This window comes from Hyaena hyaena, unplaced genomic scaffold, assembly GCF_003009895.1.
Source record: "Hyaena hyaena isolate Hyena2069 unplaced genomic scaffold, ASM300989v1 scaffold_78, whole genome shotgun sequence".
Classification (NCBI taxonomy): domain Eukaryota; kingdom Metazoa; phylum Chordata; class Mammalia; order Carnivora; family Hyaenidae; genus Hyaena; species Hyaena hyaena.
Window position 1 is genome coordinate 1,481,605 of NW_024080710.1, and position 455,056 is coordinate 1,936,660.

Consider the following 455,056-nt stretch of genomic DNA (forward strand, 5'->3'; position numbering starts at 1 on the left):
ATGAGGCTTACCAGCTCACCAGAAGCCCGCTCACCACTGGCTCCCTGGGTCCTTCCAGCAGCCTGGCTGCGGCGTGAGGCTGCTCCCTCCAGTCTGGCTGCCTTGATGGTCAGCCCAACTGCAGGGACCTGCTCTATTGGAGGGTCTCCCATTCAGAAATGCCCTATGGGGACCGGGGACCCTGGGAAACGCCTGGGATCTGGAGAGACCACAAAGGCTTGCATCCACTGGTCTAGGCTGCAGGGGCGGATGGTCCCTCTGGGAGAGGCCCCATGGCTCAGCACCAGGGGGCACCACCATCTCTCTCTCCATGCCTTCCCCACTCCTCCTCTGCCCTTAGTGGGAAAGAGATGGGGACCCTGCTCTTCTCCTTTTGCAGGGACCCACTCCCAAGCAGGACCCATCTTTCCCCCCCAAAGACCTTTGTCCCTCTCCTGGACCGAGACACAAAGAACACAGCTAACGTATACTGTTCTTGCTCTAGAGCTCATGGACTAACACATCAGTTGAGCTCCAAGTTTAGAAACCTGGCGAAGGGGCGGTATTGGCTCAAAGCGACCTGGGCTGAGTGGCCCTGGCACCACCCTCTCACTGTATGACTGAGTCAGCCCCTTCACTTCCCTGCTTCTACTTCCTTATTTATAATATAATAGCAGTGATAGCTGACATTCACAGGGCCAGGGGCCAGGGGTCATGCATTAACTGGAACTGCTTCAATCTTAAACACCCCATGACGGATGTGGCTATTTTCCCATTGTATAGATGGAGGAAACTGAGGCACATGGGGATGAAGGTGCTGTCCCAGGGTCCTTACAGTGCCACGATTCAGGAACGTGGTGCAAAGTACCTAGCCTAGGCTGTGGCTGAGGACACCCTGAGTGGTCCTTGGTTTTAACAGAGTCCACACACACTGAACTTGTCTGTGTGGACCCTCTTGAGTTTTCCAAGATTTTCCAGCTCATTCCTGACATCCCTCATACCCAGTTCAGCTCAGAACGAGAGGGCTTTTTCTCCCTCAGCTGCTCCTTGGGCTCACAAAGTTTCCTGTGGAGAGACGGTAGGGGTCCGCTGGTCAGCAGGTCCCACTGCACTTTTTGTTTCCCCCCTCACCCAAACAGCCCCCAAATCCAAACAGCCTTCCCCCTCGCAATGACCATCTGTGATGCAAAGACATCGTGAATCCCACTACGGCCGTGCTTTCTCGGTATCAGCGATCCCCTCTCAGAACCTCAGTTTTCCCATCTGTGAAATGGGGGTGGCGACTGTTAGCCGCCCACAGGTCGCTAGGCGAACCGATTGCGGGGTGCCCCCCCCACCTTGCCCTGCGCGGCACGCGGCACCCAGCAGCCCCGGGGCCGGCGCGGGCGGGCCACGGGAGGGGCGGGCCAGGCCGGGGCCGGGGCCGGGGCCGGAGGGCGGGCGCGGCACGGGGCGGGCTGGCGGCGGGGCCGGGCGGGCGGCGGCGCTGCTCGGGCGTCACAGCGCCGGGCGGCGGCGGGGAGATGCGGCTCCTGGCGCTGGCCGCGGCCGTGTTGCTGGCGCGGGCTCCGGCCCCGGGTAAGCGCGGTGGGGGCGGGCGCGCGCCGGTGGGGCGAGGGCAGCCCGCGCGGGGGAGCCCGGGGCTCGGGGCCCGGCCGGGCGGGGAGGCCCTGCCGCCTCCGGGCCGCCCCCTCCCCGTCCGCGCCCGCGGGCCGGGGCTCCGCGGGTCCCCGTGGCCGCGCCAGTTTGGCGGAGCGCAGGGCCGCCTCGCCGGGCCCCCGCGGCCGCGGTGCCGGGCCCCCTTCCCGCGTCCGCCGGGGCCGGGGCTCCGCGGACACTCGGAACAGCCCCTGCGCCCGAGCGGGGCCAGGCCTTAGAGGGCAAGATCAGAGCAGGGACGCGCCGGCCCTAGTAGCTGTTGCTGTTTCCTTTCTTTCTTTCTCCACGAGTCAGGACCAACAACTGTTGGCACGTTAGTCTGGCAGCAAGTTCCCTCTGCTGCGCGGAGAGTTGCTGAGACCCCGCGCGAGGGGCTGGATGTGCCCTGGCAACCCGGGACTGGTCCGTGGGCGGTTCTCGAGACCAGGCCTGCTGAGACGGGGTGCCCGCGCCTGGAAGAAGCGGGACCCCCTCCCAGGGCGCCCTGCTTTAGCGCGGACTCTGCCTGCTGGCTTTCCCTTGGGATTGCTGTCCTCACTTCTGAGTTGCTGAAAAAGCTTCTCTCTTTATTCTCCGAGCCCTGCAGCCCTGCCTCAGAGCTGCAAATGCTGTGTGGCTAGAATAATAGTTAATAATGGCTCTTACATTTCCTGGGTGCTATTGGGTGCCAGGTGTAGTGCTACACATTAGCTCATGTAATCACAGCAGCACTTCAAAGTAATTACGACAAGAGCAAAAGTTATATATCCAGGTGCTTTGCAAACATTAACTCTGTTTGTAACCTCTGGGGGAAGTGCCGTTATTGTCCCCATTTTATAGATGAGAAAACTGAGGCACAGGCCCACCAATCGACTTGCCTTATGTTCCTAAGGCTTGTAAGTTGTGGAGCAGGGATTTGAACCCAGGGAGCCTGACTCTAGACTGTGCCCATACCATTGAAGCTGTGTTTTGTAAATAAGGAAGCTGACGCTCCGAGTTAAGTGATTTTCCAAAGGTGACCCAGCTACCAAGTGGCTGAGCTGGCATTTGAGCCAGTGTAGATCAGAGGCTGAAAAGAAGAGACTTGGATTCCCGTGGGAAGAAATTCACCCCTTGTTCCCTGGCTACTAGTGCAGCCGGGTTTCTGTTGAATCTGAAATCGGTGCAGTGGAAATGCTCTTGTGATACTTGTCACCACCTTGGCTGATGGTGACTGGAGGTTTGACTGGGGTGTTTGGGCCAAGCAGGTTCTGGTGGCCTGCGTGGAGTAGCCAGCAGCCAACGGGATGCAAGGGGCCACAGGGGTCCTCATCGCCCCAGGCTCCCTGACCAACTTCCTAGTCACAGATGCTATCAAGGAGGGCGCCCTCAGAGAGCAACTTTTGGGGGGTCAAGGACATTCTCGTGCTTTCAGGAGACTGAGAGCTGCAATTCAGGATCCTTTAGAGTCTGCCCTGGCTGTGCCCAAGGCCATGCCAGAGATAATCAGACGGCCCTGCTTCAGGGCAGCACTCACCGAGTGCCACTCACTCTGCTGAGTGTTTCACCCATGACTCCTCGCCACGCCACGGTTCTCCCCCCCCCCCGCCCCCACCGGGAGGGCCTGGCAGAGCCACTTTATACATAGGTCTAGACTCTTAACCACTGCATTTTTCTGCCTCTTGTTTCAGGGGCAGTGTGGGACCTTAGCGGTTACCTGGTTCCACCCCTCATTTTATAGGAAAGGAAATCAAAGGGTAAAATATTTACTAAAAGCCGAACTGTGGTCCAGAGTGGTGGTTGAGAGCTGCTTTTGAAGCCAGATGGCTTGTGCTCAAATTCCAGCTCTGCCACATTCTGTGTGAGCTTAAGCTACGGGCTTAACGTCTCTGTGCATCAGCCCTCTTCTCAGTAAACTGAGGATAAACAGTTCCAGGATGGGTGCCTGGGTGGCTCAGGGGGTTAAGCGTCTGACTTTGGCTCAGGTCATGATCTCACGGTTGGTGAGTCTGAGCTCTGCATCAGGCTCTGTGCTGTTAAGCACGGAGCCTGCTTCGGATCCTCTGTCTCCCACTCTCTCCGCCTCTTCCCTGCTCGCATGCACACAGCCTCTCTGTCTCTCTCACTCTTACTCTCTCTCTCAAAAATAAATAAACATTAAAAAAACCCAATTGACTAAATACATCTAACGGGCTTAGAATAGTACTTGGTATAGAGTTCACGGCCAGCCATTGTTAGCCTCCGTCATTGGTCAATGTCACGTTTTTGTCCTGGATGAGAGCTATTTTCAGGTGATGGCTTCATGTGAATGTAGCACCCCACAGGCTGCTAGGTCTGGCGGCATCTGTGATCAGTGCTTGATAAACACAGGTTCCTAGTGCCATGAGTTTTTAAGGAATACAATTGTATTTCTTTCAGAGATTTATTTGAAATTCAGATGATCTTTTTGATAAAAATGAGATTTTTGCTGCTGATTGGTACCCATGATTTGCATTCTTTATAGACATAGAAACTTTTGGCTGAGTGGGGTCGGGGAAGAAAGAGACCCTGGGGAGGTGACGATGAGCTGAAGGCTGAGTTGGAGTTAATAAAGTTCAGGGCAGCAGCGAGGAATTCTCTGAGTGGGTGGGAGCAGTTTCTTCGGGACAGAGAGGGAGCATGGGGCACAGAGCCACGCTAGCACATCCCCAGTGGCCATGGCCACCTCCGTGTCCCAAGCAAGGTGGGTGCTTTGCTTCTGTTGGAAGTCCTACCTACAATCCCTTGCAGCTGGAAGTTGCCCTCCTCCCCCTCATGATGAGTGCTGGAGGGAGGGGCAGGGGCTCTCTCCTAGATGAATACGTTGTATACCGTTTGGTACAAAGATGTCCTTTTAGGGGCGCCTGGGTGGCTTAGTCGGTTAAGCGTCCGACTTTTGCTTAGGTCATGATCCCGTGGTTTGTGGGTTCGAGCCCCGCGTCGGGCTCTGTGCTGACTGCCAGCTCGGAGCCTGGAGCCTGTTTCAGTCTGTGACTCCCTCTCTCTCTGACCCTCCCCTGCTCACGCTGTCTCTCTCTCTCTCTCCTAGAAATAAATAAAACATTAAAAAAAAAATTAAAAAAAAAAAAAGATGTCCTTTTAAGCTACTTTTAGAGCTGTGTTAGTCCTTCTCATGACATTATGCAAAGGGAAACGAGAGGGTTAGACCCCGTAAATCCTAGTCACAGGAATTTAACGTTCGCTTATAATCAGAATCAGCCACATAATTTGCAGGATGAAGTGCAAAATGAAACTGTGGGGTCCCTTATTCAAAAATCTCAAGAGAGTGGCAGTAGAGATTCAGCCAAGTGGGGCATCCCTTCAAATATAGGGCCCTGTATGATGCGGATCATATACTCAAGAAGCCCACCCTGCTCGCAGATCGGCATGTATGGACTTTCTGCAGCCCTCACCTGCCCAGCTCTCAGAGCATACTAACTGATACTGGTATTTTAAAGGTGTTTTCTCATTGGAGCCCACACTTCCCTCGTGAGGTATCATCTTTCACTTTTTCAGATGAGGAAACGGAGGCTCTGAGGGTCTCACACCCAATAGCACCAGGTTTCTAGCCTGGCTGTGTTCAGGGCCAGCCCCAGGCTCTCTGCCCAGCCCTGCCAAGTCACTGGGAAGGTCCGGGCCATGAGCCTCCCCGTGCCCAGCCCACGTGGGGCACCAGGGATCCCAAGTAGGGAGGCATGTGCTAGTGGAAAGAATAGGGATCCCTGTGGCCAGAATCAGTTTCTTCCCTGCCTAGGTTGTCATGTTCCTCCTTTAAGAACTGGCTTTGGGGGACGCTTATTGGGGTGGAAAGTACCCTCCTGAGGTCTACCAGCAGGCACAGGTGAACACTGTTCTTTCTATTTCTAGCCTGCACCAGGTTCCTCCTGCCTCAGGGTCTTTGGACAGGTGGAACCCTCTCTCTTCCAGGGAGATCACTCTTTGCTGGTCTCCTGAATTTTATGTCATTCACTCCAACTCAACCTTTAGCTCGCGGTCACCTCCCCAGAGTCTCCTTCTTCCCTGACCCCGTAGATGAGATCAGGATCTTGCCCTGATTTTTCTAAAGCTTTGCACCTTTTCTCTGTAGCATGTGACACTATTTGCAGGTAAATACCCCTGTGTCTTCTCCCCTCGATGACTGGCTACCTTGCCCACTGGACTCTCAGCTCCATGAGGTTAGGAAGGCTGTGTTCTTTGTGCAGAGCCTGGGATGCGGCTGTTGGTCAGCAAGTATTAGTTGAGCGATTAAATGAACAAAGCACAGGCTGGGACATAAGCTGGAGAAAGTGTAGAGGTGCCCTGGGCAGAGGGTTGAGCAGCCCACCTCCCATCTCAATTCCCTGCAATGTAGGGTCACAAAGCAAGACATTCCACTCTTCTCGACTCTTAAATACAGAGAATAAGCTGAAGGTTGCTGACGGGGTGTTGGGTGGGGGGTAGGTGGGCTAAATGGGTGATTCAGGAGGGCATTTGCTGGGATGAGCACTGGGTGTTGAATACAAGTGATGAGTCACTAAATTCTACTCCTGAAGTCATTATTAAACTATATGTGAACTAACTTGGATTTAAATAAAAATTGATTAATTAAAATAAAAGTTAAAAAAAAAGAAGCTCAGCTCTTCTCCGGGCTAGAATGACTTTTTGACAATTCTCCCTCCTAGGCCAGGAGAGGAGAGTCTCTGCCCTGCCCGGGGCTGCTCCCTTGCATTACTGGGGTAAGAGGGTGATATGCACCCTCCCCTGTCTGGTAGCTGGCTTGGCCTCTGTTTACTTGGCTCGCCCGTCTGCCCTGCGGGGAGAGTACCCCCTGCCATCCAGACCGAGGCCCAGAGGGGAAAGCCTGGACTCTCCTGGGCACTGCCTTCTGGTCAGCCTGACTCCATGCGTGGGTGTTGCCCTCGATTCCCACTGTCCTGACCCCCATTGCTGTTCTCTCCGCTGAGCCAGAGGGGGCCTGACCACTGTGGTGAGTGGATGTTGTGTGATGCTTTCTGTCCCACTATTAGCAACTAAATATCCAACGCAGCTGACGTCTGTTGGGCACTGGGGCCTCTACCTGCATTTTGCCCATCCCTCCCCATGCCTGATCGTGAGCTGTGTTCGCTGGGTCTAACCCAGCCATTTCCAGTGCCAAGGAGAGGGCGTTGCTGCGGACACCTGGCTTTCAGAGAAGGCTTATCACAGGCCGGGAAACCTCTGAGAGCCCACGTCCTCTAGCAAAGCTTTAAGACCCTGAGGAGCCCTTGGGCCCGAGTTTCAGTCACCTACCAACCATACCCTTGAGTTGAATGTGGGTGTAAATATCTGGGTTGGTGGCACACGTAGGGCCAAAATGAGCCTTCCTGTAAATGAGGTTATATTGGTTTGCTAGGGCCGTTAAACAAGTGCCACAGACTGGGGCGGGGGTGGGGGTGGGGGCTTCAACCACAAACATTTATTTCTCACGGTCCTGGAGGCCCGAAGTCTGAGATCAGGGTGTCACACGTTTGGTTTCTTCTGAGGCTCCCTGTTTGGCTTGTAGATGGCCGTCTTCTCCCTGCATCCTCACGCGGTCTGCCTTCTGTGCATGCACATATCAGTGCCCAAAGTTCATCTTCTAAAAGGACACGGCGTGTGTTGGATTAAAGTCCTCCCTAATAGCTCATTTAACTTAATCACCTCTTTACAGGCCCTATCTCCACATACAGTCAAGTCCTGAGGAGAGAGGATTCAGGCTTTAACGTTACGAATTCAGGGGGACCGTTCAGCTCACGAGAGTCTCTGCAGTTTGGTGGGAGAAACGTGCTTGGACCATTTGTAAGAGAATATAGGGAGAGGCTCACTGGTAAAGAGAAAGCAGGGGCCGATTTAGGCAGATGGTTGAGTCCATCGGCTTTGATGGGAGCTGCGGACTCCCAGCCAGAGCCACATGAGTGGAAGGGTTACTCGTTTGCTCCAGGATGGAAGCTGGCCTCCCATGGGACTGAACACTTGGCACGTTCTCCTGGTTTCAGTCACTATAAATAATCCCTCCTTCACACGGCGTTAATAGGAGGAGACTGGGGTGTGGGGTCTGGGCTCTCTCATCCACCCATATTGTTTCAATTTCCTGCCTTCCCCAGCTCTTCTTGACTCCAGTGGGGGGCCTTTGGGGACGGGTAGAGCTGGGCTTCAATTCTGGAAGCCAGCTGCTGCCTCTCCACCGCTCTCTGCCTGTGGCGAATCCCGGGGCAGAGGTTGGAGTGGGTCAGCCTGGAGTCCTGGCTGGGTGGCTGCTTACTGGGGAGCCCTTGCCATGGGGCTTCATGGGGACTCAAGACAGAGCCTTAGCAGTCAGGAGGGATTTGGGCTAATTTAATATGGTGCACGGGCAAGGTGCAGGGGAGACGGCGGTGGGGGGGCAGATCCTCCTTTTTTGTCTTCCACGAGTGATTTCTGTCACGGTGAGACTGTGACTAAAGAAAGTGTACCTGCCTCGGCTGCTGATCCTCTTCATTCCCAAAGTGTCTCCCTGGGCTGGCTTTGTCCTTTGCTGCCGTAGATGTAGAAGTCCTCATTCTTTTCCACAAGGAGAGTCCAACCTGGCACCAACCTTTTCCTTGGGAATTTATGTCCACCTGTTTCTTAAGGGAGCGAAAGGTGGTCACGATGTGGTTAAAACCAGACGATGGCCCCCAGATGTGTCTATGTCTTAATTCCTGGAACCCACGAATGTTACCTTATGTGACGAAAGGTACTATGTGGATGTGATTAAGTTGGGGATCCTGGACTGTCCTGGTGGGCGTTGGCATCTAAGAGATGAGACAGAAAATGAAAGAAAATTGACCCTCCAGTCCTATCTTGGAAGGTATTCAGTTTATGAACTTGATAGCAGAAGCCACATGGGAGGATTAGCTTATTGTCTGGAGTTCTACAGTGAAGAGTATTTTCTTTCTTTCTTTTTTTAAAAATAGTTTATTGTCAAGTTGGTTTCCATATAACACCCAGTGCTCATCCCCACATGTGCCCTCCTCCATGCCCATCACCCTCCTTCCCCTCTCCTCCCACCCCCATCAGCCCTCGGTTTGTTCTTGGCATTCAAGAGTCTCTTGTGGCTTGCCTCCCTCCCTCTCCCCCACTATTTTTCCCCTCTTCTCCCCCATGGTCCTCCGTTAAGTTCCTCCTAATCCTCCTATACGTGCAAACATATGGTATCTGTCCTTCTCTGCCTGACTTATTTCGCTCAGCATAACACCCTCAGGGTCCATCCATGTTGCTACACACGGCCAGATTTCATTCTTTCTCATTGCCATGTAGTATTCCATCGTACAGATAAACCACATCTTCTTGATCCATTCTTCGGTTGATGGACACTTAGGCTCTTTCCATGTTTTGGCTATTGTGGAGAGTGCTGCTATGAACATTGGGGTACATGTGCTCCTATGCATCAGCATTCCTGTATCCCTTGGGTAAATTCCTAGCAGTGCTATTGCTGGGTCATAGGGGAGTTCTATTGTTAATTTTTTGAGGAACCTCCACACTGTTTTCCAGAGGAGCCATACCTGTTAACATCCCCACCAACAGTGTAGGAGGGTGCCCATTTCTCCACATCCTTGCCAGCATCTAGAATCCTCTGATTTGCTCATTTTAGCCACTCTGACTGGCGTGAGGTGGTATCTCAGTGTGGTTTTGATTTGTATTTCCCTGATGAGGAGGGATGCTGAGCATCGTTTCATGCATCTGTTGGCCATCTGGATGTCCTCTTTGGAGAAGTGTCTGTTCATGTCTTCTGCCTATTTCTCAGTGACGAGTATTTTCTATGTGAGAACTTCCCACCCCAACAGACACAGGGCCTCACCTTGCTGTCTCACAGCCTCCTCACCGTGGAGGGGCTCGAGTCATTCTTGATCTCTTTTTCATCCTTCCTCCTTGCATACCTGCAGCACTGGCCAGGGTTCAAAGCTTCTGGTGATCCTCACATCAGTGCCCAAGCCCCTATGACCAGAGGTGACATTTGGGGCTGAAAGCTATGGCTTGAGATGACCCCAGGGACACCTGCTTGTGCCAGGGGGTGGGTAGGGAATGGCGCCTGATGCTGTTGGGCCCTTGGAAGGGCAGGCTAAGTACAAGGGGACTTGGTGTGAAGACAGCCTTGCTTGGATGAAAGAAGGCTCTGGGCGTCCTGTGCGAAACGTCCTTTCTGGGCTCTGCCTGCCAGATGACGACTCCATCTGTGAGCCCCAGGGCAGGACGGCTGTGCTGCAGGGCCCCCGTAGTCACCATTCAGTGCGTCTCCTGGGGGAAGCCCTCTCTGAGCTGTGCTGGTCTGGGTGGGGGGTGGGTGGCTCCCTCAAAGGTGGACATGGAGTAGAATGGCAGCCAGGGAGGGGCAGCCCTTGGGTGGATCTAAGAAAACAAAGGACAAGAAGTGGTAGACCAGGTCTGGAATTTTGGAGCATCTTCTGGGTTGTTGCGGGGGGAGGGGCATTCTCCCAGCTCTCCCTGTTCCTGGGTTTGTTCGTTCTTTATTCCTGCACTGCAGCTCTGAGGCTGTGGATTCTAAGGCCACAAAAGACTTAGAACAAGAACCTGAGAAACTTCTGTTGTTCCAGCCCTTTGGCGCTAGTTTAACGCCCACCTGACCAGTACTGACGCTCTGCCTTGGTTACAGCTGAAATAGCTGAGACAGGGCAGGGGGCTTGACAAGGCAGCTCTTGGACCCTGGCACTGCCAGGTCAGGCAGGTGGGGATGAAACTGATCAAAGTGGACCCTGGGAGGCAGGCTGGTTGATGGGATGTGGCTGGACATTTTTAAGAGATTCCCCAAACCCAAGTCTTTTTTTTTTTTTTAACTTTTTAAGAAAGTTAATTAATTGGGGCCCCTGGGTGGCTCAGTTGGTTAAGTGTCCGACTTTGGCTCAGGCCATGATCTTACGGCTCATGAGTTCAAGCCCCATGTAGGGCTCTGTGCTGACAGCTCAGAGCCTGGAACCTGCTTCAGATTCTGTGTCTCCCTCTCTCTCTACCCCTTCCCTGCTAATGCTCTCTCTCTCTCAAAAAATAAACTAAAAAAAGTTTTAAAAGTTAATTAGTTAATTTATTTAGAGAGAGGGAAAGAGAGAAAACATGTGGGAGAGGCCGGGAAAGAAGGAGACAGAGAGTCCCAAGCAGGTTTCACACTGTCCATGCGGACCTCGATGCAGGGCTCAAACCCACGAACCATGAGATCATGATCTGAGCTGAAGTTGGATGCTTAGCCCACTGAGCCACCCAGGTGGCCCAATTTTTTGAATTTTAAATGTCAACAATCAATTAAAATATTTTTTAAACTGTATCTGGGCCAGGTGGTCAGTAGCACCTCATGTGGATGGGATTGTCTCAGGGGTGAGGACATTGGAGCCCGCAGAGATCCCCTGTCCCCACCATGCTCCCGAAGAAGTCCTCACATCCACCACAAAGGCACAGAGTGAGCATGACGGGGATCAGGGTGGCATGCCTTCCTGGCCATGCAGATGGCTCCCGGAGAAAAGTGTGTCCTTCTGGGAAAAGGCAGGGGCCGTGTTCATTTTCTTCTTTTTTTCTTCTCTGCAGAGGTGTGTGAGGCCCTCAATGTCACCGTATCCCCGGGACCTGTGGTTGACTACCTGGAGGGGGAAAATGCCACTCTTCTCTGCCACGTCTCCCAGAAGAGACGGAAGGACAGCTTGTTGGCCGTGCGCTGGTTCTTTGCAGGCCCCAACTCCCAGGAGGCCTTGATGGTTAAGATGACGAAGCTCGGGGTGGTGCAGTACTACGGGAATTATAGCCGCAGTGCCTTCCGGCAGAGGCTGTGCCTCCTCGAGGAGAGACGTGGCGCACTCTACACACTCTCTGTTTTGACCCTTCGGCCAGCGGATCAAGGGCATTACGTATGCAAAGTCCAGGAGATCAGCAAGCACAGGAATAAGTGGACTGCCTGGTCCAATGGCTCCTCAACGATGGAGATGAGAGGTAAGGGCATGTCTACTCTGTGGGGGAGAGATAGGGGTATAGATCAGGGGTCCTCCCACCACTCAGCGAGATAGGGGCCACCAGATGACTCTGTTGGGCTAATACACCTTCATGGCCTCTGTGGGCCACGGCCGTGTGAACCAGGCTGTGGGGATGAGCATAGATCTTTCCTTAGACACTGTGGCTAACATGGAAGTAAGGAGAGAAGGGAGCAAGGGCCTGGCCTCATGCTGCCCAACCTAACCCCGAGCAAAACCCTCATGGCTGAAAGGTTGAACTGGCTGTGTGTGTGCTACGCCCCTAGCTCAGGTCTGTGCAGACTTGCTTGCTTTGGTTAGAGGGTGCTGGGCATCTGTGGGAGGAGGCGTGCATTGGGAGGTCCTGTTGTCGCTGTCCAGGCCTCAGATCAGGGCAGGTTGGTGGCTCTGATCTGCTGCCCCGAGGAACTGATCCAAGCCACAGGCAACATCGCACTGAGAAATCCATCCAAAAGCAGGCAAAGGACCAAAGGTAGCCCTCCCTTCTTGCAGAGAGATAGGAAGCACGGGTTGTGTCCAGGAACATCTAGACTCCCAAGCACCATATTTGAGGGTTATTTTTTCAAACCACAAACGTTCCACAGTTTTAATAAGACTCACTGTTGTGTGCTGAATATTGCATTTTTGATTGCTTTGAACTTGAGTTTGGTCTGGTACATGATAAAGAGGATCACAAAGTAAAGCTGATGGTCCCAAGTGTGAGAAGGAATCTAATTTTATTATATACACATAATGTAATGTTAAAGGCAATAGTGATGCTGTTTTGATAAGCTTTTATAAAGGGATACAACTCAGTTGTAAAAAGGTTTTTTTTTTTTTTTGATGGAAGGAGAAAGAGTATTTTTAATATCCTATATGAATAAGGGGCATGTTAAAATAGATAATTTATGTAGATAGCGTTTACTACAACTTTATTTGCCTTTGGAGTTTGCTCATTATAATGTTCTTAAGCACAGAATGATGTATGATCTGAAATGTTCACTTTTTTCTCCCTAAGCATATTCATTCGAGAAAACAAATGACTATTAGCATAAATATATCTTTTGGCACAGAAAACAGAAAAATATCAGATAACCAAAGGCTGAGGAGGGAGTCCACTTGGCTCTGAAACGTGAAGTCTCACACACATCCTTTTTATTTTTATGTCACGGTATATTCTGGAATTGTACGCTACATATCTTGGCAGTAACGACTCTGCGCCAATTAGAATGGATGTAAAGATTTCCTGTATTCAAGTGTGATCATCTAGTTCATTATTTAATGTGAATCTACTTTCAGTGAGTGAAGCTGGGTTTCTTCTAGAGTGTTTGTGTAGGTGATTGCTCCCCAAACCTGAGGTAGTTCTTAAGGTTTCACTGAAAATACAAACCTTTCCCCACTTCTTCTTCTCCCCCACCTCCCACTGTCTGCCCTCCCTTCCCTTCCTCCCCTTCCTGCTCTCTCTCAGAACCTTCTTTCTCTTCTTCCTCTCCTTCCCTTTCCATCTCCTGTTCTTCCCCTCTTCCCTCTCCTTCCCTTCCCTTACTCTTTTCTTCCTTCTCTTTCCACTGTCTCTCTGTCTCATGCTCACCACCCCCCCACCCCACACACACCCTCTGATGGCTCATCTGGAAGTGGTTTTAATCTCACAGCAGAGCTGGGCCTCCCTTGCTATGTCTGCTCTGCCTCAGAGCCTCCCGCTCCTCACGTTGTCTCAGTCTCTGAGCAGGGCTGTGGTTTCCTGACAGGAAGATTAGAAACCTTAGGAAGTGATGACCATACCTTCTAGAATATTCCCCATAGGCTTCAAGGGGATCAGGAGGATTAAGGAAAGGTAACTCCAAATAAATGACCTGAAAGCAGACTGGCTTGTTTGGGTTGGAACATGTCTGCCCCAGGCTGGAGGCGAGTGTGCGGAAGTTTGGCTCTCTGTCCTCCCTGGGCAAGGCGGGGGACGGGCCCGTGGCTCCAGTCTCCTGGGGTGCCTTTCCCCAGGCCCTTTCCATTGCTCATTTCCAGGGGCCTTGTTTTCTTAAATCTTCACCTCATGTTAATAATTGTTATATGGAAAACCAGAACAAAACAAACACAATGAAAATTTCTGTGGGCACATATTTTGTGTTATAAAACTGAATAAGAATTCTCAGAAGTGTTTTGGAGTGAGTGCCTTTCCTCTACTGGGCCCCATATCCTTTCTTTTCCAATATACTCGCTTTGCTTTCCTCCTTCCCATAGGCTTCTCAAGCCATTCCCAGGAGAAGGGAAGTTTTCTTGGGAATGTTTTCAACACTACCCCTCCCCACTGCCCTTCCTTGACCATGGACTATTGCATCTCCTTCTTGCATACTCTTTTTTAAAAAATGCTTATTTATTTTTGAGAGAGAGAGAGAGAGACAGAGACAGAGCCTGAATGGGGGAGGGGCAGGGAGCGAGGGAGACACAGAATCCAAAGCAGGCTTCAGGCTCTGAGCTGTCAGCACAAAGCCCGGTGCGGGGCTCAAACTCACAGACTGTGATATCATGACCTGAGCCAAAGTCAGACGCTTAACGGACTGAGCCACCCAAGTGCCCCTTGCAAACTCTTAATGTGAGAATAAAATTGCTTGTCTTACACTGTAAACTCCCAGAAAGAAAAGTTGATGCGTAGTGTCTTCTCATCTCACTGTTGCAAAAGGAGGTTGATTCATGCTGTATATTGAGGGGATGGCTTCTGGTCAGAGCAAGCGTCACAGGGTTTTACCCTGATTTCCACACGTTGGTTGTTTTCTATTGCAATAATAATATAGTTCAATTAGAGAACTACTAAACATGAAGAACATGAAGAATTACTGAAAGCGTTTAAAGAAGATAAAAATGACTTATAATATCTGAACCCAGGCATAACTTAACATTTCAGCGTAAATCCTTACAGTCATTTTTACGCAAATAAAAATTAAAACCGAATTCCACTCATACTGTAAGTACTCCTTTCTGACAGGCTTTTCTCATGTTACTGGGGTGTGCACATTCTCCCATGTTGTTAATTATGTTTCCATCACATAATTTTAATGGCAGGATAGTTTTCCATGATATGGATGCACTACAGTTTATTTTTTCAGTTACTGTTATTGGACAGTTAAGTGGTTCAAAATTACTGTCTGTAAATCTCCACAAATGTCCTTGCCCTTAGAATAAAGTCTTGGAAGCACTCTACACATTCAATGCAATTCCAATCAAAATTGCACCAGCATACTTCTCAAAACTAGAACAAACTATCCAAAAATTTGTATGGAACCACAAAAGACCCCGAATAGCCAAAGTAATACTGAAAAATAAAACCAAAATGGGAGGTATCACCATCCCAGACTTTAGCCTCTACTACAAAGCTGTCATCATCAAGACAGTATGGTATTGGCACAAAAACAGACACATAGACCAATGGAACAGAATTGAGAACTCAGAAGTGGACCCAAAAGTATACAGCCAACTGATCTTTGACAAAGCAGGAAAGAATATCCAATGGAAAAAAGACAGCCTTTTTAACAGATGGTGTTGGGAGAACTGGACAGCAACATGCAGAAGAATGAAACTAGATCATTTTCTCACACCATGCACAAAAATCAACTCAAAATGGATAAAGGACCTGAACGTGAGACAGGAAACTATCAACACCCTAGAGGAGAAAGCAGGAAACAACCTCCTTGACCTCCACCGCAGCAACTTCTTACTTGACACATCCCCAAAAGCAAGGGAATCAAGAGCAAAAATAAACTGTTGGGACCTCATCAAGATTAAAAGCTTCTGCACAGCCAAGGAAACAACCCAGAAAATTAATAGGCAACCAACGGAATGGGAAAAGATAGTTGCAAATGACATATCAGATAAAGGGTTAATATCCAGAATCTATAAGGAACTCACCAAACTACACGCCCGAAAAACAAACAACCCAGTGAAGAAATGGGCAGAAGACATGAACAGACACTTCTCCAAAGAGGACATCCAGATGGCCAACAGACACATGAAACGATGCTCAGCATCCCTCCTCATCAGGGAAATACAAATCAAAACCACACTGAGATACCACCTCACGCCAGTCAGAGTGGCTAAAATGAGCAAATCAGAGAACTCTAGATGCTGGCGAGGATGTGGAGAAACGGGCACCCTCCTACACTGTTGGTGGGAATGTAAACTGGTACAGCCCCTCTGGAAAACAGTGTGGAGGTTCCTCAGGAAACTAACAATAGAACTCCCTTATGACCCAGCAATAGCACTGCTAGGAATTTACCCAAGGGATACAGAAATGCTGAGGCATAGGAGCACATGTACCCCAATGTTCATAGCAGCACTCTCCACAATAGCTAAAACATGGAAAGAGCCTAAGTGTCCATCAACAGATGAATGGATCAAGAAGATGTGGTTTATCTATACCATGGAATACTACATGGCAATGAGAAACAATGAAATCTGGCCATGTGTAGCAACATGGATGGACCTTGAGGGTGTTATGCTGAGCGAAATAAGTCAGGCAGAGAAGGACAAATATCATATGTTTGCACGTATAGGAGGATTAGGAGGAACTTGACGGAGGAACAAGGGGGAGAAGAAGGGCGGAAATGGTGGGGGAAAGGGAGAGAGGCAAACCATGAGAGACTCTTGAATGCTGACAAAAACTGAGGACTGATGGATGTGGGGGGGAGGGGGGATGGGCATGGAGGAAGACACTTGTGGGGATGAGCACTGAGTGTTATGTGGAAACTAATTTGACAATAAACTATTTGTAAAAGAAAAAAAAAAGAATAAAGTCTTGGAAATAAGATTGCTGGGTCCAAAGGTATGCTCAATTTAACGATTGGTATAACTTAAATTATTGATACGATTTAAGGAGGTGAATTGACCTCTAGAGTAGTTAATGAATCTATATACCCACCAGCAGTGAACATGCCTTTTTCCCATGGATTGGGCTATGTAATATAGACTTTTCAGAGATGATGATGATGATGATAATGACTTTGAGTGCTTGGTATACAGTTGACCCTTAATAAGTACTTGATGAATTAATGAAATGCATTTTGATAGCCTTTCTTGCCATGGATGACTTTGAAGAAGGCATGACTTGATAATGTCATCTTCTCTGGAGAAGTCACCTCTCTGTCCCTTGGCCTATTCCAATCATACATGATATTCGAGGCCTTTGTCCATCCTTCCTCTTTCATCAGGACTTCTTTGCGTATGCTAGCACACAGAGATCTATCTTATACCATCATATCCCCAGTTTCACTGCCATCCCGGAAGTCATCATTGGCAATTGTGTGGTTTACATCTTTCAAGTCCCTCTTCTGTGGGCATTCAGTGCACATCGACACACATGTTTTCTAACAACACTATACTTCATGCTTTACAAGCATTGTTTATGACAGTATTCATACTTCCTTGTAACTGGTATTACGTAGCCAGACAACACCAAACTGCATGCCATCATTTCCCTAGTGCTGAAGTCTTAAGAAAGTTGCAATTTTTCATTAACACACCAAATGCTTCAGTGAACATCCTTCTACACATTTTCAAGTGCTTCTGTTGGTTAGATTTCTGAAAAGAGAGTTGCTGGGCCTAAGGCTACGCATATTTAAATCTTTAATAGACAATGCCTGTATGCTCTCCAAAAAGATTTTGGAAATTTATATTCTCTCATTGCACAATAGTCTATTTCTCTGAAGCCCCATTACCAATGGATATTATTAATCTTTTTCATTATTTATCACTATAAAGGGAAAAATAATATTTCATTGTTGTTTTAATTTTGATTATTATATTCAATACAACTTAATTTCAATTATTGTATTCAATTATTAGTGAGGTAGTGAGGTTGAACATCTCATTATATGTTTATTGACTGTTTAAAAAGATTTCTTTGGTCAACTACCTGTCTATAACCTTTACCTGTTTTTTGGTTGCTGTCTTTTTCATACATATATATATATTTTTTTTCCTATGTGTTATTTGATCTTAACTGTGTTTATGGGTTTTTATTCCATATGGATATTTTACATTTTCAGTTATTTATGTCATTAGATTTGCCATTTTTTCCCTTTAGATATTCCTTTTTTCAGTCATATATTTTTTAAGTGTTTATTTATTTTCAAGAGAGAGAGACAGAGCATGAGCAAGGGAGGGGCAGAGAGAGAGGGAGACACAGAATCTGAAGTAGGTTCCAGGCTCTGAGCTGTCAGCACAGAGCCCGACACAGAGCTCAAACTCACAAACCGTGAGATATGACCTGAGCCAAACTTGACACTGAACCGTTCCAGTCATATTTTTTATTGAGATGTAATTTATTCAATAAATTGCACATGGTACCTTGGTTTCCTATATTATCTAGGAAGGTATTTCCCACTTCAAGCTTATAAATGTTTTCTATACTTTTCTTTAATATTTTTAAAGGATTAAAAGAAAATTTTACTCCTTTATCTCTTTGGAATCCATTTTTGTATATGGTGTGGAATAGTTAACTTACTTTTTGTTTCAAAATGGCTATCTTGTTGTTCCCTACGTTATCTATTGAACAGATAAAATTTCCCTGTTTCGAAAAGTTACATTTTCATGAGTTAAATTCCTACATTTAAATGTAAACTCTATACCTCACCAAATACAGCATGATTTTAATTATTAGAGAATAGGGCAAGTCTGATTAGTTAAAAAAAATTTTTTTAATGTTTTATTTATTTCTGAGAGAGAGAGACAGCGTGAGCAGGGGAGGATCAGAGAGAGAGGGAGACACAGAATCTGAAACAGGTTCCAGGCTCTGAGCTGTCAGCACAGAGCCCCATGTGGGGCTCGAACCCACGAACCGTGAGATCATGACCTGAGCCGAAGTCAGACGCCTAACCAACTGGGCCACCCAGCTGCCCCTGATTAGTTTTAAAATAAATGTCTTGCCCAGTCTCATTTTGTTTTTTCTTCAGCTGCTCTTCCTTAGTTTTGTAGAAATTATGTTGGGGTTTGATTTTATTGGGATTTAACTGACTTTATAAATTACTTTGGGTGGGTATGTACATCTTATATGTCTTTATGATTTTAAATGTTCCTATCCAGACACTGCTGTGTTCTTTCAGACATGCAGGCTGATTTATTTATAATCAATATAAGTAAAGATGTCTTAATGTGAGTCTTGAAAATTTTTTTCATGTTTATTTCTCGGTATTGCCTGCTTGTAAGTGGGATCTGTCCCTTCTCCCCACATGCACACACATGCACCTCTTTTAAGTTGGATAATGCTGATTTATAGAAAGGTTGTTGACTTGTATTTGGCAACATAATAAGTTATCTTATTTTCTCAGATAGAGACTTTTTCAGTTACTTCTCAAGGATGTCTGCAAGTTGATATCTCTTTATTTTTGGTGACCTTACTGCATTGGCCCGTAGGGAGTCCTCTACCTGTACTCTTCTTGTTGACGGTGCTGGGAGTTTTAATTTTACCATTGGGCTTTTTTCTTGACCATATTTTCCCATCTAGCCCACATGGCCACTGCTAGTGACTGTCAGTTGCTCTACTAAAAAAACAGCATTGAGGTATCTGTGACTATTTTTCACCATCCCTACTAGAAAGCCTTTCAGAAAAGCCATTGGGATTTGCCTGACAATGTGTCTTAGTAATTTACCTTTTCCTTTTTAAATTTCTTAAAACCCTTTTAAAATTCCATTCTAAAGAAATGACCTATCAGGCCATGAAGACCTGGAGGAACCTTAAATGCATGTTACACAGTGAATGAAGGCAGTCTGAAAAGCTGCATACTGTATGATTCTGACCATACGACATTCCAGAAAAGGCAAAAATACGGAGATAGTAAAAAGATTAATGGTTGCCAGGGGTTGGGAGGGAGGGATGAATAGGTACAGCACAGGGGATTTTTATAGCAATGAAAACATTCTGTATGGTACTATAATGGTGGATACCTGTCATTAATTTGTCCAAACCCATAGAACATACCGTACCAAGGGTGAACCGTAAGGTAAACAATAGACTCTGGGTGGTTATTATGTGTCATTATAGGGTCATCTGTTGTAACAAATGTATTCCTCTGGTGGGGAGAGGGCATTGACAGTGGAGGAGACTGTGTATGCGTAGGGGTTGGGGGTGTCTGGAAAATCTCTGTACCTTCCCCTCAATTTTGCTCTGAACCTAAAACCAGTCTAAAAACTCTTAATAATAATAATTAATAATAATAATAATTAATCCATTCTAGAAGCTTGTCAGAGATAGCCTAAAGTTTTAAAACCTACTTTCCTACTTTTTTTTTTTTAAATCAAGGTGTTACTGACTTCAGGGTTCTCTGACTCCCAGGAAGAAGCAGATGCGAGGCCAAGGATGGCATAGATAGCGTTTGCTGCAAGCTCATGCATGGGCACGAGGCAGACAGCCTTAGAAAGAGGGATACCAGGATGCTCCCCGAACAGTGGCAGGGAAAGAGTTTAGAGTGGCTGAGGCAGGAGAGGAGCCATGTCTAAGCATGTAAAGGTGGGGAAATGTGCAGGTGCAGTGGACAGAACATGCTCCTTCACACACAGTAAGTTTTATTTGCCTGTTCTGTCTCTATTCTTGGGTGTGATTTTTAGCATTATAAAGACGGGAAAAGGTGAGAGGTCAGGGCTGTGGGCCGCACTGGCTCTGACTAGTCTGGTCTGGTCTTTGCAGGAGCAAACTGGTTGTAAGTTGCCACTCATTTCAAGTTCGTGGCTTCTGGCTTCCTGATTCAGTGTAGCACCTGCAAGGTGGGCTAGAGAAATGGATTATCAGAGGGTGCTGAGGTTTCCTGCAAGTTCGTGTTCTGTAAAACAGGTGGTGGCTCAGAAAGGAAAGCTACCAATGGGCAAGCAGATACTCAAAGAGCCTTCATTTTGAAATAGGGAAATTGCAAGGAGATTAGGGCCTAGGGCAACTTCATCCCAACATATGCTCTTCCAGACAGGGGCCTCAGAATCCTTGTCTCCAAGGCACTTGGCATGCCTCTAGCATTGGGTATCTTTCCTATACTCCAGGACATCTCACTTTTCTTTAACTGGAGTTCTTTCTTACCTGTGAATGGTCACCACTTAAGAAAGGTCAGATGTTCTCTCTGAGGAGGAAAGGGACAGACATGTGATCAGCGGGCCTTCGGTTGAAGAGGTTATTACTGGGAAAGCCCACTTGCTAAGTTGTTGAATAAATGTAGTTCATGGATATTAATGCAGTACCACAACTAAATTTTCATGAACTTCGATTAACATCTAGCATCTTTAAACATTTTTTTAAAATGTTTTTTTTATTTTTGAGAAAGAGATAGAGACAGACAAAGCGCGAGGGGGAGAGGGGGAGAGAGAGAGGGAGACACAGATTCTGAAGCAGGTTCCGGGCTCTGAGCTGTGAGCACAGAGCCCTACATGGAGCTTGAACTCAGGAAATGTGAGACCATGACCTGAGCCGAAGCCAGACGCTGAACCGACTGAGCCACCCATGTGCCCCAAAGTCTAGCATCTTTAAATTGTTTATATATATGATAGTGGAGTCAAGTGTTATCATCTGTCAGTCCATATCACTGATGCTTTGATCTGATCTTTTGAAGGGGAGAAAAAGGGATGGAGTTAGAAGCGGTGTTCAGGGAATTCTGTGTGAGCCTATTACATCCATGCTGCATCCCTAAGGTGGTGGCTCCTTACAAAGTCCAGCTCATTATCCATATGCTTATAAAACGCTCTATAAATGTCATACAAAATTAAAAAAAAAAACGAAAAAAAAAAAACCAAGACCAAACCAAATAACCAACTTTACCCAATATCTGAATTGTAATTTACTTTACTTTGCTCTATACATTTTGTTTCCCCAAATTTGGAGTAAGTCCTTGAGCATGTATATGTTGTAAAAAAATAAGTAACAAGTTATTGGGAAAAAAATCTGCACTAACATATGAATTTTTCTTGGCTTTCTTTTTTCCTGAAGACATCTCTGTAAGTTGGCTAAAAAAATGTAAGTTGTATTAATTTGAGGCAAAGCATAATTTGCCATTTTATGTTTTAACTACGCATATTATTTTATTTATTTATTTTTAAAAATTTTAATGTTTACTTACCTTTGAAGGAGAGAGAGAGACAGAGCATGAGCCGGGTAGGAGTAGAGAGAGAGGGAGGTGCAGGATCTGAAGCAGGCTCTAGGCTCTGAGCTGTCAGCACAGAGCCCGACGCGGGACTCAAACTCACAGGCTGTGAGATCATGACCTGAGCCAAAGTCAGATGTTTAACCGACTGAGCCACTTAGACGCCCCATAACTATACATTTTATTAAAATGTGATGGAAAATGGGGATTTTGAAGAGTAGGGAAGTCATACATTGGAGATATCTGCGAAGCACATATGTATGAGACTGTGGGAGGGGCTTCTGACTGCGGGGATGTGGGTGCTGTGTGGTACGACACGATACGATAAATAATGAAAATGGAGGCACAACACTATATGACATTGAAAAGCATGATAAAATTGAAAATGTGTGACCCTCTGGATGACAGTGGAATCACGCTCAGCTTGTCTTAGAGAAACTGTCATAGCAGATGAACTTGTCAATGTTATTTTTATTACACGGAGGTAGAAGGAAAGGTAAAGAATGTTGTGCAGATTACTCAATTGCTTGGGCTGTATGAGCATTTTGCCAAGCAAGAAGCCCTGCCTGCAAAGAAAATGGATCAAAACGTACTAAGTGACACATGTCATTGGGACCCTCTGGAGAAGTTTCCAGTAGAAACCAAGAGGGTCAACGTTAGGTTTGATTTCATTTCATTGTTTAATCAGTGACATTGAAGAAGGAGCACACATCACCCTAATGAACTTTAGAGAAAACACAAAATTGCGAAATGTTTTTTAATGTCAGCGAAGAGTAAAAACATAACAAAAATGAATCCAGAGAGGTAAGAAATACAGGCAGGAAATAACAGAATGAGATTCAATTTGGAAAATGGCAGAGCAACACATTTGGGGAAAAAGTATCGCAGGCGCTGTTGGATCATCAACGGGAGGCTAAGAGGCTGTTGTGAAGGGACCTTGGTGACAGTGGCAGTGAATTAGGCATGTGTCTGCAATGTGATAGGGCAGCACGAACAGCCGGTGTTATTTCCGTCCACGTACAAATTGGGCTGGTGTCCCCAGGAAGGAAGGAGGTTGTGTCGTGTGTACCGCACTGGTGAGACTAATGGGGACTACAGTGGTCTGTTTTGGGAACCTCATTTCCAGAAAGATCGATTCAAACTAGAGAAGAGGGGCAAACCTGATAAGGAAATGAGTGGCAGCCTCCAGAGATGTGATCAGTTCAGCCGAGGAAGCTTTGCTGGGCTTAGTGAACAAATTGCATCAGAAAATAACACGTTGAGTACAGTGTTCAGCCTGCGGGGGGCACTGATTTAGCCCTTCTCTCGGTGGGCATTTTACTGAGCACCTGCTCTGTACCAGGATCTTACTGTGCTGGACCCTTGGGTAAACATGGGAGGATCTGTCTGTAGGGGTGGCAGATATGATGTTACGGTGTGTGTACAATGATCAAGGTGTGCACAGGGTATTATTTCAACACCTAGCAGAGCCTCTAAGGATGAGGAATAAGGCAGTGCCATTTCTGCAGGGCAGGAACTAGAAGGAAGTGGCATCTCAGTATGTGCGTCAGGACGGCTGGAGTCTGAGCTGGGGTAGGGGTGATAACCTTGGTTAAGGGAGGCAGGCAGGGCTGAGGGTGGAGGGGCTTGTACTGAATACTAAGGAATTTACACTTGATTCTGTAGACTATTCTCAACCTTGCCTAATGATAAGAATCACCAGAGCCATTATTAACATGCAGATTCCCAAGCATCTGCCCAGGGGATTCCAGTCTATTAGGTCTGGGTTGGAATCTGGAGATTTAACAGGAAGCCTAGGTTTTTTTTTTGTTTGTTTTGTTTTTTTTTATCATCAGGCAGCTTGGGGGGATCTCTGCTTTAAGCCTTGGAAAACCCATGAAGCATTTAAGTCTCCAGACAGATCCCTGTGTTGGCTGCTCAGGGCATGGGTTTGGGGGGAACAGACTAGAGGTTGAGGAGGCAGCACTTTGTCGTCACCCAGGCTTAAAATGATGGAGGACTACATTCGGCAGTAGGGATAGAGGGGCATGAAGATGTCAGACGAGAAGTCTCTAGTTATCACCAGGGTATGGGCAAGAGCTGGCGGATGGCCCCCAGAGGCCTAACCCAGTAGAATAAGCAGAATGGTGCCCGCAGCTAGTCCACAGAGGACATTCAGAATGGAGAGCGAGATGCCTGGACCCACCCTGCACTCATCCCTCGTGGGGACACAGGTATGTGGAGCTGAAGCTCCTGTCTCATCCAGCAAGTGAGAACTGATATCCTAGTCAGGAAGCTGTAACCTTGGGGCTACATGAGCATCCCAAAAGGCAGGGGTGGGGGGTGGAGCTCTAGAAAACACCAACATTTAGGGCAAACAGAAGGAGCTAGCTCGGCATGGTGTTGGTCTGGGGTCTTCCAGGCCAGTGCGTTGCCTGCATGGAAAAGGCAAAATGTTCTGAGTAGAAAGGCAGCATCACAGGATGAAGGAACAGCAGCTCTTTGCCCGGAGCCCAGAAGGTCGGTCTGTGGGAAATCCAGAGGAGCCAGTGTCCTAGGTGGGGACCAGTGCCTTCACCTTGGTCCCCAGGGGCCCAGCGAGCCTTGTATCTTCTGCTCCAATGACAGTCATCTCTAGATAGCATCTTCTCACTCATTCATCACGAGCAGGTGAGATGCAGATGTGGGCCTCACTGCACGTGAGATACGATGAGGCAAATAGCAGCGAAAGGTCCTGCCGGACCCCAGGAGCAGCAGGGAGATGGAGTCCCAAGGGCCCTGTACCCAGCACTGTGGAGATATAAAAAGGTTGCAGGTGACAGAACCAGGAAATCAAGATGGAAATACAAGAGTATGAGCAGAGGTTTGGGGGCACCTCCCAGTAGGAGATGGAGAGGCTCAGTGAGGTGTCTCTCTCTAAGGGAGTGACTTATTTATGCTTGGGGTGTTCAGAGTTTTCTGACTAGATACACTAGGGCAAGGATTTTCCACCCTTCTTGATTCTCCATGCCCTTAGGTCAAAAGAAATAGCTAATAATTTTGCTTTTTAAGGCGTTGGGTCCACCAATTTAATATAAGTATTTCTGTCCTAAAAACAGAGAGCATAATACATACTAGAGACTGAGACAAACTATTCTTTTTAGTGGAAATTCCAAAATCACTTTTGAAATGAGGTGAAGATTAGATATTTTAGGGGGCCAAAATTAACACAGAGTAATGTGTGGCTAGTTGTGATAATTTTTTTTTTCTTTTTGCAAATAATGATATTTTCTGAAGAAGTTTGCCTTACTCTGTCCCTTTAGACAGGAGTACCTGACTCTATGTTTGTTCTCCACGCTGAGGGTTGACTGGCCACTCGCTGTGCATCAGGCATACAGTCCATGTATGAAGTCTAATGCCTTCCCATTACTGGAATGTTAGGGTCCCTATAGCCCCTCCACATGCCTTTTACTCCCTCTACCCTGTGTCCTGGGTTCCTGCACTTGTGTTTCATCCCCTGCTCTATTTAGTCATCCTTTGACCTCCCTAGGCTGCCTCTGCTTCCCACACTTTGGGAGTCTCCCTGCCATTGTGCCTTCTCCATCCAGCTTGATGTCCCCATGGTCCCCAGACTTGCCCTCCCTGCACGCTGATCTGGTATGCTCCCCCCACCCAGGGTGTGTCGATCCTGTAGAGTTCAGCCATGAGGATGGCCCTGGGCAGGGGTGAGAGGCTGGACTAGCGCCTAAGCCTGGATTTTTTTCAGGTGCCTACAGAGGAATTTCCAAGATGAACCCCAAGGTCTGTCTGTGAGGCTTCCTGTCAAGGGCAGGAAGGGCATACCTGGGTGCCACATGCCCTTAACGGCTGGTGAGCTTTGAGACAGGCCAGTTTGCGGGGATCAGCATGCAAAGACCCTTCCCGCCGGTGAGCATGAATCCCCCACGTTTGAAAAGAGTCATGTGGTCAATTCATTTTAGGCTTCTTCTCTTAAGGGATGGTAGCTTTGATTCCCCTGGCTTCATAAAAAGTTATCCTCGATGGCTTGTTTGCCCAGCTCTGCCACCGACAGACTCAGAAGCACACTGGTCTTCTGGGCCGAAATGAATCTGCATGCTTTCAAATGGAGGCATCTTCATTAACAGCGAAAATGCTAATAATAGAAGCAATTTGCAAAGGCTGTCTCCTGCAGTTTAATCAGTATTCAGTCTGACCCCCAAAAAATGTATTTTAATAAGCCAAATTGCTATTTGCCTTAAGATGATATGAATAAGCTTTACATGTGGGGAATGAGCTAAGCAAATGGGAAACTCTGTTACCCTAAATGTATTTGGGGGCAAAGATGAAATTGTGATTTCTTATCTGTTTAACCCCAAATGTTAGATGGAATTTAATGATTGGATCTGAAAGTACAACCACAGGCAACCAGTATTTCAAGTTTCAGTGGAAGAAATTAAATAATTCCTTTTTCTCCGGAGACATGGAACAGATAATTAGGAATGAGATTTACTAAACACTTAGTGCTACTGCTTAATTAAGCAAGCACACATCATGATGTTGAAAGTGTCAACAGGTCCAGATACTCAAAGGGAACAAACTGACAACGGGAGTGTAACTTAAACTACACTTGAAACAGTTCTTCCGTGTGCCTACCTTCCCTCCCAGCTGCCATGGTCTTGGAAGAATTTAAGAGAGTGAGGACTTGAACAAACCTCTCTCAAGCCCCCATGTATGAGCCTGTTACCACTGTGCCTTCCTTAAAGAGAGGGACGAGTGGAGAGGTTTGACCCCCACCCTTTCAGGGCCCCAGCCTCACAATCTGGAGGAAGAAACATGTCAACAGGAGCACAGATCTGATCGATATTATGGAGAGAGCTAATAAAAAGGGAGTGTGAATGGGCCGTACACGAAGGTGACAGTGGCATGAGAGTAAGGGTGAGAGAGGGTACATTCTTGGGGGAAATGAGAAGGTCACCTAGAAGATGCAGGATTCCACTGGGCCACAGGGCGAGGAGAGTTATGATCGCGATGGGCCATGCCATGTCGAGAGACAAAACAGGCTAAGCAAAGCTAGACAAGGGAGAGAGGAATAGATAACTCGAGGAAATTGGATGCGTGTTTGTGGTTGGTGAGGGCCAGAGGTGGGCAGTGGTAAGAGCCAAGTTTAGCATGGTAGACCTGGCCAGGGACCTTGACTCCAGGGACCCTGCCAGATTCTTCTTCAATGTACCCTCACACCTAACACGGCGCATGGTACACAGAAGGGCTCAGGGCTGATTTTTTTTTTTTTTTTTTTTTAATGAAAGAATGAATGAGTGGCCCAAGCTCTTTGGTAAACTGGAGTGGAAGGTGGTAGTAAAATATATAGACCTGTCCTGGAGTCGTATCTGGACCGAGGGCTACTTACCAAGCCCTGAGTGTCATTATTTCCTAACCGCTATTTGGGGATATATACACGGCCTTTGTATTCTGTAGCTGATTTCATCTCAGAAGGCGACCTTCTTTTCCAACTGCTTTGTCATAATAGGAAGTCTATTTAATATGGGGATTTTTTTGTTTGTTTGCTCTTTTGCTTTGTTTGCTTTGTTTTTTGGAATTTTACAGAAGATGCAAAAGAAGGGTGGCTTGAAATAGACTCTTCCGTTTCTCATTAACTGCTCTCTGTAGGTCACTCAGAGGTCTTATTCACATACATGGCTTTGTCTGAGCCCCAAGAGAGACTGCCTTTGGCCCAAATCTTAGAGACTCAAGGGGGAAGTGAAGCAATCTGCCAACTTCCAAGGACAGAGACAGAGAGAGTCTCTGTGTCTCTCTGGGGTTACAGGCCTTCCCTGAGAACGCTGATCCAGTTATAAATAGTGGTGACACAGCTACATTTTAACAGTTTTTTCCTTGGGAAACCATCTCATCATTGAATAAGAAGGGATAGTGAACTGAGTATATTCATTGTTGAATTTACAGCAAAAGTATTGACCCATCTTTATTTTCTTTAAGGATCTTTTCTTGTGAGTACTTCATATCGCCAACCTCTTCTGGTCCTCTTAGATTTTTCTCTCCTATTGGTGTGTGCAAGATGTTGCCTAAGGAAACTGAGGCAGGGTGGTGTCTGCTGTCTGGATTCCTACCCCCTACCTGCCACTCCCCACCCCCTGGGTGCAAATCAGTGAGGTCTACATGCCCTGGACCAAAACTTTAAATGGCTGCCCCTCTCAACTCCAGTGAACTAAAGAATCATCTTCTGCTTAAGGTCTTGGGTCTTCCTGACTCCATTCTATAACAAACTAAGGACTCAGAGGCCATAGAATGAATCACGGCAGGCCCAAAGGATGTAGCTCTGAGGCCAGAACTTTGCAGAGAAGTCAGGCTTGGTGGCCTGTTGCTTCTGGATGCAGGGAGGTGGCTGGGTGGGGCAGGTCCCTCCCTGGCCTGTCTTCCCAGGCTTCCAGAATGTGACAATGTCATGGTCCCAGCACCAAGTTCCTTTTAGAGGAGGTCTTGACCCACCACGGGGTCATGCTTATTCCATTCATTTGTTCATTCAAAGAGACCGTGACTTATAATGGGCCAAGAAGGGTTCTAGGATGTGAGGAAGACAGATGTAGTCCCAGTCGCCGTGCCGCTTTCCCATCAGCTAGGGGTGGCAGATAATGACCAAGATGAAGGAGAACACACTCTGCAGGGAAGGAGGGTGTGAAACATGACATGATCATTGGAGGAAGGTCTCTCTGACTCAGATTCTCTCCAGTTTCCAAGTTTGAGTCAGCCACCTGGGGAGACCTATCTATCGTTAGAACACCCTGTGCCTTAGGAAGTACCTTTCTTGAAAACTGTTCTTTTGCCCTGAGACATGCTATTTAAAGGGGCCTGTTTGGAGTTTTTGTAAACAACATTCATGCGACAGGCTTACTCCTTAGTTTCTGCAGTTATTTTTGTTTTCCCTGGATTAAACCAAAGAGGCATTGTTTTGGTTTTCAAGCTCTGGACCCTGCCCTGGACTAGACGAGAAATTGAGGCCCAGGGTCTGTCTCCTCATGACTCGAATCCCCTCTCTTACACCTCCTTGGATTCTGTCCCTGCCTCTCTACTACGAGTGTGTGAGGCAGGCTTCTCTGAGTGGAGTCCTGGGGCCTCCAGACTCAGGATTTTCCGAAAGATGTGCTCCCTCATCATGCACATTCAAGCCCTCCCTGGATTTCTCAAGTTGGAAGCTCAGGGGCGATGGCTGAGAATGTTCATTTTAGCAGGAGCCCCAGTTAATTCTACTGCACACTGAAAGTTTTAGAAATCTTGGTCTTCAGGCCCTAAATGAGGGTAACAGCCTCTGTGATTGAAACCTGTGTAACCAGGGAGAATGCTTTAGCCCAGCCCGGCCAGTAGTGGAAGTAGAAAGGCAGAGGTGTGTCTCCCGGGCTCAGGCTGGGCTTTCCTGTGTCCTTGCTTTTGCTCCCTGAAGCCGCCTCAGGTACCTGGCTGGGCCAGGGCCCTCTCTACACTCCTCTCCATCAGCACCTCCATTCTGGAAGGCTCTCTGTATCAGAAGTATGCTGTGAACCTTCCTTTGGATGTAACCCAAGGTTGCAATTTAAGCTCCTTAATTGTAGGATCCTTTGTTAAAGGAGCTGGACACACAAATGAGCAGATGAGAAAGCATTTTGGAAGAAAGGGAGCCTTTCCAGGGCCCTTAGAATCATCAGCCGCCTGTTCTACAGACAACAGGGTCGGGCTTTAATGCAGGTCCAGATAAGGATGCCAATATTATCGGTAAACAGGAGACCAGGGAGGAGGGTGGGAGGCACCCCGGCCTGAAGGCCATTGTCACAGGGTCTTGGCATAAACTCAGGGGACACAGTCTGCCACAGCCTGTGAAACACACCTTCCCCAGGGGAGTTGGCAGGACATTCTGTCCAAGTCAGGAATCAAGGCTCTCGGTTTTCACACCTTTTTGAGTGATGGTTTCCCCACGGGTCTCATCGCAGGGGGCTTGACTGAGATTCTTTCTTCCCAGCCTGCTTTTTCCAGACACAAGGCTGATATGATCAGTCCGTCTCAGTGCCTCTGCGCCACATTCTTCTGGACTGTTTGATGCTGTAGCCACTTCCAACCAGTTCTTCCCAGAGGGGCCGAGATATAGTGAATCTCACAACTTGCTCCTTTTTAGATTTCATCTGATTCTAATGTTTTGGATGGAGGCCCCCAGCCAGCCTGCGGCTCTTTCATCGGGGCCACCACCTCACCCGAAAATCAGACAGGCTGTTCCCACTGGGCACCAGGGTCCCAACGAAATGACAAAGCAGTCAGTAGGTCAGTTGACGACTTTGCTTTGAGTCCTCTTTACTCCTTTTCTCCGCTATGAGCCCAAACCGATGGATAAATGGGCCTTGGAGTCAGACAGAAATCGAAATGCCCACTTTCTTCTAGATAAAGCTGTACTGAGAAAAGCGGCTTGGTGCTGAGGCTTCATTATTTGGACTTCCTCTTGTTTTCCTGATCAGTTGCGCTACCTTCCTTGGCACCCTCTCCCAGGCCCAGCAGGGGGGCCCCAGGACCCACACCTCATGGGTGGAAGTGATCGTGCAGGTAGGATTGAAGAGGAGAGTGCACAGGAGTGGCCACAGGCGGGGCTCCTCAGGAAGCAGGGTTCGTGTCACTCCCAGCAGGTGGGGTAATGAGAACTTCCCAAGGGGGCATACACTGTCCATCCCTTCATTAGCAATTTGCTAAAAGCCCAGTCTTGGAGCATGTGACAGGATAGAGGCTACCTCGAGCAGGGGCTTGACCATGTTCCTCTCACCTAGAGCAAGGCAGTGTGTCAGAAGCTCCCCAGGATCAGGGGCTCCTGCCAACCCCCCTTGCCTAGGGAGTAGGAGGTGAGTGGATGTGGGAGTGGAGGGAGGGTTAGGGAGGGTTACTGCAGTAACACGCTCCCTTTAGGGAAGGGACAGAAGTATATTCCTCCTCCCAACCTTGGAAGCCCAGCACAGAGCCTAAGGCCCCCCTCTCACCCCATCGTGACCCTAAAAGACAACCCAGTGGTTAAAAGGCTGACTGAGTGCATGTGAATTCCTCATCTTTGCGGGATTAGGCTGGAAACTCCCCCAATCATAAGTAGTTGTCGGAAGGTAAGGACTTTGAGCTCTGCTGAGCTGATGCTTAGGAAGAACCAGCACTTTGAGTATAAAAAGCTCCATATTGCTGTCTCCCCAGTTGTCTTCCCAGCTGGATCACCAGGTAAGGCAAACGCAGTTGAAAGTGATAGATTCGCTGAGTCTTTTTTAAAAGGCTGCAGCCTTCTGATAGCTCAATTCCTCGGAAACCATTACAAGTGCTCTATGATCAAGAATTTGCATTTCTGAAAAGTCTTCGATCAACACGAATCATCTGTGGCTGGAAAATTTGCCACTCTTTCCTTGGTCAAGCAAAACGCTTCCTTGAAGTATTTTATCCACTTCCGTATCGACCCTGCAGTGGCCTCTTCCACTCAGCATGTCCAGGGCGGCCGTTACACATTTCTGACCCGCGTGTGTAGCTGTGTCACGAAGGAGGTGCGCCAGTAGCCGGCCGATCCATCACTTGTCCATTACAAAGCCCTTCTGTCTGCCTGGCCTTGTCCCACAGTATGTTTCCTTACAGCATATCAACTCAGACACATGGCTTGACCATGTATCAAATTCGCTTTGAGATAGCATGGGATTAGCGGCTGAAACCAGATAGTTAATGGCAAAAGCTCAGGAAATTTTCTGAAGTTCCAGAAGAGTCCATGTGAAGGTTTTTCTTTTCTTTTCTTTTCCTTTTTTCTTTTCTTTTTTTCTTTTCTTTTCTTTTTTTTAACGTGTAAGCTTAGTTCTTTTATTTATTTCTTTATTCAATTTTTTTTTGTGGTGAGGGTGCAGAGGGGGAGGGAGAGAGAATCCCAAGCAGGCTACATGCCCAGTGCAGAGCCCAACCGTAAGATCAAGACTGAGCCACCCAGGCGCCCCAAGATTTTTCTTTCTCATAGGAACAGATAAAGTTATGACCAGAGTTGCTGATCATCATAGGCAAACAAAGTTGCCACATCTTCCCATAAAACAGTTGCACTGGGGGAAAATGAGGAACATCTATTAATTCCTTGCTTAGAGCCCTGACAGCTCAGAATCTGTTTGTTGGCTCTTTGAACGCATGTCTCTGTAAGCTGGTTAGGGAGACCTTGTTATCTTTTATCCCAAATAAGGCAAAGCAATTCTTATCGACTACATCAAGGGCGCACAGTTTCTGAAAAGAAAAAAAAAAAAAAAAGTGAATCAATGGTGATCCGAAGGCACCTGCTTTTGCTAGCAGGGTGGCAGCCCTTTTGAGCTGTAGACATTTGACAACAAGGACGCTGTAGACATTTGACAACAAGGACAAGTTCCCTTTCTTGTGGACCATTTGGACGATTGAAGATTCACACACTGAAACAAAGGGCTGATGGCAAAGGACCATGCTGACTTAGGTGCAGGAATTGGAACAGTGAATAAAATAATAAAACAGACAAAAATCCCCTTTCTTATGGAGCTAGTATCATTGTAGATAAATATGGATCCCTAGGTCTCAGGCACACTTCACATATTTTAACCCATTTGACTCTCACACCTCCCTTACGAGTGGGCACTTACCATCCCTCTTTGTGAAACTAAGGCACTGGGAAATCAAGCAGCTTGCCCAAATTTACACAACCAGCAAATGGCAACTCATTGTTTTCAACCTGGTGTGTATCAGTGCATCTCAAACTTTATTTATTTATTTTTGATGTTTTTTAATGTTTTTATTTATTTCTGAGAGAGAGGCGGTGTGAGCAGGGGAGGGTCAGAGAGAGAGGGAGCTACAGAACGTGAAGCAGGCTCCAGGTTCTGAGCTAGCTGTCAGCACAGAGACTGACGTGGGGCTTGAGCCCACAAACTGTGAGATCATGACCTGAGCTGACATCGGATGCTTAACCGACTGAGGCACCCAGGTGCCCCAGTGCATCTCAAACTTTAAAGTGCATATGATTGACCCAGGGTATCTGGTTTAAAAGCAGATTCTGATCCAGTAGGTCTGGACTGGGTACCTTGTGATTCTGCACTTCTGACAAGCCCCCAGGTGACACTGTACTGCTGGTCCATTGATCACATTTGGAGTGGTAAGGCCCTGGATGATGCTGGGCACCCTCGATCTCCTGAAAACTCAGCTCCTTGGAGATCATCTGTTTTTCCTTTCAGTGTTGCCTTTATATGCTGATCCCAGCCTGGGCTCAATTAGTTGAAGCTTTGAAAGCCCATTTAAGCTAATTCAGAAGAGAAGTAAGGATAGCTTAAGGCGATGGAGCTCATAGAATGCGAGAATAGCAACCATAGTCTATCAGCCCTCTTGAGACCTAGTGTTCCAGCAAGATCATGTCCTCAGCCCTGTGACCCTCTTCACCTCCACTTTCCTCTTGTGGGTTCTGCCCTCTGCTCCATTCCATGTGCCTGTTTATCCAACATGGCTGACCACAGGCTCTTTCAGCCCCAGCACCCTCAACAACCATATATACTATATTTCTTAGCTTAACTTCTTAGGGAAAGAATCTGACTGATCGCTCTGGCAGTCAGCCGTGGGTGGGGAAATAAAGCAGGAATGACGATGAACAAATTATGGGACTTACCCAGTATCGTGTGCAAGACCAGATGTACGCTAAGAGTTCATTGCTTGAGGGGCAGTCAGAAAGAAATGGATTTTCCATTTATTTACTAGGCACTTATCTGCTGCCAGGCAGTCTACCAAATGATGGGGATAGAGAGGTAGGAGATACAGTTTCTGGTTTTAAGGAATTTAGGTTCTAATGGGAGAGTTCTTCAGTTGTGGCAGACTTGGCTTATAGCAGACCAAAGCCTGCCTTCCGAGAAAAATTCGAAAGCTGAAAAATAATTTGCATTTCAGCCATCCTAATTACATGTTTAATTTAATAAATACATTTGTATTACATAATTATATACGCACATGCATGTTTCAGCTATCCTAATGTTCTCTGAAGGCCTGCCTAGATAAATAGAGCATAGAGAAGAGTAGTTAGTGATCCCAAATGTTGGAAACACTTAACTTAACATACTTAATGGTATGTTAACTTAACATACTTAACTTAAACATACTTAAGCACTAGTTCAGAGAAGCTATGCAGAAAGTATCCATCAGGATGCTTAGGAAGCAAACAGTTTTTCCAGTTTAACAAGTGAAAGGGCCATGGTAAGTACTCTGTAGGCTTCTCACTGAGGATCCCTCAAGTTAGGGCAAACCAGAGATAGTCCAGACCATATAAAACCTGAAAACAGAAAAAACTGCCCCAGACTGTAGGCAGTTAAAGTCCTGATTGGATTAGATGTTCATTCTGTTATTCTAACTTGTTACCAGCAAAATTTAAAAAGAAATAGTTTTTAAGATTTTATTTTTTAAGTAATCTCTATACCCAATGCGGGGCTCAAACCTATAATCCTGAGATCAAGAGTCACACACTCTACTAACAGAGCCAGCCAGGCACCCCAGAAAATAATATTTTACCTTACATCTCCATGCTTTTCCATATACAATATCTGACATTCAGTGAAAAAATTATCAGACATAGTAAGGGACAGGATCAAAAGCAAAAATAGATAACAGAAACAAGTCTATGGGTGATGCAGATATAAAGGTATCAGGTATGTGCCTTGACATAATATGATTAATATGGTTCAGAAATTAGGTGGCAAGCTGGAGAAATTCATCTGAGAGCTGGGATGTATAAAAATGAATTAAATTAATTAAATATAGGGGCGCCTGGGTGGCTTAGTCAGTTAAGCGTCCGACTTTTGCTTAGGTCATGATCTCACGGTTCGTGGGTTCGAGCCCCGCGTCGGGCTCTGTGCTGACTGCCAGCTCAGAGCCTGGAGCCTGTTTCAGTCTGTGACTCCCTCTCTCTCTGACCCTCCCCTGCTCACGCTGTCTCTCTCTATCTCTCCTAGAAATAATAAAAAAAAAACCATTTAAATTAATTAAATATAAAAAGTAATTAATAAGGGTGCCTGAGTGGTTCAGTTGGTTAAGGGTCTGACTCTTGACTTTGGCTCAGATCATGATCTCATGATCATGAGCTAGTGCTCGGTGCTGGGCATGGAGCCTGCTTAAGATTCTCTTTCTTCCTCTTCCTCTGCCCCTTTCCCGTTTGCACTCGCTCACGTGCACGCGCGCTTTCTCTCTCCCTCAAAAAAAATTAACATATGGGTTTAACAGCAGGTTATACACAGATGAAGGGGATTGGTGATTTTCAAAATGATCTATAGGAAATGCCCAGTACAAGACCTAGAGAAGTGAAAAGTTAGAAAATTCAGATTGAAATATATGACAACATAATGCAAAAGTTATTGGGAGGGGTAATAAATAGAGGTAAAGTTTCAGATGATCTCTGCCATATACCTTATCTTTCATACGGATTCAGTCTCCATTCCAAACTCCTCTTTCTGTTCAAGTCCTAGATGCTCTTCTCTAATATTTTTCAATGTTCCAGCCACTGACCACATGAGGCTTATTTAAATTGAAATTTAATTCCTGAGTGGCTCAGTCGCTTAAGCATCCAGTCTTGATCTCAGCTCAGGTCATGATCTCACAGTTCGTGGGCTGGAGCTCCATGTCAGGCTCTGCGCTGACAGTGCTGTTTGGAACCTGCTTGGGATTCTCTTTTTCCCTCTCTCTCTGCCCCTCCCCAGCTTGGCGCACTTTCTTTCAAAATAAATAAACTTAAAAACATTTTTAAAATTTAAATTTAAATAAAATTAAAAATTCAATTCTTCAGGTCCACACAGACTAGCCATGTGTCACATTCTCAGTAACCACAGGTGGCCAGTGGCTACTACATGTACAGAATGGACGTAAAACATTTCCAATGTCCCAGAAAGTTCTATCAGACAGTAATTTCATTCCTTGACTTTTTTTTTTTTTTTTTGGTCAGGTTAACTTTTATATTTTTACCTGTAATTGTATTACTATTATGCATGGAACCTTCCCATAGTTCCAGCCTCTTTAGTGTGATGCTTAAGGTTTTATACTGTGTAGCTCAGTTCTGTTTCCCTGACTGTTGAAAGCAGGCGCAGCAAGTTCAGTGATCACCCACTGACTAAAAGTGTACAAAGTAATTTAGAAATGGTATTTATCTTCCAGGGTCGCTAGAGGGAATTAAGTTAAATATGATAACATGCAGCTACAAGAGCAACAAGATGCTTGGCACATGGTAGGCAGTCAGTAAATGAGACATCGGTCAGTCACTGAACACCATTCCACAACTCTACAGGGGAAACATAATCCCTGAACGGGGCAGACAAAGTGTGTGTGTGACTGTCTCTCATGGAATGGAGCTCAGAGCACAGACCCTGAGTCATCAGATGACTTCAGGCTCCTCTATCTAGTGGTACACCCAGGCAAGTGCACTATGATTTATTTTTATTTTTTATTTTTAAAAATAATCTTTTAATATAATTTCTTGTCAAACTGGCTTACATACAACACCCAGTGCTCATCCCAGCAAGTGTACTATACTTTAGAAAGATGTCCGCTAGGCGCACCTGGGTGGCTCAGTCAATTAAGCACCCAGCTTCAGCTCAGGTCATGATCTCATGGTTTGTGGGTTCGAGCCCCGTGTTGGGCTCTGTGCTGCTGGCTCAGAGCCTGGAACCTGCTTAGGATTATGTGTCTCCCTCTCTCTCTGCCTCTTCCCCACTCCTGCTGTCTCTCTCTCATAAATAAACATTAAAAAAAAAAAAGAGAAAGATGTCTACTAAAATCGTTTTGGTTCTTGGAATTCCCACTGGGAAATTCTTTATTTTGCTAGTATGTGGGGCAAGTGGACTTCTACCATACCAAGTCCCAACTTTGCCATTTATTGGCTTTTAAACAATGATAACCTAATTTCCCCCCACTGGTGGCTCCACTGTTATTGAGTCATTGCACCTCTCCTTAATGTGTGAGTTGTGATAATTAAATGTGGTTTTGCAAATGGAAGAATTACTTCATAAATGTAAGTGCCATACATACCATATGGCCTATTTTGGGTTACAATGTGGGCCGGGGCCATATGCTAATGTACTTCATGCTATGCCACTTCTTTTTTGTCTTACAGTGATTTCCCTCAAACCTTCTGAAGATTCATCCTTTGAGAAAAAGAAAGAGACCTGGGCATTTTTTGAAGGTAGACCTGGAACATTTCTTTATTATAAGATGCCCCTTGATTTTAGGTAATAGGAAAGGAATAGAATGGGAAGAAAGTGTAACCACACTCGGGGGGCAGGGAGGTTACCACTTGGGGTACACCAAATTGAACACAGCCCATGGAAATATTGAAAGCAAAGGACATTTTATTACTTGTGGCAAGTAAGGAGACAGGGAGATAGCTCTCAAAGCACAATCTTTCTGTGGGGTTAGTACAGGAAGCTTTTATTCAGTGCATTAGAGGGCGGAGCAGGGAGCTTCTATAGGCGATTTTGGTTCAATTGTGCATGCCTACCATGTCAACTTGCTAGAGCATACATCATATGTTCAAAAACTGGCGGAAAACTCCACCCATAAGTGGAGAGATTAGTACAAAGAGCTAAAGGTAACCTCAGGTCAGCGAGCGGGGCTTCTGTGCAGGTCCTCAGCTCCAGTCTGGCTCTGACTGGCTCACGTTAGGGGATGTCATTAAGGACACATCTAGGAAGGGGCTCTCAGCTGAAAACATCTAGTTGGGCACCTCCTTGGCTGGAATTGTTTGTTCTGCGAAACAAAACTCACTCCTTCCCTGCTTTTGGCTCTTCCCCTCCTCCCTTCTGCTGAGTAACTTCCTGTTGCACTTTAGCTAACAAAGGGGCCCTAACTTAGTTGTGCTGTGACATCAAGTTGTTTTCTTATCCTAAATTTACTAAAGAGTAGAGTGGGAATGCCTGGAGGTATTAGCCCGTGAGTTTTGAAAGAGTAGAGGTGAAAACTCCAGTCTGTATAATTTGGGGTTATTTGTTTTGTTTTTGCTCCAGAATTCCTACTGCTAGGTGATTTTAGGGAGGGCTCTTCAAGTAATGTAAAAATGAAATGGACACCTACTGTGACAGAGTTTGACCTCGGGTTTCATACATGGTTGGGGATTCTGGAAAGTCTGAGAACCGTAAGCAAGTGATTTTCAACCCATGTTAGAACCCGCTGGGGAGCCTGAAAAGCACTGATGCCTGAACCGCCATCTCTAGAGATTCTGTTTGAGCTGGAACTTGTTAAAAGCTCTCCAGGTGATCCCAGCGTCCCAGACCAGCAGCATCAGCATCAGCATCACCGGGGAGCCTGATACAAATGTGCACTGTGGGGCTTTACTCTCGCTTACAGGATCGGAAACATTAGGGGTGGTGCCCAGGGATCGAGGTTTTCACAAGTCGTCTGGGTGACTCCGATGCTCTCAGGTTTGAGCCTGGGAGCGGTGTTTCCTAGCAGGAGGTGGTTTTGCCCCTCCAGGGCCTATTTGCCAATGCCGGGATACATTTTTGGTTGCCACAACTAGCATTTTGGTGCCACTGGCATCTGTTGGGGAGAGAACAGGGAGGCTGCTAAACACAGTAACAAGGCATAGGTCAGCTCCCCAAAACAAGGAATTATCTGGCCCCAAATGTCAAGAATGCTGAGGCTGAGAAACCTTGTCTTACTTGGGGTTAGGAAGCTTCACAGAAATTATCATCACAAAACAGGTGGGGATTATGGCCAAAAGCAGCGGAAGCAGGTACTTGGTGAGTTTTTAGGCAGAGCCTTTGGTCAGTGAAAAATTGGTTAATGTCAGAAGGTGATCAGGAAATGGTGAGAGATGACTATTTTGTGAAGGCATGGCATTTACTGATGATAAATCACCTTGTCAAGCAGACCTAGGGACATGTGTGTGCCTTGGGGGCCTCCCATCTCCTTTAGTTAACTAACAGATGTGATGGAAGGAGATCTTGCCCAATGAGTGGGCAGACACTAGGATCTAAACCCACCTCTTCCAATAGCCAGTTAAGCACTTGCTCTCTTAGAAAAATGTAATCGTAATAGTGATTATTATTTGCAAACCAGAAGGTGTCACCCAGGTAGGCCATTAAAATTGAAATATTTTCTTTCTCAGATCCTGTGATCTCCAACAGTGATTCTCTGTATTCCCTGCCTTTTCTTAGGCAGGCTTTGTAGCTGTGTTTTTATTTAATGACCCTCTCCTAGCAAAACAATCCCCAACTCTCTCCCTCGGCCTTTCATTCAGGGAATGCCCATTTGTTAGCAAAGAGATGAAAGCGACTTACTCCACACAGAGCAAAGCCATAGAGAAAACAACTGTTTTACCCCATGTCCCTGGGAACTGCCCCATGACCCGGGCCCTGGGCCCTACGATGAGGGAGAAGTCTGGAGACACCCAGGGCATCCCTAGGGTAGGTCACTGGCAGATGTGACAATGGGAGCCCTGTTTGTCATCAGATACATAAAGATCTCCTGGGGAGGGGGTGTTAGTAACCCCGATTCTGGGCTCCCCACCGAGAATCCCATTATTGCACTTAGGAAATGAGCAAAACATTTGTACTTTATTGGGGCCCAGGGTGTTTCCCTAGTACAAGTGGTCTGAGAACCATATTTAGGGAATACCCGTGGCACATAAAACAAAACGATAGATTTGGAAAGGTTACAGCATTTGGTCCCAACATGCCTTGCAGCATAATCAGTGCATCTAAAATACTTTGTGTAACTAGTATTTTATAATTCACATGTAGCTCTAGAAATCAGGGTCACTCTCAACCTAACTCGACACAAAATCTGGAACCCGACGTGGGCTTACTTGTCAACCCAGAGAATTAGGTCCCTTCAGAAAAGCGGAATTGGAATCCTCACTATGAAGAGTGCCTCTGACCAGCTGTTTCCAGTGTTCTTTGCCTGTGATTCCGGCAGCAGCGGCTTTGCATTTTGCTTTTTTAACCCCGCCACAGCACTGGCGAGGTCAGGGGTGTGCATGAAACTCCCTGGCGCCTGATCCCAGGCCTTTGCCCTTTTGTTCTGGATGGAAGAGCTGCTGCAGAGAGTGCGGACGGACGTCCATCCTCCAGGGGCCTTGGCTCAGCTGGCCGCGTGCCCGCAGCACAGAACCAGTATTGTGAGGCCTCTTGGTGAGATGCTGGAGTGAGTTAAAAATCCCTCAGGGCCATTGCTCAGGTGTTTCTCGCCAAGCAAGATGATATTACAAACTGGATTAAAAATAGTAGGAGCATCCAGTTTGCTGCATAGACTTGAGATCCTGGCATTCGCATTTTGCTGGGGAGAGTGGAGGACTGACATCGCCTTTCTGGAGTCAGCGGTCCGGCAAGAGGTGGTCCCTTCGCTGTGCTGAGGAATGCTGGGGTCACCGGGCTCCAAGCAGCGCTGAACACCCCTGCAGGCCTCAGGGTTGCCTGGCAACAGGTGCAGCCTGCCTTTCACTGGGGCCTCTCTGCCTAGCCTGGCCTGTGGTGGCTTGGTTTTCTGGGAGGGCAGGAGCCGGCACAAGCATGCTGTGCACCCCGTCTCGGCCTCCCTGCCGCGAGAGCGTCACTCCAGCCTGCCGGCTCCGCCATCTGCTTCAGGGAGGCCTGGACCGGGGATGGCGGGGACACATTTTCTGCATGGTGGTTTGCAGGGGCGTCTAAAAGTGACATCGATGCCTTTGGGAAGCCCAGCGGCAAAAGACAAAATTGCAGACGGATGTGACGAAACTAACACGGTGTTTAGATTTATTCTGAGTGGGCAGGTAATCTGTGGTGTTTTAAAAGCTAAGCCCAGATTTGGTTAGGTGCAGATGTTCTGTTGAATTTGGATCTGAACGCTTGGATTCAGCCCCCAGATAAGCGTTGTTTGGCCCAGTCGGAGTTTTAAAACCTTTGGGCCAACGTTTATAATTAGAGGAGTATATACATAAAAGTCGAGGGAAAGTCATAAGATACAGCAGCACTGGCCGGGCATTCCAGCCCCAGGATGGCTGCTTGAAGCATTGGTACTGCTGCCTCCATCGGGCAGGGCACAGCTTTGCTCTGGCTCATCCAGGCAGAAAGGTGATGCTGGATCCAGGTATTTTGTGACCCCTTCTTAAATGGCTTGGGGTCTTACCTTTGTTTGTAGAGAAAATCATGGGGAAATGGTTTCAGTGTTTTGAGCAGATAAAACAGGGTGATTATCTTTTTGCAGCAAAAGGAATATGCTTGGAACAGAGGGGATAAATGAGAACTTTGGAGTACTGGTGGCTGCCTGATCCAGGGAAAGGCAGGTGTTCTTTTTGAGCTTTCCTTCTCCTGCAAGGTGACACTTTTTAAGGTCCCTGTAGCTTCAAGAACACAACAGAGAGCAGGCACGATGGATCCTCGACCCGTGGGGACCCACACACAGGTGGCTGATGCATGATCGCCAGTGTCTGCAGCCCGGAGGGCCCGTGTGGGTGGCAGTGTAGCCGAGCCTTCCGGACTGGCCAGATGTTTTATGATTCTGCAGCTACGGCTGCCTGCAAAGAGCCCCCTTCAAGCCACGGAGTGGAGGTTGTGATCTGAAACCAGAGCGTGGACATCTTGGAGCCCCTCGCCTCCTGCCGGGGGACAGATCAGACCACAGATGTCTACGATATGCTTCTGGGGACGCTTGGGGCAGATTCTCCCCACGACCTTGAACCTGTTTGATTCCTGCAGTTTCAACACCAGGGAAAGAGTTGCAAGAAAGCGGGAGCTCATGGAGGACGCTGTTCTGCTTCAGTGGTGCAGAAACTTCAGGAAGACAGGTGGTCTCTCCAGCCAAGAATGAGACTGAGGCCCCATTGCACTCGCCTCTGTGGTCCAGGGGTCTACATCTTTGGAAATGCCCTTAAGGCAGATGCTCTGTCCACCTGCCCAGTGTCTGCATGCCTGGCAATGGGGACACATCATTGGCTACCCTCTCGTGCCAGAAATGGCTACGCAGCAGAATCCCCGAGGAGCTTACTCAACTGCATGTAAATCCAGGACTGGCCATATGTTCTCTTTGTTCTGGCCCATCCTGTGGCCTGTCGTGAATCCTGATCTGTGACCTCTGCTCCAGCTCATTGTTTAAAGGGAGACCCAAGCCCCTAATTCCCACCATTCACCGAGGTCTCTACCATTTGAACCCACAAAGCCCACACATCTGAGACACAGGTGTCTACAGAAAGACAGTTTTGACTCTAGTTGTAGGAGCGGGTTTCCTCTGTTTCTGGCCCAAACTCCTCACAAACCATTGAACTCGTCGATGCCTGTGATCTGGCTCAGGCTCTACCATCCTGCTGAATTGGCGTTCCCCCAAGACTTTTCCAGTAGCTTCCTTCTAGAAAAACCCAGTGGATGTTTTCTAGCAGCACTTGACGCTATTAAAGAATCTTTCTTACAACATCTCCCCTCTTGGCCTCTAGAACCCCCACGCCTATCATCCTCTGCTTCCGTGCTGGTCCTACCATGCTTTCTACTTACTGTACTTCTGGTCCAGGCTCCTAAGTTGCCATGAACAGAATCCTACTCAAGCGAGTTTGGACAAAAGTGATGACTGAGCCCAAGACCACAGGAGAAGCTCCCGGACTCTGAGAGAGACCACACGAGACCTCTTGGGGTGTGGGCCAGGAAGGACAGAGCCGAAAGGGACCTGAGATGCCTGATTCCATCCCATTCTCCTTCCTCCTCTCTCCAGCTCACTGTGGAGGCCAGCTCCCCGCCGCCCCTCAGCTGGGGCGCTTACCTAACTACTTCTCTAGGTCCCAGGGGCTTTACAGAAGTGCATTCCTGTTGACTCAGCAATTCCACTTCTAGGAACTTAATCTTAAAAACCCAATATGAGAGGTGCATTAGGGTTTTGGTTTGTGAATGCCCATCACAGTCACTTGTGAAAGGCAATAGTTAGAAACACTTTGAGTAGCCAATGATAAGGTAATGTTAAGCCACTTACATTGATATGATAACTTTCTTTTACTCTCTCTCTCTACATTTTTATTCTTTCTATATATTTTTGCATTTCCTATGTTATTTTGTTTATTTATTTTTAATGTTTATTTATTTTGAGAGAGAGAGACAGAGAGACAGAGAGAGAGGAAGACACAAAGAGAGAGAGAGAAAGACCACAAGTTGGGGAGGGGCAGAGAGAGAGAGAGGGAGAGAGAGAATCCCAAGCAGGCTCTGCACTGTCAGCACAGAGCCTGACATGGGGCTCAATCTCACAATCCATGAGATTATGACCTGAGCCAAAACTAAATCAGGCGCTTAAGTGACTGAGCCACCCAGGTGCCCCTTCTGTGTTATTTTAAATAGGACTCAGCACAGGGCTCCAGTTCTCTTTGAAGCTCCTTGGGACCTCCTCAAGTTGGCTGAGTTCTTTGTGTGTTTTGAGTACTGAGCACACACTCTTTTTGCTGCAAATACCATGCAGCTCTCTGGTTTCCTGATGAGGCTTGTAAATCTCCATTGTTCTATTTCTTATTCTTATGAGAGTGCTGAAAGTGGCTCATAATAAATGTCTATTAGCTAAAGAAACTTAGGTCAGCAGAGAAATATTTTTGCTAAGTTCAAACATCTGTAGCTTTTTGCTACATTGAAGGTTAAAGTAATGCTTTCAGATTCCCTTTCACTTTCTATTTTTAAAATTTTTTTTAGTTAATTTATTTTGAGAGAGTTAGAAAAAGAGACAGAGAGAGAGAGACATCACAAGTGTGGGAGGGGCTGAGAGATGGGGGAAAGAGAATCCCAAGCAGGCTATGCACTGTTAGCACAGAGCCTGATGTGGGGCTTGAACCCACAACCATGAGACCATGACCTGAACCAAAGTCAAGAGTCGGATGCTTAACCAACTGAACTACCCAGGTACTCCCCACCCCCACCTTTTACTTTCTGAGCAGTTGGCATTTTCTCAATCAGATTGGTATTAAAGTTGATCACTGAAGTTTATGAAATGGTTATACGTTGTTATGGGCTCAATATTGGTGTTCCCCCAAATTCATGTGTTGAAATCCTAGCCCCTAATACGATGGTATTAGGAGGTGGGGGCCTGTGGGAAGTGATTACATCATGAGAGTGGAGCCCTCATGAATGGGATTAGTGCCCTTATAGGAAGAGACCCTGGAAGAGCCTGCTTGCTCTCTCTTTGTTCTCTGCCATGTGAGAATATTAAGAGGAAACATCTCCAAACTTACCAGATACCTATTCTGCCAGTGCTTTGCTTTTTTGAGAAGTAAATGTTTATTGTTTAAGTCACTCAGTCTATTGTATTTTGTTATAGCAGCCCAGATTGGCTGAGACCTATATGATCATGGTTTTACTTTAAAAAATTATCTTGAGGTAATTGCAGGTTAACATGTATATCTAAGAAGTAATAGAGAGCCCTTGTATCAGTTTGTACTCTTAGCCCAATTTCTCCCGATTGTAACATCTTGCAAAACTACAGTACAATATGGCGACCAGGATATTGACATTGATACAGTCAAGGTACAGAACACTCCCATCTCTGCAAGGGTTCCTTATAGCCAAACTCATCACCTCCCATCGACTTTATAGCCTCCCATCAACTACTCCCTCCTTAACCTCTAATAATCACTAATCTGTTCTCCATTTCTATAACTTTGTCATTTCGAGAACATTGTATAAATAAAATCATACCGTATGTAACATTTGGGATTTCCCCCCCCTCACTCAGCATAATTCTTTGGAGGTTTGAGATAGCTACATGTGTCAATAGTTTGTTACTTTGTATCACTGAGTAATAGCTCATGGTGTGGATGGACCACAGTTTGTTGAACCATTCACCAGCTGAGGGACATCTGGAAAGTTTCTAGTTTTGCCAGTTTCCAGTTTGGGGCTATTGTAAATAAAGCTGCTATAAACATACATGTGCAGGTTCTTGTGTGAACTTAAGTTTTCATTTCTCTGGAAAAAATGTCCCAGAGCACAGTTGCTGAGTTGAAGGGTATTTGTAGATGTGTCTTTTAAGAAACTGCCAAACTATTTTCCAGAGTGGCTGTACCATTTTCCGTTCTCACCAGCAATACTGTTGAGTGACCCAGTTTATTCAGATTCTTGCTAGCATTTGGTATTGTCACTTTTTTTTATTTTCGTCGTTCTGATAGATGGGTGAGATAGCTCACTGTGGTTTAAATTTGCATTTCTCTAATGGCTGAGGAAGTTGAACATCTTCTCATGAACTTGCTTGCCACCAGATATTCTCTTTGGTGAAATGTCTCCATACATTTCTGCTCATTTTCTAGTAGGATTGTTTGTTTACTTTTTATTATTGTGTTCTGAGAGTTCTTTACCATCTACATACTAGTCCTCTGTTGAGTATATAGTTTGCAAATATTTCCTCCCAGTCCTCTGTAGCTTGCCTTTCCATCCTCTGCATACGGGTGTTTACAGAACAAAAGTTTTAAATTTTGATGAAACCGAATTGATCATATTTTCCTTATATAGATTGTGTTTTCAATGTCAAGTCTAAAAATTCTCTGCTTAGTCCTAGATCCCAAAGATTTTTCTCCTCTGGGCAAACCATGAGAGACTCTTGAATGCTGACAAAAACTGAGGACTGATGGATGTGGGGGGAGGAGGGATGGGCATGGAGGAGGGGCACTTGTGGGGATGAGCACTGAGTGTTATGTGGAAACTAATTTGACAATAAACTATTTGTAAAAAAAAAAAGTAAGCATAAACAAACAAAAAAAAAAAAGAAAAAAAAAGATTTTTCTCCTCTGTGTTCTTCCTCAAAGTTTTCTAGTTCTCACTTTCTGTTTAGGCTTGTGGTACATTTTGAGTTGGGTTTTGGTAATGTATGAAGTTTATCTCACATGGTACATCTCCTTTGACGTTGCGTATCCTGACAATGATCCGCTGTGTCCTTGCCCTCAGATGTCTACATCTACGCTGTGCTTGTGTGCTGCGTGGGGATTCTCAGTGTCCTACTCTTCACCCTGACCATCATCTGGCAGTCTGTGTTTAGCAAGAGGAAATCTAGAGGTAAGCAGATAGATAAGGTCATGTCTGGAACGGGAGCACAAGCAAACCACAGACAGGCGGAAGACGCGGGGCAAAGTATAACCTTGTTTGAAAAATGTACCGTGAGTCAGGGATTATTTACCTGTGACTGGTGAGTACAGAGAGTGAAGAGATGTGTCTCCCTGAGTCTCTGCTAAGATCAACTTTTAAATTGACCACATTTAAATTCCTCTTTTTCTCAATTCCCTTCCTTGCACAGTTGCTGAGGGGGTGGCCCTTACCCCTCTCATTCTCCCAGAAGGGGCTATCGAGTCAGATGAACCTGGATTTGATTCTGGCTTTGCCACAGAAGACTGATTTTTAGAGGTATTCCTGAAGTCCCCTGACCTTCAGTGTCCTCAGCTATGAAATGAAGTGGGGTGGACACTGCCTTCCTCGGTTAGCACCTTGTTGTGAGTGTTCATTATTTATCCCAAAAGACAGTACTGGCACTGTGCCTGGCAGGCAGGTGGCATTAGGAAGGCTCTTTCCAGCCCAAGAGTTCACTTTCTTCCATCCCCTTTCCTGTTGGCATGCCCGTTGCACCGAATCTGTCCTCAACCTCTTCTTGCTTTGCATTTTCTCTCTTAATAATTATAGTTCTTGGAATTCTGATTTCTCTCTTTTTATGAAGGCTGCCTGTGTTCCCGCTTCAGTCCCCACCTCTCACCAAGCCTCAATGTCGCATTTCCACCAGAGCCTGTACATTTCCTCTGACACACCCTCCCTGCTGCACCCCCTTCCGGCTTCCCAAAACAGGTGCGGACATTGTAGCTCCCAGAGATGATGTGGGGGACTGCTGGGCTCTGGAATTAGGCTGGCTCTGGTTCAGATGGCTACTCTTCACTTACCAGCTGATGACTTACTTGCTCTGCCTCACCTCTCCCATCTAAGTAATGGGAATGCAGCAGGGTGCCAGGCTGTTAGGATTATTGTGAGGATTAAGTTCGACAACAACCACAACAAAAACTTCAACACACATTCTGACTCTTGTAAGTGTCCTGTGTGTATGATGCCTTGCACATGAGCGCAAGGTTACAAAGCTGGGAAGTGTCAGATTTGGTGGCCACGGTCTAAGGGGACACTCAAGCAGGGATACTGAGCTGTGCTTCTAGAGGTCCTCTCTGCTGAGGCCAAGGTGCAGGCAGAACTAAGGGGACCAGGGAGGGAGGAAGGGAAGGGACACATCCAGGGAGCAGCCCACAGGAAGCTGATGGTAGCACAGAGTTAGGAGACAAGGGGAGAGCAGTCCAGAACTTTCTAGAGCTGCAGCTGTGGGAGAGTGTCACCAACAGAAGCTGCAGAAGAGGGACCCAGGCAATGCCAAACCAGGAGGCAGCAGGGAGGGAGCCAGGAATGTAGGTTCCTCAGCCTTTCCCTCTCCCTCTTCCTCTAGACGTCCCCCCACCATTGCTGCTTTGCTTTGGTCTCACCGACCAGAAGCCAGAGGGCAGGGCCCAGAGGTCAGCTCCTCCCCCCCCCCCCCCCACCCGGACAGAGATCTGGAGAGGTGCACAGAGATATTTAGCACACTTGGCACTAGAGAGAGAGCAAGGCCTGTGGCCACCTCTCTCTCTTCCACAGCCTGTGCCATTCCCGCTGTGCTCCATTGTGGTCTCTGTGCAGAGCCTGAGAGCCACCTTTGTCCTTGGCATCCGCCTGCCTTGTCGACAGCCCCTGGGCTTTCCCCCTGTTCCGAGCCCTTGGCCACGTTCAAGGGCTCGCTGCACGAGTTGCATGCATACAGATGCGCTCGCCTCCCTTCCAGACAGTGGTGGGCGCGGGCCATTCATCTGATCCTTCCTCCCTGGAATTTGACTGTGACAGCTGCTCAACAAATGGGGAACACATGTGACTGTCTCCCAGCTGCTTTGCCCCCACCTGTTGGGGTTTGGAAGCCCCCCTGGGCAGTCTCCAAGCCTGTTTCGCTCCAAGGACACCTCTGCCGGGTTCAGGAGCATGACAGCGAAGTGTGCCTTGAGCTGCGGGTATGTTAGGCCTTAGGCAGAATCAGGGAAACAGAGCACGGGAGTTGACTCAGGAGACATCCTTCCCCTCCAGGGCCAACAAGGCAGGCTGAGACAAATACTCTGGGCCTCGCTCAGAGCCGCTGGGGACCCAGATCCCAACTGCCCTTGTCCCCCCTGAAGCAGGCACGGACAGCCTTGTGTGTGCCTGTGCACAGTGTCTGAAAACCCCACTGAGCTGCTGAGAGCTTTGCCTGGGCATCTGCTGCGGCCAGACCGTTGCTCACAGGCTCCTCCACGTTTCTTGTGTCATCCTCACCGTCTGTCTGGAATGACCGTCCCTATTGCTCCCATCTGAGAGAGAACACAGCTGAGGAGCCCGATGAAGTCCTGACAGCTCAGGTCCAGCCTGATCCCGAGGCTTCCACACTTCTGTTCAAGAAAACCTTTGCCATCTGGGGGCCAACCTTGCCAAGGAATTTTCCTTCAGCCTTCCATGGCGGTTGTTGCTAAGGTCCTTTCTAAACAGCAACATAGCTCCCGCAGCAACTCGGGAGCTTGGCTTTGTTCCAGCAGGCCGGCCTTCCTTCTGGAGCCCTGGCAGGCAGCTCGTGCCTCGTGTAGCCCTAGGAGCCAGGCACCTCCCCGCCACACTGAAGACACAGGACCATGGTGAGCCCAGTGTTACCCCTCACCTGGACTCTAGAGCCTTAGAACAGCACTGCCCAAACCTTAAGGAGCAGACTGTTCCCTGGGAAACCTGCATAAATGAAGCTTCTGATTCAGTACCTCTAATGAGATCCCGGATGGGGTCGTGGCTGCTGGCCTGAGGCTACACTTTGAGTAGTGAGGCCTTAGAGCCAGTTCCTCTTAACTCTGTCCTACTCTGTCCCTCTCTTCTATAACAAGTGTTTCAAAGGGATCTCATTACTCTCTGGAAATGAAATTCATAGATGAGATATGGTTGCTGTACCCACAAAAATAAAGTCGAGCTCAGACTCCCTTGTTATATAGACATGGCCTGGGTCTTCTATGCAACCGTGTGTGTGTTGGGCCTTCTGTGTCCTGGCCACGTGGAGGAAAGCTAAGCTCTCATGCCTGGATGAGAAGCACATGATGTCCAGGTTTGGAGGCTGCTCACATACACGTTGAAAAGCAGAAGTGAGCCCAGCACCTGCTCTCCCGCTCCTTCAGCAAGATCGGTCTGAAAAGAGGGTATCAGAGTAGCTGTCCCCATTCCTGATGAGATCCCTGAAATAAATAGAGCCCATCTTGGAAGCCGGGGGTGTGGGGTGGTGGCAGAGGGCCAGTGTCCTTCTCTCTCAGCCTTCTTGCTGCCCTGCCTTCCACCCCCTTCTACCCCAGCCTCTCACTGCTTCATTTTCCTGGGGTGCCCCCTATTCACATGAGCTGGACTTAACTGCCAGCTTAACTTACTTGCTTTCCACTTCCCTCCCAAGCTGTGCATCTTCGTCCTGGCTCTTCATTAGTGCAGCTCTGACTCTCCCTGGAAAGCACCAATCCAGATGGCCCAGGACCAGGATCTGAAGCAAGCTTTGCAGTGATAGCAGAGGTCCCGATGCAGGGCTCAAAGTTATAAACTGTGAGATTATGACCTGAGCTGAAGTCAGATGCTTAACTGACTCAACCACCCAGGTGCCCCTTAAAAGGATGGTTTTGAAGGGTCTCTAGAACCAGATGGGAGGGGGATGAACCTCGTTGTCTCTGCTCTTTGTGATATCTCTGTCTAGCTTGTACTTGAAACACTGGGACCCTAGCACGGGAGCAGAGCCTCCTGGAGCTTGCCAGATTCCCATGCTCCCCTGCTGCAAGCTTGTTTTCCACTGCTTCCCCACGGCGATGGGATGGAAGAGCCTGCGACCTCTCCTTCCAGAGCTACAGGGAAGAGCGAGGTGTGAGTGCATCCCAGCCATAGCCATGCTCAGTTTGGGAAGGAGCCTCAAAGCACAAAGTGGGGTGGCTGTGGGTGAGCAAAGAGGTGACCCTGGGGCCTGGGGGAAGTTGAAGGGCTCCCCTGCCTGGCATCACAGACACTTGGACAACCCCTGCCATTAGCTCCCCTCTCCAAACACTTCTGAGACACAGACTTGGGCTTCAGAGCGTGGGGGGATGCTCAGCTGGCTGTCTTAGGCCCACTGATGCCTTGGGAAAGAGGGCCCATCCTCCCCATGTGGGTGCTCATAAGCCTCCCCCGGGAGCCTAGTGCAGAGAGCATGGGACCCAGAGCCTGGATTCAAGCTGCTTTACTTACAGACTGGGCCTTCTCAGGCCCCAAGTAAATGTCCTGAGTCCCCAACTGTCCTCACTCTAAAATGGGGATAAGAGTTTCTCTTACTCTTGGGGCGCCTGGGTAGCTCAGTCAGTTAAGCGTCCGACTTCAGCTCAGGTCATGATCTCACGGTTTGTGGGTTCGAGCCCCGCATCGGGCTCTGTGCTGACAACTAACTCAGAACCTAGAGCCTGCTTCAGATTCTGTGTCTCCCTCTCCCTCTGACCCTCCCCTGCTCATGCTGTCTCTCTCTCTCTCTCAAAAAGAAATAAAATATTAAAAAAAAAAAAAAAAAAAAGAGTTTCTCTTACTCTTGAGGCTGCTGGGGATGCTTTTCCCAGTGCGGTGTGGCCGCCAGTCCTCGGCCTGGACAGTTCCAGGGAGCACCTTCTCCTGGGTGCAGCTACCCTTTCTAAACCACATCCTCTGTCCTAATCATGGTGACCATGGGACGAGCCATCCTGGGGGCCAGGGCAAGCAGAGCCCCTCTGCGCACTGTCCCACAGAGAAATACAATGCAGGCCACATACGTACTTGGACATTTTTTTTAGTCCTCCCAGGAAAAGTAAATAGGTGAAAAACTACATATATTTTTTACTTTATATTTCTATGTATATTTATTTATATATATTATATATATTTTAATTTAACCTAATATATCTAAAATAGCATTTCAACAAGTATCAATATAAAGATTTTGACTGAGATGTTTTACGCTCCATTCTGCATGCTAAGGCTGAAATGCAGCATGATTTCCCACTTCAGCACATCTCCTTTTGGACCAGACACATTCTGAGTGCTAGATGGATATCTGGGACCATGACTACCATATAGGATGAGGCTTTGCTGGGGTCACTTCACGCATAGACTCCTTGTCCTTAAATGCTTATGTTACAGCCTCTCCTTCTGGGGTGGCCCTTGCTATGTACTCAGCACTGATTATGTTATATATATCTGAAGGTGCCTCTGGGAAAGGCCTATTACTCAGATGTCCCTAAGTTTCCCTTTTCAGGTCCAGGACTGCTTTTGGCCTCCTGGGCAGTCCCGCTTCATTAATGGGCTGTCAGCCCTGTATTTACTGGTCTGAGACCTCATCAGCATCAGTTGCCAAGTGGGGGCTGAGATGCATTGTCCATGCCTGGCACGGGCCATCTTCACTGGGCTCCTTGCCTTTCTGAGTCAGTTCCCTCCCCATGGCCAACTATTATGGTCCCTTTGGGCTGTCTGCTTGCTCCTTGGCCTCCTGAACCCCAGGCTGCTCACCTCAGTGCCCCTGGACTGGACTTCCCAAAATAGAAGTCAGTGTGTGGACTCCCTAGGGATCCAGCTCAGCTCTGCCCTGCTCCAGAGGTGCCATGGCGGGTCAGCCATTTATGCCGAGACTCACTTTCTGAGGCACTCTAATACCAGCTGCCCAGTTTCTCTGATGTGGAGTGGTCAGGAGAGGACTCGAGTCAGGCTGCCCAGTTTGCCCCTTCCGAGATGTGTTAGCCTGCTTGGGCTGCCGTAACAAAGCTTACAGGTGGCTGTCTTCTCCCAGGTCTTCACGTGTGTGGTCTTTCCTCTGTTGCTCTCTGTTTCCTAACTTCTTCTTAAAAGGACATCATCAGTCATGTTGGATTAGGGCTTACCCCACCTAATCACCTCTTTAAAGGCCCTGTCTCCAAATGCTGTCACATTCTAAGGTGCTGGGTTTTAGGGCTTCAACATAGGAGGGACGCAGATCAGCCCATAATCCTAGCTGTGTGACCTTGAGCAGATCATTAACCTTTCTGTGCCTCAGTGCCCTTCAGCATAAAATAGGTGTACTGACAAAGTTATTGTGAAGATTAAAGCTGAAGTCAGATGGTTAACCAACTGAGCCACCCAGGCACCCCCCAAAACTGTGACTTCTAAACGTTTTCATCATAAATGTAAATTAGTTGTAAAAGAGAAAATTTCCAGGGCATCACAGAGAGTGTCGTCTTCAAATGAAATGGTTAAATATCTTTCACAACTAAATGTCACACATTTAATAACTCCCTCTATTGATGTAAAAAGACATTGTGAACATGCTTTAGAAACTGTTAGAGGGGCACCTGAGTGACTCAGTTGGCTAAGTGTCCAACTCTTGGTTTCAACTCAGGTCATGATCTCACAGTTTCGTGAGTTCAAGCCCTGCACCGGGCTCTGCATTAGCAACACAGAGCCAGCTTGGGATTCTCCCTCTTTCTCTGCCACTATCCCACTCATGCTTTTCTGTCCCTCTCAAAATAAATAAATAAGCTTAAACAAATAAACTGTTAGAAATTGTATATTGTTCCTTTTTCGCCTTGAACTTCTGTCTCACTCTGTTTCCCCCACAAAATTTTATTCCTTTTATTACAGTTGTTTTTATTTATAATTCCCTATAAGAATAATGTGTATAAAATTTAAATTAAGAATTTTAAAATTATCTTATCCCATAAGTTTCTAGGTATTAATTTTTTCTATATTGAGTTATCAATATTGCATAATTAATTTGGATTTGGAAAATGAGTATAAAGTTAATCAAAACTCCATAAAGATATGATCAATTTTGATAATAATCATAAGAAGAACATTTCATTGAAAATGTATTTTTATTGAAATAGAGTTTTATTTTACTTCATATACCCTTGTATGAATTTGCTCAGTAATAGAATTCCTGCTTTTTCCATAGATGTTCGCCCTGAAATACATTCAGTATAAAAAGAGACAGGAATGGGTGAAGTTTTCTTTTACTGCTCAGTACTTTGAAAGGTTTTGGAGATACATGTCAAAAGTCATATAGCGATCTATCATTGAAAATGATTTTTAATACTCTACCAGCTGACACCTGGATTAGGTTATTATTTAATCCTTGTTGAAAGCAAAATATTGGAAACCTCTCTGCTGGTGAAAGGTTTAGCTGCCCAGCCATTAGTCATTCACTTTCTCCACACTGGCACCAAGATTTCAAGTCATTTCTTGTTTGGTGGCTCTGATTTACCCTGAGGACAGATCTCCATAGTGCACCTCAGGATGGGTGAGAGTTGTGCGTTCAGTTTTGTGCAGAGAAAGGATGACGTGATGAGGAGGGAGGGAAAGGAATACAACCAGAGCTCAGGCGTGTTTCAGGAGAATGAATTCTGAGGAAAGAATACCATGCTAGGTGAGGATCTAGAAATTGATTTCCTTAAAACTGCCCCTCCTAGGAGTGTCCGGTGGTGCACAGACCCCAGACTAATGGTCCCTGATCTATTTAATATGTCTAGAGTAATTCCAGGAATATATGAATTGTTCAGTAAATACTAACTATGGTTGTATTATTGCTGCATCTGGAAATTATCCAACGCAGAGTAAGTGCTCAGTAAACAGAATGCAGAAGGACTTTGTGTACTAATGAGGGGTTGGAACAGGTAAACCTAAAAAGCCCTCTCTAAGGCTAAGATTCAGTCATGCTGGCCTGGAACCTGCCCTGGTCATCTGCAGGACAGATCACTCCAAAGTGCCGTAGCTTAGAGCAGCAATGATTTCATTTGCTCACAATTCCATAGGTCAGCAGTTTTGTCTGGGCTTAGGTGAGGAGTTCTTCTGGTCTTAGGTAGAGTTGCTCTTGACGCTGTGGGCTGCTGGTGGATGAGCTGGGGCCTGGCTGCTTTGGGGCGTCCGTTGGGATGACTTGTGTCTGTTCCATGTGGTCTCATCTTTTAGTAGGCCAGCCAGGCTCCTATCTGTAGTAGCAGAAGAGTTCCCTACAATGAGAGAGAGCAAGTGAACAGACCTCAGGGCACAAGGGCCTTTTATGCCTTTGCTTGTGACATATTGTTTATTGTTTCATTGGCCAAAGCATATCTTGTGGACAAGTCCAGGGTCACAGGGGTGTAGTTAGATGCAGGGAGGTGGGACTCATGGGAGCCATTGGTGTAATGATCCACCACCCAACTCAAGGGCCTACAGCTTTAGTTCTGTTTGAGATGAACTCATTTGTGAGCATAGATTGGACACTTAATTAGGATAACTGCTTAAGTATTCTCATATTTCCTCTGCAGCTAAAATTTGTTTTTTCTCAATGAGACCTACTGTGGAGGATGCCTTACTCTAAGACTGTTTTCCCAAGGCCCCTCGCTTAGTCCTGGAAGAGCACTGATCAGAGAATGAAAACCCATTTTACAGAGAGGAGCAACCTAAGTGGAAACAGGTTGCCCCTAAAGGCTTTCTCATGACTAAGGTAGGGCTTTGAAGTTGGGTGACTCTGTTACTCTAGGACCTTTCAGGTTAGAACCCACCTTAATCTAGCTTGACCAAAAAAAAAAAAAAAAAAAAGAACATTTTGAGTTAACAAGCTAGGAGGTCTGGGGTGTATGGCTTCATGCCTGGCTCAATCCAGGAGTGGAACGATATCAAGTCTCTGCTATGTCCACACTATAGTCCTGCTGTACTCATCCAAACAAAAGTATGAAAGCCCCGAAAGGTAGCTTGTATCAACATCTGGGCACCTAGATTTCCTGGTGATTCCCAGAGCATATATATCTAAAGTAACATTTATTTACCATCTTCTATTTTTATTTTTATTTTTTTTTACAGTGAGACATTATTTGGTGAAATGTCCTCAGAACAGGTAGGAATATTTTCCTTCTTTTTTCAAATGAAACTCTTGATATTTTACTTTCTATTGATATTAGCAAGAAATTGGTTAAATTTGTATTTTTACTGAGGGGGTCTGCATGTTTGTCTGCAGATTGGCCTATGAATGTGTGTCCTTCATGCACTTGCATGTTTCTAGATTCTGTGCTCTGGCTACCACCCCTGGAGGGTCTGAGAAAATATGGCTCAGGCTGGAGGTGGTTTGGCACCTGCTTCTGAGGGACCAAGTCCCCTATTTAGGAAGCAGCTAGCAGCTGGACTCAGCCACTTTGATGTTTTCTGACCACAAATGCTCTCATTTCACTTCCATCAATGGCAGCTTGCCCCATGCCCCACTGCAGAATGTGGCCATTAGTCATAGATGTGCTAAGATGCTAGCTTTCTAGCTGGTGGAACACATCTCACAGAAAACATAATGGTTAGAGTAGATGTTGCAAACTCGTAGCATTTAGGAATTTGAGACTTCTGGTCTGAACACAATGGCATAGGTCAATTTCTCCCAGCTCCTCCCTGCTAAGCACAACCACAAACCCTGAAAATAATATTGGAGACAACCAAAGGAGGACTCTGAAAGGTGGTAAGAAGAAAATTATGAGAGCCAAAGACAAAGAAAACAATCTTAAAAAGAATCAGAGACAAACCATGCATTACCTACAGGGGAACACAGATTTGAATGACAATGCATCTTTCATCTGATTCTAGGGAAAGCAGAAAGAAGTGGCATGTTTTCTTTTCTTTTTTTTTTTTGTCTTTTAAAAGTTTATTTATTTTGAGAGGAAGAAGAAGAGACAGAGGAGAGGGAGAGAATCTCAAGCAAGTGCAGAGCCCAACATGGGGCTCAGACTCACAAATCATGAGATCATGACCTGAGCCAAAATCAAGAATCAGATGCTTAACCAACTGGGCCACCTAGGTGCCCTGAAGTGGCACATTTTCAAATATTGAAAGAGAACTGTCAACTACAAATTCTATATCCAGCAAAACTATCCTTTGGGAATAAAGGGAAAATAAAGACATTCTCAAATGAAGGGAAACTGAAAGAAGTTGTCACTGTTAGGCCTCCTTTGAAAGAATGGCCAGGGGTACCTGGGTGGCTCAGCCAGCTGAATGTCACACTCTTGATTTCAGCTCAGGTTGTGATCTCATGGTTAATGAGATTGAGCCTTGTGTTGGGCTCTTTGCTAACAGTGGAGAGCCTGCTTCGGATTCTCTCTCTCTCTCTCTCTCTCTCCCCCTCTCTCTTGTCTTTCCTCCCAGCTGCATGGGTGCTCTTTCTCTCTCTCTCAAAATAAATAAGTAAACTTAAAAAAAAAGAATGGCTAAAATAAATTCTTGAAATAGAAGAAAAAATCTTGGTACATTAGGAAGAAGGAACAGTAGAAATATGGGTACATAAGTAGGCTATTCTTTAAATTTTTTTTAAAGATTATCTAAGAATAATATTTTATAATTGAAACAAAAATTATCAAAGTATCTGATACTCAAGAAGAGCATTATGATATTTGAAAGTGGGGAACAGAAAGTTACATAAATAGAAGTGAAGTTTTTACACTTCACTGAATGTGATAGGAATTTGTTAACAGTAGACTGTGATAAGTCACATATGTATATTATAATGTTCAAAGCAAAAAGTCACCATGAAAAAAATACATTCAAAAGCAGTATAGAAAAATAAAGTTAGAATGCTAAAATATTTTCAAGTAACATAAAGAGACAGAAGAATGAGAACCATAAGAAATAAACAGAAAGTGGATAATAAGATCTCAGACTTAATTGCTAACATACTGTTTGTCTCAATGTGAATAGTTTAAATATAACAATCAAATGATAAAGGTTGACAGAGTAGATTTAAAAAAATACAACCCACGTATAAGAAACTCACTTGAAACACAGTGACTTATGTAGGTTGAAATGAAAGGATGGAAAGATTTATACCATATAAGCAAAACCAAAACAAATTAGAAGTAAATATTACATATTTACTAATACATAATAAAATAGACTTCAGAGCAAAGAAACTTACTAGAGACAAAGAAGGACATCAGATAATGATAAGAGGATCAATCCACCAGGAAGACAGAGGTCCTAAATGTATATACACCAAACAGCAGAACCACAAAGTACATAAAGCAAAAACTGAAAAAGCTGAAATTAAAAATGGATAAATCCACAAGCATCACTGATAGCTTCTTTACCCCCTCTCAGCAATCCATAGACCTAGACAGAAATTAGCAAAGGTATTGAAGACCTAAGCACCACAATCCATTGACAGGACAAAATTGATGCATGTCTAACATCCTGACCACCAATGGCAGAAAGCATGTATTTTCAGCCCCCCACAAAACATTCTCCATAAGATATGGTCTATCTTAGACCAAATCTTGGGCTTTAAAACAAACCTTGACAAACTTAAAGCAATGGAAATCAGACAAACATGTGGAAACTAAATAACACACTTTAAGAAATAATCCATGGAGCAAAGAGGAAATCTCAAAGAAAATTGAAAAAGATACAGAGAACTGACCCCAACTGAGAATAAGCATAACAAAACATGTGGGATGCATCTAAAGCAGTGCTGATGGGGAGATATATGGCATTAAAAGCTTACATTAGAAATTAGGCAAGCCCTCAAATCAACAATCTGAGCTCTCACCTGAGGAAATCAGGAAAAGAGCAAAATAAACTCACACCTGACAGATGGAACAAAATGATAAAGATCAAAGCAGAAACTGATGAAATCAAAAACAGAAAAGATGGGGAGATATATGGCATTAAAAGCTTACATTAGAAATTAGGCAAGCCCTCAAATCAACAATCTGAGCTCTCACCTGAGGAAATCAGGAAAAGAGCAAAATAAACTCACACCTGACAGATGGAACAAAATGATAAAGATCAAAGCAGAAACTGATGAAATCAAAAACAGCAAAAAAAAAAAAAAAAAAAAAAAAAGAGAGGGAGAGAGAAATCAACAAATGGAAAATCTGATTTCTTAGGAGACTGTTGGGAGAAAATGGATAAAGCATACCCAGGATCTCTCTGCTTTATCTCTTATGACATGTGTGGATCTGCAATCATCTTCATAAAAACTTGAGTTAAATACGAATTTGGTTGCCTCTGGGAGATCCTGTTTACAGTCCTAACAGTCTTGAAATCTGACTTCCTGGTGTTACTGCTGCTGAGTTTAGGATCCAGAGAATCGCTGTTACTAATACCAGGATGCAAACTTATTTTATTGAGAGTTTACTGGCTACCAGGTAATGGTCTAAGAGTTTGAGAAGCAACAGTGAAGAAAAGAGGCAGGAATCTTTGCTTTGTGGAACCTCCCAGGCAGTGAGTGTGCACGCACGTGTCCCAAGGAGAGATGTTTGACTCTGGTCATGTGAGGAGCTCAGCAAATCATCTCCCCAAAAAGCAACTATAAAATTGAATAAGATGGACAAAAATTCCTATTCTAGCACTCTGGAAAGACCGAAGGTATATACTAAACGGCTTGTGCTTTTGGTCACAGTTGGGACAAGTGTGTTTCTAGCTGAGGCAACGTGCGTGTGCAGTGGAGAATGGAGAACACCCAGAAGAAGGGAAAAATACCGTGCAAATAGTAACAACAAGAGAGATGATAGCTAAATTAGTAGCAGATGAGATATAATTTAAGGCAAGAAATATTACTGGAGACCAAGAAGGAAATTTCAAATGATGAAGGAACAACACATCGGGAAGAAACAACAATTATAAATGTATAGGGGCCTAACAACAGACCTCAACATGCAGGAAGAAAACCAGAAAATTGAAAGTTGAAATTGATGATTCTAGAATAAGAGCTGGAGATTTGAAGATCCACTTTCAATGATTGACAGAATACCTAGGCAGATAATCAAGGGCACAGAAGATCAAGCGATTTGAACTGACACACAGAATAGGAATACTCTACCCAATGACCACCTACCACACCTTTCAAGTGCACTGGGAGCGTCTTCCAGGACAGACCAGATGCTAGGCCATAAAACAGATCTGTATAAACTTAAAAATTTTATGTCTGTAAGAAATCATACAAAGTTTGTTCTCTAAGCAAAATAATTAAATATAAATTAATGACAGAAATCTGGGAGATTCCCAAATGTTTTGAAATTTAAAACAACACGCTTCTAAATAATACAAAGAAGAAATTATAAGAGAAATTAGAAAATATTTTGAACTAAAAAGAAATGAAAAAAAAAAACACATGAAAACGTACAAGATATGCTGCTAAAGCGATGCTTAGAGAAAGAGTTATGGCTTTAAATGCCTGTATTAGACAAGAAGAAAGATCTCAAATCAATAACCTAAGCTTTCAACATAAGTAACTAGAAAAAGAAGAGCAAGTGAAATCCACAGTAAGCAGAAGAAAGGATATAATAAAGATTAGAGCAGAAATCAATGACATGGAAAATACACACACACATACGCACGCGCGCGCACACATACACGCACACACAGAAAAATCAATAAAACCAAAAGTTGGTTCTTTGAAAAGATCAATAGAATTGACAAGTGTTAAGTTAGACTCCACCTGAAAATAAAAAAGAAAAAGCCAATTACTGAATCAGGAAGATAAAAGGGAATCGCTACAGACTCAATAAAAGTTAACAGGATTATAAGAAAATATTATGAACACATTTATTCTAACAAATAAGACAACATAGATGAAATGAAAAAGCTCCAAGAAAGACACAAATTATCAAAAAATTGATTTAAAAAGAAAGCTATAATCTGAATAAGCCTATCATAAATCAAGAAATTGAATTGTTAGCTAAAATCTTTCCAACGAAGAAAAGCCCAGGCCCACGTTGCTTTACTGGTGAAATATATCAAGAATTAAAGGAAAAAATAATACTAATCCTTCACAAATTATTTCAAACAGTTCAAGAAAGCAGTCTTTTCAACAAATAATGCTCGGATAAAATATATAAAGAACTCTTACAACTCAATAATAAGATGACAAATAACACAAAAATGGGCCCCCCCCCAAAAAAAAGATTTGAACAGATATTTCCCTGAAGACGATATATAAATGGCTAACAAATTCATGAAATTATATTCCATTTCATTGGTCATTAAGCAGTACAAACAAAACCAGAATGTGATGCCACTGTATACACCCACTACAACGGCTATAAAAAGACAATGATGTCAAGTGTTGGTGAGGATGTGGAGAAACTGGAACTCTGTTCATTGCAGGTGGAAATGTGAAGTGGTATAACTGCTTTGAAAATCAATTTGGTAGTTTCTTAAAACATTCAGCGTAAACTTACCATATGACCCAGAGATTGAACTCCTAGGAATCTGCCCAAGAGAAATGAAAGCATTTATCCACACGAAGACATACATGCAGTTGTTCACAGCTGCTTTGTTCATAGTAACCAGAAGCTGGAAACAATCTAAATATAGCAATCAACTGGTGAATGGATAAACAACATGTAGTAATGCATTCAATGAAGTACAGTGTGGTAATAAAAAGGAACAAACCACTGATACATTCTTCACATGGATGAATCTCAGAAACATTATGTAAAGTAAACCAGATGCAAAAAAATACATATTGTATGATACCATTTATCTGAAATGCCCAGAAAAGGAGAAATTGATAGGAACAGAAAAGAGTTGCTTAGGGCTGAGGGTGGTAGTAAGAATTAACTATAAATGAACAAGAGGGAAATTGGGGGGGGGGTGGTAATAGAAATGTTCCAAGACTATTGTAGTGATGGTTGCACCACTTTATAAATCCACCAAAAAATTATTGAGTCATACCCTTGAGATCAATGACTTTTGTGGTGAGTAAATTACACCTTGATAAAGGTATTTGTTTCTTTTTAAAAGATCGTACCTGCACAGAGTCCTAAGGACCGGCATTTCAGAGGTGGGGGGAGGTTACAGCTGGGGAGTGCAGAGGCTGAGGGACCAGCCTGCGGTGCTTCTCAGGATTTGCTTGCTGTGGTCTACTGTGTCCCTTGCATCATTAGCAAGTAGTGCCATTAGAGCCCCTCTCTTCCCCTCCCAAGTCTTACCCTTCGGTAATAGAGCTAAGACATACCCCTACTCTGAGCTGGTGCCAAGGCTAGAAGTACAGAAAAGGTGTCACCCCAGCCTGGTGGGCATTAGAGTTTGGTCTCCCCCAGCCATGGGATACCTACTAGAGGTCAGTGATGACCACAGTGTCGCACTCAGAGGCTGCCCCTCTACGAGCTGGTGCTGTCAGTGAACCTGTGAGTGCCTGAGTCAAGATCTCTCCATGGACATGTGTCCTGTTGGGCCAGTTCACAGATCTACCTCTGGAAAGCTTGCCTTTACTCCACTGCACCCCAGGACCGTGCATGGGTACCTTGCCGACTTGTATTCATATTGCTGATTAGAACCTCAGGCTGATTTGACTCCCTACAGTCCAGATTCCTTACTAGTGAACTGGTCAGTCCTTACCTTTCAACTGAATTGTGCTCTGCCTCTGCAGCCCACACAGAGGCTCCTTCTGTCCCCCTGTCATGCCCGGGCCTCCCAGACCCCAGCTCCATCTGTGCTATGGCATAGGACGCTGGGCCCCTGGAGCCTCAAGCTATTACCAGGATAAATGTCCTTCTCTGTCCTCTGACCACTTCCTCCTAAGGGAGAATGGGCAGAGGGCACAGGACCAGGGCAGGATGCCAGGAATGGAAACCCTCAGGCCGGGGAGGGACTCTCAGGAAGAGGCCACATGAAGCTGCGGTCACCAAGAGGAGGGTCCGCCAAGTGACCGGGACAGACCTGGAGACTCTAGGGGATTCCATGACTTGTTGCAAGAAGTTCATACTGAAGGAAAGTGAGTCTCATTCTGAACGTGTGTCATCCCCAAAGTCGGAAGTTGCTATCTCCCGGGAGGGGGGTGGCCCTGACTTTGGGGTGGGGAGATTGTTTCTTTCCCATGGCTAAGAGCTCTCCTGGAGCAGAAAGCTGAGCCCAGAGCATCTCAGCATTCGGCAAGATTTTTCAGCTACATAAAAGCAGTTCAAGGAGTAAGCATGAAACTGCTCCAAAAGGTCCCACAAAGTCAGATTTGAAATGAAAGGCCACCAATTGCATAGAGATATGGCGTGTCCCCACACCATGACACCTCGTCCATGGATTCAGATGCCTTCTTTCCTGTAAGTCAAGCTCCAGGAAAGTTGCCAAGAGGATGGACGTGGGCATCAGAAAGGCAATTCCCAGCCAGTAGATTTCCTGATCTGTTGCTTGACCCCTTCTTATGGGTTTGAGATAAGAAAGCATGTGCAAATAGGAGAAATTGAAGTGCACATGAGGTTCCCTGTGCCAACAGCAGTTACGACTGAAGTAATCCAAGGTTTCTTCATGTTTCCTGGTGCATGTGCTTTCTCATGGATACACAGGGGCACAGACTCTTTATATGCTGGATAAATTACAGGCATAGCATTACTGTGGTTTGTGAGCTTTGTTTAAAGCACTTTTGAGTTTTTTTCTGAACAGAGATTTTTTTTTTAAAAACATACCCTTACAGTCGAAGTATGGGATTTAATTAATAATTGATTTGTTCAGAATCTTAGTGTGAAGCATATAGGAGGATTAGGAGGAACTTAACTGAGGAACAAGGGGGAGAAGAAGGGGGGAAATGGTGGGGGAAAGGGAGAGAGGCAAACCATGAGAGACTCTTGAATGCTGACAAAAACTGAGGACTGATGGATGTGGGGGGGAGGGGGGATGGGCATGGAGGAGGGCACTTGTGGGGATGAGCACTGGGTGTTATATGGAAACCAATTTGACAATAAACTATTTGTAAAAAAAAAAAAGACACACACACACACACACACACACACAAAGAATCTTAGTGTGAAGGCAGAGATTATTTCAAAGGGAATCTAAAGATACTGGCTCTGAACTGAAATATGTAACTACTTGCTTCATTATCATAATATTGAATAGTGGTAGTATTCTAGAATTTTCGTTTTTCTGTGAAAGATTATCTGCTGTGATATTTAAAGATTCTGAGGCCAGGCTGCCTCGATTCAAGTCTGGGCTTTGCCACTGATTGCGGTGTGCCTTTGGCCAGAGTTACCACCTCTCTGATGAAGTAGGGGCAAAGATAGCACATAGCATTGTTGGCAGGAGTCAATGAGTTAGAATGAGTAAAGTGCTTCCGATGGTCCTGGTAAATGGCAAGCTCTATGGAAATGGTTCTGTTATTATTTGGTCACACTTACGAGTGATTTTTCGGTATCAGATTTCTTGTAAGGCCTGTAGGGCAAGGATAAAAAAGCACGTAGCCCATGCCCTACAGGTCTGTGTCAAATGGGAGACCTAGAGAAGCAAAACCGTGGCAGCGCCCATGTAGTGCCCACCGAGCTGTCCCAGGCACCCAGATGAGGCACTCCTAACCTTGTCTCAGGGCTTGTGGGTGGGAGGGAAAGCTTCCTGGAGGTGAAATTTAGGCCAAATATTGAAGGAGGAGTAAGTGTTTCGGAAAAGGGTTGGGGGAGAGCAGCACACGGAAGTAGGGAGGGAGAGGTACAGTGGGTGAAAGGCTGGGGTCACTTGGTCCATGAGGGTGAGGAGCCCTGCAGAGGCAGGGCAAGCCAGCAGGGCGGAGAGGCTGGAACAGGTGGCAAGGCCCGATGCCAGGGGATGGTCACAGGGGTAAGCACGGACACATGCCATGTTCTTCATTTCCTCACCCAGGAGTGGGTGGTGTGATCGTCCCATTCTACAGATGAAAACTGATATAAAAAGAGTGTGGATGATGGTGAGGTCTTTGCCAGGCAGAGGTGGAGCTGTGAGGATGCGAGCACAGGCCACCTGGGTCCAGAACTAACACATTGTCCCAGACACGCTAGGAAAGTCAGACATGATTGTGAGTGCTTCGGTGCTGGCATTCACACAGATGAACAAGGAGGAGATGCTAGACAGAGTCAGGGCAATGGAAGCACAAGTGGGAAGGGTCTAGCCACATATGGCTGCGGCTGCCCTACATCCCCCTGACTTTGGAAAGTCAACGTGCTCTGGGTAGAGGCATCGGTTTGCAGGTGCTCCAACCATTGTTGCTCTTTGGTTGGGTTTTAGCCCACATGCATGCTGAATGCCTCCGCTGTGGCCACGTTCACCTGAGCAAGCAAACTGGCGAGGGCAGGGTTAGCAGATGTGGCCATGTGGCTCCTGGGCCCCGTCCCGCATCCCTGACATCCTTGCTGTGCCTCTTGTCCTCACCCCACCCAGCTCTCAGGCTCCGTGTCCCTCCCTAGTCCCCAGGCAGAGGAAGGCAGGAAGAGGACCGGCCTGTGAGATGGAGCCTCATTGTTATTCCTGGCATCGTGTAAAAAAAAAATCCCACTCAGGGGCTCCTAAGTGGCTCAGTCAATTGAGTGACAGACTTTGGCTCAGGTCATGATCTCACGGTGTGTGAGTTCAAGCCCCACATTGGGGTCACTGCTGTCAGCTCAGAGCCCACTTTGGATCCTCTGTCCCCCTCTCTATCTGCCCCTCCCCTTCTCATGCTCTCTCTTTCAAAACTGAATAAATATTAAAAAAGAAAACCATTCCACCTGGATTTGGCATTAGCTGGAGCCATGACACCCAGCAGCTTGGTGGCCTTAGGCCACTCGAGAGTTTTTCACCCTCTACAAAATGGGTGCAGATTTGCTTTTGTCCTTATTGCTCAGGGTCATTGTGAGGATTTAGTAAGATAGCAGTGTCTGTGGGCTAATTTCACATAATTACTCACGGTGTGCCTATGTCCCTCCTCTTGTGAACACTTTACAGGATTTATTTCTAATCCTCATAAAACCCTGAAGGGCACAAATTAGTCTCCCCAGACTAAGAATAGGAATAAAACTGCCAACTATTAGATAAATAGCTACCCCTCTGTACTATTTACGAACCTTCTGATTCCAGGTGACAGGAAGCTAGCACAGACGGTGTTACCCAGGAAGGGACCTGGCTCATCTAACTATGGGTGCTGCAGTGGGTGGGCCTCGGGGCAGCTCTGTCTAGAAGACATAGGGTTGTTGGGGTGATGACATCCATTCCTAGCCTGTCTCTGGGCAGTGCTGACCCCCCTTGGGAGGAGAGAGGTGGAAGCAGGTGCATTCCCGCCTGGCCTAATGAAGGAGTCGTCTCACTTCCTGACCAGCAAACACAACAGCACCTTGGTGGTAGGGGACCAGCCTGAACCAAGCATGGTGGCCAGAAGATGGGTGGGGCCAATCCCATGCAAACACGTACCCTCAACGGTACGGGCAATAGATGCAGGGCACATAACCCCAGTGACCTCTCTGCCATTTTTCTTACGACCCAAGATGAGAACACTGCATGGAACCACTACATAGTAATGAGGTATGATCTTACCAGTACATATTCAGAGATCCTAAATTCACAAACAAAACCAGTGGCCTGGGAAAGCCTCTGCCCAGGCTTCACAAAGCTGGCAGGGACTGCAAAGGAAGAGCTTGAACAATGGGGGGCCCCAGCAGAACCTCTCAGGTTGTGTAAGCCATTTATGATAAGAGGCCCTGAAGGCTGTAGACGGGGAGACGCTTTGGCAACTCCCTCACAAAGGAGCAGCTTTATTCTGATGCTGCTCGGAACGTGCGTGCAAAAACTCCATAGGATGGAAGCAAGCAGAGAAGAACGCACCGTGACCGCCAACATCTGCCGCTCTTTTCTCCGTGCACCGGTTCTGGCTCAGGCTGCAGAGAACTCTGTCATGTCTGGCTCCCTCTTTAAGGACTCTGAGGGAGATTCCATAATAATGATGATGATAATACTGGTAAGACAATAGTAGGTGAAACCCATTAAACACTCATTGCGTATTACATATGGTTCTATGTTCTTGGCGGGTATTACTCATTTATAAAAAAAGAGTCATTTCAAGGGAGTCACCGTGGGTGGGTGGGACCTTTTGTCCATCTTGAGAGTGGAATTCTGCAGCTTTGAAGCAGCTCCTGGCATGTGGTATCCATTAACCTTGAGTAGTCCAGTAGTAGGGGAAGCCCACAGAGCATGCTCCAAAACCTAGAGAGAGATGTTGGGAAATGTGCCCTATTTACATGAGTCATTGGGCCTTTCTCCATAGCAGCCAACCTGGGGGTGGGGGCTATAACTGTACTCCCCCCCCCAAGCTTATTGAGATATAATTGAATGTAACTGATAATGACAGTGAGTGGCCACCATAGTTGTTGAGATCAGCGTTCCTCTAAGATTCCACACTTGATGTCGTAGGGCACAGTGTTACGGGGTGATAAGTGTTCTGCATAAAATCTTGGAAAAGAGGGCACAGAGCTGCTTGGCAAGGAGCTCATGATCCTCTGGGGACCCTTATCAGGCATCGTTGTTGTCAAACAGAGATATGTGGGCAAGAGGAAAGGAAGCACGTGGATATTTCTGAAGATAAAACAGGCAACTAAAGCAATGACTGTCAAGGACAGTATGGAGAAGAAGGGCTCGGGAGGTGGGGCGGGGTGGGGAGAATGGCTCCAGGAAGCAGGCTTGGGGGGATGTGGGCACGACCAGGGCCAGCACACCTTCGTCAGCCCCACTCATGGAGGGCTTTCTGGGCTGGGTTCTTTTGATTGACAGACAACACTTGGCATCACAGTTTAGACTCAGCAAATCCCCCTGCAGCATATGACAGACAGCTGTGTGCCCAGGGATGAGGGCGCCTGTTCGTTCAACAGGAAACAAGATTACACAGACCTCAAAGAAGCATTTTGATTCATAGTTTCTATTTTGAGGCACAAAGATTGCCCGGGACCAAAGGAAACACCGGCATCTGGGGGCATGAGGGTTGGATGTATGAAAGCCCCTCAGAGTGAATGGTTAGCTGTACCTCTAGTATTATCCCAGAGAGAGGTGGGTGTTAAGTTGGTCACTGATGGATGGGTGTGAACCCATATGCCACAAGCACTGTGGGTCAATATGAGGGTACTTTGATCTCACATTTAGTTATGGAAGCAAGATGTGGCTGGGTTTTAGTTATAATTATGTACTTTGATGGGATCAGTTCAGTTTGTGCTGTTTTATTGTGTTTCCCCCCCAACTCCCAAACACTCTTAGCTATAAAGTAAAGACACCGGATTTCCACATGGCTAGCCTACCCCTCCATTTTGACAGCTGACATCACTTATTCCAGACAATTCCAGATATAGGAATTGTGCTCCCCTCCTCCTCTGTCTAATCTTGGGCCAGGATGGCCCTTGGTCTTAGGCACCAGCCGAAGCTCTTGCCTTCAAGTACCCAGCACTCAAGTTGGCCCCTCTTGCTCCCACCTAGGCAGGGCTTTAGCAGCTGTAACAGTCCCAAATTTAGTACAGACTTAGATGCAGTGCAATGCTGATATCGCTTTTCAGTACCTTCTCTTTAGGGAGCTGGTTTAAGCCCAGAGCAGCCATTGTGGATCTGGCTTGATTTACCCTCTTCCTGTCCTAGTTTTCTTATTCTCTGTTGTCTGGGCTGGGCTCAGAATCCTTGCTTCAGGGCCAAGGAGGCAGGCCGCCCTGGATCAGATCCCACATCTCCTGCCTAGACCTCTCCGAGGCTTCATTTTCCCCTCTGGGAGGGTCGGAGACTATGGCTGTCATGCCCATTTCCCAGTGCTTTGCAGAGGGTAAAGCACTCTTTACCCCTGAGTCTGCTCAGGCGTAGAGACTCCCTCTCCTCCTTACCTACCTGCTGTGTGCTTTGCTGATTCTTAGACAACACAGCTGTATCTGTGGCAACAGGAGGGTGTGCTGTACTATCTTGGGCAGTAAGATTTTTTTGGCCAAAGTTTAAATTGAAGTTGGTAGACCTCAGGGTCAAGACATGGGTCCTGGAGATACCCACATGGTAACATTGTTCTCCCTGGGTAACACTGTGAAGCGTCCCCCATTGCACCCACACACCAGAGATTCGGGTCAGTGCTACTGAGCCCCTTCATGCCCTATCTATGTTAGGCAGTGCCAGCCAGTCTGACCCTAATAATAACCCCATGAGTTTGATTGCAAGCGTACATCTCCGCATTTTACCGATTGGGGGATGAGGCCCAGGAAGTGAGTGACTTGCCCGGGGTCACCTCTCTTGTCAGAGTGGAACCTGGCAGGCCATCGGCCCCTTGTCCAGTGCCCATTCACTGGATCCGGCCATCATGTGCCACAGAAGAGAGGTGCCCAACTTTTGTGGGAGGGAGACACCTATAAGAGGTGTCTGGGCCAGAACCTTGTACCTGTTAAAATACCTCCCACGTGTGCCAGCCACTCAACCCTTATGGGAATCAGAAAGACAGCCCTGTGTACCACAAATAGTGCTGCTTTCCAGTCACACAGCTCACTCATTTAGCTGGAGTTTCTGGCCTGTTTTCTCTCTGTTTTGGTTTGACTGGTTCCAGCAATGCTCATTCCCTTGTGTCTGGGACAAAACACAGTCCTGTTCTTACCTAAGATAGAGAATAACTTTCTTGTCAGGGAATCATAAAGTGGACTTTCTTTGTTGAAAATTTCTACCAGGCTTGCTGGCTCATTGGGGGAACATAACATTTTGCGAGAGAAATCATCTGTCATGTCACTGGGGTGACTCACTGTATATGAATTCTCATCGTTGAAGTATGAATTAGGGCTAAATTTAGTTCAGTGCAGTTTTGCTGTTTAGAAGGAAAACGATGATGACAAAGTAGATCTTTTTTAGCTTACTGAAAGCCCTGGGTCTGGTAGCATACATTTATATATATCGTGTCCCCAAACTTTCACTTTATATTAAAGAGTTAAAGAACTAAGTCCAAGAAAAAAGAAGAGGAAGGAGGAAATATTTGATTCTGTGGGGTGTGAGGTACACCAGGCGAGGATGATCCAAGCTCAGAGGCGATAGACAGAAAAAAAAATACTGAATGATTCAGCAAAAAGAAACGGATCACTGTGCATTAATAAGAAGCCAAAATTCAAAGGGAATTGGGGAAAATGTTTGCAATAAATATGTCCGACTGATGTGAAGGGTGCATGCAAATCTTTAAGAAAACTCGAGACCCTAATAAATAATAGCAGATGTCCACACATCATTTACAAGAGGAAACATGATGAGACAAACACTGGAAATGTTCATCCTCACTGTCAGAGAAATGCAAGGAAAAGCAAGATCACATTTTTATTCATTAAGTAATTTTTCAAAAAACACCTGATAAACTGACTCTTAAAGAGGATGAAAACAGAAATATCCACATCCATTGACAGAGTGGCTATGAAGTAGTGCTAACTTGTTGGAAATCATTTTGACAGTGGGAATTAAATACCCTTTAAAATGGTTCTCTCAGCATTCAAGAGTCTCTCATGGTTTGCCTCTCTCCCCCTCCCCCACTATTTTGAATGCTGAGAACAAACTGAGGACTGATGGGTGTTGGGGGAGAAGGGGGAGATGGGCATGGAGGAAGGCACTTGTGGGGATGAGCACTGGGTGTTATATGGAAACCAACTTGACAATAAACTACTTGTAAAAAAAAAAAAAAACACAGTTCCAAAAATTATCTTAAATTTCACATTCATATTTTTTTTTATTATTTATTTTTAGGAAAGAGAGAGAGAGACAGCATGAGCAGGGGAGGGTCAGAGAGAGAGGGAGTCACAGACTCTGAAATAGGCTCCAGGCTCTGAGCTGGCAGTCAGCACAGAGCCCGACGCGGGGCTCGAACCCACGAATCGTGAGATCATGACCTAAGCGAAAGTCGGACGCTTAACCGAGTAAGCCACCCAGGCGCCCCTTAAATTTCACATTCAAAGGGGAAACATTTACTAAAAAGCATCAAAGACAGATTTTTAGATACAATTAGTGTAATGTAGATAAATAAATATTAAAACATTAAGAAAATAAAATGTTTCTCCTCTGTGAACAAGTAGTTCCAGCTCTAAGAATCTAACCTAAAACAAAAGTCTAAGAGTAGAAAACCATTATGCAGATATATTTATAACAATATTACGCATGTATCAAGTATTACTTAGATGTCAGGGAAATGGTTGAGTACTGTGGCCTACTTATCTTCTGAATGGAATAGTATCAGGATATAACAATACAGAAAATATAGGTTAGGTAAAAAGAAGGGTGCAAACTTATAAAATAATATTACAGAAAACCGCAATGCATAAAGGCCAAGAAAGAGTTGAAACTTGTGTCCACACAAAAACCTGGACATGGATGTTTATGGGAGCTTTATTCATAATAGCCCAAATTTGGAATCAACCAACATACCCTAAGGTAGGGGAATGGGTAAGTAAGATGTGGTACATCTAGACAATGGAATATCATTCAGGGCTAAAAAGGAATGAGCTATCAAGCCAGGAAAAGACATGGAGGAGACTTAAATGCATATTACTATGTGAAAGAAGCCAATCTGAAAAGCCTGCATAGTATATGATTCCCCTCTATGACATTCTGGAGGAGACAAAACTATGGAGATGGTAAATAGATCAGTGGTTGCCAGGGGTTGGGTGGGGGGCAGGAGGAATGAATAGGTGGAACACAGAGGGTTTTGTGGCAGTACCACTATTTTTTATGATACTACAGTGGTGGATATCTTATTATGTATTTGTCCAAACCCACGGAACTCGCACAGAGTGAGCCCTAATGTAATTTATGGACTTTGGGTGCTAATGATATTTTGACGTAGGTTCATCACTTATAACAAATGTCCCACCACCGTGAGGGGTGTTGATGGGGGAGGGTGCATATGTGTGGGGAGGGAAGGGGGGACATTTGAAAAATCTCTTACCCTTTGCTCCATTTTGCTGTGAACCTAAAAACTCTCTCTAAAAAAAATAAAGCCCATTAAAAAATTAAACAAGAAACAGGAAAAAGACTGGAAGTATTTAAGAAGGTTGTGTTTTGGTTAGGATAGATGTATTTATTTTCTTTTTTTCCCTCCATGCCTGTAATTACCATTTGAAAACATGAACATGCATTAATTTATAATGGAAAGAAAAAAATAAACACTTCAAGAGCTTAAAGCTATGAGATGAAGCTGTACATGTGGTTGTGTATTTAAGCAATTCTGAGAGTTTTTGATGCCTTGTTTCCTCTTAGTGGTCAGCGTTTTGTAAACGCACATTCCTTTGGGATATTTGTGAGTTTACACAGTTGACCCTGTGCTCTAAACCCATGGCCAGTTAGGGGTTCAGTTCCCAGTAAAAATAAGCCATCTTTGGGGAAACTCAGTGTGATCTGTATTCTTGGAATTTTCCCCACAATGTGAGTCAATCTTGGCTCATTTAAATTTTTTTTAATGTTTATTTATTTTTGAGAGAGAGAGAGAGACAGAGCATGAGTGGGGGAAGGGCAGAGAAAGAGAGGGAGATATAGAATCTGAAACAGGCTCCAGGCTCTGAGCTGTCAGCACAGAGCCCGATGCGGGGCTCAAACTCCAGAATGGCGAGATCTTGACCTAGGCCGAAGTCGGATGCTTAACCAACTGAGCCACCCAGATGACCCCAATCTTTGTTCATCTTTAAAACCCTAGGACAATGTTAGAATACCCTACCTTCTTTTATTAAATATATAGAGATATTTGTTTGTGTTTAACTTATTGTTTTGCAGTGATTATGCAGTAACATGGTCTCATAATTAAAGTTGAAAAGTTAAATAATTGACTAAAAATATATATAGCAATAATTCTTCCTGCCCGGACTCCTGTCTACTTATTTCTTCAGCAACCCCATTATAAGTAACCACTATTTTAAAATTCTTGTGAATAGTACCAGAGTTTCTTTATGCACATGTATGCATATGCTAACATATGTTTTTATTTATTTTTATTTTTCCCTACTTTTATACAAAAGGGGCATGTGTTACACATTGTCCAACACCCAGCTTTTCCACTTAATGATGTATCTTTTCTCATCATGCATAAATAGCTTCTTACTCCTCTTTGCGGAAACAGAGACCCCCTCCCCCCGCCCCTGTGTGGACTGGTGGATTCATCGTCATTTCCTTAACCAGTCCCCTGCTGATGGGCACTTGGGTTCTTATTGCTATTAACAACAGCACTGTAAGGATGAATCTTATACATACATTTCTTACACGTGCAAGGATATCCACAGAATAAATTCCCAGAAGTGAAATCGCTGGGTCAGAGTATAAGCCTCTGTAATTCTGATTGCCAAATTATTCTGATTGCCAAGTTATTCTCCTCTGGGAAGGGTTTACACTCATAGCAGCCATACATCTGAGTGTCCGATTGTCTACATTCTTGGCAAGATAGTGCTTTGCCTCCAATGTGATTATTGCCATTCTGATATGTGGAGAAAGGAAGTTCCAGTATGTTTTAATTTGGATTTTTTTTGTGAGGCAGTTTTAGCATGTTTTCATAGGTAAGAGCCTTTCCTCTTGCGTGCTGTTTACTGCCTTCTTCATTTTGATTATTAGGCAGTTGGTCATAGACTTAAGGCTTTCTCGAAAGTCTTTATGTATCAGGGAGATAGTCTGTCTTGGTAACTGCACCTGCCTAGATGGAACATGCGCCTCAGGATAAGAGATTCTAAAAGGGGCCTCCCTATGAGTTGCTGGAGCCAATACGATACACTTGAAATAAGAGTGATATCCATTCAATAAAGTGTGTAGACTCCATCCCACATGTAGGATCAAGATTTCACATCAGGCCAGTCTTTGTATCTTTTGTCACTTAGAGCCTTTGTCTTACCTGTAATAATAAGGCTTATTTATCAGTGCCGTCATTCTGGGTTATCGTGGGTAACACATCCAGGAATCTGATATTATAGTGATTACAACCTATAGCTGATAACTGAAGACACCTGCAGTCCTCCTCAGGGTGAAGCCACTTACCCTCTACTGATGGTAAAGGTACAGCAGAGAAGAATGTGTGACCCATTATGGGGGACCCTGGAGACTTCCAGAAGAAAGCATGAGCCATCATGTGAGTCCTTAGAGACTTCCAGAAGAAAGTGTGAACAATCACGGGGGAACCCTGGAGACTTCCAGGTGCAGCTCCCAATCTCTTTTCTTCGTTGCACAGGAGGGGCTCTGTTTTTGGATTCTGAACCACAAAAATATGTGCAAAGAATCTTGGTTTTACGGAAGCTCCAGCAGAAGTTTCTAATGGTATCTTAATACCCTACTATGGATGTGGCCAAGCCAGACTGTGTAACTCATGAAACCAGTGTAAACTATCAATCTGTACATCCATAAGTGTGTAGACAAGCTGGCCCTGGATCTCTCCAGGGATCTGTGAACTTTAAAAAGCACATTATAAACCACTAACTAGCTCATCTCAACATCCTTATCTTAGCTGCAGGTCAGCCCCAGACCTCCAGACATCCCTGGAGAATAACATAGAGTGATCCCAATCCAGACATAAGATAACCTTACCTTAGATAAGTACTCAGGAAGCACACAGAAACTATTGCTTCCTTTCCCTTTCCCTGGAACAAATCTGATTTTGCCTTCACCAAGACTCTTCTCTTCTATAGCTCAGGGGAGACTGTTACCAGCGTGACCAGCTTGGCCCCATTGCAACCCAAGAAAGGCAAGAGGCGGAAGGAGAAGGCTGACGTGCCTCCTGCAGTCCCTGCCAAAGGTAGGAAGCAAGCACCTGCGTGGGAGCCAGCACGACTGATCCAGGTTGGGTCTGGGGTTAGAAGTGGGATCGGGGCAGGGGGAAGAGACAGATGGAAGACATGACATCCAACGATTACATGGCTTGGAGAACCCCACCTAGATCCTGGTCATAACTGAGCCTCATTACTGAGGTGGGGCTCGGGGTGGTGCACTGGCCCAGCATGCTTTAGTGGGGAGATGGGGGGGGGTCAACATGCACAGACTGATTCCACAGTATATTCCACCCATACTGAAATATATTTCAACTATTAACATGCCCTGCATATAACAAGGTGGGACAAGGGGGTGTCAGCATCTTGGTTCATTCAAGGGAAAGAAGCCTCTGATTTTTCTAAAGGTGTAAACCAAGTAGTTTATTTTGGATTGGCCCTGGGGATAAAACGAGAGTTAGCCTTTGATTCCAATTATAATGTAGAGCAACGTGGGTGAGAAAGATGGGTGTCTCTGGAGGCAAGAACTGCTCATATATTAGGAGAACTAAGACCATGTACAGATAGCTCCTAAAATAACCATGGCCAATTTGGGAGACGTTCATACCTCAAATAATTTGAAATGTAGTTGGAAGTATTAGGACTTTCCAGGTGAACAATTTAAATAACAAGACAAGATACATTTTATCCCTCAGGTGGGGTTTCACAGGCTGTCCCTCAGGGACCTTTGAGGTCATGTGGTGAATGACACTGGTGCTCGGGCTGAACACACGTTGGGTGTACAGAAAGGCTGGAAGGCCTGGGCATTGTGGGAGGCAAGCCAAGTGTAGATCCGGGGGGGAAGGGGGGCAGAGAACCCTGCCGTAACATCTCATTCAATCAGAATAGATAGTACTCTACTTTGCCAAAGATAAAAGCGAGACTCAGAGAGCTAAGTGATGGAGTCTGGCTTGGAGGTGAGGTCTGTCTGACTTTCAAGGTCAAGTTCAAGTTCCGAATCATTGAAATGCTCATTACATGACATTGTGGGGAAGAGCCTTGGTTTTCTCCTCTGTTAAGTGGGGACCATAAGACCCTCCCTGATGATCTCTCAGGGCTGCTGTGAGGGTCAAGGTCACTGCTTTCACTATTAGTGTGTAGTTAGAATGAAGCCCCTGGGAAGTTCCCAGGCTCAGCCTTTACCAAACACACTTGGTTCTCGTCTGCACCCCTTACCTCTTTGTAGCTGGCAGTGTTTTATGCAGAGCTGTTTCGTTGACCTTGATGATGGGAAGGGATGACATGGTTTAAGACTAGGGGAGAATTGCTCTCCATTGAGGGGCACCCAGTGGTACCTAGATCAGAAACTGGAGTTCTTCCATAGGGGCAGGAAGGGGTCCGTGAGTCTCCCCAGAGTATGTCTTTGTGGCTCATGATATGTGGACATTAAGAGTCCAGGGAGAATTACAAGCTAAACTCTTGACATGTTTCCTCAGCCCCCATAGCCGCCACGTTCCATAAACCGAAGCTGCTGAAACCACAAAGGAAAGTCGCCCTGGTGAGTGACCCTATTCTGTTTGTTGCTGTCCCCTCAAGCCTTAAATACACCGCAGAGCCCAAGTTGTAGCTTTACTGACTCCAACCATGCTGATAGCTCTCGGTGCTTTGATCCCCAAGCAAGGACATTCTCTCTGCTTGGGTCAGCTTTTGGGACATCTTCTCCTGACATCTTGTTCCCAGAGTGGCTTTCTAAAAATCAAAACAGAACACATATTTTGTTATAAATGCTACTTTGCAAAAAGAAAGAAAAAAAAGTCACACTCAGGAAGGTATAAAATGGAATATGGGCCTGCTTGCATACATTTCCCTGATAACCACTCTGGAGAGACTGCTGAAGAACCTTCCAGAAAATATGTCATAGCCTTTTATTTTGAAATAAGTTTAGGATCACAGAAGGGTTGGGAAAAAACGGAGAGTGCCCATCTGCCCTTCACCCAGCTTCTCCTAATGTTAGCATCTCACATAGCCATGGTGAATTTTTCAAAAGTAAGATTACCATCAGCACATTGCCATTAGCCACACCCCAGACTTTGAAAGGATTTCAGCAGTTTTTCCACTTATGTTCTTTTTCTGTTCCAGGACCCAGTCCAAGTTATCACATTGCATTTAGTTGTCATGTGTCCTGAGTTTCCTCCAATCTGTGACATTCCCCAGTCATTCTTTTTCTTTCATGGCCTTGATGCTTTTAAAGAGTATTAACCAGTTATTTTTTTTACAATGTCCTTTGATTTGCCTTTCTTTGAGGTTTTCTGGTGAGTAGAGATGACATGAGGTTCTGGATTATGGAGTAGAATGCAGAGGTGATCTTTCCTTCTCAGTGCATCTTTTCAGGGATGCATGATGTCGATCTGTCTTATTAAAGGTGACATTAATTGCGATCACTTGGTTAGGGTGGCCTGTGCCAGGTTTCTCTGTACAAAGTTACAGAGTTATTTTTCACTTTCCATACTTTATTTGTGAGGCTCCAGTCATTAAGTCTGGTTCACATCCAAGGGAAGGAGACGAGCTCCCTGTCCTGAGGAAGGAGTATCAAAGAATTTGTGGATCTGTGTGAACTAACACAGTAATTAATAAATATTTCAGGGGAGATAACGTGAAGTCTAAGTCAACATCATGTTTCTCCTTGAACTTTTACCCACACTTCTAGCATTCATTGATGGATTTTGCTTGTAGCAGTTATTAGTATGGTGTGCTAATAGTGATTTTCTATTTTCCTTAATCCCTCTACATTTACTACTTGAAATTCTTCTGTAAAGAAGAGCTGGACACCTTCTCTTATTTATTTGTTCACTGATTTATATCAGTACGTGTGCATGAACATGAACAATTTTAAGCTTCTAATTATATTGTTTTTACTTTGTTTCCAGTATTGCTTAGCGGTTGTATATTTGTATGAGAGACAGAGAGAAAGACAGAGGGGGAGATAAATTGGCAACCCTATTCTAAAATGTGGCCAAGATAATCTTGAAGGAAAAGAAAACAGTGGAGGATTTATACGTCAATTCCCAAGATTTATCTTAAAGCCACAATAATTAATAAGCTATAGTATTAGCACAAAGATAGATAAATTGATACAAAGGAATAGAATAAAGAGCCCCAAACAGATCTAGTTATGTACTGTCACTTGATTTATGACAAAAGAGGCATTGCGGGGCAGTACAGGGATTACTTTCCAATATAAGGTGATGGGTCTGTTGGATGTCATATGAAAAACAATCCCTAACCCCTACTTTACAAAAATTAGATAAGGATCATACACTTGTCTAATTGCATGTCTAATCTGTCATGCATACATCTAACAAAGGTTCTTTTCTAGAATATCTGAACACCTATAAATCAATAGGATGTAAAAAGACAAGACTACAAAAAAATCAGAAGTCTGAAATATGCATTTCACAACAGGAGATACACAAATAATCAGTAAGCTCATGAAAAATATTTAATCTCAAAGTTCACACCTATGAGGATGGCTAAAATGAAATACTTCTTTCTTTTTTTGCCTGTTTTTCTCTGACCCATTGGGAATTTAGGAATGTATGAAGTTTTATATGTTTGTCAGATCCTTTTTTATTTTACTTTATGTTTCATATTTCAAAAATCATTAATTGCCAGTTTCATTAAATTTCACCACTGCATTCTTTTTTTTAAAATTTATTTATTTAAATTCAAAGTGGGTTGGGGCACCTGGGTGGTTCAGTCCGTTAAATGTCCAACTTCGTCTCAGGTCATGATCTCACAGTTCGTGAGTTTGATCCCCGCATCGGGTTCCGTGCTGACAGCTCAGAGCCTGGAGCCTGCTTCACATTCTATGTCTCCCTCTTTCTCTGCCCCTCCCCCACTTGTAATCTGTCTCTCTTTCTGTCTCAAAAAAAATAAACTTAAAAAAAATTTAAAAATCAAGTTAGTTAGCATACTGTGTAGTATTGGTTTCAGGAATAGAACCCAGGGATTCCTCATTTACATATAACACCCAGTGCTCATCCCAACAAGTGCCCTCTTTAATGCCCATCACCCATTTAGCCCTTCTCCCTACTCCCCTCCCCTCCAGCAACCCTCAGTTTATTCTCTGTATTTAAGAGTCTCTTATGGTTTGCCCCTCTCTCTGCTTCTATCTTATTTTTCTTTCCCTTCCCGTATGTTCATCTGTTTTGTTTCTTAAATTAGACATATGAATGAAGTCATATGATATTTGTCTTTCTCTGACAGACTTACCTCATTTAGCATAATATACTCTAGTTCCATCCACGTTGCTGCAAATGGCAAGATTTCAGTCTTTTTCATTGCCTAGTAATATTCCACTGTGTATCTATCTCTATATCTATCGATATCTATATATCACATCTTCTTTATCCATTCATCACTATACTCTAAACAATTATTTGAACCAAACATTTACTAGTTTTGTTATTATTCTTTCTTGAAGCTAATGTCTTTCCCCCTAATATCTTTATTTGCCTTTACATTTGAGCAGCTTTTCTGTGAATGGAATTCTAGTTTCAGAACAGTTTCCACTCTGTTCTGGGAAATATGCTAAGGGCTTTATGTGCATTTCTATTTACTTCCCATATTGATCAGTATAAATGCCAAATTCCTTACTGTGGTCTCTAATGCCCTATACCGTGCAAGCCATATATGTAGTTTAACTTTTTTAGTAGCCACATTGAAGAAGTAAAAGGAAATAAGTGAAACCAATTTTAATAATATGGTTTATTTAACCCAATATAACAAAAATAGTATCATTTAAGCATATAATATATACAAAAATTATTAATGAAATATTTTACATGCTTTTTATTCTGCAAAGACTTCAAAATCCAGTGTATATTTTATGCCTACTGCACATCTCATTTCAGAACCACATTTTAAGTGCTTGGAAGCCACATTGGACTAGTGGCTACCATATTGGAAAACACCTGAATATGATCTAGCCTACACTACTTCTTTGACAACATTTTGGCCACTGACCCCCTTCCTTGTTCCTTTCTGGCCACACCAGCCTCCTTGCTAGTCCTTAGACATACCAAGAATGCTCTGGAAGGACCTTTGCACCAGTTCTTCACTCTGCCTGGAACATTCTCCCCAGGATATGGTTGTGGCTTATCTACTCACCCCCTCAGGTCTCTCTATTCAGCTGTCACCTTGATGAAGAAACCTTCTTGAAATCCTATATAAAACTCTGCTCACCCTCTGATGGCACTCCCTGATGAGAGGTGCCTTGATGTGCTTTATATTTATCTATTAGTTGCCTCTCTCTTCTACCAGAATGTATGGCCCATGAAGGCAGGGAGCCTGTCTGCTGTGGTCACTGCTGTATCCTCCATACCCAGAGCAGTGTCTAGCATGATAGGGATTTGTTATTGACTCCGCACGCCAGCTCAGTAGAGTTGGTTTTGTCATTCTGCTTTTACAGATGGGTGCCTTGAGATGCAAAGTCAGCAAAGTGCAAGACGGAGCCCAGGGTCATGCAGACCTGAATCTGGTCCTTCTGAATGCAAAACGTAAAGTTTTAACCAGTTCATATGGATTCTTGCCTCAAAGTGGAGCCTGGGTCTGGTTGCTTCTGACATAGTCTTCTGGCCCAGCCTGTCCCTGTGCTTGCTGCTTTGTGCCCAAGTTTCCTGCTATACTACTGGAGAGGCTGGTTCACTGTTTTCCAAAGAAAGACTTCTTTTGCTTGCAGTGCACTGTGGCCTCTGATGGGCTTTTCATTCAGTGTGATTCCATCTGGTTCATATCGTGAAAAATTCCTCACCAGCTCTTCTCTCTTGCCTACTCCTGTCTTGCCCCCAAATGTAGCAGCCAAGTCTTTGCTAATTTTAATAGATCTCTGGTCATTTAGTGGGCTTTTGGAAACTGAGTTGAGCAGAAAAGCTAAACCTATCAACACCCCCTCACTCTTCAAGTGTGCATATTGCTGCACATGTGTGTACCTGTGTATCCTTTTCAGATTTTCTCTACATTCAGATATTTATCAACAACCTCAAGAAAGGATGTGCATTGTACATGTTCCCGCCTTACGTTCTCTCTGAGATGTTCAGGAGCTATTGGTTCTAATCCAGAATCTTACCCCTGGTAATAACAGAAACAGCTATTTACTGATGCTCTGTGGATATATCCTAGAGAGACAGCCAAAATAGTACCTTTTCTTTCTCTTTCTTTCTTTCTTTCTTTCTTTCTTTCTTTCTTTCTTTCTTTCTTTCTTCTTTCTTTCGAAAGAGAGAGAGAGAGAGAGTAAGCAGGGGAGAGGCAGAAAGAGTGGGGGACAGTAGGCTCCAGGCTCTGAGCTGTCAGCACAGAGCCCAATGCAGGGCTCGAACTCATGAACCATGTGATCATGACCTGAGCCAAAGTCGGACACTCAGCTGACTGAGCCACCCAGGTGCCCCCCAAAAAGTGCTTTTTGCATGTTGCCATAGTTAACTTTCCTAATAAGTTCTTCACTCCCGATCCCCAGTTTTGCATGTTAGGGCACACACTCCGTTTAAGAAAAGTGAGTTCCCACGCCTCACAGGCGTGTTGATCCTTCTGTGAAGACAGCCCCACTGCCCCGGTAGATGACCCCTTGGCTGTGTTGTTGGTCTTAAATGGACAACTATCTCTAGTCCACAGCCTGGGGGTCGCACCTCTCATTTATCCATTGAACAAAAATCAGTTGTACATTTATGGGGTACAAAATGCTGCATTAAGCACTTGAGGGGCCAGTTATAAGCAGAGCAGAATCAACAGTATTTTCAAAAATAACTCTGGTCTTAGTCACAAGTTTTTGTTGTGACTAAGAGTTTTGTTTGTTTGAGTTTTGTTTGTGTGTTTGTTTGAGCTGGTGTGCTCCTCCCGACGCAGATTCAACATAGGACATTCTTAATCTTCACAGAAAGTTAATCGGGGCAGTTATGTGATTTATATGCATCTAATTATATGCATCACAGGGATTCTTTGTTTTATGGTAGTATCTCCAATAACATTTCTTAAGTACCAGATTATCTGTTAATTGCTTACAAGACGAAAAGACTTAACATTTTCTACACCAAATTTTCCAGAAACGAGTCAGTTTGGACACCAGTTCATACCTAGAGCAATATATGATAAAGAAAAGAGCTGACTTTGAATGGGACTCTGGCTGACCAGCAGTTTAGAGTCACAAATATCAGGCCTAGCGTCTGCAAGTTTGTTACTATTCAGCTTTATTCTCCCAGGAGGGCAGCATTGACCTTAGTCTCAATTTGGTCGATATTTAGCTCTCAGATCAATAAGTCTTGATGGTAGCTGAGACTAAAGTCAATAGATACTTGTTGACTCACGCGGGCCTTGGTGGATAGTTTAGAAAATAACTTGGAGACATCTTTTCTCCTGGGCCTGGCACAAGTTTAGGTGTTCAGTTCTGTCCCAATTCCGTTTTGCTATCATCACCATGAACCAGTGCTTCCTGGAGTGGTTATAGGCCACAGAGCTGCAGCTGCCCTCTCTCCGGAGTGATGTTAGCACATGGTCACCTCAAGAAGTCAAGCTGCCCACTGACCCTGGCACCTCTTTAACAAGAGGGAAGAATGTTTATTGAGTACCTGCTATGTGCCAGTTCCTCTGCTGGGGGCTTATAGATTCCGTCTTACTCATCTTTTTTTTTTTTAATTAAGTTTATTTATTTTTGAGAGAGAGAGAGAGAGAATAAGCAAGGGAGGGGTAGAGAGAAAAGGGGACAGAGGATCTCAAGCGAGCTCTGCACTGACAGCACACGTCTCAAACTCGTGAACCTCAAGATCATGACCTGAGCCGAAGTCGGACGCTTAACTGACTAAGCCACCCAGGCACCCCTCCATATCACTCATCTTAACTGTAAATCTTAACTGCCAGCTCCTGATGGGCCCTCTGGACTCCAGCAGGCAAAAATCACAGACGCGTTTCCTTGTGTTTTCACCCTCAAAGCATAAAAGTGGGGGCCTTTTTGTATGTTTCTGAGACAGCACGGCATTTTGTGGGAAGTACATATGCCAGAGACTGGGAGTGGCTGGGAGGTTTCAAAAATAATAGGATTCAAGAGGAAAAAAGAGAGGAACAAGGCATTTTAGACATTTTGTAATCAAGATGCACAGGCTGACCCTCCTCTTTTTTCACAAACAAGCAGGACACAGCCCGCTTTCCAAGTTATCTTATCACATAACGAACGAGGCCACACACCGTCACCAAGGGTCTCTGACTGGCAGTGTGATCGTTCTGTCTAATAACCATAAACACTGACAGGGAGTCATTGTTTCTACACCAGTGCTTCTTCTTCTTTTTGGGGCCAAGGGAGGACTTTAGCAAAACGTAAAATGTGTCGTTTCCCCATGGCAGAGCCCCCAGAACTTGTGGGGCTAATGCAGAAACTTCCAGGAAAAGCTGTCATTGCTTCCTTGTTTCTGAAGAAACAGAGAAAAATCAGATGTGCTTTGGATTGATTTTCACTGTATTGGGTCAGTTATTGATTTGGAGGTCAAGTGGAGGAAGAGGAAACAGTTTCTGTGATTGTGGAGGCAAGACCTCAGTGCTTAAAGAATGGCAACAGGAAATATGGATTTGAGAGGAGGGTAATCAGGACCCCAAAACTAACCGAAAGAGAAGAGAATACAGTCCTTCGGATTCAATGAACATTTTAAAAAAGTTTATTTATTTATTTTGAGTGTGAGTGGGGGAGGGCCAGAGAGAGAGAGGGAGAGAGAATCTCACGCAGGCTCCGCACTGTCAGCACAGAGCCCAATGCAAGGCTCAAACCCATGAAGCTGTGAGATGGTGACCTGAGCCCAAACCAAAAGTCAGACCTACTGAGCCACCCAGGTGTCCCTGGGCTCAGTGAACTTTTGTACACTCCTGCCTCTGAGTTAACACCCTCATCACCTCTGTAATTAAGGCACTTGTACGTAGTACCCAGTAGCCAGAAGGCTCAGGCTACCTCTTTTCTCTAAGGAGAAAATGATCTCTTGCAAGCAAAAGATCCGAGACACAGAACACAGATAAATCAGGAACATGATGGGCTTAATTACCCCAGATTTCCCAGTGGGCCTGTTCCATCCTGTCTGTCCCGCTCGGATCCATCCTCCACGTGGCCACCTAGAGATTGTTCCCAAACACAACTCCAACTGTGTCCTTTCCCTGCCAAAAATACTCTCTTGGCTCCCCCTTGCTTCCTGCATGAAGCACAGCTTCCTGTGAGCGACGACGTAAGGACAGACTGGGCTGTCCCCCGCTGCAGGTGGCTCTGCCCGGCACCTGCTGCCCCACCTCGTCCTCCTGCAGAGCCGCCACTCCCCTCAGAGAGGTGGCTCCCCAAAGACCTTCTTTTGGAGTCCTCCTGCCCCTGGAGCCTCACTTACCCGCAAATCTAGTAGTCTGGGCACCTGTTATGCCTCCGGAGTCAGTGCTCCCCCATCACCAACTCACAAGACACTTTTCAGGGAAGTTGTTATTTCTGACCCCTCAAGGCATCCCCGTCCTTGTTCCTGGAGGTGAACGTGGATCATCCGCCACCACGCCAGCTGACTGCTCTCCTTCCTGGCTGCTGCCCGTCCCCACACGGGGAGGCCGCTTCCCCTCCTCCACCTGTCCGGGGTGTTGGCTGTCTCTGGGATGCTCTTCTCCTTGAACAGATTACCAGGGAGAGGCGACACTGTCCCAGTTGAACCACCGGGCAGCCCATCTGTTCTCTCACGTGCATCTTCAAGTCAGGTCCAGATTGCTTCCTCTGACTGTTCATGATGCCTTTGTCCTGGAGGCTCCGCATGCACCCCCAGTTCATCGCGGCCACACGGACCCATCATGTCCCCCAGCCCTGCTCCACCTGGGATATCCCGGCCTCAGGGAATGGCTGTCCCATCCAAAATCTAGGTACCTTCTCCCTCACCCCTATGTCCACTGGTGCCCGAAGCCCGTCTGTTACTTCTCAGGATGCCGGGGCTCCTTCCTTTCCTCCCACTGGCCGCGCAACTGCCTCTCAGGCCACCACCTCCCCATCCACCTGACTTCCGGGCCTGTGTTTGGGGCCTCCACAGCACCTTACTTGTATTTTAGCACTTCCCACAGCACATCGAAGTTATATTTACCCGCCTGATCAGACTTTCCTCTCCACTAGAACCATGTGGTTCCTTTATACAACGTGACTTTTACATTTCTTATACTACAATGGCTGTACATTGTAGATACCTTAGATTGTGTAGACAGTGGGGACTGTTTTCTTTTAGTTGTGCTAAAGTACACATCACATAAAACATACCATCTTAGCCATTTTTAAGTGTACAGTTCAGTAGTGTTAAGTACATTCACATTGCTGTGCAAACGATCTCCACAAATCTTTTCATCTTGCAAAACTCTGTATTTATTAAACAACACCCCTCCCTCCCCTCTTCCATCAAACGCCTCCTCCCCCATTTTCTGTCTTTATAAATTTGATTACATGAGGTACTTCGTGCAAGAGGTATGTATCTTGTTGTGACTGGCTTATTTCACTTAGCATAACATTGTCAAGGACCATCCATGTTGCAACAGGTGTCAGAATTTCTTTTTTTTTTTTAAGCCGAATAATATGTGCTTGGATGTAGATGCCACATTCTGCTTATTCATTCATCTGTCCATAGACACTAGAGTGGCTTCACACGTTAGCTATTGTGAATGATGCCACTGTGAACATGGTTATACAAATATCTTTTTGAGTTCTTGATTTTAGTTCTTGTGGACATATATCTAGAACAGGAATTGCTGTCATGTGGTGATTCTATTTTTAAGGTTTTAAAGAATTGCCATACTGTTTGCCACAGCAGCTGTACCATTTCACGTTCCCACCAACAGTGCACAGGGATGCAAGGATTCAGTTTCTCTACATCTTTGCCAACACTGTTCTTTTCTGGTTTTCTGTTTTGTTTTTTTGGCTAGTAACCATCTTAACGGGTGTGAGATGGTATCTCGTGGTGGTTTTAATTTGCAATTCCCTAACAATTAGTGATGTTGGACATCTTTTCATGTTCTTGTTGACCATTTGTGTATCTTCTTTGGAGAAGTATCTATTCAAGTCTTTTCCCCATATTTAAAAATCAGGTTGTTTGTTTTGTTGTTGAGTTGTAGGAGCTCTTTATATATTCTGGATATTACCTTCTTTTTTTTTTTTTAAATGTTTTATTTATTTCTAGGAGAGAGAGAGACAGCGTGAGCAGGGGAGGGTCAGAGAGAGAGGGAGTCACAGACTGAAACAGGCTCCAAGCTCTAAGCTGGCAGTCAGCACAGAGCCCGACGCGGGGCTCGAACCCACAAACCGCGAGATCATGACCTAAGCGAAAGTCGGACGCTTAACCGACTAAGCCACCCAGGCGCCCCTGGATATTACCTTCTAGTCAGTTAAATAATTTGAAAATATTTTCACCCATCCTGTAGGTTGCCTTTTCCCTCTGTTGATTGTGTTCTTGGTGCACAGAGGTTTTAAATGTTTGTTAAAACTAGTTTTAAAATCATCACGGACTTGTTCTCCTCATCACTGGGTCCCCAGTAGAGGTGCTGGAGCTTACAGAGTGTGTGTGGGGTGAATGAATGATTGAGGACAAAGATCTGTGATCGGAGGTCTGAGTCTTCACTGCTCAAAGTGCAGTCCGTGGGTCATCAGCTTGGCTGTCACCTAGGAGCTTGTTGGAAGATAGAAGCTCAGACCCCACCATCGACCCTAGTGAATTAGAATCCACAATTCAACAAGACTCCAGATGAATCTGAAGAGTGTGAAAGTTTGAGTGTGGCTCTGAATGGCTTATCAAACTCAGTAGGCAGCTGTGGTTGGGTCACTGCTGAAGGGATAGAGTCTTTCACATCGGGAGAGGACTGTTATTTCATTGTAGTGAAGGGTTCAGCCTAGTTGGGAGAATGGTGTTTTGTTTTGTTTTTTGATCAACAAAGAAAATTAAACATGAGAATCAGCATCTAAAGGGTATGGTGACTTTCCTTCATTCCTGAGGACCTTTCCTAGATGGCTTATCCCTGTGTCAGCTGGGGTTTACTCTGTCCTGTGATGTCCTAACACCCCTCACAGGTAGAGAGCTCTGACATGTAAAGAGTGTGTGACCAAGACCAACTCACCTGTGGTTCTCTCTAGTTTAGTCTACAGTAAACAGAACACCTGGGTGGCTCCATCAGTTGAGTGTCCGACTTCAGCTCAGGTTATGATCTCACAGCTTCTGGGTTCGAGCCTTGCATCAGGCCCCGTGCTGACAGCTCAGAGCCTGCAGCCTGCTTTGGATTCTGTGTCTCCCTCTTTCTCTGTACCACCTTCCCCCTGCTGCCCCGCCTCACTTGTACTCTGTTACTCTCTCAAAAATAAGTAAACATTAAAAAATGTCTTAAAAATGTGTTAATGTTTATTTCTTTTGAGAGAGAGAGAGAGAGAGACAGAGCGTGAGCCGGGAAGAGGGGCAGAGTGAGGGAGACACAGAATCCAAAGTGGCTCTGGGCTCTGAGCTGTCAGTAAAGAGCACAACTTGGGACTTGAACTCACGAACTGTGAGATCATGATCTGAGCTGAAGTTGGACACCTAACCGACTGAGCCACCCAGGCGCCCCTAAAAAATTGTTTTTAAAGCCTACAGTAAACCTGCCTCCTCTCATGGAACCTGAAAGATCAGAGCACTCAGAATGGATAGAAACGATGTGGTTCATTCTGTCATAGTTAGTAACCGGCCTTCTATTGAGTGGTCAGCCCAGGACCCACATGCCTTATCTTTTTCAGTGTCTTCCCGGTCTCAGGAAAAGAGCCCCTTTTCTTGGCCCCATTTCACTACTGAGAATATACTGCCAAGACCAGAAAGAGTTTATCTCTGATCAGTTGCAGAAAAGGGCTTTGAGGCACGTTAGACACCAGTGATAGAATTCTGAGAGGATTTTAATAATAACCCAAATCCCAGCAAAATTATTTCCAGAGGACATGCATTTCAGGTTTCTTGAAGGATGTTTATAATAAGCTGGAGAATTTCTCTTGTTGTCGTTAATGTGCTAGAACTGGTTTCAGTTAAATTTTACATGAAAAGGATATATTAACCTGCATAAAATATGTTCATAATCTCAATTTAAAATTAAAAAGAAGAAAAAGCCCCCGCAACCACATGTACAATATATTGCCCCAAGTAAAAGCCTTGGGAAAAAAACAAAAACTTTGCTTGTACCACGCTAGTACCATTTTTACAGAGATAAAAATTCTATGCTCCCCTCGGTACACATGCACATCCCATTATTGTCACAGGGAGTTATGTATGTTGACTGCAGGGAAGAATCGATGCTGAGCTTCGGAAGGGATGAGAGTAGGGAAAACAGAAGTCATTTGATTTCATGGACTTCCTCCACTCCGGAGAGAGCAGACGGCTGAGACTTTCATAAGCAGGATGCGATCATCAGGGAAGGGAGATACACCCCCTTTCCCCCAAGTGGAGGTGGAACTGTATCAGTCTTGTATTAGGGACTCATCTCTGTCACAGACCTGTCATCTCCCGGCATGCCACCAGGTTAATGCCGAGGCCCTTTGCTGCCTGGCGCTGCCCACAGACAGCTACCAGGCTGGATGCTTCTCAGCTGTGTCGGAGGCCAATGGCGATTGCTTGAGGCTCTGACGTTATTCACGATGGGCCAAGCGGAGCTCTTACTCCCCAGGAGTCATTCAAGGCTGGTAGCACCTTAAGCACTCATCAGGAACCCCCTTTGGGGAGACAGTGGGAATCCTACTCCAGAAGTGCTTACCGAAGGAGGTTGCTTCCTCCCATTCTAGACGGATAACGTGACTTTGTGCTTTGAGGAGGAAAGGGACTTGCGAATTGACCACCTCAGGACTGTTTCCCCTTGGTGCTACATCCTTGATTCATTCACATCATTTGGCAGTCGTCTATCGTATGTGTTCCTCGAGCATTCGTTGAGTGCCAGCAGGCAGTGTGCAAGGTGCTGTGGGGACAGGGGCATGAGCCTTGGAGTGTCCTGACGGGGTGAACAGGTGGCAGAGGGCTAAGCTGGGCCGGCGGATGGCCTCGGCTGGAGGCAGGCCCAGAGGTCCTGAAGGTGCAGCCCCGTGAGTGACCCAGCTGGGTTGCACACGCCCACCCTGCCCCTGGGTGTCCTCCTCCTGAGAGAAGGTCCCTCCCTGTGTGTCTGCAGTGACTGTCTCTGGAGAGTGGTGGCTCGGTTCCCCACTCAGCTCAGCCGATTGGCTGCTTTTATTGGGCACTTCCTTGCTGGGATCATTGCACTGCTGGGAAATTTTTTTTTAACGTTTTCACTCTATTTTATTTTTGTAATCTGACGGAACAATATCATTTGTGCTCACATTTGATTTTTTTTTTATAAAAAAGCCAATTTCACTTAAAACCTCAGTTTTGAATGTTGAACATTTCAGAATTGTTTTTAAAGGCTTTTTCAATCTCAAATAGAGAATACTGGAAATGAAGTGCCATTTTGGGGAAGGAAGGAAGGAAGGAAGGAAGGAAGGAAGGAAGGAAGGAAGGAAGGAAGGAAGGAAGGAAGGAAGGAAAAAAAATCATCACTGCATCTGTGACATCAAGCTAGGTATTCAAAACATCCCGAAGAAAAACCTTGATGTGAAATTCTGAGCTCATGGCAAACCAATGGTACATTTAAGGGCTCTTATGCCCCTAGCCAGATTTAGAGCTAATTTATTATTATAGCTTCCAAAGCTGAATGTATAAATTCCAACAAGCACATGTGATGTCCAGAAGGCAATAAGACACAGACTCCGGAATTTATGATAAGAACACTCCTAGAAAGATGAAGACTGCCAACTACCAAATCAATCACGCGTGCCCACTGCCCGCATTACATACGAATGCGACAAGTGAATTGGCATGCTAGCTGCTAGTCTGTGTTGGGTCTTAATGTTTGGCTTGTGCCCCATATGCCGTGTCCATGACGCAATGCTGGTGGTGATGATGGTGATGTGGTGAAGACGATGCTGGCGATGGTGAAGAAGGTGGTCTTGAGGGCGAGGACACATATACTCACTTCCATGGCACTTCCCCCATGCACGCAGCGTCCCAGTGCCTGTCCATAGGAACACAGGGACAACCCTGGCCTAAGCACAGCTGTTGCCTCCGTCTCACAGATGAGGCAGGAGCCACAGGAAGGTAAGTACCCGCACAGGCGCCCCCACCAGGAAGTGGCAGCTAGGGGTCTGATCTGGCCCTCAGCCTTGGGTCCCTGTTCTTCCCCGCTGGGCTCTGGGCTCTGCTGCCTGTGATCAAAAGCACTTAGTAGAGTCTTAGTCCACCAGCTCTGGGAGTGTTTTCTGTCTTGACCTCACTGGATGGGTTTTTATATGATGAACGGTGCAGATGGTGATTCTAAGTGGGGTGCAGGAGGGGGCTGGCAATTCAGAATATCTATTTGTTAAAATAGAAAGTGGAATTCCTTCCACAGGCTCTTCTTTCTCTGCAGTTGCCTCTGTTAGGAATCTAACTTGTGTTCTTTTTTTTTTTTCCTTAATACATCTTTAAATTTTTTTTTATTTTTTATTATTTTTTAAATGTTTATTTATTTTTGAGAGAGAGAGAGAGAGAGACAGAGTGTGACTGGGGAAGAGGCAGAGAAAGAGAAGGAGACACAGAATCTGAAGCAGGCTCTAGGCTCTGAGCTATCAGTACAGAGCCCGACATGGGCCTCAAACTTGGGAACGGCAAGATCATGACCTACGCTGAAGTCAGACACTTAACCAACTGAGCCACTCCAGGTGCCCCAATACATATATTTTTTTAATGCTTATTTATTTTTGAGGGGGGGAGGGGCAGAGAGGAAGACAGAGGATCCAAAGTGGGCTCTGCACTGTCAGCACAGAGCCCTATGCAGGGCTTGAACCCACCAACTGTGAGGTCATGACCTGAGCTGAAGTTAGACACTTAACCAAGTGAGCCAATTAGGCATCCCCTAGCTTCTATTCTTTAAACAGTTTCTTGTGTATATACAAACTTATCTCCATATATCTATATATATTCCCAAAATGTATACACAGTCAGCCCACAGTTGGTGTAGGTCACGGCCATGGATTATGACAAATACACTTCTGTGTGCCAAGTTCCCTAAATATGAGAATGATCTTAAACAAAATGTTCATATATTGGATTGTTTTCTCATTAACAATATATCAGGCTTATATTTCTAGATCAGCATGTATAGATCCATCCCATTCTTTTAATAACTACAAAGTGTCACAGTATCATAGTTTCTTTTATCTATTATCTGTCTATCTGTCAATCTATCTGATATCATCATATGTCTATATTTTAACCTGTGAAGTTTAAAGCCATATATGACTTATATGATTCTAAGAAGTAGGACCCAGATATCCTACTTCTTGGTAGAATGTCCTCATGGATAGGCTGAAAGAAAAGTAAGTCCCATGATTCTGCTCATGATTTCCAAGAGCATCCCCTCCCTGCATTCCTAAGGCCAAGGATATTTTCAGTGCAGTGTCAGACTGGTTTTCTTTCACCGTGTCTTAAACTCATTCAGTCATTCATTCAAAAATGTGCATTGAGTATCTCCTATGTGCCAGATAGTACCTGAGTCTTCCTAGTCGGGATCTTCCTAGAAGCTACAGTCAGTGACGTGCTCCAGCCGACTCCTACCCACGAGAGAGAACAGATCTCTTTGGCATCGTGAAATTTACACATTGTAAATCAGCAAAGGCTACAAACCAGAACGTTTTTCTTGGAGAGCCGGTTACTTACAATTTCCCAGCACATGACTGGATGCAGCAGTGAATGTGACAAAGTCACTGCCTTTGCAGAGCTGAGAGGTGTGGCTAGAGGCTGGCTCTGGCACCAGCTCCCCCACTGGGGAGGCCATTTCTGTGCCTTTGCTTCTACATGTGTAAAAGGTGTGTAAAATGAGGATGATGATAAGAGTACTTTCTGCACAGGACTGTGGGCATACTAAGTAGTAGGCACTATGATTCATATTAGTGGGAGAAGGCAGAAGATAACCAAGTGAACGTACTTTATAAGTTCAAGGAATGATACGTGCTCTGCTGAGCAATAGAGCAGAGAGGAGCCAGGGAGAGACTGTGTTTGATGGGGAGGGCCCCCCTTGGAGCAAAGGCCCAATAAAGTGAGGGATCAATCCCCACTGCTATTTGGGGAAAGAACATTCCGGGCAGAGAGCACAGCGCAGGCAAAGGCCCTGAGGTGAGTCCCGAACAAGGAGCACTGTGCAGGTGTGTCTGACAGTATGGCTGGAGCCTTGGTCAGTACGGGGCATGTGTGGTGTGAACTGGGTCAGAGGAGTCCCAGGGCAAGGTCAGGAAGGACTGGTGTCCCGATAGGGATTCTATATTTTATCCTAAGTGTGATAAAAAACCACCGGAGGATTCTGTGCAGAGCAGTGATGGCATGGTTTAACTTCTCCTTTTTGAAGAATTAACTTTAGGGGTGCCTGGGTGGCTTGGTCCGTTAAGCCTCTGACTCTTAATTTTGGCTCAGGTCATGATATCACAGTTTCCAGAGTCTGAGCCCTGAGTCGAGTTCTGTGTACTGATCGTGCAGAGCCTGCTTGGGATCCTTTCTCTCTGCCCTTCCCGCACTCATGTCCTCTGTCTCTCTCAAAATAAGTAAACTTTATTTTAAAAAGTTAAAAAAAAGAAAGATTAATCTTACCACTATGAAAAAAAAATGTATCACTAGATTTATTCAGCACTGGGCTGAGGCCCAATGACATCCATCAGAATCTGGGTGCGATGTTTTCCAAATGATCTCTGAATGTCTTCTAATCTCTGCCTCTAAGTATTTCAAAGGGACCAGTTATCAAAACAACACTTGTCTACTCTGTAATAAAAATCATACTACTAATAACTTAGCTGTGTAGCATTTACTGTTTACCTACAAGGTAATTTTCTAAGGACAATACATGTATTAATGCATTCAAAATAATCCTGTGGGATTGGTACTATTATGAGTTTCACGTTACAAATAAGGAAATGGAGGCACAGAGAAGCTAAGAAACTGGCCTGAGGTTCCACAGCTAGTAAATGACAGTCTTTCTGTATCTGAGAATCCATTTTCTTAAGTACCACCAGACAGACCGTTGAACAGTTTGATGAGTCAGAGTGTTAAAGATTGGAGTTTAGGGGCGCCTGGGTGGCTCAGTCATTAAACATCCCACTTCAGCTCAGGTCGTGATCCATGGTCCGTGAGTTGGAGCCTCACATTGGGTTCTGTGCTGACAGCTTGGAGCTTGGAGCCTGCTCTCTCTCTCTCTGTCCTTCCCTGGTGGTGCTCTCTCTTTCTTAAAATGAAAAATAAACATTAAAAAACTAAAAGATCACAAGTGATTATAAGATTGAGTGTTCAAATTGGAAGATTCTCAGAACAGACTCCAACATAAGGAAATTACCAAGCCCTGTTTTTTTCTAAACAGAAATATGCTTTTGAATAATAGTGCCAGGAAAAGTACTTTTGGAAGGAAGCTGGGAAAACATACATCTCTGGTCCATGGGGAAGAAAACATGAGTGACTCTATTAGATCACGAGCTCTCACTGCCATCACCGTGCCACTATGAAAAGTTTCATGTGTCAGGACCTTCCCCAAGAGATTTATCTATAATCACATTTTAGCTTCCAAACATACATTGGTGACATCCAGAGACCTCCATCTGTCTGATGACTTGTAAAGCCTCGGGCTTTTCTGTGCCTGGCTTTAGCAGGTCCTATGGCTGGTCACCTCTGTGTGTCCTCAGAGCACTTAGCCAGGGGCATGTGACTTTCCATCATGTCAAATTCATTCTGGGAATGTGCTTTGCCAAACATCCTTTGAATTCTCCAGAGTCGAGAGCGTGATGCAAATGTGCTCTGCTCAAGTGTTCCAAGTGACCTCATCCAACCCACGGTGCCAAAAACCTGGATACAACTTTGAAATCTTAATCTCCATCCAAAACTTCTCTCCTGAGTTCCAGATCCTTTCCAAACCTTCCAAAGCCGCAGAGAACACTGGCTTATTGGCTATCAGCTAACTGAATAATCACGTGAAAGCCAGGCACGGGGTAGGAATTCAGGCAGATATAAACCCAAGGCTTATAGATGTCTGAAGCAACAGAAGTGGGCACTGGGTGCCTCAGAGCATACCTGTGTCCCCCTGTGTGCAGACCAAGGGTCCCAGTGTCTAGACGCTAGCTCAGATTGTCAAGAAGTGCCTATGTCAGCAGTCATAGGTGCATGCTGGATTCGGGGGGTGCAGCTGTATTCTAGCCCTCACCTCTGGGTGGGGATTCTGGTGTCAGTTATGCTGTTGAAGTCAGAGGTCCCAGTGGGCCAATGGTCTCAGCTCCAAGGAGATGGTGCCCAGAATGAGAAAGAATGAAATCTGGCCATGTGTAGCAACATGGATGGACCTTGAGGGTGTTATGCTGAGCGAAATAAGTCAGGCAGAGAAGGACAAATATCATATGTTTGCACGTATAGGAGGATTAGGAGGAACTTGATGGAGGAACAAGGGGGAGAAGGGTGGAAATGGTGGGGGAAAAGGAGAGAGGCAAACCATGAGAGACTCTTGAATGCTGACAAAAACTGAGGACTGATGGATGTGGGGGGGAGGGGGGATGGGCATGGAGGAGGGCACTTTGGGGATGAGCACTGAGTGTTATGTGGAACCTAATTTGACAATAAACTATTTGTAAAAAAAAAAATAAAAAATCCAAAAAAAATAAAAAAATAAAAAAAAGGAGATGGTGCCCAGACCTGGCCTGCAGCACCTTCTCCAGTTCCAGCCTATCACTGCTTAGCTTCCTATTTCTGCCTGTGCAATGGATATCTCTAATCAAGAGTCTGTTGCCACCTCCCACACAGCCTGTTTAAAGCAGAGTGTGCCAGTCGCAGAGTTGTGGAACTCAAAATTAAGTCAAGTTCATATCCAAGCCATGTCAATTCTAACAGATGACACCATAGTTTTTTTCCCGAGTTTGGGCCTATGGGTGCCCTTTGAGGGCCCTCCATCCAACAGAGCCTCGCTGATCGCACAGCCTCCATCTCTTTGGTGGCCATCGTCCTATGTGCATGGGCGTTGGGAGGGGAGAATTTGTTTTACTAGGTACTCCTCTATTGAATAAAAAATGAGCACTTATCTTGAAGGGGGAAGAGGAAGTCTGCCCTCGATAATATGTAATTCTCTCTTGGGTAAATAGATTCCTGATAGCGCAGCCGGTAAAGCTGCAATCACATTTTTTAACTCTAAGGTGACGTTAGCATAAACATCCCCATGTCCTAGTTATTGATCTTTTGCTTGGATAATGGTATTACCCAATTGAACTTCTGACACTGGAGAACTTGCAGCGGCTGCAATTGTATTTTTCTTTTATTCCTGCAGTTTAATTCAACGTGTGCTTCCAACTGTGATCTCTATGAAAAAATGTTGTTTTGCAGGAGTTGGCGTAGAATGTTGAATCAATCTCTGTCTCTCTCCTCTTTCCTCTCTCTGTCTCTCTCTCTCCTTTCTCCTGGTAGTAATATTAACTTTTAGCTTGAATCCTGGAAACACAAGTACCAAATGAAATACTCAGAAACTTCCAAATAAGAGCTTAAAGTGTGGCGTGTCCCCAAGAGGTGCACAACTTCTGAATTCTCGGGGGTTGCCTTTTTCAGTGTTAGCCATGGCAAGTAAATCCTTCCCCAGAGACCTACTTTCCATAATCAACACTAACACTGGGGGAAAGAAGAGCTTATATTAGAGGTGAGAGTTCTCTGCCTAAGGGCGGTCATCTGCTGGTCAGTGCCTCACCACTGGCAGAATAGAAAGATGGGCCATGGCATTTCACTGCAAACTGATTTTGTTACAGTCAGAGTCTAGAAGCTTCTGTCACTGCATGAGGAAACTGGTCCGGGTGGTAATGCTTTCTTAATTCTTCCAAGGTGAAGTGGTACTATGTGGGAATTTAATTTGGTTCAGGGGCTCTCAGTGAGCATGTGAGTTCAACTCTAGGATCTGGGAGGTCCCTTAAGAACAGTGAGAAGGTCACACAGCTGACATTTGAACTAAGGTCCAAATTACCCCCGTACCCATGCTCTGCATTCAGCTGCCAGATGATGGCCTCAGGGCCACTCTTCCTTGCCTCCTCTCAAGGAATATGTCCACCAACTGAGAGTTAGAAGAATTTTTTTTTTAATTTTTTAATGTTTTTTAATTTATTTTTAGGAGAGAGAGAGAGAGAGAGAGAGAGACGGCGTGAGCAGGGGTGGGCCAGAGAGAGAGGGAGCCACAGACCGAAACAGGCTCCAGGCTCTGAGCTGGCAGCCAGCACAGAGCCCGACGCAGGGCTCAAACCCACGAACCGCGAGATCATGACCTAAGCGAAAGTCGGGCGCCCAACCGACTAAGCCAACCAGGCGCCCCTAGAAGAATTTTTAAAAAATTCCATTCTAGCCTTTCTTTAATGCATCGACATGTATCTGTATCTGATCCTCCATCCCCTTTCGCTCATCAAAGCCCCTTCCAGACTAAGGAATGGATTCTTCCTGGCTGGGAAGAAATGTATCAAAAGTGGGAATACAGGTACATAAAACAAAGAGGTTTAGAACAGACAAGATCCAAAGCAGTTGAACACAAATGCCAGGCCCTCATTGGAGAAATAGAGAAGCTGACCAGGATTCTCTGCAGGCTGAGAGGAAAAAGAAAGTAAAAGCAAACAGATGCATTTACTTCTCACATATTTGGAAAGTCCTAGGGCCTTTTCTTTTTCTTTTTTTAAATAAAGCAGTTGTTTAAATTTTTTTACTGTTTTTTATTTATTTCTGAGAGACAGACAACGTGAGCAGGGGAGGGTCAGAGAGAGAAGGAGACATAGAATCTGAAGCAGGCTCCAGGCTCTGAGCTAGCTGTCAGCACAGAGCCCGACGCAGGGCTCAAACCCAAGAACCATGAGATCATGACCTGAGCCGAAGTCCGACGCTTAACCGACTGAGCCACACAAGCGCCCCTTAAATAAAAAAAATTGTTTAATGTTTTCATTTATTTTTGAGAGAGAGACAGTGAGCAAGCTGGGAAGGAGACATAGAATCTGAAGCAGGCTCCAGGCTCTGAGCTGTCAGCACAGAGCCCGAGGGCCTCAGACTCGTGAACCATGAGATCATGACCTGAACCAAGGTCGGATACCCATCCAACTGAGCCACCCAGGCGCCCCTCTAGGGCCTTTTCCAAAGGACTCTGTCAGCACTGCCTAGCAGTGGGTCTGCTTCCCACCCTTCCTGTTTCTTCTAGCTCCTGCTTTCCAGTGAATACAGCAACAGCAGACCGAAGTATCTGAGGCCTGGAAATCCTGTCTCCAGGAGTCTCGTTTGTGTCTCAGTACAACCTCAAGCATTTGCGAGAGTGTTTCTGAACTCCTGGTTCAAGATCATTGAAGCTTGTATTCTTTTTTTTTTTTTAATGTTTTATTTATTTCTGAGAGAGAGAGAGAGAGACAGCTTGAGCAGGGGAGGGTCAGAGAGAGAGGGGGACACAGAATCTGGAACAGGCTCCAGGCTCTGAGCTAGCTGTCAGCACAGAGCCCGATGCAGGGTTTGAACTCACGAACCATGAGATCATGACCTGAGCCGAAGTTGGACGCTTAACTGACTGAGCCACCCAGGTGCCCCTGAAGCTTGTACTCTTGAGCGCTTATGCACTTCTGTTCTTCCTTCGCCCCCAAGAGTGGGAATGGGGTCTTGAAGAGGGTCATTTTGAGGGCCAGCACCTGGCAGGGAACAGACAGAGGTGCTTCTGGATTCATCTTCAGATCTCACTTGCTGTGCTCCTATTTTTCAACTGCCACAGAGGGTAGAAGTGAATGCTTAGCTTACACCCAGGTCACAGTCAAATTGTTCAGATCACAAACATCACCGGAAATACAGGTGGAGCCCTGCAGTAGGTTCCTACCCCTGGCTCTACGCCATGGCATCACCCGCTTTAGCCATTACATTCTGCTCCTGGCTCCTGGTTTTACCACCACGTCTATAGTTTCACCAATAGTTAATTATTCCAATAATTTTCTCAAAGCTAGTTCTCAATGCACTGAAACCTTTGGCTACAGCATCAGTGCAAGAAAAAAAAAAAAAGGTAGCTTGATAAGAACTGGTGAGGAGTCTACATTTACCCCCTTTCATTGGCCGTTAGGAATTTATTTCCAGTTAAACAAGCTGGGAAATGTAATTAAGCACATGGTTGATGGTGACAGCCAAGTGTGGCATGCCAGAAACACAATAGGTTCTTTAAAGGTGCCAAGGACCAGTATTATGCATCTTCTGTTGGGAACTGTATACATTCACAATTCGGAGCCTCCTGTGTGCTGCCTCATATCTTCAATCAAATTATTATATCCCAGAAATATGCATAAGGGAAATGATTCTACACATTTTATGGTGGGTTGTTGCTAGTAGCAGTAATTGAAGTACCTTTCCACTTATGAAAGTACTAATTTTATTTGTTTTTATTGCTTTTCTAGATGCAATTATTTATTTAGTGTGCTATGGCTTTATTGAATTATGTTTACTATAGGAACATCATAAAAATGTATGAAAACAACACATCAGCCCAGCCAGCCTGGTGACCTGTATTGAGAAAGCTAGTGTTATTTTTCATATCCAAACGTAATGGAATAACTTAAGAATAAACAGATATCTACACTAGAAAACAATGCAATTTCAAGGTAATGTAATAAAACACCTGGACAATATGATTTCATAAATCCTGGTTCTAAAATTTACATGAGTTGGGTTTTACGTGCTTATTTGAGGACACATGGCATTTCTAAATGGAATCATTATAATGTGAAATGTAATTAAACTGTAAGGCAAGATGTAAACAGGATTTTTGTTGGCTTGTAATATATGGACAAGTAAGAAGCAATGTGAAGACTTTCTATGTCAAAAGACAGGCAGGAGGCTCTCATCCCTATAAATGTCCTTAACTTCGAAATTGAAGAACGACCAATGTGTGAAGGTTGCTGGGTAGTCGCCCCTGATGAATAGGTACTGGCTGTAGTTTAGATACTCTCTTGCTCTCTTCCTCCCTGTCTCAATAGTGCTTCATTTCAAAAGGAAAGATGATTTTTGCTTTAGGCATTCTTTTTTTAATATATATTATATGTCATATTCTTTTTTAAATGTTTGTTTGTTTGTTTAATAGTTTATTGTCACGTTGGTTTCCATATAACACCCAGTGCTCATCCCCACAAGTGCCCTCCCCCATGCCCATCACCCCCCTTCCCCTCTCCCCAACCCCCATCAGCCCTCAGTTTGTTCTCGGCATTCAAGAGTCTCTCACAGTTTGCCTCCCTCCCTCTCCCCAACTATTTTTCCCCTTCTTCTCCCCCACGGTCCTCCGTTAAGTTCCTCCTAATCCTCCTGTATATGCAAACATACGGTATCTGTCCTTCTCTGCCTGACTTATTTCGCTCAGCATAACGCCCTCAAGTTCCATCCGTGTTGCTACATGTGGCCAGATTTCATTCTTTCTCATTGACTTTAGGCATTCTTTTTAAGAAGCTTAAGTTGAATGTGCATGGTTTATTTGTCCTGAATTTTGGCGAGATAATCTAAGGTGTAAGCACAAAGAATAAAAAATTGAAAGAAAACCGGAACACAACCAAAGCCAAGAAACAAAAACCAAAAGCAGGTTGCTTAAAGGAAAGTCATGTGCCTTTCATGGCTCAAAATTAGTGACTGACTTTTATTTTTCTGATTTTGAATTAAAATTAATGAACGTTGCTTAAATACATGTGCCTACTAGAAAATTTAAGAGGTATCCACAAATGTATACACTGAATTGTGGTCTCCTCTCAACCACCCAGTTTACTTTACCAGAGGGAATCGTAGATACCAGGTGCTTGATTTTTCAAGCAGGTTCCAAGGTTTTTCTAAGCATATAAAATAAATACACACATATTTACACAAATGATGGTAAAACAGACACGTATGGTTCCATCATTCTTTTTAAAGACTGCACCATATACTCCACTGTATGAATACACCGGCCTCCCACTGATATCCATTTAAGTGTTTCCAGATTTTGCTTGTACCAGCAAACACCTCCGCTAACAATATACAAGAAGACCTGTTTCTTCTGTTTCTTTTGACAACCTTTCTTTAATGTTTGTTAATTTGAAAGACAAACCTTGATGTGTGATTTTATTTTTTTTTAAGTTTTATTTATTTATTTTGAGAGACAGAATGAGTGCGTGTGAGTGGAGGAGAGGCATAAAGAGAGGAGAGAGAGAGAATCCCAAGCAGGCTCTGCACTGACAGCCCGCCCGACTGGATCTCACGAACCGTGCCGAAAAAGAGTCAGATGTTTAACTGGTTGGGCCACCCAGGCGTTCCTTGGTGTCCGATTTTTAAATTGCAGTTCTCTTATTGCTAGAGGTCGAATCTCATTTGTACATGTGAAAGACTTCATATTTTCTTTCCTGTGAACTATCTGGTCCTGTCTGTTGTTCTTTGTTTAATTTTCTAATGGATTATTGCCTGGCATCTTTGCTGAATTATAAAGCCCTTTGGTATGAGTTGCGAATATTTTCTCTACTTTTTCAATTGTCCTTTGACATTTTTTTAGAGAATTCTTTGCCTGTGTGGCATGAAGATGTACATATCTTTTTTGTATGGCTCCTGGATTTTTCTGTAAAATACCTTCCATACATAGAGGTTATTAAAATAAATTTCCTCAGACTTTCTTCTAGCACTTTTATGAGTTTCTTTTCCACATTAAAAATGTGTAATTTATCTGGAATTTGTCTGGTATAAAGAATGATGTAGGCATTTGGTTTCTTTTTCAAGTGGCTACCCACGTATCCTAACACTATTTATCAAAAAATAATATTTTATTTTATTATTCTGGATTAATTTCTGGACTTCTCATGAGTTTCATTGATAGAATGAATTCCTTTGCCAACACCACAGTATTGTAATTATTATAGCCATAGATTTTAATATCACTCAAGTTGGATTACTGATTCCAATTACCAATAACCAAATTACAAATTTCTGAATAAATTTGATGTGTAACACTGTGTAAGTTACACATACACATGTACAAGGCTACTTTGATGCCTTTATATATTGTAATATGATGGCCAAGTAGTGATTGTTTACCACATTACATAACTATAGTACAATATTATTGTCTACGTATATTATCCTGTGCATTAGATCTCAGTGACTTATTTACTACTTGTTACAAGTTTTTACCCTTAAGCACTGTCGCTCCTGTCTGACTCCTCTTAGTCCCTTGGTAACCACCATTTTACTCTGTTTCTACAGGTTTAATTTTTTTAGATTCCACATATATAAATAATATACAGTACTTGTCTTTCTCTTTCTGACTTACTTAGCATATGTGCTTAAGGTCCATCCATGTTGTCACAAATGGGAAAATGTCTTCCTTTTTCATGGCTGAATACTGTCCCATTGTATATACGCAACACATCTTTTTTATCCATTTATTCATTGATGGGCATTTGGGTGGTTTCCATAGCTTGGTTTTGTGAATCATGCTGCAATAAAATTAGATGTATATGGGGCTTCTGGGTGGCTCAGTCGATTAAGCGTCTGACTCTGGATTTCAGCTCAGGTCTCACATGATCTCATGATCTCATGGTTTGTGAGTTCTAGCTCCAAGTCAGGCTCCATGCTGACAGTGTGGAACCTGCTTGGGATTCTCTCTTTCTCTGTCTTTCTGCCCCTTCTGAGTTCTTGTGTGCACACGTTCTCTCTCTCTCTCAAAATAAATAAATTTTGAAAAAAGATGGGATTGCATATTTCTTATTGAAGTCCTGTTTTCATTTCCCTTGGGTATATACCAGAAGTGGAATTGCTAAATTATATGGTAGATCTATTTTTAATTTTTTGAGAAGCCTCCACATTGTTTTCCATAGTGATTTGATCAATTTACGTTCTTCTCAACAATTTTTAAGGGTTTCCTTTTTACCACATCGTCACCATCTCCCATGGTCTTTTGTCTTATTGATGATAACCATTCTAACAAGTATGAGGTGATATCTCATATGCACTTCCCTGATAATGAGTCATGTTGAGCATCTTTTCATGTGTCTGTTGACCTTTTATGATGTCCTCTTTGGAGAAATGTCTAGTTACTTCTTTTGCCATTTTTTTAAAACTGGATTTTGTTTTGTCTTGTTATTGAGTTGATGGAATTCTTTATACATTTTGCATATTACTTGGATATTTCAACCCCTATCCGTTATATAATTTGCAAAAACTTCTCTCATTCTGTAGGTTCTCTTCATTTTGTTAATGGTTTCTTTTGCTCTGTGGGGGCTTTTGAGTTTGATGTAGTCCCATTTGTTAATTTTTTCTTTTGTTGTTTGTGCTTTTGGAGTTATTTCTAAAAGATTAATGCCAAGATCAATACCAATGAGCGTCTTCCAAATGCTCATCTTCTTCTAGGACTTTCATGGTATCAGATCTTTATGCTTAAGTCTTTGATCCATTTCAAGTTAATTTTTGTGAGTGATGTGTGACAGTGGTCCAATTTCATTATTTTGCATGTGTTTCTCCAGTTTTCCCAGCACCATTTGTTGAAGAGACTATCCTTTCACTATCATGTGTTCTTGGCTTCCTTGTCAAATATTATGACAAGGAGCATATATTGAGCATATATGCTGGAGTTTTTCACTTGGGTGATGTACCTACATTTGTGCCACTGTCATACTGTTTTGTTTTGTTTTGTTTTTAATTTCTAGGAGAGAGAGAGAGAGACAGCATGAGCAGGGGAGGGTCAGAGAGAGAGGGAGATACAGACTCTGAAATAGGCTCCAGACTCTGAGCTGGCAGTCAGCACAGAGCCCGATGCGGGGCTCGAACCCACGAACCGCGAGATCACGACCTAAGTGAAAGTCGGACGCTTAACCGACTAAGCCACCCAAGCGCCCCTCTGTCATACTGTTTTTTTACTATGGCTTTCTAGTATAGTTTGAAATCTGGAAGCAGAATATCACTGGCTTTGTTCTTTTTTCTCAGGATTGCTTTAGCTATTTGGGTTTTTTGGGGGTTCCACACAAATTTTAAGATTGTTTTATTTCTGTGAAAACTGTGTTTGGTATTTTGATGGGGATTAAGTTGAATCTGTAGATGGCTTTGAGTAGTATGGCCGTCATAACAACATTAATTGTTCTGACCCACAAATATGGGATATCTTTCTGTTGCTTGTGTTTTCTTCAATTTCTTTCAGCAAAGCTCTGTAGTTTTTGTTATACAAATCTTTCACTTCCTTGGTTAAATTTATTTCTAAGTATTTTTTTATGTTATTATAAATGGGTTCATTTTCTTATTTCTTTTTTGAATGCTTCATCATTAATGTAAAGAAATGAAGCGTATTTATATATGCTGGTTTTGTATCTTACCATTTTAGTGAAATAGGGTTTTTGTTTTAACTAATTCTTTGGGATTTTCTCTATATAGGAATCATATCATCAGCAAATAATGACAGTTTTATGTCTTTCTTTCTCATTTGAATGCCTTTTATTGCTTCATCTTGCTTAAATTGCTTTGGAAAGTAAACAATACTGGACTTCCAGTATTATTTTGAATATGAGTGGTGAGAGTGGGCATCCTTGTCTTGTTCTTGATCTTAGGAAAAATGCTTTCAGTTCCTCTTCATTAAGTATAATGTTAGCTGAGTTTATCATATATGGCCTTTATTATGTTGAGGTATGTTTCTTCTATATCTAGTCTGTTAATGGTTTTTATCATACAACGATATTGTATTTTGGCAAATGCTTTTTCTGCATCTATTGAGATGGTCATGTGATTCTTATTTTTCATTTTATTGATATGATGAATTACATCTATTGGTTTGTGTATGTTGAAGCATCTTTGCATACCAGGGATAAATCCCACTTGGTCATGGTGTTTCATCCTTTTGATATGTTCTTGAATTTGATTTTCTAACGTTGTCTTGAGAATTTTTACATCTATATTCATCAGGGATATTGATCTATAGTTTTCTTTTCTTGTGGTAGCCCTGTCTGGCTTTTGTCATCCAAGTGATGATGGCCTCATAGAATGAGCTTGTAAGTATTCCCTCCTACCTGAAACTTTGGAAGAGTTTAAAGAGGATTGGTATTAATTATTCTTTACATGTTTTGTAGAATTTTCCAGTAAAGCGGGCCTTGAAGATTTTTGTGTTGGGAGTTTTTATTATTATTATTATTATTACTGATTATTAATTATTGATCTGTTTAGCTTTTCTATTTCTCCCTGATTCAGTCTTCTTAGGTTGTATATTTCTAGAATGTATACATCTCTTCTCAGTTATGTAATTTGTTGGCATATCATTGTTCAACATAGTCTCTTACAATTCTCTGTATTTTTGTAATATCTGTTCTAATGTCTTCTCTTTCATTTCTAAATTTTTTTAAGTCTTCCCTATTTTTTTAGTTAGTCTAGCTACAGCTTTGTCAATTTTGTTTATCTTTTCAAAGAAGTAGGTCTTAGTTTCACTGATCCTTTCTATTATTTTTTTTCTGGTTTCTATTTCATTTATTTCCAACTTGATCCTTACTTTTTCCTTCTTTCTGTTAATTTTGGGCTCCATTTGTTTTCTTTCTGTAGCTTCCCGTGGTGTAAAATTAGGTTGTTTGAAATCTTTCTAATTTCTTAATACATTATTATTGTTATAAGCTTTCAGAACTGATTTTGATATATCCAACGATATTTGATGTTATGTTTTCATTTTCATTTGTTTTGAGATAATTTTTATTACTCTTTTGATTTCTTCTTTGATCTAATGGTTGTTTATAAGTGTGTTGTTTAGTTTCCACATATTTTTAGATTTTCTCACTTTCCTCTTGTTGATTTCTAGTTTATACCATGTGGTCAGAGAAGATAGCTGTTATGATTTCAGTCTTCTTAAATTTGCTAAGATTAGTTTTTTGGCCTGACATATGATCTATCCTGGAGAATGTTCCATGTGCCCTTGAGAAATTGTGTATTCTGCTGCTGTTGAGTGGAATGTTCTGTATATGTCTGTTAAGTCCTTTTCTTCTAAAGTGTGTTTCAATTTAAATGCTTCCTTGTTGATTTTCTGTCTGAATGATCTATCCATTGCTGATAGTGGGGTATTGAAGTTCCCTACAATTATTGTATTGTTGTCTACTTCTCCTTTAAGATCCTTTATTAATTACTTAATTATTTTTATTCGTTAATTAATCTGTAATATACATACATGCTTAAGTAATATTAATTACTTAATATAATTAATACATACTTAATTTTATTGCTTAGATTTTGGGAACTTTTTTTTTAAGTGGTTTCCATATAACACCCAGTGGAACATATTTATTTGCAATCATTATATCTGCTTGATGGATTGACCCTTTCATCATTATATAATGACCTTTGTCTCTGATTATCCTTTTTGGCTTTAAGTCTATTTGTCTGATATAAGTATGGCTGTACTTAATTTTTTATTTTTGCCTGCTTGAAATATCTTCCATTCTTTCACTTTGAGCCTATTTGTGTCTATAGAGCTGAAATGAGTCTTCTATAAGCAGCATATAATTGGGTCTTATTTTTTTTAATCTGTCCAGACACTTTGTGCCTTGTGATTGGTGAGTTTAATCCATTTACATTTATGGTGATTATTGATATGCAAGTTTACTACATTTTATCTTTTGCCTTCTGATTATTTTGTCTCTCTAATGTTTCCTTTTTCCTTCTGATTCTGTCTACCTTTGTAAGTAGCTAGTTTTTCATGGTCATTGGCACAGTCTGCCCCTCTCCCCCCTTTTTGACGTTTTGTGTCTATGCTCTAGATATTTGCTTTGTAGTTACCATGGGGTTTACACAAAACATTTCATAGATAAAATAGTCCTTTTTCTGCTGGTAGCAATTTATCTTCATTTGCCTATAAAAGTTTCATCCTTTTATTCTTCCCCTTCTATATTTTTGATGTCACAAATTATCTCTTTTTATACTGTGATTTTGTTACCAAGTTGTTACCATTATTTTTAATGCTCTTTTCCTTTAAACTTTATGCTATAGTTAAGAGTTTAATATATTATTTTAAAGAAGAGTTACCATATTCTAATTGTTTATCCACTTAATCATAGTTTTGTGCACTTTCTTTTTTTAAATTTCAGCTTGAGGACCACCTTTCAACATTTCTTGTAAGGCAGGTCTAGTGGTGGTGAACTCTCTCAGCTTTTGTTTATCTGAGAAAGCCTTTATTTCTCCTTCATTTTTGAAGGATAATTTGCCAGATATTCTTGGTTGACAGTTTTCTGTCAATCTATATCTTCCTATATATGTTATTCCTCTCTCTCCTGGGATGAAGTTTCTGCTGAGAAATCTGCTGATACCCTAACAGGAGTACTTTTTTAGGTTACTATCTTTTTCCTCCCTTGGCTGCCTTTAAAATTCTTTATTGTTGACTTTTGACAGTTTTACTATAATGTGGCTTGGAGAGAGTATTTTTGCATTGAGATAATAAGGTGTTCTATTAACTTTGTGGACTTGTATACCCAGTTCTTTCTTCAGGACTAGAACGTTCTTGGCTATTATTTCTTTAAGTAGGCTCTCTTCCCTTCCCCTCCCTCCTCCTTTTGGGATACCTATAATGTTGGCTTTTCTTTTTTAAATTTTTTTTTGAATTCTTATTTTGAGAGAGAGAGAGAACAAGTGGAGGAGGGGCACAGAGGATCTGAAGTGGGCTCTGTGCTGATAGCAGAGAACTCAATGCAGGGCTTGAACTCATGACCCGTGAGACCATGACCCAAACCGAAGTCAGATGCTTAACTGAGTGAGCCACCCAGACACCCCTCATGTTGGCTTTTCTAATGGACTAAGATCATTCACATAGAGTTTCCTCACTATTTAAAAATGTCAGCTCTCTCTCCTCTTCCACCTGAATCATTTCTATATTTCTGTCCTTGAGCTTACTAATTCACTCTTCCTTTTTATCTGCTTTGTTTCCAATATGTTCTAATGCATCTTTCCTTTCATTTATTCAGTCCTTCAGCTCCAGAATTCTGTTTCATTCTGTCTTGGAATTTCACTCTCTTTGGTAAAGTATGCCTTCTGTTCATTAGTTTGATTACTGAAATCACTGTATTGTCCTCCTGAGTTTTCTTGTGGCTTTTGAACTTCTTTACAAGTATTTTGAATGATCAGTTAGATTACAGTATTCCATGTCTTTGGGTTTGGTTGCTGGAAAATTGTCATTTTATTTTTCTGATACCATATTACTGTGATTTTTTAGATATCACTGTGATCTTTTACATAGTACTATGATTTTTCATGGTATTTGATGAGAAGTGGTTCCGCCACTGCATTTGAAGTAGCGAACACCTTGTTTCATGCAGGTGAGGTTTTGTTAACTGATTCTAACAGTTCAACAGGTTGGTAGTTAGAAGCCTTCCTTTTGTTTTCCAGAAGGTGGCGCTATAGCACAAGTTTTTGCCTTCTGTTAAGGATGCTGACTGGCTGCTAAGGTTGGGAGCACTATGAGCTTTAGAAAAAAGCATAGGTAGGGGGGCAGAGCAGGAGTGAAGAGGGAAGATGTACATAGTGCTTTGGGCTTTGGGTGGGCCCACTGCTACGTAGGGGGATCCTGATGTGGTGTTGGTTGGCCCTCTTGTCTTCTGGAGCAGACAGCAGGACACACATTCCTTCAGTTCCTTTTCCTGTCCCCAGTCACTGTGGTCTCTCCTCGGAGAGAGCAACTGGTCTCTGCAGCTGTAATGCACAGGGCCAGGCAGGCCCCCACTCACTGCCTTCACCCTCTACCTCCTGTGACGGAAAGGTGGTGCTGGCTGGTTGCTGGCCTGCCCATACCTTCTCTGCCACCACTGCTAATGCCACTGCTGGCTCCACCACCACCCCCCTCCCTCTGCAGCCTCCTCTACAGTCCGGTCCACCCGCTTTTGAGTGCACAGATGGACAGATCTCTTGGGTGTCCTTCGGTATGTTGTGCAGAGGAACTTTCCTTCTCAGTTATGGATGTCCAATTAGTTGTAAACTGAAAGGGAAAGAAAAAAGGAATGATTCACACTGCCATGATCCTGACATGGCTCGCTCCATAATAATCCACCAATTACTCTTTGTTTTAATAATGTTCCTTAATCATGGCAAGAAAATATATACGGATGACTCCTTTATTCAAAAGTTGTTTTTCACAAAAATTTTTCTTTTTAATTTTATTAAATGCCTTTTCAGCATCTATAGTGATAATCGTGTGTGTGTGTGTGTGTGTGTGTGTGTATTGCATCTATTGCCATAGTGGAATATATTGATAGATTTTTCTAATATTGAACCATCTTTGCATTCCTGGAACATTGGTTATCTATTTTTTAATCTGCTTCCTCATTCTGAGTAAATCTGATTTAAAATTTACATTAATAAATTAGTTTGTTTTCAAATACATGAAGAGACATCTGGGTGACTCCGTATGTTGAATGTCCAACTCTTGATTTCATCTCAGGTCATGATCCAAGGGTTGTAGAATCAAGCCACATGTCAAGCTCTGCACTGAGCACGGGGACTGCTTGAGATTCTATCTCTCTCTCTCTCTCTCCCTCTGCCTCTCTCCCCCACTCTGTCTCTCTAAAATAAAAATGAAATTTAAAAAATTAAAATACATGAAGTTTTTCTTCTTCTTTTAATGCTCTGGATCAATTTAATTACACTGGAATTATTTTTTCCTGAAAGGAATTCCTTTTAGAAAGTCTCCTATAAAACTGCCTGGGCCTGGTGTTTTTAAGAAAGAACTCTTTGACAATATTTTCTTTCTTCCTTTTTCCCCTCCCTCCTTATTTCTTTCCTTTCCTTTCCTTCTATTTTTGATGATAATTACTACATCCATATTTTCTGGGATTAATATTTATAATTTATATTTTTGGAACATTACCCACTTTATCCTGTATTTCATAATTTGGCGCAATGAGTTGAGCAAAGTAGGATTTTTTAACTAAAACTTTCTTTTATTTACATCATAACCTCTTCCTCATTTCCTATTTTATTCACTTGTGCTTTTTATCTTTTAATTATTTTTCAGTTTATTTGTTTTATTGGAGTTTTCCAAGCACAGGCTTTTGGGTATTTTTATAATACTACTGTTTTTCTGCTTCTTTGTTTTCCTTTGAGGGGAGGAGGGGCAGAAGGGGATGGAGAGAGAAAATCTTAAGCAGGCTCCACACCCAGCATGGAGCTCAATGTGGGCCTTGATCCCACAAACCTGGGATCATGACCTGAGCTGAAATCAAGAGTCAGATACTTAACTGACTGAGCCATCCAGGAGCCCCTGTTTTTCTGCTTTCTGATTCATAGAGTCTGGTTTTAATTTTATTGGTCTGTCTTTTTTTTTTTCCATTTATTTTGTTCTTTTCTAACTTCTTCAATTGAATGTTTGATTCATTTAATTCATAATACTAATATAAATATTTAAGACTATGATTTATCTATGAGTACTTCATTCTTTGGGCTCTGGTAAGTAATATTTTCTTTTTTCATTAATATCAAGATAGTCCAAAACTTTTGCTTTATACAAGTTAAGTCATTCAAGAAAAATGTCCATTCTAATTTTGTTATTAATTTCTAGAATTCTTTGTTTCTGTATCTGTCTTTATTTTTTCTTTTGGTCAGAAACTGTTAGTTACATTATTTTTACTTTTCAGAATTAAAGTTTACTTTGTGACCTAATGTTTAATCATTTTTTTGTTGGTGTTCTATGGTGACTTAAGAATAAATCAGAGTGAGGGGCACCTGGGTGGCTCAGTCGGTTGAGCCTGAAACTCTTGGTTTCCACCCAGCTCACGATCTCCAGGTTCATGAGTTGGAGCCCCATGTTGGGCTGTATGCTGCTAGTGTGGAGCCTACTTGGGATTCTGTCTATCTCCCTCCCTCTCTTTCTGCCCCTCTCACACTCTTTCTCTACCTTTCTCATGTTCTCGCTCTCTCTCTTCTCTCAAAATAAATAAATAAATTTTAAAAATATATTTTAAAAAGTATTAATCATAGTGGCCCTTTAAAAATTTTTTATATAGTTTATTTTAGAGACAGAGAGAGACAGAGCATGAGCAGGGGAGGAGCAGAGAGAGTCGGAGACACAGAATCTGAAACAGGTTCCCGGCTCTGAGCTGCCAGCACAGAACCCGATGTGGGGCTCAAACCCACGAACCGCAAGATCATGACCTGAGCCAAAGTCAGACGCTTAACCGACTGAGCCACCCAGGCGCCCCCATAGTGGCTCTTTACATGGCATAATGTCCTTTACAAGACGATGAGATCTATATTGTTATGTGGTTTACTTTTTATATATCTTTGGAAAATTTTTGTCCATGTGTTCCCCTCTGGGTCCCCAGCACACGATGAAAATGCACACCCGATGAATGAATATATGATGCGGGACTCCCTGTGACCAGCTGGAATTGTTTTGTGTTTTGTCTTCCAGCCAAAGATTGCTGAGGAGAACCTGACCTACGCCGAGCTGGAGCTGGTCAAACCCCACCGGGCCGCCAAAGGCCTCCCCACCAGCACTGTCTATGCCCAGATCCTCTTTGAGGAGAACAAGTTGTAACTTGGTGGCCTCTTCCGTGGTCCTATTTAATGCCTGCCATCCCAGTTATTTATGATACTTTGGAAACAAAGTCCTTATTTTTGTATTTTCCCTCATGCCTTCTGCGTGGTGGCGAGCCCCTTTCCAACAGCGTTCCGGGTGCCTTTGAGGAGAAGTATGAGGCACAGGTACGAGGCTCCTCTCCACAAAAGATTAGGGGCCAGAGACCTCGGATGAGTCTCCCCGGACAAGATATTCTGGGTCTGAGCCCTGAGAAGTGTGGACTCTGATTCTGAGAGTACCCAAGGAGATTTTTCTGCTGAGCCACAGTCCTTCATATTTTCTTCTTCTTTCTTTGGGTTTTAATCTTTGAAAAAAAAATCTTATTTTAATCTTCTGTTCTTCCTGTATTTGTGATATCAAGCTCATAGCATATAGCTAGAAGAAATACCATTATAGGCCAACATGTGTGAGATGGCAGATATGTACTAAATGGTTTTCAAAAAGTCAGAGAATGTTTCTAGGGCACCTAGAGCAGAGTGGACTGCTCATTGCAAATGGTCACTCAAGATAGCATCTCTTGTTTTAAATAGGTGCACTTGACCCTGGTGATTTAAGGGTGGCAGAGTGTGGGGCACTTTGATGTCTAAGCTAACAGTCAACTGTCTGTAAATACCCCAGTGCCCATCTCCCCGCCTGTGATCACCCAAGGCTGTAGGACAAGTAGAAGGCACCATTCTAAAGGACTCCCACCCCTTCATCACGGTGCACCTACATTGGCATAGAAACTTACCTCCTCCAAGAAGTTCTGCTCTTTTCCCAAGAAGGGATTTATCCATCCATTGACACACTGGAGGAAATGAGCCATTCGGAGCTGTGTCGAGGTTCCCAGCTCTCACTGAATGTCCTCTCATGTGTGAGCAAAGTTTTGTGCCTGGTTTCCCTCGAGGAGGAGACTAGGAAGTGCAAGCCGAGTCGGGAAAATGTGTTTTAAAGACCCTCCTGTCGCAACGCGCCTCGTCTACTCAGCCTCGCATGTGATTTCTGATGTGTCTGGGCTGGGGTCAGGCAGGGATGCAGGGCATATGCATCTGTGTGGAAGTTGCTCTGCGGGACTGGTACAACATCAAGGGACTCACTGGAGACGGAGACATTCTAGAAGAGAGTGTGTCTAGAAGAAATGGTTCTCATGTGGATGCACTCTGGGTGGCTATTCACTGCACACTGCAGAAATTGTTTGGCTTTGTAATGGATGGTGTATATATGGTAAATTATATATTCTACACATAACCTTGAGCGTGAGTTGTGCCCTTCTGTATAGTTATGTGAACTTAGTCAAGGTTCTTGTTCCCTAATTATCTCAGACTCATGTTTATATTCAGGTAACTTAACCTCTCATAGAATTCTTGTAATGGGATGATGAAAACTAGAAGATTCTGTATACTATAAAGTTGCTTCACACTGCATTGTGTTAACATTCATGTGACAACCAGTACGTATTTTCAAGATGAAAATTTCTTTACAGTTTAGGGCTTTCGCCACAATAGCTTCAAAAATAAGTGTTTGTCCATGAACTTAGCTCCACAGTAACACTCTCAGAGACCCATGATAGCTTATGAGTACCTCTTGTGGTTTATTGGAAAGGGTCCAAATTGAAAGCAGGTAGATCTTCTTGAAGCAGAAATAGCCTGACTCTACAAAGTGGAAGTCAGTCTCTCTGCTCTACACCTTGCGTCTTGTTCCCTTCCTGCCTGCCAGATTTCAAAGATAGTGAATAAACCATACAGGAAGAATTACCACTTGGAAGAATTGGCTGGAACTTTCAGAGCGTTCTTTAGGAGAGGAAACTATGTGGTTGGCACACAGTTCATGTCCTAGTTATCCTGAGCAGTATATCCTATTTTATAGCATGGCAATATTCCAACAGAATGTGGTTCTATGACGTTTTGAGGTAGAGGGTGATTTCTTCATTTGCACAAGGAAGCATATGGGCTAGTGGGTCCCAGGGATACCAGGTGGGGATGGAGAGTTGGGTGTGTGAAGAGGAGATTGTGGGGAGAGGCAAGCGGGGAGAGGGGCCCAGGCTACTGCAGAACTGAGCTGAACTTCAGTCACCCTCAAGCCCATCTTCTTAAATTCAGTGACAGCTGAGGGCCATCACGTGTGGAAAGAAACGCATTCCACTAAGAAGAGCTGGAACTGCAAGTTACTGTAACAAGTCATTGCTATAGATTCAACTCAAGACGTTCTCTCCGAAATTCTGCTCATAGCTGCACGAATCCACACTATGCTGTGTGACTGGGGGGCCAGCTGGACATCGAGTATAAAAGCCTGCGAGACCATCACCTCCTACTGAAAATGCTTCCCAAGGGAATCTTGGAAGCTACTGTCAACATCCAAGCAGAGCTCATCCTGCCATTATGTCCAGAAGCAGAACATCCAAGTTCTGCTCACAGCTAGAAGCAATGGATGATCTGTCCCCAGTGCTTATTTGCAGTGATAAATCTTGAAGTTATTGTCATAGAAATCTTTTAAAAAATGGGTGAATTATTCTCTATCAAAGAAACCACTAACCATGCCTTAACATTTATTTCTAAAGATAAGCAAGGGGAAACATTTCATTCCACTAGAAATTAGGGAAAGTTCATCTTGTTTTTACAATCAGGAATCTATTGAAACAACTACATATAAGCAGTTTTCAAAAGGGACAATTGCTTGTACGTGAAGCCAAGTAAGAACCCATTGGTCAGTAGACACTTCCAGGTTTGGTGGTGAATTTTGACCTAGGTCAGGCATGGCACGGAACCATGGCAGGAAGGAAGGCAGTGAAAAAGGTCATCTCCAAGCCCTGAACTAAAGCAGCGGTGTTGGGGAGAAAGGGTTGGGATTTTTTTGTGATCATGTCTTCATTGAAGCATTGTGATCCCGTTAGTTCACAGGGCAAGTCAGAAAAAGCCAGACCTCCCCCTCCTGATATTTGCTGAAGTGAAAATGACATTGGGGCACTTGGTAGTTTTTAGTGCATAGTCATCTGGGCCATCCCACACATCAATGAACCCAAAGACTCACTTGGGATAAGACCACTAAGCCAGTTGATGCTTTTAGGGACTATTCATGCCCTTGTTCATCACTCAGCCTCTGATATGCATGACTGCAACAAGGGTGGGCCAAGAAATGGGTTCATGCTCCAGGCCACACACACACACACACACAAAATGGTCCAAAGCACGCATGCGGCCTCGTCTGGGCTAGTCCGAATCCTTGGGAGAAATCAGTCATTTTTTCCTTGGGGAACGAAGCTGGGATGCTACATATCAGATCTGTCTCCAGCCATGTCTCTGGCAAGTAGAGAAGCCTTGAAAAATGAAGGATACTCTGAGAAGCAGGGAGGAAAATGGCTTGGAAGTACAGCATCCAAGTTCCCAGACCCCAAAGTCCTTAGACTTTTCTCTTTCCTTCAGACCTTTTTGATTCAATTAACTGCCCCATTTTCCTTCCATCGAAATCCTTGTTTTGTTCAAGCTCATCATGTTGCAAAGGAGAGATTTCAGACTGACAACGGCATGCATCAAAGCTCCTTCCCAGCTCAGGAAGCAAAAGAGGTGCACTGAGTGTCACTACCCAAGGACTCCACTTACATCACGTCCCATGATGTACTTGTAGCCATGAGCCCTTGCTGTGCTCTGCACCTTCTCACTGAGTAGGGCCTCTCAGGGCCCTGAAGACACACTTCATGATAGAGAGGGACTCTCAGGCTTCAAGACTGATATTGTCCTGACAGAGGGACCCTCAGGTTTGGATTAGGGACACCAGCAGGCTTGGAGTAGTACTAAGCATCACTGGGGACAGTAGGGGAAGGGCACAGGGGTAGAGATTCAAATGAGCCTATCACACGGGTACTGGAGGGAGCCTTTCTGTGTTTAGGGTGACTTCCATGATGTCTTTCAGTATCCATGTATTTCCTGGGGAGAGGGAGGGAGTTCTGTGTCATGTTTAGCCCATTATAAGGTGAGACAGCCACATGGTGGGGATGTTGACTCCCCATCCCATCCCACCCCCACTCCACCCTGGACAGAAGCTATTCACTCACTGGGATGGAACACAAAGAAGAAATTCACAGTTTGGAAGAAGGGCCTGCCTTCAGCGTGGACAGGTTGAGTGGGAGCTACAGTGGAGCGTCCAAATGGGTAGGATAGACTAGTGCTCCCTAATCTTTAACACATCACCAATCCTGTTAAACTGTGGGTCCTGATTCAGGAAGTCTGGGTGGGGCCTGGGAGTTAATGTTTCTGATAGGCTCCCAGGGAATGCCCATGCTTCTAGATCCGGACCACAGTTTGAGTTGCATGGATGTAAACCATTGGGGAATATGGATCTGGACCCCTAGGGGCTGTCTTCAGAGTGTAGGTCACAGTTGAGCCCTGACAGTGTGCAAATTCGCAAGGGAGAGGCAGCCCCATGCAGAGGGAAGGTGATGCAGCCTGAGGGTGGGGAGCTCCCAGCTGACATCTCTAGGAGCAGGTGAGGAGCTTGAAGGAGGCCAGAGAAGAGGAAGCAATCAGAGGCATGGCAGGGGCTGGACAAAGCCATGTCTGAGAGTTTCTCGAAGGAGGAAGGGCTCAGCAGTGTGAATTCTTCAGGGGTCAAAGAGAATAGAGGTTGAGCCTTTGTTTATTCTGAATTCATTGTACATTTCACGTTTTAATTTATTTTATTTTATTTTGGAGAGAGAAAAAGAGAGAAGAGTGCAAGCAGAAGAGGGGCAGAGAGGGAGAGAGGGAGACACAGAATCAGAAGCAGGCTCCAGGCTCCAAGCTATCAGCACAGAGCCTGATACGGGGCTTGAACCCACAAAATGTGAGATCATGACCTGAGCCAAAGTCAGATGCTTAACCAACTGAGCCACCCAGGTGCCCCTGTACATTTCACATTGTAAAAAATGATTTGTTTTGCTGAGGAAAACAATTCCCCAGGTGCACAAGGCTAACAGGCTTTGGTGCTGAGCCACGTGTGCTCTGCTAAGCATATTCTCTCTGAAGCCATCAGCTTCTTTCTGTAGGGTGGCAATTTGGGGGAAGACCCTTAATTAATGCATAGGGTGGGGTGCGGGGGTGGCCACTGTAGTTTTTGGCTCCTTCTGTTGTCATTGATAAAAGATGACTTGGTGTCTACTTTCTAATAAACACAGCTTGATTAGCTTCATGCCAATTCACTGTCTGATTGTTGAGTATTAATGTACTGCACCCTATAGTTTTAAATAGAATTAGAGATGTTTACAGCTTTGGTTAAATGCACCTTGTTCTTCCACATTAAACTTTATTACAAGTGTTCTCCATCAGCAAACAGGAGAAAAACTCATTAGTAGCTGGTCTGTGTGGGGCCGTGGCTGATGCAGATGGATCCAGCACTTGGTTTTCCTTTATTACAGCTTCCTAGCTGGCAGTTGGATGTGATTGCTCCCTATATATGAGGATGATAGGACCTCAGACTCCTAGGTCTATGGGGGGATCCAAGGGAATCCAGGAACAGCTAGGAATTTTTACGCAAAACTTTTGTGTTGCTTGTGTGAGGGCCTGATGCCCTCTTCAGTTTTTCTGAAGGAGTCGATGCTCCATATAAGATGGGATTCTTTTTTTTCCAGAGAGAGAATGAGGAGGGGAGAGAGAAGGCAGAGTGAGAGAGAGAATCTCAAGCAGGCTCCACGTTCAATGTGGTGCCCGATGCGGGCCTCGATCCCATGACCCCAGGATCATGACCTGGACCAAAATCAAGAGTCAGATGCTTAACCAACTGAGCCACCCAGGCACCCCAAGTTGGGACCTTCACAGACTCTATGCCAGGGTCCTAGCAGCAAGGTCCCCTGGGAGCATCATGATGACGTCTGTCATTTTACAACTGGGGAAAGTAAGGACTGGGAAGAGACCTTCTATTTGGTGGCAAAGCCAGTTTGGCACCCAGCTTTTGCTTCCCAGCCTGTTGATCACCCCCCAAAAAACCCCAACCCTAACCCCTCAACTCCACCATCAAGCTCTGGCCCCAGGCAGCCTACCGTTCCCACTGCCGGTCCCCAGCTTCTCAGGGCCTCCAGGTCCGAGTGCCCTGTGACTGCACCCAGTTCCCCCTCACAGTCAGTCTGCATTCTTCAAAATGTGTTATTCCTGCTCATTCTTCCACTTCTCCTGGATTCCATTTCCTGGTTCTCTGGGAGCTCCTTCTCTAGGTCTCCCCTCTGTTTGGGTTTTTCAGCTTCTGCCTCCGTCTCCGAAGCCACACGCATGCTCAAGCTGGACGGGCCAGCCCTCAAGCCCTCCTCTCTTGCATCCTCTTCCACATCCAGGAGTCCCCCTCTCTGCACTGCCTCCCTCCCCCTCCACCGAACTCAGCTCTGCTCAGAGCCTTCCGGGATCATGGCTGAGCATGTGTTCTATTGCAGAGAATATCTTATTTTTCTCTGCACCATTTGACACAGGTGCCCTTGCACTTTTTGAAACCGAATCCCTGACGCCTATGACACCACTCACCTAGTTGTACTTCTTGGGTCTTATGTAATCTACATAGTGGCCTTTCCCCGCCTCAGCTCTTCCGTGATGGCACCTGTCCTCAGCTTTTTTTCTTCGCGTCCACACCGATGTCTCTGACCACTCTCTAGCTACAGCTGCGGACTCGACATCCAGAGCTCCAATTGGACCCTTCTCCTAAGCTTCATGTCTACCTACTAGCCACTCCCTCCTCACCGCCCCCCCACCCCCGGGCAGTGCTTACGTCTCTTAGAAGCCAGTGTCCACTACTGACCACACCAAAAACACCGCATGCCTCTCAACACCTAACCATGCAGCTTCAGAACACCACCATCCACCTTATAACTACGACTGGAATCCTGGTGTCCTTGGAGATGGAGGCCATTAGCAGCAGCAGCAGAATTGTCGCTGACTTTTACTGAAAGATACCAGGGGCCAGGCACCCTACTGGGCACATTTTCTGTATTATCTCATTAACCCAATACTCTTCCACCCCAATCTGCAGATGAAGAAGCAGAGGTTCAGAGAGCTCAGCTAGCTGGCTCAAGCTGACAGAGCTGGCGTCATATTATCTCCTGTGTGCCTCCCTCACGTCGCCAGCACCTACCTCTCCTCCCTATTCACAGGACTCCTGCTTTCCATCGGCTCTGGGCACCTCCCTCATGGGCCACCACATTCACACCGGACCTTCTTCCTGCCGTCTAACCCATTATGCAAAACGCTGCCCGAGCCATGCTTCTAAAGTGCCGACTGACTGAGTCACTCCCTGCCTCAAATCCTGCTCGAAACCACAGTCAGGATGAAGCTCTGCCTCCTAGAACAGTGGAGGCTCCTCGTGACCCCGTCAGCCTGCCTTGCTGGTTTCTTACTGCTGCCTGCCCCCGGCCCTTACACCATTTGCTCGGCCTATGTGGGGTGTCAGGGCTGCAAGAGAGGGCGGCCCTGGATGGGGGAGGGCCTGCACCAGCAGTTCTCAGAACGTGGGGATCTAAGACCGTGCCTGTGGCACTGACCAAAGCCTTAGGGGCAGCCACGCAACCTTAGCTCCCACAGCATCTAATGCAAGAGCCCCAAGCCTAGGAAGCCCAAGTAGGGTCGTTGTGCTCCCTGAGTGTCCCAGACACAGTGGCTGGCTGTGATGGCACAGCAGTGGCTCCGGAGCAACCTGCATCGAAGGCAGTAGAGCAGGGAAACCTCTGGCTCTCAAGAGGTGTGTGGGGTTTTGTCTACACTGGCACAGTAAGCAGGACTGACTCTGGAGACTACCACAGGTAAGCTTCTCTGGGCATTCTGTGATGTCAATGGAGGGGCAACCAAAGAAAGACTGGGCACACTCCTGGTCTGAGAGAGTGCCACTCAAGTCACGTGTCACTGTGCAGTGACAGATCTTATCCTGGGCCCTAGCTGGCAACACAGGGTTCATAGTCACCAGAAGACAGAGACTCAGCTTCTAAGAACATCCCCCCCTTTAAAAAAAATATATTTATTTATTTTTGAGACAGAGAGAGACAGAGTGTGAGTAAGGGAGGGGCAGAGAGAGAAACACACACACAGACTCTGAAACAGGCTCCAGGCTCTGAACTGTCGGCACAGAGCCCGGCGCAGGGCTTGAACCCGCGAACTGTGAGATCATGCCCTGAGCCAAAGTCGGAGGCTTAACCGACTGAGCCACCCAAGCACCCCTAGGAACATAACCTCTTTAAAGAATGTTGTGACTCACAGAGACCTTAAGGTTGTCTTAAACTCCCTAACACCCCCTTTTCAAATTATTGAAACAAATTATTGAAACAAATTATTATTTTACAAATAAGATCATGACTTAAAGCTCACAAAACCTCGTTAGTGGTCATCAGGACCAAAACACAGGACTCCTCTTCTTCCCATAACTCCTCTTGTCCTACCTCGTGTGCGTTCCCTCCCTGCTCTGTCCCCAAAGGTCAGTAGTGTCTCAGCCTCGTCAAGGGGATTGGCATGGGGAGCACCTGCTGGAAGGTGAAGCTAATGGCTTCCAGCCGAAACGAGCAAGGTCAGTGTTGAAGTGGGGCAGAATCATCAAATATGACAAAATTAGCACCCCCAGGGGAATTCCAGAGGTCAACACTCAGTTCCACAAGTGTGTACTGAGCACCAAACATTTGACAGGTGTTACAAAGAAGCACAGCCAATGGGCAAATTAGCCTTATGGTGGTTACTGTTGGCAAGGTACTTCCTGTGCACCAGGCATGGTTTTCTGGTGCTATGGGCTTCATAGCAGTCCTAAAATGTGGAGGTGGCATGATGACTGTACTATGGCTGGGAGAAGTGAGGTTCAGAGCATCTAAGTAACTTGCCCAAGGCTACATCGTAAGTTGCAGAGCTGGATTAAAAGTCAAGGTTGCTTGGGGCATCTGGGTGGCTGAGTTGGTTAAACATGCAGCTTCTTGATTTCATCGCAGGTCATGAACTCATGGTTCATGAGTTCGAGCCCTACATCAGGCTCCACACTAACAGTATGGAGCTCTCTCTGCCTCTCTCTCTGCCCCTCCACCACTTGTGCTCTCTTGGTCTCTCTCTCTCTCTCTCAAAATAAACATTTAAAAAAGAAAGTCAAGGTTTCTCAGTGTTAATTCAGTGCCCTTTCTATCGTGGTTTGGCACAAGAACAAGAAAGGAAATAATCCCAGAGTGCCTGGCAACCGGAAGGAGGAAGGAGTCCATCCAAACAGAGCCCTGGTGGAGGGCAAGTATCTACCAGGAGGTGGAGGGCAGGGGGCTCCCTGGATTATAGATATCCCTTTGCATATGGAGCTCCCGGTGGGAAGGTGCATGTCCAGAAAGCAGGAGGCACCGGGCTCCTGTCGGCCTCGCCTGGGGGACTGCAGTGGAAAGGAGCCAGGGCTGCCTGGGAAGTGAGATGGGTCACGGGCTTTTCACATGGGATTGCCCAGAGCGGGCAAGTTGAGAGGGGTGCTGGGCACTCTGCTTTCCCTCACAACCGATAGTGCAGATCAGCTTAGGCGATCGTGAGGCAACTGAAGCCATGAGAAAATTAGGAGAAAAGCTGCCACAGAGAGATAACTTTGTATGACCGAGGCATGGCAGAAAAAGCAGAAAGAGAATACTGCACAGGAAAGTTCTTAAAGTCCCTAAAACTCTGGAATTCTGCCCACTCCCATCTCCAGTGGAGGGAGCCTGGTGGCCTGGTTACTTCTGGCTTTGGTTTGCTCTCTAATTTTGACAGATCTGGGATTTACCCACGTAACTGTCCACCTGCTTATTCCAGATAACATGAGTAAAGAGGAGACCTTTGCTAATTCACAAACTCCTGTGTATGGCCAGCTTCACCATGAGTGGGAGGAAGGGAATCATGAGGGTCCATTCAGGGTTTGGGACTTCTGGGAGTTAACAGACTGGGACACGGTGGGGACGTGCCATTTTCCTGCCCTCCCCCAGCTCCTCCACAGGCAGGTCTGCTCCTCCCACGTCCCTCCTCCTTGGCCAGCACTGGACAGCAGCCCCGCTGCTCTGGGTCGGCAGCGCCTCCTGGTGGCCGTCACTGAGAACTTGCGGACCTCCGTTGATCCCACCTGCCTTAGCTGGGACCTCTCCACCTGTCTTCACGGGCTGCTCCTTCTGCCTCTCCCCTACATTCCCACACACACTGTTCCTACTCCAGCCTTGACCAAATCCCGCTCTTGCTCTTATTGTATTCACTCCCTTTCCGGCCCTCCGTATGCCTTTGTTACCTTTGCAAAGAAAGTGGTTATTTGGGATGTACCATAAGCAGACTACGAACCAAGCGTGTGTGTGTCCAGCCCGTCTCTCTGGCTCAGGGGTCAGAGCCCAGACCAGAGCCTACAAATGGAGTTCTGTGTCTGGCATTGTTTCTCTTCACACACACTTTGTTTACTTTTGCTGGTGTCCTGGCTTTTCTCACTCAGTAGCATGAGCACAGGATTTAGTTAGACAATCTGGTCCAAATCCTGGGTCTGCTTTTTCATTGCTGTGTGTCTTTAAGAAGCTATTTGAGCTCTCCAGCTTTCAGTGTCCTCATGTGGAAAAAAGGGCCAATAACATTTACTTATTTAATGTTTATTTATTTTGGAGGGGGAGTGCAGACAGAGAGGGGGACGAAGTGGGCTCTGCACTGACAGCAGAGAGCTGAGGAGGGGCTCAAACTCACGAACCCAACCCAAGAACCACAAGATCATAACCTGAGCCAAAGTCAGACGCTTAACTGACTGAGCCACCCAGGCGCCCCAGGGCCAATAACATTTAAAAGAGGTACCTTCCAGGGGCGCCTGGGTGGTTCAGTCAGTTAAGCGTCTGACATTGGCTCAGGTCATGATCTCGTGGTTCGTATGTTTGAGCTCCGCATCGGCTCTGTGCTGACAGCTCAGGGTCTGGAGCCTGGCTGGGATTCTGTGTCTCCCTCTCTCTCTCTGTGCTCCTCCCCAACTCGCACTCTGTCTCCCCCAGTCTCTGAAAAATAAATAAGCAAACAAGTAAATAAAGAGTTACCTTCCAGTAAGGAACAAGTTGGCCCCTGGGAGAGGGGAGCTCCCAGCCCGGCTGCAGCCCAGGGAGGAGCTGTCCCACAGGCCCAGGACTGGAGTGAGAGCAGGGAGTTCTAGCCCCCAGTGCTGGCTCCCCCACCAGCATGTTCTCACTTGGACTGAGGAGGAAAATACCTGCTGGTATTTATTTGACCCACAGGAACATGCGGAGTGCCAGGCCTGGGGGCAGAGCCACCTCCTCCCCTTGCTCTCAGGACCGTCCACGAGGCACCAGCAGCTCGTCCCCTGCTCCTGGCTACGCTTGCCTAGGACACCCTCTTCCTCCAACTGCTCTCTGTCGGGGAACAGAGCCATGAAATGATGCCTTTTTCTCCCCAGGGCACAGTGAGTCCAGCCGAGGGCAGGCCCCTGTCTGCTTTGTCACCACACTGTTCCCACAGCCTGTCACAGAGCTTAGTACCCACCTGCTTCTCAATACCTAGAAAGTGGACAAAGGGTGGGAAAGGACAGCGAAGGTGTTGTGAAAACTAAAAACCACAACGCGCGTAGAGGGAATTCTTTTTTCCTATAGATCTCATTCCTCCCTGAGGCATCCACGTCCTGTGCCCCAAACCACATTATCCAGAGCTTCCACAACTCAGCAAAAGACACTGCTATATTTATCCTGCTGGCAGCCCCCTCTGCCAGTTTCCATCAAAGACCAGCCTGAAATAACATGCTTGTCTGGGGGGGGTGCTGAGGCCGCGGTGGCTGACAGCACTCTGGCTATGGTCAGGCCTGGGGGAGGTGGCGCTTGACGGGAATCTTGGCGAGTCTACCATCTCAGGGTGAGGGGGACCCCAAGGTTTCTCTTCTGTGGGACTAGAAGGAGGTGGGATATTTTCTCAGGGAAGCACTGGGCTGTGACGGACCAGGAGGCTGGGTCAGGGCTGGCCCCACAGCCTGAGATCTATCTGGAGCCACCGCGATCAGAAGACCAGAGCTGAGGGCTTGGGTCTGGAGGAAAAGTCCTTGACTTCCTAGGCAGATGACTGGCTTCGGTCTCCAGATGTCAGGCTCTTGTGTAGAGGCTTGAGTCATATTTTGTTTCCCCAGATGAAATCCCAAGTCTGGAGAAGGTAGTGAGAAAAGCCAGGGTTTGTAAGTTGCTTACACTTTACAAAGAATGTTCTGGATGTAATGTATTTCTCCCCCAAATTCAACACCTATTGGTCTAGTACTGTCTCTGATGAAGGACCAGAGTTGATCTCATTTCCAGCCACTCCAGCCCTTCCCTGCTCTTAACAAAAGCAGGGGTGTCAGCCGCTACCTCCCTACACCTTGGCCTGGCTCACGCTCTCATGTTCCTTGTCTGCAAGCGGTTGCCTTTCATACCCCGGTGACACTGGCCACCGTCCACCCTGCTGCTTCTGCATTCCGCCAGGCTCGCTTCTCCTCTGAGTAACTCAGTGACTTTACAGCTCACGCGCAGACATCATGCAGCAGAGACAAATAGAATGTTTACCCACCGATGAGCCCAAGAGAGACCAACGTAAAATGGATGACTCGCCTCCTGTCCCTTGAGATTTCCCAGATGCCGCCATGTGTCATCTGCCATAGTGATGATCCCACCAGCATGCATTTCTTTCCTTTTTATTTTTATTTGTTTTATTGTAATAAAATATACATAACAGTAAATTGATCACCTTAACCCTTTTTCTTGCTGTTTTTATTGAAATTCAAGTTAAATAATATACGTTAACCAACCCCCTCCAAAGGGTACATCTTAACTGTTTTTGTTTTAGTTCTTTTACACTTTTAAATCTTTATTTATTTTTTGAGAGAGAGACAGAGAGACAGAGAGACAGAGAGAGAGAGACAGAGCACCACTGGAAGAGGGTCAGAGAGAGAGGGAGACAGAGAATCCGAAGCAAGCTCCAGGCTCTGAGCTGTCAGCACAGAGCCTGACGCGGGGCTTGAACTCATGGACCGTGAGATCATGACCTGAGCTGAAGTTGGATGCTTAACCAACTGAGCCACCCAGGCTACCCCTACATCTGAATGGTTTTTAAGTGTACAGTTCAGGGGCATTAGTGTACTCACAACACCGTGCAACAGCCCACCATCCATCTCCAGAACTTTTTCACCCTCCTAAAGTGAAACTGCTCTCATAGAACAATAACGCCCCAGTACCCCCGCTCCTGAGTCTCTGGCCATCGCCATTCTACTGTCTCTATTCAACCATTCTAGGTACCTCACATAAGTGGAATCATTCAGTATGTGTTTCTGTTGTGACTGGCTTATGTCACTTACCATAATGTCCTCAAGATTTCCCCATGTGGTGGCCCGTGTCAGAACCTCCTGCCTTTATAAGGCCGAATACTGTTGCATTGCATATTTATACCAGGTTTTAATTATCCACTGACCGTTGTTGGGCACTTGAGTTGTTTCCACTCTTGGCCCCTGTGAAGAGCGTTGCTGTGAATGTGGTGTCTGAGTTCCCACTTTCAGAGAGCATGCTTTTTCCGAAGCTTTTCACTACTGCCCAGCACAGGCCGGATCGCCCAATGCGGCTGACCTGATGCCACATATCCCCTCCCTGCAGCGGTGGGTCGCCTACTGTTGAGATGAAGATGCCTTTGGAAGTCAAGATTCCCTTTGAGGGACATTTAGAAATTGTGATATATTAAATCAATAATAACCAGGGATATAATTTAGTACTAAATTAGGTATCTCCATTTATTGACCTTAACAATCAGGGGTGGGGGTGGTGAGTGGCTCGAATGAGAATTGGAGGAAAGCTGCCATGTTTCGTTTTTATGGTGGAACATTCTAGTAGTCATGTTTGCAGAGGGTAGTTTGAGATGTGTACCTGATTTGGGTCCTCTCAGGAACACCATGAGACTGATGAGGCCTTGTGAGGGTGGCCAGGCCCCATTAGGCCTCCCGTGTGCTGGTACTCAGCTCTCCCGTAAGCCAGCACCCTGGCTCAGCAGAGCCTCCCTCCCAGGAGCCGCTGGTTGGAGTCTGTCTGGCTGAGTAGCCCAGCTGAGGCCACTCTTGTTTCTGCTCTTCAAGAGAAGCCCTCAAGGAACGAGGCTTACAGGCTGGGGGACGGTCAGGATGTGGTGGAGAGAGAAGCTTGAGCTGTCTGAACTCCAGGCAGTGGGGTTAGGCACTATGTGACAATAGTCCCATTTTCTAGTCTTCCCGCATTCCCTGCCTGCCACTTTCTTGCTGTTTCCAGCTCTCAACCTCTTGGAGGATCAGTCTTCTCGTCTTTGAAATGGAGACATTTCTTCCAGGGAGAGTCACAAGGCGCAAAGCAGCCAGGATAGTAGAGAGCCGGCGGGCTCCCAGAGCGTGCCGAGTGCTCAGTGAACGGCGGCCAGTGCTCACCGCCCTTCAGGCCCCCAGATGCACCCTGCTCCATCACTGCAGATGCCTCAGCATCTCACCCACAGTGCTCTGACAGCGCCGTGTCCTCGGAGACCGTGTGAGGGTGGGACAGAACTACACAGGAAGAAGGTGTGCGGGCCCCCGCGCACGGCACGTGGAGTCCACAGTGATGGAGCCTTTCCTCCACTTTCCTCCTGCTCTGCGTGTCCCAACGGCCGCTGTGGGCTCTGGCGGGGGCTGCGGCTGGGAGTCCCCCAGCGGGCCTCTGCTCAAGCGACACTAATTGTGCCAGGGAGAACGGCTCACTAGAGTGGAAAATAGTCCTCATATATCTAGCTGAAGACGATAATGACCTTTTAAATAACAGAAGCAATTTTATTTCAATACCTCAATTACTCTGAACTCTGAAATGTCAGAGTGCTCGGCACTTTCAAAATAGCTTAATATAGACATTTATAGCACTTAGACACAGCTAGTTTCTTATCTAACCTAATTATGTGTTGTACAGGAAATGGCGATGCTCACCATCTGTGTTATTTTTCACAGCGATCCCCACGCACGGCCCTGGGCTCTGCCTGGAGCCTAGTAGCCGGATTCTCCCCGGCACAGGATGCACTGTTCTGGGAGCAGACGTGAGCGGGTCCCTGCTGGGGGCCGGGGACTAGGAGCCTGTCCTCAGCCAAGTGGGGAGAGGAGGTTGAGGAGGACTTCCCAGTTTGGGTAAGGCCCACAGCATTGCGCTCAGTCTCCAGAGACAGTTCCCATGGATATGAGATGCCAGGGCCACTGGAATGGGAAGGAATGGTCACTGAGAGCTGGTGGGCGTGAGCACTCTCCCTCTTTGAGCGAAGCCAGGAAGTACCTTCCTGAGACGTGGGTGGTATGAGGCCAAGATCACCTGGCCAGACGTGGCCAGACTGGTACCTTCGGTTGCCGTTTTTTTGGAAGCTACCCTCCCTTCTCCGGGCATTCCTACTCTTCCCCGTCCCTGCTCCTCTCCATCACTCTGCCCCAAATCAAAGTCCCCGCCCTGTGGTTTCTCAGAGGAGCATGCTCCTGCTTCAGGGACTTGCACATGCGCATCCCTGTGCTGGAATGTTCTGCCCCGACACCTACCTGGCTCACTTCCTTACTTGCTTCAGCTCTCGGGTGTCACCTGGCTGGGGCAGCCATCCCTGGGTGCCCTGTCACGTCTCTCCTGCCCTCTTCCTGCCCGTTTCCATCTGTTTCTTTCTCTCTCCTTGGAGGGGCACCTTACTCACTAGGTATTTTCCTTGCACATCTATTTATCTCCCCGAGTAGAGTGCAAGCTCCTTGCAGGCGGGGGTTGGGGGGGGGGGTTGTTTATCAGTCATTGCTGCATTTCCAGGGGCTCCGCTGGCACTGGACATACAGTGATCACTGGGTGAAGGGTGTTCAGAGTTCAATGAATGAGTGAGTGGGTGGGAGGCCAGGAGAACAGAAGGTCCAGGGAGGGAATGGGCAGCCGACAGCTCTGGGCTGGTTGACAAGCAGGCTCGGAAAGGCCAGTTTCGCCACTTGGCAGCTGTGCCAGGAACCTGGTGGACGGAATGCGTGCCCTGCCCAGTACGCGTGTTAACCCTCCAGCAGGACTGGGTCTGATCACTGACCTTTTACAGATTTTGGAAACGAGGCTCAGAGAGGTTGTGTAAGGTTCCTCGAGTTCTTCAGCAGAGCATGGGCAGAGCCGGGATATGAGCCACAGTCTGTCCTTCAAAGCCACGTCTTAGCCAGGGTTTGTTGCTCCTTGTTGGCAGCTGCACCGGGACTGCCATCTTGGGAAGGTCTGGCTGTGTTCGCCTGATCTCCAGGCGTCCTGCCCCGCTGCCCAGGCCCTGTTCCCCTTACATTGCTGGCTCTTTCTCTTCGCCTCTCACTCCCCTTTGTACCTCTGCTTTCCATCTCCAGTCCTCACTGTCTTAGTCCCAAGCCCAATGTCTGCTGGTCCCCAGGCCGTGGGGGCCATGGCACAACCAGACAAGTAGTCCTTCTCCTGGAGCTCAGCCCCAACCTCCCAGCCACAGGGCCAGTCTCCACGGTGACGGTTTATTAGGGCCCAGCAGACCCTGGGAACACGCACTTGTAGAACTTTTGGTTCATCATTTACTCACTCATCTATTTGCTCATTCATCACACCTTCCTGGAGTACCCACATGGGACCAGCCCCTCGAGGCAGTACCGACAGATGTAGATACACAGCACATGGATCTCTGATCTTCGGGACCTCACAGATACTTAGTGGGTTGACCAGGAAAGGTGAAATTTCAGTCCAGAGTGATGGGCCGCGATGGAGGCAGCAGGGGGAAGGCGGGCCACGGAAGGGTCGAGCTGTGGGCTGGTTGGTGCTTCAGTTCAGGCGCTCCTCTCCCCGGAAACCTCTTCTCCTGCAACCCAGGTGGGAAAAATGGCCTTCCTTGGGGTCATTATGGGAAGAGAAGACCCAGATTCATATGCTTCCCCCTCCCACCCAGAAGGTGCTGCTCACCCAGAGCCAGGACACTGCTGGGCAGGCTGCGAGGTGGCCGCTCTAGGTCCCTTTCCCAGCATGGTGTCCCTGTCCCCTGCAGCAGGCCCTGGGCTTGGCACTGGTGCTCCGAGAGGAAGCAGTCACTGTGTCCTATATTGGGGATAGACAACCCAGGTGGAGGCAGACAGGACGGAAGTGCCCACCCCTCCCTGTGCCAGGTGCTGCCCAGGTGGCCTGTGGAGCACAGGTGAGAGAAAGAGAGAGAGAGCCACGACGTGCCCTGGAAGGAAGATCAGGGGAGGGACATGGTGGGCCCTGTCTTAGAGCCAAGGAAAGGACACTGCAGGAGGCCCAGAGAGGCTCAGTGCCTCAGAAATGGGGAGACGATGCCTCTGCCAACCTGGAGCTGGTTTTGCTGCCCCCAGTCTTTGCTGCCTTATGCCAAAAGCCTCTTCATGTTCTTCTTGGAAATGGCCGTGGGTACTTACCCAAGAGCAAGATCAGCAAGCTACAGCCCTGTTTTATTTTTTTTTAATTTTATTATTATTTTTTAAATATTTTTATTTATTTCTAGGAGAGAGAGAGAGACAGCGAGAACAGGGGAGGGTCAGAGAGAGAGATACAGATTCCGAAATAGGCTCCAGGCTCCGAGCTGGCAGTCAGCACAGAGCCCGACGTGGGGCTCGAACCCACGAACCGCGAGGTCATGACCTAAGTGAAAGTCGGACGCTTAACCGACTAAGCCACCCAGGCGCCCCAACTACAGCCCTGTTTTACTATAGCCTGCAGGCTAAGAGTGATTTTTACATTTTGTACATTTTTTAAGTTTATTTATCTATGTTTAGAGAGCAAGGGAGACAGCCTGAGCGGAAGAGGGGCAGACAGAGAGGGAGAGAGAGAATCCCAAACAGGCTCCGCACTGTGAGCACAGAACCCAGCTTGGGGCTTGATCTCAGGAACTGCAAGATCACGACCCAAGTTGAAATCAGGAATCAGACACTCAACCGGCTGAGCCACCCAGGCGTCCCTTTACATTTTTCGATGTTTGAAATAAATCAAAATAATAATAATACTTTGTGGTGTGAAAATTATAAAAAATTCAAATGTCAGTATCCATAAATAAAATTGTATTAGAGCAGGTACACTCATTCCTTTATGTACTTAGGAATTGTCTATAGCTGCTTTCATCCTGTAAAGGAAGAAAGAGTTTATCTTTCTAGAGACCGCCCAACTGTTTTTCCAAAGTGGTTGTGCCATTTTACACTCCCCTTGCCTCAGAGGGGTGGTAGGTCTTCTACATCCTTGCCAACATTTGGTATGGTCAGTCTTTTTAGTGTTAGTCATTTTTATAACATTGTCTCTCATCTGGTTGTAATTTGCATATGCCTAATAATAACAATACTGGCATCTTTTCATGAGCATACTTACTAGCCAGGTATTTTCTTTGCAGTGTCTGTTCAAATCTGTATTTTTTTTACTGGGTTATTTATTTCCCTTTTATTGAATTCTGGGAGTTTTAAAATGGAATCTGGATACAAGTCCTGGGTCAGATATGTGGTTTACAAGTATTTTCTCTTACTCTGTGGCTTGTCTTTTATTTTGTTAACAGTATCTTTCAAAGAACAGAAGATCTTGCATCAGACAAAGTCTGGTCTACCTACTGTTTCCTTAGTGGATTATACTTTTGGTGTTGTATCTAAGAGACCCAGGGCCAGGAGGTGGTTGTAGGGGTATATGGTCAGGAGTTCTTTTTTACATGTAGTTTTTATGTAATTAGAAAAAATAGAGACTGTACGTTACACCTGTGACTTCACAGGCATTAATGCTTAGATGAGGTTCAAGTTCACAAAACGAATGCCATTAAAGACAGCACGAAGGTAATTGTAGTTGATCTAGGTGGTGTAGAGAAATCACGAACGTGGCACAGGAATGAGGAAAATTCTGGAAGTGTAGGGATGAGGGGATAATGCCCCAGAGAGGAGAGAGAAGAAAAGGAAAGTCATTTCTCTCCTATCAGGCCCTGCGTGAGAAACCACATTAACAATCCTAATCACAATAATAAGCATTTCCTGAGCTTCCGCTCGGCAGTAAGAGTTTTACACACATTACCTCATTTAATCTTTAGTCTTAATCCGTACCTCATTTAATCTGTAATTGTCAGTCCGATTTTACAGAACAACAGGAAGGAAGGGCAACCGGGGCTGAGGGACACAGAGCCCGAGAGTCACGTGGGGTCGTAAAGTGCGATCTCACAGCCTCTTCTCCCAGGGGTGGGGCTGCCCTGTGCAGGGGCCTCCTGTGACCTGTGATCCAAGTAGCAAGGATGAACTTAGAGGTCCCAGAGGGCTGCTTTTTGAGGCAGTGAGTTCCTTGTTGCAGGAGGTATCCAAGCTGGTCTCTTCTAACACAAAATGCCCAAATTATTATTTTTTTTTTAAATTCTTCCCAAAGCATTTACTCACACTCTTCGTCCTCTGTGTTTTGTCATGAGGTGCAGCCGGGCAGCTCTTCTGGAAAACCCAGGCACTGGAGAGAAGGCAGGGCACTGAGGCTCCAGAGCCTCGAGGCAGGCTGCTTAGGCTTCTAATTGCCCATGCCCCACCCACCCCTTGAAGGAACACAAGGGCCGTGTGGTATATCAGAGAGGGTGCTCTCGTCTGGAGGCCTGACCAGGTTCTGCCACTGACCTGCTACAAGACCTTAGTTAAGCCCCTTCCTTTCTGGGGCCCTGGTTTCCCCACCTGTAAAACAGCAGAATTAGAGGGGCTGTATGCCCACTGATGTCATAGGGGTTTGGTTTCAGGCATCCGTGTCCAGACTCAGCCTCCCTCCATCAGCCTCCAGCCTGGCTTAGAACAGACACTCAGTGGTCCCTTGGGCTATGCTAGTGAATGAACGAATGAATGAACGAATGAACAATTGCGTGGGTGGAGAGTTAACGTACACCACCTGCCGTCAGTGAGAATTCAGCAGTGCCTACTTCCTGAGTGAAGACGCGCAGCTTCCCAGAGTGCCCTGCACAGCCCTGGGGCACAGGCGACCTGGAGTCCTTGCAGGGCGGTGTGTTGAAGGTGATCATTTTTGACAAACGGCAATAGCGGGTCTTGGACAAGTGGTGTCTGTATCCACCGGTTGGGAGACAGACAGAGATCTCAGCCTGGGGCCACACAGTGTTCTCTGATCTTTCAGGGATTTGAGGGAAGAAGAAAATTTGGAGAATCCTCCCATTTACTAAGCAGACTATGAGGGTGCTACGGGCAGCAGCCCTTAAGAGTGGAATGGACACAATACACTCATGTGTGAGCAATTACACACACACACACACACACACACACACACACACACACACACACCCTGGATCTGCACATGTGATATGTACCCAGAACTTACTAAAGCAAAACTGATTTTGGCTTAGAGAGATTTGATTTTATGCTAAAGAAATTTCATCAGAATTTTCATATGAAGAGTCTATTCCTCCCCAACTGTGCCCTGCTCGGCTGCATGCTAATGTGCTCAAATCCAATCTCTGAGTTCTCTGCAGGCTCTGTGACTGGGTTCTCAGGACTCGGCTCCTGGCTGCTGGCTGAGCCTAGGGGAAGCAGTTGCTGTCCCAAGTGGCTTCCTGGGGCCTGGGCTTCTCTCCCTGGAGCCCAGAGCACAAAAGAACAAAATCAAAGGGTCAGTGTCAGGCAGGAGACTGTGGCCATTAAGAACGAGGGCCAGAGAGACCCACGGAGCCCTGGAAACTTGGTCGGTGGCACAAAGAACCCCTTGCAGCCCCCTACCAGTTTCCAGCAATTCACAGAAGCAATTCACCCAACTTGCACTGAGTACATACGGGGGTGTCGGGGTCTTGAGCAGGCCACCATCCTTCCCTGTCCCTAGGAGGTCCAGGGAGCAGGGCACTGGGACTTAACAAATACAAGACATCCAGTTAAATTTAAACTTCTGATAAACAATGAATACTTTTTAGTGTAAGGATGTCCCAGGTGAGCCCAGGTCTGTCCCGATAGAGAGGTGGGCACGGCTCGAGACTTGTTGGCACCACAGTGTGTAAATCTATCTCCCGGAGGGTTGATTCAAATGCACACCCTGATCTTGCACTTTCGCAGGCTGAACTGGAAAGCCTGTGTTCCTCTCTGCAACTGGAGGGATATCCGTTGCACTGGGTTCTCTTCCCTGGCATCTCAGCAAGCATTACTGTGATTAATGGGTGGGAAAGCAGCATTTATTTGGAATGGTGAACAGAGCTGAGACCTTCCCAGGATGGGAGACCCGGGTTATTGCAGTGATGGGCCTGGGGGTGGGGCTGGGGGCTGGTCTCACGGTTATTAAACAGTTGTCATGGGGAGGAGCTTAACTGTGCAAGAGCTAGGCATGCCTACTCTCTCTAGCTGAGCCAGTGAAAGTGAGTGGAACACGGGGGTCCCTGTCCCCAGAAGCCAGAGAAGCCTCTCACTACCTGCCTTGAGACCTCCGTCTTTTCCTGCTTGTTTTTTCTAGCTCCAGCCTGGGATGCCCTGTGCCTTCGACAGGGCTGTCTCCTCTTCCTACAATGTCCTGTTCTGCATCTAGACAAGGCAAAGTCCAATCTGCCCTTCAAAGTTTTGCTCCAAGACCTAGATCTACTTCAGCCAGTGTTATGGGCTGACTTGTGTCTCACCAAAACTCATAGGTTGAAGTCCTGATCCCCAATACCTCCAAATGTGACCATTTGGGGAGATAACATCTTTAGAGAGGTGTAAGTAAGTCAAAATGAGGTCATTAGGGATGGACCCTAATCCAACATGGCTGGTATCTTCATGAGAAGGCATTAGGACACAGAAACACCCACACAGAGATCCATGTGAGGACACAGGGAGAGACAGAGCCATCTACAAGCCATGGAGAGAGGCCTCAGAAGAAACCAACCTGGCTGCCACCTTCACCTTGAACTTCCAGACTCCAGAACTAAAAAGTCTTTGTGTTTAAGCTCCCCAGCCTGTGGTACTTTGTTCTGGAAGCCTGAGCAGAATACTACAGCCACAGTATCACCTAGGTCCTCCCTAGGGCATGGGGTGTCTCTCTCTTAGCCCTCCACCTCAAGTCCCATTTGTTTGCACAGACATCCTAGCCCCAAGACCCCAGTAATAAGACCTGACCTCCCCCCCTTTTCCTAGTGATACGGGCAAGCTAAAGGCAGCGTCCAGGAAATATTTGTCAAGCGAATGCGCCCAAGACAGCCTTTGGGCCAGCAGACCTTTCAGCCCTAGGTAAATGCTATGAATGGTGTTTGAAACATAACAGCAGGCCCAGCCTTGATATTTATGACCCTGCTTTTTGGCCTTCCTGGGGAGTGGTGCTCTCTGCTCTTCAATTTATGGCCCTTCAGTGCAGCCCCAGACTGACGAGGGGATTGCAAATGGGCTGTCTGCTAATAGCGCATGCAGACGATGCTGGAGGTGGGGTGATCCTTGGCCCTGGGGTCAGACACAGGCCCTTCTCACTCAGGGAGGGGTGCAGTGGACCTGAGAAGCACCTCGTCCTCCATCTTGACCTTTGCAAATACCTCAAAGTTTACAGACAGCTCACTGTTTCCTAACCATCCCTCACTCACTATCTGACAGAGCTGCGTACCCCCTGTACATCCTTAAGATTTATCTTTAAATTGACTCACTGCCCCTGGGGGCCAGGTGACCCAGGTCGTAAGACAACAAGTCCATTTTCTTGCCATCCCCAGGCCTGAGCAACACTGAATGGGGACACTCATCAGGGCCTCTGCAGAGCTTACAGGAATGTGGAAAGCATTGTGTTTCCTGGAGGGGAAAATCTCAGGGAGGGAGGTTGCTAAGGAGCTTTGCTACCCCAAATCCTGTGCACCCACCTGGACTTGATTGCACTGAGGAGGCAGGTGAATTGCCTTTCAAGGAGCTCTGAAAGACTGGATGGGGGTGTGGGTGGAGAGAAGGAATAGGGTGATGACTTCAGTGCCCGACAACAGGACAGAGAATGACCCATGCCTTGGAAGGCACTGGAATTCCTCGGAGGGGCTCAGCTAACTACCCCACCTGCCATCTTCTCAGATAGAGAGCAGAAGTCACACAGCAGCCTGAATTTTCCCAGGAGGAGCTCCAGCTCCAAATCAACATGTGGACTGGGGTCCTTGACCTTCATGTAAGGTCAGGCCCTAGGAAAAGCTCTGCTCTGGGGTGCAGAGAGAGGGCAGGCACAGCTCGGCAGGGTGCCTCTCACTCCCCCCCAGGCTGACTCCCTATGGCTGCCGGGGGGCTCCTGTTCCCGTCCTCTGGCTCAGCCATGTTAGCTGGGCCTCCTGAGCAGAGCCCCCCGCTCCCCATGAACCCTTGTCTGGCAGGCAAGCCTGCAGAGAACTCAGATTCTAGGGAGGGAGATGGGGGTTGAGGGGGTGGCCTGTGAAACACTCCGAGTGGGGGGCTGTGCTTCCCTGAGGCCTTCCTGCCTTTCTAGGTGTAGAATAAACACCTGAGTAGAAAAGGGTGGTGATTTTATACTCCCGAGCCCTCTTGCCTTTGGAAAATACTTGTTTTAATAAAATAAAGACAATCCATTGTTTCCCCTTAGTTTCCAGGAAGCGACCCAATTCTTTTTTTTTTTTTTAATGTAATAAGCCCTTTGAAAAGGTGAATCTTGTGAGTTCGTGGGCAGCTTGTGAGCGAGTCACCATTTCCAGATCGCTGCTCCCAGGCTCCCAGGTGCTCTTCTTTTTATAGAGTGTGTCCTTGGGTGAATCCAAGGCCAAAGTCTCACAGGCCATGGAGTGGCTCGGGGTGTGCTGCTCTGATGGCCAGTGGCCCGTTCCTCAGGGGAGAGTCCTCTGTGCCCTGGGCACTGCTTCAACCTGCAAAGGCCGGGTGCTGTTGCTGCCGCTCAGGGGACATGCTGCTCGCTCCGCCTGACCCCCACGGTCTCTTCCTTCCTACCCTTCTGCAGACCAGCAGAATATTCTCCCCTTCTCATCGCCGACCAGGAGTTTGGTCTGGTTTCTTGGGAAGAGAAGGAATAGACAGGAGTGTTAGAGTCAAGCCTGTGGGTCCCACTTCTCCCAGCCGGCACTCAGGAAGCTGAAACACGGGGGGTTCAGTCCAGGACCCCTGGGGCCTGCACCTGACCTCCACTTGAAGTGAGCATGGGGGCTGGGAGAAGTAGAGAATGTTTTGACCCAGAAGAGGGGGAACTTTTGAACTCTGAGGGTTGTGACCCTCCTCGTGAGTATGGGGGTTCTCCCCAAGATACACAGGCTCCAAACAGCAGGGTGAAGCCCTGACTTTTCTCTCCAGTATCTCCAGGGGTGCCTGTGGTCCTGTGAAGAGGCACTCAGACCTCCCCCCCGCCAAATGAATGGCAAGTTTTCCAGCAGAGTTAGGGCTCTGGACTCTCAGTCCCCTTTCGCCGTGTCCTACAGTAGCCCACTTCATTTCAGAAGCCTGGCTTCTAGAACACTGTGTGGTTCCCACTGCCAAAGACCCTGAACCACCAGCTCCAGGGCAGTGAGGGAGGAAGGGAAGCACCTCTCTAAGGTCCATGGCCTCCAGAGCCTACACTTGCTCATGTGTGGAATGGTAAGTGGAAAGTACCACTTACCTCCACTGGGTAATTACGAAGAATAAAATACCATCTCTCACGTGTAGTGTCTGACCCTTGGTATTCTACATTGGCTTAGAGCTCTCAAAAGGCATTTTTTGTGTAATGTAGGATAACCATCACACCAAATGTTATCATCGGTAGTGAGCCTCAGGAAAAAAGTGCCTCTACAGCATGAAGTTACAAAGCTATACCCTTTTACATTTCTTTATGAATTCGTGGGTATTTGAAAGAGACAGAGAGCAAGAACATGTGTGTGTTAAAAGTTTTCCTAGGGTCCTACATGGGCTCCTCATTTGCCTTTTGTGCGTGGTGAGCCCTCCCTGGTGCCTTACAGGAGTGAGATGACCTTCCAGGGCCAGGCCACCTGAGCCCGGAGCCGTGGGGACTTTCCAAGGGGGTGACCACAAAGCCCTCTGCTGGAGGCCTGAAGAAGCCAGGCCTTGGTTACCTGGACACGGCCAGAGCTGTCACCGCAGGGCTGGTCTTGCTGGGTTTCCCTGTCAAAGCAAGGCTGACATCCAGCTCTCGACACAGGGCAAGGTTCTTCTCCCACCCGTGACCTGTGGGGATCATGCAAGAGGATCGTTAGGAAACCCTAGTGGCTTCCCGCGTGTGCACATGGATGTCCATGGGCAGAGCCACAAACACAAACACACATATTTATATTTGCGGTCAGCAACTTGTTAAATTGAGGGGAAAATATATTTAATCTTGGCCTGTGCTGTTGCAAAAAGGGCCGTCCCAATTTAATTTGCAGGCTGTGATAGTTACATGTGCTGACGTGCTGCGGTATCCATTGTGTTCCAAATTGGATTTGTGTATTATTGCTTTCTAAATTGCATGCCTAGTTCAGCAAAATTGTTCATCAGTGTTTACTGGCTTTATGCTTAATAAGATGCCCCACAATACCTTGCTGCCAGGATGTAACGCAGCCCATAATTGCCTAGTAAAAATAAATTACATAAAGTCGGCATTATCAACTTATCTAAATCCTCTCACGCCACAACCAATAATTAAATGCTGAGAACGTTTTTTCAAAAAAATATAACTCAATGATTGTTACTTCACTCATTTTAATGACTGCATTTGGGGCAGACAGTAATTCCTTCAACATGGAGGGTGAGATGGAGAGATCTCAGCTGGGTACATCCCTGCGAAGTCACTCAGAGTCGGGGCAGGAGTGACACAGCTGTCCCAGCTGTCCCAGGGTGGCCCCCAGGGTGGCCTCTTGTGTGCTCGGACAGGCCTGTGCACCGGGGAATGCGTGCACATTTGGTGTTTGTGCAAAAGGCCAAAGTACAAGCCTTCCCTGAGCTCTTTCTGTGTTCCAGGTCAGGTCTAAGTGTACGGGGTAGTTCCCAAAATAAATTGTGCTCAACTGAGTTGGTCCTTGTTTCAATGACAAATAAATGAATTCCAGGCAGAAATTAGATTACATCTGTACATAAATGCGGCATCCTCAATATCTTCAAAAATCCCCTTTCTTGCCCCTTAAGACACCGGAGGGACGCAACAATAGGCACACCAACAGGACACAGGTGCAAATATCCACGTGTCATGCCCAATTCTGTCACTTTCCAGCAAAACAGTTTTGAGCAATATTAGGAGAACAGCGAGACCTCCACAGGCTTAGGTTTGTAAGCTTGCAAATGGATTTCCTGTTTCTACACCGTGGTCCAGCTTGATTTTCATGAATATGTCTGTGCCCTCGTGTCATTTCACCTGAATCCTCCCTTAAACTGTAATCACCACCCTGGCACTTAATTCTATTTGGCGGTGGTGACCTCAGGCAGGTCAGGACAAATGGCAGGGGAAGGATGTGGACCTGGGTCTGATGGGGCTGCTACCAGCCTGAAACTGTCTTGTGGGCTCCCTAATGTCATCAGCCAGTATATTAGGGGAGAAGGCTCTTCCAAGCCTACAAAAATGATAAGAACAATCTGCATTTTGTTGAGTAGATTCTTGTCTGTGTCTGTTATTTTTCATGTTAGGTACTTCCTGTACACATCAGGATGTACAGGAAATACCTCCATCTGACAGGGCAGGGGAACTGAGGGAGAGAAGTTGCTGGGCACAGAGCTAGATCTAGAGCCCTGTCTCTTGGTTTTCATGTCACTTCCCCTTTCTTTGGAACCCATTCCCAATGGGTACAATCTCAGCACAAATGTTGACCCTGAACAGAAACCCATGAATCCATCGGCACTTCCAGAACCAGTGGAATGTCTTTGAGGTGCCCTTCGTTCATCTGTCTTTCCATCCATCAAGATTCTTGTTCAGACATCCATTTATCAACCTTTTCCTCAAGGGACCTCCATAGCTTCAGAAATGGGCAGTGGAGCCCAGGACTGAACTGGTATGCTTTCAATGCAGATGTGCCACAGAATTGTTCATAATCAGGCTGGAGAATATGAATTCTGTGCTAGCTCTCTTCCAGCTGGGTGGCAATAGGGGAAGAAGTTTGGCCCCTGCTCTCCACAGAAGTGTTGCGAATTTCTTAGAATGCACAAGCCCCACACATCTTTCTTTTTATACTGAGATGGGCTGATTCCTTGTAGTCTCAAAAGACCCTCAAGGTACTAGGCACAATGGAGTGAATGTGGTTGTAGATCCTTCTGAGGTCACTGCTCTGGGTCTGCCCAGATTATTGATAAGCGTTCCCAGATGGCATTATTTTGTTTTTTTTTTTTTTTCGTTTTTTTTTTACAAATAGTTTATTGTCAAATTAGTTTCCACATAACACTCAGTGCTCATCCCCAAAGTGCCCTCCTCCATGCCCCTCCCCCCCCCCCCCCCACATCCATCAGTCCTCAGTTTTTGTCAGCATTCAAGAGTCTCTCATGGTTTGCCTCTCTCCCTTTCCCCCACCATTTCCCCCCTTCTTCTCCCCCTTGGTCCTCCGTCAAGTTCCTCCTAATCCTCCTATACGTGCAAACATATGATATTTGTCCTTCTCTGCCTGACTTATTTCGCTCAGCATAACACCCTCAAGGTCCATCCATGTTGCTACACATGGCCAGATTTCATTCTTTCTCATCCAGATGGCATTATTTTGAAGGAAGGGATTCTCAGTGTAGAGCCTGGGACCCAGAGAAGGCTGATCAGATGTCTGTGCACATTTGTGTAAAGAAAGATCAACGATTAAATGATTTAGGAGGGGGGTGTGGAGTATATTCTAGAAAGGAACTAACTGAAGATGGTTACTCTTTTAAGAAAGCAGCCCTTAGCTCTCTAAAAAATTATCACCCATGATTGATCATGGGTCTTGGGATTTGAGTAAACCAGAAGAACTCATGATGAAGGAGAATTCACACTTCACATGTTTCCTTTCAATCATGGGAGGCACCAAGAAAGAGGTCTCAGCTCTGGGCCAAAATCTTCCATGAAGATAGAGCTGAGAAAGAAGGTTGGTTGCATCGGAGGAGGTGATGGTTGGGGGCAACTGGGACAGCTGTGATGGAAGAGATGGAGGTGATGGCTTTGATGGTGACCTTTGCGCCTGTGATCAGGGGTGGTGCTACTGTTGCATGGCAGTATCTGTGGTAGAGGTTCGGGCAGTCTAAAGTTAGCCTGAGGTTGCCTGTGTCTGCTCTAGGGGCCGAAGTGAGAATGATGGTAACTATATGCTTCTGGGTAACTCTGGGAAAGTTCCTAAGCCTCTCTGTGCTTCAATTTCCTAATCCTTCATATGGGTGTCAGAGTAAGATCTATCTCACAGGGCTGTTGTGACAAATAAGAGAATACACGGCAAGTGTGCACGATGGAAACTGCTCACGGTCAGCCCTCTTCCTCCAACCTCTGCAGTGATGGCCATGGTGGTGGTCCCAGAGGCCATGGTGGCAGAATAGAGAACAGGTTTTCTTTCTTCAGTCCCATCTGCCACAACCCAAAGAGGGCTCCAGAACAGTCGTTCTTTTACTTTGGTACACACTACACTCACCTGGGAACCTGTCAGACATGAAGATTCTAACAACCCCCAATCTCTTGGTGCGGTTTAAGGTAAACACAAGACCCACATCAACATTTTTAATAAGGCTCCTGGGCAATGCTGATGCAGAGGACCTCCAGACCCCCTCTGAGGAATGTGCCATGGGGAGCCGGGTGGATTGAGCCCGGTCCAACAGGTCAGGCTGGGGCACTATGGAACCACTTCCTCTCTCCACGCATACGGCAAGGCCCCTGGCTGGCCCCTCCTTGCCCCCATCTGCAGCCTGGCTGTCCAGGCAAGTAGGCATTTGGACCCATGCCCTGGGCTGGGAAGTTTGGCATTGGAGAGCCATCTGGGCAGATGGAGAACATCAAATGAAGCTCTGTAAGGTTCTGAAGTTTAGAAGCCCCTGAAAACTACCACCACCACCGTCCATGTGTCTGAGGAGCATCCCAGAGCTCACTGGTCCCTGAGTGATGGGGCCAGGACGCGACAGACTTCTCCATGCTGCCTCACGTTCTGCCTTGCAGCTTGCAGAAAACTGTGCTCTGTCCCCCCAACTGGCAACATCCAAAGAGACTCAGTGGCTTCCCTGGACTCCATAGGTCTGAATGGAGCTACAGGAGGGGAGAGAGGAGCAAAGACAGCAAGGCAAGGGCCCCACACCCTCAATAGGGCAGGTACCTCTTGGGCTTGGAGGTTGAGCTGAGGGATCTTCTGGTGCTACCAGTCCGGGAACAGATGTCTTCATGTCTTCAGTCTTCCAAATCTGTCCAGGAAAGAGAAAAGGCTGATGGCTGGGGAAACGATCCTGTCTGTGGCCTCAGGCCATTCCCATTCCCTCACATCCAAAGTGCCCTGAGGGAAGGGATGGGAATAAGGTCCCCCTTCACTTCCAATGCTAATGTATTCTTGGAGACAAAAAAATTACTTAGGCTTCAGTAGAGCACAGTTGAAGCTTATGTGAGTTCACTCTGCACTCCTGAGACCATAGTGCCCCTGTCTTCAACCTCTCATCTGCAGGGATGAGATTCAGCAGCTAGTTTATTGTCATTTTACTTAGCTAATGCCCTCTCAGCCCCTGCCACCATCCCTGGAGGCCTCCCTCACCACTTAGCAGCTAGGCCTCCCTATCCTCTGTGTCTGGCTCATGGTCCCAAGCCCTTCTGTTAATGTCCTCATGCTGACTGCATATGGCTTCTCACATGCTGAGTCCAGACATCCTGTTGACAAAAGGTAAGGATAAGCCTCCCCTTAATGCTTTTTTTGAGCTCCACCCTGGGCCTAACCCAGTGCTGGGCCATTCCAGGAGCTCAGTTATCATGCTGGATGAATGAGTGCATGAAAGACTCTCACTCATGACTTGGGGGCCCACAAAGGAAATGCATCCACTGCTCTACCAGCCTGGGCTCCTCTGAATGACCCATAGTGTGAGTCACCCCAGGCGTCCCTGACCTACTTATGTTCTGGCTAGCACAGGATGCCCTGCTCTCTGCAGAGCACATGTATCCCTCCTGGCCCACATAGGGGGCTTCTCAAGGGACCCCCCTCAACCTTGTCTCTCCTATCCACACACACCAACCCCTCAGCCTGCTTGGCCTCTCCGTATGCTGTGACTTTTCCTCATCCTTGGGACTCAGCTGTACTGCCACCTCCTCTTATGTCTCTCTGTTAGAAATAAATCCATATTCCCTTTGGACCCTCACCACATATGTATTGGCAAATATGTCCATGATTATTCTGAGACTTGGGGCATGGACATCCATGCAAAACAAGGCCAAGTTTTAGCCACGATGGCACTCAACAAGCTTTCATAAATGTTTGAAGAATTCAATGGACATTTGCTTGAATACGTTATGGCATTCAGCTGACATTCCCTTAAACTGTGGAATTCAGTTGACAGTTTCTTAAGTGGGCCTCTAAATTATTCCTTATCTTTACTCATTCCTTCATCCTTCCTGTCAGTCTCAGAAAGATTACCTTGTTCTTCCCATGCTAATCCTCACACTTCAGTGCTTCTGTTCCCTTCTCTTCCTGGTTTCTTGATGCTTTCCCTCTCCATGGCCTTTCTCAGAGGATCCATAACACTCTTTGATTATCCTGGTCATAGCATGCATTGCATGCATATATTTTCTGTCTGTATTCTCATCTAGGATAGGATCATCTTGATGATAAAGGCCTATTATCACTAATTTCTGTGTTCCCTGTGGCTTGTGTGATCAGTTTGGTACAGAGCCAGAGTTAGGATGGACAGATGAGAAAATATTTGAGTGGATAGATGGATTCATGGATAAATTGATAGGTATATGGAAGGATAGATCATTGTATAAAAGGAAAGGAACAAAAGAAGAAAGGAAGGAGAAAGGGAGGAAGAGAGCAAGGGAGGGGGAAGGAAGGAAGGAATGGTAGAGAGATAAATAGTTGGGTAGGAAGGTAGATGTATTATTGGATGGATGGATGGATGAATAGATGGGTGAATAGATAAGTACATGGAAGGATAGATGGATGAAAGGATGAATGTATGGATGAATAGGTATAGAGATAAATAGTTGGATGGATTAGTGGGTGGACAGATGGGTGGATAGATGGATGGGCAAGTGTGTGAATGGATGGTCCAAATATTCATTTCAGCACTGGGTTATGCTGTTACACATTTGACCATTCATTTTTGACACTTGTAATGATAAATGTCTATTTCATTACATGAGTATATGTGTGTATACAATTATATATATATAATTTTATCTATCTATCTATCTATCTATCTATCTATCTATCTATCTATCTACCTTTTGCCTGGAGAGAGCCTTGCCTTTGCCCTCACTTGCTATGAAGACCTGGTCTGGCATGCCACTTAGTCTCAAATGCAGCCTATAGATTTGGACTCTTGGAGGAAGTGAGAACAAAGAACACCTTCTTGTACTCTGCCTTCACTGTGCCCAAGACACACTTACCCGAACCATGCCGTCTTGACTCCCAGTGATGATGACATGGTTTGTGTCCCATGCTGGCCCTTCCATCATGCAGCAGCAGGTTATGGCTCCTTCAGGGCCCCAGGCCGTGGTGATGCTGGCCAGTGGCTGTCCATTGACATTCCACAGAGACAAGTGGGCTCCCGCACAGGAGACAATAGTGCCCTGCAGCAGTGAAAGCTGGCTTCACCCCATGCTGAGGTTGCTGCCTGCCCATCTGCCATTTGTTCAGCCAGAGTTGGTACACCCAAGCACCCTTAACCTGCTATCTTCTGAAGACTAACCAAGGTACTCCAAGACCTAAGACACCTCCTTCTTGCTAGATGGCTCATAGGTCTTCTGTGTTTGCACACAGCTACAAATTCCTGGCTATTTGCATACTGCAATCACGTGTTTGGATGTTGCTTTCCCTGACAAACTGACTGACTCCCACTTTGGGTTCCTCCCACAGCCTGGAGACCACCCCTGGATCTGGACATGGGGCCTATACTTGGTGGGCCAACCCTGTCCCCATGAAGAAGATTTGGATATCACCTGGTAGAGGGCAGAGTACAGAGGTTTGAATGATTGCATATGGCTCAGAAAATTGGATGATGTCTCTCTGAAGGGAATTTCTGAGGAGAAATGTCTCTATTGAATCTCCTGAAATGTTTATGTCTAGAGTTTTCTTCTCCAGTCATTGTCAATTTTATGGCCAATGGTATAATGATCACTGTCATTGAAGACTCATAAAACCAGCTGGAGCGATGCCTTTGAGCCTTGTCCTAACCCCAGAAAGGATGTAGGGAACTCAGTGCCCCTCCATAGCCCTATGGGCTCCATCATATCCCTTCCTGAATTGTTTGGTAGAGTCTGCTTGAGGTCAAGGACCATTTCTGATACATCTCTGCCAAGCACCCAACACTGAGCACAGAAGGCACTTAGTAAATTCAATTGACTCCAGGACCAGTTGAATTCAACAAGTTATTGGTCATGGTATGTCTCCTCTGAGGTCTGAGGACATTATTCTTTATAATGTTATCTCAGATCAGGGCCTGGTTCCTTTCCCAAAACATTCACCAATTTATTCATTCATTCACCATCCATCCATCCATCCATCCATCCACCCATCCACTCTCCATCTGCCCATTGACCTATCTGCCCACTAATTTACCCAAATATCCATCCACCCACATACCTATTCATGCATCCATGCATCCATCTTCTATCTGTCCGTGTAAGATTCATCCTAGATTCAAGCCTACCTGGAACATCATGTTTGGCTAAAGTTGGGACCAGGAGTCTTCTTCACGATCTCCCCCTCCTTCTATTATCCCCTTGTCTGCCCACTCTATCCATGCTCTGGACTCCTGGGGTTTTCTGAAGAAGATGCAGAGCCTTTGAATCCTCAGGGAACCCCCAGCTCTATGATGAGGATTCCAGCCTGGGAGAAACTTCACACTGAGATTTAGATATATATTTCTCTAACTCTTTCTGTTCTCTGTCTCTGTCTCTGTCTGTTTCTGTTACACATACACACACACACACACACACACACACACACACACACATCTGACAGGCTTATCTTTAGTAGCAGCTTGGAGGGACAAGCAGAAGCACTTCCTGCCATGGTGACCAGAAGCACCTGATGAGTTAACACTGACGTGCAGTCAATGAACTGAATTAGTCCATTAAGCCCAGAAGATCTCTTACCAAACCAACTTCCTGCCCCAATTCCCTCATGCCTGTGCCAGAACAGACACCTCCCACCACTCTCACCACCCTGAGGGAGAAAAAGAAAAAAAAAAAAAAAAGTCTAGACCCAGATGCTACACATGTTGATGGCTCCACTCTGCCTGAGCAAAGAATACTCCATACATTTGGGACAATGTTTCTCAACATTCTTGGGAGCTCAGCCTCTCTTTGCTCTTGGGTTTTCTCTTGGGACACCGCACCATGCCACCAGACAGGCTCATAGACATTGAGAAAGCGGGGGCTCACCGAGACGTCACTGATGGCAAGAGCAGAGATACCCTCCCGGTGGGCAGGCAGGCGGGCCACATGAGTGAGGTGGTCTAGGTCCCACAGGATGCAAGTACAGTCTTGGGAGCCACTCACCAGGAGGCTGAAGGTGACTGATGCTGCCAGGCATGTGACAGCCTGTGTGTGTCCATACAAGGCCTGGGGACAAGAAGCAGACCCGCAGATTATGGGAGGGACCCTCAATCTAGGTACCTGGGGAGATATCTTGCCCTCCTATTCACTGCTAGGCTCCTGGTGAGGAAACAGAGATTGAGGGCGATTCCATGATTCCAAAGTTAGTGGTGTGTGTGTGTGTGTGTGTGTGTGCGCGCACGCACGCATGTGTTTGCGTGTGTGTGTGTATGTACATGAGTCTATGCCAGCCTCTCAGTTCCATCCATTTCTGGGAGTTGAGTCTCAGCTAGGCTGGATTTTAATCTTTTAATTAATTAAGTTATTTAATTTAATTAAATTAATTAAGTCTTTTAATCTTAACTGCCACAGACCAGTAGCGCCCTCATGCTGCGTGCTCACCTACACTTGCCTTGTGTGTTGAGGCAGCATGTACAACTAGTCACAAGCAAGGACACTGACTTCCAAAGTGTGGTGTCCCGACCAGGTGCATAAGCATCAGCTAGGAATTTATTAGAAAAGCAAATTCTTGGGCCCTATCCAAGATGTACTGAGGCAGAAACCCTGGGGGTGGGGCCATGGTGAAAACTATGGGTCTTCACAAGGTCTCCGGGAAAATTTCATGCACAAGTTTGAGCATTACCCCAAGGGAACCTCAGAAACAAACATGCCTCTGCCAACTAAAATGGAAGGGAGGCAGGGGAGGGGGGCTGTCAGGTCATAGTTAAAAAAAGATGCAACTTTTCAAGTCTGATGGATCTAGGTTCATAGTCTGTCTGGCCACGTGGCAGCAGGTGACTCAGGGCCTTGGTCTCGGCCCTCAGGTTGGCCTGTGCTGGGTCTGACCTGGTTCACAGATGGCTATGTGTCCAGATATGGCCAGAGGCCTTGCTCCCCAGGGACACGTGCCACAGGGCCTGAGGTGGCCTGGTGTTCCCAGGTCCACTGCCACTGGCAACAGTGTGGTTTCCATCACAATGGTTCCAGAAGCTGCCTGACCTGAAAGCTGCCGCATCCACACGTGCGGCCGCCACCTGGAATGAGCTGGAGAAGCACAGAGGTGGTGCTCTGAAGTGCGATTACCCTGGCTTACCTAGTGGGAAACCTCCATCCTCAGGACGGACGACTGCTCACTCATTTGGGCCAATGAGGCCGAGCATCATTTTTCAAAGCTGTCACTTTGCCTGGTCACAGCCAGGAAAAGTTCTGCCAGGATTTCTGTTTGTTTTCAATAGATCCTAATGTGGCACCGAGCAGATGGTGCTGGCAAGGTTCTGGACGTGACCCACAGGAGATGATTAGGGTCATCTCAGGAAACCGGAAGCTGTCTACATGAAGAGAGAAGTAGAGGATCTGACAGGAGCTCTGCTGACTGAGTTCTGACCGCACGGGGACATGGTGACTCCAAAGAGTGCAAGCTGGGGGACCCTGGGGTAAAGGCTGGGGATTCAGAGAGAGAAGCTCTGAGCCCATGTGCCCCCATGTGCTGCTCATTAGTGGAGCTAAGTCTGCTGCTTTCCGACGGGAGGCACTGGAGAGTTAGGGGACCAGCCCGTGTGCAGGCTGCCCACACACGTAAGGCTCATTGCCTCCCACCACGACACACAGCCATCCTCATCTGGAGGGGCCGGGGAAATCAGCGAAGGAGGACAGCAGATGTCAGTGTGTTGTCTACTGGCTCTTTTGTTTTCTCAGAATACAGTGGTCCCTCTAACCCACGGGGGACACGTTCCAAGACTCTCAGTAGGTGGGTGCTTGAAAGTGTGGGTAGTACTGAACCCTGCGTGTCCTGTGTTTTTTTCCTGTACGTACATATGTATGAAAAAATTTAATTTATAAATTAGGCACAGTAACAGATTAAAGGCAATAACTAACTATAAAATATAACAGTTATAACAGTATACTGTAATAAAAGTTATGTGAGTGTGGCATCTCTCTCTCAAGATGTCTTATCGGACTCTACTTGCCCTTCCTGTAATGACATGGGGTGAATGCCATAGGCACTGTGACGTGGCATTAGGCTACTACTGACCTTCTGATAATGAGTCAGAAGGAGGGCTGTCTGGTTTCAGGCCATGATTGGCCACAGGTGAGTGAGAACACAGAAAGTGAAGCTGGGAATAAGGGAGTGCCATCACAGTACCTCTCTACGTGGCCAATTAAAATAACTTCGCTATGTCATCATGCCTAAATAAAGTAGCAAAAGATAAAGAAAATAAAATAATAAAATAAAGTAGAATAAAACAAAACAAAACAAAAACCTCTGGAAATAATTGCTCAGGTTGGACACTTGTGGTGAGATGGGTACTCTTCATTAATTGTGGTGGCACCGTAAGGCTATGGAGCCACTATCGAAAGCACTATGTCCCTGTTTGGTAATTCTACTTCTTGAAATTTATTTTAAGGGAGCAATTAATCAGAAGCAAACAGCAATCTATATAAGTTGTTTCCTGCAGCACTATTTAAAATAGTTAAAATTTGGAAGTAATGTAATTGTCTAGTTTGAGGAGAAGTGGTTTATTAAACTGTGGTGCACTGACATAACAAAACAATTGAAATGTAATTTTATGGAAATGGAATAATATGGAACAATTGAAATGTAAATTACAGAGACTGTGGAAAAACAGAAACAATTTGATAGGCTGGGTGAAAATAGAATAAACATATCTACACAATGATCAGAATGATATAAATATGTATATCTGGGGATGGCAATATACAACAACAGAAACTTTTACAGAAATTACAGAGAATTATTCAACTTTGAAGTGAATTTGAAAGTTGTCTTTAATGTTGTAATATCTTTAAAAATTGAAACACTTAAAAAAACTAATGTATGACACTATTTAATGATGTCTTTGCCAACAAGTCAAGGACAACCCCCCCCCCCCCCCGCAGTGAGCAGCTGGTGGTCTGGGGGACGCCCAAGGCCGTGCCAGCCACTATAGGTAAATTTTGCTCAGGAAATAAGTGCGTGTGGGATTCCCCATACCTTTTCCCCTTGATTTATAACTAGGAGAGGATGATGAATTACATTTTTAAGCTGTCAATACAGCAGCTTTTCTACAGCACATCTTCACTGCTAAAAGGGACCTGAGAGCCGTAGTGGGAGTCGCCTCCCCGACTCCCCAAGGCCAGCCTGCAGTCAGGCTGGATCTAGGGCGTCCCTAGAGTGGCGCCTGGGGCTGGGGAGCACTCCGCAGAGTAATGCCCGGTCTCTTCACACGGGTCAGGAGTAAGAGCCCAGCCCCCTGGCCGCAGTCCGTGGAGAGGAGAAGGAAACCCAGAAAGTCCTGAGAAGGGGAAAAGGCAGGGTGCTCCGAGGCTGGCTTTGAGAGTCTGGTGAAGGCAGCCTGCACTTGGCCGGCATAGCTCCCACAGCAGGTGCCACTGCCCCACAGGATTAATCGGTCCCCTCAGCACCGACCCATTCCTTCCATTCCTTCCTTCACCTCGCGTCTACTGAGTCCCTACTGTGCACCACGCATGTGCTGCAGGGGGTGGGGAGTGGGGATGGGGGGAGGGCTTGAAAAGCATCCAGAGAAACCGAGGAGCAGTTTCAGTGAAACATGTTCAGTTTAGGAAATCGGATCCATGATGAGTTTTGTATGATTAATTTTGATTCTGTCATCTTGGGCCTATATGGCTAACTACAAATACAGACCTAACAATAGTTGCATTTTAGAGGTGGAAGTGTACCCTAGTGGTATTCTGGGCGGGTTCAAGGGTGCACAGGCAGGAAGCATGGGTTTAGACTTAGATGGACCCAGATTAAAATGCAAACTTGCTCTCTCTGAGCTTCAGTTTCCTTGTGTGAAAGTGGGGAGAACAGTGCCGGATTTGCCAGATTAAAACGAACGTACGGAGTCTTAATCAAACAGTGAGTACGCTCTGCTCGTTAGGAGAGCAGCGGTGATTCCTGAGGCAGGACCGGACTGAGCCCCCTGTCCCCGCCTGCTTTTGCTTTCCTCCTGCACAGCCACTGCTGTTCCGAAATAGCCTTTCAATTTCTGGCTCCACAACGAGTCACTTAACTTCCTCACAGCTGGTTTTCTCACCGGTAAAGCAAGGATAATAACAGAACCTAGTTTCCAGTGTTGTCGAGAAGGTAAAATGAGGCTATATGCATAAAAGTCACATGGCACATGCTCCGAAATGGTCTCTAGTGCGAAGAAACTGGTTTCACTGGCTCTGATGGGTAGGTGGCATCTCTCACTGAGGCATGTGTCCTGTGGAGGCATCTGCCCCGTGGGCTTGTCAAAACCACCGTGGGCATGAAACTGTGGCCTTCTAATGGCAAAGAGCCACGTGCTGCCACCAGTGCCTCGCTGTGTTCTCTGCTCCTGAGGGGGGCAGGGCGTTTGGTGCTTGGGGAATTGGACGACACTAGGGCACCACATCTGCCCCAGGCACCATCCCCACCTGAGGTGCCATCCCCACCTGAGCACCATCCTCACCTGAGGTGCCATCCCCACCTGAGCACCATCCCCACCTGAGGCGCCATCCCCACCTGAGGCGTCATCCCCACCTGAGGTGCCATCCCCACCTAAGCACCATCCTCACCTGAGGCACCATCCCCACCTGAGATACTGTACCTGCTTGAGATGCAGACCTCTCGGGCGGCCTTTGGCTATGCTGAGCTCCCACACACATACCACCGCACTCGTGCCAGAGGTGATGATTGTTGTGGGGGCTGGGCACACAGTACACAGGCAGCGGCCCCAGGCAGCCAGGTTCTCGAACGTCATTAGGATCTATGGGAGACAAGTGGGATGAGCAGTGGTGCCCCGGCCAGCACAGGGCTGGGAGCCAGGACAGGGTGATAGAGGGACAAGGGCAAGTCTGGATGCTGCTGGCCTGCTCATGTGCCATGGGAACTGGGGGACATGTCACTTGTTCAGGAGGCTGGCGCTGGTGACATAATCCAGGTGGTCCAAGCCTGTCCCGTATGAGCTCATGCTCTAGTGAGTGGGGAGACACAAGTGAGGGGAAGTTATGGGGACATGGTGAAAATCTGTCTGCCTCATGAAAGAGTAGGGAAGGCTGAGGGCGATGAGAGAGAGCTTGGTGGCCAGGGAGTTCATGCCATGTGATTGGTGGGTGGGATGTAGGGTGGGAGGGAAGTCAGGCTAGGAAAGGAGGCTGAAGGTGGCCAGGGCCACAGCAAGATGTGACGTGACTCTGTGGCCTGAGTCAAGGGTAGAGGAAAAGTAACCAGATGGCTTGCTTTTGGCACTGGCTCAATGCTCAGTGAGTGTCCTTGGAGTCTGAACCGTGAGTGTTCAGAGGAACCCAAAGACTTCCCACCCAGACTGAGAGTCTGAGTGGCCTCCATGCAGCCACATGACCAGCTGGTGGCAGACTGCTGTGAAATAACAGTGTGCACTGTAAACTTGCGAGCTCCACTCCTTAGAATATGGGTTGGAGGTTTGGCCCACAAGGGCCCTTAGCCTGGCTGCACGAGCCCCCTCCCTCCCAGGCAGGGGGCACGGCTATAGGGAGGAAGTGGGGCAGCTGTGCCTGCTTTGGGCTTGCCCATCTGACTGCCTCTGCCTCAGCGGTGCCCGCCCTGCACCCTGCCTGCCCGCACCCCACACGCACTCGCCTTGTCAGAGCCATAGTTCCCCAAGCAGCAGCTGAAGTCATCGAAGCCCCAGCTGAAGGTCCTGTTCCAGAGCGGAGGCAGGAGCATCTTGTTCTTCTCCACGGCCAGGATGGTCTTCTCAGTAGGGACGATGTGGCCAATGGCTCCTTTGGGGGATTCGGAGCCTAGAGAGAAAAGGTACATATCTACCCCCCAGTTAGTATGGTGGAATTTACATGCCAAAGGGCAACACCCCCCTTTCTCTGTGCTCAGAGAGGAGCCCTGGGCAGGTGACCCAGACTTGGCAAAGCACAAGCCTAGACATCAGGCACTTGCTCGTCAAGGCACCTCACTCCGGAGCCTTACTCCGCAGGCCGTGTTAGACCTTAGCCCCAAGCTGGGTGCCCTGGCCCTGGCTTTGGCATATACATTAAGCTTGCACATGGCCACAGGTCTTCAGTGTCTCTGACGGGCTGATGTCAGGGGAGGAGTGGCTGAGGCTGTCTGTGCAGATGGCACCAAGCCACTTCCTGCCCCTCCCAGACACCTTACCTGATAGGGCTGGGTATGCCAAAGACACTGTTCTTGGATTTGAAGGGGGAAAAAAGGACATACCAAGCCCCCCACCCCACCAAACCTGATGTTATACTCCTTATACAATTCCAGAACATTGCCCTTTGTAGTGGGGTTTCCCCAAAGCAGTACATGCCCCGGGTGGCCCGGACATCAGACTGCACACACAGTTTCCCTAAGGAAGCAGCAGGGCTGGAACTCACACTGGGCTGTGTTCCCCAGGACAGTGGCTCCTGGCTAGCGGCTGCAGGCCCACCTGGGGGCTCAGGAGCAACAGTGACTGTGGGTACCAAGGAGCAGAGGCTGCAACCCTCCCTCCCCTCGGGAAATCTGGCTTTGGAGGTGAGGAGGGGTGTGTGTGTGCGTGGGCATGTATGTGTGTGCACAGGAAAGAGAGAGAAAGTTAAAGAAAGAGACAGAGAGGTGTGCGCGCACACACATATATGAAAGAAAGAGAGGAATGTGTGTCTTAGATAGACGGGCAGACAGGTGAGTCTGTCAGGATCTAACAGAGGTGGTTCCGGACAGTTCCAGAACACAGACCTCCCTAGATTCCTGCTGTGACTAGAGACACAGCCATCCAAAGTCAGACCCCAAGACACTGAAGGGTCTGTGCCCCCGAGTCGCCAAAGGAACACCAGTCACTAAAGGGACATCTGTGGGACAGGGTGCTGAACAGAGCTGACCAGGTGGTTACCTTTGACTGTGACCTGGGAGGGCCTCAGTGACTGCAGATTGTAGAAAAAAGGCTGTGGGTGGCTGGGGAGGCTCGCAGGTATGACGGCGTCCTTTCCAGGTAAAGGCTTCCCTGCAGAGGTCCTGGCTGGGTGCGGTTTTGTAAAGAGCTGGAGAGGCAGGGGGACAGATGCACACCACAAAAGTCATTAGGGACAGATGGCTGAAGGAGGAGTCCTCCCCAGTCAAGTCACAGCCGCACCTCTGTTCTGAGTGCTGTCTGAGAAGGGCTGGCTTCTGACTGACATAAACATAAACAGAACTAGCTGGTTCAACCCTGAGATGTTGCAGTTCAAATGAAGGGCTTTGGCTCAGGGAGGGACTGCTGCTTTCTCCAGGTCATGGTGCGGGACTAGCAGAAATAGCTTTCCTGGCTGCCCAATTGTCATCTTCTCCACACTGCTTGGGAAAAGGATGACCTCACCGAGGAGCCTCTGATCCCTGGCAGAGCTGCCTCTCAAATCATGGGGTCAGAGTGACCCTCTTCTCTCTCTCTAGATCACATGTCTCTCTTCATTTGCTTGAGCTATTTCTCATATTTTCCCCCTTCCCTTACAAACTCTGCAGGCACATCTATCTGGGCATCAAGACAGAATCCTTTAATAGCATCCATTCAAACATTCCAAAGAGCACAGGCAAACCCCATTAGTGGCCTTTCTTATTTTCACTTTTCTTAGATCTCTGCTGTCAAAGTGTCCCCAATGCCAAACTTTTTGCACAACCAGGCAAAATATGAAGCCCAAGGCCATGGTGCTTGGCAGAATCTCGCTGCTGCCACAGAGGGCGGCTGAGGTCAACTGCAGCCTTTCGCCCTCCCCTTCCCAACGAGGCTGTTTTTTCCAGCCATCAGGCCCGTTTTTCTGCTCCCTGATGGAAACATCCACTGGGTACCATGATGGAGGTGGGACAGTGGGCCTCAGGTGGGCACACGAGCAGGGGTGAGGTTCAGCAAACAGCTGGGGAGGGGTCTTACAGCAGCCTAGGCTCAGTTACAACCTTCAGTCAAATACTGGACTACCTGGTAAAGCTGGGTGGGTGATCAATACCAACGGACATCAGAACAATGATTTCTAAATGCGCATTAAATAAAGAATGTCCTTTCTTGAGCCTAAGTGTCCATCAACAGATGAATGGATCAAGAAGATGTGGTTTATCTATACCATGGAATACTACATGGCAATGAGAAACAATGAAATCTGGCCATGTGTAGCAACATGGATGGACCTTGAGGGTGTTATGCTGAGCGAAATAAGTCAGGCAGAGAAGGACAAATATCATATGTTTGCACGTATAGGAGGATTAGGAGGAACTTGACGGAGGAACAAGGGGGAGAAGAAGGGTGGAAATGGTGGGGGAAAGGGAGAGAGGCAAACCATGAGAGACTCTTGAATGCTGACAAAAACTGAGGACTGATGGATGTGGGGGGGAGGGGAGGATGGGCATGGAGGAGGGCACTTTGGGGATGAGCACTGAGTGTTATGTAGAAACTAATTTGACAATAAACTATTTGTAAAAAAAAAAAAAAAAAAAAAAAAGAATGTCCTTTCTTGCACAGCAGAATGACTAAAGCATTGCAGGCCCAGTGCCTGTAACAACTTCAGCAGGCACAGGGCCTCCATGGCACAGTGCATAGTCCTCAAGTCTTTTGATCTTGTCTTTAGGTTGAGAATGAGAATTTTCATTCTGATGATTACTTAGAAATATCTTTTTAAAAACCTCATATGATACATCACTAAGTAAAATCAGAATCTAAGCTTGTGTGTACTCCGTGATCGCACTGATGGGAAAATATATTTGCTTAGGGACAAAAACTGTGAGAATATAACCCAGGACACAATTGGATGGTGGTAGCTACTACTTCGAATTATGTAATTGCTTTATCTGTATTATTGGGCTACCTAAGCTTCTTTCTTGAAATTTCCCCCTTCCTACAAAGCCTTCCCCGGATGAACCCACATTTGGATGTGCTGTTCATTCTCCAAGTCACCCTTAGCACTTCTCATATCCCCCTCACCTGGGAGCTGAGCAAACTTGGAGCATGTCACGGAAGACCAGCTAGAAAAGATGTTACTAGTTTTGCACCATTGAGATGAGACCGTGCAAGCCTCATGATTACATATGGGGAAGGCTGTTGCCCAAGATGGCCCTGGAATTGGCTAGGCTTATGCACTCACTTCACTGATTTTCCAGGCTGAGACCCCAGCCCATGGGGTCATGCTAATAGCCCAGATGGCTGTACTTAGGAATAAAACTTCTCCGCACTGAACTGAAGTTTGAGGGTCAACAGGGCCAGGATCAGTTAAATAAGTGCTTCTCTTGCACACCATTCACCAGGATGTCACCATGAACATGAATAGCCTCACATTGCTACATGATATCCCAATGGGGCATGGAGCCAGTGGAGCAAAAGGACCATGTAAGACCCCTGCAATTTCACCAGAGGCCCAGAATTTAGATCTCTGTCTCACTGCTGGAAATATGGTTTTGGGGTCAGCCAGATGGTGCTAGAACTTTTCCTCTAGACTATAGCTTCTATAATAGCCTCTAGGCTATTTATTTAGCCTCACGGAGTCTCAGCTTCCTGATCTGTAAAAGAATAACTCCTATACCCAGAGCTTATGAGGGGATTCAATGAAGGAATCACTAATGTGATTTGTTGTCTAATGTCTAACCCTTGTTGAGTGCCCATTATATTTCAGGTATTTTCGAGCACTTGATGTCTTAACTCATTGGCTCTTCACAACAACTCTGTAGCTAGACACATATAGAAAACTAAATCCTGTGGATTTATTGTAGTGTCTGTTACACATATCACAGGTGAATGGAGTCCTCACTGTATCATTAAGGACGTCATCACCTTCATCAACACCAGCTGGTGATAGAGGGCTAAGCCCCAATATTGAGGAGTGTAGGAAGACCATTTCCCCTCTCCAGCCCTCTCTCTTGTTCCTATCCAGGAGAAAATGTCCTCACTCACACTCCCAAGCTCACAGTGCATACGCTCTTTTAAGAAAGCAAGATTAAGTACATGGATACTGTACCTGTTTGGGTACCTGCCCAAAGTTGCTGACAAACCCCAGGATGGTGCTCCTGATCAAGGGGTCACTGGTGCTGCTGAGGTCCATTCTGTCACCATAGAAGTAGGGGTGGAAGGTATTAACAGCTTCTACCGCAGCTGACCCCTGCTGCTTGTACCCAAAAATGAGGTCTATCCAGTGGTGGAGGTTGGCACTGACAAAGTCACTTTCCAGAGCCTGGAACCAAAAGCCAAAGAACATGAAGAATACAGGTCTCTCTCGGACTTGTGAGCCCTCTGCACAGATCAGGAGGGCACGTATGCATCAGATGCTGGCTCTGCACAGGAAACATGTGATATCTCCCAGTGTTTGAATAGCACTAAGTGGGCAGACACACAGGCCACCCAAGGACCCCCCCAATTCCTGGCTCCAGCTAGCAGGGAAACAGATATGACTGTTCCAATCATCTAGCTCATTCACTCCATGATCTAACCATGAGGTGCAGAATACCTATGCCTTGCATTGATATCTAAATGGAAGAGACCAGACTCAAAATAAGTCTTGGGGTCCTATTGATCTCAATATAAGAAAAAGGGAGAGATGATTCTGACCAGAGATGTCAGGATGTCGAGACTGAGTGTAGCAGGTAGGCAAGCATGCTCCAGGGCACGTGGGCCCCCAGTACTGTCACGGATGTTCCTTCACATCTCTGTTCCTCAGTTTCTTCACCTTCTTCATCTATAGAATGGGGACAAGAATTGTACCTCCTCTGTGGAATTCTGTGAGGTTTGGTTCATGTCTGTGGCTGGTGTCTGGAGAGCTCCATGTAATGTTGGCCACAGTGATGACACTGAGCACCTGCAAGGTGCCAGGCACTGGCTTGGGGTTTGGTGTGTATGGTCTCTTTCCACCTTTCATTGGTAGATATCATTACCCCACTTCGGGGCAAGCTCAGGCGTGGTTTTAGAACCTACTGTCTCCATCCCCAGCTCCCAGGCCTTAGCACCCCACTGGGGATATCCAACATCACTGAGCACATCTCACTGCACCCAAGTACCTAGAAATTATTGATGTATTAGGTGTGAGTCCCTTTATCAATCATCTTTGGAAAGAAAAGGGTTGAATCTACCTTTGAGGTATAGCTCAGTCCCCAGGAATGTGAGCTTCCCTGACTGGGGCACTTCTGTCCAGTCCAAAGTATGCAATGGGCCAGAGCATTTCATCCACACACCCAAAGGGTAAGTCTATGATGACCTGAGGAACATTCTGTTCATGTGCAGCCTTGCCGTCTCCAAGGAAGGAGAACAGAAGAGTTTCTAGACTCAGCCATGAAGACTCACTCTGAGCTTAAATCCTCTAAATGGGACCAAAACCTCAGCCCACTCAGGAACACAGCTCCCGTTGAAAGTCAGCAATATCTGCCTTCAACTAAAGGTGCCATCGAACAGGAAACACAAAGAAGTTTAGGGGAGCCCAAGCGTGCTCCATCCTTCATGGATACAGCCCAGATGAATGATGCCAGCTCAGATTAGAGTACCCAGGCTGCCAATATTCCTCAACCATTAGCACACATGAGCAAGAGGAAATGTGGGCCAGTGTTTAGATTTCCCAGTTCACCTGAAAGATGGCACCTTTTTCTGCTAAGCAGAGCCCAACTTCAGGGCTGGGTCCCCAGACCCAAAGGCATTCATTTGGGATTGTCTAAGCCCTTCATTGATCCACTGGGTGGGCATGGGCCTGTGGAAGTCAGGCCAGCTGTGTCACATTAGTTTTCTGAGGTATATGGCCAAAGTGGCTTCAAGAAGGCTACAGGCCAGGACATCTGGACATTTTTCCTAGCACTATCACCAACACATAGTCCATATCTTTAAGTTCTTCTAGAGCATCTTTTCCACCTCCTTCTTTAGATGAAGCCTGGCTCTCCCCAAGCCTCCAGTGGTGGCTACTTGCTGAGTTACATGCCATGTGACTTGGGGCCCGGAGGTGGTGTTGGGGTCCTCCTTGATCCACACGGCCACATGCGGTCCATCGTTCCTCTACGTTTTTGCTAAAAGAACAACAATCTGCTCCTCTGTGGTTTATGAAATTGAACTCTACCCCCCTTCCTCATCCTCACTGCTGTCATCCACCAACTCTTTTTCTGACTCATCAAACATGGTGACTCCTGGGCATGCCTTCTCTTATTCTCTAAGATCTGCCATTGTCCTCACTGATTTTAATGTTTCACATCTCAGTTCCTTAAGTGCCACTTCTCCAATGACTTTGCCTCCCCACCTAAAGTTACCTACTCCTGCAGACACATCTTAACTCATGTTAGTATCCATAAGTGCTCCATCTTCAGAATCTCTCATTCAAGCATCCCTGTTGGTGAAAACCACATCCTCCCCTTGCTGATTATTTAACTACTCCCTAAGATTATTCTACTTTGTCAAAACTTCTAGTCCCCTCACCCTTTTACTTCTTTGCAATCTGTCAACACTCTCTTGTCTTCAGCCCTACCTTGATGCGACAGAGATTTAGTGGTTTACCATTTCAATAACTTTCTGCTCAATACATCTTGTTGTGCTATTGAATTGTGTGTACTGTCTTTTCACAGCGCTCTGGAACAACTCAAATATTTTCTGTCTTTGTACTTACACCAGAGTATCATCACACAAGAGGGCATACTGATTATCCTATAATCTTTGGTCACCAATTTCACCTATGGCCACTGAGCATTGCCAGAAAACCTAGGAATGTTTCTCTAGTCAACTCATGCTTAATCGCTCAAGATGACTAGTTCACATTTCCTGCTCTCTCCTTAACTCTGACACTCTTCCACTGTCTACTTTCAGCCACTGGCCATACCTCCTACTTTACAGAGAAAAACAGAGCCACTGGTTGGAAACTCCCACATCTTTGTGAAAACATATATAAACTAATTTTCATCTGCAACCCCTGACTGCCTTCCCTCCTACTCAGGAATCTGACCCACCTTTTATCTAAAGCTAACCCTCTACCTGTGGTTTAGATTCCAAATACTCCCACTTTCTCAAGAATGCATTATTCCTTTCCTTGTATACCCAACCTCTTTTCCCCACTACCTTTTAAATTTGCTTATTAAAATAAAAAAGGAAAACCTAATATTTCCTCAACTTCTCATCTACTCCAGGTACTATTCTCTGTCTTTATTCTCTCCTTCACAACCAGGATTTTTGTTACCCATCCTTATCATTTCTGTTTCCTTATTATCACTCACTTCCTCTATTTCTTCACATGGACTTGAGTTACTGTCTTTTATTTTAGAATGAAGAACTCTCTTTAGTATTTCTTGTAGGGAAGGTCTACTAGTGATAAATTCTTTTAGTTTTTTTTTTTTTTTATCTGTGAATGTCTTAATTGCTTCATTTTTGAAGAATAGTTTTGCTGGCTATAAAATTCTTGGCTGAGTCTTTCAGCACTTTGAATATTTCATACCACTGCCTTCTTGCCTCTATGGTTTCTGGTGAAATATTAACTATTAATCTTATTAAAGATATCTTGTAAATGAGGAGTTGCTTTTTTGCTTTCAAGACTCTTCCTTTGACTTTCCTTTTTGACAGTTTGATTATGATGTGTCTAAGTCCAGATCTCTTTGAGTTTATCCTACTTGGAGTTTATTGAGTGTCTTGGATGTATAAATTAACACTTTAAATCAAAATTAGGATGTTTTTGAACATTATTTCTTCAAATATTCTTTGTGCCCCTTTGTCTCCTCTCTTTCTGGTACCTCCAGTTGTGTATGTTGGTATGTTTGCTGGTGTTCTACAGATGCCTAGGCTTTGTTCATTTTTCTTCACTCATCTCCTCCTATTCCCCAGACTGGATAATCTCAATTGACCTATCTTCCATGTTTGTTGATTCTTTATTCTACCTGCTATTGATCCTTAGTGAATTTGTCATTTCAGTTACTGTACTTTTCATCTCCACAATTTCTATTCAGTTCCTTTGCACAATTTCTATGTCTTTATTTATAATTTCATTATTGTCATATTTTCCTTTAGGTCTTTAAACATGGTTTTATTTAATTTTTTGAACATATTTACAGTAGTTGATTTAATATCTTTGTCTAATAAGTCCAAAGTTTAGGCTTCCTTAGGGACAGTTTCTGTTGACTGTTTTTTTCCCCCTCTGTATGAGCCATACTTTCTTTTTCTTTGTAGGTCTCATAATTTTTGTGGAAAACTGGACATTTTAGATAATATGATGTGTCAACTCTGGGAGTCAGATTTTCTCCAGGGTTTATTGCTGTCATTACTATTTGTTGTTGCTTATTTGTTTAGTGACTTTTCTGAACTAGTTCTATAAAGTCTGTATTTTTATTGTTGTTGTTGTTGTTGTAGTATATGGCCACTAAAATCTCTGCTCTGTTAGTTTAATTGTCATCTTATTTGGATAAAGCTTTCTTAAATGCCTAGAACCAGTAAGTTTCCCAGTCTTTGCCCAGGGAGGGGCTCTGTGTACAAGCTAGATCATGGCATCAGTTTTAGCGAGGCAGTGGCTGCCTGGTAAAAACTGCCTTTACCTCTCACATTCTGCTTGCATGGGGCCTCAATTTCAGCCAGAGGCGAAGCCTAGCCCCTTAGAAGCATGAACATAGCCTTATGCATGAAAACATCCCTATAGATGTGTGTGTTCTTCTAGGTCCCAGGAATACTTTGAAGTTTCTTCAAGGCCTCCTATAAATACCCCATTCCCTAGTTTTTCCACTTAAGCCTGTTGTTTGCCCAATTATATCCACTGCTTCTGGAAGCAACAGTGTTAAACAATTGTCTCTGGTTTCTTTTTTTTCACAAATGCCACTCAAGTAAAGGCCTTTGCACTATGCAGGCTCTGAGGTCAAATAAAGACAGACTTGCAGGTGGGGTTTTTCAGGAAACCACTAACGGGTCATATAATGATGGTTCTCTGGGTATGGGGTTTTGAAGGAGCTCCAACGCCATTCTTTCCCCTCCAATGGACTCCTAGGCTGTTGTCTTCCACTGTTATTGTGGGTATTGGCTTTCAAGGCTACTATGGAGCTGAAGAGGAGAAATGAGAATAGTGTAAATTAAAACATCCAATGCTTGCTATTCTTACAAAAATTCAGCCATTTTTTTTTCTTCAAAGAAACACTCTCTTGATCTTTCTAAGCTTCCGATTAATTTCAAGGGTTCTGAAAAGTTTGTTGTGATAGTTTTTGCCATGACTCTTCTTGCTTTTATGGCGTAAAAGATTTTCAGAGATTCCTACTCTGATGTTTTCAATGACATTGATTGTTAACATCCTAACCCACTCCAGTCTAATCATTACTCCACTAAAAGAGGTCTCCCTTTGTTGTTACCATCCAGTTCCCCTAGGTCGCACCGCTAATCTGTATCTGATGGCATTTAATGTCTATCCCTTTGTAGCACTTGGTGAAATTATAATTTCCCTCTTATTCGTGTGGTTATTTAATCAAGCTGCTTCCCCACTAGACTATTGGCATCTGCAGTCAGGCCGGCAGAGTGAACCTGCTCACTCCCTCCAAGCCAATAACTTTTCCGAGAACATCTTAGCAGAGGGCTGCTGCCACCTAAAGGTCAAGTTCATCTCCATCTCTGGTCCAACTACTCAAGACCAATGGCTCATGGGAGAAATGAGCACCATTACTAAATTTTCAGAGGCAAGGATAAACCAGAGAAGGATTTTCTTCTTGCCAAGGGAGAAGGGAAGAGGAAAAGGTATGGCTTTGTTGTTACCAGTCAGGCCCACCTCAGAATGCTTGTTCTCTTTAGGGATAATTTACATACAATAAATTTCACCCGTTTTAAACAGACCGTTCAATGTGTTCTCACAAATGCATGCAATTATGTAACCACCACCATAACCAAGATATGGCACATTTACATCAATTCAAAATGTTCTCCTGTACTCCTTTTCCATCATTCCCTACTCCAGAGACCAGAACACAAGCTTTTTCCTGGGCTCTCTAGACATAAGAGCCCCAGAAGTGCTTGTCATTAGCCCTCTGCTTGCACAGAAAGCCTCCGTGGAGACGGAGAAGATACTGTGGTCTTCATTCAGGATTCTAGGGGTTCCGGTGTGACCCCGGTCAACTCACCTGTCTGTGCAGGCTGATGAATTTCCGAGGGTCCCCATCAGCCCAGGGTGGGAGTTGAACGTCCCCCAGTGCTGTCCCATCCTGCATGCAGCCTGAGGGGGGTGAGAAACAATAGGCCTTTGGGTTAATGGGAGCCCAGACTGGACTAGGAACCAGGGGATATAAACACTGTGCTATCCAGGACTGCTGGTTCCTTGTAGATCAATCCTGCACAGGCCTTACAGCTTCTTGCTTCTTCCGTCTGGTGTGTCCCCACCCTTATCTGCCTGGAATATTCCTGCTTGGTCTCCAAGCCTTCAACCCTCCACAAGACTCTCTTTGCTTCCCAGGCAGGTTTGTACTCAATTCACAAGTCCCATAAAATGACAGTAATGTCAATGTGTGTATGTCTTCCTCTCTGCTACTCTCTACCTTTTCATCTGGGCGCTTTTTATCCAGTGCTAAAACAGTAAGGAGATCATAACGATAACAGTAAAAGCTATCGTATTTTGAGCACCTAACTCCATGCCAGAGCACTATGCTAGATGCTTGGCACACATCATCTTATTGAATCTTCATTTAACTTTATAATTTATGCATTTTCTCTCCATTTTTAAAGTGAGGACAGCAAGGTTTTTAGAGGCAGCTTCCCCAGGTATTAGAAAGAGGAGTCTGGATCCGAGCCCGAGTCTCTCTCCTACCCATTAGCTGCACAACCTTGAACGTGTTGCTTAACCTCTTTGGGATTCACTTTTCCTACCTGTTACCAAACTCCCCCCCCCCCCCAACTCCACCCAAGGCTGGTAGAGAAATGCACACAATGTGTTTAGAAAAACTCCAGGCATACAATGGTCGCCCAGTAAACATTAGTTATGGTCTTGCTTAAACCCTCCAGAGCCTTCATGGTGCAATGAGAATAAAACCTTTCCCTCCTCTCTCTGGTCTACAGGTTTGTGCCCGACGCAGCTCTTCTTACCATCCAGTCCCAGCTTGCCCGTCTAACTTGGGAGGTCCTTCCTAGGGACCAAAATGACACAGGGCACTCTGAATCACTCTTGAACCATTCTTCTACCTTGTTTCCTCATAAAAATTCTCTGCATCACACAGTATTTCGCTTACTTATTTGTCTCTGTTTTCTATCCTTTTCCTCCATCTCTGTATAGAATGTAAACACTTTCAGGACAATCTGTCCCAGGAGGCCCAACTAAATCCCCAATGCCTAAAAATTTCCTACATACAGTAGGTGCTCAATAGCCCCTTGATCCTGACTTCCTTGAGGTTACCTGGTCGTTGGCATGTGTGTCATTTCTGCAGCTAAGCTCCTCTCCCTTTCTGCAGAGAGCCCCACCTTCCTTTCGAGGGCAGGAGTGGTGCTGTCCCTCGGGCACCATTCTCACCCCAGGCTGGCTTCATCCCTGACTTACTCCTTTCATGGGCACCACCACATCTTGTGGGAAATGCCCTTCATGTCCGTCGGGGTCTCATCCCTGATGCAGGTGAGACATCTGAGAATCTGAACACTGCTCAGGCCACCGAATTCCATGGGGTCAAACTTGCTGGGCGTGGGCTTGGGCCTGGGCACGTTTTAAATGCCCCAAAGGTATTCTGCCCCAAACCACAGCAGGAGAGGCGAGTACCCGGGGCAGTAGCTGAATCTCGCCCATGCCCCCACTGCATCCGCACCTGGCCTGGTTCAAGGTGCATGCCCCTGTGTGCTGTTTGGAGGAAGAAGGAGGGCCTGAGGAAGGGGGGCTCTGGAGCACAGGTGTGTGCTGGTGACAGTTCACAAGTGCCCTCCACAGGGTGAGTGATCCCATCTTTTTTCTTCTGTGGGGAGAGTTGCTCACACCCTGCCCCAGGCTCTGACCACACATCTTCTTCCGCAAGTCACCCTTACATCTGCAGTGGAGATCTGCCGAGGTATACACACAGTCACCAGAGGACCTGCTCGCTGGGGCTTCCTGAAATTTTTGCTGCTCTTCTAAACCAGTAAGTAAGAAGGCATAGTTCATCCTGGGGTGAGGCCTGATGCACAAGAAAGGGAATGAGCCACCAGCATCCCCATACAGCCAGCATGCCATCTAGTGAGCAATTTGTCCCAGGAGGCCCAGCTTCTCTGGGTCCAACTCATGGAGTCCAGGGTAACCCATTTGTGGGCCGTGGAGGAAAGTGGGGCCACAGAAGGATGGGGGTTTGCCCAAGGTCATGTAGCAGGGCAGTGCCAGACCTGGATGTTAGCAGAGCTTCTCACTGCAGACTGAGACCTGAGGACCCCCCACAGGAAGGGTCACGAGTAGGGCCATAGCTCAGAGCAGCCTGGGGCCCAGCATCCTTCCTGGGTTCCCACCTTGCCTTTGAGTGCTGCCATGGAGGGGAGACCTCACAACAACCACTCTGGTCTGGTGAAGGGGCTGCTCATTTAGTTGCATTGATGCAGTTAGTCATTACTAGTGAGCTCCAGGGGAGTCATCCCTGCACTGCCCAGTCCACCATGGCCACACATTGGCCTCCACTCACCGAACTCCACGGCATTGCAGTTGACTAGGAACTCAGGGAGGTAGAAGAACTCCGGAGTCAGTTCCCTGACGTCACTCATGTTCTCTCTGGAGGCCGAATCCCATGCGTTCTTTACGCTGTGGAACATTCTGTCTGCTACATCAAAGCTTCCGCCCTGTGAGGAAAAGGGACCAATGTGATCACTTGTGTGCAGTGAGAACTCAGATTGTGTGGGCACTGCCTGTGTGTGCCTCCCTCGTCTGTTCTGCCACTGAGGCACAGGTTCTACCATTAAAGCTTTCTTTCCATTCACTACACATTTGTTTGCCAATCCATGCATGTGTGCCATGGGCTCTTCATGCATCTATTCACTCAGCCATTCTCTGGACCCTTGCACAGCAGGCTTCCCCAGAACCAGGCTCAGATCAGAGACAGGAAAACCGCGGTCATTCATCTGCCCATTCCCCACATTTGCAAAGGAACCACTCTGAATCAGGCACAGATGGGATACAAAGAACCCACTATAGCACAGAAAGTGGGCCAGCCATTCCCTGTGGGAATTCCAAGTTTCCTGGAGGAGTTGAGCCCTGGTGAGTTTGCAAGCCTGGTGATAGAGAAGAGGCAAGGCCAAGGCCAGGAGCAGAAGCAGAAGGAAGCAGCCTAGCTCAGGGACCTGCTGACATCTAACAGAGAAACCTGACAAGAGGGAACAGGTCTGAGGATGATGAGCTGGGAGGCACACCAGCCCCCCGAGACAGGAGGCCGCTCCATGAAGACAAGATGTCTGTAGGCTCTCCATGGCCATCCTGGTTCCAAGGCCCATGTCCATGGGTGGCCTGATGAACCCCAGGCTTGGAAGCTACGATTGGACCAGTTAAGACTTAAAGCAAATTCTTTCGTTGGATCCTCTGCTCTTCTCATCTGAATCATCAAATCTCTTTAGTTGATGCTACCCTTATTTGCCAGGTGGCCTTGGGGGTTGGGAAGAGGAATAAAGGTCTAGGCTTTGGGTCTCCTTAAGTTTAGGGTCACCCCCAAAACACCTCCCTGAGATCAGATAGTTCACTTGTCCCCATCAAGGCGGGGCCTTTGTTCAGTCAGAACTCATCCTCCTTCTGCCAACTTCTGCAGAGTTCTTGTGGCCCAAGAACAAACGGGTAGAACCCAGAAGGACAGCAGCCTCCTTGCCCCCATCAGCTCCCTTCACTTCTCAGAGGCTGAAGCCTCCAGTCAGCATTTACCTAGGGAAGCTTTTGGGTGAGCAACTTCAGCAGTGGGTGAAGGGTAAAGATGGGCCAAAGCTTTCTCTTGGCCAGTCTACTCTATGTCAGGCCCCTTATACAAACAGAGAGGATGGCTCTTAATCCTCATTGCAGGTGTATCAGGAAGGAATTGTATTTCCATTTAGCAGACCAGAAAACTGAAACTCCTGAAGGTTTACTGGTTTTCCCAAGGCTATCAAAGCAATGAATGGCGGAACCGGGTCAAACTCATGGATGCCATGCCAAAGGATATACTTTCTTTGCCATTGTGCCAGTTTATTGGGGGAATCCCTGGGTCTTGGGCAACTATAATGTACGATGTGTGGGGCAAGGGGTCTCAGCTCTTTCTGCAAAGGGAGGATCTGCCACATGCCTGAGGTGGACCACATTTGGGCATCTTGGTGATCTGGTGGGTTTTCCAAGTCAAAAACTCACACCCGGTGAGATCCATAGGTCATTCGCTGCAAATGGACAGGGACACCGAGAAAGCCAGTTGCCCCTGGACTTGCAATCCAACACATTACCTGAGCAGCATAAGGACATGGCTTTTCTCCAAGGTCGCGTTGCTCTTGGTTGAAATTAGGGGGTGGTGCCTGCCATCGGATTCAAATTGAAATGGAAACAAAATAGGGGGAGAGTTTTTAAATAAATCTGCACCTAACAAGTCACTCATTGAAACATATTAAGAGCTTTGTGTATTTAATCTGCAGCTCAAGCCTTACATCTGCAGCAGATTGATGCCTTCTCTTCCCCCTGTATTCCTTTTGCAGCTTTTATGAGTGCTGATGGTAATCTCCTGAGAAACAATATGATTTGGTAATAAAAAGATTACCTGTATTAAATAAAAATAATATATACATAGGAAATATTGTTAGTGCTACAAATCTGGTTAAAGATATTACCACAAAGAAAAATGTTATTTTTTTCACAGCTGTCTAATGCATTTTAGCAAAAGTAATATCTTTAAAACTTAAGCCTGTATTATTTATAAAGGAAGCAATAACTGATTTTCCTATTTCCTATATTAATAAATGCATTTGCATACATTTGTTTCAAAATTAATGGGTTTTTTCACCTCTGCAATACAAAAGAAATGCCAAATTCCCTAGAAGAAAAGTAGAGCTGCTTTGTTTCTTGTACTGTAACCCAGTCTGTGGGTTGATACAAACTCTGGTGGCTTTCAGCAATGAGTCCCAGCCAGGACGAGATTTTCAGGAAAGGAAGGAAAGAGCAACGGAAGAGAAGGTAGAAAAAAGGAAGGGAGAGAAGGAGCGAGGCAGAGAGTCACAATGAAGTTCTACAGGTTGTTGCCATCAGGAAAGTCCAAAACAAAATAAAATAAAACCCCAACAAAATGAAGTCTAGAGATTGGATGGAAACAAAAGGCTCAGAGAGAATTACTGAGCCAAGATTTGCTCCTAAATTGATTCTGCAGATATTCTTGAATATCAAGAACAATGAGTCCTATGTGTATCCAACATACTGGGAAAAACAAGAATAAGATTATTATTATCAATGAAGGAACAACCTTGAATGTTGGCAGAAGACTTCTCCCATGTGACTTTAAAGCTAGAAGCAAGTCAGCCAAGGCTGGAGGTTTCTGAGGCAAAAGGTACAGGCTCTGGGTTTTATGTCCAACTGATATCACTCCTTCGTGAAGACACCAGAAAGATATTCTGAATATTTAAAGGGCTCAGAAACAATATCCTAGGTATCTTTCCTCAATTAAAATATGTTAAGAGGTACAAAATTTTGCTAAGGGAGGAATCAAAATCAAAACCAAAATAATGGGGAGAGAAAAGGCCAATAAAGACTTCTGCTGGAAGTGGACAAGAGATAAATGAGAAGTCCGTGATCATGATGCATCTATGAAAACTGGAAACAGTCTTGAAAGGAGTGTTCCTTTTGTGCCAGACCATGATGTCTATGCGCACCTGTCTCCCACGGTAAGCATTTCAATAGCGATATTCTTAAGCTCTTCCGTGTGGACAGGGGAACTATGTTGAAAAAGAACCATTCAATTCTTGACCAACAGCCACAGGAAGTTCAGCAATTGCATGTGCTCAAGGACACTCACACGTGGATAGTTGTACAATATATGATAGGAAGTCTATTTTTCCTTCCCCAAACCAACCCACTGCTACATCCTAGTGATGGGACTGGGCTTATGAGCAGGCTGACAACCTATTCTCATGACAGACGTTCTCTCCAGTAATTTAAAAGTGTCCCATGTAAACAAATCACTTATAAGATGCTGTGTGTACATCAGTTGATCGAAACTACTGTCCTCTGTCAGTCAGAGAAGCCGTGTGCAGCGAGAGGAGAGAGCACCCTAGCTCTGGAACCCAGCGGACTTGCCTGGAATTTCAGTATTACTTATACTATGAACACCAATGAGTTATTTTATTATTTTATTTTATTTATTTTATTTATTTTATTATCTTACGGGAAAGAGGCAGAGGGAGAGAGAGAGAATCCCAAGTAAGCTCCATGTCCCACGTGGAGCCCAACATGGGGATTGATCCCATGACCCTGGGATCATGATCTGAGACAAAATTAAAGGTCGGACACAACTGACTGAGCTACCCAGGCACCCCACACTAGTGAGCTTCTTAAAGTCTAACTGTCTTCCACACTTTTCCTTTCAGTCTTGGGTGACTGTTGTGGGTGTGAAGATATGTATGTGTGAGCACAGGAGTGTGAGTGTGCATACGTGTGTGTGAGGTACCTCCCACAGGGCCAGGCACACAGGAAGAGATGCCCACAGAGGCCCGCCCTTCTGCCTATTTCCCTTCTCAGTCTAGGAACAGAGGAGCAATCCTGGGCTTGGGCCCTGATCTCAGTGTGCATGGGGAAGGTAACCAGGGGCTCAAAAGAAGAAAAAGAAAAAGAATGTAAAAGTTATTGGAAGCAGAAGGTGGGATATGGGGGAAGGTGAGGAGGGGCGGGGTTCTGGGGCAGGAGCAGGAGGGAAAGAGTGAGTATATCATCAGGGCAATTTGAAGACACACCACCTCCAAAGAAACGCAGCGGTGAATGTGTGCAGTTGAGAGAGAGCCGGGCTTGGCCTTCTGCAGGCCTCTTCAGAAAAATGCCAGGCTTGGGGCACCTGGGTGGCCCTGTTGATTGAGTGTTCAACTCAGGTCATGCTCAGGTCAGGCTCGGGTCATGGTCTCACAGTTCATGAGTTTGAGCCCCATGTCAGGCTCTGTGCTGACAATGTGGAGCCTGCTTCAGATCCTATCTCCCTATTTCTCTGCCCCTCCCCCACATGTGCTCTCCCTCTTTCTCTCTCAAAAATAAATAAATAAACTTAAGAAAAAAAGAAAGATGCCAGTCTCTAACACCCCACTTGTTGAGCTGAGCTCTTGGTCCAGTGGTGAATTTGGGAAGCCTGTGTATCAGCTGGGCTGCCTCGTCAGCCTTGCTTTGGACTGAGAGTGGGCTGATCCCAGAGCAGCCATTAACTTTCCTTCCTGTAGAATGTGGCTCTTAAAAAAAAAAAAAAAAAAAAGAATGTGGCTCTTTACTCAATAAACAAAACCCACAAAGGTATTTTGAAAAACCTGCTGCCGAAGGTGGACCTATGCGGAGCACTTAGAAACAGTCAAACAGTAGCCTCCCCGCTCCCCTAGATCCACCGAGTCATGAGCACCTACCAGTCAGAGGTTATTTTAAAGGAGGACAGACAGAGGCTCAGTTATTCAACACTACCATTTAGAAAGTTCTAGAGCCAGGACTTTGCCCCATGTCTGCCTGTCTCTATTACATGTGTCTTTTCTGCTGCTCCTCGTTAGGTCAGTATAATGATAATTATACCTTCGTTTTGGACACAAGTGCACCCAGACCTGCAGCCCGGCACCCATGGAGTTCCCAGGTGAAGCGCCCGGGCTGTGCTCTGTTCTCTCTGCAGTTAGCATACGTCTTCCACAAACACCAGCCATCTCGCCTCAGGTGGTTCAGAAAACCCTTCCCCACCGCTGGTAACAGCTGCCTTCGCACGGGCTGCGACTTAATTAACACAGCACTTTATTTCAGTTTCTTATTAAATGTAACAGCAGCAGCAGCAACGGGCCACCGCACCCTCGTTGGGGCGCGGCTGCCTGGCTCTGCCCCTGCCCGGATAGTCTCATCTTGGTCCCAGGAGAAGCCAGCGCTCTCGCCAGGGCGCAAACGGGGGCCCGGGCGATGGCCCCAGTGGCGGTGGTGTGGCCTTTCGCTTGCTTGACTGTTGGAGGCTCACAGGCACGGGCTCCAGGCTGGCAAGTTGCCTGAGAACAACAGCCTCTCGGGAGCCAAGCCCCCTGCTCTGGCAGACGGTGGGTGTCATACTTGCAAGGGAGTGGAGACAGCAGCACACAACCGGCTTGTGTCTCCTCACACTACAACCGACTGGTGGCACCTGCCCTGGTTGTGATGCCCATATGCCCTATTTCCTGGATTGTAAACGTCTGTCATTGGAATCCGGCTTCGAGGCAGAAAACGAAACACAGCAACAGCGAGAAATGCATCAGTTCCAAGATCAGCCCCAAATTAATAAAATGTAAACATGAAGGGAACAAATCATACCTCACCCTCAGGGATCAGAAAACACTGCAAGGCAATTCTAGGCTATGTGTGAGAGCCCCTCCGTCTGCCCACCTCCTGCTCAGGGAGCAGGACATGGTGCCCAAGGAACGCTGCATCTGCCCCTAAATAGTGCACCAGACTGCACTGGGCGCAGTGCACGGACACACAGCTCTGCACACCAGAGGCATATCGTCCGCCAAGCCATCAAGCGAGCAGGCAAGTCACTCTGGCTTATTCAGGCTACTAGGCAAGAGGCAGAATTGGCCTAATGCAGAGGGGGGAAGCATGCACTTTCTCATGCTGACTTTTGTATGTACGTCTAGCTCTGGAAGCTGCTGACATTCCCAGTTTCCCACTCTCCAGATAAATACACTAAGAAGGGATAAATAAACTAAGAATCGCACCTGGATTCTGCACCTTCTCCATCTTTCTTATTCTTCCCTAGTCCACGGTCCATGCTGCAGATGAAGGTCTAGGCTATTGAGAATATGGTCATGCTCCTTTACTTGTCACTACACAGGAGTGAAGCAGAGGTCTCTTGAGAAGAAATAAGCCTGCCCCTTTGAGACAGTGTGGGTCAGAGAAAAGAGCTTGACTTCACGAAGATGCCAGAACATTCCTAAGGAGGTCTGTGAAGGCCCCAAGATTCCCAAAGGAGACCCAGGGACATTCTCCCACCTCCCCTGGATGTATGTAGCCTTTTACTTTTTTCCTTGGGAGCTAAAATTGATCTTTTATTCTAAGGAAAAAGAAGAAGAGGGATTTTTCTTATGACCCACTAGAAGAGTCAGTTAAAAATAGCACACATGGAGAACCTAAATTATTTCAACTCAGATGGGCCAACATGACACAGACAGATTTGAACCAGGAAAAACCGGGATTCACATCGAACTTCAACACGAGAGTCAAAGGGCTAAAACTAATGTGACTACATGTGTGCATATAAAATTGGTTCTGATTATCTTGTACTGGTTTAGACCATCCAAACCGGTTTGATATGGTCACCAATGGACCAAACCAGCTTTAAAAAGTCAAACTAGTTGTGACTAACTTCAAAGTGTTCTTAATCCAGTATTGTCGTGGGTTCACAGCACACCTGCTTCGCCTGGCTTATGCCGTCTCAGAATGTTTCTATGTGGTCCAGACCATCTTGAGTTAGCTAAGCCCAGAGGGGACCAGCTTGAACAAGTTCAGGCTTGCTCGCACTAGATGTGGCTGACTGCAGGGAGAAGGAAAGTAACAATGATTGATCACCTACGTAGTGTCAAGCCCTGAGCTAGGGGCTTTACCCACATTTCCTTATTCAGTCTCAACAGTCCAGGGAGCTATGCATAATTGACCCTCATTTCCAGGGGTAAAATAACTTGCAGAAGATTCTGTATCTGTTAAGTAGGAGAGCTGGGGTATAAATCTTACAGCTGACACCTTTTCTATTTCACTGTGCCCCTTCTCCATGTGAAAGGACCCTTAGTAACAGGTAGGGACCGGGCTTTAGTGCATTAGACTGAGGGACAAAAGAAAGCTTTTAAAGCATCCAGAACTGCCTGGAGGGAATGCTGTAAGGGAATGCATCACCATCATCATCGACAGTGATCATCGTTTCTTGTGGATTAATGAGCAACATCTGGATGGGATTCCTGGCATGAGCTATAGCTCTGGGACCATTTGTTCTCCAAACCAAACTTACTTAAAATGCTTGTTGCCTGAGAAAGACTCAGGGGAAGCACACTTATTATTTTTGAGTGAATTTCCAGGGAGAGAAGGTTATACAATGTCTAGACGATCCATGTCTTTAAGGAGAGAGGAGACCTGCGCCAAGAAACAAGACAGGATTTTGCTCCTTATTGGGGAAATCACCTTGACCTTGCCTAACCCGTTCCTGCCCAGGGCTTAGGAGTTGAATTTAGTGCTGACCCAAGGTGGCCTTTGGTCTCATCTGACCACAAGAGGAACCTTGTTGGTGAGGTCAGACCAAAAACCACAATTCCTGGAATACTCACACTTTCTCTTTGATGAACTTCGCTATCGGAGTAAGTCTGTGCATATTCAGCGGCCTGTTGCCCACCACCGCTTGTGCCTTCCTCTCCATAGGACACTTGCAAGGCCCGGAGAGGGTCAGGCTCTACACTTGCACTGTGTGCTGCATTCACTTTGGAGTTGACGGAGCCAGCTGGCTGCAACTGGGCTACCCAGTGGCTCTCCCCAGTCAAAAACTGTGCCCCCGGGACACCTGGGAAGCAGGATCCCAGTGGTAAGGGCAGAAGGGAAAGGGAGAAAATAAGCCTCTCAGCTACCCGCAAAGGGACTCTGTCCCAGAAGTCTCATGTGCCTTGGACAGCACCACCCACCAAGAGCCTGACTTGCTCACTTCATGCTCTATAGGGCCACAAGGTAAAACACAAGGAGGCCCAGATATACATTTAAATTGCAGATAAACAAAAAAATAATTTTTTAGTATAAGTCACTTTATCTGAAATTTGAATTTACCTGGGCATCCTGTATTTTTAATTGTGAAATCTGGCAACCCTAAGCTGGCATGATGAATGGTCTATTAGTTTCTGGGTGGGTAAGTTAGTTAGTTTCTCTCCAGTTCAGCTACTCATTATTCAAATGCTTTGTCCTTTTAAGCCTTTCAACTTGTATTTAGCATAGCCGTCTGCATTCTGATGTCACAAGTGATATTCTTTCCACTCTTCCTCCTTTGTGTTTATTTTTTTAAGTTTTCTAAGTTTTGACCACCTACCTCAAGCTTGCTGCTCTTCCTTTTCCATTAAAACTTACTTGTGTTAAGTATTTTTCCCCATATCTCTCATTGCTTATTTTCAGAGCCTTTTTGCAAGACTATTGGGCAGACATTGCAGGTGTCATTGACAATGAGCAGCCTGACTCAGTTGGACTGCTCAGAATCTTGGAGCCAGCATCAAGTGGGAATCACTTGGTGAAGACTGGATTTCTAGTAGGGAGATCCCAGTTTCACCCAAGCCTAGCTCTTAGTCTGTGAGATATAGGTGTGTGTGTGTGTGTGTGTGTGTGTGTCTGTGTGTGTGTGTGTGTATTGTGTAAGGGAGTAAAATAACTCACCTGTAGAGAGCAGAAGGCCTGGGTATAGGGTGGCATCCGGACCAGGTAGGAGGCGACAATGATAGCCGAGGAATAGTGAGTGTAGTAGTGGCACTGGACGGTCATGTCTCCTGCAATGAAAGGACATGCCTGGGGTGGATGTGTCCCCTGTACTGGGGCAGACTGGAGATACACAGGCCCTACAGTGCTCAGGCGTGAGCAGTGAGCCCCAACCCTGCTCAAGGGAGCACCTTCAGGCCAGTGGAGACTTGGTTCTGCTCACAGATGCCATTATAATTTGGCCAGGAGCCACCCGTGGTGAAAAGAATATTCAAGACCCTCAGCTGCATCCCCAAGTCCTCAGTGCTCTACTCTCAAGAATGTGGGCAGAGCCAGACTCTGGGAAGGTTGTACTCAGGATTCATGGGGAGACAGTGCTTTGGTCTTCCGACTTAAGGGGTATATAGAAAGCCTACAATCCCCCCAGTATAACCAGCAATGGCCTGAACCAGCTCCCTACAGTGACAGCCAGCCATCTTGCTGCCAGCCCCAGGCCAGGCCTGAAGCCCTCCCTTGTGCCATGCAGGATTTCTCTAAGTCACAGTTATCTGGGAGGTGATTGCAGGAACTTGTACTAGGTCCCAAATCCAACGGACAGCTCAAATGCACACCCGGAAGACGGGAGAGAATGGGGCCAAAGCCAGTGGGATCTGATGCTCTCCTGGCCCGTCTCTGTGGAGATGACCCAGAAATGCCTGGCAGCCAGACAAACAGTGCTGGGGGCTTGAGTGGGACCCCGTGATTGAGCCTTAGCCTCAGGAGGAAAGAAGCAGGGCAAGGAGGGCTTTCCCAACCCTCCATATCTTCCCATCTGCCCCCAGCAAGTCTGAGAGCCAGCCCCATGCAGAGAGGGGGTGCCGGGCAGGCCTCCTCCGGCAGTGCAGGATGCAGCAAGAGCCTCCCTCTCCTGCTGAAAGCCTTAAAAAGCAAGGTCACTGGGCCATAAGCCTTTCCAAAGTATGCCACCTTCTGGGTCCCAAGGGAATTTTTCATGGTTCCTGGATGGCTGCTTCTTATTTTAAGCTATACATTTATTGCAAAGTGTTTGAGAAAACCAATGTAGCTAGCAAGAAATGCATGATAGAAAAATTTCTTTTTAAAATATACCCAGGGCGGGGTGGGGGGGGGGGGCTCAGTCAGTTAAGTGTCTGACTCTTGATTTCAGCTTATGTCATAATTTCATGGTTCGTGAGTTCAAACCCTGCATCAGGCTCTGTGCCCATTTGGGATTCTCTCTCTCTTTGCTGTGCACTGGCTCTCACTCTCTCTCTCTCTCTCAAAAGAAATAAACTTAAAAAAAATTTAAAAATGCATTCATTAAAGTTTAAGAAGAGAATAGATCTAAAGAAAAAAATTAAGGCAATAGGAGTTCAAGTCACATGTGAATGTGGCAAAAATTGTAAAGGTGCTGTGCAGATGAACAAAGTTTGGGAACTAGGTTCTAGAGCCAGACAAACACAGTCTCTGCCATTGAGAAGCTGTGATCTTGAACTCGTTGCCTGAACTCTCTGAGTTTCAATTCCCTTCTCTTTGAAAGGGGCCATTGTATTTCTGCATGTAGGCGGACAGGTCCCTGGACTATAGAAAGCGCTGAATGAATGTTATCTCCCTCTTCCTCAGCCAGCCCCTGGGTAAGAAAGTATCAGCTCTCAGCACAGTAGTTCTCAGTCCTGGCTGCACCTCACCAGAACTTCTAGAGCTGGGGCCTGGACATCAGTATTTTTAACATCCCCACCCCCACCAAATTCTTGGGTCCCCCTCAAGCCCCCACCCCCACGCCCAGTATTTTTAACATCTCTCAAAGCCCAGGTGACTCTTCCACGTGGCTAGGGTGCAGGCCAGCAGACTCAAGCTGTCCTCTAACATACTTGTTTCCAGGCTAGGTGACAGCCTGCAGAGTCACCAAGGATCATTTCAAAGCGTTCAGATGAACAACACTACCGAATAAAGTCAAGCTGGGATCTACCCACCTTCAGTTTTCTCAACTTCTTTAAACCTCTGGATAAATTTCAGCTTCCTTTCCTTGGTCTGAGCCCCCATGGGCTTTGAGAGATCGCGGAAAGTCTTGGGATTCGTCAAGTTCAATGTCTGGAAGGCAGATGTGTGGCTGGAGTTAACTCCCATCAGACCCTCTTGTGACCCAGAGAGACTTCAGGAGGCACGCTCTTTAGTTTTATGGTTCTCTTTATTGGTTTACTGTCGTTTGGTCTGACCCCCCTCTGGTGATTAGCAGGCGTGCTGGGGTTTTACGGCCCCAGAGCCAGTGATCCACAAAGACTTAATAGGGGAGAGATGGAAAATAAGAGGAGGGGAAGATTGAGTTCACACTGAACCTGTTCCAAGTTGACCCAAAACAGGACATCGCCACCAGTTACTGAAAAGAGACTTTCAAAAGAATCCCTGTTGTCTGTGAGGCCCTTGGCTCCAGCCCTCACAGAAGAGCAGGACGCTTCAGTAGTTCACAGTCCTTCCTTAGAATCAAACCAATTCTCTAGGAAGTTAGAAGTCCCCTGTTTGGGGAGGAGATGTGAGGAACGGCCTCATTCTTCTAGAGGCCCATCCCTTCTGGGAGAGCATGTAATGTCGCCCCTTCCCCTGCCCAGGGGAATATAATACACAGCAGTGGAGACCTGAAGTTTTTAGGGCCAGGTGTCCTTGGAGAGGTTTGCTTTCAGCAGAGATGTTCTACACGTAAGGAGAGGAGCTATGCATTCCCCAGGATTTGCACGTCTTATACAGAGTGTTTCTTTAAACCTCTTTTCCTTTTCACTAGCAGTGAATCGCCGCAGTCATCCTGGGGAGGCAGGGCCAGTCCCCACCTCACACCTGCAGAGCCGGGGTGGGGTGCAGGATGAAGCAGACACTTCTCAGACCCCAGTGACAGATAGATGGCACACATGGAGACCCATGCCCAGCAACTGCTGATTTTTCCAGGACAGGATGGGGTTTCATAGCCACTAGATTTCTGGATTCTCCAAATGATGCTGGAAATCCAGATTTTTAGGAGAAACCTCCCAATTTTTAAATATGGGTAAGTAATCAAAATTTGGGGCTAAACAAAAGGAGCTGGTAAACCACCACTTTGCATTATGTGAATTAAAGCTGGGATTTGCATGTTTCATTTTTGAAATACCTCAGCCCCAGATGTATCATTAGGGAAATCAAAGGCCACATACGGCTAGTGAGAAGTTTTGTGTTAAGTGTCTTAAGTTGGGATGGAAGGTCATAAAAGACTGAGACCCTCTCTCCCAAAGCCTGGGTATCAGCCATCCATACAGCCCTAGGCAGGACTGGCTAGGGCTGGTCTGAACCAGGACCCAGCCACCTTCCGTGCTTTAGACACATAGCCTAACAGCCCTCTTGAAGGCCAGAGCCCAGGTGGTTGGGACAGTGCTTCATCGCCGGGTCGTTCCCAGCAATATCACCTTGGCCCAGCTGTGCGAGCTGTCCTCCTCCCCTCCCCTACCTGCCAAGGCCCAGGGACACAGGCCCAAGCAGAAATGATCTGCTCTTGCTGTCAGCCTCACCTGTCCCTATGTGCCTCAGTCCAGATCCTGGGTGAAATCTACATACCAATATCTCAGTTGGTATCAATCTGAGCTGACATCAGGCTACCAGGGAGTAGTTTCTTTCTTTGGGTCTCTCTCTGTCTCTCCCCTTTTCCCTACCCATTCCCCCCACCCCCATCCACATGTTGATTCAAGGGATAAATTCCATGGCCTACTGCACTTGAAGGACTAGTGTTGGTCCATGGCAGTATCTCAGCAGATAGGTATAAGTTGCCTTGATAGGAGTGAGTAAGCCAGGAAGCCTTATGGGACAAATGTTAGCAACTGTCCTCATCATGTTGATCATCCCATATGTAATGTCACTTTCCCACAGGTGAGGCTGGATGGGGACCCAAGCAACCAGATTCCAAAGGCCTCTTCTAGGGTGAGGGGCTGAGCACAGAGCAGCCCTCAGGGCCTGGTGGACTGAACCTTGCAGCAGAAGCTCTGTGTGCTGATTTAGTGTGCTCTGGTCTTCAGGGTCAGAAAGCCTCAGGACATTTGAATAGCATCCATGTGAATACTGTACCTGTGAGGTGTAGTCGGCCAGGATCCAGGGAAACACAGGATACTGCATATAGTCATTGTAGGTCCTTCCAGCCACGGTATTGAGGTGCATGAGATACTCAAAATTGCTGATGTCCCTTTTCTACCAGAAGAGACAAAGAGGAGATAAACCAAACACAATTGGCATCTTCCTAAGGGCCATGAGAGGTCAGTCCCTCAGCAGCCCTGGTCTGTGTGGGTGACAGCAGGCAGCACACACGTCCAATGCTTCCCGTGCACCTTCTGCACAAGCCAGGCTGAATCACAGAGACCGTGCTAATTACAGAGTGAACTGAAGCAAATATATTCAGGAAACAAAGTCAGCCAGAAAAAAAAAATATAGCTCAGCAGGCCCTAGCCCAGGATAAAGCCTTCTTTTCAGTTAACTGTTGGGTGTGAAACTCAAAAGTTGATTAAAATAAGAGCACAGATGCTGTGGTAAACTTACCACTGACCTTTATATGATTTTAAAAAATAAGGTGAGATGACCTTGTCATCACAGAGAAAGAAGCTCTCACCAAGAGGCTGAACCATCTGTCTTCCTCTGGGAGTTTAGGGACTTTTTTTCCTGTCCCTATCTATTGGGATAACACTCGTTTTTAGGGCCTTAAAATGTACAGGCAAGGTAGAACCAGGAACTGTATTTGGGAAAAGTTTACCAAGGCCAATGGGTAAATGAACAGTCCACATCCTATATGGGACCTGCATGCTATGATCTCCCTTGGGCCTCTCGTTGGAAAAGGGTTTGGGACAGTAGTGACAAGCTTTCATTTCTTGTTCCCATGTGATCTCCAGGACTGGCCTTCTGGAGGCCCCTGCATTTCATCGAGAACCACAGGCCAAATGTCAGTTCATTCAAGCTGGGGGTCATGTGTGTCTTCTCACAACAAGAGGCGGATGTTTGTGCTCCTCTAGATGCTGTCCATTTACACATATGTGTATATCTGCATGGACAGAGCATGTGTGTGCATGTGTGCGCATGGGACATGTGCGTGCGCGTGCGCGCGCGCACACACACACACACACACACACACACACTACTCAGCTCTGACTCCAAGCCTCAAGTATCACTTTCGATCACTGAGATCGTTTTAGGGAATATTTGGGACATTTTGATAAATTAAAAAATAAGATCCCTCCTGATTCATCCACATGCCTTGTCTCTCACGTACTGGGGTCTGAGCTATTTTCTGATTTGCATGCCCGGGAGGTTTTTCCTGGCCTACCATCCCCTAAGGGGGTCACTATACCTGCCACCTCTGCAGCATGGTCCTGTCCAAGCCGGGGTACCTCCTGTGGGACAGAAAACAATAGTGGTGACCAAATATCTCAAGGCATGGGTGAGGGGAGAGGTGGCAATTTCTGGGAATCTCTGGGACCAGGGCATCCAGGAAAGCCAGGGCACATAGCAGCTCTCCTGGCAGGGTAACAAGATGATTACCCACACTCCTCTTGCCCCCACACCACCCGACTGAAGGTTAGGCTCTTCCTGTTACTTTTGTTCTGCTGTGATGCTGGAATATTCTACTGCTTTAGTGTGACCCATGGAAAAGTTGTAGGGCCATTGCAGAAGCAGGCTCAGAGGCCTCACCACCCCACCCTGCATTTCCCGTTGGCACAGTCAGCCTTCTTTACCCATGCAAATACAGTATGTGTGATTATTATATACTGACATACGACTACAACATATACATATAGTTTTAGAAATGCAAATAATAGGGGCACCTTGGTGGCTTGGTGTTGATCTCAGCCTAGGTCATGATCTCAGTTCGTGGGATCAACCCCTGCATCAGGCTTTTTCCTGACAGTGTGGAGCCTGCTTGGGATTCTCTCTCTCCCTCTCTCTCTCTGCCTCTCCTCCTCCCCCTTCAAAGTAAATAAAATTTAAAAAATTAAAATAATATATGAAAGGCCACAAAATGTAAGAGTCTCTTCACTCCTGGTCCCACTCAAGAAGTAGCCACAGTTAACAGTTTCCAGAATAGTTTTATCCCATCATACCTGTCTATATGCTTACATCGTTTTTTAAGTTTATTTATTTATTTATTTTGAGAGAGAGAGACAGAGAGAGACAAGGGAGGGGCAGAGAGAGAAAGAGAGGACCTCAAACAGGCTTCATGTTGTCAGTGCAGAGCCCTGTGCAGGGCTCAAACTCACGGAATGTGAGCTCATGACCTGAGCCAAAACCAAGAGTCGGGTGTTTAAACAACTAAGCACCCAGATGCGCCCATTGTATTAAAAAAAATTTTTTTAGTGCTTATTTTTGAGAGCGAGAGAGACAGAGGGTGAGCTGGGGAGGAGCAGAGAAAGGGAGGGAGACCCAGAGACTGAAGCAGGCTCCAGGCTCTGAGCTGTCAGTACAGAGCCCAACGTGGGGCTTGAACTCACAAACTGTGAGATCATGATCTGAGCCAAAGTTGGATGCTTAACTGACTGAACCACCCAAGTGCCCCTCATTTTTTTTTAAATTGATGACACATGGGATAATCTTATCTGGGCTTTGTCACTGGCTTCCCAGCACTGTGCAGTCAGCTCCCATTGCTCTGTGGCATTCATTTCTACAGCATCAGGATGCCGTTGTACAGATGGATAGGAACTGGTTGAGCCTGCCCGGTGGTGGCCTTTGTCCTCACAAATGACCGCTCTGTGACCACCTTTGGACATAAATCTCTGGATGCTTTGTAAGCGTACCCAAGAGAGAAATGTTTGGCAGCCGTACTGCTGTGATAAAAAGTATGAGCATTTTTTAAAGTTTGCTACATATTGCCAAATAGTCCTCTTAAAAGGCCGGACTGATTTATGTTTCTACAAATACAATTAAGAATACAAATCGAACCAAAGAAATACCATTTTGACCAATGTAGTGGGAAAGAGTCTAGGAAAGCAACAGGACGCCAGGTCTGGGAAGGGCGGGAGGGAGGGGGTTTCACCACATGAAACACCCCTTCTGCTCAGCAAGGGTTTGTGGAGCCCGGTCCCTTGGCCTCTGTGGTTAAGCTTGGTTCCTTTTCCCCCTCTGATTTCCTCCCCGCTGTGTCTCCTTTAGACTTTCCCTCTACGCTCAAGACCTTGTTCATGATGTTCCCCCAAAGCAAACCAAATCATGTCTCCTCTCTCTGGCCATTCTCTTTTCCTTCGTCCTGTTGAGGTGCCCGCAGACACCGCCCCACATGCATGGTCTGTTCCAGCCCCGTGCACTGCACCAGGATCCTTCAGGCTTCTGTCTGGACGAGGCCTGGCTGCCCACGTGCCCCTCCATCTTCCCCACCATGCACCGCAGTCATCATATTCTGTCTCAGGTTTCCCGTCCCTTTTCATCCAATTCTTTCCTTGGTAGGCTTTTAATAAACAGAAAGCAGCTCCTAGGCTGGGCTTCACCTCTCCTCTCCCACCCCCCGTAGAGAAATCATCTATTTTGTCCATTTTATCCCTGCAAACAGTGAACAGAAGCAAAACATGGTCAGATTTGTGGCTGTAGGTTGCCAAGGTTCAGGCAAAGATTTGGTTTTCTTGCTCAGTCTGTGAGCCTGCCACCCATCCTAGTTCTGGAAGACGGGGTGCCTCGAAGGCTACAAACATGGGCAGAGCCCAGGCTGGAGACAGTGAGGCTCACCACCTTGAAGAGGACAGGTGCTGAGCCTTCCTGAGGCGGGGGAGCTACAGGGATGTGGAGTTAGTACGGCAAAGCTTGCTCGTCTTGCTACTTTATTTGGTAAGTTTGACAAGGGAGGAATGGGAATAAGGGAACAAATGGTAGTTATTATAATTCAGGAAGTAAGAGACAGCCTCTGTCACTTTCCATTTCAGAAAGCGTTCTAGAATTTTACCGGTGGCCTTTTGTGACATTGCCACCAGGTGGAATGGTGTGCAGAAGACAAAGGCATGTCAGCACCCCATTTCTCATTTCATCGGCTATGAGCTCCAAGGAAGATCCATCATTTCATTACCATCAGTGAAGGACGCCATTACCGGCGGTGCCAAGACACCTAACCAAAGGTGAGTTATAGTTTGTAACTTGTTTTATGTACCTGTCTTTTATTTTTCCACTTCTGTTTTATGATTTCTTTTAACTTGAGAATTTGTGTATACTCCTACAGTGATTTTTTCTTTTTTAAAAACATTTATATATATATATATATTTTAATTTGAGTATAGTTGACACACGATGTTATGTAGTTTCAGGGGTGAATCACGACAGAGTGATTCAACATCTCTACACATTACACTATGCTCACCACACGTGTGGCTGCCGTACGACCCCATACAACACCAACACAATACCATCGACTGTGTTTCCTAGGCTGTGCCTTTTTCTCGTGACTTATTCTTTCCATAAATGGAAGCCAATATCTCCCACCCCCTTCACCCACAGACCTAATAATACCAATAATTGTCAAACGCATTACAGATTGCAAAGGTGTTTTACCCCTTGTCTAATTTCCACAAAGACCCAATGTAGTAGCCACTATTTCCATTTACAGATGAAGAATGGATGTGTGCAGTGAGGGAGTAGTGTGCAGACTAAGGGAGCTCATGATAGCTTGCTGGAGCCACCCCAAGCCGGCACATAGCAGGTACCCATGAATACCTGACGCATTGCTGGAACCAGACCTTGACCCAGGGCCCTGACTTGGAAGACAAGCTCTTTCCTCTGAAGGGGAAAAGAAAACAAAAATAACCAAAAAGCAAGAACAACAAAAGCCTTAGTTCTGGCTGACTTAGAAGGCATTTATCTGACAAATCAGTAATTTGTGGGCATTTGAAATTAAAAATATAAGCATTAGCAAGGTTGCCAAGTTATTATTGCATACTCATGGCAAAAACATGAAGCTGTACATGTATTAAAAGTGGAAGGATATCCAACATGAAGTTACCTCGAGATGCTGAAATTGAGTAGGTTTATTTTCATAAGGTTTTACGTATCTGCATTTTAAAATGTATTTGTCTTTTCTGTATTTTCCTCCTTAAAATATTGATTTTGGGGCACCTGGGTGGCTCATTTGGTTAAGAGTCCAACTTCAGCTCAGGTCATGATCTCACGGTACATGGGTTCCAGCCCCACATTGGGCTCTGTGCTGACAACTAAGAGCCTGGAGCCTGCTTCAAGATTCTGTCTCCTTCTATCTCTGCCCCTCCCCCACTCATGCTCTGTCTTTCAAAAATAAATAAATGTTAAAAAAATTTAAATATTGACTTTGTTGTTGCTTATCTGTGTTTTATGATTTTCATATTATTTGTTTTCTAATTTAAATGATGTACTTTTATGAATAGTCTAACTGGAAATACACTGAAGTAGTAGAACTTCAGGTAATTTTTAATTTTCTACTTATCTGCATTTGATAATTATTTAAAATCCATTTATTATCTAAATTAAATGATCTCTTTTCTTTTGGCTTTTCAGTAAACAAAACAGTGGTATCCATCTAAAGTTTTTGTGGTTAACTATATCTTTATTTTAATTTAAACTATTTGATTTTGCTTTTTTGTACTTTTCAAACTGTGTAGTGCTTGGATTAATTTTGCATTTCAAATGTTTTATTTGCTAATTGTTTTATTTATTTTCTAACTTTATTTGAGTAGCACAGTTTAGAGAATGTTTATTTCTTTATTTCTATGTATGCGTTTTCAAATTTTCCTACAATGTTATTATTTGCATCATAGTTTTCGTATTTAAACTTGTTACTGATTTTCTCAATTTCTGTGAATGTAATTTAAAGGAAAAAAAACTGAACAAAAAGATTATAAATGTACAAATCCTTATTCACAACAGCGCCAAGCTGGAAACAACAGGAAAAAACAATATCCACTAAATTCAGTATTTACACATTCAGTTGGAAGGTAGACTTTGGCAATTACACATCAGCATTTGATGCAATACTAATTAAGGAAAAAGTGACTATAAGATTGCATGGTTTTTCTGAGCATGGTCATTCTAACTAAACAGTGTACAGAGGGCACAGAGAGAAAACTGCAAGAAATAATTGAATTCAAATAAACAGGGAAAAGGTAGCTCTCTCACAAATCAAAGAGCTGAAAAGCTATTTGGACAAGCAACAGGGAAGTCAAATGATATTTCATGGGACTCACTCAATGCTTTATATAAAAGTAAGATTATTTGTCCCTTAAAAGAGGCAAACATGGCTTTTTGTTCCCTGTTAGCAATGTCCACTTCCGGCCAGGGCCATGGACAGGCTGCTCTGCCTGGTAACTAAGTGCCTCAAGGCCCATGCACTGCTGGAAGCGCGGGGGGGGGGGGGGGGGGGGGAGGGGGGGGAGGCCAGGAGGAAAAAAGCCCCAGGCAGGAAGCCAGGGGAGCCCAGGCCAGGATCCCTCCCATAGGCAGCTGGCTAAGCCTGTGCTTCCTGCCCTGGAGTTTGGGGGTGTCCGGTTTCAGCTATTGTGTTCTCACCTTGCAGGCTGGAGTCAAGATTATGCTAATTAACTCCAGGTCCCAGGTCTCCTGTTGCCTGGTGACAAAGTTTCAAAGTTTCACAGTTGAGGAGGAGGAACTGGCGTGAACAGGGTAAGTTTTTCTCTGGTGGTGGCCCTGCAATGATCGACTTACTTGAACTTTGCCAAACAACCACAGCTTCAAACTGCTTTTTGCTCTCCTCCTTTGAGTAAGCAACTTTGGAAATGCTGGTTCTCCCAGTAGGTATGCTTTATTTACAAACCCTAGACGCGAGCTAATTCATTATTTAGGAGAGGAGGAAGCTGGCCCTGAGCCCCAGGCAGGAAGGGGCAGCTAGCCGGGGACCTCTCTGGGGTCCCAGCCAGGCTTTCTTGGGTGCCTGGGGCCAAGGCTCATCGTGGTTAGGTCGGTGTGTGAGTCTGTGGGGCTTTGGGGTCATGCTTGGGTCTCTTGCCAATGTTTTGAGTCTGGAGCATTTTGCTGCTCCCACAAGCAGGGGAGACTAGCGTTTGAACTGCTTCTAAATCCAACCAATGACTGACCCCTCAAAGAAACTGCAGTGGGGGTACTCTTCTCTCAGGAGGCTGGAGCCTGATTACTGCTGACTGTGGTGGCTCTGGGGGCAAAATCCATCTTTTGAGAAGTCTGGAGGCAAACCCTTGGCACACGTTATCCTGAACATTGGGATCCATTAACAAGTAAAGTCCTAGGTGGGGCTGGGTCTTGCAAGGAGAAACTCGTCAAGGAACACACTAGAACACATGCCTTATGTCCCTATTTCCATGACAAGCTAAATAAGAGAAGGTAGGTGATCCTACTCCCAGTCTTTGTGACTTTGGACAGGCTACTTGGCCTCTCTGAGCCTCAGTCACCCCATATGTCCCATGGAGATGAAGATCAGTACATCAGGTGGTTATGAGAATTCCTTAGAATATCTGTAAAATAGAACTCCCCTATGACCCAGCAATAGCACTGCTAGGAATTTACCCAAGGGATATAGGAGTGCTGATGCATAGGAGCACATGTACCCCAATGTTCATAGCAACACTCTCAACAATAGCCAAAACATGGAAAGAGCCTAAGTGTCCATCAGTGGACGAATGGATCAAGAAGGTGTGGTTTATCTATACGATGGAATACTACATGGCAATGAGAAAGAATGAAATCTGGCCATGTGTCGCAACATGGATGGACCTTGAGGGTGTTATGCTGAGCAAAGTAAGTCAGGCAGAGAAGGACAATTACCATATGTTTGCACATATAGGAGGATTAGGAGGAACTTAATGGAGGACCGTGGGGAAGAAGAAGGTGAGAAATAGTGGGGGAGAGGGAGAGAGGCAAACCATGAGAGACTCTTGAATGCTGAGAACAAACTGAGGACTGATGGGAGTGGGGGGATGATGGGCATGGAGGAGGGCACTTGTGGGGATGAGCACTGGGTGTTATATGGAAACTAACTTGACAATAAACTATTTGTAAAAAAAAACAAAGAATATCTGTAAAATGTCTGGCCCATAGTAGGTGGTCAGTATAATCCATACACACAGTCTGAAAGCAGAAACTTCAAATATGTTAAAAACTATGCAGTCTTATTACTTTGCAAAGGGTCTGGCACGTAGTAAGTTATCAATACGTTTATGAACTGGATGTGATGTTATGTGAACCAAGTACTGAACACTGGCTCCTATGGGATGAAATGGGGAGTCAGAAAGGTTAGGAAATCTGTACAAAGTCACATATCTAGGGAGAGGCAGAACTGTGACTAGTTTCCAAGCCAGGGTGGCTCATATGCCTTCTGGGCTTGAGCCTCAGCCTGGAGAGGAGAAAGGAGGTACTGAGACAGTCACCCCCCACTCTGCAGAGCACCTGAGCTGCCACAGTTGCCTACAGACCGATTTTTGGGACTAGTGCCTGGTAGCTCTAATTTCCTCTTGGGGATTCCAGGGTCTCCTACTGTTGCTGATGAGAGGTGGGTGTGACTTCATGCTGCTCCATCCACCCATCATCTGGGCAATGGGAAAGTCAAACTAGGTGATGTTTCTTGGTCCCTGGCATCCCTAGAACACAGGGTGTGCATTGAAACAGGCCACCCCCCAAATAGGCATGATGGGGTCCGCTGCCACATCATCCACCACCAGCTTTCTATCCACTGCCAATTCGATTCATTGCCACCCTCCAATTTCTTACCAGTCTACATCATAGATCTCATCTCAGTCCCCAGAGCTGGGTCTGGTAACACCTCCTCCCTGATATTCTCTTCCTGATCCTTGGCATTCCCTTTGACATCTACCAGCTTTGGGTGCAGAGCATTATGTGCAGAGCTTCTACACCAATTGAATTGATCTCTGGTCTTTCAGTCTCTGTTTTGTTTTTATTGATTGATTTGCTTTCTCCAAAGATAATAGTTTCATGAGAAACACAGCAATGTCTATCTTGTTCACTGCATATCTTCCAACCTGACCTTGATCTATAGCATGACTCAAACACAAGTGTTGAATGAATGAATGAATGAATGAATGAATGGGCAAGTGAGTGGCTTGGACTGTAGCAAACTCTAGAGGTTAAAAGAGGACAAAGGTATAATTGTATCTTCTAATTATGACTACATTTTTTCTTTTATTATTAATATTATCATTAATAATTTGTGTTTAAAAGGTTGCAAAGACTTTTGTCCTTGGGAATTCACAAGGATCATTCTCACAAGTCTTACATCTGGTATTGTTGACCAGTGGGGAGTGTCCTGGGGCTACTCAGTGGAGAAAAGCAATCACTATGGTGCTTTTTGGTGGATCTACCACCATTATTTACCATCATAAAGGCACTGAGCACTTGCTACACACTGGTCACTCAATGTACACTCATCCTCGCATTTATTTTTCATAACAACCTACAACTTTCTGACCCATTTTGCTGACCAGTAAACTGAACTCATGACTAAAACCAGGCTGGCAGTAAAGATGGGGTGGAGTCCAGTTCTAACGGCTTCAAAGCCTCTGTGTTCCTTGCTGCCCGAGTGCCTGCCTCCTATTAAGCACTTATATTAAGTACAACAGGAAGGGAACAGACAAAATGGCTCACACGTGGGCACTACCTCTGTCTGGAAAATGCCGAAGAGCTGCCGCAACCTAAACCAAGTGCTGCTGGCTGTCTTTATGGCCATCCTTCCCACCACTTCCAGCAAGTTCCATCTATCTGCCTAAAGTCAGAAAAGAGGTGATGGTGCTGAATGCTTCGGTAATAATTTCAAGCAAGCCCAATAGACACTCAAGGAGGAGTGGGAAATCTGAATTCAGGAAATATTTCTGCAGAAAAAACTAATATTAGAAGTCACAGCATTTTTGAGAGACAGGTGCCTTACATGCAAGCACTGAGCCCCAAACCACCGTTTTGAACCCTTTAATCTCAGCATCCCTTTAAAAGTTAGACCCTGATTCTTCCAGTGGCCTCCCCATCTGGATGGAGAAAAGTTAGCCACTGTTTAGATAAATATCCTCCCCTGCATGGCACCACAGTTTGGGCCACCAACACATAAAAGGCCACGTGGTTTTTATATCACACTCATCTGGGCTTGATCAGGGTTTTGGGTGGAGAGCTTGCTGGCTCTGAGGGACCATCTCTGGAGGGAACAAGAATGGCTCCTTCCCCCTCTCTCTCCTCCACCACCACTGTCAGCATGGCCAAGCATGGGGCTGCCTCAAAACTGGTCTGTCTGCCTCCCACTTAAGTCGTAAGTCTGCAGGTGGTCGGGCGCTTTTCGTTGCCCCCCACCTCCATCTGCAACTGCTGCCAGGCAAATCGGGGCTCTCAACTCACAAGAGACACCATCACCATCCATCACCAAGGTTCCCATTCGCTAGGCACCTGTACAAGCCGACCTTTTCCTCCTGTGCAATCCTCACACTGCCCCACTTTACCCGAGGAAACGGAGGCTTAGAGAAGGACTGTGGCTTATCTTACACAGAAGGAGGAAGTAGGAGTTCAGGATGTGAGCCAGGCTGGTCCACTTCCAAAACCGTGGCCCTCTGCATGTGTGGTCCCTTCTTGTCTTTGTCCAGGGAATATTTTCTCAGATTTTCCCCTTTGACTCAAATATGTCCAATATTTAAAAATCTTTCTTGCGAGCGTGCACACACATACACACACCTCTTTTAAACAGGGTGATATGAGTGGTTTTACTGAATTCTTGAGATTGGAAAGGAAATGTGTGTGTGTGTGTGTGTGTTTGTAACTTTCTTTCTTAATTAGAAGTAGATTTTGTACCTATTGCAGAGAATTTGGAAACTACATAGGTGTTTAAGGAAAAAAGTAAAAATAACCTGATACCATACTATTCAGAAGGGCATTCTTGCTCATATTTGGATGTTCTTCCATTTTTTTCTGTAGGTGTGCGTGCATGCTCATGAGAGCACTAGCATCATATGTGCACATAACGTGTTCTTCATAACATTATATCTCAAAAGATTTCCTTTTAGCATTTCTGGAAAATGACGTTATTGTTTTGTTTTAGTTACTGTTGAATATTAGCTTCATTCTGTGACTGCGCAGCAATTATTTAATCAGTTGCCCATTGTTAGATATGTGGATTGTGTCCATTTTTTTTAAATTATCTTAAGTGGCACTGCCATAAACATATTTATACAGAACGTTTGTTCTTATTTCTTGAAGAGAAATGCTTAGAAGGGACATCTGTGCTTCCTAGCTAGCCGGGGGCTGGGGGGTGGTGTCCCTCCCAGGATGGTCAGCCCCGTGCCATCAGACCTCCTACCTGATTCCTGCTCTACCTTTACACTTGTTCCTTCCTACGTTTAAAAGCTTTTCTTTCCCTTTGGCTTAACCCAATTAAAACTTCATTTGTTGTACTGTGAACCCGCTTTCCAGCCTCCCTGCACACTTAATCTCACAGCCAAAAAGTTGATCACGCCACTGTTTACAGCCAGTTGCAAAGCCTTCTTGTCCTCAAGGGCGCCCCACCCAGGGCTGGGTACACACTCGGTGACTAATAAATATTTGGTGTGAGAGTGATATCCTTTCCCCCCATAGACCTCTCCCTTAAAACATAGTCTGCATGTTCTAGAAGTCCTTTCAAAGTAGGTGGAAAAACAGTGGGTCAAGAGGATTACCTAGCAGTTGTTACAGGCTATGCAATCTGGACGAAGCTGACCCCTGTCTGAGGTCAAGGGAACTGAGATGACCTTGTGAAGCACCTAGAATTCATTCATTCAACCAATGCTGACTGAGGGCCTCCTGCAAGCCAAGGAACTGGAAGTTCAGAGTCTGGTGGAGGAGGACAGTAAGGGACAGACAATAAAAATAAGCATAACAAGTAAGTCTACTATAAAATATATTTAGGTGTTAAGTGTTACGGAAGAAAGTACAGCAGGGGTCCCTGGGTGGCTCAGTTGGTTGCATCCCACTCTGGCTCAGGTCACAATCTCAGGGTTTATGAGTTCTAGCCCCGCACTGGGCTCTGTGCTAACAGCTTGGAGCCTGTTTGGGATTCTCTCTCTCTTCCCCTCCCTGACTTGCGCATGCACTCTCTCTGTCTCAAAATAAATAAATAAACCTTAAACAAAAGTATAGCACAGCAGGGAGGATCCATGCATGTTGGGGCTCAGTTTGCATCATTAACTGGGGGATCAGGACAGGCTGAATTGAGAAGGTAAAATTTACCCAAAACCTTGAAGAAGATGAACAGGCCAGTCAAGTAAATAGCTGAGAGAACCTTCCAGAAGAATGAAACCTCTGGAACAAAGGCTATAAAGAAGAGTTTGTGGGGCAGGTTAGAGGAATGGCCAGGCTGGGTGGTAGATGTGGAATAAGCATGGGGGCCAGTGGTGGGGAGTCCCTCAGGGAGGCGGCGGGTCACCCATGGGGCCACCGGAAGATTTCCAGCCCTTACTTGGGTGAAACAGGAGTCACTAAAGGGCTGTGAGCCAAGGAGTACCATGGTGGGACTTGGTGTAGTAGTAGAAGTCCCCTGGCTGCTGTGTTGAGAACAGATCGCATGGGGTGAAGACAGGCACAGGAAAGCAAGGTAGGAAGCCGCTGCAAATGCCCAGTGGAAACGGCAGGCACTCAGCCCAGGGTGGCACTCAGGCAGGTGGTGGGAAACGATAGGATTCTGGATCCACTTTGAGCACAGACTCAGCAGGATTTCCTGAAGAGGGATAGGGGTGTTGAGTGTGGTGTCACAGTTTGGGTCCTGACATACAAGATGCTATTGCTGTCAGTCTGGTCAGAGAAGGCTGTGGGTACGGCGGGTTGACAGGAAGCTTGGTTTTGAACACGGTGTATTTTGGTGTCTTTACATAGTACAGGCAGAAATGTTAAGTAGGCAGAAGAAGGATATGTAGGCCTGGGCTCAAGGGTGAGGTCTAGGCAAGAAACAAAAATTGGGGAGTCATTAGTGTATTTAAAGCAACGAGACTCAGTGAGATCACCAAGATATCAAGTGGAGATAGAGATAAGGCAAGTGGCATAGCTGTGGTCCCCTAGGAACCGATGGCAGACACAGTTCAAGTCCAGCTTGGTCAACTCTCAGCCACATCTGGTTTATTTCCACTGCCCCCTGGTGCCCCCACTCAGCGGATTGCATGTAAGTAAGAGGTTCTGCACATGGTAGTTTCCCGATGGACCCTCGATTTCTTTCTGTCTCAGGTGGAAACGAGAGAGGACACGGCCCGTCTGTGGTCACCCTGGGAGAAGTGTAGGGACTGTCCTTCTTTCTTTAGTTTGACATGACTTGGGATTTTTCTCACAACAGCTAGAGTATCATTTGGAATATAAGCTATATCTTGTCTTCTCTCATTCTCTTCTGCTTATTTTGTTTTTGTGTCTCTGGCCTGCCTGCCTTCCTTTCTTTTCTCCCTCCCTTCCACCTTCCCTCCCCTCTTTCCTTCCTTCCTCCCATCTTCTCCCTTCCTTCTCCCCTCTGTTTATCCCTCCCATTCCCTCTGCCACAGGGCATCTCCATCTGATGTTTCCTCTACCCAAAACACTCTCCCTGTCACCCTGGATCCTCACTTCCTTCAGTCTCTGTCCAGATGTCTTCTTCTCAAAGAGGCCCTTCCTAGTTACTGTCTCCAGAAGTGTATGTCTCTTCTAGTATCATCTCTGTCTCTTTTGTCCCAACTCTGTCTTCTCCAAGCCCTCATGGCCACCTGGCACTGTATGCCTCTTTGCTTTTGTTCATCTCCTTCTTCACTTTGCTTGTGGTATAAAACCACACCTCATCCATGGCAGTACATATTGTTAATGAATGAATGAATCCAAAAGGGCCATGGGAAGTTCAACTGCTCCCTTACGGTTGATCTTCAGGGCTTCCCTTCAAAGAATCTCACAGTTTCACAGTGGGGGTATTTATAGCCTCCTTGGAGCTATGGGCTTTCCTATACACCAGGGTAGCTGCCAGTGATTACAGGGGTCTGTACCGTGTTCACCCCTCAGCAGGTTCTCCCTGGGGCCAGATGGGGTACAGAAGAAATGCACACACACGGGGCACTTGAGGAGAACTGCCCCCCACCTCTGCAACCCTGGGGTGCCTGTACCTCAAGGAGCTATGGATGTCTCCTTGTCCTGCAGGGTAAAGTCACCTAAAGTCTGCACGTGGGTAGGCAGGGATGCCACAGTAAGGACACTGGGCTGTGAAGCCTGGTGCCACTACTCTCCTCTTCCCCCAACCCACAAAGTCACAACATATGCCTTCAAGGCTCTCTCACCCTCACCCCACCTTCAGAAGCAGCCATTTTTAACATCTCATTTATAGAAATGAGAGCTGAAGCTCAGTGAGGCTCAGGAGACTATTCAGGGTCACCAGGATGGTAAATGGGTGGTAAATGGGGGTAAATGGGGGTAAAATGGGGGGTCATCCATGTGGGTCCAAAGCCCCTGTCCTTTTCACCCTTCCAGGCCACTTTTCTGAGCCCATTTCCTTATCTGCAAGGGAGGCCGAGGCTGTGAGGAGAAAATGCAATAAGGGCTATGTGGTCACAGCAGTATTTAAGCCACATTGACTGAAATCGAATTAACACTTATCTCTTGAGGTTTCAAGGTACCAAGACTGACTGGTTCTTTCTCCTTCCTGTGTGGGGAGGTTGGTTTGCGCATTTTGAATGTGTTAGTTGATGAACAAGGCATTTCTAGTCTGTTAAACTAATAATCTTAATATTTTATTTTAATTGTAAGGCACCTATTCCCTTTTGTTCCTTTAACAAATCCAATTAAAACAGAGTACATTCAGAATTACAAAATAGATGCTATTAAACCAATAAGAAATCATAATCTTTTGTTATTGGGCCATGTGACCCCCTGGGAACTTTTGCTCCAAATAAAAGTTGAATTCTTATTATCCGCTAGGGAAAGGGGGCAGTTTGACAGATAACGACTTCCCAGGCAGCACATGTGCAGAGCCTCACTGGTGCTAAGGATGGAGAAGTAAATAATATTAAGGGTAGACAAAGCTGTACGTGCATAATATCCCAGGAAGATACTTAGAGCTGCGTTGATCAGATTAACCAGCTAACTGCCACATGAAGTGAACTTGATAATTTCCACACAGACACTCTGTATGCTGCAGCCCTGTTGTCGTGGAAAGAACACTCCACCCAGCAGCCTTGGGGGTAAGGGGAGCCGTTTGAGCTTGGATAAAATACTTCATGCCCCACTCTGCCCCACATTGTTCTTATCTTAGGGTAGGAGGAAGATTCCCACCTCAAAGGAGAGTAGTGACAACTGAATGGATGGGAGGTTGTTTTGTGAAGGAGAAGGCATGATGTGCCCCTTAGGGCTTAGCATGCTTGTGTGTGGGAAGGGGTGGATGGCGTCATGTGATCGACAAATGGAGACGGCCTCTTATCTGGGAAGGTCGGCCATGCAAGTTACAGGGGTTAGATTTTAGTGAGCCCACGTGGTGAAAATCAAACTTCTGGTGGTCTGCATACAGCCTCTCAGGGCGTCTGCACAGCCAGCAGCCACCCCAGGATAGAAGAGGGCCCCCAATTGTGCTGAGCCCCCAGGAATGTGGCGAGCTATTTCTGGACCGTGCTGGATGAAAACCTTTATCTTTACGTTCTTGACAAATTCAGTGTGACTGTGAGGGGACTAGCACAGCTGAGGGACAACCGATGCCTGTCTCCATCACCACCTGCTTGGGGGCACACACCTAGTAAGTAAACTGTGATGGCATATGTATACCCTTTAAACTGTCTCTTTCTCTCTCATCATCAATCTCCAACCTCTTACAGTTCAATGACTCCATTAATGCTATTACAATATCTTTAAAATTCATCTTATTCAGATATACACCTCCACGTATGTATTTAGGAGAATGAACACCAAGCACATTAGCCCCTGGCCAGTACAGCGAGCAGGCAGTGTTCTGAAATGGTTTCTTCAGGGATTCCAATTTGCAGTGGTCCCTCCAAAAGGTCAGTGGGACATCTGCATTGTTGACCTGGCAGGGACTCTGGCCAAAGTTTGGCCAGCTATTTCAGCCAGGGAGGCTACTCTGTTCGCCCTAAGCTGCTTGCAAGTGGGCATCATTGCACTTTCCTGGCTAACCCATGCCAAGTTAGAATGAGCCTAAATGAACGTCTGACCATCCAGAGTCTGCAACCCTGTGACATATCTTGGTTCCTACATTGGAGACCCCATAGGTGACCAAAATCGGCAGCACACCTTTAGGGGGACATGAGGGGCCAGCAGCTTTAATTTCTGGTACAGGTGTCTTTGCCCTGGGAGTACTAGGATTCTAGAATGCCTTCTTCTCCTTGGAGTCAGGGGGCCAGCAATGTGCCCTCCCCACCCCTCCCAGGATAAGCAATTCCTACTGTTAGCAACAGAAGAAAGAGAAGAGAGGCAGGTTAGCATAGCACAAAGACCATAAGCTTTGGTCTCAGACACATCTTGGCTCACTTTGGCGATGTTGTGTTGTCTGTATTACCTTGGGGAAGACACTTGACTTCTCTGAGCCTCAATTCTCTTAGTTTCAAACAAGAATGATACTTGTCATAGTTGCTGTGGAGATACAGAAAGGGTCTGACAGCGTGTTCTCAGTAGTTACTTTGGTACATGTCACTTGAGTGAATGATGTTGAGGGGACCTTCTGTAACTGACGTCAGAAAAGCCCCAGGATCATGGGGACACTGTAAGCCTCCACTCCTGCTGTCTGCATCTCTCTCCATCAACTCTGCCAAGCGCCTGGTGGAGCCGATGCTATGAGTGTCACAGAAAGCTTTCTGCCTCCCGTCTGTCCCCTATCCCCTTCCTAGCAATCTGCCCTTCTGTCCACAGGAAAGAGGGGTGCAGCATCACACAGCTGGGGGCAGTAATAGGAAAAATAAAACCATTTCATGTTTAGACACCCCCAGGAAGCCTATGCTCTGCAAACCAGCTACCTCTGTAAAGCAGGTAGAGGAGCACACAAATCCTGGCCCAGAGTGGGCACTAAACAAAATGGTGATTCTTCCCCCAGCCCCCTCATGCAAATTACATCCGAGTCAAACATTAGTGCCTATTTTAGTGGCCTGGTCAGAGGTTCCAGACAGATGCACTCCACAGATGCCCCCACAGTGACCACCCACATCTTCACCTGCCACATGGCTGCTTACGAGAAGGTATGGCTCGTTTTAGGGAGGGGTGGAGGCCACAGGGAATGATCTGAAGCCATGTGAGAAGTCACAGCAGAGGTGAGCCTGGCCTCTTACGCAGCTGGTGAATGGGTTTTATAAGAATCAGAAGAGAGAATAAGTGCAATGCCTTTGGAATGGGTGATTTTTTTTGAAGGACACACCATTTCCCTTTAAGACCTGGCCCCCAAGCAAAAGAAATTTCTCATCCATACAATAAGAAGCTTGCTGTGAAGGTAGCTCCAATATTGGCTATGAAATGGCAGTGACTTTGGGGGTTTCGGTTCTACAGTGTGTCTCTCCTGTATCTCAATGTATCAGTCAAAAGGGTGAAATAATTATGGTGAGACCACATTAGCAAGATGTTGAAGATATCATATATATACAAAGTCAGTCTTAATTACAAATATAAAGATACATGAGTGCAAAGCACAAGATAAATTCTATTATCATCTAGATGATAACAATCTTACAACTGAAAAATGCCTGCAAATATTTTGATGGCATTAAAATATAGGTTGCCATTACATTTTTAATTTAGATATCCATGGGGTGTCCCACCATGCTGTTTGATTCACAATGACTATATAGAAAAATTAATTAGAAATTAGAGTCAACCAACTGGTCTAGTTTTTCCAAAGTACAAAAGCCAATTGTTCAAGATAAAAAGACTGGGTACCTTTAAAAACTTTTTGTATTAGGGCTTCTCAGCTATTCGTACGATATGAAATCTATTATGTATCTAACCACCCTTCCAAATGTCTGTCTGCCCATCCATCCATCTATCTCTCCATCTATCTGTTTATCAACTTTTGTCTCTTTCTCTGATTTCCAGCTTCCCTTGTGTGGGCTCTTGGTCCCCCTCTGACATTAGAGGATTCAGTGAATTGATAATAACAGACCATCTAACCAGGTTCAGTTGAGTCAAAAGATCATGAGTTTTACACTTCTTTTGCCTATACTGACTCCCTTACTCAATAGAAGAACGGGGTAGGATACTGACCTTTCTCAGCTGAATGAAAAAAGGGCTATTCCTGTTCTTTGGGAACTTCTGGCACTGGTCTGCTTCTAGTGGCACTCAGCCCCTTAGGTGGTCAGGATGGACCCTGAGCAATATAATACACCTGCTCTCCATAACCAAGAGCAAGGGACTCAGCCAGGAAGGGGGACCCTGAGGAGAAGTATGAAGGTGGTGGGGGCTGATCATGCTTCATCTGGCTTAAGACTGTCTGGGGACGCAGACGTGCTGGGGAAGAGGTAGAGTGCATTATCCTAGCCTCTGCTTTGCCTTGCAGGTAATTAAATGGGCAGGCTCAAGCCACAGGGCCTGTTGGAGAGAAGTTCATTAATGGAGAAGTACTCTGTGGGCAGCTCCGTGCTGCTTCCTTCCCCTCACTCATCACAGATGGAGGGCTTCTTCTTATCATGGTGTGGATGGGCTTTGGGGAGCGGGCTTCACCAGGCCCACCTGGGTGGATCTTCAAGTCTACTGGAAGCATCTTTCTCGTCCAGGGCCCCTCTAGCATGTGCTTACTGTGTTTGGCCTTTCTGAGCTGAGCTTTATCTTGAATACAAGAAATACAAAAGATAGCCCAGACTTTGGAGCGCTCAGGAGAACCAGGAGGTCAGAATCAGTAACGATTTAGATTTTGGCTCTTTGAGCTTGGAGACTGGCTCTGTTTTTTGCTCACTTGTCAGGGCTTTGTCACATAATAGACTCTCAATAGACTTACACAATGAATGAATGAATGAATGAATGAATGAATGAATGAACGAATGCAGTAATAAGCACATGGATTTGGCTTAAATTAGTCCCAAAGGACTAATACAAGGATCATAAACAAAGGAAACTTTACTATTTGTTCAGGCCCATGTGACAGAATGGCCAAATAAAATACAGACTTATACAATGTTTGAGGCACATGTAAACTAAAAATTTTCTCTCGTTTATATGAAGCTCTAATGTAACTGAGAATTTGTAATTTTATTTGCTAAATCTAACAGCCTTATAATGCGAAAAAGCAATTAATAAGCATTAAGGCCAGAACACAAGATCCATTGCTCTTGGTCCCTCTTTTAAAAAAAAAAAAATTAAATGTTTATTCATTTTTGAGGGAGAAAAAGAGGAAAGAGAGAGAGAGAGTGAGAGAGAACATGGGAGGGGCAGAGAGAGAGGGAGACACAGAATCCAAAGCAGGCTCCAGGCTCTGAGCTGTCAGCACAGAGCCCGATGCGGGGCTTGAACCCACAAACTACGAGACTATGACCTGAGCCAAAGTTGGACACTTAACCGACGGAGCCATCCAGTTAACCCCAGTCCATCATTTTTTTAAATTGAGATTTCAACTCAAGTGCAGCAGGGCAGTTTTTCTGACATGCACCTAGTGCATAGTTGTTCCCTGTGGTGATATGCATGTACCATAGCAATGCCACATGGTACACATTTGAATGCCTTTTACTGGGCAGGACAGGGCTAAGTGGAGGCATAAAAATCCACAGACTTCCAAAACCAGGCTAAGCCAACAGCCACAGTGAAAAGGAAAGAAATAGAATATGGAGTCCCAAATCTTTTTAAGTTTTTTTTTTTTTTTTTTCTCTTAAGTGTAAGATTTCCTTTTTGTAGCATACAGTTCTCTGGTCTCTACCAGATGTACAGCTTCACATAAGCACCAGTCAGGATACGGGCAGTTCCAGCACCCTGGAAAACCCCCTCCTGGTGCTCCCTTGTAGTCAAACCTTGCTCGCCCCTGATCCCTGGCAACCACTCCTCTGTTTTCTGTACAATCATTGTGGCTTTTCCAGAATGCCATATACATGGAGTCATTCACTATATAAGCTTTTAAGATTGGCTTCTTTTATTCAGCAAAAATGCTTTTGAGATTCATCCAAGTTGTCGCATATGTCAATAGATTGGTCCTCTTTATGTCTAATAGTGTTCCACAATAAAGATAACACCACAATTTCTTTATCCGCTCACTGCAAGGCCTTTGGGTTGTTTTCTTCTGATTTTGGCAATTGTGAACAGAGTAGCTATCAACACACATGAATAAGTTTTTGTGTGAACCTCAGTTTTAGTTTTTCTAGGGTAATTATCTGGTCGGGGGGAATGCTGGGTCGTAGGGTAAGTATACAGTTAATTTTATAAGGAATTGCCAAACTGTTTCCCAGAGTAACGTTTTGAATTCCCATTAGCAATGCACCAGTGCTCTGGTTGTCCTATGTCCTTGCCAATTCTTTGTACTATATAGATTTTTATGTTTTGGTTTGTTTTTTATTTTAGACATTCTAATAACTGTGTCGTGGTATCTGTGTGTGATGTTAGTTTGCATTTTCCTAGTGACTTATGATGTTCAGCAGCCTTTCGTGGGCTTATTTGCCAACTATGAAACTTCTATGGTGAAAAGTCCCATTAAATCTCTTGGGCATTTTATTTTTTATTGTATTATTTGTCTTCTTACTGTTGACCTTGTGCTCTTTATAGATTCTAGATAATAGTCCTTTTGTGGGACATGTGTTTTGCAAATGTTTGCTTCCATTCTGTAGCTTGTCTTTTTATTTGCAATTCTTTTAAGCAAGCAGAATTTTTTTATGGAAGTCCAACTTGTGAATATTTTACTTTTTTATGGGTTGTACTTTTGCCTAACTCAAGCTTATGAAGATTTTCTTATATGTTTTCTTTTAAAAGTGTCATGGCTTTCTACTTTACATTCATATCGGTGATCCATTTTGAGTTCATCTGAGTTAATTTCAATAGTTTGAGATTCAATGTGTTTTTGCTTATGGGTAACTAATTGTTCTAACACCATTTATTGGAAAAGTTCATTGCTCTTCCATTGAATTTCCTTTGAAATTTTGTCAAAATTCAACTGACCATATTGGCTATATTTGTGTGGTTCTATTTCTGTAATCTGATCTATGTATGTCTCCGTTCACCAAAACCACATGTTGTAATCACATGGTAAGTTTTAAAACTAGAAGCATGAATCCTCCAACTTTATTTTTCTTTTTCAGATTTTTTTTTAGATTTCTAGTTTCTTTTCCTCTCAATAAACATTTTAAAGTCTGTTCATTCATGTATAAAAATAATCCTGCTGGAATCTGTATTGATCTTTAGACCAATTTGGATAGAATTGACCTCTTAACTCTACTGAGTCTTCCAACTCATGAACATGCTACGTTTCTCTATTTATTTAGATATTCTTTGCTTTATTTCATCAGTGTTTTATAATTTTCATCATAGAGATCTGTAAAATTTTGTTACTTATCTGAAATACGCAGGCGTTTTATCTTTTGGAGCATTATTCTTTTCCAAATTTCAAAGTCCAATTGTTTATTGCTGGAATATAGAAGTGCTTTTTTGGTGTGTTAATCAAGGTGTTAACCTTATATCCTGCAACCTTGATAAACTCATTAATTACTTCCAAGAGTGTTTTTTTAAATTTTGTGGAACTCTCTAGGTGAACAAGCAGGTAATCTGTATGTAAGTAAGGAGAGTTTTGTTTCATCCTTTCCTACCTATATGCCTTTTATTTTTCTTGTGCTATTGCACTGGCTAGAATTTCAAATATGATGTTGAACAGGCATACTGAGAATTTACCTTGTTGTTTTGTTGCCAAACATAGGGGGAAATTTAGTCTGTCACCGAATATGATATTAGTTGTAGGGTTGTGTGTATGTATGTATGTGTGTGTTTGTATGAATGTGTAAGCCCTTTATCAGGTTACAGAAGAGCCTTTCTACTACTGGTTTGCTGTCATCAACGGATGTTATCTTTTGTCACTAATTTTTTCAGCACCATTTGGTATGATCATGTATTTTCTTTTTATAGTCTGTTAAAATGCTGCATTACATTGATTTCTGAGTATTAAATCAACCTTGCCTTTCCATTTGGTTGTCGTGTATTTTTCGTTTAACTTATTACTAGATTCCATTTGCTAATAATTTATGGAGAATTTCTGTGTCTATATTCATGAGAAATATTACTCTGCAGTTTTCTTTCTTTATATGGTCTATATGTGATTTTAGTATCAGGGGAGTGTTGGCCTTAGAAAGTAAGTTAGGCATTGCTCCCTTTTCTATTTTCTAGAAAACATCATGTAAACTTGGCGTTGCCTTTAAATTTTTGGTAGAGTTTGTCAATAAAACTATTTGGGTCTGGAGATTTGGGGAGGGAAGTTTTCCAAGTATGAATTCAGTCTCTTTGATGAATATTGGTCTTCATAGGTTGTATATTTCTTTACTGATGAGATTCTTAGTTTGTGTTTGATGACTCCTAGATTTTTTTCTAAGGTTGTTTGTACTATTCCCTTATTATTCCTTTAATGTCTGTCTCTTTAATTACTGATATTCATAATAGGTGCCTTCTCTTTCCCTTTTTCTTTCAACATCAGTCTGGTTAGAGGCTATCAATTTTATTAATCTTTTCAAAGGAGCAGCTTTTAGTTTCATTGGTTTTCTCTGTTGTCTTTCTACTCTCAATTTTATTGCTTTCTTCCCCTTTCTTTATTATTTACTCCTTGTGCTTGATTTGGGTTTATTTTTATCTTCTTGCTAGTTTTTAAAGATGGAAGTTTAGGGGCGCCTGGTGTCTCAGTCAGCTAAGTGTCCAACTTCGACTCAGGTCATGATCTCGTGGTTGGTGAGTTGAGCCCTGTGCCGGGTTCTGTGCTGACATCTGGGAGCCTGGAACCTGATTCAGATTCTGTGTCTTCCTCTCTCCCACTCTGCCCCTACCCTGCTTGTGCACTCTCTCTCTCTCTCTCAGAAATAATAAATGGATAAAATTTTTATAAAATTAAAAAAAAGTTCACATTATTGGTTTGAAACCTTTCTTACTTTTTAAAATTTTCCTAGTACGAGCATTTAAAGCTATGAATTTCCCTCTAATCACTGCTTTAGTTGCATACGATAAGTCTTGACATGTTCTATTTTCATTTTTCTTCAGTTCAAGACATTTTCTGATTTCTCTTGAGATTTCTTTGATTCATAAATATTTATAAATATATGGCTTAATTGTTAACTATTTGTGGAGATTTTCACTTATCATTCTGATATTGATTTCTAATTTAAATTCCATTATTTTCAGAGAACACTCTTTCCTTTATTTCAATTTGTTTACATTTGTTAAGATTTGTTTCATCAACAAGAATACAGTACATATTTGTGAATATTCCATGTGCACCTGAAAAGAATGTGTATTCTGTTGCGAGGCAGACTATTTTATGTGTCAATTAGATCAGTAGTTCTCATGTGGTGGTGAGTTTGCTTCCTAGTGAGGAGTTGGCAAGTGTTTAGAGACATTATTGTTGTTAAAACTATTAGAGAGCTACTTGCATTTAGTGGGGAGACCCTTGTGGCCTTCTGCTGCTAAATATCCTACATTGTACAGAACAGAACTTTCCCCTGTCCTGCCCCACCCCTGCTAACAACAAAGAATTATATGGTCCCAAATGTCAATAGAGCCAAGGTTGAGAAACCCTGTCCCTTGTGATTTTCTTTCTAGTTGGTTTATTGATTATTGAGTGACAAGTATTGATATCTCCACTTCTAATCATAAATCTATTTCTTTTTTCAATTCTACCAGTTTTCAATTCTTTTATATCAAAGCTCTGGTCTTAAGTACATATACATTTAATATTTTTGTACCTTCATGGTGAAGTGTCTCTTTTATCATTATGTAGTATTCCTCTTAATCTCAGGTAAATATTCATGCTCTGGAAATATACTTAGTCCGATATTAATAAAATCATTCCAGTTTTCCTTCAGTGTTCTCATAGTATGTCTTTTTCCATTCTTTGAATTTAAATTACTTTTATTTAAATACAGTGGATTTCTTATAGATACCATATAATTGGGTCTTTTTCTTTTATTATCCATTCTCATAATTATACTTTGAATTTTTTTGTTTAGGTCATTTTCATTTAATGGAAGTATTGATATGTTTTGATTTAGGTCTGCCATTTTAATAGTTGTTTTTGTTTGCTTCATTTCTTCTTTTCTGCTTTATTTTAGATTACTTGACTTTTTTTATAGTTTCATTTTAATGTTTATATTTTGGCTTTTCCTATGTCTGTATATTGTTTTAATGATTGCTCTGGAGATTTAAAATATACATACTTAACTTTCCACAGCCTTAATTCCACTTAATTAATTAATACCACTTAGAATTAATATTTTAATTTTGTGGGGAAATTGTGCTAAAGCAGACACCTGTCTCCTGACAGCATGTTTTTGTTCAGGGTGGTAGCTTGGTCCAAAATGGAAAATCAGAAAGCCTCTAGAACAAGGAAGGACAGTTTGAATTCTCTTCCTAGCTGAAGACCTTCCTTGCTCCTGAGCCTCAGTCTTCCTCTCTTTACAATGAAGATAATCCAATGGATCTTACTGGATTGTTGAAGATTAAAAGGAATACGTGTAAAGTTCCTGATAATAATATTCAATAGTTAACATTAATCAAACTTTTACTATGTGCCAGGCACTGTTGTAAGCACTTTATGCTTAGATAATTTACACTCCCCAAGAGCCCTATGGGCGGCTGTTTTCATAATGAGAAAATTGTGGCACTAAAAATTTAAGAAAATTCTTCACTGTAGAGGTAGACTTCTAAGCCATGAATTCTGAGGCCAGAATCTACCCATGATTCTGTACATTCTACTTTTCTACGTGGTGGCAGTCATAACTACTATCATACCTATCAGTGCAGAGGAGTCTGCAGCTGAGTTTCAGTGTGAGGTATGTGAAGGGAGGAAGTGTAGAGGGTAGGAAGTAGAAAAAGACAGCATTCTTTTACATTCTGCCAGGCTCAACCCTGGCTCCTCCACACTCATTGGCACAGTGTAGGCACACAGTCTCACGTGTGGGCTAAGCAAAAGACATCCCTGTGCCATTTCTGTTCAACTGCAGTGATAGTAGCTAAGGTGTAACTAGTGCCTCTGGGTCAGAAGGTGAGGATAAATGTAATACATTAAGTCATTCTTAACTCCCACCTTATTCCCTCATATCCAGGCTATGCTGCTGCTGCTTCTTTTTTTTTAATGTTTATTTATTCTTGAGAGAGGAAGAGAAAAAGAGACAGAGAGAGAGAAAGAGAGAGAAAGAGAGAGAAAGTGGGGGAAGGGCAGAGACAGAGGGAGACACAGAATCTGAAGCAGGCTCCAGGCTCTGAGCTGACAGCACAGAGCCCGACACTGGGATTGAACTCACAAGCTGTGAAATCATGACCTGAGAGGAAGTTGGATGCTTAACTGACTGAGCCACTCAGGCACACCTATGCTGCTTCTGAGAACTCATGAGGGATACATGAGGCAACTGAAGGAAACTAGATTTTTGTGAGGGTCTGGGAAGTGGCAGATAGCTAAGAACACACACATGTACCCCTTCGCAGGAGGAGTCCAGGACAGAATGGAGGGATTCTTATATCAAAGAATGGCACAGCCAGAGGGGTGTTGAGCATCCTTCAGGCCAACCTTCCACCACTGATGAGGTTGAATTTGCTGAAGATCTTTGGCTAGGTTACTTTGGCTGATCCCCTAATTTCTGTCGTTCTCTCCTTTAACCATTCGTGAGAGAAGCATTATAGTTAGGGGGGAGTCTAGTGCCCTCATGTCATCTCCTAACTATACATATTTTTTCTTCTTGTCAGAGTATATCTTCTAGCAGTTTCTTGTGACTTGTCCCTCAAACCAATCACCACTGAATCAGAACAACACGCTCCAAACATACATCCTTACTGAAAGAACATGGCCAAGGGTGGGAAAGGCCCCAAGGGCAAGAAGATTACCTTAAATGTGGCCAAGAACTGTATCAAAATCACCTTTGATGGGAAAAAACGCCTTGACTTGAGCAAGATGGGAATTACTACCTTCCCCAAGTGTATCCTGAGACTGAATGATGTGGATGAGCTCGACCTTAGCCGGAACATGATCAGAAAGATCCCTGACTCAATCTCCAAGTTCCAGAACCTGCGGTGGCTGGACCTACACAGCAACTACATCGACAAGCTCCCTGAGTCCATTGGCCAGATGACTTCTCTGCTGTACCTCAATGTCAGCAACAACAAGCTGACCACCAACGGGCTGCCTGTGGAAATCAATCAGCTCAAGAATATCCGCACTGTGAACTTGGGCTTGAACCATCTGGACAGTGTGCCCACCACGTTGGGTGCTCTGAAGGAGCTCCATGAGGTGGGGCTACATGACAACCTGCTGAACACCATCCCCAACAGCATCAGCAAACTCCCCAAGCTCAAAAAGCTCAACACAAAGCGAAATCCCTTTCCCAAGGTAGAGGAGTCAAGTACATTCATAGATTCCATCAAAAGGCTGGAAAACTTGTATCTGGTGGAGGAGAAGGAGCTGTGTACAACTTGTCTGAGAAAATGCCAACAGGCCCGGGAAAAAGTGAACAAAATCAAGAATATCGCTGCAGCAACGCCGAGAAAGGCCATCTTTTCTAATCTGGCCTCACCCAACTCCATGGCCAAGGATTCCCAGGAAGATTGGAGGTGACCTGGGACCCTGACCCTGAGGCAGGAAGGGAAAAGGGAGTGGGGGAAGATGGCGGGAGGCTGCATCTACAGGGAATTGTGGGCTCCCCCCATTACTGCAACAGCTCCTCCAGCCAAGCCCATAAAATACCTTTCCTTACCTCCTTGGCTTGTGATTTTGTTGACTCGAGGGCTTTAGTTCTTTGCCATTCCACATGTTTCTCTCTTCTTTGCATGCACACACCCACACGTACAGGCACAATGAGTCAGAAAAGGGCCATCCATCCCACTTCTTCCCAGAAGTCTCCTGCCGACAGCCCGTGGCCAGGGTAGCCAATATTGCCAGCATACTCTTAGTCACATTGTCATCCACTTCAGGACCAAATGCAGCTCCCACATGTGGAGTTCATTCTATGGGAATGCTTTGGTTCAGGGTTTTGGAAGTCAGGAATCTCAGAGCATGGATTGGTAGGAGGGCAGATGGAGATTTAGTCTTGGGAAGGTCACAAATCTGGGCCACAGGAGATGAGTAGATAGTATCACTAAGTGTTTGCAGGTAATATCTTGGGGTGAAAGCAGCACTATCTTTTTCTCTTGTCTGCATGTGCACAATTTGCTCTAGGAGCTTTCTAGACTGAATCTGCAAGCTTTTGACTGGCTGTGAATGAATGAGAGTACATCTTCATCTTATTATGTCCAATTCCTTTCTGGACTCTTGTGGGGGAGCAAGGGAAGAATGGTTGGAGGTATGGGTTTGTGCAGTCAATAAATAAATACCTTACTAGGCACTGTGCTAGGTGTAGGGACTGTGTCCTGGAGGAAAGCCTGCCCTTTCATGTGCAGACCAGTTGAAAGAAGGCAGGACAGAATGTCATTGTCTAAGAAACTTAGGATATCAGGGCCAAGATGTGTGCAGGCATTGAGAAAAGCCAAAGATTCTGGAGATGGACAGATCTAGGGCCAGGGAAGTTCTAGTTCTAGTTCTTCCTTGCCATTTTCCTGGACATCTTACTTTGCTTTGCTTCCATCATCTATAAAGTGGGGAAAATATGGCACCCAACTATAATGGTTGTTGCAGTAGCTGAGAACATTCCTTGTACTATTTACTCACACTCATCCATACCCCATACTAAAAGGAAAGGATCAAAGAAGATATAGTTAGGAAAGCCTTTTTTTTTTCTTTCCTAATCAAGACTTTCCTATGTAGGTGGCACGTTTTTTAGTGGTCAATGGAAAGGTACAGAGATCTGTTCATTTAGTGGGACTAGCGTATTTCTTTTTCACATTATAAACCATAGCAGATAGCACACTTCATTTCTTCACTCCTTACTGCAATTTTCCTTTGTAATGCTTAACTGTGATGACAGTTCCTAAAACCTCTGAAGATATGATTCAAAATTCCCTGTTCAGATTTTCCTTTTATTAAATGTTTTCCATTATAAAAATCACAAAACCAAAGCATAGCTTTAAATATAACATCTTAAAGCATCCACAATTCTACAATGCATGCCAGCTATAATATTGACAGATTTCCTTATTAATTATTTTTCTATGTATATTTGCTATTCAGTGAAAATTATAGCATCTATGTCATTTTCATCCTGCTTTAAAACCTATGTTGTTACATGGTCTTAGAAACCACAATTTAAAACATCTGCAGGCTAGCCAAACACACGCATAAGTTACTGTGGGGCATTCAAGCTGTTTCTAGTTTTTCACTAATAGAAATAATTTTGTGATGGAAGCCTATATGATGAAGACTTTAAAAACTATTTTGCATTATTTTCTTGGTATAGCCTCATTATCACAAACATGCTGAAGTGTGTTTTTAAAAAATAGTTTTTAATACATGCTATCAAATAGCTTATAACAAGATTACACATTTATGATTCTACCAGTAATATATTAGAGAATCCGTTTCACTGCATCCTGGTCAGCTTCGAGTACCATCCTTTACATGTTCTCCTTTGCTTAATGTCTGAAATGATTTGCTAGAAGTCCTTCCCAAGGTGGTGGAGCAGTCGTGTCTGTGACATGCATGATAAGATGTCATGCCAGGCTCAGAAGCCACCACTGGTATGTTGTCCTTGAACATGTCCCTAAGGTAGCCATTCTGCTATTTTAGCTACTTCCTCTTTCACCCAGGAAGTACAGAATCTAAGCAAGGGCATGTGATCCAAACAGAGCGATGGCTAGTTATTTGGATATTACCCATGTCCATTCCTAACCCCTGGAGATCTTTTTTTTAGAATTAGTGTTACCCTCTTAGTCACTCAAAGGGATTGGCAGAGAACAGGAAGTAAGAATAAAAGGTCTCCCTGGGCCTCTAGGCGGGATCCTGGTCTGGGCCATGGATTTGCCCCCTACTTCTCCTGCTCTGTCACAGCATACTTCCTCCACTGTCTTTGGCCCTCAGCATCCTCCAGCCACTGATCCTGGATTCGCGGCCAACTGAGTGGTTGCTGACACCATCCTTGTCTTATTTGTCATCCTTGGTCTAAGTGCTTTATTCTGCTTTCTTTCTCACAGCCAGGTTGTAGGAAAGGGTTGTAAGCATGGTTGACTTCACCAGGACTGATAAATAAATGGGCAGGGGGCTTTGATTTGCCACAGGATACATTCATGTTTGACACCTGGTTAGCCAGGAAAAGCGGCATTAGGATGGAGCAACGATTGGTGACAGAAATGAGTTAGGTGTCCTCTTCCACATTTTATCCCTTTTTTTTCCCCATCAAGGGAAAGGCTTGATGACTGACATTCCTTCATGCTGTAAAATTCACAGTCACTTTTCCTTCCTGGAATTTATATTAAGCCTAAAAACACTTGATATGAAAAGCATGGGGTTTCCCTTTCCTCAAACAGAACAAAAACCTTATTTAGGCTAACCCAGTCACTGCTCTTTCTAAAAGCCAGGCATGACCTCGGTGACCCCTGTATGACCTTTTCCTTTGCTGTGTTTTGCCTCCATGACCTGGAGTAATTGCCTCAGTCTCTTATCTCCATCCCCAGGATCCGTTCAACATCTCCCTAGAATAGCTTTATGGCAAAAACTTGAAGACTAATCAGCCAACAAGAATAAATGACTCTGAAGAAGAAAAGCCCTCGGTTAGGAGAAGAAAAGAGTGGTAAGGGGAACATTCTGGAAGCCAGGTTGTCTGGTGCTGGCCAAGAGACTGACTCGCTTCTTAAATTCACTTTGCCTCACTTTGCTTTAGACCATCTGTGTGTGAAAATGACTTTGGAAGTACTTGGTGTATTTTTTATGCATATAGAGGAAATGTTTAAAAAGTGATATATATAAATTATAGAAAATTAAAGTTTTAAAAGTCGGCTTTAAGAATTAAAAGACTTATGGCCTCTACACTTCCCTTGAACTAGTAAAATCTCTATGCCAGTCGCCTGTGGTAAGTTATGTACTTATGATGCAATACATCTGAAACTAAAATCTACACAAAAGATTCATACAAAGAAATATACTTAAAAATATGGTAGATAAATCAAAGTAGATTTTAGTAAGTCAGTAATGCACAGGTAGATGAAAGAAAGAACGAAAGAAAGAAAGAAAGAAAGAAAGAAAGAAAGAAAGAAAGAAAGAGAAAAAGAAAAAGGAAGGAAGGAAGGAAGGAAGGAAGGAAGGAAGGAAGGAAGGAAGGAAGGAAGGAAGGAAGAAGAAGAGAAAGAAAGGAAAGAAATTAGAAATGAACAACAGGGAAAAAATAAACAAGAAAACAAAAAACAAAATGGGAGATTTATATCCTCACATTTCAATAATTACATTCAATGCAAATAGTCTTCTTTATTTGCCATGGCCCCACTCTAGAAACAACCAAATTTCTCGTTAGGCAAATGGTTAAACAAGCCCTGGTATATCCATATCATGGCTACTACTTGGCGATAAAATGGAACATATTATTGATACATGCAACAATGTGGATGGATCTCAATAGCATTATTCTGAGTGAACCAGGCCAATCTCTGTGGGTCCCATATTTGATGATTCCATTTTTAGATCATTCTCTAAAGAACAAAATGATTGAGGTGACAGATCAGTAGTTGCCAGGCTATAACGCTGTTGAGGGGTGGTAGAGGGTGGGTAAGATCATAAAATGGTAGCTCAAGAGATAGATCTGTGGTGATGAAAACAATTGATTATGATGATAGTGGTGGCAGTTATACAAACCTACACATATGATAAAATGACACAGAACTATGCACACATATGGTACCAATGTCAATTTCCTGGTATCGGAATTGTACTAGAGTTGCATAAGATGTAACAACCATCAGGGGAAATTAAGAGAGAGCTGTATAGGGACTCTACGTACTATTTTTGCAACTTCCTGTGAATCTATAGTTATTTAAAAATTAAAAAAATTTTAAACAATCCTGAAGCCTAGATGCAGCAATAAACAGATCCGTGTACATCTGCCAAGTGCTAATTTATGAGTAACTCTGACAAGCTTAATGTTTTACAACCATCCGAAGAGCTAAGGCATTTCAAGAGAAAGAGCACCTTAACCTCAGTTCACCAGATAATCTAAAATTATCCACTGTTGTGATTTTATCCTTGAAGATGCTACAAATAATTTTTAAAAAATGTGTGCCTTCTCTGCCTGTGTTCTGGGTTTTCTGGTGTTGGCTGGGCACAAGTAGCAAGTTGGGTGGGGGACCTTGAACCAGCAAGTGTCTCCCTTCCCAGTTCTGGGTTTTATCACCTCCCCTCCCCCAACCCTCTTTGATCCAGTGGAAACAACACGACTAAGTGGAGCTGGAAGGACAAAGGGGCCAAGCTTGGTGTAGGCAGAGAGGCTTAATTTAAGCTTCTACCTAGAAGTGGGTCTGAGGTCATGGCCAAGGGTATAGCAAATAGGAGATGTGAGCAAGAGAGATAAGAGTGACATGAACGGGGCTTAAAACCAAGGTCTGTGCATGACCGAGGTATTGTTCACTGGAGGTCACCAGACCCAACTGCTCGTGGCCTGTTGAGCCAACCATGTGAAAAGTTCCTAAATGTGAAAACATTGGTTGTTTAATTCACCTCTGGTTCCAGCAACTCTGCTCTAGACCCCAGGGTCTGTGTAGTCTCTGCGATTGCCCTCCCAAGGCTATGCGGTCCCAAGAAGAACAGGGACACGTTCCTATACTCAGCCATGGGGCCGAAGCTATCTTTATCAAAGCAGTCATGTACATGACAGACTCCTAGCCTCCCTGCTGGTCAACAGTGTTTCTCTCTGGAGAGTAAGACTGAAGGAGCAGTCATGGGGAGGAGAGGTACTTGAATGTTACCCTCCATACTGCTAGCAGTGGTGTCTTGGAGGGTATGATTGATTATCGTGGAAGATCATCATCTTGTGGGAATTGATAGCCTCTTATGGTTGGTTTTCTGAGCTCTTGTCTTTCATTATTTTTCAAAGAGAATCTATAAAGGAAACTCTGACAACACCCAACTGTAGGACTTAGTGCCAGAAAATGCATTTCCTTATAAACATTATATTTAAGTAAGCTAGACAACTGAGAGAACACTTCAGAAATTACAAATATCCAGATACCATCAGGTCTCAAATATAAGCTCTGCCACACACGTAACAGCCTACTCCGGCCCAGGACACCTTGCCTTGAAGACACAGCAAGGAGGCATTTCAGATGCTGTCAGGGACCATGGCTACGGAAGGACGCCTCTAGCCCATTTAAAGGTATGTGCTGTGTACAATAGAGACTTAAGGGAAGAACCAGATAGCCATTCGAGCTTTGTATTTCACTGAGTTTTTTAAATTCTGGGCTCAATCCAGATTATGTCCGCCACCCAGGGAAATGTCTATACAGAAATAAGTCCAAATGTTAGGGCCCTACTTTTTCAGAGTATCAATATAGAAGATTCTATTCTGCAGGGCTCTTTTTTCATATCTTATGGAAAGGGAATTGCCTTCTTTGGTACCCACTACCCTTTAGATAAGGACAGATTTAACATTCAATGCCAAGAGAAAGTATTTTCCAGAATAAAAATGTTCATGAACCCCCTGTTTTGTTTTTTGTTGTTGTTGTTGTTGTTTTGTCACTGTAAAATAATGTAACCCAGGACATTTGTATTATTTTTCTTAGTGTCAGGATAATTAGGTAACTAGATCACTTTATTTATTTATTTATTTTTTAAATGTTTTATTTATTTCTAGGAGAGAGAGAGAGACAGCGTGAGCAGGGGAGGGTCAGAGAGAGAGGGAGTCACAGACTGAAACAGGCTCCAGGCTCTGAGCTGGCAGTCAGCACAGAGCCCGACGCGGGGCTCGAACCCACGAACCGCGAGATCATGACCCAAGCGAAAGTCAGACGCTTAACCGACTAAGCCACCCAGGCGCCCCGATCACTTTATTTATTTACCCGATTTAGTTATTAGTTAACCTGATCACATGTATATTTGTCTCCTTTAAAGGAATTTTGGGTTCTTTTTTTAAGAGGGGGTGGGAAGGGGCAGAGAGGTTTGGGGGAGAGAATCTCAGGCAGGCTCCACATTCAATACAGAGGCCGACATGGGGCTCAATCCCATGATCCTGCATCATGACCTGAGCCGAAATCAAGAGTCAGACGCTCAACCCACTGAGCCTCCCTAGCGCCCCTTTGGGGTCATTTCTGAATGATCATTTTATTGGTACTGCCTTTAATTTTGAAGCTGTCTGCAGCCTTTTGTGGAGGGTACAGAGAACTCTGAGCGTGAGGATGTATGTGTACTCACATCCATTCTCAAGCAGCTGCCCTTTCCTTGTCACTTCAGCTATTGTTTTGATTTTTCCAACTAGCCCTCCTCACATCTCAGCAGGGCCTGCCTGCATCTTCCATTGTGGAGCTTTCTGGCTGTCAGAAACTTGGCTGGTGAAGTGTCTAGTTGACTTTACAGAAGAAACCCCTGGAAGCTTGCAGAGTCTTGCACTCCATGAATATCCACATCTGATAATGTCACCAGAATGCTCTACTCTTATACCACGGGGAGACACAGATGGATTACAGATCCTGGGTTTATCCAGGCTTTACAAGTATTTTCCACTTAGGATCCAGGCCCACAGAACTGCCTTAGAATTCGTTATGGAGGCAGCCATTGTCATTGGAATTCAGACAAAACTCTGGTACCTGAAAGCTCTGGTTTCCTATACATACAGAATGGCTTGGAGAGGGGCCAAATCAGCTTTTGAAAGCTGGGAGTTGAAGACACAAACACCTATAGCACAGGCCAAGACTCTTGAGTTAGTTGAAAATTCTCAGAAGGGACTGCGCATTCTGTCAGAGATGAGAAGCTCATGTTCACCAGAATGTCCAAAAGGCAAATGGGTATTCTTCAAAACTTACTGCATGTAACCCAAATGGAAAATCATCAGGTTTGCTCTCGGCATAGGGAAAATGGCCGGCCAAGCCCTCCTAAGGCTGGGAGCCACTGTTGCCTTCCCTCTCTGAAACTCCCGATTGTATGGTGGGGCTGGTGGGAGAGGGACTGGAAAGGAGAGATGCACAAGATCTGAGAGCAGAGACAGCCACCTTTTTAAAATCGGCTCCATAAACATGTCTGAAATATACAGCAGGTGATCTAAAACTAAGCAAAGGAATACAGTATTTATTGAGCACCTACTATAAGCCCACATTGGTTCAATCTCAAAGCTGGCTATCGCAGCACAGCCCCACCAGGTCCTTGGGGGCTTGGGTGGTCCTAGAGCCTAGGACCAGTGCTCCCACTGGGGCTTCCTCATTTTGTCGAAGTTCCCTTTCCATGAGCTTATGTAAGCATTTCTCTGGCACACTACGCATTGTTCCCAATGGACTCCAGAACTTTCCTGTTTTATATTTTCCAAGAGTCTCCATGCTCGGCACCGTGCTAGGGTTGTACCAGGCAGGTGCAGAATGGCCCCAGAAGATCTTGCTCCAATGGGCTCAGATAGCCATCATGGAGAAAAGAAAAAAAAAAAAGGAAATAAAATGAGCACAGTGCCAGTTGTCCCACATGTGCAAGATGGTACACAGGTTCACGTCTAGGGTCATCCCTATGAATGAGGGATGAGTACTTTCCTCACCTTTTACTCATCTCTAGGCCAAGGATTCTCCTGACACTTGGTAGTCACTTTTGTACCGTCCTCCAACTTAGTGGCCATAAATCCCCGTTTGTATGTATGTGGCCACAGCTCCATAGTTTAGTTCCTCGAATGTATTCTTCCCTCTGTTCTTTGTCTGCCTTCCCAGTCCTGGGGCAGAAATTCAGAAGCTTAACTTGTGTGGACCTAGGGATGCATTGCTGGCACAAGGCATCTCAAAGACTTGGAGAGCAACATTATAGAAATGGACAGAGCGAGGCTCACGGCTGGGGAGACAGCTGCCTGCCCACAGAGTGATATCACAGCCATACTTTATAAGAGGGTGATCTGCAGAGACAAATGGGATTCAGCAAAGTGGCATGTCAAAGTCGATGCAAAGAGAGAGAAGTTCCAGGGAGAGGGAGAATAAGTATATGGCATATAAGTGCTGTAGTCGTTGGGGAGCTCTCCACCTGAGCAGTAGACGGCCATCTGCTTTTGCTCACCCCTCAGTACTCACCCTTCTTGTGATAACAGAACCTTGATTCTCTTGGGGAACCACCACCTGTCAGTCTGGTCTCTGTTGTTGGGGGAGCCTGATCCCACTCCCAGGAGGTGGGTGGGCACATGACACTGATCCAGCCTATGAAAGCACTTGATTAGTTCTGGGACGGGCACTAACCTAACTCTGGCAAATGAAAATCATTTTTGAGACTTTTGCTAAAGTTACTGGGACGGAGCATTCCCCATGTGGTGAAATTCCTAAGATGACTAAGTCATCCTGGAGCTACTGGGGACGCTGATGCCATTATGCTTGGACAGCCTGCCAAGAACTGAGTCAACTCAAGGGAAATCCTCCCTATGAAATATACAGCTACAGTGTGTGGGGTTTATTGAGTCCAGAGATCCAGCCGTGTCTGGAGCCAGACCTTTGTTGGTCTCCAGGTATATGAGGTGATGGATCTGTTTTTCTGCTTCAGTTAGTCTGAAGTGGCTTTACATACTTGCCCTGAAATGTTGCAGAGAAATCCAAGGGTGGACATTAAGGTTTAAATAAAACATGAATAATATGAGGTCACCAGGGCTGATATTCAGCTAATATGCGCAATTAAGACTGTACCATTGTTGAACTATAGAGGCATGTCCATTCCAGTTTGTAAACAGTTACCCTCCTCCACCTGCCCAGTACCGCCCCAGCCTCCTGGACCATGCCCTGGCAGGCCCTGCACCTCCCAGCTAAATTTACCAACCAAACGGGTTGTGTGCCTAGCACAACAGGAGGCTTCTACTAGCAGCTACTCCAGTTGCTCTTTTGAAGGTCGTCAGTGACCCCTGCGTTGCAAAATTCAATGGTTATTGTTTAGTTCCTCTCTTGCTTGGCTTGCCAATAACATTTTATCACCAACAGAGTGGGCCACGCCCTCCTTGAACACTCTATTTGGCTTAAAGGACGTCTTCCACTCCTGTAGCTCCTCCTACCTTCCTGGCCACAGCTTGAATTTCTTTTGTTGGCCCCTCTCCATGTCCTTCGCTTCTAAAGCTTGGAAAACCCCAAGGCACAGTCCTTAGACCTCTTTCCCGTGTGCATTCATTCTCTTGGTGATTGTAGCCAGGCTCATGGCTTAAATACTATTCCAAATTTACATTTCACCTGGACCTTTCCCTTAAAGCCTAAGTTTATATACCTGCTTGCCTACATGATACCCCCACCTTGGTGTCTGACAGGCATCTCAGAAATAGCATGTCCAAGACTTAGCTCCTGATAAGCAACACACCCCATATGGTTCTTCATGCACACATCCCATTTCATTTCCCACTTGCTCGAGCCTAAAGCCTTGGTCTCTTAAGTCCTCTCTCTCTCTCATACATACACACAAACCTCACGCTTGCTTTAGTCAAGAAATCCCAGCAGACATACTTTCAAAACATGTCCACAAACAGAGCCATTCAAACCATCTTCGTACCACCTCACGCCCGATCCAAGCCATCCTCATCTCTTATCCGCATGACTGTACAAGGCTTCTAACTGGATGCCCAGCTTCTGCCTTTGACCAACTATGCTTGTTCTTGACACAGAAGCCGGAGTGATTCTTTTAAAATATAAGTTAGGTCTCATCATTCCTCCGATACCGCCCACTTATTCAGAGTGAAAGCCAATGCCATTAGCAGGAGCTCTCAAGGCCTGCATGAAGCAGCCCCTGCTACCTCTCTCCCCTCTCTTCCCTGCACCCCGAGCACCCTGGCCCCAGCTGAGCCCACTGTGCCCTCCTTGGCGCCTTTGCTCTGCTCTTCCCTCTGCCTGAAATGCCCCTTCCCCAGTTACCAGTACAACTCCTTTCCCCACTTTGTTCACATCTGAATTCAAACATTGCCTTCTTGGTGAGGGCTTCCCTGACCACCCCGTCTAAGATTTCAACCCCTACCTCTACCACTTTTTTTAATATTTATACTTATTATTTAATATGTTTTATATTTCACTCATTTAAGTTGTTTTCTTCTTCTTTTTTTTTTTAATTTTTTTTTTAATGTTTTATTTATTTTTAGGAGAGAGAGAGAGACAGCGTGAGCAGGGGAGGATCAGAGAGAGAGGGAGTCACAGACTGAAACAGGCTCCAGGCTCTGAGCTGGCAGTCAGCACAGAGCCCGACGCGGGGCTCGAACCCACGAACCGCGAGATCATGACCTAAGCGAAAGTCGGACGCTTAACCGACTAAGCCACCCAGNGAACCGCGAGATCATGACCTAAGCGAAAGTCGGACGCTTAACCGACTAAGCCACCCAGGCGCCCCTAAGTTGTTTTCTTCTGTCTTCCTCAAGAAAATGTAAACTCATAAGGACAAAGTTTTGAGTACTTTGCTCTGTCAGGCAGCAACCGTCACATGTAACAAGCTAACGACAAATCATTGTGAATGACTTGGTGGTGCCCATTCCATGGTCGTTATCAATATTTTGGTTTTTCGGTGTTTTGTTTTTCATTATAAATATTTTGGATGCCACTCCTGGGGACACCCCTCTCCACCCTGTCCTGTCATACTCCTGGAGAAAACCAGCAGCCACCTTCTTCCAGTTTCATCCCTAATTGAAATAAAAGCACTCACCAGTCCCAAAGTAGCCTTCCAGAGAAGGGGTACTTATAAATGGAGGCCATGGGAGGAGGCTGCCAGCCTTCCATTCCCTGGTGAAGACGCTCCATATCACAGATTCATAAATTAATATCTGCCTCACATTCCAGCGTCTACTAATTTAGCTTCTAAGCTTTCGGAGCATCTCACACTGGAAAGACAGAGCTGAGATTGCTCACACACCCCACGTGGGGCCCCGACACCACGCCAGGCAACCTGCCCCGCCCACCATGAGCAGAGGGCTGCTTCTTGCATTTTGGTGTGAAAATGCCACAAAGCACATGGAATTCCAAGTCTGTTTGTAGAGATTTCATCGGCAGAAGGAACTCCGGGAGTAGGATGAGAGGATGGGGATGGGAGGGAGAAAAAGTGAGGGAATGCTGATTGAGGCATCTTTGCATGCTGCTTTACAGTAGGATCAGACAAATGGAGACAGTCCAAGCAGGGCCAGCACCATGCCCAGAGAGCACGGCTGGGCTCCTGCCTGCGCCATTACCTTAGATTGAGGGGCTCCTCTGTGACGCCTTTCCCCTTCAAGCTGGGTTGGAAAGAGCAGAAGCTAAACAAAAAAGGAAAGGATTATTAGAGTCACAGAGGTGACTCTGTCACCACCAGAGAGACCGTTTTGGTGCCAGTCAAGAGGTAGGGCACATACTTGCCCCTCCCGCACCCCAGCCTGTCCCCAGGGCACGAACACCAGACCCGGGTGCACCTCTGAGGCAGGCCCTCAGCATCCCCTGGCTCGATACACTCTAAGCTCAATAAAAATGGCAATAAAACAATAGTTACAATATGTGATTTGGATACCTCCTCTGGGTCAGGCACTTGACAATCAATCCCACTGCAAATTTCTGCAGCCACTGAAAATGACATCCAGTTTAAGGCCCCTTGAGACAAAGTTGTGGAAGGGAGGGCCAACATTCACTGCCTGAGCGAGGGATACATAAAACTTCTAGATTAACTGTGCAAAACTATGCTTAACATGCGGAGATCACAGGGGGAAATGGACATGAGGGTCAGCATGACACTACTGACTTCTTCGGCTGGGTCTAAAATGGAACTCGTAGAAAACTTTAGGAGGCAATTTAACAGCGCTCCTTGGAGGTGCCTCAGAGGAAGGCTCACGGTGAATGGAGATGTGCCCAGAGCTGGTGCAAACAGCCTCTCTGCAGTTGTTTTCTCTGGTCTGGCCCTGCCCTTTGGACCCAGCGGCTGGCTGTAGTGCCAGTGCCTGGCCAGGGCCAACAGGAAGGCAAGATTAGAAACTCTGAGCACAAAACGGGGCTTCCCAGGCTCAGGATGTCAAATGTCACCTTAGGACTCCCAACCCAAAGGGGAGCTGAACATACCCTCCTCTCCCCTTTCTGTTAATCCACCTTCTTTGTTGTCTGCCTGTAGCTAGGAACCTGCTTTTCTTTCTAGCCCTTCTAGATTCTCCACAGATCTATTTATCTGTGACTTTAATAATAATGAAAAAAATAACCGTTAGTATTAAAAAAAATAAAACACCAGCTTAAATTTCTTGGATTGCTTCATTAATCTATTTGGAGAAAGAAGTTACACTAAAACAGCAGGCTTCTCTCTTTAAGAAACAAAGATGTCTCACAAAGAAGTGGGAAATCAGTTGTTTGGAATTCTTTCCAGTGAAATATGAAATTGGAACACTAAAATTGGCAACTGGGATCAAAAAGAAAAGATTAAGCCAAAAAAATTATTTGGAAAATTAAAAAAACAAGCCAGAAAATTCTGGAAGGCCCATTAAACAGCCAGCTTCTTAAATGTGTTGTGTCTGCACAAGTTTTTCCCCCTTTAGTCCTTATTGTCCTAAACCACTTCAGTCCATGAAATGGAGCCTGTTTCTCCAGATTTAGGGAAGGCATTTCTGCATCTTTTTCTGTACTTCATTCCATGATTCACTAGCTCCATATGTCAGCAAGTTCTTCCCATGTCTGATCTAAATCCTGTTTGCTGTGGGTTGAGAACAGTTCTGCGAACAGAGCTGGGCAGTCTTTGGCCTGTTCTCAGTTCGTGATCAGTTTTCCCAAAGGAAGATTTTCAAACCCTTACCTTTTGAAGACCTTACTCCGATCGCTGTTGTGAAAGACAAGAAACTTGGAATATCCATTTTGGAAAAAGAGCTCCAGGGCGATGTCCTATAAAGAGAAACCCCTTTCACTGCTGCTGAAGTTGCCTGAAATGGAGAAACCGCAAGCCACAGAGCCACTAGCAATGGGCCATTTGGTCCTCTGTGTCAGACAGCCCTTCTTATTTGTTTCTTCCATCCTCCCAAGGAGTTATAAAGACCTTAGTGACAGTGATGAGGGGAGTCCCTGCAAAATCGGTAGGAGGGCAGGAGGCCTCAGACTTTCTTTCACTGAAGCAGGAAGCAAGAGCCCCACTCTTGGATAAGCCAGGAACAGACAGAAGAAGGAAAGGGCCTGGTGGCACCTTCAGACTCCTTCACTTCTGGGTCATGAGTTTGGTTTCCTGAACCAGCGAGTCACCTCATGAGAAATATTAGGGGATGGGTAGACGGGGGGTTGGGTAGGTGCAACTCACAATCTGGGCAGCACTGTATGCTGACCTACAGACCAGCAGGCACAGGGTGCTTCGCCAAACTGGTTATGCAGAGCCATTTAGATGTGGCCATGCCAACATAGCAAGGGTATTTTGTTAATGCCTAAGTGAACTCTACATAATTTCCTGTCTTTTTCCTTTCCCTCCTCCCTCCCTGTCTCCCTTCCTTCTCAGCCAAGCTGTGTAAATAACAGACTGGGAATGGCCATAGAGTCTCCATGTAGGATGAGGCTCAGGGATGAGACGCAGCCAGGGAGTGAATCCCGAGGGCTGGAGGGAGGGAGAGGCCTGGGCATGGAGGGACCGAAGAGATGCTATATGTGACAACTGAGTCAAGTCCCACTTCTACCTGGCTGGTAGTGATCTCAATGTCTAGTTCTGGGCTCCGGGGCACAGGGAAAGTATTTGTGGCGATAGTGCAAACCCTTCTGGATGGGGTAGGGGTGCACATAGGAGCCCTGCATATTTTTCTACAAATAGAAATGTAAATACTGTGCAAAAACAGATGATCGGTGCAGATGTAATGGCTTCTCCTGGCAACCTTGAGCAACCAAGAACGGACTTTCTCCTAGGGGAACCCAAGAGGGATGAGGGCCCTGCTCACAGAGCTTTCCCTGCTCCCGACTCTCACACTGCTTGGCCATGCTCACAAGCTCTCCCGCTTCCCCCTTTTCACTTTCAGGCTAACCAAACATCTGGAAACAATCACCGCTGACTTGCTGATACCTATGTGCTACTATATATAATCTCTAAGTTAGACATAATCATAAAACAATAATTTTGAGAATTTAGGTGTGCCAAAAAGTGTGCCAAGCGCTATATATGTAATGGTGGAAGAGACAAGGCATGGTCGCCTGTGCTCAAACATGCTACAGTGGCAGGGCAGTGGCCAGGCTAGGCTCATGCCAGCCCCACTGCCCAGAACCCTCAGGGATGGCCTTCTTCCAGGGCTCCCCTTCTAGCTCGCCATCCCTGCAAAGAAGCTCACTAAGGTCAGTCAAGATAAGGACCAACACTTTGTGGGTAAAATCAGTGGAGAAGGAGGAAGAGGGCTGGTTGGATTCTAGAAGCTTGCTGATCCTTTCTAGAATGAGCCTCTTGAAAGGCGCCCGAGCTTCAGTGTCAGAAAATAGCAAGGAGGCCCCCAGGCAGCAGGATCACAGGATGAATTACAGACCCAAAGACATTTATAGATAAAACACTCATTACTAGGTTGCTTAGGGCCATTGGCCACCTCAACCCCATTGGCCTTAGCAGAACAGAGAGCTCCGGAAAGGGCAGGGCGGAAGAAAGATCGGGGCCCCTCCCTTCCCACGAGGGTGGTCCCTCCTCTCTTCCTCTTCCTCTGCCAGCCGCCCAGGAGGACTCTGAACACAGATGCAACTTCCCTTTTGTGAGGCTGGGCTGGGGAGGTCCAGGTGTGTTTGCGGCCAGCAGAGGCTCCTCCCTTCGCACCTGAAGTGAGAAGCCTCAAGCTGTGACTGGCTGATGGCAGAGCCCTGCCTCCGAAGGGTAGTGGTTCTGTGAACCCCTCATGAGCCCTGGAAAGCACTGGGTGAAGCTCTGGGACTCTGGTTGGAGGGGACAATCAAGAGATCTCCAAACCACTTGGCCCAGGAAATGCTCGGGAGCTTGGAGATGCGTGAGGCTGTGGGGAGGACAGAGGGAGGGGCAGAGGTCAGCGTAGGGGTCCAGACGCTCAGACAGGGCAGGCTGACCCTTGATTGTTAGTCGTCAGCTCTGCCACGAGGCAATGGATCTGCCCTGTCCTGTAATCCAGGATCTCCAAGGCTGCTCTGCAATGTGTCAAGGGGAAAGTAAAGCAAAGAGGCTGGATCCTAAATGACACAGTAAGAGAGAGAAGGTTCCAGAAGCCTCCCTGGAGCATACCTGTAGGAGGAAGCGTGCCTGCCGGAGCTCCCTGAGGTCCCTGTAGCTGTGTCCCTGGCACGAGTAGTGGTCGGAGGACCTGTCTTTGCTGCACATGTTGAAAATGAATGGATCGCTGATGCTGGAGAGGAAACAGGCACACAGTGAGAGGCCATCTGGAGGGCTTGTTCCCTCTCCTGCCCCGCGACATCCCGGACCCCGTGTTTCTGGAGACACCACAGGGGGAGTGGTGCCATCACGACCAGCCAGGCTGCCAGCCCCGCTGACATGCTAAACCCTTTCGAGCTCCTGCCCATGTCGTTCCTGCCCTGGAACAGGGTGGGGCATCTGTGTCACCGGGTGAGGGGACAGACTCCAGGGCAGACACTGGCACAGGACGGAGGGGGTGAGTGTAAGGCTCTCTGGGTGCGGACAGATCGGTTTGTCACATGGGTCAGCAGGGTTTCTCCAGTCACTGGTCGGTGGGAGTGGCCGGGCATCTGCAGCACTGAGGGTGTGCACCTGTGCACAATGCAGAATGGTCCCTGAAGGGGGAAGAAAAGGCTGCTCCTGGGGGTTGTGGCCTGAGCCCGTTGCTTAGCCTCTCGCCCTCCAGGATGGAGACTCAGCCCTTTGCGGCTCCTCCTGCCCCTTCTTAGAACAAGCCTCTCAGATCTCTGCCTTGAGCCACATTGCTTTAGGACTGACCAAATACAAAGGTGGCTTCGGTCTGGATGCTTCTTCCTGGGTGCTTTAAACCAAGTCTTCTGCCTAAGGCTCTTTGTCCTTCCGTCAGGGGCTACACTGAAATTCCCCTGAATTTCACTGACTCCCCATGAGGCCATGATGATAATTCTGGCTCCCACTCCTGGCTTAGGTCAACCAGCATCTCAGGTCAAGACACTGGTGAGAATGAGTGAGGTTGCCTCTGTGCTCCCATAGCCCCACGCCTGCGGGAATCATAGCAATCATCTGTACCTTAGTCACACATTTGGTTGGTTCTTTTCCCATCAGACTATAAGTGAGTTCACTGGGGCGCAGACCTATGCCCATGGCTCTCCACCTCCCATCTTCCCCACAGCTCCGGGCATGTTTGCTGAGTGGACTGACAACCACCGTGCCCTACAGCCTGCCAAGCACATCCGGTCCGTTGTTTAATTTAAACCTCATAACAAACCCTTACGGAGCTTGTGCCATTAGTATTCTCATATCAGACATGAGGAAACTGCATTCCAAAGAGGAGAAGTGACTTTTCCAAGGCCACATGGAACCTGTTTGAAACCCGGGTCCTCTGACTCTAAAATCCAAGCTCATTCACCAATACCTTATCTCCTCTGAAGCCAAAAGGCTGGCTGGCATTTACAGAGCTCCCCCTGCAACCTCCCTCTTTGCAGCTCCCTCTGTGCTGACGGATCCTGTGACCCAGCTCTCTGAGACACTGATGACATGAGGAAGAATGTTTTGGAAAATGCTTTTAGGAAGGAGCTTTTAGGAGGAAATGCATTCATTTTTCTCCTACTTGTAGGGATTGAATAACCTTATATGGCAGGAATGCTCAGACAGACCCAAATGCTCAGGAAGGCAAAACTGTAAAAAACGTTACTGGGTTCACTGATGAGTCCAAATTGAAGTTCTGTGTTATGTAGCATTAGTCACACAGCTGTGACCGGGTCTCTTTGCCAACTCTGCATTGTCCCTGTTCTGTGTATTAAGGCAGAGTTCAGGCCCTTAAGGCCAATGGATAGAAAGGAGGAGCTGAGTCCTGTTCTTTAGGTGGAGCTGTGGCCCCAGTTTATAGATTGCTGTTCACCGTTCTTTTGCATGATATCTATCATGATATATGCAAGTTTGCCAGAGTGGTTATAGTATACTTTTTAATATGCTTAACTAGGGAAACCACAGTAAACTACGTGATAACTGTATTGGTTGACCTGGACTTTGATAGTAAAAGTGGATTTCAGACTAAAATATTTGAAGTTATTTCTGGACTAATCCAATTATTGTCAGAATTTATACCTGTAATTTATACCCAGAATCATTCACTAGATCACAAACTCTTTACCAGACTCAGCCCACGTCTGACTTATCTCTTTGTGTGTATGGGGTCTGCCCTAGTGCCTGGCACAATACGGATTTCCAGTATCTGTTGAGTTGAATTAAACAGAGGAAAGATACCTCAGAAATGTTGACTAATGTGGAGAAAATATCTGACTGTAAGCACCCTATCACAAAGAACCAGTTGGATGGCTTGGATTCCAACAAAATGAGTCAAATGTTATATACCTTGTGAGCTTGCTTGCCACTATTATGGGTAGAGTAGTGTTCTCTAAGAAGAATATGTTATGTGTTGAAATCCTAATGCCCAGTACCTCAGAATGTGACTTTTTTTTTTTTTTTTTTTTTTTTTAGAAATAGGCTGTTTACAGAGGCAATAAAGTTAAAATGAGGTTAAGATTGGCCCTAATCCAATATGGCTGGTGTCCTTAAATAAAAGGGGAATTTGGACACAGACACAGACACACAGACACACACAGACACAGACACACACACCGAGGGAAGATCCTGTGAAGACACACAGACAGAGGTGGCCATGTGACTGAAGTGATGTTCCTCCAAGCCAAGAAAAGCCAAGGGCTGCAGGGAAACACCAGAGGCTGAGGCATGGAACGATCCTCTCCAAGAGCTGTTGAGAGGCCATGGCCCTGCCGACACCTTGATTTGGGACTTCCAGCCTCCAGAACTGGGAGACAATAAATTTGTTTTTTTAAGCCACCCAATTTTTGGTATCTTGTTATATAGCTGTAGAAAACAAGTACAATCATTCTATTCAGGAAACGGTGATCTCACTGAAAGCAAAAGAAACCATCTAGAAAGGTCCTTACTCTCTGAGGAGAGCTCCAAAGTACCCAAGTGCAATCAATACTGGAGGATTTGCAGTGTTCCTGAGTTTTATTTGGGATATTTTTATGGTGCATCAGAGAGCCTCTTTCAAGGTCTAGTGCTCAACTATACTCAATTTGATGGCAGTCTTTTAGAGAAACATTTTAGGGTTGCGTTAGCTTTATTTTTAACTGGCTTATTTATGTATCTTCCTTAGTCTCTATGGTCAAAATAAGACTTAATCCCCATTGATCTGACATGATCTAATAGCCAGTCTCAGAGAACTGCATCTCCACGAGTGCCAGAAGTTTCTTAGGGCAGCTGACAAGACCTCAGAGAGAAAGCAGTGTCTGGTTAACAAATGCTTCTTTGAGGTCTGGTGACTAAAATTACCTAAGCAATTCCCACATGATAGTCCAGGGTAGTAATCTGTTCTCACTCCACTCCTCCTCGCATTCTAGAAAAGTACATTTCCAGACATGGGAAGTCTCCTTTGTCATTGCAAGTCAAGTGAGTACATACAACCCGACAACTGGGCTTCTATTAAAAGTGCAGATATAGTCAATTTGATCATGATTAGATGCACCTCATGAACACAATTTACCTAATCAATAAGATCTTATCTAACACTAACTCAATTTAAACCAGAGGTTGAGAGTGAAGCAATGGATTATGCAAGTCATTACACGAGCATGCCACGTATATAGGTAGAGTAGAAAGCTTTCATCGGCTCTCAGAAAGGCAAGTCTGCAGACCCATTGTCCATATTGATCAGTATCAATAAAACATGAGCAATAAGATGGGGTGCATGTGCCAAGTATTAATTATCCTCCTTCTTCCTTGGAAAGGCACAGAAGACTCGCAGCAATCGGTGAACGTTTGGTATGAATAAAAGATGGAAATTAGCAAAAAGAAAAATGCCAAGCATTTTAAAGCAAACCTAAATCAAAGGAGGGTGGGCTGACATCTCCTCTTCCACACTCCTTAAACTCTTGTTTCCTTCCATAGGCTGGAAATGATATGACGACCAGGAGCTAAAATTCTTCAGTTGTTGGCAGGGAAGGTTCTAGTTCTTCCGTCAATAGTCCAAGACAGTGGTTCTCAAAGTGTGGTCTCAGACCAATAACATCAACATCACCCAAGAACTCATTAGAATCTCAGGCCCTCCTGAAGATCTGCCAGACTGGAAATTGGGGGGCAGGTAGGTCCCCAGAAGTCTTTTAACTAGCCCTCAAGGTGACTTGATACTAGTTTAAGAGCTGCCGGGTCTAGAGGTTATCTTGTCATCATTTGAACCTTTGCTAACCAGAAAAGTCAAGAAATCGTCATATTTGTTCAAATGTGATGATCAAGTGGGTATCTTACCTGACAACTGAGCTCCTAGCCAAAGTGTGAACAGAGTCAATCTGACTTTGAATTGTTGTGCATTGTGAACACAAGGAGAGCTACCTGAACCCGAGTAAGACAAATACACTTGATTATAAAGAAGAACTTCTAAATTTCCTGCCAAAGTCCTCTGGTATTAGTTGATGTAAAAAAAAAAAAAAAGACTTTTCTAAGTTCTACCCAAATCCCAACCACCTTTCAAAACCCAGATCTCAGCCTACGTCCTCCAGAAGCCCTCCCTCACCACACTAGCCCCATGTCACCAAGTGTGACCCCAGAAGCCCCTCTCATCCTATGATGATGAGAGGAGCTCATTTTGTCCTGTGATATCAGTGTGCTCCGAACTCTTTCCAAAAGAACCCATTTGTGCTGCTGAGGGCACTTGTGTGCCTCACTCAGCACGGGAGGCACTGTCTGATGGTCTGCACAGAATGAGCAATCCACGAGCCATTGAATGAGCAAGCTGATGACACTGGATTCAATTGCCTAAATAACCTGAGGAGAGATGCCCCCTTGTCTTGAGGCATGCTCTGTATCATGAGAAGCATGAGGAGCAGCCCCATTGTTACCTACCCCAAATGTCAGCTTTGGGAAACCCCAGTCATGAACGTCTATGTCTTTAGTTCTTCTATTTTAGCTCATGACTCAGTTTCAGGCACAAATGTCAGCCCACAATGAGAACAGGTGGGAGGGGCGGGAGTAGGGGTGGCTGAGAAGGAAGTTAAGGCTCTGGGAAGGATCTGTGGGGGAAGGAGGGAACTCACTTGGATAAGCAGTGGCGGGTACAGTAGACGTCACCCACAGGGGAGAGTGTGAAGTTCTCGCAGATGTAGAAGTGCTGGTGGCCAAAAAGCAGGACACCTTCGGAGACCAGGTGGCCCTGCACGATCACCAGGGAGTACTTCTGTGTCACCTGGAGGGAAACAGCATCACAGTCAGTTCATGTGCACATGAAACATGCCCATCATGCTTATGGATGACCAGTCACCCACTGAGACACTGGAAGTCAGAGTAGCGCCCTGTAAAAGGGACAGAGCCGCTGCCCCAGAGCTGCCCTGCTCTTCACGGTTTATGTGGCACATCTAGACCCAATGACCTGTGTAGTTATCTCATTTACCCAAGGCCACCCCTACCCCCACCAAGGCACGTGGATGAGTATTTATTGCCGTTTTGGGCATATTGACAGTCTGCCTCTCACTTTACCCCCTCCACAACCACACAAAATACTCTGCGGTTAACGATGAGGAAGGTTTTCAAGTTACCAGCATCTCTCAGTTACAGAGGCAAAGGAGCTTGTCAGGGGGCCAGCTGGTAAGTGTCTGAGCCAGGAGCAGGACTGGTCTGCCTAGACCCACAAGTGTAAGACTGATACTGCTATCTCTGCAAGGCCAAGGCTAGTCTGAGGTGTGTGCAGAGGAGGCCCGTGCTCCACCCAATCCCTGCTTTCAGACTCAGGTTCATTCTCTTAGCAGCTGAAAAGGCTGGCAGCTTTCCAGAATCACCTCTGCTAAAGAGAGAGCCTGGCCGAAAGTCACACCCCATTCCCAGTGGCAGTCTGTACCCAACAACTGGTCACTGCAGGGCAGGAAGAGTCACCCTTTACCTCAATTCCAGTCAACTCTGAAGAATCATTCTAGAACTCAGGCTCCTAGGAAATCAGTGGAGGCCTATGCTGAGACTGCTTCAGAGTTGCCCTTCTCCCTCTGCCGGATCCTGTAATTATTACTCGCAGTGAAATTCCCACATGCACATCTCTGGCCCGTGGTTGGCTGCCCAGGGAGCCTGACCTGGGACAATGTCTTGGTGTGACCTAGAGTCCTACAGGATGTAAGGACTAAGTGGGTCCTCACATGGAATACATCCCTGAACAAGTGAGGAAATAAATGAATTCTAGATAACAGGAACCCAAATGGACCAAGAGTAAGGGCAAGGGCAATTCTATGCTAATTTCAGTTACACAAAAGAGGAACTGATTTTTTTTTAAACTACCTAACATACAACCATTGTAAAAATTTTACACATATTAACCAGTATAGTCCTTTCAATCAGGCAAGGGAGGTTTTACTACTGGGGAAAAAAAAAAAAAGATCCCAGAGATAAAAATCTCACCCAAGATTAGTCACAGAGTAAGTGGGTAGAGCCTGGGATTGGAGTTAAACTCCCTGCCCCCCGTTGGGACCAATAATGGGGCCGCAGTGATGAAACCTGAAAAGCAGGCCTTGGATACCAACTTGTGCATCAAATGGGAGCAGTCAAAGTCAGGACCAAGGCCAGAAAATGAAGATCGACCAAGGGTTTTTTGTTCCAAGTTAAGCATTACCCACTGCGATCAAGGGCAAGTCATCTCTGAACTATTTTTCCTAAGTGAGAACTAGCTGATTGCCCTGGTTCCTAACACCCAAGCCCCCTGCAGGCTGCTGGCTCTCCTGGCCTCGCCTGCATCCACCTTGTCAGGGGAGCTGGCCCTCAAACTGCCTGCAGAGCCACAGTTCACCATGGACCCGTTTCCAACTGTGTTCACTCATCCAGACGGTCATCTATTCAAAAGTCTGGACTCAAGCACCGACTACATGCCAGGCCCTGAGCTAGGCTTTGGGTATGGAGGCATGGCCAAGATAAACAAGAACCCTATCCTTATGGGGCTTAAAATCTAGGAGGATGATGGATAATAGGCAAGCACGTCAACCAATAAATTTCCACAAATTGTGCTACGTGCTGAGAGAGAAAAAATAGGTGATAACAACAAGGAAGAGAGAAGGTTGGAGGGACACTTTTTGACACAAACTCTGAGACTTGATTTATGGAAGTGGGGCAGCCATGGAAAACTCAGAACATTTCAGGGGAAAAGAACATCCAGTCCAGAGCCTAGAGGCAGTTGGGGCAGAATTGGGGAGCATAAAAGAGATCAGAATGGCTGAACTGAAGTCGAGAAGTAGGCATGCTTACATCTGGTGTGGGGTGGGGGGAGGCTTGGAAATCTTGGTAAGGCGATTGGGTTTTATTCTCATTGCAATAGGAAGCCATGGGAGGGGTCTTTTCTGAAAGAGGACACTGGCTGGGTGCAGAGTAGACCAGAAAGAGCCAACAGTAGGTGGTCAGTCATGTGGCCCTTTCTGTGGTCCTGGGGAAGAACGGTGGCTTGGGATAGAGTGGCAGAGCCAAGTGGAAAGGAGAGAAGTAGGGAAGCTAAGCAAGAAAAGGTAGAATCGACAAGAACTGCTACTCGACAGACTGGAAGATCAATAATAACAATAATTATAATAGGAAGGATTTAGGATGAATGTCTATTTTGGGATGCAGGCAATTGAGCGGAGCCTCCAGCTTCCCAGAAAGCCTTCCCCGGAGGCAGCCATCATCACCACTTTATTGTATAGATGGATCGTATGGATGGGTAGCCAATGCTCCACCCCAAAATATGTCACTTTGTCACGAGGCTTGTTTTGAGTCAAAGACACTGAAACAACAGCAGGTATAGGAAGGGCACTGTGGCCTACCCTTTTCTTCCTGAAAGCAGAGGATTAAACTCCCAGGTGAAAAATGTCCTCCCTATATTAGGAGGAAATGAATGCTCTTAGCACCAGAGACAGAGAGGTCAGATCTAGGGAACTCTGTACAAACAAACCTGGTTGGACAAACCCTTACCTCCCTTGAGCCTCCCTGTATGTTTTAGTTACTTTTTCAAAATTCCTATACTTTGTTCAACCTAAGCATTTAGGCCCGACCACTTTTTGGGGTGTGCCTTTCCTGTGAAGGCTCCCAGGTACCTGTGAAAGTAAAATCCGTTATTATCCTATTCCTCTGTCTTCTGTCACCTTAATTCTCAGGCCTACTTGGAGCCTCTAATGGGGTACGGGAAAGTCACACTCATTATATCCATACACTTATGAATGTATACGAAGCTATATACATGCCCATTTTTATTTTACCCAAATAGCATATTCAGATGCTTACTGTTCTGCATCTAGTTTTTTCCCTTCATGGCCACCTTGGAGACCCTTGCAAATCACTTCTTACACAGTTGTGTCTCTCTTATTAATAGGTATAGACTGTTTCCTTGCAAGGACGTACTAGAACTTATTTGACCAATCCCCTATGGAATCAGGTTGTTTTCTAACGTTTGGACACCACAAGCAATGCCGCGGTGACCATCCTTATACCCATGTCGCTCGGAACACTCAGGTAAATCTGAAGGATAAATTTCTAGAAGTTGGACAGCAGATCAAGGGGTATGGGTATCTTAAATCTCCTCTGTTGCCAGACCGCCCTCCTGTCAGACGAGATCGGGAGCGTTCAGGGTGGTATGGCCGTAGACCGGACTGCCCTCCTGAAAGAAGTTACCAATTTACACTCCAGCCCTGTCAGAAGGGTTACGTGAGCTTGTTTAACCTTTCTTCTCTTACCCTTTGTACAGAGGAGAAGTCATCCTGAAGTTCACACAGTGAGACGGAGCCCTGGTCTGTGCACCTTCAAACCTCTCCCCTCCCCATGAAGCCCCACCCTAACCCAACTTCTTTGGTGCCAGTGTGGCAGGGACTAGAGCACATTCCCATGATCGCCTGGGGTTTTCTTTGGGGGGAAATTAAATAACAACCAGAATAAACCAAACCACAAGAAAAATGTCTGGTGAGAGCTGGGTTAATAGCTTAAAAATTGATTCTGCTAGATAAGAATGTCATTTAAAAAATTAAAAAATGAACCCAAGTGAACTATTACCTGCTCTTCCATTTAAATCAGCCCTAGAAGGCTTGCCTTCCCAAGTTTACTCATGATTAAGAAATCCCTCATGCTGTGATTTTGTTGATCACTCTAAAAAGAGAGAAACTTCAGCTTCAGAAGTAGAACTTTTTTTTTAAGGTCAGCTGGATAATATATTATCAGTCCTGATAGGTGGATAGCTAAGTATGTGGCCACACCTGGCCCTGTGTATGATGAGGAACAGATTGTCTGGAAATCCAAAAATCCCAGAGTTGAAGTTACAGAGGCAATAATTGACTGGGACGTTCCGCCGAAGCCGCCGCCAGCACATTCTCCTAGAGTTGGGCCTCAGTGTGCACATCTGCAAAAAGGGAAGGTCAGTTGGAGGCTCTTTGAAGATCTTTCCTGCATTATTGGTCTGCAAGTTAGTGCAATGCCCGAACTTGATGGGTAGAAAAACAGATACAGTGCCATCCTATAAGGCACCCAGAACAGAGCAGATGTGTACATTTCCTTATATTTGTGTACAAAGTCTACTGCAAGTAAAGTTCTAACCCTGCGTACACGGGTCATGTGTCCCTTTTGTACATCTTCTGCTTGCCTAGACCCTGCTGTCAATATATCCTGTTATGCTGGCATATACAATAAAGATCCCCATTTTTCACAAAAAAAGCACCAATTACTATGAAAAAGTTAAGTATTAAATGGAGAGAGACTCTATAAATTACATTTATGTTGGCTACCTGTGAACCCTGGCATCTTGATCGCTTTTCAATGGCGTATTGGGTCACACTAGCAATAAAAAAAAGTATCTTAAAACAATAAAGAGATACTATTTTTATATGAGTTTGGCAAACCTGAGGAGAAATATAATGCTTCATAGCAGCGCCTCCTTTCAGGTGGAGACAAGGAGCGGGGACGCCCCCTGTCTGCCTGCAGGTGCCACTTCCCCAGGCAAGCCAGCAAAGAGCTGAGTCTCCCTACCTTTCAAGGCCACCTCCCAGAAGATCAGATGGTAAGGATGGAAAGTGCCCCAGCATAATGTGCAACATATTGAGGACTATTCAAAGTATGCATGTGCGCAGGATTTACTCATTGGTGATTGATTGAAACTGGAGCGCATTTCTAGCCTGGGCAGCTCTGAATGCTGTAAAACCTGGACGTGTGGATCTCAGGCATTTATTCAGAGAGGATGCCTGAGAATCACCTGGGCAGCTTGCTAGAGTTCACATTCCCAGGCTATCTTCCCAGGAGTTCTGGTTCAGCAGGTACAGAGTGGGACCTGGAATCTGCTGGTTAGTGAGCTGCCGAGATGATGCCGGAGACCATGCTTTGTGAAACAGACTCACAGACACCAGCGAGGCTATGAAAGGTGAGGTCTCCTCTCATAGAAGCATGCTGCTTATACCTCACTCATTCATTCATGCATTCATTTCTTGGACCTGTGCTGAATGTTTAGTGTGGATCCCACACATGTCAGGTGCAAGGGGGCTAAAGCACACCTTTATGGTGCTCGTGGTCTAACAGGAGAGAGAAGAATATCAACTGTCCTAGCACAGCATGGAGAGGTGCTCTGGCCCAGACAGAGGTGAGCGAGGGGGCGGGGTTGCCGGAAGAGAAATAGTTCCCAAGGAGGTGACCTCAAGGCTGGGGTTAGTAGTAAAGAAGCTGAAAACAGGGGAGAAGCATGCTGGCACAGGCTTGAGCCAGCTGCACATGTTTGGAGATCTTAAGTCACTATATACAGTTGGAGTAAAAAGTCAGGTGTGTGTGTCTGTCTTTGTGTCTGCGTGTGCGTACATGTACGGGTGAGGGAGACAAGGTCCAGGGAGGCCAGGGCCAGCTGGGGAGTGGCCTTGTGCACAAAATAAGGTGTTAAGTAGGGATGACATGTGCATCTCTACATCTTAGGAAGGTAGTTAAGGCTGTTCACCTCCACGGGGGGTTACTACCTAGAGAGGTTAACACACTTCTTCACTTCCTGTAAAGGGCCTCCACTCAAAATACCTGGGAAGAGCCTGATGCTGCTCTCTGCTGTCCAGAGCAAAAATAACTCCCTTCGACCTGATTCCTTACAAGCAAGCCCAAGCTAATATTTCACACGAAGTCTGTATAAAAAAGAATTTTAGTTCTCCATATCCTCAAAGAGAACAGCCACCGCAAACACAACTCCCACTTGACCTCTGACTCTGGTCTGGGTCTTGGAAGCCCATTTTGCCAAGTGAAGCCTCACCTCTAAGAGCAGCTTACATGGCAGGGTACAGAGGACTGTCCCCAAAGGCACAGCGGCTGACTCAGGCCCACAATTAATATGCATTAAATATACCACTTCTCACGTCAAATGGAGCTGCTTGCAGAGAAGTGTGTTTGTGGTTCTGGGAATCATTAATCAATGACGCAAGGGTGGCACGGAGTAATTACCGTCCCAGGTTATCGCTGGAGGCAGTCACAGCTTCAACGTTCTCTTAAAGACATGAGTTAAGCTGCTGCCACTCCGGAGCCCCAGGCCTGCCTGTTTCGCCTGGAGGCCCCTGGCAGGGACAGGCCACCCAGAAGCCTGGAAAGAGGTTAAAACCTGGCAAGTCTCGTGGACCATTCTGGCAAAGCCTTTCCGAGGGGGCAGGGGAGTGGGAAGCAGGGACTCACCATGTGGCTGCCTGGCCGGCTTACATGATGGCTGGTTGGCGGCCAGTGTTCCAGGCTTTCTGAGCACGGATGCATCCACCACACACTCCTGTTGTGAGTGTGCTTTCACTTAGAAATTTGGAAAAAGCTCACGCCCAAAAGGTCTAATAGAGACGTCTGAGTTAGGAGACTCCCTCACTTAGAACCAATTCTTGCTACAAAATGTCACAACACAGGCAGAAAGTAGCAGCCTGAAGACTGTGGATACCATTACCGCCTCCCCCCGCCCCCCCGCCGGCCCCTCCAGATACACACACGTACCCTCCCCTGGGCAAACTTATGGTACGTTTGCCGGAACATGTGCCTGGGTCAAACATCACTGCAACAACTCCTACTTCCTCAATGTCCAGTTCCCATCCTTGACAAGAGGTCAGGTGGACCTGAGGCAAGGGCACGGGCAGCCGGGCAGGACGGCTCGCGTGTCCTGCGCAGAGACGCATGTATGGTGAGGGAGCTGGAGGCCTGCCCGCCTGGGCCAGTGTTAACCAGAAGGTTTATAAATGAAGCACAAGAGGCCCAGAGCCAACGTTCGCGGGCCCCAGGATGGGAAGGTTGCTGGAGGGCAGGGCGGTGGGAGTTTAGCGTAACTTGCTCCACCCAGTGAGCCGGAAGAGAGAGGAAAACCACGTGAGTTCCGAGTGACTCAGATCTGCGATCAAATTCCAGCAACTTCAGCCGGTGAGCACACCAGGCCCCACTTTTGCCACCTGGAAAAGGGAAGTGACGGCGCCGCCCTCACGGGCCCTGGGAGACGAGATGAGGTGCTGTATGAAAAGCACACAGAGCCGTGACTCCGGAAGTCCAGCTGATGGCTTTTTTGCCACAGCAATAAACAAAGGGCAGAAGGAGGCTCTGAGTCCAGTCGGAGCATGTCCTCCGTGCCGAGCCGCCCTCCCGGGCACAAATGGCTGGCATCTGCCTCCCTGGTGGTGGTGGTGGTGGATTTGCTGTGGAAGCCAGGCCCTGCTCAGCCGTGTGTCACCTGCTCCCGGGGGGCTCCCCTGGCCAGCCAGGCCTTGGGGGACCTGAGGGAAGGCCCGGGTCCTGGCTGCAGGCAGTCTGCCCGCCCTGAGAGCTATGGACACCTGGTTGGCTCCCTACAGGCACCTTTTAACACAGCTGTGCTCGCCTGTTCAGCAGACCTTTCCAGAGCACAGATCCTTCGTCAGGAAAGGGAGGGACAAGGATAAATTCAAACCGGTTCCTGCCTGTCAAGAAACCACAGAGAGACTTGGAAATAACGTCAGGGCCCTGAGATGAGGGGGTCCTGGGGGCAGAGTGAGTAGAGGGCTATGGGCGTACACGGGACACCAGGACAGGTTCGCCCAGGAGGAGGCCTCGGCTACAAGGCAGTGGCGAGCGGGTGGGCATGGGCCATGAGGGCCTGGCTAGTTGTTTTGTGAGGGGGGGGCAAGTCAGGGGGCCTGTGCACCCACAGCCCACCCGGACCTGCTCCCCAGAGAGCAAGTAGTGTAGACCTGACTCCACTTCTCTGCCTCAGAATGCTCTTGGGTTCCTGCAGCCTGCTTCCTCACGCTCCTTCCTGCCTCTTGCTTTAAATGCAGGGACTCACTCCCCTCTCTCTTTGCCCCTCCCCGATTCATGCTCTGTTTCTGTCTCTCAAAAATAAATAAACATTAAAAAACTTAAAAAATAAAATTAAAATGGGGCGCCTGGGTGACTCAGTCAGTTAAGCATCCAACTGGCTCAGGTTATAATCTCACAGTTCCTGGGTTCAAGCCCCGTGTTGGGCTCTGTGCTGACAGCTCAGGAACTGGAGCCTGCTTCGGATTCTGTGTCTCCCTCTCCCTCTCTGTCCTCCCCCAATCACATTCTATCTCTCTCTCTCAAAAATAAATAAACATTAAAATAAATAAAATAAGATAAAATAAAATAAATTTAGGAACTCACTCTGTTTCACCACATACTAATCCAGGCTCCAAACCCAGAAACTTCCCTCTTTTTCACAAAATGTTGCATTTTGTAGTGGATGCAGGAAGTCCTGTGGGGCCCCATCAGAGCAGGCCCGGTCTCTCATGGGCTCTTCTCTGACTCTCTGCCTCATCCTCCACCATCTCAGCAGGACAGCAGCCCCGCCTAGACCCCCTGAGTCTCACATTGCACCCAGGCATGCACGTGGGCAGCTCCTTGTCTCACAGTGGCATCCCAGAAGTCAGGCCAGCTGGGGCCAGGTTTTCATAGAGCATGTCCTTGTTGGCACTGACAGGTCCTTTCCCGCTTCTTCAAGGTCATGACTTAGCTACAGGGGTTTGCACCCCACCCCTCCTTCCTTCTTGGAGTAAGAGAACAAATCCCCAGGTAGCATTAAACAAAGAGCAATGGGGCACCTGTGTGACTCAGCTGGTTGAGCATCTGACTCTGATTTCGGCTCCAGTCATGATCCCAGGGTTGTGGGATCAAGCCCCTTGTTGGGCTCCATGCTGACTGTGGAGTCTGCTTAAGATTTTCTCTCTCCCTCGCTCTCCCTCTGTCCCCTCCCGGGCTCGCTCTCTTTCTGTCTTTCTCAATTAATTAATTAATTAATTAATTAAAAAAGAACAATGGCCTATGGTGATAACAGCAGATACAACCCACCAGAGCTTCCTCTGCATGGAAAACAGTTTCAGGCAGGGGCACACAGTACACCTTTGATCTTTGATACAAGCTGGTGAGTCAAGGAGTATAACCCCATTTAAAGAGAGGAAATGAGGTCAGAAGTGATTCCATTACTGGGGCGCCTGGGTGGCTCAGTCGGTTAAGCGTCCGACTTTCGCTTAGGTCATGATCTCGCGGTTCGTGGGTTCGAGCCCCGTGTCGGGCTCTGTGCTGACTGCCAGCTCAGAGCCTGGAGCCTATTTCAGAGTCTGTATCTCCCTCTCTCTCTGACCCTCCCCTGCTCACGCTGTCTCTCTCTCCTAGAAATAAATAAAAAATATTAAAAAAAAAAAAGAAGAAGTGATTCCATTACTTTATTCAAAGTCATTAGGCCTCTAAGTGGGAAGACGGGATTGGGGAAACAGGGTCTGGACAAAGTCTGCCTGGAGCCTCTGTCCCCACACCCCCACCTTCGGGAACCCTGACCCTACGTGGTCCTGGCTCCTCTCCTCTCACACCACCTTCTCCAGGGAGCAAGTGTGTCCAGTGGTTTGGTCCCACTGACCCTGGAGAAACTCAGGCTGAATCGGGAAATAACCTCTCCTGTAACCTACCAGGAGGCCCGAGGCAACAGCACAACCCAGTGAAGTGAATTACAACAGCCTGTGAGAAGAACAAATGTCCAGGTAATGGCACGAATCATCTTGACTTTGCAGCTGCTCAGTCTTTGGTTCCAGGGAGCTGACATTCGTTTGGGCCCCCCGGCCCCAGGCAGTCCCCTCCAGGCAGAAGGGGGTGCCAAGTGCTAAGTGGAAATAAGACTGCTCCTGTCCTCACCACCCGCTGGGTTCCGCATGCTCCTGTCTGCACAGCCTGGAGATCCCTGCTACCACAGCAAGCCACGTGTGGCGCTTCTGACAGGTTCCTGCTGTGTGACATGGAGACCAAGAAAGTCTGAAGCTTAAGTACAAGACAGGGGAGGATGGGAGAACGGTGTCTTCCTGGTCCTGTGCTGCCTCTCGGAACCTAGCAAAGTCAATTACCTGTGGGCCTCAGGCTTCCCCTCCCCCACTCCACCTCCAACAGGACCCCTGAGGGAAATGCCACTGGGTAGGATGAGCAAAAACAAAACTCTCAGAGACCAGGATGGTTATCAACGTCATCCACCTGCTGCATTGACTGAGGCCAAGACTAGCTCTTGGCTATGATCATAAACTTCGGAACTTGCCCTCAGCCCAGCCCAGTTAGGGCTGGAACCATCAGGCTGTGCTTGGGAGGTACACAGGAGCCAGGCCACCTGCCGAGGCTCCCCTTGGTAGGTGAGGACATGGATTAGGTAGGATATGGATCCTGAGTGACACTAACTGGCAGCCAGTATCCCACAGATGTCCCCCAAGAACCTTATGTTCCCACAGACACTAACGTAGGTGCTGCATGAAAAAGACCTGCAGATGAAATGAAGGTATAAATCAACAGACTTTAAAATACAGAGATTATCCTGAATGATCTGATGGGTCCACTGTTCTCCCCTTTGCGGCATAAGAGGAAGGCGCAGAAGAGTTGGCCAGTGGGGGAGATGTGATGGGGAAGAGAGGCGGGGGTAGATGAGGCAGAATGAGGCCAGCAAGGTCCGAGGGGGGAGAGGACTTGAGCTGCAGTAGCCAGCTTTGAGGATGGAGGAGGAGCAAGGGATCTGGGTGGTCTCTAGAAGCTGAGAATGACCCCTATCTGGCAGGCAGCAAAGAAACAGGGACCTCAGTCCTACAGAAACATGGGACCAAAGTCTGCCAACACCTGGATGAGCTTGAACATGGGTTCATTTCCAGAACCTCTCAAAAGAAATGCAGCCTGATCCACACCTTGCTTTCAGCCCTGTGCGACTCTAAACAGAGAGCCAGCGGAGCCGTGTTGTGCTGGGACTTTTGAGATAATAAACGTGTGTTGTTTTAAGTCACTAAGCTGGTAGTAGTCTGTTATGGCGGCAACAGGAATTCAATATACCAAGCAAAAGCAAAGCATTGCCATTGATCTATTATCAAAACAAGGAAAATAACCAATATGGAGACATTTTCCCTATCCTATGAAGAAAGTGGGAGGGGATATAGCTGGAACATGACATCTGGAACATGCTGGAACATGCATCCTTTACTTCAGGGTTCCGCACTCTGGCACTATATACATTTTGGACTGAATAATTATTTTCCGGTGGAAGGTGGGACCGTCCGGAGCATTGGAGGATCATTAGTAATGTCCTTGGCCTCTGCCCACCAGATGCCAATAGCACCTCTTCCCTATCAAGTCATGAAACTGAAGATGTCTCCAGACATTGGTAAATACCCGCTGGCGGTAAAGCTTCCCCCTGTTGAGAATCATTTCTTTACATAATCTTCTAAGAGCATAAGGCAAAGAAAGGTTTTTATAGGAAGCATGAATCTCCTCGCTGTTTTTCAACTTGCCAACACATTTATCAAATATCCATTTCTCAAATGAACACAATACTATATGGATGCATCCAAACTGTTATCAGCTGTTATCCTCAGCACCTGGATATTATGAAAACATACACACACGTATATAAATGTGTATGTGTAGATATAGATGTTATGTATATACATTTTGGTTTCCATTTAAAATTTCACAAAGTGGACGCACATTGCTTCCACGGTCAAAATAAAATGAACATGAATTTAACAAAACTTCATTCATCAGCGTTTACTGAATGTCTATGCCAGGCCTGCCTGAGGTTGGGTACCCAGTGGTCCCTCTGTTAAGGAGCATCAGTGCTGTGAGAGAGGCAGGCAGGTGAAGTGGGGAAGGTCAAGGTGAAGTGTGCCAGGAGCAAGGGTAGGAGGTGAGGCGGGGGGCAATGGAGACTGCAAGTACTCCAGGTCCCAGAGTGGGGAGCGTTCAAGATCAACTTCAGAGCGTCAGCAGCTCGGAGTCCAGTGGGCAGGGCACTGCAGGTAGATGAACCGGCATGAGCAAAGGCATGGTGGCAAGAGATGTGACAGGGGCTGCAAATGTGCTCGATGCCTGGAAGATTTGGGTTAAGATTTGGGATAAGAAGGATGATGCTGTTATAAGACTATGGTGGTTCAACCATGGTCCCAATACTTAACACCCCCAGGAGCCTCTGCAAGGAACCCTCAGCCCTGGAAAGGGCATGTTTTATTTCTGCACCTGCTGATGCCCGTCACAGGCTCTCTGAGACTGTCACCTGCTCCTGGAAATCCAGGCCGCTTACTCAGTGGCCCTTAGTTCAGATCGACTCTGAACAACCACCAGATGAGCCCCCGGCTCTCACACATTTGTCTCTGTGTAGCCCCCGCATGGCCTCTGGACCACACCCAGACAGCTCCTCTCTTCTGCTGGAATATCTCCTTCACTTACATTCTGAACGGAAGTGTTGATGGGTAAGACTCGGAGGCCCTTAACCCACCCAACCTTTGGAGAGAGAAGAGAGTTTATCTCTAACAGGCCACCTCACATGTGCCCAGCTCTGAGCTAGTCCCTTTTCTTCCATTATCCCATTTAAACCACACAAGAATTTTGTGAAATGATTGCTCTACACTCCATATTAAAGATAAGAAAAACTGAGGCTCACAAAGGTTAGGTAACATGCAATTTAGTGTGTTGCCAAGTTGGAATTTGAGCTCAGAACTATTGTATTCTGAGACTTAACCTTCATTTTCCATACCTTTCCTATACTTGGTTAAGAAGAGGCCTCCAGGGGGTGCCTCGGTGGCTCAGTCAGTTAAGTGTCCAGCTTCGGCTCAGGTCATGAGATCATGACCTGTGGGTTCGAGCCCCTCATCGGGATCTATGCTGACAGCTCAGAACCCGGAGCCTGCTTCGGATTCTGTGTCTCCCTCTCTGTCTGTTCCTCCCCAACTTGTGCACTCGTTTGTGCACTCTCTCTCTCTCAAAAATAAATAAAGATTTTTTAAAAAAAGAAAAGAAGGGCCATCCACTGGGTCCATACTTTAGGGATCCCTTTGGCCCTTGTCCAATCATACCAAGGGGCCATGTCATGGGTCCCCCAAGCCCTCTCCTGGCATCCCAGACTATGAACTTTGCTGCTACCTGCCCAGCCTGGCCCCTGGTTCATGTACTCATGATCTCCACATTCACCCTGCTAAGGGCTGATAGGGACACAAGTGTACTCACCCCTGGATCTGAGTGGTAGCCCATGGGGAGGCTGGCTGCAGGGTGAGCAGTCTAGACACAGCCTGGACATATGGTCTGAGTGTCCAAAGACTTGGGCTGGGTCCCTCAGGGTGGCCAGACTGCAGACAGGAGGCCAAGGTGCCAAACAGCAAGATCCTTAATTCTAAATCTGAAACTGATCTTTCAGGTATTATAAAGGTCAGTGTTGGAAGTTAGAGCATATTTCATAACAGTGTCTTAGCTTAATTTTTATCTTTTAAACTCTCAATGCATGGTGTATCAGCTTCCATTTGTACCCTTGCTCTGGGCCCACACATGGAGAAGCATTCCTGTTCATTTTGCTCATTGTGGTCTTTTTGTTTGTTTGTTTTATACAGTGAAGAGAGCTATCAACTCCCATGTGAATGAAGAAAGCTTTGTGTCTCATATTTGAAAATCTTCAGAGAATGATTGTCATGGGCTGTATTACCTTTTCGTGATCAGGAAGCTCTTGTAAAATAACTTGTCTCTCCCGACATAGTTCCAAGAAATCCTCAGAGTGCAGACTTTCATGTAAGGCAGGGAAGAAGGTCAGCTGGGCACAGTCCACTCCTACCTCGTCTGTCGTGATGTCATCTTCCTTTGGTGTCAGCTCATCTGCAGCAGCATAAAGGGACACACATTTTTCACAGAAGCCACCTGACCTCACAAGGGATGGTGCACAGCTTGGGCTTGAGCCACTGAGAGAAACTGCAAGGCTTCAAGGCAGAAGTGAGTGGTGTGGATCTCAGAATGTGCCTCACTGTGTTTGAAAGTGGACAGTGGTCTGGAATACTACATGGCAATGAGAAAGAATGAAATCTGGCCATGTGTAGCAACATGGATGGACCTTGAGGGTGTTATGCTGAGCAAAATAAGTCAGGCAGAGAAGGACAAATACCATATGTTTGCACGTATAGGAGGATTAGGAGGAACTTGACGGAGGAACAAGGGGGAGAAGAAGGGCGGAAATGGTGGGGGAAAGGGAGAGAGGCAAATCATGAGAGACTCTTGACTGCTGACAAAAACTGAGGACTGATGGATGTGGCGGGGAGGAGGGATGGGCATGGAGGAGGGCACTTGTGGGGATGAGCACTGAGTGTTATGTGGAAACTAATTTGACAATAAACTATTTGTAAAAAAAAAAAAAAAGAAAAAAGAAAGTGGACAGTGGTCTACTTCTGACCCCTCTGACCCTGAAGGGTAGTCAACACACCATTAGGTTGATTCTCTGGAAGGTGTGCCCAGGGCTGGCTTCTCTGCAGCTCCAGACTGACCACAGGGAAACACATCAAAATTTATCCTCATTAATCAGGAGAGCAATTCCCTTGAGGGTCATCCAGACAGAATCTGCTTTTTCTGAATTTCACTTCATCCACCCTTTGAAAAGAGAGTGGGTATTTTTTCTAATTATGGAAGCACTATGATCTTGGAAAATCCCTGACATCATGAGAATAAATTTTAAATAACTTGAGAAGTAAAACAAGTATCATTCATGCACACAGAAAGAGTGCTAATAATAACAGCTCAGATGTAGTAAGCACCTCCTCTGTGCTGGATGCTTTTGATGACATTTTTTTCATCTACTCCAAAGTTGTAGATTCTATTTCATTCTACCTTTACAATCAAGGAAAAGTGAAAGAGGCTGCTTACTTTGCTCAAGTTCATATAGCTACAAAGAACTTGAGGCAGAATCTGAATGACATTTTTTCTCACCGTTCACAATTTGGGTTCTTTACTTCTAATACCTTTTCTGTACGTATATGTATATGCACACACATAATTTTTTGACAGGATATGAATTATGCTGCATTTACAATTTTCTTTCCTAATATTATTTTTTATTTGATTATATTATGAGCACTTTCTCATTCCACTGAAAGTTCTTTGAAATCAACTAAAATGGCTGTATAATATTCTATTGTATAACTCTTTCATAATCACCAAATCTATCTCCAATTTTTTAGCGACGCAAATGGTTTCTATTTCTACCGTGAATGTGCTGTGCTGCGATCATGTATGTGCACACCTCGACTTACTTCCTAAGCATGCACTCCTGGGCACAGATACTTGGGTGCCAGCTGAGCACATACCTCCATGATTTCTGGATCCTACTCCTCCACCCTGTCCTAGATGCCCACCTGCCTATAACAGGCACATGGCACATGACTGCAAGGTAGGGGGCTACTGGCCATTTTCTTTGCTAAGAGGCTCACTTCTTTGAGCTCCTCCCCACCTGGAGTCTCCCAACTAGATGAATAAAGGTGTTGCTTACACGACAGCCACATAGGCTTTTCCCCATGTAGGGAAAACGCTGTATAGATACAGGCACCCAGTAAGGCATAGAGGAGAACCAGGAGCCCTTTCTTCTTCCCTGGCTGAGCCCCATACTGGGGGCAGGAATCTGCATTTTGGGACAAGGGAATGCAGCAGCCCATGGCTACAGTCTATATCAGCACATGCTTTCTGCTGCCACAACCTCTGCAGATACTGCCTCTGAAAGGGAACGCAGGTAGACTATCATTGTGATCTTGGAACTGTGGGGCTTGAGGTAAAGAGAAGAGAAGCAAATGGGCATTACAACCTCATCCCAAGTCCTGCACCACAGTGGGACCCCCAAATCAATCTGGGATCAAGGCCCAGCATCTTCACTTCAGGGACTTGGTTACCATAGACTGGCAAAATTGTAAGCTCAATGCAAACTCCGGTACTAAGGCACTGAGTGAGACACGTTTGATCAGCATCTAGGTGACAACTGGGAAGTAGTCATTTAGTTAAATATATGACACTGGCCGCAGCTGAGGAGACAATGAAACTCACAGACAGGGAGTGTTTGAAGCAAAAGGCAGAGTCTGGTAGAAACACAAAATCCGAAATGGAGTATATATGTCTGTATGTGTCTGTGTGTGTACTTGTGTGTGTGTGTGTGTGTGTGTGTGTGTGTGTGTTTCAGTGTGTTCATGCCAAATGACCTCTGAAAATAAACCCTGGATTTTCAGCAAAACAACTCAGCCAAATCCCTCCATGAGGATTATACACTTGAAGAGTCAGTATAAACATCAAAAACGCTTCAAAGTATATTCTTTTAGGTTGGGAATTAATACTGACTATTATAGCTGGTTTTATAATCAGAGGATTCGGTTTAAAAAGTATTAAATACCTCTCTTACCCATTTTTACTTTGAAGCGTGTTCTTATTTTCCTCTTATGTGTTTTGGGTCACGTACTGCACGTGTGTTTGTATTACTTGGGGACACTTTTGAGGTTTCCCTGACATCGCAAATTGACAAGATAGTTCCCCTGAAAAAATTCTTATTGTTATAATCATAATATAAAATTCTTCCCCTACCAGAGTCTGGGATAGTTTCCTCTTCATTCTGGAGGGCATAGTAATGCCTCGAGTCTTAGCACCATCTACTTCAGACATAAGCATTTTCTTCCTCCAAAAGATTAATTTCATCTTAAATAAAACCAAGAATTGGTTTAATTATTAATGAAAAACAGGTAAACTGATAAGTGGAATACCTTGATTTTCCACATTTGTTTGAGAAATATTGCTGTTTCTGTCTTGATTTTCCTGAAACAAAACCAGAGAATAGAAAAATTAAACCCTGAATATTAAGGTGGTGCCCCTCACCCCATTACACGGGTTCACACACACACATGCATGTGACCCCCTCAAATTCCTCATATAGTCACAAGTCTTAGATGCAAGAAGGGAGGAATGCTAAATCCTAAAGGACCACAATAAAATGGAAGTATTAATGTTCCTGAGTCAAAGGGGAAAAAACCCACAATCTTCCATTAAGTAGGATTTACAGTAATTACCAAAGATGATGCCAAAGTGGGATCAGATAGCATCTCGGAGGTCTGTGGTGTGGGCCACTCTGGAGAGGTGACTGGGCACAGGATCTGGGGCTGGGCAGCCCAAGAGGCCAGACACCAGGTTTCACAGCCTGACTTCGGCTCTGTCACTAGCACAGTGGACAGGATATTTATTTTTCCTGCTTCCACTTCCTAAGAAATGTATTGAGGGGGAAATACTATATAAAGTCAAATGTTTGTTGACAATACATTAAAAATTCTAGTGTCTGTAGGTAAGAGACAAATTGCTGGGTTCTACTCCTGAAGCCAAGGCTACACTGTATGTTAACTAACTTGAATTTAAATTTTAAACATTAAGTGTTTACTGAATGAATGAAATATAATTTCCATTAAGTTTTATAAAAGATTGAAAGTGGATAAAAGATCTTGAGGTTATAGACTAGAGGATAAAGCCAACGTTGTATCTCAGGAGGAATGCAGAAGACTGTCTTGCATTCCACTGTTTTGAAGGCTGCCTTCTAGAATATCTTAAGTCGGAACTCTTCAATGAGAACACGAGAGAACTATTAACAGATTTTTCCATATCCACTGCTAATCCAACTGGTTCCCCATTCTTCAAAGGGCAAAACTGTCAGTCTGATGACACAGAGTTCACGCTTCATGAAAACAAACTTCCAGGGAGCACCTAGATTCCATTGCTTGGGAAACCAATATGGTTCCCATGTTGTTTAGAATACCTGGGTCACAGGTTCATGTTTGTGGAAATGGTTGAATTGAAGATATTTCCACTGTAAACCTTGTTATGAGATTCGATTATGCAATAATGCCCATAGCAGTGCTGGTTATGACTGCTCCATTACAGATAATTTATGCAGACAATGGCCATGACTTAGCTCCTTCCAAACACTGATGCCCAGATTATTCCACTGGACTTTTGTGGATGTCAGCGTGGTACTGGGTTAGTGGTGTAGATATGAACCACTCATCTATTAATTCACTCACTGCTTTACTTACTCATTTAGGCTGTAGTTACAGCATCCTTTCTATATACCTGAAAGGGTTAGTGATTCTTTTATTCTTTTAAATGACATCAAAAATAAATTATAGCACTCCTACAATTAACTGCACATGATCTTTCCTACCTGCCCACACCAAAGCATTTCCAAAGCCCTCCTGATGAAAACAGCATGAGAAGGAAAAGCTGAGAAGACACTTCCCTACACATTCCCTGTCTGAAAGTTTGTTTCGCTACATCAACTCTTACCGTGAACCTTTCTGGACTCAGGGCTTCCAGAGGAGAAAAGCGTTTGACACGTTTCCTCATGCGAGCAGGTCCCTCTCTCCAGTCCAGTTCCCACCTGGAGCAAAGTGTGGCTTCTGTTGTTTGGCCCCACAAGCCCAGCTCCCCAAAAAGCTGCTCCTGAATCTTGGCCCAGGCGTTGGCTGCCTTGATGTTGTCACATCTCCGTCTCTGGGAAGCAGAAATACAGGGTCACTCTTAGACACATTTCCTCTTGGGCTTGGGCTCGAACCTCTGGGGGTGAACACACCAAGCTCTCTTAATTGGTTGAGAAAAATAACCCCCTACAGGCAGCCCTGAGCACCCGTGGGGTATGTACTATATTCTCTGGAGCCAGGACCAGGCCAGGAGAAGATAGCATTTTTTCAGCTCTGAGACCATTCAATCCAAGTTGGGGGAAGAGAAAAACATTTGCCCAATGGCCTTCAGAGCCATGTGGCTGCTGGGCGTCATGCAGAGCACCACAGGTCCCAAAGGTCCTGACACTATTCACCAGAATAGATTGCACAGAATGGATTCTATAAATGGGACACAGAATCTCACCACAGCCCTACCCTTCAAAAATGATGCTGAAATTACTCCTTCCAGTGTCTGGACTGGAGGTGTGTGTGTGTGTGTGTGTGTGTGGCCAGGAATCACAGACCTGCTAACAACTGGTAGATTTGAAGAAGTCATCCCTGCCTCTGGACCTCAGAATCTCCAGCTCTTAAATGAGAAGTTTGGCCTATATATTATCTAAAGGTCTTTCAAATCCTAATATCCTAGGAGTCTAGAATGTTGAAAAATTCTAGAAAATCTGTGGAAACTAAAACCTTTGATATTAATGACAATAAACCCTTACTGATGAAATCTTTGTAGTTTGCATATGTGGCACTTGACTGACACCCCTAGACTGCTTGTGTATGCCACACTGAAGTTTTCTACATCACCTGTCAAAGGAATCTTGACATCTGTCAGTTTTGACAGCTGAATCTGCTGTCTTCAGGGTGAACTTTTGCAGTTATTCAAATATTTGATGATTATTTGCGCTAAATTTTGATTTAAGTTTTCAGAAAATTGAAAGGTATGTTAATATCAAGAAGCACAGATCTCACCAACTTTACATAAAGGGAAAAGGAATCATTATCATGCATTAGAGCCAGGCCCCTCTCCTGCTGGATCTCCTTTCCTGTACCCAGTGGCACCATGAGTGAAACTTGAAACTTGTAAATAATTTCTATTATCGTCATAAAGAAATCAAGTCTGAGAGACGAGAAGTGATTTCTCCAAGGACCACCAGGTAATGGGGCTGAGATTCAAACCCAGTCTGTCTGATTCCAAAGCCACCACTTTAGCCTGCATGCTAGAGTCCTTTCCTGGGGACCTGGCATCAATTTTATTAATTCATGATTTCTGATGGTATTACTTCAAAGACTGGCATGGCAGACTTTGAGGTAGGCCCTGTAAATCTAGGCCATTTAAAAAATTTTTATTTATTTATTTACTTGTTTGTTTGTTTTTTACTTTGTTTTTTAAATAGTTTATTGTCAAGTTGGTTTCCATATAACACCCAGTACTCATCCCTACAAGTGCCCTCCTCCATGCCCATCACCTCCTTTCCCTTCTCCCCCACCCCCATCAGCCCTGAATTTTGTTCTCAGCATTCAAGAGTCTCTCATGGCTAGGTCATTTTGAACAGGTACATTTTGAACTTGAAAATTTTGAACTTGAAAATTCCCATGAAAATATAACAGACAATACAGTGCTCATTCCGTGGTCTTTGGGGTCAGATGAACGAGGGTCATCATAATGTTTCTGCTATTCTCTGGTAGTTTCATGTAAAGGGACTTCATCAAATGCAATTAAGAACATTACAATAATAATAAAACCATGGGTTTATGTAAGGATTAAATGAAACGGTATTTTCAAGAGTTTTTATACAGTGACTTGCACAGCATAAACAGTATAGTTATTGTGAATAAAGCAAATTCTATTTCAAAGCAAGATTATTTTGTTTCTCCACAGTTCTTGAATTTACATCCAAAATAGCATTTTATATAATACTCTGACTTGTTAATAAGAAATGCCAGAAAAATAATGTCTGTCCTGTCCAAAGCCTTTTATAGGGATTAGGTTATATAAAATGAATACTCGTTTGGGGAAAATATTTCAGCTCCCTGGAGACTATCACTGGGTTTGGAATAACATATGGAGCTTCATAGGGGATGGACAATACCAAACTATTTGGTTGTCCACTTTGGGCTTAAAATTAGTATTTAAAGAATATCTTCTTCACCCCAAGGATCTACCTAGGAACCTGGGGGTTTATAGCTACCTGAGTCTTTATCAAAGAGCAAATAAATTGTCTCAATACCTGCAGCCAGACAAGTGTGTGTCAGTGGTGAGATCCCTCAGAGGTGAGTGATTGTTTAGTCCATGATAGAAAGCTACGAGTGGTCCCAGGACAGGACATAGGATGATCAAACAACAAAAGCCCTGAGTTTCCATACCTGCAAGGTGCTGTGTTTTTTTTTTTTTAATGTTTATTTGAGAGGGGGGCAGAGAGAGGGGGACACAGAGGATCAAAGCAGACTTCACGCTGATAGCAGAGAGCCTGATGAGGGGCTCGAATTCATGAACCATGAGATTGTGACCTGAGCTGAAGCAGGACACTTAACCAACTGAGCCACTCAGGCGTGTCACCTGCAAGGTGTTCTGTAATGCCTGTGTTTCTGCATAAGGTAAGGTCCTCTTTCAGCATAAGGCTTGCCCGGGCCAAATGCCACACCAGAGACGCAGAGGCAGGGTGTCCGGTATGTTAGAGGCAGCTTTGACTTGGGGCTGAATGGAAACTTTTCAGTGGCATCAGTGGGCTTTCTTCTGGGCAACCAGCCCTTCCCTGCTTTTGGTCCCTCATGCTTTGGAGGGGCTGATCCCAGCCCTGGCTTCAGCTCTGAATGTCATCCAAGCTGTGGAGGATGATTACGGGATGGACTAGTGCATATCATTCCCCAGGACGGGGGATGGTGTTCTCTGGAGCCCATCCAGAGCAGACAGTGCAGAGAGGTGGATGCATGGTGCACAGTCGGGGTCACCTGCCCCACGCCAGGATGCCTGTATGTGCATCAGAGGTGCCCCTGAGGCAGAGACAGCCCACAGGCATGCAGCTCAGCAAGAAGATGCTGCCTTTGCGCAAGCTAGAAAATGGTTCCCTGGCCTTTACATGAACGCTGCCTAGTTCTAGGACGTGCAGCTTGAGGAGCAGAGTGTGAGTTAGCCTCAGACACACATGCTCTTCATCCATCTGCCTCAAATTATAGGAATCTCCTACATTTGTGTGTGTGTATGTGTATGTTTATGTGAATGTAGGGTGTGTGTGTGTGTGTGTGTGTGTGTGTGTGTGTGTAAGAAAGAAAGAGAGAAAAGGGGAAAAGAGAGGAAACTGATTGCTTAGAACAGAGCATAGATACCTGGATCCAACTCTTCCTGAAGCCTGATTCCCTCACAAAACAGTTCACTTGCTGCCTAAGCCAGTTTGAGCTGAGTTTCTGATATTTGCATTTGAAAGAGCTATGACAAAAATTTAATGAATATACAGAAACTGAGCAAGAAATGGCAACAGACTGTTGGCCCAAAAGCGTGGGATAGAACACTGCCTCTCACATACTAAAGGAAAGGCCATGTGTGGGATGGCAGGCAACTTCTAAAGAGCTTTAACCAGTAAAGCCTGGAATGTTTTAAAAACAGCATAGACGGGATGAGGCTTTTCTGTAAATTATGGTGAGGAATCGTCACAAGAACAGGATGGTCCGGGCATGTAAACAGAGCAGAACCAGAGCGGCTGGACCACAGAGAAGAGAGAGAATAGAGTTTGGAAAAGGCAAATGGGAATCTGGGCAGGGCTAGTGTAGAGGAAACTGTTTTTTGCCAGTACTTCTGGAGTGACAAGAAATTTGGGAGATTGGATAGCAAAGTGCCTGATTTGCTGGTAATATAATGGTGGGTTATAATGATGCTTGAGTGAACTTTCCAGGGCACTGGGGAATGTTACCTGGTCAGGCTGCAGGCACCTGCCATCTCCAGAGACCTCTCGGTTGTGGGCAACAGGTCAAGTTAGAGAAGTCTTGCACCACCTATTATGGAGAGCCCTGTGGGCCGGGATCCCTGAATCTCACTATGACCACCCTTCGGAGGAACCTCACTGAGTACACTTGGCATGAGCTGTCCTTGAAGAACATGGCAGGTTTCACCAGCCTGATCTCTTTACAGAATGTGGATGTGGCTTTTCTGGAAGTGGAGTGGGGCTTGCACTGGGAAAATGTATTGCCCCTTAAAAAAGGCAGGGTGTGTGATCCAGACCCCATTATCTCTGGCAGACGGTGATTACCTCTGCATTCCTTTAAACGTTGAAACAATCTGTCTTAAATATTTAAACACTTGGAAAGTATCCTTATGGATCAGCCTCAAAATGCTGATTTTCTCAAAAATACCTCAAACAGTAAAACTCTATACAACTTTCTGAAGTATTCTCTGAACCCCGTTCAGGCCCGCTGCTGAAAATGAACCTGGCCAAATGTTCTAGAAGGCTGTGGGTACTTTCCTTGTGGGCTTGGAGCCTCTGCCAAGGTTATGTCCTTCCTCCATGAACTTTCAGTCTCACAAATTCCAGCAGAAACTCACAAAGTACCACACAGTGCATCTCTCCCAGCCATCAGCAAATCTCCAGGCTCTTTCAGCTGGAGGAAGAGAGATGCTCACATTCTTGACAGGGTGCTGATTTGGATGTTTAGACAAACAACCTCCTCTAACTTGGAATGAAATAAGTGTGATGAGGATGTCCATAAATAAAGGATGTAATCTTAAACAATTCATCTTATGTTCCCCAAAGAGCAGTTGAATTTATTAGCCATGTTGCTAATCCGGAAAGAAGTCAGTGAATACAAATGGTGGGGCACTGATGTGCAAAGGCCCATTGCAGGGGCTCAGATACCATGCGCTAAACCAGCAGGGCACTTTACCAGCTTTGCAGGACAGTCAGCAATGTGAGGGCAGGGGAAGTGTCTATGAGGAGGCCCTTCTCCAAACTGAGAGTCTGCTTAAGATCAGCTTGTGCGGCCGAGGAGCCAGAATGCCTCCTGATAGCTTTGATGGCGGCATGTCCTGTAGATGCCCAAACTCCTCTTTCACCCACATCAAGTCTGATAAACTGCCCCTCTTCTTACTCACAGAATAGCAGGGGAGGCTACATTGCTAACCTGCGTGTTTCTGGGGTGCAGGCTGCACAGCTCATGAATTCTTACTTCCAGGGACATGTGTGGGCTCACAAATGAGCTTATTTGGAGGGAATTTGACCAGGTTACGTGGCTGAAGTTGATCAGAGCCTGACACTTGGGCATGACTGTTCCACCCTTCTTTGACCCCTCACCCCACCCCAGGCATGCCTCATGGCTCCTTTCACCTTACTATTCTAATCTTTATAATAGAACATCCTAGAATTAGCCTCATCATGCTGCTTATGGTGATTTCTTTACTCTTGGTCTCTCTGCTGAGTTTTAAGAACTTTGAAGGCACAGCAGTGACATTATGATCTCTGCCCTTCCTATACTTAGCACAGACTTTGGAACAAAGAAATCATAAGTAAATAATATCTTTAGTAAGGTTTTAATACTATATGTTGTGCTCTATTGTTAGCAACCATTTTTTAAAATGTTTGTTAACAGGGGTACCTGAATGGCCCAGTCAGTTAATCATCCAGTTTTAGCTCAGGTCACAATCCCATGGTTTGTGTGTTTGGGCTCCATATAGGGCTCTCTGCCGTCAGCACAAAGAGCGCGTTTTGAGTCCTCTTCTTCCCATCTGCCCGTCTATTCCCCGTTCACGTCCTTTCTCTCTCTTTCCCTCTCTCTCAAAAATAAAATAAGATGTTTGTTCAAAACAACACAGACTAAAGAGGAACCTCGTACCCATTCCATATCCACACATGGGGCATGTATTCCCCGCTGGCCATTTCTTGGTGCTCTATGCTCACCCTTTAATCTTTACAGTTAGGGAGTATTATCCCTTCTTTGATATGGGGACCCTGAGACTCAGACTGCAGGCCCCGGGAAGAGGCAGACCTGAGACTCAACTAGAGATCTCACTGGCATGACAGCCAGTACTCTTCACCTTGACTGTCCAGAAGTCACACCCAGAGAAGTGTTTTAAATCTGCCCTCATGGTGGCAACCCATTGCATTTAGGATAAAATGCAAAAGCCCTAAGGGGGCAGCAAACGCTGTGTGCTTTGGCCCTGCCTTATCTTCCCCAGCCCAGGTCACCCAGTGGCTTCTTCTTCCAGTTAACTGATGGCATCCAGCTCTTTCCTGACCAGGAACCTCCCACATGCACTTCCTTTAGCCAAAAACACATCCTCAGAATACTTCAGTCCATCTTCTTCCTCCAGATCACAACTTAATGGTCACTTTCTTGGAAGGGGCCTCTGATCTGCCCAAGTTAAATTCTCCCCACATCATAATCTCTCATTATACCTGTATTTTCCATGTCTCTTTCTCATCCTGAGTAATAATGATCTATTTATTTGTGTATTTATTTCATATATATCCCTCCAGAGAGGTAGAGTGCAGCTACTAGAGAGTGAGGCCGTGTCTGCTCTGTGTACAGTTGTGCCCCTACCTCATAGCACAGGGTCTGAGGCACCCTGGGCTCTTGACACTGGGTAGATGAGAGGATAAACATGCTGCCTACTTCCTCAGCTGCTGACAGTGGGGGTCCACATTCACTGCGCAGGTTGTGCAAGTAGGTCTGAATCATTGCTGGCCAGCTATTGACTTAGCCAACTAGAACTTAAACCAAAGGCCTTCCTGACTCTTTATTTCAGGTTCAGGGTATATTCCAGTTTTCTGTGCAGAGAAAAGAGCTGTCCTGCTTCTCACCTGTACATGATCTTTGTATAAAGAAGCGTATAGTTCCTGCCCTCTTCTTCTGTAGTTCTCGATGCATGACACGAAATCCTGGAAGAGAGAAAACAGGTCACAGATTAATGACAGCTGTGATTTTGATAGACCATCTCTATCTGACCAATTATCAGGGGAAATAACAGGTACAACTTTTGTTGGTCAACTCAATCACAACCTCATAAATAAAGACTTAGCCTATACTGACACCACACACACACACACACACACACACACACACACACACGTCTATGGGTTACTTCCACCTCCAGCTGTCATGAGTTAGCTTACAACAGATCAATCTTCCTCCCAAGAATAAAGAGAAAAGTCATATTTAAATAATCTGCCTTATGAGAGCAGAGAGCTACCAAGAGAGCCAAGACTTAAGAAGACAAGATCTTAGAGACAAAGAAAACTCACTGAGATGTGCCTAGTGCCTGATATCTATGATTTTTTGCCCCTGAGATATTTGCAAGTTTGCAAATAACACAAGAGGTTGAAAAGCTGAGCAGAAAGTGGTGGCTAAGAAGCAGAGAAGCTTAACAGAACTTGTGGTGCTTTCACGTGGCTCAGGAGACAAAAATAGGAATTCAGGCTCACCAAGACATCTAGGCTGTAAGAGACCAGAAGTCCAGAAACAGGACAGTACAAAGAAGCAAGCCCAGCTTTATGCACTGATGTTCTCTTTTACTCAGTTTCTGATTTATAAGCAGTGTGATTTGTAAAAACCAACAGGATTGGGGCTTTAAAGTGGGATCTCTCAAGGGCTGCACCATAGGAATAAAGGTGGGCTGGAAATAGACCAGGTCTGGGGTGCCTGGGTGGCTTAGTCGGTTAAGTGTCCAACTTTGGCTCAGGTCATGATCTCGCAGTTCGTGGATTTGAACCCCGCATCAGTCTCTGTCCTGACAGCTAGCTCAGAGCCTGGAGCCTGTTTCAGATTCTGTGTCTCCCTTTCTCTCTGACCCTCCCTTGCTCACGTTGTCTCTCTGTCTCAAAAATAAATTAGAAAAAAAAAAAAAAAGAAATAGACCAGGTCTTACAAAGCTGAAACCCAACTTTCAATGGGCTCAACCTCTGAGTACATTATGGTGACTTGCCCCCACTCCAAGTACATCTCCGAAGGCAAAGAAAGTCCTTTCTGGAAAAGGATCACACCATCTGAAGCTTTTACCTGAGAATTTTCATACAAAATGTTCAGTAGTCAAGCATAAATTGCTAGATAAATTGCTAGCTGTCCCTAGAAAAAGGATGAACAGATAAGCAGATAATGAAAACAAACCCCCACATATATCCAGATATTAGAATTACCACACATGGACTTTAAAATAATGGAAGTGAGGTAGTCCAAAAACATGCAGTATGGAGACTTTTACAAGAGATACGAAAGCTATGAAAAAGAACCAGATAAAATCCTAAATCTGGGACATGAATTAATTGAAATTAGAAACTCCATAGGTAAGTTTAACAGCAGAGTGGATACAACTGAACAGAGAGAGAGTAAAAGGGAAGAAACCTTCTTGCTAACTAGGATGAGATAGAAGTATGAAAAAAATACATCAGAGATATAGGTACATATGTAATATAGAGAAGGCATCTAGCATAGGTGGATTGGTGTCTCAAAAGGGCAGGGGACAAAGAATGGATCAGAAGCAGTATCTGAGAAGTTGATGAAAATCTTCCCAAATGGATGAAGGGCGTTGAGCCACAGATTTGAGAAATTCTGTAAACCTGAAACAAGAAAAATAGAGGTAGAAAACCACACAGAAGCCCATCACAATGAAACTGCAAAAAAAGGAAAAAAGATAGAAAAAAGATCATATTATCTTTAAAGAAGTAACAGTAAGAATGGTAGAAGCCAGAAGACAATGAAACAACATCTTTGAGTCATGAAAGAAAAAAAAAAACAAAAAACACTGACAAGCTCAAAGCCTCTACCCAGTGAAAATATCTTTCAAAAATAAAGACAAACTAAAACATTTGCAGAAGAATAATACTGAGAGCATGTGTTACCAGCAGCTGCGTGAAGTGAAACACTGAAGGAATTTTTTAGTAGAATGACAATGATTTCATATTGAAGCATGATCTTTGGAATGAATGAGAGAATATAAAAATGGTAAACATATTAGTATATCTAAATGGATATTGGCTGTTGGAAAATAATAATAGCAATAATAGTAATAACAGGATTTAAAAAATAAGAATTAAAATACATGATAAAATAACAAAAGGTAGATGGAGTAAATGAAATAGTGTCGTAGGTTTCTTTTCAATTAAAAATTTCCGGGGGTCCCTGGGTGGCTCAGCTGTTTGAGCATCTGACTTGGGCTCAAGTCATGATCTCACAGTTAGTGGGTTTGAGCCACATGTTGGGCTCTGTGCTGACAGCTTGGAACCTGGAACCTGCTTCGGATTCTGTGTCTCCTTTCTCTATGCGCCCCCCTGCCCCCTTACTTTCTGTATCCTTCTCTCTCTCTTGCTCTCAAAAATAAATAAACATTTAAATGTTTTTTAATTTGGAAAAAGGGTCTAATTTACATTAGACTTTAATAAAACAAATACGAACATTGTTATTTCTAGGCTAACCACTAAAAACATAATGAAAGAATGTGACTTCCAGGTAATAGAAGAGAAGCACAACAATTTTAAATAGCTGACAATATGTTGTCAGAGAAAAAAATGGAATAAATAACAGATAATACAAACAGAAAATTTTTTAAATAGTTTATTGTCAAGTTGGTTTCCACATAACACCCAGTGCTCATCCCCACAAGTGTCCTCCTCCATGCCCATCCCCCCTCCCCCCCACATCCATCAGTCCTCAGTTTTTGTCAGCATTCAAGAGTCTCTCATGGTTTGCCTCCCTCCCTCTCCCCCACTATTTTTCCCCTCCTTCTCCCCCATGGTCCTCCGTTAATTTCCTCCTAATCCTCCTATACGCGCAAACATATGGTAGCTATCCTCTGCCTGACTTATTTCGCTCAGCATAACACCCTCAAGTTCCATCCATGTTACTACACGTGGCCAGATTTCATTCTTTCTCATTGCCATGTAGTATTCCATTGTTTATCTATACAAACAGAACATTTTAAATAAGATAGATTTAAACTAAAATCATCATTAACCACATTCACTGTAAATAGACTAGATGTTATAAATAAAAGATAAACTGAGTCACACCGTATCAAAAAGGGAAACTCAAGAAAATGCTACTTAAAAAGAGACACTCCTTGAAATAAGGACACAAAGGGTTGAAAGTAAAACAATGGTACAAAATAAAATAAAATTAACTGGACATATGCTAACCAAAAGAAATCTGGTAAAGTTGTACAAGTAGTGGTCTTTAAAGTAAGAATTACTATTAGGAATAAAGATGGATGTTTCATAATGATAAAGGATAAATACACTAGGAAAGTGTAAGTTCTAAATGTGAGGCATCTATTAATATAGCTTCAAAATATATAATATATAATATATAAAATAACAGAACTGAAAGGAGAAGCAAACAAGTCTACAATCATACTGGAAGATTTTAACTTATTTCTCAGTAACTAATAGAACAAGTCAACAAGAAGGATAGAAATAAAGAATATTTGAAGACTATAGTAAGCAAGGCTAATCTGATCAATTGTTTTAACAGAATGCAGAAAATCAAATGATACAGAATGCTCAAAGGGAATTACAACCAAAACCTGCCATAGGATGGAACACGAAACAAATGTAAAATAATTTCAAATGACTGAAATTACACGGAATATATTTTTTGAACATAGTGGGATTAAGTTACAAGCAAATATATTTTTAATCCTCATATATTTAAAAATTAAGTAATATTATTTTAAGTACCCCATGGGTCAAAGAAGAAGTCAAAATGGAAGTTAGAAAATATTTTAGCCTAAATGAAAATGAAAATATCACATAATGAAGTATGCATCATAGAGCCAAAACTTTTTTGTGGGAATATATGTAATCATCAATGGTATTAGAAAAAATAAGCATGTAAATTAATCTATCAAGAAACTTGAAAAACAATTTAAACCCAAGGAAAATATATTTAATATCTCTCCCAGAAATTCTGATAAGAAAAAAATGTCCTTTTTTTCTTATCAGAAATTACCAGCAACAAGAATGAGACAATGAGACATTATTCTAGTTTCTACAAACACTTAAAGAATAATTATGAATAATTTTTATGCTGATACTAGACACAACGTAAGTTACCAAAACTGATACAGAAAGAAACAGAAAATTCGAATTGTGCAACATCAATTATAGAAACTAAATCTGTAAATAAAACTTCCCCCACAAAGAAAGTTTCAGGCCTGGGCATAATTAGTAGTTAGAGGATGAGAGACTAAATTTGAGAAAAAAATTCTGTTAAAATCAACAATAGATAAAGCATAATGTATCACTACGAAATTAATACAGATCCTTCTTAAATTTCCAAAAAATAGAAGAAGAGGGAACATTTCCAAGCTTATTTTATAAGGCCAGCATCATCCTGATACCAAAGCCAGATAGACATCACAAAAAAAGAACACTATAGGCCAATATAAGTGTAAACATAGATGCAAAAATCCTCAATAAAATATGAGCAAATAGAATTCAACAGCATATAACAATAATAATACACCATGACCAAGTAGCATTTTTCCCTAGGATAAAAGGATGAATCAACATCTGCAAATCAATCAATGTAATATACCACATTAACAGAATGAAAAAAAAAAAAAAGAAAATATGAGCACTTCAAAAGACACAAGGAAAGCATCTGACAAAGTTCAACATTTATTTACAATAAAACTCTCAACAAAAGAAGTATAAAAGGAATTTACTTCAACACAATAAAGGCCATATATGAAAAACCCACAACTAACATCATAATCAATGGGGAAAACCAAAAGCTTTCCCTCTAACATCCACCAGACAGCAAGGATGCACACTGTCACTCTTCAACACAGTACTGGGAGTCCTAGTCAGAGGGATTAAATAAGAAAAATAAATAAGAGACATCCAAAGGAGAAAGGAAGAATTAAAATTATCTGTTTGCAGATAATATAATCATATATGTAGAAAACCCTACATACTCAACGAGAGTGAGAGAGAGAGGAAAGAAAAGTGCTAGAACTAATAAATGAATTCAATAAAGTTGTAGGATACAAAATCAACATACAAAAATGAATCATGTTTCTATACACAAAGAACAAACTATCTTTAAAGGAGATTAAGAAAACAGTTCCATTTAAAATAGCAACAAAAGAAGTAAAGTAAACTTGTCATCTCAAATAAAGCAGCTGACAGTATTTTCTGTCAATGATAAAACTGAGCTTTCAAATTTCAAATATTAGAATGCCTCTCTGAGCTTGACAGTAGCTAAAAATTTATCTTTTAAGACTGGTGGTGATATGAACACGGTTTTTCCATATTGTACAAAAAAATGTGTCAACATTAGGGATATCTACGTAACTCAAGGAACCAATATTCCCAAAGCATGTTAGATTCATGTTATAAAATTATGTATAAATTAAAATATCCATTTTAATATGTATAAATTATACATATGTATAATTTATCCATTATATAAATTATAATTTATCCATTTAATTTATCCATGTATAAAATATCCATTTAATTATGTATAAATTAAAATATCCAAAAGTGCAAAAGAGGTCAATATGTTTAATGGACAAAAATTTCACCTTGAAAGGTTTCAACTAACCTTGAAGAAACTACTACTTGTTGAGTTTTGGTGTAGTATCAAAGAGTGTCTATAATTTCCTTTCTGAATTCAAACTGCATATCTACAGGGAGCTAGATTTTCTTCATATATTTCAGCCAAAAAAAAAAAAAAATAGTACAACTGATTGAGTAAAGAAGCAGATACAGGAATTGAGTCCAGCCGTCCTTTTACTAAGTCAGATAGATATTAAAGAGACTTTCAAAAATATAAAACAATACCACCCTTTTACTAAATTTTTGTTTTGAAAAACAGTTATTCATGAAAAGTGCTATTTATGTTTCAATATAATGGGTTTCTTACTGTTATTTTTAAATGAATTAATAAATGCATTACTTTTAAAATTTTGTTTTAATTTCTAACGTGGTAAACACTAATAGATACAATCGACATAAATAAAAGCTTTTTGGAGTCCCCAATCATTTTTTAAAACAATTTTTTATAGTTTATTTTTATTTTTGAGACAGAAAGAGACAGACCATGAGCAGGGGAGGGGCAGAGAGAGAGGGAGACACAGAATCTGAAATAGGCTCCAGGCTCTGAGCTGCCAGCACAGAACCTGATGCGGGGCCCAAACCCACAAACCATGAGATCATGACCTGAGCCGAAGTCGGACGCTTAATCAACTGAGCCACCCAGGCACCCATCCCCAATCATTTTTAAGAGGGTAAATCGGTGCTGAGAATTATTGTTCTAACACTATGAACATGAATGAATTACTACTTCATGCAATGACATAGATAAATTGCACAAACATAGTCTGGAGTGAAATAAGTCAGAGAAAAGCATATATACTATGTTATTTCATTTACATAAAAGTAAAAACATTAACAACTAATGTGATATTAGATGCTAGGATAGTAGTTACATGGAGGAAAGAAGGGTCTAGTGACCAGGAAAGAACATGGGACTTGGGAGTGCTTCTGGATGATATGATATAATATAATATAATATAATATAATATAATATAATATAATATATATAATGCTGTATTTTCTTATCTGGGTACTGGTCACATGTTCACTCTGTGAAAATTCTTAAATCTGTATATTTGTGATCTAAACAGTTTTTTCTATGTAACCTTTCAGTAAAGTAAAAAAGTGTTTATCAGCAAAGATTCAAAATTATGAAAGCAATATAATTTTAAAATCCCAGTTACAGTTTTGAAGTAGTGGGAATAGGATGATTTCTTTCTTTTTATTTCCTTTTTTTCACAAAATTTTCTTTAATATGGCTGTTTACACATGTTTATACACATTTATAAGTAAAGCAATCATTATGAGCATTGTAAGTGACATAAAATGTTGACAAATTTGAGTAATTTTACATCTAAGGCAGAAGCCCAGACTTCTTTCATATACGATTATCTGGAGACCTGCAGCAGGAGAAGAGAACTCTTGGGGAGCACTTGGACACAAAGCAGCTCCTGTCAAAAAGCACTTGTGCCATCCTGCCAAAAAGGGATGGATGGGTCTTGTGTGGATGACCCAGAGGATTAGCTGGGAACAGAGCAGGGAGTTCCAGGCAGGCAGACTTCGGCAAGACATATGAAAAGATGTCCAGACTTCCATGTTGCTCAGTGTTGCTAAATGAGGGCATGGGAGGTAGAAAGAGAAGAAGTCCAGGGACCTTGGTTCTTGGCCATTACTAGCTATATTACATGGGCAAACTACTTAATATTTTTTTTTGAAATTTGATTTACCCTCTGTAAACTGAGGTTCACAGTATCTCTTCTGATTTTTCCAAAGAGATGTTATGAAAATAGGATGAGATGATAGAATGGAAGTACTTTGTAAACTGGAAAGGATCACCCAAGGAGACTATTTGTATGTAGGTCATAGATAAGATCAGTTGAAAACAGTTGACCTAGATGTCCTCTTTAAACTTCATAATTAAATAAAATGCTGTATGTATGAGTTAAGTTATCAGTCATCTTTACTCTTCAAATAAATAGCCTAGCTACAATATCTATAGCTAGGGTGGTTTGCATCACTGCTCAGATACCTTATTTCTAATATCAAATTTACTCTCTTTTGTTAAGTTCAGAAAACATTTATTTCCACCTCCTATTTTCCAGGTACTGGAGTACAAGGATGAACCTCATATCTGGTTGTGTGGAGTCTAATGGAAGAGACAGATGATTATGAACTGCTGTGGCCGATGTGGAGACAGAGCTATGCACAGGAGACGGTAACACAGGACCCAGTAAGCACACAGAAGAGGAGACCTCATCACCAATCATGGTCAGGGAAGGTTCTGTGGTTGAGATGTTGCTTTAACTGTTATCTTAAAGGAGAGGTTTTAAATAGAAGTCCGATATAGTCCATTAGCATTTTTGATGACTCACTCTTGCAGAAATTTGAAAGATGAATTTAATGAAGGCAAAACTGGATGTAGGGACCCCCCTTAGGGCTCTACCATGACAGTACAAGTGAGACATCAGATGGTGGAATGAGTAAAGTGGAGAAGTCAAATTCAAGAACCATAAGAAATGTAAAATTAGTAGAAATCAGTGACTGTATGAAATGGTAAGAATTTCTCCAATTTCTGGTTTGCCTAAATGAGTGAATTAAATGAGATAAACTAAAAAAAAATTAAGAGTGGATGCTGGGTGGTTCAGTCAATTAAGCTTCTGATTTCGGCTCAGGTTATGATCTTGTGGTAAGTGAGTTCAAACTCCGCATCAAGCTCTCTGCTGTCAGTGTAGAGCCCACTTTGAATCCTCTGTCTCCTTCTCTCTCTGCCCCTCCCCTGCTCTCACTCTTTCTCTCTCTCTCAAAAATATACATTTAAAAAAGAGAGATCACAAGCACAGGAGAAGGAGCAAGTTTAAGTGATGTGATGTGTGACATGCTGAATTCAAGTGTCAGAGGCAAAGCGGCACATCCCCAGAATAAAGCTCAGATGAGTCACCCCAGGTTGATAAATTTGTGAGTCATGAGCAACCAGATGATAGACAAACCCTGAGAGATGATAAGATCCCTCCCAGAGAGTAGGTACAGAGAGGAAACCGAGGAGACAAGGTACAAAAGCTGGAGAACACTAGTGAGTTTGGGCCAGGAAGAGAAAGGTTAGAGGGGTTTAAGGAAAAGCAGAGAGGCCGTGGAAGCCAAGGGCCATGTAGCCATAGTGAATGCACCAGAGAAGTCCTGTAAGACGAAGCCTGAAAACATCCATTGGACTTACTTGCAGAAACTGGTCATTGGTAACTTTGGTGAGTTGTTTCAGAGGAATGAATAGATAGCAGTAAGTCAACTAGACATGTGGGGATAAGGAAGTGGAGACCATGAGTATAGGCAACTCATTCAAGAAACTTGACTCTGAAGAAGAGGAAAAGAGTAGGGTCATGGGATAAGAGAGGAAGAACAGGACTGAAGTGTATTAATACGCTGAGGGGAGCTTGGCAGTCAATGGGAGAAGGTTGAAAAGCAAAGGAAAAGGTCCCTGATGGTGCAGGTTCTGCCAAATAAGTGAGAAAGGAGGAGATCAGCAGCCCAAGGAGAGGTTGATCTGAGCAGTGGGGGAGTGAGAGGCTCTTCGTACTCGGAGGTAAAAGGAAGGACCTAGGACTTCACAGCAGACAAAGAAGTTTGTATATGCATTATCACAGTTAATATTTAGTCTCCTGACAAATCTGCATGATGGTAAGTGGGATAAGCAAGGGTGAATGACTCCAACAAAACACTCCAAGAAAATGGCAGCACCGGAAGATGAGCTCTTGGAGGCCGCCATCATGTAATGTCTCCCCCCCCCCCCCCCCCCCTTCCCCCCCCCCCCCCCCCCCCCACATTTCCACCCTGTGTGTCTCCACACTGCTAGGCAAACAGTACTTTCCTGTTGGGCTCTGAGACCTTTCATGCTCTGGAAAGTTGTCACACTTGGGATGTGGAGACAGGAGGTGGGCGCTTTGGGTCAGTTCAAGGGCAGAGGCCCATCTGCCCAGGCAGCAGTGAATGTGGCACATCGATAAGGGACTAATTCAGAGCAGAGCTCCGCATCGCTTATTGGAACTAAATAGCCTTTGCTTAGCAACTGCCTGTGTGTTAAAGAGTTTGAGAACCTCTGAAGTAGAACAAAGGGTCTCAGAAGGCTGTTTGGAGGTTTGAGAGGGTCCAGATCTGTTTTAGAGCCCATGCCCTGCTCACCCAGTGTCTCCTGAGGGAAGGGTTTGGCTACAGGATCCAGACCAGATCTTGGCCTGGGAACTGGGGCACATACCACTGTGGGCTCACCTATAAGTGAGCTGACCTCAGCGTGCGAGGGCCCCCACTTCGCCAAGGCGCCCCTGGGGCTGGCCAGCTGCTGGTGACCCTGCTGCCCACCCTGCCCCACAGGAAGCGCCTGCTGTCCTGACGACAGTCATTACACTTGTTTGTTTAAAGCATCATTAGCCCTGTAATCACAGCTGTGTGGCCCTGCGAACACAGGGAAGGCCAGCATCTGAAGACAACCTCTCAGACCCTGCTCAGAAACTTGGGGCCAAGATCACAGCCAGGGGTCCTGGCGTCTCCAGCCAAATGCCACACGTGCTGAGTCCAGAACTAAACTCATCATCTGGACAGTTATCTACTGTGTGCTGACACATTTTCTCTGCTAATAATTTCTTGCAAAGAAATCATAAGATATGTACACAAATATTCACTGACAACGTTTTCCACCATCCTAGGTACAGCAGCACAAAATGAAACCATGTAAATAGCAGCACATGGGAGGCTGGCTCTTCCTTATGACACAGTCTTATGCAGTCACACAAAGCATGCTCTCCCAAAGGGCCACTGCTAGCCCACATAGAGCTTTTGTGTCCCCTTTGGGCAGACACTGTCCAGGGCTGTGGATGGATGATTTGAATAATGGAACAAAGGCTGGATTTCGGCTTCCTGTTGCCACTCTGGCCAGGTGCCTTTGTGTGCAAACTATACAACCATTTACTGCAACCCTGGTGGCAAAAAAGATTTAACGATATGGAACCAGGGTTTTGATATATTGATATTTTTAAAAGGAGGTTAGACAACCATATGGTAACAATAATAACAGTTAAACCTGTATAGATTTGCATAGAAAAAAAAAAAAAACCTAAAGGAGAAAACAGTACAGTCATCAATAGTGCTGTTGGCCAAATATTTTCAGTTCTCTCCTCCTATAGGTATATGGTATGATCACCCTTCCTGCTACCTTTGAGCTAGGTGAGGCTGGGGAGAAGTGCGTGGATGCTTAAAGGACGCATGAGCAATTTGTAAGTTCTTTATTAATTGCCATGGTAACAATGCTCTAGAGGATGGCTGCTCCTCGAGCTAATGTCCCTGAGTGAGGACAAGGTACAGCAGACTCCTGGCCAACTCACAGTGCACTTGTGACAGGAGTGAGATACATGCTTTTGCTATTTTAGGACAATTCAGTCTGAGGCTGTTACTGCAATATAACCTAACTTATCCCGAATAAGACACACTCTGAAAATGTTAGAATGACTACAGCAGGGACACACTAAAATATATAAACTGTATATGGATTCATATTTGGAATCAATGGGAAAAAGATCAAGAGACCTACAGTGAAAGCAAGTGTGAGATCACTTAAATACTCTCAGCAAAAAGCTGGAGCGATCTGAGCACAAGATAAATAACGGGCTTAATGGATAATAGCCCAAATTATAAAGTAAATATGGGTGAGACCCTTACTGATATAAATAAAAGATTGAATAAATAAATAATGGGGCAGAAGAGACAGACCTTCCTTAGGTCTGAAGGAAGAATTTCAGATAATATGTGTAGATGCTTTTCTCACCAGGAGCCACCCTGAAGAGTAGGCTGGAATTAAGGACTTGCTGCCAAAGAATCAAGTATGGGAAGGGAACAAGAGGAACTCTGCAGTGGGGAAATCTGGCAGACACCGCCAGGACCGTGTGATGATTTACACGGGTGCCACGCCCACTTGACCTGATGCAATGTGACGAGAGGCACACTTTCCTCCGTGATCTTCCTTCCAAAGCTTCACAGTCCCAAGCTAGTTATGATAAATATTAAACAAACCAAAATTGAGGCATACTCCCCAAAACATCTGGCCAGTACTCCTCAAAACTGTCAAAGTCGTGAAAAATAAGGAAAAGTGTGAGGAATTGTCACAAATCAGGGGACCCTAAGGAGACATGATAACTAAATGTAATATAATCCCCTCCCTGGATCCTGGATCAGTGGGAAAACCAGTGGAAGCAAAATAAGATCTGGAGTTTAGTCACTAGTAATGTACCAATGTCAATTTCTTTGCTGTCACAAATACACCACGGTAACTAGTATGTTAACAACAGGGGAAGCTGGGTGAAGCATATATAGCAGTATTGAATATGAATATGGAAAGTATGTGAAAGGTATTTCTAGACAAAAAGTCTATTAGAAAATAAAGTGAAATTCTCACACCTTCCCACCTAAACCCCATCATGAAACTGAGGTAGAAGAGAAAAGTTACTGCTTTCCCAGCTGGACACAGTTCCACATTTCCTTGGGTATAAACAATTCATCATGCTGAGTGTAATTCTCATGTTTAAAGATGCAATGATGTTTTGGTAAATCTTGTTCCCCATAATTGCATAAGCCAACCACGTCGTCAGACATTTAACAAAGAAATAGTAATTAATGGGGCGCCTGGGTGGCTTAGTCGGTTAAGCGTCCGACTTTCGCTTAGGTCATGATCTCACAGATCGTGGGTTCGAGCCCCGCGTTGGGCTCTGTGCTGACTGCCAGCTCAGAGCCTGGAGCCTGTTTCAGAGTCTGTGTCTCCCTCTCTCTCTGACCCTCCCCTGTTCACGCTATCTATCTTTCTCTCTCCTAGAAATAAATAAAAATTAAAAAAAAAAAAAAAAGAAATAGTAATTAATCCCCCAAATGGTAGGAAACCTGCGTGATGGATATACAGAAAGATGGTACTGAATTCACAGTCACAAATGGTATCGTTCTTGGGATGACTGGGTGACTCAGTCGGTTAAGCATCTGACTCCTGTTTTCAGTTCAGGTCCTGATCTCACAGTTGTGAGATCGAGCCCCACATTGGGCTCCACAGTGAGCATGGAGCCTACTTAAGATACTCTTTCCTTCTCCCTCAACCCTTCCGCTCCTCTCAAAATAAATAAAGTAAAATATTTTTTAAAAAATGGTATCATTCTCTAACAATGTGAGGGAATTTTGAGACTATTGTTGACAACTTGATTTTCATTTCATGGATATATTTGAAAACTTAACCTACATAACATGACTCCACTGTAGGCAATCTTCTTTAAATTTTTTTTAAAGTTTCTAAGTATTCACTAATAATTCCATAAAGAAAAAGCAATAACCATGTCGTTCGATTTTGACATCAAATCCAGAGTCCTTTAACCCCTGACTTTCTCTGGCCAAAGAAAAAAAGAGAGAGGTTCAAGTCAAATTCAGGTGAGCTCCCATTCACAGAGGCAGAAGTGAAACCAGATGTGGAAGAGACACCCCCCTTCACCATGGATCTCATGTTCTCATTGGTCACTCGCATTGTCACTCACTCGCACCTCTTCTTGGTGGGGGCTGAGGAGAGAGATCTGATGAACAGTATAATGTCACCAGGTGGCAGTGAATGACAGAAGGAACCATACTCTGTGTGTGCACTTTGTAGTTATCATGAAATCATCATTACTACTCTTCTCTTTTCTGGAAACCGCCTCAGGACTCCCATGGTAGAGCAGGAAACTGTGAGAGCCGTATTCCAAATTATAGTGGCTGGGTTTCCCACCAGCACCTTCCCCCCTGCCTTAGAATAAGCTCCTCGGGGACATTGCCCATCTCTGTTGCCAAGGTCCAGGTAAACAGAGACAATAATAAAAGTTTGAGAGATTGAAGTGAAACTCACAGACTCTTGACAATCCTCCAGGCCATATTCCCTGCAGCTGTTTATTTCCTGTGTGGAGTGAAGCCCTCCATGTGGTCACGATTAAGGAGACCCATCAGGGTCAGTGGCAACACTTTCAGGTCTGGCCTTCGCACCCCCTGCACTTTAAACCCATCTGAAATCCAGGATTTTCCTGGTTGTGAAACATTCGATAAAGTTCTGTTATGCCTTCTCTGTAAAAGGCTGACGCATCTACCTTTAAATATAAGTCCTTGGTGGAGACCTGGTTTGGGTTATGTGCAAGAAGCAACTAAATGCTTTCCTGTGTGTTCGTAAACCATGTATAATATCTATAGATGGGCACCCATAAAATGTCAGCAGCCCGTCATGAAGGAGGGGTGTGTGCCCAGCGAGACAGGTTCGGTCATGGTCAAGGGGTCTTTGCAGGATATCTATTTGGACAACGCGGGTCAGGAAATGCTCTTTTCTCCAAGTGCCCACATAATTGCACTTTTCTCTGAAATGGAGACATAGCCCCTGGATTCTTAATAAATGTCAAGCAATACCAGAGTAATAATCATATTTCCAGCAATAATGACAAACAACTGGTGCTCGGAGTGGCTGAGGAGGGACCAGATCACCACAGCGCAATTCATCTCTTGTTAAATTCACTCACATATTAATTTCCAAGATGAACGGCGGTTTCTAATTTGTCTTTTTTGAACTGTGATGTTTTTATTAAATTCAATCGTCATGAGTGCATGGAGCAGGACCCCTTAAAACAACACCACCACTCCGGTGTAGCAAAGGACAAAAGCTTTGGGATTGCAGATACCGCGTCTTCTCGAGGAAGCCGCCCGCCCTCCTCTTTGCCTCCTCCTTGGGTGTCAGGGCCTCCATGAGGCTCTGACAGATGGGAAGTGCGAGAGAAGAGATGTCTGTTGGTGAAGCTCCCAGTCTGTGATGCTTTGTTATGGCAGAGTTTTCACTCCGGATAATGCCTAGTGCTGGGGTAGTCTGCAACCTGCAACTGCCATTGGGAAGAGAGAAAACAAAAGGGGATTGGAGTGTGTAGGGAGGATTCCTTCTTTAGGCCTCAAGAAGAGAGACAAGGCCACCTTGGCCAGGACTGTGCTGTTACTGCCCACCTCCAGAGCAGAACTCTTGACCTCAGCTCTTGGGATGGCCCTGGCTGAGTGTGGGTCCATAGAGGAGTTACCTGAGGGTGACTCTAACCCCTATCCCTGTCCTCCTTGATGCTGCACACACCTGCTCATCTCGGCACTTCTGGGAGGTCACCCCAGGACTTGCCAGTAGGCACTCACTGTTGGGCCACTCTTGGCTCCCAGGTAACATAATCAATACCACCCCCTCCCTTAGGCTTGGCCCTCACAGATGTGACCACAGATGTGGCCCTCACTGTTGCATGAAAAATAGATAGCTGTGGCTGTGCAGCCAGGCTGAAGAGGGCTTGGCAGCCTTTCAGAAGGGACAGGGGACTTAAAGTCCAGGAGAAGCTGTTGGTCCTCTGGTAGAGGAGGCTCATTCAGGCAGACAGACCCACATTTGCCCAAGGGGATAGATGGGAGAAGACAGGGCACATTATAACCAAACACGGGTCTGACCTGCAGACTGTGCAGGACTGGGGTGAGGGATGGACTTAGAAAAGCAGCGAGGTCAACTTCCTCGCACTGCGGTTGTGGGTCAGTGTCCTATCCCGACAGTGAGGCAATAAATGCTGGGTTTTGATCATGGTCAGATCCGATCCTTAAAAACACCCTGTAGGGGTGGTAAGGAGCTGCCAGGCAGGGCCATCTGCTTTGTTCTCCCTATGTCCCTGTTCTCGAGCTCTTCCACCACTTGGCAGAAGTGTAATTGATGGGTGGGGAATAAATGCATGAACTCTGTTGCCTCCTTTCCACAATGGCGGCCAGAAAGCCAGAGCACAGTGTAGATGCTTGAATGTTACTCTTTATAGATGTGTGCTTATGATCTTAATTCCCCAGGAACTGACTTTCTTCTTCTATTATTATTTTTCCTGATCTCATTTCTGTGTTTTAGCACATGCATCCTTATCTAAAGGTAACATAAATCATGAATCAGAATGTAAATAAATATATGAAATGAAGTGAAGATAAACTGGATATGATATTCCAGTAACAGCAGACTATCAGCTAACCCATAAGGCAGATAGATAGTCACAACTGTCCCTCTGCAACTAAGGGGCCCCTTCGTCACTACCAATCCTCCCTCACATCCTTCCTCCCCTTCCTCCTCCTCCAAGTCTCCACTCAAATGCCTCAAAGAAGCTCAAGTGAGGCCCTGCCTCATCTGGGCACCTCTTGAGCCTTAACCTCCTGTTACAGTGTAATTATTTCACCCTCCTAGAAGGTGGGACTCCCCAGTCAGGGACTGTGTCTATATCCACTGACCTTAACTCAAGGGCCTGGGATATGATAGGAAATCAATGAATGTGTATGGGATGTTGAAGGAGGGAATGTCTGGAGAAGAAATGGACACTCAAAGATGAGAGAGAGCGAGAGAGATGGAAATAGAGATAGAGGCAGGTATAATCATGGATGTAGACTTATTTTCTGATCCCTAAGAGAAGCTAGAATGGCACTTCACAGCTGGTTCTTGCTAGGATCACTCTCCCGTTTGAGCTCCATGCCCCATTTATATGGATCTCTCTCTGTTCTCAAATTTACAAACTCATTCCCACAATTCAGCCTGGCTCTAGCTGGGCCCATTTCAGGAATTGACATTCCCCAGGTGCTGGATGGCTACTCTTTCTTCTCAACTGAATTATCAGATCCAACCCATAGTGATCACGAGGCAGTCTTTAGGACATCATCTATTTCCTCCAGATTGTGTCACACTATCTAATATTTTCTCATTTATTCCCTTTTGTTTACAGTCTGTTTCCCCCCACGAGTGAGGGGCCATTTGCAAGAATGGAACTGACATAGACCCATTCAACTGCACTTTTGATTTACTCAATGATCTCAGGTGCTTCTTTCAGCACCCCTAATCATACCAGTAGATCAACTAGCAGCCGAGGACCCCTGAGCCTTCCTCCCAGGCCACCAGGACTGGACTGCCATGCTACCTTCTGCTGTCTCCACTCTCCCCCGCCCTGCCAGGGCCATGGAGACAAGTCTTCACCAACCCCCATTGACAACAGCAAAAAGGAGAAAATTTCAGAACTTCCTGTTCTGAGACTTTGAAACACTTTTTTAATTAACCAAAATGGTTTCTCATAATAGATGGGTCCCAGAGCGAGAACGCGGCTGTAATGCACGTGGCAGGCGCCTGGCGGCCGAGCTGGGAGTGGGGCCTAGCGGGTTGTGAATGGCAGCAGCGCCTCGGGAGGGCCACGCGCTCACTCTCCACTCCACGACCATCTGCCGTTTCATCATTTATTGAGTTTGGGACACTTCTGTCTTATGAACTCAAAAACGTTCTTACATTGACAAATACATCTAAGTTTTAAAAATGCAACTTCAGAGAAGTAAACAAAAAGGTGTTTCTCCCATTTTTGTGTCATAATGTTTCAAAACTGAAAGCATTTCTTGGGATGATGATACCTTCCCCCAACCACAACGTTAGTTTTGGGGATGCAGGTATGTCGCACATTAGAAAATCTGAGCCTCAAAATAAATTCCTGGGTATAATTTGCCTTTAAAGTAAAGGACTGTCTTCAGTTTTCAGAAGGATTCAATCCAGGATTCCTTTAAATTGCCAGGTCCCTAAATTAAATTCAAATCTGTTCCAATTTACAAAATCTTGACCTATCTACATTTTTTTTCAGAAACTTATCTAATATAATTCTTCTTAAATGTCATCTAAGTAAGTAGATCAATAAATAGCAAAAGGATTCTTTAAATATAGGGATCATGGGCTATTCATCTCTGTATTTTTAGAGAGGAATGCTATGTCTATTCACTAAATTCCTATGTTGTTAAACTGCAGAGGATGAAGTATTTGTATACATTAAAATATTGTGGGTTGAGCTGCAGACTTGGGCCTTGAGTTACTCCGCAACATTCCTCAACGACACCCATCATGTATGGCATATAAACCCTGATTTATAGGGTGATTAATAGCCTGATTGTGTAATAAAAATACTACAGAGGTGAAAGAAAGAAAATCAGAAAATAACTAACTAAAGGAGGTGAGAAGATCTGGTAAACTTTTTCAGACTAGATGTTTTTGTTTGGATAGACGTCTCTGGAGAAGGAACCAAGTATTTATCCCTAAAGACTTTTCAAACATAATTTAGATTCAATGCACCTTTCAACGGGCAGTGGTCGGGACCTTATGTTGAGAATATTCCATTGATTTGTGGAACTTGCATAACCTCAGCGCCTGCTCTCTTGGAGAAAGTTCAAGTTAAATCATCTAGCTGCCAAGAAGAAAGCAACCTTAGCCTCATTTCCTGTGAAGCTGAATGACCAGAAAAGCCATCAGAGGTGGTTTTGGTCTACTCTCAGGTGGCAGAGCCCTTAGCGTCATGGTACCTTTGGGGGGCATTGTGACACTGCCATCCCTTCGTACCCGTCATAGAGGAGGAAATGTGTGATTAGCAGGAGACAGGACCACAAGCCAGCCATGGGATGAAGGAAATTACTGTTGGTATTGATTATTCATTTATTGTGTGGACTTTGAATTCTCAGTAAGTCATGATATAGCAGACCACATTTTAAGGTAAGTTTTAAGAGAGGTGCCTAGGTAGCTCAGTCAGTTAAGCATCGGATTACAGCTCAGGTCCTGATCTCTCAGTTCGTGGGTTTGAGCCCCATGTCAGGCTCTTTGCTGACAGCTCAGAGCATGGAGCCTGCTTTGGATTCTGTGTCTCCCTTTCTCTCTGCCCCTCTCCCACTTGCACTCTGTCTCTGTCTTTCTCTTTCTCAAAAATAAGCATTAAAAAATTTTTTTTAATAAATTTTAAGAATAAACAGTTGACAGGAAAATTCTGGTAGAGGGAATTCTGAGGTAGGTGCTTGCTGCCTATTAGAAGAAGGTCAACATTTTAGCAGTGGGATCCCTCGGTCAGACCAAGGTCTCTGCCAGCTTAGCCAGTATCCTTCACATGAAGTGGAAAAAGGAGGCCCCTCTGGACTGACAAATGAGAACAAAAATGCAGACCATGCCACAGTTCACAGCTTGCCGGCAGAGTGGGACAGACGTCAGGGCCCACCCCCAAACTGCCATCTCTATGTAGAGCCTGTGAGGGCTTCCTCTAGCGTGATGCCACTGCTTGTCACAGTCCAGCCGGCCTCATGTCCCACCAGTCCCTGTACCATGATGCTGCCCACCCTGGCCCCTGCCCCAGGAAACCAGCCCCATTCTGCTTAGATTATGGGGATGTCTGAGCCCACAATGATGACTGTGATTCAGCAGGCTTTACTCACGTCCAAAGCCTGACGTCAGTCCTTTCAAGAGAACAAAGGACAGTCTCTCTTAGGCCACTGTATTCTCTCTGCATTTATCTGAAATCTTGTTCACACAAAACTGAGGGGTCTGGAGCACCACCTAAGCTCACTCCTGGAAAAATCACCCAAAAAGTGATTGGAGATGTTCAAATATCATGAGCAGAGACTTTTCCTCCTCACCAAACAAGACATCAGCTCACTGCTCAAAGGACCCAGTGTCTTCATGCGAAAAGATGGTGGAGGTGGGTATCACACCACACCCACTGGGCTCTGACAATAGATTGTGAGCTTTAATGAAACACCAGCATTCTGAGATTAATAGGGACTGTTTTAAAAAATGAGAACTTTGAGACTTTGGGGATGGTGGTTTCTATCTTAGGACCTTCTTTTCCAGTAAATATCTGGGGATTCAGGAAGGGTCCCGATCTGACAAGGTTGCTATATTTAGCACAACAGTTATAATATCTCATTATAATAGTTATCATATTTTTTCTTTTTTTCTTTTTTTTTAGAAAGAGAGAGAGAGAACATGGGAGCAGGGGAGAGGGGCAGAGGGAGAGAGAGAAAATCTCAAGCAGACTCCACACCCAGTGCAGAACCTGTTGCAGGGCTGGATCTCATGACCATGAGATCATGACCTGAGCTGACATCAAGAGTTGGACACTTACGCGACCAAGCCACCCAGGTGCCCCAAGTTATGATATTTCATCAGAAACCAAAGGGCTGCCCTAAAAAGAAGAGAAACGTGAACTTGCAAACGAGGGTGGCCACGCCACAAGTCTGATCGGTGCAACCTACCTCCCTCTTCCCTGTGTCTGAGGGGCGTGTGCGGGACCTGCTCTCAGCAAGCCACTGATTCCATTCCCTGAATCTAACCTGACAGAGAGAATATGTTAAAATACTTGACCCAAAACGCCTTTCGAGGGCAAAGTCAGCTAGAGATTTAAGTCACAGAAAGCTCTCAGAAAAAAAAAAAAATCAGTTGTGGTATTTTTAAACACAAAAGACACAAACAAACCAACGTATGAAATAAAATGATCAAATAAGAACAAAAGCACAAAGCACAGTAGCAAACATATCAACTAAACACTCTGAGTCATATCCGTGCTATAACTTGGCAATGATTCAAACACTAAACAACAGAATGGCAACTTTAATATATACCATTAATAGCAAAATGTCTGCTTTTATTGAAGAAAAACCCTCAAAAACTATGTTGCTCTAAGCAGTTTTGAAATGAATATCTAATTCAAAACTTCCCCTGTGCATATAATTGCATGCTAATTTACATTTTAATTACTTCCTAAGAAATCAAAAGCATTTGTTGACAGTAGAACATAATGTCAACTTCACGGTGCACTGTTGGTGGATGCTTAATGAACTTAATTAGATAATTAGTGATGTTAATTATCCTTCTATTATGAAGATAAGGATGTCTCACAAATGATGCACTTGGTAAAGAAACATCATTAAAGGTATCAGTGTTTGCTTTGTTCATTTACTTCTATTTTTCAAACTCCTATAACAAGGACTTTTGATAGACTAGTAGCATTTAAGATTTCTTTGAAATGGGAAAAGAAAAGCCACTGCCTCCATCGGCTCATGACTGTCCATCTCCCGATCTGGATAGTAACATTTGTGGGGGGGCGATGCTGCGACTCTTTCAAACCCTCTGCTGTTAGGACCAGTCGCCCATGTTCACCTCTGGTGTGGAGTTTCTTGTTCGCACGAACTCCTTCCCGGTCACCTCTCAATGATGTGATGAGTGGGTTCTAACATCAATTGTTTGAAATATGGTGTGTGTGTGTGCGTGTGTGTGTGTGTGTGTGTGTGTGTGTGTGTGTGTGTCAAGGGAATAGAGGAAATGAGAGAAAGCACCCTGATTGGGTACCCAGACCACTAGAAAAAAACCTAAAGGGCAACTGACACAAAAGACCCATGCACATGCCCTCGTTCACGCGCACACACCGGTGTGGCCCCAGCCTGGCTGCGTTCCCATGACCCTACAGTGCTGCGTTTCCGCCTCTGTCACCGGGAAGCCTGGCTCTCATGGGAAGGTCCATTCTGAGTGTAGTGTTGGAACACCGCTTCCTGCAAGACCAGGGCTATGATTCGTGCTACGGAACTTCAGTGGCGGTGAAAAAGGACACTTCGGGGTTTAAGAAATAAGATAGTGATAGTGGACCTCATCATTTTTCTCTTCCTTGGTCCCCAATACCACCACAACCAGAGTGTAATGGAAGTCCTTTCTGGAAATAATTCTAGTACGGACACACCATGAAGAGCTCTAAGGCCAGGCTGGGGAGAGTTATCTCGGGAAAGGCAGCAAGAGAAAGTGAGTCACTGGCAGGCTGGCCCTTGGCAATTTTAAAAACCAAGACTGCCTTTAGCAGAAGGCCTTAGTCACTGTGCTCACATCCATAGAGCAATTTACACTTTTCAAAGACTTTTTAAATCATACTTTCATTTGCTTCTAAGTAGTTGTATTTTTTTCTAACACACAGTCCTGTTTAATTACTTGTTTACAAGACTTTTTCCATCACTGGGATTTTCCAACACAGCATTGTGATTTCTCTTGAGGTGCTTGATTTGGAGTTTTTTGAATCACTTTTCGCTTTCCTCAGATCTTCAGTGGCTTTGTCCCTCCAGCTCCTCTCTTGATTTGCTGACAGAGGCAGTCTCTCTGCCCTTCTGCCATACCAGTGAGAACATATTATCAGGATTGTACCTCTCTCTCTCTAGGTCCTCTGGCCTAATTTCAGAAGTCCTTATGTGTGTCTTAATTTTCCTACAAATTCAGGCCACCTACTTCCATGCATCTTTTTAAAGAAAATTTTAAATTTTTATTTAGAGAGAGAGTACTGTGTGGAAGGGACAGAGAGAGAGGGAGGGAGAGAATTCACTGTTAGTGCAGAGCTCCATGTGGGGCTTGAACTCATGAACCCTGAGATCATGACCTGAGCCAAAATCAAGAGTTGGATGCTTAACCGACTGAGCCACCCAGGTGCCCCTTCCATCTCTCTTAAAGGTATATTCACCGCCTGGGAAAGTCCTTTCTCTCTCACCCACAAACATCATGTTTATGTAAAACTAGTCCCTGTGACAGCCTTGAATTTCAGATTTTTAACACTTTCTACTTTGACTTTAACTCTGGGAATTCAGCCTTCCGTTCTCACAGTTGCATTTTGACTTCCTCAGCTGTTACCGGCTACTCTCCCACTTCCTTCCCTTCATGTCAAAGCGTATTTCTTTCTATTTTCAAAAATCTTTTCTCAGCCCCAGGGCTCTTGTGCCTCATGAGCCTTTTCCCAGGTGAGTAACATCTGAGGCTTCCCCCTAAAGTGCCGTTCACCGCCCCCCCCAAACTCAGAAGCACCACAGCACCACACTCAGACGCATTCTGTCCTCCCCAGTCCCCACCCTCTTTCCTGAAATGGGGCACGAAGTTCTCTGAGGCTCATTGTGCCTTCAGCCTCAGCAAGACCAAAATCACATAGCAGCAGGCGACAAATACAAACACACCAGAAAGAAAGACCAAGAGCTGCTTGATCGCTCCCACAGTGCCTGCTAAAGCCTTCCCATTCGGCACGCTTGCTTCCTTTTCCGCAATTTTTATTTGGGTTGCGTGATTTCTTTAAAGAGAAAATAAGTATACAGAAACGTTTATGCATGAAATGATATGATGTCTGGGATGTTGCTTTAGAATTATTCCGTGCAGAGGAGGATAGTGGGTAGTGAGAGGGTTGAGACAAGATTGGCCGTGAGTTGCAATTTGTGGACGCTAAGTGATGGATAGATACAGGGGGATTCGTTTTATTATTTTCTCTACTGCTGTATATGTTTGAAAATTTCTACAGTGATTTCTGAAAGAGATAATGGGTACGGTGCTTGGAGTTGAATGGCCAAAAATGTCATTTCTCTTGCTGGGGACCTGAGCCAGGGCCATCCTTCATACGGGTGGCCTCAGCCAGCACCGCTTCCACCAGCAGGGGTGGGGCTGCTCTGTGTCTGGGGGTGGGACACCGAGCCTGGGCACATACACCCAGGGAGGTAGCCAATGGCAGGTCCGCAGTCACCCTGTGCACACAAATGTCTAGTCTCTGAGATCAAGGCCCCCAAGAGTGGGCACTGATGGTCTTATGGGGTACCCCAGTGCACCTGGCAGGTAGGACAGTCATTAGAGCCCAGGAACTTTGAGCAAATGTGTTGTGCTTTTGTGCCTTTGCAGGACAGGCATAGAATTTCTACAAAGAGCTTGTCTGTGGCACTTTAGCTACCGCAGCATGTCACCCATCACCCTCCAGCTGTGGTGCCTTCTCATCCCTTCTCTTAATTCTCATGCAGCCCTGGCTTCCCTACATAGGCCGTTTTGACTCTGAAAAAGCAAGTGGAAGCTTGCTCAGCCATCTGGAAACATGTGGACACTGGGCCCAGCCCTGCTCCAAACGGTCTTACTCCTTTATAAGCTCCTAAGCTTATAAGTGTGTGTGTCCTTCCTCAAGTGGGGTTTACATGGACCTTGCATAAAATAGCTGCCCACACACATACTGCTGAGCTCAGGAAGAAAGCAGGGTAAAATCCAGCTCATGCTTTGCTGAACGAGACCTGAGTCAGGCAGCTTTTATGGCCTAGAACTGAACTTCCAACCCCCTGCCTCTGGCTTGTTCCTCCCCGTTCTCTGCAGATCCAACAGAACCAGCCAAATCACACACCTTTCACACCTGCCACATCCAGGCATCCTTTCTTCTCACGGCCTGATTAAAAAGAGGCCAGAGTGTCTGTCTGTGGTGGTCGCCCCCTTCTTTCGCTCATCCCAGCCTTGGTTAATCAGAATTCTCTTGAGTGTTCTCTTATTTCTGCTGCTCCAGCTACTGCCCCTGCAGCCTCCTTATCTCCCTCTTAAGTGACGTCACAGCCCCAGTCTGGCCCCTCCCTCCGGGGCTCTAACCTCCAATCCTGCGCTTACAAACAGAAACATACCTCTCCCCCACTACTTAATCCCCCACCCACTTCAGGCACATCTAGCATGAGCCATGGTGTCCTCCCAGTCTCCTGCGGTGACCTCGATCATCTCCCCTGCCCCCCGGCTCACAGGCCTTTGCAGCCACTCATCCGCACAGTCCCTTCCCACCCAGCCCCCAGCTCTCATGTTCTATGTGCCCATTTCTGTTTTCTAATGCTTTTTCTTTTCTTTCTTTTTTTAAACTTATTTTTGAGGTGGGGAAGGCACATGCACAGGAGGAGCAGAGAGAGAAAGAGACAGAGAGACAGAGAGAGAGACAGAGAGAGAGAGAGAGAGAGAGAGAGAAGGAGAAAGGATACCAAGCAGTTTCTGCACTATCAGCACAGAGCTTGATGACAGTCTCAATCTCAGGAACGATGAGACCATGACCTGAGCCATAATCAAGAGTTGGATGCTTAACCAACTGAGCTAGACAGGTGCCCCTAATTCTTTTTCTAGAAAGAAGAAAGCAAAAAAGCAAGCAAGCAAGAAAGAAAGAAAAGAAGAAGGATAGAAGGGAGGGAGGGAGGGAGGAAGGAAGGACAGAAGGGAAGAGAGGAGGAAGAAAAAGGAGGGAGGTAAGGAGAAAGATTACATACTATATATTTTGAATATGAAATACTATATATTTGAAATAATTCTGAATTTATAGAAAAGTTATATAGTACAGAGATCCTGTCCACCCCTTCCCTGCTTTCTCATAATGTTAATATTGTACATTGCCACAGTGTGTCTACCAAGCTAAGAAACCAACATTAGTTACTGATGTTTTCTCAATTTGTTTTTAAACAAGGAAGTCTACAACTGAGTAGGCAAGCCGCACACACTGCTGTCAAGAGGAATGCCTGGCCACAGTACACACTCTGGGTTTCTCTAAGCTGAAAGCAGAAGTGCCAAAGCAGCTTCCAGGACACCATAGTTGGCCTTTGGTGGCCTCAAAAGAGCCCAAGGCCCCAACCTCTGTCCAACAGGCTGATACCCACAGCCTCCACCCCAGAAGAGGCCGTGACTTTACAATTTAATCCCACAAGGGACTGTGATGGGCTCAGGAGAAGAAAAGAAAGAAATGGCATCCATCATATCAGCCTTGCCTCAAAGTTCAGCTCACCTGCCAAGAGGAAAACAAATATACTGAAAATGAAGATAGGTAAGAAGAGTTAGGAATGGTGTATCGTACGTCTCACTCGAAGGAACAATTCATCAGTGCTAGCGAGCTGTCAGCCATTGACATGATAAGGAATAACACCAAATGAATAATGTTTCCTCCAAAACCAACTCCTTTAATTACAAGCCTCTTCTTTCCAGAAGAGAGACAGAAGATGCAGAAACACCAATTTCATGCACTTGTGCCTGAATAATGTCTCCATGCTGCTTTTTCCAGATGGCGACCTTCTCACTGGAGGGACTAATGATGTGGGCATATTTAGGGAAAAACCAATAACGGAGTCTTTAACCTTCAACAACAAAAAGCATGTTGTACAAAATGTTCCTTGGGATACATTAGAAAATATCAATTACATTGCTCACTGAGGTGTAATCAGCTGTAATAATCAAAATTAATTTTTAAAAATAATTAAACAGACCCCAGGGCAAATAGTCGATGCTCTTATTCTGTGACATCACAGCGTACATATGTACCTGAGAAGTTGTGCCTTCTGTTAGCAACAAAGGCATCGCGCAAGGATGAGTGATGGATGCAAGATGTGGAGGCTGGTGAGTTTCATGTCAGCAAAAAGAAAGAAAGCATTTTATTCCCTCGTCCCATGCAGATCCATACACTTTCTTTAAGAGCCTCCTATGTACCAGGCACGGTGCCCAGCCCAGACCGAGTTACTGGGATAAGATGCTCTGAAGCAAAGATGCAATTAATTTTTAAAATTAAACCATAGCCCACTGTGTTTCAAAAATAATTCATCTTTTAAAAGTCCACAAGATATCATAAGCTGTTGCAAAGATGAATAAATCAGATTGAAGGTAAGTGGGGCTCAAACAGGAAGAGAGAAGCAGGGAAAGAGGTGCGTGCAGGTACATGTGTATGCATGTGTTGTGCAGAGATTTATGCCACCAGGCATGTGCAGTTAAAAGAGCTGGGTCATGTTTATGTCTCTGAGCATCGAAGGGCCCAGATCACTGTGCCCAGAAATATAAGTGACAGGAGTCCTGCTGTTCATGAGGTGTTATGGAAAGGCACGTTCTTCCTGATGCTGACAGCTGAGAAAGATGTCCCCCGTGGCTGCCCTTTCCCCACTTTAGTCCAGCCACACTGGCCTTTGCTGCCTCAGAACATTCCAGCAGATGCCGGTCTCCATGCCTTTCCCTGATGATCCTCTCTGCCTCACCGCTCTTCTCCAGAAAGTCACTTCCTCATTTCTCTGCTTCTATGCCTCCCTTCCAGAGAGGGCTTCTGACCACCTTCATCTAAACAGCCACCCTCTCCCACTTACCCTGCTCGATTTTTCCTCATTGCAATTAGCACTCTTCACATACACAAATGTATTTGTTTATTATCTATCTTCATCCCCTAAAAGGTAGTCTCCATGAAAAGCAGATAATATGTCAGATTTTTCTCTCCTTGCAACCTCAGTGCTTATTTCAGGGCACAAAATAAGCAGTTGGTAAACATTTGCTGAGTGAGTAAATGAATGAATGAATGAATGAGACCTCAGTTGATGTAGAAGACAGTATCTTCAGCAGGCTGCCATCACCAAAGACAGAGCTGATTTAAAATATTTTTGCTTCCGTGTGAGCCCAGAGCAAACTGTTACAAGCCATTTGTAGACCTACACGTCCTCAAATTTTGCAGTCTATTCAAGCTTCTTTCAGGTGAGCTATTTCTCAGCCAGTCTCCCCAGGACTCAGAGGCAACTTAGTCAAGCCAATGACAGTGACCTGGGAGAGAATGGGGAACTGGCAAGAGGCACATCAATAGTCTGCAAGGGCTTCCATACAATGCATGTCCATGGCCAGAACCCCAGCTGCCCCTTTCCTAGCTTCCTTAGCCAGATGGACATGACCTCCTGAGGATAAAGCTAACTTGGTCAAGGAACAAAATTTCCCAGGGTGAAGCCAGGGGAAGAGGGGCTGGACCCCTTCTCTCACAAATGGCATCGGTCAGGAGCATGTGCTTGGGCACAAGTGGTGACGCTTCTTTTTAAGATTCAGTTTATACATCTGTACAATGAGGCTGATAATAGCTGTATGATGCAGCTGTTACAGAATCTATGTGAGTTGTTCATTCACTCAGTCAGCCAGTCAACAAACTGACTGAGCAGTGTCTTCCACAAGCCAATGTGCTAAGGACGTAGCCTACCCTCTGTTTTGAGTAATAAGTGGCCAGATAGCCTAGTCAAGTTCATTTTGTTTTCCCTTCTAGGTTTGGGCTCTGTCTCCATATGTCCTAAATCCTCTTGTTTCTGAAACTCAGGAAGGAGAAAGTGTCCTTCCCCAGGTTACCTGAGTAGTTAAAGGCAGCCCTCATTCCTCTCTTCTCCCCAGCATCTGATGATAGCACCCTCCCATCAGTCACTGGCCACAATGGACAACAGAGCCCTTGGGACAGCAGAGCCCACATTCTGAGAAGGTGGGATTTGGGGTCAACCTCATTTTCCAAAGTTATGTGGGCAGACAGCTCCAGGTGTGTAATGGGTCTATCAACCATCTAGTCCACCTCCCTGGGGAGCCCCTTCCCACAGTTTCCCACAGTTATCTGTCCCATTGTGGAGACGAGGAGAAAAAGATTCTGGGAAGTTAAGCAAATGGCCCAAGGTCTCCTGATACCAAGGTCATGTCCATTCAATGACCACCATCTGCCTCTGAAAATAAGTCAGTGACTCCAGCATTAGAATATATGACACACTGTGTTTCTCAAAAAGAGCCTCAGAAATATTTCTAGTCCTAGAATGCTCTTTCAGAACCTGGCCACTTCCCCACCAGAAGGTAGGGTCTATTTCCTTCTGCCTTAAACCTGGGCAGAACTGTGTGCCTGTCTCTACCAAAGGAATGCAGCAGAGGTGAAGCTAAGTCATGGAAGACAATGGGGCTTCCACCTGACTCTCTGTCTCTCTCTGGCTCTCTCTCTCTGTATCTGTCCATCTGTCTGTCTGTCTGTCTCTCCTTCCCCCTTATTTGGAAATTAGCCCTTGAATCCCAGACAATAGGTTGTAAGGAAGCCCAGGACATATGAAGAGGCAGGGTATAGGTGTTCCAGCCAGCGGTCTCAGCCAAGGTCTCTGACTAAAGTCAGCAGCACCATCAGCTGTGTGAGTGTGAGTCAATGAGCCTTCCAGTTATCCCAGCCAAGGCCCCAGACATCATGGAGTAGAGGCACCTCCCCACCCCTGCTGTACTCCAAATTCCTTATGACATCAGCCATGACCACAAAAACTCATTGTTGGTGCCACTGAGTTTTAGGATGGTTTGTTGTGTAGCTTTAAAGAAATTAATTGGAAAAAACGCCGACAACTTGGCCCCACATATTCAAGATGATCCACCACTACATCTCCTGGTAATGGTGCCAGTGTTCTGACCCCTTTGCTGAGTCCACACATATGGCTCTTACTGAGCTGTGGGCCAGTGCTCTCTGAGCATGCCTGACTCAAAAGGAGAATAGGAATGCACACTGGTTTGGGATTTAATGCCATAAGGAACACCTGCTCTTGGGGCTCAAGGGGAGCCCTTATTCCCCTCAAGTTAAAGCCAGCTGAAGATCTGACTCCCCTATATGTAGCTGCACCTTAGAAGTCACATGCCTAACCTTAAATGCTCAGAAGAACATAGAATTGGGTCATATCCAGCAACAACAGAGAGAGAGAAGACAGGACTCATGGGATCTGTAACAGATGACTGATACTCCTTTAAGGAAAAGGGATCTGAACTCACCTCTGTCTTGCACTCAAGGTCCTTGGCCTGCCTCCCGGGCATCAGTCTCATGGCTGAAGACAAGCTGCCACTCCATGAAGAGACCTTGCTCTGATGTCCCACGTTTGAGCGGCTGGCCAGCGATTTCTTCTCAGATGCTAGGAAAAGGGAAGCAAAAACTGTCAGAAGTGAAGTTGAAAGGAGAATACACACTTTTTGCAATTGGCCTGGCTTTCAAAGGGCCAGCCAAGGGCACAGGCTTATTGTGCCACCTCCAATAAGGAAAACAGCCCAGGCTACCAGCTCACACTGCCATCTTCTGACGAAGAAATACAGTGTGGGGTTCAGGGTCACCAGACCTGACTTCAACTCCAAGCTCTACTGACTCAAAGTGAGATGCTGGACCAGTTAGCTAAGGTCTCTGAGCCTCAGTGTTCTCATCCTGCAAGCTGGGAATAATAGCATCGAACCTCATTCTGATGTCATGAAGAGTAAATAAGATTATGTGTTTAAAACACAGGCCACCAACCATAGAGATTTTTCTATATATGATTGTTGGCAAAAAGAGAGCCATCTATCAGCGTTGAGGTCCATCTCACCATTTTATTCACTATATGTGCCTTGGGATATATGTCCTATTTAATTAAAATTTTTCCTGAAATGGAATCTGACATTCTGACTTCAAATTACACTTGTAAATACATAGGTATGTACATACATACATATTTTCCAGGGTTAATTTGGATAGTCGATAAATAAAAGTTCTATACCGCCGGGCAGTCTGGGATGATGCAAATGGAAGTAACTAATTCCTGAATCACTGTCAATGTTGTGATGCTAGAAGACTTAAAACAAGTACACGAGCCATAATTTGAGAGCAATGACCACTTTAAAAACAGAATTAAGGGGCGCCTGGCTGGCTCAGTCAGTAGAACATGTGACTCTTGATCTTGGGGTTGTGAGCTCAAGCCCCACATTGGGTATAGAGATTACTTAAACATAAAATACTTTAAGCAATTAAAAAAAATAAAAACAAAATTAAAAGATCGTTCCTACAGCTGCAGTAACTAATATAAGGGGGGGAAATGCTGAGTCACTAAAAGAATGCAAAGATCATTAATATCTTAGGGATAAAAACTCTCACTTGAAACATGAAAAAAACTGAGGCTCCAGGTCATTGCATGATTTGGTGGCAAGGTTTCAAAGCTGGTAGGTGAATATCAGGACAGGACCTAGCACCCTACGCTCTAGGCTAGAGCTACAGCTCTGACAAGGTAACCCCTCCAAGAGATTACTAGAATCTGCTTGCACCTCTGGCCTTCCTTTCACCCAACATGCAAAGCAGCATTCATTCTTCATGCTCAAAGATGCTTGAGGTTTCAGTAATTCCCACCAAAGGGATGAGAGGGGAGGTCTGGGTAGAAAAGGCTCTGGGCCCTGAAGGGAATGTTAGGAAAGTCTGCATCTATGAGACTCAGCAGTTCTGTTCCCTGGAGCCAAGTGGACAGAGACCTAAGTAATGCTGCCAGGCCTTGAGCATCGTCTCCTCCCAGAGTGGGGTAATCTCTTCAATCTTCACTTCCGTATCTCCAGGTTTCACAGAGAGATCAATCTTGAAGGTGTCTTCCAGCTCCTGCCGTCTCTGTGCCACGAGCTGCTGCCAGAGGGTCTGCACCGTCTTTTGGATGTTGTGCTGGACTAACAGAGAGACCATATTGCACAATCAGTTTGGCCTCAGTGCCTGTCCCAGCAAGGGCCAGGAGATGATGTTTCATAGCTGCTTTTATTGCATCCTTCTAGAATGTCACTCAAGCTTTGCAACCTCCAGCCAGAAAGCAATCAGTATGTAGACAGCACTACCAACATCCATGTCAGCTGGCCTTTCCCCCACCTCCAACAGCCCACCTCTAAGTCCTGCCTGCCTCATATGTTTGGAGCTGGGAGACACGATTGATGGGCACAGGAATCTCTTTCTCCCACCCCCAACTTCCATTAAATACCAAAGGGAAAAATACCCGTGTAAGCTCTAGGTAACCGAATACCACCCCCAACAGCTCCTTCCAATGTACCTTCTAGGTTGGGCCCTCAACGGAATGGACACCAAACCCAAGGCTGTGCCTAGGGACCCAGGACCCAAGCCAGTCCTCTTTCCTAGCACTGAATCATGCTTCTCACCACCCACCAATTTCAGTGCCCTGGATTTGCCAGGTATGAACCAATCTACCAGGCCAGTTCTATCTATTATGCCCCATAATTATAATACCCTGAACATTGCCTAAACCCCCTTGAATCTTAAACCACTGAGTCACTCCTCCGGTACCCACCTCTACAGTCTATTTTTCTCACCCTAGTAGGATGGACATTGCTCAGTTCACTCTTCTAGCCAAACCCAAAATACAAATATTTGTGTTGTAATTAACAGCGTGTCAAATTTATTTTTTTTATAGTTTATTGTCAAGTTGGTTTCCATATAACACCCAGTACTCATCCCAGCAAATGCCCTCCTCCATGCCCATCACCCCCCTTCCCCTCTCTCCCACCCCTATCAACCCTCAGTTTGTTCTCAGTATTTAAGAGTCTCTTAGGGTTTGCCTCCCTCCCTCTCTTTAACTATTTTTTCCCCTTCCCCTCCCTCATGGTCCTCTTTTAAGCTTCTCCTGTTCCACATATAAGTGAAAACATATGGTATCTGTCCTTCTCTGCCTGACTTATTTCACAGAGTATACTTTAAATTCATGAGAGTTTTAAGCATTGGCTTTGGCACCTATGTGACCAGACAACAGAAGCCCTTGTGCCTGCTATCTGGTATCACAAGGTGAGTGGCACAATCAACAAACCAAAGTGGTGGACTAAAGTCTGCTGAAGCTTCTTAGATCAAAAAAGAGCAAGAACGAGGGGCGCCTGGGTGGGTCAGTTGGTTAAGTGTCCAACTTCAGCTCAGGTCATCATCTCACAGTTCATGAGTAGAAGCCTCACATCGGAGGCTTTGGATCCCACTTTGGATCCTCTGCCTCCATTTCTCTCAAAAATAAATAAACATTTGGGGCCCCTGTGTGGCTTAGTTGGTTAAGTGTCTGACTCTTGGTTTCAGCTCAGGTCATGATCTCACGGTTCATGAGTTTGAGACCTCCACTGGGCTTCGCAATGGCAGTGTGGAGCCTGCTTTGGATTCTCTCTCACCCTCTCTCTCTCTCTCTGCCTCTTCCCTGATCACATCCTCACTGGCTCTCAAAATATAAATAAATTAATTAAAAAAATAAAAAATAGATTTAAAAAATTTTTTACAGAGCAATTTCTTTTTTAAAATTTATTTTCAAGTTAGCTAACATACAATGTAGTCTTGACTTCAGAAGTAGATTCCTGTGACTCATCACTTACATACAACACCCAGTGCTCATCCCAATACGTGCCCTCCTCTATGCCCATCACCCACTTTCCCCACCCCCATTAACTCTTGGTTTGTTCTCTATGTTTAAGAGTCTCTTATGGTTTGCTTCCCTCTCTGTTTTTATCTTAATTTTCCTTCCCTTACCCAATGGTCATCTGTTAAACTTCTCAAATTCTACATATGAGTAAAGTCATATGATATCTGTCTTTCTCTGACTGACTTATTTCACTTAGCATAATACCCTCCAGTTCCAGCCACATTGTTGCAAATGGCAAGATTTCATTTAAAAAGAGCAATTTCTAAACACATGGATCTGGCTGCTTCTTGATTGTTTGTTTGTTTTTACAAGTTGCCAATCACTTTATTTTTTTAAATGTTTTTATTTATTTCCGAGAGAGAGAGAGAGAGACAGCGTGAGCAGGGGAGGGTCAGAGAGAGAGGGAGACACAGAATCTGAAGCAGGCTCCAGGCTCTGAGCTAGCTGTCATCACAGAGCCTGACATGGGTCTTGAACCCACAAACCGTGAGATCATGACCTGAGCTGAAGTCGGGCACTTAACCGACTGAGTGACCCAGGCACCCCAGCCAATCACTTTAACTTGATTTGATATTAGCAAATTTAAAAATCAACTCAATCAAGCCAAAAATCTCATAGAAACAATGAGTTTATTTACTCCATTCCCATTTTCTAGAGAAGAAAGTTAAGACAGAGCTTGGTAATGGATTGAATGAAATGAGATGACATTCCAGTTCCTGGATCTAGCAGTCCAGAGGAAAATTCAAGAGAGCATCTGAGAAATCAACTTATGGTGAAATCCCTGGAATTTTAGTAAGTCCACCAAGTTCTTAGTCTGACCAAGTCCCACTGAGCTGAAGAATAAAACCCAGAAGTTACCACCACCCACCCACTCTTCCAAAAATAAACAGCAAATGAAATGTACCATCATTCAAACTTGGGAAGTCTTCCTCTCCTTTTTCTCTTACTTCTTCATTTGGAGAAAGAAAGACTTGATGATAAGGATTGATTCTAGGCTTCGGTTCCAGTCCAAATCCTTCTGGATAACTAGGAGACAGGAGATTTTTCACTATACCTTCCAGTTTCGTTAGGGTCATTCCTTTGTTCTTTACTACAAATAATCATCCTCCAAACTCAGTACATATCAATTGGAAAACACTTGCCTAATCAAGTTAAAGCAAATATGCAACGGCAACTTCTGTGACAGATATTCTACAATGGCATTCTGGAAAATAGGAAAATTTCCTTTTTTATTATTCTTGTCTTAAAAGTCTAATCCATGCTCCCAGCAGGCCCCTTGAGCTCTCTCCTCGTTTCCCAACCACCAGAACTGGTCATTTGTTTTTGCAGGTTCCCAAAGTATTGACCTCTGCCTTTGTTTGGCCCTGATCTCATCCCATCTGGAAGGGGCCAGGCCAGTGTCATGGGCCCATGACCTGTGCAGTCGAACAGGGTTTACACTCAGAAACGTCTCATGCTTGGACTCTGCTGTCACTGCTGTGACACTCTGCTCTCTCAGTAAATTTTGAACAACACATCTGCATTTGCAGGATCCTGCACATCATGTAGCTGGTTCTAAGTGCAGGCATATGGGTTTACATATTAGGTTTCCCATGAACTGTGTGTTCTGGGGCTCCTAACCATATTAAGTCCATGTGCCTTCTCTGGGTCCCTTCAATCAACCAAGCAAAATAGATACTCAGTACATGTTTGTGGATTGAACCAAAAATGATAAACAAGGAAATGTAAATATATCACTATATGAGAATATCCATTCTTGAAACTTCTATAATAAAATCCCTTTTGATTTTGAGCCAGTTAGCCCCCCAGAGGGATCTGAGGAAGGTAGAAATCCAAACATACACATAAGTTGGCATCTGCCGTTCTTACCTATGCTTCCAACATGGATCGACTTAATTCTTAAAATACAGACAAGAGAGAAGACCCTCCCAATTTAACCCACCAAAAATGGATTCTTTTGTTTCAAACAAATAAAATAGCAAATGCCTCCTCTGGGCCAGGAGTATTTTCCAGTGATTCCAAGAGAGTTTTAAGACAAACCAAGTCTAGAGTTTTGTAATATCCAATAGGCAATTTGACAGGATTTTTGGACTTTTTTTTTTCAATAAATAAAATATAATATGTACTGGTATAAAAACCACAACAACAATAAAAAGACAAGAGCCAAGTATAATATCCCATAGCCTGCCTTTCCTCTAGGCTCAACATGGCTCTCTTAATAACAGAAAGCATTTATGGGGCATCTAGGCAGCTCAGTCCATTAAGTATCTGACTCTGGATTTCGGCTCAGATCATGATTTCACAGTTTGTGGGTTCAAGCCCTGCATTGAGCTCCGTGTGCTGACAGCACAGAGCCTACTTGAGATTCTCTCTTTCGAAAGTAAATAAATATTTTTTTATAAAGAGAGAGATAACATTTGTAAGCATATGATGCCAAGGCACTGGTGACACAGAATATTCACATAGGAAAAAACAGAAAGTGCATCTACACAGAGAAATCTAGCGTATTTTCAAACTTTGGACTTCAAGAAAAGGATTTAACTAAAGTTAATGCAGTTTCTTTTTATTAGTATTTCTTATACAAGTATGCTTATGGATATCATTTTATATCACAAATTGTGTGTGTATTTTTTTCTGCAAGAAATTTATGCCTCCCCTAAATGATATAATTTATTATGTATATTTTCCATTCTAAGACTGCATTTATCAAATGTTAATATTTTTAAAATCCGCTGCATCATAAAATCAATATGTATATTCAATGTTGGAGCTTTCTGCCCCTAACATGAAATCAGTAAGAGATCTTACAACCTGAGAATTGTGGAAATGGGGTAAATTATTAGTCCATGATGCTCAGTTACATGGACCAATTATCGAACACTGCCCATAATTTGGACAACCAGGTAACCAAAAAAATGTATATGTACCAGCTGTATGGACCCCAATCAAGTGTCCCTCTAAAGCTTTCTTCTCGGCACTGACCACCAGCAGGCAGGAAACAAGTAGGCAGCACTTACCTTCTCTCACTGAGCAGCAAAAAACAATGCATGAGACATAGGAGGAAGCTGACATTGGAATTGTAGGTGGCAAAGATAATGTCCCAGTGTTCCTGTAGGAAGCCCAAGATGCTGAGAAGACTAACGCATTCGGAGAGGGATTGCTGGGGCTTGGACAGGCAATAAAGAATGACTTTATTTAAACTGCTGTACAAAGCACTGATGAGAGCATCCTTTTGAGAAGAAGCATTCTCGATGACCTGTGTCATAAAATAAACACACACACACACACACACACACACACACACACATACTTGAGAACACTTTATGGGTTTAGATACTGACCAAGTTAAATGTGAAAATGATACATTCTTAGAATCTCCTCTATATTTCAAAAAGTTGACATGATCTAAAATTCAAATAGGACTACTTTCCTCTACCTCTGAGCTTCTATTTAAGGGAACGATCACTGAAATAAATTCAAAAACCCGGATTTATCAAAAACTTGTGCTGAAAAGAAATATTAAAAACATAAAAATTTCCATATAACCCCCAGTGCTCATCCCAAAAAGTGCCCTCACTCTGTGCCCATCACCCCCTTCTTGCTATATGGAAACCAACTTGACAATAAACTATGAAATAAATAAATAAATGAATAAATATTAAAATAAAAAGTTAAAAATAGACTTAAAAAAAGAAAAGAAAGTAAAAGCTTACCACCATCTTATTATAAAAATTTGACGGGAAAAACTTAACAGAAAACCATGGAGAAGGGGAAAGGGAAAAATAGTTACAGAGAGGGAGGGAGACAAACCATAAGACACTCTTGAATACTGAGAACAAACTGAGGGTTGATGGCGGTGGTGGAGAGGGGAAAATGGGTGATGGGCATGGAGGAGGGCACTTATTGGGATGAGCACTGGGTGCTATATGGAAACCAACTTGACAATAATAAAGAAAATAAAAAATAAGCAAAAAAAAAAAAAGATGGGAACCAGAAATTTCTAAAACACTAGTAACATGGTTTACATTCAGTGTATGACATCCATGCTACTTATAGTGCCTAATTTTTAAAATATATTATTAACTATTCATAGTATTTATGTATAGAGTGTTTACAATATTCCCAGTATGATGCTAAGCATTTTTGCAACCACTTACATGAATTGTTCATTTAAGCATCGTAACAAAATGAAGTGAGCATTAAGATTTTCCCACTTTAGGGATAAGGAGGCTCAGGGTCAGAGAAGTTAAGTCGTCGTCAGCAAGGGTCAAACCCACATCAGACATTGAGTCATGCTCTTAGCTACTATATCATCTAACAGAGATGGGAGTCCAACAAATTTTAGTACATGGGAAACTTAGAGGGGGAAGGTTCTGATTTGTAGCCTTGACACTGATTGGTCCATCCATCTAATTGGTTTCATTGCTTCATTGTAACTAATAGAGATCCAATGCACAGCATCGCGATTATAGGTAATAACACTGTCTTATAAACTTTAAAGGTGCTCAGAGACCAGATCTTAATTGTTCCCACCACAAAAAAGGAATGATAATTATGTGACTTGATAGAGATGTTAGCTAACACTCTGGTGGTAATCCTACTGCAATATATAAATGTATCAAATCTACATTAAGTTTATACTCTGTTATACGGCAATTATATCTCAATAGAAACAAATCAGAAATGTTAAAAAACACAAGACTCCATAGCCAAAAACTATGTGCTAAATGTTTCAGTCTATTAGAAAGATCATTTGTTAATTATATATTGCTCTCTTAGAATTACATCAGTAATGTAAGCGTATGTACCAGTGAATTTAAGTTTTATTTAAATCTTCTGGAATTTAGGATTTATGTTTTATCATCATCTTGTCCTGCTCCTCAGATAGGTCACATCTGTCAACCTGAGGTTAAGGTTTGTGAGAGTCACAGGAGTGAGCAGGAGAGAAGGATGATGGATGTGTGTGGAGCTAAGTCTGGCTTGGCATCCCGTGAAGGCATATCAGCCCCCAGTGGGCACCCACTCTGAGTATCTGCCATTACCACTGGGGAGATGCTATGCACTGGATGTTTGCACCCCTCCCCCAAACACATATATTGAAACCCCACATGGGGTTTCTGGGAGGTAAGCAGGTCATGGGGATGGAGCCCTCATGGTGGGATTAGTGCCCTTATAAGAAGAGAGAAGAAAGAGCCTGCTTCCTCTCTTTCTCCACCCCATGAGGATACAGGGAGAAAATGGCCATCTGCAAACCAGGAAGAGAGCTCTCCCCAGATACCACATCCACATCTGCTGGCACCTTGGCCTTGGACTTCCCAGCCTCTAGAACTGTGAAAAAGAATGTCTGTTGTTTAGCTACCCAACCCATAGTGTTGCCAAAGTGGCCTGAGCCAAGTAAGATGGGAGCTCAGGGGCTCCTCTGGTTTCTCAACACAACTTCCCAAGAATCTGACTCTGTAGAGACAACAAGTGATATATCTCCCATGTTGGGGTTATTCTTGAGAAAGCATCTGAATACATTCTGTTCAGGCTTGCCCAGAAATGTGCATCAGTCAGAATGACCATCGCCCTAGGAGATGTGCCAAAGCCTGGTCCTGGGATCTGTGGTTAACTACAGACAGAGATGTTCTGGGAACACTGATGTCACCCTGTCTGCGAGGCATGACCCCCCCTAGGTTCGGCCGCAGAGGGCATGCTAAGATCGACTGGCGGGAGTTTCTGGAGGCAGATTTCAGCTTCCCTGCTGGCTGGGACCGCCTCACACTATCTTGAGCTCCTCAGACAGGGAGGGTTCAAGAAAAGACTAATGACCACTTGTCAGGAAAGGTTCCAGAATGGGAAGTGAGGATGAAGTAAAGGGTTCAACTCTAGAATTCTGAGAGTGTATGATTCCGGAAGTGTGTATGTACACATGTACAATAAAGAATGTGTGCACATGTACACACACACATACTTACATCTAAGGGTGTATGCATAGGCATGCATTTGCATGTATGGGGGTGTATGAAGATCTTTCTGGGGAGGGAGGGAAAGCACAACAGGAATAATAGGGCTAGGGAAAAATACCCTTGTGACAATTTCAGGAAGGCCCATATATGACTCATGCAGGTGCATATTAAGAATGAAATGAAATAAGCCTTTTGGAAATAAAGAGCTTTTTTGGACTTTTGCTGATGAGGAATAAGAATAATTAGGATTAAACCAATGATTGCAATAAAAACCCAAAATGGGGGTGTACAGGCTCGGAGGGGACACAGCTCAGGTACCAACACAGGGGGCTAAAGCCCCTAGTCGCTGAGATGGATCTCAGGTGGCTTGAGGTAAGAGCCCTGCAGGGCACGTGGCATCCACCTGGTGCCACCTGGGCCATAAAGGTCCTCCTCCTTCCTCCCGCCTGTCATGGAATCTGTTCCCAGGAAGGACAGCAGGTCCAACTGGACCGACCAGATAGCAGCCAACGGTGTGTCATACAGACACTTGGTGGGTCAGCGGGGTTCCCCCCCGCCACCACGGCCAGCCCAGGGCTCTTACCACCATGATGTGGTCTATGATGAAGAGAAGGATGTGTCTGGGGTCTGCTGAGAACATCCCACTGTATAGTTTCTCTACCAGCTTCTGGGTGAAGTGGGAGATGCTTGCGAGTGAAGGACCAGAAGCAGCTTCTGCATTCGGCTGAGGCTCTTTACTGCCTGGAGGTGGGGGGTGGTAAGGACACAGACCAAGTCAGACATCATCAGAGTTCAAATGGTCTTCTCCCACGACAGTCTCCAAGCCCCTCATGGTAACCAGCCACATCCTACTCACCTCTGTACCCCTCATTTGTAACCTGTACACCCTGCTGCTGGAAGATGGGGTCTTACATGCAGCAGGTGCCCAATGAACACCCATTTTTTTCCAAAGTAAATTGCTCTTTAACAATGTAGTCAGTGATGTCAACCAAGTGGGGAGAAGGCAGATGAGGAGCAGCATTTGCTCCAACAGGCATTTGGGAGGAGGGTGAGGAGGATTTAAGACATATGGTAAATGGGAAGGCTGTCGTGGTGACCCGAGGCCCTGTTGCTACAGGGGACAGAGGATAAAGCTGTCACATTGGACTGTCTGTGCTCACCATCATGGTAGGCACTGTGCTCAGATGGTGATGTGATGGTCTCAGCTAATTCTGATAACAACTGTCTGAGTTCATCACAACTGCCATCCTCACTCACAGCTTCAGGCACCAGCCCCAAGTCACATCATCATCTAATGACAGAGCCAAGAGCTCAAATGGAACTACCAAGGTTGTGCTTTTCACTGCTCTCCTTTACTGCCCTTCAGATACTCCCCAAGAAAGGCCAAAAGTAGGGTTGCCACACTGTGAGGCAAGGAAGAGTCCAGAAGATGGGTCACGTCACTAAGGACTCCATGGCTGAGAAACCACAGAGAGGACTTTTGTTTAATCTCATTGGGAAAGTAGAGCTTCCCTGGAACTAAGCATTCTGAAGGAAGCTTCAATCTGAACTTCTTAAGGGCAATGACAATGTCTTCAAACAGGTTTGTCCATTTAAGAAACACTTGCCGTGCCCAGTCTTGGGTGCAGAGAATAAGATGCTGAGCAGAAGAATGTTAAATTCCAGCTGACATCTTGACTTCCCTCATGGGAAGAGGCCAATCCTACTAAAGCCAGAGGAGAAATGATTTTAGCTCTGAGGCTTTCTGTCTCTGAGCGGACCAGTGATCGCAGGGGTGTCATGGAAGGTGGGAAGCATGCCTCCCCTGGGGCCTCCCCAGGGTAAGGGTGGTCTCATCACAGAGTCATGAGGGGCTGACATGCAGGTGGAAGATGGCTCCTAAGGGGCCTTGCAGCACTGTGACCCAGAGGATGGGTCAGTAGCTGGTGGACACACTGGCTTTCTTGCTCAGCTTCCAGAAATTTTGTGTCATAAAAGAGGAGAGTCACCCCCACTCACCTCTGAGCATGGACGTGTTGCCTCTGCTCATTGTGTGAAATATTTCCATGGTGGAAAGCAGGACCTCGGACTGGAAATCCCGCTTCTGTTGGCTGGTGGCATTATCTGGAGAAGCCTGGAAGCAAGCATACTGGGGACTAAGACAGTGGTCACACGGCCATCTTGTCCACGTAGTGCCCACCAGCCCATATGTTAATACTACATCTGCTGGGAGTGTAGGCTGCAAAGAGCTCACCCTTATCCTTCTCCAGGGCACTGCCCTCTGCTGGTAAAGTTGCCTCACTGGTGAGGTGATGCCCACCTGTCAGGTGGAGGAAGCAAGTTGTGGGAGACCCACAGGCAATGACGACCACGTAGATGCCTCAAGATGGGGCCAACTCTGGGATGCAGATAGCACACCTTTGTTCCCCTTGGGACCAGGCTATGGCTGAGACCATTTCTTAGCTAGCTTCACCCCCATCTCCCTCTGCTTCCTTCCCAGCTTCCCCTGAAAGCATAGCCCCCAGTAAATCACTTCCACAGAATCCCTGCTTCAGGCTACTTCCAGGGACCTGGATAAAACCTGCCTTTATCCACCTAATCACATGCTGCTTGGTGAGCTCCCCATTGTGCAAGGGTCTGTGGGTCCCACCATATCACTGTAGCCCCAGGAGATGTTCTCAACGACCAGCCAATGAGGTTCACCTACAGACCCAGGTGAGCTCTCAGAAGACATCAGCTCTCAGGTGTCCCTGGGCATACCCTGCCCTTGTGTGCCCATGCCCTCCCAGACCTGCTCCCACAGCACATGGCCCAACCACACCCTTCCCAACTCACCTCCAGGATCACTTCCAATGGCAGCCACTGCTTGGGGTTGGAGGCTGCCAGCAAGAGCTCCCTCAAGAGCAGCTGCATGAAATCTCTCAGCTGCTTCCGGGCGGGATGTGACTTGGCAGAAGCCTGTAGGCCTTCTGGAATGCTGTCGCCTTCAACCTCAGCCCCGGGGTTGTTGGTGTTCTGGGCAGGCTGAGTCATGGGCTCCTCAAAGACAAGAGAACCCCAATGAGCAGCCTGGCCTGCCTCAAAGTGCTTTCACAGCTACCTCTGGGGTGTGCACAGGTGGGATTCTTACCAAACCCATTAACACGTAAGGAAACCAAGGCTCTGAAGAGGAAAGAGACTTTTCCAGAGTCTATTGCTTATGAGGTGGCAGGCTATGGTCTCTGAGATAGGTGGGAGCCATGGAAAAAACCTGAGCATGGAGCAAGAGGGGCCTGCAGTGGTCAGCAATGAAGCCCAGGGTGTGTCCTGGGCAAGCCACTCCCCTCCTCAGAGCCACAGCTCACCATCAGCCACATGGCAACAATGAAAAGGACTCACAAAGACATGTGGGGATGCAATGAGAAAATAGCCCATATGGCAATGCCTGGCCCTATGAACTGGGGTCAGGAAAGTCTGTCCCCACCTCCTGGTAGAGCCCTCACTTGCCCATACTGTTTACCAGGCTCTGCTGATGTTGACAGACAGGACCCTCAGGTGAGAGAACCAGGACTTCCTCAAGTCCAAGTACCTGAAGCACCTTGGCTTTCACTTTATGTTCATAAAAATATTGGAAGATCAGTGAGGCAGGGGTTATCAGCTCAGATATGTCCAGGAAGACATGGGGATGCTGGGAGGCCGAATGACACACCCAAGGACATGCAGCTGGAGGCTCCTGACTCCTGGCTCACGAACTTCTCATGCACATTCATCTGTCAGCACCTCCCTTTGCTCATTCATAAAATTAATGCAGCCGATCTTAATTAAGCCATAAAATGAATTTAATGGCACCTAGGGAGGTGGTGACTGCATTAATTAGCTCCATGCGGCCTTGACTGGAAAGATGCCATATATATTCACAGCAAATCAAAGACTTTTGGCCACCAGCCTTCTGCATGAAGAGGGCCTGTCATGTTTTCTGTGCCACAAAGGCCTTTTGAAGCTGACTTGGAACTGGGACAAGGCTAGGAGGTGTGGGGATAAGCGCTGTGACACTGGAGCCGGGAGCCCCAAGACAGGGTCGGGCTCGTCTGCAGTCTCTGGGGAAGTGACTTTGGGCCGGGCCTGCCCCCAGGCCAGAATGGTTGAGTGTGAGGAAGAAGAGCCCTGGGTCAGAGTGTGCTCCACACATAGGCAGGCAGCCGGCTGGAACCCGGACTTCGCAGACAGTGGGTGTCAGAGCTGAGGTGGGGGTCTGGGCCGAGAATGCCAGGCCGTGGACTTCAGGGTCCTGGCCCACTCCAGAGGCCCTGGTTTGGGGGGTTGGGGAGGGGTGGCCTGTAGGATTGTCCTTCCTCCCTGCCTGGCCTGGGGGCGCCTGGCTTCTGTCCCATCCACCACATCTCCAGTGCTGTCCATAGTGACTTCCTTTGTTCTTTATTGCATCTTTTTTTAACATTTACTTTTCCCATATGTTCCTTTCATTGGTATTAGCTTACCAAACAATTTTATCTTCTTGCAAACCTTCTAGTCTATATATTTAGCTTTTCCATTAAAGCTAATTACTCAAACTTTATTGGGCCATTCAATTTTATTTTAAACCAGCTGATGGAAAGGACATGGGCCTTTGGGTGAGAGTAGTGAGGTCTCGATCTTGGCTCTGTCACTCATGAGTCATGTAAACTGTGGCCAGTTTCCTTCTCTCAACCATTTTGTGAGATGGGTCTTACGGCTTCCACTAAATGCAGCAGAAACTAGCCAGTCCCATTCAGCCTCTCTGGATCTCACTTTCTTCTTCCAGACAACACCACCACGAGTGCTAGTAGGGGGTTAACCCAAGCACCAGGCTCAGGATGGCCGTAGGTGTTCAGTAGAAGGTGTCTGTCCCCCATGAACACACTTCTTGGCTCATTCATTCATTCATTTGGTTGTTCAACAAATAATTATGGAGCAAACATTACATACCCACACTGTGCATGGCACGGCTTCTAAACCTTCCTTTAGCACTGCGTGTCTCTAACCTGCTCCCTTAGCTATGGTTGTGCACTTGCAGACAGGCATCATAGCTCACCCTCCCTGCTGAAGCTGTAGTTGTCCTACTGCACCACGGTAGGGACCGTGAGGGGATGAGGGGATGTCTCCCCTTCCTCTCCTGCACCTGCCTTCCCTTCACACTATTCTTACCTGCTCCTCTCAGCTCTTAGATGCTCCAAGCCCATCAGGCCCCCTTGACCTACTGGGCCTCTCTTCCCATGGTCCACACACACACCACATCCTCAGGACCCAGTCAGCCCTCTCCCCTCCCAACCTCAGCTTGTCCGGCCTCACTCACCCCTGCTCTCATGGGGCAGGACAGTGGTGTGTCCTACCTTGTGGGTTCCCAGAGGGAAGGTGGCGATAGCCAATGTCTGGAGGAACTCTGGGGCCCGCCAGGCAGGGTCCTGGGGGTAGGTGCTGTGCACAAGGCCGAGGAAGTGCAGCACGCTGGCAGGGAAGGTCTTCTCCCAGGCATCATCTCCAGAGCCTGCTGAGGGCTGAAGACATACTTCATGAGACGCGGCGCATGGGAGCGTGACCGTGGCGGCAGAGGAGCCAGAAGGCTTGAAATCTAGGGATTTCTGAGACTTTCAACCAGACACCTAATTGTAAGACGCCTAAGTCTATGGATTAGCATGGGATACTGGCTGTCAGTTGGGGAAGGGTTTTCCACGTGTGCAGATTATTTTTCCAAGGGCTTTACACACATTCCTCTTCTCCCCTCACAGCAACCCTCTGAAGTAGGTTCTACACTTACCTCGATTTTACAGATGGGAAGACAGAGGCACAGAGAGGTTCAGTAGCTTGCCAAAGGTCACCTGACAGGTAAGGGACAGCCAGGAATTGAACCCAGGAAATCTGGCTATAAAGTCCGCCTTAGACTGCCTCTGTGTGATTAGACATGGCCTCTGTGTTCAAGGAATTTGCTAGCAAGAGGTGATGCCAGCCTTCCCCAGCCCAGTGCTAATACTTCCAGCTGTAGATCTTACCCTGGCTAATATCTGGACAAAGCTTGTCTGCAGTTGGCAGGTCTTGAGGAGCCTCTTCCCACCAGCCGGGGGTCTGGGATGGATCATGCTACACTGAACTGATATCCAGTGTCCTGAGGGGATCTGGGCACCTGTTTGTCCCCACGCCATAACCAGGCCTTGGCCACATGGCCGAGCCTCCATCTTGGCTGCACACTAGTGTCACACTGAAGCCCAGTTCCTTTGAGTAGTCATGACCAGTCACTTTGTCTGGAGACTGACTCCAGCCCCAGTATGTCCAGTGGCTGCCTAAGGTCCTGCTATGTCCTGAACGGACAGCTTGGAAATTGAAAATGTACTAACCTTAACATTAGAGTCATCCAACAATGAGGCCACACCAACAACTAGATGGAATGGTGCTCAGCCTACTCCTATAGATGTTATAGGTGGATGTCAGGTTCCTCAGCCCTAGCGTCCCCCATCTGTGGCTTCTCACTTTCCCAACAGCACACTTCAAGTCCTGGCCCTATGTACATGAGTTAAGAGGTCGTGTTTACCAGGTAGCTCCCAAGGGCTTGGAACTGACAAACCTAACAGTGGAAAGAAGGCAGTGTGCATGGGACAACTGGAGAGCAGTTTAAAATCCCATCCAAAGGGGGGCGCCTGGGTGGCTTAGTCAGTTAAGCGTCCGACTTTCACTTAGGTCATGATCTCGCGGTTCGTGGGTTCGAGCCCCGCGTCGGGCTCTGTGCTGACTGCCAGCTCAGAGCCTGGAGCCTGTTTCAGAATCTGTGACTCCCTCCCCTGCTCACGCTTTCTCTCTCTCTCTCTCCTAGAAATAAATAAAATATTAAAAAAAAATTTTTTTTAAATCCCATCCACAGGATCTTGGCGAGGGTTTGGTTTGGGCTAAGCAGGTAGACAGAGGGCCTGCTTCTGAAGTCACCTGCATCTAGCTTCTCCACCAGGTTCTTACAGCACAGTGTTAGATCTATGGGAGATACCAGAGCTCGGAATTCCAAGGGCTTTTTCTGGAGTTAGTGTGCCTGGTTCAGATGCTGCCTCTGCAATTTACTGATAGCTTTGGACCAGTTCTTGAGCCCCTCCAGCCCGACTCTGTGAAACAAGGATCCCAATATGACCCATTTCAGAAGGTTGCTGGGGGGATTGAAGGAGACACCTTAGCACTTCAGGCTTATGTTCACAGTGACCAGAACACGAGCTGAAAGGTAAGGTCAGATATAAGACGTGGATTTTTGGGAAAGGAATTTGGATTCAATGCACTAAGAAACAGGGAGCCTTGAGGATTCTTAGGCATAGCAGTGACCTGAACTGTAATCCTAACGCTGGACCCACATGCCTCCACTGTGCCTCACTCTGTGACCTTGCCTGAGTGAGTTAATCTCTGTAAGCTTCAGTTTCTATATCTGCACAGTGGACATAATGCTGTCTGTTCCCAAGGACAGTTGAACACAGCAGAGTAGCTAACATCTAAAAGACTGACAACGTTAAGCCATTGGCCAGGATGTGGAGCAGCTAGATAAAAAGCTTCTGCACAGCAAAGGAAACAGTCAACTGAACTGAAAGGCACCTGATGGGATGTGAGAAGATATTTGCAAATGACATAGCAGATAAAGGGTTGGTATCCAAAATCTATAAAGATATAGATATTTATAACTCAACACCCCCAAAAAACAAATAATCCAGTGAAGAAAAGGGCAGAAGACATGAATAGACACTTTTCCAAAGAAGATATCCAGGTGGTTAGCAAATACATGAAAAGATGTTCAACATCACTCATCATCAGAGAAAATACAAATCAAAACCACAATGAGATACCACCTCACACCGGTCAGAATGGCTAACATGAACAACTCAGGAAACAACAGATGTTGCAGAGGGTGAGTAGAAAGGTGAGCCCTTTTGCACTATTGGTGAGAATGCAAACTGGTGCAGCCACTCTGGAAAACAGTATGGAGATTCCTTAAAAAATTAAAAATAGAACTACCATATGACTGAGCAATTGCACTACTAGGTATTTATCCAAAGGATACAAAAATGATGATTCGAAAGGGCATATGCACCTCAATGTTTATAGCAGGGTTAAAAACAATAGTCAGGTTTTGGAAAGGGCCCAGATATGCGTCAACTGATGAATGGATAAAGAAGATGTGGTATATATATACAATGGAATATTACTCGGCAATCAAAAAGAATGTTACCATTTACAGCAATGTGGGCAGAAGTAGAGTGTGTTATGCTAAGTGAAATTAAGTCAGTCAGAGAAGGACAAATATCATATGATTTCACTCATCTATGGAATTTAAGAAACACAACATATGAACATAGGGGAAGGGGAGGAAAAATAAGATAAAAACAGAGAGAGAGACAAACCATAAAAGACTCTTAAATACAGAGAACACACTGAGGTTGCTGGAGGAGAGGTGGGTGGGGAGTTGGGCTGAATGGGCGATGGGCATTAAGGACAGCACTTGTTGGGAAGACCAATGGATGTTATATGTAAGTGATGAATCACTGGGTCTTACTGCTGAAACAAATACTACACTGCATGTTGACTAACTTGAATTTAAATAAATAAATTTTTAAAAAAAGAGTTAAGAGGTCTTTAAAACTGCAATCACATTAACTCTAGAAAACTACCAAAAAAATGATGATGCCAAGTATCAAAATGGTAGAACTAGACAGAAAAAAAAATCAGGAGACTATATCCAAAACTGTTTCTTTAAATCAACTCTCAAGTCCCCAGATCCTTAGGTAATGGGAGGGGTGGGGGTAAAGAGAGCATGAGCCTACAAATACAGAATAAGAAGGGGGAAATAATCATACAGAAAATTAAATGAATTTAAATAGCCCATTTGTGCAAACTGAATAAAACATCTATTACTTAAACAAGGTCAAAGAGACATTTAAGAGCCTAAACAAAGCAATAATGGAAAAAATTTAGGCCCAAGAAGTTTCATGGGAACAATTTAAATAAGACAAGAATTATGGATTTAACATCTTCTTGAAAAAAAAAAAAACAAATTATTTTCAATAAAGTTAGCATAATACTGATATCAAAACCTGACAAACATACAACAAAAGAAAACTGCAGCCTGCTATCACTTATAAATATGCACTCAGAGTCATAAATAAAATATTTACAAACAGAATAAAGAAGTATACTGAAAGAATAAGAACAGAGGAACTCAGTGAATCTTCTAAAAATGCGAAAAATCTGTTGATGTACTTCACAGTACATAAGTGGCTAAAAGAAAAAAAGCAGATGATCACCTAATTATATGCTAAAAGAGTATACAATAAAAATTAAATATATTCTTGGTTTTAAAAAGAGCAAAAAGTGTGATCTGTACTGTCTTAGCATAATCTCACACACACACACACACACACACACACACACACACACACACAAATACAGGGAAAAACTAGCAAAAGATACAAATAGGCAATTCACAGAAAAATAAATAGAGATGATTACTAAGCACATGAAAAATGCTATCAATTTCACTTGTAATAAATGCAAGAGAACTCAAATCACCAGTTTGGTGGTGTTGCTAAGGCTCTGAGAACTGGACTGGGCACTCCTATACAAGATGGCAGGATATACATTACAGGGAGGAATATGTATGTATAATGTCTAATGCATCCTTCCTGAGAAGGGCGTCCAAAAGAAAATATATGAAGGACACTTTGACCCACTATCCCACATCCCAGAATTCACACTATGGAGAAGTTTGGAGAAAAAGGATCTGATCAGCTCAAAAAAGTTCATTACAGACTTTTTATAACAATGAACATTCTGCAAAAGGACATAAATTTCCTTTGTTTGAGGAACAAAGGCAAGAGGTTTATGTGGCCCAATCCTCTGTAAGGATATGGTATAATCTTAGGTGTATAGGAGAACTTTCCACTAAAGTTCACAGTGGTTATCTCTGGATGGGTGTGTTTCAGGTGATTTTTACTTTCTATCTTGTCCTTTGTTGAAATTGTAAAGGTAAGGATGAATCATTTCCCAAAAGCAATAAGGCTTTCCCACCCATAATCAAGCCTCCAGTCACCCTTGGGGTCTACAGAATGAAGTCAGACGTTTTCAGCCTTTCATGCAAGTTCTTGTTGATATGGCTCATAGTTACTCCCATTCACAGGCCTCATGGCCTTCACCCCCTTACACTTGCCTCCATGTTGAAAATAACCTCTCCACCTACCCCCGGTGGACCTTGAATATCTGAATTGAGGGGTCTCCATGTCATGTAAGTTGTTGGTGGGCATCTGTCTTCTCTAACAGGTTTCTACCTCACAGCTCACTCATGTGAGAGGCCCACCTGTCCCCAGTGGGGGTGAGCTCCTTGAGGGAACAGGTCCCTTTCCACCCCCACCAGTTGCCTGAAGCTGCTGACCCAAATTAATCGCTCAGAAATGTTCCCTTGGCATTAAATCTCCCAGTGAAGGAACTCAAATATTTTAACAAATGGAAAACAGACAACTTCTGGCCACAGCACACAAACTCCATGGGGAACATTTAAACTGAGTTTCCCACTGAGCACCTAAGTTATTGCTAGAACACACCATGCCTTTTATATCAAGCATCCTGAATGACACTTGCTAATGTTCAGCATTACCAGGAAGCTGCTGGAAAAAGTCAAGGTGACCCTTCCAAAATTGTCTTCCCATCAGAGCCTCCTTGGGAGATGTGAGGAATGGGTCTCACCCGGCTCATGGTGGCTTTCAGCATTTCCAGAAGCAGCAGGGCACCTTCAGTGCACAGCCCAACCCGGAGGACTTCTTCACTGTAGTGCTTCTGCAGGAGTGACTGAAGCATGGCATCCAGGCTGTCCTGAAAGAGGGGACAAGGACTGTAGAGAGACAAATGGCTGCACCCCAGTGGGACCAGCTTTCCAGCCAGTACATCAGGTTTCTCGGGGGGCCTGAGTGGGAGAGAGGAAACAGACAGTAGCAGCCTAGGTGGCTGGCCATGTGCAGAACTTCAGCCCACTCAGTGGTGCATGGGGGAAAGACATACGTCTGAGTAGATGCTGCATCATTTAGCTCTTTTGTTTGGTTTGAGGTCACAATCAACTTTAATGAATTTTCGTAAATGAGATTACAGAGGACATAGGAGGAATTCAAAGGCTTTGAGCACAGGGCAGAGGGTAGCACAGGGAATTGCTGGAATTGACCAGCAGGGCAATCTGACTTAGCCTCTTTAAAAGCTGGGTTTGTGCAAGCTATTCAGCCTCTTGGCAGCTCAGTTTCCTTCTCTGTAAAATGAAAATTGCATTCTCTATCCCATGGGATCGTTATAAATATCTAGCGAAATAAAATATGTAAAACATCTATCACGGGTCCTGACACTCGGCAGATGTTTGTTTCTTACAACACATTCTTGGAGAAATAGAAATACACGATTTTGGTGAACCTAGCACAGCATATTAAGAACTTTATTTTGAAGTGTGATCTATAATACTATTAGCATATATCAAGATTTAGATAGGTCAAATATAAGGATGTACAAGAGGGGTGGATTTTCTAGCCTTCTATTTGCAGAGCCATGCCTCTCCCCCAATTTCCATTCAGTGCAGTTTAACTCAATTGAGACCAAGAAACAATTTCTGAATCTGCTGTTTGTCAGGTGCCCAGGAAGGTGAGTAAGAAGTGGGCTCTGTTCCTGAGGTGCTCAGTAGCTAAGGAGAGAGGAAATCATGCAAATGTGTCTGTGCCATATAAGGTGAAGGTGTGCTGAGGCACACAAGAGGGAGTGGCTCCCCCTGCCCAGGGATCTAAGCAGAAGGTGGCATCTGAGCTCTGTGTTGAAGGAGGAGGCCTCATCAGGTAGGTGACATGGAAGTAAGAACTCATTAAAGGCACAGGGGAGGCAAGCACAAAGCAGCTGATCTTACTGGGCAGGTGATCTGGGGGGTTCACAGCACAAAGGGTAGGTAAGCAAGGAATCTGAGTTGGAGAGACAAGTCAGACACCCAACCACAAAGGGTCTTGACACTGGCTATGGATTCTGACTGGCTATGGATTCTAAACCTGATCCCGCAGGAATGAGAGCTCATGACGACTTGGATGTAGTGCAGGTAAATGAGTGAGTGGGTGAATGGTGAGAAGCTATGCATCGTGAGTGTAGGTTCCTCTTTGGAGAGATGTGGCTAAGGAAGGACAAAAAAATGACAAATAGGAGAGCAGTTGGCCAGGAATATGAATCATGGGGGCAGCTTCTGGTTTTAGGTGGGACACAGTTCACCATATGTAAGGTCTATGAGGGAAAAGTCCGTAGAAAAGGAGGTGCTGAAAGCACAGGAGAAAGAAGGCCAACTACTGGTGAGATCACTCAGGAGAGGAGTGGGAAGAATCCAGATCAGCCTGGAAAAACTACCCTTTGTCAGTGACAATAGAGAGAAGGTAATGGAGAGGGTCATGGCATGAACAGGTGGTGGAGAGCAGAGTGCCAAAGCAATACCTCCCCCTGGGCCCTCCCATTCCCACAGTGAAGTAAGTCATTTGAGCAAAGGGCCACTTTGGAGCAGAAGTCTGGAGAGCATATATGGTTTACTCTAGAATTCAGGGGAATCAAGGCACATTGCTAAGGTAAGGAGACATGCTATTTCAGAAGGTATAAGCTGAGGCTCTGATTCTGTGGTGGCATCAATTTGCCTCCCCTCCAATGCCCATCATCATGTGACTTCTCTACCCATGCACAGAAAGGGAAAGACTTAAAAGTGGAACTGATAAAAACAGACATGCTGGCAGGGAAGATGGGAGACAGAGGCTCGGGAACTCAGAGGACCTGAAGAGCTAGCCAAGGGAGTGGCACTGTGAGGGAAGGATAGAGTGAGAATGCAATAAGAGTTGGAAGAAGTGGATGGAGGTAGTGGTGGAGAGTCTTAGGGAACCTCCTCGGTAACATGGGGTGAAAAAACCAGGTGTGTCACTCCATCCCAGGAGTACCCCAAGAACCTACTTTGGGCCCATCTGTCAGCTCCGTAAGTGGTGTCTGCAGGAAGAAGGTGGACACAATGAGATAGACTTCCGGAATGTGCACGTGGTGGCCCAGAAAGTCTTTCAAGACACGGAACCCAGGAAGCAGGCAGGTGCTCTGGTCAGGCAAGGTGGCGTGGCTCTTCAAATTATCTGTTGATTAGGTGGAAGGGGCACAAAATCCAACTGAGAACAATTGCTATTGCTTCCGGTCAAGGGGATTGGACACATGAAGGGATTCCCTGCCACCTACCCATCCCATAGAAATGCCAAATATGTCATACACACATGAGCACAAGGAAGTATTCAATAAGAGTTCCTTTCCCTATTTCTGACATACTCACTCACTCATTCATTCATTCATTTATTCATTCAAAAACAGATACTTAGTACCTGCCATCTTACAAGCAACAGGGTAACTTTGTATTAGGCAATAAGGACATAGCATTTCAACAAAATATATAGAACCGCAGACCCTCACCAAATACTTATAATGTAGGGGTCGGGGGCACATTAAGGGATTTAATACCCCCAAAAATATTTGCTTGTGAATTGTGATAAGTACTATAAAGAAAAGTATAGGGGCAAAGAGAGTATAACCGAGAGGCCCTAATTCAGGGGGAACCCTCCTCTCCTGGAGGAAGTGGCATTTGAACTGAGCCCTGAGGGATGAACCCATGCCAGCCAGCAGAGCCATGTTGGTGTTGCGAGTTGGGGACAACATCTCAGGAAGAGATAAAGAGCTCAGGAGCTTTTGAGGAATGGAAGGAAGCCCCCAGTGTCTAAGCAGTCAGGACATAAGGGGATCCTGACAAGGAAGTAGGAGGAGACTGATGCTGATCGGGGTCAGAGGTCAAGGTGATCCTACTGCAAGAGCATGAAGACCCCAAGAGGAAGGAGCCTGGCACGTCCTCACTTGCAGTCCTGGGTGAGGAGGCGCCTGACCTCCCGGAGAAGGCCGCCACTCACCCATCACAATGTCCACGCCCTCGAGGCTGCGCTCCACCCAGGATCCCCCAGACAGGCCTTCTTTAAATCGCCCGCGGAGAGAGGGGCTTGCCAAAAAGTGCATCAGCAGCTTCAACCCCAGCACAGTGGTGCTGGGATGCAGGTGGCCCTGTACAAGGAGCAGGAACCAGTCAGGCCCCAGGTTCAAAAACATCTCTTCCTTTGTCCTGGGGGGAGGGGAGTGTCAAAAAATGCAATAAATTATCTCTCAGTCCACAAGCAAATAGCACATTCAGAAAATACAAATAATTTCCAGCATTGCTAGGTACCTAAGAGAGCCAAATTGAGGTTACTCTGGATATCACTTAGTGAAGCACATGTTATATTTTTAAAGAATGGTAGGGGTGCCTGGGTGGCTCAGTCGGTTAAGCGTCTGACTTTCGCTTAGATCATGATCTCGCAATTGGTGGGTTCGGGCCCCGCGTCGGGCTCTGTGCTGACTGCCAGCTCAGAGCCTGGAGCCTGTTTTAGTCTGTGACTCCCTCTCTCTCTGACCCTCCCCTGCTCACGCTGTCTCTCTCTCTCTCTCCTAGAAATAAATAAAACATTAAAAAAAAGATTAAAAAGAATGGTAAACTAAAATGCTGGCAAAGTTGCTGTTAAATGGCTAAACTTGTTTATTAATGACTAAAGGGTAAGTTGGCCAAAGTTTTTCAAAGCAATAGGAAACTGTACCAACAGATGTAAAAATGTGCAGGCCCCTTGAGAGCCCTACCCCACTAGTATTCATACTTGCAAGGCCTGACCAGTGACCCATCTAATTACATCAATACAGTTGAATAAAACACATAATGGTTAGCTCACTCCCTTTTCAGATATACTGATCAAAATTAATCTAAATGGACGAGTCCAGTATGTATGCATCTTTATCAGTTTAGGCCAAAAAAAAAAAAAAAAAAAATACAGGTTCGACTGTCACTTTCAAAAATAAATTTTAAAATGATGAGTTTGTAGAATACAGATTTACTAGAAAGGACTAGAGGGCAGGAAGGTGGGCAACCAAACCTCAGAGGCAACGGCTCAGCAAAGGACTCTGCCTCTGGGAACCAGAGAAGGGCCCATCTTTGCCGGGCAGTGTTCTCAACACCAACTGCCAGCCTAGGCAGCTAGGCTGTGGACCCTGGCCTAGAAGTCAAGAAACTGTCCTCACTTCTATTCCTGCCTCTGTTTACTAACTGGCTGACTTTGGCAGAGGTCTTGATGAGCTCTGGTCATTTTCCTTGATGATGATGATGATGATGATTTTCCTTTATGATGATGATGATGATGATGATGATGGTGGTGGTGGTGGTGGTGATAGTGATGGTGGTGGTGGTGGTGATTATGGTGGTGGTGGTAGTGGTAATGATGATGACAGTGATGATGATGGTGGTAATGATGGTGATGATGATGATGATGACAATAGTAATGATGGTGATGGTGGTGGTGGTGATGATAATGATGGCAATGATGACGATGGGGTGATGATGATGGTGGTGGTGATGATGGTGATGATGATGATGATGATAGTAATGATGGTGGTGATGATGGTGATGATGATGATGACGAGAGCAGTTAGCTTATGGACTATTTATAGTGCCCCAGACACAATGCTCAGGGATAGTCACATATTAATGTCCATTCATAGCAGGCACTATTCTTATCTTTGTATAGATGAGTAGAAAAGGGCATAGAGGATTTAAATAACCTCCCCAAGGTCTCTAAGAGCAGAGCTGGGATTTGAACCCAGGACACCAGAACTCTAGTGCTTAAGCACTACCCTATACTCTCATTCAGAAAGATGAAAAAGGAAAGGGCTGGACTAGCTCATCTCCAAGGCATCTTCCAGTTCTACCATGTTTTGATTCTAGAAATACAAAGTCTTTTTAAGCACTACTCGCAAGGCTGTTTTACTGAGGGGTAACTCCCCACTATATTCCCCCCTCCCCCAAACACACATACACACTAAAATATCAACCCCAGCAGGAGCAAGGACCTGGACTGACTTCCTCAGCACCACATTCTTGGAGTGAGGAACAGAGTCTGACACACAGTAGGTGCTCAACAAATAGTGGCTGAATGAATGACTCTGGAGCTGGATATAAAGCAGGCATCAGTGGGAGAGAGTTAATGGAATTTCATGGTTATGCACTGTTTTGAAAGTTAATTGAAGGCAGATACTTGTTTTTCCAACCTGGAAAAATAACCAAATAACTGACAGTAAATAGCAGAAGAATTTGGCAAGCCTTTTCCTTGATAGATGTTATGTAGGCTAACCATTTCTCCATTCTATTTTCTGCCAAGTACAGGACATCAAAATCAGTGACTGTCACAACTGCCAAAACAATAACAATTACACTACAGCAATGGTGACAAAAAGAGCTTATTGTAATTATACCAAATCTGTTCTGACTTACTCATGCCCATTTCACATTTGCATCAGAATATCTTAGGGCAAGGTCTGCTTTATTGGGTGGAGAGAATATAATTTTCTTTCTGACTGGTGCAGGAAACACATTGCCGAAAACCGACTCAGAGATGCTAAACTTTTCATTAAGAAAAGGTTTTAATACTGCACCCTGTATGAGGCAACCCCATGCCAAATCACTCTTCCTGGAGCTACTTACTCAGAGGACAGATGAAGTTGGGAGGAAGATATTACACTGAACAGCATCTCCAGCAACTGGTTTCTGAGCCAGATTGTCTTTCCAGATGTTTGGCTTCCAGCTACAAAATAAGGAAATTCAGATTTGAGGGAAAACGGATGTAAAGAGACATACTATTTGCTGCAGTAAGCAATCGTATTCACCAAACGCTTCGCTCACCCAGGAACTGGGGCATGGATGGGACTCAAAAGTTTGGCATTCAGTTCTAGACTTCCATACAATGCTTAAAAAGAATTTCAGGAAATGTTCCTAAAGTTCCCTTTAACTGGAGATGATTTTGATGCTTCCCATCCACATCCCCCAGAAAATCCTAAAAATAACAAGGTCAAATTTATCTTCCGATAGAAGAATTTTTTTTCACTATCATAGGCTGCAACATTTTGCACCTATTGACCGCCAACTGTGTGCTGGGCATTATGGGAGACACTGGGAGCAGAGTGGGGAAGATTTTAGTCCTCAATCTCAATTCCTGCTCTCAGTGTGTTTCCCGGCTAAATCTTCAGCCTATCAACGTTGCACTAAAAATAGAGCTAGCACTGTAGAGATCAGAATGAAGTCCATATTAGAAGAAGGGCTGACTGAATAAGCTGACTTTTGGGCCATTATCCATTCATTCATCCCCTTGGTTAACCAGTTATTTTACAACCAATTCCGGGCACATGAATGCAGAAATAGGACTGATGTGGCAGCTTGGAGAAGTGGAGTCAGATTTCTCTCTATTTGGATTCTGGCCCCAAGAGTCTTATCTCTCTGAGCCTCTGTTTCCTCATCTGCAAAATGGGAATAGTAATATCTACTATTCAGGTTTGACCTAAAGATAAGAGATCATTTTTCTAGACTAAGTAACAGTGTCCAATAGAATCTTTTTCAACGTTAAGAGTGTTTTATATCTCCCCTGTACAATACAGTAGCCACTAGACTCATGTGGTTATCGAGCAGTTGGAATGGAGCTGGTGTAACTGAGGAACTGAAATTTTAATTGTATTTAATTTCTACCAATTTAAATTTAAATGTAAACGGCCACATGTAGCTCAAGGCCCCCCTCTTGGACAGCACGGACCTGTAGGGCCCAGGACCAAGTTCCATCACACCTGCACTAGCAGAGAGAACATGACATAGCCGCTGTTCTGCACCTGGTTGCGAGGAGAGAAACTCAGAGAAACAAATCACTAACCTGTGCATTAGAGTAAGCCCAAGGACTTTAGAAGCACAGAGGAGGTGATCTAACCTGGTTTGGTGCGACCAGGAATGGTTGGTTAGTCCAGTGGGCAAAGCAGGGAGAGTGGTGGGTGACGGCAGGCATTTCTGCCAAGGGAGTGACACACACAAAGCATGGCCGGAGGGCAGTCCATCACATATTAGGATCTGCAGGTGCTCAGAGTGCTGAAGCTGGGGCTCATCAGAGGAGCAGGGGTAGGAAAGACTCAATCAAGAAGGCGAGCAGGAACTGGGTCATGAAGGATCCCACTTGTTGGCCTGTAGGGAACTGAGCTTTATCCTGGAGGCCTTAGAAGCTCTTCCAGGTTGTGAAGGAAGAATATGCAATTTGATTTGACTGTAACCCTACTCATAAAACTATGACCTCACAAAGCCACTACTTGGGAACAGCTGCTTAGTTGTGGGCACCTTCCCCTTCCTTTGCCTCAGCCCTTCCCTCTACAAAATGGGCCCATGACAGATGGCTCTCAGTGGTGCCATGAGGGCCATCCTGCTGCTTTCAGACTGGTGTCTAAGAAAGGTCTCCTCACCAGGCACTGAGGAGTCCAGGCCTCCATCCACGCAGATCTGCCTCTCATTCACCGAAGAAGGCTTGAGGGTGTACACGACAAACAGTCCAATCCTTAATGCAGAGAGAGGAGGATAAGTTCAATGGCGATCTCAACCCATATCTGCTCAACACATAGGGGGGTTTTGTGCACAGATCTCCCCAAACTGGTTTCAAGGGAGGGTTTAAGGGAAATCAAATTATTCCATGATCAATGTAGTGTTTCCAGAGACTTCTAAAATCTGCCATCAGAGCAGTTAACTCTGGCTCTGCCTGATCAACATTAACAGATAGCGATGAGGAAGGAAAAGGCTAAGTACCATGCTGACTGGGACTGTCCTTGGGGAAGTCTGCAAAAAGCAGACCTGATGGGTCAATCAATGGCTGATGACAATGACTGTGCTCATAGAAATTCTTGAATTCTTGGCGTAGCAAGTGCGTCCGGGCACCAGGGAGCAGTGAGCACATAGCCCTGCTGGGAGTCTAACAGACTCACCCCTTTTCTCAACTCTCTGCCCTAAAAAGCACCTCTAGAAGGTTCCAAGGAAATGGAACCTGCCACTGCACTGAAGGGTAGTGTTGCTGGGTCGAGTGTGGTCAGGAGAGAGCCGAGGCCTGTATTCCCTTGTGAAATAGTCCCAAGACTCTGCCCTTCCCCCTGGGATGCCTGGCACCGTACCTGAGCAGGTCCTGGATGCTGGAGTAGCCCCTCAGCTGACAGCCTAGGATGGCAATGATGGTGGGGATCTTGGAGCAGGTGAGGCCTGGCTCATTGAAGAGGAAGACGAGCTTGGGGATAAGCTGAGCCTGGTGAGCAACTTCAGCATTCCGGGGTCCTTCCCTGGTGAGCCCGGGAGAAAGGCAGTAAAAGCTTTTACTGGAATGAACCAAATTTGCTGTGTTTCTGCTAAAAAGGTTTCCCAGGCTGGGCTCACTCCATGGCCCTCTGACTCCAATGCTCTCTCGGCAACTCATCAAAATGCTGCCAGACACCCATTGAATATGTGTCTGCCAAATGCCCGAGTTGCTCAGGGATGAGCCTCTCATGCCCTTCCACCCCCCGCCCCGAAATTGCCTTCAAAGACAACCCCCAGTTATTGACTTTTAAATTCCAAGCCTCAGGGAAAACTAATGCTGGTCTCAGAAAACTCAGAACAAAGGCAGCAGACTCGCTTGCGACCGCGAAGCACTTCCCAACAGCCAGGAGCGAGGGGCCCTTGGCGAGTCTGTCTGGGGTGTGTGCTCTTCCTGCCCGCCCCAAACCACAAAGTGGATGAACACGCCACTGAGAGTCAAAGGGGAAAAAAGACAGAATTCAAGCATCCACATCCCCCTTCTTAGGATAATCACAAATTCAATTTCCAGTAAATTCTACTCAACCAAAGGAAACAGCTCCCAGGATAAATGTCCACCTTTTAGAAAACAACAAGTACAGAAAGAAAGTGGGAAAGGAAAACAAAGGTGAAGGAAGGTGAATTTGGGTGGATTGCTCCTTCTTGAACTGCCTTTTCTATACTAATAGGACAAATTCTGCTGACCTCCACATCCCTGATACAGAGGCAGAACAGTTCCGTGTGTGGTTTGTATGCATCAGCCTAACAGGGAAGATGTGCGTTCATCCACCTATAAGCTCTCACTGTGTTTTGTGGTCTTTCTTATCATAGCACTAAGCAGCCTGTTTTTCCGTATGCCTTCTCCACAGGACTGTCTTGTTCCTCCGAACTTCCAGCCCCAAGGTGCTGCCAGCTGGCCGGCCATCTTGCTGTCTCCCCAAATGAAGCCAACAGGGAAGAAAGTATGGACAAGACAGGCGACAGGTCTCAGATGAAGTAGTGCGAGTGCCACCCAGCCACATGTCAAGATCAGCCCCGTTCCAATGTATGAGCCAATAAATCCCCCTTTCTCAATCTTCCGTTTGCCCTCCCTCCTCCCTTCCTTTTCCCCTCCCTCCCTTCCTTCCTCAAGTTGGTTTGAGTTGTATTTCTGCCACTTGCAACTAAAAGTGCCCTGAATGTTTTAAAAAGTGACTTGGAGAAGTCATTTAGAGGGAGAGTGGGTTGGAAGGCAAACAGGACTCAGAGAAGTGTCTGCCTTTGCTGGCCACATATACTGAGCCCCTGAGAGGCTGCTGGTTGCCAGAGCTAGGGAGTCCCCTCCTGAGGCCCAAATCCACTGGGGGAGACAGACTTGCCCCACATAAGTAAGCTACTGGGAAGGACATTGCAACAGACTGAATGCTCGTGTCCCCCCCAAAATTCGTGTGTTAAAACCTAACCATCATATTCAGAGATGTGGTCTTTGGGAGGTAAGCAGGTCATGAGTAGAGTCCTAGGGATGGAATTAGAACCTTTATAAAAGAGATGCCAGAGAGCTCCCTCGCCCCTCCCACCAGGTGACATTATAGTAAGAAGACTTCTATTAACCAGGAAGCGGGACCCTCCCCAGACACTGAATCTGCCAGTGATGTTAGACTTGATGTTAGATGTTAGACTTCCAGCCTCCAGAACTGTGAGGAATAAATGTCTATTGTTTATTCGGCACCCCGTCTATCATATTTTGCACAGCAGCCCAAACAGACCCAGACAGACATGCTGGGTCACCTGGGAGCCCAGTGGTCTGGAAAGGGGAAAAAGCTGTGGCTGCTGAGCCACTGGGTGTCCTGCCCCCTCAGTCCCCCTTCTTGGCATGAACCCATTAGTGCCAGACCCCACACTGCCAAAGCCCAGCCTACCTTGGTGATCGAAGGATTTCCACAAAATGGGAAAAGAGGGAGAGCTCCAGGTTGTCTGCGGAATTCATCCAGAGCTGGGGACAGCAAACACATAGTGAAACCAAGACAGTATAAGCAGCCCCAGAGCTTCTGAGGCTTGAAAACGCTAACACAATTTAGCTGCTCAGGAATCAGACCCGCTCTCCCGACACTGAGAACTTAGAAGTGCCTGTCCGAGGGAGAGCTCGAATGCCATTCCTCTGCTCCCCATCTTTGCTGCTGCCCATTGCTTCCGTGTGAGTCTGGACTTGAACCAAGGACACGTGCCCTAACCTATGTCTGGCCCTCAGTCCTGCTGCCCGTGTAGCCAACTGCAGCTCATTCTCGCTGGAGCCGACAAGGCAAAGACCAGTCTTCCCAAGTTAGAGATGAGACAACAGAGGCTAAGTGAGACCAGTTGAGTGACAGGACCCACGTGCCACCGGCAAGCTGTAGGACTGGAGTTAGAAGCTGAGTCTTGGCTGTCTGGTTTTACACTCCAGCGGCCATGGGCCCAACTTATGCATGCATCTCTTTCTTCCCTTCTTTCCTCCATAAATCCTGCAGCACGGCCCACACCCTCCCTGATAGAACAGCACTGCGAGCTGCGCACCAAGGGGAAATGCACTGTGATTCTGACAGTGAACTTTATAACTCAGGCCGTTTTCCTTCACAGTAAACAAAGTGCGGCGACTAACCATCCTTCTGGGGCACAGGTGATGGCGCGCCTTCATGTCTCGTGCCCATTTCCTTTTAGAGAGTGCTACTATTTCTTATTTCTAAATCCTGACATTTCCCAGGGCCCAGGGTTGAGAAGGTTCTGACATGATATTGCAAGAATGCATTCACAGAGCAGCAGAAAAAGCTCACACTTCTAAATGAGGCCATGTTCTAGAGGCAAGAAGTGCCCTATAGAGTCCTAAAATGATATCATCATCTGCATTTAGTAGCTATGAAGAGTGAAGACTCAGAGAGACTAAGTAACTTGCCTGGCACCCCATAGTTTCTAATTGGCAGAGGCTGGCTTCAGAGCCTGGTCTGTCTGACCATGGAGCCCACTCTCTTGTCTCCTCCTCCCTGTGCTCCCCCCAGGCATCTCCTGCAGACAGTGACCCCTAGGGTCAGTAATTGACCTCACTTGAAAAGGCATGTGGCCTTGGCTCCAACCTCTTGCTTAAGAGTGAAAGCAAAAGAGCCTCAGAGGACCCAAGTTTATGAGGAGGCCCATGAAGGCAGCGACCACCCCTCTCCAGTCCCCAAGGCCCAGCACCACACATGCCACATAATGGGCACTTAATAAGCATCCATTAAAATTTTTTTAATGTTTTATTTATTTCTGACAGAGAGAGAGAGAGAAAGAGGACGTGAGCCGGGGAGGGTCAGAGAGAAAGGGAGATACAGAATCTGAAGACAGGCTCCAGGTTCTGAGCTAGCTGTCAGCACAGAGCCCGACGCGGGGCTTGAACACACAAACCGTGAGATCATGACCTGAGCCAAAGTCGGATGCTTAACCGACTGAGCCACCCAGGCGTCCCAGATCCATTAAATTCTTTAAAAGAGGGAATGCAAGGTAAATCAAGGTAAAATATGTGGATTGCTCTTAAGCCAGAAACGCACTAACAGATTTCCAGCCCCTATTTCACAGCCACTGCCTGGCACACGCAGAGCAGGGCAGCTGCCATTTGGGAGAGCTGGTGAGGGCTGATGTGGCCCCAATAGGGGTGGGGGTAGGCAGACATGGCACCCCAACATGCAAGTCTGTGCGAGTCCAAGAGCCTAAACGCTTGGAATAGTCACTCGTGAAGACAGTTGCTGAACAAATGTTACGCCAGCTTCAGTGTCGGGAGCCAGGAGAACTGAGGAAGTCTAAGACTGAACCTAACAATTTGTGTGTTCCTGAGCCCTTACCTTTCTCACAGAAGCACATCCCTGTTTCTCTTCCAGAGCACTGGAACAGTAAAAAGCTGCCATTTGAGGCTCCCTGGCTCTTTAGAAATTACATAATAGCAAGTACCTGAATTTTGGGAATCATGGATAATTGAATGTTGGTTGTTATCCTGTGTCACTTAACCCCTGTACTGAGGACTGCACTGAGATGTCTGGATTAGATTTCTTTGCACATCAGATGGAGATTCTCAAATTCTGCCCTCTCCCCAATCCCTGGGACCATCTCACTCTCAGAATGAGCTGGCCTGTCCCTTTTTCAAGGAACCCAAAGCTTCAACTTCCTGTCTCTCCCCTGCTTCCCAACTTCCTGTCTCTCCCCTGCTTCTCAACTTCCTGTCTCCCTCCTCTCTCTCAACTATCTGTCCCAATCACTATGCATGGATCCCACCATTTCTCTTGTAGCTCACTCTCTTGTCTCTAAACCTTCCCTCTCCTTTAAAGATTTGTCCCATCGATAGTGTTTCTCTCACTGGTGTTTTTAACCATCCTTTTCCACTGCTTCCTCCTCCTCAGCCTACAACCAGACTCAAGTCCCTTACCTTAAGTCTTGAAATTTCCTTCTATTCTCTTCTCCTTTCTTCTTCAAAACCTCACTGACTATCTTGACTTCTATCGTCCTCTCTTCACCTTACTTATGACCCCACAATCTACCTTTCACCAGGCCAGTCAGTGACCCTCAATTGATCTCCAAGTGACTTCCAAATTTTACACAATCTTACAAATTACAAAATCGACCATTTATACATCCTTGCCCTTACTTTAGTTGATGTAGGCAGACATTTGTGAAAGTTCTCTTCTTTTGGAAATTTCCTCCTCCTAATCTTAAAATTTTATTTTATTTCATTTTGTTTTACTTTTCTATTTTTTTAGCTTCTAGTTGTTATGGGTTGCTTATTTTCTTAACTCCAGCTTTAAAAGCACCAGCTTACTTAAGAGTTTACTCAGAGAAGCATGGGGTGGGGCCCATGGTCATTCCAGGAGCAGGCAGTGGGAGGGTGGTGGGTGCCTCCATTGGTAATTTGTGGGTGGGCTGCTGACAGCAATGCTTTGGAGCCAAGCTGCCTGAGCACAGCCAGCATTCTGGAAGGTACAGGTGTGCAGTCAAGGCATGCTGTCTTGTTTATCAGTGCAGTGAGGCCATTTATGCATATCTCCTTTCCTTTTGTGCACAGGGAGCTTATATTTCATGTCTGCCTGGCTTTCTCTACAACCCTTTCATCCAGCCTTAGATCCAGATCCAGGGCCTGGTTCAATTAGCTAATATTTTATTTAGGATTTTTGTACCTATATTTATGAATAAGATTGGCCTGTATTTTTTCATTTCCCATACTGTCTTTTTTTTTTTTTCTTTCTTTTTTTTTTTTTTTGTTTTGGTTCTGCAATCAAGATTAGCTCATAAAATAATCTGGGAGAGCTCCCTTTCCAGTTTCTTGGAAGAGTTTATAAGGTTGCAATGGCCTGTTTCCTGACAGGTAGAACTTCCCTATAGAAACCCTGGGCCTGGACTTGCCTTGTGGATGTTGTTTACTTGTAAGATTTTAAACTTGTGATTCTGTTGTTTGATGCTTATGGGGCCATTTGAGTTTTCATCTCTTTTTGAGTGAATTTTGAAAACAAATTTTCTTGGAGATTGTTCAAATGAGCTAAGTGTTCACATTTATTGGCACAAAGTGGCCAATCTTATTTTCTTACCTTTCTAATTGCACATTCCTCTGTGGTTATTCTTCCCTTTCCTTCCTAATATTATTTAGTTGTGCCTCCCCTTTCCTCCTCCCTTCCCCACCTTGGCCAATCCCAACAAGTTCATGTTACGAGAACCAGTTATGGGCCTTGCTGATCCTTTCTATGTTTGTTTCTTTCCTAATTCATGTTCTCATCTCTTTGGTCCTTCCTTCTTCCTCTGAATTTTATTTTTGTTTGTTTTTTTGTTTAAGGTTTCTGTGTGTTTCTTTTTGTTTGGTCATTCTAACTTCTTGATCTAAAGGTTCTGTTCATTACTTTCAAATTGTTCTTTATTCCAATATATACATTGACATTTATAATTTTTTCTCTAAATCCAGCTTTCAGCAGCATCCCACAAAATGCACTGTTCTTTTTTATACCATGTTATACACAGTATTCTTTCATTCAGTTCTATATCACTTCTAATACAAATAAGGAGCTTCATTAATCCCCCTCTTTATCCCACAGCCTTTGCCAAAATTCGGGTTTCAAAATTTTTCACCTGGATGTCTGTAGCAATCTCATGACCCACTCTCCCTACCTTGGGCTTCTGCCACCAAAGTAATAGGCCTAAAATAAAATTCTGTCGTGTGATATTTTAATTAACATCTTTGGTTACCAGCAACTTAGCAAATTGTATCAACAGTCTAAAAATTGAGGGGCGCCTGGATGGCTTAGTCGGTTAAGCGTCTGACTTTCGCTTAGGTCATGATCTCGCAGTTCGTGGGTTCGAACCCCGCATCGGGCTCTGTGCTGACTGCCAGCTCAGAGCCTGGAGCCTGTTTCAGTCTGTGACTCCCTCTCTCTCTGACCCTCCCCTGCTCACGCTGTCTCTCTCTCTCTCCTAGAAATAAATAAAAATATATATATATTTAAAAAAAATAAAAAAAATAAAAATTGTTTATAAAGCCTTTATCCTTATAATTCAACTTTGATCATTTACTCAAAGGAAATAGTTTTTAAAGCAAGGAAAATGTATGTACAAAAGTGCCATCTATAAAAAACAGTGTCATCTATAATAACATGAATTTATATATGAGTAACATAGCAGAATAATCTAAGACTAACAATAGGGGATACTGAAGAATCCAGGAACTTGCTATAAGAGACATTATTCTGATTCAGAACAATACTTGCAAAAGTACATAATAAATATTTTTCAATGTGACGTTCATATCTTTAACAAGCATTATTGGTGAGGGTCGTTGAAGGAGTAATGATGGAGTTGAAGAACATTGCTAACGCACAGAGCTTGCTGGGAGCCTAAGAGATTAGGAAAGGGGCATGATGTGAGGGAGCAGACCTCCAGGTTGTGATTAGATGATCTCAGAAATGTTCTTTTGGACTTTCAGTGACTTGGTGTGCAGCAATGAAGTGCAGATCGTAGGGGATTTTCTAGTACTTGTGTGCTTCTAGATTTATTCCCTGGCCCCTCGTATGTTCCTCATCTTCCTTTGTCAAGATGTATTTCCTCCCCATTTTGCCTGTCCATGGCCCAGGGCTTATGTCTTTGCGACTGTCTGGTGCTTAGAGTCCCAGACTTTGGGAGATGAGCTATAGGTAGTATTGTCCCAGTCTGCCCATCTTGTAACAGGATATAATATTTACTCTTAACACAGGATCATTTGGAACAGGAGTTCTGAGGAGGAGAGAGTGAGGGTTCTGATTTGAGTGATGGTTTCTCCTCTAAGGGTGTAGGCTCCAGAGTGTCCTAATATTGTAAAATGTGAAAAGCAGACACATGGGACATTAGTCTTTCCCTTTTCATTAAAAGTGTGTTAACCAAAACCAAAAAAAAAAAGGGGGGGTGTGGAAGAGTCCATAATAAATGCTTTTAATGCCCATACTATGTGAAAAAGGCAGGACTTAAAATAATATCTACACTATGATCAGGACTATGATATAAAAATATGTATATCGTGCATAGGAAGTATAAAAAAGCAATGCCTTAAAAATTGGCAACAGTCGTCTGGGTCTCAGCAACAGGAGCGTTCCCCCTCCCCTACTTTTCTGTAATTTTAAGTATTCTACAATAAGGATGTCATTTTTTTTAGATTAAAAATATCCATTTTTAAAATACTTCCACAGACTCCAGCATGGATTGCCTAAAGCGCATATCCTTGCAGCCCAGCCTCTCCAGCCTGTCTTGTGTCCCCCTCCAGTCTCACCTCTCCCTGTGACAAATAAAAGTCTCCCTGCAGACTCTGTCCAAGCCACCTGCTCTCAAAGCCCTGTGGTTGTTCTCATCCCTCCTGTGTGCAAATAGCAGCGTACACTCCACCTGGACGTTCCCCACTGAATGCACTCTGCCAGACTCGGCCCCAGAGTCCCTGATCGGGAAACCTGATTGGCTGTGCTCTCATGCCACTCCCCAGATGCCCTGTGCCTGTCTCTCAGTGGCACCTAGCACATAGCACATCGTAGTGTCAACAGGGTCCTGACCTGGGCCCAGACAGCTGTGTGAAGAGGCCGGATCCTGGTTATCACCAAGTCTCCAGAACATGGCTAATGCCTGACCCCAGTGGGCACTTAGTAAATGGCGCTTTGAGAATGGAGCATTCCACCCAAAGTTCTGTGAAGGCCTCCTCACTTAGCCTCAGGTCTGCTCTTAGGGTCTCTCAGCCAGCCCTTTCAAAGAACATCCGTCAACAGTGAAGCACCATTCAAAGGAACTGGGATATAAGTTTTTTAAACCTACAGTTTTAAGATCTCTTCTCAGATACTATCTGGTTTGACCCCCACACTGGCCTGTGAGGGAGAGATGATAGTTCCCCTTTCACACACTAGAAGACTAGAACTCAGAGATATCAAGAGACTTTCCCAAGGCCACAAAGCCCATTTGTGGTAGGATTTAATTAGAAATGAGGCTCCTCTGGGCACCAAAGCCTTTAAGGTTTTCCTTCTCACGACCCGACCCTCATGACTATTGAGAAAGCCAAGCAGCTGAGTGTAGAGGAAGCCCCAGACTTTCTTTACTGTCACACACACCCACTCCTTCAGGGCTAATGACCAACCTCCAGTTTACCTCAAAATTGCAGAGGATGTGTTGAAAGACACCAACATTGGTGACAACAGATGACCCGAAGCCCAGTTCTGCAGTGCCAGCAATGGAGAGGATGAGCTGAAAACTCCGATGGTTTAGGAGAGCAGTCTTTTTCCTCAGGAGAAAAGCCATTATCTGAAAAAGTTTACAAAGCAGTTTGCTCATGAGTGCATCACTAGAACCCCTTTCTCCTTCACCTGCTTGTTCCCACCAGCACGTGCGGTGAGCCTGGGCTGAAGGCCCTCTGCTCTCTGGTGCTGCCTCCCTCGTCCCCATGTTCCCAGAAGAAAAATACACACCAACTTCGGGGGCTGCTTCCCCACTGGTGTCCACTTTTCTACTTGTGTGACTTGACCTCTCACTAGGGACCCCCTGCTTCTTCCTGAAATTCTATCCCCCGCCATGTTTCCAGAATGCTACTGTCTCTTGGTTTCCTCCTACATTTCTGTGTGTTCTTTCTCATTTTCCTTTACTGGATCCTGCGTTCATAGCCATCCCACAAATGTTGGTGTGTCACCAGGAAGCTACCACCTCCCCTTGAGCCCAGCTGCACCAACATCACTTCAGGCTGCAGCCACCCGATGGGCCTTTCTACTGTGCCACGCCCAGGAAAGCAGCAACATGCAACCTTGCATATGAGGACGGAGGTGCTGGGGTCCCTGTGGCCCACACCCATCTCAGAGACTAATGAGATGGATCCTACCTAACCCTGTGTCTCTGTGGACCTCAGTTATACAAAAGTCAGGCTGCCTAGTCATCTACTGGCATCTGGGTTCTCATTCACTCCATCCACAACTCAGTTCCCTAAGTTCCCTAAGCCTGGATCTGACACTGCCCAGCCCTGTCCTCCCAGACATCCTCTCCAAAGGAAGTCCTGCTTGCTGTTATAGACTGTACATTTGTGTCTTCCCCAAATTCATGTGTTGAAACCCTGTCCCTCAGGGAACTGTGATCTGGAGGTGGGTACTACGGGAGGTAATTAGGATTAGAGGGGTCATGAAGGCAGAGCCTCGTGGTGGGATTAGTGCCCTTGTTAAGAGTCACAAGAGAGCTCGCTTCCTCCCTCTGATCTCTCTCATGTGAGGACCAATGAGAAGTTGGCTATCTGCAATCCAGAGGAGGATGCTGGGGCCATGCTGGGACCCTGGTCTTGGACTTCCCAGCCTCCAGAATGCTGAGAAATAACTTTCTGTTGTTTATAAGACACCCACTCTTTGGTATTCTGTTAGAGCAGCCCAGCTGCTAAAGACACTTGTGATCAGTGAATACTTAATATCTTTCCAGATTGTTCCAGCCACTTCTTGGATATATCTGAAATCCGACCACTCCCCACTCCCCTACTAAGACATAATTAGGATGGCTGAAGGCTCCTTGGGAAAAATCACACATGCAGGCTGACTGGTTTCACTTTGCAGTAATAGTGTCAAATGCCAAAATAGTCCTCATTTGGCCTGGTGGTCAACTCTGATTTTCTAGTAAGCTGGTGTTCTTCATCGTAAAGATGAGAATTTCATCTCTTTTCCTCTCTTCCCAACCTTCTCTGTTGAGAAGACAGAACCCATCAGACACGAACACTCTCATCTGCCAACACCAGAACTACAGATGCCTGTGTTACATCTCTCTTGTCATAAGTAGGGTCTCCATCTGCAGGGCTTCTAGAACCCACCCCTCACCTCCTCGAGAACAAAGCTCCATGGGGTAGCTCTTCTTTCCTAGCTTCATCCGTCTCTCTCTTTCTCTCTTCTGTCATTTCCTCCCATCAACAAAAATGCTCTAGTATTTCTCACCTTGAAAAGAACCCTCCTTGGAGTGACTGGATGGCTCAATCAGTTAAGCTTCCGACTTTGGCTCAGGTCATGATCTCATGGGTTCCTGATCTCAGGTCATGATCTCATGGTTTGAGCCCCATGTCAAGGCTGTGTGCTGATGGCTCAGAGCCTAGAGCCTGCTTCGAGGATTCTGTGTCTCCCTCTATCTCTGCTCTTCCCCCATCCTACTCACTCACTCTCTCTCTCTCTCTCTCTCTCTCTCTCAAAACTAAATAAAAACCTTTAAATTTTTTTTAAAAAAAGAGCCCTCCTTTAAGTCCTAATCCTTCTAGTTTGGACTCCATTTCTCTACTCCTCTTCATAGGTCAACTTCTAGAAAGCATTAATAGGTACACTCTAGCCCCATGTCCTCACTTCACCCTCCATCTTCAACCCTCTTCAGATGGCTACTGGCTCTACCTGTCCATCCACCTTAGAAAGATCACCAGTGACTTCCAGGTGCCAAATCCAACAGGGACATCTCTGTCCTTATTTGCTTTGTTATTTGCAGCACTTAGCGTTGTTTGATCCCACCTGCCTTCTTGAAACACTGCCTTCTTTCAGATTCTTCAACAAAACTTTCTTCAGTTTCTCTCCCCTCTGCTTCTCAATCTCCTTTGTTGGGTTTTGATCATATTTCCAGCCTGTACGTGGCTAGCTCCTTATTGCTTTCTCCTCAGCTCTCTTCTCTTCTCTCCCTACTCCTTCTCTTTGGCCATTTCTTAAATGCTCTTGTGTGAAATATCATCATGATGGTATTGGTGACTCTCACATTTATACCTCTAGCCCAGCTTGCCCCTCTAAGCTCCAGAGCCATCTGTCCCACTCGACATTTGACCTCTGATGTCATACAGACATTTCAGATTTAGCATGTCCCAAATATCTTCTTTCCTTCCTGTGTTCAGCACTCTGGACACACAGCACAGGCTGCTGCTTTCCAGTGCTATCCACCCACACTTCCCACGAAGACCCCGACCCTTTCCAGGCCAGGAATGCAGTCTCATAGCAGGCTGGATTCTCTCTCAGTCCCCTGTTCAACTTTCACCCCTTTGACCTATCTTCCTTGTGGTTTCAAAGGTCATTCTAAAGCATGAATCTTTCATTCTCCCTGTTCCAAGCCTTCTTATGATTGCTCATCCCTTCCGAAATAAAACCCATGCCCCTTGGAGTAGCAGAGCTCTGGTAATTGTCTGTCTCTCCATCCGGGTTATTGTGTACTGGCCCATCATTGTCCTTCCTCCTCTCTGCATGGAGTCCCTGAACAGGATCCCTTAAGTGCTCTTAATGTTAGTCTGGAACACTGTCCTTCTTCCCCATGCTATGAAAATCCATCTTATAAAACTTGCCTGGATGCCACCTCATTTGAGAAGAGGATAATAGACAAGTTTTGACAGAAAAAACACAGAGAGAGGTTTATGCTTTCATGCTCTTAGGTCCAATCAGCAAACCAGCAAATGAATAGAGTAACAGTCTAAAAATGATTAAATTCACTCTTGAGCAAGCCATTTAATTGAAGACCCTCATTTGCATTCACAGATGCATTCCATAAAACCTCGTTGAGCACCTACTGCGTACCATACGCTCTCAGGGTGCACCAGTGAACAAGCAGACCCCATCCTGCTCTTATGGGACATCTACCTGGGACCTAGGGGCCGAAACAGACTACCGACATGACAAGTATATAAAGATCTTGGGCATGCAGGTTATGAAGAAACAGAAAATGAGAAAAGGTATCTAGAAAGAGATGAGATAGGATGGAGGTTTTCTTTATAAAGAGTGGTCAGAGAAGGCAAATAGTAATAGTAACAGTAGTCTTGTTTCTTTACTCAAACCTGCCATTTCCCACCTGCGCTACCACTGTACAGCCCTTCTTTCTGATATGCCTTGCAGACAAAATATTTGCAATATTTCTTTTGTAAGACATGAGAAGCATTTTAGATTTCCCTCTTCCATCTTCGTTTGTACAGGTACAAGAAATCTGTGAATCTGATGGGTTCTTTACTCAAATAAAGTCTTTGGGAATTTTTGTCTCACAAAAATATGCTTTTTTGTCCATCTTCTTAGACAGTGTTAACAGTGTGAATGCTTGTGTCCCCCCCAAAAAAGAAAACATTTATATGTTGAAACCCAATCCCCAATATGATGGAATTAGGAAGTGGAGCCTGTGAGAGGTGATTAGTCATGAGGATGGAGCCCTTATGAATGGGACTGGTGCCTTTGTAAACGAAACTGCGGACCAGGGTGTCTGGGTGGCTCAGTCAGCTGAGTGTTGAACTTCAGCTCAGGTTGTGATCTCAAAGTTTGTGAGTTCAAGCCCCACACTGAGCTTGCTACTGTCAGTCCAGAGCCTGCTTTGGATCCTCTGCCCCCTCTCTCTTTTCTTCCTCTGCTTGTGCATTCAAGCTCTCTCTATCTCTGTCTGTCTGTCTCTCTCTCTCTCTCCCCCTCTCAAAAATAAATAAAACTTTAAAAAAAAGACAGCACTACTCCTAAAATCATTATTGCACAATATGCTAACTAACTTGGATGTAACTTACAAAAAAAGAGATAGCAGAGAGCTCCCTTACCCCTCCCACCATGTGGGAACACAGTGAAAAGATGGCCATCTATGAACCAGGAAATGGCTTTCACCAGACACCAAATCTGCCAGTACCTTGATCTTAGACTTTCCACCTTATAGAACTATGACAATAACTTTCTGTTGTTTAGAAGCCACCAAGTCTATGGCATTTTTGCTATAACAGCCCAAGCCAATAGAGACAGATAATGAGTTCCACAGAGGGACTAAACCCATTTTATTCATCCATATTCCTGCTGCGTAGCACAGTGCTAGCTCGTAGGAGCTGCTCAGTCAATGTGAACTGAGTAAACAGACTCCATCCATGGGCCACCTTCTCTTTACCACCTCTTTCTTCCTGAAACACTCAAGTAGCCCAGTCCCACATGGGAGGTTTGCTGCCTTTGTAGCTCTGTAGCACATTCTCTCTCTCCAGGCACTGTGTTCATATTACAAACACACATGGAGGATTCACAGTGCACCAGGCCCTATACTTAGCAGTGAGGAGGCCACAGTGGGTGTGAGTGAGGGTTCCAGGTCGCCATAAGCCCAGAGTTTCTGGGAAAATGGCTGAAGAACACCCAAGCCACAGAGAGCGCGGTAGGTAGTTCTGGGAGAGAACCTCAGACACTTGTTGCATTTAATTTATACTAAAGTTATTTTGGTGGTTGTCTTTTTTTATTCTTCTGGATAAACCCACAAGAGCAGAAACTGCTTTACACCTTTTTGGAAATGCTCACAATAATTACCAAAATCTCAAGCCATAGCAAATCTCTGTGTGCTAAAGTAGAACACATCCAACCACTACTGCTTTTAACAATATGATCAAAAAGAAAACCTTTAATATACCAAAAGCCCCAATTCTTGAGTTTTAATATAAACCTAGACATGTCCATTCACTTATTATTAAAATATGGATTGAGTATCTGTTTGGTCTTAGTAACAGCAAAGAATAAGAAACACCCAAGCCTTTAGACAATTACACAGATGTGCAGAGTCATCATTACAGTGCCGGGTAAGAGCTGTTAGACTGGGCACACGCACAGTGCTGAGGGCAGTCAAGAGATGGCCATACATTCACATTCAGATCAGAGTTTGGAGGAGAGACCCTCTTTGCCATCTGAGTTTGACCTGGGAAGATAAGAAGGTGTATACCTGAGGAAGAGAGGGAGATGGTACTCCAAGCCGAGGCCTCAAGTACACAAAGTAATATGATGTGGTTAGCAGTCCAGGACCATGCAGTATTCTGGGAGGAAAGTATGCTGGCTGGGCAGGAAATGGAGCTGGAAGTACAGGTTAGTGGCTGGTTTTTAAAAAGTCTTTAGAATCCAATATAAGGAGTTTGGGATATTATATCCATGACCGGGTGCCTTTGAAAGGTTTGCACAAGAAAGAGGAATCATCAGGTCTGTAGTGTAGAACTGGGACTGGTATCAATGAGATTCAAGGGAGAAGCAGAAGGAATGGGCCATTGCCCAGCTGTGACAGCAATCTAAGAAAGAGGGGCTGTGCCTGAAGTGACACCACAAAGCTTCCTTCTTCTCAGGTTCTAACTTGGGGGCCAAAGAGACAAGGAGGCTCTTTCTTAGCCCTGTTGCACCCAGGAGGAACCACCATGACCCTTGTACCCCAGTGACCTTGTCTAGACTTTGACACTAGCTCTGCCCTTTGTGATTTCTTTCCAGCCATGCAAGAAGGTCCTATAGGGTAATATACATGTCTTATGTGACTTTAATGATAATACGTAGCACTAAAAACCAGAGGCATTCTGAGCAGGTACTCTTCCAAACACTCAGCATATATTAATTCTCTTAATCATCACAACCCTACAAAATAAGTACTGTTATTATTCCCACCGTACACTTAGGGGAACTGAGGCACAAAGAGATTAAGAACTTTAACTCTCTTAAAGATGGCTGGCATGTACAGAGCCCTTATTCTGCGCAGACATAATTCTAAGCCCTCTGCTTGAATGAAGTCACCTCATCCCTCACTACAACCTCGTGATACAGGAGCTATGATAGTCCATATCATACAAGTGAGGAAACCGCGGCAAAGAGGGTAACTAACTCATCCAAGGGTAGATGGCAAGTTTGAGGAAGAGGTAGGATTCAAACCCGGCACCCTGGTTCCTCCAACTTGGCTCCTAACCATCATGTTAGGTGCAAAGTGGGTGGACCACAGTGATTCTTGAATTCATTGAAAGGTACAGATGTACAGATGAACATCCTCATTCCAATCAGAGCTCCTCTCTGCCTGGCCATCCCTTGGCCTCCTGTACTGGTGACACTAGTCTCGAGACCCTTCCCTCTTGGCTTCCCTTCTCTAGAAGTTGCCATGGAGGAAAGGTCCACTAGGGCCAGTGAAGCTCTTCCCTGCTCCCTGGGAAGGACAGCCCCTTGGGAGGGTGGAATTACCTGGTACCCAGAGATGTGCTGCATCAGGCGGTCACACATGACATTGCTGGTCAGGACAGAGTGCAGGACTTTCACAGCTGCATACATGGTGTGGTCATCTGTCGCTAAGGAAATGAGGCCCAGGAGGATGGTGGGCCCACCAATGAAGTCTAGGCTGCTGGCTGCTGGGATGGAGTGAAACACCCTTACACCTGTGTGGGGCAAAGGGCATTCAATCAATAGACTGCAGCTTTGGGGTAATGGCGAGTCCCCTGGAAGCCTGTAAGGCAGCCAGTGCCACTGTCCACTCATAGCAGAGGCATCCAGGCACATGGGACAGGCTAGGAGGAAGGAGGCAAGGTTTAAAAGTCCTAGCTCACTGAGAGATCCTGCACTGAGTTCTTCCTGGGTCACCAGAAGGCTGAAACAGCCTGGGGGACTTCAGATCACCATCTCTGTCTCAGTCCAGAGTCCTGGACTAGCCACATGCCCTCCGAGCCTCAGTCCCCCAGTCACTCTGACCACGTCTGGCTCTCGCCTGCTCTCCAGATCCTGTGAGATTGGGCCTTCGCTACTCCCCTGCTTTGCTCTTGGCAACCCATAGTAACTGGCTGTTGTTTTGACCCAAACAACCGCAACCACTGCTTCTGTCAAAAGTCCCACTAGTTAGGCTCTATTGTGCATAGACGCCAGCCTCGTTAGTAGCTGAGTCCACTAGCACCTTCCCGATGCAGCAAGGTGAACCGGCTTCTAGGTGATGTGGAAGGCCAACTCTGACAGGGCTGACTCGCCAACTCTCATCCTCACCGGAGAGCCACTCAGACTTCCAGGCTGTGCGAGCAATGACAGCCACGCACACACATCTTCCCAAATAGTAGTAAAAGCGCACGGCCTGACTTACCTAAGTGGCCCACAGCCACGGCTCCAATGGTTCGAAGGGAACCCGACAGGTGGCCAGCACAATTTCTTAGCAAGAACACAGGCATGGCGTTGTCACGGGATGAAATGTTCATCTAGAGAAATTGGCAACAATTAGTCCCAAGAAACTTTCCTGAAACGGAAGCGGTTTTGTTCATGAGGTCCTGGAGGGGAGGTGTCCGAGGCCTGGTCCTGTGTTGGCACTCAGTAAGTGAAGGGGGGTGGATAAATAATAGATGAACCAAAGTTCAGGGAGACTGAAGCTAAGCTTCAGGTTCCTGTGTCCTGCCTTCCAGGCTGCGCTTTAATCATGTGGGAGTAGTTTGGTTATGCCGTTGTGCCAAAGGTATCCCACACATCACAGTGAAGGGCAAGGTGGGCCCAGGGACGTGTGGAGGTGGAACAGTGCCACGAAGGCCAGGCTGCCTCCTTCCCAGGCCACGTTGTCCAGGCTCTGCCCACCTTTGCCTCACTAGTCTCAGAGGGCCAGGCAGAGGGAATCTGGGGTACTCTGTGGGGAAGGCACAGCTATGTGCTCAACAAGCCCTAATCCCTGATCTCCCCCGTTTGGGAAGGGGGATGGCCTTCTGTTCATGAGGGTGGAGAGAATGTTAACACATCAGCTCAAGCTCCTCAGCATTCAGCAAAAGAGCACTCTATGCAGAACTTAGGAAATAGTTCATCTAACGGCGTCTTCATGGCATCTAATAGCGTGTCGGCTTGCTCTTCTGCAAGTTTGCTCTTTAAAATAAACATGGCAACCCACAGAACGATTTGCAGTGTTGGCAGTTGGGGGCGTGGTCAGCTGCATCCAGAAAAAGGGAAGCTCAATAGTGTTTTCAGTGTCACAAATGTTTTTCAAATTCCACTTGTTCTTGCTCTACAGTGAAGAATACAGAGCATCTACCTTCTCCTCTGAGCAATTATAAATGAAAGGTTCAGTCTTGGGGATGCTAATGGGTGAAGAGGCTTGTGATATTTTAACAAATGAGATGGGAAGCATGCCTGTGTGTATCTGTCTACACATGCACCAGTGTGAATCGGTGTTCACTTAAGTACTGAAAACTAAAGCACACTAGGAGATCATGATTCCCAAAGGGGCAGCAGGTGAAGGTGGAAGGTATACCTCCTTGGCAATCAGGCGGCTGTCCACCTCATTGTAAGTGTTTCTGATGTCTGTAACACTGGTGATGGACGAGCTGGCTATGTGAAGGCCAAAGGAAATCTTTTCCTCTGTAAGCAGGGGCGTCGCTTCTGTATCAAGGTCCTCTCCTAAAACAACACATCTTTGATCATCTCTCACGTTATGGAAAAGAAAGTTCAACTTTAGTAAGACAAATATCTATGGCTACATGATGAAGTCATCACTGAGAGACTATTTTATGTTTTTACATTGGATGTTTGTATGGTGTATGTTTATGTCACCTTTCCCCCGACCTGTGCTTCTCTGACACTTCTAGAAAACTGTGGAAAAATCTCATAAGATTAACCCTAATATAAAATAGAGGCATTCAAGGTGTGAAATCACTAGAGCTTGACACATCTACCAAGGATATGCTGTAACCTCACCCCCCAAAACCAAAATGCTAAGTGATAAGAAAGCTGACTTACAAAAAAAGAAATGAGGACACCAAGGTGGTTCAGTCAGTTAAATGTCTGGCTCTTGGTTTTGGCTGAGGTCATGATCTCATGGCTCATGGGATCAAGCCCTGCATCAGGCTCTGCAGAGCCTGCTTGGGAATGTCTCTCCCTTTCCCCCACTTGCTCTCTCTCTCTCTCCAAATAAAGAAATAAATATTTAAAACAAGAAAAGAAAAGAAATCAACTGGGCTGAAAGCCCTAAGATTTTCAATGAGCTACATGGCATGGACAACCTTTCACTTGGAATGAGCACCTTGGTCCCTGGGTCAAGAACCACACATACTCCTCGAGTGGCATGGTCTGAATAACCAGTCGGCAAAATTTTGGCTCTAGACCTGACCTCATCGCATGGCTCTGGCCAGTGCCATTTGCCAGAGGAAATGGAAGCTTGAAGAAGACATGGGGCCTGGAGACAGAAACACTCAACAGTGCTCAGTCGCCCTTCACAATGCACAAGGCTTCTGTACATAAATTCATTCATCATTCTTTCCAGATGGGAGCTGACCCCCTTGACTTGACAGAGCACAAAGAGCAGTACTCCCTGCTTGAACAGGCAGCAATCAATAATGAAAATGTGGATGTGTTTGTCTGCCTGTTTAATAATTGAAGATAACAGTATGCTTTAGTTAAAAAGCTTCTTCATTAAAAGGAATGTAACTTATTTATCTCATTCTCTTCTCTCTTTCTTTGCTGATGGTACTGCCTATCTATTCTCCTTCATTGTGTGCTTCGGAGTTCCATTTGTGCTTTAGACAAAATTTAAAGGATATTGTCATTTCCTTTTCTGTGACATTTTCTGTTGGGTTGTAAATTTATAATGATTCAATTACAGAGGTCTTCCCTAATGACTGACCTACACTGAGTTTATTCTTTATAAATAAGCTATAAATAACTGGATGTCCATTTAAAAAAAATACTATCAGCAAGATCATGATACATCAAAACACTCCATACCTTGGGCATGCACAGCTTGGAAGTTGCCACAATATCTTGGGCCAAGTTTGTTAATAACTTCCAGAGTGTCCATCGAGATGGCTTCTTCAAAGAGGTATGTAGGTCCAAGACGCCATATTAATGATGACTTTTGTTTCCAAACTCGAGGGGTAGAGATATAGCCATAAACATCCACAAATGAAGATGGATCCATTGAAAGGAAAGTCCCTGGCAAGGCCTGAATATACAACATCTGTCAAAATTGAAAGGTAGAAAGAGAGAGATTTAACCTCAAATTAATCAAATAAACACCTATGGAGATAAAATGATATACCTTATTCTCTCAAAGTACAAGCTTATTTTATCTACAAACATTAAAAAGTTCACTCTCAAAGCTGAAAAAAATGCAGTAAAACCGCTCACAAAATGCTAGTGGGAGTGAAAAACTGACACTATGCCTTTGGAGACAAATTTAATAAGGAATATTAAGAGCCACTAAAATGTTTATCTTTTTTATTCCAGCCATTCCACTAAATGTCCAGTATTGGCACATCCATTAAGTTTTATGTACTAAAATAATTACAGGCATATCCAATTGGAAAGGAAGAAATAAAATTATCTCTATTTGCAGATGACATGTCCATGTGGGAAATTCCAAGGAATCTACAAAACAAAAATGCCTAGAACTAATAAGCAAGTTCAGCGAGGTCACAGGACAGATGATCAACACACAAAAATCAATCACATTCTACAGGTCAACAACAAGCATTCAGAAACTAAGATTAAAGGGGTGCCTGGGTGGCTTAGTCGGTTGAGTGTCCGACTTTCACTTCAGTCATGATCTCACGGTTCGTGGGTTCGAGCCCCACGTCGGGCTCTGTGCTGACTGCCAGCTCAGAGCCTGGAGCCTGTTTCAGTCTGTGACTCCCTCTCTCTCTGACCCTTCCCGGCTCACACTGTCTCTCTCTCTCCCTCTCTCCTAGAAATAAATAAAACATTAAAAAAAATAATAATAAAACAATAAAATTAAAAACACTATCATTTAGGGGCACCTGGGTGGTTCAGTCGGTTAAGCGTCTTGACTTCAGCTCAGGGCATGATCTTGCGGTTCGTGAGTTCAAGCACTGCATCAGGCTCTGTGTTAACAGCTCAGAGCCTGGAGCCTGCTTGGGATTCTGTGTCTCCCTCTCTCCCTGCCCCTCCCCTACTCATGCTCTGTCTCTGTCTCTCTCAAAATTAAATATTAAAAAAAATTTTAAATACTATCATTTACAATTGCTCAAAAGAAAATAAAATATCTAATAAAACATGTATGAATTCCATATGGTAAAAATTCAGAAAGGATGATGAAAGAAATCAAAGGAGACCTATATAAATGGAGAGACATACCATGTTTCTCGATGGCAAAACTCAACATAGCAAAAATATCATTTCTCCTCATAATGATCTATAGATTTAAAGCAGTTCCTGTCAAAATGTCAGAAGGTCTTTTGTAGACACAGACAAGTTAATTCTAAAATTTATATTTGAAGACAAGCTTAAACAAATAGCTTAGTTCTTTTTTTTCAAAACAGAAGAATGTTTGTATCATTTTTTGAAAGAGAAGAATTAAGTGGGAGGCACAGCTCTACCAATATTATTACACAGCTTACCTTATTACATAGCTATAAGAATTAAGATAGTGTGGTGTTGGTAGAGCTATTGGTATAGGCTCTTTTGGTAGAGTCACATAGATCAGTAGAACAGAATATAGAATCTGGAAATAAACCCTTACAAATGTGCCCCACTGATTTTTTTTTCACATTTATTTATTTTTGAGAGACAGAGTGAGACAGAGCATGAGCGGGGGAGGAGCAGAGAGAGAAGGAGACACAGAATCCAAAACAGGCTCCAGGCTCTGAGCAAGCATTCAGCACAGAGACTGATGTGGGGCTCAAACTCACGAACCATGAGATCATGACCGGAGCCAAAGTTGGATGCTCAACCGACTGAGCCACTCAAGCACCCCACCCCACTGATTTTTGATGAGGTCTCAGAAGCAATTCACTGGAAGAAGGCTAGCCTCTTTGACCAATGTTGCTGGAACAACTAGACATCCACAAAGAAATGAACTTCAACCTAAACGTCACACCTCCTACAAAAGCCAACTCACGATAGATCACGAACTTAAATGTAAATCTAAAAAACTTCTACAAAAAAAAAAACAGAAGAAAATCTTCAGGATCTAGGTCTAGGCAAAAGTTCCTAGAGTTGACACCAAAAGCCTGAGTTATAAGAGGAAAATCTGATGAAAATTTGATGAATGCTTCATCAAACTAAAAACTTTAGTTCTGCAAATTCCTATGCAAAAGAAGATGGAAGACAAGTTACAGACTAGGAGAAATTCTTTGCAAATCACACATCAAAGGACTAATATCTAGAATATATAGAAAATCCCTAAAACTCCAGAGGAAAAAAACAATCCAATTAGAAAATGGATACAGGACGTGCAAAGACATCACTTAAGAGGTTATACAGATGGCAAATAAGTGCTTGAGAAGGGTTTTAATCTCAGTAGCCAGTAAAAAAGTGCAAATTAAAACCACAGTATCACTACACACCTATCAGAGTGGCTAATGTGAAAACCGGTGACCCTTGCAAATACAGAGAAACTGGATTATTCATCTATCACTGGGGGGAGATGTGAAACGGTACAGTCACTCTGGGAAAACGATTTGGCTGTTTCTTATAAAAAGTAAACACACAATACTCTATGGCCCAGCAGTTGAACTCTTAGGCATTGATCCCAGAGAAATGCAGACTTGAATTCATACAAAATCCTGTAGGGGAAAAATAGGTAAAAGGTACACAGGGTTCCTTGCTATTGTTTCTTACAACAACATTTTAGTTTATAATTATATCAATAAAAATTTCAATAAAAGAAAAGAAAAATAGTTAACAGAGTATCACAAATTTTAAAATGATAATTTCTCTTTTTAATTTTTTTGTTTTTTAATATTTATTTATATTTGAGAGAGAGACAGAGCATGAGTTGGGGAGGGGCAGAGAAAGAGGGAGACAAAGATCCCAAGCAGAATCCAGGCTCTGAGCTGTCAGCACGACGTGGGACTCAAACTCACAAGCCATGAGATCATGACCTGAGCCAAAGTTGGCCCTTAACTGACCTAGCCACCCAGGCACCCCTAAAATGATAATTTCAAAGCTTAGGTCAGTATAGACTTTTTAACTAATAGTTAAAATTAACTAAATAATATAAAACATTTGCTATACAATAAAGTTGCAACTACTTTTTTAAAGGGAAAAAACTGAAAGAAATTACAAACTATGTTTAAGATAGAAAGAATGCAGGCATTTTTTTCTTCTTTGCTCTATTTTTAAGTTATTTCAAAATGTGTTTATATTACTTTTTATAATGACTATAAAGTCACCATATCCATACTTATGTATATAAATATATATATTTTTCAAATGAGAGGTCACATAATTTCAGAAGTATTATTTTATTCCCTACCCAATTAAATGAGTCTTTCAAACAAAAACAAACCAGGTTTTCAGTCACCAGCCCTGCCTAGAGTAAAGTCCACTGTGCTGCTCTCTGTCTCCTTTCCCCTCTCTCAGGTAGGGACTTCTCTCTCTCCCCCCTCAAGCTCTGCCCCACCCCTGCAATCCAGCTTGCCTTTTCTCCCAAATTCCTAGTGCATTTACTCACAGCACCATTCCAATTGATTTACAAACATAAGATGTCTTAAATTGCTCGTTTTGCTCAATTCAGGCTATTGAAATACTCCCCACATTTCTAAATTTAACTTAGCTTACCTTGGAAATTAAAATAAAGGCTCTAACATTAGAGAACTGTCCTTAAGCTGGGTCATCCCTAACCTAAGGTCTCTCATCTTATTCCCAGCAGATGTCTGCATCTAAACACAGGCCTTCATGTTTACCCAAGTTGAATTTCATTTGCTGATCCTGAACCAACTTGTTGAGATCATCTTGGAAAGTCAACTCTATCTGACTCAAACCTTGGTCATTCCCCACGTATTTTGGCCTATCCCCGTGACATCACACTACTGCCAACCTTCTTCTTGACTGGCTCTGGTTTAGGTGGTCCCGTGAGGCAAAATGTTCATCCATGAACCAGTTCACTCAACATCACTATCGTCCAGTCCGTGATCCTCCTTGTGGCCTTAAATTCAATGCAATTCATCAAGTATTTATTGCATGGTTACCATATGCCTGCCCCCGTGTTAGGTGTGGGTAGTCTGAACATCAGTAGGACTTGCCTCTTAGCCTCAAAATACATGAACTATTTCACAGAATACCAACCTATTCTGTAACACAAGACAGAATACCAACATGTTTTGCAAAAGAAGGCTGGAGGAGCCTCCTCTATAATCATGCCAGAACAGATAATAACAAAGACACTCTGCAACCACAAAAGTAACCACCCTCCCATCCTGGCTAATGTGAGTGACTATGGCTCTCTCTCCAAGAACAACTCTAACTTGCTCCATTATTCCTACCTCCTGGATACAAGTTCTGAATATGCACGGACATCAAATTCCCTCTCTTTCTGATGGCACCCAATTGAGAACAGACCAACCTCCACTTCTTGGAACCCTCCCCCAAATCACCTTAAATAAGCCCAAATCCTATCTGTGCTCATTCCAAGTCCTTGTTACCCCATGGAGTAGAGTGTCTTGCTACATCAAGCTTAATAAATCTAACTTCTTTCTGTACTATATGCACTTTCCCGAAGGTAATGATTGGTGGTTGCTGACAATTCCTAGCAACTAAAACAGTTCCCAACACAGAATAGGTACTCAAAAAGATTTAATGAGGGAAAGAGGAAAGGAGGGAGGAAGGGTAGGAGGAAGGAAGGAATGAACAAACGAATGAATGAACAGAAGAATAAAAAAAGGAAGAAAAGATAGAAGGAAGGAAGGAAGGAAGGGAAGAAGGAAAGGGGGGAAGGAGGGAGAAAGGGAAGGAGGGAGGGAGAGAGACAGGAAGGAAGGAAGGAATGAACAAATGAATGAACAGATGAATGAAAAAAGGAAGAATGGAAGGAAGGAAGGAAGGAAGGAAGGAAGGAAGGAAGGAAGGAAGGAAGGAAGGAAGGGAGGGAGGGAGGGAGGGAGGGAGAGAAGGAGGAAGGAAGGAAGGAAGGAGGGAAGGGAGGGAGGAAGAAAAAAGAAAGGAAGGAAGGAAAGAAGGGCCAGTATTGTCAATGATTGGAGAAAAGATTTAACTTCTTGTTTTGAAAGACCAATTTTTGTTATGTTCCTGCTGAATCTGGTTACCACTGTCTTTTTTGATAAGACGATTGTACCTGACAATAGCACTGAATTCATCTTTAGGTGTTGTATCAAATTTAAGTTGTTCTTCCTTAATGATTCTCAACATGGGGTGATTTGGGGGCATTTGTAAATGTCTGGAGACAGTTTTGGTGGCAACTGGGGAGAGAGAGATGTGATGGCATCTAGGGAAGCCGCAGATGCTGCTAAGTATCATACTATACATAGAATGGGCCCCTACAACAAAGAATTATCAAGCCCCAAATTTCAAACTATTGAAATGAGAAACCTATTAATCTAAGGTCCTCTATTGTGGCTAAATGTTAAAATCATCTGAGAAGCTCTGAAAGCATTACCAAATTACCCCACACACAGAGATTCTGTTATGACTGATCTTAGGAGCAGCCTGAACAATTTAAAAATACTTTCCAGGTGATTCTAGAATGCAGCCTAGGTTGAGATTCTTTCACTGGAACCTGAGTGAAATTCTGGCTGCATTTGCCCTCTGTTGTCTTCTGGGCTCTCTCTCTGGCTTCTTCGAGGAGCTCTGACTGTGGAGGCTGGAGCACACCTACCATGTCCCTCATCACCCAGCTTCCTCTTCCTTATGCCTCAGGACTTCAGGTGACTCTACATGGCAGTGATGAGACACTTCTTCCAGTTATGTGTTCACATTCCATTGCTTTTTCTATGCAGGGAACCATCCTTTCCTCATCACCGTTGCTGGAAATCTGGCAAGGGCTGTTGGCATCTCTGAAGGCTCTGATGTCTGACCCCAAGTGTACTGTGCTGACAGTTGTATTAGATTCCCCAGAAAGCGTCTTAGAAAAATTGAACCTCAGACCCCACGCAGACATTCCTGGGGAATCCACAACTTAAACTGTGAAAAGTCTTGTTCACTCTAGGAATTTGTATTCTTTTATGACTATTCTGATTTCCACGGCTCACCTTCTGTTCTGGTTGTGTGACTTTCATTCCACTTTCTGAAGGATTGTTGTCTTATTGCTTTTTGGGGGGAGGGGGGCTCTCATGCTTGAGCTCAGCCAAGTGTACTGGGCACCAAAGATGAGTTTCATTAGAGACCGACCCCTCCACCAATGGGAAACAAAGAACTGACCTGAGGCCACTCCAGAGTGGTGCGGCCAGGAAAGCCTGGTGGGGCCAGTGGTGCTTGGGGCAACTAGCTCACCTTGGCCGAGCCAATGATCTGTCCATCCAGATAGGTGGAAACAGTACAATTCCTTTTCATCTCCTTGGTGACAACCACAGCCAGGTGGTGCCACTGAGCACACGCCAGCAGCTGGCCACACCGGACCCGAAGCTGGCGACCAGCAGAAGGCTCAGGATCATCCTCGAGTTCCATGACATCTGCAAGAGAACACAAACATGACACCCACATGCCGCAGCAATCCATCACAGAGGGATGAGCTTAGATAGCCAGGCTGAGCTCTAAATGGCAGAGCCTACAACAGCCACCAGCCACCAACCTGGACCAGCCCGAAGGAGGGTTAGGCTCCTGGGCTCTTACGCCAAGAGCTGCTGACTTAGCCCCATTCCCCACCAAGTGAAGGTGAAAACAGCTCCCAACACCTTACCCAGGGGCTGAAACTCTTTTTCTTCCGTAGACACAACTAAGGAGAGGTCGTCCGGGCACAGGCTGACAGAGAAGCAGATGAAGGGTTGCTCAGTCCTGGCCAGGTGACGCACCAGGGTTAGGAAGCGCAGAGGGTGGCCCTCAGTGACTGTGCTGTGCTTGCTGATCAGGAACCAGCAGCAGAAGGTCAGGCCCCCAAGCGGAGGGAATGATCTGGCAGCACCTGGAGTCAGAACAAGCATGTCCTTAGACTTTCTCTGCCTTAGAATCTTGTCTAGACTCACTGTGGGGCTCTGATTCAGCCCAGGTGTGGCCCTACTGTGTCCAGCTCTGGGTCTCATCTGATTCATGCCCACTTTATGTTGACCCCACGCTGCAGAAGCTCATCCTCATTTTCATACTCACATATTCCCACCAGGACTTGAGTCTAGATCCCCAAAGCCTCTCCCCAGCTCTGTCCCACCTATTATTCCATGCCCCCTTGCCAAGGGAAGGAGTGCATAACCCTGATATGAGTCATCATTGGCCCACTGGTCAGTTGGTCTAGAGCTGGGCAGTGTGCTATGGGAGGCAGGGGACACCAGGCTTGCTCAGCTGAACCTTGTAAGGGGAAGTCTCCACTCCTGCCCTGTAACAGGGTTGCAGTGCACAGCAGGCCCACTGTCCTCCGTGTGCTCCATGCTGGAGGGCTGTGAATGCAGTGGCTCCTCAGTGCCCATCATCCCAGAGAAACCCAGGTTCTCCTAACTGAGGGTGCTTGGCTCAGACAGCACCGGGTGCTTGCCTGGTCCTACCCAGCCAGTTTTTAGCTGAGCACAGCAATGCACAAAGCCTGCCAGGGCCCAGGTTGATCAGATGGCCACCTACATAGAACTTATATTCTTCTCTAGAAAGAGCCCGAAGGTGGGGTAAGGTGTTTGTCTCGACTTCTGTCAATCACTGATAAAATGAATCCAACCCAGACTCAGCCATCAAATCACCGACTGAGCCCATCAGTGCTCACTGAGTCCCCACTCTATGCAGAGTGGTGGGATGGGCCCTTGGGACACATAATAAACAGGATCCTCCTGCCCTAAAACAGGCATGACAAACCAGAAGGATGAGTCAGTCCCCTACAGCTATACAGAAACAAGGAAGACTCACGCTTTCCTGAAATGCCAAGTGGAATCTGAAATCAAGGCTCCCTAAGCACTTATCCTAGAGGTGGGGTGAGTCAGCTCAGCAAGCTAAACCCCCTGAGAAACACCTACCTGTCCCAATCCCTCCAGAGACCAGGTACTCTGTGCTGGTTCCCATAACAGTAGACACGGTTGGAATAAACAAACATCTGGAAACAGAAAAGTGTCTCAGATCACTGAACCACAAGCCAGCTTCTGGCCATGACGTCTCCCCTCTGTCCCTCTGCAGGGGCCTCACTCCCTCTTACACCATGAGGACAGAAAGTGGCTGATGCTGTTACAAGGGCCTAAGAGATAGAGTTCACACTGGATCCTGAAGAGGAGAGATTCCAGAAAGCAGGCCTGCCAGGGGAAGGAGAGGGCCATAGCACCACATGGTTGAGGCTACTGGCCTTGAGAAGCCACTGAGCTGCACAGTGTCCATGACCCAGATACTTTCTGGTCCTGAGCAGTAAGAGCTGATAAGAAATACAGTTTTCTGATGACTATTATAATTTATCAAGGGCCCTGGGAAATTAATAAAGTGCATTCCAGATATAAGGAAACGTGTTGTACCCATAACCTTCCATGGACATGTCAAATTCCACAAACGATGGAGCCAGGGCCGCCTTCTGAGGCTGCAGATTGCGCGGGGAGGTCATAGAGATGAGGCTGAGTGAGGTCTGAAGGGCAGTGGTTGAGCCCTGGGACGTCCTTGAGGGTCTGAGGGCCTGTGTGACTGCTGAGCAAGGGCCGGCATCCGGGGCGGCTCCTGGAGGACCCTCAGCACTCCCTGCCGCCGCAGCCGAGGAACCTACAGTGACATGCAAGACGTGTCCCCGTTCAAGCATACCCACTGCTCCTCTGCCAACAGCCTCCATGCTTCTGCCACAGCCCTGAAGGAGGGCGCCGCGTGTCCCCGCATTTCTTAACCCCCGTGAAGTGGCTCTCTACTGACTTAATAATACAGCTGCAGCACAGCGCTCCTCCTCGAAACTTCTTTTCCCTTAATTCAGTCATTCCCCACAACCCCCCAGCTTTCCGGCACACCGTCTTCAGCTGCCATCATTGGCTTGCCCGGCTGGGTGTCGCTCATGGACACGTTGTCCTGGCTCCCTGAACTCCCCGCTCACAGCGGCCTGTCTCTTAGAAAGCTCCACTCCCCTCCCCTGGCCGCCAGCACCTGCTGACTCTCCATCCATGTTCTTCAGTTGGGCCCCTTGCCCTAATGTCCTTATGTGATCTCACACTCAACCTGCCCAGAGCTTTCTAGTCGTTGAGCTGGTCCTTGGAGGCAGCAGCCTCCCAGGTACCGGGACTGATACAAGGGGATCTGCCCAATGCTTCGGCCTCGTGACCTCCTGACTGTCCCCTGAGCTGTGAGCTGTACAAAAAGCCATCGCTGGCACTTCTGCCCAGATGCAGCGCTGGTATTCTAGCTTGCACTGTATCACGAAGGAAACCCTATCACTGTTTCCATGATCTGGGCCCCATGGGGTCAAGTACATGCTCATGACCACCAGTCTCATATGCAGATGGGGGGGGCCTCCTTTTCCTTCCAGATCCGCCTTTCTCCAGGGACCACCAGTCCCACTTTTCCTCATTAGCTCCACTGAGCAGCAGGCAATATCTTTTTCTAAATCCGTCTGCTTCCCACCTGTTGTGAAGGCTCCCTTCTAAGGAATGCATATTCTTTTTAATTCTGTTAACCTGTCCCTGTTCTTTCCTCTGTCCTCACCTGGGCCTCCAGAGTCCTCTCCGTGGACACAAGATGAATGGAGGATTTTTGTTGCAGCCGACGGAGGTGGGGGAGCTCCAAGACCTAGAAACTGTCTAAGTATCACGACATATAAGAGAAACAAATGAAGACCTTTTGTGATGAGACTTGTTCTTCAGCTTCATCTAGCACTTTCCCAAATTGCAGGGCTCCCTGATGCCCTCCTCCACACTTGCCTCTCTCTGTCGAGAGAGCCTTTGCTCAAGCCGTGCAGAAACGGGGGGTGACTGACCTGGCACCCAGACCACAGAGCTGGGGCATTTAGGTGCCTTTGACTTAACCAGTGACCAGCTAGCAGCTTCAAATCAGATTTGGAAGGGAGAAGGAATTTGTCCTGCTTTGTTTTATGTCTGCTCTGTGCATCTTTCCAGGAAACAGGGGGCTTCATGGAGGGGGTGCCAGCAGGAAGGCTCCCATGGGATACAAGGAAGCACTCCTTCTGTCCCTCTCCTTGTCAGGAGTCTCGGCCACTGCTCGTCACACCAGCCTGGCTCCTACAGCCTCGCCCCTTGAGCAGTGAAGTCCTTACAGCCCCCGCCCCCACCCCTCTCAGTTCCCGTGGCTTTGGCGTTATCCACTGAGCAGTCCCCACGATGCTATTGTGTGTCTGCAGGACCCTCTGACTGCTGTCCCCTCTCCCAAGGACCATGGCTCCATGGGAGGGGCTATGTCTGCTCTGAGGGCTCCCCACTGCCTGCATGGACCCAGGGCTCCTGCTGGACTCGCAGTGTCCAGTGCTGGGAAGGGCCATACCCTGCACAGGGGTGCTGCGAGGGGGCACGGGGACCCCTGTCCCATGTACTCCTGCTGTCCACTGGGCCTGAGCACGGCTGCCAGCGGCTCGGCAGTATTTACTGCATGGCACACGGTACCTTAACACGTCTGGTTCGATGGCTTGTGAGGCAAGTTTTTCAAAAATCCTGATGAGGCCTGAGTGCAAGGGGCTGGTGCTGGTGGTCAGGGCCCTACGGCAGGAGGCCATGAGGGTCCTAAGCATCCCCGCCTCACACATGACCTGACGGTTCTTCTCTGATTTCACCAGGGACTGGATATGACCGGCCAAAGAACACTGGATCTCCTGGGAAAGCTAAGAGAGCAAAAGGAAGCAATGAGCCTTGCAGGTCAGGATATTTTGTGGGCAATTTCAATAGGCCCTCACCCAGGCCTCAAATCGTCTGTGGGGCCAGGCACCTGCATCCACACAGCCTGTCCTCACTGTACTGCGCCTCTCTTGGGGTTCTCAGATGTGCCCTCATCTTCTACAATGGGAGGTCCAGAGGCTGGTCTGGGGGAGAATGGAGGCCACTGAGGTCAGCTGCCAACGAGGTAGAGGCTTAAAGCAGAGACTGCAAGCCGGCCAGCGAGAGGCCACATCTGCCCCTAATGATGATTAAGCAGTTTCTGAATTAATTGTTAACATTTAAAGGTTTGGAGATTTCACATCAAAGTCCAGACACATGGCTCCTCTCAAAACGTAGGAAGACCAGGGTCAGACGGGTTTGCAGTCCTGGGCAGTGGTTGGGCCTCTGGTGGGCCCAATGCCCCCACGGGCCTAACTCATGGAGCAGTCTTGCATTTGAGTTCTCATCCCCTGGCACAGAGGATGTAGTGCCCCAGGGAGGCAGGCCCACAGGCAGTGCCCCTGCGGACTGGCTGTGGCCGGACCAGGCAGCGCTCGGCGCCCATGCCAGCTCTAGTCACTGCTCCTGTGTGAAGCGCTCTCCAACGCCTGTCCTCAGGCCCTGACTGTCATCCCCACATGCCTTCCAACTCTCCTTTATCCATCTCTCAGACACGGACAGCTGTGCTCTTATCTTACCCTTACTACTTTTCCAGTCCCTTCAGTATCTTCATGTCCCTGAGGTCCGCAGAAGAGAACTCATAGAGTCAGCTCAGCAAATATCTGAGCCAAATACATTGTTTCTGCAATCTTCCTTCCTTCGTACAAATATAAGCCCCTGGAATTCCCAGCCCTCTGTGGGTATGCAGAGTCTGGAGGGGGTGGGGGTGGAGTGGGGAATTCCTCTACAAAAACTCTCAGGGATGCCCACACTCTCTTTTACTGTTGTATAGCATGTTGTCTAAAGTGAGAGGGATACCAGTTAGAACGTAATGGAATTTTCCTGCACTGGATGCTGTGGGAGCCTCCCCCGGACCTCCTTTTCCAGGTGAGTGTACCCATCGCAGCTACCCCTTCTCTAGAGGACTGCCCTTCCCTAACTGGGAGCTGCCTTGTCCAGGGGCTACGTACCCCCCCATGCATGTTTTCTCATGCATATATACTCAAATGTGTATGCACACATGCTTGCACAAGCACCTATGTAGATACGAGCATGCATACGTGGGTGTGCGCATGCACGCGCGTGTATATACATGCCCACACGTCTATACGTATTTGTGGACATGCATACATGCACATGCTCACACACGCATGCATGCAAACATACACACATCTATAAACCATATGCACATGCGTGCACACACACACACACCAGACCAGAGCCAATGAGGCCACACCCTTCAACCTCGGCGGTGCAGTTTGTGCCTCAGAGCCTGCCCTGTGCACAGGGCACAGGCTGATGCTGGACTTCAACTGACAGCAAGTCCTCACTCAGTTTCTTCCTATGCATCATCCTACTTCCTTCACTCCCCTTTCCCTGAATCCCTCCCTTGATGGATCTGATGTACGTATACACTGCCTTGGACTCCACTTCTGAGGAACCCGACTTGAGGCCCCAGGATGCTTTACAGATTGCACACCTTTGGCCTAGCTTTTGGTTTCAAGAAAAGAGACCTCTGACAACATAGACCATGTCTAGGTTAGGCCACCAGTACAAAGCCAGGAGTAACCACAGAAGGCACTAATTTGAATAATAATCTCCTTCTAATGATGACTGGCTTTCCTCCCATCAAGTCACAGACCTTCTGATACACACACACACACACACACACACACACGAAAGCTTTCTTGGAGTCCTTCCCTGCTTGCCTTCTTCCCCCTCTGCCTCAAACAAGTATTGACGGCCTCTTCAATGTCAGGCTCTGGGTAAAGTTCTAGGCATTTCAAGATGAACAAGACACCGTCTCTCCTCTCAAGGCAGTCACAGGCTACAGGCAGGACAGGTGAGGGGGACAGTCTCAGCAGAGTAAGAAAGGAGCTATAGCAGAGGATTTACAGTGTCTGGGTGGGCAGGGTTCCCTTCAGCCCCTCATGCATTTCACAAAGTCTTGGATTTGGAAGGGAATCCAAGCCTGGCATCCACAGTGGGGGTCAAATTTTACCCTGGGATGAGAATATTTCCTGGGTGTCCAGGATGTGCAAGGCCCTAGTCTCAGCATTTTGACATGGATAGATTATACAACCCCCATGAGGACCCCTATGAAGGAAGTACTATTACTCTCCCCATTTTACAGATGAGGAAACTGAGCCCAGAGAAGTGCACTGTCCAGGCCACATAGTACAGCACAGCCTGGCTTTGATTCCAGACCCCATGATCAGGATCGCCTCACTTCCCATCTCCTCTTCACATATGCAGGGATTTGGGAACACTCTGCCCACAGCGATCAAGGGCATGCTTGTATCACTAAGGGACAGAAATTAATAAGATGCATTGTTCCACAGACCACAGACCACAGACACTGTTTAGTAACATATATGTTTAAGGATTAAAATGTATTTCGGGAGCGCCTGAGTGGCTTAGTCGGTTAAGTGTCTGACTTTCGCTTAGGTCATGATCTCACAGTTTGTGTGCTCCAGCCCCGCATTGGGCTCTGTGCTGACTGCCAGCTCAGAGCCTGAAGCCTGTTTCAGAGTCTGTCTGTCTCTCTCTCTCTCTCTGACCCTCCCCTGCTCACACTGTCTCTCTCTCTCTCTCTCTCTCTCTCCTGAAAATAAATAAAACATTAAAAATTTTTTTAAAAATAAAAAAATAAAAATAAAATGTATTTTGGACACATATTTACACTATTTATCACCAGTTCTTAGATTAAAAAAAAAAATGAAGAGGGGCGCCTGGGTGGTTAAGTCAGTTAAACGTTGGACTTCAGCCCGGTCACGATCTTACAGTTCATGGGCTCAAGCCCTGCATCAGGTTCTGTCCTAACAGCTCAGAGCCTGGAGCCTGTTTTGGATTCTGTGTCTCCCTCTCTCTCTGCCCTTCTCCTGCTTATACTCTGTCTCTGTTTCTCAAAAATAAATAAACTTTGGGGCACCTGGATGGCTCAGTCAGTTAAGCATTGGACTTGGGCTCAGGTCATGATCTCACGGTTCGTGGGTTCGAGCCCTGCGTTGGGCTCTGTGCTGACAACTAGCTCATAGCCTGGAGCCTGCTTCAGATTCTGTGTCTCCCTCTCTCTCTGACCCTCCCCTGCTAACGCTCTCTCTCTCTCTCTCTCTTTCTCTCTCTCAGAAATAAGTAAAACATTAAAAAAATTAAAAATAAATAAACATTTAAAATTTTTTTTAAAAATAATAAAAAATGAAGTGGTCACACAGCTCTCCCTCTGCCCTCCCCTCCTCCTTCCAGGAGCACATCGCTAGAGCTCCTGCCACAAACTCATGGCACTTAATAGTATTTCCGTCTTTACCCTATCTTCAGTCATACTTCCAACTTAAAAGTTTAGACTATCTTAATTTTAGTTTAAAATTTAAACCACATTAGAATGCTTTCTCAGGGGGCTTGCTCCCAGGCAAGATTTTGTCATCCTGAAATGCAGTGTCCCCATGCTGCCAACATTACTGATGCCAAAGGAAGATCTCATCATTGGGAGAAGATGGTGTCTGCAATGGGCTGGATGTCTGTGTCCCCAGAATCCACACGTTGAGCCCTAATTTCCGATGCCATGTATTCGGAGGTGGGGCCTTTGGGAAGTGATTAGGTCATGAGGGCGGAGCCCCCATGAACGGGATTAGTGCTTTTATGAAAGGGATCCCAGAGAGGCTTCTCTTCCTTTGTGCTGTATAAAGCGCAGTAAGAAGAGAGCCATCAGTGAGAAAGGGGGCCCCCACCAGACACTGAATCTGCCACCACCATGCTTTTGGACCTCCAGCTCTAGAACTATGAGAGAAAAATATATGCCTGTTGTTTACAAGCCTCCCAGTCTATGGTATTTTGTTATAGCAGCCTGCAGAGACCGAGACAGCCCCTTCTCTGTCTCTGCAGTATTGACACAGCCAGCATCAACTGGGAGAGGCAATGTGTAGCCCAAAGGGGGCCAGAGACAGAAGGTAGAAATGCAAAACTCATTTGTGCTAAATGATTCCATCACCTTCACTTTGCGGTGCTCCTCCACGTGGAAATCTGCCCAACCTCCTTAAGTCCCTTCCCCAGACCTTTCTTCTGCAATTTTCAGTGTCTCTCCCTGCATCTCATAGGGCCGGCGTCTCTGCCTTTCCTCTTCTTCATTCCTCTTGGAACAAAAAGGGAGCCTGCACCCCCTTGCCTTGAAGTTTCCTTCTCCCAGAACCTGGGTTGTTTGGTACCTGCAGTCTTTTAATTTGGGGTGAAAGTTGGGGAGACAGTCTGTATGAAGCAAGATGTAAAAATAACCTCACAATGTATTATTAGTAAGAATTAAAAAGAAATGTCTACATTTCCAGTTTTATTACCAGCACTTCACTAATTCACTTCGGGGAGTTTTGGCTTTCTTTTGTTGTTGTTGTTTGCTTTTTTCCTTCTTTATCCACCAGAGAAAAGCTACTTAAATTCCAAATATGCAAAAAAACAAAAGAGAGAGAGAAAGAAAGGAAGGAAGGGAGAGAGAGAGAAAGAGAGAGAGAGAGAGAGAAAGAAAGGAAGAAAGAAAGAAAGGAAGGAAGGAAAACATGGAAGTTTTCAAAAGGGAGAAGTGCTAATCTTGTCTAATGGTGCCACAAGTTTACTCCAAAATTGCTCAATACCCCATAATGGAAGAGGGAAAATTGATCGTCCTCATTATCACTGCAGCTCTGTCAATACCAATATTGCCTTGTTTTGAATAAAATGTGCTGGTTTTTTCAATGTTGGTTCCAGTAAAAATGGGGTTTTAGTGAAAATATGAGCAGTAGCAGGAAACAAGTCTGGTTTCTCCCCCACCAAATGGATTGATTTTCCTAACGCATATTATTTCCAATGTAGGCTAGGGGATGGTGGTTCAATTAGGACTCCACGGTGAGTGTGCAGGGTCACCAGACTGGCCGACAGGCTGGGCCCGCAAGGCAAATTATCACAGAGCGATTTGCGGGGCAGTAGGAGTTTTTTACTTTATCAACGTAACAGTCAAGCCTTCAAGTCTATCCTTGTTCTTTATCTCTCTCCCCCTCTTTCTCTCCTGGTCCAGATTAATAAGGTCCCAGAGCCCAGTGAGGGTTAAGTCATGGTGGGCGGGGCTCCTCCATGGCTTTGGGCCCATCGGTCTGTGGTGTGTCCTGAGGTAGATGCAAAAACCATCAGGACACTGTGCTTCCCCCGCACACTTGAAAGAAAAGGGAGTTCTATTGAACTACTCAAACTGGGATTGGTCACTTATTCCAATTTGGTGGAAATGTTCTTTGATGATTTTGAAAAAGACATGATCCTATTTAAGTGACCTCAGCTCTTCAGAGATATCACAGGTAAGTAGGGCCCACAGATGGGTTTCATTTGACAAGTTGAATGTTATCTTTGCTTACTTACAATTAGTTCTTTCTATATAGGGGTATAAACTTGCCCTTTTGCCACAGTCCCCATCAGCCTGATAGACTTGTTTGTAGTGTCCATGTGGCCTTATAGGTGTGGGAGTTTGTGATCTTGGTTTATGTGTAAGAGGTCCACTCCCACCGAATCAGTAAAACCCATGTCTGAAGGCACTTTCATTGATACACTTGAACAGATTTGCAACTAAGACGTAAATGCATACGGGTGCCTGCTCCAAACCTCTGCTTCTTTCACAAGTTCATGCATGTGATGGCCAATGCTGCCTGGTAACAGAAGCCTAGGATCTTCTATTTATAAGGTATTTATCTCTTTCCAACTTTACTTCATCTTCCCGTTTGGCGTACCTCATCTCCTGCCCTCGTATAGTCATATAGTCGCTCCCTTTGCCAAATGGGCACGCCATTTTTGACCAATGCCTGAATCTGGGAATGCCCTTTCCGACCTCCTCCCTATGCTGAGCTCCTACTTATTATTCAAGAGACAATTCACACATTCTCTCATCTAAGAAATCTTTTCTGATTTTCCCAAATAACATTGTCCATACTTCAATCATAAATACTACACTCTGGGGCACCTGGGTGCCTCAGTCAGTTAAGCGTCCAGCTTCAGCTCAAGTCATGATCTCACAGTTTTGTTGGTTCAAGCCCTTTTCAGGCTCTGTGCTGGCAGCTCAGAGCCTGGAGCCTGCTTCGGATTCTGTGTCTCCCACTCTCTCTGACCCTCCCCCACTCACTCTTCTCTCTCTCTCTCAAAAATAAATTTAAAATATTTTAAGTAGTCATTATAATTCCCAATAGTACCATATCTTCTCTGTTTTTCTCTGTTATAACCCCTTCCATTTCCATGGTAACCTATGTAACAAAGATAAAATAAAGAAATACTTCTAATATCTCTAAAAAATTTTTTAAAAATAAAATATTTTTAAGTAATAAATAAATAAATGCTACACTATGACAGCTCTCTCAGTAGATAGATAGATAGATAGATAGATAGATAGATTAGATGATAGATAGATGATAGATAGATAGATAGATTTCTACCACTCCCTGTCTCCACCACACTGTGAACTGCTGCCTGAGATAATGACTCTTCACCACTGTCACCCTAGCACCTGTCTCTGCCTCAAATGCAATAGCTGCCCAGTAAGTGCAAGCACAAGGGCTCAGGCTGTTCTAGAACATAGGAGATGCATCTAACCCAGAGGGCTAAGAGTGGTCAGAAAAGATGATGTGCCAACTCAGTGTTGAAAGACAATGAAGAGAGAGCCAGGCCAGCAGAGAAAATGGTCCTTCTGGGAGAGGCAACAGCATGTGCAAAGGTCAAGGGGTGAAAGTGCCCATGGCCTTTCAGGGAAAGGCTGGTGATCACGGGCCTTTGTCGGCGGGGCTGACTCATTCCCAGCACCCAATGCCCTCCCCCGTGAAGAGTCTCGTCAGCCGTGAGGACACCACCAGGGAAACCAGCCTGGAAACATCCGTCCAGGAGGCAGCCTGCACAGCCTGGAGCCAGAACCATCCATGGAGAGTTGCCGTCACCTTGAACACGCATGCCCTCACTGCATGATGGCTGGATCGGGTGAGCAGTGGAGCCCAACGCAGGGCTGCAGGAGGCCCAGCGCCACCCCCCAGCCAACACCCTTCCCGCCGGCGGCCAGGCCTTCCTTGCAGGCTTCCTCCCCCTGAGAAAAGGAGGCATAAACTTACCCTGAGTGTCTCCGGTGCTTTAGCCAAAGTAAAGGGTTGACACGACTTTGTTTAGAGATACTTTTAAAACAGATTTTTTATTGCTGCTAACAGATTACCATCCACGATTGTCTGGAGGAGATCCCTGGGAGAAGACGGTAGAGTATACAGTCTCTTGTAGAGATGAGGGATCGATTCACAAGCGAACTGTGGCCCAAGGCCTGGCGTGTTGTTCCTGACCTTCCTCTGACCCATCTCTGACCTTCCAGATAGACATTCCCTCTCCATCACCTTCTAGGCACAGGGCAACAAAATCTACCCACAGCTAGGTTCTCATGCTGATTCGACGCTAACTCATGGGTGAACTTGGGCTGGTTCCTTATTCTCCCTAGGCCTTAGTTCCTTAGCTTTAAAATGAGAATAATGAAAACACGTACCTCCCTAGTATATTGTTTGTGGGGAAAGTGCTTTTATCTCATAGAATGCAGGTGTTTTCAGGATATTAACCTTTCTTAGTCGTGGTCTTCCCCCCTAATAGTGGTAGGATTCCTTCCAACCGAGGATCTGGTTTACACAACCACTGTGCATCGTACCAGCTCAGTACAAGAGCAAGAGTACATACTTACCCCGTTCATGGGCTCCGTGGCTGGTGATGGGAGCTAAGGTCACTGCCCACTCACTATTTGAAGGCTCACCCTTCTAAGTGCTTTCATATACTGGCTCATTTAATCCTCAAACACCATGAGCTAGTTGCTATTATTACCCCATTTTACAGATAAGGGAACTGAGGCCAGGGGGATTATGGCTTGCTGAGATTACGTGGTGGAGGGCCAGGAATCTGAAACAGAAGGTCCGCTACAGAGGCCACTTTATCACTGCAATCGCTGCCTCCCAGGCCCCCAGGTATTGAAGCTTGCAGAGCACTGGCTAGCTCTGGGTTTTAAAGGCAAAACCAGTTGACACTGGTGACTCTATGGGTTAGGCAGGGGGTGCCTGCCTATCCTATCTTGTCTTGGGCCAGCCTCTCAAAACTTACAGGAAATACTAAGTGCTCATGGCTCTGCCCCACACTGGGATCATCTGAATTTAGTAACTGGTACACAGTAATTTGACCATTTCTGCCATCTTGAGAAGCCAGGTGGAATCTCACATATATGTAACTCACCGACAGCCACATTTCTGAGCCACTTGGAACCCCCAGTGTAGATCTGCTCATTACCTCCACAGCTGCCCAGCCAGTCTGGACAAGGATGCCCTTTTATTAAGCCCAAATAATTTGCTGCTTGACTAACTGGTCTTTGTGTCTGAATTCTACTGTTCTACCACTAATTGACCAAGAAGTATTTGCCCAGCTCTCATTTCCCCAATGTCTTTTCTCTCTAAGCCACCCACCCTTAAATCTATTCACTATTCCTTGCATGACTAAAGAGGATTTTCAGATCCCTTGCCATCCTGGCTTCTCACCTCTGGACAAACAGAGATGTTAAGTGGTCATGGGACTACCACCTCCCTCAAACTGGGCACTATAATTCTATAAATATAGCCGGAAGTAGAACTCATCATAGCAGTATCCTCACCCCACTTGGGACAATTACTGACCTTGCACTAAACCCCCTAAGACTCTCACATATTCTCTTCTTTCCCCGCCCAGTGGATATGTGCACTGAGACATGAGCACAGGCTTGATCATCTCTGCTCAGTTTTGAGCCACTGGGATTCTGATCCATTCTTCAGGCTGGTAGAAACCCTTCACAGCCCCATTTTGTCATCCCTTGGGTAACTCCTCATCCCAGCTTTATGCCATCTACCCTTCAAGTTTCACCCAGGTCGTAGATTGAATACAAAACAGGCAAAAGAGAGGACTCAGCCTTTTGATTCCTAAGTAGACTGTAACACGCACCTCAACACCAATTCTCTGTTATTAATTTAACAATAGTAAAATGCCAGTTGGAAATACACCTAAGATGTATTATCTTACATTTACTCTTTCCAAATTTCTTATATGCCAGGACTCAGAGTCCTAGGAATACAGACTGCCAAAGCTAGAAGAGAAGGGTGTGGTGGTAAATGGAGCCAGTGTCTGATGAGCAGATACTGTGTGCCAGGTACTATACTTTACAACTACACTCTCCACTACTTTTCCCAATGGGGAAATATTATAAGGGGACACAGAGACTTGAAGATACATCAGTTTCCTAAGGTCACATAGCTAATGAGTGTCAGAACTGGCACTCAACCCAGGTCTTACTCCAAAGCCTACAATTTTAACGGTGCCATGCACTCATCATAAGGAAGGGAATTTAGATCTCATAAGGGTCCTAAACTGACGGCATATAAAAGTGTTCTGTTTAGTGGGCATAGTCTGGCTTTCCTCCTGCTTTATTTCCCCCTAGTTAAGGGAAAGTGCCTTTAGGCAGGACAAAGACCCTTCCTTATAGCCACAGGCCTCAGCACTTCCTATTATCTATACCTATTCATTTCCTTTATCTCCTTGGTCCAAGACATTAAGTTTGCAACCCTTGTGATCCAGGCCAGATCTGAGTAGCTGAAACTGAGGTGTGGAGACAGGAAGCAGCCTACATCTGTCGCGGAGCTAATGACAGTAAAAGGGACTAGAGGCAAGGTCACTTGATAATTGGGCCAGAGGTCTTCCCATCCAACTGTAACTTCTAATCCATCAGTCTACGTCCATTGTGTCCTGCTTTTGATTCTCTTTGTCATCATGTGAGATTATGTCTATTTGCTCTATTTAAGAGGTTACCCTAAAAAGTAAACTGGATTCTGACTAGGACTGAGATTTTTCTCACTTAGAAACAATAGAAATCCGGGGGGATTGGGTTTCAGTATGAAAGAGCATAGGTCGCCTAAAATTCAACATATTTGGAAATTCTAATGTGTCATAATTTAACAAAATGAGACTCCTACTTTACCCATTACCCATTTCCTCGTTGGAGGAAATGGCTCTTTTAAAATAGCCTGCCCTTACACGATGCTACCCAGCGCTATTAATGCTGTCAATATTTTAGTTATTTGAAACCTATATGATTAGTTCAATGTGTCTGAAATGCAGGCTAATTCCAGAAAATGGCACCCTTTTCCAAATTAAGGTACAAGGAGTTGATAGACAGATGCAGCCCTGAGCCTGCCCTTTGTTCTGTCCCATCAGGCTGCACAGGAATTAGAACAGTAGAATCGAACACACCCAACAGTGACTTGCGCTGCTGACTGATTGTAGACCACAGCCTCTCTACTATCCAGGTCTGACCATGTTGCTGATTTCCAACAGCCTCCCACGGTTATCGCGTCCACGCGGGAAAGGCCACTTAGCACAGAGGCAGGAGGTCCAGGAGCCTGGAATCATGGACATCTGCCACCTAGCATCCATGTTAAATCTGTCGCTCAGTTTCTACAAGTTTCAAGTCCTCATTAGCAAAGTGGGAATCCTGATATCCACCTTGTCGGGTATTATAATGATTAAATGATAAAATGCTTGTAGAGTTTCTGACACCCAATTGTGGTAGTTCCACCATGTAGCAAGTGTTTCCCATGCTGCAGTGCATGTTATGTTCTGCTCACCATGCTGAGCACTCGTGCATTGCTCCGTTTCATCCTTAACAATAAAGCCACAAGGAAGATATTATTACCCCCCACACTACAGCAAAGAAAGATAAGGTCACAGAGGTGAAGTCGTTTCCCATAGCTGTGTGACTGTTAAGTGGCAGAGCTGAGATCTGAAACCCTTCTGTCTGGGAATGAGCATTGGGTGTTGTATGGAAACCAATTTGACAATAAATTATATTTTAAAATAATAATAAAATAAAATAATGAAATGAAATGAAATCTTGCTGTCTTCAGAGTTTGAAATCTACTCTCATATAGTAGGTGTTCACTAAGGATTGTGGTACAGGTGATGATGATGATGATGATGATGATGGATGGTAACCCAATAAAGTTCAATTCTCTTAGCATGGTGTTCAGGGCCCCTCATGGTGTGATTTTGACTGACTTTTGCAGCCCCACGCACTGCCTTTCTACCCACATGGTCTACCCTAGCCCAGCTGAACTACTCAAAGTCCCCAAACAGACATCTTCAAGTATGCCTCTATCTGTGGATGGGCTTCTCCTCTTCCCTCCCTCCTCCACCTGATCTGGCACAGGCAAATCTTTGCTTTAAAGCCTGGCTCCAGGCTCCAGCCATATCCCCAACTCTCTGTGGCTTTCCCTCCCCTCTGTCCCAAGGCCCGGTGGGAAAACCTTTGTTATAGTCATCAGGGTGTGGTCTTGCTGTCTTCTACACTTCTCTTCCCAGCCACCCTTGACCCAGAACGTGAGCTCCTGTGACATTCATCTCTGAATCCCCAGCAGCATCTAGAAGGTGCTGAGTAATTCGTCACAGTCGCATGGGCATCCCATTGGTTGCTCCATCACACTCTGAGTTCCACCTCTGTGAAACTGGATCTGGCTTCCCACCCTCTGAGTTACACTTATGAGCGCAAGCAAATACCCCCCACTAGGGACTGCAAAAAGGCAGTCCTGATGGAAGCAGAGTGATGCTGGGAACCAGAGAGCCCTTGCAGGACTGGGCAGAGTTCTGACCCACAGCCACATCCCCATAGCGAGACCTTTGTGGCTGTTGAGTAGCTAGAAAGGGAAAGTGGCTTCTTTCCCATCTGTTGCTTCTTTCTGAGGCCAACTCAGCTCCCAGAGAACTGAGCTGGACTCCGTGTCTGCCTTGCGTTTAGGACAGCAACAGTCACAGTTGAATTTCCCCAGTCCAATTTTAATACTGGCAATGACACAGGAGGCAAAACAAAACAAAACAAAACAACAACAACAACAACAAAAAACCCAGCTGGATTATCTTTCCAAAAGCAGCTCACGTGCTAGCATTTTGGAGGGCAGGGAAAGACACCTCTTGGCTGCGAGCAAAACAAATTTCTGTGGCCATGATTAGAAATAAATCAGGTACCCTGTATGTGTAGTTATTTAAGTGATCACCCCTGTAAAGACATCTGTACCTTGGAAAGCCATCAGTTTCTCAGCCATGAGGCAGGAAGAGCATCTGAGGAAGGTGGCTCTGAGTGTAATGCTGGGAAGCACATAGGCGCACCTAAAGGGAGAGGAGGAAACTCACATTCCATCCTCTTAGTAACACTGCCATCTACTGCACCTTCCTGTGCCAAAGATGCAGTCCTGTAGCTCTTTCTGTTCCAGCATTTTCCTGTGTGGTCTCGTTCTCATTCAATTTACTGTTCTATTGATTGTTATGAGGTTTCCCATCCCCCCTTTCAGAAATTAATTACTGTAATTATTCAACTTTTAACGGCTGCTGATTTGGCATCTGCAGCAAATATCTGAGAAAACGCACCACTACATTTCATTTGCATGTTTGAGAGAGTGAGGGAGAAGTAGACTTTTCCTTAAATTACATATTGTGACTTGAATAGAGAAAAAGAATCCTAACAAATGGAATTCTCATTTGCATACTTAATATGTCTGATGGCCATCACACACAGAGGGGTAGAATTCCATTCTGTACATTAAGGTGACAACTCATGGGGTGGATCTGAAAGTCAGGTTCATCCACACAGTTTCCATGCACTAGGAGATGAAACACAGGCCATTTTTTGCTCTGTATCACGTCACTGGTCATCGCTGTGGTGGAGTTTCACACAACACTTCCACCAGCAACCCCTTGACTGCTAAGGCCACTCAAACCACTGGCTTGGTTGTTCTCACTGCAAATCCATTCCATGGTTGGAAATATAGCTAAGGAAGCCAGACATCCTCACAATGAAGTCATTGCACCTGGAAAAATGTACAAGGCCAATAATGCATGATCCTACATTCTGCAAAAGCTTCAAAGGATGAAGAGACCCATCATCAAGTACCTCTTGACTTGGGTCCTGGAAGTGAGTTCCAGACCTCTCCTCACCAGTCCCTGACCCTAGAACTTTCTTGGGCCTCAAGCACCTGCAAAATGGGGAGATTCTAGAGTACTGGAATGAGCTGTTATGAATATTGATAAAACAACACTCTTAGCATAGTGGTAGCCCTGAGTGTGTATTCCATTTCCAAAATGCTCCAGGCAGGCCAATCTTGAATGCCAAGGTAAAGAAAGTAAACTCCCATACTTGAGATAACTAAATGGCTAGACTACATTTAAAGAATTAGAGGACATTCTATTTGGGGGTCAAATATTTTTATCTGCTACTTAATGCTTAAGGCAAGTAGGCATTGGTCTTAAAAGATGACTCCCAACAATTCCCTCTGTCCTATACACACATTCAACCCCTCACATCAGTAGAGAAGGCATATGGCCCTTCCCACTGAGTTGACCAGTAGACCAATGCTATGGAAGCCAAGCTGCCTTATTCAAGGCCTAAGCCTTTGGAAGGACTGGCAGCTTCTGCTTTTGTGCCTTTGTGACTCTGAGCTACTATGTGGCTGGCTGGAGGATGCACTTGGAAGGACACAGAGTAGAGGCCAGATGGAGAAGGCTCCATGGAGGAGAACCCAGGATCTTATGAACAGCTCAAACCAAGGTCCCAGACATGTGCCCCAGCTCGGGAGCCTCCTGCCATTGGAGCCAGCCTTGCATGGCACCAGCTATATGAGTAAAGAAGACATCTTCAATGGTCCATCCCACCCACCACCACGTGGCACAGAGAGATGTCCCTGTTGTGCCTGTCTAAATTCCTATCCCACACACACCATGAGAAGGAATGACATGGTTTGTTAACTTGGCAGTTGTTTCTTTAGTTATCTGTTGATGTGTCACAAACTATCAGACCCATTTTATCCCAGCCTGCTGCTTTTCCATAAATGTTGAAAAATATAAAGTGCATTCCATTTCATTATGACATGTTTCTCTATTCATTGGTTTGATATTCATTTCATTGTCATTTTTCGGCAAAGGGATGAGAACCAGAATAAAGACTCCAGTTACAGAGGGACATAAAGGCATGGAACCAGGTCAGCCCCCTCCTTTTTTTTTTTTTTTTTTTTTTTTTTTGACCCTGTATCAAATACTACAGAACTGCCTCAGTGAAAATAGTTCCCTTCCTTACACATCAAGGCTTTTGCTCCCTGACTCTACTTCTCTCACTGATTTCGGAAGACTTATAATATTTCACCAGGTCATTGACATTTGCAGGCTGTGATTAAGAATGCCACTAGTTGTCATTTCTTCCTAGAACATACCACTTCCTTTTTAAGTCCTAGACAAAGCAAAGCTGGGCCTGCACCCCTTACCCCTCATTTGTCCTAAGGAAGCCAGGGCTGTACAGGGAACAGACCAGGAGGCCTGCCGCCAGGTAAGACGACATTTAATACCAGGTCCCCCAACTGGGAATCCTTCAAAGTCATTTAAATTGTCTGAGCCTCTGTTTCCCTACTGGTGAAAACGGAAACAATAATACTCCAGACAAAACTGCTGTGAGGACAAATGAGCCATGAAAGGGTCCGGCACGATGCCTGGCTGCTCCGTTCTACTCATTTCCTTCCATCTGCTGCTAATCGAAGTGTGAATTCCCCAGGTCTTCCTCGACTCTTCCAGTTTCTTCCTCAGAATTTCTGAAGGACTTCTTCTCCAAATGGAGTGTACTTATTCAAGAATTGTCTTGTTCTGTTGCTCAATCTTTTCATCCTGCAATAGGGCCCTTTGTTCTCCCAGGACAGGAACTTGAGGGTTGCCTTTGATTTCCTCCTCCTGCTCCCTGGACCCATTCATCTCAGGGCCCTGGGATTTGATCTCTCTTCTCTCTTCACACTGACCCAGACACCACCCTACCTGAGCCACCACCAGTGTGGTACTGCAGACATGGCCCTCTAACTTCTGTCCCCATTCCCAGGCCATTCCCCGTGCAACAACCAAAGAGATGTTTTTGATACAAAAACCTGATAGAGTCACCATCCACTCACTTGAGAGATGCTTCTTGCTGCCCTTGAGATAGACCTCCATACTTAAACAAGACTCCAGTCTTCCTCTGCCTGTCCCATCTGCTCCCCCTTTCCTCCCACTCCAGCTGCCTGGAGCAGACTCCTTCCCACCTGGCTAATTGTTACTCATCTTTCAGGGCTCAGCTTGAATGTCATCATCTAGAAGATGGCTTCCCTGACCTTTACCCTTTCCTATAAATCAGATTGAATTAGGTCTTCCCCCACCTCCATTCCCATTATTCTTTTTCAGCATCCTCTTTCCCCCATCATTGTCATTTGCCACAATTTGTAATTGTATATCTATTTGTGAGCTTATTTATTTAGCCTGTCTGCACTGGTACCACTTCTTGGTCCCCATCCTGGACGCAGGATCCATGGACCACGTCCATCTTGTTAGCCTGGCATGTCCTGCACAAAGCACCAAGCCAGGATCAGAGCCAGCATCCACAGGATGGATGACTAGATGGGAGGCAAAGGACTTCTGTCCCCACCAATGCCCAGTGTTGTCTTTAGCACCCACGACTTGCCTCATGAAGGTCGAATCATTTCAACTCATTTTTGTTCAGCTGTTGTTTGTAGAAGGTCACTTTGCCATCAGAAATGACCTGTTTTAAATGGCCTTGGAAGGGTGTGCAGAACCCAGTCAAGGGTCGTAGACATACTGAATCTCCCCTGCAGAGGGTGCTTTGCAAGGGTGGCTCTGCTAATGCAGGGTATTGAGGGCAAAAGCAGAAAAGAAAACAGTTTGGCCAGAAGGAGCCTAAATGATCGGTCATGTGAAAAAGACAAACATGTGTGTTCATCAACAAATACCTCGGGGTGGTCTTCATGGTACAACCGAGGCAGCAGTCTCACCATGATGCACAGGACCCCGGGGTGCATGATCACAGCATCCCCTTCATCCATCCTGCAGAGAGAGGGGGCACAGGGTATCAGATTTCAGTTTTCCCGTGTATTTTGCTATTCACAAGCCTTTCTGAATTTTTCTAAGACAGGCCATAATACGCATCCTCAGTCTACCACCAATTATCTATATGACTTTGAAATAATTAATCTGAGCTTCATTTTCCCCAACTGTACAGTGAAACTCACAAAGTAGAGCATCTCTGTCCTCAGAGAGACATAGAATAATGCTTTCGTGCACCGGGACAGTGGCTGGCTCACAGGTGATACTCAACGCAAGTTAGTTGCCTGTCCTTTCCCCTTCTCGCCAGGCATGTAGGAGATGGAGTTGCTCTCATTTTATGTAAAACACACACGTACAAGGTCTCTGGACCCCTTCAAGATGGTGTAAGCATGCTCTACTCTGTCCTACCTACTGGAGGCAACTCAAAACTCACATAAGACACATGAGCAGCTCTCTGGTGACTCTGAAAAATAAATGGTAGCAGACAGGGAAACCAAGCTCAAAGCACCATGCAACTGGCATTGAATTTCCTGGGGCTCCTCCCTCCAGCATTCCTTGGTATGGGCTCATAGGGAGACTGAAAACAGAAATGGGCACCGCATGCAGACAAGGACAGAGCACCAAGAAAAGGTCTCTGTTTCTGGTGTAAGGAACAGGAATGGAGGCTACTGCAGATCATAGAATATGGAGGCGAACCTCTGAGATTTTCTTTGTTGGGTTTCTTCATTCTTTCTCAGCCAGCCTCCAGACAACCCCACAGCAATAGCAGTGGCTGGGAAGGTGCCTGAAATTCTGGGGGAAGACAATCCTCTCTAACCAAAATAACTATGGTTCCAAGAATATAGGCAAAATCCCCATTGCTCTTGTCTTTTTCCTTTCCTGCTTGGCCCCAGAAACAAATGCAGTGGTGTGAAGTATGTGAAAAGACAGTGAAATCAAAGCTTCAGCTTAACATAGAGAAGAAGGAAGAGGCCCCTGGGAACCATAAAGTGTTGGGGAGATGATAAAGAGGAGGAGACTTAAGAAAATCAGATGATGTATCAACCTCCGGATTCAACTCTGAGCTGTGCATGTGTAGATCTGACCCTAAACCACATTCCAAAGGCTTTGAGAACTGAACTCAGGGGTAAACTACCACCTTATACTGGCTACTTCATGGGGAAAATAGAGGGTAGATAAATCACACTGCCAAGTCTGTGAAACCAAACTAATACTGGAAACATTGTCCACAGAGGGTAAGTCAGAACTTGCAGACTGAACCTAACCCGGCTGATTGCCTGCTCAAACAAAATAATCAACATTCTCCAGAAGATGTGAACAGAAGCTAGAGTTCATAACATTCAAAATGTCCCAGTCACAATCTGAAATTACTTAGCATCGAACAAACCAGAGAAATCTCAATATCTCACACAGAAAAGATAATCAATAGATGGTAAGCTTGAGATGTCATAGATGTTGGAATTATCAGGCAAAACTTTAAGTCAGCTGTTAGTAACCACACTGTAAGGTGAATACTGTTGAAATGAATGAAAACCTAGAAAGGCTCAGTAAAGAAATTGAAGGAATAAAAAAGAGCCAAAGGGAAACGTAAGAACTGGAAATACAATAATGAATTTAAAAACCTCACTAAACAAGAACAATAAAAGAATAAGAGGAAAGAGATAAGAGCCCATGAGTTTAAGGACAGATCAATTGAAATTGCCCAATATGAACGACAAAAAAGAAAAAGATTTTTTTTTAATGTAAGAAAGCCTCAAAGTCACATGAAATAATACAGAAGGATCTAACAACTTGTTGCAGGAGTTCCAGAAGAATAGGAAAAGAGTGTAGTGGGAAAAAAATGTTGAAGAAAGTTCTAGCCATTGTTTCTTTAAAGCTAGTGAGATACATACCCTTAAAGATTTAAGAAGCTTAACAAAATCTACAAAGCAATCTGTGCCCAGGAACATCACAGTCAAACTACTAAACTCTAAAGACAATTTAAAAAAAAATCTTGAACGCAGCCAGAGAAAAAAATCACATTATATACAGGGAACAACAACTTGAATGACTGTGGATTTTCTCATGAGAAATCAGAAACTAAAGGAACAGTTAACTTTAAAGTGTTGAAAAGAAATACACATAATTCCATATCCAGGAAAATATCTTTCAGAAATAAAGGCAAAAGAAATATGTTCCCAGATGAAGGAAAACAAAGAGAATTTCTTGTCATGAGATTTTCTCAAAAAATCATTCTGAAAGAAGTTTTTCAGATGGGAGGGAAATAATAACAGAAAGAAACTTCGTATTTCAGGAATGAAGAAAGACCATGAGAAATGGTAAATAATTGGATAACCTTAGTAGAGTATATTTTCTCAGGGTGCCTGGGTAGCTCAGTCGGTTAAGCATCCGACTCTTAACTTTGGCTCAGGTTACAATCCCAAGGTCGTGGGATCAAGCCCCACTTTGGGGCCTGTGCTGACAGAGTAGTGCCTCCTTTGCATTTTCTTTCCCTCTCCCTCTGCCCCTCCCCATCTTGTGTGCACTCTTTCTCTTCCTTTCAAAATACATAAATAAGCACTTTAATAGACTACATTTTTCTTAAGTTCTTAAGATATGTATGATTGTTGAAAGAAAAATATTATTAGATGTAATGCTATGAACATTACAACAAAAATTGCAGAGAGTAAAGGAACCTACATAGAGGTAAGCTTTCTGCATTCCATTTGAAGTAGCAAAATATTAATTCTAAGTAGGATGTTAAGTATGTACATTGCAATTCTTACAAACACTAAAGAAAGAAAACAAAGAGAGAGAGTCAAAAATACCATAGATAAATTTAAACTGAATACTAAGATATATTCAAATAATCCACAAAAAGTTAGGGAAAGAGAAACAGAGGAACACAAAAGGGGGAACAAGGAGAAAACAAATAATAAAATGGTAGACCTAAGTCCAAACACATCAAAAATTACATTAAATAAAAATTGTCTATATACACCAATTAATAGACATATATTGTCAGAATGGGCAAAAACCCCAAACTATATTCCATCTACAAGAAACCCACTTGAAATATAATAATATTGATAGGTTAGAAGTAAAATGTTAGAAAAAATTTAAACCATGATAACACTGATCGAAAGAAAGCTGGTGTGGCTACTAATCCTAGAGAAAGCAAGCTTCAAAGCAAGGAAAATTACCAGGAATAAACAGGTTATGTTGGACAATCATTAAAGGTGGCATAGCACACAAAATGTGTAGGCACTTCACAACAGAGCATCAAAAGTCATAAAGAAAAACTAGTAGAAGTAGAAGGACAAATGGACAAATCTACAGTTATAGCTGGAGACTTCAACACTCTTCTTTCAGTAATTGATAGGAAAAGTAGACAGAAAATAATCAAAAGTATAGAACTGAACAACACTATCAACCAACCAATGTGATTGACTTAGGGAACACTGCACTCAACAACTTCAGAATACACCCTCTTTTCACATTCTGTGGACACTTTGTCAAAATAGACTGTAGTCTAGGTCATAAAAGAAACCTTATCAAATAAATAAAATCATACAAAATATGTTCTCTGATCATGATAGAATTAAATTAAAAATGAATAATAGAAAGACAAATGAAAATTTTCCATGTACTTGGGAATTAACATATTTCTTTTTTTTTTTTTAATGTTTTATTTATTTTTAGGAGAGAGAAAAAGAGACAGCGTGAGCAGGGGAGGGTCAGAGAGAGACGGAGTCACAGACTGAAACAGGCTCCAGGCTCTGAACTGGCAGTCAGCACAGAACCCGACGTGGGGCTCGAACCCACGATCCGTGAGATCATGACCCAAGCGAAAGTCAGACGCTTAACCGACTAAGCCACCCAGGCGCCCCTAAACAACATATTTCTTATTAGTTGTGATAAAAATACAAATGACATAAAACTTACTATATTAACCATTTTCTTTTTTTAAATTTTTTATTAATGTCTTTTATTTATTTCTGACAGAGAGAGAGACAGCATGAGCAGGGGAGGGTCAGAGAGAGAGGGAGACACAGAATCTGAAACAGGGTCCAGACTCTAGCTGTCAGCACAGAGCCGGAAACGGGACTCGAACCCACGAACCGTGAGATCATGGCCTGAGCCAAAGTCAGATGCTCAACAGACTGAGCCACCCAGGCACCCCTATCTTAACCATTTTCAAGCGAACAGTTCAGTGGCATTCAGCACATTCATATTGTAAACAACGTAGTTCTAAATAGTTTACGGGTTAAAGACAAAATTTCAAGAAAAGTTTTAAAATATTTTGAACTTAGGTGCCTAAGTGGCTCCATTGGTTAAGCACCAGACTTCAGCTCAGGTCATCATCTCATGGTCATGAGATAGAGCTCTGCATCAGGCTCCACACTGAGAGTGGAGCTTGCTTAAGATTCTCTCTCTACATTCCTCTGCCTCTCTCTCTCTCTCTCTCAGAAAATAAATAAATAAATAAATAAATAAATAAATAAATAAATAAATAAATTTTAAAAATAAAAAAACATGATCATACACAGAAAAAAGCATTTGAAAAATTTGACATTTGTTCATGATAAAAGTCATCAGTAAACTAGAAATAGAAGGAATCATCCATAACCTGATAATAGACACCTAAAAGAAAGAAGAAAAGAAAAGAAACCCAGAGCTGATATAATATTTGATGGCAAATGATTGACTGAAGACTTTCTCCCCAAGACTAAACAAATCAAGGATGTCTGCGCTCACTAGCCCTATGCAATATCATGTTGGAACAATAGATTGGAAAGGAAGACATAAAACCTCACTATTCACAGACAACATGATTGTCTACACAGAAAATCTGAAGCAATCTATTTTAAAAAAATACTCTTAGAACTAATAAGTGAATTTAGCAAGGTCTCAGGGTACACAGTTACATGTAAAAATTAATCATATTCCTATATATTAGAAGTAAACAACTGAAAAACAAAACTTTAAAAATATCATTTAAAATAAAGTTCAAAAAATGAATAAATACTTAGGTATAACTCTTTTTCTTAAGTGTGCTGGAGAGCTCTTTCTGCCTACGGGTCCTGTCCCTGTGCTTTAATAAAATCACCTTTTTGCACCAAAGACATCTTCAAGAATTCTTTCTTGAGGGTCGGCTCCGGACACCACAAACCCCACCATCACCCCAAAAATCTCATCAATGTGGACCACAGTGGCCAAAGAGCACCAGGAAGGCTCTAATTATGTAAGTACAAATAACCGAGTTTAGGTGAACTTTCTGAATTTATCCCATAAAGTCATATTCAGAACATGAAGTACTGGAAAAGGAGGGGCCAACATGGCGGAGAAGTCGGGGATCCCAAGTTCCCTCCTCTCTCCAACAAAGCAGTGTTGAAGCTAAAGGACTTTGAACTTCAAGAGTCCTGGAGACAAAGAGGCAGTCGCTTCCGGGACAACCCATAGGTTCGAGATAGCGACCTGGGAGAGAGAAAATGAACTGAGGGGAGGGATCTCCTTCTGTGGAGAGACAACGGGAAGAGAAAGAGTGGCTGGGGAATCAGAGGATTGTATCTGGACAAGAGAAAAACCTCAGACCGGGATAGAGAAAGCTCCAATCTCTAACTGCCAGGCTTTCTCTGGCCTGGGGCTGGCTGCCCAGATGGCGCACCTGGGGAGGCGAGGAGCCAGAGCCAGGCTGGATGGCTAGGTCAGGGGCGCAGCCCGCAGCAGGAGACAGCAATGCCCTCCCTGGAGAGCTGCGGGGCGGGACACAGCCTGCCAGCGCCCGCCTGCCAGAGGCCACATATCGGGTGGCGCCGAGCGGTACTTTCCCGGTACCAGGGCGCGCAGAGCAAGAGTTTAAATCCCAACCAAGCGCCAGGGCACCGGAGTCTGCGGAGCGAGACAAACCGCCTCGTTTGCACCTGCAGCAAAGTGAGGACGGCTTGATTAGAGTGGTTTGGGATACCTGGTTCGTGGAGGAGACACTGGGGTGTCGCCATTTTCCTCCCCATCACCAAGAAGGTGGGGCTTCAAGGATCAGACAGCCGGACCCACAGTGGAGGCGGGTGCCTACACCAAGCCACGCCCCTCGGTGCCTGGTAATTGCGCATCTACCAGAGCAGGATTGACACTGAGGAACCAGAGGGCCCCTCTCCCAGACCAGCACTGTTGCACTGCCTAGTTTACTTCTCGGACAATTCTTATATAGATATGGTTTCCTTCCTTTTCTCCTTACCTCCCCCTTCCTCTAGTCTGGGTACTCTGGCTGTTGTTTTGTTTAAGCAGACATGTTTAATCCATTCTCTTGATACATGTTCCCCGCCTCCTTCTTTATTTTCCTTTCTCTCTCTGTGTGTAGTAAGCCGTAGAGTATCTCTGTCTGATTTTTATTTTTTCTTTTTCCTCGCCCCTGTCATTTCTCTCTTTATATGGGATAAGGCCTCATCCATCAGCACCACCTCCACCCTGTTGTTTACTTGTAGCTAGTATTTCTGGTTTTTTGTTTTTGGTGTGTGTGTGTGTGTGTGTGTGTGTGTTTGCGTGTTTTTGTTTTCTGCTTGCTTTTTGTTTGTTTGTTCATTTTCCTTTCCAGGGGTACTTCAAAGAACAAATCAAAGCACACCTAGTGGAGGGTTCAAAATGTCACTACAATTAGGGAGATAAAGTAACCAAAGTCATGACAACAGAGAGCAAGTAACACTCTCCAAAAACACCTCCTGAAGGGCAAGACCCCGGACAATGTATGACCCCTCCTTAGTATAGTAGTGCTTGCAGGTGCAGAGCACATAACAAGCTTTTAAAACGCATAACACACAGAAAACTAGCCAAAAGATTGAAATTGAAGAATTCTCAGAAGAAATTTCAGGAAGAAATGACAGCCAAAGAATTGCTCAAAACAGATATAAACAATATAATTGAACAAGAATTTAGAATAATAGTCATACGATTAATCACTGAACTTGAAAAAAAACATAGAAGACAGCAGATCTCTTATTGCTGCAGAGATCAAGGAACTGAAACATAGTCATGATGAATTTTTAAAAAGCTGTAAATGAAGTGCAAAATAAACTAGAGGTGGTGACAGTGAGGATTGAAAAGGCAGAGGGGAGAGTAGGTGAAACAGAAGATAAAATTATGGAAAAAGATGAAGCAGAGAAAAAGAGAGAGAAAAAGTTCTGGATCACAAAGGGAGAATTAGAGAACTACATCATTCAATGAAATGAAACAATACCCATATCATAGGAGTTCCACAGAAAAAGAGGCCTATCTTTTCTGTGAAAAGAGAACAAATCATAGCTGAGAACTTCCCCAATCTGGGGAAAGAAACAGACATTGAAATGCAAGAAACAGAGAACTCCATTCAGACATAACTTGAATCGATCTTCTGCATGACATATCACAGTGAAACTGGCAAAATAACAAAGATAAAGAAAGAATTCTGAAAGCAGCTAGGGATAAACAGGCCTTAGCATACAAAGGTAAACACATCAGGGTAGTAGCAGACCTATCTATTGAAACTTGGCAGGCCAGAAAGGAAAGGCAGGAAATCTTCAATATGATGAACAGGAAAAATATACAGCCAAGAATCCTTTATCCAGCAAGCCTTTTGTTCAAAATAAAAGAAGAGATAAAAGTTTTCTCAAACAAACAAAAACCGAAGGAATTCATCATCACTAAACCAGCCCTACAAGAGATCCTAAAGGGGACTCTGTGAGTGAAATGCTGCAAGGACCACAAAGGACCAGAAACATCACTAAAAGCATGAAACCTACAGATAACACAATGACTCTAAACCCATATCTTTCAATAATAACACTGAAAGTAAATGGACTAAATGCTCCAATCAAAAGACATAGGGTATCAGAATGGATAAAAATCAAGACTCATCTATTTGCTGTCTACAAGAGACCCATTTTATTTTATTTTTTTTTTTTACAAATAGTTTATTGTCAAATTAGTTTCCACATAACACTCAGTGCTTATCCCCACAAGTGTCCTCCTCCATGCCCATCCCCCCCACCCCCCCCACATCCATCAGTCCTCAGTTTTTGTCAGCATTCAAGAGTACAAGAGACCCATTTTAGACCTGAGGACACTTTCAGATTGAAAGTGAGGGGATGCAAGGGATACAGGAGTGCTGATGCATAGGGGCACATGTACCCCAATGTTTATAGCAGCACTCTCCACAATAGCCAAAACATGGAAAGAGCCTAAGTGTCCATCAACGGACGAATGGATCAAGAAGATGTGGTTTATCTATACTATGGAATACTACATGGCAATGAGAAAAAATGAAGTCTGGCCATGTGTAGCAACATGGATGGAACTTGAGGGTGTTATGCTGAGCGAAATAAGTCAGGCAGTTCTGGACAGATACCATATGTTTGCACGTATAGGAGGATTAGGAGGAACTTAACAGAGGACCATGGGGGAGAAGGGGGAAAATAGTGGAGGAGAGGGAGGGAGGCAAACCATGAGAGATTCTTGAATGCTGAGAACAAACTGAGGGCAGATGGGGTGGCGGAGAGGGGAAGGGAGGTGATGGGCATGGAGGAGGGCACTTGTTGGGATGAGCACTGGGTGTTATATGGAAACCAACTTAACAATAAACTATTTAAGAAAAAAAATGAAAGTGAGGGGATGGAGAACTATCTATCATGCTACTGGAAGTAAGAAAAAATGCTGAAGTAGCCATACTTAATCAGACAAACTAGACTTTAAATTAAAGGCTATAACAAGAGATAAAGAAGGACACAATATAATAATTACAGGGTCTGTCTATCAGGAAGAGTTAACAATTATAAATGTCTATGCACCAAATGCAGAAGCACCCAAATATATGAAACAATTAATCACAAACATAAGCAACCTTCTTAGTAAGAATATGATAACTGCAGGAGACTTTAATATTTCACTTATAGCAATGGACAGACCATCTAGACAGAAAATCAATAAACAGTGGCCCTGAATGATACATTGGACCATATGGACTTGACAGATATAATTAGAACTTTTCATCCTAAAGCAGCAGAATATACATTCTTCTCTAGTGCACATGGTACATTCTCCAAGATAGATCACATACTGGGTCACAAAACAGCTCTCAATAAATACAAAAGAATTGAAATCATACCGTGCACACTTTCAGATCACAATGCCAAGAAACTTGAAATCAACCACAGGAGAAAGTTTGGAAAACCTCCAAATGCATAGAGGTTAAAGAAAAGAATGAATGGGTCAACCAGGCAACTAAAGAAGAAATTTAAAAATATATGTAAACCAATGAAAATGAAAACACAACAATCCAAACTCTTTGGGATGCAGCAAAGGCAGTCCTAAGAGGAAAATACATTGCAATCCAGGCCTATATCAAGAAATAAGAAAAATCCCAAATATAAAATCTAACAGCGCACCTAAAGTAACTAGAAGCATAACAACAAAGAAACCCCAAGCCCAGCAGAAGAAGAGAAATAATAAAGATCAGGGCATAAATAAACAATATAGAATCCAAAAATAACAACACCACCAACAACAACAACAGTATAACAGATCAATGAAACTAAGAGTTGGCTTTTTGAAAACAAATAAAAATAAACAAAATCGACAAACCCCTAGCCAGACTTCTCAAAAACAAAAGAGAGAGGACCCAAATAGATAAAATCACAAAAGAAAATGGATTTATCACAACCAATCCCTCAGAAATTCAACCAAATATCAGGGAATACTATGAAAAACTATATGCCAACAAACAGGACAACCTGGGAGAAATGGACAAGTTCCTAGACACCCACACACTCCCAAAACTCTAATGGGAAGAAATAGAAAATTTGAACAGACCCATAACTAGCAAAGAAATTGAATCAGCTATCAAAAATCTCCCAACAAATAAGAGTCCTGGACCAGATGGCTTCCCTGGGGAATTCTCCCAGACATTTAAAGCAGAGTTAATACCTATCCTTCTCAAGCTCTTCCAAAAAAAAAAAATAGAAGTGAAAGGAAAATTTTCAGACTCATTCTATGAAGCCAGCATTATCTTGATTCCCAAACCAGACAGAGACCCCCCACAAAAGGAGAACTACAGGCCAATATCCCTGATGAACATGGAGGCAAAAATTCTCAACAAGATACTACCAAATCGAATTCAACAGCATACAAAAAGAATTATTCACCACGATCAAGTGGGATTCATTCCTGGGCTACAGGGCTGGTTCAATATTCAGAAATCAATCAAGGTGATAAATCTCATTAATAAAACAAAAGATAAGAACTATACAATCCTGTCAATAGATACAGAAGAAGCATTTGACAAAACACAACATCATTTCTTAATAAAAATTTGTATGGAACCACAAAAGACCCTGAATAGCCAAAGTAATATTGAAGAAGAAAACCAAAGAGGAGGCATCACCATCCCAGACTTTAGCCTCTACTACAAAGCTGTAATCATCAAGACAGTATGGTATTGGCACAAAAACAGACACATAGACCAATGGAATAGAATAGAGAACCCAGAACTGGACCCACAAGTGTATGGCCAACTAATATTTGACAAAGCAGGAAAGAGCATCCTATGGAAAAAAGTCTCTTTAACAAATGGTGCTGGGAGAATTGGACAGCAACATGCAGAAGAATCAAACTAGACCACTTTCTTACACCATAGACAAAAATAAACTCAAAATGGATGAAAGACCTGAATGTGAAACAAGAAACCATCAAAACCTTGGAGGAGAAAGCAGCCAACAACCTCTTTGACCTCAGCTGCAGCAATTTCCTACTTGACACTTCTCCAAAGGCAAGGGAATTAAAAGCAGTGTTTTTTTTTATATAATTTTATTTATTTCTAGGAGAGAGAGAGAGAGAGACAGTGCGAGCAGGGGAGGGTCAGAGAGAGAGGGAGTCACAGACTGAAACAGGCTCCAGGCTCTGAGCTGGCAGTCAGCACAGAGCCCGATGCGNTCCCTGCAACCAATTCAGCCTTATTTTGGGTTAAACCTCTTATTGTTATGAAAAGAAGGGAAAAATACAGGAAAACATTTTTTTAGTTATTTTTTAAAAGACTTTATTTTTTTAATGTTTTATTTATTTCTAGGAGAAATAGAGAGACAGCGTTAGCAGGGGAGGGTCAGAGAGAGAGGGAGTCACAGACTGAAACAGGCTCCAGGCTCTGAGCTGGCAGTCAGCACAGAGCCCGATGCGGGGCTCGAACCCACGAACCGCGAGATCATGACCTAAGCGAAAGTCGGACGCTTAACCGACTAAGCCACCCAGGCGCCCCTAAAAGCAGTTTTGAAAAGGAAGAATATATATATTCTATAATGTGAGTCCTCCAAATTAGCTGGTTTTATAACTTATTACACAGCTACGGTGATCAAGACAGTATTAATAAAGAGCTAGACACACAGATCAATGGAACAGAACAGAGTCCAGAAAAAGACCTACATAAATATGGCCAATTGATTTTTCACAAAGGTACAAAGATAATTCAATGGAAAAGGATAATATTTTCAATAAATGGCATAGGAGGAATTAAATATCCAAATGCAAAATAATAATAATTATAATAATAATAACAATAATAAATCTCATCTTAAACTTCACACCCTGGAGTTGAAGAAAGTCAAAATGGATCAGAGAAAACACAGGAGAAAATCTTTGTGGCCTTGAGCTTGGCAAAGATTTCTTAGATGTGATATGAAAAGCCCAATAAAAGAAAAACATTAATAAATTGTACTGCATCAAAATCAAATATTTGCAGTCTGTGAAAGTCACTTTCACAATGAAAAGACAAGCCTCAGACCGGGAGGAAGTCCTTGCAGCCATACAATGGAGTACTACTCCGCAATAAGAATGCATGAACAACTCACGCAAAAATTGGACAGATCTCAAAGACCTTATGCTGAACGGAAGAGGCTAGCCTCAAGAGTACATATTGTATACCTGCATTTATACGGTTTAACGGAAAAGAAAAAAACTATCGGGATACATCAGTGGTTACTAGGGGTTAGGGATTTACTATCAAGGGGAAACATTCAGGAACTATTTGAGGTGACATGACTGTTCTGTATCCCGATTGTGGTGGCAGTCACATGGCTCTAAATTAAGTGAACAAGGACCCATAGAACTTTACAGAAAAGAAAAGGACTTTTACCGTACATAAATTCAAAAAGTAATAAGAAAAATGAAAACAAATATGCAAAAAAAAAAAAAAAACCCACAAATCAAATCTCAAGTTGCAAAGACCTGTTTGTCTTTTTATTTGTTTAAATTTTTTTAATGTTTCTTTATTTTTGAGACAGACAGAGCATGAGTGAAGGAAGGGACAGAGAGAGAAGGAGACACAGAATCCAAAGCAGGCTCCAGGCTCTGAGATGTCAGCACAGAACCTGACGTGGAGCTTATATCCACAAACCATGAGATCACGAGCTGAGCTTAAGTATTATGCTAAACAGACTGGGCCATGCACGCGCCCCACAAACACCTGATTTTCAAACACTGTGCCCAGAGTGCTACTCTCACAACCTGTAGCCACATCGTCCTTGGCACCGCCAGCCTAAAAAGAATGGCTCAGGTGCCAGAAGTGCATCTCACCTTGGTGTATATTTCCTCAACTCAACGGAACAAATTTATTGACCTAACCAGGCACTATTCACGCACTCTGGTTACATCTATAAATAAACTAAACTAAAGCCCACGCCCAGGATGTGAGGAAAGTAGTGTAGATAACAAAAGTCAACTTAAGAAATATGTAAATTATAAATGATAAAAGTTATTATTATTATATAATACATACTACATTTTTACAACACAGTATAATATATTACCATGAATAAGTAAATTATACATTATGAAGGAAGATAAGTGCCACTGTGAGAAAAGATTAGAGCAGAGAAAGAGTGAATGGTGCTGGGGTGGAGGAAGGAAGAAATTTGCAATTTTAATTTGGGTGGCAGAGTTGGACTCCTTGAGAAGGGTCACCTGGGCAGACTTGAAGGAGGCGATGCAGATATCCTGGGGAAAAGCTTTTCAAGCAAAGGGAACAGCCAGCAAAAGGCCTTAAGGTGGGAATATGTCCGGCATGTTCAGGGAACAGCAAGGAATCCTATATTATTGCCTTGATACCAAAGTTACACAAAGAAAAAAAAAACTACAAACAAGATCCTTAATGAATATACATGGAAAAACCCCAACAACATACTAGTAAACCAACTCCAACAGCATATTTAAAGGATTGTACACTATGATCAAGTGGAGATTATCTCAGGAATGCAGGGTGTGAGTTATTCAGTATGAGAAAATCAGTCAATATAATGCACCACATTAGCAGACAAGGGGGGAGAAAGCCAAACGATTGCCTCAGGTGATGCAGAAAAACATTTGACAATATCCAGCACCCTTTCATGATAAAAACACTCAGAAAACTAAGAATTGATTAAAAAAAACTTCCTCAATATGATAAAAGGCTTTTATGAAAAGCCTACAGCTAACATACTCAAAGGTAAAAGCTGGTCCTCAAATTCATATGGAATTGCAAGGAACTGTACATAGCCACAATAATATTTAAAAAGAACAAAATTGGACTGCTCACATGTCTGGAGATCAAAACTTGCTACAATGCTATAATAATCAAAACAGTGTGGTACTAGCTTGACACACAGTCCAATGGAATAGAATTGAGTCTTCAGCAAGGAGGCTAAGACGATTCATTGGAGAAAGAAGAGAATCATCAGCACGTGGTCCCAAGAGAAATGGATAGCCACATGCAAAAGAATGAAGATGAACCATGCCCTCATATCATATAATGGATTAATGACCTAAATATAAGAGCTAAAATTATAAAACTTTTTGGGGAAAACATAGAAGTAAAACTTCATGAGTTTGGATTTGGCAATGGATTCTTACATGTAACACCAAGATCATAAGCAACAAAAGAAAAAAAAAGATGACACATTTCATTGAAATTAAAAGTTTTTGTGTCTAAAAGCACATTAAGAAGAGAACAACCTACAGAATGGGAGAAAATATTTGCAAATCATGTAACTGATAAGGGTCTATTATCCATAAAATACAAAGAACTTATACAACTAAACAACAAAAAGAGAAACAATCCAATTTAAAAATGAGCAAAGGACTTGAATAGATATTACTCCAAATAAGATTTACAAACGGCTAGCGAGCACAGGAAGATGTTCAACCTCATTAGCCATCAGGGAAGTGCAAATCAAAACCACAATGAGATACCACTCACATTCACTAGGATGGCTGTAATTTTTTTTAATGGAAGATAAGTACTGGTAAGCCCTTGGGAGAAATTGGAAGCTTCATACATTGCTGGTTAGAATATAAATTTTGTTCAGCTACCATAAGACTGTTTGGTGGTTCCTCAAAAAATTAAACATAGAATTATCACTTGATCCAGCAATTCCACTTCTCTATATTTACACAAAACAATTGCAAAGAGTCAAATAAATACGTGTATGTGTGTGTGTGTGTGTGTGTGTGTGTGTGTGTGTTCACAGCAGCACTATTTAGAGTAGCCAAAAGGTGGAAACAAGCCAAATGTCCATCAGCAGATGAATGGATAAACAAATCCTAGTGTATACATACAGTGGGATGATACTCACCCATAACAAAGGAATGAAGTACTGATATATGTGTGTTACAATGGGGATGAAACTTGAAAACATGTTAAGTGAAGGAAGCCAGACAGAAAAGACTACCTGTTGTATGATTCTATTTATATGAAATATCCAAATTGGTAAATCCAAAGAGACAGAAAAATTGGCTGTTGCACGGGGCTTGGCTGAAGGAATGGGAATGTATACAGGGTTTTCCTTTTAGAGTAATAAAAATATTTTGGAACTAGATAGAGGTAGTGTTTGCACAACATCATGAAGGTACTAAATACCACTGAGTTGTCTGCTTTAAAATTGTTATCTGGGGGCATCTAGATGGTTCAGTCAGTTAAGTATTCAACTCTTGATCTTGGCTCAGGTCATTATCTAGCAGTTGGTGAGTTCAAACCCCACATCAGGCTCTGCACTGATGGCGAGGAGTGTGCTTGGTGTTCTGTGTCTTCTTCTCTCTGTCCCTCCCCCGCTTGTGCATTCTCTCCCTTTCTCTCTCTCAAAAGAAATAAATACACTTAAAATTATATAAAATAAAATTATTAAGTTTAAGGTATGTGAATTTACCTTAATAAAAAAGTTAGGTGTTTAACAAATGCTTTTAAGGAAAAGATGCCTCGCACCCAGAGCAGATGTTCTCAAGGTTTAATGTGCTTAAAAATAACAAGAAGAGATTTTTTTTTTTTAAATCCCTGAACTCCCAACCCAGTGACTGTGATTCAGGAAATCTGGTTTATGAGACTGTATTTTAGCATGTTCACGACTGATTCTGATGTGGGAAAGTAGGCTATAGAGGCCACGTTGTGAGAAGCATTGCTCTGAGGTATGGATCCCAAGAGCAGGAATAAGAGGTGAGGGTTTGAATCCCAGGGAGGCAGACGCTGGCACCACATATGACCTAGTGTCCCTGGACGGCCTGTATCTTACAAAAGACTTGTGGACGGAACTGAAAGTTATAATCCAAGAGTCCATGATTATCTTTATCTCCCAAAGCCCAGAGGTGAGGACAGGGGAAGAGGGATGCTTGGTCAAATTTTACAAACAATGATGTCATTTCAGCTGAAGAACCCCAGAGGCCTGTGGGGGGATCCGAACCAGTGAGGACACAGCACAGCACAGCACACAGCGCCTGAGCTTGGCTATCCCTGTCCTTCCCTCACCCCCCCTCACCCCCCCATGACCACAGAAGCAGCACATCATAGAGGATGGTGCTCAGATCCGGGTATTTTTCCTGCTTCGCTATGGAAGTCAGACTATCCCTTATCCAGACTATATCCAAATTCTCAGGACAGGGTAGATACTCTATCTCTTCTTACTACAGCTGGTAGATTCCTGAGTGATTAATTAGAAAATTAAAAGTAATACAATCTCATAGTGGCAGTCTGCACAGGCTACTGCGGACAGACACCACCTTCTCCCAAACCAGATCTTCACCAGGGCTTCCCTGTCAGGGCCTGGGTCAGCCCCTCCTCCCGCATCTCATGATTGGTTACCAAGGCCATGACCTTATGTCCTACAGAGGCCTCAGAAGGTTCTCCTGCCAGGAGCCTGCTGTCTGGGCTCCAGACATCGCCAACCCTGTGGGGGACAGACCCACAGATCATGTGTCCCTCCCCCTCCTCTTTCTCATTTCTACTCATCTCTCTGCTCCCTCTCACCACCACACACTCACATACATTCTCATACTCACACACACTTTCACACATACACACACACACCAGAGTGGCCTCTGCAACATGTCTGCTTGCTCCCCACAGAATAACACCCTCCACATGCCAGCCCAAGGGCCATTCATACCCAGAACCGTTTCCAAGCTCAGGTCCCAAGACTCCACTCAAGTGTGTGGCTCCAAGTCTTCCGCAGTCCCTGCCAAGGCCCTGAGCTCTCCTTGCTCAGCCTGGCTGATTTCTGGTCTCTCCTTCAGGCCTAGCAATTCCCTCTCCAACCCGGCCCAGTCCAGGCACCTGTCTCTCACATTGCAGCTTAGCTCAGGGATCCTTTCATCCAGGAAGGCCCCACGGAGCCCCTTCCCAGACTGTGTTAGGAGCACTGCTCCATTTCCCCTTAATTTCTGGGGCAGCCCCTGTGTAACATCGACCGCACAGGCGCAATGATCCCCTCACACTTCTGATTCTCCCACATGCGGAGCTGGAGGGCTGGAGCAGTGGTCATTTGACCCCTTCCCCCAAGTACTCACCAGTGCCTGGCCCCGTGCTGGCACTCCCTGAGTGCTTGCTGAAATTCTAGACTCAAGTTCTCTGGACTAGATGGCTCTATCAGGAAGGGAGCCAGAGAGGGGCGGACAGGATCAGCCATCTCAGAGACCCGTGAGACAGCATTAGGGACATGCTAGGGTGGCCATTCTGCGGCAGCAGGGGGACCGGCTTTGCATCAGGCTTAATGCAGCTCTAGCAGTCTGAGCCCTCCCAGTCTCAAAAGCCACCACAAGAAACAGAAGCCCTCCCTTATGGGGGTTGAGAGAGCCAAAACCCACAAAGAGTACCAAACCCTGAACATACCAGTTTTTTCCTATGCATACATACCTATGATGAAGCTTAACTTATGAATTAGGCATGGCATGAGGTTAATAGCAACTAAAAACAAATAGAAAAATTGTTAACAACATGCCATAATAAAAGTTATACGAATGTGGGCTCTCTCTCAAAACAGCTTCATGTACAGTGCCTGCCCTGCTTGTGAGGACATGAGACAGTAAAATACCCAGAGGTGAGAAGAAGGGACAGGAAGGATGCAGGCATGTGACTCTGCCTTCGGTTACTATTGGCCTTCTGATGAATGGTCAGAAGGAGGGTCACCTGCTTCCAGACTGTGGCTGGAGGCCAGACATGAAATGGTGGAAAACAAAACCTCAGCTGGGGGTGGCGGCGGGCTACCATATTACAGTTTAAGAGAAAGCTCCTTGTGAAGCCACAGCTCCATAGAAGGAAGATCAGGCTTTAGGCGGATGCCTCCCGCCAGATGGGTTCTCACACCCGAGACGTACACTCAACACCCAGTGTTCCCACACAAGTCTACACTCACGCACATACACCACGCACACACACTCTCAATCCACAGCCATCCAGAGGAGCGTGGAAAAGCGAGCCCAGCCTGAATGGCAGATGTGACACAGCCAGACCCCCTTGGGAGGCAACCGCTCAGGAGAGTCACCAGGGAAAGAGCCAGGCCACTCTCCGTGACCACCTAAGATCCAGAGCCAAGACTGCCCGCAGGCACTGACGTTTGGAGGATGGGGTGCTGAAGTGAAGGAGGACTGAAGGGGGACTGGCAGCAAAGGGATACCTGCGCCCACAAAACACCTCCATCCCAGGACCTACAGGCCTCAGAGACGGCTGCAAAAAGTCAGGCCTTAATGCAGCCTGGTCTGCAGAACTTCTGATTCCAGCAAACCCTAGACTATCCTAGAGGTGTGGGCATACAGCAGTGTTTGAGCTCCTGTGAAAAAGACAAAGCGTTCACGTACTTTAATTTGACAGTTTGCCAGGCACCCTCACTGAGCCTTTTGAACTGACGGCATATCGCATGTGCATCCATAAAGGGAACCCTTGCCTGGCTCTGAACCTCCTGACATTTACTGAGTGATTACTAGATCCTATTCCTCCAGCAGAGGAGGACCAAGGACTGTTGAGGGCTCTGGTCTGCAGAGCATCCAATGCAACCTTATCTTTGCCTGGTGCACACTGCTTTCCTGCTGAAACACATCCCCTCATGGGTGTGCATTCCTGCCACAACTTAAGTTCAAATTACAAGTCATCGAGATCGTTCCTTTTGTCGACATAATGAACCAAAGTCAGCCCATGAGGCCCAGCAGGCGCTACAAGAGGTCAAATGCTAAGGCAGGAACCAAACCCTCTGACGGCCAAGAGAGCTGGCTGCTTTTGAGGTGCTCTTGCTTTTGGGATCTCCGGTCCCAGTTGTAGAGAGAGGCCCTTCTAGACCACAAAGCCCATCCTCCCACAGCCCTGCCCAAAGGCTCCCATGGATTCACATCACCTCCAGGATAAAATGAAAATGGTCTAGTTTGGTGAGCAGGCAAGGCCCACCCGCTCCTCTATCCAACTTCACCTCCAGACCCTCACTGCGGATCAGCTGGCCAAGGAGGATGTCATCCATTTCAGGTAACGGGATCTGGTAAATACCAGAGAAGGTCAGCATATGGTTAGTCACAACTGCAACTGTCATTCATTGAACTTCACTGAATGACATTTGTGGGGGTAGGGGTGCAGTGTGAGCATGAGGTGTGTGTATGTGTCTGTGGTTTCTATGTGTGTATATGTGGCACGTATGTGAAATATATGTGTTGTGTGTATGTGAAGGGTGTATGTGGTATGGTGTGTGTGTGTGTGTGTGTGTGTGTGTGTGTGAGATATGGGTATGCTATGAGTGTGGGGATGTATGTTTCATAGAGATTATATATTCTATATTTTGGACATCATATGTATATGGGCAATTCCCTTATATATAACTTCCATTTTATGAACAATGTTCCTTAACTCATAGTTTTTATATGAATTAAACCAACTAATGCTTGTGGAGAACTGAGCACAGCATCAGGCACACAAGTGCTCAGTCAACAGTAGCTGTGATCACTATGGCTAGTTCCATCATCATCTCTAATCCTCACCTCACCACAGCCCTCAGAGTAGCTACTCTCATTATCCCTGCCTTCAAATCAGGAAATCAAAGCTTGGGGAGATAAAGCAATAGGCCCAAGGAACATGGCCACCGAGGTGTAGAGCACTCAGCCTGAATCAAAGGCCCAAGGCCTCTGCCCTTCCTCCCTGGAGGGAAGGGCCCACGTTGCACAGGAGGGACTGAGCCAAGTCACTTGCTGAGTGTTAGGGTGGGCAGGGATGAACACCCTGTCCCCATTCCCAGCCCATTGCCCTGCCTTTACCCCGCAGATTCTCATGACAGACTAAGGTGTCACTTCTCAAACCGTTAAGGAAGGTCAAGGGTGATGTATTTCTTTTCATGAGGAAAAAATTGCTCTATATATGAAATCTGATTCTTACACATTTAAAAACTACTCATCAAGAACCCAAGATGATGTCTGACACAAGGATTCATCTATAAAGAAATCAGGCCAATACCATCTATAGGGTAGAGACCAAACTTAAAACTGGAAGCTATTGTGTCCTAACATTTTGAAAATCATCACCATTATTGTGAGTTTCCAGGAGAAGCAGGAAGAATGCACACATACAGACACACACATAGACAGGTTTTGTAAGTAGACCTGGGATCAGAATCTGGCTCTATTATTTCCTTATTAAATGTGTGACTTTGGCTATGTTATGTATCCTTTCTTAGCCTTGGTTTCTTTAGTGGTAAAGTTCTTGGATTGAGAGGGAATTAAATGAAAATAAGTGTTTAGTACTCGGCTCCCAGAGACATCGAAAAATGACTATTGCTTCTCATCACTCGATACCACTGTCTGGAGCTGACGACCATTTCCCTGCCCTCTAAGAGCTGGAAGAATAAGGTTCAACACTGAGATTCCAAGTTGACCTGCATGCTATCCAGGTGGCCAGGGTGGAGGTCTCCTTGGGGACACCCTCTCCCAGAAGAGAAAAATCAGGGAGCCTCTGAAAGGGAATACTCCCCAAGACAAAGCAAGAAGCAACGGGCCTCGGGGTCCTGGACGTCTCTGTCAGTTAAGTATCTGACTTGATACAGGTCACGATCTCACAGCTCATGAGATCAAGCCCCACATCGGGCTCTGTGCTGATGCTCAGAGCCTAGAGCCTGCTTTGGATTTTGTGTCTCCCTCTCTCTTTCTGTCCTTCCCCTGCTCGTACTCTGTCTCTCTCTCCCTCAAAAAGAAATAAACAGTAAAAATTAATTAATTAATTAATTAAAAATTTTAAAAATACAAAAGAACTCACAGATACAGAGAACAGGTTGTGGTTGCCAGAAGCAGGGGATGGGGGTGGGCAAAATAAGTGAGAAGAGCCAAAAGGTACAAATTTACAGTTTTAAAAGAAATACATCATGGCGATGTAAGGCACAGAATGGTGACTCTACTTAATAACACCGTATTGCATATTTGAAAATTGCACAGAGAATAAATCTTAAAGGCTCTTATCACAAGAAAAAGATTGTAAAGAGTGTGGTGATGGGTGTTATTAACTAGACTTATGTGGTGATCATTTTGCAATATATACAAATATCGAATCAGTATGTTTTATACCGAAAAGTAATATAACGTCAGAGAGTCAATTATACCTCAATAAAAAATACATGAATAAATGCCTTCTTGGATGGATTAGCTAAAATTAGATTTAGGTTAGGTTGGCGGACTGCACAAAATTAATATTGGGCAACAATAATATAGACACTAGAAATATAAGTATACATTTAAGAATTATTTTAAGCGTTTACATACTACATATGTAACACGTATTTACTGGAAAGAGGATAAAGATAACAGCATAGTAAACACTAAATAGTTAAACATTATGAGGATGCTATTAAATTATTTTAGGGTAACCACTAAAAGGCTAATAGAGAATATAAGATCAAATCATTAGATGGGAAAAATTAAATAAAAAATAAAAATTCTAATAATTCAGAAGAAGACAAGAAAAAAATCAAAAGAAAAAGTGGGACAAATAGAAAATACAAAATAACAAAGTAGAAATCATTTCAAACATATTAATAATTATAAAAGTGTAAACAGAACACATGCCTCAGTAACCAAAAAATATCACGCTGGGTTAAATGACAAAATAAAGCAAAAACAAAAATAGCTCATTACTATCTACAAAAAGCACACCTAAACTGTTAGGACACAGAAAGCTTAAAACAAAAGAATTTTTTTAAAAAAATTCCAGGCACATACTGCCCAAAAGAAAGCTGATGTAGCCTTATCGTTATTACCAGAAAAAAATGTTTGTTTTTAATTTTCTTAACATTTTTATTTATTACTGAGAGACAGAGACAGAGCATGAGCATGGGAGGGGCAGAAAGAGGGAAAGTACACAGAATCTGAAGGAGGCTCTAGGCTCTGAGCTGTCAGCATAGAGCCCAACGCAGTGCTCAAACTCACAAACCACAAGATCACGACCTGAGCCAAAACACCTAACCAACTGAGCCACCAGGCACCCTAGAAAAAATTTTTGCCAAAAAATTGGCAAAATGTACTAGTGGAGATAAAGAAGGCCACCATATAAGGCAAAAAACTTTGATTCTACGAGATGATATAAAAGTTGTAAATATGTGAGATTTGAATAGTCTCGGATATGTGTAATGTAAAAATTAACAGAAGTTGACAAATCTATGAAAATAATGAAAAATATCTCACATCTCTTAGTAACTGATATGTCAAACAGATTAAATAATCTGAAAATTCGAAGAAGACACTTGGCCAGTTCGATCTAAGGGACATAAATAGAACATTGACCCTAACCATTAGAAAATATGCATTATTTTCAAGCACACACAGAAGATTTATCACACTGGAGGCTGCAAAGTCAAGCTCAACTAATTTCCAGGAATTACCATCATGCAGTCCGCCTTTTCTCATGATGATAAAACTAGAAATCGGCAATGAAAGAAAATGACCAAAAATACTCTGTAACTTTGGAAATCCAAATTTCAAACAAGATTCAAGAATGAAACTCTAAGTCACAAAGAAATTGGAAATACTGAGGACTAAATAATATTGAAAGTGCAACTTAATGAAACTTGCATGATACAGTAAAGTGACAGAGACATTTGCATTTAAAAAGAGGACTGAAAATCAGTCTCCTTATCAATTAAATTGAGAAGAATACCAGAATAAACCAAAATAAAGGAGAAGACATAATAAGAATGATCAAACGAAGACAGAAATAGAATGTTGACGCACGAGAGATAGGAACAAGAGATAGGAAAAGCTGAAAGTTGCTTCAAGGGACATACTAATAAATAACCCCCCTGTCAAGAATGCCAGGGGGCTGGAGGACAGGGGAAAGAATGGACACAATCATGTCAGGAACAAAAAGTTAAAAGGATATTATGAACAACCTATGCCAATAAATTCAACCTTAGATGAATGGGAAAATGAACTTTAAAAAAATGACTAAGAATGATTCAAGAAGAAATCTGAATTTATTCTCACAAAAATAAATCTTAACAAGAAAACATCAGGCTTATGAGGGTTTTACTGGCAGACTCTCTCACAAAGCTAAGGAATGAAAAGAGTAATCTACGTAAACTCTTCCAGAGAATAGAAGAGGAAGTACTGCTCAACTCCTGTGATGAGGCTACCATAAACTTTATAGTAAAAACAGTCAAGAAAAGAGTGTGAAAGGAAAAATAGTCTCAGGAGCAAAAGTCCTTGGAAAAAATTAGCAAATCAAAGCCAGCAATAAATACATCCTGAGCAAGTTGGTATCTGCCTGAATGCAAGATTAGGAAACCCTATTAATTTAGCATATTAGCTGATGAAACAAGAACAATCATATGATTATCTCCATAGAGATTTGGCATTCATCCCCCTCACCACCAGCACCCAACACTGAAATCTGACCAACCCAAAATCTCCGGCTAAAAATGTGCAGTGTCTTTCAGAAGGGTTTCCTGTGGCGGTCAATGTAAGATGGCCTGGAGAGGTGGTAGGCAGGAGAGTTTCTTGCAAAATTAACATGGTTGGTCATTGCTACCTTGGGAGAATACAAAAGATAACCAACTATTGCTGTTGTGTTGTTTCATCTGTTTCCCCTGCCCCTCCAAAGGAAGGAGGGGTGTTCCTTGCTCTCCCGTCCTTTAGTGGAAGTCTGTCTTACAGGAATGAAAGTCTGGGGTCATGGAGGAGACGGGCCTGTGAACGTAGAGGAGATGATTGTCTTTGTTACGGGAAGGGGAAGCATCGAGAAAGACCAGGAAGAATCAGGCGTGGGCAAGGATGCTGTGGTTACCCTGTAAGTCAAAGGACCTCCTCCCACCCCCGGTAGTGCAGGGGCAAGGGTGAGGGCAGTGGGTAAGATAAGGCCCCCCCAAAGGCTGCCCGGCACACCACGGAGGCCAGGCACAGGCACCAAGGCTCCCAGGACCGGCAGCAAGGATGCCAAAGGAGAAAGTGAGAGATCAGCAGAGTCCTGCCCTGTTTCCAAGATCTGATGAGCCCCCTGTTCTCGTGCAACTCAAAAGCATCCTCCAACCACGTATTGACTCAGATTGGTTTTCTGCCTGCTCCCAAAAGCAGAGGAGATCGGGGTCAAAGTTAACTCAATTTACTAAAGGGGAAAAAAAGCCATGTGACGTTTTTGCACACCTAGTTCCCAGTCTAGGCTTCCTACCCCACTGCACAGGCACAGGATATTTGGGGGGAAACAGGAGACAGAGATACACTGATGACCCAGTTACGGAAGTGGGCAGCAAAGCTCTACCTCTCCTCCAGGTCTGGCCACAGCTTGAAGTTGCCGTGGGGGTCACTGCCGGCCTCCTCCTTCTGGGCATTCAGAACTGGGTCCTGCCCAGCCGTTGGGGACTCCTTCAGGTCTCTGCGCAGGTGGAGGGTGCCACTGGCCATGCTGTCCAGAAAGCTGAGGATCTGAAGGCAGCTCTGTATCTTGGGTGGGAGTGGGCTGGCAAGGGCAAAGGCCGCACTCAGCAGATCAGCGAAGGGCCTGGCCTTTGTGTCCATCTCGGAGTGCAGAGGGGCTCCCTCTTCCTCCCGGGCCCCGAAACAGCCCAGCAAACAGAGGTCCTCGGCCAGCTTCTCAAAAAGCCCATTCTTCTTGAAGAAGTCGCCGTTGACAGGGTCCAGGTGCAATGCCGCAGACAAGGCACAGAGGGTGTGCAGGACCAGACCCAAGGTCTGGCTGGGGGACACCATCCCCCACGCCTGTAGCGGGGGCTCCTGGAGAGACCCCTCCAGGTCAGAGAGCAGGGACAGGAGTCCATTGAACCCACTGGACACTCTGAAAGCAGCACGGCCTTTGGGGGTCTCCAGGATCCTGAGGAGAGACTGAAACACCCACAGGATAAAAATGAGGAAAACGCAGGAGACAACTTGTTAACACCGAGCGCTGACACTTCCCTGCCAGAGCATTGCATGTGCTCTTGCCTATTCAAGTCGCAGGAACAGCGAGCTACCTGAGGGTGATTCTGTAACCGTGGGATGTCTATATTGTTCCTCCTCATTTTAGTCGCCCCTCAGTGCCTTCTTTCAACCGGTGGCTGCCAAAGTCTATGCTGATGTATAAGGTTGGTTTACGGTCTTGGTTCTTGACTTCAATGCATCTCCCTCCAAAAAACTCTCTTTGACCCGTACCTTATACTTCCCCCAGGCCAAGTGCTCACACAGCCCCCTCTCATTTCTTGAACCCAATACTCTGCACACTGTTCTGAAGTGACTTGAAAGTTGTCTCAGCCCTCCACTAGACTGAAGCTCTGTGAAATCAGGCAACTCACTGCTGTGGAACGTAGCACATGCTTAATATGTCTTTGCTGAATGAGTGGAATGAACCATCTCTTATATTGCAAAAGAGACTTACGGTGAAATCTATATAAAGTAGCTTATTATTTATGTCCCTCTCTTTGCAAACATGAGTACCTCTATTAAATGAAGACAGATAGTAAAGTGAGTCTACTTAAAACCTGGTGTGAAAATATGAAGGAATCAGGTAGAGAAGAGAAACATTTAATGGAAGGAAACCTAAGTATAGCATATAGAATAGACCATGTGTGGAGTTCAGGCCATTCTTAACATACATAATAGGATCTACCTTCTCTAGATCACTGAGATTTTACCGGACACATTTTTGTTTCCTTCTGCAATCAAACATTTATTGAGCACTTACAATGGGCCATTCATTGAGTACAGTGTGTGGCGTACACTAGGTATTTAACAAACGTGTTGAAGGGAAGGAAGGAAAAAAGGATGGAAGGAAAGGAGGAAGGGAGAGAGGGAGGAAGGGAGGGAGGGAGGGAGGGAGGGAGGAAAGACTGTATTTAAGTAATTCTCATTCTGTGCTAAGGCTTCACACCCAAAAGTGAAAAATGTATGGATGATTTTAGATAAATATCAAAAGTCTCTAGCTTTTGGTATTTTCTTATTTGTGTTTCACAAAAGTTCCTTGGGATTCCATCTAAGTTCATCTTATGTGTGCTTCTGAGAAAGTGGCCAATACTTGCGGTTTCATTAGCAGGTTTTGGAGAGAGGTGTAAATTGTTTTATCCGCTACTGCACTAGCAGCACAAAAAAGGGGATTTTCTGGGCAGGCACAATTTCATGCCAATTCCAAGATGCTTGACACAGGTTCAAAGAAAAAAAGAAACTCCCAACTTAGTGCGTGTGTGTACGGGGGCTGATTCTGTGTCTTAAATGCACGGTTTAGGATGACAATCTATAGCATGATGTGTGAAAGTTAATGAATGAAGAGAAAATTGTTAAGTCAGGAAAATAAAAGGGGGGAAGGGACTAAATTTTATTTTATTTTATTTATTTTTTTAAATATTTTTTTATTTATTTCTAGGAGAGAGACAGTGTAAGCAGGGGAGGGTCAGAGAGAGAGGGAGACACAGACTCTGAAACAGGCTCCAGGCTCTGAGCTGGCAGTCAGCACGGAGCCCGACGCGGGGCTCGAACCCACGAACCGCGAGATCATGACCCAAGCGAAAGGCGGACGCTTAACCGACTAAGCCACCCAGGCGCCCCGGGAAGGGACTAAATTTTAAAACTCTCATGGAGAGAAAGTCAAACAAAAATTTAGTAAAGTTTTAAGTAACTATTAAATATGAAGTCATGCACTTTTGGGGAAGAAGGTAATTTTCCAGCTCTATCTTTAAAATGCTGGTAATCCTAATCCAACGCTATTTATCTGAAACAGTATAATTTGTATCTCTAATTTTCTTCTCTAATATTATATTCTACTCCAAGAGGCCTGAACTGCTCAGTGGTAGGTTAACTCCATTTTGGGAGCAGGAGAACACGAAATGTGCCAGAACTACCTGAACACCCACAGCCAAAGACTCTTTCAAAGAGAAAGACAAAGGAGGTGCTTTAAGACCTCCACTGTCCCATTTAAGACATTTCAAGATATTAAAAAAAAAAAACAAAGTTTATAGTAAGTAGGAGAGTTTATGAAAGGCCAGAGTCCATGCTTACATTCCAAATGGACAAATAATAGTATAAAGTAGAAATATTCATCCTTACCAATATGGGTCAATTGATCTTTTCCTGGTTATAGGAAAAGAAAATATGCAGCTTACAGTGGTGAGATCAACGATTACCCACCACAGCTCAGGGGGATGGCTTCGGGGAAACTGAATTGTCATTTTGTTCTTTGAAAGAAATCAACACCAGGGCCATCCACTAAGGGGGGTTAAATCAGAGTCATGGGAGAGACTTCAGGGAAACGGGCTTTCCAAACTGCCAGAAGGATGGAGGCAAAAACGAAATATGAAGGATGAGGCAGCAATAACGGCTTCCTTTCTCCTCCTTCAACCATATCTGGTTGAAGATATGGCTAAACTACTTCAGAATTTGGCTGAAACTCCAGGAAATGTTGACTTTGTAGGCAGAGCCTTCAAAGAAGCATGTAGACTGTCAAAGCAGGGTCTCCAGAAGGGTGGTGCTCTGTGAGTGGGAAGCTTATGGTGTAGCAACACTAAGACTTCTAGAAGGGCAAGGCCTTTCTCTGCGTGGACAGCATCAGCACAGCTGCCTGCCCCCCACAGCCTACCCATTGGACTCTGAGGCCAAGACAGCCCACACACAGATCTACTACATCTGTGCCTGTCTTGTGTGAACAACCCACTCTCAACACAACAGAATATTATTTCTTCCACCAAGTTGGAAAAATACTCTAAGCTTGAAGTGTGTGTGTTAGTACTGGCCTCTTCCCACCGACTGATAACCCACATGAAAGGATGAACACTGGTGTCTGGTACAGTGTGCGTTGCTTTGTCTGCATCTGACCTTATGTGTGGTTGTGTGGCTCTTGCTGTGAAAAAGAAATACATCACCAAGACATTGGGAAATCTTAAGCTTTAGGATGTTAAGCTATCTAAATTTATGAGAGTGTTTTCAGTGGCTCCTAAAACCACTAGGAGGTTGTTTCAGGGAAATGGATTGGATGGAGCTCAGCTGTTTATCACAAGGGCACGTGACAAAACAAATATGAAAAATGGAGAACGATCAAAAAACAAACGAATCAAATTACAGGCAATTGTCTGGGCGCTGGAAGACCACTAAACTCCCCTCTTATTCAAGAAACTACCTTCCAATCATCCAATTTGACACCAGACATTGCTCAAAAGGATTCCATCATTCAGAGGGTTGAGAGCAGATATTGTTATAACAGAGCAACCCAATTTAAGTCCTTCTTATGATCTGTGTCTCTCAGTGGGCCTGTCCCCTGTAATTCCTACATGGCTCCTTTCTCCTCCTGTTGGGAGGGGGGAGGAGAAAGAGATGGCTGTCCTTAATTGTTGCTTTGTTTGATTTATTAAATTCAGAATCATTATCCAAAATGGGGGTAATCTCATTAGAACTTAGACTGCTCTATTATTTCTTGGGATGGGGTTAATTTCATATTTGCAGAGTCATAAAGTAAAGAGTCTAAAATCCAATTACAAAGGCTTAATTTCATAGCAACTAAAGAGAAACATTTCTATCATAAAGGAAAATAAATATTGCGCTACTTCGGGAAACGATTTGTCAGGAGCTGGGGGCCTAGAATGAGGGTCTCCATTACTGTCATTCAACTTTGCATGATAATGCATCACCTAGGCTTGTGAGTCTGTGGAGGGGAGTAAATTTAATCAGCTGAAGTCAAAGTAATCAGGCTGGGGTTGACACATTTCAAGAAAGGTCAGCGTTAAGCACATTTTCTCCTCCTTAACTCAGTTACCATGTCATCGTCTCTGAGTTCGTATTCCTCCAGCTTGAATGTATAAAATGGATGTCTGCTGCAAAGCGCTAACTAGGTTAGGGCTAACAGGATTTATTTCACATTCTATTATTTGTTATTCCTCATAATTTTCCACGTGTCACGCTGGAAGACTGGTGAGGTAATGTGATTAAGCACAGAGTTGAACAGCTAAATGTATATTAGCAAATCAATCTGAATTTGTGCATAACCCAATCATAGTCCCACTGGCAGTGGAGAGGAAATTCATTTGCCTACATTATTCTTTAACTCAATTATCATTTGCCAGAATTGGGTGGTGAAGTCACAAGTGCTTGCGTATTGGTATGAAAGTGCCACTGGATTTTGGAAACCACTGCCCTAAGTTGGGTGTTTCTGGAGAAATTTTCTCTTCCCAAAGCATCTGGCTGATGGTCTCAGGGAAGGGAAGTGAGGGTCGCGCCTTGATGTAAATGCATGTCAAATATGGCAAAGATTTGATGGGTTCAGAGGGTACTGCCTTTGAGGTCACCTCACTCTGTCATCTCCTCCCCCATCCTACATCTGACTCACTTTGCAGGTACAGGGCTTTGGGCTGAGTCCACGCTGAACTTCTAAAAAGGGAGATCTAGCCAGAAAGAGCTAATTTTACATCTTTGTTTCTAAAGTTCCAACAGATTCCCGAGATGATATAGAACAAATGCGGATTCTAGGTTAGACTCCAGCAAACATCAAACACCAACTGGATAGTCACTCACATGACTCAATGATTGGCAAGCCGGTAACAGCCCCATGTCCCCACAACTACCCATTGGAGCAACAAAGTGTCAACAGCCCTGGTCCTGGGAGAGCACTAGCATCTCCACGCACCATCCCCCAGCTTCTCAGCAGTGACTTGGCACCCGGGGAGAAGGCCGCACACTGAACACGGGGTATGACTTTGTTAAATAAGCTCATACAGTGTTAATCCCTTGATAGCGTGATTCTGAAATGATATTAAATCTGTAAAACACCATAAAGGCTTTACATTGCTAATTCTAGAAATTCAGTCCTATTACCCAAGGGCCGACCCTCCAATAAGGTGCCTCCGGGCTGCAGACTAAATAAGATGAACTTTCCATGAGCAAAGCCGAGTACACTTCTCTATAACAGATACAGAAACACTTCTTCTTTCCAAACAAAGTAAACCCGAAGCTTTCCTCCCTGTGGATCTGTTTGACTCTCAGTGTGAAAATCTCAGAAACAGATGGGGATTCCAATTATTCATCCCCCAGGAAACCGAAGTCCTGACTACTGTGGTCATGGTTTCTCTCTTGCTTATCAAAATAAGGCTCGTGTGAATCAGGCTGAAGACAGACATGTGAGGGAAAAAATGTAATAAACAGCACAAGAAAAAAAGGAAAGATCCCTAGATTGTAAGTCACTTGTCTTGGATTCAAACTCAGCTCACAATTTATAATAGACGCTTTCTGGAACATTAAGACTGGACCACATGGGGGAGCCTGGGTGGCTCAGTTAGTTAAGCATCAAATTTCAGCCCAGGTCATGATCTCGCAGTTTGTGGGTTTGAGACCCACGTAGAGCCCTGTGCTGACAGCTCAGAGCCTGGAGCCTGCTTCGGATTCTGTGTTTCCCTCTCTCTCTGCACCTTTCCCCCACTTGCACTCTGTCTCTGTCTCTGTCTCTCTCTCTCTCAAAAATAAATAAACATTAAAACAAATTTAAAAAAATAAAAAAGATTAGACCGCATGAAGCTAAAGTCCTTCCTAGCTGTAAATTGTCATCCATTCTTGTTCTGTTGTTCCCTTATGTTCCTTCAGGTGGGCCCTTCACTTCCTCTACCAAGTCCTATTTTATTTCATATAAAACTGATTTCTTTGGCTGTATAACTAAATCACGGTTTTGGTTCTTGTCATCTGTGAAATGCATGATAATTATGGTCACAATGTCACTTTTGGATAGGCTTCTCCTGATGCTTTGGCCATGCCAAGCACTGCGGGCTCAGGTCATGTGATTGATGCTGGGAACACATGTGTCTGACAATCACATGACATGGTTGACTCTGCAGAGAGATAAGTAGGTAAAGGAAATGGAGCACTATTCTCTAAATGTTAAAATGGTTTTGTACAGAAGGAGTCATGGCCGAGTAAGCCTGATGGTTTAATTTTGGAAGTCAGACCAACTCCATATTATTTTTTAATTCACCAATGATCAAGGTGTGTACGTTTCTGAGACATGAGCATGTGTTTGGCAAGGGGCTGTGTTGCATATATACGTGACCAGTCCCCAAGTCAGCCTCCTGAGGCATATCTGCATTTACATCTGCTCTTCTCATAAATGGCATATAACCAAAGAAAGGGAATTTTTCAAAACGTGTAAGACCCCAAAGGCAAAAGGAATGAAAAAGCAAGACCAAAAAAATTGTGAAAGCTGTAAGGCAGAAGTCATGGTGGAGATGACAGTTGTTATTCTAATTGTCTTAATTTGATGATTGCTAACAATCCTACAAACACAAAAACCTATACTCATCTTTGTTACCCACAAGTGACACCCTAGTTTTACTCCTCCCATTTGTGCCCTCTGGGCACCTGCCTCTTATTTCCTCTTCCCAGCTCAAACATCCTCTGCAAGCTTGCCTCAACGTGCAAGGGAGGAGTGGGCTCTCCTACTCCTCTGCACTCAGTACTTTCCAGGGCGTTACCGCACTGCATTGCCATTACTGCTCACTTATCATGCGCCCTAGTCTACGAGCTCCCAGATGGCCAGGCCTATATCTCATTCAACTCTGTGTCCCAGGCTGGTAGAGGGTAGACCCTAAATGCTGGTCAAGTAAACAAGGCAGCTGCTTGGCCTCCATTGATTTAGACTCCACTTCCACAGATTACAGTGTTGCTGGGAAGACTACATTTCCCGGCACCCCTTGCAGCCCAATGAGCTGTGCCCAAAGGCGGTTGCATAGAAGTTGACGTGTGCCAGCTCCAGACCGGCAGAACACCTTGTGCAATTCTTTGTCTGCTGGCTGGATTTGATGCCCAGGTGACAGCCATCCCTGAATGGTATCCCCCCCATCACTGATTGGACTACACATAATGTATCAGACTACTGAAGTTGTGGGATTTCTTTGTTATAGTAGCTCATACTAGCCAGCTGTATACTACAGTGACCAACTGAATGACTGAATGCATGCACACGTGTTGATCACCAGCTGCACATTCGTGGGAAAGTCCAGCACAGAGGAAGACTTGACATCACCTGCAGGAGATCCAGTTTCAGCTCCAGCTCCCCTTGAGTGGACGAGCACAAAGCACCCACAATGATGCTCATGTACTCCTCAGCGTTGATGACTGAGAGCTGCTCCAAGATGCTGAGTGAGGACTCCCGGTACCACTCAACGTCCAGGAAGATCTTGATGAAGGGCACCATGCCGTGGTCTTTCAGGACAACTGTGGACCAGACAGATAGTATGGAGCTGAGCAAAGGGGCCTCGGCACCTGAGTTCTAATGACAAGGAAAGCTTTCTCCTGCAACATGTGGGTCTGTTTTGTTCCTTTCCTAGGTGTCTCTTCTGCCCATTAGAAACTCTTTTTTTCCCCCAAAAAATCCATACCTACTGTTAAAACTAAAAGAGGAAAAGAGAAATAATGGAGCTGAGAATTTTTAAAAAAACAGACAAATTTTTTAAAAACTTGCCTTTTTATGCTGTGAAAATTTTGTTTCTGAAATTCTTTTTCAAAAAAAATTTCAGTGAATTCGATTTTTTAGAAACCTAATACAAACTTTAGCTAGACAATGCTTCGGTCCGTTATCGCCACTTAATACCCTAATCCAGGCCCAATGGCAATTCTCTCTTTTCTCTGCCAAAATTCTTGCTGCAAACAAATGGTAACTGAATCACATGTGGAATAAGAACTAGGAGGTAATTGGATCGTTCAACTGGCATGATGTAGATTTGAGAAGGTCAACTCTGTGAGATAGGATTTCTCTAATTGTGAGCCAGGTACCCCTACATGGAAATCACTTTGGAAGCCTGTTAAAAGTAGATTCCTGAGCTCTATCTTGACCAGCTACTAATTAAATCTCTGAGAGTGAGCCTAGGAATACGCTTTTTTTTTTTCTAATCTGAGAGAAAGAGAGAGAGAGTATGTAAATGGGAAAGAGGGGAAGAGGGAGAGAGAAAGAATCTTAAGCAGGCTCCACGCTCAGCACAGAGCCCAATGCAGGGCTCAGTCCCACAAGCCTGGGATCATAACCTGAGCTGAAATAAAGAGTCAGATGTTCAACTGACTGAGCCACTCAAGTGCCCCTGGAATATGCATTTTAACCAGCACCTCCAAGGAACCTTTTATAGTCTAACATTAGAGACCCTCTGCATATGAACTATTCATTCACATTTGGTATAGTTGATGTATGAGGGCCTCAGATAAAGACACCCCAAATCACCAAATTCACTGATGTCACTTTGTTGATACACCTGCCTCATGACATAATGTATATGTATATAGTTAATGCACCCATTAAACACACAAACACACACACACACACACACACACACACACACACACACAGAAGCCACATGATCTTAGGAAGCCAAAGATGTTTTAGATGGATGGAGGTACTGAGTCCATCATGGGCTGGAAGCTCATCAAATTAAGCCTCTTAAAAATGATTTGTTTCCTTTACTCCAACTTTCACAATTTGGATTTTTCCTAAAGCACGTTAATTGGTGCAGCAAGATAGTAATAGGTTTTACTTGAAAGAGGAGGAGCACCTTGTAATCTCATAAATCTAGGGTATCTCTTTAGGCTATCTCTACCCCAACCTTAATTAGCAGCCTTAAAAGTAAAAGCTGTTGGGGCGTCTGGGTGGCCTAGTCGGTTAAGCGTCCGACTTTCGCTTAGGTCATGATCTCGCGGTTCGTGGGTTCGAGCCCCGCGTCGGGCTCTGTGCTGACTGCCAGCTCAGAGCCTGGAGCCTATTTCCGAGTCTGTGTCTCCCTCTCTCTCTGACCCTCCCCTCTTCACGCTGTCTCTCTCTCCTAGAAATAAATAAAAATATATAAAAAAATATTTAAAAAAAAAATAAAAGTAAAAGCTGTCAACCCAGATGTCTGCAAATTTACTGATGAGCACTGGACATCAACCAGCAAATGCACATTAGCAACAACCTTAGTGCTGGTTGTTTCTTGGGTAATAATCTTTGAACACTGACATAAGCCACCAGAGATAGTTAATGTTTACCGAGCAGTGACAAGACGAGGCTGGTACCATCCTTACCTGCATTCCGGACTGAGCCTCTCAGAAGTGTGACAACGGTTCTCAGCATCACACAGGTCAGTTCTCTCTCTGGATCCGGGACACCAAGCAAGGACTCTTTGTTACCTGGCATATTTAAGAATCAATAAATAAAACCTTCAGTATCCATGGTATGATCTCAAGTCTCTGAGTTCATTAGTTTTCCATACTTGTACGGAAATGAAAAGAGAATGCTTCTATTATAAGTGAGTGTGCATCATCCCAATTCATAAGATCTAACCCTATAAGCCCTTATACCATGGGTCTCCAATGTGAGCACATTAAAATCCCCTGGGGGGCTTCCTGAAATCCAGAAGCTGGAATCCTTCCCTAGAGTTTCTAGCATAGGAGGTCTTAGGTGAGGTTCCATAAAACTGCATTTTTCTTAAGTTCCCACGTGATGCTGATGGAGCTGGTCCAAGAGTGACCCTTGAGAACCACTACCCTACAGAATGTCTGAAGCCCCGCCTCTTTGACTTTCTTTTGGACAATTTTATATTTTGCCATTCATGGCTGGGAGGGAGGACCCGCCAGCTCACCCCTGAGGATGGAGATGATTGAGAGGTTCTGGAGTGGATGAGTGTTTCCATTAGATTCATGACCCTAAACCAGGCCTGTGTGTTCACGAATGAATCCCCAGCGCTGGGAAAGCGCCTGACACAAGGGGAAAGTTCCATCCATATTTGGGGAAAGAATGAATGAATGAAAGTAGTTTCCTCACCAGGAGACAAAGTATTTAAGAAGGATAAGAAACATGTAACAACAGAAAGCACAAAGTAAGGCCGGATACATCAGCTCACAAAATAGTTTCTCTGGGAATGGTGATAAGTCTGGTGACTGGATTGAAAAGCAAATTCATGGGGCCCCTGGGTGGCTTAGTCGGTTAAGTGTCCGACTTTCGCTTAGGTCATGATCTCGCGGTTCGTGGGTTCGAGCCCCGTGTCGGGCTCTGTGCTGACTGCCAGCTCAGAGCCTGGAGCCTATTTCAGAGTCTGTGATTCCCTCTCTCTCTGACCCTCCCCTGTTCACGCTGTCTCTCTCTCTCTCTCCTAGAAATAAATTTTAAAAAAATATTAAAAAAAAAAAAAAAAAGAAAAGCAAATTCAATATCAGGTGGCTGAGAAGCGACATACAGGAAGGTGACACGAAAACATCAAACAATAAGACTTTGCAAAGGGCAGTGGGGAATAAGCACATAGCAAAATATTCTCCAAGGCCTGACCCAGAGGCCCCGATGTGTAAAGACAGAAGGTCCTCATCTTCAATCTCGACCCTATGTACATATACTCCCAGGGAGATGTGAGTCCTTCCTGGCCTCCCAAAGGTGCCTGTCTATCTCAGTCTTCGATGCAGTAACTCAGAAGCTGCAGGGATAAGACTCACTCCCATTCCTTAAGCACTTGAGCATTTCTTCTCCAGCTATAGCAGTGAGACCTTTTCAGTATTTCTTCATTTAATTCTTACTACATCCCTATGATGTAGATATTTTTGCATCCATTTAACAGAGGAAGAAACAGGCTCAGTGAGGTTAAGTAACTTGTGCGGCACTCAGCTCATAAGTAACATAAGCAGGATTCCCCTCCAGGGCTGTCTGGTCCCAGAGCCCACACTCTCTCACTCGGCTTCTCATCACACTGGCCCGGGGAGGGACAACAGACAGACTGATGATGTAAGCTTGAGTCTGAAGCCCAATTCCAAAACCGGTCAATGGCTAGAGAGCCCTCAGCCCCTCCCAGCCAGCGCAGTAGGAGAAAAGGCCAAAAAGTGGGGAGAAATAAGTGCTGGATTCAGTCTCCTAGTCCCTCCTCCAGGCCGAAACCCCAGAGGTGCAGGTGCAGAGTGAGGGAAAGCCAGGAAGAGCTGGGAAAGGAGTTTTCATGCCCTGGCTCCTCTCTGCAGGTTGGTGGAGGTGGGGGTTGTGAACAAACCACACAGACCGGCCCCAGCAGAGTGTGTGCATGAGGGGTGGCTATTCAGCGAGAGAGCCCGGGCCAGCACTCCTGCCTGGACAAAGGGGACCCTGAAGACCCATGGAGGTAGCAGAGGCTGCTGATGCTGAGAGCCCAAGGTAGGGGTGAAGGGAGGTTGCCAAGGAGCCACGGGTGCACAGCCCAGCAAGGCACATAAAAGTGGGATGAGGTTTGGAGAGGGAGACCATGTACCAGCTGACCCCACGCATACACGGGCCCCCCACCCTCTGCCTGCTGGAGCCCCAGGACTCCCTGAGATCCCTTGCCCTTCCCCATGTCTCTCCATCTGCATACATCTACATAGCAGACAGTATCCGGTGCAGAAGGTCTCTGCAAGCTGAGAATTCATCAGACCCGGCTCAGCCCCATGAGTCTGTTTAAAGCTCCGCCCATCCCTCTGGCCTCCTCATGGGGAAGATCAGTCCAGGTAAAGCAAACAGAGAGGCTGCCTGCCCTTCGAATCCGCATGCCTCAAAGTACCTTCTCCGACCCCTTCGTGTTGCCGGCTGGCATGGGGCTGCTCACTTTTTCTGTGATGTTGATGGGGGGGTGGAATGGCACGCAGACCCCCAGCCTGTTCCCCCCAACCCTCCTGAGGCTCTTGGGAGTCACCTGACTTCCTCAGGATCTTGGCCCGCTTCCGCAGCTGGGCCAGCAGCAGGCCTAGGAGACCCGAGTCCCGGAAGATGTCGGTGAAGAGCAGGTCCCTGCCGGCTATCCTGAGGACACTCTGCAGGGCCACGAGGGTGCAGGGTGACTCGGGGCTCTCCTTGATCAGGCACTGCACCTTCCTCAGGATCTCATGGGGCACATAATGCAGCTCGAACACCAGGGCCTCCAGCAGCTGGAAGAACTGCTTCTGCACCGGGGCCGGCTTCAGGGGCACAATCTCCACGAACTGCGAGATGGGCTGCAGGGTCCACTCCAGCAGGAAGAAGTTGCGGGCATTCCAGGTCCACATGGTCCTGATGGCTGACAGGACCTTGCTGCAGAGGTCAGGGTTGCTGGCTTTGTGGAAAACATTCTGGAGGACTTGGAAGGCCTGGAGATTCTTAACGGTCACCCCTGCAGATGAAAGAAGGAATAATCCTGCAGGTTATTTCTCCTGCCGGTGCCTAGAAATACGTGCTTGCATGGCCATTGGGAAATAGTGTTCAGTTTCTATTTTCTAGCTCCTGTGGGTAAATGCCTACCAGAAGTCCAGGAAAGCCAGCTGCCCAGAGTGTGAGCAAGGTGGGGGCTGCATTGTCCAAGGTGTGGTGGCTCACCGAGCGCTGGAAATGTGCCCACCCAACTGAGACGGTCCGTGCTATAAAAATACACACTGGTTTCCAAGACATAGCACGAAGGCCAAAGCAACGCCATGAATAATTATTTATATTGACCACATATTGAAATGGTAATCTTTTGGATATAGTAGGTTAAATAAATTTATTATGAAAGATAAACTGTTTCTTCATATTTTTAAAAAAAATATGGCTACTAGACCATTAAAAATTATGCAGTATGTCTTGCATTATATTTGCATTAGGCAGGCCTGGGCTGGAGGGTTGGTTTCAATCCATTAAAATCAAATGATGTTGGGGCGCCTGGGTGGCTCAGTCGGTTAAGCATCCGACTTCGGCTCAGGTCACGATCTCAGGTCAAGACTTATGAGTCCGAGCTCTGTGTCAGGCTCTGTGTTGACATCTCGGAGCCTGGAGCCTGTTTCAGGTTCTGTGTGTGTGTGTCTCTTTCTCTCTGCCCCTCCCCTACTCACACTCTCTCTCTCTCTCTCTCTCTCTCTCTCTCTCCTTCAAAAATAAATAAACATTACTGAGGTCTGATGGGTATGGGGGAGAGGGAAAGGGGGGTGACGGGCATGGAGGAGGGCACTTGTAGGGATGAGCACTGGGGTTATATGGAAACGAACTTGACAATAAACTATTAAATATTTTTTATATAAAAAAATTTTTTAAAAGAATGAAATCTGGCCATGTGTAGCAACATGGATGGAACTTGAGGGTGTTATGCTGAGCGAAATAAGTCAGGCAGAGAAGGACAAATATCATATGTTTGCACGTATAGGAGGATTAGGAGGAACCTAATGGAGGACCATAGAGGAGAAGGAGGGGGAAAATAGTGGGGGAGAGGGAGGGAGGCAAACTATGAGAAACTCTTGAATGCTGAGAACAAACTGAGGACTGATGGGAGTGCGGGGGAGAGATAGGGGGGTGATGGGCATGGAGGAGGGCACTTGCAGGGAAGAGCACTGGATGTTATATGGAATCCAACATGACAATAAACTATTAAAAATAAATAAATAAAAATTTAAAAAATTTTAATTAAAAAATTTAAAGAATAATAAATAAATAAATAAATAATGTTAAAATTACCAAGCAAAGTCAGTATCATTTCTAGACAAGCAGTTAAATAAAGATATCTTCTGAAGCCATCGCCTCCTTTCACTCCATCAGAGAACTCCTCGCCTCCAGCCCTTTCTGCCTCAGACCCAGAGATGTTTCTGAAACTCATCTCTGGTCCAGACACTTCCCAGTGCGTCTGCTGGAGTTCTGTCCAAAGGCCCTTCCTGAACCGGCCCTCCAGCCTTGAAGCCTTCACACTCCGGTCATTTCCTCAGACCCCAGATATTTGGGTCCCCATTCTCTCCCCAGGCAGTACTTTCTGCCATTAAACTTCCTCCTCTTCCTTCCCATGTGGGCAACCCCCTCTTAGCCTTGAAACCCAACCCGAATTGGGCATTGTGTGCATGGTTTCCTGACTAACCCTGACAGACCTGACCCACCTGCCTGATGCATTAATCAGCCCGTAATGGAGGGCCTTCTCATTCAGGTATGCGTGACAGTCTCTACAGAGGAATTTTAGGGAGCAGATAGCTGCCTGGCCACACGGGTGCCTCACCTGGGGCAGAATGGCTGCTGCACAGAGCTAATCAATCAAACAATCAATCAGGCTGAAAGAACTGAGGAAGGCTGACTCCCAGGCTGGGTGGCTGTTTCAGGGCGGTCAGCCCTTGTATACAAGCACACGTTGCAGAGTAAGTCATGCCAGAGGCGGGGGTGGAGACCAGAGGCTCCTGCCGTTACCAAGAGGGTCTTTGCCCTTATTAAGCAAACCTTTCTTCTAAATCCCACCAAGACATCCAAAAAAGTCTAAAGGAGAGATTTTAAATCCACAGGTAATCTCCGCAAAGGTGTGACAGACAGGTGCCAAGTGTTGGTTTCCTCACAAAGGTCGGGGAAAGACCTGGGTAGCATCTGTCAGGGCACAGCACCAGCCATTGCCAGGCCCCCGGAAACATAAAGTGACCCACCAGAATCCTCGTGATGGAACTTGAAGCCTTCCAGCTGAGGGTACGTGACACTGTCAAAGACCTTCAGCTCTGACCTCCCGCAGGTGGTCAGCCACACCAACAGCTCAAGGAGTTCCTCCAGGTGGGGATCCACTTCAGTCTGCGCCAGCTCGTACCTGCGGGAACAGATGAGGCCAACTCCCTGGGCTTCGCGGGCAGGGCAGCCATGTTTGCTCACGGTGCTGCTCACAATGATGCAGGGGCAATGCAGGTCTCAGCGCTGGTGGAGACCCCAGAGATTTCCACCAGTTCGGCACCAAAAAGGCAAGGGGAGTGCCCTGGATGAAAGTCACTCTGTTTGCACATGTCAGCCTTAGGTATAAGGATGTGCAATCACAATGCAGAGAAACCTGTGAAGAGCTCCAGTATTTGCACATGGGAAGGCTGCTTTCTGTGGCTGAACCCATCCCAAAAGACTTTGCACCAGGAGAACAGGGACACCCTCAAAATGAGAGATTTGATATTTCAAATGGGCAAACAATGTCTTGGGAAGTAATCCAACTTTATTAGACTTCCTTATGCTTATGTCAAGGTTGAGTATTGTTTGCATTTTTAGCCACTTAAGCGTAGATGGGTGCCTTACTCTTCTTTAAGAAGGATCTCTCTCTCTCTCCCTCTCCGTCTCCCTCTGCCTCTCCCTCTCCCTCTCCCTCTCCCTCTCTCTCTCACTAAGTCTTATTCCAGCTATTATGCCAAGAGCAAAAGTGGTTGCAGGTAAAAAAAGAGCTGAGATAGGTCCTTCCTGTTACTCCTTGGAATAGGCTCATTTCCCCCTCCTGTCTTCTACAAGAAATCTGGAGAAAACTAACCATCTATTTAACCAAAGAAATGTTCAAGAACTGCTATGACATGGACCTCTATGGGAGCAGTAACCAGCTGGTCATGATCCAGCCTAATGTAAAACATGGCAACTCCATAGGAACATTTATTCTTGGTGTGCCTTTGGAGGAAGACCCTCAAGGTGTTTCCATTTAATCACATCCTTTTGGGGCTTCAGCCCCTTCATCCAAATTACCCCTCTAGACTAGAAACCTGGCTCTTCAGTGAAGTCTGTGGAGCACAGTGGTAAGCCACACCCCACGGATGAGAAGGGCTTCTCATACTCATAGAGCAAAGTGCAAGGGAATACATGTGGCTCTGCCCTTAACCAGCTTTCCCCAAGAGCAATGGAGAAGTTGGAACAATCAAGGAATTTCTTCAATTTTCATCTCTTGGCTTATCCAATCCTTGGATCCAACCTGAAAATAATGTGGCAAGGCAGAGTGGAGGTAATTAGTCCTGACCCAGGTCACTGGTGTCTTTATTTGGGTTTCCCATGGTCAAGGATTTGACAGAGAGAGAGGTGGTTTATTTGGGAATTGGAGCAAATAATACTACTAGGGGAGAGGGCCTGAGAGGAGAAGGGGAAGGAAGCCAGTACAGGAGCATTATCAAGCAAGTACCTTGTTGAGCAACTGGAGTTTAATGGATGTGGGGGCTCTGGGAGGCAGGGGAGAGAGATCCCACCCAAGGGGCAACTTTGCTGGGTATTTCTTCATCAGCTCTTACCAGTCCATGGTTGATGGCTGAGTCCAAGGTTTGCTGACTGCTCAGCAGTTCCAGCCCCCAACCATTTCAGCAGAACTGGTTACAACAGTCTCAGAAAGCCTTCCAACACAGAGCTGTGGGTTCTGAGAGGTGGCTGACAAGCCAGCATGTGTGCACATGATAATACCACCAAATGAACTTGGTAAAACTACCATCGCAATCCCCATCAGTTCTCAAAGGAAGTGGCTCCCAAACCCCGATGCACTGTGAATTATTTTTGCAATAAAAGTCTCTCTGCCCATGCTCTATGGAAATTTGTGTTTCAGAAGACATTCAAAGAAGTCTCAATATCCCTTTCTCCAAAGCGACCCAAATGATATGGGGGAGCTAGACTTTGCCAGTGTCTTCCCCACCAAGAACAACCACTTACCGAAGCAGCACTTTGAGGAGAAGAGGGTAGCCCTCCCCATTCTCGAACTCTAGGAACAGAGCCGAGGAGATGGTGTAGGAGTCCTTCACAAAGCCCAAGATGAGGCTCACAGACTCGCTCACCTCGGGAGCAGGGAGAGCATCTGCGAGCTTGGAGAGATTCTGAAGGGACAGTTTGATGCAATCCATAGCTGCCAGAGGAAAACAACCCTGTTAAGTTTGGAGGCAATAGCTTTTCTTCCACGGTCATTCCCTGCCCACACTCCTTTATATATCAAGACGTAAGTGAAAATTAATTCAAAATGTTTTCATGCTGGGTCTTGAATCAAGAGGTCTTCCCCATGGGAAGTGTCATCCTAAGAGCCACACTGTGCAGACCCAGATAGAGAGCAGGCAAAACAGGAAGAGGAAGGAAGCCTCTTAACTGTCTGCTCTTAATCCCCAGCATGCAGGAGGGACCGGGCCCATTAGGTAATGGGATAGAAGATGAAAGACCTGAGCAATGAGAAAGACCTTCTTAAGGAAGCAACACTGGGAGATGAGCAGAAATCAGCTTGAGAAAAAGTTCAGGGAAGGAAACATGAGTATGGAAGAAGGTGAGGGGCAAAAAAGATGGTGTGTTTCAGCCACTCATGTATCCAGGGTCTTGGCACCCAGAAGTGCGGGCCACAGGGGAGGGAGAGGAGCAGGGCCAGCTCATCTGTGGGCCCTGGCTGTGGACCTTGCTGGTTACCCAGAGCTGTGAGAAGTCAAGGGAAGATTTGAGTCAGAAGAGAGATGTCACTGGATTTGCACTATGATGGATCACTGTTTTGAGGGCTCTTTCACCAGAAGCCTCTTCTGAGTACCAGGAAAGCAACGCCAGTGGATCAGCAAAAGCATCCACGAGAACTTGACGTATCACATGCTCCGTCCCCCAGCTGTGAGGCTTCAGACACTCCCCACAGTCTGCACGCCAGACAGGGCAGCCCTAAGAGCCACAGGCTTGGCAGGTGACCACCAGGCCAGCCCTTATTCCAGACCTTCTCCTCAACCTGTATGCCCATGGAAACTACCCATTCCCCTAAGGGGGTCCTGGGCACTGTGCTCCAGGCAGCAGGCTCCCTGCCCAGGTGGGAATTTTATTTTCTAGCTATTGTCTTAGACAGGCTAACAGTAATGACAGTGAGAGACCCCTGTCGTCAAGACACACAGCTTTGTCCCTGGGCTCTCTGACTCTAGCCTATGGGGGTACCTGGGTTGCTGAGCATCTTACGACCAGCTCAGCTTGAGGCCATTACCACTGGGCCCTGGCCTCACTGGGAGCCTTGATTCCCTAAACTGGGGCAGACTTTGGGTCCTGGGCTCAGTTCCGAGAGGGCAGTGGGCTTGCTGAACTTGGCCAGCTCTCACCAATTGATGCCCTCTGTCTTGGGAAACCCCAGAAAGATGGCAGATCACAGGGCAAGGGGTTGGTATTCCCATTTTACAGATAAAAGAACTGAGGCACACAGGCACGTACATGTGGGAGGTCACTCAGCTAAGAGAATGGGAGGACAGAGCTGGGGTCCACACCCCAGCAGTCTGGCCCCAGAATCTACCACCTTAACCCCTACATATGCTGTCCAGAGCAGAGCCTAAAGGAGATTGGGCATCCCCAGGCTTAGGGTGTGACCATCCTGTTTGTGAGCTGGGGACCTTGGCAAGTTCTTGTACTACTCAAAGTCTCTGTTTTCCCCATCACAAAATGCCATTAATGTCCATCGCAAAGAGACAGATGAGATAATATACAGATTATCTGTGGGGTGTCTGTTTGATGGTAAATGAGTTCCCCTTTCCTTCCCTCCTCCAGGGGAACACCAAAATAAATAATAAAAACACTTTCACAAAGGAAACCAAGAAAAAGGGTCATCGACTGGGCACAGGTGGGCATCCGTGAAGATCCTGTTTATCCATCTCTTTTTTCGGTTCCAGGGTCTCATTGCAGAAAGTGGGCCCATATCCCACCCCTGGTCTCCTGGGGCCATACCCTGCAGGTATTCAATGATGCCAAGGTTCTGGGCCTTGGAGATTGCCCTCAGCACACAGAAGGTGGGCTCCTTCCAAAAGCGACAGCTGTGCTCCCGAAGACAAGTAGTGGCAATCACGAGGGACTGGAGCTCATTTCCTGATAGAAGTCTCTCCAGCCCCTGAGACTCACTGCAAATGTTCAGCAACATCTGGGGGGGGTAAAAAGATGCCTAGTTAGGAAGCCTCCTTCCTATAAGTAACATTTCTTCCCTTCTCCTGAGCTCTGAGGGTAGGTCTCAGGGCAAAGGAAGGGTTGTATGGGTCACCCCCTGCCCCAGAGCAGTATGGTCAGCAAAGGATGACAGGGCTTGGGCTAAAGGCTGCACTCCTAATCCTCTGCAAGCAGTTGTCACCCTTTCCAAATCAGAAAAACAAAGAAGAGTTTGGCTTAGAGAGGTGCCCTTTTACATAGACATGCAGAAAAAAATGCCATCAAAGATTAAAGTATAGGATTCACAGAACCCAGTGCTATTTAAAAAGAGATGTGTTCCCAGATCCCTGGTTGGCCATCAAACTCTACTTCTCCTAAGATATGAGACAGATCCTATAACTTCCTCTCTGGACCTTGTGTCCCCACCCATCCAGCCTCCCTATGGCTCCCAGGGGGGCTTCCGGTTCTTTCCTGCCAGTTGGGGTAAATCATGGCTCACAGAGTTCTGCACAGACTAGCCCTGCCTCCTCTCTGAAGCGACTGTGTGCAGCCCTCTCTTTGGCTCTTAGTGGTCTAACTGGATCTCCTTCAAGTTCAGCATATGTGGAAAGCTGTTTCCATCTGAATCCAGGAGCCCCTTCTAAGCACAGAGACAGAATCCTAGCTGAGCAGCCATGAAGCTGGACTCCAGATCCCACCTGCTGGCCTCTCCTGCAGGTGGCCATGGCCAGGTGACCCTTGGCATGGATGACCACTTCTGCGCCTGTTCCCTCTCCTCCCCCTTCACACCTGCACCCTGACCTTCAGCTCCTGGTCAATGCCATTTCCTCAAAATACTCTTCTTTTATGCTCTCCTATAAATCAGGTCCCTTTGTCCTCATTTCCCAGCACACCTTTCCCTTTTCCTTCAGAGTACTTAAAATAACGGACACAGTGAGGCTCCTGGGTGGGTCAGTTGGTTAAACTTCGGACTTCGGCTCAGGTCATGATCTCAGGGTTCGTGGGTTTGAGCCCCGCATCGAGCTCTGTGATGACAGCTCAGAGCCTGGAGCCTGCTTCGGGTTCTGTGTCTCCCTCTGTCTCTTCCCTTCCCCTATTTGTACTCTTGTCTCTCTCTCAAAAATAAATAAACATTTTTTTTTAAAAATGGACACAGCTCCCCAGTTATGTGATCCCTTCCCTTGTTTGGCTTCCCCAATTCTCTATCACCTCTGGGAGAGAGGGTACTAAGCTTGTTGCTGGGACAAGCAATCTGTCACAGAGGAGCATGTGGGAGGAGCTCATATACTTTGCGAATGAAATAAGGAAAACCCTAAGGAATACGGACATGCCCTAGTACTGTGGCTCCCATTCTACTCATTCACGGACAGAACCATGAAGGCAAGGCTGCACTAGTTCTCTGTGGGACACTGAAAGCCACGTGTTAAAGACTTGTCAACGTGCCCAGTACCACATCCTAGCCACCACTTCGAGTATGATTTGTATACAGATAAATGATGCCTCAGTTTCCAGCAAATGCAGCTTAAGGGATAACCTACCACAAGTAAACTTGTGGCATAACCTCTGGCAGTGAGGATTCTCACTTGCAAATGAGTCTGAAATGGATGTTAATGTGAATGCACATGTACAAAGCACAAATGCATTTGGAAATTCACAAAAGCTCTGAAGCACCTGCTCTGTGAGACACTGTCTGAGGCACTGGCCACTCAAGGTTGAGTAGGACTTAAGGCCCTCCTTACCCTCCCCCCAAGGTCCCTTCCTCCAGAGAGGTAGGATTAGTTTTCTGGAGAATACAGCAGGAAATTGCATTTGATGCTTAGTGGCCGGAGATAGCTTCTGGGAGGGGGAAGGAGGTGGCATCATAAAGTAGTCTTGGCAGTCAGATTCCCAGGGTCCCAATCCCAGCCCTCCACCGACTATCTCTGTGACCCTGGGGCCATGTTTACTCACCATACTTTAGTTTTCGTGGAATCACAACTGAAATACTAGACACATCCTGGGATGGACGAGAGGGCTCAGGGAGGGGACAGATGGGAAGCTATGGCACAGGTGGGTACAGGGAAGTACTTAGAAAATGTTGGCTGTTGTTATGCAAGTGCGGTTAGCGCGCTTGCCCTCAGAGGCAGGGGCCAGAGACGAGAGGTTCCAGATGCTGGGGAGGGCAGGCAGGGCCCAGGAACGCAGCCTGGAGGAAGAGGAGCAGCACACTCTTCTGGGGGCTACGACAGAAATAGCGACACAGGGATGAAATGAGACGGAAAGAGAAGAAAAGGCATTTTCCAAATGCAGAGGATCCTGCATTTGCAGAGAGCATGGGGGTAGACCGATGAGTTGGCTCTCCGGGAGGACAGAGGGGCTTCAGGACCAGCGCTGAGAAAGACGGAAACACCTCCAAGCAGCAGAGCTGGGTCTCAGCCCAGGGGTGTGGAGCCCTCCTCTGACTCACCTGCACAAACATCCTTTGAACTTGAACATCATTCTCAAGAACCTCCTCCTTTTCCAGAGGAAAGACAAAGAAGAGGTAAAGGCACTGTAGGAGCAGAGCTGGAAGCCCGGATGCAGCGACTCTGCCCAGCGTCTCCTGCAAGGAAAGAGCAGACGTGACCCATGGCCACAGACCCCATGGGACACTTGTCCAACCCAGAGCGGCACTGTCCTTTAGCCAGGAAGAGGGATAACTCTCTGTGGGCAATGCATTCTCAAGTAAGAATGGGGACAATCATAGGACCCACCTAGGGTGGCTGTGAAGATTAAGATTCTATGAAGTGTACACTATGTGCTCAATAAACACTGCATCTTTTGTAAGATAAATTAATAGAAAGGAAGAAAAGGAGGAAGGGAGGGAGGGACAGAGCAGAAAACAAGGGTTTTCCTAAGTGATCACACTACTGATTTGGGTAGTCGCCTCCCGATTAGGGAACTGGGCACTCAGGAGGCCGTGGCCAATAACAAGTGCAAACACCTAATTAAGGACCTGATCAGCACCCTCCCGTCCCCTTGTTCAGATCTGAGACCTTGCCAAGACCAGAGAAGTCCTACAGGAGAAGACTGATAAGTAGGGTGGCCAGACAGAGAGTAGAAGACAGGAAGTGGGCAGAGAAAGGAACAGCCTGAGTGTAGAACTTCCTGGAGCCTTTCTTCCCGACGCTCTGCCTGCAGCTTCCCCAGGGTCACTGCAGTTCCAACGTCTGTGCACGTATGTGCATGTGAGCATGAGCAGCATTAATCTAAAGCCTACTGTCCCCCCAATTTCCCACCCAAGTGACTAATATGACAGATATGGTGGTAAGATGAGAAAATGAGAATGGAAGAATGTACAGTCTGGGCCGGAACCAGGAATATGATGCAGGTTATTGGTCCCACCCTTCTCCCTCAAAGCTTCCGGTGCAGGGTACCATCGGCCCCTGCAATTGACACCTGGCTCTGCTGTGACCCTGCCCAGGGTGGCTCCACTGTCCTCCATGCTGCACTGGCTCCTCTGGAAGCCAATTGCTGATTTGTCTCACCGCTTTTAGGGCTGGCTGCTCACCATGGAAAACAAGCCCTTAGGTTACTTTTTACTACCCGACTATAAACAGTCAGTCCTTCCCTAGGGACAGAAAAGTTCCTTCTCTGGCCTTTGGGCTGCTGTGCTGACGGAGGTCCAGGCAGTTCGTGCAGAGGAAAGGTCACATGATCCTCCCTGCAGTTAACAACTGCACACTGAGCTCCTCTCATTGTTTCAGATGCCCGGCTGATATCTGCATTCACTGTTAGCCTCGGGGTGGCCGCGCCCCCATCTGGTTCCTGCTGTTCCTGATGCTGAGCACTGGCATGTGGTGGGCACTCTCACTAGACAAATGAGTCTCTGGGTCTGCCCTGCCCAGGGCCTCCGGCCATTCTGCTGATAGCCACAGCTGCCAGGGACTGCTTCTGCCTACAAGGACACCAGCCATCAGCCATCCAGTCACAGGGAAGCCCCAGACCCTCAGCATCATGGAGGAGGACACGTGCACAACCAGGATAGGGCACCAATGGGAAGGGAAGAAAGAGAAGCCAGCCTCATTTGGGTACTGTCTCCAGGCAGGCACGGGCAGGTGCCTAAGGTGGACTCCCTCAGTGTGAGCCTAGCAGAGGGCAGTAAAGAGCAATGGCTCAGAGCACGGGCTCTGGAGTGACACATCAGTCACAGAGGATGCTAACTAATGTGGCTTCGTAATCAGACCCAGGGGGCTGGGGGAGAATTTATTGACCTGCATGGGACATGCAGCCTGCCCCGCCACAGAAAACAGTCCATGCACATCGGCCACTGTTAATCCCTGCACTGACCCTAGAACAAAGGCATTATCCCCAATTCTAAAATTAGCCACACAACAGAGTCACAGAGCGGTGACACAATTTGCCCAAGGTTACACACAGCTTGTCAATGGTAAAAAACAGGATTCAAATGTGGATTTCAGATGTTAAGTCCCCATGTTCTCTATCAGAAGGAAATTACGGCAGGAGAGATGACAAATCAGTATCATGGGGAAAAAGACACTCCTGAGATGAACCCCTGCCCTTTGCTGGGCCTTCCGCGGGACACAGATGAGGAGCTCCCAAGCTGGGGCCTGGGGAGCCTGGAACTTACCGAATTTGTCCCCGTGAGCACATATGCCGACTTCAGGAGCAGGTAGCCATCCTGATCCACGTCCCCTTTCCACCGCAGCAACTGCCCTGCTGCCTCCCTCGCTTGCTCTGAGGACAGCGCACCAAGGGGAGAACATGTCATCAGCAGGCAGTGCAGTGACCTGCCCTCCCAGCTTGCCCTCCACTCGGCCCCCTTCCCCGGCAAATGTGCCTTAGCATCCTTAGGGGACTTCTGTCTCCTTTCCTCTCCACAGTGCCATCTGAATCTCTACCAAACATCTCACACTCCTCCAGATTAATCTGCCTGGAGGATAGTCTTTATCACATCACTACTGCTCAACAGCCTTCAGTGGCTCTCCATTACCAAACCATTACAAGCTCTTCAGCTATGGGACTTCTCACAATCCAGCACCTTTGCCCCACTTCCTGTGTCCTCCAGCCACCACCCCACCCCCACCCGCGACATTGCAGATTCCTGCATTCTACACTGTGCTCTCCTTCCCCCTAGAATTCCCTCCTGCCCCTCAGCCCCTCCGTGAAACCCTGTCTGGCCTCCAGGGTTCTGCTAGCCCCCCTTCCCTCCTCTGCTGGCCTTTCCCTTTGTTCCCAACATCCTCGGTGGCAGAAGTGAGCCTGTAGGGTTCTCCGGAAGGCACCGCTCTTACTCCACTAGAGAGCGGCTTTGCAGGAGTCCTGTGGGGAAAGCGCAGAGCTCTTTTGCTCTCCATACAGTGCTCCCTTACCTGCAGGCTTTCCCACAAGTGCCTTCTGAATTTCTTGAGCAAGCTGGTTAGAAATATCTTCTGCCAGGCTTTGGAGACTGGGGAAGCAGATGATCCCCACAGAGTTCTCCCAGGCCTGAAGTGCAATAAAGAGGCTTCCATCAGAGAAGTCAAAGCCACAGAGCAAGACACGCAAATCACCTTGCCTCTCTCCCTGCCAGCCCAAACCAGGGAGTCAACTCGCTGTCCCCGGTGTAGCCCAAAGGTCACCGAATCACCCACCCTAACAGCTTCCCCTCTATCCCTCCCCTAGTTGCTGTGACTTCTGCAACTTCCACTGAGCTCTGAACCCACATCTAACTGGACCCTGGACATCTGCCCCTGAACTTGTGCTCCTGAAATGTCAAATACACATAATCATAACCATTGCCTTCCTCCCAAATCTGTGGCATCCTGTCTCAGTGAATAGTTCTACCAAGCATCCAGTTGCCCCCATGGGGAATTCTAAAGGCAATTTTCTGGGCCCCCCTCTGCCTCATGTTCCTTACCCCATCGACTGCTACATCTCACTGATTCTTCTCCTGAAAGTGTCATGTTTCACATATCTGGTGTAGATATCTTAGTTTTAGTCATGCAATTATTTCCTATAACCAATTCTAAAGAGTGGGATTGTAAGTTGCAAGAGTGTGCTTGCTATTTTTTTTTTAATATTTTAGTGCTTTGGTGCACCTGACTAACTCATTCCCCAGAAAACTTTACCTGATTAGCCTCCCCAAGGGCCTCCATGGGAGAGGACTAGTTTCTCTTCACCCACTGAGCACTGCCATACTTTTTCGTCTTAAATGAGACAACTTACAAAAGAAAAAATATCTCATCTCAGTGGAAGTCTTGTGATTACTGAAGTAGATGAAGACTTTAAATGCTTCTTCAATTGTCTGCTTTTACTCTTAGCCTATTATTCTATTAGAGTTTTCACTATTATTTATTTTAAAAAACTCTTCACATATAAAAATATTAATCCTTGGTCCATAGTATTCTAATGAGTTTTTCAAATTTATCATTTTGTCTTTTAATTTGGTATTATTTGCTTTGGCTATACAGAAACTTGAAGTTTACATGAAATGAAATTTCTCAATCTCTTCCTTTTTCTCTGGCTTTAGTCCCAGGCTTAGGAAATTCTTTTGAGTCTAAGTGGTTGTTGCCATTTTTAATCTCCTCTTTCTTTTTGTTTTTTAATTCTTTAAGATTCTTTCTTCTCTGTTCCTTCACTATTTCTATCTTATCTGGTCATCTTTTGCCTTGGACTTTTTCATTCATTGTTTAGGATACTACTTAATAGAAGCCAGTAATTTTAGAATTCTTGTCATTAGAATCTTCTCCCTTTGTACAGTTATGTTGTCACAGGCAGAGTTTACAAATCCCAGGATAAGGAGAGCTCTCTCCAGACCAACAATCAGAGTAGAGTGACTATTCTTGGCACGAGACTTAAGTTCCTGGCAACTTCACCTTCCTGGTTTCCACCTTTTCAGGAAGGGAGGCTGCTGGGCATGTTCCTGGCAATTAGCAGCCTCAACAAAATGCCCTTTTGCTGGACTGCATCCACAGCTCCCACTCACCAGCCACACTAAATTATATCCCTGCCCAAAGCTGTGACTGAGTTTTTTTAAGCTGAGATCCTCCTTCTAGAAAAGGTGAGGAAACCATCAAAACCCCAGAGGGAAATGTTTCCTTGCTGTAGATTCTATATTTATTAAAAAGTAAAAAAAAAAAAAAAAAAAAAAAAAAAATTCCATATTAAAAGATGTTACATACAAAGGAAGCAAGACACAGATTGAGTAAAAATATTTGCAGTGCATGTAACTGACAAAGTAACCAGATCCCTACAAATTAATTTTAAAAACCCTATTTTTTTTTAGTCAAGCAAATGAAACAAGTAACTTATAAAAGATACAATCAGGGGTGTCTGGGTGGCTCAGTAGGTTGAGTGTCCAACTTCAGCTCAGGTCATGATCTCACGGTTTATGAGTTCGAGTCCCACATCGAGCTCTGTGCTGACAGCTCAGAGCCTGGAGCTTGCTTCACATTCTGTGTCTCCCTCTCTCTCTGCTCCTCTCCCACTCATGCTGTCTCTGTACCTCTCTAACATAAATAAAACATTAAAAAAAAATTTTAAGATGTAATCAATAGCGAATTACTAATAATCAGGAAAATGCAAAATAAAACTACAATGAGATAGTCATACTTTTCAGGTTGGTAAAAATGTAAAGCCTGACAATAACAATTGTGGGAAAAGTTAAGAGACCAGGAAACCCCCATGCTCTACTGACGGAGCACAGCTTGAAAAAAAAAAAAAACCCTTTGAAGAGTATCTAACCCAATCCAATAAAGTTAGAGGGAGGCACATCCCATGACCCAGCAATTCCTTCCGAGGTATATTCCTTATAGAAATGCTGGCACATGTGTACAAGGAGACATGAACAGGAAATACTGTGCACCTTATTTGTGATTGTGTAACACTGGGGAAAACTGAATGTTCATCACTAGTACAATGAATGAATGATTTGTGGCCTATTTCTGTAAGGGTATTATATAGAACTGAAAAAGAAACAAGAGTTACATGTATCAATAAGGATAGATCCAGAAATAGAATGTTGAGTAGAAAAGGAAATTGCAAAAGTACATTACAGTCTGAGTCCAGAAAAACCTGTGAGTTTCACAGTAATATCACTTATGATTATTAAAATATGTTCATATCATTGTATAATTAGATCTCTATTTGGATATGCATAATATATACCATGTCTATAAAAATGTGATATATATATACCTACATATATATACTATACCTACATATAACTCAGCAGGATGGGGATTTCCATTAGAAAAGGACAGAAGGGGAATGAGCACTAGAATGAATACATAAGTGGCTTTAGTTTATCTGAAATGTTTTATTTCTTTTCTTTTTTTAAAAAAAATTTTTAATGTTTTTTTTTAAATTTATTTCTAGGAGAGAGAGAGAGAGACAGCGTGAGCAGTGGAGGGTCAGAGAGAGAGGGAGTGACAGACTCTGAAACAGGCTCCAGGCTCTGAGCTGGCAGTCAGCACAGAGCCCAACGCGGGGCTCGAACACACGAACCGCGAGATCATGACCTAAGCGAAAGTCAGACGCTTAACCCACTAAGCCACCCAGGCGCCCCTGTTTTATTTCTTTTCTATGGGTGGTGAGTAAATGGATATTTAATTTGTTTTGGACAAAGCTTTGTACCTGAAATTCTTTTTGTTTCTGCCCTATAATATAAATGGACTTTATATTATAGAGTTTCTACCTTATAATATAAATATAAAAGAGTTGCTCCTTTGCTTTGTAATTAAAAGGAAGTGCATCAGAAATTTGCTAAAACTACAAACATGCTAGGTGAATGTTAAACACCACTGTACACAGTAGACCTTCAACAAATATTTGATAAGTGAGCACATGATTATCAAATCCACAAGATGCAGATTGATGGCCGAATGTAATGCATGCTGGTTCTGAGCCAAGGGCTGAGCCTAGCACTTACTTGCCTTGTTTTCATTAATCCTTACAACAGCCCTTTGAGATTGGTACTGTTATGATTATTCCCACTTTACAGAAACTACGACTGAGGCAGGAGGGTAAGCCCAGAGAATCAGCTAAGCAGCAGAGCGAAGAGTTGACTTCTCTCACTCATACTCAAGTAGTATGTGCACATCCAAGAAATTTATGGCTACCACCTAGCAACCAGCTATCACCTGGAAACTTGAATCCCTGGAAAGAAAGAATTGGTCTTTATTTTGGCTGAGAATTTCTCATAAGATTATTTCCTCCCCAGGAATGAGAACTCTGCTATGATATCTTTGTAACAAATTCCTGTGCCTCCTTCCCTGCACTGGCAAACCCTCAAAGACCAATTTGCAGGCAGTTGACTCAGAAGCATCTAGATCGTCTCAAGCAGTGGGATTCCTGCAGGCACTCCACAATAAAGTAAATTGGGCCACTGTGAGCTGAACAGTAATTGTACGCTCAGCCAGATTCTCCCAAGGCTCGGACTCCTTCCTGGGACCACAAAGGGCACTTCTGGAGGCCATGTTAACTCTTTGGGGCCCCTGGGGTGCTGTTTGATGCACAGAAGCAATCATTTACAGAATGGTACCATGGAGACCCCAAAGAGTTAAGGCTGTTTCCAAAAGGACCTAATTTTTCCCAAACTGGGACTTCCATGCTGAGAGAATATTGCTCAATATTTTAAAAAATTTTTACTCACATTATCTAAGCTGCACCATCATGCCTTGTGGCTGTCTCTCACACGGAAGAAAGAGAAAGGAAAATGACGCTGTGGTCCCCAAAGGAAAATGAGGAATGATAAAAGCTCTTGAGGGGCTGGGGGAAAAATCCAGCTTCTGAGTGACAGGACCCGGCTGGTTTTCAAGGATGGCTACAATGTTACTATGCCCTCATTACTACAGAGTTTGTAGGGTTGGTCCTTACTGGAGTTCAAAACATTTCAGAGACTTTATGTGAATTTCCTCTGCTAGTGTAACAAGGTGGACCCTCTCCTTTCTAAAAACTGATGTATCAAAACTTTGCTAACACACCAAAAATGTTTCTCTGAGATGGAAATAAACCGTGCTGCAGGCGCCACTCAGAGGTTGGATAGGTCAGGTGTGGGGGATGGGCTTAGGAATCCCCTGGGGCTTAATGGGTTAACAAGGCATAGGGAAATAAAAAGCCATAGGATGCTCACACCCCACCCAAGCTTGGGTAAACAGGATTGGCACCCTGAGAATAGGACTGTCCAAAGGCACCCCAAGAATAGGGAGATGCTGAACCCCCAAAATAGAAAGGGACAGGCAAAGGCCCCAAAATAGGAATGGGCACAAAGTCTCCCAATACAAAGGTATATGAGGTAAGCGAGATTCGACATGCAGGGCAAAAGTGCCCCTCAATTTAGTCCTAATGCAGAGAAGCTGCTTTCACAGGAGAAAGGGGCCAAGTTAGGCAAAACAAGTAAATTGGACTATAGACCCCTGCGCTGCAGGTGATGCAGCCCAGAGCAGAGATGGGTAACAAGAGGTGCCTTGTTAACCCTGAGGTTATTTTCCCCATCTGTCTTCTCCCCTAGGCTGGCTAAGATAAACAGACGTGGCGCCTCCTATCTGCTGTCAATAACGATCTGCCCGTCTGCCAGGCGGCAGGATTTTGTTTTATATTGACCCAAACCCCAAATAGTGTATATCTTCAAAAAAAATCCCTTTCCCTCAGGCCCATAAGTTGCTGTTCACAGTTTCTTTGTCTCTTTGTGCAAGCCCATCATGTTTGTAAGCCTTTTGATCCTAATAAATATGGGGTAAGGACCCTTATTCGGGGCTCTTGTCTTTTCTTGGACATGAGCCATCTCTCTCTCCTGTTTTTTAATCCTGCATCCCACTCTCTTGCTAAAATAAGAGAGGACTCTAGACCCAAAGTCTACGACAGTCAGGGATGGACAAGGAAGTGTATTTGCCTTCACTGTGCCCTCTGGACCCACTATACTTGGGAACGATTATTGATCATCCTTATTTTTCTATTTAATGTAACTCCTTTCTCTTCCATTGTCAGTTGGGTCCACATGTGGCTTATGTTAGAATGATGGGCCTCACTCAATGCCATAAACTCTGCACCACTGACACGGCTGTTAGTCTAAGAGTACCTGTACATATCTGTGTATCTGCACACGTGCACACACACACCCCTGCACAAACACACTCACTTCCAAGAACAACTGACTTAGTGTTCATTCCAATCCCTCCCCGCTAGGAAATGAATGATTCCTTCCACTGTTACCCACTGTCCTGGCTATAGATTGCTCTATAATAATCACCCCAAATTTGAGTGGCTTGTTTTCCTCATGGATTTGCAGCTGGGGTAGCTAACATCCACTTGCAAGATGGCACACTCACATGGCTGGCAAGTTTGGTGCTGGCTGTCAGCAGCAAGTTCAGGGCTTTGGTTCCTTTACACATAGGCTTTTACTCAGGGCTGCTTAGACCTCCTCACAACGTGGCAGCAGAGTTCTAAGGGTGATAGGAAGTGTCAAGTGACAGGAAGAGGCTGCAGGTCTCTTACAAGCCTGGGCCTGCACATGTCACTTTGGCCCTATTCCATTAGCCAAGCCATCACAAATCCACCCAGACTGCAGGGGAGGGGATGTAGATGTCACCTCTTGAAGGGAGCAATGAAGACCCATTCTTAGCATTTGTAACCTACCACATCCACAGATCTCCCTTTTCCCCCATGTGTCCCACACCAGGTTGTCTGTGTCAGACAGTGAGGAGTTTTACACTAATGGCCAGGCTTTCCCTATCTCGCTGCCTGTTTTTCCTCAAAGTACATATTCTGAGAACAGTCTTCAACAACTACGTCTATAGCTCTAGCTTTCCCCATGTTTCTTATTACCAAATATCTCTGTGCAGTGTGGGGACCTGAAGTGGTTGTTTTTCCCCAAAAGCAAACTCAACCAAAGGCCAAAAGGACCTACCCACGCCTTCGTGGTGGGACCTACCCACCAAGAAGATGAATGCCTTCTTCTCCTGGTATGAGATCCTATGATAGGAAGGGTTCTAGAAAGACCAAAGCCCAAGGCTCCTGGCATGAAAACAACAACAGTCCACTGAATCCTTCCTAAAAACCCTGTTCTGCACACTGAGAAGTCATTAGCCCTGTGCTGCTTCCTGTGTGATGCAATAAAACCTCCTTGTCTGCAAAATCCTGTAGCTATCTAAACATCACATGTATAGGGGATGACACCCTTTTTGTACCCAAGGGGAACGTGGATACTAGCCAGGCAGAGCCATATGTCCACTGAGTCATGGGACAGGGAAAGAATCCAAATGAGTTCTGCTCTACAAAAACCCTAGCATTGCCCGAGGGAGCCCAGGGGTGAATGACACAGACCTGGCCAGATCGTCCAGGTTAAGTGCCGTTCCTCACTAACAACTGGGTGACCTTGGCCAAGTTGTGCGACGTCTCTAAACCTCTCTTTCCTCATTTACAAGGCTGAGATAAAAATGGCACCCTCTTCATGGGGTTATTATGAGGGCTTATAAACACTAAACAAAATGCCTTAGTTTAGGTAGTTAGAGCTTGGTGACTATTACTAGTGATTATCTGGCTAAGAACTCCTCCTTGACGTATGGAGAGGAGCGAGGGAGACTGGTTGGGGGGGAGAGCCTATATTTCTAGATGAAACTTTCTTTCTGACTCATCCTTTCAAAGCAGTTCCTTGTCAGGGGTCCGATGCCCTGAAATTCCATTAGGCTCTTCCTTATTACCAATAGCATAACCCAAATGTTGAGTGGGTTCACTTTTTAACAACCCCACAGCTATTCTTCACCTTGGGAGGCAATGGGGCTAGAGGTACTACAGAGCCAACCAAGTGCATCCTTGTACTTGCCTAGCAGTTAATGCAAAGTTAAGGAAAACCTTGTGCTCCACTGTGGGCTCTGGGGAATCAAATGTGAGAGAAAGCCAAAGAGGCTAAAGGGAAGTTCTTTGGGAAGAAGATATGAAAGCAGCAGCTCTGAGGGGGCCTGCCACACAAAACAATGCCTGTTATGAAATCTCAAGACTCATTAAGTCAAGGTACGTGGCAGCCCCTCCCTTTTCCTCCACCCTTTCCCCTACCCAGCACTTGCACCTGCTTGCTCGCTCTCTCTCTCTCAAAGAAACAAACAAAAAACAATAAAATTCCAGATCATCATTTTCCTTGGGCCCAAAGTGAAAAGAGTCAGGTATAGAGAATTGAGCTCCATCCAACAAAGTAGTCCAAGACTCTTTTATATACATTCAGCTGTCTCAGAGCCCAATGGGGGCATGGTTGCCATGACAACCAATGCATGACTAAGGCTTTAGCATAACTTTTGAAATCCTATTTCCAAGAGGATTCTTTATAGACAACCTTGAAGAACACTGTTTTGTGGTTATAAAAATCAGAACAGAGTGGTTTCAAGGTTGACTTCTTATTTAAGGACCTGTATTCCAATGGATGTTTTTAGTTGTCAGATTTTATCTGCACTATACTGAAAAGGAAAGAAAGAAAGAAAGGAAGGAAGGAAGGAAGGAAGGAAGGAAGGAAGGAAGGAAGGAAGGAAGGAAGGAGGAAGGAAGGAAGGAGGAAGGAAGGAAGGAAGGAAGGAAGGAAGGAAGGAAGGAAGGAAGAAAGAAAGAAAGAAAGAAAGAAAGAAAGAAAGAAAGGAAGGAAGGAAGGAAGGAAGGAAGGAGGAAGGAAGGAAGGAAGGAAGGAAGGAAGGAAGAAAGAAAGAAAGAAAGAAAGAAAGAAAGAAAGAAAGAAAGAAAGAAAAGAAAGAAAGAAAGGCAAAAAAAACCCCAGCTTCTGATTTTCCCCATGTTACTTTCTACTACCAAATTTTTTTAAAGTTTGTTTATTTATTTTGAGAGAGAGAGAATTCCAAGTAGGCTCTGCACTCTGCATGGAGCACAAAGCAAAGCTCAATCTCATGACTGTGAGATCATGACCTAAGTGGACATCAAGAGTCAGATGCTTAACTGAATGAGCCACCCAGTTGCCCCTCCATTACCAGCTCTTAATTAAGAAGCTTGAGGTCTCTGGCTCTGGTGGAGAGTTAGCAGTTAGAGCTTAACAGAAACAACATTTTTGTAGACATGTAGAGCTTAATAAAACAATATAGATTTTAAGAAATGATAAAAATTCTGCCTCTGCAGGGTTCATCAGAGGTGAGCTCCAGGGACTCAAAACATACCAGATTATGTCAGCAGTTTGGGGTATGGTGGAAATGGTATCTCAAACTACACATACACAGTTAGTATCCTAGAGGATGGTGGAAAGGTAACAAGGACCAGGTCTGCTCTGCATGTGCTGGGAACTTTACAGTCATTACTTAATCTTGCCCTCACAGATTTCTAGCAAAGTGTTATTGATTCAACTTTACAGATGAAGAAACTGAGGTTCACCAATATTTAATCATTTGTTCAAGGATGCACAGCTATGGAGCCAGGACTTGAGACACCTGCTCTTTTTGGCCCATAAGCCCGTGTGTTCAACCAATAGGGCCATTATGTCTCTAGTTGCAAGAACAGGGCCTGGGAGGCATGAACCGCTATCGAAGTTTAGTAATAGGAACTGCTTGCTCTGCATGAGGTCACAAGCTCAACTGCCTACAGGTCAGGTAGCATAAATGAGTATTGTGTGTTGGGTGAAAGATATTGGGCAATGGGAGACTGGCAGAAACTGAGAAATGGAGACCATCTTCTGTCTAAAAAGGGTGCCCCTAACCATCTCCACCCAATTATCAGTATTGCATCTACCAACATTTTCAAGAGAAAACTGGAAATCTGATTTTCATGTGAAAACTTTTCACTTTGATAAAATGGCCTCGAAGTCATTGTCAGCCCCTACATGCCAAACAACACTAACTGGGAGTTATTTAGTGTCCTCCACACTCTGGATTAAATCCTCCATGACAGTAAAACCTCTATCTGTCTTCTTAACGCTCATAGCCCCCCGCACCAGCACCGGGTATACGAGCTTAATGAATATATGTATAACAAATGAATGAACCTCAAATCAACAATCTGGAAAGACATAAAGAAGGACCAAGCCCTAGCTCTTGAATGAGAGTCCTTTCCAGAGCTATGGCTGCCCTGACGGGTAGGAAAGAGACAAGGCAGTGGCTGAAACCACTCACTTCCCAGCAAGTTTTGGTGGAGGGCAGAAGGTTGCTCACATTTTTCCTTCCATAAAGCAAAGTTGACTTGAGAACTAGAGGAGACAAAACCACCCCCCAGAAGCTGGGGTTATCAGGGCAGGGAGGGCTAGGAAACCTGAGCTGTCTCCTAACCTAGTTCTTTTCCAGTACATTCCCTACGCCCCAGTTATCCAGTCTGTGAAATGAAATAGATGGGGCATAACAAGTCCAAAAGATGCAGGAAAACAATGAATTAATGGATGGTAAATTACTTGGTAAAATTTTTTACAGAAAAACATGCCTAGAAATATGGTCTCAAGAAGATTCCCTTCGTTGGAGATCCTTAAATATCTCTGGTTAATAAGTTAGATGAAGGATATCAACAAGGGGGTTTCCCAATAAAAACCTGCCAAAATCTCCGTCTGCCTTAATCTAGTCTCAAATGTGAAAGGATCTCATATTCTCTGTGCTTTGAATGCAGCTATATGTTTTTTAATAACCCAAAATCAATAGTTAAACAAAAACTAAGTTCTCACGAAAAGTTTCCAATTCTGAAACTTAAACTCCAATATATTTCTCTATAAAGCAGACCTCTTTGGCAGGACCTTTGCTCTGAGACAACAAAGGGAATCTTTTGCACCCAAACTGTCACCAGCTGCCACTGGCCAGAATGGCAGCCCAGTGCCTGGGCTTCCCTCATGGGCCTGTGACCAAGGTCTCCCAAGCCCCACTATTGGCATGCTGACATTTGAGGTTACCCACCTTCTCTCTGCACCCCAGGAAACACATTCCCTTCCTAGCTTCAGAGGAGCTGGTCTTTCTCTGGCTCCCGTGTTGGGATTGTGATTGAACAATATAATTTTTTTAAACTAAGGAGACAGTATTACTCAAGAGCCAACTGTCCTTTCCAACTCTTCCTCATCCTGGAGATGAGCTTTGCTTGCCATCTTTATTAAATAGCAAAACACTCCCCTCTAAGCAACCCACCAGGGACCACTTATGATGATATTAAAACCACCAACTCCAGCTTCCGATCATCCCAGAAGTGTTCCCCAAAGCACCGTATCATCTTATGGTTTCAAAAATAAGAATACCGACCTTTAGGAACAGTGGGAGAAGATTCAACAGGCTCTGCTGATGTTCAGCGGGGCTTCCGTGAGCCAACTGCTGGTATTCCAGAAACTTCCTTTCTAGCATCTCCCAGAGAGCAGTGGGACCCGGAGACTGCCCTCCATGTGGAAAGTCAGGCTGAGCAACATCAGGCTGGCCTTCATTTTTGGAACCTGGACACTCAGCTCTGTCCTCAGTTCTTGAAACATCTTCTGCCTCCATGCCTTAGCAAAGCAGATCTGAATTCAGAACAAAAAACAAAAATGTAAAGTCCTGTCGCAGCACTTCCTGATGAAGCTGATTGTGAGACAAGGTACTGTACTCATTCGGTTCAGTTCCTATTGAGGATGGTTCCTCTAAGAATATGAAACTGACTGAAATAGGAAGACTTTTTAAAAAAGAGATTCTGACTTACATGTGACTTATATTGACAATCTCACTTGTGTCAGGCATTGCTTGCTGGACTCTACACAGATTCATGAGAGAGATGGGCACTCTTATTTTCTCTATGTAAGGAAGGAAATTGGCTGGGCCAAAGGCATATGCGCAGGTAGATGTCCAGTTAAAATGCAAACCTTTAACATCAAAGCTTGTTTTTTATTTTTATTATGTGATGCAACACCTCTTTTAAAAAGCAGAGTAAGTAGAAGGGAGATATGTAAACACCTCTCCAGTATTTGTACAAGCATGCAATTCTGTATCTTCAATTGTAACTTCCTCCTACCACATGAGTCTAAAAGGATATAGGTTTTTCATTCTCAGCATTATTTGGTTTATATTCAATATTTTTAGAGAACTTTGTCCTCAGAAAGACTCTAAACCCCCATGCTAACTTAAAGAGCTCCTTTATTAGTGCACACACGGGTGATTTGTGCAAGCTGGAGATCGTGGGTCAGTAGACATGAGGACAAGAATGTATGCAATGAAAATAGCCAAAGATTGGGGCGCCTGGGTGGCTCAGTCAGTTAAGCGTCCGACTTTAGCTCAGGTCATGATCTCACGGTTTGTGGGTTCAAGACCTGTGTGGGCTCTGTGCTGACAGCTAGCTCAGAGCCTGGAACCTGTTTCAGATTCTGTGTCTCCCTTTCTCTCTGACCCTACCCTGCTCACACTGTCTCTCTCCCTCTCTCAGAAATAAATAAAACATAAAAAAAAAAATTAAAAAAAAAAAGAAAATAGCCAAAGACTGATTTGCCAGATGGGTAACCTTGAGAAGGCACCTTTATTTGCATCCTTGACTTTTTCAGTTGTCCCAGTCTTTAGTTGAGTCACGACTGACTCACAGCACAACAAATACTTGTTTGTTGTTTGTCAGGAGTACGGGAAACTCCAAGCAGAGCCCAGAATGTTCAGCTTTCTTATGAGAAGCCCTCTTCAACCACAATGTCACCAGGCAGGACTCCATCCTGGAGTCTGCTTCGTGACCAATAACCACCAATCATGGGGCAGTGACCAGACGGGTGGGCACAGGAGATGGACTGGCCAATAGTTTGCTCTGGGCTACGACATCTGAGGGGGTATGTCACACTTTATTTTTAGCCCAGTACATACCCCCCTGCAGGCTAGAACGGGGGTGAACTAAGGGCCATGTGACCAGACGAACTATCCCTCTTTGAATCATTCTCCCCCTTTATGTACACAACTCCATGAGTCCCTGATGCTTCTTCCAACACACGCACTTACTACTTCATTTTCTTGTTACAAAAACCATGTAACAGTTCATGTCAAAGTAGGAAGGAACAGAGTATCAGGAAGCATATCAGGTATTGAAGTAAAAAGCAAACCGACCTTGAAAATTCCCTGAGTGGACAAAATCAGTTCAGTCCGACAAGCAAAGCTTAATTTAACTTATTTTGCAAACCTAACTTGATCTGAATCATTTCTTGCTTAGACCTCTGAAAATCAGAAACAAAACTTAAACCATTTTCCAAGACTGATATGAGGCAACCGCTGACCAATTTCCTGTCATTTCAGAAAATTCTAATATTATAACCAATCACTGTGAAAAATAATCAGTGCCCTCTCCCTATATAAGCTGCTTTATAACAATATACACCTGAGCAAAGTGTTTCCACTTGGCAAACTTGTCTTTTTTGGTATGTGCAGAGTCAGTTTTCACTGATTAGTACTTCAGTGATTCATTGGTTTTACTTTGCCTATTTCTGAGCCTGCGACACTAACTTGCCCCTTCCCAGAAAATGATTGTTGATATTCCGTGTTTATCTATGAATATGTTGTTTGATTTAAAAACAAACAAACAAACAAACAAACATAAGCATAAGGGCACCGGGGTGGCTCAGTCAGTATCCAACTCTTGATTTCAGTTCAGGTCATGATCTCATGGTCTGTGAGTTCCAGCCCTACATCGGGCTCTGCGCTGATAGTGTGGAGACTGCTTGGGATTATCTCTCTCTCCCTCTCTCTTTTTTCCTCCTCTGCTCGTGCACTCTCTCAAAATAAATAAACTTTAAAAAAAACCATGCTCCTAATATTGTTGAAGCAAACTTTTTATTTATACTTTTTGCTTTTGATAGTTGGTTAGCTGGGGTTTAATAGGAGTTTTATTGGTTTCCTTTGTTGGGTTGACCCTCAGGGGCAGGTGGTGAGGTGCCACACATTCCAGCACAGTCTTCCCTGAGCTGGACCATGTTCCTGGCTGGCTTTGTCAGTTTATTCACTTATTTTTTAGCCTTCCTTTCCCCACTCACATTCCCTTCTTCCCCATCCCACCCACCTCACCTGCTTAACAAATGGGTCTTTATAAAACATGACATAGGCGGGGGGCTCCTGGGTGGCTCAGTCAGTCAAGCACGTAACTTCTGCTCAGGTCATGACCTCACAGTTCATGAGTTAGAGCCCCATGTCAGGCTCTGTGCTGACAGCTCAGAGCCTGGAGCCTGCTTCAGATTCTGTCTCCCTCTCTCTCTCTCTCTGCCTCTCCCCACCTTGTGCCCTCTCTCTCTCTCTCTCTCTCTCTCTCAAAAATAAACCTTAAAAAAAAAATGACACCAGTGACATGATTTCTGAATACAGGCATTTTGAGTCCTTGAATGACCTTCTGCATCTTTTCTGCAGCTCACTTTTTCACTCAGCATTGTGCCTTGAGACCTAGCATGTGCCTCTGTGTTTGTCAGCTGTGTTCCTTCCAACTACTGCCTCATGTTACAATATGGGCAACGCATGCCTCTTTGATTTTTCGCTCCATGGTCATGGCCAGATTGCCCATGACTTCCTGTACTACACTCAGTTTTCTCCCAGATATTCCCATGTGAGCCCCTTCATGGGGCTGTGCTAAGTCAAGGGTATACACCTGCTTCATTCAACTAAATACCATGAACTAAGATGCTTCCAGAAAGCTGGCACCAGGCCACACTTTCCCCACAGGCTCCTCTACCATCTCACCAATTACCCACCCTCTAATGTTTGCCAATCTGATTGAAGTAAAGTGATACCTCTTTGTCATTTTAATTTGCATTTCTCTAAGGAGTCTGAGCATCTCAGATGCCTGTTAGCTCTTCGCAGCTCCTCTTCTGTGAACTGACTATTCATAACCTTTGCTTGTTTTTCCTTGACTGTCTTTTTCTTGTTGCTTTGAGAGAGTATATTCTATTTTTTTTTAATGTTTTATTCATTTCTAGGAGAGAGAGAGAGACAGCGTGAGCAGGGGAGGGTCAGAGAGAGAGGGAGTCACAGACTGAAACAGGCTCCAGGCTCTGAGCTGGCAGTCAGCACAGAGCCCGACACGAGGCTCGAACCCACGAACCGCGAGATCATGACCTAAGCGAAAGTCGGACGCTTAACCGACTAAGCCACCCAGGCGCCCCTGAGAGAGTATATTCTAGAAACTTGTCCCTTGTTGGTTTTACAAATCACAACTATCTCTTCTCAATCTGTTTTTCTTATAACTTAGTTTATCATTTTTTTGTCACAAAAAAGTATCATGAATCTTTTCCATGTTGCTAAAGGTCCTCTACATCTTCATTTTGTTTTATTTATTATTTATTTTTAAGAAAGATAGAGAGGGTGCAAGATGGGGAGGGACAGAGAGAGAGAGAGAGAGAGAGAGAGAGAGAGAGACTCTCAAGCAGGCTCCACGCCATCAGCACAGAGCCCAACGTGGGGCTCAAACTCACGAAACTATGAGGTCATGACCTGAGGTGAAATCAAGAGTCAGATGCTTAAGCGACTGAGCTACCCAGGAGCCCCCCATCTTCACTTTGAATGACTTACAGTGGCTGTAGAGCCATGCTGATCGTTCATGTCATTAATCCCCTAAACTTGGGTATTTAAGTAGCTTCAAATTATTCACTACTATAAACAATACTATAATGATAGACCTTGTGTCTAAGCCTTTCTGTATAGCCATGATTAAATAATAGATTTAATACATTCTTAAAGCTCCTAGAATGGAAATAGCTGGATCTTGACACATATTTCCAAACCACTTCTCCTTAAACACTGCATAAATGTATAGGCCTCTGACCAAGAAGTGTTCACACTTCCTTACTTGTCATTTTTCAATTCCTGCTCATTTGGTAGGTTACAAAGCAAGAGTATCATGCTCCCCGCAGCAGCACGTGCACACACACAAAAACAATGGCCTCTCTGTTGCATCTCACCGCATATTCTGCGGTACTCTTTCTGTCTGGCTGCTGCTCAGTCTCCTTCAGGGGCCCCCGCAGTGGTTTTCTGGAGTCAGATGTCAAGTGTTCTCATTTCCTGCCTTCCCTATAGAAGATCTCAGCTACTCACCTGAGAGCCTTGTATGTATGGAAGTCACTGCACATATGTCAGGGGTTGGCACAGTGTAGATGTTCAATGAAATGTCACTGTATGAATGAATGAATGAACCTATATGTTGATGGCACCCAAATCTTTCTCTCTGTAGTTTAGACCCCTCTTCACAATAAGTATTTTCCCCCTCGCTCCAAGAGATCTCTACTTAGATTTCCTCCAGACGCAGACAGTCCCTGTGTCCAAATCACTATCTCCATCACCAACAGGGCCAGCACAGACATCTCAGTGCACAGGATGGCTGATAGAGCCATGTGTTGCCTCCACCCGGTTTTGTGGCCACACCTCTGGGCGCTACTAATAGATTCATCCGATAACATGCCGCAGTAGGCTTGATGCCACACCACATTTTCAGAATAGGCAGGTGAGAAGATAAAGTGAAAGTGTGGTCCTGGGGAGAGTGGCTGGATGTCCGGGGGAGATGTCAGAAACCACTCCAGATTTCCTCTGAAATGAAGAAGCCGTATTTACTGAAGTGAAACACTTGAATGACATTTCCTTGAATAGAGATGTTTTAAAAACAAGAATTTCTAACAAATGTGGATCCATGGAATCCCATGGAAAAGTTGTCTAATCCACATAGCAAGGTGTGGCCATCCCCTCTCTTGGTTCAGTTTTATTTGCAAAAGGAAGTTAACAGGGAGTAATTGACCTCTCAGGGCTACGCAAAGAATGGCAAGAAGAAACCATTCTAATCCACTTCATTGTCAAAAGTGCTTTCTTGTAAGAAGGTGCTAACACTTTCTGATCCAGGACAAAACAGGCTAAGTTGGAGGGAGGTGCACTGGGGTGGGGCTGGCATTAGAGTGAGGCAAATAAGATACTCACTTCAGTCACAAGATGTAAGGGGAATGCCAAAAATCTCAATAGTCAAGGAAAATAACATTTTAATGTTATTTTGGCCTTAGTGACTTACAGACTCCAAGCCTCAACGCATGCACCTATAAAATAGGAACAATATCTTCTTACAAGGCTATTGGAAGGGGCGCCTGGGTGGCTTAGTTGGTTGAGTGTCCAGCTTCAGCTCAGGTCATGATCTCACAGTTCATGAGTTCAAGCCCCACATCAGGCTCACTGCTATCAGCACAGAGCTTGCTTCAGATCCTCTGTCCCCCCTCTCTGCCCCTCCACCACTTATTCTCTCTCTCTCTCTCTCTCAAAAATGAATAACATTTCTAAAATAGAAAGAAATGAATTTGAAAAATAAAACAAGGTTGTGGAAAGAGTTCAGAAAGTGAACATATGAGGGGCGCCTGGGTGGCTTGGTCCGTTAAGCGTCCGACTTTCGCTTAGGTCATGATCTCGCGGTTCGTGGGTTCGAGCCCCGCGTCGGGCTCTGTGCGGACTGCCAGCTCAGAGCCTGGAGCCTGTTTCAGAGTCTGTGACTCCCTCTCTCTCTGACCCTCCCCTGCTCACGCTGTCTCTCTCTCTCTCTCTCCTAGAAATAAATAAAATATTTAAAAAAAAAAAAAGTGAACATATGTGAGAGCACCTCCAGCACAGGCTAGATGTGTGTAAAGTGCCTGTTCCTCTTCCCCTGCGCACCCACTTGCATTGTGTGTGCTGCTGCCTTGAGGTTCCTAAAACCTGCCTACACTTCCCAGAGGAGCCTAAGTCCAAATAGCCCTCCGTGGGTGTGCTCTGGGGCCTCAGTCACTTTTGAGGGTCCAGCCTGTGGTCCAGGCAAGCTGCCCCCACCCTAAACCTAGTTTCTCTTCTGTATCACCCCCTCCTTGCTTGTCTGCTGAGTGTATCCAATCTTAGTTTTTCTCACAAGGCACTAGTTCAAATGGACAGCAGGACACTAAGTGAATGAAATCAAGGCCTTAGGGGTTCATCCGGGAGAGCACAGAGACAAGGCTAGAGGTGGGGAGCTGGCCATCTTGAAGATAAAGAATGGGAACCAGAAGCTGGAGCGCTGGCCCCGAGAGCCGGCCCCAGGGCAAGTACAAGAGCATGTGCAGAGAAGCCCTCCTGTGATGAGCATTCCTGTGGACAATGGTGGGGGCAGGGGGGGAGGTGCATATGAACAAGTGGTGCTGGAGGCTTCCTGAGCCTTGACACCCAGTTCCAGTGCAAGGACCAGCAGCCACCCGTAGTTTGGCCGCCCCAAGCCCTCTCCAGTTAACAAGTGTCCCCAAGGGCTGAAAGTACCCACAGGCAGAGAATAGCAGAGCCCAGGGCCCTACATCCTGCCTCAAATGACTTGGTTATTTCCAGAAGCTGCGAAATTCCCCCGAAGACTAATATAGGGACCCTGATTGACAGGAACTGGACAGGTTGCACCTGCCACGGCCCTCAACACTTCCTTTTTCTGATTCCAGTCCGAGCACTCCCGGCTAGCACACACCTCTGCGGTTTTGGCAACAGCAACAGAATATGGGAACTTGCCGTGTCTTGCAGGAGGGTCCCTGGTCCTGTATCTCACTATGTGTACTGACTTCCACATTGCCAAAAATGGTCAGGGAGCAGTTCCCCTGGCCAGATCCTCAAAGCTTAGCTATAACTGAGCTGTCACTGTCTGCACAAAGGCATGAGCCAGGGACAGCATGGGTGACAAGAAGCCCAGCCCCCATAATTGGGAGCTGCTCCATTGTGGGAATGCATCTGTGGCTCGCTGTCCACTAAAACACAGGGAGGTGTTGCTTGAGTACACATGGCCATAAACTGAACAAGCATCTGCTGACAGTCATCAATGTTCTCTAATCTTAGAAAACTTGTAAGGTAGGTATGATTATTCCCATTACATAGATGGGGAAAGCGAGATGCAGACAAATCGACATTCAGAGAAAATAGCTAACTTATCTGAAATCGAACTGCTAATAAGCATAAGAATCAAGGACAAATCCAGACTTTTTGACTTCAGTGCCCTTCATCCCCTTCCGCTGATCCAGGTTGGCTTGACACAGTTATCAACAATGGTAAGAATATATCTTGGGGGTACCTTAGGCAGTAGGCAGTAGCTGGAAAATCTAGGAGTCCCCTGGCTGGACTTGCAAAGGTGTTGCTGATCCCTGGCCCAACGAGGTCTGGTGCCAGGTCTGCTGTGTGGCCCCAGCTAACAGAACAGGACCCTGTGATTTCACTGTCCCCACAGGTAAGAGCTGATCTCTGGGAACCACAAGGCCAACGGTTGATTAGCACGGGCACAAGGTGGCCACCAGCTGGCCAGCCACTCCTGGGCTGCCACCAGCAGCATGCCCAGCATTAAACACTCACCCTCCAGGTGAAGCCACCGGAACTGTGGGTCTCTACAGCTTTCTCTGTGTGGCGGGTCGTTTGATTATTAAACATGTGCAGAGCGGAACTGCCCCTGGTCCACACCCTAGACTTGAAAGCTCACACTCAAGGGTGCAGGGAGACCAGCAAGGAAACAGACAGCATGGGGTAGGTGCTGGGTGGGGAGGAGCCTGGCTGCGGGGCACAGCAGAGGTTCGTGGCCCAGTCTGAAGAGAGTTGTGATGGTCTGGGAAGACTTCTTAGAAAAGATGGTGCCCATGTCGGGCACTGGGAGAGGAGAGCAGGAGTTGGTGCTCTGGAAGCCAAGCACTCCAGGCAGGATGTGCGTTCAGGGAAGAGGGTAGAGATTCAAAGAGGCTGGAGCACAGGGAGCAAGGAAGGGGAAGGGCGTGTGTGGCAAAAAGAATGCCAGTAATTTCCCTGTCATGTTCCATGCTGTGAGAGTTGCCGTGGGGTTCTCAGCATTGAGTGATGTGGACCGTGTAATGTGACCCCTGTTAGATTCTGGGCCTACCCAGAGGGCTCAGTCCCTGCCCCCAGGTGCTCACAACCTGAGGAAGGGGGTGGGGGCAGGTAGAGGGATGCCACAGTACAATGCCTGCAAGACACCCTTTAAAGCAGGAACCCAGAGCAAAGGGCACAGAGGAAAGGTTATTTGGGGTGAGAAGGGGTGAGGGTAGGAGATGGTAGCAGGGGTGTCACAGAAGCAGGGGCTTTAGAGAAGGAGGCTGAGGGGTGAAGAAATAAGCCCATGGGAGGGTTAGAGAGAACCGCTCCCTGAGGAAGGACACACAAAGTGATGAAGAGGTGAGGTCAAATTGCAGGGGGTTTTGCGTCACTGCAGGGGGGCGGGGGGGGCGGTAATGGGGTGGAGATTATATCACAAGGAAAGGCTCTCCAGACACTAAGCTGCCTCCATCCCATTCTTCACCTTCCAAATTCTTGGGAGGAGTGAAACCACCAGGAACTTTGAAGCATCCTTTACACTTCTCATACCACTAGTTAAGGTTCGAGAGATGAAAACATTTCCAAGGTTGGTGAGCCCACACAACCTTCCCGTTTAGCTTGTTGAATTTCAAGTATAATTTGGTTAGAAAACAAACAGAAAAATCACTATTTAAACCTGTAAACATATGTGGAAGTATGCATTCCTGACTTGTGAGGAATTAAGCAACTCCTAAGTCTAATGGAATTAATTAGTATATTAAAGAATTACAAAAAAAGCAAGAGCACAAATTGCCGACATCACCCATAAAGAAACCTACTAGTTTTCTTGGGCTCCCTTTCCTCTACCATGCTAGGCAGATCTGGATCCAGAAAATTCTGCTCTCAGGCTAATGAGAAAAAGAGACATTTTCAGATGCAACTTTCTCCTGTGATGCTTTTTCACCAAAATGCAAAGGAAATTCATTACTGGCAGCCAGGAAGCAGGGGTGTGAGACCCTTCTGTGACTGGCTACCCCACCTATAACATAAAGCACCTGGACTAGTGCTCCTTAAGGGTCTGCCCACCAATGAAGGTTTACTTTCCAAATTAGCTTCATGTTCAGAGCCTTCACATTTCTCTTCTGAGACCTGGATATGTGTTTAACTAGAATGAGTCTCCGACAACCTAGTCAGTTTCTGGATGTGTCAGGATTAATTTCTTGCCTAGACTTGATTCTTCTACATGCACAGGAAATGGGAAAATGGCACTGGGAAGGTGAGCCCACTGCTGCTTCATCTCTTTCTCAGCCTTGCCACAGCAGGCCTCTCTGTCCCCTCAATGTCTCCCACTCACCCCAGAGTGTCCTACTGGGGAGCACAGCCCCATAAGGTCACTCCCTTGGTTAACTGTCTTTAGTGGTTCCTCATTTTCTCAAGGAACACTCTCAGGCTCTTGGCCATCAATGATATGGTCCAACATCCTTCCTTGCCTGATCTCCCACTGCACTCCCAATGAGGTCTGGCCAAATGAACTGGTCACACTCATCATCTCATCCTTTGCCTTTACTCTGGAGTCTCTCTCTGGGATGCCCCTCCCTTGGCTCCACATAACGCAATCTCGCCGCCTTCCAAACACAGCTCCTGGCTGCCTCCTTGGCCAGGCATCTCTGATGCCCCAACCAAGAAATAACCCTCTTCTCTCCAACCTCCAAACTCCTGCTATCACCCAGCCATCCTGTAATTAGAAAGTAGTCACTGCCAGCATGTGACAGCACTTCTCAGTCGTCATTGCTACCTCCATCCTACAAGACTTCATTTAGTAATTACATATTCAGGGTTATGATCATTTCCAGGTGCAGGCGGAAGGAGGACCCCAGGAGTAAAAGTCACTTGTGCACAGTCACGGTGTGTGGACTCCAGCAGAATTAAAGTGAGCACTTTGTAATTCCCAAATTTATCAATACCTGCTGCCTGAAATAACCGCGGCAAACATCACTTTCTTCCTTGTGTGATCATTACTCTTGAATATGCTTTCCCTTTCTCATTCCTCCATTTCTTCAATTCTAAGTTTCTATCAGTTATAAAATGCCACAATTATGTAATTACTTTGAGAGGGAGGCGGCCGTCACATTAAATACGCAGGTCAAAACTGAGATTATTCAGACACTTCAAATGTTGTAAGGGAAGAAATATTTCATGGAACCTAGGTGATATTTTAGACAGGAGATTCTGAGAGAGATTCCTTCCCCCGTGCGGAAGCCGTGGACTCATTCTGGACCCATCCACTGATTTACAGAATTAAATGTTTCCTAGAGACAGGTATGTGAAAGGAAAAGCTAAAGATTACAAGACTCTGTATTCTGATTGCAGAGTATTGCCCCTGCTTTGTTTGTTTGTTTCTTTTCAATATCTGGACCTCCACCCATCCAATCTCCTGGCTCTCTTCTCCCTTCGCCTTGTTCAACCGTGGTGGCACCCCTTCCTCACCCACATCGGGGCAGCTGCTGCGCATGCGCTGGGTGCACTGCAAAAAATGCAAGCTTCAGGCACCTGTGGAGGAGGCAGATGATCCGCCGCAACGCCACCCCAGTGAAGGGCATACATTCTTTGGGCAGAAAGACAGAAAAAGAGCCCTGCCCTTAGTACAGGCATGTCCCAGCCTGCTGCTTTCTGCACATGGGGCCCATCGCTCCTTGATCTGGTCCACACCCAAAGAGCCAGAGGAGGAAGCCCGTGGGCTCGCTGTAGCATGCTCCGACCTTACTAAGTCCTGGTAGGCTCTGACCAACCTCATAACACAGTTTCTTCATGTATACATGCCTTTATTCACCTTCGCCTGCCTATTTCTTCATATTTTGTGCCTATCTTTTAAACTGTTATCCGAATGCTACTTGGGCAGCTTTCTTCTTAACATTAAGTTAAAAACACAAAAATCAACAAGTATGTCCCTTTTTTTGCATACTATATTTCACACGGAAGCATATTTTACTTATAACCAATGTATAGGCATTTTCATTGTATCAATTGTCCATCGTCATATCATAAACATAGTCTATGTTGCCTTTACCCATTATCTGTTCAATGACCAAGAATTGTGCTCTTGGTCGATTGCTTGCAACTGACTCTCTCATTCCCTAATAATTGGTTGCCCTAGGCCCATTGCTATCGGCAGTGCTGAGACAAAAAGGATCCCCATGCAATCTTACTGTTTGCTGTGAATCACCTTTGCAAAGACGCAAAGATGAAGTCTCAAAAGAAGGATTAACCATTTGCCAAAGGGGAAGAGCAGTTTTCACACTTCTGCACAAAGATCACTAATTCTTACCAGAAGTGTTTCCTCAGTTCACAATGAGGACAGGGCCTAATTCAAAGCTCAAGGGCTTTAAGTTCAAATCCCAGCTGAGTCTCTTACTGTCTGAGAGGGAAGGACCTCTGAGCTTCCATTTCCTCATCTGTAAATTGCGAGTAATGAAAGTGATCTCACTTGGGGGATTAAATAAGTTACTAATTCCAGTGCTCTGCCCAGTGTCTAGTTTACTGTACTTACAGTTATCTATTCTTCTATTAGTAAATCTATTCTTCTTACCCTCTATCCTTCCTTTCTCCTTGGAATTATCTGGGCCAAGTGACTTTTCACTTCTCTAACTTCCACCATTCTTGAACTGTTTCCCACAAAAACCTCTGGCCATGGAACATGAAGTACCTCTTAAGGGTACTGCCCTGAAGAAATACAAAGCCAGACACAAGTTCAAGCCACATGTGTAATTTAAAATAATCTTGGTAGCCACATTTAAAAAGTAAAAGTAAGGAGCACTTGGGTGACTCAGTCTGTTAAGTTAATCCCACTTCAAAAAGTATCTAGGACTCACCACTCTGACCACCTCTCATTATCTCTACTATCACCTTGGGGCCAGCCACCAATACCTCTAGCCTGAATTGGTACAAAGCCTTTTAACAGATAGTCTTGCTGCCCATAAAACAGCTAAAATGATTCTTCTTTAAAATGCAAGCATACATCAGCGAGTCAAAAAGGTGTATTTTTAGTGACAATTAAAATGATATAAAAATATACACCACTTAGGAACAACTCTAGACAAAATATGCACTATCTTATAAAGAAAGCTATAAAATGTTATTCAAATATTTTAAAGAACATCTAAGTAAATGAGGTTACAAATCATGTTCATGAATTGGAAGAGTCATTTTCATAAAGATATCATATCTCTCCGAATGGCATTTTCAATCAATCCTGGACATAGCTTTTTGTTGAATCTGATAAACTGTTTCTAAAATCATGTGAAGGAAGAATGTACCAAAAATGTCAAGACAGAATGGAAGAAGAAAAGTAACAGGATTCTTTTCAGATATCAAAATTTGTTCTAAGCCTAGAGTTAATCATATCATATACTATTGACAAAGGGATCAACAAATGAACAGAACAGAGAACCCAGAAACAGACCTACATATACATGACATCTTGATTTGTGATGGAGCAGATGTAGATCACTGGCTAAAGAATAGCCTTTTTAATTAGTAGACCTAAGACTCTTGATTATCCATATGGGGAAAAACAAAACAAAATTTAAAAAATCATTTTTAGATGAGACAGAACACTTAAATATGAAAGGCGAACTTATTTAAAAAAATAATGTAAGAGTAACTTTATGACTTCACAGTGGAGGCGGATTTCTTAGAGAGCATATGTGTATATCATAAAAGAACATATGAATAAATGAAGCTTATTTGAAATTAAGAAATTTGGTCATTAATAGAAATTGCAAAGAATATATGGAGACAATCACAAACAATAGACAAATGTTTACAATATACAGTTACAACTTACAACAGAGGCTTAATATCTGGACATGTATTAAATTATGGAAAATCAACAGAGTAAAGACAGATGGCCCCAGGGAGACATGGGCAAATGATTTGAACATAAAAAAGAACCCAGAATGGCCAGTAGGCATATAAAGAGATGCTCAACCTTCACAATTCAGGAAATGCAAATTAAAAACATAGATATGTTTTCATTTTCACTAGATTGGCAAAAATTAAAACTCCAGCCATATCAAATGTTGGTGAAAATGTGGAGCAACAGAAACTTCAATGTGTTGCTCGTGGGTGGGTAAAATGATGCAATTGGTTCAGAAAGCATTTTGGTATCATCCAGTAAAGGTGAAGATATGTAAACTCCGTGACCCACCAATTCTACTTTTAGGGGATATACCTTAGGGAATCCTCACACATATTCTGGAATATATGCACAAGGAGAGCCCTGGCAGTACTTACAAATGCTGAGCACCTAGCAGCCTATAATAGAAAAACAAAACCAAAAGCCTAAAAAAAAAAAAATCCCAAGTGCCCATTATCAGCACTAACTCGGGGAAGTACACTGAGATATATTTATACATAACAGAATACTATACAGCAAGCAGTAAACATGAATGAATTAGAGGCACGTGCAACAATATGAAGGACTTCCAGAAACAACATTGGGAGCAAACAAAGCAAGTCTTAAAAAAAATATTTAATTCCTATTTACAAAGTTCAAAAACATGCAAAACTCACATGTATTTAGCAATTTAAATATATGAGGTAAAAATATAGAGAAAGGCAAAAGAACAATAAGCCCTGAATTCTGAGAAACCGTGTTTTCTGACCAGAGAGAGAAAGGACAAGCCTGTGAAGGACCTCAGAGATGCTAATGATCTTTCTTTTAATTTCTTAAGTTTATTTATTTACTTTGAGACAGAGAGAGAGAGCACAGGGAAAGGCAGAGAAAGGGAGAGAGCAAATCTCAAGCAGGCCTATATGGGGCCTGAACCTACAAACCATGAGATCAAGACCTGAGCCGAAATCAAGAGTCAGATGCTTAACTGACTGAGCCACCCAGTCACCAGTCTCTTTAAAGAACACACTTAGGTGATACTTTTTATACCCTATACACTGTTTCTAAATTTTCTATAAACTCAACATTGAGAAGCTCCCTAAGTCTGAGGGAGTACAGCCCAGGAGCTCACACTGAACAGGAAGGCCCTCCTCCCCTCTCTGGCTGGGTCACCTGGCCTGCCCCTCACTGCTCTCTGCCCCACTGGCCTCCACCAGGCCCCCTCCAGTGCACCTTGACATACATTCTCCATTCCCCTGCCAAGAATATTTCTCAAAAACCACAGGGCTCAGACTCTCCCTTCCTTCAGGCCTCCACCCAGAAGGCATGCACATTCCAGGCCTCCTGACCCCCTCCTCCCAGCCCTTGGCATTCCATCCCACTTCAGCCCATCGCGCCAAGCACAACCGACCCCGTCCACTGGCCCTGAGGCCTTTAACAGTGCCTGGCAGGAAGTGGCTCTCAATAAGTATTTCTCGAAATTTCTTGAATAATTAAATGAATGATTATGCAGAAAGTCATGTCAGCATCAAAGTTTCCTTAGGAGTAATACTTGAAATCCTTAGTTGCTGGCTTAGCTCCTCCTGGCTTCACAGAAGCTGGGACAAAGGATTGGGTCAGTGTTCTATAACGTATGATTTCAGGAGAAGAGAAAAGCAAATTCTTTGCAAGCCAGAGTGTCCTGCTGAATCAGCAAATGTTGGTGTTTCTATGGTTTCATGTGGTAATTCACATGAGGAAAGGGAGGCACCAAGAGGCACCTACTTACCAGACCCCCGGGGAGTGACCACAGGACCAGATCACAAAGCTACTAGCTCTCTGGGTGACCAGGCTGAAACTGCCCACGCTGCTCAACACCCTTCGGAGGCCCACACAGGGGGTCGGGTCAAGGAGTCTCACGGGCAGTCCCCCTTCTCCATCCCTGGGAATTAGCACAGACAGGCACACATCCAGCCTCTCCCTGGTGTGGCGGGTCACCTTCCTTAGCAGAAACGTGGGAGAAGATTTGACCTGAGGTGGGAAAACGAGGAACAGAGCTGGAGCCCAGCCGGGCTCGGCACACTCCTACAGTGACGGACACCCCAGCCGATCCGGGCATCAGAGTGGCCCTGCACCGCCCCCCTGCCCCCTCCTTGCCCCCCCCTCCCTGCCACACATGCTTCCTGCTCATCAGCTCACCTCTTCTCCCACATCCACAAACCCAGATCAGCCACTGAAATCCTATGTGTTCCAATGCTCAGCTTTCCAGGAGGCGGCTGGGAGGCCCCACCCTGATCGACAGGACCTCCATGACTGGCCTGGTGGCCGAGAGAAAGGTGACCTACCCAGAGGTGTGGCGGTCAGGGCCTGCAGACGTCAGGAGGCACGGGTGCCCCCGTATTGGCACACAGTCCCTCAGGCCTGGGAGAAGAGGGCTCGGCCAGCATTGTTAGTCTCCAACAACGTTTCAGTATGAATCACTTGAGCTGCGTTTCTGCTCATTTCCTGGAGAAAGCAGAAGTGGAGAGTCAGCAGATGCCTGTTCTCCCCATTACCCAGACAGCGACAGAACTGCCTGGGTTCTGGTGGGTGACTCGGGCCCTGAAGAGGCATGAGGGGTCCCTCAGGGGACTATGCTCAGTGGTCAAGCAGTGCTGGCCATGGCCAAGGGCAAAAAGGAACAGCTAGTGAGTCGTGGGTACAGAATTCAGCCTTGTGCTATTTGGTTGGACTTTCCCGTTTTTTCCTTGATCCCACCTATCCTCTCTGAGCCTTTGGTAAAATACAGATAATAACGGTGTTTAGGTGAATTTAGTCAGAGATGTGTCTAAAGTGCCCAGAGAGAGCCTCTCACTGAGGATTTCTTCCTCCTCCATCCTCAGCCCGAAGTTTTACCACTGATCAAGGGAGTTCTCCAAGGTCAGATGGCCAAATATGGGTGACATTCAAGTAATGATGACAGAAAAGTTTTTTTTTTTTTTGAAAGTTTAAATAATAGGATGAAGTTCTCTGAAACTCAGTAGCAAAGCTCTCTTTCCTTGGAGTGCCTGGGTTTGACTCTTGGTTTTGGCTAAGGTCATGATCTCTCAGTTCTTGGGTTCAAGGCCCACGTCAGGCTCTGCATTGCCATCATGGAGCCTGCTTGGATCTCTCTCTCTCTCTCCTTCTCTTTCTGCCCCTCCTCTGCTCACATTCTATTCTCAAAATATTCTCAAAATAAATATAAATTTCAAGAAAAATTCTCTTTCCTATAGGTATATTAGGTTGAGCCATTTCACATCATCTATCCATAATGTCCCCCACGTAGCATCAGCCAGTGTGCCATTCAAACACAGTGCCTTCCTGTGCCACATGAGCAGGAGTGGTGGCTTGCATGAATGTCTGATCCCTTAAAAGCTAGCTTATCACCTCTTTTTAGTTCACAACCAACTGACCATTTGTGAGTAACTATGAGCAAGAGGCAACGTCCTTTGCTATGGGAGGCAAAATGGCCCTGACATTGGTTCAAAAATGAAAACACAGTTATAACGAAGCCTCAACTCTTTCCAGCACACACTTGCCAATAGACAGCAGCCAAAATAGGGGATGTGTCCAGTTGCAGACCGAGGCATCACATCCCCGCTGCCCCCAGGCCCATTCCCGAGCAGGAGCGAGCTGTCCCAGCATCCTTGCTTGGGCTTTCATTTCTCATCCTGTCTGTGGGTACCAGGAAAGCTATGCTGGAAGCTGGAAGCCTGAAAACACAACAGGGGCAACTTGGGTCACCCCGAGACACACAACAGTGTGCTCAGCAGCACAAGATTCACCTTGTGGGGCCAGAATGGGCTCCAATTTTTTTTTTAAATGACAAATTACAATCAATGGTTATACTATTACCAAGATCCATGATGCTACATAGTGTGTGCACCATTATGGGCAGAGTAATGTTAATTTTCTTGGAAGCTGGGACAAGGGTCTTCCTAGGGAAAGACCTGCTTTTGGAGACTTAAGATGATAGGTCGTCAGAGGCTGGGCTCCTGGGTTGAAAATCCTAGGTGATGTTTTGACTACTACTCAAAGACAATTAGCATCTTTAAGTCATTTCTTATTCGTGGTATGGAACTAGCGTGATGTCATAAGGAACAAGTCAAGTAATATTTGCAAGGGGTTCTTTAAACACTAGAAAGAGCTGTACAAGTATGAGTTGTTATTATTGAGAAACTTGCCCATGCTCGGACACTGCAGGAGCCAGGGCAGCTAGGAACTGCTCGTGTAAATGTGTATTTTTGTTGAAAGGAAATGTGAGGTTCTGTGATTTTTTTCAAACGTCCAAAAATAGCAATTATACTTCTGCTTCCATTTATGACAATGTAACTTACAGAACATACCCTCCCATTGAAAGTAACTCTAAATACAGAAGACAACTGTTTTCACATTCGGAATAGCAGGCAGAATAAGACTATAGTCCTTGAGATGAGAAAACACAATATGGGAGCCCCACCGTTGCCCTGGCTTCCTTCCTATGGCTATTTCCTGACAAGATGCAGGCAAGCAGAGGCCCAGGAGCAGTAATCTCCCTGAACTAAAAATGTGTAAGAGTAAAGGGGCTGGAATTTTCAGAGCAAAGTTCTGAGAAGAATGTGTTTTGTGGGAACTCATTGTATGTGTCCTTGGCCAAGGCTTGCCCTTGCATGTGTGGGGTAAAACTCCAAAAGACCTAGCAGAGATCACCTGCCCCAATGCTGAGAGCTGAATGGAGGTCACAAAGACTGAGCAGTGCTATGAATGTTAGAGTTACATCTCATCTAGACTGGGAAGACATCACTGAGCATCTTGTGAATTCATCTCACACTCCAGAAAGGCCACAAAGAAAAGTAAAAACTGCACATAAGAGTAAGAGCCATGAACTAGGAACAAGCTCAAAACTGAAATAGAAGATCTCTTGGGAATCTGAGTGGTTCAGTCAGTTAAGCATCTGACTCTTGATTTCAGCTTAGGTCATGATCTCACAGTTGTGAGATCAAGGCCCACGTCTGGCTCTGCACTAAGCATGGAGCCTGCTTAAAATTCTCTGTCTCCTTCTGCTCCTCTCCCTTACTTGGGCTCTCTCTAAAAGAGAAAGAAAGAAAGAAAGAAAGAAAGAAAGAAAGAAAGAAAGAAAGAAAGAAAGAAAGAAAGAAAGAAAGAAAGAAAGGAAGGAAGGAAGGAAGGAAGGAAGGAAGGAAGGAAGGAAGGAAGGAAGAAAGAAGAAAGGAAGGAAGGAGAGAGAGAAAGAGAGAAAGAGAAATAGAAAATCCCTAACAGATAATAAAAACAAGCCTTGCAGAACTAAAAAGAGATTCCAGTAATTAAACTGCCAACCAGCCCAAAACTCATCACCTTTTGATGGAAGAAAAGATAACACAGCATCCCTTCAGTGTAACATCTACATTCTCCAGCATACAACTACAATTAGTAGAAATCTGAAGAAACAGAAAAATGTGACCTATAACAAGAAAAATAACTATCACTAGGAACAGTCCCCAAGATGAAGCTAGTGTTGCAAGTATGACCCCAGGACTTGAAAGCAGCTATCAGAAATATATTCAAAGACTTAAAGGAGAAGATAATCATAATAACTGCAATGTAGGAAATCTCAGCATATAAATGGAAAATATAAGAAGATCAGAATGTAGAATATCCGAATATCCAATGGAAAAAAAGACAGTCTCTTCCACAAATGGTGTTGTGAAAAACTGGTCAGCTACATAGGAAAGAATGAAACTGGACCACTTTCTTACACTATCACTATACACAGAAGAAATTCAAAATGGATGAAAAGCCTAAATGTGAGACAGAAAACCATAAAAATCTTTGAAAAGAGGGGTAAGCATACAACTCTTGGTTTTGGCTCAGGTCATGATCTCATGGTTCATGACTTCAAGCCCCACATTAGGCTCTGCACTGAGAGCATGGAGCCTGCTTTGGATTCTCTCTCTCCCCTCTCTCTCTCTCTCTCTGTCTCTCTCTGTCTCTCTTTGTCTCACTCCCTCTCCCCCTCCCTGGCTCTCTCTCTCTCTTACTCTCAAAATACATAAATAAACATACAAAGAAAAATCATAGAAGAGAGCACTGGCAGTAAGGTCTCTGACATTGGCCATAGCAACGTTTTACTAGATATGTCTCGTGAAGCAAGAGAAATAAAAGTAAAAATAAACTATTGGGAGCTTCTACACAGTAAAGGAAACAATCAACAAATCTAAAAGGCAACCTACTAAATGGAAGGAGATATTTGAAAATGACATATCCAATAAAAGGTTACTAGCCAAATATATAAAGAACTTATACAAATCAAGACCCCCCCAAAAATAATCCACTTAAAACTGAACAGAAGAAATGAAGAGACATTTCTCCAAAGACATTCATATGGCCAACAGACACATAAAAGGTGCTCCGCATTCCTCATCATCAGGGAAATGCAAATCAAAATTACAATGAGCTAATACCTCATGTATGTCAGAGTAGCTCAAATCAAAAACAATAAACAGCAAGTGTTGGCGAGGATGTGGAGAACTTTCTCTCACTATTGGTGGGAAGGCAAATGGGTGCAGCCACTGTGGAAAACAGAATGGAGATTCCTCAAAAAATTAAAAAGAGCCTGGATCCACTAATCATACTACTGGGTATTTGACCAAAAAATACAAAAACACTAATACAAAGGGATATATGTACCCCTATGTGTATAGCAGTAATATTGACAATAGCCAATATGGAAGCAGCCCAAGTATTTATCGATAGATAAATGGATAAAGAAAATGTGGTGTTTGTGTGTATGTGTGTGTGTGTGTGCGTGTGTGTGTGTGTGTGTGTGTGTGTGTGTGTGTGTCATTCAGCCATAACTGTGGGGAATAAGCTAGGAATTCCATGAGCTTGCACCAATGGTGCAAGGTATAAAGAAATAGAAAGCCACAGAGTGAACACATCCAAGATTAGGCAAACAAGATTAGGTAATCAAGGCAAAGTGCCCCTAGTATAGGACAAAGGAACAGGAATAGGAAACCTCAGGATGAAAGCATCCAATAATAGTAAGCAAGGTTAGGTATTCAAGGCAGAAACACCCCCCAAATTAGTATAATAGCAGAAAGCTGCTTTCACAGGAAGGAAGGACCAAAACAGGTAAACAGGTGTAAACAGGGCTGTAGACGGCAGCAGGCGAAGTTGCCCAGAGCAGAGCTAATCAGCAAAAGAACGGTCTCTGGTTGACCCTGAGGTAGCATACTCTGTGTCTTGTCCCCTAAGCAAGCTAAGAGAAACAGATATGGTGCCTCATGCACCCCGTAAACAACCATCTGTTTTGTACTGACCCAAACCTCTCACACTGCATATCTTCAAAACCCCCTTACCCTCAAGCCCATGAGTTAATGTTCATGGTTTCATTGTCTTTTTGTGCACGTCCATCACACTTGTAAGTCTTCTGATCCTAATAACAACGAAGCAAGGACCCTTCCTTGGGGCTCTTGTCTCCTCCCAGACATTAGCCTCTCTCGCATTTTAATCCTGCATCCACTCTCTTGCTGGACAAGAGAGAACTCCAGACCCAGCGTCTACACAACATAGCAAAGAATGAAATCTTACCATTTCGTGGATGAAGCTAGACGGTATGACGGTAAGTGAAATAAGTCAGTCAGAGAAGGACAAATATCATATGATTTCACTCATATGTGGAATTTAAGAAACAAAACAAACAAGCAAAAGAAGAGAGAAGCCAAGAAACAAGAAAAAAAGTTATTTTTTTTTAATTTTTACTGTTTTTATTTATTTTTGAGAGACAGAGAGATAGAAAGCAAGCAGGGGAGGGGCAAAGAGAGAGGGAGACACAGAATCTGAAGCAGGGTCCAGACTCTAAGCTGTCTGCACAGAGCCTGATGTGAGGCTTGAACTCACAAACCATGAAATCATGACCTAATCCAAAGTCTGACGCTTAACACACTAAGCCACCCAGGCACCCCCAAGAAGCAGACTCTTAACAATAAGAACAAACTGATAGTTACCAGGGGGGAGGTGGGCAAAAGGAAGGGAGAAATAGGTGATAGGGACTAAAGAGTGCACATGTCTGATGAGCACTGGGTGTTATAAGGAAGTATTGAATCACTATATTGTACACATGAAACTAATATAACACTGTACATGTTAAATAATAAAATAAAATAAGAGGACAAAAAAATGTACATTTTAGAACCAGAAAATATATTTGAAATGAGAATTTTCCTGTTGGCCAACAGCAGAATAAAGGTTGCAGAAAAAAAAATATTAATGAACTTGAAGACCAATCAATAGACATTATTCAATCTGAAAGAGAGAGGAGAAAAGATTGAAGAGAAATAAACATGCACTCAGTTGCCTTGGGATAATATTAAATAGTATAATATATGTGTAACTGAAGTCCCAGGGGGAAAGAACAGGAGAGAAGAGAGTAGAATTTCTTCAAAATTTTGAAGAAATGTTTGAAATTTCCCAAGTTTATTGAGAGGTAGCAAATTGCAGGTACAATAAGTTCAGTAAACCCCAAGGACAACAAAGCCGAAAAAAAACCACACTTAGGCACATCATAGTCAGACTTCTAATGATGAAAAACAAAAAAATTATCTTGGGGTATCTGGGTGGCTCAGTCTTTTAAGCGTTTGACTCTTGATCTCAGCTCAGGCTTTGATCTCAGGATCTTGAGTTCAAGCCACACACTGGGCTCTATGCTGGACATGGAGCTTACTGGAAAAAAAAAAAAGATTACCTTAAAAACAGGGAAAAATAACATTCCATATAAAGGATACAACCTCAGGCAGATGTTTTGTCAGAAAAAAAATGGAAGTCATAAGACGATGGAAAAATATCTCTAGCATGTTAAAAAGAACAGCAATTATTAATTTGTTACTCTTGAGTTAATGAAAGCCTCAAAAAAATGAGGACAAAATAAAGCTATTTTTAGATTACTGACACCTGAAATCACTCATGTCCAGAAGACTTGTAGTACAAGAAATTCTTTTGTTTTAAGGTTTATTTTTTTTTAATATTTTTTATTTATTTCTAGGAGAGAGAGAGAGAGACAGACAGCGTGAGCAGGGGAGGGTCAGAGAGAGAGGGAGTCACAGACTCCGAAAGAGGCTCCAGGCTCTGAGCTGGCAGTCAGCACAGAGCCCGACGCGGGGCTCGAACCCACGAACCGCGAGATCATGACCTAAGCGAAAGTCGGACGCTTAACCGACTAAGCCACCCAGGCGCCCCAGGTTTATTTTATTTTTGAGAGAGACAGAGTGTGTGGATGTGTGTGAGCAGGGGAGAGGCAAAAATAAAGGAACAGAGGATCCAAAGTAGGCTCTGTGTTGACAGCAGAGAGCCCGGTGTGGGGCTTGAACTCACAAATTGTGAGATCATGACCTGAGCCAAAGTTGGACAAACTGAGCCACACAGATGCCCCTACAAGAAATTCTCCCATCCAAGTACTAACCAGGCCCCTGCTTAGCTTCCGAGATCAGACGAGATCGGGCGCGTTCAGGGATACAAGAAATTCTAAAGGAAGTTTTTGAGACGGAAGGGAAAAGATACTAGATGGAAATGTGGATCTATAGAAAGAAAAGATGGCAAATAAAATCAAACTATTTACTTTTTCTTGTCTTAATTTCTTTAAAACACTGGGACTATTTAAAACAAAAAAATGTGAGACTGTACTTTGGAGTTTATACCATACTTACATGAACTATATGACTGTCCCGTGAAACATGATGGAGTAAATGGAAACATACTGTTGCAAACTTCTCACATTTTACATGACATAGTGTTTATATTGACTCTGAGTAAGAACAAAATTGTGGTAAATTAAGGATCCATATTTTAGTGATAGCTTTGTGAAAAGATACCAGGAAAGTCAACATTCAGTTCTTTTTTTTTTTTTAATTTTTTTTCATGGTTTATTTATTTCTGAGAGAGAGAGAGACAGCATGGGCAGGGGAGGGTCAGAGAGAGAGGGAGACACAGAATCTGAAACAGGCTCCAGGCTCTGAGCTGTCAGCACAGAGCCTGACATGGGGCTCAAACCCATGAACAGTGAGATCATGACCTGAGCCGAAGTCGGCCGCTTAACTGACTGAGCCACCATCAGTTCAATTCTAATCAAGAAACACACTGAGCATCTATTCTGTGCCAGATCCCAGTTAAACTCTGGAGAAACAGATGAGTAAGCAACACTTCTGTGAAGGTTATTTCCTACAACATTTACTTGAGTGGGCGAGTGATTCTCCCTCAGATTGTGATTCTGAAACACCAAGCTACCTTGTCCTTTAAAGTTTTGTCATCTGCATCTAATCTGCAGAACAGGAAAGAGAATGGGCAAAGCACATCTCCACTCACAAAAGCCTGGCCTGTGAGTGGCTTGCGCCACTTGGGCTCTAATTCTATTGTAATTTCATGGCCGTGGCTAATGGCGAGGAAGGCTGGGAGGCACAGTTCAGCCATGTGCCAGCCTTAATCCTATTATTAGGAGATCATGCATTTTGGTAGGCTCTATCCTACTCTCTTCAGAGAGCTTATCATCTACACCTAGGACAATACACAAAAAAGCCGATAATATTTTCCTGACTTTGAAAATAAATCATGTTAATTTTATACAAGATGCAAAAATGTATAAAGAATACAAGATAATATTAAAATCATTAATATCCTAAATTCCATAATCAGCGAAACAATAACCCATGTGAAAATAACATTTCATTTTTTCCTGTGTTTACCAAAATATATTTCTTTCGTCTTAATTTTTTTCTTAACAAATTTAATATCATGCCATAAATCCTGCTTCATTACATGTTGGGATTTTTTTTCACTTAATTCATCATAAACACTTTCCCATTTCATTATTATAATGCGTTTTTTTACACAAAATTGGAACCAAGAAGAAGGAAGTCTGTTTATATAGCAATGGGACTTTTTTTAAAACCTGAAGAGAAAGCCACTTCCTTACATTTTCACATTCCCTGTGAGGATTATGATAAACCCCAGAAAAAGAGAGGGAATCCAACCAGAAGAATGTACTTTCTTGGAGATGGAGGATGTGAGTTCTGGTGTAACTGGGGAAAAACTCCACCAGACACCTGGAGCCTCAAGGAGTAATGACGAATGCTATTGGTGACAAGAGGAGACTTGGAGAGTGACCGGGCTTTGAAATGCTATAGATGGTCAAATACATTTTTTTTATTTTGCAAAAGCAGCTGGAAGGTAGAACTGACAACTCCACACTGGTATATTGACATCACACTCAGCAGGAGCCCACTGAGAAGATAAAGAAGAACCAGAAGTCATCATTCAGTCAAACGTGAGCCATTCAACCCACTTCAGCCAGCATGATGATTTGCCAGGATGGGTCCTAACCTGGGTTCTGCAGGCACAAATTATAGATAAGAATGCCTCCCTCAAGGAGCTTTGAACCCAAGAACAAGTCCTTTAGGCTTAGCTCATATATCACTGGTGGATGAGAAGATACAGGCATCACTAAGGATGTGAGCTTCAGTAAGACACTAGTCAAACCCCCTATGATCTCCACTTCCATTTATCTCACTGCCATCTCCTCAACACCACCATATGCCTGACACCGTGCAGGATGCTAGGGGTGATAAGTTCCAGTCTGTTTCTGGGAAACGCATAGACATCACACACACCATGCACAGCCACACACCTGTCATGCCAAAACGGTTTTATTTTAGGGAAGTAGGATTAAACAGCGGAAACTTCAGTTTAACGCTGAGTGCCTTTATGCTCTCCCACCACTGATGCAGTGTTGACAGAAATTAGGTCCTCCCTAAAGAAGCTCAGTTTTAGGGGGGATCTCATGAGACTAGAGAGAGGATATCAGTGAGGAGCAGGCTTAGCAGGGTGATGGAGTGCGGTTTCTGGCAATAAGGAAGGTGAGGGGGTGTTTTGAAAAAAGATACATGGGAAATAGAGTCTCCTCAAGAAATGGTGCTGGGGCCACTGAGATACCACCTCACGCCAGTCAGAGTGGCTAAAATGAGCAAATCAGAGGACTCTAGATGCTGGCGAGGATGTGGAGAAACGGGCACCCTCCTACACTGTTGGTGGGAATGCAAACTGGTACAGCCCCTCTGAAAAACAGTGTGGAGGTTCCTCAGGAAACTAACAATAGAACTCCCCTATGACCCAGCAATAGCACTGCTAGGAATTTACCCAAGGGATACAGGAGTGCTGAGGCATAGGAGCACATGTACCCCAATGTTCATAGCAGCACTCTCCACAATAGCTAAAACATGGAAAGAGCCTAAGTGTCCATCAACAGATGAATGGATCAAGAAGATGTGGTTTATCTATACCATGGAATACTACATGGCAATGAGAAAGAACAAAATCTGGCCATGTGTAGCAACATGGGTGGACCTTGAGGGTGTTATGCTGAGCGAAATAAGTCAGGCAGAGAAGGACAAATATCATATGTTTGCACGTATAGGAGGATTAGGAGGAACTTGACGGAGGAACAAGGGGGAGAAGAAGGGCGGAAATGGTGGGGGAAAGGGGGAGAAGCAAACCATGAGAGACTCTTGAATGCTGACAAAAACTGAGGACTGATGGATGTGGGTGGGAGGGGGGGATGGGCATGGAGGAGGGCATTTGTGGGGATGAGCACTGGGTGTTCTGTGGAAACTAATTTGACAATAAACTATGTGTAAAAAAAAAAAAAAAAAAAGAAATGGTGCTGGGGCAACATGGATATCCGTGATGCAAATAAATCACTCTTGACTCCTGCCTCACAACATATACGTGGAAGGAAGGAAGGAAGGAAGGAAGGAAGGAAGGAAGGAAGGAAGGAAGGAAGGGAAGGAAGGAATAAGAGGAAGAAAGGAAGGAAGAGAAACAAAAGACACAAAAACAAAAGAAAAAAAGAGAAACAAAAGAAAAACAAATAAACAAAACACAAGGTTTCTTAGACTGAAATAGCTAATGCTATAATGCTCTTAAGAGAAAACATTAAAAAATATCTATGGGCCCTGGGAGTAGGAAAACGTTTCTTGGACAGGTCACAGAAAATCGTAACTATAAAATAAAAGATAGAGAAATTAGACTTCATCAAAATTTAAAGGTTCTATATTTTTAGTTTATTTACTTATTTTGAGAAAGGAAAGGGAGAGAGAGAAGGAGAGAGAATGAGACCAGGGGAGGGACAGAGAGAGAGAAAGAATCCCAAGCAGACTCCACACTGTCAGTGCAGAGCCCGATGACGGGCTTGAACTCACGAACCGTGAGATCATGACCCGAGACAAAATCAAGAGTCAGATGCTTAACTAAGTGAGCCACGCAGGTGGCCCCAAATTAAAAACTTCTTCTAATCCAAAGGCATTGTTATAAAATGAAAAGGCAAGTCATAGGCTGGGATGAAATATTCACAAAATGTGTATCTGACCAAGCAAGGATCTAGAACATATAAGCAACTCCAATAAATCAATAATTAAAAATATTAAAAATAAACCAATAAAAAATGTACAAAAAACTTAGACAACCAAAAAATGTTTAATATATAAAATATACCTATATATGCATATATATTTATACACAAATATATATACACACAAATATATACAAATGGCCAAAAGGTGCTCAATATTATTATTATCAAGTAAGTGGAAATTAAATCACACTGAGTTGCCTCAGTACACCCACTGCGATGGCTAAAAAAGATTAATAACACCAGATAGAGAGGATTTGGAGGAACAGGCAAACTCCTATATTGCTGGTAAGAAAGTATAATAATACAACTACTTTCATAAATGGTTTAACAGCTTTTTACAAGGTTAAACATACACTTATGTGACTCAGCAATACACTCCTACCTACTGAGATAAATAAAAACACATGTCCACACAAAATCATGCATGAATATTCATAACAGCTTTACATATGATAGCTGTAAACCAGAAACAACCCAAATGTCCATAATGAGTAAACAAATAATGGTATATGTGTACAATAGAATTCTACTCAACAATAAAAAGATTTAGTATCAATACCCTCTTCAACAAAGATGAATCTCACTGACATTACTGACTGAATGGAGCTGCACACAAAGAGTACATTCTGTGATCCTATTTATATGAAAAATAACCTATGTTAAAAAAAATCAGAGCATTAGTTGCCTCTGGGAATGAGATATTGACTAGAAAGAGGCACAAAGGAACTTTTGAAGTGATGGGAATATTTTATGTTTTGATAGAGGTATGAGCTACACAAGCAGAATGTTGGGGGTTTCTTAGTTTTTTTTAATGTTTATTTTTTAATGTTTTTATTTATTTCTAGGAGAGAGAGAGAGAGACAGCGTGAGCAGGGGAGGGTCAGAGAGAGAGGGAGTCACAGACTGAAACAGGCTCCAGGCTCTGAGCTGGCAGTCAGCACAGAGCCCGACGCGGGGCCCCAACCCACGAACCGTGAGATCATGACCTAAGAGAAAGTGGGACGCTTAACCAACTAAGCCACCCAGGCGCCCCAATGTTTATTTATTTTTGAGAGAGAGAGAAAGAGACAGAACATGAGCAGGGGAGGGGCACAGAGAGAGGGAGACACAGAATCTGAAGCAGGTTCCAGGTCAGCACAGAGCCTGACGTGGGGCTCGAACCCACAAACCACAAGACCATGACCCAAGCCGAAGTCGGCCACTCAACCAACTGAGCCACCCAGGCACCCCAAGCATTTTTTAAACATACATAAAAAATAGACATACATAAAATGTTACATGAAAAAACTATAAAAATAATTAAGTGGGCAATAAGATATAAGTGAATGAAAAATGGCAAAATGTTGATCAAGGTTGAAATTGAACCATGGGTACATGGGTTCATTATATTATTTTATTTAGGTATATTCAAATATTTTAGAAGAAAAGGAAAAAAGGCAAGAAGAGGAGGTTAACTATACCACAAATCAAAATATACTCTAAATCTTCTATCATGGAAACAATGTTCTCATAGATAAATAGAGGAAACAATGAAACAGAAGATCCAAGAAAAGCCTCAATTACACAAATTTAGTGTACTCAAAGGTGACATCTCACATCAGTGGAGAAAGATGAACTATTAATAAGTGTATTAGACAAGTGGATAGACATAAGAACAGATAATACACTTAATCCTAGTCAAAAAGCCGAGAAGCAGTGAATAGAAATAGAGGAAAAAAATAAAATTTGAACATTTCTCATACCTCACTAAAAACCGAGTGAATCCATTGTTTATATGCAAAAAACAAACAAACAAACAAACAAACAAAACCACCTGCTAACGAAAAAAATAAAGAGGATTCACAAAGTGTCTGGCAGCTACCAGTGGCAACATAGTTCTGGAGAGGCGGCCACAACTCAGGGGTGTCCCAAGGAGATAGCAGGCTCAAGTCCAGAGTCCCAGGCCTCAAGCGAGAGCCCAAGGAGAGGCCGACGTGAAGAGCTAGGGCTCCGGGAGCAGAAAGAGCTGAGCGGCGGGCTGTGGGGTCCCAGAGGCTGCCTGCGGGCCTGAGGAAACCAGGAGAAACAAAAGTAAAAACATGCATTCATTTCACAAGTGCCCCCGGTCCTGCCGTCCAAGGGCGAACTGCCCTCGGGGCATCACATCGGGTCCCCCACGAAGGGACGAAGGGGAGGGGACGAGGAGGAGAGGCGCACACTGCATTGCTGTGGCACCCAGAACAGAACAGCAGGCCCAGACTGAACCTTGGGCACAGCTGGCAGCAGAAGGATGGTGTGGCCGGGCCACAGAGGAGAAGGGTCAAGATGGCGGCCCTTTCAAAATTCTACCTAATCCAGGAAGGGCTGCTTTTCCATTTCCAAAGGCCACAGTGGACCCTTACCGGTCGAGAGAACTCACCTGCAGGGAGGGCCTGAGAAGAATTTACCTTGGAGCATCAGGTCCTTGAAGACAGTGCATGCCATGGAGAAGAGGGGCATGCTGGGAGCTGACTAAGAGAGGGCCAGGCCGGGAAGCAGCGGGCAGCAAGGCAGAGACATCCAGAGGCCAGGTGGGAATGCGCATGAGGCTGCTGTTCCCAGGCAGGTGGGGCAGGGGAGTCTGGATGGAGCTGTGCTCCGCTCTCCTGGCCTGTCGCCCGGAAGATAAAGGCAGGAAAGTGTCACAGCCTGGTTGTGAACCAGAACTGATCCCCCTGGGCAAACACCGAATGAGGACAACCACCCCCTGGCAGCGGTGTCTGGCCACCATGTCTTTGACATCTTAGAGAAAGGCCAGGGTCAGAGAACACAGACAGTTTCTGGAAGCAAGACTTTTCTCCCTTGTCCTTAGAGAAGTAAGGTCTGGATGGGAGGTGTGTCCGCAGCCCCACCACAGGGGCCTGGGCACTTCCTCCACACGCCTCACTGGCTAGGCTTTTGGTTGGAGGTGCAGAAGGTGGGCGGCCGGCTTTGACAAACCAGCAGGATGTGAGTGCCTCTTGTCCCTGCGTCGCGCTGTCTGTATCATTCCCCTGCAGGACTCTTGCCGGCTCCTTCCCTGGTGCACAGCACCCATGGTGGAACAGAGCCCTGCACGGCTCCTGAGTATCATCTCTCACATGAGAAAGCTGTTCCTTACCCTCACACCTCCATCTGAGTCAGTGAAAACCTGGCCAACCAAATGTGGGCAGGATGGGACCTGGACACGACTGTGATTAGGTCCCTGTGGGTCACTGTGGGTCAGTCCCCCAACCAGAACTATTGCTGGTGGCTCACCCTGGAAGGAGGGGTGTGGGATGGATGTGCGGAAGGCTGTCTCATCCTGCATCCTTATAGCCTCAGACCCATCCAGATGCTCATGCCCCAAAGAGGTTACCTTACGGTGATTGCAGCAAGGCAGCTAAGTGCACCCTCTCCTAGAGCCAAAGGAGACAGAATGCGGGTACTTCGATCAAGATGCTGCCACGTTTGACCCTGGAGGAGGGGAGAGGGAGCCAAAGGCCTGGGAAGCTAGGGTTGGAGGATCCAGAAGAGCTGAGTGAGGTTAGGATCCCTGTGCAGAGAGGCAGAGCAGAACAGAAAGAGCAGAGTGGCTTAGCTGCCGTTCTCAGAAACTTGGTCAAGGTTAGATGCTTCTGTGGAGGAGCCTCCCTCCCAATTCCCGCCAAGATGCACCGAGATGATGTAAAGGAAGGGAAGCACCTTTCTTCATGTCCCAGGGCTGTTCTTAGGGCCCGGAATCCTTTGTCACAGGGTACAGAGCCCAGCTTCTCCACAGTCATCCTGGGGGCCTCTGTGCTTTTGCACAAGCCCCTCTGGACAGTGGCCTTCGGTGACAGGGATGCAGCGGAAGCACTGCAGGTGCCAGCTTCATGCTTCAGTAACCACTTTGCCAGCTGGCCTGTGGCCCCTAGGGGCCTCCACTCAGGCATGGCTCCCAGACACACCCTGCCAAAACAGGCAGAGCAGGAGGAGGTCAAGGTCAATGTGAGCTTCGAACTTAACAAAAGTATGGCTGCCACAGATCCCATCGGAGACCCGGAGCCCTTGTGCTCGGGGAGGAGGCTGTGGGGCCATGACACCCGCCCTCCCGGGAGCACCGTTCCCACCAACTATGAGACATGACAGAGGAAGGAACTGGTCACAGGTTGCTGGGAGGTGGGTGGCGGGGAGCAGGCGAGAACGGTGATCTGAGGCACATTATTTAACTAACTGAGACAGTTCTCCATCTGAAAATGAAGAAACAACAGCTGTTTCATACAGATTTTGTTTCAATGAGAATTAAATAGAGTAAGTGTCTAAAGTGTAGGTCAGGACACCCTACACATCTTAACAGAGTCTGTTGGGGGCATTTCCTGGGCGAGGCTGGTGGGAGGGGAAGGGAGGTGATGCCCTGGCCAATATTGGTTTAACTATCTTAATCCTTTGCTGCAGAGAACAGGAACTTGCCAACTTAAGCCACTATACTGTAGGACTCTGAGGAAGGTGTTTAATCAGCCTGAGCCTCCCTTTCCATATACATAAATTTAAGGTAATGGGAATTAAATAATAAGAATGTTGGGGTGCCTGGCGAGGGCTCAGTATATTAAGTGTCTAACTCTTGATTTCAGCTCAGGTCACGATCTCACAGTTCAGTTTATTAAAATTGAGCTCTGGGTCAGGGCTCTGCGCTGTCAGTGCAGAGCCTACTTGGGATTCTCTCTCTCCCTCTCTCTCTACCTTTCCACTGCTTGCATGCCTATGATCTCTCTCTCTCTCTCTCTCTCTCTCAAAATAAATATATAGACATTTAAAAAAGAATGTACCATATGGAAAAGTGCAATGCTTAGCATATTGTGAATATTTGTAGCACACAAAGTGGCTAGCCCCCAGTATAACTAGAGAATTCCCCTGGCTGGCCGTGGGGCCCTGGAGAACCAAGGGAAGTGGAAATCAGGATGAAATATGAACACAGGCCTTTGAGGGTATTTGCATATGTGGTCAAAAGCAAAATACACAGTAAAAAAAAAAAAAGATTACTGCAAAGTATATATACTTCCAGGCTGAGGAAGCAGAAGTTGCCTTTTTAATAGTGATGTGGGGTGTTTATTTCCACTTATAAAATTATACCTGCACATGAAAGCAACATTCAGCTTATAAGAACACAAAAACTGGCTTCTCTTTTGCCTCTGATCATGTTCACCTTTGCCCAGATAATCACTACGAGTGATTTCTTGTAGATCTTCTCATGGTTAAACCATTACAACTTTCGCTCATGCTTCTATTTTAGGATAAAATAGACAGTACCTTCAGACAGTACCTTTAGATCTACAGAAATGAAAAACAAGACAATTGGTATGCTCCCCTTCTTTTCTTCTTCTCTCGTCCTCCTTCTGGATTCATATTATATTTTCATTTTATTCTTCTAACCATTGCCTTTCCAACTTTGTCCATCATATTTTTATATTTGCCTCTGAATTTCATGATACTTTGCCTTCACGAATTTCACGGTATGGTCACTCCTCTGTGTACTAAATTAAGACACTATTTACTGTTATGAAAGATAAATAAACAAACCAGTTATTCTTCCTCATCCTCTTATAGATAATTGTCTTCATATTCATTGTGGTTAAAAATCTTTTTGTTAGCTTAACTACAAGTCTCTGACTTGCTTTGTCCCTAGGTTGGCCCTAAAAACTCGAAAACTAACAAACAGTATTGACAGTATTGTGGTTTCAAACAATATTCATAGTAGAGCCAAGAAATGTGATTGACCCTGAGAAAAGAAAAGTACTCCTGAGTCATTAACACCTTAAAGTTAAATTATATAAAACTTGTCATTAAGTAGGGGTACCTAGGTGGCTCAGTCAGTTAAGCATCCGACTTCGGCTCAGGTCACGATCTCACGGCTTGTGGGTTCAAGCCCCATGTCAGGCTCTGTGCTGACAGCTCAGAGCCTGAAGCCTGCTTTGAATTCTGTGTCTCCTTCTCTCTCTGCCCCTCCCCAGCTCACACTCTGCCTCTCTCAAAAATAAATAAACATTAAGAAAAATTTTTAAACTTCTCAGTAAATAAATTATATTAAAACAAAGATAATAAATACTGAAAATTCACTCCTTTCAATTACACTTTGCTCTTGTGCTTCTGTGGTTATTGTATCCATATGTTGGAAACACTGTATAATAATGTGCCATGGTTGGTATTTTAAAATTGGCCATGGTGGGAGAATTTACACCATGGAAATGGGAAAAATACTACACATGAGGACTTGACTTGTTATTTCATTGATAAAACCTAAGAAAATGGTGGGGAATTTGTTAATAATGCAGATTAAATTTAAAGTGGGCGGTGTCTATAGTCATTACATTGTGAAGAGCACAAAATTGAAGAAATATTTTTCTGGTGTTTGCAAACACCAGAACAGTGTAGTCACTCAAGCCGTGACGTAGCTGCAGAAAGTTCTGACATACTGATCATGGAGGCTGAAAATGGTTTCAGTTTAATGAAAATAATCTGAGAAAGAATTTAGCAGTAAATTACATATCAGACATAATGACCATAAATTATTGGGTAAAGCACTGTGCAATCTATTTGTCAAATCATGGTTCAGTTGAAACTCTAGGGGCGCCTTGGTGGCTCAGTCAGTTAAGTGTTCCAGACTCTTGATTTCAGTTCAGGTCATGACCTCACGCTTTGTAAGATTGAGCCTGGCATCGGGCTCTGTGCTGACAGATCAGAGCCTGCTTGGGATTCTGTCCCCCTCTCTCTGCTTGCTCTCTCTTCTCTCAAAATAAATAAATGAACTTAAAAAATGAAAAAGAAATTGAGATTCTAGTTTGGCTACAGTTTCAAAAGTTTGGCAAAAAGTAATAAAAGCATCCCATAAGAATTAATTAGCTAAGTGGAATCTGCAATCAAGATTGTATACTTTATTGTTATTTGTAAATAATGTGCTACACATACTTTATATTGGCAATATTCATAGTAAACAGAAATGATAAACAGACAGATAGATAGATAGACAAGACAGATGTATTTATGAGAGCTGGTTGTTAGGCATTTACCAGAACACCGCTGTTCCACAGGATTGCTGAACTTACCATCACATCACATAAGAAATTAGGAGAAAATGGAGAGAAAGACCCTCTCCTCCCATGCTCCAGGACCAGCGGGGTCCTGGGGGACCACAGGACTCATCAGAAGGATCCCTGGGACTTGTCGCTGAGCATGGGGAAGCAAATGCTGAGAAACAGCAGGGCTGACAGGACAGGTCACTCCTCTGTGCCTTTAGCCACATTTCTAAAAAGGGACTGCTGATCCCTCCCCGCCCCCCCCCCAATCCCCACTCATGGGGCAGTCGTGAGATTCCGTAACATGATGGTTGTGCCAATGTGCAGGCCCAGGAGCAACATTTGCCCCATAAGAGAAGTGCCACCATCCCCACCACAAATCATCAGCAGAACCCTGTGGCTCAAACTGCCCCCCTCCCCTGGCAAGCTGCCAGCCGGGAACCGTTGCAGGGGCTGGCCTGATTCTGATGCAAGCGGAAGACGCAGGGAGGCTTGGCCACTTCTGCTTTTGGCTCACACCCACTGAGGTATCTGCGTGGGGAGCACATTTGAATACTCAAACCTCAGCCACAGGTTCACTTCAAGTTTTGAGGGAAATTTTACAGGCAGTTTCATTATAGCTCATTATAGCTAGGCCTGTGCAGAAGTACCTCTGGGTGTTTCTGGAGCACTACAAAATGTGCGAATGATTGCTCTGAGTGAGGGTATTGATCATCTCTTCCATCTAGAGGTTTCTTGCAGAAAACCCTAACCTTCTAAGGAAATAACCCAATATTCGGAAAAGGCTTTTTCTAGATCTGCCTCAGATCCTTTTTTTTTTAAAATAATGTAATGATGTGGGAACATAAATGCGGAAGCAAATCAAACACAGAAGGGTTCTGTTTGGGGGGCCTTTAAAAGAACATTACATACAGTCATAATATGTCATTTCAGATGTTATTTTTAATGCCATGAGGAAATGCTTGATTTAAAATGTTAAGTTAAAAAGCCAACGAGCGACATCAAGGCTGTGAGCCTCTGCTCTGGATCCAAAAGCCTCAGCTGGAGTCCTGCTTCTGTCCCTCCTTAGCTGCCTGACCCCGGGCAAGCCACTTCCACTCCCGACGCCTCAGCTTTCTCATCTGTACAATAGGACCACAGCAATGCCCCTCTTCATGGGCAGTTGTGAGGAACACAAGGAGAGGATCCACGGCACCTGGCACGTAGTGAGTCACAGACAGCGTTGTCATTATATCTATGGCAAAAGCCATCCACATAAAATACTGGAGGGCAATATAGCCAACTGCCCCTAGTAGCTACTGCTAGACGGAGCCAGCAGTGAGATGCCTTGTCCTCCTTCCTGCCTGTCTGCGATAGGATTCTCCTTTCTTCCCCTGCCCCTTGAGCACCCTACACCCTACCTACCGCTCATGCATTCTGCATACCACTCTGCTATAATTGGCCCCTTGCTTTTCTGATCTGGGAGCTCTTGAATCAGGGAGTGTCTCAATCATTTCTGTGGCCCCAGCCCCAAGCACAGACCTAGAAAATAGTAGGAGCTCAAAAGTTTGACCATCATATTTTTCCAAGTTTTACAGGAGAGCGTTTCAGAGATTTGCTACTGTGTAACAAAATATATAATGGCTTCAAATAACAACTATTTGTTGCTTCCTGTGATTTTTGGGGACCAGAAGCCGATGGGGCTCAGCTGGACGGTTCTTCTGTTCCTCGTAGTGTGGGCTGGGAACCGCCAGCTGTATTCACTTGAGGTCTGGAGGGGCTGGAAGGTCCAGGGGATCCGGCTCACATGACTGGTGGCTCAGTGTTCCTGGTAGCTTCTCTTTCCCACATGGCCTCTCATCACTTGCTAGGCTGGCACAAGCCTCGAACAACATGGCAGCTGACTTCCTGTGAAAGTGATGCTGACCGACTTCTCAGGGGCTATGTGCAAATCTGTCATGGCATTATATCCACCTCTTGATGGGAGAAGGGATGTGTGTACGGGGGGGGGGGGGAGGATTTGGAAGGCTGTCTTTGGAGCATTTGATACTTGATGAATAGAAATAAGAGGAAAACTTAGCGGGGGAAGTAACGCCAGCTTCAGCTGGTCTGGAGCAGCATTAGCTGAAGTCTTGCTGTTTCTGTTCAGAGTGGCACTGGGCCCTGGGAAGACGTGCAGCCACAGCCCTCTCTCCAGGAGCAGCCAGCCGGGGGTGGCAATGATTTGCTAGGCTAGCCCTGTCCAGAAGCTACATCTCTTGCCCTACATCTCAAAAGAAAAAGAAAATGTCATGGGTTTGGTTTGCAGGTTCAGGCTTATCTTTTTTTAAACTATGTTTTAATGTTTACTTCGTTTTGAGAGAGAGAGAGAAAGTGAGCGAGCATGAGGGGGGTGCAGAAAGAGTAGAGGACAGAGGATATGACAGCACAGAGCCTGATGTGGGGCTTGAACCCGTGAACCACGAGATCATTAGCTGAGCCAAAGGCAGATGCTTAACCAAAGGAGCCACCTAGGCGCCCCAAGGCTTATCTTTATAAGTCATGCCACTGCTAGCATGGACGCTGCTTCAGTGTAGGATGAGAGGCTGAAAATGGAAAGGATTGAAAAAAATCTAATTAACTCTTCAAACTCTTCTCGGAGCACTTGAATGTGGTAGATTCTCTGTAACAAAATCTCAGTTCCCAGTGGTGCCAAGTACCCATATTCCTGCTTCTTTTAGAGTTCAAATTCATAGTCCTATAGGCACTCACACATCTGTGCAATATTCACAGTAGTTCTACATAGCAGCTCAGAAATGTTCTATAATACTAAACAATTCACTTACTTCTAAATGCATATATGTAGTTGTAGACATAACATACATAAAGTGTGACATTGAGCCTTCCCATTGGCCACTAGATGGACAACGGACACCAGAATTGCCAATAGTTTCATTTTCCTACTGATATTTTTTAAGTCAGAATACAAATTCAGTTTGGTTCAAATACTTTTTACCTTAATTTTGTGTTCATTAATTATCATATATGTTTTACCTTTTGATCTTTTAAAGAAATCTTTAGTGTGGTTACATCGGCAAAGTTTTAACTTCCTAAGATCTTTCTAGGTGTGTACATAATACGTTAGGAATGTATATGGTTGCTATTAGTGAATATTCTGCGTTTTAAACTTTGTGTTTTGAGACGATTATAGATTCATAGGAAGTTGCAAAAATAGTACCAGGAGATCCCACATAGCCTTTACCCTGTTTCTCGCAATGGCTACATCTCAAAACCAGGGGACAGATACTGGCACCATATATAATCATGCTATGGCAGTTTATTATGTGGGTATATTTCTGTAACCACCAAGAGACAGAATTATTCCATCACCACAAAGATGTCTCTGGTGCTACCCCCTCTGTAATCATACCCACCTCCTGTCCCTTTATTTTATTTTATTTTATTTTATTTTACTTTTTTAATGCTTATATTTATTTTTGAGACAGAGCATGAGCATGAGCAGGGGAAGGGAAGAGAGACAGGGAGACAGAATCTGAAGCTGGTTCCAATAGCTTCGGATGGGGGCTCAGCACAGAGCCCAACATGGGGCTCGAACTCGACAACCACGAGATCATGACCTGAGCCGAAGTCGGAAGCTCAACTGACTGAGTCACCCAGGTGTCCGTACTGTTTCCTTGATCCCTAACCCTGAGAACCACTAACCTGATTTCCATGCACACAATCTTTCCATTTTGAGAATGTTATACAAATAGAATCATACAGTCTATGTTTGAGAAGAGATTTTTTTCTCTCGGAATAATTCCCTTGTGATCCATCTACCTTGTCATGTTTATCAAAAGTTCATCTCTTTCCCTTGCTGAGTAGGATTCCTTGCCATGGATGTACTGCCGTTTTACTAATTGCCCATTTAACTACTTTGAATGTCTTCTCTTTAGAGCTGTTACAACTATAGCTGGTTCAGGGAACCTCCCTTTACCTATTCTTCCTCCATGGGGATGGTTGGGAGCTGATCCCACCCATCAGCAGTGAGCTGGACACATGACCACAGTCATCAGGTTATTCTTTGCCCTGCCCACAGGGATGCATGCAGGATTGGCACATGTACCAGTGATCCAGCCAGAGATCATCTCAAGCGTTTTTGCTGGAACCATTGGGTTTATGTGCCTATAGCCAAAACTGCCTTGAAAAACACACTCAGTCTCTCTGGGCCTCATGGTCCTTGGTTCTGCGATGAGGACTTTGAAATTCTTATGCTAACAGGTAAGTATGTATTTGTTTATTCAACAAAGTAAAAGTGTCTATTTACAGAACAGATGCAAAGGATTTCAAGAAGAGGGAGAAGCAGGTGCAAGCGTCTGGGACAGGAAAGGAGCTGAGTGACCAGTTGGCCCAGGGCATAATCCTGGTAAGGACTGGGGGTGGGGCGGGGCAGGGGGACAAGATGAAGTGGAGAAACAGGCAAGGACTTTCTACGATCCAGAGGGGAGTTTGGACTTGAGACTTTCATGATGAGAAGCCACCGAAGTGTTGGAAGCAGAGAAATGGCATGTTCCAATTTATTTAGTGCCATGTGGGGAATGGCCCTGGAATCATGGGCACATGCAGAAGCCAGTGAGGAAGTCTCTGTATAAGGTGAGGCAAAAAATTGTGGCCGACTGTCTAGGGTGATAATAGTGGGTACAGAGAGAAAGGGCTGGATTTGGGATATACATTGGAAATAGAAGGAATTGTAAGCCTTCCTCACGGAATGGGTTAGAAGGTAAAATCAAGGATGTCCTCCTGGAATTTTGTTTGAAGTTAGTGTAGTATTTACTGACATGGAGAAAGGGAGCAAACTTGGCCAGGTCTCATCTGAGGGTCATGTTACACTTGAGGGTCACGGGGCAGTCAGAAATGGAAGTCTGCAACTTAGGAGTAAAATCTCTCAATTTTGGGATCCTCAGAAGGTATCTTAAAACTGTAGAAGTGGGTGAGATGATCGGGAAGGTGTGCAAGAGAGAAATTGAACACTGAAAAGAGAATCCGTTTCTTCAACCCGCTTCAAAGCTAAACTTGGATACAAAAAGAAAGCACGAAAACATGCTACCTTTGCTTCCTGTCTTGAATTGGTGCTTAACTTTCAACTTCTTTTGTTTTCTTCTCTTTTTTAAAAATGTTTTCAATGTTCATTTATTTTTGAGGGGCAGAGCGTGCATGGGGGAGGGGGCAGAGAGAGAGGGAGACACGAATCTAAAGCAGGCTCCAGGCTCCTGGCTGTCAGCATGAGCCCGACGCAGGGCTCAAACTCATGAACTGTGAGATCATGACCTGAACCAAAGTGAGGCACCCAACCGACTGAGCCACCCAGGAGCCCCAACCTCTTTTGTTTTCTAATCATACGCATTTAAGGCCGTACATTTCTTTTAACATAACGTGTGTATCATTAACACGCCTGAAAAGTCTTAAAATGAGCGGGTGGCATCTAGTTCTAAATACTCTGTGATTTCCACTCCAATGTCTGCTCTGAGACAGTGAGTAGTTTAGTATCTAGATGTATGTCCTTTTCAGCTCTTTTTGGTTACTGATATCTGATTTTACTGCCCTGGGGTTGAGGAACTTTGAATAACACTGATTCTTTAGTAGGGACCTGCGTCTCCTTTGTGACAGGCTGAACACACTCGGCTTCTACCAACGTTTCACAGGAAAGGCTTCTCTGAATATTTCTTATTTCGAGCTTGCTCACAATAGCAGCACAGAGTAGCACAACCTCACAATCTTTACTTCTCTACTATTTTTTTTTTTTAAATTCTGCTTGTTCTACCAGTTTCTGAGTCGGTTGTCCTAAAATATCCACTAAGGTTGTAAATTTGTCAGATTCTCATTAGGCCACAGGTTTGTGTTCGCTTGTTTTCTTCCTTTAAAACAAGGAAGGTTTGAGCCTTTTAAAAAAATTATTCTGAGAGAGACAGGGTGTGTGCACACAAGTCAGGGAGAGGCAGAGAGAGAGGGAGACAGAGAGAATTCCAAGCAGGCTCCACACAGGAAGTGCAGAGCCAGATGCAGGGCTCGAACTCACAAACCTGAGATCATGACCTGAGCCAAAATCAAAGTCAGATGCTTAACTGACTGAGTCACCCAGGTCCCCCTTTCTTTCAAGCTTTTTTGGGTGTTTATAGTTTAAGACTATTGTATCTCTGTGAATTATTATTTTTATTGTCTTATAATGACAATAATCTTTATCCTCAGGAAGGCTCTTCCTCAGTACATCTTCTCTCTTATTAATATCGCGACAGCAGTTTTCTTTTAGCTAATATTTGGCTGGCATATCATTCTCAATTCATTTATTTTCAATATTTCTGTGTTTCTTATACTTAAGTCTGTCTCTTGGCAAACGGCTATAATTTGATTTTTTTTTTTAATTCCAACCTAAGTACCTCCATATTTTCATATATGAGCTTAATCTGTTTACATTTACTATGGTTACTGATACATTTATACCGACTTTTTACCTTCTTTTGTGTGTCTGTTTACCATGATTTTTCTTTTCAGTTTCTTTCCTCCCATTCTTCCCTCTGTTGAACTTCTTAAGTTTCTTTAATTGTTTTGTTTTGTTTTGTTTTGTTTTGTTTTGTTTTGTTGATCTTTATCTCCCTCTACTGGTTTGGAAGTTACACATTTTTTTAAAAAATTTTTTAATGCTTTATTTCTGAGAGAGAGAGAGAGAGAGAGAGAGAGAGAGAGAGAGAGCATGACGAGCAGGGGAGGGTCAGGGTCAGAGAGGGAGGGAGACACAGACTCTGAAGCAGGCTCCAGGCTCTGAGCTGGCTGTCAGCACAGAGCCCGACATGGGGCTTGAACCCATGAACAGCGAGATCATGACCTGAGCCGAAGTCGGACGCTTAACCAGCTGAGCCACCCAGGCGCCCCTGGAAGTTACACATTCTATTTCTATTCTTGTTGTTCTTAAAATTTTAACATGTGTACTTGACTTTGAAAAGTCTAGAGCTGCACTGTTCGTAACAGCAAGGGTACCAGCCACCTCTGACTACTGAACATTTGAAATGAGATCAATGAACAATTAAAGTTTTCATTTTAATGAATGCTCATTTTAATTTGTGTTTTAGATTAATACATGTTACTTATTTTTACGAATATAACTTATTGTCAAATTGGCTTATCATTTTAATTTTAAAATTCATACACAATCCAGTTGTTGGGAAGCTTTTACCTATGCTTGGGACAATTTGGGTAGGTAAATTGTCTTTTTCAACTCCAAATTTTGTGAAATCTAAATACAGATCAAAAATTTCCAATGGAGGGGCGCCTGGGTGGCTTAGTCGGTTAAGCGTCCGACTTTCGCTTGGGTCATGATCTCGCGGTTCGTGGGTTCGAGCCCCGCGTCGGGCTCTGTGCTGACTGGCAGCTCAGAGCCTGGAGACTGTTTCAGTCTGTGACTCCCTCTCTCTGTGACCCTCCCCTGCTCACGCTGTCTCTCTCTCCTAGAAATAAATAAAACATTAAAAAATAAAAAAAAACTTTCCAATGGAAATTTAGCACCCAAATTGAGATGCCATTATAAATGTTAAAATACACACCAGATTTGGAAGACTGAGTACCGAAAGAGTCTAAAGTTTTTCAAAAATAATATTTATATTGATTTCAGGTTGAAATGACAGTTGACTTTTGAACAACATGAGTTTCTTGATAAATACAATACAGTATTGTAAATGTATTTTCTCTTCTTTATGATTTTCTTAAGAACATTTTCTTTTCTCTAGCTTTCTTTATTGTAAGAATAAGGTATATAAGACATAGAGCATACAAAATATGTACTGATCTACTGTTAATATTAACAGTAAGGCTTTTAATCAGTAATAGGCTATTAGAACACCCCACATTATTCAAGGGTCAAGTGTATAATATTTTGCATATATCATATTAAATAAAATATGTTATTAAACTATTTCCTCTCCCCCTTTTTAATATGACTATTAGAAAAATTTTAATTGCATGTGTGGCTCACATTATATCTCTATGGGACATGCTCACCTAGAGTTAAAGCCTCAGGCACCCAGCGGGCCCGGAGTTTCTAATTCTCCCCCATTCTTCTCTCCCGTGTTATTATATTCATTATTAAATATTGTATCATATGCAATACCCGTTCCACCATGTTCTTCACGCCTCTGCCTTGAGTGATTACTCTCATTTGTTTCAGATACAGTGATAATTCAGGTTTAGTAAAATGTCCGCCCATTTTTCTGTCCACCTGTACACCCGACACCCAGGCCTTCTTTGCAGTTAAGCTTTCCCTATATAGCTTCCAGAGGCCACACTGCAGGCTGCATTGACACAGTGTCACGAGTGATACCAAGGACCCAGGCCCGGGCAGAGCCCCCCTGGTCACAGGTGCAAGGACCTCCTGTTGGAATACAGCTGCTCCACTGTGGCCTCTTCCACCCCAGCGCGAGCTGCTGGGGGCAGGAGCTGCAGACAGGCGAGCAGGCTCCGGGGTGACGTTGTGCTGAGCCACCACGCTGAGCCGCCACACTGCGCCGCCTCTCTGCGGCTGGCCACCATGCTCACACTGGCCTCTGACTCAGAGCGGGACTTTGGGTGAGCAGCACCTTGCCCATTCCTCTAATCCCCTCCTAGAATGTACATCGGACTACCTTGGGCCACTTCCTGGAGCAGATGAGGGGCCTTAATGCCTCTGCTCTGTGAGCCCTACCTGACCAGGGTCATGGTCAAAGCATCTTCCTCTCCCGTAAGGACTTAGGGGGCCATTCCCCAGGGCTGTGCCATTCGTCTCAGCCCAGTAAGCCAGTTCCTGGACCATCGGGAAGTGAGGCAGTCATTGCCTCCTTTAGATTCACACCCTGATTGCCTCACCAGCCTCACCCTTGTCCCAGCCTCGAATTCCCCAGAAGTATGTGAGTATGTATTTCCCATGGGTGCTATCCATGTGATTCCTTTGAGTCTCCTCCCCCCCCCCCCCCCCCCCCCCCCCCCCCCCCCCCCCCCCCCCCCCCCGCTGGCCTGCAGAGCCCCTCCTTGGAAGGACTTCCTCAGAAATGGCAGTGCCCTCCTGGAAAGCGCGTACACACACACACACACACACACACACACACACACACACACACACAAAGTAGTGTGCTGAGAGCACCATCGTGTGGCCACAATTGCCAATTACAATCAGGATATATACACATATATGTATATAAATAACATCTCTATTACCTATATTATTAACTAGTTTAGCATTTCTTCTATTCAATCATGGGAAACCCTCTTCAAAAGAAATAGGAAACAATCCCTTGACCCCAGCATCAAATTAAATATTTGTATACATAAAATAACATATATTCTTCCGATGTTCATAACTTCTAACAACTAGGAAAACAAAACTTTGCTATATAAAAACAAGCAAGAAGTCCCCTAAGAATTTTTAATATAATGTGATTTACAGTGTAGTTTTGGCTGAATTTGTGACTGCTGGGGTTCAACAGCTCATTGGTGGGAGGCCTCCAGAGGACCATTGGGACCATCATGATTTCTGGGGCTTCCCTTACACAGGACCTTAACATCACAAAAACCAGTCAGTCCACTGATGGTGACAGGTTCCTGGATATGACAGAGGGTTCCCACTCAGCTCCCGGGGAGGCCCGGAAAAGGCCCAAGAGGTGGCCGTGGTATCGCTTCTGGTTCCCACAGAGACCCGTACACCACAGCCCAACATAACATTAAAGACAGACACATTCTCTGCCACTTGCTGTCAATTCCATTTTAAGCACAAATGAAAACTCAGGCCCTGACATCACCTAGGAGTGTTTAATTATATGGTAAGCATCCCACCTTACACAAATGGCTTCGATTTTAATATGTGATGTAAATTAAAGTGCAGGATTTATAAAAATGGGCAGGAGATACAGTTTGAAACACTGCCCTCGCTAACGCTGCATTTGATGATGGAGGAGACAAGCATTTCCAGGTCTCCTGTTAAGCAGAGCTGCACAACGGCCATTAGGGCAGGTCCAGAGCACTTAGCTGCCATCGTTGCCCTCACTCAGTCCCCATTGCAGTGATGGGAAATGGGTCTCAGAGAGGCAGTGAAACTTACCAGTGACCCAGCTAAGAGGTGTCCAGGCAGGAGTCAAAGCCACCTTTGCTTGACTCCAGTGCCCTTGCTCCTTCCACTGCAGCCCCCACGCCTCCTCCAGGAAGCCTGGATGGAGATAATAGCCCTCCACAACGCATGCACAGAGGAGGCCTAGAACGCTGCTTTCCAGTCGCATGCACAGTAGCAGGGGGACGGACAGGGTCCAAGAACAGTACACTACACCTTGCTTCTCACAAGCCCTGAACTCTGCCCTTGCAACAGGCTGTGTGCCTCCTTGCCTCTGCCAGCGGCTCCTCTTCCCCACAGCCCAGCCTGCCGCACTCCCAGGGGCCTCCAAGAGCAGTGTTTAGGGTAGAGGACAGCCCTAACTCTACCATCACCACCTCCCTGACACTGGGCTGACGGAGACTCCATCCCAGCCCCAGCTCTGCCTAGATGTCAAATCAGACTTTCTAAGGCTACCAGTCCATGGCCAGCCACCGTGCTTTGGTCAGGGAGACCTAGAACAAAAGGCCACACAGTCCTGGTGAGGGGAAGGCCTGCCTAGCCTCAGAGAAAGGGGCTGCTGATCAGAGCCCCACTGGGAGGCCAGGTCTATAAAGGCTACCTTCCAATTTCTCTCCTTGGCCTTGGCTTTCAAAAGATGCTTAATCAGCTGGCCTTGGTTTCAAATCTCAGCAATGCCATTTATAATCTGTCCGCTTGGAAAGTTCACTGAGGGCCTCTGACCTCAGTTTCCCAATGCACGAAGTGGGGAGATTTAAGCGATGCTGGTTCCTTGGAAAGTGGCTCAGATGCCCCACCCCCACGTTCCCACGCCGTCCTTCCCCTCTCCCACAACCTGAGCTCTCTTACTCTGCTAATGACCTCCAGCCCCACCTTCCCGCCCATCCTGAAGACACAAGACTGGCCAGCTGTGCAGAATTCGCGAAGACTCCTTGTGGAAATCGCCAGGAATCCTACACACCCTACCAACACATGTGGCCCCAGGGAAGGTGAGGGGGAGCCTCTGAACTGCGGCAGCGGCAGCGGCAGCGGGCGAGGTGAGACCCCGGTCCCCGGGGGCGTGTGAGGCTGCGCCTGCTGGTGCCCGCCAGGGGGCGCTCTGCACCAAGCGGAACTCCTGGCGGGCGTCCACCCTCTGGCGGGCCTGCGGCAGCGTCTCCTGGCAGAGGTTAGCCTGGCGGGGCAAGGCTTCCTCAGGCGGGGCAGCCGCAAGCTCTTAGCAGGCCAAGGACGGCCATCAACGCAGCGTCCCCAGAGGCACCGAGGAGCCAGGGAGCCTGCATCTGACTGATAATGTTGGGCCGGGGCAGCTTCCTCCTGGTCCTGCCCGCCTTCCCTGCCCGCTCGTCACATGGGGGGGCCGGGGGCAGGGCCAAGGCCACGGCCACGGCCACGGGGTGAGCAGCGGGGGCAGGGAGCCCAAGCCCTCCCTCCAGGCGGTGCCCGAGGAAGGATCCCAAGCAGGCGCCAGGGTGGCGGAGACGGAGGTGTACGGCCCGGGTACCAGGTGAGCAGACCCCAGCGGGCAGCACCCAGGCGGCTTTCCCGGACATCTGCCTGCCGGGGCCCGGATGCCCGCCGGGTGATGGGTGCTGGTTCGCACGGCTCACATGCAGGCGCAGCCTCCGGGCTGCAGGGCTTGAGCGAGGGGCCCACAAGGTGAACGCGTGCCGAGGCCGGTGCAGGACAGCGGGGCCTTTCGGCCACCCTGGAGGATGGGGTAGCAGCGAGTGCCCGAACACCGTGGGGTTGAATGTTCCCCCTCCACCACGTTAAATTGTGATGGGCTGACTCACAAGTCCACTGTAATATTCACCTCAGCGAACTGTCAGGCTAATGTATCTGCTCCACAGTCAGCGCCTACTGAGTGCAGGTCGTCGTTATTAATAACGTTTGCCAGTGGGGGCATGCCCTGTGCAGGGCATACTGGCCCGAGTCCAGGAGAACCTGGTACTTCCAGCACCCTCTCCCACGATGAGCGGGCTGGCTGTGTGGCCGGTGCCAACCAAACCGCTCCTGGCTGAGTCATCAGGATTGCCTTGTGCGGTGCTGCTTGGGGGGGGGTGGGGGGAGGTAGGGCAGTGCCCCAGCTGTACTGAGCTTACCTGGGATGTGGCCTGCCCTGG

The 455,056-nt window shown here is 45.2% G+C and overlaps 3 protein-coding genes across 8 annotated transcripts; 2 read left to right on the forward strand and 1 right to left on the reverse strand.

The window, feature by feature from the left end:
• The first annotated feature begins 1,502 nt into the window (after positions 1-1,502).
• On the forward strand, positions 1,503-109,895 carry VSTM4 (V-set and transmembrane domain containing 4). Its single transcript, XM_039233654.1, has 8 exons — positions 1,503-1,557; positions 11,164-11,562; positions 36,762-36,830; positions 45,517-45,624; positions 54,466-54,499; positions 72,972-73,078; positions 74,525-74,586; positions 108,501-109,895. Exons 1-8 carry the CDS (start codon positions 1,503-1,505, stop codon positions 108,624-108,626), a joined length of 960 nt encoding a protein of 319 aa, XP_039089585.1. The 3' UTR covers positions 108,627-109,895.
• Positions 109,896-132,005: 22,110 nt separating this feature from the next.
• On the reverse strand, positions 132,006-424,808 carry WDFY4 (WDFY family member 4). Of its 6 annotated transcripts, none has more exons than XM_039233714.1 (63): positions 424,708-424,808; positions 424,152-424,393; positions 409,021-409,271; positions 398,221-398,335; positions 397,479-397,585; positions 395,316-395,450; positions 392,678-392,867; positions 390,671-390,860; positions 388,675-388,829; positions 385,974-386,426; positions 383,374-383,478; positions 381,353-381,543; positions 373,634-374,214; positions 349,539-349,632; positions 333,301-333,515; positions 332,390-332,484; positions 331,228-331,465; positions 330,745-330,821; positions 329,496-329,717; positions 329,090-329,268; positions 322,628-322,859; positions 321,159-321,304; positions 320,016-320,127; positions 319,136-319,326; positions 312,336-312,488; positions 305,624-305,697; positions 303,572-303,733; positions 302,876-302,967; positions 301,089-301,188; positions 298,444-298,649; positions 297,458-297,627; positions 295,202-295,327; positions 289,837-290,001; positions 287,327-287,530; positions 286,511-286,625; positions 285,096-285,253; positions 281,582-281,820; positions 279,469-279,590; positions 276,652-276,837; positions 275,161-275,297; positions 246,243-246,320; positions 239,297-239,503; positions 237,733-237,784; positions 234,660-234,826; positions 220,813-220,961; positions 215,804-215,924; positions 213,404-213,489; positions 211,833-211,895; positions 174,896-174,938; positions 173,629-173,748; positions 171,522-171,639; positions 169,513-169,622; positions 160,622-160,775; positions 158,126-158,217; positions 152,050-152,262; positions 148,971-149,118; positions 147,722-147,906; positions 146,712-146,870; positions 141,964-142,143; positions 139,966-140,148; positions 137,696-137,780; positions 133,535-133,646; positions 132,006-132,485 (listed from the first exon to the last, which is right to left on the reverse strand). In XM_039233714.1, the coding sequence occupies exons 3-63, from the start codon at positions 409,252-409,254 to the stop codon at positions 132,419-132,421; spliced, it is 9,558 nt and encodes a 3,185-aa protein (XP_039089645.1). In that variant the 5' UTR covers positions 409,255-409,271; positions 424,152-424,393; positions 424,708-424,808; the 3' UTR covers positions 132,006-132,418. The 6 variants fall into 6 exon arrangements, with proteins under 6 accessions (XP_039089645.1, XP_039089647.1, XP_039089648.1 ...); XM_039233716.1 differs by lacking the exon at positions 424,708-424,808 and adding an exon at positions 424,562-424,684 and having other exon boundaries at positions 287,327-287,527; XM_039233717.1 differs by lacking the exon at positions 424,708-424,808 and adding an exon at positions 424,562-424,684 and having other exon boundaries at positions 147,722-147,885.
• LRRC18 (leucine rich repeat containing 18) lies at positions 177,504-203,445 on the forward strand. Its single transcript, XM_039233719.1, has 4 exons — positions 177,504-177,641; positions 180,062-180,168; positions 199,324-200,184; positions 203,176-203,445. The coding sequence occupies exons 3-4, from the start codon at positions 199,421-199,423 to the stop codon at positions 203,195-203,197; spliced, it is 786 nt and encodes a 261-aa protein (XP_039089650.1). The 5' UTR covers positions 177,504-177,641; positions 180,062-180,168; positions 199,324-199,420; the 3' UTR covers positions 203,198-203,445.
• Positions 424,809-455,056: the final 30,248 nt, after the last annotated feature.

Excerpts from the sequence above, each read along its gene's own strand:
- WDFY4 (XM_039233715.1), bottom strand. The coding sequence starts at position 409,254 with ATGGAGGCAGAAGATGTTTCAAGAACTGAGGACAGAGCTGAGTGTCCA. Across the intron at positions 390,861-392,677 it reads CATCATTGAATACCTGCAGG|CTATGGATTGCATCAAACTG; the intron begins GTATGGCCCCAG and ends TTCCTCTGGCAG. Across the intron at positions 246,321-275,160 it reads ACCTTGAGTGCAAGACAGAG|GATTTCGTGTCATGCATCGA; the intron begins GTGAGTTCAGAT and ends TCTCTCTTCCAG.
- VSTM4 (XM_039233654.1), top strand. The coding sequence starts at position 1,503 with ATGCGGCTCCTGGCGCTGGCCGCGGCCGTGTTGCTGGCGCGGGCTCCG. Across the intron at positions 1,558-11,163 it reads GGCGCGGGCTCCGGCCCCGG|AGGTGTGTGAGGCCCTCAAT; the intron begins GTAAGCGCGGTG and ends TCTTCTCTGCAG. Across the intron at positions 74,587-108,500 it reads CACAAAGGAAAGTCGCCCTG|CCAAAGATTGCTGAGGAGAA; the intron begins GTGAGTGACCCT and ends TTTGTCTTCCAG.
- LRRC18 (XM_039233719.1), top strand. The coding sequence starts at position 199,421 with ATGGCCAAGGGTGGGAAAGGCCCCAAGGGCAAGAAGATTACCTTAAAT. Across the intron at positions 200,185-203,175 it reads GATTCCCAGGAAGATTGGAG|GATCCGTTCAACATCTCCCT; the intron begins GTGACCTGGGAC and ends CTCCATCCCCAG.